Source organism: Maniola hyperantus, chromosome 14 (assembly GCF_902806685.2).
Source record: "Maniola hyperantus chromosome 14, iAphHyp1.2, whole genome shotgun sequence".
Classification (NCBI taxonomy): Eukaryota; Metazoa; Arthropoda; class Insecta; order Lepidoptera; family Nymphalidae; genus Maniola; species Maniola hyperantus.
This window is the reverse complement of record NC_048549.1, coordinates 2030126-2606841: the sequence shown is the minus strand read 5'-3', so window position 1 is coordinate 2606841 and position 576716 is coordinate 2030126. Positions and strand designations below refer to the sequence as shown.

General features: G+C 37.5%; 10 protein-coding genes and 1 long non-coding RNA gene across 25 annotated transcripts; 3 read left to right on the top strand and 8 right to left on the bottom strand.

Moving 5' to 3' along the window:
* Nucleotides 1–144768: 144768 nt before the first annotated feature.
* On the bottom strand, nucleotides 144769–155620 carry LOC117988135 (lipase member H-B-like). Its single transcript, XM_034975254.2, has 3 exons — nucleotides 155431–155620; nucleotides 148132–148423; nucleotides 144769–146981 (listed from the first exon to the last, which is right to left on the bottom strand). Exons 1-3 carry the CDS (start codon nucleotides 155531–155533, stop codon nucleotides 146303–146305), a joined length of 1074 nt encoding a protein of 357 aa, XP_034831145.1. The 5' UTR covers nucleotides 155534–155620; the 3' UTR covers nucleotides 144769–146302.
* An 11562-nt stretch (nucleotides 155621–167182) lies between these two features.
* On the top strand, nucleotides 167183–276280 carry LOC117988577 (uncharacterized). Of its 4 annotated transcripts, XM_069502988.1 has the most exons (8): nucleotides 167183–167447; nucleotides 233319–233374; nucleotides 246125–246196; nucleotides 261065–261738; nucleotides 265657–265811; nucleotides 271137–271230; nucleotides 271907–272061; nucleotides 274556–276280. In XM_069502988.1, exons 4-8 carry the CDS (start codon nucleotides 261592–261594, stop codon nucleotides 274845–274847), a joined length of 843 nt encoding a protein of 280 aa, XP_069359089.1. In that variant the 5' UTR covers nucleotides 167183–167447; nucleotides 233319–233374; nucleotides 246125–246196; nucleotides 261065–261591; the 3' UTR covers nucleotides 274848–276280. The 4 variants fall into 4 exon arrangements, with proteins under 4 accessions (XP_069359089.1, XP_069359090.1, XP_069359091.1 ...); XM_069502989.1 differs by lacking the exon at nucleotides 233319–233374; XM_069502990.1 differs by lacking the exon at nucleotides 246125–246196.
* Nucleotides 203153–205544, bottom strand: LOC117988576 (multiple epidermal growth factor-like domains protein 10). Of its 2 annotated transcripts, none has more exons than XM_034975735.2 (2): nucleotides 205473–205544; nucleotides 203153–204627 (listed from the first exon to the last, which is right to left on the bottom strand). In XM_034975735.2, exon 2 carries the CDS (start codon nucleotides 204601–204603, stop codon nucleotides 203401–203403), a length of 1203 nt encoding a protein of 400 aa, XP_034831626.1. In that variant the 5' UTR covers nucleotides 204604–204627; nucleotides 205473–205544; the 3' UTR covers nucleotides 203153–203400. The 2 variants fall into 2 exon arrangements, with proteins under 2 accessions (XP_034831626.1, XP_069358937.1); XM_069502836.1 differs by lacking the exon at nucleotides 205473–205544 and adding an exon at nucleotides 205283–205429.
* Nucleotides 221698–419440, bottom strand: LOC117988107 (probable E3 ubiquitin-protein ligase RNF144A). Of its 3 annotated transcripts, XR_011237517.1 has the most exons (13): nucleotides 418967–419440; nucleotides 410667–410710; nucleotides 406428–407205; nucleotides 382006–382156; nucleotides 380178–380322; nucleotides 370555–370684; nucleotides 349907–350069; nucleotides 330663–330793; nucleotides 321709–321909; nucleotides 314800–314889; nucleotides 313453–313547; nucleotides 305788–312365; nucleotides 221698–221711 (listed from the first exon to the last, which is right to left on the bottom strand). XR_011237517.1 is itself a non-coding variant. In XM_034975209.2 (12 exons), the coding sequence occupies exons 3-12, from the start codon at nucleotides 407163–407165 to the stop codon at nucleotides 312254–312256; spliced, it is 1956 nt and encodes a 651-aa protein (XP_034831100.1). In that variant the 5' UTR covers nucleotides 407166–407205; nucleotides 410667–410710; nucleotides 418967–419440; the 3' UTR covers nucleotides 303629–312253. The 3 variants fall into 3 exon arrangements, 2 of the variants coding, with proteins under 2 accessions (XP_034831100.1, XP_034831101.1); XM_034975209.2 differs by lacking the exon at nucleotides 221698–221711 and having other exon boundaries at nucleotides 303629–312365; XM_034975210.2 differs by lacking the exons at nucleotides 221698–221711; nucleotides 406428–407205; nucleotides 410667–410710; nucleotides 418967–419440 and adding an exon at nucleotides 398664–398993 and having other exon boundaries at nucleotides 303629–312365.
* LOC138403241 (uncharacterized) lies at nucleotides 276271–528152 on the bottom strand. The gene is made up of 2 exons (XR_011237540.1): nucleotides 527712–528152; nucleotides 276271–277831 (listed from the first exon to the last, which is right to left on the bottom strand). It is a non-coding gene; the product is annotated as an uncharacterized lncRNA (long non-coding RNA).
* Nucleotides 276377–299167, bottom strand: Top2 (topoisomerase 2). Of its 3 annotated transcripts, none has more exons than XM_034975734.2 (20): nucleotides 298975–299167; nucleotides 298082–298325; nucleotides 295688–297587; nucleotides 295471–295610; nucleotides 295167–295369; nucleotides 294238–294386; nucleotides 293488–293725; nucleotides 292283–292440; nucleotides 291090–291298; nucleotides 290345–290482; nucleotides 289419–289557; nucleotides 288832–288955; nucleotides 288120–288134; nucleotides 286900–287055; nucleotides 285836–285982; nucleotides 285298–285414; nucleotides 282704–282878; nucleotides 282029–282318; nucleotides 281164–281335; nucleotides 276377–280119 (listed from the first exon to the last, which is right to left on the bottom strand). In XM_034975734.2, the coding sequence occupies exons 1-19, from the start codon at nucleotides 298987–298989 to the stop codon at nucleotides 281174–281176; spliced, it is 4719 nt and encodes a 1572-aa protein (XP_034831625.1). In that variant the 5' UTR covers nucleotides 298990–299167; the 3' UTR covers nucleotides 276377–280119; nucleotides 281164–281173. The 3 variants fall into 3 exon arrangements, with proteins under 3 accessions (XP_034831625.1, XP_069358992.1, XP_069358993.1); XM_069502891.1 differs by having other exon boundaries at nucleotides 281164–281326; XM_069502892.1 differs by lacking the exon at nucleotides 288120–288134.
* On the top strand, nucleotides 300976–302568 carry LOC117988578 (transmembrane protein 223). The gene is made up of 2 exons (XM_034975738.2): nucleotides 300976–301462; nucleotides 302000–302568. Exons 1-2 carry the CDS (start codon nucleotides 301081–301083, stop codon nucleotides 302290–302292), a joined length of 675 nt encoding a protein of 224 aa, XP_034831629.1. The 5' UTR covers nucleotides 300976–301080; the 3' UTR covers nucleotides 302293–302568.
* On the bottom strand, nucleotides 336617–338807 carry LOC138403227 (uncharacterized). The gene has a single exon (XM_069502969.1). The coding sequence runs from the start codon at nucleotides 338805–338807 to the stop codon at nucleotides 337605–337607; it is 1203 nt and encodes a 400-aa protein (XP_069359070.1). The 3' UTR covers nucleotides 336617–337604.
* Nucleotides 421975–437029, bottom strand: wde (Fibronectin-III type domain-containing protein windei). Of its 2 annotated transcripts, none has more exons than XM_069502893.1 (4): nucleotides 436833–437029; nucleotides 424383–427649; nucleotides 422865–423884; nucleotides 421975–422782 (listed from the first exon to the last, which is right to left on the bottom strand). In XM_069502893.1, the coding sequence occupies exons 2-4, from the start codon at nucleotides 427609–427611 to the stop codon at nucleotides 422316–422318; spliced, it is 4716 nt and encodes a 1571-aa protein (XP_069358994.1). In that variant the 5' UTR covers nucleotides 427612–427649; nucleotides 436833–437029; the 3' UTR covers nucleotides 421975–422315. The 2 variants fall into 2 exon arrangements, with proteins under 2 accessions (XP_069358994.1, XP_034831540.1); XM_034975649.2 differs by lacking the exon at nucleotides 436833–437029 and adding an exon at nucleotides 433646–433796.
* LOC117988104 (uncharacterized) lies at nucleotides 438238–446026 on the top strand. Of its 5 annotated transcripts, none has more exons than XM_069502973.1 (7): nucleotides 438238–438366; nucleotides 438862–438996; nucleotides 440887–441112; nucleotides 441418–441570; nucleotides 442446–442633; nucleotides 442927–443001; nucleotides 445229–446026. In XM_069502973.1, the coding sequence occupies exons 2-7, from the start codon at nucleotides 438962–438964 to the stop codon at nucleotides 445482–445484; spliced, it is 933 nt and encodes a 310-aa protein (XP_069359074.1). In that variant the 5' UTR covers nucleotides 438238–438366; nucleotides 438862–438961; the 3' UTR covers nucleotides 445485–446026. The 5 variants fall into 5 exon arrangements, with proteins under 5 accessions (XP_069359074.1, XP_069359075.1, XP_069359076.1 ...); XM_069502974.1 differs by having other exon boundaries at nucleotides 438240–438366; nucleotides 438862–438986; XM_034975203.2 differs by lacking the exon at nucleotides 438238–438366 and adding an exon at nucleotides 438597–438777 and having other exon boundaries at nucleotides 438862–438986.
* On the bottom strand, nucleotides 456176–515609 carry jim. 2 transcript variants are annotated; one of them, XM_069502917.1, is made up of 3 exons: nucleotides 515122–515609; nucleotides 457454–458386; nucleotides 456176–457144 (listed from the first exon to the last, which is right to left on the bottom strand). In XM_069502917.1, exons 1-3 carry the CDS (start codon nucleotides 515204–515206, stop codon nucleotides 456243–456245), a joined length of 1920 nt encoding a protein of 639 aa, XP_069359018.1. In that variant the 5' UTR covers nucleotides 515207–515609; the 3' UTR covers nucleotides 456176–456242. The 2 variants fall into 2 exon arrangements, with proteins under 2 accessions (XP_069359018.1, XP_069359019.1); XM_069502918.1 differs by having other exon boundaries at nucleotides 457538–458386.
* Nucleotides 528153–576716: the final 48564 nt, after the last annotated feature.

Genomic DNA, 576716 nt, shown 5'->3' with positions numbered 1-576716 from the left:
CGACTAATAGTGGGCACTGCCGACTTAAAACCGAAACGAAAACTTAAAACAATGAAATAACAGTGTTTTTAGGATTTTCTAGAGTATCAAAAATTAAAATTTCATAAGTAATTTGTAAATCAGAACCTTTAGCATTAGTTTAGTTTTTACATCTATCGGCACAGGGTATTCTGGATTCTGAGGCACTATTAAGTACCTACTTAATATTAGCATGTCGGTGACGCAATCTTAAAGTTTTCACTCATCCCAAAATTGCCCAACGTGCCTGAAGAAGTTTTACTTTGAAAAACATTTAACTCGACGATTCCAAGTACAAGACAATAAGTATGATGAAAACCTACACAATGACAATATTCTTTATTATCTAGATACATAAAAACAACAATACACTGAACAAATGATGTCTCATTATTTATTAACAGAAAAGACATACGAAACGAAGAATTTCCCCGAATACCGAATTCCTACTTCCAGTGACATGGAAAAATGAATAATAATAGAAAAGGAACGCACACTACACTACCGCTTTATTCTTCGTTAGTTACAAAATGACGCAAAAGATCTGGGGCTTACCGGTGAAGTTTCTACAATATGACAATCTCAGTCTCTGTGTAGATCAAGGGTCGACACTGGCCCATAATATTTGCTATGGTGAAACACGCATAAGTAACTGGAGTCCGTGACATTAAACTTGACAGTTCTTACAAGAAAGAATGCTTTTTTGTATCAAAATGCTGATTGCTGAAATGCTGATTGTAATCAAATCAGATCTAAAACTGTAATTTGCAGATGCGTTTTCGATTCTTGGTTGAGTGAAGCATTTTAACCATTTAGAATGTGTGCTTGATGCTTGAGTCAAGCATTTACGTGCTTGACGCGTGATTGATGCGATTTTATATTTTTTGCTTGACACGACTTTCGCGTCGGCTTGATCAAGCATAGCTCATTCGCGCGTCAATTGTCAGACATGGCGGATGACGACGCTTTGTTATGCGACAACAGCGAACATTATGGTAGCGAAATAATGGAGCGGAAAATAATTTGAGGTATTATTACTCATTTCACTATACAGAGACGCCACAGAACTCTGGAAAATAAAACCGCCGTTGTATTTTGATAAAAATCACTTTATTTGACCAGCTCTGGACCTATAAGTACGACGATCACTTAAGAAATGAGAATAGTGCCTCTTGCTGCTTGACGGGCGCATCAAGCCGCTTGACGGGCACATCAAACACCAAACAAGCAGCTTGACGTCAAGCCGCTTGACCGTCTCGGAACCTCTTTAGATACGAGTTCAATTTTTCTATCGAAGAATTTACAAAATCCAAAGTCATGGTACGCAGGGTGAAGTTTGGAAAATCGCTCTTACATCGCACTCACACAATGATAAAATGGAAATGTACGCTTATTTGGCCGAATGTCACATCCATACTCCATAGGTGAAAATTCAACATCGCGATATGACGTTACCCTTTCTTTATCAAATACAAACACACTTGTCTATAACAAGGTTTCCTTTCGTACAGATACTACACGCACACATACACAATTTTTACATGCCAACCCGAAAATCAACTCTATTTGAAAAAGTATATGTCACATTTTCATCAAACGTATTGCTCTATTCAAAAATGATTATTGCAATAAATTCTAAATTCTATTTTAAAGGAATAGAACGTAATTTCAATTGTCAATTTTATGAGCATTTCGTATTCCCATGTCTATTCCATAAAAATTGGCAATTTAAAACAAATGAAAATTCAACTCTACTGCTGTCTTGTCATGGTTGATTTCAGCATGTATATCTTTGAATTTGGAGCTATGCGTGGGCGATAAGCGAAGTAACAATCGTGTCTGAACTCTGAAGGGTTGCTAGTTTTTCCGAACACTGCGCATCTCTATTGCGCATTTCCAATATGGTGGACTCCTCGCGCCATTTTGTATTGAGAGAAAGACGAAAATTCGTGCAGAGTTGAACGTAAAAATGAGTGATTCTTTGTTTTGAAAATCGAATGTGATATTGTTTTATTTAATTCAATTTTCATGGTGTGTTAACTAACTAACGCAGTGTTAATCCAAGCAGTTTCTACGATAACAAGTGGAGATTCTTAGAAAAATATTTTAACTAAGTACTTAAATACTCGCCTATTGATTATTCCAAAGCGACCTTAGCAATGTTTTATCTGCTACAACTTTCAAAGTGTTTTGCTAAGTATTTAATATCAACGTTAACTATAGAAAAGACTACAGAAATATTACAGGCAAGCTTTTATAATAGCCTTTTATAAAAATATAGTCCGTATTAGTGACCGACCGCGGCTTCGCTCGCCGAAACTATCATCATTACCATCATCATCATGATCAACCCATCGCTGGCGCACTACTGAGAACGGGTCTCCTCTTCGAATGAGATGGGTTTTGGCCATTTGAGATTATTATGGACTCTCAGGCATACAGGTTTCCTAACAATATTTTTTCTCACCAGCAGGTTATATTGAATTGCTCAAAACGCACATCAGAAAAGTTAGAGGTGCGTGCCTGGGATCAAACCCCTGATCTCCCAAATAGGAGGTTACTTTGTCGACATCTCTTCTAATTTTAAATATTATATAGGCATACTTATTACTTAGGGGGTCTACTTATCGAAAGCGAAATGCGCGGTGAAAATAAGGATTTCGACCATATCTTACAAAACTTACCTTTGTAAACTCACACTTTATATCACCCTCCCCCGCAACTCACGTCTTCAGCATTAGCAATGTTTTACACGAAAGTTTAAAATTGAAAAAGGATTTTTATACAATTTTTTTTTAATCCTGTTTTGAGCAAAATAGTTTTTTAACCAGCCCCTAGCCATTTCAGTGAAACCGCCTACTTATTATCTAGGTATACTTACTAAAATAACATTTTGTTTGTTACAGGACATCGCCACGGAATCCCAGTTTGTGGACAACATCACCTCAAGAATCAATGATTTTTCTTCTTAACTTAAAGAATGAAGAATAAATAAGCGATTAATTGTATATTTATAGATCAGAATATAAAAGAATAAGAATCAATTTTTAGGTTACTTTTATTATATTTTAGGGTTTAGAGTACTTTATTTTATAACTAGCTTATGCCCGTGATTTCGTCCGCGTGGACTACACAAATTTCAAAGCCCTATTTTACCTCTTTAGAGCTTGAATTTTCAAAAATCCTTTCTTAGCGGACGTCATAACAGCTATCTGCATGCCAAACAGCCCTACCCGTCCAGAAGTAGTTTCAGCCTATGTTGGCAAAAAGTCAAATTAAAAATCGACCATGAAATATAAATAAACAACGACGACAACAAATAAAGAACGAAATCGCGGGCATAAGTTAGTAACAAATAAATTGCCTGAATGTGTAAGAACTCAAAACTAAAATGCAAATCAAAAATAACAATGAATCTAAGAAAAAATACTTAACAAGCAACGCCCTTAGAGTTCAATTAGTTAACAATAACATCTAGAGAGCGGTAACCGAACGAAATTATTAAATTACAACTCGCCATTGTCGGTGGATTTGAATAAATTATAATTTCAATACATATTCAAATTTGTTCCCAAGGTGTAGCGTATTCAGATATTTTATTTGGAGACATCTTTAATAATAATTTTATAACCCTTTCAATGCCGTTTGTACAGTATTTATTATTATTATTATTTTAATTTATAGACTAGCGCTTTGCTGCAATCAGACTTGGTGGCAAGTGATGGTGCAGCCTAAGATGGAGCGCGCTTGCCTAGAAGATGCCTATTCACTCTTGACTTGAAGGTACCCATAATGTAATTGGAGGGGAAAACTGATGCTGGAAGGGCGTTGGAATCCTAGCGGTTCGAATTAGTGCGGGTTCAGACCTTGGCGGTGCCTTGCGGTACGATAGTAGAAGGGTGAAGAAGGAACCAGGTCAAAAGTTTTTGGGCACACACAATTAATATTTTAAATATTAATTGTGTGTGTTTTTTATTTCTGCAAAATGTTTTTTGTAATAATTATGAATTTAATTAATTACGTTACTCGTTACCTACAACCGATTGTTTACGTCCTGTAATTAATTTAAAGAAGTATTTATATTTTGTAATGAGATATAATTAGGGATAAGTTATTATGTCTTAAAAATATTAATTAAGTGTTATAAAAGTTAAAGAGAAAAAATGTATGTAGGTAGGTAATAGGTACTTATTACAATCATACTTAATTTCTAGGTACTCAAGTTATAAAAGGATGGTCGCAAAAAAATGAATAAAAACCTGTGATTACTAGAAAAAACTAGTTCTAACTAGTTAAACAACTAGTTTCAACTAGTAAAAACAAGTATCTAAGGGATTCTTAAAAACCCTAAATCTACACGGAGATGAACGAAGGCAAAAGGGAATATGAAATTAAATTTTAATATTAAACCATCTATTAGATGTGGCAATTTATTTTTTTATTAACTTTTAACCCTCCACTTTCGATCTCGGGTCAGTTTTTTCCAACTTCCTGATCTAACGCATCTGTGGGACAAAAAATGACAAACTATACTAATCTAAGGGCCTTAGCACACGATATTTTTGCATCAGCGAATAGTGATTAATCGTGATAGCCTTGTGGTTAAGACGTCCGCCTCCTTTTCGGGTTCGATCGGCAAGTACCTCTAACTTTTTGGAGTTAGGTAAGTATTTACATTTTAGGCAATCAAATATCACTTGCTTTAACGATGAAGGAAAACATTGTGAGGAAACCTGCATGGCTGAGAGCTCTCCATAATGTTCCCAAACGTGTGTGAAGTCTGTCAATCCGTAATAGGCCAGCGTGACAGACCATGACTTAAACTCTTTTCAGGCCAGTGATGGGTCCACAATTTGCTGGACTATATCGTAGCTCCTAATTTTTAAAAACGTTATAAAAATATAACGTTTCAGCTTGCTGATTTGCCTCTCGCAATAATTTTTTTAATTTGGAATCTGTTGTACTGTAAGAATAAGTTCTTACAGTACAATCTTCTCCTATCTTTTAAGCAAGTATCCTAGCCAGTTAGACTGCCTTTGTCTACTCTATTTGCAAAGCAAAGCAAACAGACCCTAGTAACCAAGGGTCACCTAACATGAAAATGTACTGTCGGAAACCTTTGGTATCGCTGGATGAACGGTGGATGGAAATCTTTACTGAGCCTGCTGTGTAAGTATATTTTGCGACAGGTCGACATAGCAATCGGGGTGGGGACGCCCCGCACAGCCCCCACGTGCGGGTGTGTGGGATAGCGCAGGTGACGTGCGGGTCTGTGGGCATGTCTCCCAGCCTCATGCCCCGATTGCCATGTTGACCTGCTTCGAACTATAGGTTGCATAATGTTGCTGCATCCAGATTCTGAGCCCTTGTGAGGACTTTCATACCTAATAAATACTATATACTTACTTATTTAAAAATACACCTACGTATATTCGGAGAAAGAATTGAGTTGCATCACTACAGTAAACTTCTGAAAAGCGATTGAACCGCCATAATATTGAGTGTGTTCCGGCCCTAAAGGGGGTTATTATTCCATATTATTCTAATTATACGTAGGTCGACGGACGTTGACATGAAAAAAATGAAAGAAACCAAGGGGTTAAGTTTTTGCTTGGCTTTTGAAAGTGTTCACTAGTGTTATGCTAATGAAAAGGATATTTGCATATTGTTTTTTTTAGAATCACGCACATCTGTCGTTAGTTCCGTTTCCTATTTTTGTAATGGTGCGACCCCACTGTCGGGATTCGGCATAATATGATTCGAGTTCGGGATACGAAAGCTCAGGCAGACGTGACATTCTGTGACAAGAAATAGTCTTCCATTTATTGTGCACCTACTAGATAATGCCCGCGACTTCGTCCGCGGGGATTAAGGTTTTTAAAAATCCCGCGGGAACTCTTTGATTTTCCGGGTAAAAAAGTAGTCCTATGTCCTTCCTCGGGATGTAAACTAACTCTGTAGGTACCAAATTGCATCAAAATCGGTTGAACTGTTGGGCCGTGAAAAGCTAGCAAGCAGACAGACAGACAGACACTTTGACATTCATAATATTAGTAATGGATTAGACATCCTAAAAAAACAATGAGTTCCCGCGGGATTTTGAAAAACCTAAGTATATTATGCCGGAGGATCTGGGAACCCACCGCATTTTTATCCCAAGAGAACTCCTGCCATTATGTGATTAATGGAAAGGAGTCACGACCCATATTATAAATGCGAAAGTATGTTTGATTGTTGGTTTGTTCGTTTGTCCTTCTATCACGTCGCAATCGAGCAACATACTCGTATGAACGTGATTTTTTGCATTGGTATAGTTAAAGATCTGGAGAGTTACATAGGCTACTTTTCATCCTAGAAAATAAAAAAGTTGCCATGTGATTTTTAAAAACCTAAATCCATGTGAACGAAGACGCGGGCATCAGCTAGTAAAGAAGATATTCGCGCCAACCATTCGGGTTAGAGCGAATGTGCGGAACGATACGATTGCCACCAGCCAAACAATTCGCGACATCACGGGTTTAGCCGAGTCCCGATCGTGGAGTCGAACCATAGAATGATTGAAATAGATAGAGTCGTTTGTATTGTGTTGAGTGGTTTACTACATCCTACATTTCCAGCATTACATAGTATTTATTGTAAGTATGTGTTTACTGCACACTGAAGCCATGAAGTTTATTGTTTATTGAGCACGCATTGTAGTTTTATTGTTTATATATCCGTTCATAATATTATTTAATAAGTAGAAAGTTTTAACAAGTACCTGTTACCCATTAAATAATATTGTTTTTAACATAATTTGTTTTAATGCTGGTTATGTTATGTACATAAATTTAATAAACCTTAGGTACTATAACTGCGTCGCGTCGTCAAAAGGTCCGCCCCTGGTTGCCCTGGGCCAAAGGTGCCCATCAAGCTGGCACCATTGCCACGCTGAATGGCGATGGACAATCTAACACATCAATTGTTTTTAACGCATCTATACTAATATCATAAAGAGGTAAAGTTTGTAAGTTTGTTTGTAGGGGGTAATCTCTGGAACTTCTGAAACGATATTGAAAATTCTTTTACCAGTAAAAAGATACTATCAAGCTTATTCCTGAGTGACATGGGGTACCTATCCTATACCTATCAAAAAAATTAGAGATCCATACGAAAATTCCGCCGGGGAAAAAGCCGGGGCGGGCCGTTAGTCTTAGTACATTATAAAATAAAAAATATTTGGATTTTTTCGAATAACTGTAGTACGAAAATTCTTTGTGTGTGTGTCTGTGTAGCTACCTTGTTTTTTATATACCTATATTTTAATTGCTAATCTAGGTAGTAATCTATAGGTAGTATACCTAGACGTTTTATTGTACCTGTTACCTGTAGGTGTGTACAGAACACTTAATGTGTAGTAAAAAACGTTAGCTATAATGTAGTTAATTTATTTCATGAATTTTATCTTTTATTTTCTATATATTACTAATAACTTACCTAGATTTTTTTTGTGTGTCCGCTTTTTTGTCCTCCAACATGAATCTACCTATTGTGACTGTATAGCTTTATTTGGGATATTTAAAGTTTTCTCTTTAAATAAACTCGGGTGTCTATAGATTTGAATGATTTATTATCAATGAATTAATTTGTAAAATATTATTATTATATTGTTCTTGTTTTATTTCAATAAAGATCTTTTACAAAATATGTGTTATCATCATTTGTTTTAATTATATTAATCCTGACTAAAAAGGGGGATCTCGATGCTTACTGAGTGGGTAATAAACTTAAAACATAATTTTCTCTAAATCATAATGGGCTCTAATTATTGTTAAATTATTATTAAATGAAATTACCACATTACAAACGTGTATTTTATTTTCCAATTGACCTGTGCATCTTTATATGCGATTTACTACGGAACCTATAATTAAAATAATTCTATAACAATAGCCAGAGCTGAATAGACCAAACCACGCATGCAATGTAATTAGAGTATAACAATTTACAGATGCCTATCTTACAGTACACCACTAATCAAATTTTTCCGAGCCTCTATTTGTATAAAGTTAAAGACTATTTTGGTTCAGACCTTTTTAGCCTAGTGTACGTAGTCCAAGTGATGGACAGATAAAACAATTTATCTTTATAGACAATTATTCATCGTCCAGAAATTTCAGTTACGCTTTGCGCATTCAACGGGTTAAAATTTCTTTGTTTATTCGTACATTTAAATATTTACTCTATGAAACATTGATAAAGTTCAAAATTAAAATATTAGTAAAGTGGTTAATAAGTCAATTTTAGTTTTTGGATCGAAGACCGTTGGCTATCTAACTCATAAAGCATCTACAGATATGCCAACTTTCAACGTGTCATAACCCAACCTTAGTCGGCAGCTGAATTTTTGCAATCTAAGCATTAACTTCTAGGTACTACGAAGTCATTGAATCTAGGTAACTATTTCAGGCGCTCGTGTTCGAAGAGGCATGTTTCAGAGTATTGCAGTAAGTATGATATTGTATGAAGTGAATAATGTTAAATCGTGTTACGCCTGTGCCACATCCCTGCGACAATCGAAATCGACAATACAAAAAATTAAATTAAAAAAAAAATTGGATAGAAGCCATACCTTGCGGAAGTGTAAGATACATAAAGAACAAAAAGCATACTTCGCCATAATTCGTCAAAACTGGCACATTTGTATGACACAACTTGCATGGGATATGCACTGCTGCCCTCCCACATCTAAACATAAATAGCAAACAACCAGGCAAGTAATACGCAGCACTCACACAACACCATACACTTCTAAGAGCTCAACGCGTACTTTTCACTCCAACACCAAAGCGTAGAGATGTAGACTCTAAGGCTGAAATCTATAGAGCGAACTTTGACTTTGATTAAAATTAAGAAATGGCCGTTGACTTTGCTCAGAATTAAGCACGATTAAAACAAAACAGCATTATATCGCTGATATAAATCTCTTTGGTTTTAACTGAAACTCAAGTCTGAGCAAAGTGAAAAAGTACGCTCTATAGATCTCAACCTACATATTTTCGCAATCACATTCAATTACCGTATGGAACGTATCAACAGCCGACTTTGTTGGCTCGTCTATAGACGCTTTATGACCGTAGGCTATCTAGCTCTATAATGTTATCATGACAGCATTTTCTAGCCCTGTTTATTGCAATAACACATTAAAAGGGTCCAAAAGCGGAAACGGCCGCGGGATATTGTGGGTTTAGGAGTTAGGTGTCAAACTAGTAAGATTAGCTATTATTAATGATACTTCCTACTCAATGTTGCAAAACAATAATAGTTTAGATTGTGTTAGTTGCTCAATCATACCAAATGAAAATACAGGGTGTTCGAACGCTAGCAATTTACTTAGCTAGTAATTTTCACCTTTCGTTTATACATAATATAAACGAAACGTTTATACATACTTAGTATAAACGAATTTCGATGAAAATTAATAAAATTTTAGATCCGCTTTTATACTTATAGGTTTTTAAAAGACGTTGAAAGAACTCAAAAGCATTTCTTATTCTTTGTAAATCTATATAATCTAATATACCTATCCCCAATAAGATACCTACCCAAATCTTAAGACTGGAGTGCGTCGACATCGAGATAAAAGCGATGGACATCTTAGAATAGACATCATTATAATCTCAACCCATCGACGGGCGACGGCCCACTACTGAGAACGATTCTCCACTCAGACTTATGCCAAGTGTGGATCACCAACCTTTATGATCATTGTGGGGAGCTCTCAGGCATGCCGGTTTCATCACGATGTTTTCACGTATAATTCCGTTAGTTAGAGGTGCGTGCCCGGGAACTAGTAAGTAAAATAAAAATACCTACTCTGCCTCTTATAAAAACGGAATACAGTAATACCAATAAAAAATATTGGTAGGTAAGTAGGTACCTACTGGAGAAACTAAAACTGAATCCTGAATAATTATGAGATTAAGTAGGTACCTACCTACCCCTATGAGGGTAACGCCCACGTTTGTAACCAGTTTTTCGTAACCAGCTACGAAATAAGATTATGCCTACTTCGTTTTTTCGAATAAGATTTATTCGAAGATTGGTCTTTCCTAATATGAGGTACACGGAATCTAGAATAAAATTCTAGCAAGAATGGGTTTTTCTAGAAGAAGAAAAAATGTATTTAAACAGAATTGAATTACTAGCGCCATCTATGTAGTAGGTACCTATGGGAAAGTTTTAAGAAGTTTTAATTTTTAATCGAAAAAACCCCAAGTAGGTATGATGTATGACCTACCTACAGTAATATTTATAAGACGTGTCAATACCTACTTTTTATTATTATTTATTACAGTTTAAAAAGATGAACATGATATTTGGTATAAAATATTAAATTATATTTGAATATTGAATAAGTTTTAAGAACGATTAGATTTAATATTTATTATTTAAATGAATCAATAATAAATTATTATTCCATAAATTCCACTTTAGAAACTACTAGCGACATCTAGTGTGATTAAATAAAATTTATTATTTTTATATATTTTTAAAACAAAATATTAAATTTGTTTTAAAAATACGTAGTAATATTTTACGTTATTTAAAAATTTGCTTAATTGTAAAACAAAATATCTATTTCTATTTCCTCCCCAATTTATACGAATTTTCAGAATTCTTATAAGAATCGCACCTACTACTAACGCCATCAAGTGTCTAATAGCAAGAACAAAACACCCCAATTTGTTTGGTATGTCGGTAAAACAGTTACTGAATGCTTCGGGACGTTGGCTTTTCTTTTACTCGTACCTTGAAAATTATTCATTGTTGTCTAAAAACTTTTTATGGCCATCGCAATCCGCAATATTGTTTTCATCAGTTTGGTGGAACTTAAAACTTTATGACCGTTTTCATTTATTTACCCGCCATTTTTATTATTGTAAAAAGTTTTTTCCTCTTTCTTTGACCCTTACTTATTTTTGCTTATAATATTAGTTTCCTTATAGCTTTATACTTAAGTAGGTAGGTACCTACTTATACTATTTGATTTGAATTTGATTACCTAGGTCCTAGGTGAGATTTATAGTACCTTACCTAAGTACCTAATAATTGTTGATTTTGATGAGCATAGGGCTTATTGATGATGAAAATAATAATAATTTAAAAAATATAGGTACGAGTTTTCAAAAATTCTTTGTTGGCGGCTGTCTACGTCCTGCATGCCAAATTTCGGCCTGATCTGTCCATGCAGTTAGAGCTGTACGTTAATAGATCAGTCAGTCAGTCTTTCCATTAATAGGTATAATTTAGATAGCACTCGGGCACTACTTAGTACCTATACCTACTTAGCCATAAAACAATGGAAGAATTTTTATAATTGGATTATCAGTTTCGGAGATTCACGTCGTGAATATTTACTTCCTACAACCAAACTTTTTACCTGCCTACCTAATATTATTGGATAGGGTACGTAATAGGTACGTTGATAGACCAGGTTCGTCAGCCAGTCAGTTTATCCTTTTATAGCTAGATGAATTGACAGGTCAAAGGCCATAAAGAAGAAAACAAGATCGAGGACCCCATACGATTCATCAAAGGCAAAGGATCACTCCAAACTTAATAAGGCCCTCCCTTCCTCTTACGACCTGAGACCAACGCATGATTTCACAATAATAATGCATCTTACAATCCTCAGGGGGAATTATTCTTTTGACGGTTCCTAACCCCTATTAGTATAGGAGTTGATGCCATTTTTCACTGTGACTGAGGCTTTAGTACTTTTTATATAAGAGAAGGTAAACGAATTCAGTTTGCGTGTAAAGTCAATAAAATTTATTTTTCATACAAATCTTCGTTGAGGACTATCTAAATATTAGTGCTTACTTAAAACAGTGTAAATAAAGAATGTAACTACCTACTGGGTACGACTTTTTTGTATTTATGTAGGTAAAAAATAATAACCTCCTTTAGCTATACCAAGGGTAGGTACCTACCTAGTCGGGTAGCAAATGCAATAAATAACCACAGAATATTAATATCTAATATTCCCTCTTATGGATGAACGCAATATTATTAGCGACGGTTAAATAAAAAATATAAAGTCTTTGTCATGATGAAAAACCTCCCACCCCATGGAGTCGCCCCCGCCATATTAAATTCTATGGGGACGTTGTCATGGAGAAAAAAAATACTTGCGAATGCCACCGTATACGCTGCCGGTCTGCATATACGGGCAATTTTGAATAACTTATATCCCCGTTGTATTTAGAAGCAGATCCTTACATTTACCTACCGATAGGTAGGTATACCTCTAGGTATATGATTGACAGATTTTTTTATCAGATACAAGTTAGCCCTTAACTGCAATCTCACCTGGTGGTAAGTGATGATGCAGTCTAAGATGGAAACGGGCTAACCTGGAAAAGGTATGGCAGTTTTTTTTATTAAACACGCACCCCTTTGTTTTCTAATTTAATCTGTTGTTAAATGACTAATATTCCCCTTTCCTCTCCAATTAAGCGTCAGGCTTGTGCTAGGAGTAGGCACGACAATAGTGCAACGGGTGGGGTTTGAACTGGCGACCTTTCGGTTTTCAGTCCACTCCTTTACCGGTTGAGCTATTGAGGCTCTGTCTGTCTGCTAGCTTTTCACGGTTCATCCGCTTAACGATTTCGATGAAACTTGGTACAGAGATAGCTACTTTGGATCCAGGAAAATTGAAGACTTCCAACGGGATTCTCAAAAACCTAAACTCACGCGGAGGGAGTCGCGGGCATCATCTAGTAAATATGAGATTTCATACATTTTTACTCTACGTAGGTAAGCATCTTAATACCCAAGAGTACCCTACTATCCTACCAGTAGGTACTAACATAGACAGAAAACAAGTAAGTACACCCTTCCTGAACCGCAGTCAACTAAGAAATTAGCTGGCTGATTAAAAACGATTTTCTCCAGTGCTGAAATAAAAACTTTTCAAAAATGGAATCCAGCTGAAGCCCAATCATTACCTGGCAACGAGTCACAGCGGAACGTCTCCGGGGACGCTAATCTTCCCGCTCAAATCGAGGGAGCTAATGCGAGGTAATTATCAATTAGCTTGGCGCACTCTTTTGTCTTGAGGGAATCACATAGAGATGCTATAATGTTCCCAAGAAACATAGAAGCAGGCGCTACTTTGTGGGAGACCATGTCGTCCAATGAGACCAATGAGTCGATTACCTAATTCTTTATAACCCGCCAAAAAAGATAAATCTATTGCGCTCGCTCGCTTGTGCTCTTCTCCCTTCCCTTTTGTTTTTTTCCTGGCTTACAAAAGATTGTCCAAGTAATGAAGTAAGTATATTATATTATTAATAAAAATGCAGTGCTCGCTATTGTCAGTGACCTTCTGATTATGAGATTGCCAGAAAAATAATTTAAAAGAGTATATTTAATAAATAAATAAATAGCGCTCGCTGCGCTTTCTTAGGAATTTTTGTAACGTTTTTAATAAGAACTTGGCTTAGCGTTTAACATTTACTTCTAAATTATATTTTTCTTAAAATATACTTACACATAAGTTTAACTCAAACCTAATATATAGACTGGTTAAGGGCCGCCATTGTTTGGAAGCATACTCATTGGTGTAACTTTACCCAAAGGTGCGTAAATACCGCGCCAGTATCAATATAGCTGGAAGAAATCTCTGTTAAGAGATAAGCACTTCCAATGTAACTTAATTTATTACTATTAATATTATTACTAATTTGTAACTACAATTTCGGTACATGAAAAATAAAAATAAATAAAATATTATAGTCACAAAGCTTTTTGAAAGCTTCGTCTTTACTTTTTAAAATACGAATGTAGAGTTTGTATAAAAAGAGAGTCGTCGTGGCCAAAAAGTGAACTAACGCCTGTACAACAACAACAACATAATTGTATTATCCCCTAAACCACTCTAAAATCCCACGACGACAGCTTTCTTTTTACTTAGCTCTTTTATGCTTTGCCTATCTGAATGTTAATAATGCCTTTGTTCTATTACCTAGTGTGTAAGTAACAGCTCTATACAGATCTCGAACTGAACTGGAATCGTTTTGATTAATGCCAATAATTTGCGGGAAACGTGATTGGGATGTCTAGCCAATATTTTATAGACTTTTTTACAAACATTCCCAGGTGTACCTACCTATAACCAGGTTGATCTTCTTAGAATTAAGTATTAACTTATTTTGATTGATAAAAACTATCTTTCCAAATTCATCTATCCATTCATCCATCCACTTAGAAACCAGTATGTACCTACCTAGGTATAGCAATAGCATAATCCATACAAATATTACAAATGCAATGTGTGTCTGTCTGCTAGCTATTCACGGCCTATCCGTTTAACCGATTTTGACAAATTTTGGTACAGAGTTAGCTTAAATCCCGAGGGCAAACATGAAACTTTCAACCCGATAATCCCATTCGATTTTTAAAAACTTACATTGGCGAAGTCAGGTTTTTGAAAATTCCGTTTTATCCAAGAAAGAAAATCTTTTGCTTTCTCGAATGAAGCGTGGCTGCAAAAGATCTCTGCTCCCACCAAATTTCGTTAAAATTTTTCCAATTTTGGACCAGATGGGCTGTGAAAAGGATGAAGACAGGCAGACAGATAGACAGTTTCGAATTTAAAATATCTGTATAGATTTCAATGAAAAATGTTTCAATAAAACAAGGAGAACCGTGGCTACCTATTTACTGATGAGAAATTAATGAAAATCGCATCACAGTCAAACTTATGCTAAGTACACGATAAATCTTTGGCCGGGAGCGGCGCCCGGAATTTATTCTTCTGCCCGCCCCTAATCCCGTTATTAATGGTACACCCCCCTTCACCCTGATGTGTGCCTTCGGTGCATCCTGAAAGGGAATTGAGATAAGAAGATTTTTGTGTCATCTCAATCGGCGATTCAAAATAATTGGTAACCCTGAGTGCAAAGAAACGCTAAATCAACATTTTCATCTTCGACCTTAGATCATAACAGTCGTACCGCCGTACTCAGAGTCGCTAATCGCAACTTAAGATTTAGTTAAAACGAGACAGATTTATGTGAGAGATATAGCTGTCTCGTTTTAACTAAACTTAAGTAACGATTAAACGACTCTGAGTACGGCGGTAAGTGTGGCAAAGTTGCAGTCGTTCGATTCTAAATTAGATCCATTTAGGTTTCCTTATCACATCACTTTACATCTTGCTATCTAACCTCGTCTGTCTCAAATAACTGTTTTTAGGGTTCCGTACGAGGGGTGCCAACGGGACCCTATTACCAAGCCTCCGCAGTGTGTCCGTCCGTCCAACGTCCGTCTGTCAGCGGGCCAGTATCTCGTGAACCGTAATCAGAATATGTACCTACCTACGAATATGAGATAGCCTAGCATCCCGTGGACGGACATATGCTACTTATTATCCCGGAGAGTTCTCTTGGGATTTTTAAAAACCAAAATCCGAAGGTATCCAGTCTTACTTCAGTACCCTTATTTTAAATGCGAAAGTGTGTTAGTTTGTTGGTTGTTGGTTTGTCCTTCAATCACGTCGCAACGGTGCAACGGATTGACGTGATTTTTTGCATGGGTATAGATAAAGACCTGGAAAGTAACATAGGCTACTATGTATCCCGGAAAATCAAAGTTTTCTCACGGGATTTAAAAAAAACCTAATTCCACGCGGACGAAGTCGTGGGCATCAGCTAGTCTATATCTATCTATACTATTATATAAAGAGGTAATGTCGTTAAGTTTGTTTGTAGGGGGTAATCTTTGGAACTACTGAACCGATTTTAAAAATTCTTTCACCAGTAGAAAGCTCCATTTATTCCTGAGTGACATAGGCTATACGGGATCTTTAAAAACCTAAATCCACACGGGCGAAGCCGCGGGGATCAGCTATAATTAAATAAAAAGCGAATAAAACAACATTTGTCTTATTTTCATAGTTTATTTTATTTCTTCAAAGAAACAAGTAACAATTAGTGAAACACGTTTTAAACAATAATTACTTACTATTCGAAAATCGTGAGGAAACCTGCATGCCTGAGAGTTCTCCATAATGTTCTCAACGGTGTGTGAATTCTACCAACCCGCACATGGCCAGCGTGGTAGATTATGGCCAAACCCTTCTCACTCTGAGAGGAGACCCGTGCTCTGCAGTGAGCCAGCGATGGGTTGATCATGATGATCATGATGATTCGAAAATAGCAATAAATAATTCTTTCACAATTTTCAAAGACTGGGTAAAATGGCATTTCCAATGTAACTTAATTTATTATTACTTTGTAACTACAATTTTGGTCCATGAAAAATAAAAATAAAATAAATAAATAAAATAAAAATAAAAATGTAAAACAATGAGGTCACGAGGTGAATCATTAACATAATTACATACTCGGAGATTCTTCAGTAATTAAATAATTAACTCTTTTAAAATAGTGACTAGTAAAAATATAGTTGTAAAAATAATAATGAAGTGAGTTAAGAATTTTATAATTTTAGGTAAAATTAAAAATGTTCCTGTCATCCAAAAGACGAAAACGGATATCATTAACACCCGAAGAAAAAACAAGAAAAAAGGTTCTTAATCATAGAGCTATTAAAATTAATACTCTCATTATGATACCGACCTGTCAAATTAAAAATACCCTCGGCTTTCTTCGTCCCTAACTAAGAACCGGTCAAGTGGCAGTCGGACTCGCACACGAAGGGTTCCGTACCATCATGCAAGAAATAACACTTTTTAATTTTTCTTTTGATGTAACCACAAATTCAGGGCTTTCGGATTTTTTCCTTTACTTATGCTATAAGATGTTGCTAACTGCAAAATTTCATAACTCTAGGTCAACGGGAAGTACCCTATAAATTTGGATTCCTTTGACGGGTCACGACAGAGAGACAAACAGATAGATAGACAAACAGACAGATAGACAGACATCATCATGATCAACCCATCACCGGCTCACTACAGAGCACGGGTATCCTCTCAGAGTGAAAAGGGTTTTTGGCCATAGTCTACTGCCCATGTGCGGATTAGTAGACTGAGAGTTGAGACAGACAGACATACAATGAAGTGATTCTATAAGGGCTCTTATTGAGATACCTAAGTAACCCTAGAAAAGTATTAGGGATTCTCCTGGTCGATTAGACCCAATTAAGACCATCGTAATTTTGCGTGTTATTGTTTAATAATAAAGGTTTTTCTCTCATAATAAGATTCCATCCCCCTTCGGCTCTCGTTTTGCCAGTGACATCTTATTAAAATACAGCCCAGGGCGAATCTGTGGTACTTTAGAATACGGGCGCAGAGTTTGCGAGTGTTTCGTTTTTCCAACTCAGATAAAATAAAGAAAAAAATACATTTTATCGGAAGTCTCGTGGACACAATTAATTTAACTCGACAATATAAAAATACAAGCTGATGCCAGCGACTTCGTCCGCGTGGAATTAGGTTTTTAAAAATCCCGTAGCAACTCTTTGATTTTCCGGTATAAAAAGTACCTACTTAGCCTATGTCACTCTCTAGGTTTTTATCTATACCCATGCAAAAAATCACGTCAATCCGTTGCACCGCTGCGACGTGATTGAAGGACAAACAAACATTTATAATAAGGGTACTGATTCATCATCATCATCCTGATCAACTCATCGCCGGCTCACTACTGAGCAAGGGTCTCCTCTTAGAAACAGAAGAGTTGGGCCACAGTCCACCACACCAAATGCGGATTGGCAAACTTCAAAAATCACACATTTTTGAGAATAATATGGAAAATCTCAAGCATGCAGGTATCCTCACGATGTTTCACTTTAACGCTAAAGCAAGTTATTTTTAGGGTTCCGTACCTCAAAAGGAAAAACGGAATCTTAGAAATGCGTGTCCGTGATCGAACCCAATTAAATAGGAGGCGGACGTCTTACTCTTAACCATAAGCTATCGCGTGATAAAAATATAATAACAATGAAAAAAGACTACTTCAATATAAGGTATTTAAAGAGATTTAAGGTAATCACTAGATTGTAATTTAAGTAAACCTGAAATTTTATTTATACCGATTAACTCCAAAAAAAATTTTTATTTTTTTATTAGTATCTCTCTCTGTTACCATTTTCATGGTCCATCCGTTTAACCAATTTAGACGAACGGTACAGAGACAGTTTGCATCTTGAAGATGGACCAAGGCTACTTTTTATTCCGAAAAATAAAGGATTTTCCACGGGACTTTTTGAAAATCTTAAATCCACGCGGATGAATTCGCAGGCATCGTCTATGTAGTAATATGATGTGTACATAAGAGTCAAAATCGCACAAAAACAAAAGTAGCATTAAATAATATCCTAATAACATCGAAGGGTGGGTGGGGAGGGGACCTGATTGTTATTTGAAATAAATTTTATATGAGCCCTGCATCCCTCGCTTGAAAGATAGGTGCTTATTTATATTTTTTTCATTTCGTAGCGAACTTTTTGCTGCCTGTTTAGCGTGGAATTTCAATATTAGAAAAAAAAAAAACAAAGCACGAGTCTTTTGGACCATTTTTGTAATGGGAGCTATCTCAAAATCAAAAGAACGCTGAATGAATGAATGAATGAATGATTTATTTATTCAATAAAATACAGGTACAACAGGTGGAAACAATGTCTGATGACACTATTATACATTTTATACATTTACCTTACCTTTTACCTTGGACGATTTAACCTAAGGACGCGCCTCGCATGATTATTCCCCTCTGTCAATAGAAATGGATTTTTAATCCACTGCGTTTATAAACACTGTTTGCGGAATCGATTTTGTCATTGTCAGAATCGTTTTCGATGTGTGACGACGTCTTACACGCTGGGTGAAAAATGCCTGTTTGTGCCGTTAGTGAGTGCAAGAACAAATCAAACACATCAAATTTACAAAAAGATGGAATTTCATTTCATAAGTAAGTATTTTTGGTGTAATAAACGCTTTCTATAAATTAAATTACATAAATTATTATAATAAAATAACAATCGAGAACTTTACCGATTCAGTAATTGAGTACGTAATAATTCGGTAGAAACGAGTCATACTCCTCACGAGACTATATTTTGTTTTTTCTAAACAATTGCAACCCTCGATAAATACAAATTAGGTTAAAATTTGAATACGCGTGAACAGCATGAAATTACGTAGTAGTACGATAGTGATTGCGGTTCGATTATCGATATCGATGTAAACATTTTCTTTATTATTAACGACTAAATTACCGTCTTCAAGTCAAGTAAAGAATAGTTATTATTAATTACCACAATTTTTTCGCTACCTATACTTGTAATAAAACTGGTCGATTTCTGTGATAATAATATAAGTGTGTGTGTGTGTGTGTTATATAATAATATAAGTCATTAATAAGCACATTTTCACTATCGAAATTTTAAATGAAAATTTCGTTATATAAAAAAATACAAAAGATTAAAAATGATATAAAATAAGTAAAAAAGTATGTGCATATTTTTTAAATAAATATTTTTCTTATTTTTACGTTGCATTATTAGTTTTTGGGATAATTACCTATTAAGTGAGGTGAATGTATGCAAGAATACGCTACGCTTACCAAACACTGGTTTTAAGTAATTAAATACGAGTAATAAATTCTTACTTCTACTTTTGTTTCTGAAAAACTATCGATATATTTTAAAATATCGATACGGTAGCATCGCAAATCAATTTGACTGTCTTACACTCGTAATGTCTTTGTATGTTGATGTATATAACTTATTAGTGTGCGTAAAATGTAGTAGTGTTGAAGATTTAGATATGTGTGTGTTAATAATGACACAAACCTTTGTTGAGTGAGTGTGTCAAGTTGTCTATGTAGTGTTTCCTCGTCCCGCACCAAAAGTGACAGAAATTTTTATTCGTAATATTAGGCGCGTTACAAGTCCATAGGTTAAATCGTCCAAGCCTTTTACCTTAAATTAAAAGAATTAAAATAACTAAGGATTAAAATATAAGTTATACATAGACTTCACACAAGCAAAACATAATTATATACCTACATAATAATAGAAATGAATAAAATTTCAACATAATAAAAGTCCAAATCAATTATTGTTCTAGCTGATGACCGCGTGGAATTAGGTTTTTAAAAATCCCGTGGGAACTCTTTAATTTTCCGGGATACAAAGTACCCTATGTCCTTCCCCGGGATGTAAGCTAACTGTGTACCAGATTTCATCGAAATCGGTTAAACTGTTGGGCCGTGAAAAGCTAGCAGACAGTTTTTTATTTTATTCTTATAATTTAAGTCCTTGACGCAGTGCAGTTTTCAGTGGATGAAAAGGTTGTGTTGGGGCAGATTTAAATGACCTCGTTATGTTTAAGTGTTCAGAGCTGAGAGGCGGATAGAAATTATATCCGTGTGCCTTTCTGTGGTTGTATATTTTAACTGTGGAAGGTGGAGTGACAGTCATATTTTTTCAATATTATTTTTTGCACGATAATTCAAAAACTATGATGCATAAAAATAAATAATCTGTTTTAGAATGCACCTTTCATATGATAACACACTTGATATAGTTATCTTACTTCGAAAATTGAAAATACTAATTATTAGTTCATGACCACAAATTAATTACTTATGTGAACTACAAATTCACGGTTTTCAGATTTTTCCCCGAATGTCTGCTATAAGACCTACCTACCTGCCAAATTTCATGATTTTAGGTCAACGGGAAGTATCCTGTAGGTTTCTTGACAGACAGACAGACAGACAGACAACAAAGTGATCCTATAAGGGTTCCGTTTTTCCTTTTGAGGTACGGGACCCTAAAAAAGACGTTCTCAAGTCGTAGCGTATCATTTTATTTTTCTTGGAGGTGTATTTACTCTGTAATTTCGGCAATCTGATGTGATTTCAATAATTCATTGCCTAACTATTGTCTTAGGCTGATTTTCCTATCACCCAATTAACTTTAACTGACCGAAGCTGACACTGGCACCGATTCTAAGCACAACCTAATTTTAGAGTATTCGCACCCTCTTCTTACTATTGTAATATGAGAAGGACAGAAGCAGTTTGACATTTATAAATTTAATTTTTAGATGGTAAAACCCGTGATTTTAGCACGCACTAGCGAACCTACTGTTTAAATTTGTAATGGGGCCGATTCTCTAGGCGGTTTTCTAATTTTAAAATGTCTAATATTAGACTTAGAAAGGTGTGTTATTCTGAAAACCCACTTAAATGACAGGTCTAACCTAAAATTGAATTTGACAGCACTAAACTATTCAATTTAGATTTTAAAGAGCAAAAGTTATTCTGTTGCACGAACTAAATGCCTAAATTAAGAAACGTCAACCTAAAATTTTCTAAAATTAGAGTGGACCTCGCGAGGTGCCCACTAAATTTAAAGAGTCTGCTTAAATGGCAAAATGGACGTGTTTTGAAAGAAATATTTTTATTTGAGTTTAGAATTGTTATATTTAAGATAAAAAAAGTGTCTTTTAAGTGTTTTAATTTAATTTAAACTTTATAAAATGGAAATATACGTGGTTTCTCTGGCTCGTCGTTAATTCACAAAAAATAATTAGGTTGGTTATCTACTTTGTTGTCTAAGAGTATCAGACACCTCCACAGACATCCTGGCGGCTTCAGCAAGGCAAACCTAAGATCCTTAAGTCTCCTTATTTCTTAACTAGCAAGTGGCAGCTGTTCGAAAATCCTGTGGGACTAGGATACTTTTCTGTAGGTACTTAGCTTACCTACCTACCTAATAAAAGTAGCCTATAAGTATATCCTTCACTAGTATGTGTCCTTGTGAAAAATCTCTGTGCCCAACTAGGTTAGATGCATAAAGGAACATACCCAGAGACAAAAACTTGCATAGGTAGCTACCTAAATATTAGTGTGAACATAAATCTTTGCCAATTAGGTATGCCAAGGTAAAACTTGATGCCTTGTTATCATTATCAATGAGATTAATTCCTACTACCTACTACTTATTGCTAAACATATCAAAAATAAAGCAGAATAAGTGTGGTGGTAGAGTAGGTACTTATAATAAAGTTTAAGTTCTAAAATCTTAATGAGTTCACCTAAAGGTTTATTTATAGGCTAAATTAACAGATTTTACATTTAGTTATGTCTTATACTTACATACCCCTAGTATTGAACTAAGTACTTGAGTAGTACCCAGTTACTTCTTTATTTTCAACTCAGTAGATACCTGCTTGAAAGACTACCTATTACATGCATAAGTAGGTACTTATACTAGCTACAGTACAGTATAGATAACTACAACTAACTGACATAGCCTGGGTTCACTTTAATCATCTGATAAGTTTTAGTTGAGAAGTACCTAGTAGATACATCTTGTAATTCCTAAACATATCATGATAGGATCTTGTTGAGTTTACCTATATAGGTATACCCATACCCATATGGGTATACCTATGGGTATACCTATAGCCATATGGGTATCACATTTCAGGTTAACTAGCTGACCTGCCTGAGTTGTACCTGCCCCAGCTTTGTTCGGGTGGAATAAGTACCTATGTAAGTATCTGAAAATTATGTCGTAGTGGTCTATATAGGTACTTAAAGTAAACGTTCCTTACATGCAAATTCTCAAGTTTTTAAACTCAGCAGCTTAATAAATTACTAGACTCAGGAGTCAGCAGCTTATATGCTGATGTCAGTCAGTCAGTTTATATTTTTACATTTACATAATATGTACAGAAGAGAGAGAGAAAAGCTAGGACTTCTCCATAACATCCTCAAAAATGTGTGAAGTCTGCCAATCCGCACTTGGTCAGTGTGGTAGATTATGGCCAAAACACCTTATTCGGAGAGGTGACCCGTGCTCAGTAGTAGTGACCCGGCGATGGATTGATAATGATGATGATGATGATGATGTACTGACCTAGCTACCTGCCTTTAGGTCACAAGAAGTATATAGGGTACTTCTAGTACCTAAAGTGATCCTATAATGGTTCCTTTTGAGGTATGGAACCCATAGTTAGAAGAGAAATAACGTCAAAAAATAATTTGATTTCTTTTATCTTTTCTAGATCTATTTTATTGAAAACGGACTAAAGTTTTCTACACATTCCTATAATTCTACAAATTAATACAGAAATCTATAGACTCAACCTTTATTTAGTTTGAAATCTATAGATCTCTGACTTTGCATAGACTTAAGATACTGATAAAAGAGACAGAGTTATATCATTGGCATAAATCTGTCTCGTTTTAACTGAAACTTACGTCAGAGCAAAGTCAAAGTATGCTCTCTATACATATCTGTGCTTAAAGTATTATGTTTTAACTATGTCTAGTCTGAGCTAATTCAAAGTATAAGTACTCTATAGATTTTAGCCAAAGAATATGCAAACCTCAAAAAATGATTTTATAATTGTTATGGTGAAGACTGCATTGAAATTGATATAAATAGGGACTGAAAACTAATTTTGAACTATTTATACCTATAGATTATAAATTTCATTTTTCAGGTAGTACTAGTACAACTAAGTCATACTACAGCTGCTCAGTATGATGAAGGCAAGAATTTCCTAACAAAAGCAAGAAAACTTCAATCAGATACTTAATTAACAATTACTTTTATTAAATAAAATAATAAAATATATACATATGTTTCATTCTGTACTGTACATAATTAATATTTATTTCAATAACATTTAAATAAAAATTAAGTTTAGGAAACAACTGTTCATTTTTGGTAGATGAGTGACGGAACATCTTTTTAACTCGCAGACTCCATATACTTGGTTTCATGAAATGGGCTGAAATAAAAATTATCAACGTTGAAAGTTTGTTATGATGATGTGTTGAAAGGTGTACCTAATGTATCCTACACTTCAATTTTTTGCTATGCATACTAGCTGTTTACTATGCAATTAAGCATCACTTTCTTTAACGGTGAACCAAACCATTGTGAGGAAACCTAAATGCCTGAGAGTTCTCCATAGTGTTCTCAAAGGTGTGTGAAATCTGTCAATGTGCACTCGGCCAGAGTGGTGGACAATGGCCAAACTCTTCCCGTTTTGAGAGGAGTCCCCTGCTCAGTAGTCAGCCGGCAATGAGTTGATCGTGTGATGATACTAACTGTTGCCTGTAATTATTATTTTTATGTAGGTATGCTACACTTCCATTTTTTGCTATATTATAATATGTACTAGCTGTTTAATAAGCAATTAAGTATCACTTTCTTTAACCGTGAAGGAAAACATTGTGAGGAAACCTACATGCCTGAGAGTTCTCCATAGTGTTCTCAAAGGTGTGTGAAGTCTGTCAATCTGCACTTGGACAGAGTGGTGGACTATGGCCAAACTACATTTTGAGAGGTGAGCTGGCAATGAGTTGATCATTATGATGATACCAGCTGTTACCTGTTATTATTATTATTATACACGTAGGTATATACATTCAATCTTGATCTTGTAGGTACTTTCATGCCTTAAATCACATTACCGCCTTAGTTTGTTGAATTCATAGCAGAATTCATGGATACCTCGTTCCACGTCCTTGCACGCCAGATTTGTAAGTATACCGCCAAGTTTCAGAACTTCCTCGCTGTATATTCCTTTACCTGTATATTCAATGTACTCTGTGGCAGTCAGTTATTTAGGATGATTGCTTTTCATCTGTTTGCATTGATTTCCTAGCAAGAGTTTGACAATTAGGTACCTCGGTGATTTCAAGGTAAGGTAGGTAGGTAAGATTCCAAGCAAAATTCTTTGCTTTTATCTATTTTATGCACATAACCACTATTTTCACAAAGTTTTGTAACAAAAACTAAGATTCTTTAACCACAAAACATAAAGAAATTAGGTTAGAAATTATATTTGCAACAAAAATAATAGATCTGTTTTTTTAACTAGTTTTACGGCTCTGGGTTCTAGCACTTTTGATCAAAGACTTAAGCCTACTTCACACGATAAAATGAACAAAACTTCAATTTTCGACACTTTTATTGTGATTCGACCTAAATAAATCAAGTAAAGTTATTATTTTTGTATTTCAAGTAACATCGTTCGATATTTTTCGCAAAAAATAGTTTTAAGATTAAAGGGGAAAATCAAACACAAATTTAGTGCAGTTCTTGTTATCTTAAATAGCAACACTTACTATTCAATTCAAACGTCATTTTAGACGGCCATTTAGGATGTTTAAATTTAGTTGAAGCAAAAAAGCGAATGCAGTTTAGAAATAGAAATCCTAAAATTAAAGAATCTAAAATTTAGTTTAGGTTTAGGTTAGAGTACAACAGAATTAGCGCCATTGTGCACTAAAATTTAGAGTCTTTAAATGTGAAAGTCATGTTCCGTTCCTTTTTTAGCATTAGTAAAAAGAAAAGGATGCAGATACTCTAAATTTAGTTTAGAGAGAGACTAGAGAATCGGGGCCACTGACTAACCAGATCTGGGCCAATTTAGGATTATTATAAACTAGATGATACCCACGCCTTCGTCCGCGTAAATTTAGGTTTTTAAAAATCCCGTGCAAACTCTTTTATTTTCCGAGGAACTCCTGAGTTTCTGAGTTCTCTTCAAGGCTCTTCAAGTAGAATCTGCATTCCTAACCGGTGGTAGAGACGCCTACGTAGCATAAGAGACGCTACTCTGTTGTCCTACATAAAAAAACCGGCCAAGTGAGAGCCAGAATCGCTCACCAAGGGTTTCGTACTGCAGTCCTATTTTTTCGACATTTTGTACTATAAATAAAAAACTTTCTAGTATAAGTGATAAGTTTTTTCTGTACCTATGTATATACTATGTACATAGTTTTCTTTTGTATTGAAATAAATAAATATTTATCGCGTAGTTTTATTGTAGTTAATAAGAAAAAAAATTTAGCATTAAAATAAATACCTATAAGACCTACCTCCCTGCCAAACATTCTACATAAACAGGAAATACCCCCCGTGCTAACCCGGTGCGGGCGAGCGCGGGTGACGTGCGGGTGTGCGGGGCGTCCCCCCGCCTCATACCCCGATTGCCATCTCAACCTGTCGCGGACCACAGGTAGGTCATCAAAACTATAACTTTTAAGGCCTTTACACACTTACGTTAAAAAGCTAAGCTACCTGTGAAAATAATAAGCATGCGAACATAAATTATTTATGTTCGCATTTCGTTGTGTGGCTGTATTTAACGAACTGTCGCCGAAGACGCTAGGTTACACAGAGCTACGAATCTCACAGAGTTTCCTTCGGAATATTTAGTTTTTTTAGGATTCCGTAATCCGTTATAAAATAAGAATCTTTCACAGTTTCGTCTTACCGTAGTGCTATATAAATTTGGACAGTAAAGTGAGCAATGGCTAAAATAATTCGGATTCGGTCTACCTATAATATGTTATATTATGACTTCACAAAGTATTGTTACTTATTTAAAAAAAATAGAGCAACGTAGAATCTGCGTTCCGAACCCGTGGTAGAGTCTTGGCTTAAAATCATAAGTGGCACATGCTGTCCTACATGAAATTTCATTTATTAATAACAATTTTTTTATCAAAATCAACTCTACAAAATGTTGACATCTTTCCCGCTTATGCGACTTCCCACTGCCAGGCGGGGAGGAGAACAACATGGATTCTCGCGACATTCGGCAGCCATTACAGTTACATATTTTAATTTATTGAACTTTAATTTATTTTCGTTACTGCTTTATCAGTTTTTTCTATTCAGTTTAATTTTACTAAGAAATGAACCAAATAATAATTATATGGTTTACAAAATTAAAAAAGGGTTTGGTTAATTTTTAAATAAAAAAAATCTTTTAAACCCAGAATCGTACAGCCAGTTAAAAAAATAAAGCTTTGATTTCCTTTTTTACGTATTATCTACGGTAATAACAAAAAATAAATTATAAAAACTTTTTTTAAATCACTTCTACAAAATGTCGACATCTTTCCCGCTAACGCGACTTACCGCTGCCGGGAGGGGAGGAGGGCAAAATGGATTCTCGCGACATTCGGCAGCCATTACAACGACCCTCCGTGCCTCGCGCCCTCTCCCTCCCGGGCGTGTTTACTAAAAATGCGTTCAATTTTATATGCGGGCCCTAGGTACTCACCCACCTACTTGGCTCGTGTGCATACGGCCTTACCCCGGCTTCCTTACTCAAATAATAAGCCTGTCTTTGTAAATAAAAAAATCGGTCAAGTGCGAGTCGGACTTACACACGAAGGGTTCCGTAATATCGTACAAGAACTAACACCCTACAAACAAACTTCTTACAAACTTTACCTCCCCGAATAGTAGGCTGAAGTCATACCTAACCACTTTACCTATAATGTCTTTACTGCAACTGTAAAAACAGTCATCTATATAAGTAATACATTTATGTAAAAAAATATATTGTATAAATGTAAGGAAACATAAATACAAAGTTCAAAACTAAAACATATAACTACAGTACGCGGCAGAAAGTAATGTACATCGGCCTTTAGAATGACATTTCGGCTTTGTAGAGCGTTGTCTCTGTCACTCATACCTATGCGGCGTTTTGTCGGTCTCAACGACAGAGACAACGCTCTACAAATCTCTTTCTAAAGGTCGATGTACATTATTTTCTGCCGCGTACTGTAGTTCTATGTTTTAGTTTTGAACTTTGTACTTATTTATCCTTTTATCTTGTTGAAATAAAAAAGGACACCGCCTGATTCGTTGAAAAGTGTTTACTGAGTTAGCCTTCGCTACAGAGAGACGCGAAACTTTTAAAACGCCAACTTTTTAAACGATTTGTCGGAATGAATTAAACATTACCTACAGACTATACCGACTTTCATGCTTGTCGTTTTTCTTACCAGTCACAGAGTATGTGAAAATTAAAAATAAACACAACGTGTTCCATTTTCAAATGCACAGTTCGACACGTCGTTCACAAATCACAACCCGTCACTCAATGCGTCCAAGGTATTTTGTACCGAGCTTCTATTATGTTTTGTTCCGAACCAGTCAGTAATGAATTCCTGTTTCGGTACGCATTATTTACGCTCGGGACAAATTGCAGACGTCTCCTTATAAATATTCGTTCACTTAAATAAAAGACTACTGAACTTTTGTAAATAAAAAGTTGCACCGATGATGTTTGAACATGTACATTCAGTGGCATAGAGAGGATAATTCGGAGCATTCTGTCAAAAACTCTACACTTGTCAACCGGTTTAACTACACAAGACGCTCGTATAGTGCCGTCAGGGTGCAGTACAATGATGCCTATAGCATCCTGATTTTGTTGTGCGTCGAACATGTTCGCATCGGCAAGAATATCGACCTGAAATAAAGAACATAGTTATTGTGACAGTGTATATCAGTCGACTGCGATGCGTTAACAACGTCGTTGAACCAAGTCGGTAACTGGATATTTTGTTGTGACCTAATTTGGGGATCTGGATTTGACTGGAAAGGCACGTCGCAGCCTTGTAGAACACATTAAGTTGTGGATTCAGCTAATGTGTCATAGTATTATGTGGTCCAACTTTGACAATTTTGTCTATTCTGAAGGTCCTAATGTGGCATTTTCGTATCCCAAGAAACCCTATTAGGTATTATGTAATTAATAAGTCAAAGTCAAAGTCAAATGATTTATTCAAAATAGGTAATAAATTACTCTTATTGATGGTCTGGTATGGTGTTAGATTTGTAAGATATAGTGGTGATAATTATTACGCAAACTTAAAACTAAAGCTACGAGGGTTCCAAACGCGCCCAGGTCTGAGAAGAGCCCACAACAAACTCAGTCGAAATAGAAAGGAGTAGTCGCTGAGATCGAGGAATGTGATGCGAAGAAGAGGAGTGCCAAAAAAAATTAAGGCAATGAGCGAAAAGTAGATAGCATGATTGCCACTTAAGAAGTATAACTAATAACTATACTTCTTAACTATAGTTTAAATAGGGAAAAAATATTTCTGTTTAAAACGAGAATTGTGAAAAATAAGGGTGGTAGCGTGCTCTCGAAAAAGGCTTACGTCCAGCTGTGCATGTACTACGTAGGCTGATTTGGATCGGATTAAAAGAAATATAAAATCAATATTTTGGTAGCAAACGTTACCAAGGACCGCTCTGTTAACTTAGTAAATCTCATCATGTTTCTGTTTACAAATTAAATCTTCAGTTCACGAATGAAAATTTAGGTAAGCAAGTAAGTAGGTATTTTGATAATGAAAAATACTTTTGAATCGGTGACTAATTAATATTTATATCACATTACAATTAACGGCAATCCAATGAATAATAAACAAGTAATAAATTAAAGCTCGATATGCCACTTTGGAAAACTAAATGGTATTGTGCATTCACAATTATTCACATAATAATATAATATGTACCTACCTATACCTACCTACATTTTATAATAAACATATCTGATGCATTTAATGTAGGTACTTAGTGCTTGAACATCGCTTAGCAAAAACTCTTTCTTTCTTATTTAAGTGCATCTAAAAGGTTACATATTTATCTAGTTGTATTTATTATATGATGTGTGTTTTATATCAAACTAGCTGATGCTCGCGACGTCGTACGCGTAGATTTAGGTTTTTAAAAATCCCGTGGAAACTCTTTGATTTTCCGGGATACAAAGTATCGTATGTAAGTCTCCAGGTCTTAAACTATAACCATGCAAAAAAATCACGTCGATCTGTTGTTCCGTTGCGACGTGATTGAAACCAACAAACCAACAATAAACACACTTTCGCATTTATAATATGGTAATTGGTAGTGATAATTCCCGCGACTTCGTCCGCTTTGATTTAGATTTATAAAATTACGTGACAACCCAAAATCACTCTCCAGGTATTTACCTATATCCATGCAAAAAATCACATTCATCAGTTACTCCGTTGCACCGTGTTTGAAGAACAAACAAACACGCTTTTGCATTACTATACCTCACTACTAAATGCGAAAGTGTATTTGTTTGTTAGTTTGTCTTTCAATCACGTTGCAACTGCGCAACGGATCCACGTGATTTTTTGCATGGGTAGAGAATGACATAGGCTAATCTTAAACCCAATATTTTTAAAAACCTTAAACCACACGGACGAAGTCGCGGGCATCAGTTCGTTTATAATAGTAGTAAGATAAATAATTCAAATTATGCTCAACTATTCTATAATTAAAAACGCGGACTAGAAACGCAATAATTTATACTTAGTTGAAAACATCTGCCTCCAAGGATTTGAATGAGCTCACGCAAAACGGAACGTGTAAAAAACTTATTAACATCTCAAACGCAACTGTTATAATTCTTCATTGTGTTGTCGTAAAATAACGCAGGACGCTCTTGAATGAAGTGAAGAAAAAAATTATTGTTTCGAGTTTCAAGAAAAAAATTATTTATGCAAATAAGTCACCGCCCGGCAGCGGCGGAAGGGTTAGATTTGGAGCATTTCAAATTATTGCACTGTGGTCGAATGTCGAACACAGTGGTTACGCGAATTCGTATTTTGAATTTAATAACTGATCTCAAATATGGAATTAATTAATTAAAATTTTGAGTTGAATTTTGAATCGAGGATTATTTTAATCGATTCGAGGCTTCAAATACTTATACCAATTGGAATCGGTTGCAAGTGAAAAAGTGAGTAATATGTTATTATCATCATCTCAACTTATCGTATTCCCTTTACTGAGCACGGGTCTCCTCTCAGAATATGAAGCGCTTATGCCATATTCCACAACGCTGACCAAGTGTTGATTGGCAAACTTCACACATATTTAAACACAAAACACAGACAACAATGAGGGACTAGTTGTGACAACGCATATCAATCCATTGCGATTGTCAAGCAACGTTGACCCAAGTCAGTAACTGGATGGGTGACCGACTCTGGAGGTGCAAATTTGGAGTTTTTGTTTCTTTCGTGCCTCAGAGAGCATGTTAAGCCGTCGGTCCTGGTTATTTATCATTAACATCTGTTGTTGCAACAAGAATAGTACAAATTCAGCCAATCACAACAATTGAGATTGTAATAATGATTGATGCAGGTTTTTACGAAATTGCCCTACAGATGTCATAAATATATTTTTTAAAGTGAAATTAAGTGAGGGAACTACAAAAGCACGTTATTTGCCAACCTCCCTAATCCCTATTGTACTTAGTCATTTTATTTGAAGTTTGTGCTGCAACTCCGTTGCACGCAAGCAAACCCCGATTTCGCGTTAGTGAAGTCATAAAAATATTTAAAACCTCCTTTTAGCCTCTTCGCAAGAAAAATGGGGAGTTATGCTTTATGGTCCACTTGTGTTTAATTATTATGGCCGCTATAAATGCGACGCGAATTGTTACATAAACTATCGCGGTGGGAGATTTTATCTTCCTACTGCTCTGCTGCACGCTACCTGACATTTACAAGATTGATTACAATTTGCGAGAAATTTTATTTACTTACCTGAAAATTTAGCAAAATCTGGCATACCATACCTACCTACATGTAAGGTCCCATATTTTCCAGCTAAGTACCTACTATTAATAATAAGCACAACTACTTCAAGGTTATTTTTTAGGGTTGCGTACCTCAAAGGAAAAAAGGAACCCTTATAGGTTTACTTCGTTGTCTGTCTGTCTGTCTGTCTGGGTGTCTGTCTGTCGTGTCTGTCAAGAAAACCTCAAGAAAGCCATGTTAGATATGATATGTATAAGATAAAATCAAACATCTCCTATTAAAAAAGAATAACAGAATACTCATCCTTTCACTCAAAAAATAACGCTAAACAATAACGCCCCTTGTTTTGATTCAAATGATGTTCAAATGTATGCAACCTCTGTAACTGATATCCTTGAGAGCGGTTCCAAATTCAAATTCAGAAAAAAAACGCGCCATTCATAGACAGTTTTGTTTTTTTTTGTCTTAAATGCGCCCGGAATGTAGGACATGCATATAATTATCTGTGCCCTTTAATTTTTTTAAACCAAAAACCGGCTATGAATAATACCAAATCATTAATCGTAGTTTTGAAATTGGAACGCAGCTGTGTATTTTTTGCGACATTTTTTTTTAAATTTGAACTTCTGAAAATGTTTAGTTTAGCGATTTGAATATTTCGAATACATTTTTGACTGTGAAGTCAATAGTATTTTTTTAATTAGGTCGTTTCGTTAGGGTAATTTGGTAGTTTTTAAATAAAAAAACGTTCCGTTTCACCTGCCCAAATAAAAATTATCCTTGACATTTAAAGTTCAGAAATGTTTTAATTAATATTATCAATTCAATGTCACTTCAAATTATGAAAATAAAAATTGTCAAATACGATGTAAAAAATATTCACAACATTAAAAAATAAGTACCTAAGATAATTATTTTATAAGGTTTGATAACAATAATTACTATCAACATGTTTAAGGCCAAAAACTATTGTAGTTAAATTGATGTAATAAGGTGAGTATCGAGCTAATTACATACTACCAAAACTGCTTATACACACGAATGTAATGTTACGTACTAGCTACCATTCATAAACAACAATTTGTCAGACATGTACCTACCCGTAACTGCATTAGAAAATTAACTTTTAAATTACAATGACCGAAGTAACCCCGTTTCCCACACGTCTAGCTAACTAAATTTCCATCAGACATCTGCTCACTAATTGTCTAACGAGTAACGTGCATAAATTGCGCTAAATTATTAGCCTACAAAAAAAACGTCACACGGCGACAACTCTTTATTTTTAAAAAAGCAATCGTCTTGAAAAACCTGTCGCAGCCCTTGCTCAAGGTGTGAAATTTGCAAATTTAAAAAAAACTACTATCCCGAACGAAAGTTTGAAATTTGAATTCTCGACTCACACAGCTTAAAAATAAGGCGAATTTACAAAATGGTTTCCTAGAACGATACAACGTATCGCAGTTGGAGTGAAGGTATGCAAAACAGTTAACCCATTTCTCGATTCGCCCTATAATTATGGTATTTTGCATATTATTTAAAAGAATAAATATTTATAAGGAAGTGAAATTTAAGAAGTTCTTTTTTTGTAAACTATTTCTTAATAAAACTCGGTTCGTTAAAATGTTTTTGCTTTTGCTGTTACTTTGAACGTTCATGTCAGTATGCAAATTGCGTTTTGCATAAATGTTTCGTGCGACCGATACGTCTTCTCACGTTTTTAATTGATTTTAGATTATAGCGTATGCAGTGCGGATGAATTTTAATCACCTTATTATTTTTTATAATTTCAGCATTTCAACTTATTAATTTGTTATCGAAATAACACTGCATTAATTTATTATTATTGTAAGTAAGTATTATTAAGATACAATAATAGACAGTACAAAAATTAAACTAAGTAAATGAAAGAAGCAAGTAGGTATTTTTTAGCCTAGCATATTATTATCATTAAGTATTTTATTCTGTAAGTTAGTGAACATGTTTTTTAAATCTTTACCAGAAAGCTATCTCACAAGCTTCAGCGTCGTTCGAGTGGAAATTATGAAAATGTTTTCTTAGTGGGGGTCTAGGTACGCCTGCCTGTCTGTCGGTCTATCAAGAAACCTACAGGGTATACTTCCCGTTGACTTAGGATCATGAAATTTGGCAGGTAGGAAGGTCTTATAGCAGACATAATGGGGATAATCTGAAAACCGGGAATTTAGGGTTACATCATACAAAAAAATTAAATTGTGGTCATGAAGTATGAACTATAATTAGTATTTTCAATTTTCGAAGTAAGATAACTAGGTATATCAAGTGGGGTATAATATGGAAGGGCTTCACTTGTGCATTCTAAAACAGATTTTTATTTATTTTTGTGCATAATAGTTTTTGATTTATCGTGCAAAATGTCGAAATAATACGACTGCAGTAATTAACCCTCGCTGCGCGAGCCTGACTCGCACTTGGCCGGTATTTTTTATTTATTTATCAAAAAAAACATCTCTAACGAGTAACGACATAACAGAATCAAGTCGACAAGTGCACGTCATAATATTGCAACTCGAATCGTATTGTATTGTACACCACAATAGAACTATTGTGCCCTATTCTATAAATCGAACTCGGTTGTGAATCGATAGAATTTTTAGGGGCGTTTCGATCGAGTCAAGTGGCTTTTATCGATCTATTATTTACAGATTAGCAGATCTTTTGTTGGTACGATTGGGGTTATTGAGTTTTGTATTGGAGGTAAATAAAATTTCTTTGGGTAGAATCCATTATAGGTATTTTTACCTATTGAATTTTATGTCGATCGTATGTAGATGTACCTTCCTACCATGCATGATGCCCGCGACTTCGTCCGCGTGGATTTAGGTTTTTCAAAAGCCTGTGATTTTTTTTTGATTTTCCAGATAAAAAAATTGCCTAGGTATGTACGACGGATGCAAGCAAATGTACTAATGTAGCAGTAGTTTATACTCGTGGAATTCGGTTATACTATCGTCTCAACTGGTCTCAACCGATAGACATCCACAGCTGGACGAAAGTCTCTCCAAAAGATGAAGAAAAAAAGTGTTTATTTCTAATAATACTTAATTGTACTAGGCCAGAAAATGTGGAGACCTAAAGAAACTTCGAAACACTCTTGTGGATACAAATTGTACCAGTACATGCAAAAATTAATTTGAGAGTTCCGCAAATGGCCTAAAGTAAACCAGCGACATGGAAAAATTAAAAATATTTAGCATTTTTTTATAATGACAAAACGGACCCTTATTAAATCCAACGAAGCAAGTGAGCATCTCAGATCACACAAGGAAATTATTAATCCAAAGCGGTCAAAGATACAGGGTGATCCACCTTTGAAAAAAATTATGAAAAAACCCAAATAAAAATAGGCCTCGAGCCTTCACAATTATTTCGAGAAAAGCGAACAAAAGAAAATGCGGGGACGCAAAAAAATAAGCTTTGTTATCGAAATTGGAAACGAAACGAATATATCTGTAGGTACCTAAAAGAAAGTTCAGCTTCTGTTAGGGTGCGTTTTTTTTCAATCCGAACGCGTGTACAAAAAACACCCCTCCGCATATGAAACATTACCCCACAATACGTCCAATGGAGCCGTACCCCAAACACTCTCATTTTTATAAACAGATTTTTTCCTTTGCGATAGAGCGAGATAGATTGCCAGCTGTCATAATCCGATCATTGATAAACAGCAGCGGGAAAGAGACGGGTGTAAAGTAAAAGTTCAGACTCCGGATAAAGAAAGCTCAGGTATGGATAAGGGTGTGGAGGGAAGAAAAAAGGGATACGACGTGGGGTGGCTGCCACCCCCCGGCGGGTGGGGGTTATCCGTCGAGGTTCGCGTCGCTGCCGCTAGATGGGGGTGCATGAGAAAGTTTTTTTATTGAATTTCGGCAAGAGAATTTTGGCATAATGATGATGGATTGTACGGTGGCTTTCCGCAGATAAGTTTTGGGGGAATTCCCGTTGCGTGTAATGTGTTTCGTGAGTTTTTAAATTAGCTGCAAGCTAGGAAAATTAAACTCTAAAGAAATATAATATTTTGACATACCGTTATATTTTGATACTGATTACTGTTTCGTGTTTGACTTTGGAATAATTATAGGAACGAATTTAGGGGTAGATTAGATATCCCTTGGAACTTTATTTTTGGTTATATCAATAAAATATACAATACAATACGAGTTAGTTATTCCAATAGGTAATACTAAGGAACATTTATACAAGTTTAGTTAGAATCACATTCAAATTAGGTGTTCTTAAAAACTTTGTAGGTAAACGCTTTTGGGACTAAATGTTCATTAAACTTCAACTTCAAACACCACCCACTGCACATGTTTTACACGTTTCTGTCTGCCTGTCTGTTTGAACGGGTTAATCTTCGGAACGGCTGAACCTATTTGGACGGGACTTTCACAAGCAAGTAGAGGATTAACCAAGGAATAACATTTAACCGACTTTCAAAAGAGGAGGAGTTGTATTTTTCGTCTGAACCGATTAAGTAATTTTTTTTAATGGATTTGGATTCCAACTCCTCAATCATGATGCTGCAAAGGATCTGACCATAAAAAATGGTGGGTTTTAGAAACTGTCGGTTATAAATTGATATTGGAGGTACTTACCTAAGACTTTTGAACTCGAGGACCCAACTCCTCACCCCTGTTGATGTAAGGAATTGCATTCTTAAATCGTGGTGATGCCACGAGATTTTTAAAGAATCATGCATTTAAATGTTTTTACGAAATTTGGTACTGTGATATCTTGCATCTCGGGGACGGGCTACTACAGATATGGGATACTTTTTGTCCTGGAAAATCAAAAGGTCCCACGGGATTTTTAAAAACCTAAATCCACGCGGGCAAAGCCGCGGGCATCAGCTAGTTTTCAACAAAACTTAAGCAAATTCTTTTGTAAACATGGTAGGTACCTACTAAAAGAACTGAGTCTTACATAATTTTTTTATTTTATTTTAAGTATTAGAACATCCTTGTTATTGTTTAAAAAATATACCTACCATAACAAAATACAGTTTGTAAACCCAACTTTTGGCGTAGATAACATAATCTTAAGACATCAAATTCGTGATTTGTTTTAACGAACGGCTCTTTTGAATGTTATGTTTTAATTAGTAATTTACAGCTTATCGCCATCTTTTCAATGAAGATAAATCCTATGTAGAAACGTGTTTTCAGATTTTAGCTCTGCTGCCTTAATTACCATGAAATTTTTTGCGGCTTAGATTATTGTTAGTTGGTTTTCTAATAAGAAAGGCACTTTGGATATAAGCTACGACATTACCTTAATTTTAAACGAGCAAGTAAATAACCCGAGAATCACAATTAACAAATTACAATGCCTCGCTGCGGTGGTCTCAATGAGGTTCTAGATTTAATTTAATTTATTTTAGTTTTAATTTAATGTTTCTTTAGATTTATGTTTATTTAATAGAATTGTCTGTTCTTATTATACCTTTCAAATAAAATAAATTATAACGTTATTCACAAAATTTATCTACCTACTTATTTTATGTCGCACAGAAATATTTTTATAAAATAAAAATACGAAATAATTATATGAACCTAAACCGAAAAAGCATCCATTATACTTTTGCGACCGAAAATCTTTTAATTAGGGTTGCCTCGCTGAAAATCTCACTTGACAGGCGCGTGGAGAATTTTTTTTCGCTTTTTTCACCCTTTCACGGCACTACCACTAATGAGACGAGCCCTTATAATGTCTGTCTGTGGATTCGTAAATGAGTCTAGGTTTGAAGTACGACACACGTAATTAGTGTTAACGTGAGCTTGGGTGAGCAGACATTTTTAATAAAAATATGTTCTTTTAAACAAACGAAGCATATAAAAGGCGGGGTCAAGCAACACTGGTTTTTGGAGTTCCGCAATTAAATTTTTAACATTTACGAGCAATAGGCGGCGGCGTGCACTCCATACTTGCAAAAAGCTCTGCATAAGGATTTTTTTAATAAGTGACATTAGAGTAGGACTTTGACGAACCAGGCAATGCAGATGATAAAAAAACATTTTTTTATAATATTCTGTTTTTCTTGGTGTCATCATCATAATCACCAACCCGTCACCGGCTCACTACTGAGCACGGGTCTCCTCCCAGAATGAATAGTGTTTGGTCATAGTCCACCACGCCAAGAGCGGATTGGCAGAGATTTGATTGGCCTATTTTACTCAAAATACCTATGAATACCACTGTAAATCTTAACGCAATAAAAATAGTTTTTGAATAGTCCACCGCGGACTCCTATCGTGAAGAACCAGAACAACACTAAGTACCTATAAACTATAGTAGTTATTTTATTATTTGATTAAGCTCTCTTTAGTTACAACTTGTACTTACCTGAATATAGAGTCAATTAATTAGAGTAAACGAAACCACTACCTAATAAAAAATTTCAATACCCAATTCTTATTAAACTTTAAAAGTTGGTAGGTAGGTACACGCTGTACCTATCCGATTAATTTTATCGTTCGAATTTCAATGTAAAAAAAATCGAATAAGACTACAAACTATAAAAAACCGTCTTCTGATGTCTTATTTATTAGTAAGTCACAGACAGAATTTTAATTGTTTAGTGTGTTTACTGTTTTTTAAACCCTTCTGTTAATTTATCATGAATCAATCAGTTTCAATATCATGATTATTACTTGACTACATCTTATGTTATTGTTTAACAGTTTAGATTATGGTTTGGACTTGTCATATATATTCATCATCATCATCATCATCAACCGATAGACGTCCACTGCTGGACATAGGTCGCTTGTACAATCTTGTACGGCATTCCGAACCAGTGGTAAATTAAAACTACCTGACTATTCATAAGCACTTTTAAAAAGTTTACATGAATAAAAAACATTCTATTCTATTCTATTCTATTCTTGTAGGGACTACCACACGCCACGGTGTTGCCCCACCTGAATCTAGTACTAGTAGTATCTGCTGCGGTGATAAATATTAATTTTCTGAAAATAAAAATATCATGATTTATAAATATTAGTATCTACCTCTCTTTGAGCAGGTGAAATTGTGAGTATGTAAGTACCTACTACAATTATATAATATCTCCCAAGTCCCATCCTTGATACTTATTTTTAGAACTCAGTACTTCAGAGGTACTCGGGAGGCTCTCGACATTTCAAATTAGAACTCAGACTTATTCGATATAAAACGTAATAATTTCCCATTGGCAAGCGGGCCTTAACCTCCAACAAATATCCAATTCCGGCTTCGTATAAGCAATAAATAAGAGGAAAAGCCTTTCCAGACGGTGGCTGCCGGGGAAAAGGGAGCAAAAAGTGAAATAAAAGTGAAAATAAAGTAAAAAAGGCAACGGATCGAAGTCTTCGTCCGTCGGATCCAATAATCCTGCCGTCTGTCCGACGCCTAATGTGATCGTAGCCTAATGAAAAACGCTCAGCGCGTATCTATAGTGCAATTGGATTTGTTTGTAAAAGAAAAGGATTTTTTAGAAATCTATAACTATAGGTACTTAACTGTAGGTACCTACGGTTGGCAGTGCAGTTTTCTGTACAAGAAAATTCACTTGGGAGCCAGCATGCGATCTTATTTCTAAAGAAATCTCTTACACCTTTGGTTTTGGCCAAAACGCGCACTTAGTATGCGACATTCTGTGAAATACTGGAATGTGACGTCATGTCATACTTTTTTAGTTTAATCGCTAATTTAAAATGGTTATTACACTAATACTAACAAAGGACGTGTATTTTACGTATTTTGGAAGACTCTCTATTTAATAATCATCTAGAAATAATTTATTTTTGATTTAGTCAAATACCCAATTAGTTAGTACCTAGTACCAAATTATTGGTAAATTTTTATACTTACTTACTATATTTTAACTTAATGCTTTAATTAACTAAATAAATAAATTTGACTTTTCTATACTGCGATCATAATTCCCGTAATTTGCATCTGTAGGAGAAAAAAACAGGAAAATTTCTCATTATTTCTTTACAAGCTTAATATTATAATTTATAACAAAGATACGTATTCTAAATTCTATGTGAATATCATTATACTATACCTTAGTAAAGTATAATAATAGTAGAGAAATAATGAGAAAAGTTAAAAAAAAATACAATACTTATCTCAGTCTTCGTGTGGTTTCTAATTACTACTTAGTTATAATGACGCCATAAAATCATGTACAATTTTTAATTCCACGTATAAACGATATCTCTATAACGGAACCCCACAACATAGAAAGGATTTTGATGGATTCTTTACTCTTTAAATACCATAATCCAAGCAGAAAAAATCTTAGGGAAAAGTCAGTACCCTATTATTACTTCTAAGATGTATATATGTAACCATTACAAGATCGGTCTATAGATAGCGCATCTAGCATCGAGAATGTTAAAAAAGAAATCCTGAAATGGGTTTACTTTGGTAACGAAATCAACATAAATTTAGAAGAAAATTAAAAAGCGAATGCGTGTGCCATTATTATAAAGATTTATTAAGTAAATGCACTCTTTTTAAGATGATATTATGTTAGGTATTCATACTCATTTCATTATTCAGAGACCTCATAATATTTATTAAACTTATGTATTATTTTTTGTGTCTGTAACTTTAAAATACTTTCTGTTTTATATTTCTGATTAGTGGATATCCGGTGTGTGCTACCACACGCTAAAAAACTGGCCAAGTGCGAGTTAGACTCGCGCGCCGAGGGTTCCGTACTCGGGAATTTTTTCGACATTTTTCAGGATAAATCAAAAACTATTATGCATAAAAATCAATTAAAATCTGTTTTACAATACACAGGTACCCCACTTGGTATAGTAATCTAACTTTAAAAATTGAAAATACTTATTATTTGTTCATTAACACATTTTAACTACAAATCCACGGTTTTCGAATTTATTCCTTTAAGTACTTGTACTAGAAGACTACCTAAGACTACCTACCTGCACAAATTTCATAATTCTAGATCAACGGGAAGTACCCTATAGGTTTTCTTGACAGACAGACAGACGGAATGACAGACAGACAGGTTTTTGGAATTTAATAATTTCTAAATTACTGGTCTGATCTTGGTCGGCCTTCGGCCGTGGCTAGTTACCACCCTACCGGCAAAGCCATGTCGCCAAGCGATTTAGCGTTCCGGCACGATGCCACCAAAGGGGCATGGATTTATTAAATACTGCCATACCCGTTCCAGGTTAGCCCGCTTCCATCTTAGACTGCATCATCATGTACCACCAGATGAGATCGCAGTCAAGGGCTAACTTGAATGAGAATTAAAAAAAAATAAGGGAATAGACAGACCCCAACAGATTTTTAAGTCAGACCCATATAGATTTTCAGCATCTACAAATAAACCAGACCAGACCTATATTTTGTATGCTGTTATGCAAAATTGTGATGTCACCTCGGCATCGAGAGTCGGGCTCCTTAAGAAAATTCATTCATTGAGCATCAGCTGATATAGTTCCATCCCCCTCTTACTCAGAGGAAATGACATCGGTTGTTAGTCTATCTCACTTCAGCGAAAGAAGTAGTGACGTCATAACGAGGTCGTCTTTCAGATCTACTCATTAAATAAACAAGGAATGAAATGTGCGTTTCAACGGCAGGGCCAGTTATGCTTTGAGACTAAAAGGCCAACATTTGGCCCAAAAGTGCCCAGCATAATTCTTATTGTGAAAAATGATTTCATTATATTTGTTCAAGTCGTTTGTTGTTTTTAAGTTTTTAATACATACATGTATTTAAACCATTTACAAGTGTTAAAACCTTACTGTACGATGCATTAGTACAATTTGAAAATCGATCTCATCCTACTCTAACTAATATTATAAAATAAATGTGAAAGTGTGAATGTTTGGATATTTGTCACTCAATTGCGCAATAACGGCTGAACGGATATAGATGAAATTTGGAATGGAGATAGATTATATCCTGGATTAACACATAGACTATTTTCTATCCCGGAAAATCAAAGATTTCCCGCGGGATTTTCAAAAATGTAAATCCACGCGGATGCTGTGATAGCCTAGTGGTTAGGACGTCCGCCTTCTTATCGGAGGTCGGGGGTTCGATCCCGGGAACGCACCTCTAACTTTTCGGAGTTATGTGCGTTTTAAGTAATTAAATATCACTTGCTTTGACGGTGAAGGAAAACATCGTGAGGAAACCTGCATGCCTGAGAGTTCACCATAATGTTCTCAAAGGTGTGTGAAGTCTACCAATCCGCACATGGCCAGCGTGGTAGACTATGGCCAAACCCTTCTCACTCTGAGAGGAGACCCGTGCTCTGTAGTGAGCCGGCGATGGGTTGATCATGATGATGATGAAATCCACGCGGACCAAGTCGCGGCCATCAGCTAGTGTTTAATAATTATTATCATTAAATTGCTTAAAACATACTCCATTACTCAAAGCTAGTCGTGCAGCTGTAACGCACTTTGCGCTCTCGTTTTAATTCGTATCCCGACCCCGCTGTTCTTCATTATCTTATTACTTAGCTAACTTTGTGTACTGCGCCTGATGTGACATGATACTTATTACTTTTGTATTTAGCTGTTTTCTGACGTTTGTTTCATTTTCACAGCATTACGGTTAACCATAATTTTACAATTCATACCTACTGCTTTTTGTGTCTAATTGCTTGCGCTCTTTTTTTTTTTATAAACTAGCTTAGGCTCGCGACTTCGTCCGCGTGGACTACACAAATTTCAAACCCCTATTTCACTCTCTTAGGGGTTGAATTTTCAAAAATCCTTTCTTAGCGGATGCCTACGTCATAATAGCTATCTGCATGCCAAATTTCAGCCCGATCCGTCCAGTAGTATGAGCTGTGCGTTGATAGATCAGTCAGTCACCTTTTCCTTTTATATATTTAGATTATTAACTGTTTTCACCACGGCGCGGCGTCTTAGAGAAACATGAAACTTATTCGCAACTTCGTCCACGTGGATTAAGATTTTTAAAAATCCCGTGCGGACTTTTTCATTTTGCGGAAGTATCCTATGTTCGTCTCCGGGATACGGATTTTTTAATAAACCTAAATCCACGCAGACAAACGCGCACATCATTACTCATTATCATCATCATTATCAACCGGTAAACCGGACTTCCACACGCACTGGTCTTGCACCGCCTTAATTCAGCGGCTCTTTGTGACTCGTTTGATGTTGTCTGTCCACTTAGTGAGTGGACTTTCAATGCTGTGCTTTCCTGTGCAAGGTCGCCATTCTAGCATCTTAGCACCCCAACTTTTGCCCTGCCACTTCAGCTTCGCAACCCGTCATCAGCTCAGAATCACTCAGTGGGCGATGGAAAGCAAATACAAATACAAATACAAACTTCTTTATTGCGAATATGGGTAAACAGTGGAAGCGGGAGATGGGTTTGAAGTTTCTAAGTACATGTGATCAAATCAGAAATGAGAAGATCCGTAGGAGAACCAGGCTAACCGACATATAGCATCTTTATAGTTAACAGTTAATATAAAACCAATTCAAGTATCAAGACTGCTTAGGCGATGCTGAAATCTTAAGATGGCGGCAGCGAGTTGTTCTTAGAGAAGACGTTAATGCCCGTCGCCTTCACCTTGACCAGTCTTAACTTTCACCCCAGTTCTGGTGCCTTGGTACTTGTGAACTAGGTCGTTAAAAGAGTTCAGTGTTCTAACAATAATATTAATATGAATTATATTTCAAAGAAAACGTATTTACATCTCGAAAATCTATTGTGTTGATGTAATTTTATTATTGTAAGTAATACTGGTGCTAATTCTGTCATACACAACCTCTAAACTAAAATGACAAATCTGCATGTATTGCTATCTTTTTCTCAATGATTCCTGCGGTAAAATATAGCAATAGACGTTCAAAATTAATATTAAATCTTAACGTTAACAATTGTATGGTCTTTTTGACAAATTACAACGTAGCTAACTAACTTATCGAAAGATTACAGATATGTACCTACGTGGATTATTAATTTTGGCCATTGGACCTCTCAATGTAGTTAGAAGATTATGTACAACAGAATTAGCAACACTTTCCTTGTTTACAGTGTTACTTACCGTCAAAAATTTCAAATAACGCCTGAGTTTCTGGTGCCTTGGTATACCTACTTGTAAATTAGATCAGTAAAAGTATTCAATGTTCTTTCGGTAAGTTTCTTATAGGATTATTTTAATAAGAGCGCTTTTTTTGAAGTAACTTTTCTTAGTCTTTGTTTTTAGAGTCACTTTCATCTTTAGTACTCAGTTTTTACTTTCACCCAAGTACTGTTGGCCTGATACTCAGGAACAGAGTCATCAGAAGAGTGCGGTCTTCTAATAAGATAAACTTTAATGTTTACACAAATGTTTTATTACCACAATAACTCTTTAGGCTCTAACCAGAAGGTGTGTCTTTCGTTTTCTTTCCAGCTGGAGTTAGGTAGGTAGGTAGCTGGTACAGTCTATTATAAGCAGTTGACAAAAATATAAATTGCTTAGTAATTACTTATTGCCTTCTAACAAGAAAAAATTGAAAGTTAAGACTAGGTAAGTACCTACATCCGAGGTAATTTTAATGTCTAATAAGTTATTGTTACCAGAATTCCAGATACCTAATTTGCCAACAAGTACCGACAGAGACAACGCTCTACGAAACCACTATCTCTTTCTAAAGGTCGATGTACAATATTACCTGCCGGCTGCCGGGTACTGTAACCTGTTGATAAAAGTTACCAAACAACGTTGTTTTTTGTTAAAAACTGTATGGTTTTCTTTGACTTATCGACAGATTACAGATTTATTAATTTTGGCCGCTAAACGATGCGGAATGTGTATATAATATCTAACTACCTATTGAGTTATATACTTACTTGAAGTCTATAGGTAGAAATTTACATCCAGTGCTTTAATGTAAAATCTATTAATAAAATATAATCGTTGGCCGTTTTGTGAATAATTGGGTCAGAAAAACCCGATATAGCCACCCAATAAACATCAAAGACATTTGCCGACGGCGGGTGACATGAAAGACCCGTCGGCCGCATCTCTTTGAACTTCCCGACGGTACGGTGCGTTTCAGCTTGACTACACAGTGCAAGCTAGCGTGCGAGTTGGTCTGCTCACAAAATAATGAGGTTCTGTACGAATTTCGGCCACGGCAGCCAATCACGTCACGGGAGATAAATATTATAGTGCATGAGGTTTGAGGACCTCTCTGGCGCAGTGGTGAGCACTGTGATTTTTTAAATGAGAGTCCCGGATTTGACTCCCGGCAGAGAAAAATGGGGAATTATAGTTTCTAAACTGTCTCTGGTCTGGTGGAAGGCTTTGGCTTTGGCTACCTACCACCAGCCTAGCAGCAAAGCTGTACCACGAACTAATTTAGCGTTCCGGTACGCTGTCATGTACTTACTGTACCCGTAGTACAAGATTTTACGTCTCACCAAACCAAACCAAATTCGAGAGTCGAAATACTTCCGCGTTACAGTAAAATGGACCTAAACAGCCTTGAATTGAAGTCAAATATTCAATGCCACTGATTTTAATTTCGCAATGTTTCCGCTTGGAGCGCTGGCTGTAGAAGTGTAGACAAACTTGAGCTTTAAAACAAGGCGTTTAAGATCCAGTTTACTGTAACGCAGAAGTATTTCGACTCTCGAATTTGGTTTGGTTTGGTGAGACGTAAAATCTTGTACTACGGGTACTGATCAGACTCTTTCTTCCAAGTTAGCCTGCTACTAACTTAGACTGCTTCATCACTTACCACCAGATGAGATAGCAGTCAAGGGCTGACTTATAATCGAATAAAAGTTTCTAAATAATTTTTAAATACCTTGCTGTGATAGCCTAGTGGTTAGGACGTCTGCCTCCTAATCGGAGGTAGGGGGTTCGAAATGACGTCATTTTGACGTCATTTGACGTAGGTATATTTACTTACAACTTAACAATGACAGTAGCTGTCTATAGTAAGGGCAGTAGCTCGCACGGTGTAACGAAGCCGTTTAGGATGCTTACCTTAAGTTATTTTTAACTTTAATAAGCGGTTAGACTTATTAGAATTACGGTATTAAAATTGTTACACTGTGGTATTGGAATAAAAGTAAAAAACCGGCCAAGTGCGAATCAGACTCGCGCACTGAGGGTTCCGTACTACAATCGTATTTATCGACATTTTGCACGATAAATCAAGAACTACGTACTAGATCTCGTTCAAACCTATTTCGTAAAAACCTAAGTCGTATTTAAAAATACGACTGTAGTACGGAACCCTCATTGCGCGAGCCTGTCTCGTACTTGGCCGGTTTTTTATTGATTATTAACAACATTTTTTGACATTTCACCTTAACTAATAAATAGATTGGTAGATAGATGGAAGAAGGCTTCAACTACGTTATTTGAGTATTAGCATTTAAATAAAAACATTTCGTAACATGTTCGCTGTTTCAGACGAATTAAGGCGACGCACTACGAAAAAAAATAGATGGCATAATATTATATACCTGCCTACCAATAAAAAAATTTAAAGCGGTAGGGAAACGAGCTAGGCCATAACAAAGTTTTATGTTTTTAAAGTACCTTTTAAATAAGAAAAAGTAAAGAGAGACGAGGTACTATTCAGACATAATTTACATTCGGAAGTGTCTTTTTATGCCGGAAAATTAAAGAGTTCTCATGGAATTTGTAAAAAACTAAATCCATGTGGACAAAGTTGTGGGCATCAACCAAATTAAAATTAAAACGCGAGCAAAGCGAGTTTTAAATATTGTATCTATATTTTCAGTAAACGCATAAAGCAAGTCTTCCCCTTAACCTACCAGAACGTATTCCTTTGCCAAAGAAAAATCCACGCTGGATTAAAAAGGAATGCATTCGTGTGTGAACGGCACTGTATCTTACTCTCCGAACAAAGGACGGGGAAAACATTTTCTTTATAGCCTTGGTGCTCACTAAAAGCTATGAATTTTAAAGCTAATCCAAAGCGATAACGATTAAAAGCTTAACCTCAAAAGGAATGACAGCAACAAGTTGTCTTTTTAGTCTTCATGCACACTGTAGTTATAATAATATGGTATACAAAGTGATAAAGTTAATTAGCAATAAAAAGGAATGCATTCGTGTGTGAGCGGCACTGTATCTTACTCTACGAACAAAGGACGGGGAAAACGTTTTCTTCATAGCCTTGTTTATAAAAAGATAAGTATGATTTTTAAAGTTAATTCAAAGCGATAACGGTAAAAAAGCGGTTGCAGAAGATAACATGGTAATAAGTTTTCTTCAAATTCTTCATGCACACTGATAGATATATGATTTAATAAGCGGTAAACTTTGATAGAGATAATAGGAATACATTAATAATTATCATCATTATTATCAACCTATAGACGACCACTGCAAGACATAGGTATTTCTAGGGACTTGTAGGGACGTTTACATTTACACACGTGGAATACTAATTATAGCAACAGTATCGCTCATCCTACGACCCATGCCTTACGAAATCTCGACATACTATAATATGGGTCTATAGATATAGTAAGGACCCTCTTTATATCGCATTGAAACGTCTCGCCCGATTCTACAATATCCAATTTCGCAGCGCATTCTTTGATAATATTTGATCAAACAACATTATCTGAACATTTGTAGCGTAAATACATCTTTTATGATAATTGAAAAAATTTAAAAACTAGATGATGCCCGCAACGTCATCCGCGCGGATTATGGTTTTTCTGAATCTCGTAGGAACTCTTTGATTTTCCGGGATATAAAGTAGCCTATGTCCTTCCTCGTGATGTATCTATATACCAAATTTTGTCGAAATCGGTTGAACGGATACGCCACGAAAGACAAACAGATAGACAGACAGACACACTTTCGCATTTATAATATAAGTATGGATGCAGAACGCTGAATATTTAATTCATACTTCCATACTAAAATTATAAATGCGAAAGTGTGTCTATCTGTCTACCTGTCTGCTAGCCTTTCACGACTCAACAGTTCCACCGATTTTGATGAAATTTGGTACAGAGTTAGTTTACATCCCGTGAAATAACATAGGCTACTTTTTATCCCGAAAAATCAATGAGTTCCCACGGGATTCTTGAAGGCCCACCTGCCTAAACCTAAATCCAACCGGACTAAGTCACGGGCATCAGCTAGTAGGTTCTTCTTCTCAATCGTTCACTCTTGACAGAGTGGTCGTGGCTATGAATTCTTCACTGCTGCTCGTGCGATCTCCCTCCAGCGACTTCTGTTGGTGACATTATGTGCACACACGGAGACAGGTGTGCTTGTTGCAGAGCGGATTAAGTCCGTCCACCTAGTTGGGGAACGCCCACGCGGACGTGTGCCCTCCACTCGACCTTGTACTACGAGGTGTTCGATGGTACCACTCTTCCTTGTAATGTGCCCAAAAAACACAAGAGCTAGTAGGTATAATATACATTAAACAGTACAACACCCACGAAATATTCAAAAACACACCGCAAAAATAAAAAATACAGTTGAATTGTTACCTTATTTCGGTCTTCTCATAACGCTACATTAGTGCGAGTTGACGAAATTTATGATACGCATTTGCAAAATTTATGGCATCGAGAAAATGACGATAGGGGGCGCTGTGTAGGTACCCCGCCCGAGCTTCTTGTCTCCCTTATATTGTGTCATTTGTAAACTTTTTGTGTTTTCTCTTAGATCCTGTGGAAATATGAAAAACTCTTACATTGGTTGGTAAGATTTTAAATTAGATAGAACCAAAACAAACCTAGAATGGGTAACCTACTATTTTATCACCACCTTACAAAATCACTTAAACTGAGATTATTAACATGTAAAGAAGCTTTCTTATGATTTGAATAATCGTTTACATTGTAGGATTTTTCAATAAGTTCACGTTATATGAAAACCTTGAACTTGTTGAGAGAAATCTCTAAGTAACATGTCTTCTGGAAGCTTATAGAATTACCAACAAATGAATTGCTAACTTTACTTAGCCTAGAGGTGGACATTACAAGTTTATTTTTATTTCTAGTATTTACATTATGATAGTCACTTTTTAGGGTTCCGTACCTCAAAAGGAAAAACGGAACCCTTATAGGATCACTTTGTTGTCTGTCTGTCTGTCTGTCTGTCAAGAAACCTACAGGGTACTTCCCGTTGACCTAGAATCATGAAATTTGGCAGAAAGGTAGATCTTATAGCTGACATATAGGGGAAAAATCTGAAAACCGTGAATTTAGGGTTAGATCACACAAAAAAAATTAAATTGTGGTCATGAACTAATAATTAGTATTTTCAACTTTCGAAGTGAGTGACTATATCAAGTGGGGTATCATATGAAAGGTCTTTACTTGTACATTCTAAAACAGATTTTTATTTATTTTTATGCATCATAGTTTTTGAATTATTTTTGAGTTAGTTAGGTTTTTTATGGACATACGATGCATTTTCAGAAATATATTGAATTGCACTGTCATAATTTTAACTAAATAGTAGTTTAGTAGTTCGATTCTTACCTTGTCCATTCAGAAAGTGAAGGAGAAACCCGCATTGTTATCTCAAGAAACGGCTTACGGTAATAATAATGGAAAGTGTCACGATCCTCAGCAATGAGCTGATTGATATAGAACCTATCATCTAATGGATTCCTTAGATACCGTTTTAATGATATAACAAAAAGAGACCCAACTTACAAGACATAATCTAATTTACCAAACGAATGAAGAAAAAAATACGGAAACAATCTCAAATTGCTCCCGTCCGCGACAGCCGCGATATCACCCATTAGCGGTAATCAAAAACAGGCTTATCACTAATTACAAGTTGGGACCTGAGGGCAATGCGATGTAAGCGAATTGAGACAAAAAACGAATGCTAAAGGCGGTCCGTGATGCAAGAAGAGGCATGAATCGGAGAAGGCAACTTATTTTCATACCTGAACGTGAAAAAAAAGAACTGTGAAAGTGAAAAACTTTTAAAAATCATATGTCAGAATCTATAAATCAGTATTGTCTTTAAAACTTATCAAAGCAGATTACAAACTGCAAGTTGAAACCTGGCAACGGGATACAAAATCGTATGCTAAACGTACGTATGTGATGATAGGCACACACTTTCATGTGTTTATTATATGTCTCTTTGACTGTCTGTCTGTCTCTTTGACTGTCTGTTACATTTTCATGGTCTATCCAATTTTGACAAAATTTAGAGATAGCATGCATCCTGAAATCAGCTATATTATATCTCAAATCCACGTGGAACGAAGTCGTGAGCATCAAATAAAATTACAGTATCATTCATAAGTTAAGAGATTTAAAAAAAATTGTTAAAATGATCCACGATTTTTTTTGTTAAATACCTACTTAGTTCATTTTTCGTAACTGCCGCATCTAATTATATTACATAGTTGATGTTAAGCCAAAATCGTTAAAACTCTCCGGACGAGAGCAGAAATGGAATTATTAAAGACCGCCTCCAAGTCGTAAGCGAGTTATCTTAACCACCTGTTGATGGCCTAATTAATTCAATTTTCGTACGCCACCTTAACACTTTTAGGGTTCCTTTGCATAATTTTTACTTTATTAAATTATTATCAAGTATAGTCCGCAACAGGTTGAAATGGCAATCGGGGTTTGACCCGCACGTCACCCGCGCTCGCCGGGTCAGCGGGTGTGCGGGGCGTTGAGTATCATTTAGTTGCTAATTTATTTATAAGGATTGGAGACCGCATACCGATAAGCGCAATGTAGGAAGACAACCTCCAGCCCGCTGGACTGAAGACCTAAAGAAGGAGGCGGGTGGAAAGGCTATGTCCAGCAGTGGACGCATACCTATAGGCTGATGGAATGGAAAGGAATTATTTTAACACGCTCCTCTGCGAATCCAACGGAACTCAGCATTTATAAAAACAAAAACGCACTTAACCGTCTTAAAGAGCGCAGACTTCTGTGCTTCTGTGCGGTCAAGGTGCTAATTCGATTATTGCCTTTGCCTTTTATTGTCCGGGCCCGTCATAACTTTGACTTGATAAGAGAAAGGTTCCGACTTGGGTCGATCATTCGTTTGAACAGAAATATCTTAGAGCCGTTCACACTGCACATGCACCGCACGGTTTTTGCAGAATAATTTGTCGCAAACAATGAATAATATAAAACCGTTCACGCGCTGTTTGTGCTGCAAAAACATGTAATGCTTCCAAACTAACTAAGGGCATAGTTTCCGCTATGTTGCGACATCTTAACTAGAATATTTAAATTCAATACATTTTTTCAAGGGTTTTTGTCCTACAAAATTTCATCATAAATTTTTTCATCTAGAAAATCCATTGAAAATATATTTAAATTATATTATATAGAGTATATAAAAAATACTTTTTTTTAAATACATTTCTAGCTACGACGTAACAACATGGCGGAAACATTTTCCATTGTTAATTACATACATAGTTTAAACGGTGTGAACGGTTCTACACAGTGTATATACGCCACTACGTATTCGTTAAAATTTATCCTGCAAAAGAACGTGCGATGTTAATGCCGTGTGAATGGGGTTTTATACTTTGTCTGTTTTTATTGCTACTGGGACTTGGTAACATGGGATTACTAACTGATTAAAATAAAAATTTAATCTGCCCTTTTCTCCATTGTATTGATCGCTTAGTAAGTCTATCTATCTATATCTAAACTTACTTCACCACCCGTGTTGAATTTGTTACGGAGAGATGTTTCGGAAATGTTCATATTATATATCTTAACGAAATGTTCATATTATATATCCATACCTAGCAATATTATTATTAATGCGAATGTGTCTGTCTGTCTTTGTCACGGCCCACCCATTAACCGATTTTGACGTTTGGTACAGAGATCGCTTGCATCCCGGTGAAGGAATAATATTATGCTACTATTTATCCCTGAAAATTAAAAAGTTCGTACAGTTTACTCCACAAATAAATAAATAAAAGTTTATTCAGCTCACAAAACAAGAGGAAAAAATATATAACTAAATGTTAAAAATTACAAAATTAAAACTAGGTAAGAAACATAACCATTGTAATAATTTGATTAACATGATGAAGTGTTCTGTGAAAATTTATAAATTCCTGTCGGATAGTTTGACATCTTAAGTATTTTGTAATAAAAAACGACAGTAATAAGTATAATATTAATATAACGTAACATTATACCTAATAATTGTTATAATTAGCAAAATTATCGAGTAAGCAAAAAATAACGAAAAAAATCAAAAGCAACTCGCTCGCACGGCGAAACAATATAATATAAGCACTTAATAATTTCATAGGTCATTTCTTAGGTCATGCCTGTCGTAGAGGCGATGGCCGTTGGAGCCGGAAAGTCCTTGAGTGGAGACCGCGTTTTAGCAAGCGTAGTGTGGGACGCCCTCCAGCACGATGGACCGACGATATAAAGAGGCTGGCGGGAAGTGGCTGGATGAGGAAGGCTGAGGACCGGGTGTGGTGGCGCTCTTTAGGGAAGGCCTATGTCCAACAGTGGACGTCCACAGGCTGATGATGATGATGATGATGACTTAATAATTTACAGACGCAATACCATAAAAGGTATTCAATAACAAAATATAACCTTTATTGGATGTCATTACATAATTCTCTTGATAAATGCATAAATATGTAAATATCAATTCACTTTCTTCGTCAAACAATAATATCGAGCCCCGTAAACTGGGGAGTCGTTATGGTACTCCATCGAGCAAGCCCTTAGGTACGTTAGTACTATTATATATTCTGTGCCTTAGGCTGAGAATGCTGAGATGAGATCTATAGAGCGACTTTGACTTAGCTCAAGCTTTACTTAGAGTTAAAATGAGGCGAGTTATAGCTCTAATAGAAATCTGTCTCATTTAGCTCTAAATATAGGCTAGGCTATGAGCTAAGTCAAACTGCGAGAGTTCTGCAGTCTACACTGATTGAATGGCTGGGTCGATTTATCAATACCTGTGGCAGATTTAACTAGAGTGATGGGACTATCGTTTGATCTTGAATCGGCGCAATGAAGTCTAAGCCTCGACGTTTTGTTAAAAGTTCCCTAACTGTCATGAACTGTGCCCGTGGTATAACTTTGTAAGGTCATTTACTATGTCAATAGAAAAAATGTAACAACTCATCAATAATAATTTTATTTACGCTGACATCGATGACAGCTTGAATCTGATGATATAAATCTTGACCTACTGATCCAGTACTTTGGCAGAGAAGAACGCAGCTTATATCACCTCCTCATCGAGGGGAGTTGCCTTGTTTTTGAATAAACGCGAAGAATGTCCAGGGAACTAATTCGCGCAGGTGCTTTGGAGTCATTAAAAGCAGTTTATTACACTCCTTCACTGACTATCGTGGCTGCCATCTTGCCGGCGCCATATTGTTTTTAAATTTATTGCAGTAATTACGTTCAGTTACGACAGGAGCCGGTGGACATTTGGAATTGATGTGAAAGTGTGCTTTTTTGAAAAATTTTTACGATAATTTATTTCTTTATTTTTATCGCGTTTCGTTAAATTTACATAAGGTGTGGCATGATTGTGATCGGGCAATGAATTGTAATTCAACCCTTACGGGCCTATAAGTAAAAACAATGTACGAGTAGGGTATTTTTCGAAAAATTTTAAAAGGCTGTTATTTTAATTACAACGACACACGTTTTTGTTCAGCCGGAATAATTTACTAGGCTTCTTTATATCTACACAATTATTAACACTTTGACTTACGGTTTCATAACTTTAACTATCACTATCTCTACTTACATTATCTTTAATTATTATTGATTTTTGTTGGTTTGTTCTTCAATTACGCAGTCAAAGACCTGGAGAGTGACATAGGCCACTTTGTACTTTGGAAAATCAAAAAGTTCTCCTGGATGTTTGTACTTAAATCTACGCGGATGAAATCACGGAAATTTTATTACCTACAGTTATCCTAAAAAATCATTAAAAAAATTAAGATCTCGCCATAAAAAGAGACTGTCGATTGGATAGATGAAATACGTAATCGGTATCATATTCATAGTGCAACACAACGCAAAATAAAATAAAACGTATTTTTTTAAATTCTATAGTAATTATTTGTATCAGGTATTAAATTAACGTCAAGTCATAAAATATAGACGGTCAATTGACTGACCGGAAGATGTAACGTAATGCGCACCTGATGTGACATTTCTCGAACATTTACTGTCACATTAATAATCAATAGAGTCACTTATTAACCTATTGAGAAACGCATCAAAATTGTAAATGATTTTATGATATAATTGCAAAGATAATAACTACATGACACAGCGGGCTATTGCCCATTAGATTTAAAACTATTTCTTACAAAATAAAAACCTAAATCCACGCGGACGAAGTCGCGTTCATCATCTAGTAGTCTATAAATTAAAAAAAAGTCATTGTGGCGTGCAGGAGTAACACGCATCTAAACGGCCAAACTTCAAACACATTTCATTAGGATTATTGGAGATGCGATGGCAAAGACAACATACATCTACATCTACTAATGAAGAAGTGTTGAAGAATTTGCTTTATAACCGACTTTATTTCGTAATAAGTACATACTTAGAATATCTCCCTACAGAAGTTAACGCCTAACGATATACGGCTTTAGATAATTATCTATAGTTAACATTCAACTTGAAGAAGGAAGTGACCTGGTGGACAAATGAAACACTTTTATAGTTATCTCCGGACGTAAGTTAAAAAGCTCGCCCCATACAAAAGCATTAGATGGCCCATTAGACCAACAACCGTAAATCCAGTGGGCATTAGAATAAATTACTTCACTATCTACCTCTAATCTTAAATAGGTAAAAGGGCTTGGAAAGATATAACGCGAGATGGTGGCGACGCGCGATTCTAGTGCCAGGGTAAGAGTTCCCTGAACTCTCGGTTTGATCCTGAATCGACGACTAGGCGTAAAATCAAAGAAAAACCGGCCAAGTGCGAATCAGACTCGTGCACCGAGGGTTCAGTACTCGGGTATTTTTTTTTGATTTTGCACGATGAATCAAAAACTATCACGCATAAAAATAAACTGTTTAAGAATCTACAGGTAAAGCCTTTTGATATGAAACCCCACTTGGTATATACTTTGAAAATTGAAAATACTAATTATTATTTGTTCATGAACACAGTTTTCTTAATTGAGTTTTTTTAATGATGTCAACACAAACTCAGATTTTTTCTTTACTTGTGCTATAAGACCTACCTACCTATAGACGTAAAGACAGACAACAAAGTGATCCTATAAGGGTTCCGTTTTTCCTTTTAAGGTATGGATCCCTAAAAATAGGGCTACCTTATGGCTACCTGCGTAAACAATTTTGACGCCTACCAATGATGTCGAAGTCTTGACGTTTCGTTAGAAGTTCCCTGTCGTGAACTGTGCTAGTGCTACATCCTCATCATTATCATTATCAACCAGCAGACGTCCACTGCTGAACAATGAACTCTTGTAGGGACTATCAACCGTATATTAAGTTACAAGTAAAGTTTGTTATAAGTAATCAAAAAAGATGTTACGACTCTACTCTTTAGGTTTTGGTTAAAAAGCACGTTACATTATTGAGCGCGACTGTGAGCGGCTCATATACGTGCCTCAGTTTCAAACCCTTCATACTGACGCTGACGTGGCGCGTTCCGTTTTCCCAAGCCTTCACTCCACTATCGGCCACGAATCTTAAATAGGTATAATTCTTTCAACGGTGTACATATCCACTACACAATTAAAATTCAACACGAAAAAATTATCTCGAAGGATCGATTATACCTTCGTGAGTTCCCAACGATTCCCTAAACATGATTTTAACCACCATTAATTTAGGATGGAAAGGGGAAATTTGACATATCACTAATTTTTTCATCGGTCGGAACAGTCTAACATGGACGGTAAGTACCTACATAATATTATTATTGTATAAATGCCCGTATTCCACGTAGTTATTATGATATTGTGGTAGAAATCTCGGAAGATTTTTCATTGTCCAAAGTTTCATTCTTGTAAGATTATTTTATTTGCCTACAACATTAAACTTAATCTATGTTCAGAAAATAAACAGCAAACTTTAAATATTTGATTTTTTCTTTTTTCAGAATATTGCAGCTGAATTATAATAATTAATACTTACTGTGACATCATGAGAGAGACGACACATACTAATTTTTTCCCGGAAAATCAACGGACTCCCATTTTCGCTGATCATCTAGTAGATCAATAGGATCAATATCCTCTGCGCAAGTTCAAGATCGAAACATTATTCGAGACGCTTTTTGTAGAATCGATGATTTCAATGTTCATTTTTATCAGTAGTCCTGTTGTCCCCATTCTACCCTTGCACACTTTTTGATATAAATATTTATACCGACCGTAAGATAATGTATTCAGAGTGAAAGCGTTAATTCGGCTGGGTTGGTTAATTTAACAGTTTTTTTTGGTTGGTCAGATGATAATTACGTACGTACAAACAAGTTTATTGTACCGCGACAAACAGACTGTGGAGTCAAACAAATTCTTTTACGTAAACAAATTAATTGGTTTTCACGTAAACTTTTTAAAATATTTTGTTACTTTTTCAGGGTTCCGTATCTGAAGGATGCCAACGTGGCCCTATTACTAAACCTCCGCTGTTCGTCCGACTGTCCGTCCGTCTTTCTGTCTGTAAGCAGGCTGTATCTCATGAGCCATGATAAGAAGGAGGCTTGATATTTTCACAGAGTAGATAATAATATGTCTATTGCTGCTACAACAGTAGTTTTTAGAACTATGTGTCATACCCATTGTCATTTTAGCTTCGCAACCCGTTGAGCTGTGTCGGTTAATCTGGTTCTCCAACGGATTTCCTCATTTTTGATTTGATCACGTAGAGAAACTCCTAACATAGCTCTCTCCTTCGCCCGCTGAATGACTCAGAGCTTAGACGACCTATGGCGCAGTGGTAAGCGCTGAGATAATCAGTAGAGGTCCCAGGTTCGAGTCCCGGCAAGGGAATTTTGGAATTTTATAGTTAGTTCCATATTTCCTCTGATCTGGTCTGGTGGGAGGCTTCAGCTGCGGCTGGTTACCAACCTACCGGCAAAGCCGTGATGCTAGCGATTTAGTGTTTCTGTACGATGCCGTTTAGAAACTAAAGGGGTAGGGATGGGTTTAATAAAAACTGCCATTCCCCTTCCAGGTTAGCCCGCTTCCATCTTAGACTGCACCATCACTTACCACCAGGTGAGATTGCTGATAAGGGCTACTTTGTATTTGAATTAAAAAAAAGAGCTTTCTTATGAGGCCCATAATTAGTGACCATGTCTCGGATCCATATGAAATTTCATGAGTAAGTAGGTATACCTACTTTTCAAAAAGATTTATGACATGAGCCCAACAATAAGGATGGAAGCAACGGGCACTTGAATGGTCAATATTAAGGGTTCCAAATTACTAATTAGTAAAAATGATTACCAACCAATCTTGTCTTGATTACCTACAAGTCATTTCGTAACGGAAACATCTGGAGCTACCCTTCCGTCTTTGATAATCTGTTAACGTGCAGTTGGTTCCAAATTACTAACAATTAACTTGGTATTCTAATGGACTCTTAAATTTAATCGTTTAGAACGACCTACAGTAGGTATTATCTTCACATTATTTAATGGAGTATCATCATCATGATTAACCCATCGCCGGCTCACTATAGAGCACGGGTCTGCTCTCAGAGTGAGAAGGGTTTTGGCCATAGTCTACTACGCTGGCCATGTGCGGATTGGTAGACTTCACACGCCTTTGAGAACATTATGAAGAACTCTCAGGCATGCAGGTTTCCTCACGATGTTTTCCTTCACCGTTATATAATGGTATATTACTATATAAAAAAACGCATGTTATGGTTGGACGATGGATCAACGATATAAAGAAGCTGGCGGGAAGTGGCTGGATGAGGAAGGCTGAGGACCGGGTGTGGTGGCGCTCTTTAGGGAAGGCCTATGTTCAACAGTGGACGCCCACAGGCTGATGATGATGATAAAAACCGCAATGATGAAGACCCGTGGTTAAGATTTTAGCCTTTTATTCTCGGGTCCTGGATTCGATTCCGGACAAGCACCTCTAAGGGAAATCGCTCACGGCGACTTTTGTAGCGATACAGCCGCGCGTATCTTGAACGCGATTCTGAAGCACGACAGTCGCGAAATAAAATCGTGGCCCGCTCGACGCATCGTTACTGTATCCCTGCAAAAAATCGCCGCGGCGATAAAACTAAATGTCCGAAGTAATATGCGTTGCCCATTTGCTTTAACGGTAAAGAAAAACCTGCATGCCTGAGAGCTTTCCATAATGTTCTCGAACTGCCAATCCGCACTTGACCAGCGTAGTGGATTGGACGATGGATGATGGAGGATTGAGATGATGATAATCTCTTGAAAAGCGATCAAACCGCCTATACCGAAACCGAAACTATCGTATTATGTACTTTCCTTCAAAGCATTTTATACTTATTAAGAACCATTTATCACGAACTAGATGATGCCCGAGACTTTAGACCCGTGGATTTTGGTTTTTTAAAAATCCCGTGGGCACTCTTTAATTTTCCGGGATAAGAAGCCTATGTCCTTCCCCGGGATGTATGCTAACTCTTTACCAAATTTCATCAAAATCGGTTGAACTGTTGGACAGTGAAAAGCTAGCAGACAGACAGACACACTTTTGCATTTATAATATAAGTATGGATTTACCTTTCAGGTGCAGAACAATCACTCTTCTCACGACGTAATAAAGTGCAATACAGCTCACACAGCGCTGCGTGTCTAAAATTTATAACAACCTAACTTTCTATCGACTAGGTATCTTTTATCATCTCTTATCATTGCCGAAAGTGATAAGAGTTGCGTGAGAGCCGTCGAAGGGGCGCCATAGGTTTATTTCTCGGGTCACGACTAATATTACGTTCAGCGTGTTACATTCAACACATAAAACTCGGCAAAGTAAACGATCGAGTTTTACGAGCTTAGTGCAGTAGGCCTAATTTGTAGAGATTAAGATCTCGTGCCATCAAGCTTTTATGAAGGCGGCTGATTTACTACCTGATGGCATTCGCGATAGTTTTAATGCCACAACTTCGGTGGCACTTTTACTGGGCACAAGTAACGAGACAAACTGTTTTGTTGTAAGTAAATATTTTGCACTTAGCACCATGATTTATGTCTGCTGATAGAACATGATGGAGTCTACGAAATAATGTACTAAACTGGTGATAGTACCAGCTTAATATCTACAATATTTTATACTTGGCAGACAGAAAGTGTTAACAAGTCGCATGCTGTACTATGAATTGTTAGGGTTCCGTATCTCTAAAGAAAAACCGGCCAAGTGCGAGTCAGGCTCGCGCACTAAAGTCCGTAGGATTCCGTACTACAGTCGTATTTTTTCGTCATTTGGCACGATAAATCAAAAACTTTTATGCATAAAAATAAATAAAAATCTGTTTTTGAATGTACAGGTACAATGTAAAGCCCTTTCATGTGATACCCCACTTGGTATAGTAATCTTACTTTAAAAGTTGAAAATACTAATTAAGTTCAAAGCACATTTTAATTTTTTTTGTGATGTGACCACAAATTCACGGTTTTCAGATTTTTTCCCTAATGTCTGCTATAACCTACCTACCTACCTGCCAAATTTTATGATTCTAGGTCAACGGGAAGTACCCTGTAGGTTTCTTGACAGACCGACAGACAGAGAGACAGACAACAAAGTGATCCTATACCCTTATAGGATCACTTTGTTGTCTGTCTTCCCTTTTTTTCCCGTCCGTTTTCCCTTTAGTTTTGTCCGTTTTGTCCGTTTTCCCTTTTGAGGTACGGAACCCTAAAAATGAATATTATAGATTCAAAGGTTTTCCATTGCACCATTACAGATCTCTAACACTCGTGCCCCACTAGCTAAAGCTTTAAACGTTCCCAACGCGTTTCGTGGGTCAATTTACATTAACCTCTATCTACCATCTCGGTTAATTGTGAACCGATGGTTAACGGTCACTTATCGGCTATCTGATAGTTTCAGTTACACGCAACGATTGTTGTTGTTAAGGTAAACAATGTGGCGGTCCCGAAATATTTATACTTTTTACTTGATAGGGCAGTTCCCTGACTTTGTACGTGGGAGTATTTTCGTTGAAAAGTACAGAGCTACAATTTTTTAATCAAATATTCGATCTTAGAATAATCATGTAATCATTAATCATTTGGATTTTCAATAAGCTGGGATAGCCGGCCTTCTAATCGGAGGTCGGGGGTTTGATCCCGGGCACGCACCTCTAACTTTTTGGAGTTATGAGCGTTTTATGTAATTAAATATGGAAAACATCGTGAGGAAACCTGCATGCGTGATTGTTCTCCATAATGTTCTCAAAGGTGTGTGAAGTCTACCAATCCGCACATGGCCAGCGTGGTAGACTATGGCCAAAATCCTTCTCACTCTGAGAGGAGACCCGTGCTCTGTAGTGAGCCAGCGATGGGTTGATCATGATGATGAACCATTTGGAAGACCATAGCACAAAATACATAATCTACTTTCTGACATCTTTGTGACTACAGGCCTTAGGTAGATACAAAAAAGCGATAGACTTGAATAGAAATATTTTTATTCAAATAAACTTTTACAGCTTTATTGAAGCTGTGTTAGCCTAGTGGTTAGGACTTCCGCCTTCTAATCGGAGGTCGGGGGTTCGAAACCTGCATGCTTCAGAGTTATCCATAATGTTCTCAAATGTGTGTGAAGTCTACCAATCAGCACATGGCCAGCGTGGTAGACTATGGCCAAATCCCTTCTCAATCTGAGAGGAGCCCGGTGCTCTGTGAGTCTGTAGTGAGCCGGCGATGGGTTGATCAACTGGAAGACCTATGTCCAGCACCAATCTTCCATCTGTAACAATTAGAAAACATTATCAATCAATCAGTTAGAAAACAATTATCAATCTTACCAACATCGACCGTCCTAAAAACCGGATTAAAACAAAAAATGCTATACTACAATAGTCAGCCAAATTTAATGTTTCGTTTATCTTTTGAAAGACAGTTAAAAAACTATAAAAGCTGTTAAAAGTGCAACCTGAGTTACCACCCAATATTTTCACAATTTATAACTGTTTTAAACTCGCTCATAAAAATGATGTAACACATCTTTGGCTCATTTAACGAACTCTTATATTAAGCCGTAAGACATTAATTTCAACATCCGACGTTTTACGCCGTGTAATGGTATCACATGAGCAATTAATTTTAGGACGCGTATTGTGTTTTGTGATAGATCGTTCATTTTCTCCAGATCTGACCCGAGTTTTATGATAATTATGTCATTATCAAAATGTTTACTGCCTTTTTAATTAATGACTTTGGTTACTGCCAGTACCCTTTTATAATTTCTTTTCGTAAGATATTTTGTTTCCATAAGACCATAAATAATAGTTTGATCAAGATAATTTTATTGGAGCATAAAATTGAAAAACTTGAGAAACGGCGCGTAAATTAATAATATAGATATAAAATACTTGATAAAGTTAATAGTGTAATCAATTTAAGTCCCACGCAGAGCTAATACTCGTAAATAAACTACTATGTTGCTGATATCTTAGTTTATGTGATCATAATAATTTAAGGAGCAAGGATGCGAAATAAATAATATGTGAAAGATCGTTAATTTTCACTAGATCCGCTTAGGTAATGATGTCATAATAATGTTTTGCTGCTTTTATGATTCGACTCGACTATCGGATTCGTGATATTGCGAATTGCGTGGCTGGCGACAATCGTATCGTTCCGTACATTCGCCCTAACTCGAATGGTTGGCGCGAATACAAGTTCTTAAATTCCCACGGGAATCCTTTGTTTTTTTTATTTAGTTACAAGTTAGCCCTTGACTGCAATCTCACCTGGTGGGAAGTGATAATGCAGTCTAAGATGGAAGCGGGCTTACCTGGACTTACCCCTTTGGTTCCTACAAGGCATCGTATAGGAAAGCAAACCGCTTGGCCGCTTGGCGGCTTTGCCGGTATGGTGATAACTAGCCCTAACACCAGACGCCCGGGATACATATTATCTAATACACCACAAGGAGGATATTTTTAAATTCACATAAAAAGTTAGCCCTTGAACAATCTCACCTGGTGGTAAGTGATGATGCAGTCTAAGACGGAAGCGGGCTATTCGCTGTCACAGAATGTCGCGTCTGTCGGTCGATTGATTTGCCAAACTTATTCAAAAATTCGTCAAACACAAAACATTCGGGTATCCGTATCTTGAGTAGCGTGGCCAGTTGGTTTGCAGAATGACGAACTATTGTATGCCCGAACTCGCATCATTTGCCGAATCCCGATAGTGGAGCCGTACCATTAGATTAATAAATGGGTTGGTTATTGAGTTCCCTCTTAATTTAATCTTAAGATTTTATAAATTTTTTGTATCACATCATCATCATCAACAGATAGTCGTCCACTGCTGGACATAGCTATCTTGTAGGTACTTTCACACGCCACTATTGTGTTACATATTATAAGTTTAAAAATAAATAGTTAAGCTACTTCTTTGAAACTCGCTACAAATGTAAGTAGGTAGGTAGTTATAGTATATTTTCAGTTGTATGTTGGTTTTAATAACAAATACAAAAATTGCCTTTAAACAATAATTTTTTTTTAAAGAATTTTAATTAGCCATGTTATCATGATACCCTTTCCCTTACAACTAAGAGTAAAGCTTGTGCTAGGAGTAGGTACGACAATAGTGCAGCGGGTGGGGTTTGAACCGGCGACGTTTCGGATTTCAGTCCGCTCCTTTAACCGGTGAGCTATTGAGGCTATAAATATTGTCAATATGTAACGCGAACTTTAATCGACTCGAACCAAAAAAAAGTGAAAACTTATAATCCAGAACTCACGACACCGTGATAACATGGCTTCCACACACTTTCGAAAAATCAATTTAACCCCCAAAAGAACGTATCATATTTTCTGCCACCCCACGCTGCGATAAGAAGACAGGGACAAAATATATCAACACGTCGACGTTGAAGAGAGAGAAAAAGCAAACAAAAAATTGTGCAGGAAAAAACATGGTCGCGAAAAAGTACGTATAGGGGTTGTTTCTGAAGTGGCACATTAGTGTTCCCTACACTGTATTTGACTGAGAAAAATGAATAATAACCACCTCCACGGACGGGGGTGTTCGCTTTTACGAGCATATTCTACCGTCGTAAAACTAAACATGGAAGAATATTAAAAATTTACTGTCATCTATTTGTCGAAGAATTGTATGAAAAAAGGGTAGGTACCTAACCGAAATTATTGGTCTTACTTTGTTGCGAAAAACCGATAGACTTTCCCAAGGTGCTAGAATGGTGACCTCGTACCTGAAAATGCAGCATTGATATTCTATAGGATACTTCCCGTTAAACTACAATCTTGAAATATGGTAGCTAGGTCGTATAGCACAAGTAAAGGAATTAAAATTGTAGTTCGAAAACCGTGAATTTGTGGTTACTTCACAGAAAAAAATAATTAAAATGTGTTCATGTACAAATATTAGTATTTTAAATTTTCAAAGTTAGATAACTATACCAAGTGGGTTAACCGCACTTGGCGGGTTTTCTAGGGTTCCGTATCTCCAGAGAAAAACGGAACCCTTATAACATCACTCCGTTGTCTATATTGTCTGTCAAGACGCCAAGGAAATAAATCAAAACCTATAGGCTTTCAACTTGAGGCTTTGAATGTCTCTGTATGTAATTTATATTATCTAACTCAACCAAGAAAAGTTAAATTCCTTTATTAGTAATTTCACCCGAGCAAAGCCAGACGGGTCAGCTAGTCATCTAATAAAAATAATTAATTACATATTTATATTGAATACATCAAATTCAACGTATTCAATATTATTACAATTTATAATAAGTACCTACCTAATGTTTTAATATATTCAAATATTATCATATTCAATTATTATTATGAAGTTTTGATGCTGTAAGCCTCTATTGGAGCCAAAAGCCAATTAAAATTGTTTTGTTAAACGCGAAATTGTTTTAATTTCAAAATATAATTAGTGGCATATTTTAAATAAATATTTTGACATTTAGACTTGACGACTTTTAAAATCATAACTACTAATATCTATTTTCTAAATGCCCTGCAAAAGCAAAGGACAAATGATTCACGCTCAAATAAACAAAATTTTATTTCAAGTCTCTGAAACGCTATGCTTGTCTATTCTGGTATAAGCAAACATTCCTGATGCGCTACAGAAACAGGACAGCCCCATCGCAGTACTAAAAGCTTAATGTTGGTCTTTGGATGGCGTTGGTAGCAACAAATACGGTGAATACGTATGTTTATATAATATGTCTTTTACTATACTCTAGTTGTTTTTACAGAAACTCCGGTTCTCTACATTGTACTCTACTCTTCTTAAAGATGCTAATTTTACTGAATAAAAAAATCAGTCAAGTGCAAGTTGGACTCGCACACGAAGGGTTCCGTACCATCGTACAAGGTATATCTAACACTTTTATGCAGAACACTGCTTGTTAATGACTGCCAGCGCCATCTATACCTATATGATTTCGTTTTTTTTTTCGTGAATACATTTTTTTATGTAATCACAAATTCACGGGTTTTAGATTTTTTCCTTTACTTGTGCTATAAGACCTATCTGTCATAATTATTCTAGGTCAACAGGAAGTAGCCTATAGGTTTTCTTGATAGACGCGGCAGACAGACAACAAAGTGATCCTATAAGGGTTCAATTTTCCCTTTGGACGGAATTTTCTCAAGGTATGGAACCCTAAAAATAATAATAATCAAAGCACAAGACGTGATGACAGCAAATTAAGAATTTCACGTCAACCATGTGACCATAAGTAGCTTAATTTAATAAAAGCAAAGCCTCGAAATCTTTGAAGATATTTTAATTTGCAAGGATTAATAATTATTAACCGCAGCGATATCGTGTCGTACGACATTAAAAGCTCATCGTGGCATACATTAGGCTTTCAACGAAATTAATATAACCATTTCACTATTTTAAAAGGGCTTGTTTCGTTATTGTTATTTTATTAGGTATGCTTTAATTAGCTTTTCAACTGAATGAAAGCAAATGCTGTGTGCTAGAAAATAGAAATGCTTTCACCAACAGGTGAGGTTTTTTTATATAAACACCGACTTCGTCCGCGTGGACTACACAAACTTCAAACCTCTATTTTACCCCCTTAGGGATTGAATTTTCAAATATCCGGATGTTTACGTCATAATATCTATCTGCATACCAAATTTCAGCACGATTGGTAGCTGTGCATTGATATATCAGTCAGTCAGTCAGTCAGCTTATCGTTTTATATATTTAGATAAGCTTACTTGACTGCTGGAACATGAATGCTACGTCATAAGAAAGCTCATAGTCACTCACGGGCGATGGATCGAAATATGCTCTGAGTTTCTTTCTCTATGTGATCAAATCAGAAATGAGAAGATCAAGAAGTACCTAAGTAAACACAGTTCAATGGGTTGTGAAGCTGAAGTAGCAATAGTTAGTGGCAATATTGGGGATCCAAGGTGCTGGAATGGCGACCTCGCATCGGAGAGCTCAGCGCTGGCTGACCCCCTACTAGGCCGACAAATTATCTTTCTTCTCTATATATAAAAATGAATCGCTAAATGTGTTGCTGATCGCAAATCTCGAGAACTGCTGAACCGATTTCGCTAATTCTTTTTTTATTATATTCCTTGAAGTACGAGCATGGTTCTTACGGAGAGAATTTAAAAAAATCCGGAAAAAGAATCGACTGTTAGGCGGTACGAAGTTCGCCGGGCCAGCTAGCTGATAATATAATTTCTCTTTAAATAAAAACAATACAAAGTTTCTCGAAAAAATCTCTTCCTGAAAAAACCGGTCAAGTGCGAGTCGGACTCGCACACGAAGGGTCCCGTACCATCGTACATAATTATTTAACATTTTTATGTGCAACACTGCAAGTAACAATAGCCACCTTCATATATCTCATTTAGTAAATTAATTTTTTAGTTAACACATTTTAATTTTTTTTTGTGATTTAACTAAAAATTCACGATTTTCGGATTTATTCCTTTACTTGTGCTATAAGACCAAATTTCATGATTCTAGGTCAACGGGAAGTACCCAATAGGTTTTCTTGACTGACTCGATGGACAGACAGACAGACAGACTGACAGACAACAAAGTGATCGTATAAGGGTTCCTTTTTTCCTTTGGAGGTACGGAACATAAAAAAGATTTTTTTCTTTGAAAAGCCTTCCCTATCCCGTCTATCGATCTGATCTTTATTAGGGCTAAAAATTGGGCCACGGTGCCAAACAGTTGATTAGGGGGCTAGGTCGCGCTAACCAGTCGTGCTTAATGCGGGGTTAACTACCCCTTACATTTGCATATTGATTACAACTGAATTGTCTTTCAATTTATTTAAGTAGGTACCTACCTATTATTATGAGTCATGATAAACTTTACAATAATATTTTGCTTTCTTTTCCACCTAACCGTTTTTAAGGTCCAAACGCATTTGTGCTGCTCGACGCGGCATCGCCTTGCTCCGTACAAACTCATACCTATAAACTTTCATATTAATTAACAGTAAGTAGGTATATATTTTAATATGAATTAAACCTTTGTTTCTTCTATTCTTCTATTTTTTATTGTCTCCTCGCAATTGGAAGAAAAGTACTATACAATTCTCGGCCGAAATTAGCGATTATACCAACCTCGTTTAGTTTAAAAGCTTTCAAAATCACTTGAGAAGTTCTCGGCTTCGCCTCGGCCTTCCAATAATGCTCGGCCAGTAATCGCTATATTTCAGGCCTGGAATGTAATGTACCTACTATTGCGTGGATTCAAAACTGGCTAAAACCTTACAACAACGCTTTACATAAGTCTGCTAACTTATTGATACTGACATCTCTAGGTTAATAAGATTCGAACTGCCTCAAGCAAAGTGTTCACTAGCAATAAAACTTGCCGAAGCCATTCTGCAACAATTTGCCGAAGTTAGTTTCCAGTGGAAAAACTTGCAGGTGTTAACCTAGATTAGGTTAGCATATTTCATTTCTACCTACATATCTGTAGAATTGTAGATACCTTAAATTTTCACTATATTTTTCACATTGGATACCTACTTAGTTGTGTACTCAGCATAATCCTTAAACATAACAACACATACGCTTAACTACACCTGTCTGGTTTTTTTAAATCGCACGAGCGCAACTCAAACATCTATTGAAAACCCAAAACAGGGGGTGCGTCCCCCCCTGCCCGCCTGCCCCTCGTTATTCCACTTCCCTTCTCCCCTTTCTTTCCACTAACTTCGCATCGTCATCCGTATTACTTCGGCCTTAACTTATGTGAGGGTATACGCAGCCCTAATCCAACGAAAAGTAGGCTCTATTTTCCGAAATTTAGAATATCATTTTCTTTGTCGCCAAAAACCAATTTATACTCTCAATCGCCACCTGATTTTGATCTTTATACTCTTCGGACAAAAGGTGAAGTTTGTTTGTGCTGCGCTAGATCAATTTTGAGATAGTAGTTGGTACTGATTCCTTTGCATTACTTTTTCGTTCTTTGTGGAGGTATTTTATACGAGTTTAAGGTCTTATGTGTAGAGAAGAGGGCGCATAGCAAATGTTTGATAGCTTTATGTGTATTTGTGATGCTGCTTATTGGATTCGCATAGAATGTGGATAATTTAATTTAGAAGCGATCTTGGACTTCCTAATGCGCCTATGTAAGGTCTATGTGTAATTTTGGAGTTAAAGTCCGGACATACTTCAGACGTTTAAAAAGGTAATGGGTAAAACTTCAAATTGAATATTCCAAAGACAAAGAAGAGCGTTACGCCAAGAATTCGCAAATCTATATTCTATCCTATGAATTTAATTATTAGGTATATTAATAAGCCAAATCTTAAAGGCATGTTATAATTTGGAGCCGAAAGGATAGCTGTCGTTTAGAATTGTAGATGATTAAGGCTCTATAAACTTAGACCTCAAGTTTGAGTGCCCGAAATAAATTTCTGACGTCCTATAACATTAGTAAGTAGTGAATAGCTATGATAGCCTAGTACATCCGCCTCCTATTCGGGAGATTGAGGGTTCGATCCCGGGCACGCACATCTTCACGCACGCACTTTTCAGAGTTTATGTGTGCTTTAAGTAATGATGAGGAAACTTGCATGCCTAGAGTTCTGTGTTCTCAAAGGGATGCGAAGTCTGCCAATCCGCACTAGGCCAGCGTGGCAGTCTATGGCCTTCTCATTCTGAGATGAGACCCGTGCTAGTATTAGGCTGGCAATGGGTTGATTACTATGATGATGATTTCAGGTGAAGATTAGCTGGTAGAAGACCACCTGGCTAAAGAAGAAGAACGTGACTTAAGAATTTACGCCAATGGTTCGGGAAGAGTACCCGATCTTTATTCCGCGAAGCAGCGTCCAAGGTGCAGATAGCCCTAATGGTTGCCAACCTCCGATAGGAGACCGCACTAAAAGAAGATAGAAAAGATTATGAGGCAGGACAGCCGCCGGCGAGAAAACGACTAACTATCGACGACTTTCTCTCTCAAGAAACGCGCAATAAATGTACATTCCGTGTAAACGAAATGCATAATAGGTATCAAAAGTTGCTCTCTGACTGTTCACACTGCCGGCGTCGACTCGCTTTACTAGTTTTGTCGCTGAGCGACGAGCTTTCAAAATAAAAATCGCTCAGCGATATTCGTTCAGCGATGCTCGCTCGCTTGATCACATGAGGTTTGCACAGGACTGAGCGACCGCGGGCGAATAGCGCGAGTAATCGCTCGTCGCACTTGCACACTCGCCCGGCGACAAAACTATCGAAACTACACACTCTCTTCCCGCTGATCGCCAACTCATTTATAAGTTTCTAGTTCTACTCGTTTCTCGTCGGCGGCGGTCGGACCACTGCCTTAAGTACCAGTCTTGGCAAATAATTAAGGCAAGGGGAAAATAATCGCTTCTGACAACCCTGAAGGTAATATTTGACAGTTTTCCGCTGTCAACAATAGGTGAAAAGCGCTATTACGTCCGACTTGTTGATTCCTAATAAGCCGAAATGCAGTCCCTTTTTGCTCAATATAACAGGCAATTAGTGGGTTTGACAAATAATTTTAAATACTTAGGGTGAAGTAACAAATAAGATCAAAGCTTCAAAGTAAAATACACTCTAAAATCTTAGATCCTAAGTTCAAATTGGGTTGTCAGCTTAAAACCCCTAGTTTTAAAAGACAATGCAGCCAAGAAAAGATGCTGCTTGCGTAATGACGTCATTAAGCGTCGTAGAAACATTGTCCAGACGAGGATCATCTTTTTGGATGGCACTCGAGCGATAGGTTATTGTGAATAAATTGCATTATGGAAGGAAAATAATGTTTTATTTTTTATATTGTGTTACTCTCTGGTGCCTTACAAGGGAGATGTCACGGGCCTAATTATAATTTATTAAAAGACTAGATGATACCCGCGACTTCGTCCGCGTTTTAATCCCGCGGGAACTCTTTGATTTTCCGTACCTAATGAAAATAGTCTATGTGTTAAAGCAGAGTATAAGCGATCTCCATTTAAACAGCCAAATCCGTTCACTAGTTCTTGCGTGAAAGAGTACCAAACACGCCTACACACACACACACACACACACACACACACAAACAAACTTTCTCCTTTATAATATTAATGTGATGCGATATTGGCGCCGATTCTGTTGTCTTTCTCTAAACTAAATATAAAGTATCTGCATCTTTTTCTTTTCAATATTGCTAAAAAAGTGCGGAACATGAATTTTACATTTAAAGAATAAATTTTAGTGCGCTCTACAAATTCAAACAATAGGCTCGCGACTAGCAGCTAAAGTCACGAGGTTTGACAGCTCTAAATTGAATTTAAAACTGTCAAAATGTAACTGTTCTTTTCATATTACATTAGTAAGAAGAGGATGCGAATACTCTAAAACTTAGTTGTGCTCAGAATCAGTACAGTACGAACTAACAGCCATACCTACTAACCGATTTGAAAATTCTTCACTCTTCGTTCAGCCAATCTAATGGCTGATTCAGATACTGAAAATTATCTGCCGATACCTCCTTTGTGTTGTTATTATTTATGATGTATACGAAGGGGGAATGTTTTCACCACGTTCATATTTTCTCCGCAGCGAGTCTGCAAAGCATTTTTCAAGACAACCCTCCCTACGTTACTCAACGATTTTCATGCGGTGCAAAATATAAGGCGTTGGCGGAAAATGGATCAAGTACCTGCTTCATTTTAATCCGCTACAGTAAAACAAAAGAAAACGATTGAGTTGGGCAGCTTTCATTCAGTAATATACAATGAGCCCAAAGCTTAATTTGCTATAATTCGCTGAAATAGGTTGAATCTGTATGATGCAACATGGGAAATGCACCACCCGCCCTCCCACTGCCACCACACCACTGCCACACCATGCAGGGAAAAGCAGCCAAGCAGCAGACAAGCAATACGCACCACCACCACACAGGACCACACAAATCCCAAAACACACTCGACGCACGTTTCGCCCCGACACCGGAGCATACTCAGGAGATGTAGACCTTAGAATGCACATTTGCAAAGTGACGATCGCGGCAAATGGCCAGCGTGGACTGTACTCATTTTGAGAAGAAATGTGTGCTCTATAGTGAGCCGGTGATGGATTGATGAAACAATATTAGGACCTCTATATTCTACATCAATAGTAATAAATTCTCGAATCTTGATGACTTAGGCGGGCAGTAACCTTGCAGTATCAGGATTGAGAAGTTGGATCGAGAAATTTTAAACATCATCCTCAGAGAAAACATCCTCTGTTGATTTGAAAAAAAAATGCAAATCGGTCCAGACACCTCCAAAAAAATCGGTGTACCTACATACATTGAAAAAACGAGCTGAATTACGAACCACCTCCTTTTTGAAAGTCAGTTAAAATACTGATTTTTATGTTTTAAATCGCTCTCCACCTATGGCGAGTACCGTGGAGCACAAAGTTCGTTTTTCTTCCACTCTTTCTTGGCAGTTTTGATGCATCGCAATATTTTCGTGTCAGCCACATGCGCCCGTGACGTCACGTGATATATTGGCTTCTGCGTGCTTCTGCCACCATAATTGTAATCTCTGATGATTACTTCATATTATGTGTTTTGCTGTTTATATTTGGGAACTAGCTGATCCTCGCGGCTTCGCCCGCGTGGATTTAGGTTTTTTGAATATCCCGACTTATTTTCCAGGACAAAAAGTAACCTATCCGTATTAGCCCGTCCCGGTGATGCAAGATATCTCAGTATAAAATTTCGTAAAAACATTTAAACGCTAGTTCTTTAAAAATCCCGTGGCATCACGTCGATTTAAGAATGCAATTCCTTACTCAATATTACTCAAATCAGTTCAGAAATCTCGGAGATTTCGGTGTATACAGGTGTAAGCACAACTACTCCTTTTTGGAAAGTTGGTTAAAAATAGGCCTATGTTACTCCTTGGTTAATCCTCTATTTGTCTGTGAAAGTCCCGTCAAAATAGGTTCAGCTGTTCCGAAGATTAGCCATTTCAAACAGACAGGCAGACAATTTTTTTAAAAATGTTTGATTTGGCCAAATGCAATGCCAATTCAACTATTCATGGAGGCAATAAGCAGGGAGGTAATCCAGAGGGGGGGGGGGGGGGGGGGGGGGGGGCTGAAATTGAGGCTTTGTAAGAAGATCAACGTGATGTATTACGTGACTATGCCCGCCGTCTTAACGTGTCTGATGTACGAATAAAGCAACGAACTTTTATATTAGTTCAAATTTATCCATTTTATTAGTTCAAAAACAATTTGGGCTGTAGTTTCTAAACTTTTTAGGGTTCCGTACCTCAAAAGGAAAAACGGAACCCTTATAGGATCACTTTGTCGTCTGTCTGTCTGTCGGTCTGTCTAGAAACCTACAGGGTACTTCCCGTTGACCTAGAATCATCAAATTTAGCAGGTAGGTAGGTATTATATCAGACATTAGGGGAAAAATCTGAAAACCGTGAATTTGTGGTCACATCACAAGAAAAAAATTAAAATGTGTTGATTAACAAATATTGCTATTTTCAACTTCCAAAGTAAGATTACTATACCAAGTGGGGTCTCATATGAAAGGTCTTCACCTGTGCATTTTAAAACAGATTTTTGTTTATTTTTATGCATCATAGTTTTTGAATTATCGTGCAAAATGTCGAAAAAAAAACGACTGGTACGGAACCCTCTTTACGCCCGCCTAACTCGCACTTGGCCGGTTTTTTGCGTAGGTATACATTTGAGCTGCAATCTCATCTGATAAAAGTCTAACGCGTTTATCTATCACTGGTCTAAAAGAGACAGATATCTACCTAACTTATAAGAAATCGATCAAGTGCGAGTCAAACTAGCACACGAAGAGTTGCGTAATCGCACAAGAAATAACACTTTAATTTTTTAAATTTTCATGGCAGTCATTTTGAAATTCTTATTATTTGTTGTTATAGCGGCGACATTCTGTGAAAATTTCAACTCTCTAGATACCTACCTATTACGGTTGAACGAACATAACGCCGAAAATTTACAAGTCACCGCCCGGGATCGAACCAACGACCCCCCCGAAGTCTGACGTCTTAATCTCTAGGCATTATTAACGAATTTCATCGAACGAAGCCTAGTCAGGTCACAAGTGTTCAGTAACTTAATCGTTTAATTTATCACTCACGAAGCCTTTGAAATTCCCATACAAGTTTACCCTTTAGTGCCCCTTTCTTAACTTTAAAAGGTCTCTTCTTAAAACACTAATTTACTCACTAAAAATTTTATTATGTAGATTTTGGACTTTCTATCGGAGGATCAGTATACGGGCGCCAGTGGCGTGCACAGAGGGTTGCAGTCAGGGTAGGCATTAAATAATTATCTATTTACTGTCAGTTCATAATAAATTAGCATTGAGATATTTAAATTAGGGTAAGCAGAGCTTTTATGCCTCTAAGAGCTGCACGCCATCCTATCTAGTGGTTTGAATTAGTACATAATAATTCAATGGGTTTGAACTACTAATAAGTAAGAAGGTAAAATTAATAAATTCAAAATTCAAATAATTTATACAAAATAGGTAATAAATTACACTTTTTGATGTTCGGTTGTTGGATTTGTAAAATATAGTGGTGATAATTATTATGCAAACTTGAAACTAAAGCTACGAGGGTTCCAAACGCGCTCAGGTCTGAGAAGAGCCCACAACTAACTCAGCCACTACTAATAAGTAGGTCTTAAAAAATTTAGTTTTGGTTGTTGGTTTGTCCTTCAATCACGCTGCAGCGGAGCACCGAGACGACGTGATTTTTTGCATGAATATAGTAAAAGACGAAGTCGCGGGCATCATCAGGTTGAAATAATATAATCTCTGGGATGCTCTCTTTCAAACGAAAAATCGATTAAACTGATGAGCCGTGCAAAGGTAACAGATAGACAGACAGACACTTTCGCATTTAGGTATAATATTACTTATCATCAATTTCTTTCGAACGAATCGATCACAATACACGCAAGTAAACTCGACGAACAAACCTAGATCGGCAAACTTATCCAATATATCTTCCTTAGCAAGTTTTATATAGCATAAATTCTTATATAAGGAGCGAGGCGTAAATAAAAAGGGGACTATGTGAGCCACAAATCTCCTCGAGTAATATCTTGGAGAAAAATAAATTCGTAAACCCGAGTTTGAGCGCACCTGACTTATATTTATGTATACCGTGATACGAGGTTAGGATGCGTTCAGATTGGATTATTTCTAGTCTCGTAAATGAAATAGCGACCGCACGCGGTTTTATTCCCGTGGTAAGGTTGAAAAGTCCAGCCTAATTTCTTGTTTACATTATAAACCTCTGTGCAAAATTTCAGCTTTCTAAGTTAGGGTTGGGCGTTGAGTCAGTGTAATTGTATGAGAATGACTCACTAACTAGCTTATGACTACACAAATATCTAACCTCTATTTTACCCCGTTAGGTCTTGAATTTTCAAAACACCTTCCTTTGCGGATGTTTGAATCATAATAGCTATCTGCATGCCTGATTTCAGCCCTATCCGTCCAGTAGTTTGAGCTGTATTTCCATACATAACATGAGATAGACATCATGAGATGGAGCTCGCACCCAAAAGAACCCTCTTTGTAGTTTTTTTAAATGTTTATACGAATTCTATACATCTTCTTTAGTCAATACAGCTGAGATCAACACTTATTGAATACCTGGCTGAGTTTATTGTGGCTTTTCTTAGACCTGAACGCGTTTGGAACCCTGGTACCTTTAGTTTAAGTTAACGTAATTAATTATCACCACTATCATACTGGGGCAGACGTGTTCTGGAGTGGAGACCGCGTATCGGCAAGCGCAGTGTGGGACAACCTCCAACCTCTAACCCGCTGGACTGACGACCTTAAGAAGGTAGCGGGAAGTGGGTGGATGAGGAAGTCAGAGGATCGTGTGTGGTGGCGCGCTCTTGGAAAGGCCTATGTCCAGCAGTGGACGCAAACAGGCTGATTGATTGATTGATTGATAAATTGATATCATATAAATCCAACAACTGACTATCAAAAAGTGTAAATCTTAGGTACCTATTTTGAATAAGTTATTTGAGTTTGAGCTTGAGTATTACTTTGTAAATGAAAAAACATTTCTTAAGGTTCTGGAAAACCTCAACAGTGTGAACGCCCGCTATGTCGTGGCGGGCTTACAACCTATTTCCATACATATGAGGTAGACATCGTGAGATGGAGCCCGCGCCCAAACGAGCGCGTCCCTCTTTATAGTTAGCTGTTTTTTGTTTTTCCCATCTCTTTCCACTTCCTTTTGTCTCTCGACTTTGCTTTGTGAAACAGACAAGATGCTTTAGGCTTAGATTAGACTAAAACGCAGGTAAAATATTCAAAATCTGTTGATTCTTTGCGGCTTAGGAGCTTTTGGGGATAGGGTCTTAAATAGGTACCTATGTGTAAACAGAGCTATCTAATCTTCCTCATTAAATGATTTAAACGATAAAAGCGCATTGAAAATTGAAAAGCCGCCATTAGATATTTTTTGAGAAGAAAAGCAATAAACAAAGCCGGCTTTTAAAATAATCCAATAGGTAAGGGCGCTAAAAATAAGTATTCCTCAAAAAATACTGATATATTTTTTCTGATTTACACTAAACAGCATTTTTTAATTAAATCTATAAATTTTATTACTCAAAAGGTTACTTACTATTAATATTTTTTCCGAAACCTTGCATACAATCACGTCTATATAAAAGTATCCAACGTACCTATAGGTAAAATGTTTTCTGATAGAAAAGCCGCCCCGCACAAAAAAGAAAGCTTAATTTACTTATATCCAACCATCCAAGACATTACCATGGCCCTAACAAGACACAATGGCTTCGCGAAATAACGTCCCTCCCTAGCGTAGAACGACCATTGTAGCAAGACCTCTCATATGTAAAAGAAAATATCATACAAGAAAATAGTAAATTGAGATTAAATAACTCATTTAAATAGCTCTTTATGAGGAAATTTGGAAAAGAGTTATCGAGTCAACCGGGTACCCGAGAGCTGGCAGCTACCTTGGTCAAAGAATTAGTTTGGCCATCCAAAGGGGTAATGCTGCCAGCATCTTGGGTACAATGCCTCGCTGCGGTGGTCTCGACGAGGTTTTAGATTTAATTTAATTTATTTTAGTTTTAATTTAATGTTGTTTGTTTTAATTTAAATTTATTAATAGTTTATTTGCTAACCATAATAAAAGTTTATTTCAAAAACAAAAAAAATGTAACATAAAAAATAACTCGTGCAAAAAAGTTAGTATAGATATTTTTTTGTTAATATTGTAGTTAGATATTTATGACTAAATATTTGAATGCGACGAAGTTTAATTTGATTTTATGCGCTCCAGAATACTACATTCAGGGAAGACTCTACCATACCTGGTAATCTATTAACAATTGTTTATTTTTAACAAAAAGATTTCATTTGAAACAGTATTGTTCATTTTCTACAATATTTTTAATATCTTAGGTGTAGCGTATCTACTACCACTGCGCAAGTATTCCGAATAAGATTTTTTTAGTGATGTTTGACGTAAGTATATGGTAAGTTGGTAAGTCACCCTGTATTATGACAACATAAGGAACTGTGGAATACGATTTTTCACAGATTACCATTCTATACCACTTCAATCACGTCTCAACGGAGCAACGACTCGACGTGATTTTTTGCGTGGGTATAGTTTAAGACCTGGAGAGTGACATCTGGCAAGTATTTGGTAAATGTAGATTATTAAAGTATAAAACATCTTGTATAAAAGTCACAAAGAATCGCTTTAACCAAGAGGTCAAGTTAAAATGTCCGCACCGCCACCCACTCCGCGTCACTCGTTGCTAGTGATTGATGACGTAGGCGTGGCAAATCCAATCATTATCTGTGATGTATGGCTTCGGTACATCACTACTTGGCTTTGTCGCGGATTCTAAATTTGAAATTTCATCCTTTTAATTCGAATTAGAAGGTTTTTACCAAGCACAATAATATTAGTTCAAGTTTAATTTAATTTGAATCAAGAATCTATGCTATTTTTTTTTTGTATACCAATTATAAAATAGACAATTCTACCCTATTTTATGTGTGTGCAAAATCCATACCTACGTAATATGAAAAAATGTGCCTGTCTGTCTGTCAGTTTTTCACGGTCCAGCCGTTTAACCGATTTTGACAAAAGGTACGGTACGGAGATAGCTTGCAACCCGGGGGCATACATAAGCTACTTTTTATCCTGGAAAATCAATGAATTTCAACGAGATTTTTAAGACCCAATTGTCCAACAGATTTTGATTAAATTTTGCACAAAGATAGATTCACCCCGGAGACAAAAATAGGCTACGTTTTTTCCGTGAAAACTGAAGAGTCCCGCAAGATTTTTAAAAACTTAAATCTATACTTAACTATATTATGTTGTAAGGATGACGTACGATAAAATAAGATATTTCATAGATCTAGAATCTCTGGCAATGACCGAAAGAAGTAGGGAACATACCTAAACAAAGAAAAACAAATAGTCACATTTAAGTAAACTTCCCATTGAGGCCTCTGGCTGTTTTATGGCACAAGTTAATAAGTATAGCTAGTATTGCGTACAAAAACATACCTTCTTGTCTTTATAGGACCAGGACCCTTCAGAAACTTATCAACATCAGCTCTTATCAGACCTCTAAGGTGCGATACTCCTTTTCACACCTTCCTTCGATCTCTTGTTTATGGCCATGGATAGCTACAAGAAGGTTATTTTGCTTTAATCAAGCTAAGAAACAAGGCGTCAAGATCACTCAAGTATAATTACGCAGCACTTAACCCGCTCTCAACAGAACTCTGTGACAGACTGAATCAAATCTTTTGCGAAAAAAAATCCCGGCATCTGCATTTCAAAAATGGAATACATTATTGCCAACCCTTGAATAATTAAAAATACGCGTGAACTCAAATAATCATGAAGAATTAAAAATGTTAACCCTTTGAATGCAAATTAGGATCGGATGTGATGGCGAAAAAATCGCAACCAGTCCTTATTGTGAAGATCCAGCTGTGTTATTATTTTAAGAGTTTTTTATTTACTTATTACTTGCACTTATAGTAACTTTAGTAGACCCAGGACTCCACAGGATTTTGTTTTGTTTAATCGTATTTTTGAAATGTCATGTCAAAATACGACTTTAGCCTTTAATTTAAGGGAAAAAATTTAAGTGTAAGTTGACACATGGAGCAAATAGGGCAAGTGCGTTCTCAAAATTTATGTATTGTACCTACAAGTGCAAATTAGAAATAAAATCTAATACGAACTCTTTTATCTTCATTTTATATATCTAGACTAAAAAATGGACGAAACCTTTTGAGTTAGTGTATAGTGATAAGTGATAGTATACATAGTGTACCTATTAAGTGCTGAAAGAACACGTAAACAAAGTGTATCTCAAATCAAGAAAGACTAAGATGCGTCAACGGACAATTTCTTAGTATATAAGATAATTTACAAGTTTAAGTTAAAATAAAATTACTTATTAGTCATTAATTAGGCTAGATCGTAATACAATTGAGTACCTAGCTAATTGGCACTCAACAATAAGGAAAAAAATATTTAAATATCGGGCATTGTAAAGAGAAAATTATAGACTAAGTAAAACAGTGGCAGAAACGGAAATTCTTTCAAAGATCACCTACCTTGTTACCCACCTGCCCGAAGGGGGACGGGATTTGAATATGAATGGACGCGGAAGGGTTAAGACGTTCGCTTTTTGTACTGAACTTTATTGGAAAAAGGAATGCATTTGACAAGAATGAACATCACGATACCTCATTTTATACCTTATAGCTATCACTTTACGATCTATTTTACAGTACAGGGTTTAAGAGTAGCTAATTAGCAAAAATGTTGATAGAGCACCGAGATTCTTTATTAATAGAATTTGTCCCATTTATTCTTTTTGACGTTCAAATAAAAGCTTAGGAATCTTTTCATGCGACATTTAATTGTTGATAAGTTTAATATCCGTATGATTATAAGAATGGTGATACAATATAACTATATTTGTGCCCGCTGCTCCTGTAGATAAATATATTCTAGAATTCTCTTTTATATTCTGGAAAACTCAAGAATATTGTACAAAATCGTCTGCAAACACAATTTTTTTTTTAAATTTCAGCTTTCTATTATTATTAACGCAGTTATCTATACCTATCAAAAATAAAGAAGAAAGGACAATACTTAGCTCTAAAAATTACGGGATCTATCAGTAGGTTAGAAGGTACTTATTGTGAGTTTTTTTGTACACCGACTGGCCGAATCTATTTTTAGCGTCACAATACCTATTATATTATTCCCAATATAATTAGCATATCACAGCTAATGTTGACACAGCTTCCTATGGCGTTCAAACCCCATCGATTACCCATCACAAAGACAAAATTCTCACGTACGAAGAATACTCGTACGTCCGTTCTCACGACTCTAGACAAATCCATGAATACATTAACGTGTTATTAGGAAAAAATCTTTTATCATATTATTCTTTTTCAGTACTGCCCGTAGAATCTCGGAAATTAATTTGAATATGAAGCAGAAGGGTTAACTATTCTTTCGAGTGTCAAAATTGCTCTTCCGCGTCCTGTTACGAAGGATCGGAAGATGCCTCATTTGAATATCGAACGCATCGAATATTATGTTTTGCATGTCTATAGTCTGTAACCTATTTGAATTTGGAATAGTCTAAAGAATGATTTTAACTTTTCACACGGCGCGAAAGGATTTTTTATAGGTGTATTTTGTCTGATGTTGATTTCTTTTGAAAATGGAATACGGTTTGTATGGGTAAAGAGATTAAATATTTTCGTTGTGTTGTCATACTTGTTGTTTATGGTGTTCTAATACATTGGTAGCATTGTGTTTGGGTGATAGATGTATGTATGGTGAGCTGTGGTATTGCGGTATCTCACGAAAGTTATTAATATTCTACGTGACTCTATCGATTCACTGGACTTGCATCCAAGGCTGTGAATAAATTACAATGCCGAATTTTGTAGGAAACTTTGGATATTCTTACATGTTAAATGAATCATCGGTGAAACATAGGAACTGTACCTAAGTAGGTGCTTTGGGCTATGTAAAAAAACATTGAGATATTAACTGGGAGTTTGTAATTTGACTTAAAATATTTACCAGTTAGTATCTTTGCAAAAAAAAATTATCTCAAAATACACTTTATATAAGATACAAGCGAAAAATTTACATATTAAAAGACTTACATAAGCCGAAACAAATCCTTATTACAAAAATAATAAAAATAAAAATTCTATCAATTTTATGAACTGATTACCTGTCGGAAAGGTAAGTAAGGTAAGTATGTACCTAATGCATAACTATAATGTGATAAATTTTATTTATTTAGTTCAGAAACAAAAGACGCATGCCATTAAACATCAAAACAATGGTAAAAAAATGTGAGAAGGTAGATATAATACCTATCTAAGAACCTATTTTAAAACGTTCAACAAAATTATTTTAAAAACATATCTAGAAATGTCCAAAGAATAATATACGAGCAACGAACATGCAAGTACGTGATAATAGTTTTCATAGTAGACATGTTTCCGAAACACAAGATTAATAACGCAAATTACAATAACAATCGATATTTTTATTGATGGCGATACAAAATAAACAGTTGCCAGATCATAAAAATGGGTTTGAATATATTAATATTCATTTGACATTCGATTTTTTCCCAATTGTTAATGTTTATATTATTTATGGTCTTATTGTTTTTTCTACATGTACCAACATCTCTTTATTATAAGTTCAAAATAAATTGTGTCCGTTATTTTTATTCACTGTTAGTTTCTATAATTTACATTATATTTTTACTACTTACATTAACTTTTTTACTAGCAATTGTGGACTTATTAGATTTTACATATAAATATTTAATCACTTAAAGATGATGCCTGTGACTTGGTGATGATTTAGGTTTTTAAAAATCCTGTGGGAGCTCTCGGAAAATCTGAATTTTCCGGGGAAAAATAGCGTATGTCCATCTCCGGGATGCAAGCTATCTTTGTACAGTACTTAGGTACCTACCAAATTTCGTTAAAATCTTTTAAAAGTATGAGGTCGTGAAAAGGTAAAAGACAGACAGACAGACACACTTTCGATTTTTGCATTTATAATATCAGTAGATATATATACAAATATATAAGGATTAGAATTAGATAATCATGATAAATTAATTAAGGTACCTACATAAAATTATTAATTTAGTTTTGAAAAAATATACCTAGTCAAATAATAATAAAAATTAATGAAATCATAGATTTCCATTCTGGAAAAAGGATAGTTCACTGCAAAATTATAAAAAAAAACAATTCTTTCGTGTAGAACAAGAAAAATTCGTTACCTTGAATGCCTTGAACACTCAGTCTTCAATAGATCTAATATCAGACCGTATTATAGAGAGTTCATTTAATTTAGCACAAGGAATTCCTTTTACCCACTATCAAAGCACGATTGCAACTAAGCGAAGGTACATTATAACACTCTAAATCATGATGCATAATTTTCATGCTGTTATTACTAATTTCACACATCATTTGACCTGCAAACATATGAATTTACACCTTTTTCGTATGAAAATAAAGTTAATTATTAAGTGGTAGAGGCATCACACAGTGGTACACGAAAGGAAGCAGGGACAAAAAGGTGCGCTTATTGTTTCGAACCGGAGCGATTTTGTTTTCAATTTAAATATTTTATACACGTGACAATAGACAAAAACCGGTACTTGTTACTGTAAAAAATTAAATATCAAAATTATGACGGTTGGCCCCTTTGTCTCGTAATGTATGCAAATGCTTTACGGATGTGTCCCGTACGGATGGGACATACTCTTTTTTTACACGTCTAATGCAATGTTATTATTACGAATTCGAGTTTTTGTACTTTTTGTGTGGTTCGTAGAGTAATGAAATTTCTTTTTAGGTACCCGAAGAGTGCCAACGGGACCCTAAGAATCCGTTGTCCGTAAGTCTGTCTATCAGTGGGCTGTATCTCGTGAACCGTAATGGGTAGAGAGTTGAAATTTTTACAGAATGTGTATTTCTGTTGCCGCTATAACAACAAACAGAAATACATATTGCAAAATTACCACCAGAAAAATTTTAAAAATCAAAAAGTGTTATAATGGTACGGAACTCTTTCTGTGCGAGTCCGACTGGCACTTGATAGATTTTTTTGTTCTTGCCATTGAAAGCATATTTTATACTTGCCTACTTGATTCCAGTGAAGAAACCTCCACTTCGGTGGACAGGCGACATCAAACTCGTCGCAAGGAGCCGCTAGATTCGGGCGGAGACCGTGGCGTGTGGAAATCTCTACAAGAGATGTCCAGCAGTGGACGTCTATCTGTAGATAATGATGTTGATGATGATGATGATTCCAGGATTTCGTCTGCGTGGATTTAGGTTATTTTAAATATCCTGTTTTAGGATGAGCGTTCAGATTTTCAGGAATTTTAACCGAGCGAAGCTAGTAGGTATAGGTCACGCAAATTGCTAATACGCGTGGCCGCCATGTTAGTGTCGTCAGCACAGGACTGAAGTTTCGAGCTGACGGTATATTTTTATTTCGGCTGACGTCAAAATGACGTCATTTCGGTGTTAATGAGACATGGTTCCAGCGCAATAGCAATTTGCGGGACTTATAAATATGTATCTGTTAACAAGTAAGGCCAAACAGCGGCCATATTTCAAAGTTTATTCACGAGCGATTAACCTGAATTACAATGTCTTGGTGGGAACGATTTATTTGGCTTCCATTTTGTGTCCTTTTTCATTTTTAACGGTTCTCGGTTAACTATGCGTAAACAACACCTACTTGAGTGGTGATAGCCTAGTAGTTAAAAAGTCGCCGGCCTCCTAATTGGGAGGTTGTGGGTTCGATCCCTACGTCTTAAGTCTTAACCACTAGGCTATTAAGTATCACCACTTAAAATTATTACCTATCGTCATACCGGTAGTTTATTTACGCAAAATACTTATTCATAAATTATTGCCTATTGTCCTCTTCGATAGATAAAATCCATCTTTTTAACCGACTTCAATAAAGGAGTATTTGTTATTTTTTATGTAGGTACCTAATCGGTCTAGACATCTTCGAGTAATCCCCCGATTACTCGAAGACGTCTAGACCGATTTTGAAAATTCTTTTTTTTTGTTTGGAAGGGTACACTTCGAAGGTGGTCCCATATAACTTTAGTGAATCTCTGGTGAACATCTTCGAAGATAGACAGTGGAACTCCTCAACGGATAAGAGTAAATTGCTCGCGATCAGTGTAATATCTTAGTTAACAGTAGATTTTTAACCAGGCATAGCATGTTTTAATACATGGGCCAAAAAAGTCTAAAAAAACCGACTTCAACACCTAACCACAAACTTTAATTTTTAGTGTTTGTGATTCGGTATTGAAGTCGGTTTTGATTTTTTTTGTAAAAAAAATTATTGGTGAAAATCGTAAGAAAATCCGTACAGTAGTTTCTGAGATAAGCCCGAACTAACACGAACGCACAACCTAAAAAAATGGAGTCAAAGATTCAAAGATTCTTTATTTGCGGAAACATTTTACAACGAGATGTTATTACATAAAATTGTCCAGTAGAAATGTTTCGCCTTAAATATTAGGCATGCAAAACAATTAGTAAACCTAGTAAAACAATAACTATAAGTAATTTGACGCACGTTGTCTTTGTCTATGTTAAAATTCAAAATTTAAAAATGTCTAAGTTGAAAAAAATTCGTTAATGTTATATAATGTCTTGTCTATTAAAAAATCATGCAATTTATTCTTAAATTTATTTATATTATTACATTTCCTTATGTCCTGGTATCTTATTATATATCTTTACCGCCATGACACAAACACTTTTGTTAAGGAATGAGGTTTTGTGAGTGGGAAACCGAAATCTGTCTTTACAGCGTTCTCGGTTAGTTCGAACAAACAAATTTTCATTATTTCTTAAAAATAGAGCTAGTTCGAATATATATAGCGATTATACAGTGAGTGAGTCCGTTAGAACCGGTGCGTAAACATCCTAAATATACCCTTAATAACATTAAGCCGTTCGCAAATATTATGCAAATGACGCAAAGGTGTCGTAGATTAGCATCTTATTGTCATTGTCGATTGGTTCCGTACACTCTGTTTGTGGGCGATTCGTCGCGGACCGGTGCGGTGTGATGGCGCCTTTATTTAGCGCGCATTATTTTTGGGTCGTTTAATTTTTATGCGTGTGAATATTTTAGATGTCACTTAAGCATGCACCTAGTATGAAAATTATTTTGGTTTAATAAAAGCTAGAGCTGTGATAGCCTAGTGGTTAGGACGTCCGCCTTCTAATCGGAGGTCGGGGGTTCGATCCCGGGCATGCTCTAAATTTTAGGGTTCCGTACCTCAAAAGGAAAAAAGGAACCCTTATAGGATCACTTTGATGTCTGTCTGTCTGTCCGTCTGTCATGTCTAGAAAACCTATAGGGTACTTCTCGTTGACCTAGAATCGGTAGGTAAAACCGTGAATTTGTGGTTACATCACAAAAATAAATTGAAATGTGCTCACAAAAGGCGTAATTTACTAAATCACACATAGATCGCGCTGTTGTCATTAACTTGTATAGTGTTGCACACAAAAATGTTAAAATATCTTGCACGATGGTTCGGAGCCCTTCGTGTGCGAGTCCGACTCGCACCTGACCGGTTTTTTCGTAGTTCGTTTTAAGCAATTCAAATATCAATTATTGCATAATAAAATAAAATATTTTTTAATATTATTTATTTAATTTTTATTTTATTTAATTTTTATTTGAAAGTATATATATATAACTATAAAATCGAAACCCATTAACAGACAATACAATATTAATATTAAAAATAGCCGTCAATAACCCATACTCAAATGCTCGTGCCTGCATCAGTAAAAAAAACTTAAACACGTCTTTAAAAAAGTAACCACACCACCTGAACGTAAGCATGTGCTGGAAAATCAATACACAGCGTGTCGCGAACGCGTGATTCCAACGAAAAACTACTACACCCCTCCCTCATACACCCCCCAACCTCCGCGCGGATTTTTCTTCACCCCCCGGCTTAGGGGTGGCGATGGAATAACGCAAAAAGATGCCCGCTTTTTTCGCTCTCGTGTGTTTTTGTTGACTGTACCTTACACACACGAATACCAACCTTAGAATTACCGATACAGAACTCAAATTGTTTTGTCACAGACAATGACATATAAACAATTGTCTTTGACGTGCCACAGACAAATGTCAATCCTAATCGCCACAGATAAAGTAGGTTATCGCACGGAGGTTCCATTATCAAACAGGCCTGTTCAAACCTATACGGAGGGCATTTTCGTATTGGGGACCTCTCCGCTCGAATGCCTAATGACTTCTTATGATTTGATGTCATGTAACGTGTAAGTTTCGTCTTATTTGACTTGGCGTTGGGTTGAATGAACGCGAATTGTGTATGCGCGTCGCGGAATTGGAAATTTGAGGCAATTCGCAAAGCGAACACGTTCTAAAGGGTATTTTGGAGGGAACTGGTGGCGGCGAAGTTATATTTTGCCTATGTTTCACGCGCCATATTGGGTTTTGGATGTGTAAAATATTATAACCTCTAGAGTTTCTCTAGTTCCTTTGAATTATTGTCTAAGTAGGTACTAATAATATTATTTCCTCAACGACCAAAGTTTAGTTCTTTTTTAAAACTTACTTACTTTAGATATAGCATCATCATTTTTTTTTTATTTTTTTTTATTCAGATATAAGTTAGTTCTTGACTGCAATCTCACCTGTTGGTAAGTTATGATGCAGTCTAAGATGGAAGCGGGCTAACCTGGAAGGACCCATGCCCCTTTGGTTTCTACACGGCATCGTACCGGAACGGTAAATCGCTTGGCGGCACGGCTTTGCCGGTAGGGTGGTAACTAGCCACTAAGCCGAGGCCGAAGTCACCCACCAGACAAAACATTATGATCTCAACCTATCGCCCACTACCGAACAGTGGGTCGGTGATGGTTTGGACTACTAAGCACAAGTCTACCCCCTGAAGGAGAAGAGATGAGCATTTTTAGGGTTCCGTACCTCAAAAGGAAAAACGGAATTCTTATAGGATCACTTTGTGGTCTGTCTGTCTGTCAAGAAACCTACAAGGTACGTCCCGAAGAATCATGAAATTTGGCAGGTGTGTAGGTCTTAAGGGGAAAAATCTGAAAACCGTGAATTTAGGGTTAGATCACACAAAAAAAATTAAATTGTGGTCATGAACTAATAATTAGTATTTTCAATTTTCGAAGTAAGATAACTACATCAAGTGGGGTATCATTTGAAAGGGATTTTTATTTATTTTTATGCATCATAGTTTTTGAATTATCGTGCAAAATGTCTAAAAAATACGACTACAGTACGGAATCTCTGCTTAGAGATAAGCATTTCCAATGTAACTTAATTTATTATTACTTTGGAACTACAATTTTGGTACATAAATAAAAAATAAATAAAAAATAAATCCTGACGCCTGACTCGCACTTGGCTGGTTTTTTATAGATCTTTGGGTGTCATCAGTCACTAAGTGGTACTTAGCTTCCATTATATTAAAATAATAGATAAAGCATTTAAGTATTATACGCCCACTCCACTGCCATACCATAATAACCATAAAACTTTGCAACAAGATGACATTGACATAAAATTTAACTAGGCACTATGTTTTATTAAATCTCCACATAACAAACACAACATTTTAATACCTACTTAGTACTTGGTAGTAAACTTAACAGCGCGCATAAAAGACTTAAGATTTATCTGTAAGCATATTGCACTGTGTCATAAAGAGTTTTTAGTATGAAACTTTATCGGTCAATCGGATGGGCTAGGGTATAAAGTGGTTTTCACACGTCGCGGGTTCGATTCCTGCCTGTCCGCAATGTTTGATATGTACCACCTACTAGTTTAAAATTATTTAGAAATTTACTTGAAGTGTAGGTAAAACACTATCAGTACCCATATCAGTAGGTAGGTTATTTTAAATGCGAAAGTGTGTTTGTTTGTTGGTTTGTCCTTCAATCAGGTCGCAACGGAGCAACAGATTGACGTGATTTTTTGCATGGGTAGGTATAGTTAAAGATCTGGAGAGTGACAAAGTTTACTTTGTATCCCACGGGATTTTTAAAAACCTAAATCCACGCGTACGAAGTCGCGGGCATCAGCTAAGTAGTAAAAATTATAAAATATGGTTTTCACACATCCTATTTTTTTTATTCCGTTACAAGTGTTAGCGACATTGCTTTGCCTACAGTTGAATTTAAAAAAAGAATTATGAGGAGGTAAAAAATGGCGGCAATAAGAGCGGGAGCTATTGATTTGAAGCAGGGAAAATTAGAATTTATAATTATGTCTTGAAGAAGTTAATAGTTTAGAACTAAGATTGAAGTTTATTAAGTATTGTCTAAATGGAATAAAGTCAGTTCCTATAAGTTGAGGATATTTCTATTACAAGGTAGCCCTTTACTACGAACTCGCCTGATGGTATAAGTGATGATGTAGGTAGTCTAAGATGACAACAGGCTAACTTGAAAGGGGTGCCCCGTTTTTATTATATACTCATACCTACCCCTTACCGGTTCCTATACAGCATCGTACCGGAACGCGAAATCGCTTAGCGGCACGGCCTTGCCAGTAGGATGGCAACTAGCCTCGGCCAGAGCCTCTCACCAGATCAGACCGGAGACAATTCAGAAATTATAAATTCCTAAATTGCCCCTAATCGAACCCGGGACCTTCCATTATAAGACCACTATGCCCACGGCTTCGTACGCTTGGATTTTGATTTTTAAAAATCAACGTGGGAACTCTGATTTTCCGGGATAAAAAGTAGCCTATGTTACTCTCAAGGTGTTAAATTATATCCATATTTATACAAAAATCACGTCGATTCGTTGCTCCGTTGCGACGTGATTGAAGGACAAACCAACAAACAAACTTTTGCATTTATAATATATGGGTAGTGGTTGTAATACCTACTTAGGGTAGTAAACTTAATAGCACACATAAAAGACCTTAGATTTATCTGTAAGCCTAGTGCTCAGTGTCATAAAGAGTTTTTAGTATGCACTGAACACACAGTATTTTACTGCGTAAAGTGGGTCAAAGAGAGGAAGGAACTTATCTCGAAAATAGGTGATATGATATATGTGTCAATAATTTAGTGAACAAAATGTTACAACATGAAGACACATGGATGCTTGCTGCAAGCTTTATGGAAAAAATAATAAGCTCTAAAGAGGAAGAAGAAAGGCGAAGAGAAAAACAAGTTAAATAGGAATTATATTATAGACAATAATGTTACTGTGTTTAGGCTGGAAGGCGGGCACACGGCAAACAGGGCGACAGAAGGGGTTTTTAGCCGGTAAGAGTCCGGCTCTACCTTCGCGTGTCCATGAGGATTTTCCCCTTCTGTATTAAAAAAAAAAAAAAAAAAGTATGCACTGCAGCCTTATCGGTCAATCGGATGCACTAGAGCCTAAAGTGGTTTTCACACATCCTAGTAACTATGTAATGTTTTGAAGATCCATCTAGCATAGTAGTAGGTAGGTACCTTGCAAAAGCCGGGTTCGATTCCTGGTTCTGGTCTGGACAATTTAAAAACCGATCAAGTGCGGTCAAGGGTTTCGTACCATCGTACTAGAAATAAGTACGATTCGATACGATACGAGATAGTTAATGCTCAGGTGGAAGAAGCGTCGGAATAACCAGCTCTTATCTAAATATATAAAAGGAAAAGGTGACTGACTGACTGACTGATCTATCAACGCACAGCTCAAAGTACTGGACGGATCGGGCTGAAATTTAGCATGCAGATAGCTATTATGACGTAGGCATCCGCTAAGAAAGGATTTTTGAAAATTCTACCCCTAAGGGGGTGAAATAGGGAATTGAAGTTTGAGTAGTACACGCGGACGAAGTCGCGAGCATAAGCTAGTTATAGTTATAAGATGTGATGACTTGTGTCAGTGTGGCACAGTTTCGTCTTTCTTTCAAATAACACTTTTCTTTGTGATGTAACCACAAATTAATGATTTTTTTGGTTTTTCCCCTTACATGTGCTATATCTATTCCAAATTTCATACCTATAAGTTATGCTTCCCTTGATGGATCTTGACAAACACGACAAACAGACAGACAGAGAACGAATTGATCCTTTAAGGGTTAATTTTTCTCTAGAGATAGGGAACCCTAAAAGAAAGTAATGTACATCGAAGAAGAAGATTTAGAAGAAGATAGCAGATTTGTAGAGCATTGTCTCTGTCGTTGAGACCGACAAAACGTCATATTATAGGTATGAGTGACAGAGACAACGCTCTACAAAGCCGAAATGTCATTCTAATTACCTATCTATACGAGTAGTAGGTATATTACGTGCACAAAAAAAGGTAATTTGGTAAGTTTGTATATTTTTTGGAACAGTGAAGAGAAAATCTGCATGCCTAGTTTTCCATAGATAATGCTCTTAAAGCTGTGTGAAGTCTGCCAATCCGCACTTGGCCAGTGTGGTGGACTATGGCCAACCCTTTTTTATTATGAGTGGAGACCTTAATAGTGAGCCAGCGATGGGTTGTTGATGTTGATGATGACCCGGGATCGAACCTGCGAACCCAAAGCTATCTATCACTGCCTTTTCCGAAAAGTTATAGGTGCGTGCTTATAGATTCACATTATCATAACTTGTAACCTAAGCCTAGGTCTAGAATCTAGATAGCCGAAGATATCGACACCTAAGTAACCTAGCTTGTAATAACGTATGGCCATATAACTTTACAGTTATAGCTAACTGTACGCAGATTTATACCTAATTGTCGCTGGATTTATGGCTAGATATATTGAACCTCGATAACCTGACGACACGACGGTATGCATATATTTTATTATTAGATAGCGGATTCGATTTCACGTAATTTTAGGAATTTATACGTTTTCGTTTTCCTGAAAATATTACAATAAAACTCAAAGCTAGCCTTATCTAATTACTATACAAATCATGCCCGCGTGGAATGGTGCCAAGAATACTGGCTGCATTTCCGCGCTGTTACTGTTTATTTAAAATTGTTAGTTCATTTAGTTCCGTTTTCCTTAGTTTATTTAAAAGGTAAAAAAGTAGTTCCTCAAATACGCACTATCAGTAACTCAGTAGGATAAATGCGAAAGTGTGTTTGTTTGTTGGTTTTGTCCTTCAATCACGTCGCAACGGTGCGAACGAAAAATCCTTTCTTCGTGGATACCTAGTCTGTACAAAGAACACACCTTCCAAATTTCATGTCTCTAGGGCAAGCGGTTTAGGCTGTCCATTGATACAAAAGTCAGTCAGATACAGATTAAATTAAATAACTACTACTGGTAGCAGTTAATCTTCTTCTTCTTCTTCTTCTTCCTTACCTTATCCCACGCTACGTGGGGTTGGCACAACATGTCTTCTTCTTCCACTCATTCCTGTCATTCGTCAACGTATTATCCACTTCTTTTTCACGCATATCCTCTTTCACGCAATCCATCCACCTTTTCTTTAGTCGTCCTCTTCTCTTTTTTCCTTCCACATGCATACTTAACAGTTAAGTTACTAGTAGCAGTTAATATAATTAAAATTTGAATAAGTACAGAAATGTCAGATAGGTAGGTACTACCCGTGCGCGATAAGTTGAGACTCGCCTGGAATGCAACCCTCCGCCCGCTTCCCCTGTAACTTCCCCTCAAGCTCCCGTGTTGTACTTTAGACAACGCCATTTTTTTAACATCTAAGTCTTGTACTTGCTTACGTCACGCAACGACGACGCGCTCCGATTTTTGTCTACAGTACAACCACGCGTCTGTGGCGTCACCGTCCCCCAGGTCTCAACTTATTGCGCACGAGTAGTATGACTGTAAATACAATTCAAATACAAATTACAGCCATAATAATAATTACTCACCTATCTACCTACATAGTAGGTATAAAGTGCGTATAATTAAGAAAATTCATTGCTATCCAACATAATATCTTTACGGTGGTAACTCCGGACAAACAGATTGTATGTAAATAAGTACATAGGTAGTATATAATGACGGTACCTATATTGTAATATAAATATAACTGGCGCTGGTTTGTGGACGAGGATAGGCATTGTTTTGATTTTAATGGTAAGTAATCGTGTGATTGATAAAATTGATAAGCTTGTTGTTATGGTACCTACCCAGTACACCGTAGGTAAATAATGTTAATCTTCCTACCGACTGTGGTTACTGATGGAAGCCAGAGCCTAAAGTGAACGCACCTTGTCTATGACAAGTGATTAAAAAGACTATTGTCTATTGTGGATCTGTCATTGTCAATGTATTGTGTCAAGTATCATCTTGCAAAAATTGTATTTTCATTGTGAATACACTCCAAGTTTATTTTTAATCTAAAGTCTCTTTTATTTACTAAATCACAAAATAATAAGTAAAGTTAATTCCTACAGTTACCATACTATGTATGTATGACGATCTTCCTGGCGCAGTGGTGAGCGCTGTGGTCTTAATAGTGGGAGGTCCCGGGTTCGATTCCTGGCAGGGGTTTGGAATTTTATAATTTCTAAATTTCTGGTCCGGTCTGGTGGGAGGCTTCGGCCGTGACTAGTTACCACCCTACCGGCAAAGCCGTGCCGCCAAGCGATTTAGCGTTCCGGTACGATGCCGTGTAGAAGCCAAAGGGGTATGGGTTTAATAGAAACTGCCATACCCCTTCCAGGTTAGCCCGCTATCATCTTAGACTGCATCATCACTTATCACCAGGTGAGATTGCAGTCAAGGGCTAACTTGTATCTGAATAAAAAAAATAAAAAAAATGTATTTATATTCTTTATTGCACCACAAAACACAAATGACAGGTTACAAAAAATAAATCTTAAAAAGTAGGTATTAAAGTAGGTAAGAAAGTGTGTCGGTTTGTTGGATTGTTGGTTTGTTCTTCAATCACGTCGCAACGGAGCAACCGATTGATATGATTTTTTGCAGGGGTATTGTTAAAGACTTGGAGAGTGACATAGGTTACTTTTTATGCCGGAAAATCAAAGAGTTCCCATGGGATTTTTAAAAACCTAAATCCACGCGCACGAAGTCGCTGACATGAGCTAGTATTATCTAAAAAGGCATCAGCGTGTTTAATAAATCATATCTATAATCTGACAAGCTTATCCGCCTCCTAATCGGAGGTCGGAGGTTCGATCCCGGGCACGCACCTCTAACTTTTCGAAGATAATGTGCGTTTTAGGGTGTGAAAAGTTGTATGAAAGTACGTCATTTTTCAAGTTATTTGTATGAAAATTGGTATTTGGGATTTCGGTTACAAATGCAGAAATACGTGTTCCAGGATTTTTGGAAATTCAAACCAAACCTCGATTTTCTAAATTCCACCCGAGCGAAGCCGGGCGGGTCAGCCAGTTACCTGTAAAGCTTTCTACTAACTTTCAAGAAAAGTCTACTTACCCGAGTTTGTAAAAAATAGTACTTAGTAAGTTTAGCTACTCTTTTAGAAATAATAGATTCTCCAGGTAAGTAGGTATGAATTCGTAAACCCACATTGACTCTTGCGCAGTTCACCGCTCGAATTCAATCTAAAAATGAAAAAAAAACTCTCGGCTCGGTTATAAAAAGGGCGGAGCTTTTTCTAACAATTGAGAGTGAAAGAGCGCTATATGTAGAGAGACAGAATAGTTAAAAAGAGAAAGATTTAGTTGCAAAAAATAAATTTGGGGTCCCAGAAAACGATGGGTATAGCTTTTTTGCTATAAAGGCGCGTACAGACTAATTTATGATTTAAGTTCATTTTGATTATAATGATGGTAACTTTTTGTATTAGGTGCAAGTGGTAGCTATTATGAGTTATGACGTAGGCAATCGCTAAGAAAGGATTTTTGAAAATTCAACCCCTAAAGGTAAAATAGGGGTTTGAAATTTGTGTAGTCCACGCGGATGAAGTGGTATAAGCTAGTTTAAATATATAAAAGGAAAAAGTGACTGACTGACTGATTGACTTATTGACTGATCTATCAACGCACGGTTCAAATTACTGGACGGATCGGGCTGAAAATTTGCATGCAGATAGCTATTATGACGTAGACATCCGCTAAGAAAGGATTTTTGAAAAAAAAATCCCTAAGGGGGTAAAATAGGAGTTTGAAATTTGAGCAGTCTACGCGGACGAAGTCGCGGAGATAAGCTAGTCATTACTAACATTTCTTTTAACTCCAACTAAGCGTACCTAAATCTTGTGCTAGGAGTATACTTAAAACCAAGGCTACGTGGGTTCCAAACGCACCCTGGTCTGAGAAGAAGCCCACAATAAACTTGTTTGAAAAATGCAACGCAAGCAACTGTTTGCACCTTGCAACTCTAGTAGGTACCTAAGCAAGTTGTTTTACCTCATAAAATCAGTACCCTTATTATAAATGCGAAAGTGTGTTTGTTTGTTAGTTTATTTGTTTGTCCTTCAATCATGTCGCAACGGTGCAACGGATTGGCGTGATTTTTTGCATGGGTATAGATAAAGACCTGGAGAGTGGACCTAGGCTTTTTATTCCGGAAAATCAAAGAGTTCCCACAGGATTTTTAAAAAACCTAATTCCACGCGGACGAAGTCGCTGGCATCAGCTAGGTTTTAATAAACACTAATCTGTTTGTACTAAGCTTACTCTAGCTTTAATTTAATTTAAATTTTATTATTGTATATTTTGTAACTTTTTTTTTCTACAATTGTACATTTGTATTTGTATTTACTTTTATGTATGTTCAAATGGGTTCAAGTTGCCTAAATAAATGACTATTTTATTATTATTATTATTATTATAAGCTTTAAGTGTAGGTACTTACATGTGCATGTATATCAACTTACACGTGTCCCTTACAAGGGAACGTGTAAATTGATTAATTAATTAAATCTTTTAATAGCAAACTTCGAACACTTGCCGTTTTTAATTGAGACTTTAATTTAATTTACGATGTAAACAGGAAATTCCTACGACCACATAAAAGTTATAGCTAAGTTTATAAACATAAAATTTATTGAATAACTAGATCATGCCTGCGACTTCATTCGAGTGGTTTTTTAAAAACTGGTAACTCTTTTTTTTCACCATACACACAACGGGTGGTCGAAGTGCTCCAGAAACCCAGGTGGTGAGGGTGGAATTGATTGCAGTGGCGTGCGGTGCGGTGCCTTTGATTTACCGGGATAAAAAGTGTTCCCCGGATGAAAGTTCCAACTTGAAAGGTAACAGACAGACAGACACACTTTTGCATATTTTATAATATTCACAATTCAACTCATCGTCTTGAGCGGCACTACTTACTCAGCACGGTGATTAGGCCAGTGTCCACCACGCTGACCAAGAGTTCGAACCCCGGATTCCTCAAATTCGGGCGGTCTAGGTTTCGAAGTAAGGAGAAAATCTAATGTAGAAATTACTCGACGCATTTGGGGCGCGTCACGCGTGGGACCCGTTCTGAAAAAGCGTGGTGGCTCCTAAGTACTAAATAGGTATAACTTAAGTAGATCTCATGCTGACATGTGCTAGTGTCTTTAAGCTCCACAGTCCACTTATATGTATCACATTCTAAGGAAACGAGGAAAAAATATTAGGTAGGTATAAGTATTAGCGATACTTATTCGAATTTAGCAAAGACCTTAGCATTCATTTTTCTAGTTAAAATTTTATTCCATTGACATAAAAAATCCAATACTGGTTGTTTAAAAGCCAAAAATAAAAATCTTATTGGACAAATTAAAGTAGGTAGGCAGGTAGAGTCCGTAAGTACCTACTACCTACTCTACATGTTTAAAGGACCTGTAGAAATAAATGAATATAAATGCGTAAAAGGGAACGAATAAGATGTGAATAGGTAATTTGGATGGAAAATGAGACAGTTTACTTTAAAAGTCACGTACCAAAGGCGTTAAGCGCGAATTCTCCTATCTTTTGAACATTTAGATAGATGTAGATACTTTCAGCATCGATGTTGATTGAAACTACTAACGCCATCTAATGTCGAGTAGTAAAACTTTTGAATATGAGGCATTTTTTAAATAATAAATTAAACTAAAAGTGTTTGCCCCGTAGCTAAACAAATAAGTTTAAATATAATTATTTCTTTTCAGAAGAAACAATAAATTGTATTACATTTGTTAAAACCATGAAAATAACTATTCAAGAAGTTTAGCGCCATCTAGCGTTGAATAGTAGCACTTATGAACTGTTTTACCGACGTTCGTAATACAACTTCACCCCTCTCCAAAATACGCCTGTGTGTGTGACTAAAAGTGGCGCTCAAAATTCAAAAGAACTCAACAATTTGACGTAGTTTTAAAACATTTTCAAGAATCCACTGCAGTTGAAGTTCAAAATGGCCGACTATTAGAGAAGACTTTCACCTCTACGATTTGAAATTTTAATTTATTCTATGCATTGTAATCACTTCATTTTTATAATAAAAGTTTAAAATAATATTATACTTATTTTTTGTCAATAATTCAACATTAATAGGTACCTACTTCGTCTGTTGCTATTCAAGCTTCAAGTTTTTTTAATAAGTAGGTACTTCCTTAGATCTTGTTAAGAACTAAACATTTTATTAATTTATACTATTAATTAAACTATTAATGCGAAAGTGTGTTTGTTTGTTGGTTTGTCCTTCAATCACGTCGCAACGGTGCAACGGATCGACGTAATTTTTTTGCACGGGTATAGATAAAAACCTGGAGAGTGACATAGTCTACTTTTTATACCCGAAAATCACAAAATTCTCATAGAATAAAAAAAACCTAATTCCACGCAGACCAAGTCGCGGGCATCATCTAGTAATTAATATGTAGAGTACTTAAACAGTACTTAGATATACTTACCTACCTATACCTTCCTACAGAATTAATTAATTAAACTTTTTCCCTCTAGAATTGGAAGAAAGGAGGTCAAAAGTAAAATAAAAGGCTTACTTAGTTCAAAGGTCCTTTGATCAATCGCCTGAATAGGTCTTGTATTATTGAGGCATAATAGCTACTTAGCTGAATGTGCCAACATTGTGAGGACGTCTCGTGAGAACGAAGAGCGAAACCCGGCTGGCGTGGGGTAAACATGTCAACTTGTTAGAGCGGGGACACACGATGCGTTGCGGCGGCGGTGCGGCGTCTTACATAGAAATATCTGTGGCATGTCACACGATGTGCTCCGGCGCCGCACCGGACACCGGACAACCACCGAGACGAGGCGGGCAGAGGTGAATGCGTTGCGACGTCGGAGCGGCACCTCTCAGTTGTTTTTACTAACATACTGTCGAACGCTGCTACGGCGCCACTGCGACATAACAACGTTGCGGCGCCGCACCGCTCGTGTGCCCGCTGAAACGGTGAAATCTTTGCGGTGCGGCGCTGCAACGCATTGTGTGCCCCCGCTCGTATATGACTATTTTTAGCAGTCTGTACAGTAAGTAGAAGATCAACATCATCAACCGAAAGACGTTCACCGCTGGGCGTGGGCGAAGGTCACTTGTCATCCACTGGCCACGATCTTGTGCTGCCTGAATCTAGCGCTCCATGCGACTCGTTTGATGTCGTCTGCCACGGGAGGTCTTGGAACGCTGCGTTTTCCAGTGCGAGGTCTCCATTCCAGAATCGTGGGGCCGTAACGTTTCGAACCCGGGACTCCCACCAATAAGACCACAGCGCTTACCACTGCGCAAGACCTAACAATCCCTAAGAAAGGAGACTAAATGGATATTCAAAATCCTGCCTGAGCGAAGCCGAGGCGGGTCAGCTAGTTAATTTTATAAAGGCTTAGTCGTCCTTTACTTAGTACTAAATTAAAATGCAAAGAATTCACTTATAAACTGACGACAATCGCGAACGTCTCGTTAAGGAATACCTCACCATGGTTGCTCATTAATTAGCAATACGCGGCGAATATTAAGCGCGGGCTTTAGGGTTCCGCGGGAAAAAACTAAAACCGCATTCAGGCAACTCAATTATGACAACAATTATGGACCGGACACGCATTAGTTGGCTTGGAAACATCGATTTTTTTAAATGTTTGTTATAATCGGGCGTTACTTTGCGGAAGTAGGTATAAATAGAACACAGAGAACTGTAAGATTCATTATTTAATTTAATTACATTTAATTAATTTATTTTGTAGAGACAATTAGATAAATAGTTAGTATATATTTGTAGTTAGTAAACACTTAAACCTAAGCAGTCTCTAATGAGAAATTAATACTTGAAAAATATCTTTTTTCGCGAATAAATGATTAGCTTGTTGCAACGTCTTCTTATAAATGTGTTATTGGTATGTTTTGTCTTGCTTGTCATCATCATCATCATCATCATCATCATTACCAACCGACAGATGTCCACAGCTGGACATAGGTATCTTGTATTTTTTTAAAGTATGCTCCTGAAAAAAGCATATTTACACAATCTAAGATTATGTAAATGATAAAAGAGCGTGGATTTGATCTGTAGCCCGTTCCAGCAACGCGCGGGACTGCAATTAAGTACTTTTTATATAAGTATGGCATAATAATGTACATCAAAGTTTGTAAAGAGCAACCGCTGAGTTTCTTGCTGGTTCTTCTCGGTAGGAAAGGCATTCCGAACCAGCGGTAGATGCATTTGACGATTCAAAAGTATTTGTAAAAATTTAATTGAATAAAAAATATTTTTATTTTTATTTTTCGGTACTTAGGTATCCAAATCAACAGAATTGTATACTTATTAGTTATTACATAACTAGCTGATGCCTTTAAATGATGTTTTTCCCGCAGGAACTCTTTGTTTTTTCGGGATAAAAAGTAGCGTATGTCACTTTCCAGGTCTTCAACTATAGTAGGTACTAATGGAAAAAATCACGTAAATCCGTTGCTCCGTTGTGACGTGATTGAAGGACAAACCAACAAACAAAGACACTTTTGCATTTATAATAAGTATGAACTACTACGTAAAATAATCTGTCGCATTCGACTAAACTTAATTTGATATATCTAACTACTGAGCTACCTACTAACAATATAATAAACTCAAAAAAATAATAAAAGGTCTAGGTATACACGTGTGCTTTTTATTTGGTCTGTCTAAAACTGTCGTCATAAACACTCTCCAATATGTACCTAGCCTTAATTATATGTCATAAACCTTTCACGTCCCTATACCCATTTCTTTTTATGATACACTTGAAATCTACTTAGGTATAAAATTTGTGTTTAAATTAAATACAGACTAAAGTTCAAGAGTAGATGGAGCGTTTTCAATCAAACGTGTTCAAAAATAGAAAGCAATATATAAGTCCCGCAAATTGCTATTGCGTTGGAACCATGTCTCATTAACATCGAAATAACGTAATTTGGAAGTCATTTGACGTAGGTATATTTAAGTAAAAATATACCATCAGCTCGAAACTTATTCTAGAGATGATGTCACTAAAATGGCGGCCAAACGCATTAGCAATTTGCGGGACTTATATTACATAATATACCTACACGTAGCTCATGGTCGAGAGGCCGCTCACCAACCAGGCGGTCCGACCAGCTAAAGGGGTCCAGCAGGTGTGGATTTTATCACATTGCGAAAATGGCCACCGACAGAAGCCGATGGAAACAGATAATCCATTCGAGGGCAGGTTGCCGGGACCACGATCTTCAGCAATGAAGGAACGACCGGAGAGAGAGAGAGAGAGAGAGAGAAAGAGATCTCATGGTCATAATAATAAATATCCTGTTTGCTTTAGACTTCTACACTTTAATATAAAGTTCGGAAAATGGTGGGACTTTCAAATCCTACTAATGTCCTATCTTACTTATACTGCCTACTTACTAATATTAAAGGCGAAAGTGTATTTGTTTGTTGCTGCGTCCTTCGATCACGCCGCAACTACGTATAGTATATTGTACCTATTCTGTGCCGCAACGAAGCAAATAATTAGCGTGATTTTTTGCAAGGATATAGTTATAGACCAGGAACCTTTTATTCCGGGAAATCCAAGAACTCCCAAGGAATTTTTAAAAACCTAAGTCCACCGAACGAAGTCACGGGCATCATCTAACAAAGATTATACTTCACATAGTACTGACTTACCTATTTTGTAGCGATTTCCATCTATCATATTGTTTAACTCTGTGCCTTAACATATAATATTGTTGTATTTAAATAAAACTCACTCGTTCCTCTAGAACAGGCTATGTTAATTGTTCTAGGCAATAAAACACGGAATATGGCGACCGGTTAATGCGTGAATTAATATATTAATTATGAATAATATTAGCAACAAAGTTCTAAATCTATATTATAAACTATAATTGTTGTGTCGTGTCGATGAAACACGAGGAAATATAAATAATTATAATGTTCGTTAAATATTTATCAATAAATTTTAATATAGAGTTTGTTGTGATGCCATAATTTATGGAGTTAAAATGTCATCTCATTTTATATAGGTAGGTATTCCTTCCGTTATCTTTTATTAAGCATATCTACATATTAGCTAATATAAAACGCTTTTGGAATAATGTATTATAGTTCCTATTCACATATGCTTTTCTATATTATTAACAAAATCTATACAAATAGGTATTATAAATGCGAAAGTCTGTCAATCTGTATGTTTCCTTTTGACGGCTAAACAACTGAATCGATTTTGACGTTTAGCACAACGATTGCTGGGAGTGGGACGGGCACAATATACCTACCTAATTTTTAGGTATCACTGGAAATCCACGAGTTGTCATGAAGTCGTGGGTATCTACTAGTGTTAAGCCCCATCTGTTAAATCGATTTTGACGAAAGATACAGAGTTAGTCTTGCACTCCGGAGACGGATATAGACTAGGTACTTTTATCCCGGACAGTCAAAAATGGACGGACAAACAGACACACGAGTGATCCTACAGCGTTCCGTTTTTCATTCGGACGTACGGAACCCTAAAATTCTGTTAACTACCATTTTTACTAAAGGTTTAACTTGCTTACTATAATTACCTATTAGAAATTCTTAAATTTATACAAAACTTAAAATCTGTCCTATTGAAATCACACTTAAAAATACATTTTCTGTCAAGCAACACTGCTGCTGACTGACTGACTGACAGATATATCAACGCACAGCTGAAACTACTGGACGGATCGGGCTGAAATTTGGCATGCAGAGGGCTATTATGACGTAGACATCCTCTAAGGAAGATGTTTGAAAATTCAACCTCTAAAGGAATAAAATAGGGATTTGAAATTTGTATAGTCTAAAGGAAAAGATGACTAGTTATTAGTTAATCAGTCACCTTCTCCTTTAGACTAGGTATACAAACTGACTGATCTATTAACGTAAAGCTGAAAGCACCTACTCAATACTCATGCACAGATAGCTATTATGACGTAGACATACGCTAAGAAATGTTTTTTGATAATTCAACCCCTCTATGGGCATAAAATAGGGGTTTGAAGTTTGTGTTGTCCACGCGGACGAAGTCGTGGACATAAGCTATAATGAAAAAAAACTGCAATAATTCAAATCTCAAACTAGCTCTGATTAAATTTACGACAATTATTCCAAATTAAAATCAGTATGGAGTCGTAACCCTTTACACTCTAAAGCAATAACGACAAAAAAAAACAAAAGCCAGCGTCAGGTAAATCAGATAGCAAGCGATGCATGAAAAATGACGCCATGCTTGATTTTAATTAAAAAAAACTCATTGACATTTACAATTCGCTACAAAAAAAACCCCGCCCCATACTAAGAAACAATGGTGTGAAATTTGACTAAAATCCTTTTGATACTTTTTGATTTAATACTGACGTATCAAAGAGTGGTTCTCCGCGCGACGAATGTCTGTATTTTTTGGAACAAAAGCTCGACTTTTTGGGGAGTTTTTTTTTAATTACGGATTTTAGTCAGATTTTAATCAGACTTCTGAGCTTTTTATAGTCTGTCACTATAAAAAACTCGTGTTTATAACTAGTTACCTACGCGATAATATAACAGTAGCTAAAAGTAAGTCCTATTATTATTTCTATCCCGTAGGAAGTTATAGTCAGATTAGTAATTATGTGTACAAAAATAAAAACAGAAAGATTTTATCGTGGCAAAAGTTTTATCCTGCCAGACACCAACTCAAAGTCAAAGTCAAATGATTTATTCAAAATAGGTGATAAATTACTCGTATTCATGGTCTGGTATGGTGTTAGATTTGTAAGATATAGTGGTGATAATTATTACGCAAACTTAAAACTAAAGCTACGAGGGTTCCAAACGCGCCCAGGTCTGAGAAGAGCCCACAATAAACTCAGCCGGGTATTCTTTTTATTATCACCACTTTACAAAATTATTGCAACTTGTTAGAACTATCACAAAGTCGTTAAGCAACTCATTCCCAAGCTTGCTTATCATTTAAATAATCCTTTACATTGTAATAGGATTTTTCAAACTTTGACACGACACTGAGGGTGAGATCTATAGAGCGCACTCTGACTCTACTTAGACTTAAGACAGAGTTAATACGAGACAGATGTATATCTCTCACATAAATCTGTCTCGTTTTAACTCAATCTTAAGTTTGAGCAAAATCAGAATGCGCTCTATAGATTTCATTCTAAGTGTCTGGCAATGCATAAAGTACCTTTTTATTTTAATAAACTTTATCTGTATACCTACTTACCTCCGTCAAGTACCTAACTAATTAAATAAATAAATACTTAGATATCATACTAAATAGTAAATGTTAATATTAACATACAACAAGTTAGAAATGGCATCAATGAGTTAGAAATGACGAAAGAAGTTGATGCATTACCCTGTCACAAACCATTGAACATGACATAAGAAGCAATAAAAACTGTTGGATATACGTCAGTTGATATTATAAATAATATACAAAATACAAAGTGTGTACCTACCTTTAATGTTTTTTTTTTTTTTTAATTTATTGAACACAGAAAATCGTCTAGAAACTGTAGAAGTTTATGTGAGGATGGCGAGTTCGCATTATATATATTAAAGTAATTAATATACACATAATAATAAGAAATTACTACAGCATCACCTGTACAACTAATCTACCTATTCCAAATTGGAGTAAAGTTTATTGTAATGAATAGTACCTACCTACCTAAATAACTAAAATATCTGCACACGTATTTTTGCCTAGGCAATCCTAGGCTAGCTCGACCTAAGACCTAGCTAAGGGTGCCTGTCCACTGCAGCGGAGCGGAGCGGAGATGTGTATAGATGACCAATCAAAGTTTTATCAGAAGACAGAATAAAAATCAGATTGGTCGGCTCAACACATCTCCGCTACACTCCGCTTCAGTGGACATGCACCTTAAGGCTGTGGTGGGAGCGGAGCTTGCTTTTAAAGTTTTACTAAGAGGAGTGTAGGACATATGTATTACAATTAATAATTATGTCCTACACTCCTCTTAGTAAAACTAGACTTATCTTAGTTTGGGGCGTATACATTGGTATACCAAACGCCCCATACAAACGCAGTTTAATCCTTAAGTTTTATTTGAATATTAATCAATCAAACTCAATAAAATTTCGTAGACATGCTCTAAAAATTAATATGATTTTCGTAAAAAGATGTTGTGTCAAAGTTACACAAGTTACAGAACTAAAGATTTGCAGTAATATTATGCAAATCTTTGATTTTATCTATACTAATATTATAAAATGATTAAGTAAGTCAGTATTTCTGTTACTTTTTCACAGTTCTTCCGCTTAGTCAGTTTTGACATTATTTGGAAGCTTAAGAACATCCGAGCAAAGCCTAATTTTTATACCGGAAAATCAAAGAGTTCAACGGGATTTTTGTAATACCTAATTCCACGCGAACTTACGAGCGTCATTTAATACTATATACCTCCTTATCTTGCCTAGCTAGGCAATCCTCGGTAAGCCAATGTTTCTTCTTTTGACTATAACATAATATAAATTACTATGTTCTTTAAAAGTTTCAATGACTGGAATTAAGCACGGTTGATGGATACTGTTTGCATGGTGGGACTAAATACCTACCTACCTACTATTTTATTCTATAAATTCTTGATTATTTAGGTTTTTTAAAAATTCCCAGAGAACTTCTCGATTTTCTGGTATAAAAAGTAGCCTATATACGGGATGCAAGCTACCTCTGTCCTAACTCCCAAATAGATGATGCTCGCGACTTCGTCCACGTGGATTTAGGTTTTTAAGAAACCCGTGCGAACTCTGATTTTCCGGGACGAATAATAGTTATGTCCTTTTCTAAAATGCAAGCTATCTCTATACAAAATTCCACCAAAATCTATTAAAAGGATGGGCCGTGAATACTCAGCAGACAGACAGATAGACTGATAGACAAACAGACATGCATTATAATATTAAAGTATTGATATGGATATGGGTTCGTTTGGATTTAAATTTCAATTAATCTTAAAAAAAACTTTAGCTGCGCTATATTCCACATAAATGGGGTCTTAACTTACCTATGCCTTAAAACCTATCAATCACAAGAAATATACCTTGTTTCCAATCAACAAATTACAGAAAAACTGGCTTTTAAGTACTGCTTTCATTTACTTAACTCACATTTTGTACGTATCTAATGTACTTATTTTAGTTTTTTTCCAAGTCCAAGTCACAGTACCCCTCGATTGTGTATTCGCACTAATAAACGTGATATAAACATTACTCAGTGTTTAAATGTTTTCAAGATGGCCGCCTGACATCGCGTGACTCGGGCTGGGTCAGCAAGTGACCCGGCTGCACGTACACTAAGTGAATATTAATTTAAACCAAATGTATTTTAAAGGAGACGCTTAAAATATGCTGCTGTAATTTTGTTGACAAGCTATAAAGACTTGTGCTGTACGTTGTGTTGTCATTCCGTCGAAATTTGTATTAACTGTTTTTTCGGCTTTACGCGGCAGCTGCACTGAGGCTGAGATCAAGCTATTGAGTGAACTTTGACATAAGACACTTTATGTCGCTGCCATGTCTTGAAACTTAAGTCTAAACAAAGTTAAAGTATGCTCTACAGATCTTGTCATAAGTGTCACGGAAGCTAGCGACACTGATCTGCTACTCAGTGTCGCGATGATGTACAACAACTACACTCGGTCTATAGACAAGTGTCTAGTGTCGTCGGTCGTCATTATATAGTATAGGTACACCTGAAGCGAAGTTTGGACTTTTATTCTATGTAATAAAAGCCTAGCCTTTTTTTGTTTTATGAGGGGGACTTTCCACGGGGGAGCACAGTGGTTATGTCGGAATACTACCGACTAAAAACCTCACGAAGTTCCATCCCACCGCTTACGACGGAGCACAAGGGACCAACAACGCCTCGTTACTTTTGATGGATGGGTGATGAAACACTCATCACCAGCCACCTATCACAGCCACACCCTCCGCTCCTGCCCCATGGGTGCGTCTACTGCACCCTCTGCTCACTCAGAGGGACACCAATAAAATCCTAGCCTAGTCTAACCCTACGTTCATATTGTAAAACTGCCCTTATCAATGGTCCTAAATAATGAGCGAAGACCTACACCTTTTGCAACCTTTTAAAGCAACTAAAAATACACAAGTGACGCTAATAGCCTCGGGTGCGCCAGAGTAACTATACGTAATATACCAAAATGTCTGTCAGGGAAATTACATAAATTAACATTTTATTGTAGTACGTACACTGTTGTGTAGTACACAACAAACATTTTTCTGTTATGGACCATCCATGACAATGACAGCGGCACTAAGCTATTAAATCTGCAACTCGGTGGCACTTATGTGACTCGGTGTTGCGATAATGTAGGCTGCAACATCGACACTCGTTCTGTCCACTCTATAGACTGGGTGTCTAGTGTCGTCGTGTATAGTTTATTTACCTTAATATTTATATCGCTGTAGTGAAGTTAGGACTTTTATTCCATCTAATAAAAGCCTAGCCTAGTCTAACCCTATTTTTATGTAAAACAGAAATAATGAGCGAAGACCTACACCTTTTACAACCCTTAAAACAACTAAAAATACACAAGTGACGCTAATAGCCATGGGTGCGCCAGAGTAACTATACGTAATATACCAAAATGTCCGCCAGGGAAATTACATAAATTAACATTTTATTGTAATTGCACACAACACGCCCTCGTGGCGTGAGAGTTTAGGTTGGTTTGCATAGAGTAAAGTAATATAGACTTGCGTATAACCATGGCTTTATGATGGCACTATTTTTATTAGTTTACAGTCCACTTTTGCTTTCGAACAACTATTAAGTTAGTATAATTTGAGAGGACTCCTGTGCTTAGTAATGAGCCAAAGATGGGTGGATAATGATGATGACGATGATGTTATCTGTGGATAAACATAAGCTATTAAGTAGGTAGTTATTATGAAAGACTAAGATGCTCGCGACTTCTTCCGCCTGTATTTAGATTTTTTAAGAATGCCATGGAAACTTTTTGGTTTTCCGGAACTAAAAGTACTTTTTTTAAACGGTTTTTTTTAAATCTATATCCATTCCAGGCATCATCTACTAGGTAGGGACTTAGTTATAGAAAATAGACTGAAAAACTTGTAGTTGTAAGTATAGGTATGCTTGTACAACTCAGCAGATCTTTTATAAGTCACGCAAATTGCTATTGCGCTGGAACCATGTCTCATTAACATCGAGATGACGTCATTTTGACGTCAGCGGAAATAAAAATATACCATCAGCTCCAAGCAGTCTTCAGTCTAGTGCTGTAGTCACTAAAATGGCGGCCACGCGCATTAGCAATTTGCGGGACTTATAAATGGTTTCAAGGAGCACGACAATATCAACATTTCTAGCTTTTCAACTCATATTTTTCGCAGTTAACGATAATGGGAACTCTGATTAAATTAGTATGTAAATAGATACTTGTACCTATATGTACCTATTTATATGCTAGTTTAAAATCTAAGTAGGTATAAGGCACAGTCCGATGATCTATGCAAATAAAATATAACATAGCAAACGGTACCAGGGGCGGGGAGGGTAATATTAGTATACTTAGTTTTTGTTAGATAACATGTGTTTTGCTACGCGTTTGGTTTGGAGGGAGCTGTGCAATTAAGTAGAACTGATCGCAGCATAAAAACGTCTAACGTTTGCATATAACAGGCCATAGGTTCTAACGGCAGTTCTAAACTTAGAATGGTCATAGAATATTTAAACTCTAAAGCTACACGTACCAAGAGATACAAAATGATCTAACTATAGTCCGCGACAGGCAATCGGGGATCTCAGCATCAGGCATCTCAACCTGTCGCGTACAGGTGTTCAGGCAAAAATGTCTCAGCTCAGATTTTATGCAAATTTGCACTTAGATATTGTCAATGAGAAAGAAATTAATATAAATGAATTAATTTATTTAATGTAGAACAGCATGTGCCACTTGATATGTCAAGACTCTACCATCGGTTCGGAAAGCAGCTTCTACTGAGAAGAGCCGGCAAGAATAAACCGTACTTTTGACATGGCAATTGACACATAGGGCCAATATGGATAGTGCGTTTTCAAAATTTATGCATTAAGCTCACTACGGGATATAAATTATATTATAGCCAAAAATTGGTACAATGTGGGGAACACCAATATAAATAAATGAATGTTGATAAGTCCTTATCGATCGATCGATTGGTGTTCCCAACATTTGTACCATTTTTTAACTCTTTGCGAATTATTGTTACCTTTAATATAATTAATAGTTTAATATAATTTAATTAATAGTTAAATATAATTTAACTATTAGTTATTTATATTCAAAGTTTTATAAGTAAATCAAATTCAAACTTTTTGATATCAGTATATTAGTATACCACCCTAGTGGCGGTAATTACGGGCTGTCGTATCTGTTTTAGGAACCTACCTGCATATTCTATGTCCTAATACAGGTAGCATAATAGGTATAGCTAGCAAATATCCGATATTAGCATATGTGTAATAGGCAGCAGCTGTTAGATTTTCCTATCCAATGATACGCTCATTTTAGCTCTAAGCGCTATTTTTTATCGTCAACAAGTTTATACTTTATTCTTTACTAGTTTATTCCCACGACTTCGTCCGCGTGGTCTACACCAATTTCAAACCCTTATTTCACCCCCTTAGGGGTTGAATTTTCAAAAATCCTTTCTTAGGCTACTTTTTAACCCGGAAAATCAAAAAGTTCCCACGGGATTTTTAAAAACCTGAATCCACGCGGACAGTTTCGGACCAGTAGGGCGATTTCGTAAAACCTGCATCAATCATTATTACAATTTCAATTGTTGTGATTGGCGGAATTGCGATTCTTGTTGCAACAATGCATTGTGGCCAATAGTGAGCGAGGGTCAACCAATCAGAGGTCAGCGATCTTGACATTGTAACTGTCATTCTACCGCAATCGAGCAGCAGTTCTACTAAGATAACCGAAACTTCCGAAACTTCGCGGAATACCCACGTATTCCGCGAATGTTTTCCACATGCGGAATTCCGATAAATGTGTTGCAAGCCATAGCGTACACGTATGACAGATGCATCAGTAATTTACAATGTCAAAGCAATTTGTGTATTGCTATTGTCTTGATCGATCTATACTTAGAATATCAATTTCATAGTAATTACTGTAGGATCTAGTTAGCAGGCCTGCCAGTAGGCAAGGATAAGAATTGATCGATGGCCATTATTTACTAGAGCAAATTAAAACTATTAGTTATTATGTAGGCTGGATGAGGAGGTTTTTTATTACGGTTTATTAACGGCTGGTGACTACGAGTTTATACCTATAAGTTTTTGAATATCAGAAACATGAAGTTACTTCATGTATTTGCAGCGGCGAGCAAAAACTAAAAGTAATAAAAAACCGGTCAAGTGTGAGTAAGACTCGCACACTAAGGGTTCCGTACCCAATACTCAAGATTTACATATTTAAATCCGAAGATTTAAATATGTAAATCTTTACATATTTAATATAATTAAAAAAGTATCGAAATACTTTTTTACGGAGATGTGGCAAACCACAAAAATGTGTTTACAACTAGTCTACAAAACATTGACTTTGATTTGATTGGTTAGTATTCAAATGAGAAAGCCCTGGGAAGTGAGCTAAGTAGGTAAACTTTTCTTATGTGTGAGCAAAGTCAAAGTTCGCTCTATACTAGACTACCCGCCGAAGACCAGACTTCAGAAAATGATCATGTCTTAATAATTTAGAAATTTCCTTGAAGTGTACGTAAAAAACTATAAAAATTTTAAAATAATTGTCACGTCGTTAAAATAACCTAAGTACTCTGTTTAACATATCTCCAGACTCCACCCATCTCCGCTTTTGTGGATACCAGGCCTTAGGATGTCACTTGATATTGTATGTTCTATTTACAGAAGCAACATATAGGTAACATTTATCAATCAACTATGAGAATAAAGGTGTTTAGCCATTATTATTACTAACACCAGCAGCTGTCTTCGCACAACTATGTCTAAACGATCAATTGCGAAGGTTCTATTCGTGATGCAAAATAAAACGTTAAGGCTGCCTTTCCACCACAGGTGTGGATAAACACACTAAGCTACGGATGTGTGGCATAGGTATCAGACCCACCAATGGGATCGCTTACTCTTAGCTCTGGTAGAAAAGGAAGCTAAGTTTTTAGCAACTACTTAGATGAAGCAAGGGATGAATTTATTTATTTGTTGAGGCTTTCGCTTGACGACAATGCCTTAAGGAAAGCAATGACGAGATCTAAGTTGAAGTGCCCTTGTCTAGAAGATGCCTATTCACTCTTGTCTAGAAGGTGCTTAAGTTAAACAAGGCAACTGGGAGGAAACATGAACGCCGGAAGAGTGTTTCAAACCTTAGCGGTTCGTATCAGAAATGTTAATGTTAAGGGTGCGAGCTAAGGATGTGAGCTAGGGATGCGAGTCAGGGATGCAAGGCTAGGGATGCGAGCCAGGGATGCGAGCTAGGGATATGCGAGTGGTGTAGCTATAGGAAGTATGAAGCACAGCCACGCAGTACGCGGCAGAAAATATTGTATATCGACCTTTAGAAAGAGATAGCGGTTTCGTAAAGCGTTGTCTCTGTTGTTAAGACCGAAAAACCGGCCAAGTGCGAGTCAGGCTCGCGCAATGAGGGTTCCGTACTACAGTCGTATTTTTTCGACATTTTGCACGATAATTAAAAAACTATGATGCATAAAAATAAATAAAAATCTGTTTTAGAATGTACAGGTGAAGACCTTTCATATGATACCCCACTTAATATAGTCACTCACTTCGAAAGTTGAAAATACTAATTATTAGTTCATGACCACAATTTAATTTTTTTTGTGTGATCTAACCCTAAATTCACGGTTTTCAGATTTTTCCCCAAATGTCAGCTATAAGATCTACCTACCTGCCAAATTTCATGATTCTACGTCAACGGGAAGTACCCTGTAGGTTTCTTGACAGACAGACGGACAGACAGACAGACAGACAACAAAGTGATCCTATAAGGGTTCCGTTTTACCTTTTGAGGTACGGAACCCTAAAAACGTCACATGGTGTGAGTGACAGAGACAACGCTCTACAAAAATGAAATCTCATTCTAAAGGTCGATGTAAAATATTTCTTGGCGGCTACTGTCTCGCATAAAGCGTATCATCATAGCACATCTCCCCGCTTTTGACTCCACTTAGCTATGGTGCTATACACATAGTTTCGTAGCTTAGCTTTCCTTAAGTTTCCACCTAGGTGGCGCGGAAAGGAGATATGTTCAGTTATGGAATAGATGACGTGAAAAAACTTGGTAATTTTTCACGTCATCTATTAAGTATCTTATTGGTCGACTGAACACGTCTTCTCTCCACTCCACTTAGATGGAAACAGGGCCACTACGTCACTCACCGTAAAGCTACTACGCACTTCTCTGCGGCCTAAATCACTGTAGTAATTTATAGTCGAGATGACAACATTTATCAATCAAATTTACGCACTTAAGGTGACGCAGTACGATCAACCGAACCTGCTTGCTTTTCACTTGACATTGTTTGAGAAAGGTGAGAGGCACGATGATTTTCACCGAAATCAAGGGTTTAGGAAAAGTATTTTTGAGAAAAAACTACTAGCTTTATGTTTACAAAGTATAATTATTTCAACTAATGAATAAATAAACTATGTCTAATGTTAAATTTCTGTACAATTTTCATACCCCTAATCTTATTTATTAACGCCCAAAGTTGTCATAAATTTTGTCTTAAAATAGGAATCTTTTGAGGCTCGTAACTTTAAAACATATTATTTTTTTAATGTTTCATATATCAATAAACCTAGATAATGACGAGATAATCGATATAATACTTAGTTTTGAGCATACAATATCAAGTAATTCCCCTCCTACGTTTGTATGAAGAAAGCACCGAACTGAGCCCACTTAAGAAAAACATTTTCAGCATAACTAGCAACGGCAGATGTAAGTATCTATATTTAGAGCTTAGGCAAGTTTTTTCTTATGTAATTAATATACCTGATATGTACGAGCGAGGTATTATATTCAATAAATAAACCATAGATAAGGTTTTTTTTTTAATTCATTATAGGTATACGCTTGACCACAATCACACCTGATGGGAAGTGATGATGTGGCCTAAGATGGGACGCGTTTACCTAGAAGATGCCTATTCACTCTTGTTTTAAAGATACCCGGGTTGTAATTGGTAGGAAACACATATCGCGGAAGAGTATTCCAAACCTTAGCCATACGTATGAGGAATGATGACGCAAAACGATTCGTGCGTGTAGATGGAATGTCGACGACATAAGGATGGAAACTCGCCCGACGTCTTGCGAAAATAAATTCAATAAATAAACCATAGATAAGTTTGATACATTTATCAATCGACACCACGCACAAAAGTAGCTTTTTCAGCCATTATTATAACTAACAACAGCAGCTGTGTCTGTATCTATGTTTAGACGATCAATTGCGAAGGTTCTATGCCTAACTGATGCAATATGCAGATGTCGAGATAACGCGTCGCTGCGTAATTTGAACCACCTGGTCCATCGCGGTTCATTAGGTAAGTGATGTGTTAGAATAAACTACTGAATTTACAGTCTGTCCGAATGGCCGGACAATTAACGAACTGTTGTTACCACTCACTTTTATATCACTTGCTTTAACGGTGGAGAAAACCTGCATGCCTGACAGTTCTCTGTACAAATGTTCTCAAAGATGTGTGAAGTCTGCCAATTTGCTCTTGGCCAGCATGGCAGACTACATTATGACTATGAGTTGATCATGATGATGAAAATGACATAACAATTAAAAAACCACTCTAAAACTAACTTCGCATTATTGCCTTTCTAATGAAACCAGTTTGGCGCACATGAGTTGGGTAGTTCCAAAGTTATACTACATAACTGACAACGGTACAATGATTTTTTGTGTTTTATATATATTAAGGATTATAAGTCCCGCAAATTACTAATGCGCGTGGCCGCCATTTTAGTGACGTCAGCACTAGGCTGAAGTTTCGAGCCGATGCAGCTGATGGTATATTTTTACTTAAATATACGTCAAAATGACGTCATTTCGATGTTAATGAGACATGGTTCCAGCGCAATAGCAATTTGCGGGACTTATACACAAATATGAGTGACACAGATTAAATTGAAAACATCTACGCTACAAACATTACATTACATAGATTTAGATTAGATTTTTTAGATTTATTCATTTATTGCATGATTGTAAGTATAAGAGAGATGTTACATAGATTATTAAGTAGATACATGTCACAATCTGCCATGCAATGGCGTACAATATTAAAGTATAATACATTATAATTTAAGTATAATCATTGAATACAATAGAAAAGTTCAGTAGGTATATAGATTAGCAAAATGAGTATATGATTAGCATAATATTATGGAGGATAACATAACATGGAGATTGTTTATGTTAAACTAAATAATAGAGACCAACAAAACTGTTGCAGATTTAAGCTTTTAATGAATTAATTAGCCATAAATTAGCTTGTTATTGTATTACAATGTTCATAACGTGATTACAAGAAACAATTTATAATCCTACAATGCGCACTCTCACGAAGCTTTACATTACAAAACACAAAACGAAAAAAATTTAAAGCATCATAACACAAGTTCCTTTCTTATGCGTTTAAAACTATGAACTTTATGATAATAAAAAATATTATTTAAAAGACATTCATATCGTGATTTCAAAAGATATGATCGTAAAATCCCGTTCGGTGGGAACGGTGGCAATGACACACAACTTTTAAAAAGAAAACAAGAAAAAATATAATTGTTTTTAATTTCGTCCCATTTGCATGCGTTGCTAGTTTGGAATAATTTCTAATGAATTGTATGAATAAATTATAGGCAGGGACAATATCTTCGAGAAGCTTGGGAGAGAGGAAACTGTAATTAAAATACGGAATGCGTTAGGGTTGGCACTTTTACTTTAAATCTTATCTTATTTAACCACAGATATATACCAGATATGCAACTAGCGTGGCTCCCTCAGTCCCTCTCGCTCAGGCAGAGGTACTTACTTGTGAAATGTTATTCCGTCTATTTTACGTTCGCTTCGGCTATTGTAGCCTAGTATACTGCAACCCACCATTGCACAATAACTTCAAAAACAAAAAACAACAAAACGAATCAATTATTTATTTACAATACTTGAGTCAACATAACCTCACTTCACGTTGTTTGCCAAAATCTACCTACAAATACATTTTGGCAAACAAAAAAAAGCCACGGTGATAAGAACAAAACATAATCATTTTGTCACGTTCTAATAAGAGCTTAAATGCATTTAGCTATCTCGCTCTAACAGTAAGTGTCACAATAGGGCTACTTCTAAAGGTATTTATTCTGAATATTAATACCTAATATTAATTATATTAATTAGTTAGGTTACTTAACACATTTTTCTTGACTGAAAAATTACGATTTCATCTGGATACCTAGGGAGATGGAGAATGCAATAGTAATTCCGCAAACGTTATCTGACTGAAATGGGTAAACGAGGTTTAAACAATGTAAAAAACAATGCCTGGTCAGAAATATAAAAAACTTGCTCTGGGGTCACCACTACTATAATATGGTAAATGGTCATCAAGATCTTATAAGTATAAATAAGTTTCACGGGTTTTTCTGCACTATAGCGAGCTATAATTGCATTTTTATTATACCGTCTACGATCTATTGTATCTATATTCTATACATAATACATATCTACACGCCAACACGACAACATACGAATAAGTCAACCTAATAAAAAGCTTTTAAAAATTCAAAAGTCAAAAAGTTTATTAAAATATGTAGTAAATTACACTTTTTGATAGTCGGTTGTTGCATTTGTAAGATGATGATATAGTGGTGATAATTTTTACGTGAACTTAAAACTAAAGCTACGAGGGTTCCAAACGCGCCCAGGTCTGAGGACATATTACAAAGAGGAAACATGTGTTTGTTTGAAACTACTGAACCGATTTTTAAAATTATTTCACCATTAGAAAGCAACTTTATCCAGAAGTAACATAAGCTACCTAATTTATATTTATAAATATCATCTACCCGGTTGAAGCCGGGCGGATCAGCTAGTATAAAATAAATAGTGGAGAAAAATTTAAGATGTAAGTCGCATCTGTCAACCCTATCGACTTGAATGAACACTTCACTAGTTTACATCTCACTTTACCCTTTCTAATGATAATGAAAACCTGTTCTTTCTAACAATCACTTTTTTTGTTTTAGCATCGGGGAAGTATGAAGGGTTACATAATTGTGTCAACGCATACCATTGTGATGCGTTTTTAGTATTTTTACCTTTGCAATAAACAATGCTGCACGGAAGGGTTCGACTTGAAACCATAGAACAGATGTGAAGCCGGCACATTGAGATTGTATTGTCTTTAAAAACTAAGGTGTAATATGCAGATGAGTTGTATTCAATTTTTTTTAACTTTGTGGGAATCTATTGACCCCATTTCGTTGGTTCGGAGTTCGGACGTTGCCATAACGTTACTATTGCATTGTGCGATTCGCCTTTTGTTTTTTTTAGAAACGGCAGTTATTTTTGTTTCGCGTTTGGATTAGTTCTGGTTGTTGAGCAGATGGCTTTTCATATTTTGCTGGTTATGGTATGCGAAATTGTGCCGATTAAAGAGATTATTTTTTCTACACTAATCTTCTAGATATATAAAAGGAAAAGGTGACTGACTGACTGACTGATCTATCAACGCACAGCTCAAACTACTGTATGGATCGGGCTGAAATTTTGCATGCAGATAGCTATTATGACGTAGGCATCCGCTAAGAAAGGATTTTTGAAAATTCAACCCCTAAGGGGGTGAAATAGGGGTTTGAAATTTGTGTAGTCCACGCGGACGAAGGGGTTCCCTTAGGGGTTGAATTTTCAAAAATCCTTTCTTAGCGGATGCCTACGTCAAAATAGCTATCTGCATGTCAAATTTCAGCATGATCCGTTCAGTAGTTTGAGCTGTGCGTTGATAGATCAGTCAGTCAGTCAGTCAGTCAGTCAGTCACCTTTTCCTTTTATATATTTAAATTATTTATTTTTAGAATGAATAGTATTATAAGTACTATTAAATAAATTAAACTTCTATATTTATCCTATATTATACGAAAAAATTTAATATTTACAAAGTAAAATAAAAAATATAAATCTATTATATTTCTGAAATTTTTCATACGACCCGTTGCACAATTATTACGAAACATGGCCGACGAAAAATATTACGCAGTAATGAGTAATCAATGAAGCAAACCAACCATGAAACAGGGTTCATGGTAATTTTTTTACGATCGCATAAATAACTATTGATATAAGGGTGATTTTTGTGTGAAATGCAAGTATATAGTGTGTTAACAAACTCAATAATACCTAGCAAGGGGGAATGCAACTGATTTGAGAGGAAAAAACTTCATCTCGTAGGGGGATAGCTTATAAGGACAGAGTACAGTCGAGGTCAGTTTTCAAACTTACCTTTCTTACTTTACTTTACTTATTTTCCATTAAAATTGCAGAAACATGTAAGCAGCACGATTTGCCTGGCGCTTTTTTTAAAAGTTGCGTTAACTTTATCTGAACTCAAAAACATGTTTTTTCGTTCCAATAATATCGTGCAAGGAAATGCTTTAAGTACCTACCTGTTGTTTATAATTACGGTTTCTGTATCTAATACTTGAAAAAATGAAAGTCTGTGAAAAATCGTATTAAGTAGATACCTATGTATGTAGAAAACGTAGACTGAGTAGACAAGTAATATAAAAAAATTAAAAACAAAACTGCTCTGCGATATTATTTTTTTCGAAAATACTTGCCAGTATCACTTGGGATGATGTAAAGGTTGTAACGCTACCCTTGACATTCAAATCTGTTAAGGCATTTAGAAGTTACATTTTTTTTAAATAGAGATAGCGAGCAAACGAGCAGGCGGGTTACCTGATGTTAAGTGATTACCGCCGCCCATGAACATTTGCAGCACCAGAGGAACTGCCGATGCGTTGCCGGCCTTTTAGGAATTTGTTGGTCCGCCCCTTGAATAACCCCATACATACAATATTAAATCATACATACATACAATATTAAATCTAGATATTCACGAAAAATAACGTTTTTTGTTTTTTTATTCGACTGTACGTAATAAAGACCCTGCTCGCCTTGGATGAAAAGTTCATTTTCTTTAACGAATCCCTTCACTTTGAAACCCTAGTCCCTACACAGGGTCTGTTCTGATACATTTTTAATAAATATTTCGGGTGGGGGTGGATTTTTCCAAGGGCCGCATTAGCGAACCGGCTATCGAATTTGAATATAAATAAAGCCTTTGCATGTTCATTAGAGGAATAGATAGATATGGGTATGGATTTTTACGACCTTTTTCCTGCGAAATCTCCGCCTGAATCCAGCGGCTCCCTGCGACTCGTCTGATGTCGTCGGTCCGCCTAGTGGGGTCTTCCAACACTGCGTCTTCCGGTGCGAGGTCGCCATTCCAGCACCTTGGGACCCCAACGTCTATCGGTTGTACGAACTATGTGCCCTGCCCATTGCCACTTCAGCTTCGCAACCCGTTGAGCTATGTCGGTTACTCTAGTTCTCCTACGGATCTCCTTATTTCTGATTTGATCACGTAGAGAAACTCCAAGCATAGCTCTTTCCATCGCCCGCTGAGTGACTCTGAGCTTTCTTATCTTATGAAGCCCATAGTTAGCGACCATGAACTGATTAGTGGATATTATAGATCTTTTTACTATAATCAAAAATTGCATGACCGGCAGGAATTGAACCTGCATCTTCTGGGTTCGCGCCCGATGCCTTGACCACTCGGCCACGGTCTCGCTTACTGCCGCAGTGACGGAATTGGTGATATGTATGTTAACTCAGTACTGAAGCGACTGTTTAATGCCATCTAGTAGCGATACTTTGCAGTTATCGAAACTACTTTCAAAGGTTATTGATCTTTCCCAACTGATCCACCATGTTTGATGAAGTCGCGTGCCGCGCGTTACTGCGGGGGTGATACAATATCGAAGGGGTACATCCCTAAACACAAAAACCCATATGTATTACATACTGTGATTCTAATGTTTTTAGGAATGGAGAAGGCAACCCACTGTAATACAGTGTTTACTAGTGCAGGGGTTGCCAAGTCATACGTCTACTAGACCTAGGTCTACTTAATTATTACTTGTTTTTTATCTGTATTTTATATGTAATTTAATATGTAATAATATGTAATAATAATATGGTGGTCATTCTTATAGTGTGAACGGTATAGTACCTACAGGGTGTAACCGGAACGCTAGCAAAAACTAAGACAGGTGATACAACTGATGATTACTGATATGATAACCCAAAATAAAACGCGAAAAACAAAAAAAAAACCTATATTTTGTAAGAGTTCACGATTTACTACAAATAAAACATCTGACTGACGCCAGAGGTCAACGAACGTTGTTTAAGTAGGCAATTCGGAGTCAATGCCACGTCATACGCGGGGCATTGACCCGAGTTTTACATGCTATACATTGCGGGGTTGAAAAATACTAAATCAATAAAACTACAAAATGATGCAAATGTTTATTGGTATTGGATTGTGTTTAGGTAGTATGACAATAACGCTAAGGTTTTGCTAGCGTTCTGGTTACACCCTGTATAGTAGAAACGGTGATAGCCTAGTGGTTAAAACGTCAGCTTCCTATTCGAAGGGTTTGATTCCAGGCACGCACCTCTAACTTTTCGGAGCTATGCCCATATTAAGCAATTAAAATAATATTCCTTGCTTTAACGGTGAAGGAAAACATCGTGAAGAAACCTGCATGCCTGAGTTCTTTATGGTCCTCAAAGGTGCGTGAAGTCAGCATATCCGCACTTAGCCAACGTGGTGGACTATGCATAAATCCTTCTAATTTTCAACGGATGCGGTGGGTGATGATGGTGATGACTTATAGTAAGTATACCTATTTAAAGTAATATTATCTGTACCCTTATTATAAATGCGAAAGTGTGTTTGTCTGTTGGTTTATTGGTTTGTTGGTTTGTCCTTCAATCACGTCGCAACAGACCAACGGATCGTCGTGCTTTTTTGCATGGGTATAGTTAAAGACGTGGAGAGTGACATACTTTTTATCCCGGGAAATCAAAGAGTTCCCACGGGATTTTACAAAATCTAAATCCACGCGTACGAAGTCGCAGGCATCAGCTAGTAATTTATATTTTTGAGTAAGTTTATCTGAACACAAAAAACAACTCAAACATTTAATTTGAGACCCCGCAACTTGGCCCCCAAGATAAAGAATGTCACTCAATAACTCTCGACCAATAAAGGGCGCATTTAAAGTGTCCGGAAATGGAGTAGAAAAGAAAAGCTATTAAAAACAATCTTCGACAATCGTTATCGGCCATTTTCGGTCTCTGCCGTCTTTTTCAGACATCTGATGAATCGTAGGGGTCGTACTTAGCCTCCGGTGCGAGGTCGCCATTCCAGCACCTTGGGACCCCAACGTCTATCGGTTTTACGAACTATGTGCCCTGACCATTGTCACTTCAGCTTCGCAACCCGTTGTGCTATGTGGGTTACTCTAGTTCTCCTACGGATCTCCTCATTTCTGATTTGATCACGTAGAGATACTCCAAGCATAGCTCTCTCCATCGCCCGCTGAGTGACTCTGAGCTTTCTTATGAGGCGCATAGCTAGCGAGTAGCGACCATGTCTCGGATCCATGTCCGGAAGACCCAGTTTTGGAAGACCCCCCCCTAGGTGGACGGACGACATCAGACGAGTCGCAGCGAGCCGCTGGATCCAGGCGGCGTAAGACCGTGGCGTGTGGAAGTCCTTACAAGAGACCTATGTCCAGCCGTGGACGTCTATCGGTTGATGATGATGATGATGTACTTAGCCTCAATTGCACAATGGCTTGAAGGTTGCAGATTAAAATTTAATCCATATCCGTACGAATCACTACCCATATTTTAATAAATGCGAAAGTGTTTGTCTGTTGGTTTATCGGTTTGTTGCTTTGTCCTTCAATCACGTAACAAAAGAGCAACGGACCGACGTGATTTTTTGCATGGGTATAGTTGCCTGGAGAGCCTGGAGAGTGGCATAGGTTAGTTTCTATGCCGGAAAATCTCACGGAATTTTAAAAACTTAAATCCATGCGGACGAAGATGCGGGCATCAGTTATAATGTAAAACATCTGAAGCATAATGTTTGCATGCAAAAAAATACTTTTTCAAATACCCGTCGTTTCGACGGATGGTTAGCTTTAATGGGGTACCCCCCGAACGGTAGCTATCTAGGATTAAAAAACCTAAACCTCGCGGACCAAGACGCGGAAATCAGCTAGTCAGCTAATACTAGGTATATAAATGCCAAAGTGAGTCGGTCTGCTAGTTTTTCACGGCTCATCCGTTTAACCGATTTTGATGAAATTTGATACAGGAAGATAGATAACCGAAATTAGATAATATACGAAATTGCTACTTGCCAAAAAGGTTTTGATTCCCTTGACGGGTCTTGACAGACACGACAGACATACAGACAATGAAGTGATGTTATTAAGGTTCCTATTTTCTCTGTAGATACAGAATTCTAAAAAAAGAAAATAAAACTTTTCTCAAATCCGTTTAAAAAAAGGCCTAAACGTTCACCCTACCTACCTAATCAAATACCTACCCAACCGAGAGCTTCTCGCCTCTGCGCTTACAATCCAGATACCTCACGAGGGTCGCCTTATTTTTCATCTCCAAGTAGGTATACACCCTCGCCGTGAACTTCAAAGGAGGGGCCCACCCCCTTGTTAACAAACTTCTACCTATCTGCATTTTTATTTAAGTTTCGACAAAAATTTTCCACCCCTAAATTCAATTTTTTTTCTCGCTAGAAATTAATTAGGGAACACGTTCTTCTGTTGATGATGCCGTGTTTAATTTGTGAGGGCTTCTAGCGGGTGGGCAAATGTATAGGGATTTCTGTTTTTAGGGATGGAGTTCATTGATTTTATCCAATTACTGATTTTACGCGAGCGAACTCAATACGTGTTATACTTACTATAAGTCCCGCAAATTGCGAATGCGTGTGGCCGCCAATTTAATGACGTCAGCACTAGACTAAAGTTTCGAGCTGATGGTATATTTTTATTTCGGCTGACGTCAAAATTACGTCATTTCGATGTTAATGAGACATGGGTCCAGCGCAATAGCAATTTGCGGGACTTATGTACCTAGAATTTGAAGAGGGAAAAAATGATTTTGAAAATCTATAGGTAAATGTAAAAACACTTAGGTACGACTGACTAATATGATCCATCAACGCAAAGCCTAAACCGCGGGGGTTAGAAACTTGGAATTTTGTTAGTAGGTTTCTTTTAAGTATGACGTAGGCGAAAGGATTTTTCCCTAATGGAGGATGAAAGTTGGTATGAAAGTCCGTCATTTTTTAAGTACCTAATGTCTATAAAAATTAGCATATATGTGCTCTCCATACAATTCACCCAATTAAAAAGAAATGAATGAAAGTCCTTCGGTCATGTTTAGTCAAGTCATATTTTTATGAAAATTGGTAATTTGGGCGTTCGACTATATATTTTAAGAAACATGTTTTTCAGGAATTTTGGTAATGCCACCGATTTTTCAAAAATTCTAACTGAACGAACCGTGGTCGGATCGCTTGTAATGAATATAATTTAAGTTGTATTTGTAAAAGAATTTTTTCAACGACGGACGGCGAAATAAGATCACAATCTTTGGCGGTCTTTAAAGGTTTGTGTCAAGAAGCATTATTATCGATAGCTATAAATTTTTATTTCCTGCCAATAATGATTAATTACTTAATTAAAATATGCCTTAATTAAATATGTACCTATGTAACTAAAATTAAATATTGCAAGAAAATATTATTATGGCTCCCACTGAAAACCAGCGCTGCAGCTTTTATTTAAAACTCTTTCGCCGATTGACTACTTATACGTAGCTAATTTAATTTGTACATAATACAGGGCGACATGTCTCTAATGGCGCGTGACAAAAATCGGAACTAACGCCGCCATCTTGTGAAGTCTCGCGCTGTCTCCTTATATGCAGTGTTGCTAAGTAAAAAATCTGAAATTCACGGCCTTTTTTAATATTATAGAGCCATTCCATGTACATAACATCACGATATGTCCTGATAATAGATACAGCATAAATGTCTCTGCATCTTATAGCTATATTTAGCACTAGGTAAATATAGAATTTGAGCAGGTAAACATGATTAGATTGCAAGTCCATGGCCTATAAATGGTCTCTATTATTCTTTCTCGATTTGGAAACAGGGATGGCTTTCTCGGTTACTTACTCGGTACTAGAAAGTAAAACTTACTCGGTTTTCGACATTGACATTTTCAATATATTCTGTAAAATTGAGGAGATTTTATTTGCTGGCAGCCTTTGTTCTACAACTACCTACGCCCCCCTCTCAATGTCACTCAAGTGCCAAAAGAATCTTGTTGCACTGTATATATTGTTTAAATATTATGTTAGTTTAGTGTAGGTATACCTACTATTAGTCCTCGTGAACTTGCCAACTATATAAACTGAAATGTATTTGTTTATGCATATTTAAGGAATAATTTTTTTTTAAACCTGGCTGAGTGGGACCTGTATTTGTTCACACATGTCAGTTGATTTAGCTTAGTTTCAATTTTAACCCATAATTTTATTAACTAAATTATTACCTTCCTACCGAGAAGAACTACATTGCAAGAAACTCAACGGTTTCTTTTTTGAATTTTTTTTACAATATTCATCATTTGCCTATAATAAGTTTCGCCTAAAAATAATGAAAATACCATTTTTTGTAACAAAGTGCAAGCAAGAGCTTTTTGCAGACGAATGGTTTAATTGAGTTTATTAACAGAAGAAAATTTAAATACACTCAACTGCAAACAAGAAGAACAACATAATAAATTATAAGCTCCATTAAGTACCTACTCTACGATAAGTAATAAATAATACTAATGGCACACAAATTAAGGACAGTTATGAACATAAATAGCAAGGTGAAATACATCACATTTATTTTATGACATTGCTGCTGTAGCTGGTTATATCGTAGACCTCAGAACAAGGACTATTAAAAGTAGCCCTATTGTGACACTTACTGTTAGAGCGAGATAGCTAAATGCATTTAAGCTCTTATTAGAGCGTGACAAAATGATTATGTTTTGTCCTTATCACCATGGCCACTTTTTTTTGTTTGCCAAAATGTATTTGTACGTGAGATTTTGGCAAACATCGTGAAGTGAGGTTATGTTGACTCAAGTATTGTAAATAAATAATTGATTCATTTTGTTGTTTTTTGTTTTTGAAGTTATTGTGCAATGGTGGGTTGCAGTATACTCGGCTACAATAGCCGAAGCGAACGTAAAATAAACGGAATAACATTTCACTAGTAAGTACTTACCTCTGCTTGAGCGAGAGAGACTGAGGGGGCCACGCTTGTTGCATATCTGGACATATCTGTGTAGTAGACGAAGGTCATGTGTCAGTTTAACCGTAAAATTGTCATGCGCACGTTCGTCATTAACATCAAGTCCAGTGGAACAACCAGTTTACCAACTAGCCCATTCCGGGGATAATTCCGCTACAGGAACCGAAGAGATGATATTATGATATACTAGAGTCGTTAATTTCCAACAAAAGCAGCCTACGCTTGACTGATTAACTGAATAAAAACAGTTGCCAGTTAATCCCACTACGTCTTGATGGTCTGGTTTACTTCCACCTCCCACCTACTGATTCACCAACTCAGTGTCTAACACTGAATGATAGCCACTGAGCTCATTTGACATTTATTTTTAATCAGTTGAAGGTTTTTAAAGAAAAAATATTTTAATACTCAGTGAAGCAGCAATGTAGAATCAGTCAATGTCAAATGATCTCGATGGCTAGCATTGATTGTTAGACACTGAGTTACCGAATCACCCCACTGTTATTTCAATTCTCCTCCGCCATGTATTTGTAAATAGAACCAGCTTCCACCTGCTGAGTGCTGAGTCAGTTGGTTTTGTCAACTCAATATCAAAATGTGGGACGGATAAGACCAAATCCTAAAAAGCCGCAGCGCATAAAACAAAAATAAATTAGCGCTAGGAACCACTAAGCTTTTACTACATTTGTCAATTACATCGCTGTATTTATCACGTGATGTAGTAACTCAACGTAACAAGAGTACAAAGATATACCTACTAAAAAAAATCTGTTCCAATAAATATTTCTACAATTAGTAAGGAGCGTTTTTTGACGTCTTGTCTGCATCTCCATGATCTTTAACTCAATGTCAAGAACAGTAAAGAACGATTACACTATTCCCAGATTTACTACCTTTACAATAAAGGATATATTTGCTCAGAATTAATTTTAACTGTTTGCAAATCTAGCTTTTTTGGACGGCACTTTAAAGGGATCTTGCCCGATGAATGGAGTACTCATTGAATGAAAATAAGAAGTAAGAACCCGTTTTAAACGTCTTCGTGGAACAGGACTTGGAGTTCGTACTGAGCTTTTTTGTTTTAACTGTTATTTTTTTTTAACTCTTTGGTGGTACTGCACTCTACCGTACCGCATTGGATAATTGGGCATATAGTGAACGCCAGTAAAATTAATTTGACTGCAATTTTTTTCTCGGTAAGTTATCTAATATACCTACAATATAAAATTGGCCTGGCTTACATTTTATACTGTATATTCATGCATAATGGTAGGAAAGGGATTCCGAACTGGGTAGATGCATTTGACGATTCAAAAGTACCTACTTGTAAAAGTTTAATTGCATAAAAATATTTTTATTTATGTAACATTAATAATAATAATTTAATTACTTAGATTCACCTAAAGATGGCTGAGTTTTTAGTCAATTTTATGACGAAGATTCTTAATTAGTCAAAACTTAAAATACTTGTCATACTCTCCCTATTAGGTATACATAAAGATTGGTGGTTATTGAAAAGTCAGCCCATAATAATTGATTCTCTATTGATTGTAAAAAAAACATATGATTAATTGATGTAAATAACTCACAACAAAGCTTTTATTGTAAAGTACCGCCTTGAGAACCGCAAATATTTTTTAATCGCCCGATACTCCAATGATCCTTTCAAATCGATAGCTCGTGCTCAACCAATAAATATACTCTATAGTCTATACAAATCCATTAGCCATGATCTATCAATGCCACATGATCTTGTTAGAAATCAGCAGGTAAAAGAAATCTTTGCCATTTTCGACTTTAACGATACCAAATAAAGCAAAGTTAGAAAGGTTACCAGTAGTCCTTTTTTCGATCGTCATATTTTTTTGCATTGTTAAATTTTTTGTTATTTTAATCCCAATGTGTGAACCGAATATTAATTGTGAGACAATTTTTTTTAATACTAGGGTGTTTTTTTCTTTATTTGCCACTTAACTTTATCACGGGTAACATATTTTGAATGTAATGTTTGTGATGGAAGGCATTTTTTTGAAGACGTAGTTAAATTCACCTTTTTTGCGGTGATTTGTGTTTTTGTTAGCGAAAAAACGTGTGAGTATCGCTGGCATAATCGTTTTTTAGGTTCTGTTTTATAAATGTACAATGTACATAGTTAAAATATCTTTCTTTGTAACTACCACTTAGGATATCCCTATTTTTAATTTCGCATACTTTTTTGATAACTTTAAATTTCTTTCGAAGTTACGCAAAGGGTATGAGAAGTGCCAAGTGCGGATTAGCAAACACTTTGAGCACATTACGGAGAGCTCCAGGTTTCCTCACGATGTTTTCCTTTACCTTTAAAACAAAGCGGAAAAAGTTCAATCGATTCTAAATACCTATTGCCTACGACAAAACTACTGGCTTGACTATAGGCTATAAAACTATGAAACAAACGTGAAACTGATAGTCTAGGCTATAAAACCATAAATTAAAAGTGAAACTAAGAGTCTAGGATATAAAACCATGAAATAAAAGTGAAACTAAGAGTCTAATATATATAAAACCTTAAAATAAAAGTGAAGCTAAGAGTCTAGGATATAAAACCATGAAATTAAAAGGAAAACTAAGAGTCTAGGATATAAAACCATGAAATAAAAGTGAAACTAAGAGTCTATAGCTTATAAAATAAAGATGAGTTTGCCAGTAAATATTTTGATCTTCCAAAAAGTTCTTTGTAAGAATAAACGGTTCTTGTCATGGCCAATTAAGATGAAAAGAAATTGCGGCTCGGCTCATAAAAGTGAGAGTTTAGTGAATTATGGCCCTCTTGGGGAGGTAAACGTCAGATTGGGAGGCCGACATGTTAATATAACTTAATTCTTATATCTATTTAAATGGTTTTTAGGGTTCCGTACCTCAAAAGGAAAAACGGAACTATAGGATCACTTTGTTGTCTGTCTGTCAAGAAACCTACAACCTACGGGGTAGGTACTTCCCGTTGACGTAGAATCATGAAATTTGGCAGGTAGGCAGGTCTTATGGCAGACATTTGGGGAAAAATCTGAAAACCGTGAAGTTAGGGTTAGATCACACAAAAAAATTGTGGTCATGAACTAATTATTAGTATTTTCAGCTTTCGAAGTGAGTGACTATATCAAGTGGGGTATCATATGAAAGGTCTTCACCTGTACATTCTAAAACAGATTTTTATTTATTTTTATGCATTATAGTTTTTGAATTGTCGTGCAAAATATCGAAAAAATCCGACTGTAGTACGGAACCCTCATTGCGCGAGCCCGACTCGCACTTGGCCGGTTTTTTAAGAACACGTGATCAATAACGCCTTGGGCCATGACACCTAATTTCTAAAACAACCCAACCATAATTCCAACGCAAAATATAAGTAGGTAAGTATTCTCATTAAACCCATTCCGTGTAGATTGTTAATAAGTTAAAAACTAACAATGACTAGGCGGGGCCCATTAATGCTAATTACCTTTTACGTTATTGGTTAACCAGGCGTGGGCGTAATAAGGTGCTACTATGTGGCTATGGCCGGTGATACGAGCTCGATGTGGTACTTTATACCTACCTACTAAAGGAAAGAGGGTGTGATCAGTCAGTTAGTCAGTCAGCTTTCCCAAGTTTATATATAGTTTTTAGAGCCTCAATAGCTCAACCGGTATAGGAGTGGACTGAAAACCGAAAGGTCGACGGTTCAAATCCCGCCCGTTGCACTATTGTCGTACCTACTCCTAGCACAAGCCTGACGCTTAATTGGAGAGGAAAGGGGAATATTAGTCATTTAATATGGCTAATATTGTTTTAAACAAAATTAAAAAAAATATATATACTTATTACTAGCTGATGCCCGTGACTTCGTCCGCGTGGATTTACGTTTTTCAAAATCCCGCGGGAGCTCTTTGATTTTCCGGGATAAAAGTAGCCTATCTGTTAATCCAGGATATAATCTATCTAATCTATAAAAAAAGCTGTGATAGCCTAGTCGGTAGGACGTCCGCCTTCTGATCGGAGGTCGGGGGTTCGATCCCGGGCACGCACCTCTAACTTTTCGGAGCTATGTGCGTTTTTAATAATTAAATATCACTTGCTTTAACGGTGAAGGAAAACATCGTGAGGAAACCTGCATGCCTGAGAGTTCTTCATAATGTTCTCAAAGGTGTGTGAAGTCTACCAATCCGCACAAAACCCTTCCCACTATGCAAGGAGACCCGTGCTCTGTAGTGAGCCGGTGATGGGTTGATCATGATGATCATGATGATAATCTATCTCCATTCCAAATTTCAGCTAAATCCGTTCAGTAGTTTTTGCGTGATTAACAAACATCCAAACATCCACACTTTAACATTAAATATGAGTAGGATTAGGATTTAGATTCAAAAAGATATTCAAACGACCGATCCCAAAAAGGTTTCCTTTGTAAGTATGTACAGTAAGTATCTACAAAACTCCAATATGTATACAAAACAAAGGGCCTCGATAAGGACATAATATAATAAACAGGACGTGTTAGACAGTCCCCAAAATCAATACCTATTATGTACCAATAATATAAACGAGCTTCCAAAATGTGGGGTGACGAATTGTACAAAAAACCCTTAGGGTGAGTTACCCCACGTTTTTTGCATCGCTTTTTCTATAAGGGGACGTCGCGTCGGGCAAATCGGACGCCTAATGTCACGTCTTTATGTGCTTATTTATGGTATGGAGTGCTGAGGAGGTCGGGGTGATATATAGACCTCAGGCCCTCAGTTATTTGTTCAATGGGAGACGTTATTCCTCTCCATTTATTATATAGGTATAGGTTACTTCTCTCAGTAATTCATACATAAAATCTTTTTCCTTCGCTTTTCTTCCTTTAGGAGTTGCTGACAGAAGCGGAGATACCTCGGCTTCCTTTCGAGAAGTTCATGTTTCGATCCCGGACGTATCTCAAACTTTTCTGATTAATGAAATCACTTGCTTTCACGGGGAAGAAAAAATTTCGTAAGAAACCTGCGTGCTTGAGAGTTTTTTTTATTCAGATGCAAGTTAGCCCGTGACTGCAATCTCACCTGGTGGTAATTGTGACGATGCAGTCTAAGATGGAAGCGGGCTGACCTGGAAGGGGTATGTAAATCCTTCTAAATTCTTCTTATTCTAAGGGGAAACCCATTCTCAGTAGGGGGCCAGAAATTCGCTCCAAGCAACGCTTGTAAGGTCTGCCCGGTCTCTGTATTTTTATTAATACCTACCACCCAACTTGTTGTCATTTTCGACCATCTTTCATGTCCTGCTCGTTGCATACGTCCAGCCAATTTCCATTTTAATACCGCCCATCATCTAGTATAAAATACCTAAATATTTACTAAAAAATGAGAAAATCTAAAATCTGAAGTCCATTCGCGGATATAAATTACTGAGGCAGCATTTTTCATCGCGGAATCGACAGGCGCGGGGGTGACGCTTTTAAAGATGGCTGCCATAGCTCTTAGCACCCTATTTTTGTATTCTTGCCTCCCGCGCCACCCCCTGTTTATGCATTTCCCCCATTCCCCTCTAGCAAAAGTGCACCAAGTGTATTTCGGTTCAAAATAAAATTAGTTTGACTTTAAGTAGAATGAGAGTGTATTTTTAATTAGTCGGGTTTCGGCTCGGTTTTTAATTAATGCATTATTGAAAGGAAACCTTGGGTTTTGGCGGTGTTTTCAAATTATAAGATTTCTAAATAGAAAAAAAATTAATTGCTTAAGAATCTTAAGATTCGTCTTGCAATTAAAAACACTGACCTTTACTAATACAAGTAGGTACGCTGGACCTGCGATTGCCGACCTGTTTTTGAAGCAACTAGCTGCGCGATTGCGGGAGAATGACAGCTACAATGTCACGATCGCAATCATCTCTGATTGGTTAACGCTCACTCACTATTGGCTACAATGCATTGTTGCAACAAGAATCGCACAAATGCAGCCAATCACAACAATTGAGACTGTAATAATGATTGATGCAGGTTTTAGACAATCGCCCCACTGATTTTCGCTATTTCGGCGCTGATAGCAGCAGTACCTAAGTGTCATAATATGAGCTACAGTACTCGGACCTAAATGTAAGTGATGAGATTCAATGACAACATAGTGTCAATTATTTTATTTCCAAGTGGTGGTGGGACGCTTCGAATCTATCATTTTGTATGGCACACCTCTTCCAGCGTACTTACCTGTATTTATCCATTTCAGTGATCTTAAACATAACTCCTAATCCTGAGATGGATAAGGACTTGTACCTAATACCTATTGAATTCTTTTAACGAAGCAGGCAATAATACTTTAAATTTTATTTGTTAAATTATAATTTAATTCTAGGAAGGAAATTGAGCTTTCGTGATTTCAGACTTAATAGCAGTCCTGTAAAAGGTAGCAGGCGATTCTTTAAAAGGGCATAATCTTGGGATAATAGACAAAACATTTATCTGTACGTTTACTTACGTAGGTACTTTTAGGTTAAATACATCACATTACATACAAATACACTCCTGAGCAAAAACTTGACTCCATTCCCCCAGATAATGATATACTTATTTATAATCAAGTATAAATTATATACTTATGTTTGATCATTAAACTCTTTATCCCCCATTCGGGACAAAGGGCAAATTCTACACTTCTCCAACCAAACCTACCAGACGCCTTATTATGTCATTATATTGTACTTATAAAAGCTTTTTCGCAAATTCCTCCCGTAATGGGTTTAATTAATAAGAGATGAAAAGTTTGAAAGTTCATTATTTCAAGTTATAAGTACATACATATAACTGAATTTTTTATTGTATTTCGGCTTTCGGTTATAAATGAACATAAGTTAAGAAATACGTGTTCCAGGATTTTTGAAAATTCCACCCACTCGCCGATTTTCAAGAATCCCACTCGAGCGAAGCCGGGGCGGGTCAGCTAGATCTTATATGTAGGTATAGAAGAATCTGGTAAATAGTAGAATATAAAAAAGGGAAAATTGCTCAATTGGGCCATTTCAAATCAAGAAATAGGTAGGTACGTGTTTCAGGATTATTGGAAATTTTACCCTTCACGGATTTTTAAAGATCCTACTCGAGTGAAGTCGGGCGGGTTTGCTTGTCATTTTATATATATAGGTACTACCCTATGCCCGCGACTTCGTCCAAGTGGACTATACAAATTTCGAACCCCTATAATATTAGCCCCTTAGAGGTCGAATTTTTAAAAATCCTTTCTTAGCGGATGTCTACGTCATAATAGCTATCTATCTGCATGCCAAATTTCAGCCCGATCTGTCCAGTAGTTTGAGCTGTGCGTTGATAGATCAGTCAGTCGGTCACCTTTTCGTTTTATATAAGTACCTAAATATATAAAAGGAAAAGGTGACTGACTGATCTATCAACGCACAGCTCAAACTACTGGACGGATTGGACTGAAATTTGGCATGCAGATAGCTATTATGACGTAGGCGTCCGCTAAGAAAGGATTTTTGAAAATTCAAATTTGTGTAGTCCACGTGGACGTAGGTAGTATAGTACTGTAGGTATAGAAGATTCTGTTAAATAGAAGAAAAGGGAAAATCCCCCAATTAGGCTGTTTCCCAGCAAAAGTTCAAGGATAGTTTGGCCGCTAAATTGTTTGAGTTGGCTCGCGAACTTTCGCTACTTGTTCCTGGAAGTTTTCGTTACTTCCAGTAGGAAGTAAAGCTCCGAGTATCATAATAAGCTACTAAACACTCAACTTTTGCGATTGTTGATACTTACCTACCAACTTAATTTGTTAGTATTATCTATTATATCTTCTGTGGTAGGTATTATTTAATTTGTTATTGCTTATTTGTATTTTAACCCATTTTATCATATTTTAAGTTATTGTTTCTGTTATTTTATTTTTTGTTATTTCTGTTATATTATATGATTTTTGTAATCATTTTTAGGGTTCCGTACCTCAAAAGGACAAACGGAACCCTTATAGGATTAGGTACTTTGTTGTCTGTCTGTCTATCGGTCTGTCAAGAAACGTACACGGTAGGTACTTCCCGTTTACCTAGAATCATGAAATTTTGCATGTAGGTAGGTCTTAGAGCTGACATTCGGCGAAAAATCTGAAAAACGTGAATTTCTGGTTACGTCACACAAAAAAAAATTGTGGTCATGAACAAATAATTAGTATTTTCAATTTTCGAAGTAAGATAACTATATCAAGTGGGGTATCATATGCAAGGTCTTTACCTGTGCATTCTAAAACAGAATTTATTTATTTTTATGCATCATAGTTGTTAAATTATCGTGCAAAATGTCGAAAAAATAAGACTGTAGTGCGGAACCCGAGCCTGACTTGCACTTGGCCGGTTTAAAAAAAAAAACAATTCTTATTGTAAGAATCCTATGGTAAATAGGTACATAAGGACTATAAATTAGCATTAATTAATTTAAGGAACCTACAAGAGACCTATGTCCAGCTGTGGACGTCTATCGGTTGATATTGATGATGATGAATTTAATGATCTATGCACACGATCTGCGTTTGGATTGCAATTTGCAATACAACTGCAGAATTGCAGGTTGGATATAGTTTTAGTGGTCCTGGTTATTTCTTGTACGATAGTACGGAACCCTTGTGTGTGCAAGTCCGACTCACGTTTGACCGGTTTTTTGCCTTAGGTTGAAGTTGTTGAGCCACCGCGTTCAAAGTCATCATCTACCTACTATGAAAATTTCTTATACTTAAATACAAAAGTATTGGTATTTCTTCCAAGTATATTTGACAAGACCTGAGATCAATGTGTGAGAGGTCCTTCTTTTTCCTGTTTCAAGTGTGTTCTGCTGGCAAAATGGACTTGCGCAAGTAACTGGTTCCTGCAAAAAAATCGTGTTTCAAGTGTGTACTGCTGGGAAAGTAGACTTGCGCAAGTAACTGGTTCCTGCAAAAAAATATCCTGTTTCAAGTGCGTACTGCTAATAAAGTGGACTTGCGCAAGTAACTGATTCCTACAAAAATGAAAAAATGTGTTTTATGCATTGGAAGTGTGAAATGGATAAAATACTAAGTAGGTAATATCTCCTCTCCTCGTTATACGTTTAAAAATAGTTAAGAGTTAAAATTATGTGCCTAAATTAGTGTTTATTTTTATTACCTATCACAGAATAGTTTGCGTGTGCATAAAAATCACATAAATGTATTCAAATTATAATAATTAATTGCAAAATTATTTTTAAGTACACACTGTACAGAATAATAGTACCTAGACTTAATTATGTTAATGCCCATGGATTAAACATTAGATATTCTAACCACAAATCGAAAAATCTTAAATACTTGTACTACTTACCTACTTGATTTTAGGTATTTTTGTCGATCAATCAATCTTCTATACTCATAATAAAACTGTAAGTGGACGATTTCTGTACATTAAATTATCGATATAGGCCCAAAATCAATTTTTTTTTTGTTTTTGTTTTTTTTTTTAGGTATTTTTTATTTTTTTCGATTTTTTTCTGTCTATCTGTACGCGCATGCCGCTAAAACTACTGATTGGATTTAAATGAAACATCATACACATGTACAGTGGTAACTGATAGTTCGGGTTTGAATCTAAAGGGTTTAATTCTACCTTCCTAAATCCTACGTCCGAAATGGTATAGTTACCGTCAAACTAGCCAACTTTGCCATTCAATGGTAGGTACCTACTTTGCCCAAAAAGCAATTTATAAGTAAATTCGCTTTGTAATTTTTTTTGATAAATTAACATTTAAACCAAAATTTGTTTGATTTTGATGGCGGGCAAAGTAATCCGGACTTGCAACCAACATTGCCCACATCGATTTTTAATCCAAATATCCACTCTTAAAAATACGTGGTAAATACCGTGATTAAAATTTAAGGCTGTCGTGGCCTAGGTTTCAAAATTTTGATTGTAATTTAGTTTCCACTTGCTATTGGTACCAGTAAATGGTAAATTTTAATCATGGTATTTACCACGTATTTTTAAGAGTGGATTTTACATTTGTATTAAAAATCAATGTGGGCAATGTTGGTTGCAAGTCCGGATTACTTTGCCCGCCATCAAAATCAAACAAATTTTGATTTGTACCAGCTGCACTACCCAACTAAGTCCAATATCTATATAGCTATCGTTAAAGTTTCTTAAATGGATGGGCCGTGACAAGGTAACAGACAAACAGGCACATTTTCAAATTTAGAATACCTATGTATTAGTATCGATATGGATTTCGATTATACGCATTCGAGTAAATGCAACTCGCGCGAGTAGATGGCGCATCCCCAGTGCAAACGCGGCACAAGTCCATGCTAAAGGCGCGGGCACATCACCCCTCGTGGGCGCGACCGAAGGGACACACCCTCCGGCTCGCGCTGTGGTAGGCTGCTTACCCGACTTTGCTCAAAAGAGTATAATGGTATAACACAGTTCTGATTTTATTTGTTTTGCTTATACAGTGCCACCAACTTATGTTCAGATCAGATGGGCAAAATTAGGACTAGAGCTGCGTCAGCCGCCATTTCAAAATCCACGCGGTTGAAGAATAGCTTTTTAGGGTAGAGAGTTGAAATTTTCACAGAATGTATATTTCTATTAAATAATAAAAAACTTAAAATGGCTGCCATGAAAATTAAAAGAAAAATAATTGTTATTGCTTGTATGATAGTAGGATGGCTCTTTGATGTGTCCGACTCGCACTTGACCGATTTTAGGGTTCCGTACCTCAAAAGGAAATAGGAACCCTCCTACCCTCCTTCACTGTCTTTCTGTCTGTATGTCTGTCTGTCTGTCTGTGTGTCTGTCTGTCTGTCTGTCTGTCGTGGCTGTAAAGAAACCAATAGGGTACTTCCCATTGACCTAGAATCATGAAATTTGGCAGGTAGGGAGGTCATCACAAAAAAAAATTAAAATGTGTTCATGAACAAATAATAATATTTTCAACTTTCAAAGTAAGATCACTACCTATACCAAGAGGGGTATCATACGAAATGGCTTTACCTGTAAATTATCAAACAGATTTTTATTTATTTTTATGCATAATAGTTTTTGATTTATCGTGCAAAATGTAAAAAAAAATACAACTGTAGTACGGAACCCTCGGTGCGGCGGTCTGATTCCCACGTGGCCGGTTTTTCATTCTAAGCTTTCTCTTAACTCTACCAAAATTTTAACTGCCAACACCCTTCTTTAGCAAAGTCGGTGAAGTCACCCCCGCGACGCCACCGCGAGCCCTCCTTAGCAGCGAGCGGGGGCGACCCCGGGTTTCTTTCTCTTATTTCCACTTTTTTCGCCGCCATTTTTGCCACGCACGCGCAATGGCCGCGCACGTCGAATGCCATCGATTTGTTCGGCGGGTAAATAAAATACGTAGAGCATAATGCATGGATGTTTATTATTTTAATTAAGTATTATACTATACTAGCGACCCGCCCCAGATTCGCATGGGTGCAGTGTAGATACTAATGTGGTGTCAGTGAGATTTCAATTTTCCTAGGCATCTCTAATTTTTTGAGACTTAAACTATCCTACCTATAAACCTTCCTCTTGAATCACTCTATCTATTGGTGAAAACCGCATTAAAATCCGTTGCGTAGTTTAGAAGATCTACGCGTTCATACATACATACATACAGACAGCGGGAAGCGACTTTATTTTATACTAGCTTATGCTCGCGACTTCGTTCGCGTGGACTACACAAATTTCAAACCCTTATTTCACCCCCTTAGGGTTCGAATTTTCAAAAATCCTTTCTTAGCGGATGACTACGTCGTAATAGCTATCTGCATGCTAAATTTCAGCCCGATCCGTCCAGTAGTTTGAGCTGTGGGTTGATAGATCAGTCAGTCAGTCAGTCAGTCAGTCAGTCACCTTTTCCTTTTATATATTTAGACTATGTAAAGAAGATAAAGATAAAGATAAAGAAGACTTACTACTTAGTATTTGAAAACCTCCCTGGCGCAGTGGTAAACGCTGTGGTCTTTTAAGTGGGAGGTTCTGGGGTCGATACCTGGCAGGGGCAATTTGGGACTTTATATTTTCTAAATTGTCCCTGGTCTGCTCTGGTGGGAGGCTTCGACCGAGGCTGGTTACCAACCAACCAGCAAAGCCGTGCCGCCAAGCGATTTAGCGTTCCGGTACGATGCCGTGTATAGAAACCGATCAAGGGTATGGGTTTAATGTAACTGACATAACCTTCCGAGTTAGCTCGCTTTGATCTTAAACTGCTGCATCATCACTTACCATCAGGTAAGATAGCAGTCAAGGGCTAACTTGTGTCTACTTTGCTCATAGAAACTTCTAAAGACAGATAGGTACCTAGGATACCTATTTAAGAATTTGAAGATTTTGATTTGAATGCCTCGCGAGGTGTGAATAGTATAGAGTATTGAAGTTGGGGGTAATTCTTGGATTCTAGATGCAACACCCTCGCTACGCTTTCGAGTTATACTGAATTCCCTCGTTATGCTTGGGATTTATCCCGGCGCCCGTGACGTAAGACATTACATAACCCCCATGTTGAATAATCTACTATTAAGTTTAATAGCTGTGATAGCCTAGTGGTTAGGACGTCCGCCTTCTAATTAGAGGTCGGCGGTTCGATCCCGGGCACGCACCTCTAACTTTTCGGAGTTATGTGCGTTTTAAGTAATTAAATATCACTTGCTTTAACGGTGAAGGAAAACATCGTGAGGAAACCTGCATGCCTGTGAGTTCCCCATAATGTTCTCAAAGGTGTGTGAAGTCTACCAATCCAAAGTGGTTTTGTTTTTTTTTTCACAATACAAAAAAGCGGACATACAAAAAAAAATCCAAAGTGGTAGACTATGGCCAAACCCTTCTCACTCTGAGAGGAGACCCGTGCTTTGCAGTGATCTGGCGATGTAGATCATGATGATAAAATTTTCAAGAATCTCAAATTCATGGTATTTTCAAATTAATGGTGGCGCAGCTTGCTTTTGTTACCTAAGTCGGGACATGTTATCCAATTACCTTCCAACATGTCGGAGCTAACATCGTTTACATGTCTGAACTCTGGACTTTTGATGTGGGATGCGAAAATTTGATGTTATTATTGTGTTTATCTAACATAGGTATTTTATTTAATACGCCTAGGGTTGCCACCGTTTTTTGGGATGAATAAATTAGTATGTTTTTTAATTTTGGTGCGACAAATTTTTTTAATATTGGTGCGACAAAAATAAAAATATGGTACGGTACACAGCCTAAAAAAAAGTGCAAAATCTTTAAAAACATAAAATTTGTGAACACCTGATGAGTATCCGTTTATTAGTTTTCCTAACCAGCAACAGGCCCTGTTACCTCGTGGTTAAGTAAGTACCTAAATGTTTTTAGGGTTCCGTACCTCAAAAGGAAAATCGGAACCCTTATAAGATCACTTTGTTGTCTGTCTGTCTGTCTGTCTGTCGGTCGGTCTGTCAAGAAACCTACAGGGTACTTCCCGTTGACCTAGAATCATGAAATTTGGCAGGTATGTAGATCTTATAGCTGACATTCAGGGAAAAATCTGAAAACCGTGAATTTGTGGTTACATCACACAAAAAAAATTAAATTGTTGTCATGAACTAATAATTAGTATTTTCAATTTTCTAAGTAAGATAACTATATCAATTGGTGTATCATATGAAAGGTCTTCACCACGTAGAGCATTGTCCCTGTCGTTGAGACCGACAAAATGTCATATAGGTATGAGTGACAGAGACAACGCTCTACAAAGCCGAAATCTATATATATAAAAGGAAAAGGTGACTGACTGACTGACTGACTGACGGATCTATCAACGCACAGCTCAAACTACTGGACGGATCGGGCTGAAATTTGGCATGCAGATAGCTATTATGACGTAGGCATCCGCTAAGAAAGCATTTTTGAAAATTCAACTCCTAAGGGGGTGAAATAGGGATTTGAAAATTTGTAGTCCACGCGGACGAAGTCGCGAGCATAAGCTAGTGGCATTCTAAAGGCCGATGTACATTACTTTCTGCGTACTGTACTTGCCTTTACCAACTGCAGCACATTATTAAATTAATCGGCACCTGACCGCAGCCAATGTTTTGCTCGGCTGCAGCACATTATCCAATTACGTGGACCATGTCAGGTTAACATGCTTAACTTGAGGGCTTTTGATGTGGGAAGCAGAAGTATGGCGCTGTTATTCTGTTTAAGATGGTTTAAGTAGATAGGTACTATTAGAATGAAAGCCACTTTGATATACTTTAGTAGGGTTTTATTCACTGTTTCTTATTTAATTAATTTACAAGTCGGTACAATGAACCATTCCTATTCCAAGCGTCACCATCGAGTCTAGAGCCTAGTCAAAACCATCGACCCCCGCGAATGGCAGTACCCGTAGTACCTACAAGATTTTACGTCTCACCAAACCAAACCAAATTAGAGAGTCGAAATACTTCCGCGTTACAGTAAAATGGACCTAAACAGCCTTGAATTGAAGTCAAATATTCAATGCCACTGATTTTAAATTCGCAATGTTTCCGCTTGGAGCGCTGGCTGTAGAAGTGTAGACAAACTTGAGCCTTAAACCAAGGCGTTTAAGATCTAGTTTACTGTAACGCGGAAGTATTTCGACTCTCGAATTTGGTTTGGTTTGGTGAGACGTAAAATCTTGTACTACGGGTACAGAGCGTGTTAGGCCGTGTCCAGACTTCCAACAGTCCATCTAACACACTAGCAGCAATCGACATAACAGTTCCTGATTCCTTAGTATCTGATTTTTTTTTATTCAGATACAAGTTAGCCCTTGACTGCAATCTCACCTGGTGGTAAGTGACGATGCAATCTAAGATCGAAGCGGACTAACCTGGAAGGGGTATGGCAGTTTTTTTTGAACCCATGCCCCTTTGGTTTCGACACGGCATCGTACCGGAACGCTAAATCGCTTGGCGGCACGGCTTTATCGGTAGGGTGGTAGCTAGCCACGGCCGAAGCCTCCCACCAGACCAGACCAGAAATTTAGAAATTATAAAATTCCTAATCCCTACCAGGAATTGAACCCGGGACTTTCCATTAATAAGACCACAGCGCTTTACCACTGCGCCAGGGAGGTCGTCGAGTATCTGATTTCATAGGTAAGTAGGTACCTAAGAAGTATTATATCCGTGTAAATATTTTTTTTTTTTTGGTATATACACCGATACTATATACTTCATTCATATTTAAGCATCCGTACCTCAAAAGGAAAAAAGGAACCCTTATAAATAAATAATTAAAATAAAAACCTGCCAAGTGCGAGTCAGGCTCGCGCAATGAGGGTTCCGTACTACAGTCGTATGTTTTCGACATTTTGCAGGATAATTCAAAAACTATGATACCTATATAAAAATAAATAAAAATCTGTTTTAGAATGTACAAGTAAAGCCCTTTCATATGATACTCCACTTGGTATAGTTATCTTACTTTGAAAGTTGAAAATAGCAATATTTGTTCATGACCACAATTAAATTTTTTTGTGACCACTAATTCACGGTTGTCAGATTTTCCCCCGAATGTCTGCTATAAGACCTACCTACCTGCCAAATTTCATGATTCTAGGTCAACGGGAAGTACTCTGTAGGTTTCTTGACAGACCGACAGACAGACAGACAACAAAGTGATCCGATAAGGGTTCCGTTTTTCCTTTTGAGGTACGGAACCTTAAAAATTACCAAAAAAATCTCAATTTACCAATTTAGCAATGTAATTAAAAATCAGCGATGCCTCAGCTTCCATTACGGCGCGGCAATATCCGGCAACCGGAAGTCGGCCCGGCACTTCCGGCCGCCATAATTGTGTCACTGACGTCAATGTGATGGATTTTGGCTTAATAAATCATCATCATCATCATCATCAGCCTGTGGACGTCCACTGTTGGAAATAGGCCTTCCCTAAAGAGCGCCACCACACCCGGTCCTCAGCCTTCCTCATCCAGCCACTTCCCGCCAGCCTCTTTATATCGTCGGTCCATCGTGCTGGAGGGCGTCCCACACTACGCTTGCTTAAACGCGGTCTCCACTCAAGGACTTTCCGGCTCCAACGGCCATCGCCTCTACGACAGGCATGACCTACCCACTGCCACTTCAGCTTGCTAATAGTTTGGGCTATGTCAGTGACCTTGGTTCTCCTGCGGATCTCCTCATTTCGGATCTTTTCCCTCAAGGAAACTCCTAACATAGCCCTCTCCATAGCTCGCTGAGCGACTTTGAGCTTAATAAATGAGCCTCTCTAATTACAATTGGCTTAATCTATCTTCTATCTGAATATATAAAAGGGAAAGGTGACTGACTGATTGACTGACTGACTGACTGACTGATCTATCAACGCACAGCCCAAACTACTGGACGGGTCAGGCTGAAATTTGGCATGCAGATAGCTATTATGACGTAGGCTCTCGCTAAGAAAGGATTTTAGAAAATTCAACTCCTAAGGGGATGAAATAGGGGTTTGGTGTGGTCCACGCGGACGAAGTCGCGAGCGTAAGCTAGTGTTATTTATGTAGTATGTTTTGAATTTTTGGTAATCCGCACTTGGCTAGCGTGGTGGACTATGGCCTATAATATCACTCTGAGAGGAGACCCGTGCGGATACCTAGTGGCGGCGTTGGGTTGAAATGATAATGTTTTGAAACTGATTTCCTTCCAATCCACGTTGGAAGTAATAATTCGACACAACCGGAGAAAGATAAGGACCGACGGCATAACATGCTCTCCAAGGCACGGGGATGAAATACCAACGTCCTAACTTCAGGGTAATTGCTTTCATCGAAAATGCTATCTTATCATTTTGAAATAATATAAAAAAATAACCACACTGACACCCAGTGGCGTGCACAGAGTTTGAAGCTAGGGTAGGCATTAGTTAGGTAGTCGAACTTGTTTACTGGCAGGTCATAATGAAAAATATGCATTGAGCTATAACTGAGGTAAGCAGTGCATTTATGCCTCCATGACCTGCACGCCACTGCTGACACCACATTAGACATTAAGTAGTATCTATATTGTACCTGTGTAAAGCTGGAGCGAGTCGCTACTCGCTAGTGAACTATACAGGGTGTAACCAGAACGCTAGCAAAAACGAAAACAGGTGATAAGTAGTATACTGATGATTACTGATACGATACCACAAAAAAGATCGCGAATAAATATATGAAAAATCTTACATTTTTTAAAATTTCACGATATATTACAAATACAAATAAAACATCTGACTGACGCTAGAGGTCAACAAACGTTGCCCAAGTAGGCCACTCGAAATCAATGCCGCATCGTCGGGCATTGACCCGAGTTTTGCACGCATTTTTGCATTACATTGCGAGTTTGAAAAATACTAAACCCCTAAAACTACAAAATGAGGCAAATGGTCATTGGTATTGGATTCTGTTTAGGTAGGAAGTATAACAATAACGCTAAGTTTTTGCTAGCGTTCTGGTTACATCCTGTATATCTTATCTATTAAGTAATAACATATTTCAAATCATCACATTTTATCTTGTAATACGACTGCAACTATAGTGATCTAATCACACTTATAAACAGCAAATTTTATTTAAAAAACATCTGTCTAATTTGAAAAATTCAAGTACAATTTAATTAGGCTATCAATAACGTAGCTACCTCCCAAATCGTATCAAAATTCCTAGTGCAGTAGCAGTGCCTTAAAGAATATCTGTCAACATAACAAGTTAAGGCGAATCCTCACCGTCAATATTCAATAAGAAATAAGGAATTTCACCCTCACCCCTCACCGCCTGGGTGTCTGGTGCACTTCGACCGTCCGTTGTGCCAGATCCTTCTTTCCACGCACATGCAAACTGTGGAACCAACTCCCACCGGCGGTGTTCAAACTAGATTACAACATACACATAACACATACATACAACAATTTATTCAAAGGTGGACCAACAGATTCCTAAAAGGCCGACAACGCATCGGCGGTTCCCTTTGGTGCTGCAAATGTTTATGGGCAGCGGTAATCACTTAACATCAGGTGACCCGCCTGCTCGTTTGCTCGCTATCTCTATTAAAAAAAATCGTAGACAAATCTCGATCGGCGAGCGATGCTTGGATAGCTTCGTTGACAACAACTCTTTCCGATTATAACTATTATCCCTTGGAAAATCATATTAGGTATCTACCAAAGTGTTATATTTCGTACCAGCTAATGCCCGCGACTTCGTCCGCGTGGACAACACAAATTTCGAACCCCTATTTTACCTCCTTAGGGGTCGAATTTTCAAAAGTCCTTTCTTAGCGGATGTCTACGTATAATAATTTAAGGCACCGTGGGAACCCGGTTTAATTAGACTTTAAAAAAAAAATATTATCAACATATCCAGTAGTAGTCTAACTAACTAGTCTTACATACTTAGTAGTTTGAGTTAAGCCACAGGTTTTTACAGGACTATAAAAATTGACACACTGACACTACATAAACATGGCATATACCTTCGTAATTTAAAAGTGTCCATTAAAGCAGAGTGTAATTTTTTTATTAAGTACGAAGAGATACACAATCCAGTTTATCGAGAAAGACGTTAGCCGCACAAAGCACAAGAGGCAGAGCGTTCAGCAAGCATCGGGAAGTCCTCTCGTCCAAAATTCCTCAGACCAAAGTCTTCGAGCAGTGCGTTTATAGTCAATGATGACATATGAATCGGAAATATTCATGCCTTAATTCGGTCTCCCGACGTGACAATGCTTGGATCAAAATATTACTACTTAACTTATAAACATATTATTATTGTTTTACATTTTAGGTTTTGTGTTGAGGGTTTAAAGCATGTCTTGCATGTTATGCGTGTAGTCTTGAAGTTTCCGGTTAGGCCCGTACAGACTTGACGGCTGAATTTTATGTTTTATTTTCTACTCAGGTCTATCTTTCTTTCCTTTGTCCTAAAATATTTAATTAAGTCTTTTTGAAATTAGTAGGTTCGATCAAACTTTTTTTGGTGCAAATGTTCAAATTTTTATTAAAGTAGCCATACAAGATTCGCCTTAACAGGTTTTGTCACCATTATAATTTAATAGGCCTTTTCACACCTTCCAATCGCCGACGTCTGTTACAAAATATGTGTTTCGTGAAAGTGGGCCAATTAATGTTCTTGAATCATTCTGTGACAGGTGCAGTGTCAACACCCGGCTTTTTTAAGGTCGGTCAATTCAAATCGATACGGTGTTCAATGGGTTTGAATGGGTTGCTACTTGGGAGCTAAAGTAGATCGCATACTCTATCTCTATTCCAAATTTTATCCAGATCCGTTCTGCTGTTTTTGCGTGATTGAGTAACAAACATCCAAACATCCACACTTTCACATTTATAACATTATTAGGAATTAGGATTAGGATTATAAGATGTATAAAAAATTACACTATCTTTTTACTCAGGCTGTCTGTCATGGTGGGTTACAAAACTTACTGTCCAAAAACACCTTGAATGCTTCCTTCTACTGCATTCTCAAAGATGCAGCAGAATGATGCTTTAAGGATCTGTTTTCTGCCACGGGACTGTAGTGTAAGTGGTACATATTTATCGAGGTAAGGACACAAGTCATAAGATCACGTCAGCGTCGACCTCAGCAGCATATTTTCTTGATGCTCTCGATGCAGCCGAATCTTGCTTTAAAAAAAGAAGATTGTAGGTATGTACCTATATCTAAAACTTGACCGATTTGAATGTGGCTTTTTAGTGTGGTAAAATATGTTATGTGCATCGCTTGCCGGACGTACTTAGTGTAGTATACAAGCACCTTTTAACATACCTATAGGAAATTCAGAGGCAATCGAGTGGTATAAAATATTTATTTAGACAAGCCATTAGCTTGATAAATTATGCGGCATGCCACACGTGAATCGGCTTCTTTTGAATTTTATACCACTGGTTGACGCGGTGCGTATTTTATTATTTTTATTATACATTGGACTTCAAAGAATCTTTATTGATTGGACTCTTTTAGGTGCGCTTGGGTGTGACCCATACATAATCGAGTTAGGTACTAACAGAAGCGCCAAGGTGTGTTGCAGTAATGTACTTAAATATCTATATAATATAAAATTCCTGACTGACTGACTGACTTATATATCAACGCACAGCCTAAAGCACTGATCCTAGAGACATGAAATTTGGAGGGGGTGTTCTTTGTAAATAGTAGGTACCTACCTAGGTATCCATTAAGGATTTTTCGAAATTCCATCCCTAAGGGGGGTAAATGGGGGATGGAATTCTATCATTTTTAAAGTTACGTACCTAGGTACTTCACGATTTTTGAAAATTCTTCTGCCATGAGGGTTAAAATAAGGGATGAAAGTTTGTATGAAAGTCCGTCATTTTCAAGTTATTTCCATGAAAATTGATATTTTGGTTTTCAGTTACAAAAGAAAAAATACTTAGGCACCTATTTCAGGATTTTTGAAAATTCTACCCCCACGCCGATTTTCTAAATTCCACCCGAGCGAAGCCGGGGCCGATCAGCTAGTTTATTATATAACCACAAATTGAAAGTCGCTTAGCGTGTAGCTCGGCTATGTTGGATAGGTATTTCTCTCAGGAATAAAATAAAGTCCGTAACGAGGAGATTCGCAGAAGAACAAAAGCGACCGACATAGGTAGCTATAAACATTTATTTGGTAAATTACGAGACATACAGTACTATCTAGATGTTAATAGATTAAAACGCATTGTTGTATCGTCCATCATCATCGTCATCTCAACTCACCGTCAGCCCACTGTTGAGCACGGGTCTCTTTTCAGAACGGTTAGGGCTATAATCTACCATGCTCGCCAAGTTTGGATCGGCAGATTTCACAGTTCATCTTTGAGAATATTACCTATGGAGAACTTTCAGGTATGAAAGTTTCCTTACCCAATTGCTTTACTTAAAAATCAGAGCAACGCGCAACTTTTTCGCCAACATTGTCAAACACAGTACCACCACAGTACCACCAAAATCCTCTCAAACAATAATTATATTCAAATCAAGTCCAGGTGGACATCTATGTAAAAAAATTATCAATAGAATGAACCCAAATACCACCATAGTCTCCGAACAATTCCTTCATTGACCCCATAACATCTAAAAAACCATACCCCTTCATCTATTTACTTACTTTGCTATAAATAAAGCCCTTATGTTAATAGCCTTAGGGTTGAAATTAAAATATGAATTATTCAAAATGGCGGAAGGTAAACGGACCGGGAATATTTTGTCCAAACGGCCGTCCATTGTGGTAATGACCCTTGTTTGGTCTATGCTCCCATCTATTGCTAAACGTAATCGCACATTACACACCGTACAGGCCGCAACTAGCAAGCATAAATCTCAAGAGACTTACCTAATCAATCTATTCTCGATAAGCATTTCTAAATATGTACATTGTTATTTCGCATACTTACCTATTGATAATCCACAGTCATATGCAGTATGCACGAAAGCTAATGATAGCAAAAGGATGTACCTATCCCCCAAATACCTATAAGTAGTCCGCTACAGGTTTGAGATTTCAATGGGGGTATGAGGCGGGGGGCTGTGCGGCTGTGCGGGGTGTTCCCTCCCCGATTACCATCTCGACCTGTCCCGTACTATACCTATAGTTTCCTTTAATAAGTACATACCATGCTTATTTATGGATTTATTAGAAGTTATAAAACCTAGAACTTCAGGTACTTCAAAATTCACTTTCGCAGATTTAAACGTCTTTAAGAATTATTAAATGAAGAATGAATGAAGATGAAGAAAAGCGTAACGTACCTACCCCTATATTATGACTTATATTATTACCCCTATATTATGAACGGGCATAATAATATCTCTATACTTAATGGAAATTTTGGGTTATAAAACATCATGTGAATGTTGTCAAACCGATCTGCGTGTGATTCGCTAACTCAATTTTTTTAATCCATTGGTGATTTTAAACAAAAAAATCACTAAATTAATCAGCAATGTCAAATGAGTTAGAGCCTCAATAGCTCAACCGGTAAAGGAGTGAACTGAAAACCGAAAGGTCGACGGTTCAAACCCTGCCCGTTGCACTATTGTCGTACCTACTCCTAGCACAAGCTTGACGCTTAGTTGGAGAGGAAAGGGGAATAAGTATTAGTCATTTAACATGGCTAATATTCTTTTTAAATTAAAAAAAAAATGAGCTCGGTGGCTATCATTCAGTGTTGAACACTGAGTTAGTGATTCACCCCGCTGGATGGAACAATATCAAGTGATTCACTGGGAACCGTTGATCGGAAACAAACGGCACAAGACTGTGTTCTGTAGAAATCCGTATTGTCTAGCATTATACGTCTGTAGGAACGGAAAGTTCGGTGGATGACAAATTTACGTGCGCTACAAGCGGTGCGTACGATATAGAACCAGGCGATTAAATGTACGATGACCTTTAGTTCGCGTAATAATACTGCTTAGTTAAATTAACAAAGACTGAAGTTTCAACAAAGACTGCCCAGGTAGGCAGCTGCTTGCAATTTCAATGCGTTTTAATCAGCCATTTATTTGACCTTGAATAGATTTAAAAAAAATCGAATAAATTATAACTAGCCAATTTGATTACTTAATAGCTACTCTGGTTTTAGGTGTGGCACGCCAGGTGATGTTATTAGCATGCAAGGTGATAACGATAAGCAATACCCAAGATGCAAAATTATTTATTCAAAGACAAATTTAGGTAGGACCTCGCCTAAAAAATGTTTGCATAGTAGGTAGGTCTAAATAACCTATCCGTTGTATTTCACTTATTTCGCATGTTAGGTACTTTTTACATAATATATGCGAAAGAAGTGAAACTTGAATGGTAAGACTTTGTAACAAGCTCGCGGACATTAAAAAAAATTTGATAACATTTTTGTTTTTATGATAACCATAGCATCTCTATGATAGCACCTAATATCAAAAAAAACAAAAACAGACCTCTTACATCTTGGCAACCATGGGTTCAAAAAACCTTTATTAAATAAGTACTTATTCAATTAAATTTTAAATATTTATTTTACTAAATTTAATAACAGATATAATAAATAACAGCTGGTAAGGGTATATTAATAACACTTTCTTACCTACATACATATTTATATTTATTGCTTGGCAACCCCATAGTTGCGCAGAGGGGAAAGTACCTAGGCAACCTTTATTTTTCAAATCCTACGGATATATTCTCTCTATACTTGGCAACCCCACAGTTGCGCAGAGGGGAAAGTAAAGCCTGACCATAAAAATAAAAAACCTCGCCATGTTGCGGAAAACCAATGGAACCAAATGGAATAAATTTTTATAGGGTAGGTACCTACCTAGCGGTAGGTAGTATAGTGGCAATTGGCATAGACAAATTCAAAAGTGGCGCCCCCAGAGCAGGTTTTTTATTTCTCTGGTCAAGCTTTACCTAGGCTACCTTTATTTTTCAACTTCTTGGGGTATATTCTCTCAGCTGATGCTCGACTTTCATAAATAACTTATCCGTGAAGTTGATTGAAAATTTTTTATTAAGTATCTTTTTTTTCATAATAGATATACAATTGTATATGAATTCTCACTTACCTTGTGCTTAAAATATAAAATAGGTGGGTTAATTTAAACAATAAACGTTAAAACTTAAAATTTACTTCCAGTCTTTACTTACAAAAATACCTACATGAAACAAAGTAAAAAAAATAAAAAACGAGACCCTTATGTACCTTTTTTAACTAACGCCATCTATGGACACGTCTATGGACTACTAACGGCAATTTTTTTCATAGCTAAAATGCAAACCATGTTGAGTTTACTAGTTGGACATCGTAGTTCATGCGCATAATTATAGGTGGCGCTACTTAAATGTAAAATTAACAATTCGATTGCAGCTAAATGTCTGAATTAATATTTATGGTTTAAATCTGTTTATAATAAAAATAAATACTTATTTTCTTCTTATTTATCATATTCGCACATCATCCATCCGATTGTGTTGAAATTGGTGTTGGGACTTGCTTGCGGGAAGGTTTCTGATCCTCACATAGTGCCTGCCATCAACTAATATACCTACCTACCTAATGATAATAAGTAGGTAGAGCGGTGACCAGCGAATCGCATTGCAACGCATGCCAAAATAATTAGTGATGATAAAATCTCTAAACCGAACTAGTAGGTCTATATAATACACTGAACAAAATTGATTGAAAAATGATTCTAGCACTGGAATTCACTGTCAAGATAGGGGCTTCTTTAGGGAACGACATATTGTGTTACGTACAACAATTAATATCATCTGAATGGTCCCCTAAAGAAGCCCCTATCTTGATTCTTGACTATGAATTCAAGTGTAAATTACCTAGCACGACATCCTTTTCACGATTTCACGATGTTCTACCTATATACGAAAAAAACCGGCTAAGTGCGAGTCAGGCTCGCGCAATGAGGGTTCCGTACTACAGTCGTATTTTTTCGACGATTAACGATAATTCAAAAACTATGATGCATAAAAATAAATAAAAATCTGTTTTAGAATGTACAGATGAAGACCTTTCATATGATACCCCACTTGATATAGTCACTCACTTCGAAAGTTGAAAATACTAATTATTAGTTCATGACCACAATTTAATTTTTTTTGTGTGATCTAACCCTAAATTCACGGTTTTCAGATTTTTCCCCAAATGTCAGCTATAAGATCTACCTACCTGCCAAATTTCATGATTCTAGGTCAACGGGAAGTACCCTGTAGGTTTCTTGACAGACAGACAGACAGACAGACAACAAAGTGATCCTATAAGGGTTCCGTTTTTTCCTTTTGAGGTACGTAACCCTAAAAATATCACTACTAGCACGTAGGTCGTAGAAGCAACTACCGAGGCACGAGAAGGAAATAGCTATTTTGAAGGGCATTGTCTCTGTCGTTGCGACCAACAAAACGTCATATTATAGGTATGACTGACAGATACAACGCTCTACATAGCCGAAATTTCATTCTAAAGGCCGATGTAGGTACCTACTTAGATTACTTTCGCAAATTGCAAATAATCATTTGCAATTTGCGAAAGTGTAGTTATTGGTCTACAATATTATATCGATGTCTACAACCGAATTTTAATGAATTTTATATTCTACTATAGTTGCATTAATCGTCTACTTAAATTACGTTAACATCCGATTGAACTTAAATTTTGATCACGTCTTTTTCATTTAACGATTTAGTATAAGATAGGAAAAAATCGTTTTCCTCCCTTAACCCTTTCTCACCTAAATAGTACGGGTAGGACCTACTAGTAGATAAATAGAAAATCCCTTCTCTGCTTTTGTTAACCTTTAAACCGAAAACATTTGTTACTAAAGGTGTCCTTCCGAAACATTTCTTGTCTCGTGCCTGTTGTACAGAACTACACTCAATGGCTATAAAAGAATTGGGGTTCTGTAAAGCCGACATCCATAGAGAGTAAGATCTAATGTGGCTACACATAACAGTGCAGAAGTCCCAAATGATGTCTCCTGGTTGAAATTCCCCTCCATTGACGTAAAAATTTACATGTCCTACTGGAGCGGCCATTCCAAATCCATCGATATTAGTGCTTACAATATCTACAAAATCGGCATCACTTCTGTCAATTCTTTGGTCAGGTCCCAGGTTCCTAAAGCAAGGTCCGGCTGGATCTAACCCAGTTATCCTTGATACAGTCGTGTTAGTTAGATCTCTGTAGTTCTTTGCAATGAAGCTAATTGTTTGACCTCCGAGGCTTAAACCGATGATTTCGAGTTTCTTCGGGTCCAAACCACTATTTGTGAGTTGTACTAACATTTTAGCGGTGTGTTTTCCAACTGGACGCATAAAACGGGCGGCCCTGAAAAGTAGGTATGCGACTTTGTATTATTATTATGTTTTTTTAACACGATGATATGATTGATGTTTATCTACTTGTTGGACATCGACGGTGAGGGTCGTAACCATAAAGTCTTTATTGGAACCAAACAAGTGCCAAAGAAAACTCTGACAGATACAAATTTTACATCCACTAAAGATATTAGAAAAGAAATCAAGATAGCTTTTCTAAAAAATGATATGAAATTTTCACATTTTATACCCTGTAGATTGGTACGAAAGTTTAACATCGCGGATAGTTATAACAACTGTCCAGAAAAGTAAGTACCTAATGGAATTTCATTTCTGGACAGTAGTTATTACAACAGCTGTCCAGAAAGTCACTTGTAACTAGCAAATATGAAAATAATTTCATATAATTATGCCTTTTGGGGTGGAAACCATGAGTTCGTGGGGCGAGGTGTGCTAGATTAATTTTAAGATCTGTCATCCCGCCTCATATTAATCTTGGACGAATGAGTCCACGGGTGACCGGAGGGCTGGCAGTTACTTCGGTCGGTAATGCAACCAGCGTTCTACTGGGCACCTTGCCTCATTTTTTTTATTTTTTTTTTATTTAACAAGTTTATTTTTTAATTACAATGATTTCTTTTTTGCTTAATTTTAGGTTAGGATTCTATTCAGGCGGCTCCTACCTCTGACATAATGTCAGAGACTTTTTTTAGTACCTATTTAGTTTTTATTAAAACTTTTGCGAAATCCGTGACGCACCTTGCCTCATTACAGTGTTGTAGATGATATCTTTGATTTATACTTTTTATATTTATTTATTTTAAAATTTTGCTCCTCGAAATATGTATCATGAGCTGTAATTAAATTTAAACTATGGGACAAAAGTAAATTTTCTCACCCCGGATACTTCATAGTTGTGAACCAATTCGTGTCTAACAGTAGAACGTTGTAACTTGTAGCCCAAGCTCAAATACGTCCTCGCTGTAAGCGTAGCAAATTAAACTATGGGACAAAAGTAAATTTTCTCACCGCGGATACTCCATAGTTGTGAACCAATTCGTGTCTAACAGTAGAACGTTGTAACTTGTAGCCCAAGCTCAAATACGTCCTCGCTGTAAGCGTAGCAAATTAAACTATGGGACAAAAGTAAATTTTCTCACCGCGGATACTCCATAGTGGTGAACCAATTCGTGTCCAACAGTAGAACGTTGTAGCCCAAGCTCAAATACGTCCTTGCTGTAAGCGTAGCAAATATAAAGCTTGGGCTATCTAGAAACCCTCCCACATACAACAAGGTCTTCTTATTAAAGTCCAAGTCTGGATCCTTGGCCAGCTGGGCCATTTGGTAGTAGTTGTATTTTCTTCTCAAAGCACCCGTTGAATCTGGGACGTATAGGGACAGGTGTCTTAGGCTTTTTCGAGTTATGTATGCTTCCTTTTCGGAGCCTGGACCTAGAATGTAAAGAAAGGACGAATATTGACTTTTTTCTTAGTTTATTTGGTTTACCAGCTTTTTACGACCTTGCTGTCACAATTATGGACTTTTTAGGGTTCCGTAGTAAAGAAAGTTCGACCCCTAAGGGGGTGAAATAGAGGTTTGAAATTTGTGTAGTCCACGCGGACAAAGTCGCGAGCATAAGCTAGTAAACAATATCCAAGAATCTCCGTTGCACCCTTGAAACAGTTTAGTTATCGTAAAGTAAATAGTTTAACTCTAGTATGGACACGGACTTCCTTCCGACATCTTAGTAAACATTCTTAAATTATTGGTTTTCAATGTATTTTTAAACTTACAAATACATTCTCTCATTTGCATAGGTATCTCATATTTATCATATTAAAAAAAATATAAAAAAAAATTATAAGTCCAGCAAATTGCTATTGCGTTGGAACCATGTCTCATTAACATCGAAATGACGTCAGCCGAGATAAAAATATACCATCAGCTCGAAACGTCAGTCTAGTGCTGACGTCACTAGAATGACGGCCACGCGAATTAGCAATTTGCGGGACTTATAACAGAAAATATAAAATATAAAATGACAGAAACAACAAACAATAAAATAACAGACAACAAAAAATAAAATAACAGAAACAACAGAAAAATAAAGTTTCAGAAACAAAAACAAAAAAAAACCATGAACTAATATTATGATAGGTAGTTAAAAAAAACCGCCATGAAAATTAAAAATAATTAAAAAGTGTTTTTTATACGATAGTACGGGACCCGTCGTGAGCGACTCCGACTCGCACTTAAACAAAGTTTTGTTGTAAGTACATATTATGATTTTTCCAAGAACAAGCAGTTTAATTACAAATGAACTTGTCAGATTTTCATGTATATAATCTAGGTATTTAATAGGTGTAATAATTTTCAAAAATCTATGTACTGACGTTTCTAGGTTATTAGATTTTATTTGTTCTAAGTAATTACCGGTGTTTTGTTATCACTATCTAGGTTTATATTCAGTTTCGCCTTGACACTTAAACGTTTGAAATATTATTTATAACATCAAGATAATTTTTTAGGGTTCCGTTTTTACAAAGTGCCAACGGGACCCTATTACTCGGCCTCCTTCGTACGTCCGTCCGTCCGTCAGCGGGCTGTATCTCATAAACCGTAATAGTTAGAAAGTTAAAATTTTCACAGAATGTGTAAGTATTTCTATTGCCGCTATAACAACAAATAATACAAATATTGGCCATAGTCTACCACGCTGGCCATGTGCGGATTGGTAGACTTCACACACCTTTGAGGACATTATGGAGAACTCTCAGGCATGCAGGTTTCCTCACGATGTTTTTCTTCACCGTTAAAGCCAGTGATATTTCAATTAAAACGCACATAACTCCGAAAAGTTAGAGGTGCGTGCCCTGGATCGAACTTCCGACCTCCGATTAGAAGGCGGACGTCCTAACCACTAGGCTATCACAGCTTAATAGAATCCTTACACTGTGATAATAATAATAATTATTATTAGTGTGCTATAAGGCTATATAGTATAAAATTCCGTACTTGAGTACCTATTATACCTACTTAGTAGGTATATAGTAATACCTAATGCCATTTAATTATTATTTAGCTTTTTTTATGACACAGAAATGATGTGTTTAAGTACCTATTTTAATAATTCTATGACATTTTATTATTTAAAGCTATGACATTATTATTTAATTTTTTACGGCATGTTAATTATAATTTTAAGGTGCCGTACGGGTTCCCTCAAAAGGAAAAACCTAAAATATCAATTCACCGCCAAAACTTTCGAAATCCACACGGCTTAGGAGTTCAGTACCGTGCAGCATCAGGATTGAAGGGTTGGGACTTGGAATTCAATAACATAGTCTATGCTTGGCATTTACAGTATTATTTCATCAGCAACAGTTTCTGAATCTCTATAGTTTAGGAGTGCTATAGGTACCATGCATCATCAGGTTTGAGGAGTTCAGACTTGGAGAGTAATCATCAAGCCGTTGCTTGATACCTAAAATATCAATTCACCATCAGCAATTCCCGAATCTCCACGGCTTAGGAGTTCAGTACCTTACAGCATCAGGATTGAGGAGTTAGGATCCGAAGTTCAATATTATAGTTTATGCTTGGCATAAAAAATAATATTGCATCATCCGTAGTTCCTGAATCGCTATAGTTTAGGAATGCTGTAACCCTAGCCCTACATCATCAGGGTTGAGGAGTTGGGACTTCGAATTCAAGCATAAAGTCGTTGTTTGGTACCTACAACATTAATTCACTATGAACACTTCCTGAATCGTAATAACTTAGGCGGACAGTAACCATGCAGCATCAGAATTGAGGAGTTGGATCCAGAAATTTTTATGGGACCACTACGGAAACATCCTCTATTGATTAAAAAAAACGAATTGGGTACAACTTGCACCCAAAAATGCAATGTATATATGCTTGGATTTTCCGAATTTCCACCCGAGAAAAGCCAGGACAGGGTACCTAGTCCAGAAGACTGCTGTTATGAAACTCCAACATGTATATGCAATGCATATTATAGTAGGTAATCTGTGACTCCAACCTTTGCTTTAGACTCGTAGGTACATTTTTCTCACTGTATTGTTATGTTTGATGTTTGCATTCGGAAGACTTGACGTGAATGATTTGTGTTGTGACTAATGAGTTCATCCTCTTTTAACTGCCTATCTTAGATTATTTATTCCTACTCCAATGTTGCTTATTGTACAAATAAACTAGTTAAAATCAAGTATTTACTCGTACTTACAAAAATTATATAACCAAACGACTTCCAAAGCCACTACAAAGTAAAAAATGTTTCTACACGTGTATTATGTTGAAGTCGGGCGAGCTTCACGATTTTATTTCTTACTAGCTGCCCCGGCGAACTTCGTACCGCCTAACAGTCGATTCTTTTTCAGGATTTTTTTTGAATTTTTCTCTCAGTAAGAACCATCCCTGTACTTCAAGGAATTAATAAAGTCCGTAAAAAATAAAAAATAAATCGGTTCAGCTGTTCACGAGATTGGCGATCAGCAACACATTCAGCGATTCATTTTTATATAGAGAGATTTCTTTTATTACGCTCGCCCGACTTCATGCATACATACACGTGTTGAAACAAAAGTTATTTTTTTACTTTAAGCTTTTTAGTGTAAGTAGTCATTGCTTGGTACCTAAAATATCAATTCATCAGCAAAACTTTCTACATCCACACAGCTTAGGAGTTCCTTGCACCTTCCAGCAGGATTGTAGAGTTGGGACTTGGCCGAACGGGCCGAATTGAGAACCACCTCCTTTTTGGAAGTCGGTTAAAAAGTCAAAAAGAAAACAGTCGACAGCAAAAAACCTCTCTATATTTTTTTTTAATTAAGGCACCTCATACAGTAATGAAGTAGGGATAGATTATCTAGACTATAGCTGTAGTGCTCAGCCTCCTATTCGGGGTATATCAGCAGTAGAAAGCTGCATTATTACTGTTACTGAGTGACATCAGTATTTATAAATGCGAAAGTGTGTTTGTTTGATGGTTTGTTGGTTTGTCCTTCAATCACGTCGCAACGGTGGAACGGATTGACGTGATTTTTTGCATAGGTATAGATAAAGACCTAGAGAGTGACATATAGGCTACTTTTTATCCCGGAAAATCAACGAGTTCCCACGGGATTTTTAAAAAACCTAATTCCACACGGACGAAGTCGCGAGCATCAGCTAGTAGGCTATATTTTATTTTCAAAAATATTAGAGATCCCTACGAAAATTATAATAAGTTAGGTACACGTTCTAAGCCGGAGCGGGTCGTTAGTTATAGAATACAGCAGAAAGATCGCAAAGGTGCTGTTCAATCGATGCAGTTGCAGTACAAAAAATAATATTCCAAGTCATAACCTTCATAAAGAGTTTGTTGACCCCTATGATAGGACAAGCGGAAAAATCGGAAAGGAGAAATTAATTAACGCGGATGCTGTCGCTACTAAAAAATCGGTCAAGCGCGAGTCGGACTCGGACACGAAGGGTTCCGTACTGTAATTGTACAGGAAATAACACTTGTTTATTTTATTTTAATGGGGGTCATTTTGAAATTTTTACTACCTATTTGTTTGTTAAATAGCGCAATAGAACTAGGCTTTTAATTTTTCTAAGAGGAAACTCATGTACAGTTGGTCTGGTGATGTGCTGACTGCTGTGATGGGCTGTGATGATGATGATGATGATACCAAAGGTATAACATACAAATACAAACAGTTACGAATTTATAACAATACTAGCTTATGCTCGCGACTTCGTCCGCATGGACTACACAAATTTAAAACCCCTATTTCACCCCCTTAGCGGTTGAATTTTCAAAAATCCTTTCTTAGCAGATGCCTACGTCATAATAACTATGCATGCCAAATTTCAGCCCGATCCGTCCAGAAGTTTGAGCTGTGCTTTGATAGATCAGTCAGTCAGTCGCCTTTCCTTTTATATATTTCAATTTTATTAATAAATCTAAAGTTAACAGCCTGAGGCCTATTACGGTACCATACAAGGTATATCTATTAGTCAAACGTATAAAAATTCAAGTTTAAAATGGTAGTTTTATTAATGAGTTCTACTCTCTACAACAACTAGTTTATCTCGTTGATTTTTAAAGTTTTGTTATTTATTTGAATAGGTAAATTATTACCCTAGCTTAACAAGCAAATTATAAGAAGACCATATAGTCTTAAAAATGACTTGTACCTCATGGGGATAAAACTAACCCTTATAGGATCATTGTCTGTCTGTCGCGTCTGTCAAGAAACCTATAGGCAATTTGAAAGGTCTTTGCCTATAGGGTAGGTACCTACCTACTTCCCGTCGACGTAGAATCATGGATGAGTAGGTGTTAATATTATTAATTAATTTGTGGTTACATCACAAAAAAAAGTGTTATTCCTTGTACGATGGCACGGAACCCTTCAAGTGCAAGACCGACTCGCACTTGACCGGTTTTTTTAATAAAAAGCCGATGTCCGAAAAGAGGTCTTCATAAGTTGTACTTATAAGTCATAGCACCCCTTTCGTTCCATAGAGTCATTTTGACTTCACAGAGCCAGATCCGCGCGCCCAGGGCGCTTGCTATATCAAATCCCTAACAGAGGTAGAGAACCTGAGGAAAAGAACCTGTTTCATGGCAATTTAAAAAGAATAAGGTGAAAAAAATGTGTTACTTTAGGTACAAAGTCTCCGGAGGGTTGCCAGGGAAACATACATTAAAAACAGAAATGTAGAGAGAGAGAGAGAGATTTGTAATTGCGACTGAAATCACCAAAAATAGCAATGTTTTTGCCGGACATCCGCAAAAATTAAGCTTTCAAGAACACGCATTATGCGAAAAAAAATTAAACACGTTATAAAATTTACTTAAACTACTTCCTATTTACTGTTTTATTAATATTAATTTTTATGTCGCAAATGGATTAATGCGGATTGTTAATTAATGACAAAGATAAAAATATCTTTGATTAATGCTTAGACCTTGTCCAGAGAGAGGCGAATTTGCCGCGAATCGTTTCGCGCGTTTATTATGCGTATACGTACTACGTACCGTAAACAAGAAGCGTACAACGCGCGTGCATTCATTTCCCTAGAAACACGTGAACTCGCTCAGAAGTTCGGGCATAACCTAGACCCCATACTCCTTGGTTTTGTCTAGAGACTCTCTAGCATTTCATTTGTCGCTATGACGCCTTCAAAAAGTCGCCAGATATCACCATGCGTACAAAATGTTAAGAGTTAAGAGAGTCGCTAAAATCAGTCGCTAGAAAACTAATACAAAAAGAAATGTCGATTTTTTCTGAATAATGAGACTTAATAGAAAAATAAAAACGAGTATCAATAATTAATTCTTTGGTTGTATAAGTGTAGGTACGTCTCATTTTGAATAAACATACCTACCTATTTACCTAAACATTGACCATAATTGACCATTGACATCGTTAATTCGAAATCATCCCAATGGATAAATATTTTAAGACCATCAAGGAACTAACTTTTAGAAGCAATTCAGCCTCATCTCGGAGGTACAAGTTACCTGTAAGACTGTGATCTCCATTTCATGGAGAAATTAATTTTTTTTTTGGACAGTGGCACTTTTCAAAAGTCGGAACTAATTATCCGATTCTGAAAATAATTCTTTCACTGATAACAAGCAACGTTATAAACGAGTACTATAGCTATAAATTATATCGCGAAAGATAAGATAATAATTTAGTAGAGAAAATAAATAATAATTATTTTTGCAAAGATTTAAAAATTATGGTTATATTATATTATAATATAAATATATATATATAATATATGGTTATATTGAAACTAGTCGGGCTAACGTAGAAAGCCGGTGTATGATATATGTATAATTAGTTAAACTAACTAGATCTTGGAATACCTACCTAAAATACTTACATTTATTTTACAGGCATTTCCCAAAACCTTTACCCTAAGGGGGAAAAAGTAGGTATGCATAGACTTAATATATTTGCCCTAAAAATGTATGCAGGAATTCAGGCCACTGGCAATAACCAGCTCTGAATAACGGTATATTTATTTTTAAAAGCTTTAAAAATAATACCTTACCTCTTTCAATATTACGTTATTATCGCCAATTGAAATACTGTGGAATTAAATTATGTAGGTATATGGAATTATATTGTAACATAACACGAAAGAATGTTAACTTTGATGGATAGCCGTAACTGAACGATAATAATCATAAAATATATTATTTTAAACCAGTAAGTAGTAGAGAGATCCTTTTGACGATTCAAAAGCACTTGAAAAAGTATATATGAATGAAAAAATTATATTTCTATTTTATAATAAGACGTACCTACTTAATGCTTATTTTTTTGGATTTAATTGTTCTGAAGATATACAACTAAGCGACATGTCTATCATATTTTTTATGACGTAAACAAAAAATAAATTAAAGGGGAAAAAACAGTCCACTTACAATCAGACAAGTAACCCTTCGGGTATCCTTCCATTTCCCTCGTGCTGTACGTCGCAAGCCCATTCCCCGTCAACAATAACAAACAAAAACTATACAAAAACATTATCACTAATACAGATACACTATAACTCCTAAAACTCGACGTCCTCTTTGTCGCACATAAGCACGTGGGTACGTCCAAACTCGGACAATGTCAATGTCCCAATGTGATTTGCTGTTTTCATACGACCTAGACTCATATTGTTCTAACACGTTCTCATTATCACACGTTACTTAGTAATGAATATATTACTTCTCGAGTATGACGCTGAGTTTCTCTACGTGGAGTGTCCACTGATCAAAACAGAAATAAACAAAACAGGAAAACCAGAGTAATCGACCTCAGCGGGTTGCAAAACTGAAATGGCAGGACACATAGTTCGAAAAACCGGTAGACGTTGTAGTCCCAAGGTACTAGACGCGCGGCGTTGGAAGACCCCGGGTGGACTGACAGCAAACAAGTTGCAGGGAGGAAAAAAGGTTTAGATGGCGCAAGAGCGTGACCTTTGGAAGTCCCTAGAAGAAACCAACGCTCAGCAGTGTACGTCTATCGGTTGACGATGATGATGAAGCTTCGTCAACGATGGTCGATGGCGTTAGAATCTGTAATTTATATGGAAGTCCCCGGGCCGTGTGTATTATGCGCACGCAGACGCCATAACTCCGTGCGCATAGGCACGGCGACTTCCATACAAATTCTAATGGTCGCCGGGCGACTAGTCGAGCGTGCGTAATGGGTCTAGGTGAATCAGTTCTACCGGTAAAATAACCGGACAGACTTGTAATCATGCGAAACAAATATAGCAATGGAAACAGATTTTTGTAGCCAAAACAAAAACCAGGGTGCAAATGTAGGTAGCATTTAAATCGCAATTAGGTACATATTTTTATGTTAATGGTTTACCGGTTTGTCTTATATACTGTATATTCACATACATCTAATTATTTAACCATGTATGAAGGTTTGATAGCAAACAGCATGTTATTTTATAATTTGAACTTGAATAAACCAACCTCGATTATTTTTTATTATGCTGTGAACTAAAATTTTTTTCTATGTTATAATCGAAATAAGTAAAGTATCAACATTATGTAATAATAATGTCTTTCCAACCGAATATCCTCATAAGAAAGCTCAGAGTCACTCAGCGGGCGATGGAGAGAGCTATGCTTGGAGTTTCTTTACGTGATCAAATGAAATGAGGAGATCCGTAGGAGAACAGCTAGAGTAACATAGCTCAACGGGTTGCGAAGCTGAAGTGGCAATGGGCAGGGCACATAATTCGTAAAATCGATAGAAGTTGGATTCCCAAGGTACTGGAATGGAGACCTCGCACCGGAAGACGCAGTGTTGGAAGACCCCGCACTAGGTGGACGGACGATATCAGACGAGTCGCAAGGTGGCATGTGAAAGTTCCTACAAGAGACCTATGTCCAGCAATGGTCGTCAATCGGTTGATGATGATGAACCGAATTTCGGCCACGGCGGCCGATTATCTTCATAGAGATTAGCTAGATGGTTTTTCTCAGAAGATTGGCCGATTGACTAAAATATCTCGGAAAAATATGTCGGATGGAAATCCGACACGACCGGAGAGAGAAGTCGGTAAAATCGCCGGTCCTGCGCCTGATCAACGTAATACCTATTATTATACCTATCTCTTCAGCACGAAAGTTGTGATTATCACATTGCTACACTATAATCGCAATAGGGTGTTGGACTGTATTAATAAAATTATGTGATGTTTTGTATGGCGGCAGCTTCTGGGGCTAGAATTCATTATAGGTATTAACGAGAATAATTTGAAAAGATCACGATTTTTATTTATTTTTAACATGAACGCCACGCTGTGAGGAAGGTGATTAATGACGTCACAATCCATAAACGACAAAAAAAATCAATTTTTAACATTATGCATTTTTAACATAAAAATAAGAGTAATTTCTGCGGGAAAATATTTTTTATGTTAAAAAAAATTAAAAATATTTGTCGTTTACGCGTTGTGACGTTATTAATCGCCTTCCGTATAGCGTGACGTTAATAATTAATTATGTCAAAAATAATGGAAACCAGCGCCATAAACTACCGCTTTACAAAATATCACATCATTTTATTACTACAGTCCAAAACCCTATTGTTATGATTAGCTGTATGTATAGTACCTATCCTAACAGTAACAGGGCATTTTGGCCAATAGCTAGAGAAAGTCAAGATCTCTTGGTCAAAAAGACCCCTCGAACTGGAGTTCTTAAAAACGACTTATCAGCTAGTTTTGTGGTAACGTCTAAACAACAAAACTTCAGTATCATCAAAACAACCGTATAAAAACAATTTCCTAGAGACGTAGGTAGGTACTATGTTCTCGATTATGCACAGCAAAAAACACGTCAAATAATATAATTATCTTTTTCAAATTATTCAACTGTTTATATTTATGCTAACATTAAGCTTACATAAAGGCCACAGTACACATTGGCTCAATGCGTTTGACAGGAGTCGGCCAACTGTTATCGGCTTCTTCTTTAAGGCCCAAAGACACGGGTCTGCCCGCGAAATTCAAATTTAATTTCGTTTTTCACAATTTATAAACAAATGTGACAAGGTAGATTATGGCATTCAAACTTTGTTGTATTAGTTTATAACTTGCGAAAAACCAAATCAAATTGGAATTTCGCGGGCAGACCGTGTCTTCCACCTTAAGTAGCTTTAGTTTTAAGTTGGCGTTACATTTACAGTAGGTAGGTACCCGGCAGGAAATATTGTACATCGACCTTTAGAAAGAGATAGCGGTTTCGTAGAGCGTTGCCTCTGTCGTTGAGACCAACAAAACGTCACATAGGTACGAGTGATAGAGACAATGCTCTACGAAGCCGAAATCTCTTGCTAAAGGCCGATGTACAATATTTCCTGCCGGCTTCTGTACCTATTTATTCACTATTTTTATTTATTACCAAAGCACTTTACTCATGTGACCAAAGTTGAAAAAGTGTGTATACCGTAACAATTGTTTTTGTTTTTTTAAAGAATATTAGCCATGTTAAATGACGAATATTCCCCTTTCCTCTCCAATTGCAAGAAAGGGATAGAAGACCCTCCCACTCCAAAATTAAAATGCCTGTAACTTTGTAAATCTTAGTTGGATTTTAATATTTTTTCAGTGTACGTCATTATTTTTATCCTAGTTTATAATAAAGTAATAAATTCAAAAGTAGGAAAATACCCAATTGGCTGAGTACATTGGGCCAATATGTATAGGCTCATAAGCAAAAATCTTATCCGAGAGTAAAAAAATTGTAAAAAAAATCAAAGTGTTAAAGTTGGTAATAAATAACAAGTTATCTAGACTGGTTAAACCACAACTTTTAATGAATACTGTTATTTACCACATCGAAGTCCTTTTGTTCGAGATTTTTATGGTACAACAAAGAAACCTGTAGGTAAAATTTATGGGAAAAACTTAATTTTTAGGGTTCCGTACCTCAAAAGGAAAAAGGAACCCAGGATCACTTTGTTGTTTGTCTGTCAGTGTCTATTCGTCATGTCTGTCAAGAAAACCTATAGGGTACCTCCCGTTGACCTAGAATCATGATTTTTAGATAGGTAAGTAGGTCTTATAGCACAAGTAAAGTAATAAATCCGAAACCCGTGAATTTGTGGTTACATCACAAAAAAAATGTGTTCATGAAATAATAATTAGTTTTTCAATTCTCAAAATTAGATAACTATACCGGGGGGATCGTATGAAAGGGCTTTACCTATTCTAAAACAGATTTTTATTTATTTTTATGCATAGTAGTTTAAGATTTATCGTGCAAAATGTCGAAAAATTACGTCTATAGTACGGAACCCACGGTGCGCGAGCCTGGCTCCCACTTGGCCGGTTATTTTGTTTTTATAATCTACCAATTTACAATATTAGTTTGCTAAAAATACTGCCATTTTTTTAGTATTATTTACATCGCCGCAAAAAAGATATAAGTAGATAATATACAGAACTAAGGGGTTGAGAAAAATTTTAAAAGCCACTATTTCTCACTATGAGTTTTCATTACACAGACAGATAGCACTAATTACCAATTAATTAAGGTTTTTGCATGTTTTTATCTTGTGAAGTATGTCCGTTGCAGCATTCGCAATATGTATCTAATCGAACACACGAGGAGATTAAAGGTTCAAAGCAATATAGCCTTTTTCCTCGAGAATAAAAGTTATTATCGCTTGTAGAATAATATAGAACAATTGATTGAGATGTGGCTGTGATGATGGTTATCAAATAATCATAGATTAGAAGTCATGACCGGCTTATCGTTACTTCACCTGAAAATAATGTTAAAACCATTCGTGTTGTTCAACATCATCATCGTCAACCGAGAGACGTCCACGGCTGGACATAGGTCTCACGGCTGAAGCTTTCCACCAGACCATAAATTTAGAAATTATAAAATTCCAAACCCCTGCCAGGAATCGAACCCGGGACCGCCCACTAATAAGACCACAGCGTTTACTACTAAGCCATAGAAAAATTATATCATAAAAACCATGAAATAAGTCTAAAATCATAAGATTTATATATACCACAGGTTTCCTAGAACTGGTTTGGGATGCTCCAAGGAAGGAAAAATTAATAAACTAAGAAAAAATAAATGTTAGAAACTTGTTCACGAATATAATTAGGTAATTACGTCATCTTGTTAATTTGGAGGTTTTGAAGACAGACAGGTTTTGAAGACAGACATCTTAGTATCCTTTTTATGATTTCGAGGTAAATTGATATGTCAAACTAGGCACGTAGATACAGCATGGAAGTACTTAATTATATTTTTATCGTGTACCAAGGATACTTTATGTACTTATGATTTATTGTTACTTATAAAAAGTCCTACGTGACAATGGCGAAAGATATAAAAAGATTTAGACACATTGTATTATAATTTTATAAACAGCGATATAATTGTTTCACTAGATGGGGCGCTTCATAGTAACATGACGACAAGTTCCAACGAACATCCGTGACTGCACTCCTGTCAATCGTAATCAGGTTAGACGTAGTCCATTTATAAAAAGTGGCCATCGTAAATTTGGCCCATAGGTGCCGACACATGAAACTATAATTATAGAATCAACAGTATATATAAAAAGTACAGCAATTAATTGTAAATAATGTTCCAAATTATTTTAATGTATGTATGTATGTATATACTTTATTGCACCACAGAAACACAAATGACAGGTTACAAAAAGAAATCTTAATAAGTAGGTACAAAAAGGCGGTCTTATCGCTAAATAGCGATCTCTTCCAGACAACCTTAACGCTAGGGAAAAAACGAACAAATGGACAATGGGAGGTGGTGTAAAATAAACCTAAATACCAATAGGTAAATAAACTAAACCATATACTAAGAATATAAAATACATATTGTTAATACACTAATACATACAAATAAAATATAATAGACATACATAAGACTACATAGATATATATACACATATAGATTTAAATAATAAACTATGCCGTTACTGATGATAGCAAAGAGATAGGTAAATGATCTTTGACGTCAATTTTAAATTTGTTAAGGGATTCAGTTTAATTCTTTATTTTCCATAGGATCGATTTTCAAACTGGACAAACGCATCGTATAGTAAGGTTTTTCCACTTGATAAATTGTTTCAAATACATGTATTATACATAAGTATTAAAAATACTCCATATCATTTTTTACAATAAGTATATGCTGTGCACTTTTGGGCCAAATCTCGGCATTCCCTTTCATATGAGAAGCTTTCACATGATCTATGTTCGTAGAAAGGGATTGCGTCCAAAGCGGATTGCGATTGACGGAGTGCGGACACCGATGTTGGAACATGTTGTTACTACCTATGTATGAGGTGCCGCATCTAGTGGAACATTTATGTCGCTGATTACCTATGTATATAAATGACTGATATAGCCTGCGACATCATTTACGTGAATTTAGCTTTTTAAAATCCCGTGGGAACTCTTTGAATTTTCCAGGATAACAGGTTCAAAATTCGTCAAAATCAGTTAAACGGTTAGGTTAGGTTAACGGGTCTTTAAAACGTGTCAGACAGACATATTTTCGCATTTATAATAGTACCTATAAGGTAAACGTAATCGGATTATTTGCATACCAACTTATTAATAAGTCACGGTCTCTTAGGCTCTTTACGCACTTTGTGTGAATTTGCGCAGGTAACAACAGTATACACGCACCCTTAAGCTGTTTACGCATTGCATCCGATCCGAATTCCAGAATTTAGAGCTTGGGGTGCTCAACGTAAAGAGCTTAAGGGTGCGTGTATACTGTTATTACCCGCGCAAATTCACAAATGAAAAAATTAATAACTTTCAATTTTATATTTGACTAGCTGATGCCTGCGACTTCGTCCACAATCCACAAGGATTTCGCTTTTTTTAAATCTTGAAGAAACTTTTTAACTTTCCTGGATAAAAGTAAATGGCACTCTCCAGCCCCCCAATTGTGTAAGAATAACCATTTCATGGCTATCGCAATCGTCAAGAAATTCTGCCATTTGATTGGTTGATTCGCTGTTTACATTTTTTTCACAGCCAATCAAAGGGCAGAATTCTTGACGATTGCGATAGCTATGAAATGGTTATTCTTACACAATTGGGGGGCTGGTCTTTAAATCGAATAGCTAACAGACAGCATCAAATGCCTGCACCATTCATTTATTAATTAACAAAGTACATACAATACAAAATTAATATAAGAATTCTGCATAATAATATAGTACACTAGCTGACCCGCCCCGGCTTCGCTCGGGTGGAATTTAAAAAATTCAAGGTGGGGGTTGAATTTCCAAAAATCCTGAAATTCATATTTCTTCATTTGTTACCGAAAACCCAAATACCAATTTTCATGCAAAAAACTTGAAGAATGACGGACTTTCATACAAACTTTCATCCCTTATTTAACCCCCTTGGTAGTAGAATTTCCAAAAATTGTGAAATAAGTATTTTTTATTTTCAACCTTAAACTGAAATATCAATTTTGATCGATGTAACTTCAAAAATGACGGACTTTCATACAAACTTCCATCCCCCATTCAACCCACTTAGGGGTAGAATTTCAAAAATCCTTTCTTAGTGGACACCTACTCTTTACAAAGAACACACCCTCAAAATTTCATGTTTCTAGGACCAGCGGTTTAGGCTGTGCGTTGATATATATGTCAGTCAGTCAGTCAGGACTTAGAATTTCATATATATCTAAAATAAAGATTACTGCAGCGGCCTGAAAAGGCCAAGGCTTGTATAGTACTTTTCTTAAATAATGCGCAGAAATTAAAACTAAGTAGTAGGTAGTAGACCTCCTTGGTTGTCATGTTTCGGAGTAAACGATCGTTCCATTTTTAAATTACACGACAGATATGAATTTAAGTTATGTAATATTTTAATATTTTATTTGGCCGGTAAACCACGACAAATATGGATTTTCATACAACTTTTGCCGGCCGCTGCTTGCATGTATTTGGTCAGTACAGCAATTTCGATATTATATCTCGAAGAAAGTTGTCAAAATAATGCTTTTTTTTCATAGATTAAATTGGTGTCGCTACGCTCTACGCTTTTTACCATCGATCACAGAACTTGAAACATGTTTGAGAAAAAATTATTGTAATAGCGCCTGAAATAATTACGACAGCAAATAAATACGGTGACCGGATCCATTCACAAAAAACATGTACCTAACAAAGTTTCATTCCACAAACAACGTTTGGCAAAATTAGGATTCATTTTATCATCGTTATAAAACTTCTGGTTCAACAAATAATACACTTGACAAAACAAATTAAATAACAAATTGCATTTTTTTTATAAAATGCCCTCCCCCCATAAATTAAATTCAGGATATTATAGGACTTTTTTTTTATTCAGATACAAGTTAGCCTTTGACTGAATAAGGATAAGAAAAAACAGGCACATAGTACTTAGGCTGCAAGAGCGAGAAAAGCAAGCTCTGTAGGGCGATTGTCTAAAACCTGCATCAATCATTATTACAATCTCAATTGTTCTGATTGGCTGAATTTGTGCGATTCTTGTTGCAATAATGCATTGTGGCCAATAGTGAGCGAGCATTAACCAATCAGAGATGATTGCGATCGTGACATTGTAGCTGTCAAACAACCGCGGTAGGGCCGCGGGACTCGGGGCACTCCGACTCGGATAGGTTAGGTTAGAAGGGGATAGCGGGGTCTTACAGACTCCGAACAGAACAGAACAGAACAGAACAAACGAAATACACTGTTTGCCTATCAGAAAAAAAGAGCAATTTGCGAAAAATATTATTTGCGGTTCACTAACGATTAATCAAAAACGTATAACGGTATAACAATTTAACAAAATTGATCATTTCACCAAAAACGTTTCAAAAACTAATCAAATCTCAAACGTTGTATTCCGCAAACATATTATTTTACAAATAAACATTTGACAAATATTCTATTAACAAATGTTTTACTTTGTAAATGTGCTGAATGTTAAAATATCCATACTCATATTATAAATGCGAAAGTGTGTCTGTCTGTCTATCTGTCTGTCCGTCTGTCTGTCTGTCTGTCTGTCTGTCTGCTAGCTTTTCACGGCCCATCCGTTCAACCGATTTTGACGAAATTGGGAACAGAGATAGCTTGCATCCCGGGGAAGGAAAAAGGCTACTTTTTATCCCGGAAAATCAAAGACCCCACAGGGTTTTAAAAAATGAATGAGGGCGCGGGAATCATCCAGTTATCTATAAAAACGAGCAAAACATCACGTTTGTTGTATGGGAGCCCCCTTAAATATTTATTTAATTCTGTTTTTAGTATTTGTTGTTATAGCGGCAACAGAAAAACATCATCTGTGAAAATTTCAACTGTCTAACTATCACGGTTCATGAGATAGGTACAGCCTGGTGACAGACGGACGGACAGCGGAGTCTTAGTAACAGGATCTCGTTTTACTCCTTGGGTACGGAACCCTAAAAACCATAAAAAGCTAACCAAGGATCAAGCATGCGTAAGTCACCTAATCTTAATCTTGGAAGTCAGCCCTCAGTTTTTGACGTGCCGTATCAATCATTTCATTCTCAGAACCATTCAGAACTTGATCCTTCTGCGAAAATATCCTGACATATTTTGTTGACTTCTTCCGTATAGAATTTACTAGCTAATTTAAAAATACTTTTCATAAACCCTTTTCGTGCGCTTGATTTCGGTGAAAATCGTCGTGTTCTCACCTTTCTCATACAATATCAAGTGAAAAGCAAATAGGTTACCCACGTGCGCTGCCCATTTCGATCGAGCGTACTGCGCCACCCTAACATTATAATTTGAATAGAATTTATTCGCATAAAGAATCGGCCCGGCACTCCACTGCGGAAACCTAGCCAGCATTCTTGCAAGTTGCAACGATTCCTTGAAGACATGATTTGTGCAGCTAATTATTGTTGAATTATTAAGATACGAGTTAAATAGCGTCTGTAATTAACATAGGCATTTGAAACGCTTAAAATTAAGTGTATTTATCTGCTAATATAATAAATTCCATCCAGAGATAAGTAATTTAAGACGTTCATGATTTAAAATATGATGATACTAGATAATGCCCGCGACTTCAACCGCGTGGGTTTAGGTTTTTAGAAATGTCGTGGAAATATCCATACTAATATTATTAATGCGAAAGTGTGTCTGTCTGTCTGTCTGCTAGCTTTTCACGGCTCACCCGTTCAACCGATTTTGACGAAATTTAGTACAGAGATAGCTTGCATCCCGGGGAAGGACATAGGCTACTCTTTATAATAAAATCCCGCAAACTATTTTGGACTTACCTTTGCACAAGTTTAAAAAATCTATTAAAAATATGCTCCTGAAAAAAGCATATTACACAATTGAAGATTATCTAAATGATAAAAGAGCGTGGATTTGACCTGCAGCTCGTTCCAGCAACGCACAAGACTGCAAATACTATTTTATGCATGGCATAATCTTGTACCTATGTCAAATATTTGAAAAGAGCAACCGCCGAGTTTCTTGCTGGTTCTTCTCGTTAGGAAAGGCATTCCGAACCAGTGGTAGATGCATCCGACTATTTGAAAGTACTTGTAAAAGTATATTTGAATAAAAAGATTTTTATTTTATTTTATTATTTTATCCCGGAAAATTAAAGAGTTCTCACGGGATTTTAAAAAAAACCGAAATCCACGCTGACGAAGTCGCGGGCATCATCTAGTACAAAATAAAAAATAACAGAAAATATCTCGGCCTCAGGCATTCCGAACCAGTGGTAGATGCATCCGACTATTCGTAAGTACTTGAAAAAGTTTATACGAATAAAAAAGATTTTTATTTTTATTTTATTTTTTATATTTCAGATCGGATGAGTGCGTAACCGCTATTAGTTAAGTAAAATAGGGGTCTGAATTTTAAGTAATCCACGGGGACGAAGTCGCGGGCATAAGCTAGTTAGTTAATATTTTCATTTTCTTATCAATGATCTTCAATTCTAAATTATCCATTAGCCAATAATCGCATGATGTTATCACTTATCAGTTTCGACAAACAGTTTGCCAGTTTTGTTTTGTTCCTCGAATTACAAGCTTTTAGTGATTGAATACTCTGCTCACCATTATATGAAGCCATAACATTGACTGCATGTAAACATAAATCGATTATTATTAACTGCCTCTGATTGTATCGAGAAACAGCCTCGCACTGCATCATAAAGGCACATCCACACCTGCGCACGCGCAGCGTACGTACACGGAGCGTAGCGAGCCGCTGTGGACACATTTTGACAAGTTCGATAGTCATCGATTCACGGCATGATCAGTTTAGAAATTTACAATTATTATACTCTGTAAGAGCTTGGACTAGCCTAAGAAAATAAATAAATTGAATAATTATTATGAGTCAGGCGGTCTTGCGCGAGGTTTACCGTTCCAAACCAGCTGCTGTGAAGGCCCGTTTAGGGATATAACTTAAGTATACAGGATGTAACCAGAACGCTAGCAAAAACGAAGACAGGTGATAGTACTGATGATTACTGATATGATACCACAAAAAAAAACGCGAAAAAATATAACAAAATATCCTAGATTTTGTAAAAGTTCACGATATATAGCAAATAAAACATCTGACTGACTCTAGAGGTCAAAGAACGTTGCGTAAATAGGCCACTCGGAGTGAGTGCCGCGTCGTAGGTGGGGTTATTGACCCCAGTTTTGCACGCTATACATTGCGCTTTTGAAAAATACTAAATTACTAAAACTACAAAATGAGGAAAATGGTTATTGGTATTGGATTGTGGTTAGGTAGTATAACAATAACGCTAAGTTTTGCTAGCGTTCTGGTTACACCCTGTATGAGTATGACATACTTATGAGATTACTGCCATATTAATTCCTGGTTAGCCCACTTCTATCTTAGACTGCATCGTCACTCACCGTCGGGTGAGTTCGCACTTGCCAACTTGTCATCAAATAAGGAAAAGAAAGACCTCGTAATAATTACCTACATCCCACTACGAATATGTCATCGTACAATCGTACGTAAAAGTGTGTTCATGTTTCGTGATGCACAATAGATAGATTGCATGGTGCGTGCGCGTGCGCAGGTGTGAATGCACCTTAATGTTCTTTCCATTTATTTCCTCTTTCTGCTCCCACCACGCGCTAAGAAAATGGCCGACACTAAAGTCAGTGTTGCGCGTGATTGCGAACGCATGCGCGCGTTCTCGCGGCCATCTTTTAAGATATAAACGAAAACTAACGAAATACTAAAAACTATAATCCCGAACTGTTATCACGAATTCGATATTCAAATCAGTGAGAGTGACAGTTTGTTCGTTTTTTGTCTGTGGTTTTTGTTTTTTTTTATAACTTAGCGGCCTTAGACAGTGCATTGTTTGCTTTGTTGACCTGAAACAGCTGTCAAAATATTATTCAGATTTTTCAAGGTAAGTTCAGTCTTTCATCCGTGATGTTCAATCACTTTTTTGATACAATCCTTGGACGTTATAAACTTAAGTTTCAATTTGAAAGGTTTTAAATGAATTTTCCCGGAAAAAGAAAATATGTACGGGTTTTTCCAATTGAGAAGAAGAAGAATCTAAGAAGTTAAGGTCTCCATTACATTTTACTAAATGATAGTATGTATGAGAATAGAGTAGGTAGGTATTTAATTACTTTCTATTTCTCGATTCTATTGAAATGTTAAACACGTGGACTTAATGTTTACTTAATTTAAGTAAGGACATAACTTTAAAATGGTTTTTTATTTATTTATACTTATATGTTTACCGCGCACTTTAGCTGCGCTCAACGCGCTACTGAAGGAGTCCCCTCGCTGTGACATATTTGCTGACAAATGGGCTGACCTCATGGGTCAGATCTTGCACTTTTGTGAAAATTTATAATTTTGCTTTTTAAAATTTATAATTTTAACAATTTTTGTAAGTATGTTTATGTTAGTTTGTTCTCGTAGTTTAATTAGTGTAATTGGCTTTATGGCCGTTCTAATTAAATAATAAATAAATAATAATAATAATGTTTGGATTACCAAAAGTAAGTTAGATAAAATAAGCAACTTATCAAAAACTTTAGTGATGTAGGTACCTACCTAATATGTGTAACTCTAGGTACCTAGTCCTACTTTTTTCAATGTTTTTGCTTTAGCGCGGGGGCTTTGCGGGAGTGGGGAGCGTTCTCTCCCCGATTGCCATCTCAACCTGTCGCCTACCTACTATAGCTACATACCTACAACCTACACCTATTAGGTGCATAGTTCTATCTATGAGTGTGACTTATCACTGTATTTGTGTAGAGAAAAGTTAGGTTTTTACCTATCATCATCATCGTCATCATCATCATCGACCGATAAACGTCCACTACTGGACATAGTTCTCTTGTAGGGACTCGCCACTGTCTTGTGCCGCCTGAATCCAGCGGTTCCCTGCGACTCGTCTGTCCGTCCGTCCACCTACCTATAAATTAATGTTAGCCAAGTTCTATGTACCTACATTTAAAAAAATTGGCTACGTAGGTAGGTATATTACGTTATTGTTTTGTTTAACATAGTTAATGAATCGGAACTATATTAAACACAATGTTAACTTCGTAATAAACAATACGTATTTGTGTCAAGGAACCGGCCTGAAATTTACGCATTGTCGTAAACTACATTTTGTATTTCAACGCATAAAAGTAGTAGTATAAATCTTGTGTATAAAACGTATAACAAAAATGTAGGCAAACTGTAGAATAGGAATAGTTAGATACCAACTGTACGCGAGTGATCTAGTACCTACCTAGTATAAAATTTTATTACAACAACACACAGTAACATCCCTACCTACTTAAATATAAAAGGAAGAAGAAAGACAATTATTATTGTACTAGGGTGCAAAGACGGTATTATCACTAAAGTGATTTTAATTTAAAAGCATCTTGAGCGTATGAAGCTAGTAAAAGGTTTAAGAAATTGATGCATCAAGCTCGATAAAAGTTAAAATAAAAGAAAGCTAATTCAGTAGGCTATTACAGGAGCCAATTAAGTTTCCACGTATTTGTTGAGATGACAGTATTTTAGGTGGGAGTCCATTCTGATTCTAAATTATTAAAGTAAAAAAAAACCGGCCAAGTGCGAGTCAGGCTCGCGCAACGTGGTTTCGATTTTTTTTTCGACATTTTGCACGATAATTCAAAACTATGATGCATAAAAATAAATAAAAATCGGTTTTAGAATGCACAGGTCAACCCTTTTCAAATGATACCCCACTTGATATAGGTAGTTATCTTACTTCGAAAATTGAAAATACTAGTTTTAGTTCATGACCACAATTTAATTTTTTTTGTGAGATGTAAGCACAAATTTACGGTTTTCAGATTTTTCCCCGAATGTCTGCTAGACAACAAAGTGATCCTGTAAGGGCTCCATTTTTCCTTTTGAGGTACGGAACCCTAAAAACATTAAATTAAAACTAAAATAAATTGAATTAATTCTAAAACGTCATCGAGACCACCACAGCGAGGCATTGTACCCCAGATGTTGGCAGCATTAAGTAGGTACCTCTTTAGATGGCCAAACTAATTCTTTGTTCAAGGTAGCTGCCAGTTCTCGGGTTCCCGGTTGACTTGATAAACAAAAATATAACAAAAGATAATTACTAATTAGGTATGTACCGTACCATAAACGAGATACAGAGGACCGCTCCCTGCCATCAAGCCTTACTGCCAGTTAAGATAAATTAGGTACCTACCTAGTACCTAACTGTGTTGATAACAAACCAAAAGCGCCGAAATTTCAAACACGGTGAACAGTTAGTGGGATGCGATGGCAGGTGGTGGCGTGGTGTGGTGGCAGATGGTGGCAGCGACCCGGAACGGTGGTTGCCGTCAAACGGTAACTATTGTGCGTCTGTTTGTGACGCTACTGCGCGTCTCTTGACTAACTAGTGCGAATTACTACGACTAGTGGTAACTCTTCTAGTGTACAGTGACTTTACGTTTCGTTAGTTTTCGTAATAAATAGTAATTCGCTACGTCCGCAATCCTAAGGGGGTGTAGGCGAAGTTATTCGCAACCAAATGGCCCCCAATGATGATTTGCCTACGAAAATGTCAACCATTTTCGAGTAATTTGACTTTTTGTGTTTCTCAGAAGAATTTGCGGTATGCAGCTTTGAAAATATATAACAAAACAAAATACATAAAATTTTTGGAAATGATCATGAAAAATGAAAAAAAAAGAAAAGGTGACTGACTAACTGATCTACCAACGCACAGCTATATAAAAATGAAAAAACGCGTTCTTTGTGGGAATGGAACGCAAGAACGCAAGCGTTCACTCTGACCGGCGCGGTCTGACAGTGCCTGCTGTCTGCGTGACGCTATAATAGACGTTACAAAGAACGCAGAACACAGAACGCAGAACTCAGAACGGCTGAACAGAAAGAGTCTGCGTTGGCTCCAAATCCACGCGGAACGAAGTCGCGGGCAACATCTAGTGATGTGATAAAGGAATTTTTTATTAGCATCCTAAACTAAATTAGTGTGACAGCCCTTTGCCTTTGAATCGATACAAAAGTACAACGCGTTGTCACACTAATAATAATTGTGCTTGGGCTGATGTAAGTAGGAAAAAACGTAAAATATACGCAATCATGTTCGCTAAATTACGCTACAAGAAGTCATCTCAGTAATTCCGTGTCTCGTGTCGTAACTGGCACTCGTCACCAAGTAGCTTATTGGCAATCACTTCCGTTCCGGGTCGCTGGCGGCTAGGAATCGCACCTGCCGTTTTACTGTTAAATAATTCACACTAATATTAGCGCCGATTCTGTTCTTTCTCTAAACTAAATTTAGAGGATCTGCATCTTTTTCTTTTGATTACAGCCAACAAAGGAAGGAACATGAATTTTACATTTTAAGACTCTTTTTAGTGCACGCTAAAATTTAAACAATGGGCTCGCGACTGGCAGCTAGAGACGTTTTTTAAATTAAATTTAAAACTGTGAAACTGTGTCTGTCCTTTCCATATAAGAGGATGTGAATACTCTGAAATTTAGGTGTGCTCAGAATCAGTACCATTGTGAAACTCGCTCAGCGAGCTATGGAGTGTATGGTATGGCTTTGTTAGGAGTTTTCCTGAGTAGTGAGTAATGAGATCTGAAATGAAGAGATCCACAGGAGAACCAAGGTCACAGACATAGCCCGAACTATTAGCAAGCTGAAGTGGCAGTGGGCAGGCCATGCCTGTCGTAGAGGCGATGGCCGTTGGAACCGAAAAGTCCTTGAGTGCATGCTCCTTGAAAGCAAGCGTAGTGTGAGATGCCTTCCAGCACGATGGACCGACGATAATATAAAGAGGTTGGCGGGAAGTGGCTGGATGAGGAAGACTGGGCACCGGGTGTAGTGGCGCTCTTTAGGGAAGGCAGTCCAGCTGTGGACATCCACAGGCTAATGGTGATGAATATTGTAAATGCTGTCAGTCTGACTCTTTGTTATTAACTCTTTCACGGTTAAATTAACTGATTTTGTTCCAATTTGTCAAGCGGTTTCAAGAATCCAAAGCGTTAAGACAAGCTTAAGACAATTTTTTTTGAATGAGTAAAAACTCATTTAATAAGCCTAATCAAAACTATCTTTTATCACGACTATGTTGTTCTAGAACACGATCTTGTGCCATTCGTCTCGTCTCATGTGCTTCCACCTACTCAGAATACTCTCTCCGTCGCCCCTTGAGTACAACTCTGAGCTTTCTTATGAGGCGGCTTCGTGACTTGCAGAGCTATTTAGCTCACTGCAGTTCTTCTACAGATCTCCTCGTTTCTGATTTGATCGCGTTGAGATACTCCGCGCATAGCTCTTTCCATCGGCCATCGAGTAGAGCTTTCTTTTGAGGCAGCTTTGCAACTCGTTGAGCTATGTCGCTCACTGCAGTTCTAGATCTCCTCGTTTTCTGATTGGACCACGTAGAGATACTTCGCGCATAGCTTTTTCCATCGCCCATTAAATACTTTCTCTTGGGGCAGCTTCGCGACTCGCTGGGTTATGTAGCTCACTGCAATTCTTCTACAGGTCTCCTCGTTTCTGATTTGATCACGTAGAGATACTCTGTACCTATAGCTCTCCATTGCTCATTGTCTAGAAATCGTTGAACTAAGTCGCTCACTCTGGTCACACTCTCCTCATATCTGATATGATTGCGTAGAGATATCGTCCACTGAGTGAAACTCTGAGCTTTTTATCTGGCACATAGCTATCATGTATTACACATTTTAAGCTACCTTCTCGTAAAATGTGATATTACTCATATAAATTATAAGCAAAATTTAGGACGTCCACCTTCTATGTAATTGGCGGTCGGGGGTTCGAGCCCGGGCAAGCACCTCAAATTTTTCGGAGTTATGTGCGTTTAAGTAATTAAATGTCACTTGCTTTAACGATGAAGGAAAACATCGTGAGGAAACCTGCATGCCTGAGAGTTCTCCATAATTTTCTCAAAGCTGTGTGAAGTCTACCAATTCGCACATGGCCAGCGTAGTAGACTATGGCTAAAATCCTTCTCACTCTTGAGAGGAGACCCGTGCTCTGTAGTGAGCCGGCTGTGGGTTGATCATGATGATGACTCGTGAAGCACAGCCGGGAAGTGGTTTAACACCTTACACCCGACGTTCACGTAACGCAGCCATTACGCAACGATGAGCTCACGTGAGCCAATAAGGAGATGATTGCAAGCACGCTCGAAGCTCAAAAGTCGTGTATACTGGGGACTTCATTACTGATATGATAGCCTTATGCGTAATGACTTTCCCAGGCGCTTGATTATTATGCATCGTAATCACTGAAACTGATATAATACAAGTATTATAGTACTTACTACTTACTATTATAATATTGTATTCTGTGATACTTAATACTTATAAAAGTAGCTACGCTGGAAGAAGTGTGCCATACAAAATGACAGTATTTTTTGGGCAGACTCGAAGCGCCCCACTGAGTACCTATAGGTATTCTTGGAATTAAAGTTGACACTTAGTATCAAATAGTCTTGGTGTTGGCACTATGTCGATAGATACCTCAGCGCGATTACAAATACCTCAGATTAAGAGCTAGCGCTCTTAAGTGCGGTGCGTTTCAAAATCCGTAAATTTGAAGTTAAATCTATCAAAATCCGGTGCGAATTAATTCCGCAGTGAGCGCGCTTCTCTATACTTATAGTCCTATAGTTCACGGATTTTGCGTGGAAAAAACGTTTTACCGTAGTGCGCGCTAGCTCTAACATTGTATCTACCGAGAACGCTCACAGGACGCTGACTGCTGCTATCAGCGCCTAATAAATGGCGTAAATCAAGTTGCTTTAAAAACAGATCGGCAATCCCAGGTTCAGCGTACTTGTATTAATTAGTAGAGGTCAGTGATCGTAATGCATTTTTTAATCGGAATTTTGCTGTTCAACAACTGTTCAACGACTTTGGTCTTCAGGCACTGAGGAATTTCGTACGAGAAAATATCTCGAAGTTATTGATTAACGTTACACAATCAAAATAATTCCTCAGTGCCTGAAGACGAAAGTCTTCAACCAGTGTGTTCATCCCGTCCTCACCTATGGTCCTGAATCGTGGACACTGACAAACGGCCTTGTTCATAAATTCAAAGTCGCTCAGCGAGCTATGGAGATGGCTATGTTAGGAGTTTCCCTGAGGGATAAGATCTGAAATGAGGAGATCCGCAGGAGAACCAAGGTCACTGACATAGCCCAAACTATTAGCAAGCTGAAGTGGCAGTGGGTAGGTCATGCCTGTCTTAGAGGCGATGGCTGTTGCAGCCGAAAAGTCCTTGTAGAACGCATTTAAGCAAGCGTAGTGTGGGACGCCCTCCAGCACGATGGACCGACGATATAAAGAGGCTGGCGGGAAGTGTCTGGATGAGAAAGGCTGAGGACTTTAGGGAAGGCATATGTCCAACTGTGGACGTCCACAGGCTGATGATGATTTTATTTTATTTATTTTTATTTATTGGACACACAAAACAGATTATGATAATAATAATTGTTACTCAATTATTATTATCATAATCTGTTTTGTGTGTCAACCATGCAACAAGCCATGACTTATAAAACTAGTCACTCTCCAAAAAAAAGTGTGTACAAATTACAAAAGCAGTTATAATATAAGTAACGGACGTGTCACTACTCACTATTAAACAATACCTATACTATCATGAAAGAAAACAGAACTTAAAATTTGTTAAGAATCGAACACTAAATAAAGTACTTACATGTTATTGTGATAGTTATAATTATTATACAATAATATATTATGATGATGATGAATCAAAATAAACAACACATTTAAAAAAGTTTGTTGCACCCGCTCACAGAAGGTATGCGTAGAGCTTTAGAATGTGTGTTGACATTACACTGAAGGTCGACCAGTGACTTTTTCTATCTTTTCATCGCAAGTTCATTACATTACATGGAGCCGCCTCTAGTGTCTTAATTTATTGCCATGAGATATTCAACTAGATTATTTTGAGGTTGGAGATCTTGTATCTTTTATGAATGCAGCATAAGGGTCTGCGCACACTGAGCAACAAAATGCTCGAGCCATTTTTGCAATAAAGTTAAATATACATAGGGAGGAACGATCAGCGATTATGAAGTTTAGATCATGGTGGCTTTGGTAAATAACAGTTAACAAACGTGTAAAAATAATATCTGTCCCGGCTGTACTCACGTGTTTAGTCGACGTTAGCCCGACTAGTTTCGAACCCGCGCGCGCGAACGGACTCCCTTGAAAAAGGACCCCGGATGGGTTCGAAACTAGTCGGGCTAACGTCGACTAAACACGTGAGTACAGCTGGGACAGATATTATTTAGAATGGAAATCACTCACGGTAGTTTAAACGCTTAAAAAGGTGTAAAAAATCTTACGTCAAAGTATAAACTCTAATTTTTTTTATATTTTCTTCGGAATAGTATAAGAAATCACGTGATGCATTGCCAGACACTTCGTATAGTGGCAACTCCATGCCAAACACCAAAATGAGTTTGGATCTCAGGTTTCTCCAAATCGTATCGTATAACTAAAAGGACTCACGTATCGTTCTGTTTTATTTTTACAACATCACCAAGTCACCTGCGGCATATCTACTAATTACAACAAGTTATACTTAATAATTCAAAGCCTTCGTCCAGGAATCAGATTTGAAGTCCTCGTAACAGACCGGTTGTCAGCTTTATGGTGCATCATAATATTTTATTTGTTTGTTAACTAGACTAGTTCCTCTGACAACTTGTTTGGTTTTCCAAAAATTCTATATTTTAAAATGCTCTATTGCTTTTTATAGGCTTTAAAGTAAGTAAGGAATGTTCTTAAAATCAACATCGACGTACACAAATCGTAGGCATCCGCTAAGAATGGTTTTTTGAAAATTCAACCCCTAAGGGGGTGAAATAGGGGTTTGAAATTTGAGTAGTCATTGGAGAGAGTACACGAAAAATTTCATTTTTTATTAGGTTAGGTACCTACGGTTTGAATAAAAACAGAAGGCGTCTAGGTTGTTGTCGGGGCATTGACCCGAGTTTTGCACGCTATACATTGCGAGTTTGAAAAAACTACAAAATGAGGCAAATGGTTATTGGTATTGGACGTGCTTGCGTTTACACGCTGTATGTGAGTATTGTAAACTCAACAATAATTCTATTGAAAATATCGTTCGAATTCCTTTAATAATAATTACAATACTACTTTGTACGACTAACGGTCTATTAAATGTAGGAATTTTCTTTGTTTTTCTTGCAACGTTGCCACGTCAACCTCAATAAATACATGTCTATAGTTAATAACACGTTCATTTGTCAGACCGTTTCCTCGTTTTTATGTTTATTATTTATCATATACACTATACAGTGTAGGTAGTAACAATCAATGTCTAAGTAATTATTTTTATTGTACACCTTACCTTGCTTCTGCAGAATCGATTTAGTTTAATCGATAGAAACAGGTGTTATTTGCGGAATTCGATGACTTACAAAGAACAAACAAACTAATAATCTGTGAAAAAAAATCTAGGTAGGTACTGTTAGATTTTATTACTGGTAGGAAAGTAAGTAATGTATATTTTAGTAGGTAAGTAGTGTAGTTTTTTAATATATAAAAGGAAAAGGTGACTGACTGACTGATCTATCAACGCACAGCTCAAACTACTGGACGGATCGGGCTGAAATTTGGCATGCAGATAGCTATTACGACGTAGGCATCCGCTACGAAAGGATTTTTGAAAATTCAACCCCTAAGGGGGTGAAATAGGGGTTTGAAATTTATGTAGTCCACGCGGACGAAGTCGCGAGCATAAGCTAGTTTCAGATAAAAAAAACTCTATCTGCTATCTGTTATGATATTATCATGTTATTATCTAATAAAAAGTGGTGATAGCCCCTAGGGTGGTGAAGGTACTAGGTAGGCTAGGTAGGGCCTTTAGGAGAGGTTAAGACATTTCGGAGCTATGTGCGTTCATTAGCAACCGTGAAGGAAAACATCGTGAGAAAACCTGAGAGAGTTCTTCATAATGTCCTCAAAGGTGTGTAAAGTCTGCAAATCCTAATGATTTTAAGCTTATTTCGTGGTTTAACGACATATATTAATGGGTACATACCACGATTAATTTTTGTTTTTATTTGTCGATATTTGAACCCAAAATTGATAAAAACAAAAATTAATCGTGGTATGTGCCCGTTTTATACATTAAAATATCTGCCAATCCTAATACTAATAACCAGAACTTCCCTCGTTTGGGCCCGAACAGAATACCGGCGTTGTGGTTACAATAAAAAAAAAATCGTGTATCCACACATTAGGCTGAGTTCGGGCCTTTTCGTTGGCACGTCACATTGAAACACCTACCTATTTGTTGTATTAGCTTTTAAGGAATATTTTTTGTAAATATTTGTGTTTATCGTGTGTTGGATCAACCAATTTCATAGACATGTATTTCTATTCTATTCTATTCAATCCACACTTGGCCAGCGTGGCGGTCCATTAGTCCCCACTCCCCTCTCAAAAGTCATATTTTACAAAATGTTATACTTAGGCTATCTCGAGTGGTACTTACAAGAATTAAAATGAGACATAAGCGCATAGTTAAGAAATTGTGTGTATGTACTTAGTACAATATTTTCACATTATAGAATTTTAGTATGCATTTACCCCGATTTACTTTCTCACTAAGCACATTCCCTTTTAGCTCAGTGGTACTCACGCAGTACGCACATTTATTTATTAATCTTGTGTGTACTTAATTACGCGTTAATTGACCGTAATAAACAAAGTTCTTTACTTTTAGGTTCCCGTCCGCTTTCCCCGCCAAAAGAATTACACATAGATAATTTTTTTTTAAAGCATAATATTAGCCATGTTAAATGACTAATATTCCCCTTTCTTCTCCAACTAAGCGTCAAGCTTGTGCTAGGAGTAGGTACGACAATAGTGCAACGGGCGGGGTTTGAACCGTCGATCTTTTGGTTTTCAGTCCACTCCTTTACCCGTTGAGCTATTGAGGCTCTAATATTATTCGTAAATACCCTTTAGATACCCGTGTTAGTAGAACAACGGCGCGCGGGGTACGCTAGAGCTAGCGCGCACCACGGTAAATTTCCGTACGATTTTTGTACGCAAAATCTGTGAACTATAGATTTACATAGAAGCGTGCGCGCACTCCGGAATTAATTCCGCACCGGATTTTAATAGATTTAAATTCAAATTTACAGCTTTTGAAACGCAACGCTGCACCGCAGTGCGCGCTCTCTCTAACTTATGATCATCACTGAATAAACGCCATCAAGCTCATTTGACATTGGTTTGGTTGGTTACACTCGGTGGTGGGTCTGCTTTGGCGAACATTCGCTGGTGGAGTAACGAGTTGTTGGTCCCTTGTGCTCCGTCGTCAGCGGTGGGATGAAGGTGAGGTTTTTTATACCACTGTGCTCCCCTATGGCCGGTGGTATTCATGATGGATTTTCCTCGCGGAAAAAAGGTACCTATAACTATTGTTATAGTTTTACACACCTAGTCACTATAACGTTTTTTTTATCGCTGGGAAATGCGTTAACGCATCCCCCTTTGGAAGCCAGCCAGCGACGCAACCAGCCAGCCAACTGGAAGGAAGGTAGGTGGGACTCGCCGCCTGAGAAGCAATCGGAATACCCACTAAAACCACGCTGCTGCTCGTTGCCTGGCGACTGGGTCACGGGAGCACCGAAGCAATCAACCGCGACCCAGCCAGCGACGTAGGCCGAGGCAGACCGTCCATCGGGGACCCACTCACGTCCCGAACCACACGTCCGAGGCGCACCAAAGATCGCCGAAGAGAAATTATTTGCCATGTTACCGGTGTGCACCGGCACGAATACTGCTCTTCCCGTCGGATGTATCCAAAAGGGACCAGCAGCACGCAGGCACACTGGGAGGTTACCTGGCTGGCACCCCTAGTTACTATAACTTGTAATTTCAGTACAATAAAAGTAAGAGCGACATTGGAAATGAACCGTTAATTTAGCGTAAAGTAAATCGCAATACAATTATCGGTATGCGTTACAGTTAACCTGGGGGCCGTTAACCGGAAAATATAAAAGTAAAAACCGCAACCTTTCTATAGGCCTGCTCTTATTAATGGACTAGCTTATTGCCGCGACTTCGTCCGCGTGGACTACACAAACTTCAAGTCCCCATTTTAAACCTATCCCCGTATTTTAAGCTTATGCCAAATTTCAGCCCGATTCGTCCAATAGTTTGAGATGTGCGTTGATAGATCATTCGGTCAGTCAGTCAGTCACCTTTTCCTTGTATAATATATTTAGATTAACAATAGTGGTGCCTGAGAGTTCTCTATAAAGTTTTCAAAGGTGTGTAAAGTCTACGAATACCACTTGACCAGCGTCGTGGATTATGGACTAAACCCTACTCTATCTGAGAGAAGACCCGTGCTCAGTAGTGAGTGAGTGTGTGAATAACGGTGGAACAGTCAAATAGTGATGGAGTTATATGCTCTACATTGCTAAAAGCTTATCTTAAAGCTCTCCGATATTTTTAAAGATTTTTTAACCTTTTTTCAGGTTCCGTACCTCAAAACGAAAAACGGAACCCTTATAGGGTTACTTTGTTGTATGTCTGTCTGTCAGTCTGTCAATAAACCTATAGAGTACTTCCCGTTGACCTAGAATCATGAAATTTGGCAGGTAGGTAAGCTTTGGAAGGTCATATATCAGACATGAGGGGAAAAAACTGAAGTGGTTACATGACAAGACAAATTTAAATTTAGTGTTCATGAACAAATATTGCTATTTTCACCTTTCAAATCTAGATCACTATACCAAGGGTGTATTGGAAGGAGGAACCGACAAACAAAATACACTTTTGCAGTCGTAAATTGATAGGATTACTCATTTTGTTAATTGTCTAGGTCATATTATAACAAATAGGTGTAGTGTAGGCTGTATTTCAAACACTCTAAGTATTACCTACAGTATCTACATAAGTTGCTAAGTTACGATTAGGTAGGTATAATATGTGACACCGTTTTTAGGGTTCCGTACCTCAAAAGGAAAAACGGAACCCTTATAGGATCACTTAGTTGTCTGTCTGTCTGTCTGTCTGTCTGTCTGTCTGTCCGTCTGTCTGTCAAGAAACCTACAGGGTACTTCCCGTTGACCTAGAATCATAAAATTTGGCAGGTAGGTAGATCTTATAGCTGACATTTGGGGAAAAATCTGAAAACCGTGAATTTAGGGTTAGATCACACAAAAAAAATTAAATTGTGGTCATGAACTAATAATTAGTATTTTCAACTTTTGAAGTGAGTGACTATATCAAGTGGGGTATCATATGAAAGGTCTTCACCTGTATATTCTAAAAAACTGATTTTTATTTATTTTTATGCATCATAGTTTTTGAATTATCGTGCAAAATGTCGAAAAAATACGACTGTAGTACGGAACCCTCATTGCGCGAGCCTGACTCGCACTTGACCGGTTTTTACCTCAGTAGGTAGGTTTAACCTAAATAGGTTAGGGCAATTAGAAAAGGTTAAGGTCGTTAAGTTATGGTAATGCATGGGTTTCCCACGACACAGCTGTAGTTTATCTTATATGTAAGTACACCGGATATGGAGGTGATCATTTTGTCATTTTTCATAGTTTGCATAAAGCAGCCTTGGGTTTTTGGTACACAGTGTTGGTTGTTTGAGTATACACAGATAAAGTTGTCTCAAAACAATCCTAACTTAATATAAAAATCGTAAATTCAAGTGATTTTTAAAAGTTCTTATGATATCATTCTTATATTCTGGCAATACAAGGCCAAGGTTTGTTAGAATTGCACCGCGGCAGCTGGTGGAAAATTCTGGGACCGGGGTGCGCTGCTGCTGCAAGCCGCAGCGCTGGACCGGCCAGGATGAAACAAATAGAAGATCACATTATCACCCTTGCCCCAGTTCTGGCAGACTGCGAAGCTTCAGCACGGACAATACAAGGCCAAGGGTTGTTAGAATTGCACCGCGGCAGCTGGTGGAAAATTCTGGGACCGGGGTGCGCTCGTGCGTATCAGCTTTGCCAAATTTCAGGTAGACTGCAAAGCTTCAGCTCTGGCAACACAAGGCCAAGGATTATGCACTCAATTAGAATTGCGCTTAAATGGCATGGGGTCATGGATGGCTGGCAGCCCGACATTAACGTAAATAGGTATACTTACCACGTTATAGAGAAAAACTACATGCAAATGTTGATAAGTCAGTCAGTCAGTTACTTCTTTTATAATAGGAGAAGAATATACATACTTAACGTACCTATTATTATGTGCCTCATACGGCATACCGCAGCTCTTACGCGAGAACTTTAAATAACAAACGAAAGTCTTTAAATTAAATAAAAAAGACGACTCAAAGAACCAGTTTGAAATGCGTTCACCCGTACACCGTACCTACCTATAGTTATTTATCACTTATGAACCGCCATATTAATATGTATCTGCAAAAAAAATGAAATTATTATAATACAATATGTATCAGTTCTCATGTTCGTAAAGTTCTTCTTTATGCTGGCTGTAAGCGGATTTAAACTTCTTTTCATGCTCTTGTGCATAAAGTGTTTCTTGGCATAAGTCTCGCAAATTGCTATTGCGCTGGAACCATGTCTCATTAACATCGAAATGACGACATTTTGACGTCAGCTGACATAAAAATATACCATCAGCTCGAAACTTCAGTCTAGTGCTGAGTGCTGACGTCACTAAAATGGTGGCCACGCGCATTAGCAATTTGCGGGACTTATATGCATTTTTATAAACGTCTGAGTGGATGTTACCTGTTACCTAAAACATAGGTACATGACATACAAAAATGGACAAAGCATTAGGCATATTTCCAAAAAAAAATGCTATTTTATTCTATTTTATTCGTTTTTTGCAATCAACAGCGATATATACAATATAATTTTACATAATAACAGACTGAAAATAAGGCCAAATAGGATTACAATTTTTTACAGATTACTTAAATAGATATTAATCATAAATTTATAACAGTATGTTAAAAAGAATTTGATACGCCATGTAATATGAGGGTTACATATCTATGGTACAATGTGGCAAAAACCTACAAAAAGGCCGCGGATTCGCAACACCATAAACCCACACGTCTAACGAGTCCGATGCCACTATGATGTCACCACGACCTTCCCAATAAGGTCCGAGGCGAGGCCTTATTAAGTAACTCACTTGTTAAGTGGCCTGCTACGTAATCGTTTACTTGATACTTCCAGGTATAGTAACGAACTTATGAGATGTAATGATACCTTTTTAGGCCTGGTAATAAAACAAGACACCCGTAAGTTTCATCCGTCTATCTGTGAGTCACAGTTATATAATTATGTATAAAAATGAATTATAGGTTAGAGGTTTAGCACAAATTATAGACACCTGTTTCTTTTATTCATTATAGCCAAACGCTTGACCACAATCACACCTGATAGAAAGCTATGATGTGGCCTAAGATGGGACGCATTTACCTAGAAGATGTCTATTCAATCTTGTTTAAAAGATACCCGGGTTGTAATTAGTAGGAAACACATCGTGGAAGAGTATTCCAAACCTTAGCCATGCGTATAGATAAGATGGGAATTGTTTTAGACTTCATTTATGTATGTATGTGAGTTTTTTATTCCATCATAACTTCTAAATACCTGAACAACTTTGGATGTACCTACGTGTCTTACCTGGCTATTGAAAAAAGTTCAATAAGGCAAGGCAGTTGGTTTAATTTTTCCTTGTTACATGCGAACATTTTCCTACCAACTTGAAATCAATTTAAACAATACCACTGCCTAACGAGGCGCTGACTCGTCTCGATTTTCAAGTACCTTGCCCGCTCAATGTGAATCTGGCCTTACTACCTTTGCCGTGTTTCTAATGTTCGCGTGTTTAGAACCAATTTTCATACAAACCCGCCCGTGGTCCAACCAATACCCGATACACTTATCTTGAGGAATGCTGGCTCCCGCGCTCAAAGTGGGATCACGAACATCGAAAGTTTGGAACAATAAGAAATAAACACGAAGAAAAAATTGGACTATTCTAGAATATTTAGGACAATCCCAGAAAATCTTGAAACATTACAAAATATTTTGGCAATATGGTACTATTCTACCATCTTACGAGGTTCAACTATATTTTTAGAATGCACCTATTGATTTATTATGCATAACGCAAGAGAAACTTTGACTATTCCAGAATATATTGACATATTGGAGATGTCTCTGAACAAGTTCAAAGTTTTCATAAAACGTAAACTAATTGAAAAATCCTATTACAATGTAAAGGATTATTTAAATGATAAGCAAGCTTGGTCTAATAAGTTTCAATAATTTTGTAAAGTGGTGATAATAAAAAGAATACCCGGCTGAGTTTGTTGTGGGCTCTTCTCAGTCCTGGGCGCGTTTGGAACCCTCGTAGCTTTAGTTTTAAGTTTGCGTAATAATTATCACCACTATATCTTAGAAATCCAACATCTGACCATCAAAAAGAGTTATTAATTACCTATTTCGAATAAATCATTTGACTTTGACATATTTTATGCTGATAGGCAGAATTTGGCTGTACCTTTTTGTTTTTGTAATATCTCCACTGTTTACCCATATTCGCAATTAAGAAATTTAAATTTGAATTTGAATAGCTGCATATTGTGGCCGATTCTCTTGTACACAATCTCTAAACTAAACTAAACTAGCGGCACGCTATGATGGCCGGTTTGACGTTTGTCCGCTCATGAAGTTCCGTATTAATTGATAACGACTTTGAAGGAAATAATTGTATTACTTTATTGACGATAGTGATGTGCAGAGATTCATAAATTTATCGAATGTAGTTTTAGGTTTAGGACTCAAAATTTATTTATTAAATTGATTTCTTAAATGTATACAAGTGTAGAAAAATCAGTTTGCACCATTTAAGGGGTGAATGTACTTGTGAATATGAACAATTTTCACTATGTGGACAAACCTCTGAAATCGCAAAAAAATATCAATAAATTTTTAAAAATGGAATCTAATACGATCGTCACATAGGATCGCTGGCTAGCACAACTACTACCTCCGGCAAACTCGCGTCAATGCTCAATGCAAAACAAAGCAGTTTCGAATTGACGTTGCTTCGAAAAGTATAAACTGTCAGTGCAATGCGATTGTGATATAGTTTTGACCTGGCTTTGGATTTCAAATATTGATACTGCATTACTGTTGACCCTTGCTCGTTAATTTGGACTCTGTTCAAGCCCTTTGTTGTGGATTTCGTCGATATGACCGAACGTACGCAGAGAACTGTTCTAAATAGTCAGACACGTGAGTTCCTAATACGCCTTCGTAACTATTTCGATCGTGAAGCTCAAAATGGAGGGCCAATTTTACCTATAACGTCAGTGGTTGAACGCGTAGCTGATGCGCTTAATATTGGACAACGAACTGTTAGACGGATAACTAAAAAAAAATATGGCGAGACTGGCACAGAAGAAAATAAACTTCACACACCAAAAAAGAGAAAACGAGCAAAACCAGTCGTAGGCATCGATAGCTTTGATGCCGATGCTATCCGAAGACATGTTTACGGCTACTATTTACAGAAGGAGTATCCAACAAGAAAAAAGTTGGTGCATTCACTGAAGGAAGCTGGATTATTCTTCGGTGGGGAAAGTTCTTTAACGAAGATTTTGAAGACCATTGGATTTCGATACAAAAAATGTAACAAACGCAAAATATTGATGGAAAGATTTGATATAGCGATGGCAAGGTATACTTTTTTACGGCAAGTGAAAGAAATCAAAAATTGGCAAAATGTTGTGTTCTTGGATGAAACATGGCTTAATGCTAACCATACTGTAGGCCGTTCTTGGAACGATGACACAGCAGCATCTACTTCCAAAGTTCCTGTAGGAAAAGGATCGCGACTTATAATTTGTCACGCCGGAACCATCAACGGGTTTGTCGAAGGTTCTCTCATGGCTTTTGCGTCAAAAACCACTGGAGACTATCATGAAGACATGAATGGAGAAAAGTTTACTGAATGGTTTACCTCAATGTTGTGTAGCCTCCCTGAACCATCTATTATAATTATGGACAACGCCCCATACCACTCGATGCAAATTGACAAGCCACCTGCCCAATCCCAAAAGAAAGCTGATATCGTCGCATGGCTTCGTAAAAATGGCGTAGATGCAAACATGAATATGTTAAAAGCGGAATTAGTACGTCTTTTAAAAGAAAACAAACCAACCAAGATCCGATACGTCATTGACGAAATAGCATTAGAACATGGGCACAGAGTTATACGGTTACCGCCTTACCATTGTGAGTATAATGCGATTGAGTTGGTGTGGGCTCAAATTAAGGGATATGCTGCAAGACACAATACAGAACCCCCATTTACCACAAAAAAAATGCTAAAATTATTAGAAGAAGCTTGTGAACATGTGACTAAAGGAGACTGGGAAAAGGTTGTGAATAGAACTGTTAAATTAATAAGGGAAGATTATGAAAGAGATGTGAAAATAGATAATATTATAGAAAACGAACATATAATTATTAATGTATGTGATGATAGCAGTGACGACAGTGAAAATAGTAGTATGGACGAATCTGATTAATTATGGCCTTTTGTGGCACCTTTTTCGGTATCTTTTGTATTCATATGTTTCTTGTGTGCATATAAAGTATGTATATTCATTTTCGTTCAAATATTCAGTTCGTTCAAATAAATTAAATAAACATATACATTTTTGTTTTATTAAACCTATTTAATCAGGTACAAAAACAAAACTTAATTGTTTTTTGTTCGAGAATAAATTGACATTCCACATCACTATTGTAATGTGTCAAACCGGCCATCATAGCGTGCCGCTAGTGTAAATTACCAGGTCTAAATCTAGTGCTATCCTTTTCCGCAAGCAACATTATGAAAGGGATTGCAATAGATTTAGACGTGCCATTTTAGTTTAGTTTAGAGATTGTGTACAAAGGAATTAGCCCCATTGTTTTACTATGCGTAAATGTGCGTAACTCAGGGACATTTGTCTCAATCAAGATTTCAACGACACCTATAGGCTCGCTAAGGCTTCACTAAAAATCATGGTAAAACGAACCTCGAAAGTTATAATTAACTACATCAAAATTTTAGGAATGTCTAGTCGATGTTAGGTAATCTGTATAGAGAAGTTATGGGTATGGAAAAGGTAAAAAAGAAGGGTGTAATTTGCAAAGTAGGCAATTTTAGAATGAAGATGGTATACAAAATGGAATTCAATACGTGAAACGAAACGTGAATACCTGCTTGTATAGATGGCACTGCCTACGAGTATCTCAGTCATCACATCACAGTGTAAAAAATGTATGCAATATTTAAAAAAACATACATAATAAAAAAAGAGAACATAAAAGAATTTTAAACAAAACATTTAACAGGCCATCGCTTCAAAATTCCAGACCATTATCCATAAAACACCTACACGCAATAATCTGGCTGAAAATACATTGAAAGACCGCGCATATAAACTTGTGAAATTACTGCTAAAATGTATGAATAATTACGTCTATAACGATAACGATGAGAATAAAGTACAAGTTCTTGAATATTTTGGTCTTCATAAAATATAACAAGTTAATATAACGCTGGAATTGTTGGTTATAGGTTTAATATTTGATGTTGCATCGATGAGGTAACTGAATATTATTTAAATTTATCTTTCACCAATCACCTTTACGCACAAGAAAGGTTATTCCTAACAAAAAAGTTTACGGTCTACTGCAACTCGTATTTGCTTTTCCAGTCTTAATTTTGACAGCTACATTGATCACGATTTTTGTTTAGAATAGCCCTTCTATAAGTACTAATTTAGTTCATCATCATCATCAACCGATAGACGTCAACTGCTGGCGATAGGTAAGGACTTCCACACACCGCGGTCTTGCGCCGCCTGAATCCAGCGGCTCCCTGCGACTCGTCTGATGTTGTCCGTCCACCTAGTGGGGGGTCTTCTATCACTGCGTCTTCCGGTGCGCGGGCGCCATTCCAACACCTTGGGACCCCAACGTCTATCGGTTTCACGAACTATGTGCCCTGCCCATTGCCACTTCAGCCACAGAATATGTAATAGTACTAACTTCAGCTTCGTAACCCGTTGAGCTATGTCGGTTACTCTAGTTCTCCTACAGAAATGAGGAGATTCATCTCTGATTTGATCACGTAATTTAGTCAACGTATTTAGTTCAATGATATTTATTTACCACATGGAACTATGAATCAGGTAAGCTTGTTACTCTAGGTAGGTAACTAGTATTTGCTCGCGACTTCGTCTGCGTGGACCACACAAATTTCAAACCCCTATTTCACCCCCTTCATAATAGCTATCTGTATGCCAAAGAGCCCGATCCATCGAGTAGTTTAAGCTGTGCGTTGAAAGATCAGAGTCACCTTTTCCTCTTATATGTATATTTTAGATTTACCATCAGGCCACAGATTCTTATCTATGGGTAAACAATATAAATCTTGGTTATTCTAAGTACTGACTGTACCTAAGTAGTAAGTACTAGGTGATCCAAAGGACTCGAGCTCTTTAGCCCTTTATTTTAAGGCTCGGAGTTCTTTTTAGAGCTTAGCTAACGGAAGAGTCTAAAAAAGAGCTCACTCGTAAAAAAAAAGCTCGAGTCTTTTTTTGGGCTGAGCCTTTATTTAAAAGCTTGAAGACGTGGAGTCCTATTTTGGGCTCCAGTCTTAAATTTGAAACGTTAAGTTTTTTAAACCCTTTCAATAGAAGAGTCTTTTATTAGACTACAAGCCCCGAGAAAAAGGCTCTTGAATAAAAAGGGCTCGGGGCTAAAGAGCTTTTTAGTCTTTTAGCCTTCAAGTCTCATAGGCGTCTTAAAATTAGGGCTAAAAGGCTCGAGCCCTTTGAAACACTAGTAAGTACCATATTATTCTTCATTTGTCACATCAAGGATACAATATATAGGTACCTGGCCACGCTCCCGGATTTGCTCTACCATTGTGCAGCACTTTTCACACGCAGTGAACTGTTTAAAAATCAAATTTATTCTGCCCTAGTGCGCAATTTACGGTTACTTGATATAATTTACATGATTTTATTCTTATCTCTTTAGATGGTTGCTTTTAATTTTTCCGAGCACGTTTTTGTCGAGATTTCATAGTTTTAAATATTTTTTTCATACGCTTTATTCGACACGTTACACAAAGGAATTCATATGAAATCTTTCCTCACCTACTTAAGTTTATGTTTTAATCCGTCTAAATATGACATATTTTATAGTTTAAAATTATAATTATAAATTATATTCATTACGTATTTTATTTTTACTCACCCAAGTTTCGTTACTCAAAAGGAAAAAGGAACCCTTATAGGATCATTTCGTTGTCTATCTGTCTGTCTGTCCGTCCGTCCGGCCGTCCGTCCGTTAGTCCGTCCAGCCGTCCGTCCGTCCGTCTGTCTGTCTGTCTGTCTGTCAAGAAAACCTACCTAGGGTATTTCCCGTTGACCTAGAATCATGAAATTCGGCAGGTAGGTAGATCTTTTTTTTATTTTTTTATTTTATTTTATAGCACACGTAAGGGGGAAAATCCGGAAACCGTCTTATAATTTAGTTTGTTTTTTACATTCTTAGTTAAAAACTACCTAATTGTACCATACAGTACCTAATTGAAAAAAAAACATCATCATCCTCGAATAGCTAGTTTTTCAAACAAAATTCTCTACCTCAAAATTCCCACAGAATTATTTTAAAAGGAATGGTAGAATTATTATAACATTTTATGGATCAAATAAATCAAATGCTAATCCTGTCTTTCTCGGTGCAGCGTGTTGGACGTTAGTAATAATGAGTTATGGGAAATCTATTTGGGTTCTCACGTAGGTTGTATTGACGAAATGAACTTAGTAATGATACAAACAAACAATTCGTGCATGCCTAGTATTTTACGTGGGTATCATATTTAGAGGGCTAACATCTATTGGAAATATGTTGTACGGCAATAGTGTAAGTACCCTTATTATAAATGCGAAAGTGTGTTTGTTTGTTGGTTTGTCCTTCGATCACGTCGCAACGGTGCAACGGATTGACGTGTTTTTTTGCATGGGTATGGATAAAGACCTGGAGAGTGACATAGGCTACTTTTTATCCCGGAAAATCAAAGAGTTCCCACGGGATTTTTAAAAACATAATTCCACGTGGACGAAGCTAGTCCGTACCCTTATATAAATGCGAAAGTGTGTTTGTTTGTTGGTTTGTCCTTCGATCACGTCGCAACGGTGCAACGGATTGACGTGTTTTTTTGCATGGGTATAGATAAAGACCTGGAGAGTGACATAGGTTACTTTTTATCCCGGAAAATCAAAGAGTTCCTACAGGTAAAAAACCTAAAAAAATTATCTCTGTTTCTCTACATCGTATATTTCGTGGGTATAAAAGTATAGTCCATACAAAATGACACCTCATGCGCCATTTTTACTCTATGGGTCAACTGTCAACACTTTGACATGCAGGTTACTTCACGATGTTTTTCCTTCACCAGATATTTAAATTCTTAAAACGCACTCAAGTTAGAGGTGCGTACCCGGTATCGGACCCCTGACTATACAGTGGCGTGCACAGGTTTGAAGCCATGGTACGCATTAGTTAGCTAGGAATCTGTTCATTAGCAGGTCAAAATGAAAAATATGCATTGAACTATTACAACTGGGGTAAGCAGTGCATTTATGCCTCTATGACCTGCACGCCCCTGTGACTATACCTACTTACAACGCGAACGGTACGAAAATGCCTATATGATCAGCTGTATATGCATGTACCTACGCAGATGGATTGAATTTGATTGGATACCCAAAAACCATCTAACGGCAGGCACAATTCTTTGCGAAGACATCGGTCTGTTTACGAAACACAATATCAAAACAAAGTGTTCTAATAGGCTTTAATTTTATACAGCAGGTCCATAACTTGTGCAACTCATAGAAGCATAAACGCACTGCTTACCCTCATTGTGAGAAATCAATGCTTATTTTTCATTATAACCTGCCGTAAAATAAGTTCATACCTAAATGCATACCCTGTCTTGAACTCCTGTGCACGCCACTGGTAGGTAGGTAGTTCGTACAACCGATAGACGTTGGGGTCCCAAGGTGCTGGAATGGCGACCTCGCACCGGAAGACGCAGCGTTGGAAGACCCCCCACTAGGTGGACGGACGACATCAGACGAGTCGCAGGGAGCCGCTGGATCCAGGCGGCGCAAGACCGTGGCGTGTGGAAGTCCCTACAAGAGACCTTTTTTTAAAAATTTATTTATTCTTATTAATTGTACAGGTTTCTTACATTTCTATCTCGCCAAACTGGTGAGTCAGTTTGTTGGCGAGGTGGCGCTCTTAATAATATGTACATATGTAACTTATTAATTACTATTCCATACACCTTTATCTATACTTATAATAAAACTGTACTACACACTAATTTAACCCTACCTACTTTACCTATGTCCAGCTGTGGACATCTATTGGTTGTTGATGATGATGATGATGACAAGTAGGTAGATTTTTTGCGTTCCGTATACCCGAACGAAGTCTCATGGACTGAGTTTTGCACCAATGTCTCTATACTCCGAGAACTCGGCATTAAACAACGTCGTTCGACGTTAGTAGAGTCAAATACTTAAGTTCTTCGGTCATCTCTCCCCGCGGCGTGAGAGTGACTCCATTGAGCGTCTTATAGTGCAGAGTAAGGTGGAGGGATGGCCCAGTTTGGCAGAGTTTATACACCTTTGAGATCATTATGGAGAACTCTCTGGCATGTAGGCTTACGATGTTTTTCTTCTCCCGTTGGCACCCATCGGGCACGAAACCCTAAAAATTATTCTTTAATTTTATGGGACATTTGTATGATAATTGCACCCGTTAAAACCCAAATGTCACTGTCGTAAAGAGACAACAGGTTTGTGGCACCCAGACCCTTGTCACTGGGACAGGTCTTGTAGGTCACTCCTGGGCATCAGCCGACCTTCACGACAGGCTCTCATCATCATCATGATCAACCCATCACCGGCTCACTACAGAGCACAAGTCTCCTCTCAGAGTGAGAAGGTGAGAAGGCCCGTCCGTCCCCGTTCATAGGGAACCAGCGACAATCCATCAGGTTTCTTGCCATCAACCCGACTGATCGTATCGCTTAGACAGCCATGCTTAGGCATACTGAGCTCCTTTGGCAAGAAAGTCCGTGGATACCAAAATCAACCTTTTTCCACACGGACATCTGTGCTGATGGCACGAAAACTTTCGTTATATTATATTAGTGTATTATCAAATAACTAGCTCATTCCCGCGACTTCATCCGCGTGGACTGCACAAATTTCGAACCCCTATTCACCCCCTCAGGGGTTGAATTTTTAAAAATCCTTTCTTGGCGGATGCCTATTGCCTACGTCATAATAGCTATCGGCATGTAAAATTTCCAGGCCGATCCGTCCAGTGGTTTGAGCTGTGCTTTGATAGATCAGTCCGTCAGTCAGTCAGTCACCTTTTCCGTTTATATGTATAGATTTAATAAACGATTGCACACGTGTTCAGAAACATTTACTCAACACCTAAAAATAAATCGTAATTTGAATACATTAACATAATCATGTCGAAAAATAACACGTTTACCGAATTTCGCTAGTAAGTAGGTACTGGTTCTAGCAGTTCTGTAAGAAAAAAACACATTAATTATTATTATTATAAGTATTAAAAGGTCTTTCTCTTTGGGAATACATTTTATAAGGAAAGAATAATACTATTATAGGTGATGTCATCATGATAATGAATTGTATACTTTCGTAGTAATTTAATAATTCCAATTTTCGTTTTTGCCCTAAAATATTCACGGTGTTTGCTTATTCGTAATTTAACTATTGCATCATTAATTCTGTCTTCAAAAACAGGATTGAATAAATTTTATATAAAAAACCGGGACAGAGTCGCGCTCCGAGGGTTTTCCGTACTCGGGTATTATTTTCGACATTTTGCACGATAAGTCAAAAAACAGTTAAAATCTTGGACGAATGATGGTTAAAATATTCTGAAACAGATTATATGCATGCATAGTTTTTGATTTATCGTGCAAATTGTCTAAAAAAATACCCGATTACGGAACTATTGGGTATTGCGAGTCTGACTCGCACTTGGCCGGTTTTTGGCAGTTAAACACATTTCATAAATTCGACATCGGTACTGTGGAGATAAATAATTAAATAAATAATTTGTACACCAAACTCCTCTATTAAAATTGGACTAAATATTCCATAACAGAACCAATTTTCAATTTATGTCATAATAATTATTTCCGCATGCTGCATAATATCTCTGCCTGTTCAGTTCAGTACCGTGGGCGTACATTTTGTCGTATGCTAATCGCCCATGTTTGTGTGGGCGCGAAGGTTTTTGCAACTTGTTTTAAACTATAATAATATGTATTAGGAAAATGGACCACATCATAGAGCGCAGTTGTCAAGTTATAAAACGAAATGAAATGAAATTAGATGATATTTTCGATCTGTAATTTTTATGTTATATATAGAATAAGTTTGGTATTTTTGTTTATTGTATCTGAATAAATGAATGAAATTATTTACTTGTAAAAATATGATGAATATGGAGTGTTTATACACAACATTTTTTTTAAACCAGAATTCTATTAATTCAACACGTTTATGCAAAATATCCATTAAAAATAGCAATAACATAATTAAGCTCAATGCCTCGCTACGGTGGTATCGATAAGGTTTTAGATTTAATTTAATTTATTTTAGTTTTAATTTAATATTGTTTTTTTTTAATTTATTTAGATAATATTTCTTTGTTTAAATACTTTCTGTGCTACAAACTCAATTAAGCTCAAAATATTAGTTCACAGGAAATAACTTTTCAGGAAGTCTACGCTTCATTATACTGAAGAGATTTTTTATCTCGAGAAATTAAAGATGGATTTAATTAATTTATGATTTTGTAAAGCGGTGATAATAAAAAGAATACCCGGCTGAGTTTGTTGTGGGCTCTTCTGAGACCTTGGCGCGTTTGGAACCCTCGTAGCTTTAGTTTTAAGTTTGCGTGATAATTATCTTCACTATATATCTAACAAATCCAACAACTGACCATCGAAAAGAGTAATTATTTATTACCTATTTTGAATAAATCATTTGACTGGACTTTGACTTTGAATAGATTTTTTTTAGAATTTAAAAGAATAGTAAAAGGTACCTATTTGTTATTTTACCTATATACCTACATTTCAATAGTTATTTACCAAACATAGTAATAGATACATGTGTTTCACTATGTAGGTAGGTACTTAGTTTTCCAATAAAGAGGAGCCTTGGCATATTTATGTTAATGTACATCGATCGCTAGGTATGTCACATTAGTTAGTCATATAGCGTTGTACGGAAACAATACCAATTACCAATAGGTATTGTGTTTTGATGTGACGAATAAACTATAGGTACAACATACAAGGTCTGACTCGCACTTGGTCGGTTTTTAGGGTTCCGTACCTCAAAAGGAAAAACGGAAACCTTATAGGATCACTTTGTTGTCTGCCTGTCTGTCTGTCAAGAAACCTACAGGCTACATCCCTTTGACTTAGAATCATGAAATTTGGCAGGTAGGTAGGTCTTATACCAGACATTCGGGAAAAAATCTGAAAACCGTGAACTCGTGGTTACATCACAAGAAAAAAATTAAAATGTGTTCATGCACATGTACCTATTGCTATTTGCAACTTTTAAAGTAAGATTACTATACCAAGTGGGGTATCATATGAAAGGGCTTTACTTGTACATTCTAAAACAGATTTTTATTTATTTTTAGGCATAATAGTTTTTGATTTATCGTGCCAAATGTCGATAAAATACGATGGTAGTGCGGAACACTCAGTGCGCGAGTCTGACTCGCACTTAGCCGATTTTTTTTCTCTCTATCATGATTTCAGTAAGTTCGCGGTTACTACCTACGTCTGGACCATATCTTGCGCCTCAATCGCCTAATCATTCATCAAAAAAATAGATTTTCTAATTTTTGAATTCACGTTCTAGAAACAAATATTTGGGTTTTCCCATTTTTACAAAAGTCTGTATAATAAGAAACACAGATAAATAATTTCTAGAAAGTACCTATGTATAAAATTTCCTTGAGCTTTAATAATATTCAAATGAGAACCAAACTACGTTTGTATGGAGACCACTGGGGAGCGCGCTAAGGAAACTTCTCTTAATTAATCAGTCAAAGCAATAAATACGTCAGTTTTGTAAACGGATGATTTAATCGCGCCCACAGGCAAACCCACGTGGCACTGCTTGGTTAGCAAAAGTGTGAAGTAAATCCAGGTGTAGGTTTCATCATCGAGGTCGTTTGCGATCAATATTTGACTTTGTATAGCGGGCCAAACATTTTGTGGACTTTATGAAATTTGAGATGGTAATTATTGATCAACTTATTGTAGGTATAGTGCATGTTTTTCTTAATTTTCCTAACAATCTCTACGTTCATTTTAAATATTTACCTTGGTCTCCGTTAAAAATCTTATCTAAGTGTACTAAAAATATTTTTTACATGCGACCTCTCCTGGAATCGCGCCCGACGCTCTTTACCCGTAGTGCAAGATTTTATGTCTTACCAAACGGTGCTAGAATTCGAGAGTCGAAACACAATAACATCAAAATAAAATGGACCTAAAGAGCCTTGAATTGAAGTCAAATATTAAATGCCACTGATTTTAATTTCGCAATGTTTCCGCTTGGAGCGCTGGCTGTAGAAGTGTAGACAAACTTGAGCTCTAAAACAAGGCATTTAAGATCCAGTTTACTGTAACGCGGAAGTATTTCGACTCTCGAATTTGGTTTGGTTTGGTGAGACGTAAAATCTTGTACTACGGGTACTGGCCGATAAGGTATTCACTTGCTGCCAGTGATGACATTTGTGATATGTATGTTCACTCAGTACTGAAGTGACTGTTAATGCCATCTAGTAGTGACACGTTGCAGCTATCGACGCGGGTTCGAATCCTGCCGGTCCGCAATTATTGAAATGTATTTAAAATTATTTAGAAATTTTCTTGAAGTGTAGATAAAACAACACTATAAAAAATTATAAAATACTAGCTGATGCCCGCGACTTCATCCGCGTGGATTTGGGTTTTTAAAAATCCCGTGGGAACTCTTTAATTATCCGGGATAAAAAGTATGTCCTTCCCCGGGATGCAAGCTATCTCTGTACCAAATTTCGTCAAAATCGGTTGAACGGATGGGCCTTGAAAGGCTAGCAGACAGACAGACAGACACACTTTCGCATTTATGATATTAGTATGGAAGTATGGATGGATATGGATAATTTTCAGCAAAGTCACGGCGCACGCGTGCTGCCACTAAAGTATACTGTTAGATGTATTTCATAAATAACGGGCCGCGATAATCGCGTGTCGCGCCGATTTGTTTAACTTGCTACGAAGCTTGCCGTAAGTGTACCGATCTTAAAGGTACGGACAGACGTGCTCATTACTAGCACGAAAGCATGCTTTTATTGAGCAAGTGCTCATTAGTAGCACGTGTGTCATGTAATGAGCATGCTTATTTCGAGCATGCTCAAAAATCAACCGACGTTTGATTTTCGAGCATGCTACCTGAGGCGCGGGTAGAAGGGGGCGTGCTCCGAGCGCGTCTGAACAGGGTTTGCTTATTAGCATGTACTCAGTACAACATACAACATATAACTCTACAGTTTATTTAAGCATGCTTATTGCTGGCAAATGTGAACAGTTGCATGAGCATGCTAACATTAAGCTAGCATAAAAGCACGCTTTTTTTGAGCACATCTGTCCGTACCTTGGCGAGTCGCCGAGGATAAGCGGAAAAAACTGGTTTGCTAGATCAAATGTTTTAGGTATTTACTATTAAATAATGGCCTTGCTAAAAATATACAATATACCTAAAGACATTGTCTAAAGAATGTGCTACTTTGATACACAATAGGAAGTACTTCACTCGATCAAATAAAATCTTGAAATAAGCCGAAAAAAAAGTCTAATACGAATTATTTAATACTAAAATTTCTGACTTGGCAAATAATTTGTATATGGTAATATTTGTCTTTAAGTACTACAGAGAACCTGCTAAATTTTGGTTTTCAACAGGACTCCTACAATTTATTAAATTCAAATTTAACGTTTGAAACACAGAATTTGAACGTTGCCAAGCGGTTTACTTCAAAGCCGCGGTGCCCGCCTCGGTGACTCGCCTTAACTAGATGTGGGTGGGCCCGAGCTATGTGAGTTTGTAATTTTACATACATACTATTCATATTCTTCTTTTTTTTTCTACATATAAGAATGAATCGCTGAATGTGTTGCTAAGCGCAAATCTCGAGATCAGCTGAACCGATTTCTTTTTTATAATATTCCTTGAAGTACGAGAATGGTTCTTAAGGAGAGAAAAAATTTAAAAAATTGCCTGAAAAAGTCTAAAAACAACACTTTTTTATATTCACATAGAAAAGATTCGTAAAAATACTTAAAAGTCAATTTGAACTATAATACCATACCATTAAGTTTAAATGTTAGTAGAGGGGTTTCGGGAAGGCCAAACAATTGAATGACGAAGAAGTTATTTAGTAAATAATACTTCTCAGTATGAGCTACTGAGAAATGGCTATGACTGATCGCTCCGTCTAACTAATACCTATTTAAGTTCTTATCTAACTTCATTGACCAAATAGTTTATAATACATATACAAAACTGTCAAAATAGCTAATTCCTCATGTTATTCCCCAGTTAAATATTTGATTGAAAAATCGGTTCTTGAAATAATAAACAGAACTTGTTATAATACGCCGGAATGGAAAAAAAACAAAAATCGTCTCACTGACCTTAATAACCATAACAATTAATTATTATCGAACCTTTATCAAAGGTGGCACGATTAGATAAGCCTATCAATAAAATTAACGGAATGATGAACGGTTTATTTCATCTCAGATATGTCGTGATGTAACGGACTATATCAAAAAAGTCATGGATGGCTGAGAATTTGATTGACAATCTTATCGTGAGATCATTAGTGAAAGTAATTTCCTGACTATTCATCTTTCAATAAACTAAATTACATAAACAAATTGCTACATATAATGTTGATGGTTATTATGTTATTGAAAAGACAAAAATAGTGTACCCTTAACTTCACAACTTGGAACATCGGCGTAAAGTTGCCTGTCTATCGGTATTCTACAGGATATATGTCGAAGAGTGTGTCCAGGAATTTTGTGACCCTTTCACGTTTCTACTATAGTATATCAATGTTTTCAAGGGTAGTTTTTAACAAGGGTAGGTTGAAAGATTATGAAATTGTATCTTTAAGCATGAAACAATCATCATTTAACTATTTTTACCCATATTTACGTTTTTAATGTTATTGTATAAATTTTGACAACAAGGGGTAGTTTTCACCCCTATAAAACAAAAAGCGTACAACGACACAATATAGAAAATGAACTAGAGGGTGAAATAAGCCTAATCCCAAATTTTTGTACAAATCAGTGCTGGACGAAAAAATTGCGAAGTTTTACCATTTTTTTAGCTTCATTTCCTGGACTATTATTTTACCTACCGCAAGACATCGTCAAGGTTTGCACCCATTCGTAGTCGAAATTCCACGGACACGTACGAAGCGATTTGCCTATTCGTTTCGTATTTGAACTGCTAGGATACGGAACGCCTTCTGGCATCAGTTTTCCCCTCGACTCTTAATATAGGTACCTTTAAGTCAAGAATGAATAGATATCTTCTAGGCAAGTGCACTCCATCTTAGGCTGCATCATCACTTGCCAGCAGCTCTGATTGCGGCCAAGCGCTAGTCTATTTACAAAAAACCTTTTTTGATAGGGGTCTATATTATAGAGAGCACAGTTTACATGCGAAATTAATCCCGCTGTCTCTTATGCCTTGAACCATATCGTGTGACAAAGTAACGGGCTATCAGTCTAGGGCTGACGTCACTAAAATGGCGCCCACGAGCATTAGCAATTTGCGAGACTTATATTATTGAAAGTAAATAGAAAATAGAAACATTGCCAGTGCGTTCGCGTACCGTTCTTGTTAGAATTATTTTTCTCTTATTAGAACTTGGTGAATCCACTAGCGTGTGTCTTAATAGAAATTAATTTTCCTAAGTCCGATAAGTTTCCTCTGAGAATGAGAAGGGTTTAGGCCATAGTCCACCACACTAGCCAAATGTTGATTGGCAGACTTCACACACCTTTGAAAACATTATGGAAAAATCTTACTTCAACTACACTTCAAGGAAATTTCTAAATAATTTTAAATACATATCAAAAATTGCGGACCGGCAGGATTCGAACCAGCATCTCCTGGGATCGCACCCGACGCGCGACTCTGACCGCTACGAGTAAGCTACGGTTCGCTTGCTGCCCATGACGAAATTTGTGATATGCATGTTCACTCAGTACTGAAGCGACTGTTAATGCCATCTAATAGCGACACATTGCAACTATTTTTGATAGGTAGTTAAAATTATTTGGAACCCTTGTTTTACTATGTACAACAGACAAGCCCTCGGGGACTAGGCAGGTTATTTTACAATTTATTCCAGCAACAGTACCTACTTTAGATAGTAGTTATGGTGCAGGACTTCACGTATACGTCTTAACCACGCACTTATACGCCTGCGGTGATGTCCCCAATATGTCGAGTGGGATTTGAATGCATTTCTTACTTACTTATTATATAAATTGTGACAAATTACGGAGTTCGTGCCCATTACATACATTATTATAATAATCTGATGCCCGCGACTTCACCCGCGTGGATTTAGGTTTTTAAAAATCCCGTGGGAACTCTTTGATTTTCCGGCATAAAAAGTAGCCTTTGTACTCCGTCCTTTGAACTATCTCTGTGCCAAAAATGAAGTCGATTGGTTGCTTAGTTAAGGCGTGAAGGAAGGACAAACAAGCAAACAAACAAACACACTTTCGCATTTATAATATTGGTATAGATGTAGGTTTTTTTGATTTTACATGTAAGTTCTGATTAGTCATTAGGAACTTGAGTCTTGTATTTTACTTTTTTTTAGGGTGCTTTTCCGACTAGCGAAGGTTATTATTGATCTTATTTGTAGAGACGAAAAAGTTCAGCATTCGCAAAGACATCAATATATTATATGATTCCGGTTCACTGCTAATTGTTGCGTTGCCAGGGCTTCTTTCTGCGATCAGCGTCTCTTCTTGGGCCACTTTTCTCGTCTTGACAATTAGCAAAAGTTGAGTGACTTATTAAGTACTTACCTACTTAAACAAAACGGAAGATTGCTGGACTGAATTGACTTTCTGAATTGAATTGACGGACTGGATTGAATTGCTGGTCAAGTTGCGATATCATCGTAATTATGACATGATACTATCAATAGGTTCCTCCTATTGATAGTATCATGTCTCTGTGTGTATTCTAAATGTGATGCGTACCTATAGTCATTTTGTTGCCTCGTCTATTTGGTTAAGTAGGTACCAACCTACTTATTTTTTTTTTTTATTATTATGCCCCGATCCTAGTTTTTTTTATATTCATTATAAGCGCACGCTTGACCACGATCACACCTGATGGGAAGTGATGATGTGGCCTAAGATGGGACGCGTTTGCCTAGAAGGTGCCTATTCACTCTTGTTTTAAAGATACCCGGATTGTAATTGTCAGGAAATACAGATCTAGGAAGAGTATTCCAGACCCTAGCCATGCGTATAAGGAATTATGACGCAAAGCGTTTCGTACGCGAAGATGGTATGTTGACGAAATAGGGGTGGAAACTCGCCCGGTGTCTTGCCGTACGGTGGTAGAAAGGTGAGGGAGGGACAAGATCGAACAGCTCCTGAGCACACTCTCCGAAATATCCTGTAAAAAACCGATAAACCGGCAACTTTTCGGCGGTGATCAAGACTCTGAAGATTTGATTTTGAACCCGATCTGCAACTGAATAAACGAGGTAGTAACCAACTGTTTTTTGTCCTGATCTCCCTAATAATTGTTATGCACTGGTTTCCCGCATGATATTATTACGGTTGATATTATAATAATACTGTTTATCCTAAACGCGGCACCGCTCGTTGTGATTACACTGCAAGTGTGTCAACGGTGTCACGAGAGACATCCTTACTTGCCGCTTTCTATTCGCCTTCGGGGTGTTTTCTTCCACGAAAAGACGATAATAAACTACATTATAATATTATGTACCAACTAACTACCAACTAGCTTATGCTCAGCGACTTCGTCCGCGTGGACAATACAAATTTCAAACCCCTATTTCATTCCATTAGGGCATTTGTGCACTCATCCGTGATTTTACGGATTCGTGAAATAAATACGAATCGAATGTACGTATTTGTATGATGGCCACTTCGAAGAATCACGGATACAAACCGAATACGGATGAGTGCACAAACGCCCTTAGGGTTTGAATTTTTAAAAATCCTTTCGTAGCGGATGCCTACGGGCTACGTCATAATAGCTACCTACCTGCCAAATTTCATGATTCTAGGTCAACGGGAAGTACCCTGTAGGTTTCTTGACTGACAGACAGACAACAAAGTGATCCTATAAGGGTTCCGTTTTTCCTTTTGAGGTACGGAACCCTAAAAAATTAGTGTTCATGAACAAATAAGTAGTAGGTATTTTCAACTTTCCAAGTAAGATTAATATACCAAGTGGGGTATCTGTTTTTGCTGTTCCGTGGGTATCATATTATGAAAGGGCTTTCTTTACCTGTACACTCTAAAACAGATCTTCATTTATTTTTATGCATAAAACTCTGTACACTCTAAAACGGTTTTTTATTTATTTTTATAGTTTTTGATTTATCGTGCAAAATGTCGAAAAAATACGACTGTAATACGGAACCCGGTGCGCGAGTCTGACTCGCACTTGGCCAATTTTTCACGTGAAAGAAAATATTCGTACCTAAACGGTGATTCCGCACTCTATCGTATGACCTTCATAGACAAGAAACCTTCTCAAAACGAATGCCTTCTAGTTCACCAAAAACTCCTAACAAGGTCTTTATATTATTATCTCGTAGATTCAAGTGTTTCGGCTATCTTCGTTAACATCTGGACCGTGACCGTGTAACTCTAAAGCACCTATACAGGGTGTAACCAGAACGCTAGCAAAAACAAAGATAGCACTGATGATTACTGATATATGACAAAAAACGCGAAAAAAATCCTATATTTTGTAAAAGTCACGAAATATTGCAAATAAAACATCTGACTGACACTAGAGGTCAACGAACGTTGCGCAAGTAGGCAATTCAGAGTCAATGCCACGTCGTAGGTGGGGCATTAACCCCAGTTCTAAACGCTATATATTGCGGGTTTGAAAAATACTTACTCAGTAAAACTACAAAATTAGGCAAATGGTTATATTGATATTGGATTGAGTTTAAATAGTATAACAATAACGCTAAGATTTTGCTAGCATTCTGGTTACATCCTGTATACATACATTTATGTTCATATAACCCTTAAAAAGTGCATAAGATTACAGTCCTTAAATAAAAAGTAATAACGGTTAAATTGCTATAACAATTGACATACGATTTGCATTTTAAAATATATAAAGCACATATGCCTACTTACAAGTTTATTCATTCAACGGCCTATAATTTTGATGAGAAAGTACCTCGTTAAGATCATTGTATAGGTATCGCACGTGGCTTGCGTAGAGGTGCGATCTGTTGGGAAAGCCTGTAGGTACCTACATATGTAACTAACACGTACAGTAAACGGCAGAAAATAATGTACATCGACCTTTAGAAGGAGATAGCGGATTTGTACGGCATTGTCTCTATCGTTGAGACTGACAAAACGTCATATAGGTATGTATGAGTGACATTAGAAAGTTCCATTGTCCACCTTCCATCTCCATCATCAGGCTCTTAAGAAATGAGTCCAAATTCGACTGTTCTGCCATATCATCATCATCATGATCAACCCATCGCCGGCTCACTACAGAGTACGGGTCTCCTCCCAGAATCAGAAGGGGTTTGGTCCATAGTCCACGCTGCGAGTGTCGAGTACGGATTGACAGACTTCACACACCTTTGAGAACATTATGGAGAACTCTCAGGCATGGAGGCTTCCTCACGATGTTTTCCTTCAGCGTTATGTGTCAGCAAGTGATATTTAATTGCTTAAAACGCACATAGCCCCGTAAAGTTAGAGGTGCGTACTGCGTTGCCCGGGATCGAACCCCCGACCTCCGATTAGGAGGCGGACGTTCTAACCACTAGGCTATCACAGCTTGTTCTGCCATATGCTATACAGAATTTAAAGGTCCGCTTCCCAACTCCATCATAAAAGATGCTCAATAGAACCATAATCATCTATTGTCATCATCAAAATATTAAATCAATCGGACACTTTGAATCAAAGTTTGAAATAGCTAAAAAACATTTAGGTACTTAATAATTTCGACTGAATAACGACATACGATTACGAACAAAGCAATCTAATATAATATTATGCTATTAGAAATACGATTAATTTATGTGTCTATTGGTCAAGGTGATAATAATGTAAACGTTTTGATTGTTGCAGGTAATTTATAGCACGATAACTACGTAAAAATATACAAACGAATCTATCAGGAAATATGGACAAGGATCTACGGACGATAGAGATTGGTAAGATTTACCAATAAGGTTTGGATCTTACATAAAGTTCGACGGCCTATAGGTAACCTTAGTCTCAAGTGCCTTTCAATGTTCATCAGGTTATTCCGTTTATCCACCTTAGAACAGCCACCCAGTTTTCCCCTCCAATTCTGAAATGGGTACCTTCAAACCAAGAGAGCATTGTCTAAGCAAGCGCGGAGTATCTTGTGGTGCATCATCACTTGCCAGCAAGTCTGATTGCAGCCAAGCGCTAGTCTATAACGTAAAAAAACTCTAGGATATCCTAAGGAAAGGAAGGACACACCTTCCTTCCGTAAGGAAGGTGTGTCCATTCAGCCCGGACTAAAAAATACTCGTCGCGCCGCAGAATCTTCAATTAAATACATATTCGCCGTCCGCATTCTCTAATCTGTGGCCGTCCGGGATGATAGACGGACAAACGTTTCCGACGTAAACGTACGCCCTAGGACGGCTATTTTAGAGAGGATAAACGGAATAGGCCAAAACATTTTTATTTTCTGAAACGTGGGCGAGGAATGTGGATACAGATGTTACACAATTGAATGCAATCGAAAGTTGTTTAATTGATATTCTTGTAAGGGATCAGCCAAATACAGTTAAAATTGGTTTTAACGGCCGACATCGAGGAGCCAATTAAGTATATCGAGTTGCAAAATCAGATAGCTATAAATAGCCGGGTCATTATTTATTTTATAATAGTCCTCTAAAACTCGGTCAGAATCGATACCTTTCGTCTTTTTAAACGATTTTGAAACCTTATTACATATAGTCAAATTGCATTATTTAATATTAATAAGAACTAAAAGATTGTAAGATGTAGAGACTAGAGATGAATAAAAATCTTAGATAATGATTTGATATGAAAAAGTTTATTACACCATGGGATAGGATTACAGGGTATAGCTAACTAGCTATTTAGTGTTCACGACATTTTAAACATTTGAATAAAATAGTAACATACATAATATTAAATGATACAGCTTATCCACTGCTTAGTAGTTTTAAAAAAATCTGCTATATTATTGGGTATATCTCCTACAATTTATCTAAGATCATAATGTAGTGAATTTCGAAAGTTTGGGCCATTTGATAAAATCAACAACATTTGCCCTTAGTCGAAGTGGAACAACATGCTCCATCTTCCTTTCTTTCATCTTCATTTTGTTTTCCATCGTCAGTGCAGGTACAATAATCGCATATCTTAAATCCACCATTTTCATCACGGCATACGCAAACGCATTTTGCTCCACCAGTTAAAATGCAAACGCATCCCGATCCCTCACATATTTTATCAGATGAATTTTCACACTTGCAATCTCCACAGATTTTCAATTCGGATTCATTCGTAGATCTTACGCATTGGCAATCGTCACAGCGTACTATTTTACCTTCACTATTCAGACAAATACAAATGCATTCCATTCCGTCTGTTAGAATGCATTCACAGCCTTCTTTGTCACATTTACCAGATACTTCTTTAGAGTCTGAAGTGCAAACGCAATCATCACAACGTTTAAATCCACCTTTTTCATCCCGGCATACGCAAATACATTTAGCTCCGTCAGTTGGAATGCAAACGCATCCCGACTTATTGCATTTCTTGGGAGCATTTATGCATTGACAGTCATTGCAACGAATTATTTTACCTTCAGAATTCAGACGAATACAAATGCAATCCTTTCCATCCGTTGTAATACACACACAACCTTCTTTGTTACAATTTTCTGATTCTTCTTTAGCGTCTGAAGAGCAAATGCAATCATCACAACGTTTAAATCCACCTTTTTCATCCCGGCATACGCAAATACATTTAGCTCCGTCAGTTGGAATGCAAACGCATCCAGACTTATCACACTTGCTTGAAGATTCGACGCACTTGCAATCATCACACTTCACTATCTTACCGTCAGAATCTTGGCAGATGCATACGCATTTTTTACCTTGAGTTGGAATGCATTTGCATTCAGCTTTGCTACATTGTTGCTCATCTTTTTCAGTAAGTTTAGAAGTGTCAGGCGAGCATGAACAATCGTCACAGCGTATGAATTTTCCTTCAGTGTCACGACACACACAAATGCAATCCGCTCCTCCCGTTTGAATACATACGCAATTTTCCTTCTCACATTTGCATGAGGACTCGTCACATTTACAGTTGTCACATCGTACGATGTTGTCCTTAGCGTCCAGACACACGCAAATGCAAGTTCTACCGTCAGTTGGAATGCAGAAGCATCCCGCCTTGTCACATTTCATGTCGCAATTGCGGTTCTTATTGATGGTCACTTTGCAGCAAGGCATTTTGGATTACTTGTTGTAATGTATCTGAAAGAGTAAAAAAAAAAAAATTAGATACCTAGTTATTCAAGTAATACGTAGGTTATCTCTATAACGTTGACCCCAAGAAAGGATTTCGAGAAATTCCGACGGGATTTTTACAAACTCAAAGTGGCAGAAAAGAGCTAGTCTCTCTCTGCGTCGATGATAGCATTGCTGAGAGTTGACACCCCTAATCATTATGGTAGAGGGTTTCTCGGGATAATAATGCGGTGGGCTTCCAGATCCTTCCGCATACGACTCTACTAAGAGTGCTATTTGGACTCTATAGGCTTAACGATTAGGTAAGTAACTATTGCCGATGTAAGTGGGAATAAAAATTAAGTGAAGTCAGGGCGTAACGTAAGTACTCTCCGAACACGAAGGAAACAAAAAAAGCCAAAGACCTTCCAAATTCGGTCACCCATCTAGTTATAGACTTGAATTAATATATATAAGATATATTTATGTCGTACGCGTGGATTTATGTTTTTAAAAATTCCCTGGGAACTCTTTGATTTCCCGGGATAAAAAGTAGCCTATGCCACTCTCAAGGTGTTTAACTACACCTATGCAAAAAATCACGTCGATCCGTTGCTCCATTGCGACGTGATTGAAGGACAAACCAACAAACCAATAAACCAACAAAGGAACAAACAAACACTTTCACATTTATAATATAATATGGGTACTGATTGATCTGATTTTATGCGTTATTGCAAATAGGCCACACGTCCCTAAAAACACGAAGATCACTAGAAACACGCACAAACAAAAAGAACTATCCAAAAATAAATGATTGAACGGTATAAAGATAACAATATGAATAAAAACACTATTATCAAAACACTCACGCTTTTATCTGCTCACAGTCGCTCTGTCGGCTATTACAAATAACACTGATAAGAGATAACAGAACTGCGGGCTTATATTCATTCATAATATTAACTCGTGTGCAAACGCGATGCGAAGTCATAGGGCCGTGCGCATACGGTAGGGGTTTCCTATCTATCATGCGTAATTACATATATTATATCTATCGTATGTCATTAATACGCATAATAAATCTATTAGTCTAGTGTTATGTTATGTTATGTTATATCTATGTTCGACTGCAGATGACGGTCCTGGGTTTTTATGTTAAGAAATCCATGCTAATATTATAGATGCGAAAGTGTGTCTGTCTGTCTGTGTATATGTCTGTCTGATAGCTTTTCACATCCCAACAGTTCAACCGATTTTGATGGATTTTGAGATAGCTTGCATCCCGTGGAAGGACATATTATGCTACTTTTTATCCTAGAAATATAAAGAGTTCCCATGGGATTTTTAAGAAATCTTAATCCATGCGGACGAAGTCGCAGGCATCATCTAGTTCTCAATAATTACTAGCCCGGAGTTAGGAAGTTGGCGGTGTTTCACCCCCGTGCCTAGGAGAACACGTAAAGCCGTCGGTCCTTCACCTGATCTCTCTCCGGTCATGTCGGATTTCCGTCCCATCGGGCTATGAGAGTGAGGGAATAGAGAGTGCACCTGTGTTGTGCACCTCCCTCGCAGTTGGCTAATCTACCGAGATTGGCCGCCGAAATTATGTCGGGAGGAAATTATTGTTATGATAACTACGGACACAAAGAAATTTCAATTTAAGTACCTACTAATTTTTGCCTAATAAGCCATAAGGGGACCGTTTCAATCAAAGTGAGTTTCTAATGAATAAGTATAGATCGTATGAACATAATATGACGTCATACTACTACATGTAGGTGACGTCACATACCATCTTGCATGAGCCCAGTGCAAACTGTTGCAACAAGTGATATTCAGCCGGTCGGAACGATTGGAACATGACTCATACTTGAATGATGTATGTTTTATTATTTTCATTCTATTTTTATTAATGACATATTTATTCTTAACTTTGACCTTACTACTTGATTTTAAGTGACGAAGGAATCTAGATAGATATCTGTGCGTCGTGTTCCCTATTTCTGTGAGTCATGAGTCATGGCACCTTCCACAAGGATCCTTTTGTGAACGATGTCACGCCATTTCTCTCGGTTCTTTGAGACATGCAGCCAGTGGCGGATTTGCCCTAAGGCCTAGTAGGCCCGGGCCTAGGGCGGGCAGATATTAGGGGCGGCCAATCGTGACCAAAAATTCACTGATGTTGTGATATTTGGCAATAGAGTAAATTCATTATGTAGTCTATAAAATTATGATGAGTGCTGAGAAAAGGGCGGCTGGTACCTACTTACTACATGACCTGGGGCCTAGGGCGGCCAAGACTGCAGATCCGCCACTACATGCAGGGCTTCGTAGATTTACTATCAAGAGTGGTGCGGATTTGATCAGACCAACGCATCGGGCTACGTCCCCTAGGTCTCTTTCCATCTTCCTTCAGTAGGTATCTAATCACAATTTTTTAAAGTTACAAGTTAGCCCTTGACTGCTACCTCATTTGGTAGTAAGTGATGATGCAGTCTAAGATGGTAGCGGGCTACTCTTCCTTTTGTGTGCGACTCCGAGTTCCAACTCCTACTTGACGATTTTTTAGGGTTCCGTACCTCAAAAGGAAAAACGGAATTCTTATAGGATCACTTTGTTGTCTGTCTGTCTGTCGGTCTGTCAAGAAACCTACAGGGTACTTCCCGTTGACCTAGAATCATGAAATTTGGCAGGTAGGTAGTTCTTATAGCAGACATTCGGGGAAAAATCTGAAAACCGTGAATTTATGGTGGTGTGGTGAACAAAAAAAAATTAAATTGTGATCATGAACAAATATTGCTTTATTCAATTTTCAAAGTAAGATTACTATACCAAGTGGGGTATCATATGATAGAGCTTTACTTGTACATTCTAAAACAGATTTTTATTTATTTTAAGGCATGATAAATTTTGATTTATCGTGCAAAATGACGATAAAATACGATTGTAGTACGGAACGCTCAGTGCGCGAGTTTGACTCGCACTTGGCCGGTTTTTTTTTTTAAATAAAAGTCCATAGCAACTTAGGTTGACCTTGTAAACATAATACGAACAGCATTTTTGTTATAGCCGAGGTAGGTATTGGAGTAGGTATGGTAGGTATATCCATCGTGGGCGATGCTCACTCGCCTTGAAGAGCACTCGAATGTTGGCTCATTAGTATGCAATGCAATCCCATTCTGAATAACTTGCCCGCGATTGTAGGAATCTCGAGCAATTTAAACATTTTTGAATGTTACCTACCTTAGGTTACCTAGGTATAGTACGCGACAGAAAGTAATGTACATCGACCTTGAAAATGAGTTAACAGATTTAGAGCATAGTAGAGCATTGCCTCTGTCGTTGAGACCGACAAAACTTCATATTATAGGTGTGACAGAGAACGCTCTACAAAGCCGAAATGTCATTCTAAAATCTAAAGGCCGATGTACATTACTTTCTGCTGCGTACTGTACCTTAGGACCTACTGATTCACCCTATTGGAAGTTGTACCTACTGGTAATACGTAACTCTGCCAAATTTTATGAAAATGTCAAATTACGTTTCCCATCATAGCTAGGAATCAGCTAAGCTTATTACCATCCTTATTATTTGACAGATATAGGTATAGCTAGATATAGCTTTTACCCACGTCTTTGTCCGCGTGGTAGTTACCTACATTTTCAAACCCCTATTTTTACCCCCTTTACGAGTTAAATTTCCAAAAAGCATTTCTTAGCGGATGTCTACGTCATAATAGCTGTCTATCTCCATGCTAAATTTCAGCCTGATCCGTCCAATAGTTTGTTAGCTGTGCGTTGATAGATCAGTCAGACAGTCAGTCAGGTCAGTTACCTTTTCCTTTTATATTAGTACCCACTAGATGATGCCCGCGACCTCGCTCGTCCGCTTGAATTTAGGTTTTTATAAATCCTGTGGGAACTCTTTAATTTCCCGGGATTAAAAGTAGCCTATGTCCTTCCCCGGGATGCAAGCTATCTCTGCACCAAATTTCGTCAAGATCGGTTGTACGGTTGGGCCGTGAAAGGCTAGCAGACAGACACACTTTCGCATTTATAATATTAAGTATGGATTTAGATTATAACGTTACAATGCGTTAATCTGTCATTTAGTTATTGGATTTAGGAAGTAATAATAAAAATTGGATAATTGGGTATTACATATTACGTGATTTACCTAGTGTATGTCAAATCACGACATTTTACCGCCCCTTTCCCCTTCATAATATAATCAGCACAGATTTACGCACAGTTAACGTTAACTTGACCAGCTAAATTCATAAACTTTATGTAGGTACCTAACATTAACTTGAAGTACTGAAGTTACACTAAAGCACAGAATACCTAAAATATAATAGTACTAACGTACTAAAATTTCTAGACACGCGTTGAATAAATGCGACGAACAAAACGTTCGCTGTAAGATGTGATTTGCTTACAACCATTAATTAACTTAAAATATTCCCTGTCACGTAACTCTACTTCAAGTAAAACCTGCTTGAAGTAAGTTAACAATAAACATAAGCAAAACAAAGCTCAAGTCGCGTGGCCGCAACACGGATCTGTTATACCTACTAGGTAAGGGACTTGCGTAACTTGGTTTATTTGTTATGCTAATAAGTTGCGTTTATCCGTACAGTACTTTCTCTAAAAGCCTAATTTTCTCTTTTTATTGTAACACACACTAGAGGTTTTGGAAATGTGGTGCTACCGAAGAATGGTGCGAATAAGTTGGGTCCAAAAAATAAAAACGACGAAGTCCTACGACGCATCGGTAAAAGTAGAGACAATAGGCACCGATTCTAAGCACAACCTAATTTTAGAGTATTCGCACCCTCTTCTTACTATTGGAATATGAAAAGGACAGAAGCAGTTTGACATTTCTAAATTTAATTTTTAGATGGTAAACCCGTGATTTTAGCGCGCAGTCGCAAACCTACTGTTTAAATTTGTATTGTGCACTAAAATTTAGAGTCTTTAAATGTGAAAGTCATGTTCCGTTCCTTGTTTAGCATTAGTAAAAAGAAAAGGATGCAGATACTCTAAATTTAGTTTAAAGAGAGACTAGAGAATATCTGTCCCGGCTGTACTCACGTGTTTAGTCGACGTTAGCCCGACTAGTTTCGAACCTAAGTTTGGTCTTCGAATTTAAGCAGTCGCTACGCTTTTATCATTTAACTAGCTTCTGCTCGCGGCTTCGCCCGCGTGGCCTACAGGAAACAAATGGCATTTTTTTTTCAGAAACAAACATTATAACATCAGGACGCGCAGCCTGCCTGCACCAGCACCGAATAACACATATAACCTTCCAACCCCCATTTCATCCCTTTAGGGGGGGATTTTCTTATAGTCGTTTCATAGCTGACACCTAACCTCAAAAAAAACCTACTTTCCAAATTTCAAGTTAATAATATAATACCTAATTAAAACTGTCCCATACAAACGTTCATCCCCTATTTTACCACCCTTATGGGCGAATTTTCCAAAAATTCTGAAACACATATTTCTTCAGTTGTGACCGAAACCCCAAATACCAATTTTCATGCAAATAACTTGAAAAATGACGGACTTTCATACAAACTTCCATCCCCCATTTAACCCCCTTAGGGGTGGAATTTCAAAAAATCCTTTCTTAGTGGATACCTACTCTTTACAAAGAAAAGATGCTCCAAATTTCATGTCTTTAGGACCAGCGGTTTAGGCTGTGCGTTGATATATTATATGCCAGTCAGTCAGTCAGTCAGGACTTTGAATTTTATATATATAGATAAAATCTCTCTGAGTACAACATAAGTTCCAGCAAAATTACTTACATTGAACACGGCGCAAAACCGCCAGTAACCGCTACCTTGTATAGAAGTATTACAACTAGTAGGTAACTTCAACACAATCGCTAATTCGTTCACAGTTACCCGTAATGGTATAGCTTGTAAAAACGGAGCAAGCCTTCCTTGAACGGCACTCGTATTCAATTAACGTCCTAAGAAAGTCTAAATTATGATCTTCCTACTTCAGTAACTAGAGTTACCTGCGTTCTTGTTACTATAGTCGGTAAGTTGTATAATACTTATAAATACTTATAAATATATTTGTAAATAGCTTAGACTCAAATTGGCAGCAAGCAACCAAGCTCCGATTAAATGTTGTAACAGGCGTTACTTTGCGGAAATCTATAATATAAAAATGAACCACTGAAATGTGTTGGTCATCGCAAATCTCGAGAACAGCTGAACCGATTTCGCTAATTATTTTTTTATAATATTCCTTGAAGTACGAGGATGGTTCTTACGGAGAGAAAAATTTAGAATAGACTGTTAGGCGGAACGAAGTTCGCCAGGGCAGCTAGTTCATGATAAATATACAATGAACCAAAAGCTTAATTTGCTGTAATCCGCTGAAACAGGTTGAATCTGTATAGTGCAACATGCAACATGCGACATGCACCGCCCGCCCTTCCACTGCTAAACATGCAGGAAAAAGCAGCCACCAGGCAAGCGATACGCACCACCATCACGCAGCAACACACAAATCCCAAAACACACCGTTTTGACTTTGCCGTAGTCGAGTAAAAATGAAAAGCCTTTTGGCTTTGCCGTAGTTGAGAAAATTTTTTTTTAATTCAGATAGGTACAAGTTAGCCCTTGACTGCAATCTCACCTGATGGTAAGTGATGATGCAGTCTATGATAGCGGGCTAACCTGAAAGGGGTATGGCAGTTTTTATTAAACCCATACCCCTTTGGTTTCTACTTGGTGGTAACTAGCCACGGCCGAAGCCTCCCACCAAACCAGACCAGAAATTTAGAAATTATAAAATTCCAAAACCCCTGCAGGAATCGTTATCCCGTTACCTCCCACTTATAAGACCACAGCGCTCACCACTGCGCCAGGGAGGTCGTCAGAAGCAGTCCGAAAGTTTAAATATAAGTCTGATACCACAACGAACAACAGGCAAAGCATTAGCATCGATTGTATATAAATTAGTATGCTGACCTGCGCCCGCGCAGCCTCGACACACATGCACAGCCTTGGGATCCATGTATGGTGGCTAACGTACTCGTTCATTCATGAATCTGCTGTATTATTTCTTTTTACCTACCTACTTGTTAAATTCCGTGACGGTTCGTTTGAAAACCAGAGAACGTGGTGTTCTAATAGTTCTAATAGTCCATCACGTGAAAAAACTGGTCACGGCGAGTCGGACTCGCACACGAAGCGTTCCGAGAACACTGCAAGGCGTCATCTACTTTATGTGATTTAGTAAATTATTTTTTTCGTTATTATTAATTAAGTACTAGCTGATGCCTGAGACTTCACTCGCGTGGAATTAGGTTTTTTAAAAATTCCGTGGGAACTCTTTGATTTTCCGGGATAAAAAATATAATAGAGAAACTCCAAGAACTCTTTCCATCGCACGCTGAGTAACTCTGAGCTTTCTTCTTTCTTGCCTATTTACTAATTATTATTATTTGGGATTCATGAAAGTAAATATTGTGCTCATAGGGACTTGTATAGAAACCTCGATAAAGTCAATTTACCTCAAGTTCATAATGACAAGCGATGTGTTCATTCACCCATGGTCAAGACTATTCGTGTCATTAAATAATTGGCTATTGACTCGTGAATGAAGCTAGTGCGAACCAAGAAACAACTTATTTTACTAACATTCCATGTAAATAAGAAAATCCGACTAATATTGTAAATGGGAAAATGTGCTTGTTGGTTGGTTTGTCCTTCAATTCCGCTGAAACGGAGCAACTGCTCGATGTGATTTTTTGGATACCTATACGTGTGTACTCGTAGTTAAAGACCTGGAGAGTGACGTAGGCTACTTTATATTCTAGAAAATAAAAACTGGCCAAGTGCGAGGCGGACTCGCACAGGAAGGGTTCCGTATCATCGTACAAGAAATAACTCTTTAATTTTTTTTAATTTTTATGACGGCAATATTGAAGTTTTTAGTATTTTTGTTGTTGTAGCGGCAACATTCTGTGAAACTTTTAGGTCTCTACCTATTACGGTACACGAGATACAGCCCTCTGACAGACAGACGGACGGACAGCGGAGTCTTAGAAATAGGGTCCCGTTGACAACCGGCTACGGAACCCTGAGAACGTACTACGGAATTTTTAAGAACCTTAAATCCACCTGGATGATGAAGTCTCGAGGTTTGTCTAGTTGTTTATTATTAGTTAAGTATTATTTTTAAGAGTTATTTTTTGAGTTCAGTCAAATATATAAAATTTCTTCAATAAAGAATAATTATTATTGAGTAAACTGAAAAAAATTATAAACCTTCGTCAATCTATACTAAGTAATATTATAAAGAGGTAGTTTGTAAGTTTGTTCGTAGGAAGTAATCTCTGAAACTACTTACCTCGTTTTTGAAAATTCTTTCACCAATAGAAAGCTACATTATTCCTGAGTGACATAGGGTATTATACTTTATTTAAAAAGAAATTAGAGATCCTACGAAAATTGTAATAACCTACCCGTGCGAAGCCGGGACAGGTCGCTAGTGAAGAATCAGCTCTGGAATTAAGTAACTGGATCCAGCGACTGGATTAAAAGTGAATCTGCCGTTATGTTGATGACACCATCAGTACCTTCGAGTACCTCTGGAAGAATGACCCAGTGAGGTCAAGTCGTGAGGACGCGCGTAGTGGTAGAAAGTTGCTCCAAGCACTGTCACAAGTAACAAGGCAGTTGTAAGATGGTTGTGAGTCACAACCATCTTACAACTGCCTTGTTATATTGAATTTATTACATTTCCATATCAAAAATTGGAATCGCCTCGTACTCTTATGTAGTTCGTCACTGAACTTGCCATCGAAACTTATTAGGAACTAGATCAGCGTTTCCCATTTGCCGGGTCGCGACCCAGTACCGGGCCATCAAAATAAAATCCCGGGTCGCAACATTCCCGCATTGTTTTGAAAATATTACCAAATATTGATAATATTGTCTCTTTCTATAAAAATGAACCGCTGAATGTGTTACTGATCGCAAATCTCACACAGCTGAACAGCTGAACCGATTTCGCTAACTTTTTTTTCATAATATTCCTGGGAACTCTGATTTTCCTGGACCTAAAGTAACCTACATTCAAAATTGGTTAAACAGATGTGCCGTGAAAAACTATCAGATACACACACTCTCGCATTTATAATATTAAGTAGATACTAGCTCATGCCCGCGACTTCTAACTCGTGGATTTAGATGGAAAAAGTAGCATATGTCACTCTCCAGGTCTTAAACTATACCCATGCAAAAAATCACGTCAATCCGTTGGACCATTGCGACGTGATTGAAGGACAAACCAACAGACCTACAAACCAATAAACCAACAAACCAAGAAACAAACACATTTTCGCATTTTTAATTTTTTTTTTTTTTTATTGATCACGTAAATTTCACTAATACATTTTAAAATAAATAGTTCGCCATCCTCTGGAAACTGTTAAAGTTTATGTGAGGATGGCGAGTTCGCGTTATACAAATTTAATAAAATCTAGGTAAAAAACTGTTATAAAAATTAAAAGCTGTTAATTAGTGCATATTTGTACATATAAAATATCGTTACATGAAACACTTCCTAGACCTAGACTAGGAGAGGCAAATCCAAAGGCTATCCAAAGAGGCACCTAGATCCAGGAAATGCCTCTTACAATTTCTTATAAAAATAGCTCTTTTACTGTAGGTATTTTGCAGAGTTAAAGGTAAGTTATTCATTATATTTGCTAAGATATATGAACATGTTCTAGTTCCATACTTATTATTATTCTTAGGTAATTTAAACTTCTTGTAGTTTGGTAAGATGCGCAGCTTTCTGTTTCTCTCTTTACATGTTAGGTGCATAAGAGTACTGATGGATGTGAAGGACCCAGATCTGTATCGATTCGGAAAAATACTGCCGCATTACATTACCTACATCGGATTTATTTATTTATTTTATTTCTTGTTGATGATACTAGTATCAACTATTGAAACAATGCGGTGGGGATAAAGTCGTGAGGAGGAAGTAGAAAGTTGTTCTAAATACAGCCATCTCACAACATAAAATTGCCCTATTATTGCCTTGTTATATTTTTGTATCAAATCCGAATCGTTCTGTTATTTTCAAAGACACTGTGTTCGTCGTTGAAAACGCCGTTGAAACATAATTATTATTGATACCTTCAACATAATAATGCTAGGAATACATTGTTAGGTACGAGTAGGTATGCTGTGACAAAATATGTTGTAATTCCATTCTATTGTCCAACCAGTTGTCGTGGTTTCAGCAGAAATAGAAAATACCCCGTAAGTTAGATCAAGTGATTGCAGTTTAAACTATTCAGACAATGACCCAAATTAATTTAAATCAAACATAGGGTGGCAAGCCTTACGTACAACATACAAGGTGTAACCAGAACGCTAGCAAAAACGAAAACAGGTGATAGTACTGATGATTACCGATATGATACCACAAAAAAGAACGCGAAAAAATATATGTAAAAAATCCAACATTTTGTAAAATTTCACGATATATATTGCAAATAAAACATCTGACTGATGCTCGAGGTCAACGAACGGTACCTAAGTAGGCCATTCGGAGTCAATGTCGCGTCGGCGGGGTATTGACCCGAGTTTTGCACGCTATACATTGCGAGTTTGAAAAATACTAAATCACTAAAACTACAAAATGAGGCAAATGGTTATTGGTATTAGATTATGTTTAGGTAGTATAACAATAACGATAGATTTTTACTGGCGTTCTGGTTACACCCTGTATTATTGTGTAGACTGGATTGTCCAAAATAATCTATTAAGAACCTATTTTGTCAAAAATCCAAATACTGCGAAAGGCTTACAAACAAAAACTTTGAACGCGGTTTAAACAAATGTTAAACCCGTTTAGCCCATACGAAGCACGTGTTAAACGTTAGTTTAAGCTTTGTTCAATATAGTTGTTTTTGTTTTATTCATGTCCTGAAAAAGAATATCAAAAACATAGTCATGATAGTCAATTGGACTCGAAATAAGTACATTGTAGTTAGTGAATGCAAAATGCAAATGATACTATTAAATATATACGCGAACGAAAATAAGAATTATTTTAAAGTGAATGATAAACATGTCATGTTCTTGGTAAAATAATTATTTTATTATAAAACACTTAGTTTTGAGATAATAAATGCATATAAAGTGTGGAAAAACAGATCGGCATGTATGGTCTAGATGCTAGGCATTGATATAATTCCACTCTCCACCATGCATGAGGCATTAGCTTGCTATCCCGGCGCCGCGCCGGCGACGTCACCGGTGGGAGTCAACGCCGGGCCGCCACCGGTACCGGTAAGTGAAAAAACGAGCCATACATTTTCACACATTTATGCTTCCCCGGCACCGGCACAGCGCCGGCGCCGGCTTCGGTGCCGGTGCCGGGCCGGTGAGTGGAAAAACGCCCATTATCTTATTTATTAATGACATTAAACCGTCGATATAAATGACAAGATATGCCCCAGCGAACAAAATTTTTCACGGTTTTGGAACCAAATAAATCAGCGCCACCTCTTAGATACTAATGAACTACCCGTTTAAAATCGAGACGTCACTGAGGTTGCATGGGTGCTAAATAAACATTTTAGGACCAATGAGTCGGTGCCATTTTGCTTGTTCAATGTCCCTGTCCTTACGAAGTAATATATAAGCCAATGCATTAAACGCAAAATTTTATGCGCAAGTTTTTTACATTCAGAAATAACAAATTTCTAATAAGCTGCAAACGAAGTAGTGAGCTACAGCTACGTTCCATATATTATGCAAAACTGGATAATTGGTTGCATACATTAACTCCGACATTTTGCTTTACTATTACAAAAATGTACCTAATCAAGCATGCAAAGGAAATGAATTTTTTAAATAGATACTTATTAATTAGCCCTATAAGGTAAATTTAAAAATAAAAAAATGAGCGCTACGAGCGTAAAATTTGTTTACCTACCTCGCTGACCTTTATTAATAGTTAATACACGCTGGACGCTCCCTGCGACTCGTTTGTTTAATGTTGTCTGAGGAACAAAACAAAAACATGTCCCTAATTGAGAAGAAAACAGTTCGGCAATCGCAGGTCTAGCATACTTTTACTAGTAGAGGTCAGTGAAAATAGCGCTTCTACTTATAGGTACCTAAGTAAGAAACTTCTAATGTACGAAAGTAACACATCAGATTCAGATATTGTTCCCGGCAGTTAAATAATCGCGTCCAACCTACGATGCGAGTGCGAGTTCGCGCAGGTATTGTTCCACGCGCTCGTGTACTGTGTATAGCACTCACACTAATGGCTGGTGTGTTCCGCTGCGCGCCTCACTAACGCCTAAAAAATGCTATTGCGACGCGTCTTGCGGTTAACTTCAAAAACGACTATTTAATTGGCGCGGACTATATCTAATCGAACCTATACTCACGTGGAAAACCAAATAAAGTCTACGTAAAATGTTTATATCACGCAATGATATAATTGTTATTTAGAAGTTTACTGAAGTGGTTCAGGAGTATAATGTATTCAGAACTAACACGAACCGAGCCGTGCCAGGCCACAGTCCGGTTCTATAAGAGCAATCAGCTCTCGTAACGCGATATGGGTATCGTTGCGTAGTTTTGAAATCGAAAGTACTATACATGTTGGCAGCGTACAGTGACGCAGAAAACACCTTTCTTTACTTTTAGACTTACCTTTACACAGGTTTAAAAATCTATTAAAAGCATAGATTGCTCCGAAATAAATTATTAGAAGCTCCTGAAAAAAGTACACATTCCAAGATTATGTAGGTTGCGGGCCTATCGGTGTTTTACAGGGTATGTTTCGGAGACAGCGTTCAGGAGCTGTTCGATCTTATCCCCCCCTCACATTTAAACCACCGTACCGCAAGACGTCGGATAAGTTTCCACCCCTAGTCGTCAACATTCCATCTACGCATACGAAACGCTTTGCGTCATCATTTCTTATCCGCATGGCTAGGGTCTAGAATAATCTTCCGAGATCAGTGTTTCCTGCCAATTATAATCGTTGTATCTTGAAAACAAGAGTGAATAGGGACTTTGTAAGCAAACGTGTCCCATCTTGGGCCACATCATCACTGCCCATCAGGTGTGATCGTGGTCAAGCGTGCGCCTATAGTGAATAAAAAAAATTATAAAAGAGCGTGGCGTATTTAGCTCGCTCCAGCAATGCGCGGGTTTGCAATTGCATTTATACGTGGCAAAATATTAGTGGAATCGCCGAGTTTCATGCTGTTTCTTCTCGGTGGGGAAGGCATTCCGAACCAGCAGTGATATTTGACCTGCCTGTCTGAAAGTTTCCTAATGTTCTTGCGTGAATTCCGCTAATTTATACTTGGTCGGGGCGTATTGTTTTTTGGCCAATCCCTACTCATTCTGAGAGGATCAGGAATCAGGATCTGTGCTCGGTGCTCATTAGGAAGCCGGCGATGGATTGCTGATGATTATGAAGGTATTTACGTAAAACATGAAAATAATTCATTATGCATTAAACAATTAATAATCTTGTATGAGTCGACTGTACATATATCCTTAAAAGGACTTATCTCATAAGATCCAACTCAAGGTATGTAAAATGCCTGAATAACTACGTAGCTCGAATAATAGTGAACGGATACCGTTTTACGTTCTACGAAGGGACTTTGACTTATTAGGGCTCGAATCTTATCGGTGTTCATGGCCGAATCAAGGCTTATTAGCTTTGAAAATGCCATTTATTATTCGTTTTCCGATATCGATATAATTTTGTAAATTCGCGTAATAAGATAAGCTGTGATAGCCTAGTGGTTAGGACGTTCGCCTTCTTATCGGAGGTCGGGGGTTCGATCCCGGGCACGCACCTCTAACTTTTCGGCGTTATGTGCGTTTTAATTAATTAAATAAATATCACTTGCTTTAACGGTGAAGGAAAACATCGTGAGGAAACCTGCATGCCTGAGAGTTCTCCATAATGTTCTCAAAGGTGTGTGAAGTCTACCAATCCGCACATGGCCAGCGTGGTAGACTATGGCCAAAACCCTTCTCTCTCTGAGAGGAGACCCGTGCTCTGTAGTGAGCCAGCGATGGGTTGATCATGATGATGATGATGACCTCAAAAGGAAAAACGGAACCCTTATAGGATCACTTTGTGGTCGGTCTGTCTGTCTGTCAAGAAACCTATAGGGTACTTCCCGTTGACCTAGAATCATTAAATTTGGCAGGAAAATAGGTCTTATAGCAGACATGAGGGGAAAAAATCTGAAAATCGTGAATTTGTGGTTACATCACAAGACAGAAATTAAAATGTGTTCATGAACAAAGAATTATTGTTTTCAATTTTCAAAGTGATATAATTATATAAAGTGGGGTATCATATGAAAGGGCTTTACTTGTACATTCTAAAACAGATATTTATTTATTTTTAGGCATAATGGTTTTTGATTTATCGTGCAAAATGTGGATAAAATATGATTGTAGTACGGAAAACCTAATGCGCGAGTCTGACTCGCACTTGGCCGGTTTTTTTCTTTTGAAGCTTTTCTTATAGAGTGTACGTAATATAAAACAAACAAAGCAGGCGGGCAGTGAAAGTGATCGCAACAACTGCATGTCTGCGCCCGCGCCGCGCCGGTGCAGATAACCGGTACCTATGTTACCTTACTGGTCGGTAACGATACCTTATCAGTACTCGTACTTACAGTCTACACTACTACTTACCGGCAATAGAAAAAAGATCAGCCAAGTGCTAGTCGGAAGTGTTCCGTACCATCGTACAAGAAATTACACTTTTAATTTTTTTTATTTTCGTGGCGGTTATTTAAAAAAAATTGTTTATAGCGGCAATAAATATACATATTTTGTGAAAATTTCAACTCTCTACCTAAGTATTACGGTTCACGAGATACATACAAGAATGAGTTTAAAACGATTGAGCGAAACTGAATTGAGTCAGCAAAACTGTGTCCAAAGTTCGTGATTTTGATCGAAATGGTGCAATACGTTATTTGACAACTAGTCAAATCAGTGACTTTTTATCAAACGTCAAAACGCGCGCTTAGTATGCGAGAATGAGAATCTATGAAATACTGGAATGTGACTTCACATCATAATGACGTACTTTTTTAGTTTAAAATGGTACACTTGGTCAAAGTTTGAACAGCTCTCAGTTCCTCAGTTTATTGTTTATCAACGCGTTAGTTTTCCTTTTAAGTTACAATTACAATCAATGAGAATTTGGTTCATGGTACTTACACTGTTGTCCTATGACCCATAAACTTACATGTCGTCACTAGAATACATTAAGTAAGTACAAAGCGACACCAATGTAAAGTATCGCTTGTCACTCTAGTTGTCAAGTAAGTTGCGTTACTTAGAGCGATGCGTGTAATTTGTCTGTTTGTTTGGAGCTTGCGTAAATGTTGCGTTCAGTTACGATGTTCTCAAATTCAATTAAGAAACGAGATTGCAGTGTTGCAAGAGCTACTTAAAATACGCGGCAGATTTTTTTTAAATAGAGAAAGCGAGCAAACGAGCAGGCGGGTCTGTGTGCAGATTTTTTGTACCTGACCAATTTGAAAGCTTCAAGAAACTTATAAACGTTGAAAAAGCACGAACGTGGAGACCTTGAGCCAAATACCAAATGGCGAATATAATTCTGCAAATCAAAACAAAAACCCTCACCAACAAAGGTGTTTCTAAAGAGTGAAGAAACTTATCTATTGACTTTTGGGAGCCACCAGATTTTGGTTCTTATTTTGTTTTACTAAATTGGCTCAGTTCCAAGAAGTAGCTCAAGTAGCCGAGCCAATTAGGGTCCTAAATTTATCCAATTAGATCCAGAACCCAGAGTCACTGTCAACACAATATATCTCCTGTACGTCCTTATTAGCCTTATAAAATGGCATCGAGGAATTCCGAGTTCGGTGGCCGTAAAGTGAAACTTAAGTCAGATCTTCTTTCTCCATAAAAATGAATCGCTAAATGTGTTGCTGATCGCAAATCTCGACAACAGCTGAACCGATTTCGCTAATTCTTTTTTATAATATTCCTTAAAGTACGAGGATGGTTCTTATAAATAAATAAATAATAAATAAAAAAATCGTTGCCAGGATGGTTCTTACGGAGAGAAAAATTTAAAAAGTTTGAATCGACTGTTTAGGCGGTACGAAGTTCGCCGGGGCAGCTAGTCGATAATAATAATTGATGTACAGTAGCCGGTAGAAAATATTGTACCGGGATTTAGCGTTCCGGTACGATGCCGTGTAGAAACCAAAGAGATGTGGGTTAAATAAAAACTGCCATACCCCTTCCAGGTTAGCTCGCTTCCGTCTTAGACTGCATCTTCATTTTCCACCAGATGAGATTGCAGTCAAGAGTTAACTTGTATCTGAATAAAAGAAATGCTGACAAATCGTCTAATGCCAATAAGTCGTAAAAAGAATTTAACTACAATGGAAACTCGATTAACCGGACTAATTGTTGTCGTTAGGGATTCGGATAATTGAAAATCCGGATAATCGAATGTATGAAGAAAAGCGGGTTTTGTGCATATTATGTAAATAAATAAATTTTATGATGAAAGGGCTTTGCCTGTACATTCTAAAACAGATTTTTATTTATTTTTATGTGTAATTGTTTTTGATTTATCGTAAAAAATGGCGGAAAAAATACCCGAGTATGGAACCCTCGGTGCGCGAGTCTGACTCGCACTTGGCCGAACAATTTTCGGTATTCCGGATAATTTCGAATCCGTATAACTGAGGGCCGGATAATCACTGTATTTATGAATAGCTGAAGTTCTTCAGATTCAACTCACAGAATATGTGTAACAATTTATGCCGATACTTTGCTTGCATGGACAGTTGGCATGTCTAGAGATACTCATAAAAGTTGGTACATTTCAAGAAATTCCACATAAATATTCCCTAGAAACCTTAAAAACGTGTTACACGATGTAACATCACTTAAATAAATATGGTGCTTAAAAATGCTTTTACATCTTTTATAAGCTTCTTAATTTGCTTGAGATATTTTAATGAGTTGGACCGCGCGGCGCTAAGATGTCCCTTTAATTTCCCCCTGCCATTCACTTGGTGTAACTAATTTAGGGTTCGTTAGTAACTCAACATATTAAGTGTTTCCTTGAATAAGCAGAAACTGAAATGATTGAGTGTTTCTTTGTATATGCCTATTTTTACTACACAACTACTCAATACCTTGACAACTAACTAGTAACTATTTTTAAATAATTTTATTCTATTGACAGAGACTTAGTCAGACCATGGACAGCAATTATTTAATACTACTATACTTTGTCCTTATTTTTATTTTGTACTAATCTTGCTTTATAATAAATTCTAGTCAACATTCTCATAATATAATAATATATAAGCATGCAAATGAATAATATTTAATATCTAGTAATGATAATTTTATAATTTTAATCCTATTCTTATTGTATCTTTAATATTTACCATTTTATTGTTCAGACAGTGACCAGGGTCCGATGATGGAGTGTTTTAAATATAAAAAGCTGTGAAGCCTAGTGGTTAGGACGTCCGCCTTCTAATCGCATGTCGGGGGTTCGATCCCGGGCACGCACCTCTAACTTTTCGGAGTTATGTGCGTTTTAAGTAATTAAATATCACTTGCTTTGACGGTGAAGGAACACATCGTAAGTGTGAAGTCTACCAATCCGCACATGGCCAGCGTGGTAGATTATGACCAAAACCCTTCTCTCTGACAGAAGACCCGTGCTCTGTAGTGAGCCAGCGATGGGTTGATCATATATGAATGTATGAATATTGTTTCCTTCTTTCTTTAACTGAAAAATTGTGAATTTTCTTTATAAAAAGTTGGAATTTTAATGAGATGTGTTTTCTGCAAAAATTCAGAGTTTAGGTACATAATATATCTACGGGACCCTCCGACCATACTCCAGGTTCTTGCTTTACAAGCCTTCGTGGAATTATGGGAGGAACTTCATTGTTTTGACACATGTCCATTGCCTAATTACCCTTATTACTTTACTTTGTTTATAACATGGACATTAATTATTATACCTGGGTAGGTACTTGTAGTAGCGTCTGACTTTACCTTAAAATTTATTTTAAGTTTAATGACCATCATCATGATCAATCCAGCGCACGGGCGCACGTGCTGGCTCTCTCTCTATACAGGAAGATTTTTTTGGTTTTGCACATTTTTTTTTATGTTGTATAGAAACGAAATTTAATTAACACGTATTTTTTATTTTTTTATTTTACTTAAGAATACCAAAGTTATCGTTTACCAAAGATATCCACTTGATTAGGGTCACCCTACAAACGTTATCTTCAGCTGTTGATTAAAATACACGCACTCACACCCGATGACGCGCGCGGCGGCTATTGACCTCTGCGCGCTTTAATATCGTCTAAGATGCGAACTTGGTACTTTTTTTAAAGGGAAAACGTCAGAGTCAGCTAGCGTGCTTTGTTTACGAATAGTATGACCATGATTTGCTTATTTTAAGGTACAAAAATTATTTCAAAAAAGGTACAAAATTATGAATCGAAATGTGTTCTATTTACGATACGGAATCACCAAAAAAAAATTGTGCAAAACCAAAAAAATCTTCCTGTATATAGAGAACTAGCATATGCTCGCGACTTCGTCCGCGTGGACTACAAAAATTTCAAACCCCTATTTCAATAGGTGTTCAATTTTCACAAATCCTTTCTTAGCGGATGTCTACGTCATGATAGCTATCTGCATGCTTTTCAGCCCGATCCGTCCAGTAGTTTGAACTGTGCGTTGATAAATCAGTCAGTCAGTCATCTTTTCCTTGTTGTTAAAACCTTGTTTTACTCGAACGGAAACCAAAGTTATAATTTTCTATCGACACACATCTAAATACCAAAGTACATGCCCGTGAGAATGTGTTCCATCTAGACACAGTTAACTAGTAATAAACTATAAATAAACGAGCAACCAGTTTCGGATGTATGTTTCAAATCAGACATAGGTACAACATTTTGATTAACCTCTACACCTCGTAATTCTGAGCGCATCCTGTCTGTCTGTCTTGGTACATTTATATGATAACCTAGAATTCTATACATTATATTATTACGAGACGTTTAGTTTTAAGTTGGTAAGGTTTATTTAAGTTTGTAAGTATGTTTTAATTTAATATTTTTAAGTACTTTTAATTTATTAGATTTAAGTTTATTTAATAGAATCCCTAATTTAAATTTTAATATTTTTAACGAATAAATTATTATATTATGATTACATATATCATGTTCTTAACTAGATAATGCCAGCTAATGCATCCGCATGGATTTGGGTTTTTAAAAATCTCGTGGGAACTCTTATTTATATAGTCTATGTCCTTCCCCAGGATGTAAGCTTAACTCTGTATTAAATTTCATCAAAATCGGTTTAACAGTTGAGCCGTGAAAAGCTAACAAGGTGAACAGAGTACATCGAATGAGTTGCAGGGAGCCACTGGATTCAGGCAGCGCAGTGGAAGTTCCTACAAGAGACCTATGTCCAGCAGTGGACATATAGGTTCAGCCGTTCCGAAGATTAGCCCGTTCAAATAGATAGAGACAGACAAAATTTTTAAAAACGTGTGATTCAGTTATGGTACAGTTCAAATAACCATATGAGCTTAATATGAGGTAGTTATTTCGATAGTACAGACAGACACTTCAATTTTATTTATTAGTATAGAAGTATAGATGTATACCGTAGTGTACGTAAATAAACTACTAAAAAACGTTATTGATTTATTCAAGAGTTCTAAAACTGCATAAATGATTCGTTCATCAAGAACGCACTCAGCGCGTGAGAAAAATTATTTTTTCTATCTGGTTTTGGAGGAAAACATGGTTGTTTTTACTCTACCCGCTATAAAAAAGCTAGCGAAACTACGGACAGAAAAAGCTAATAAAAAGCAATTTCATTGATAAGCCTGCGCAACTACAATGGAAAGGAAAGTTGTTTTGAAGTTCAATTTTAAACAGATAAGTATTATATCACTGTATAGCCTACGGGATTAAAAACATTGTGAAAGTTATATTGGACTAGCCAAAGATTTAGGTGTAAACTATAAGCTGATTGAAACTAGATTTGGATTTGGATATTAAATGTCAAAGTAATAGGTACTAGGTAGATATTTGAGGACAATGCAAGTAATTACAGTACGCGGCAGAAAGTAATGTACATCGGACTTTTGAAGGAGATATCAGATTTGTAAGCATTGTCTCTGTCGTTGAGACCAACATAACGTCATATGGGAATGAGTGATAGAGACAACGCTCTACAAAGCCGAAATGTCATTCTAATGGCCGATGTACATTACTTTCTGCCGCGTACTGTACCTACAGTACCAAGCGCGGACCCAGCGTTGTGGGCACGATGGGCATGCCCACAACCCTAACAGACTTGTGACGTCACACTTTCACGGTCTACCTATTCAGGTCGATAGGCGATGATATTGGTTATATCCTATGCCTTAATAAAATAAAAAACCGGCCAAGTGCGAGTCAGGCTCGCGCAATGAGGGTTCCGTACTACAGTCGTATTTTTTCGACATTTTGCACGATAATTCAAAAACTATGATGCATAAAAATAAATAAAAATCTGTTTTAGAATGGTGAAGTGAAACAGATGAAGACCTTTCATATGATACCCCACTTGATATAGTCACTCACTTCGAAAGTTGAAAATACTAATTATTAGTTCATGACCACAATTTAATTTTTTTTGTGTGATCTAATCCTAAATTCACGGTTTTCAGATTTTTCCCCAAATGTCAGCTATAAGATCTACCTACCTGCCAAATTTCATGATTCTAGGTCAACGGGAAGTACCCTGTAGGTTTCTTGACAGACAGACGGATAGACAGACAGACAGACGGACAGACAGACAGACAACAAAGTGATCCTATAAGGGTTCCGTTTTTCCTTTTGAGGTACGGAACCCTAAAAACAACTCTCCCGGTCAGCGTAGCTGCCGCAGGAGATCTTTTTCCACAGAGTAAAATCTTTGTTGCTTGCCTCAACAGCACAAAATATTATCCGGGCTAGTTCTCCTAAATATACACAAAGATGTGATCTTGGATAATAAGTATGTAGGAATGCACTGTATCGACCATGAGCGAATTCATATTCCGACTCGCACTTGGCCGATTTTCGGGTGCCCACAACCTTTTTTGAGGGCTGGATCCGCGCCTGTACAGTACTTGTTACCACCTCATCATTCTTATTTTAGAGTGGAAGTGGTCAAATATTGGAACAGCGGAAGCTAACCGGTCGTCACCGTAATTTTATTATCACACGTTTTAAAGATCACTCGATAAGTGAAACTACTTTATAAGCTAACACCTATCGCAGACTACCGCCAAAAGTCGGGAAGACACGACACTTTGAAATCACTTTAAAGGAGACATCCCACAAAAAAGCGGTTCTACATAAATCCGATTAGGTAAGACAATCTACCACGCTCACGTAAACCCTCGTCCATCAACGCGCAGACTACGCGAATCTGCGCGCTCCGCAACCCACCCCACCGTTGCTCTGTACAAGTATATTCGTAATTGGACTGTATATTTCAAGGCTGTGCTATGGCATTAGTAGGTGTGACGTCAAACTGCTGTATCGCTATCTCTGTCTAATCAGAAATATTTAAATGCTTATAACTTTTTTGTTATTTGATTGATTTAATTACTTTTTTCAGTTTACGTCATTATTTTTATTCTAGTTTATAATAAAGTAATAAAAAATTTGGAGTCAAATACCAAATTGTACATGGAGTACGGACGAAGTCGTGGGCATCCGCTAGTTGGAAATATAGATGATCTCTTACTTCCCGATTTCCGCTACTGATATGCAATCCGAGAAACTACCTTCCGACTAGGATATCTTTACAACCGCAACATCAGCTGCGTATTTCCGATTACTAGAATAACCACAGACTGTCACGTGGTTACTGTTTTAAGGTCAATGACACCACTTATACCTACATAAACTTTTATAACGTTATATCCGTTCGCAATCGCATCTAGTTCTAGCTGTCCCACCCCGGTTTTATAGTCAAACCGGCCGGCTAAGGGCTAATACCAATACAACTTTTTAACAATAGTGTTTTATATTTTGAACAGTCATAAGTCCTTTAAGTGGGAGTAAAATTCAACCTAAAGGACCACTTGTTTTATACACGTAAGGGCCTATTTACTAGGGAATAGGTATTCCATTGACTATGTACAATATATGTAAATGTGTTATCTATACGTCTTATAAGTTATAACAAAACTGTGACTGAACTACATTAAATATTATATTTTAAAACAATTATTTATTTATTTTACACTTTATTGCACACAATTGATTTTTACCTCCTGAAAATCCTTTTGAAAAGTTCCACCTTAGAAAAGCTGGGGCGACTCATCTAGCTTTCTCATAAAAGACAGGAATCTAAGCAAGTAGATCTTCTAAATCAAAACTGTGTTTAAAAAACTTATTTCACATAATCTCTCCAAAACTTCGAAATCTAATTGTTAACGATACCTAATTAGACACATAGACGACAATACCGGAAATTAATATTTTGTAGTTTGTAGGCCTACCTTACATCGTTAAATCAACAACTATTAAAATCTTCGAAACGCATTCTTTGATCCGGTTTCGACTTCCGACCTCCAATCAGTGCAAATAAACCATTCGTACGTACTACACTGTTGAGTTACAAATTACTTCCATACCATAAATTGGAAACTATGCAACAACGCACCTATCACCAGTGCGAAACTCATTTGTAACTCGAATCAGAATACTCAATTGTAATCAGTGGCTTAGAAATGAAACTGAAAATCGTAAATTGGTAACGCAAGTCGTAATTGAAATGCTAAAAAGCGCGCAGGCAAAACACTGGCATTTCTGCGTGTTAGAAAGGGAATAATATCTTGTTATTTGTTATTATCTTGTTGTTAGTAGTTAATGTAGTAAACGAAGTAAGTCCGACAGTTTCTTTCCATGAAAAATGGCCGGTCAAATCGCTATAAAAAAGACTATATGAACATGATTTAAAAGTAGCAATAATGCTAATCTGTAAAATACGGAAATAACTAACTATACGAATGCTCACATTGATTGTAACATGCTAGGTATGTTTCGTTCTATATTGGCCAGTTTTAAATAATATATTTTGTTTAAAGTAGTAGGGGTGCGTAGTTAAACTAAGTAGGCGTTTAAATAATTATTATTCCTAACGAATGAAGTCGTTAATAATTCTTGACTAACTATTGCTACTGACCATCATTAAATAAAAGGTTCATTAAACTATTTTGTACAAATGTTTGATTGGTTTGATTAAAATACATTTTGATGAAAATAATATACCGATACAAATTGATATGGTACTATAGCATAAATACCATCTTCGTTATGTGTAGAACTTCAATAAATTAACTAACTTCAGTGAAGTAATAATTCTTTAAACAGCTAGGTACGAGTAAGTACTGTCTACTTACTATAATTAATAACTTAAGAAATGCAATAGCTGTCTCGACAGCTATTTTATAACCTTGAATCATGTTTTGTGAAAATGTTCAATCTTACTACATAAAACTAAGTTACATTTAAGTTATTAATTGGAAGACCCTCTTTTTAATATAATTATTCATAACTAAGTATACCTTTTTTTTTCTTGTAAAATTTTATTTCAAATTTTTTTGTTTTTTAGCTAGCCTTATCTAATTACTATATAAATCATGAATGGTGCCAAGAATACTGGCTGCATTTCCGCGCTGGACAGCCAGGCTGATCAGTTATTAATTAAACTTTATAAATTAGACCTCAGTAGATAAAGTTCACATCAAGCGCGCAGCCTCAATTCAATTTAATTTCGACCCACTTGGTTCAGGCCCACTTGGTTTGGACCTGGCTAGTAACACAAGAAAGTCTCATTCAAGCCTCATGAACCTATCTATCATCAAGAACTCCACAGCTTGAATCAAGATCGACACGGCAGATCTACACGTCACGTCCAAATGACACTGCGATGATCTCATTGCGTTTTTGCACGATCTTCATGCTCTCATCTCAAAAACATCACATCTAAAACCCCCATTCTTAATAGATTTTGAACTCTAATCTAAAGTAATTAAATGCAATTTTGTGCGGAGTTGAAATAAAAAGGTAAAGTTATTTTGTTAAGTCACTGTGAGAATTTTTAGACATCCGTTTTTCTTTGGGAACTTCTCATCAAATCAAAGTGTATGTTTACTTATTTAAATCTGGTTACAATTATAAAAAAAGTTATGTAGGTACCTATAGCCCAAGTTCATGAGTTTGCATCTCTCATCTCTGTAGACGACTATCAGAACGAACAGTACAAGTTTTAAGAAGGTACCTACCTTACCTAATTAGTATATATTTTTTTAAGTATGGCGCTGCTCTTAATGATAATAATTTTCAAGCTTATTTTCTTTAGTTTCGAAAAAATAATTTAGTAGAAATAACATCTCATTAGAAAATTAAAGAAAGCGTTGGAAAACTTAAGTACTTCAAAGATTGGAAAATGATCAAGTTTTTCTTTTTTTTCTGAATTTACTAAAAAAAATATACCGAATCAATCTTGATTAAATTTTAATATGTGCATTTCAATGACTTTAAAATTACGAAACCAATTAAAACGGGGTCAATGCTCAAGAGGTAGGTACTATTAATTAAGAACGTATTAAAAACTAGCTTATGTTCGCGACTTCGTCCGCGCGGACTACATAATTTTCAAACCCCCATTCAACCCACTTAGGGGTGGAATTTCGAAAAATCCTTTCTTAGTGGATACCTTACTCTTTACAAAGAACACACCTTCCAAAATGTCATGTCTCTAGGTCCAGTGGTTTAGGCTGTGCGTTGATATATGAGTCAGTCAGTCAGTTAGGACTTTGAATTTTATATATAACTAGCTTATGCCCGCGACTTCGTCCGCGTGGACTACACAAATTTTAAACCCCTATTTTACCCCTTAAGAGGTTGCATTTTGAAAAATCCTTTCTTAGCGGATGCCTACATCATAATAGCTATCTGAATGCCAAATTTCAACGCGATCCGTCCAGTAGTTTGAGATGTGCGTTGATAGATCAGTCAGTCAGTCAGTCAGTCAGTCAGTCAGTCAGTCAGTCACCTTTTCCTTTTATATATATAGATATAGAAGAAGAAGATCATGAGTATAAATTGGTAAAATCTTCTGTTAATCGAGATTCAATGAGAAGTAACCCTAGTAGCGCCTTAGCTCTCTCCCTACTCAACAGCTTTTTCCATACAATTGTAGTTTGGATCTCATTTCATAATTAATAACCAATCAAACTCAATAAAATTTTGTAGACACGTTTTAGAAACAAATATCTCTGTCTGTGGTTTTTCAGATTTCCGTAAAAATGTGGAATTTTAAAGTTACACACTCTCAAAGATTTGTATGTAAATCTTGTAAAGATTGGTTAATAATCTAATGCGAACCAAACACGTTTGTATAGAGAGCGCTGGGGAAACTTCTTTTAATGCAAGGAATTCAGTACAAAATGCTAATTCCGATGTAATACAACGGTATTCTCTAGTCTCAAGTATATCGGAAAGAGATCAAACAGTACAGAGCCGAGATGTATCTTACAAATGAAACAATGGCCGCGCTGCATTGTCGCCAAGGTTAAGTGGACATTTACCATATCTAGACAAAACTGTTCGTATTACATAGATCGAATGCTTTAGAGCAGGCATGTCAAAGACACGGCCCGCGGACCGCGTCCGGCCCTCAAACCATTTCAATACGGCCCGCCACCAGAATCTCGAGAGGATTTTTAGACGGCATGCAATCGATGTAACCACGCATGCTGAAAATAGCGCACGTTTTGCGAGACGTGCGAGCATTTAAAAACTATAAAAAAGATTTTATTAATAGTTTTTAAATGTCATTTCATCCCGACTATATCCCGACTAATATTATAAAGGCGAAAGTTTGTATGTGTGTGTGTGTGTGTGTGTGTGTGTGTGTGTGTGTGTATGTTACTCCTGGCCCGCTAACACGCCCTAAATCTTAAAGATGGCACTTTAGGAAAATCAGTTCGACACCCCTGCTTTAGAGAATCTTCTCTATCTGTGTAATAGAAACAGTCCGTGCAATAGAAGTCCTAGGTATCTACCTAGGACTTCTACTTTATAAGTTTTGTTTAAGTTCGATCCCGGGCATGACCCTCTAACTTTTCGGTTTTAAGTGCGTTCTAAGCAGTTAAATTATTGTATCACTTATTTTAAAGGAAATCATTGTGGGGAAATCTGTATGCCTGAGAGTTCTCCATATTGTTCTCGAATATTGTGTGAAGTCTGCAATCAGCATTTGGCCAGCGTGTTAGATTATGGCCAAACCCTTCTTATTCTGAGAGGAGATCCGTGCTCCGTAGTAAACTGGCGATGGGTTGACAATGATGGTGATTAATGGTAAAACTAAATCTAAGAATCAAATTCTGAGTGTGTTCATAATATTATGATAAGGACTTTAGTGATAAGGTCGCCCTTTGTTTTTTTAGTGTATCCTGTATTCTTATTCTCTGTAAATCTATTAACAATAAAATTGTTTTAAATTAAATTAAATTAAATTAAATTATGTATTGGTAATTTTTATAAGTCGCTTTCTACAATTTTTAGTGCTTAAATATGTGACCGAAGTTTCACTCAAAAACGTGATATCAGTAAACGTCTTCCACAAGAATTAAAATTTGAATAATATTTTTTTATAAAATTAATATTTTATTCCAAGACTCCATTAAGAAGGGATAGATCTTTAATATTTTACTTTTTTCTTTGTTATAATCGTTATATCTGAAGCAATATTCAATAGTCCCTAAAAATCGAAATTTGGGAATACGGATTCTCAAAGCCAATATTTAATTGGTTAAAAATGCACATGCGAAAAATTAGAGGTCTTAATCACTAGGCTATCAGGAAATTTATAGCTCTTATCAAAACTGCATGGCCCCATTACTTTGATAACTTGACCTGCTAAACTGGCCCAACTGAAGATTTTGCATTTCCGAGAGTAAATAGTTACTTTAATAAGCTAGCTTGTGCCCTGTCAAAGGCTGTCCGTTTACTGCGGCGCTCAAGAGACACGGAAGACTGAGGGAATTCAAATCGCAAACAGTGATTACACATCCGATAATGGAAATAGGGAATATTATTTTAATAGAGGACTTGTATTTTGTTGGGTTTGTGAGTTGGGCCTGTTTATAATCTGAAGCGATTTTGCCTATTAAATTTTTCTTGTCGTTATTATTATGTAGGTATAATGAACCAAAAGCTTAATTTACTATAATCCGCTGAAACCGATGAAATCTGTATGGTGCAACATGCAGCATGCGACATGCACCGCCCGCCCTCCCACAGCTAAACATGCAGGAAAAACCAACCACCAAGCAAGCAAATAGCAATACGCGATGCAATGCATTGTGATGCGATGCGTTGCGTTGCGATGTGTTGCGTTGCGGTGCATTGCGTTGGACTGCGCTGTGCCGCGATGCGATGCGTTGCGTTGCGTTGCAATGCAATGCATTGCGATGCGTTTCGTTGCGTTGCGATGCGATGCGTTGCGTTGCGATGTGATGCGTTGCGTTGCGATGCAATGCGTTGCGTTGCGATGTGATGCGTTGCGTTGCGATGCAATGCGTTGCGTTGCGATACCCTTGGATACCACAGAGTAACTTATTTGCTTCATTTGTTTAATTTGCAGCATTTGTGACCGTGTACCCCTGGCATGATATCCATGTCCAATCGCTAGAGCGTGTAAGTTGCGCCATACATTTTGACATGACGCAAGCTGGCCGACAAGATGGCACTGACGATACGTCAATGTTGTCGGATTGTAATGACGACGCATCTCGCCATTAGCCTTATGTTCTGCCCATACAGGAACAGTTTTGTCCCGATATAGTGAATGTAAGCCTAAAGACTCTCTAACAATGCCTTGGCATTATTCTTCCTTTAGGAGTTTAATGTTTTATTTCGATATCCATACATATATATAACTAATGATCAGTGCAATGTTTAAGACATATCTTTGCACATGATATCTTAATGGAATGGGTAGAAGACAAATTCATAATAATCTCCATTCTTCATCATGATCAATCCACCGCCGGCTCACTACAGAGCACGGGTCTTCTCTCATAGTGAGCAGGGTTTTGGCCATAGTCTACCACGCTGGCCAAGTGCGGATTGGCAGACTTCACAGACCTTTGGATCATTATAGAGAACTCTCAGGCATGCAGGTTTCCTCGCGATGTTTTCCTAACTAAACGAAACTATTTCGTAGCTATCCAAAAATTCAAAGGACTCCGTCCAAAGTCAAGACGCGTGAAGATGAAAATATCTACTCGTGTGACTGTACCTCCGTACAGTCCTGATCTTGCATCTGTGACTTCGGGCTGTTTCAACATCAAGGACCAGCTCAAGATAACATACCTTTAAGAGCTATCAGGCATGCAGGTTTCCTCACGATGTTTTCCTTCACCGTCACCGTTAAAGCAAGTGATATTAAATTGCTTAAGCTGTGGTGGTAATTATTTTGAAAGATTGCGATAAATTAAGCTGTAAGTATTCCAAAATTTATCTAGTGAACTATCTACCGCATAACAAGTTATGTTTGTTTGTTTCAGAAATCGGAAACGATGAGTTGTAGTCGTATAAAAAAATAACGATCATCAAAAACAAGGTAGGTATGTAGTATGTACCTATGTTCTAACTGTTACAGTTGAGTAATTTTTTCTAGTAATAAAGACTAGCCTATTATAAATGCGAAAGTGTGTTTGTTTGTTGGTTTTGTGGTTTGTTGGTTTGTCCTTCAATCACGTCGCAACGGTGCAACGGATTGACGTGATTTTTTGCATAGGTATAGATAAAGACCTGAAGAGTGACATAGGCTACTTTTTATCCCGGAAAATCAAAGAGTTCTCACGGAATTTTTAAAAAATCTAATTCCACGCGGACGAAGTCGCGTGCATCAGCTAGTCTGGAATAGAATAGAACCTAGTCCCAATTAAACAACAGCTTGCGGCAACAAGCTACGATAACGTCGACTCGTCAGATTGATATATAGCTCGTATACTTAAAGATCCCAGATTCTAGGGCTGTTATCTAGCAATCTAGATAGCTTCAGTATCTAGGTCATACCTTTAGGCTTATTGAGACCTGTTTCTTACGGCGGGTTGAACGGAGAAGCGGATAGGCTTTTAAAACTTGATATTTTGTAATATTGCTCATAAATAAAGTACGTACTGTTAATTTTAAGGTAACTGTGTTTTTAACAATATAATTAAGGAATAAAATATAAATAGCCACTATATTGCACATATAGAAGTGTTAGCAGATAAGTAGATACCTATTACATACCTACATAAGGGCAAAGGCCCTTCAATCACCAAAAAACTTTTTTACTGAGGAGTAGATTTGACGTCTTGACAGTTTTGATATAGGAAATCTATCTCTATCGATCGCTTCCTAAACAAACGAAGTTTGATTTTTATTTCAATAAAACAAAGCAATCAGCTCAAATTAATTTTGTAAAGCATTCAACAAATTAATACAATGTGTCCGTAATTTGTGGATTTCCGAAAAATACATCATTTCAAGTAACCGCCTTCAAAAGGATACTTATAGGTATTTACTCCTCTTAAGATCGACGACCTCCCTGGCGCAGTGGTGAGCACTGTGGTCTTAGTAGTGGGAGGTCCCGGGTTCGATTCCTGGCAGGGGTTTGGAATTTTATAATTTCTAAATTTCTGGTCTGGTCTGGCGGGAGGCTTCGGCCATGGCTAGTTACCACCCTACCGGCAAAGCCGTGCCGCCAAGCGATTTAGCGTTCCGGTACGATGCCGTGTAGAAACCAAAGGGTTTAATAAAAACTGCTATACTCCTTCCAGGTTAGCCCGCTATCATCTTAGACTGCATCATCACTTACCACCAGGTGAGATTGCAGTCAAGGGCTAACTTGTATCTGAATAAAAAAAAAAAAAAAAAAAGATACACAAAACGTTATGAATTGTAATTTCAAAACTATTAATTATATGACTCTAAAACGATTAACCTCAGATCAAATCGGGATTAAACTAATTAAAAATCTCCACACAATAATCAATTAATATCCCACGGTAAAGATTCATAGTCATTTAAAGTTATAGAAGCCGAATATAACTAATAATAACTAATAATAGGTGTAATAATGATACTGATAGTCGATACCCTACGCTACGCATTCATTAGAAAATTATTAAATGATTTTCAAAATAATCCATGCGTGCTTTTGTGTGGGATCGAATCATCGATAATTACCACAGACAAAGGAGAAATGTAACAACACTATCTATGTAAAAAGAAAAAGGGATCAGCCTTAGTGATGTGCCGCCGAACAAAAGATCGATATCGAAGCGCGGGTGGCTTCGATTTTATAAATAAATTAGTTTTAATTGAAACGTCAGTCAGTGCTGGGCAAGATGCGTGTGCGTTGGTTTTTTTTTAATTATAAGGGCGGATGTAGATTGAACGCTTAATGCTCCTTTTGAATGCAATTAACACGTTGTATGATATCTATAATATAAGTATGTGTATCATCTTATAGCATTCTTAACTTATTAAAGCCAATTAGTTACGCTTATTTTTTAAATTAGATCGAAAAAAATTATATGGATTTGGAGGTATAATCGAAGTATCTTTGAACTACGTATATTGATGTACTAGCTGAAGCCCGCGACTTCGTCCGCGTGGAATTAGGTTTTTAAAAATCCCGTGGGAACTCTTTGATTTTCCGGGATAAAAAGTTGCCTATGTCACTTTCCAGGTTTTTATCTATACCCATGCAAAAAATCACGTCAATCCGTTGCACCGTTGCGACGTGATTGAAGGACAAACTAACAAACCAACACACAAACACACTTTCGCATTTATAATAAGGATACTGATTGTTTTCTGTCTTTGTAATTGTAGATATTTTGCCTGTGTGTGTTTTCTATGGACGAGACTCGAGAGCACATTTTACTAGAGTTCTATGCTGAAAAGGAATTCTAGTCATTGTCGTCATCAACCGTGGACAAGTCCACAGGTGGACATAGCTCTCTTGTAGAGACATTCCACACGCCACGGTCTCGTACCGCCGCGCCGCCTGAATCCTGCGACTCCCTGCGACTCTCGTTGACTATCCTCTGTCCACCTAGTCTGACAATGGTACACTTTCCGTTGCGAGGTCACCATTCAAGCACCTTGGGACCCCAACGACTATCGTGACTATAACACCATTTCAGCTTAGCAACTCGTTTAGCTATGTCGGTTATTTCCTTTATTTGATCTTTCTTTTTATGAAAAAATATATGCTAATCTGTTCTTAGGCAACGTGTTACATTGCCTTACTTTTTTGTGAAGCAATGGTTCGATGACTAAGCAACAAAATCAATCTTAAGCCGATTAAAAATATATTTATTGCTAATTTATTCTCTATGATCCAGTAAGGGCCTACCACAACGGATTACTAGTTGAACGGCGACTTTCTATTCACAATCATTTCTATTTTGCTCTCGTATTTGTAACCTTATTCAACTGGGATAAGGTGGATAATATTTAGTTGCTATATCTATCGGGATCTAAGTACAGCGAATTAAACATTCCACAGATTCCTAGCGTTATATCTGTAAGGTTAGATATGTCCTGGACTTAGTTTTGTTTAAAATGTCCATTGTCCGGCCTTTGTTTGCGAATATCGTCGCGAAATACCGATTACCTACCGCTGTACCGATAAATAACTGTAACGGAACAGGTAGTTAATAGTTACCTTTATATAGTATTTTCTCACAGTCTCCACCTCAATACAGGTGTGTTGAATACTTACATCGCTAGCTAGATTCAATTTCCGCTCATGACTATTTGGGAGTTTACCTACTTAGATATCATCATTCCCAACCGATAAACTTCCACTGCTGGAGATAAGTCTCTTGTAGGGACTTCCACACGCCACGGTCCTAAGCCGCCTGAATCCAGCGGCTGTCTGCGACTCGTTAGATGCCGTCTGCCCACTTGGGGGTCTTCCAACGGTGCGCTTTCCAGTGCGAGGTTGTGAGGTTGCATATCACCCGGTTAAGATTTGGCTTTGGCTAGTTTATATTGATTTAACAGTCTAACAGCCCGCGCAGACAACGGACTATTGTCCGGGCAGGGAGGACAAAAATGAGGGTCTAAGAACGTGCGTGAACGCGTGCGCATAACGCACACGACGGACTAATAGTACGGCGAAACACTGTAGTAAAAGATGAGGGACTTCTGTCCTCCACGGACAACAGTCCTTCGTCTGCACATACCATAACTGCACCATCAAGACTCATAACCGCAAACCGATTGTCCACCAGTACGCTTAGTACAAGATCTTACTTCTCAACAACGTTGATAGTATTCGAGTGTCGAAACACTTACGCGTTATGCTTACAACTGCCTTGTTTTAAAGCTCAAGTTTGTCTACACATCTACAGTCAGCGCTCCAAGCGGAAATGTTGCGAAATTAAAATCAGTGGCATTGAACTTTTTACTTCAATTCAAGGCTGTTTAGGTCAATTTTACTTTGACGTTATTGTGTTTTGACTCTCGAATCCTAGCAACGTTTGGTGAGACGTAAAATCTTATACTAAGCGTGCTCCTAATACCGATCACGATTCACATAAAACGGCGTCGATTTATTCCGTTTAATAAAAATAAATCCCCAGATCACGGCTGTTCACGCTTCCAATTACCCGACTACCGCGTTGTAGTCGCGTGAATGGCCGGCTTTATTTTTATTTATATGGTCTAAGGATTTATCGCTAATCTTTAATTTCTGTACCAATAAATCTTGTTAGATTAAATAGTTTTTAAGTCGGTTCGGTTTAAATTAATTGCAACAAACTTAATTTAATTTCAACAAATTGATTCTTACCTACCTATTAAAATTGAATTGTAGATAAATGAAACACGTAATACTAGAACTGACAGACTATTTTATTAGTCTAAAGACGAGGAAACATTTTCTTTAGTCTTCTTTATTGATAAAATAAAATAAAAATCTTTTTTATTCGAATAAACTTTTACAAGTACTTACGAATAGTCGGATGCATCTACCACTGGTTCAGAATGCCTTTCCTACCGAGAAGAACTAGCAAGAAACTCGGCGGCTGCTCTTTTCAAATATTTGGTGCCTCTTCTACTAGAACAGAGAATAATTATTGTGGTAATCTGGACATATTATAACATCTATTGTAGGTGGTAGGTATAATGCGTAGGACTTTTGGACTTTAATTTGTTTAACCTTTTTTTCCGCGTTTGCTTTAAAAAAGTCTAAAACGTTAATATCATTTTTAACATTACACGGCTAATATTCATATTCATATTTTATTGACATGGCTAATAATCTTTTTTTTTTAACTGTAATCAAATAATTTAAATGTTTATAAATCCCACATAACATTTTTCAATACAATTGTTTCACACAATTATAGTAAAAATTAAAGTTAGAGGGGGAAAACAGTATGCCTACGAAAATATTTATTTAGGTCGATCGATATTCCGTTAATAATAAATTCACTGCCGGTAATTTATATTGGGAATTGTATAAAATTATCAGTGTGCAATGACTTCGATTCAATGGGCGTAATAAGTCATGGCAGTGAGCGAATTTGACAGCTCTATAAGAAGCAGTTTATTATACAGAAATTTCTTAATTTTATCGGCTCAGAAATAACGGTAAAAAGGAAGAAAAATTACCTAAAATCGAACCATGGGAATTCAATAACATATTTATCAATGTATTCGTTGTGCATATGATTTTGACAGCTGCATTAAAAAGTAATTAAGTAAGAATTCGATGATTATGGGAAAGTACATTTTGATAAATTGATCACTTAATTTCATTGAATTTAGATTCGGCATAACGGTAGGTACAAGTGAATAAGTTATTGGTACGTTATATTATTAAGTTATTTTTTATTTATCGATATTTCGTATTCTTGCTATCCCTATAGGTCATAAAGTTTCATTTTCGTTTTCTTTCATTTCACGAATATTTTTTTCGATAATGGATTTATTTGCCATAATTTTTTTTAATAATAATATTCTTTGATTTTGACTTTGACACTGACGCCCAGGCTTTTATATGAGTTATGCTGTGGAATGGAAAAGAGACTAAATTATAAAAGCCCATTTTAAAGTATCATATTTTGAATTAGTGCTTGGTAAATTAATTTAGATACCATCTCTATCTGCTAACTTCACGACCCATCTGTTTAACTGATTTTGACGGGTACAGAGATAGCTTGCATCTCGGAGACAGACTTTTTATCCCGGAAAATCAAATCGTTCCCACGAGGCTTTTCAAAACCTAAATCAAATAGGTGAATTTGCGAGTGATATATTATCTATTTATATATTTATTTGGTACAGAGATAGCTTGCATCCCGGAGATGGAATATAGGCAATTTTTATCCCGGAAAATCAAAAAGCTGCCACAGGATTTTCAAATAACCAACAGCTACGCGGAAAAAGTCACGGGTATCATCTAGTTTTTGTTTAGATAAATTAGAACACCTAGTTAATTGTTTGAAAAAATAAGACGAAATCGCTAAAGCTTATATCTAGAACCGCTTAAACATAGTTCGTTCTCACGTCTTGGAATGCTAAGGCGTTTTCACACTGTGAAGATAATTAATGGAAAAACTCGACTCTTTTGACCCGAAGCGCCTATTATGTCAATAGTGAATGTAATCGTCATTTCTTACGACATACCTACAACAGGTGCGAACTTGGATAAGTGTCGTAAAATTAAGATGCGTAAAAATATTACATAATTTTCTTCGGGCTGATATGCCCTGGCTTTGTTTGGACTAGGTGTGATTTCTAAAAAAACATTTCTTAGTGAAGGTCTATGTTCTAGAGAAAACCTAGGTAGGTATAGGTATAAATAGGGCCTTGGAAAATGATGTGTTTTTTTGTAAAGTAGTAGTTTATGGGGCCAGAATTCATTATTAATGAGAATAATTTCAAAAAAAAACCATGATTTTTATTTATTTTTAACAAAATTAATTATTGACGTCACGCTGCAACGGAAAGCGATTAATGACGTCACAATGCGTAAACCACAAATATTTTTCACTAGACTCTCAATAATGAGAAAATATCTATGATGCAGAGATCTAGGCTGCGTTCAAATTAGAGGCACTTTAGAGGGTGAATTTATATTATTTGAATGTTCGCTAAAAAGGCCTCTTTTTCTTGGTTTATCAATTTTGTCGCTTAGTCCCGTCCTTCACTATGATCTTATTTAATATCTTGGGTAGAAACTCAGCTTAAAGGAATATATTCCCTACTAGCTGATGCCCGCGACTTCGTCCGCGTGGATTTATATTTTTCAAAATCCCGCGGAAACTCTTTGATTTTCCGGGATAAAAAGTAGCCTATGTGTTAATCCAGGGTATAATCTATCTCCATTCCAAATTCCATCCAAATTCGTTCAGCCGTTTTTGCGTGATTGAGTAACAAACATCCAAACATCCACACTTTCACATTTATAATATTATTAGGAACTAGGATAATACGATTAAGGATTCAGTATTCAGTCTATAGTTCGTTTTCCAGACTATATTGTTATAAGATGGGCACAATACAGGCGGGGCCGCAAGCGTAAACTACTACCAACCTACTCCATAAAACGTTTCAACTGCACATATTATAAATTCCAACTAACACTATCTAAAAGCTTATCTTCCCGGCTATCCCATAGAAATACCCCGCTTGAATCGTACGCCATAACGCCATAAAATATGGCAGCAGCAGTTCTTATAACAATAAGAACTTCGCAATTTATTATGACGATTACAATCGCAACCGATATTAATGCTTTGTTTGTTATAGAGTCCGTTTGGTGTAGCTAGTGCACTTGCTTATGTACTTGACTACACAAACATTTGCCTATACACAAGAAGACTCTATTAGTTTTAACAAGTGATAAATTGAACATTATTCTGGCTTGATATACGAGTATATCATAAAGGTAATAAAGCAGTCATGAGGAAATCTATATTAAAGAATAACTACTTTAGCGGCATTTAACACAAAATTAGGGTAAAACTTCTATCTACCTTATTGATTATGGGGAATTTCATGGGGAATTCCATTAGATATATGAAATCATCCTGTCTCCTTTTTGTTAACTGGAGACCCGGTTCGCTGTCATTACAACGAGATTTTTGTCTTTGCGGATTAAGAACCAAGACTAGATTTTCTAAAAAACAATTTCCATTCAACTTTACCTATGTTAAGCTTCATCGCACACTCAGTGCGCTGTGCGACAATAAAGTGAAATCGACATCGCGAATAATTTAGCAAAAGCAACAACATCAACAGTCACGAGCCGTTACGGGATAGTAACTCGCGTAAGCACTGGCCGAATGTAAAGAAAGCACCATGATAGTAGCAGGTCCGGTTCCGACCCAATTCCTCGGTACAAGTGATCATAAGCAGTTTATCATATCTGACCGTTATCTACTATCCGCTTCGTTTAGCCCGTTGTTTAGTTCACGGCTCGCCCTTAGGGTCCATTTGCACAAAAGCCTTGGGTAAGTTAAACAGGTCTTTTCCGAGATTTCCCTTTGATTTTTTTCTTGATCTGGGATGCAAGATATCTCCGTACCAGATTCCGTCAGACGTAGGTGACTATGAACTGAAAGAGCATGATTATGATAAACTAAAATACTTACCTCAACTTTTTTTTTATTCATATACAAGTTAGCCCTTGACTGCAATCTCACCTGGTGATAAGTGATGATGCAGTCTAAGATAGAAACGGGGTAACCTGGAAGGGGTATGGCAGTTTGAATTAAACTCATACGGGCTTGAATAGTTTGTCCATAGTGTCATAGGCGAGTATTAGTTTTTGAACTTTATCTAGTTTAACTGCGCATATAATATACTGCGCGTTTAACATACCTAATTGTAAAGACGCATAATGTTATACGTGTAAGTAATTACGCATTAAAACCCCTAAGAAAACATCATAAGAAAACGCGTAAATATTCTACACAGTAAACAAAAAAAGCTTTAATAACAATTTAATGGTATTTTTTCAGCGTCCATTGCTAAACCAATAAAGATTTCGCACGAGCTTCAAAAACCTATAATCAATTACACATATATTTATGGTCCTCTAAAATTCTCATGTTAGAGTAAATAAACATCGTAAAATTTAATGGTACAATGTACGAGGAGGAATAATGCGCATATTAAAGTTTATTCGGCATCTGGCCAAGCAAGAGCGAAAACTTTGAAAAGCTCTGCTGGGCGAATATCGCGGTAAAAGCTGGCTGACTGATTGACTGGCTGTTTGACTGATTGACTGACTGACTGATTGACTGGCTGACTGACTGACTGACTGACTGATCTATCAACGCACAGCTCAAACTACTAAACGGATCGGGCTGTTTGGCATGCAGATAGCTATTATGACGTAGGACGTCCCCTCGTGTGCGAGTCCGGCTCGCACTTGACCGGTCTTATTTTGTAGAAAGCCACTTTTTAGCAAAAGAACGACAGAACAAGTCCGGCTAAAACCGGACACCTGGCTATGCCTAATCTAGAATCTAAATACTTAGGTACATGTTAGAACAAGACGAGAATCTTCGCGTAGCGGTGCTAAGTCGTAGATCGTGTGAATGGGCCTGACACTAACTAGCGCGACCCAAATCACACACCATCCCGAGCTGAGTGAGGACTTGAGAAGTAGCTTTCGAACATGTCGGTCGTTAATTGGCACTCATGGTCCGATTTACGATAGCTATCCGAAGAGTATACCGATAGGCCGCAAGAATGTGATATAGTCAGCGTATATCAAGCTTAATAACTTAAGTTGCAATCGTTGAAACTAAATAAATGCTTGCGGTATGCAACATAGCATTTTCACTGTGGCCTAAAAAGGCACATGTGCAACCTTAAGCTCCAGGGCTTGGACACCTGCAGACTGTGCCACGAGTCTACCGAGACTCCGTGTGAAGTGTGAAGTGGAGACAAACACAATAGATCGGAGACGGTCGCAGTGATACAGGGATATCAAGAACCTGCATAGCCCCAAAGTAGAAGAAGAAGATTCAACATAGCTCTCTTTATACATGTAGGCGAAACCTTAATATGTACCTTTTTTTAAAGAATATTAGCCATGTTAAATGACAAATATTCACCTTTCCTCTCCAACTAAGCGTCAGGCTTGTGCTAGGAGTAGGTACGACAATAGTGCAACGGACGGGGTTTGAACCGTCGACCTTTCGGTTTTCAGTCCACTCCTTTACCGGTTGAGCTATTGAGGCTCTATTTATAAATCCTATTATTGTATTATAGATTTCGTCTCATGTTTTTGTTTTTGTACTAAGCTAAACGCTACCCTATATTATCAAACAATGTTCTGGCCATTAGGAAGCCACTCCTAGGAAATGTAGTGTTTTATCAAAACGCTGTTAGAAGCTGTATAACTTTGTAAGGCAATAATAGCTTGTTAATCGCTTAATTGGCGAACATGTTTTCATATCGAATCTGTATCAGTTTGCGAGGATTCGCTGCTGGAATCAGGATGCTCCAGGAATTTACACACTGCAAATTACTAAGTAGCACAACTTCGATAAGACTGCGGTGCAGTGAAAATATCCCCTCGTACACAAAAAGTTCGTAAAACCGATAGACGTTGGGGTCCCTAGGTACTGGAATGGCGACCTCGCATCGGAAGTTGCAGCGTTGACCCCTCACTGTCAGTCTCAACGACAAGGACAACCCTCTTCAAATCTGCTATCTCCTACATCCATCCATCCATGTACAATGTACATTATTTTCGGCCGCGTATTGTAATTTCTTAGATAGGTACGACTTGCACACCACATCCCCTTTCCTCTCCAATTAAGCGTCAGGCTTGTGCTAGGAGTAGGTACGACAATAGTGCAACGGGCGGGATTTGAACCGTCGACCTTTCGGTTTGCAGTCCACTCCTTAATACCGGTTGAGCTATTAAGGCTCTAAATTGTAGCCTCTTTTGAAATGTTTTTGAAAAATCCAATTATTTCAAGAGTTTCAACTAGGCTTCACCAGTAAATAAGATAAATAGCCAGGAAGCGAAACATACCATTCACGCTTTGGCGATAATTATTATAATTCGTGTCGATAGTATAGATTTAAGATTAGTGCGACGTCAGTACCGACTGCCGGCAAACAAAGAAACTGCTAGCTCCTTGATAGCATATAAGTTATAGCTTATGGGCCACTTACGGTCTGTGGGTATTGATTATTGATGCCCGCGACTTCGTCCGCGTGGATTTAGGTTTTTTTTTAAATCTCGTGGGGATTTTTCGGTTTTTCGGGATAAAATGTAGCCTATATGTCCTACCCCGGGATGTAAGCGGATTTCATCAAAATCCATGCAGGGTAAGGTGGCACCAGACGACGAGGAAGGCCACCTAGCGATGGACCGATCCGCTGTGGGCGGTCCCGTGCACGAATGACTATCGGCCAGCAGGGAGAAGTGGTGAATGCTCGTGAGGCGTATAACATCTGCTCCCAAAACGTCACTTCTTGATGACCATGACCTATTTATCAAGAGTGTTAGGACGAAGAAGAAAATATAAATAATAGCAAAAACTTATCCTTAGTTATTATTTCTTACTAGATTACCGCCCTATCGTAGAGCTATATTTTTTCTAAGGAACCTTTTATATTACCATACTTGAACAATAAATGTTATCTGAAATGTGCACGTCCCGTCGAATCTTATCTGGTAAACGTATAACATCGTGCCATAAGATATCAGTAGCCCGGCCAGTGGTCGTTAGCTCAAAATCATCGCTGCATCAATAAAACGGGAGACCCGAGTCCCGTTGCCTTGTAGCTTCAAAATCAAAGAGCCTCGATAGCTCAACGGTTAAAGGAGCGGACTGAAAACCGAAAGGTCACCGGTTCAAATCCCACCCGTTGCACTATTGTCCTACCTACTCCTAGCACAAACTTTACTTATTGGAGGGGAAAGGGGAATATTAGTCAGCATGATAAACGTGGCTAATATTCTTATTAAAAAACCGGCTAAGTGCGAGTCAGGCTCGCGCAATGAGGGTTCCGTACTACAGTCGTATTTTTTCGACATTTTGCACGATAATTCAAAAACTATGATGCATAAAAATAAATTATAATCTGTTTTAGAATGTACAGGTGAAGACCTTTCATATGATACCCCATTTGATATAGTCACTCACTTCGAAAGTTGAAAATACTAATTATTAATTCATGACCACTATTTAATTTTTTGTGTGTGATCTAACCCTAAATTCGCGGTTTTTAGATTTTTCCCCAAATGTCAGCTATAAGATCTACCTACCTGCCAAATTTCATGATTCTAGGTCAACGGGAAGTACCTTGTAGGTTTCTTGACAGACAGACGGACAGACAGACAGACAGACAGACAACAAAGTGATCCTATAAGGGTTCCGTTTTTCCTTTTGAGGTACGGAACCCTAAAAAAGTCAAAGTCAAATCATTTATTCAAAATCCATACTAATATTATAAATTCGAAAGTGTGTCTGTCTGTCTGCCTGCTAGCTTATCACGGCCCAACAGTTTAACCGATTTTGATGGGTACAAAGTTAGCTTACATCCCGGGGAAAGACAGGTTACTTTTTATCCCAGAAAAGGATCTAAATCCTCGCGGACGAAGGCGCAGGCATCATCTAGTACGTAATAAATTACACTTTTTGATGGTCGGTTGTTGGGTTTGTAAGATGATAATAAAGTGGTGATAATTATAACGAGAACTTAAAACTATCGCTACGAGGGTTCAAAACGCGCCAAGGTCTGAGAAGAATATAAATAAATTTTATAAATACAATTTTATAAACTGTATACCTACCTTCGATGCAAGAACAAAGGACTGTTCGACTAGCTAATGCCCGTGACTTCGTCAGCGTCCATAAACTACTAGCACTATACAAAAAATCATATCATTTTATGCCTACAGTCCAAGACCCTATTGGTGATGTAGGCACAACTTTCAAAGAATGTTCTCTTCTAGTAAGTTCTTAGTTATAAGATGTGATGTGTGGCACAGTTTTGTAAATAAACATCTTTTCTTACATCTTTCTTTCTCTCTTTCTTTAAGAAAAGAATAAACGATCTTTCTTTTTCCATCCAATCGAAGCCGGGGCGGGTCAGCTAGTTTGTAATAAACGTCTAGAAAATCCCCGTGAGTTTATGTACTAGGTACTTAATAGGTATGGTATAGTGCTCAAAACTGAAAGATAAAATAACGATAGCAATTTCTTACAAACAGCTTCTAAAACAACCTGTACCTAGGCTGTTATTAACGTGCTAATAACTGCAAGTTTACGATACGACCGCCAGATAATCGGTGAAATATCTCAAGTGAAATGTTCATCGACAGGTATCGAACCCGGAACTCATCGGGCTCATAACGCTACGGGGAGTAAAGGCGGACGGACATTGGCGTAATATTGTAAGTAGTTACATATGATCTAAGATCCGTTATTAGAAATAGCTACACCCTCATCTGTTATTTAATCGTGATAGAAAATCAGTACCCATATTATATTATATAAGCTACTACCTATTTTAATTACTATGTACGTGTCTGTGAACTGAGACGCATGCGCGAACTGAGACCCTGTGAAAAAGGACCCCGGATGGGTTCGAAAATAGTTGGACTAACGTCGACAAAACACGTGAGTAAACCCGGTGTATGATATAATATGTATAATGGAAATTACTCACGATAGTTTAAACGCAAAGGATATTTCGTTAAACTGTGATACTAGGTAATAATATACAATTAAAAGTATCCCACACTCACGAGTTCTAATTTAAACTTGTTTCGGATACACAAGGCATTGACAGCATAATGTCAGTGGGATCAAATAATTTAACGCGAAAGGTTGAATTTGAGTGTTATTTAGTATCAGCCATGAGCCACACCTTCGACTGGTCTGCTATAACTCTATATCTCGCAATAGATATCTTAATTATTCATATAAGTACCAAGAATATAAATGCGAATAACATATCTGTCTGTTTGTTCACCTAGTGGGGGGTCTTCCAACACTGCGATATTCTAGTACCTTGGGACCCCAACGTCTATCAGTTTTTCGAACTATGTGCCCTGCCCACTTCAGTTTCGCAACTCGTTGAGCTGTCTCAATGTCTGTTACTCTAGTTCTCTATGTCTATATCTCCTCATTTCTGATTTGATCGCGTAAAGAACTCCAAGCATAGGTCTGTCCATCGCGTCGCCCACTGAGTGACTCTCCTAAATGGTCATTAGGTGGATAGACATTAAACTAGTCGCTGGATTCAGGCGGCGCAAGACCGTTGTGTGTGAAAATCCCTACAAGAAACCTATCCAGCAGAAGACGTCTGTCGGACGTCGGTTGACGATGATGATGTGTCTGTTTGCTTGTCACAGTCTGTTACCTATTACGGTCCATCCACCGATTTTAACGAAATTCGATTAGTAACCTGGAGAGGGACATATACTTTTTATCTCGGAAATTCAAAGAATTCCTAAGGGATTTAAATAAAACTAAATCCACGCGAACAAAGTCGCAGACATCATCACTAACATCCGTACTCAGAGTCGCTTATTCGTTACTTAAGTTTAGTTAAAACGAGACAGAGCTATATCTCTCTCATAAATCTGTCTCGTTTTAACTCAATCTTAAGTAACGATTAGCGACTCTGAGTACGGCAGTAAGTTACTTCATTACCAAATCAAAGCGTTAGGAGACCGAGACGTTTTTGTTGAACAAACAACTTTTTTAACATTTATCAAAACACTTTCTCTTCGAAAATCACCTCTATGTCTTTACCATTAACAGATGTACAGTAAAATAATTGAATGAATAAGAAAGCTGGTAAGGTTGTAACGTGAAGTCAAGGTCGGCAAACAGGTTGCGTGCATGGCGAATCGAATGTGAATCGCAGATGTCAAAACATATTGTTATTGAAGACGTGTCTTTGGAAGACGGGATTAATAGAGTTGTACCCTTATTATCAGTACCCTTATTATAAATGCGAAAGTGTGTTTGTTTGTTGGTTTGTTGGTTTGTCCTTCAATCAAGTCGCAATGGAGCAACGGATTATCGTGATTTTTGGAATGTCGAGGAGTTCCGCATATCTCTGAAGATCTTCATCAGGATCTAAATCTATATAGAACCAGCATGACAATGCATATAGTTTCAAATGACAAAGAGTTATCGTAATAAATTATTAGGTTAGGTCCAAAGAATATGGTTAGGTCAAAATTACGCATTTTAATGACAATCTCCTGCTTTTAAGGGGTTTTTATACTTATACATCCGTTTTGACAGTCTGTAAGTTCATCCATTGCTCTCTCTTATTCATCTCACCCAGATTGTCATTTAGCCTTTCAAAGAATAAGATTTTTTTGATACAAAAGTGCTATCTTGGATCTGAAATTTTCCTTTAAATAAGGCTACACACTTGTTGAATATTATAAATACTATCTACTTATAACGACGGAAATAGGATTAGAAAATTAACTAGATTATAAGCAAAATGTTGTTAGAGTAGTGTCATAGAATTAAGAATTAATGTAAGGAATCTAAATAAAGCTTTTATAAATAAACTATTAATAAACTTAAATCTAAAAAAAAACTTGTTGAATTGCTGCACACATAAAATTATACCTGGTATTCAAAGTTGTAATAAAAATTGTAAAATATTTTGGCATTTTAGTGGATTTAACGCTCGGCGATTAGACGATTGTAACAAAGCCAACAAAAAAACGCAACTTGCGGTTACGTACGGGTCAAGGCTAATCACTCCATAAAGCTTTGTGAAACGTTGTCATGCCATCACGACGTCAAATGAATATAATCGTCAACTGGCAGACAAAGGAGTTAGATATGGTTGTAGACCATCTAGTCTAGTAGACCTTAAGAGCTAGCGCGCACCTCGGTAGATTTTCGTACGTTTTTTCCGCAAAACCTGTGAGCTATATAGAACTACATAGAACCGCGCGCACTGCGGAATTAATTCCGCACCGGATTTACATACATTTAAATTCAAATTTACGGATTAAAAAACGCACCGCAACTCGCCGCATCGTGGTGCCCGCTAGCTCTAAACCTAGTTGTTCAGATTAGGACTAGCTTATTCCCGAGACTTCGTCCACGTCACTACACTTTCAAGCCCTGCGTATTCCGATGTCGCCGTACAAGCTCTTTGGAAGTCCAAAGCTTATCGATTCTTTGAGATATGTGCCCCAGCCCTTGCCCACATTAGCTTCGCAACTCGTTGAGCAATGTCAGTTACTCTAGTTCTTTTTTATAGATTTCTTCATTTCTGATTTGATCGCGTAAGACTTATCTTTCTATTCTACTATTCTTGTATCTAGGTGAAATACAAAAATATAACACCTCTAAAAACTTGAATTACTGTTTGAAGAACAAAAAATACTAGGGAAGTGGTATAGGTTAATGAGAGGATATACGCGGCTTGGCTGAACCAGATACGGCGTCAAGAAAACCAAAAATAGACATTACCGAGACATGTATACATACCTACGTAATTAACATGTTCAACGTAAATAAAAAACACGACAAGAAACTTGTTAAAAGTAACTCGTTTAAGCAAACACTGGAAAAAATAACGGTCAAGTACGAGACGCGCTGTTCCTTGCAGGATTCCATGCGTCAAATAGTACACAATCGATTCTGGTAGAGAATCTAGATTTGAAATATTCGCTCTCGTAAGATGGAAAATAACTGAAGGGCCTTGTTCAAGTCTGCAATTTCTACCTGATATCGAAGGTTAGATGTAAGCGCTGTAATATCCCATATCTTTCTTTACAATAAGAGAAGGGATTGAGAAGACTTGAAGTACGAAACTGCAAAGTTACATCGGTAACAAATATCGCAATTTGCGATATCGCTGTCCTTAGACCTTGGGACTCGAAACTGCCCAAAAAATCTTTGGCTAAGCATTGTAAGCGCGGGATATGAACGTCAATAAACTCAAAAATCAGATGCTCAAGGTCAGATAAAATGGGCTAGAGTATGCCGAAAAGTAGATCCCCGCTTTGAATTAAATTAAGGGGAGTCTATAGCTAAAGGGTATAAAAATAACATCTTCGACAATTTTCAAGTATCTTCCTTCGTTTGCTGGACCCTAAAACATAATACAATATGTAATCAGTCACGTCAAACTTTTTTTTTGACACTCAAGAGCTTCTTTTTACGTCTCAATTTAATTATGTTTGAGAAGTTATCAAAGGAATAAAGAAGACCGTAAAATTAAATTTTTGAGGGATCCATTACTGCATCGTAAGGACCCGTTCAGTGTAGATTTACCTAGTATGGTGTAGAATCCAGCTAAGTCCTTCCACGATATCTTTTTTAAAGATTTTTGGTTACAATATACTTATGTTTCTGTAACAAACAGTTCTGTAAAGAACAGTTTTTGTCGATAAATCGCTACTGTCATTTGTATAACTGCTGGACAAAAAACGGTGTTTTATGGCAAAAGAACTATAGGATATATTTAGTGGTTGGTATGACGACAACTAAGATATGTCCCTACAATAATAATAATAAATTATGTCGAGGTAAAATATGCTAAATAAGCTATTTTCCGTGATACTAAGTTATTCTACAAAAACATGTTTGATGTTATGATGATATCATAATGGTGACAACTGACTTCGGGCACGCACCTGTAACTGTTTGAAGTTATGTGCGTTAAATGTTATTTGCTTTAACAGTGAAAGAAAACATCCTGAGGAAACTCATCAGCATCACTTCTGTATAAATCGCACCTTATGACATTCGTATATATTACTTATTTAACTAGTTGCATTACCATTTTCATATCAGAAAGTACCTACTGAATAGCCATTGAATCGTGGGATATGATAGCGGTATTAATTGCTGCAAGCAATTTCAATGACGTTTTGGCAATCGCATTCAAAGGTATCCAGAATTGTGAGCATTGCAGCCCCTTCATTAATGGGAAGATGCTATGCGCAACTTTCTCCTGTATCAACGTACCTACTTACTAGACCATTTGATCATAAAATATTTTGTGTCCATGAACTTGAAAGAGGTATGACATTATAACACTATACATCCACACATAAATGTTTGCTACGCGGTATCGAACCGGGATTCTAAATAGCGTATGTCAATCTTTTATTGATAGTAAGCAGCTGTGACCGAAGCCTTCGAAGCTAGAAGGACTAGCTTATGCTCGTGACTTCGTCCGCGTGGACTACATAAATTTCGAACCCCTATTTCACCCCCTTAGGAGCTAAATTTTCACAAATCCTTTCTTAGTGGATGCCTACGTTTAGTTTAGCCTAATAGTTTCAGCTGTGCGTTGATAGATCAGTCAGTCAGTCAGTGAGTCAGTCAGTCACCTTTTCCTTTTATACATTTAGATATATTTTCGAGTTCTTTTCTATACTTTTATTATTTTAGTCTCCAAATTATGTCATGTTACAGAAATTAGGTGCCTTTTATGATTAGTCTACAGTTCTACACTATTTTGAAATTTAATTTCAAAATACATAAAACCTGGCCGCTTCCCACAGAAATCATTTGGTAAATATTTTAGTACCTAGAGAATTGACGTTCCCGGAATGAAATGTAAAAAAAATTGTATCGGACGAGAGTTCTAGGACTAGGGTGTTCAGTATTTCGATAAATTTACCTCGGATACGTATAAAATTACAGAATTAAATTTCCGAAAATAAAGCTAGGTATATAGCTAGTAGCTTCACTCATTATTCACCTTTAATAAAACAATATGTATGTGTATAATCACTGCTGATTTCAGTCGGTGCTACAATCCAAAGCAAAATGCAAAACACTGGCTGAAAAAAGCAGCTGTCAAACCTCTATCGTCTTTACGATTTTGTTGGCTATATCCTCTCCTAAGTGTGCTGCTCGGTCCTGCGCTGTATTCAAATTGAACGCATTTGGTTGTCCGCGTGCGGTGCAAACTTCGCGCGGGTATGCAAATGTTACGGCTGTGAGGTTATAAAATGCTAAATTCAGACATGCTTCGCGGTCGAGAGGTCATTGGCGCGCAGGGTCACATTCTTCTTGGTCGGTTAATACCCTTGCACCACCTGTATTTACAAATTTGGTCTTCAGTTATGTCGAAAGCAAATTGTTTGGATTCAAACAGCACTTTTCTCATATCTCGAGCGTTATCCGAACGTCGCGTCAAGCAAAAATATTAAATCGTATCAATCACGCGTCAAGCATGTAAAATGCTTGACACAAGCATCAAGCAAACATTGTAAACGGTCAAGCAAAAATCAATGCTTGACTCAGGCAAAAAATCTATGTGCTTGATGTCTAGCCGCTTGACCGTCTAGGAAGCTCTTTACATTTTTATGGATATTCTCTAGCTCTTTTGAACTTTATATAATAAAAGCTTTTGTTTATTTTGATAAAATATTATAAATTATAATGACTTCCGCGTATCGGATGGACGAAGCCCGCATATCCAAGGCGTGGTCGCATTATGGAAGTGTATGGAAATTGCTGATTTATTTTAATAATCCTATAATCCAAGCCTAGCCTTTGGCTTGCTTAGCGTAATAACTGAACATCCTTTAGGCTGTAACTAACCTACCGCAAATGTCTAAAAGCAATGTAAGTATTTTAACCATTCGATTATGCGCCTCTAAAGTCTAACCTCTAATCTCTATTATGCAACCTTAGAAAATAGAGTAGAAATTAGAATTCATTTTAGTGCAAATATATTGCAAAATCATTTAAAGCTTCAGTACCGTGGAGAAATTGAGATGAAAATTTGTTTTAATTAAAATATTAAGTTAATAATAAATTATATTATTTATATTTATATTAATTAGTAAAATGATTATGCTTGTTTTCTTAGTTGAATAAATAAAATAAATCTTTTGGTACAAATAAAAAAATATATATATATTAAGTTTGGATTCTTTTAATTATTGTGTCAGAGATCAATTTCATGTTTGCCACTCAAATTAACTAATTTTGTGAACAGCAACACATGATTGTACTTAACGTTTCTTTTTAAAATAAGACAAACTACTATACAGTTTCCTTTAGGTACTCGTTTGTAATGTTTTTATGATGAAACAGAGAAAATGTTGAAATTATAAAATTAAATTGATAATCCCTCGTACCTAGTTTTAATTTTAAGTACGTAAATAATTATCACCACTATATCATCTTACAAATTAACAATTTTGACTATGCACATGTCCTGAATAAATAATTTGATTTTGACTTTGATCACCAGCGTCCATAGGCTGTCCACTGTTGGACATAGGCCTTCTTTAATGAACGCCAATACACCCGGCCCTCAGCCTTCCTCATCCAGCCATCACGGCCCACCAGCCTCTTTATATCGTCGCGTTTACTTATACCCGGTCTCCACTCTAGCACTTTTTGAAAAAAAATTAAAATTGTTGAACTTGACTTGATCATGAATCCACATACATACAGTTAAACACACGTCTCAAATTCAAAGTTGCTGGAGAAATACCGCAAAAACACCTATGGATAATACAATACATCGTTTTGAAGTCTACAATTTAAGGGATAAGCGGAGGCGATAAATAGCTAAAGGGCTTACCAAGGAAAGAAAGATTTCCCGGCTGAGTTTGTTGTGGGCTTCTTCTCAGACCCAGGGCGCATTTGAAACCCTCGTAGTTTTAGTTTTAAGTCTCAATTAATTATCACTATTACGTCGCCTTAAAAATTTAACAATTAACAATTAAATAGTGTACAGTAGCTTTGAGTTTTAGTTTGTGTGTTTATACACACAACCTAAAACTCAAAGATGATATTACGTTGATGGATGACAGGAGTGGAAGAAAAAGACATGTTGTGCCGACCCCAAGTAGCGTGGGATAAGGTAAGGAAGAAGAAGAAGAGCTTTGAGTTTTAGTTTGATTTTTGGTTCTGAATTTTCTGAATAATTATACAGGATGTAACCAGAATGATAGCAAAAACTTAGCGTTATTGTTATCCTACCTACGCAGAACACATAATCCAATACCAATAACCATTTGCCTCATTTTGTAGTTTTAGTCATTGCGTAAGTAGGCCATTCAGAGTCAATGCCCCGCCTACGTTCGTTGACCTCTAACGTCAGTCTGATGTTTTATTTGCAATATATCGTGAACTTTTACAAAATATAGAAATTTTTAAAGATTTTTTTGCGTTTTTTTTGGTCTTATCATATCAGTAATCATCAGTAGTGTCATCATTTTCGCAAGCGTTCTGGTTACACCCTGCAATATGTATTTATATTTTAGGTGTACAAAAATTCCTGTCCTTACAACTTGAACCATACACCATGGCATAGACACCACTGATGTGATACTAACAATAGGCCGTTCAATTTGGTATTCTGCTTTCAAAATTTAGACTTCACAACTTTCTAGAGTGTAAGCCATTTAACAACGGTTAACATACTCTACTGCGCTTAGAGTTTAGATTTTGAGCTCATAAACAAAACTTACCCAACTATTACAGGCTATGTAGTAAGTAGGTACCAGCCGCCCCTTTCTCAGCACTCATCATAATTGTATAGACTACATAATGAATTTACTGTACTGCTAACTTTTATCACAACCTCGGTGAATTTTTGGTCACGATTGGCCATCCCTAATATCTGGCCGCCCTAGGCCCGGGCCTAGGCCGATCACAACCATTTGTTTGTAGGCTTTAACATCATGTTTGCATTGTTCGATTCGTATAACGTCATCTTGTCGATTCATAAAGTGTTTGTGGCCCCTTTTACTATGATGTGGTCTTCATAATAAACAATCCTTGTGATTATTTTTGAAGTGAAACTTCTTGATCCGCTTAGGAAAGACCGGTGGACGTGATTTTGTGAAAATTATCTCAAATTCGCGCGGGTAATGAGCGTGTCATGAATATAAAATAAAAAACCGGCGAAGAGTCAGGCTCGCCCAATGAGGGTTCCGTACTACAGTCGTATTTTTTCGACAGTTTGTAAGATAATTCAAAAACTATGATACATAAAAACCTTTCATATGATACCCCACTTGATATAGTTATCTTACATAGAAAATTGAAAATACTAATTATTAGTTCATGAACACAATTTAATTTTTTTGTATGATGTAACCACAAATTCACGGTTTTCAGATTTTTCCCCAAATGTCAGCTATAAGATCTACCTACCTGCCAATTTTCATGATTCTAGGTCAACGGGAAGTACCCTGTAGGTTTCTTGACAGACAGACAGACAGACAGACAGACAGACAGACAACAAAGTGACCCTATAAGGGTTCCGTTTTTCCTTTTGAGGTACGGAACCCTAAAAAAGAAGTTTCACTATCGTATGTATGCAACGGATACACTCAAATTTTTTTCTTGTAACATAGGTACCTGAGCGATGACTAATTTGTCCTTATGACTGAAATCTACCTTAGTTGCAATTCTTCTAGTATTTTAACTTCTAACATAAATACAACATTGTTTTGAAATCGAAGCCTTGATCTTTCCACGTATAAGTACTTCGGAGACACATTAATTAAGTGCGAGGACAAATTTCACCGCCCACTTACATCTGACCGCAAAACCGGTGCGATTTGTGTGAATCTTACAGACACATATAAAGGCAAGCAGCCTTCAAAAGCTCTTTGATTTTAAATACCACACTACTTATATCTCAAACGTTCCGAACTTGAGTATTTTTTTCGTCATTTTGCACGATAAATACTATTACGCATAAAATAAATGATAACTGTTTTAGAATGTAGGTACACGTAAAGCCATTTTATATGATTTCCCACTTAATATATTAATCTTAATTTAAAGGTTGAAAATACCTACTAATTATAAATTTTAATTTTTTTTTGTGATGTGACCACAAATTCACGGTTTTCGGATTTATTCTTTTACATGTACTATAAGACCTACCTACCTACCCATACCGAATTTCATGATTCTAAGACAATGGGAAGTACCCTATAGATTTTATTGACAGACACGACGGACAGACAGACAGTCAACAAAGTGATCCTATAAGGGTTCCTTTTTTTTCTTTTTGAGTTATGGAACCCTAAAATAATTTAAAAAAAATATTTGCATCTAGGACAATTACTAATGTCTCACACACTACGCCTGCTCTGTGCTCTGGCAACAGCTAATACAGACTCTATTATTGAGCTTTCTATAACTTAATAGGTATGTATTGGTATTTATTGTCAACCTCTCTGACGCTGTGGTCTTTGAGATCGCGGATGAAATTCTCGGAGAAGTGAATTTGGAAGTTTATAATTTCTAAATTACTGCAATACCTACTGATTCTGAGCACAACCTAATTTTAGAGTATTCGCATACTATTCTTACTAATGTAATATAAAAAGGACAGACGCAGTTTGACAGTTTTAAATTTAATATTTACATAGATGGTAAAACCCGTGATTTTAGCGCACAGTCGCTAGTAGCGTGCACTAAAATTTAGAGTCTTTAAATGTAAAGTTCATGTTCTGTCCCTTTTTAGCATTGTTAAAAAGAAAAGGATGCAGATAATCTAAATTTAGTTTAGAGAAAGACAACGGAATCGGTGCCGTCTGGCTGATAGCCCTTCATCCGTACGATGCCGAGAAAAAAGATTAGAGATATTACGTTTCTCCGACTTTTTACGGTTCAGATCTATAGTCATAGCTTGTTAGGTGTAGTGGAAAACTTCCTCAAAGATTTCACAGCATTTCACACTAACATTAGGTCACTAACGGGCGAGGGCAAGGAAACGTACCTATTATTTGTGAAAGTTTTAATGAAAGTTTATTTATTGTACCTATCCTTTATCCGACTTCGGGTTGTAACTTGCACGAGTTGCAAGCAACTTGTAGGTAGGTATAGTAGGTGTTGTATTATAGCGGCAACAGAAATAAATCATTTGTGAAAATTTCAACTGTCTAACTATCACGGTTCATGGGATAGGTACAGCCTGGCGACAGACGGACAGACAGACGGACGGATAGCGGAGTCTTAGTAATAGGGTTCCGTTTTACCCTTTGGGTACGGAACCCTAAAAATTACACGATTCTATCAGATGCTATCTTGATGTTATAAATCGATAAAATGTATCTGGTACAGAAAACACGTAGGTATAGATAGGTACCTGCCTAATATTGCAAGTAATTTGGCAGGTTGATCGATGCAATCGATTCAACAATTATTCGATTCTTGCATCATAGTAATCGATTACCATCTCGGTTGCCTTTGTTTTATGTGCAACAATAAACTTGTGTTTTAGGCTATTATGATTTTATCTTCTTTTTATTGTGTCAGATGCTTGGCCGAGTGGTTTGCATGCGAATCGATGCCAAAGTATTTTTATTGTAATTTATTAACATTTGTAGCGATCTAATCGCATTTTTGTTTATTTATTTAACAGGGAAGGGTCAAATAACTGTCTAATATGGTATATAATATTATTATATAGTCCGTAAAAAATCACTCCTCGCGCCATTTTAACTTTATGGGTCAACTGTCAACCTACCTAGTTCACAGAATCCCGTACCTAATACTCGCTTAATCGTATTTGTTTTTTTCCACTTTATCTAGTAAAATGTCTGGGAATCGTGGTCTAAGCTAAGCACTAAGAACTAAATATATCTGTTAGAGAATCTTCACATAACAGTTTTACATCATTGATTAAAACCAAAGCACGTACCTAATCAACTAATGTTTAAAATCATGTAATGACTAGACAATTACACCATGCATGCAGAATTAGTTAAACAAATGATCGGCATTCTACTAGTAAGCGATGCGATAGAAAGTGTCAGTGCATGCAATTATTTGAATTGCATGATCCTTACAAGGACCTCGCATGAATATTGAAAAGATGGAATGGTACTTAGTTGATGTGAGCAAACTACAAAAAAAAATTTGGGAGAGGAAATCTAAAAGATATGAGTAGAACACACAACTTTAATTAGGTACCTACCTAGACGTATCTAGAGGTATTTTCGCGTTGCCACATATCTTTTTAACAGACTTCGAAAAAGGAGGATGTTCTCAATTCGTCGGAAATCGGAATCTTTGTTTTTTATGTATCTTGACCGATTTGGAAGATTATTTTTTTGTTTAAAAGGGTATACTTTCGAAGTGATCCAATGTAAATTTGGTGAAGATCTGATGAACATCTTCGAAGATAGATAATAGATCTCCTCAACAGATAAGAGTAAATTGCTCGCGTTCTGTGTACCTAATAGCTCAGTAAACAGTAGGTAACCAGGCATAGCATATTTTAATACATGGGGCCACCAAAGATTGTGAAATAAAAAAAATTACAAAAAAAGACTGACTTTAATACCTTACCACAACTACTAACAAGTAAAAATAATTTAATTTATTACCGAATACCTACCTAATATATGCGGTAATAAATTAAATTATTTTTTATTTTTTGTGGTTGTGGTAAGGTATCGAAGTCGGTTTTTTTGTAAAAAAAATTGTAACTGATATTCTAAATAGATATGATTTGTTTTTAATTATCCTCTGAGATGTAAAATAAAATAAGAAACACTAGTACTATTTATTTTGTCTTTTACCGAAGCCGCAATGCCTCCACGTAATCTAATTTTTTCGTAACTGTCCTGGTTTGTAACTTCGCACATGGTCACCCTACATAACGCGTTAAGTCATAAGTTATAACTCATAGTCTTAACTCATTGAAAACAAATGCAAATTCACATGAAGTAATAAAAACTTTCCCATTATTAACAAGTCCTTACTGTCAGTCATGCTTCTTGTGTTAACTACTCGACCTCAATCGATTAAATTAATAGAGAGTTGAATTGATCAACGATTACCTCAAACACTTATAAGGGTTACCACCAAAGTTTAGACTATCAGTGAAAACCGCAACGTCAAGTTTTTCGATTACTTATTACAGTACCTAATAAAATTAATAGGTCTTACTCCTGTTACTCGGTTGTTATTTATGTCAACATTATTTCTCAGGTTTTTTTATTTGGGCAGCGATACATTAATAATGGTGAACAGCAAAGGTGAGCCCCTATTTTTATAATTGTATGATGTTGGTATTTATATTTTTTTATGAAAAGGTATTTTTTCTTTTTATTTTTAAGTATCGTCAATTCTTAACTCATTAAATAGCTATTGTTTACTGCGTTTTATTTATAAAAATCCTTGCCATTTTACAAAAGGCGAAAGACGCCGTGACTTTCTGATTTTTGAAAGTCGGAAGTGACAGCCCTATAATTTGAACAGGAATAGTAGGCACAATTTGCAGCTGTCATTATTTATAATATTGATATCGACGTTTAAAGGTTGTTTTTATAATTATTTTTCAATCAACAACCACTGACAATGAGATCGTGATTTTGTCAATAATAGGTACCTTTGTAATATTTATGGATAGACATTGCTGCACCTGCTGCTGGTAGCATAGAACAAAGCATGATATAATAAAATAATAAAGGCCTTCAATAATAAAACCATAACTCTGAAAAGCAGCCTCTTTCATTTATGTGTACCTATCTGTACTTAATTGAGTTTACGGTTTTCTATTTTTCTCATATACTTTTTGTTTTTGAAATTCCATGTTCTATGTTGTGTGTTCTTTTTATTTGTATATTTTTTCTTAATATGTTTTAAATTATGCAAAAATTGAGAGAAGGGAGGCCTTTGCCCACGTCTGGGATGACCTATGTACGAGACGCGTCGGGTTTCCCGTACAGTTTAGTAGTTGTTAACGTTATTGATAGAAGTTCATGATATTATGTTAAAATCCCCGTAGTTAATAGTTCCCCGTTCCCTAGTTAATAGGTCATAGATAGTTTGTTTGATAAAATAGATAAATAAAAGATGCTAGTTAGTTTGGTGAGTGATTGTATTAGATATAGCCCACACCGCAACCACATGAGTAGATATCCCTATTTAAATTTATAAAAAAATGTACGAGTGGCTCGTACAACCTCTAAATATTCTCAAAAAAAAGCATTGAATGTATATCATTGGTTAAACAGTCAAATGGTTTAGTACCTATAGTCCGCGACAGGTTTAGATGCCAATCGGGGTATGAGGCGAGGGGACGCCCCGCACACCAGCACCTCACTCCCGCTCGCCCGTGCCTGATTCGCGCGGGGGTTGTGGGGGTGTGCGGGGCGTTCCTCCCCGATTGCCATCTCGCCTGTTGCATACTATACCAGCTAAACTATATAGATAGCGAATAATTACAGTTACACTCTTCCGAATAAAAAGTAATATAAATACTTAGCCTTTTCTGAATAAAGATAAAATTATTATAGATTACTCACCTGACCTTTTCATTTAAATTAATGCCTAACCGCCTTTTAATAATTGACTCGGTAAACTAAACAAAATTAATACCTGTTATTATCACCTCATTTTATCTCTAATCAACAATTATTCATAATAAGACACCAAGAGCGTGTGAACCCGGTAATCATCAGAAACAATGCCTCCAAAGTGGACGTAACAGCAAAAACAATCTGCAATCGAATTCCGATCAAAACGGTGGATTGTATGGACCAGCTATAGGTCAATATCGCTACCTAACCGCAAATTACTTGCTCAAGGTTATCAGATAAAAAGGTCAATTGTAGTATATTTTGTAGGTACGAGTACTTAGGTTTGGGTAGTGTCACCAAAATACTGCGGAAATTTTTCCGAGACTATCTATGATAAGCAATACTGAGAATTGTTCCAAAACTATTTCAGACTCTTAAAGAAATGGTGACACGTTCATATTGTTATGAGATCTCACGATAAACGGCTTCTATTTTAGGTTCCTACCATTGATCGCTAAGTAGTTAGTTAAGAAATTCAAAAGAAAAACAATGAAAACCTAAATAAGGCAAGGCGATCGGATTCATTCATGGTCTTTGTTATAATATTATAATTTCTTTCCAATTATTTATTATAAAAATAATGATAGTTTAGATCCTAGACTTAGGACAATTCTGTGGACCACGGACTCCCATGAGTGGAATAAATAATAATATTAAGTCATCATCATGATCAACTAATTACCGGTCCACTAACGAGCATGGGTCTCCTCTTAGAGTGAGAAGGGTTTTAGGCCATTGTCTGCCGCAGTGCCAATAAATAAATGATAATAATTAATATTAAGTACACGGTGTGAAATCCGCACGAATAACTTTGCGACGGTTTTTCCTTTGCCGAGAATTTCGCTAGATGTATCCCTACTTTTTAACGGCACTTATACTTTCTAATTGTTTCCTTATCCCATTTTCCAGATCAAGATATGGCTACCCTAATCGTACTACAATATAATCATTCCTTTGTTACAGGCCCACCGACCTACAAACCAACGTGCAAGTGGAATCAAGATCGAAAGTATTACTGATTAAATTCTAACAGTAGGATGACATTAATGCACCTATTAAAAATCGGGACAATCAAATAGATATCATTCCAATGCAGCAACCTTATCTCGAGACTTGATAAAATCTATTTATAATCAAAATCACAAATTGGGTACTCTGGACAAAGTTTTCCAACGACTGGCACCCGTTAAATAAAAGTTTAATGCGATTATTGAAATCGCACTATAGAATCTGCCAATATCAAAGAGTTCGCTAGTGCACTCATTCAGTCAATAACTACAGTAACAATGATAGTAACTTTTGGTTAAGATCAAAAAGTTCTACCAAAAAATAGATACCAACCATACCTGACAAGATAACCATAAAAGATCTATAACAAAATCCGCAAACATTAACCAATTATGATCGTTAATTAATAAATCAGTAATTTTGAACAACAAGGGTTGAATAGGAAGATGTCTTTACAAGTGACGTAGTGCACAGAATTCAAGATGGCGCATAAAGTGAAGACCAACCACTACGTGGCGACGCATCGGTCGGGGGTGGATTCGCCTTCTTCAGGGGGGTACTTGCATAGATCCTCGAGGGATGAGAATGATCATCGAGCACCATCGGAAAGGACGCTGTCGGAGTATACGGTAAGTGTTCGGTGCTTTTTAGGGTTCCGTACCTCAAAAGGAAAAACGGAACCCTTATAGGATCACTTTGTTGTCTGTCTGTCTGTCAAGAAACCTACAGGGTACTTCCCGTTGACCTAGAATCATGAAATTTGGCAGGTAGGTAGATCTTATTTTAGTTAGCTGACATTTGGAGAAAAATCTGAAAACCGTGAATTTAGGGTTAGATCACACAAAAAAAATTAAATTGTGGTCATGAACTAATAATTAGTATTTTCAACTTTCGAAGTGAGTGACTATATCAAGTGGGGTATCATATGAAAGGTCTTCACCTGTACATTCTAAAACAGATTTTTATTTATTTTCATGCATCATAGTTTTTGAATTATCGTGCAAAATGTCGAAAAAATACGACTGTAGTACGGAACCCTCATTGCGCGAGCCTGACTCGCACTTGGCCGGTTTTTTTCCTTGTTTATACTCAAAACTCATCCCCTAGGTATTACCATTAAATAAATCTGCTTGTAGGCGCGCGCGTGCGAAGCGAAGTCATAAACACTATAAGTACGCCACAAGTGGAGATGGCAATCGGGGAGGGAACACCCTGTACACCGCACAGCCCCCGTGCTGTCTTAGTGACGTCTAGCCCCCAAGGGGGGAGAGTGAGCATAAGGGACAAGGAAGAGACAAAATAATTTGTAGGGAGTCAAGAAGAAGAAAGCAAGTACCGAACGGGCGCTCTCCCGCGATTCGGCCCATATAACCGAGAGGTTGGTGGGGCCATGGGAGGTGGAGGGTTGTCCTTATAGCCCCCGTGCTAACCCGGTGTAGGCGAGCGCGGGTGACGTGCGGGTGTGCTAGGCGTCTCCCCGCCTCATACTCCGATTGCCATCTCAATCTGTCGCGGGCTATGTAGCTATTACTACGCATAATACAAATTCTTCGAATCGTAAAAACAGATCGACATTAGTCTTATTTACGTTCCGGAGCAATGACGCAAGACTGCTTCCTTCATAAATTAGCGAACATCCGCAATACATAACATTATTCAATACTGCCGTCTGTGTGCTCACCTAATACGGTATCATACCATGGTAAGTAACTTGATTACCGGGTTGGTATAGTGCATTTAATATTAACTGGCGTGTTTCCACTTGAGACCGTCAGGATTAAGTCGTGGCGGGTGAATTTAACAGTATCTATACTGGTTGGTTTGCAACAAAATATAGTATAAGGTTGAACCGGCTCCTTTAAAAATGAATGGGCTCCATGAGTGTTTGATTTATTACCCCTATTGTTTACGTGGCATGTTGAATGTAATCCTATTGTTATTGCTAATGACGGTCTCAAGTGGAAACACGCCAGTTAATATTGAATCCACTATACCTGCTATGGAAATATTTTTTATTTAACTTATCATCATCAGTATCACTACATTATTATAAACTAGCAGATGCCCGCGACTTTATCATGAATTCGTTGATTTCCCAGGAGATAAAGTAGCCTATGACATTTTCAGGTTTTTGACTATAGCCATTATCGATGCAATAAATCACGTCGATCCGGTGCTGCATGGCGGCGTGATTGAAGGACAAACCACGCACTTACTTTCGCATATCTAAATATATAAAAGTAAAAGGTAAATGAATGACTGACTGATCTATCAACGCATATCTCAAACTACCTACTGGACGGATCGGGCTGAAATTTGTCATGCAGATAGCTATTATGACGTAGGCATCCGCTAAGAGAGGATTTTTGAAAATTCAACCCCCAAATGGGGTGAAATAGGAGTTTGAAATTTGTGTAGTCCACGCGGACGAAGTTGCGAGCATAAGCTAGTTTATAATATGGGTAGTGATTCTTTCTAGAAAGCGAAACCAAGCGCCGTAGTTTGTTAAAATATCATAAACGTCTACCGTAACTACCAAACAGTGATTTATTTCGGCCCCGGATCATGCGCAGTTAGAATCGATTAAAATGGCACAGAAATACATACAAGAATACCACAATCAAACTGAACGTTTGGCGATTTATCGCCATGTTCGATTATTACTGCCAGCAAAGCTACCTAAGAGGAAAACTGGTGTGATTAAATAACGATATGATTAAAAGGGAGAAAGATAATGTTGCCAGAAAGCGAAATACATAGAAGCAGGCGATATCCATTTTTGTAGAACTCTACCAAATGCGTTTCCCATGTTTGTCTCTATGGTTGTTATAGTTTTGCTACCTAGTTGGAAATATACTTTAACTCATAAAAACCTCAAAATGATTTTATATACCTAGTTTAGTACTTATTTAACAAGGTACTTAGCAATACTTATATAGTACTTATTTAGAAAGGCAGTAAAGTAAATTTTTTCTTCAACTCACGTTTAGGGAGTGCCCTGAATTTTTTTTCCAAACCCTCCCTCCTGAAATCGTTGACAAAGCGAAATTATTTTTAATTTAAATTTTTAATAAGTACACTAGTTCTTGAAATTACCAAAATTGTGTTGATTTACACCCGCAATTATGTCGCGTGAATTTAGGTTTTGAAAAAACCCGTGGGAGGTCCCTAGATTTTTCGGGATAAAAATTATTCTTAATATTACAAAGTATGTGCAGTGATAGAAATGACCATTAAATATAACTAGTTAAGTAGTAATGTGTGGCACAATTTCAAAAAATAAATATTTTTCTTTCTTTTCTTTCTTTCTTACTTACTTTCTTAGGTACTAGCCTATTGCTCACGATATTCTCTTCTACCAAATATATCAAATATTTTATAGAAAGCTTGGAAGGACATTCCAGAGATTTAAATTAAATTATGTAAACCCTTCGCATAGTTTCAATCGTTTTATCCAAGAACTGACGGAGGGTCAAGTTACTTGAATTTCAGCAAATCGCTCGATGCAATGCACATCCCTCTCCCACCAAGTTGTAACCTAGTTTAAATTCGTATTGTTGAATGGTTGAATGCTATGTAGTACTTACTGCATCGGCTTGCGAATCATAACAGCTTTTATTGCGAATCAATCGTTTGTAACGCGTTCCAAATTGGAACTTCCAATACGTAACGCTAGTTGTGATTTGATAAGTGACTAGGTATAAGTCCCGCAAATTGCTAATGGGCGTGGCCGCCATTTTAGTGACGTCAGCACTAGACTGAAGTTTCGAGCTGATGGTATATTTTTATTTCGGCTAACGTGAAAATAACGTGATTTCGATGTTAATGAGACATGGTTCCAGCGCAATAGCAATTTGCGGGACTTATACATATTTACGTCCGGAAAATTCCAATGCAATGAATGTTTCTAAGATAAAGATTAGGTAAATTTTGCGATATCCAATCAATCAAATCAATCACTCAAGCAGCCTGTTTGCGTCTACTGTTGGACATAAGCCTTCCCAAGAAAGTGTCCCCAAAAACGGTCTTCCGCCTTCCTCATCCATCCACTTCCCGCTACCTTCTTAAGGTCGTCAGTCCAGCAGGTCACAGGTCATCCCACACTGCGATATTATGATCATTATAATATACCTACATAGAGCGGTCAGAGTTCTCCATAATGTTCTCAAAGGTGTGTGACCAATCCGCACCTGGCAAGCGTGGTGGACTGTAGCCCTTTCACATTCGGAAAGGAGACCTGATCTCAGTAGTGGGCTGGCGATGAGTTGACCATGATGATGATGCAGTCAGTAGTCACAGCTTGAAGCGATCGCTGAATGTGTTGCTGATCGCAAATCTCGAGAACAGCTGAACCGACTTCGCTAATTCTATTTTTGTAATATTCCTTGAAGTACGGGGATGGTTCTTACGGAGAGAAAAATTTAACAAAATTACTGAAAAAAAATCGACTGTGAGGCGGTACGAAGTTCGCCGGGGCAGCTAGTATTTTATATTTTATTGTATGTATTTTGCTGTTTTAATATTTTTTGTTTTGTTTTAATTTGCAGACGATAGACGAGCGGACGCGCTCGCCATCTGGCGGTGGTGAGCGCGACAGGCGGAATGGGCGACCGCGGCACCACAATGGCAACGGGTCGCCGCGTGACTCCGGCTCCGAGGTCTACGTCACTAGCGCCGCTTACCGGCCACCCTCCGAAATTAGGTTAGCATTTATTGATAAGTTGACCATTCAACCACCGACCGGGCGTCCTCTGCCTCGGGAACTCCTACGATCGCCACCACTAGCGTGGCACGCAGGCGATCCTAGCGATGATGATGACGACGCGAGACCCACCGGATATGACACTATCTTCGCGCGCGATGGCCAGCCTATCGTCCGCAGCGCGGAGATCTCCACCGGACCAGACACCACCCCTGTGTGCGACGGCGAATCTATCCCGCAGCGCGGGGAACGCAACCAGCCACGAGGCCCCAAGCCAAGATGGCGGGCCCTAGCCGGTGAAATGCCGGCTAGAAGACCAACACCGGGGTAACATGAACACCCCGCGCCCTACCCGGGTAAGGAGGCTACGCCTCGAGGCCCGTACCCCTGCTTGGCCTTCGGTCAACCGGAGAAGACCCTGTCGCATAAGTTGACACCGACGAAGCAAGTAAGGTGCTAGAGTGGCAACCTCGAAATATGCAGCATTAGAAGACCGTCCTATTAAGTGCACGGACGATCTCAAGCGAGTCGCTTTTGACACGACGCGCGACGGCACAAGGCTCTCTTCTATGGAAAGACCTACAATAGATTACAATTGCAAAGACGCTCCTTGGTATAATCCGCGACAGGTCGAGATGGGAATCGGGGCATAGCGCGGGTGACGTGTGGGTGTGCGGGGCGTCCTCCGGCCTCATACCCCGATTGCCATCTCGACCTGTCGCGTAATATACACTATACATAATGTAAATTCAGCGTATAGTTTGGTGGCAGAGCAAAATCCCGTTGAAATACCTCATTTCAGACAATATAAGTAATCGAGTCGAACCAATTACCGCGTGTACCTACTATCATAGGGAACTGGTACTATGTTGATGCTGCAATCGCCGCGTGTGGATGAGTCATACACCGTTGCGGCAATTGCACCATGCTCTATGGGTAATTTGCCATCAATCCCGCCGTTTAGTGTGATGGTTTTGTTTTATGCGGGGCTGTGTAGACGGGCAGTTAAAATGCGGCGTCTTTTTGTGTCACACACTATCACCGTAATAATAGGTACCTATATTAATAGCCTTTGTCTTGACCACAGAAAATTCAATCTCAAGAGTACGTATATACAAGGTTTTGCATGAAAACAAAATCGTGAAATATTGGCGGGGGACAGGGGAGCATGTTTTGTTGTGATTAGTGGACTCAAAAGTCACGTAATCAAGACAATGTGCGGAATGAGGGTGGGTTGACTTTGCTCAGCAAGTGCCTAAGCTTGGCGATCGAGGGTGTTTGGCAGCAATAGGTGGTGGTCTGTGGTCTTGACACATGATACAAAACACTGTTCAGGCGAATTTTTTTACAAGTCGAGTGCAACTGGCTGCAACAGACTACACAATCTATAAAACACTGCCAGTCTGTCTTCACACATTCGCTTCTATGCGAGACCAACAGTCCAGCGCGTTTTTTCTTCAAACTATAACAGAAAAAATGTCGCGTTCGAAACGCTCGTCTATGACGTATATAACATTTGATGAAAACATCTCCACTGGCCGACACGTTACGTGATCCGTTGGTCGGAATTAGGCGAATCTTGAGAGATAAGCTGCTCTAACTGGTCGTAACGGTGCCTTTGTATGATGGACCTATGATTTCAGATTTCCTATTGAAATTATGTACAAAAGCTTTTAAGGTAAAGGTAATAAAGTGGTTTTAGAATCAGGTTTATAGATCGTAATTTTATCTTACTTACAGTATTTCCTATATAATATTATTATGTATGTCAGAAATAATATAGACAAAATTGCTTAAAGTGAGTAAGCTTATTACTTACTCGTGCATGTTGATTTGCAGTCAAATCATACAATAGATACCTACCTAGATCGTAAGATTTGGCTTGTGATTTTGGCAATTTTTTTCTTTTATAATTTTGTTTGAACCATTTAACAATATGCGATCCATTTCATAAGGCACTAGAAATAACCAAAGTCCAATAATCAGCCAGGTAAATTAAAATAAATAAAATAAAATTTATTATAACATAACTACCTACGTGCTTTAAGTCACTTAAAATTAAGTTAAAATTTTGTTAACTACTTAACAACTTAATGCGTGTAAATTAGGGGGGCCTGGGGTCAGATCCCAGGCACGCATCTAACTTTTGAGAGTTATGTGCGGTTTAAGATATTAAATATTAAGGAAAATGTCGTAAGGAAACCTGCATGCCTGAGTTCTCTACATAATGGTATCTTGAGCAAATATAGAAATTATAAATATCCTGTGGCTGATTGGTTGACTCGGGAATTGAATCCGAGCCGTCCCACTTAGGGCCTAAGAAGACCACAAAATCTTTGTCACTTCTGTATAAATCGCGCCTTAAAAGATATCCAACTAACTAAAAACTAATCATACAAAAAGAAAAGTATTGAAAAAGTCTATAAAGCAAGATTTGATACAACATGAAATTCCCACGGCTAAACGTAATTTCTTTTGCTTTCTATTCACGTCCTTGATGTGAAACCGTGACGGCAGAGTTTCCATTAAGTTATTTTGTCTCCAGGAATCGTCATCAAATCGAATGACTTTTTGTAAAAGTTCGTTTGCTTATTTTTGTTGTGATGACACTTGGTATTTGTAAAAAGCCGCTTTCTCAGATTTTTGTTGGTTTTTTGTTTGATTGTTAGAAATTTATTACGTAATTATTACCACTATATAGTATATTTACCACTAGTATATAATAATATAATAATATATAATAATATAATATATATATAATATAATATATATATATAATATAATAATAGTATATAATAGTATATATAATAATATAATAGTATTATTACCACTATTTCCCACACAATTTTCACCTGACTGCACCAGAAGGATGGCTGTTTTTCGGGTATATTAATTATATTATGACTTTAAAAAAACGGTAATACCCTAGTGTTAAAGACTTCAGTGGTAAAGCCTCAGTTCAAATCGGGGAGTCCAGAGATCGATTACGGGCACGCACCTGCCTGTAACATGTCTGAGTTGTGTGCGTTAGCATATCACTTGAAAACATCGATCATGAGGAAATGTGCATGCCCGAAAACTCTCCATAATTTTTTATATCTAGTAGCCGACGAAGGATTGATGATTATAATAAATAATAATAGCCTTTATTTCCCAATAAGTAAATTTAACAAAACACTTAAGTACACTTTTCTTAAACATAGTTAATACTTAATTCTATTTCATTCGATATGCTTAACTAAGTAGGTAATTCAATCAACTTTTCACATTTCAACATACATAACTACATAAATATTGTACCTATTGTATATCTATATCACAACATATTATTATTATGTAGTTATGTATGTTGATGATTATAATAGTATCTTCAAATAAAGCTACTCATATAATTGTGATAGAACTTCACACAGGTGAGTTCGTTTAATCATCAATAATAATCAATGATTATGTAAATATATGTTCTCGTATGTATCCAATAAAATTGTTAGGCCTCATAGCCTAAACGGGTTAAGTAATAGATTTCAATAAATATTAGTTAAATAATAGTAGGTACTTAGTAATGGTCGAGCCAGCGCGTGCCAGACCTTTCTTATTTTATAAAAGCTGTAAGTTTCTCTGCGTATTGTCCCCAAGACTGGGAGGAACGTTTGTTCGGATGTTTGTTTGAAAATCATGCATGGTGGCTTTAATTTAATTTTAATTTATTAAATACAATATTGCAGGATGCGGTCTGCAGCCCATAGGTATCGGACTTTTACCTTCAGAAAAATATTTACACGCGTTTATCATTCCATAGAGGTTTGATGAGTTAAAGTCAGCCTTTTGTCCATTTCGTGACATCTAATTTGTGTTTGTTCAACGTCTGTACGCCTTCCCGTGACTAAGGGATTTGTAGTTCGTTAGTAAATGTCTTTTGTGATGATTACTCGAGACTTTCTCTTTGAACTGTCCACGCTACACAATAGACCAATCAAAAATAAATACAAAAGTACTTGATAACTTTTTGTAATGTCTCAATTAAAGGCTTAAAGTCAAGTCTTAAACATAAGTGCCTTATAGATTCGTTGGTTTTAGTGTTCTTTATTTTTTAATAATGTCTAAAACTCTAAACAATGTTGGGTTCGGTGAAGCCGTTGCAGTTCTCTCGAAATTCGAGCGTCATTTTAAATTTTAACAGGCTTCGGTGCCTTTTTTATGTGTTCTCCGAGATTTCTTTTTTTTACTCAATAAGTAGAGGGAGTTAGCGAGATGGTCCCACAAAAATTTCTAGATCCAACTCCTTAATTCTGATGCTGCAGGGTACTACACTCCTGGAACGTGAGAATTCAGGAATATTACTGTAGGTATACCAGGAGCTGTAGACTCCACAATGCACAATTGCAAATAAGTACCCTTAGCTTCCGTCAGTCCACCCAAATAATAACAAAAACACTAGGTCACACACATAACCAGACAATATAAGCATCTGCATCTGCATAACAAACGGACGGTCAAACAAAACGCTTGAATAACGTTATGTCACACGACTTCGTGACATCCGATTCGACCTTGACTCGGAACGAATAGGAGTCGTGACTCGTCCACTAACGTCGGTGATGATTCAATAAACGTTATTATCTACCTAGATAGTTATGTGGCTATTTGTTAACTGAATTAGTGAACCGTATACAATTGGAACTAATTTTTGTATCGGTGACGGATTTGAACTTGACCACAATGTCAAACGGAATCTTTAAACTTAGCAATTTGAACTCAATGAGCGCAGTTGTCAGTCAGTTAGGCAATCAGTTTCTTCTTTATGAAACTGATTGTTCACTTTGTATATCTCTGCGGCGATAGTCTAGTGGTTAGGACATTGGCCTCCTATTCGGCGGGAATGGGATTCGATCTTGACCACGCACCTCTAACTTTTCAGTCATGTTTTGTGCGTTTTAAGCAATTAAATAACACTTCTCCATATTTTTCCGGGAGGTAGGTACAGTACGCGGCCGAAAGTAATGTACATCGACCTTTAGAAGGAGATAGCAGATTTGTAGAGCGCTGGCCCTGTCGTTGAGACCGACAAAATGTCATATAGGATGAGTGTCATACTAAAGGCTGATGTAGGTACATTACTTTTAGCTGCGTACTGTACCTATGTGAAGTTTGCGAATCCGCACTTGGCTAGCGTGCTAACGTCTGGCATCGCTGCCGTTGCCGTTGGATATTTAGGGCTCAAGGACTCTGGCAAAATATCACTACTTACCTCAACTTACGTCAACATCAGTAGACAGTAGATATCTTAGAAAAATTGCTGAAAGTAATCGCTTTTTTGGTCCACAGTCGGCAATCGCGTGCGCCTCGCAGTGTCTACTCGTACCGGAGTCAAGTGGCGCCCTCTGTCGCCTCCACACACCGCTCCAAAGTCTCCAGGAAGGTAAGACAAGTTAACTCTATTTTAATCATCAGTATTTATTTTATTATTATAAATCCGAAAGCGTATTTGTTTGTTGGTTTGTCCTTCAAACACGTCACAACGGAGCAACGGACCGACGAGATTTTTTGCATGGGTATAGTTAAAGACCTAGAAAGTGACATAGGCTACTTTTTTTTAAATCAAACATAAAAGGGAAATCGAAGTGTTCCCACAGGATTTTTAAAACCTACATAGACGCGTATGAAATCGCGAGCATCAGCTAGTCTTTACTTTCAGAACAAAAAGTACAAAGTAACTAAAAAGTAATTAGAGCTATATATCTGACGTCCCATAGTGAAGCCGAAGCTGACTAACCAGCTATCGTCAGATCGCCGCCCCCCCCCCCCATTTGCCCCATCGTTTCTAATTCGAACCGCTAACATATGGAACGCCTTTCCATTAGTTTACCTTCCACTTTTAATATGGTTATCGAGTAAAGAATGAGTACTTAGGCATCTTCTAGGCAAGCGCGCTCCATCATCACTTGCTAGCAGGTCTGTAGATTATTTTTGGCTGAAGGTCGCCGAAGCCGAAGGTTCGGTCGGAACTCGGAACTAGGTACTTATCATTCGCCTTAGTAGTACCACCTTCCGCTTTCGACTTTATAGCTAACTGTGATTATAATAATGTGTTTCAGGCTGGAGTGAAAGTGGACGCGATGGCAGCGCCCAACCCCTTGTGTCCCAACGTGAAGGGCATGTGCTGTCTCATGCTGCTGCTGAACCTGGGCCTCATCCTCGTCACGCTGGGCTTCGTCATCGTGCTGCAGTTCTTTGAGCCACTGTTTGTTTGGTAAGTTGGTAATATACACCAACCCCTTGTGCCAACGTGAAGGGCATGTGCTGTCTCATGCTGCTGCTCCTGGGCCTAGTCCTCGTCACGCTGGGATTCGTCATCGTCCTGCAGTTCTTTGAGCCACTGTTTGTTTGGTAAGTTGGTAATATACGCCAACCCCATAATTATGCCAACGTGAAGGGCATGTGCTGTCTCATGCTGCTGCTCCTGGGCCTCATCGTCGTCACGCTGGGATTCGTCATCGAACTGCAGTTCTTTGAGCCACTGTTTGTTTGGTAAGTTGGTAATATACGCCAACCCCATTTGCCACCGTGAAGGGCATGTGTAGTCTCATGCTGCTGCTCCTGGGCCTCATCCTCGTCACGCTGGGATTCGTCATCGAACTGCAGTTCTTTGAGCCACTGTTTGTTTGGTAAGTTGGCCAAATACGGCAACCTCTTATGCCAGCGTGAAGGCATTTCTTATCACATACCTACTACTGAACCATTATTATCATAATTTCAACCCATAACAGGCCCACTACTAAGCACGCGTCTCTTATCAGAATGAGAAAGATTTGCGCCATAATTCACCACGCTGGTCTATTTGAGAATGTTATGGCATGCAGATTACGCTTCTCTCGATGTTACGCTCCTCTGTGAGCTCTCCGCTGTGATAGAAAACATCGTGAGGATCGTAATCCTCACAATCTTTTCTTTCACCGTTAAAGCAAGTGATAAACCGACGTAGCTCCAAAAAGTTAGAGGCGAGTTCCCGGTATCGAATCCCGGGTCCTCCAAATGAAAGGTTTAGGCTATCACCACTTGACACTGACAAGAACAATAGAGCTTATATCTACTGTGTTGTAAGTTTATTTACGTATCTACCTAGTGGAAATCCCAATTGATTGATGTGACTTGTGTTGAAAATACCCGCAAAAAAAGGGTAAGAAAACAACTGAATTCATAGTATGGACTGAATGAATAAACAGTTCCCACGTTTCAGAACCGAAGTGATAAGTGAAGTAGGTAAACTGTTTCGAAACGAGATCACTAAGCGAATGCGGGTTACATTAGTAGAATACATCTCTATCCTCCACAATGAGCTATGGTCTATGAAGAATACCTTAAAGGTGCATTCTCATGGGATGTCATATCGCGAACACCATTTTGTGTCGGCCAGTACATTTGGGCAATTGATGCTCTCCATGGGCCCGTGTAAAGCAATCGAACGGTCTATGCCTTTACAGAGACCGCCTCATAAGACAAATAATTATGAAGTTAAGTCATGTCACATATTATGATCCATGTTGGTAGGCGAGTTGCACATACCTCCAGAGATAGGATTCTACGTCACGATATTTTCCGTCCTCGAAAAACATATTATGACGAATTTAGGTATAAGTAGATAATTGTACCTATAAATTAAAATTACATACTATAAAAACCATTCCTGACGTTTTGTTGAAATTATAGAATCAATTGAAAGCTTAGTTTGCCAGCCTATCAACGACGTAAAGTCGATGACTCTATATGATAGAGTCATCGAGCTTTCTCGGCAAACCGAGAAAGCTCTTGTAATCATGCCCCGTGAGCAGCCTGCCTAAGCGTAATCATTCTCAATAGAACATTAAAAATCAATTTACATTTTAAAATAGTCCGCGTACAACGGTAAATGCAATTTGCGATGACAATATTACATCTGTTCGAAGGTGTTTTATTTCTGAACGATTCCCACGACTGGAGAAGAATAAAAGCCAAAAAAATATTATTAATGACTCTTAACTATTTCTTGTTTCTTTATGCTTACTGCGTAGTAGGTGACTAGAGCTTACTGCGTTGATTTAGGCTGAGATCTATAGAGCGCACTTTGACTTTGCTCAAGACAGATTTATGTGAGAGATATACATGTCTCGTTTTAACTCTGTATCAAGATCAAGTCTGAGTGCGCTCTATAGATCTTGCCTTTACTACTTTGTCTCTCAGCGACTACACAGTTTACTCTAGATCACAGACTTTTGCCTGGCGCTTTAGATCTTCTGTAGTAGTCTAGGTTTTTCACTCGTACCTATCATGATTTCACTGTCAGTACGCCTCTGCATTTCAGCGAAAAGCTACTTGTTTATTTTTAAGTCAGTTATGGAAAAAAAGATTCATCATGATCAACCCATCGCCGGCTCACTACAAAGTACGGGTCTCCTCTCAGAGTTAGAAGGGTTTGGCCATAATTTACCACGCTGGCCATGTGCGGATTGGTAGACTTTACACACCTTAGAGAGCATTATGGAGAACTCTCAGGCAAGCAGGTTTCCACACGATGTTTTCCTTCACCGTTAAAGCAAGTGATATTGAATTACTTAAAACGCACATAACTCCGAAAAGTTAGAGGTGCGTGCCCGGGATCGAACCCCCGACCTCCGATTAGCAGTCGGACGTCCTAACTACTAGGCTATCAGTTTTTTTAGATTGCTTTTTTTATTATAAGTACCTTAATCGATTTTTTTTAATTCCAGGATCCTGGGTATAGTCTTCCTTATATTCGGTTTCATCACACTAGTGGGTAGCCTTATCTACTGCGTTGTTCTCTGCCGAGAGAACCCTTACCCTCGCCACCCCGAGGACTTCTACTGGACCCACCACTGGTCTAAGACCATCGGCCCGTCGGAAATACACTACAGTGCTAGTGAGAAACCGTATCGCCAAAACGGACATAGATACGACAAATACAATGGAAACGGAAAGTATTCCGATAGGGAAAGTGCTAAGGGTTACTCGGATAGGGAGAGTAAGTTAAGTAGGTACTGAAGTGTTTGATTTATAAAGCTACAGACACATTGGTAGGTACTCTGATTCTGAGCACAACCTAATTTTAGAGTATTCGCATCCTTTTCTTACTAATGTAATATGAAAAGGACAGACGCAGTTTGACAGTTTTAAATTTAATTTTTAGATGGTTTAAACCCGTGATATAGCGCACAGTCGCGAGCCTACTGTTTAAATTTGTAGCGACACACTAAAATTTAGAGTCTTTAAATGTAAAGGTGTCTGTCCCTTTTTAGCATTGTTAAAAAGAAAAGGATGCAGATACTCTGAATTTAGTTTAGAGAAAGACAACGGAATCGGTGCCATTGTTGTGGTACGTCGGGATTATGGCACAAGGCAATCGGAAACTTAGGTATAGTCCTTGTATAGGTTGAGATGGCAATCAGGGTATGAGGCGGGGGGGACGCCCCGCACGTCACCCGCGCTCGCCGGCACCTGGTTAGTGCGGGGACTGTGCGGGTGGGCGTGGCGTTCCCACCCCGATTGCCATTTCGACCTGTCGCGTACAATACCCATATGTAGAAGTGCACACTAGTCTTCGTGACGTCGATTATCAAGCCCGATTACATTGCAACACTGAAATGTGTTGCGGCTTTTAGGGTGCGTTTCCACTGAAGCGGAGTGGAGCTATTCAATAATCTAATTAGTCGAAACCACGCGTCATTATACCTAGGACTTTTGATCAAGTTTTATTGTTCTAACCTCCTCTACCATTACCAAATCACATAAGGTCCTATTTATAAAAAAAATTATGGAGTATATTTTCCCAGACCCATGGAATGGAAGATTGATAAAATATTGAAATTCATTAAATCTTTAAAAGGCGTATGTATCCTTTCCTAACACATCAAGTATTTTCTACTTTATCGGATACTTAGGTCTTTTATAAGTACCTACCTAGATATTCTATGATACATGATGAAATGAATTTATGTATAACATTACCAATGTGCAAATTACTAATAATTATACTCGTCAAAAACAGATTTGTACATGTTTTATCTGATTTATAGTTGGGAAATAAAATAAATGTGTACTAACTTTCAATTAATATTAAAATAATTGTATTGTTTAGTAAGTATCTATAATTTATAACATTTATTGTAAATAATTTATACATTAATGTTTCGAAAATGCCATATTAATTTACCTGTTAAGTACCTATATTACAATGTAAGTAATAAAGAAATGTAATAATTATAATAAAATGATGTACAATACGCGGCAGAAAATAATGTACATCGACCTTTAGAAGGAGATAGCGGAGTTGTAGAGCATTGTCTCTGTCGTTGAGACCAACAAAACGTCATACAGAGACAACGTTGAATTCCGAAACTAAATTCAGAGTTTATTTTATTAACTTAAAAATAATAATGATTAATATGTAATAAATAAAATAAAAAAATGACAAAGTATTTTTAATTTTATTATTTTCATTTCATATTTACCTGTACAAACCAGGTAATTCCACGACAGCCTAATTTTTAGTAAAAAAAAATAAAACATCCACATTTACAAAAAAACTTATTTATTATTATATTTACAAATTACATTAAATATTCAACAGATCTGGATTTCTATTTGCCATCACATTCAAATCGTATCTAGCTCATTTTTGTGATGCAAAAATTCCACGTAAAACGTGTGGACATTGTCACAAAATGTATTTCATTGAAGGGTTACGATTTCAATATCATAGAAAATCAAGACCCCAGAACTGGAAAAGATACAAAATAATAAATATGTTTTTACACATAGGCGTGGTACACACGGAGTGAAATAACGCGACAAGTCAGAGTAAAAAATAATAATAATATATTGTGGCTAATTCCTTTGTACACTATCTCTAAACTAAACTAAAATATCACGTCTAAATCTATTGCTATCCCTTTCATAATGTTGCTTGCGGAAAAGGAAAGCACTAGATTTAGACCTGTTAATTTAGTTTAGTTTAGAGATTGTGTACTAGAGAATCGGCCCCATTATGTACTTATTCTCTTAGAAACGTTTTCAGATTTCCAAAGCAACCAATACAAAGTGTTAAAATTTGGCCTGGTTCTGTGGTGGCTAGATGGGGCACATTACCAGCAAAGCTGGCATTAGTATCGTCAAGGGCTAATATAAAAAAGTCTTCAAGACCTAGAGATCAATAGCGCAGCAAAATAATTTACAATATTTTTTTTAAATGACAAAAAGGTGTCTCGTGAATTCAAATTCAAAGTATTTATTCAAAATTGATACCATTGTAAAATTTAATAAAAATACAGATGATAGGGCAGTGGCCAGCGACCAGGACACCAATGTTAAAAAACCGGTCAAGTGCGAGTGAGTGGTTTTAGTTATTTAGTGACAACCGCCGCGTCATTTCGCTACATGTATATTGTGCCTTATGTACACGGTATATTTTATTTGACACTATGATGCACCTCATAATAATATTATCACTATATCTCTATGGCGCACCGACAAAAAAATTACTACAGTTCTTACAACTCACGAAGGCGAGTAGCTCATGCTTGTGTTTAAGTCGTATCGGTATAAGTAACGTACATTGAATGTGTGCGTTTGCGAGCGCTTGCTCGCGACTGACTGGTCCGACATGCACGCACACTTAAGTAATGCCCGAGTATCCGACGTCCACTCGCCTTCGTGAATTGCAAGAACTGTACACGCCTGTCTTTTCGACATTCTAGTAATTGACAACATAAATATATCGTTTTAGAATATTTTTATTAACATGGAATGAGATTTCTTACATTGAATTTAACGTAAAAAGTTATATTTTGTACATTAATGCCATTGGTCGAAATATCACGCGTAAGCGCAAGATTTTTCGACTATAGAAAAATAAGAGGACATGGAGTGTATAATGCATAAATTTTGAGAAAGGATCGTCATCGTAGTAGTACTTCCAACTTCTTTGCTCGTCATATTTGCTCTATGTGTCATGTCAAGTACTGTTTACCCTTAAGCGCTTTATTCACGATCTATCCCGGCTGTACGTTAGTACAGCGGTGCTGGATGTAGAATACAGATATCGTGCCCGCATGCGTGAGCAGAATAAATAGAACGAATTAAATGAGAGGACGTGTTTTAATTTATTTAAACGCCAAAAAATGGGAGTTCTTCTGATGTTGTCAGCAGCAGCAGAAGAGAGGAAGTTTTAATGGTTAAATCTGCTGTACAGCAAGTCTATACACGATCAAGCACGCACGACGCAGGACCACTTTGACGTACGTCCGCGTTATTCACTGTCTATCTACACGACGTTCGCGGTGGTGGAGGCGCTCGCTGGATGCAAAATTGGTCGGGCAAATCCAGCAATCAATTAATAATAAATTATCGACGGTGTTTTTGCATCGTGCATCGTGCATGACCTTAGCGGGACGTCCAGCAAGATGGACCGTGTTTGAGGACTAAAATCGTACTTTTAACGTGACAGTTGACACATAGAGCAAATGTGGTGAGTCCTTTCTAATAGAAAGATAAGATAAGAAATAGAAACAAACGTGGCGCTAGCTCCGCCAGTCAGACATTTAAAAATAATATTCTATCCACAAAACGACAATTCACGACTAACACGCGCTAGTGGCGTTCTATGAGCTAGAATAGACGCACTGACAACCTCTTTAGGCTCTTAAATCCAATTCTTAAGGTACGCTTACACGGGCAATTGAAATCCCGCAATTCCAGGCAATTTAATCAATTATGACGTCAAAACCACATTTTTTTGCAATTTACTGCAATGTTATGCAAAATAATTGCTCCAGATTGGATCCATACATGTCGCCGAGCAACAATTGCTTAAAAAATTGCCCATGTAAGCGCACCTACACTTATCCTACATAAATAAAATTTTACTAGCACGTGACTTCAACCGCATGAAAAGTTTTTCCCATTTTTTTTACTTTTTTTTTCATTTGGCAAAAGTTAAACACCAATTTCATAAATTTTGGCCCGTCAATTTATGTACGTTCGTCCGGGAAACCTAACTTCGAAACGGTTGATCCCATTTTAACGGAAGTTTCGCAGACAGGTAGAGGACTGTGCAAGGAGTATCAAGAGGTTTTATCTCGGGAAAACGTCCTACAATCCTAAACATTTTTTGCAAAAAAAAATTTTTTTAAATACTATGGGTTCTTACAGGATATTTAAAAACCTACCGAGTGAAGTCGTTGGAAAAGCTACCGGATAATAAATTTCACACATTTGCTAGACAAGAAACGTTTGCAAAAACCTAGCAAACTCGAGCACTTTTCTTAGTCATGTGTTAGAACTTAAAAATCAAATACAAAAGTATTATTACGTATTTTAATTATGCGATAATGTAGCGTACTCTTAGTACGAGTTTGCAAAGTTTTATTACAGACGGACTGGAATCGTAATAAAAATCTAGAGAAATTGTTATCGAAATTCACAAAAACCATTCAAGTTTTCGTGCAAACTCATATTAGGAGTACAGATTTCATTAAATCAATTAATCGAGTCAATCGATTTGTTTATAACTAATTTAATTCACTTAGAACAAAACTAAGTTTAAAACAGCGTTAGTCTTGTTATTATAAAATAAATACTAACTAGTAAACAGAAGTAACACAAAGTTTGTGGATTAGATCAACAGAAAAAAACATAATTAATGAAATGAATTAGATTAATTAATCAAGAGAACACAAAATGTATATAAAAGAAACAGAAAAATCAATAACTTGCGGAATGAAAGGGAAAAAATATAATTGATGTTAGTAATGAAAATAATTCTAGAAAAATATTCGCGGAAATCATCTAGTTAATAATAATAATTAATTATAGTAAGTATCTTACAAAATTGTCCGTAGAGAATAAAAAGTCACCTGTCATAATATTATGAGGAACTGGCGGGCAAAACGGTGTAATTGCAGAAAATTAAGTTTCATAGGAGGGGCAAAGAACTGAATGAAAGCTGTTAAATAGTAGGTACTGTAATTTGAATTTTGGACTCAATTTTGGCACAGTTTTAAGCTGTTTTGAAATCATGAACTTTGAGCTTGATTTTAACAGAGTTTTAGGCTGTTTTGCTTGAAAACGAGTTCAGATTTGTATTCAGTTTCAAAAACGTGAGGATTAAATAACAAAAAGTTTTTTGTAATTACGCCGTTTTGTTCGCCAGCTCCTCATATATATCTTTTTATAAAAATCTGTTACATCTGGGCAGATCTCTGTTTTTGTACAGCGAGCGTTCACACACGCACTAATATTCAACCAGTGTACACTGCACCTGAAAGCGAAAGTATTACACCTTTTAGTGTGCTTAGTATTATTATATACTAGATGATTTAATTTTCCGGGATAAAAGGTAGCCTAAGTTCCTCCCTGGGATGTAAGCTAACTCTGTACCAAATTTCATCAAAATCGGTTGAACTGTTCGGCCGTGAAAAGCTAGCAGACAGACAGACAGACAGACAGACAGACAGACAGACAGACGGACAGACAGTGTACCCCTCGAGGCGCTATCAGGATGCTGGGGGTCTTTTAGACCCTATGCACTTTACTGGGTTCAGCGTTTAAACTATCGGGAGTGATATCCATTACAAAAATAGCTGATTCCGGCTGTACTCGTGGTTAGTCGAAATAAGCCCGACTAGTTTCGAACCCATCCGGTGTCCTTTTTCAAAGGGATTCTGGTCGCGACGCGGTGCTGTTGAGTCTGCGCGCTGCTCGGGCTGCGCTGTGAGAGGAAGAGGGGGCTAGATGTGGGGAGAGAACTCTAGATCATCTCGTGACAGTTCCTGCAGATCTTAATAGTCACCGTACCGTGGGGCTTCGACTAACCACGTAGGAACAGCCGGTCTCACTACCCATATTATAAATGCGAAAGTGTTTGTTTGTTGGTTTGTCCTTCAATCACGTCGCAAAAGAGCAACGGATTGACGTGATTTTTTTGCATGGGTATAATTTAAGACCTGGAGAGTAACATAGGCTACTTTTTATCCCGGAAAACCAAGGAGTTCCCACGAGATTTTTAAAAACCTAAATCGACGCGTACGAAGTTCTTGCATCTTGCTCTATGCAGGTTCTTGATATCCAGGGGCGTGCAGGTCATAGATACATAAATGCACTGCTTACCCCAGTTGTAATAGCTCAATGCATATTTTTCAATATGACCTGCCAATAAACAGGTTCCTAGCTAACTAATGCCTACCCTGGCTTCAAATCTGTGCACGCCACTGTTGATATCCCTGTATCACGACGGTCGCAGTGATACAGGGATATCAAGAACCTGCATGGCCCAAAGAAGAAGAAGAAGAAGAAGAACACTCACCCAGGCAGCTTCACTCGGAGTCAGAGCCGTCGCTGAAGTGGTACTTCTTCTGCTGCCGCGACCGGCCGCCGCCGCCGGTTCGAGGCGCTAACGGACTGCTGGGGATCTCCTCCACGTCACTGTCGCTGTTCACTTTTTTCGCTTTCTTCTTAGGATTAAGCTTCTTTTTGTCCTGCAAAAGTGACAGCTTACTAATATTTCACCCAGTGTGGAGCTTAAAATCCACCTCATTGCTGCTGAATGTTCAATCCATACTTAGGTATTGGCTAGGTAATAATAAATCTAACACTAGGTAGGTATGCGGTAGTCTATTTCGTGCTTTAAAATAGAGTGGGATCATTAAAAGTGTTCTTGTCAAATCAAACTATATTTTCGAGACGCAGTATTTTCAAAGAGAAATTCTACGACCTTGGTGTCGCATCTCATCGCATGGCCATTCGCGTTTTCTGTTTTAAAATAATCAGTTAAAATGCGAATAGGGGTCTAAAAGACCCCCAGCATCCTGATAGCGCCCCGAGGGGGTACACTGTCTGTCCGTCTGTCTGTCTGTCTGTCTGTCTGTCTGTCTGTCTGTCTGCTAGCGTTTCACGGCCCACCAGTTTAACTGATTTTGGTACAGAGTTAGCTTACATACCGGGGAAGGACAAAGGCTACTTTTTATACCTGAAAATCAAAGAGTTCTCATGGGAAAAATCTAAATCCACGCGGACGAAATCGCGGGCATCATGTATTAGTAATATAAACGCGAAATCGTGTGTTTGTCTGTTACCAGTTAACAGCTTTTTTGAACCGATTTTAACGTTTGATACAGAGATAGCTTGCATGTCGGAAAATCCTGGTTGATGATGATGATGACTACACCTACCTTTTTACTATCAAATATGCTATCATCGTCATCGCTATCTGGGCTAAGGACAGTCTTCATGGGCCTCTTCTTGGGCTTCTCTCTCTCTTTCTCCTTCTTCTCTTTGTCAATTCCTAAGTTTATAAGTTTCCTCTTGGACGCGGATTTCTTCTTCGGCGAGGGAGGCGGCGAAGGCGGAGGTTCTTCGTCACTGGATAGTATTGTTGTGGGAGATTCGTTGTTGAATTTTTCTTTCGGTTTGACTACCTCTTCTTTTTTTGATTCTTCTATTAAGGAGTCGAAGAGGCAGTCTAGAAAGAGATATATCTAAATATATAAAAGTAAAACTGAACAGAAAGTGAGAACTGAAAAGCATTCTAAAATAGATTTTTTTTTATGGATCATAGTTTTTGAATTATCATGCAAAATGTCGAAAAAATGCAACTGTAGTACGGAACCCTCGTGGCGCGAGCGTGACTCGCACTTGGCCGGTTTTTTTACTGTATGCGATTTTGTTTACGAAGCCGTCGTCATTACTCGCACGAGTGGGTGCGTGCGTGCGCGTGTATGTGAGTGAGTGAGTGCATGCGTGTGTGTGTGTGCGTGTGTGTGTGTGTGTGTGTGTGTGTGTGTGTGTGTGTGTGCTTGCGTGCGTGGTTGTACGTGTGGGAGAGTGTGCGGACGTGATTCACTCACCAGAGTCCATGTCAGCGGGTTTTTTGTGGGCTTTCTTCTTGACGAAGTCATCGTCGTCGTCGTCGCTGGCGGACATGGCGCGGGGAGCCTCGCCCTCCGAATCTACTTTGTTGTCGTGTAATTCAACGTCCGAGTCCGAGGACGTGTCGTCTGAACCGTCTTTATATTTCTGGACCTGAGGAAAAGTAAACTACATAAATCGATGCATCGAATGATCAGTATCGACCACTACGATTGGTCTAAACTATAATAACTTAGGACGTCCGCTTTCTAATCGGAGGTCGGGGGTTCGATCCCGGGCACGCACCTCTAACATTTCGGAGTTATGTGCGTTTTAATTAATTAAATATCACTTGCTTAAACGGTTAAGGAATACATCGTGAGGAAACCTGCATGCCGGAGAATTCTCCATAGTGTTCTCAAAAGTGTGTGAAGTCTACCAATCCGCACATGGCCAGCGTGGTAGACTATGGCCAAAACCCTTCTCACTCTGAGAGGAGACCCCTGCTCTGTAGTGAGCCGGTGATGGGTTGATCATGATGATGATGATAATGCTTTATTATCTAAAACAAGCGAATTTTCGCACTTACAACTTTTTCAGTTTCCAATCAAAAACCACTTATGAAGTTTACTTTGTTCATTAGTAAAACTAATCTAGCCAACGATTGTAAGTGCGAAATTAAAAAATCACTCCGCGGAATATCATGTGAAATCATCGTGAAGAATAAATTTCACCAAACGAAAATATTAATTTTTTAGTCCAGTACATGTTAGCCTTTGACTCAATCTCATCTGGTGGTAAGTAATGATGCAGTCTTGAGATGGAAGCGGGCTAGGAAGGAGTATGGCAATTTTATTAAACCGGTACTCCTGGTCGGTTTCTACGCGACATCATACAGGAAATCGCTAGGCGATACGGCTTTGCCGGTAGCGTCTACGGCCGAAGCCTTCCACCAGTCTCATTTCAAAGTAGCAATAACACCCATATCTGTTATTAAGTATTCTGTGGTTCAGGACCACACAGACCACCACCTATAGACGCCCAATAGCTGGACACCCTCGATCGCCAAGCTTGGGCAGTTGCTTAGCATAAAAGTCGGCCCACGCCCGTTCGGTACCCTCATTCCGCACATCATTGTCTTGATTACGTGACTTTTGAGTCCACCAATCACAACAATGCATTCTCCCCTGTCCCCCGCCAACATTTTACGATTTTGTTTTTATGCAAAACCTTGTATATGCGTACTCTTGAGGTTGAACTCTCTTTGAGGACCTATAATCTTCTAAATATATAAAAGGATAGGGTGAATGACTGACTGACTGACTGACTGATCTATCAACGCACAGCTCCAACTACTGGACAGATCGGGCTGAAATTTGGCTCGCAGATAGCTGTTATGGATTTTTGAAAATTCAACACCTAAGAGGGTGAAATAGGGGTTTGAAACTTGAAATCTTAGCATAAAAGTCGGCCCACGCCCGTTCGGTACCCTCATTCCGCACATCATTGTCTTGATTACGTGACTTTTGAGTCCACCAATCACAACAATGCATTCTCCCCTGTCCCCCGCCAACATTTTACGATTTTGTTTTTATGCAAAACCTTGTATATGCGTACTCTTGAGGTTGAACTCTCTTTGAGGACCTATAATCTTCTAAATATATAAAAGGATAGGGTGAATGACTGACTGACTGACTGACTGACTGATCTATCAACGCACAGCTCCAACTACTGGACAGATCGGGCTGAAATTTGGCTCGCAGATAGCTGTTATGGATTTTTGAAAATTCAACACCTAAGAGGGTGAAATAGGGGTTTGAAACTTGAAATCTATATATATAAAAGGAAAAGGTGACTGACTGACTGACTGACTGAATGACTGACTGACTGACTGACTGATCTATCAACGCACAACTCAAACTACTGGACGGATCAGGCTGAAATTTGGCATGCAGATAGCTATTATGACGTAGGCATCCGCTATGAAAGGATTTTTGAAAATTCAACTCCTAAGGGGGTGAAATAGGGTTTTGAAATTTTGTAGTCCACGCGGACGAAGTCGCGAGCATAAGCTAGTCTTAGCATAAAAGTCGGCCCACACCCGTTCAGTACCCTCATTCCGCACATCATTGTCTTGATTACGTACTTTTGAGTCCACCAATCACAACAATGCATTCTCCCCTGTCCCCCGCCAACATTTTACGATTTTGTTCTCATGCAAAACCTTGACTTGAATGTTATCGCATTTGTATTGGGCGCCTTTTGAAATGCAGTCGCGTGATCTATTGCGTGGCGAGGCAGCCATCTTGAGTCGATTGTATACATACGGGTGGTTGGTGATTTTTAAGCTAGTCTCGTTCCGACGCGAGACTCGACCGACTTTTAAATGCTTTTTGTGTTTAGGTCGCTATTTTGGTCGAGTAGTTGTAATAGCCCTGGTCAAGTTAATATTGCAGTTAGGTTATTATAAACGGTAAAAAAACTCTCGATAATCCTATTCGCGTCGCGATTAATATTTAACTTCGCTTCTGGTATGTTTTACACTCTTGATGTTGAGTTCTCTGTGAGGAGCTATAATATAAAGTGTAGGCACCTTAGTGGCCGCTCGGCGGACGATGGGTCGCTCCCTGGGCGCTGGAGGCTCCACCATCTCCACGTCTGAGTTGGACAGCTCGCCCGAACTGCTGCCATCCACTGTTATCTTCTTCGTCTAAACAAATTCATTATCAATTATAATTACAGTGGTTTTCGGGTATAACGACGATGAAGGGACCACTCTATTTTCGTCGTTATATCCGTAAGTCGTTACAGGCAAAGGTAAAGAGATACATGTATAGTTTATATTCATTTATTACTGAAAATATTTGTACGTTATTCACTGGTACATTTAAAAAAAATGTGTATTATTAGTTAGATACAATTTTTTTTTGCGCTTCCCTACCTACTTAGCTGATATCTATAAACAAAAGGTAAAGGTGGAGACACTTGCTGACCATCTGTGTGGATGTAAACAAAAAATAAGAAATGTTTGTGGAAGAAAGAAATCTGTGACTTGATAATATTATAAAATTATATTCCTATATCATATAATTTTATCGATCTATAGATCTCAGCCTATGCAGCACTCTTACCTTTTTAGGTTCCTTCCTAAATGTGAGCTTAGTTTGCTTGAGTCCGTCGGATTTGTCCAGTTTGTCAGGTTTGTCTGCTTTCTCCTTCTTCACACGACCCTTGGGTTTCTTCTCCGCGCTAGAAGAACTAGCGCCTGTGGGGTCGTCCTGCATCAAACAAATCATTGGTTATTAATATTGTCAACCTTTGACTTGTTGTTGGCTTTTTTAGGGTTCCGTACCTCAAAGGGAACTCTTATAGGATCACTTCGTTGTCTGACAGACACAACAGACATCTGTCTGTTGTGTCTGTTTTGGCAGGGTTTTTAGAAATACAAGTACCTACACTTTTTTCACGTTTCGTTTTCAGGTGCAGTTCTTGCAATTCACGAAGGCGAGTGAACTTTACTCGTGGTTACGTCGTTTACACGGGCATTACGTAAGTGTGCGTGCATGTCGGATCAATCGGTCGCGAGCAAGCGCTCACAAACGCACACATTTAGTGTACGGTGTACCTTACTTATACCGATACTACTTAAACAAAACCGGCAAAAAGTGCGAGTCAGGCTCGCGCAACGAGGGTTCCTTACTACAGGCGTATTTTTTCGACATTTTGCACGATAATTCAAAAACTATGATGCATAGAAATGAAAAAAAATCTGTTTTAGAATACACAGGTGAAGACCTTTCATATGATAGGTACCCCACTTGATATTAGTTATCTTAGTTAGTTAGTTACTTAGTTTAGTTATCGTTTTTCAGATTTTTCCCCTAATGACCTAGAAGACCTACCTACCTACCAAATTTCATGATTCTAGGTTAACGGGAAGTACCCTGTAGGTTTCTAGACAGACCGACAGACAGACAGACAACAAAGTGATCCTATAAGGGTTCCGTTTTACCTTTTGAGGTACGGAACCCTAACAAGCATGAGCCAATCGCCCTCGTGAAATGCAAGAACTATATCTTATTAGTAATCATCAGTTATGTCACCAGTCTTCGTTTTTGCTAGCGTTCTGTTAACACCCTGTATACATATTCTATGCTTAAGTTTAGAATAATTGATTTTACTATTAGATACTCACAGGATCATACTCTTTCTTTACTTCTTTCTTGATCTTGGCTTTCTCAGCGGCCTGTATCCTCTTGATGAGGTCCTCCGAAATCTTGGGCTCGATGCGACGCCCGTTCTCAGAGGGTATGATGTCCATCAGTGACTTGCGACTCTTCTTGTTGGCCGCCTGAAAGAAATTACTTAGTAAATTCTGAGTTTCTTCTCAGACCTGGGCGCGTTTGGAACCCTCGTAGCTTTAGTTTTAAGTTTGCGTAATAATTATCACCACTATATCTTACAAATCCAACATCTGACTATCAAAAAGAGTAATTTATTACCTATTTTGAATAAATCATTTGACTTTTGACTTTTGAATACAAAAAATATATAGGTACGAAAAATAAAGTTTAACATTTTACTTTCTAATGCAGAATGGGCGTTTTATTATATTGTACAACAAGGGCATAAAAGAATTTTATCCGAGACATTTATCTACCCGAGCCGAAGGCGAGGGGTCGAGGCCTTTAAGACCGTGATCTACATCTCATGGGGAAAATATTTTTCAACAAAGACACTTTTCAAAAGTCACTAAATATTTTTTGTCGCTAAAAGTGAAAAAAAGTCCCTCGCGTCTTCGAAAAGTCGGCAAATCTAGCGACTACGTCGCTCACTTGGCAACACCAGACAAAATAGCCACAGACAATAGCATACGTCTCGTAAACGGCCGAGGGCAACGCGCGAATTTTTCGACATGGTTTTGAAAGAAAAAAGAGTCAAAGCAATATTTTCATTTCAAAATAGTGTTATAATTAATTTTTAATATATTAAAGTATAGTAGTGAATAAAGTAAGTCAATAAGTGACACATTTATATTTTATAATTATGAGAGTAGATAATAGTTTAAACACTTCATTCAAATACAAATACAAATTTCTTTATTGCGAATATGGGTAAACAGTTGAGATGTTACAAAAACAAAAAGGTACAGCCAAATTCTGCCTATCAGCATGCAATATGTATTATGTTATGTTATACCTAGCATCGTGTACATAGTTCTGATAATATTACTCGTACATATTTTATTGTGTAAAAATAAGGTAAAAATGTGTCTGGTAGTGAAATATGTCAAATCAGAATAAAATGTCAAATGTAGGTTATTATTCATAATTTTAAGTTAATGTAATGGGGTTCCTATGTATATTAAATAAAAGTAAATCGTGCATTAAGTAATAGTCATCGTCTATTTGTTACCTTTATCCTTTCCATCTTATATGAGAATGCAATGTAAACAGCAAAAATGCATTATTGATTTACATATCTTGTATAGAAGCAGGCGTTACTTTGCGGAAGTCCATGACATACAATGAACCAAAAGCTTAATTTGCTATAATCTGCAGAAACAGGTCGAATCTGTATGGCGCAACATTGGTGCATTTCGCAACATACAGATTCGACCTGTTTCAGCGGATTATAGCAAATTAAGCTTTTGGTTCATTGTATATTTATATTGTGCGGTCTATAGCAAGCCAACGGCGCTATTGGTCCCTCTAATGTCATCAGGAGCTCTTTTCACCTGACGCTAACTGTACAGGCATACATTGTTATCCATACTTAATATTATAAATGCGAAAGTGGGTCTTTCTGTCTATCTGTCTATCTGCTAGCCTCTCACGGCCCATCCGTTCAACCGATTTTGACGAAATCGGTTGAACGAACGGTACAGAGATAGCTTGGATCCCGGGAAGGGAAATAGGCTACTTTTTATCCCGGAAAATCAAAGAGTTCCCATGGGATTTATAAAAACCTAAATCCACGCGGACGAAGTCGCGGGCATCATCTAGTGTATAATCTATCCCGCACCGGGTTAAAGCGGGGGCTGTGCTGGTGAACGGGGTGTCCCCACCCCAATTGCCATCTCGGCCTGTCGCGTTCTGTACACATACGCCCCATAAAGCTTACTCACCAAAGCCTTGGATCCTTTCCTGTTGACGCTCGCCTCGTCCTGTCTCTCCTTCTCTTCCACCTCGTCCAGCTTCAGCATCAACGCGTCGAGGTCTTCGCGCCACAACATCGAGGGAGTTTTCGCTCTAAACAATAAAAAGTACCCTTATTATAAACTAGCTGATGCCCGCGACTTCATCCGCGTGGAATTACATTCTTTAAAAATCTCGTGGGAACTCTTTGATTTTCCGGGATAAAAAGTAGCCCATGTCACTCTCCAGGTCCCTATACCCATACCCATGCAAAAAATCATGTCAGTCCGTTGCACCGATGCGACGTGATTGAAGGACAAACCAACAAACAAAAACACTTTCGCATTTATAATAAAATAAGGGTACTGATGCGAAAGTGTTTTTGTTTGTTGGTTTGTCCTTCAATCACACTGAGGAAACAGACAGCTATGAGGAAAATAAAGAAGAGACTCACTTGAGAGCACTGAGCTTGGCCAATATATGGTGCCTCTGCTTGAGCACCTCATCCTTTTTTGAACTTCTGAATCACTCTTGTGAGGAAACACTCAGCTATGAGGAATATGAGGAAGAGACTCACTTGAGAGCAGTTAGCTCGGACAGTTTCTGGTCCCTCTGCTTGAGCAACTCATCCTTCTTCTCTTTGGTGAGCATCCACATGGACATGCCCAGCAGATAGTTGTACTTCTTTACTTCTTTTAGCTGCTGGAACGCTTTCTCTGTTAAGGGCAAACAAATAGTTATCCACAATATTGATGATATACTACTAACTAGCTTATGCTCGCGATTTCGTCCGTGTGGATTACACAAATTTCAAACTCCTATTTCACCCCTTTAGGGGTTGAATTTTCAAAAATCCTTTCTTAGCGGATGCCTACGTCATAATAGCTATCTGCATGTCAAATTTCAGCCCGATCCGTCCAGTAGTCTTAGCTGTGCGCTGATAGATCAGTCAGTCAGTCAGTCAGTCACCTTTTCCTTTTATATATTTAGAAGAAGATAATATTATATTTTACCACCGACATGAGGACATAAGGACTTGGCTAAGGTTTGGAATACTCTTCCACAATATGTTTCCTACCAATTACAACTCGGGTATCTTTAAAACAAGAGTGAATAGGCATCTTCTAGGTAAACGCGTCCCATCTTAGGCTACATCATCACTTTCCATCAGGTGTGATTGTGGTCAAGCGATTACCTATAAAGAATTTTTTTTTTAAATCTACTAATAACACTGAATTTCAGTCACGGCGCGCCGTGACTGACAAAATGTGTATCTGTTATATTTTCACGGTTCAACCCTTGAAGCAAACATTCAGTAGGGCGATTGTCTAAAACCTGCATCAATCATTATTACAATCTCAATTGTTCTGATTGGCTGAATTTGTGCGATTCTTGTTGCAACAATGCATTGTGGCCAATAGTGAGCGAGCATTAACCAATCAGAGATGATTGCGATCGTGACATTGTAGCTGTTAAACAACCGCGGTAGGGCCACTGATTTACCTGGATCGAGAGGCTTGCCCTTGCTGTCCTGTTCAAGCTCAGGCTCCTCTTCAGACTCGGGTTCCTCCTCCAGAACGTCGAGTCCCTGCATTTTGCTCGCGCGTTTCTTCCAGTCGGCGATAGGATCCGGAGCGTATCCTGGAGAGAAACGTAACCTCAATATATACTCAATACCGAGCCTCGATAGCTCAACGGGTAAAGGAGTGGACTGAAAATTGAAAAGTTGGCGGTTCAAACCCCGCCCGTTGCACTATTGTCGTACCTACTCCTAGCACAAGCTTGACGCTTAGTTGGAGAGGAAAGGGGAATATTAGTCATTTAACATGGCTAATATTCTTTAACAATGATCACCAGCTCACTACAGAGCATGGGTCTTCTCTCAGAATGAGAAGGGGTTTGGCCACCACGATGGCCAATTGCAGATTGCAGACTTCACACACCTTTGAGAACATTATGAAGAACTCTCAGGCGTGCCGGTTTCCTCACGATATTTTCCATCACCGCCCATTAAAGCAAAGTAATATTTAATTACTTAAAAAAAAAAAAAACATACAGTCGAATTGATAACCTCCTCCTTTTTTTGAAGTCGGTTAAAAACGCACATAACTCCGAAAAGTTAGAGGTGCGTGCCCAGGATCGAACCCCCTACCTCCGATTAAGAGGCGGATGTCTTAACCACTAGGCTATCGCAGCTTATATCACAGCTAGGTCTATTTAAACGTCGATTAATATTCTCTTGAGCTACCTCTCTTGATGAGTTCCTCCACCATAACCTTCCTCTTCTTGTTCTCCACAACCAGTCCTTTATCGCACTTCTCCACAATGAAACGCGCTTGGTTAGTCAGTTTGTCCGCTTCGGCTTGCAACTGCCCTTCTAAGTAGTCCTTTCTTCTTATGTAGTACTTGAGTCGAACGTCGTAGAACGTTCGGAGCATTTCTTCCACTTTGTCGTATCTAGAAAAAAAATATTAGGCTTTTTTTTTGGCTTTTTTAGGCTTCCGTACCCGAAGGGAGCCACTGGGATCCTATTACTAAGCCTACGATGTCTGTCCGTCCATCTATCTGTCAGCGGGCTGTATCTCGTTAACCGTAATAGGTAGAGAGTTGAAATTTTCACAGAATGTAATGTGTGTATTTCTATTAGCACCATAACCACGAATCTATACTCCATACTAATACTAACATTATAAATGCAATAGTGTGTCTGTCTGTCTGCTAGCTTTTCACAGTCCATCTGTTCAACCGGTTTATAAAGAAATTTTGAACTTTTATCCCGGAAAATCAAAGAGTTCCCATGGGATTTTTAAAAACCTAAATCCACGCGGACGAAGTTGCGGGTGTCATCGAGTAATACATATTTCCAAATGGCTGCCATAAGTGTTAAAGATAAAAATTGTTATTTCTTATACAATGGTACGGAACACTTCGTATGCGAGTCTGACTCACACTTGACCGATTTTTTTATTTACCTACGCAAATATAGTTGTCACCGGTCTTTTACATTTATTTTGCATTCAGTTTCTTTTTAGTTTTGGGGTTGCATCAATCAATTTATTCATGGTATTCTTCAATCTATACCCATAACATCAAATATGAAAGACTAGCTGATGCCCGCGACTTCGACAGCGTGAAATTAGGTTTTCAAAAATTCTGTGGGAACTCTGATTTTCCGGGATAAAAAGTCTATATCACTCTGCAAAAAATCATGTCAATCCGTTGCAACTGTGCGACGTGTTTTTTTTTTTAAAAGAATATTAGCCATGTTAAATGACTAATATTCCCCTTTCCTCTCCAACAAAAGTGCAACGGGCGGGGTTTGAACCGTCGACGTTTCGGTTTTCATTCCACTCCTTTACCCGTTGAGCTATTGAGGCTCTAAGGATTCAAGGACAAACCAAGAAACACACTTTGGAATTTATAAGGGTACTGATTTCTCACTTCTTAAGACAGTTCATGTGGTCGAAGGCATTCATGCAGGTCATGGAGATGGTGGTCTGCAGCTTGAACACTTTGTGGATCCCTTCCGCCTCCACTTCGGCCAGTTTGCCCGGCAGCAAGCTCACTACGAAGCGCACTGTTGTGTCTGTGTTGTATTCCTGAAACAAAATACAACCTATCATCATGATCAACCCATCGCCGGCCCACTACAGAGTACGGGTCTCCTCTCAGAGTGAGAAGGGTTTTGGCCATAGTCTACCACGCTGGCCATGTGCGGATTGGTAGACTTCACACACCTTTGAGAACATTATGGAGAACTCTCAGGCAAGCAGGTTTCCTCACGATGTTTTCCTTCACCGTTAAAGCAAGTGATATTTAATTAATTAAAACGCACATAACTCCGGAAAGTTAGAGGTGCGTGCCCGGGATTGAACCACCGACCTCCGATTAGAAGGCGGACGTTCTAACCACTAGGCTACCACAGCTTATAACCTATACTTGAGACAAATTGGATATGGGATGTTTACTAACAAAGTTGCCTAGCAACCTATGCCAGGTATAATTCCCTTGCAGGATAAAATGTGGTATAAGCCATTTCGTATTCGGTTTGGTTTTCAACTCTATCTTGGGCCTAATAGAGACTAGAGTCGAAAACTCATTTTCAACAAAATGGCTTTTACTATCGCAGTATGAAATAACAGTGTGGATGTGTTTTTTTGCACGCGAGTGAACAACGGGCTTAAGATAACTAATCACACTATCACACTAATATTATAAAGGCGAAGGTTTGTGTATGTGTGTGTGTGTGTGTATTTTTTTTTTTGACAAAATGAAAAGTGAACAATTTACACCATACTTTAGACCAAAGCACTAGATAAAAAGCCGAGACTGGTGTTGGCAGTTTGCAGCCCAAATAGACCGTAGTCTGTGCTAGGGCTGACAAGTTTATGAACCTCTCACAAAAATTCATACAAACCTATAATTTTTAATTTTTAATAGTATTTATGTTGTGTGTGTGTGTTTGTCTGTTTACTCACTTTTTCACGCAAAACTAATGTACTTATTTGGTTTTTTGGAATGGTGATACATAGATAGTCTATTATAGAATACCCTAGAATAACACATAGGCTACTATTTATCCCGGTCAATCAGAGTTCCCACGGGATTTTTAAAAATCTCCTTTAAAAAAAAAATTAAAAACTCACCCTATACTCCGATATAACTGGCTTCACTTTCTCCGTCCCGAGCAAAGGTTCCAGAACGTTCTCCTTGTAATTCTGTGTCCACGTGCCGACCGGAAGCTCGCTAATCTCGATCTTTTCATTGGGCAAGATGGCCGCCTCGCCGGAAATGACGTATTTATCACCGAAGCCCTCGATTGTGCCACGGAAGTTCTTGTACCACGGCTGCATTGGTACTGGGTCCTCGCCATCGAGCATGCGTCTAAAACAATGAACTTAAGATAATAATGGTAATATCATATTATTATGTTAACATGTTTCTGATTTCTGTGGCGTTTTAAGTGTGTTTCTTGTCTTAGCATTGTATTGAAGAATAAATAATTTATTTAGTGTAAGAATTTAAAATTGTAACAATCGACGATTTTAAAGATTATCCTTTTTCTGTTGTAACCGAGGCGTCGAAGACTACTCTAGATTTGTTATAGTATCTCAGACCAGAAGAAAGTTAACGACTGTGACGCAACCAACTAGGCCATTTAATGGACAGATACGTTTGATAACCCTGTGAAGCCAACCAAGATACAAGCCCTTGACTGCAATCCCACCTGGTGGTAAGTGATGTTGTCTAAGATGGAAGCGGGCTAACCTGGAAGGGGTATGGCAGTTTATTTAACCCTGGTATGACTTTGCCAGTAAGATGGTAACTAGTTATGGTCGAAACCTCCCAGCAGACCAATAATAATAGACATGTGTTCATTAAGATAGTAAGTTTACCGCAAGTTGGCCACGATGTCTCGTGGGTTGTAGTTGGGTATCTTGGTGGACCAGCCGGTGCCGATTCCCTCTGCCCCATTCACCAGCACCATTGGAATAATGGGGATGTAGTGGACTGGCTCGATCTTCTGGTTGTCTTCAAACTCGTGCTAAACAACATAAATACAGCTGTATTATACACACTCATTACTCAATAGGGCTGTTCACACACCAGAAACACGTATTTTACACGAAACCAGATGTAAAATACTTCTGTCCTTTTCATTTTGTACCCTGCAGATAAGGATGAAGTGATCGCGCGGGTCATCTTTACTCATGAATAAAACTGAAGTTTCTGTCTGTAATTGAGAAATAACTACCTCATATTAAGCTCATAATATGGTTATTTGAACTGTACCATAACTGAATCACACGGTTTTAAAATTTTTGTCTGTCTTTTCTGAATGGGCTTTGGAACGTCTGAACCTATTTTGACGGGACTTTCACAGACAGGTAGAGAATCGATCAAGGAGTAATATAGGCTACTTTTTAACTGACTTTCAAAAAAGGAGTTGTTTTTCTATCTACGTACACCGAAATCGTTTCTACAAATAAAGTAAATACCTGTGACCTGTGACATCTGAGTTTTTCAACCATTTCAGTTAGTCTTAAGTTAATTTAGTATTGTGTATGTGTATGCCTTCTTTTTAGTGTTTTATGGGTTTTCATGAATGACAATAAAAACTATTATTATTATTACTTACCACAAGCAGCGGGTCGTCATGCGGGTGGAAGATGTGCCTGGTGAGAGGCGACATGAGTGTGAAGATGTAACGCGGGCTGGCCGTGTCTTTGCCTCCGCAGAGTCGTGTGCCGAACTGACCGCGCGGCTCTAGCAGGTTGATGTTGTTGGAGCCTACGTAGTTTTGTGCGAGATATACTATACTTACCACAAGCAGCGGGTCGTCATGCGGGTGGAAGATGAGCCTGGTGAGAGGCGACATGAGTGTGAAGATGTAACGCGGGCTGGCCGAGTCTTTGCCTCCGCAGAGTCGTGTGCCGAACTGACCGCGCGGCTCTAGCAGGTTGATGTTGTTGGAGCCTACGTAGTTTTGTGCGAGGTTCACTATCGTCATCATGAGGGACTGTTCACCTGTGGAGGGTAGAACCAGATTTCATATTAATATTCCGCAATCAATTTCGGACTTGCCTTTAAGCGCAGGCCACGTTGGGCCATGTTGGTTGGCCACTTACCGTGATGATACGCCGAGTGTTCCGCTACCGAACCAGCTAACTGTGCAACCTTGACCTCCCGCTTGTCATTACGCTTTATGCATGTGAAGATCACTTTACGTTGGCCGGGCTTCAGGCCGTCAATCATTGATGGTATGGACCTAAAAACAATTTATGGTTTATTAAATACTTATTTTCGGAAATATAAAATCAGCAGATTATTTTATAAAGTACTCACCTAACATTATCACCGTTAGAAAACAAAACCAGCTCCAAATTCACGAAATCCGAATATGTGACCTGTTTCGTTTCTTTTGTATACAAATATCTCTCTGACAGACCAATCTCCTTCCTCCGTTTGACCTCTTCCATGTGACTCGTCAACCATTCCTTACGCTGATCTGCTCCTTTCTTCGAAAAGGCTAATTCTATGTGATGGTCATCTGTAGCACCACTATACCTGAAGCGTATTCTATGTCTGTCCATATTCTGGAAGTATTCTTTAGCCTCCTTAGACGTGGAGGTACCCAAACCTTTGTAGTATTTGATGTTATATGTATGATAATTTTCTGTATCTTTTTTCCATTCTTCAAATTCAGGTAGTGAGAAAAATGATAACTCCTTATCTTTCTTCGTCGCTTTAACGATAGGCGTAATAAACTCCTCTAAAAACGGCAGTTTTAAAAGTTCGGGCCAGTTGTGGTGTATGAAATTAATGATCAGTCCTTTTATATGTGATCCATCCTGATCCTGATCGGCCATGATCATAACTTTTCCATATCTCAATGACTTTAGGTCATCAACAGTGTTGTATTTCTTTTTGTACTGCAGACCCATGATCTTGATCAAGTTGTTTATTTCGACGTTTTCTAAAACCTGTTTGTGTGACGCGTCCCTAACGTTTAGAGGTTTACCCTTTAGCGGGAACACGCCGTAATGGTCTCTGCCCACTACACTCAATCCAGACACAACTAAGGTCTTGGCCGAGTCTCCCTCAGTAAGGATTAGTGTGCAAAGATGCGCATTTTTCGTCCCTGCATCGTTCGCATCTTCTAACTTCGGTATACCTTTAAGCTTGCTCTGTTTCTTACCAGACGCCTTTACGAGTTCCGTCTGAGCCTTAAACTTCGCCCATGTCAGTACCATTTCAACTAAACCAGATTTTGTGATTGCAGTAATAAACTTTTCAGACAAAGTGCATTTGGAACCAAAGCTTTTAGCTTGAAGTGTCATGTTTTCTTTAGTTTGTGAATCAAAGGTTGGGTTGACAATCAGACAGTTGATAAACACCCACATATGATTTTTGACTTGGAATGGTCTGATGTTTACACCACCCTTATTCTTCTTCTTTAATACTTCTAGCACATTCTTTACAATATTATCTGTAACAGAGTCAACATGTTTGCCTCCTTTTGTTGTGGCAATCGAGTTTACAAATGAAACTTGTTGGAAACCTTTATCAGAGAGAGTCAAAGCGACTTCCCAACGATCATTTACTTTTTCGTAAACTACCTTCAAAGGCTGTCCGTTCTCGTCTTCTTTGCCTTTTATGTACAAATCTACATAGTCTTTGAACTTGTTTATTTTTATTCTCTCTCCATTGAGATAGACTTTTACGCCTTGAGACGACGCGGCCACGTCGTAAGCTCGCCGCGACATTAATGCCACAATGTCATCTTCTAGTTTATCCATTTTAAACTTAGCCAAATCTGGGCTAAACGTCACTTTAGTAAAATCATCATCTTTGCCAGCTTCCTTAACCTTTGGTTCAGAAGCTTTTGTCATGTTGGCGCCCCAAGTTTGTTTAAAATGTTTCTTGTACTGCTTAGATGCAGTTTCCACTGTGAATTTTGTAGAGAAAATGTTACACAGCTTTGCACCATAACCGTTTCTCCCTCCTGTCACTTTTTCCTCTTCATCATTATAATTTGATGACGTCAAAAGATGTCCGAAAATCATGGTAGGGACATACATTTTCTCATCCTTGTGCATAACTACAGGAATACCGCAACCGTTGTTGTATACAGATATTGTATTTGTTTCTTGGTTTATATCAATTTTGATAACATCCATTTTGGCATCTCTTTGCTTGTTGTCAGCTGCGTTGACTAATATTTCATCATATATTTTGTACAGACCTGCATAACAATAATTATTAATGGCAATGTTATTGTCTCAACAATAACAAGGCTAGCTTGCCCACTAGAGAATAATGAGATGAAATGGTGTTAATTTGAAATTCTTTAACAAAATATGGAAACCAATGTCTATAAACTTTTTGAGAGCCAATTTGAGACTATTTTAATTCATTATAAGCTAACCAAATTGAGAGATCCTTATTATTTGATTGATGTTTAGAGTTAATCAAAAATAAATTACCAAATTTTATGGTCAATGAAAAATAATCCATACTAATATTATAAATGCGAAAGTGTGTCTGTCTGCTAGCATTTCACGGCCTATCCGTTCAACCGATTTTGACGAAATTTGGTACAGAGATAGCTTGCATCCCGGGGAAGAACATAGGCTACTTTTCATCCCGGAAAAAATCAGAGTTCCCATGGGATTTTTAAAAAACTTAATTCACGCGGACGAAGTCGCGGGCATCATCTAGTATTTAATAAAAATTTACCAGGCACATATGTAAGTTCTCGCTGCACCATACACTCCTTGGTCTTGTCAAAAACCCACATAGTCTCGGTGGCACGTTCAACCGACCCAATGTAAGTGTCGGGACGGAGTAGAATGTGCTCAAGTTGAGACTTCTTCTGGTATATCTTCTCTATGGTACCTTTCTGCGCCTTGGTGGGCGCCTTGGTAGGCACAGCCTCCGCTGTACCATTTTGAGTGCCATTACTCATTTTAGAGAACATAGACTGAAAATTAAAATGTAAATAGAATATTAAATGTGTATATTGAAAGACAGTTGTGAGAATGCTATCAAACGATCATGCTGGTTAAGCAATGTTGGATCTGGTTGATAACTGAATATGTGACCGACATAGGGTGTTGAATTTTGGCCTACTTGTTTCCTATGTGCCTCCATTATTACCATTAACTGCTGATAATAAATTTTAAATCTGAGAATTGAAAACTCATCCTCGTTGAGTTGTATATGAAAGGATCTGGGAACCTGTGTTATTATCCTAACAAAACTCCTACCATTACATTATGAAGAATGGAAAGGTGTCAATCACCACTTGCAGCAGTGAAGAATATGATGCAGAGAGAGAATATTAAGTTTTTTTTTTGTTTTGAACTTTATATTGTACATAAATAGGCGAACTATGTTCAAATATGAACAAAAATCAAAACAATTATAAAAAATAAGTACAGGTTTCGCGGCACCTTTTTAACATCCAAAAAGGTAGAATTACTTATTCCGAAATAGTTGAAATTATAATCCCATTATTTTACCATTCAGCCAAACCTTTGTTTTCAATAACAATACATAAGGACAAAATAAACAATCTTAATTTTGACCGTTACCTATCAATCCAAATGCCGCCAAGATTGAGTCCTTACCTTTATATCAGCCATCTTGAGGGTCGTGCTTATTAGACGAACGCGATCAACGCTACTCCGAATTTGTCTTGAAAACAAGACGGCTAGTAGTTTACTGCTATTAGCTTTTGCAAAACAACATTTTCCTTGATAATTTACAATAATTACGATTTGCAAAGAATCAACGAACTTGACAAACAAAAGACGCCGTGAACGACCATAGAGAAAATTTCCACAAACCACAGTATTTAAGCGCTTTATTCACGATCCTTCCCGGCTGTACGTAAGCTCAAGGCCGCGGTGCTGGATGTAGCAACAGACCATCGAACGAATTAAATGAGAGGACGTGTTTTAATTTATTTAAAATGCCACCTGTTTTATCAAAACGCCAAAAATGGGAGTTCTTTTGATGTTGTCAGCAGCAGCAGAATAGAGAAAAAATAGCAAGAGGGTTTGGATGAAAAAAAAAACCGGCCAAGTGCGAGTCAGGCTCGCGCACTGAGGGTTCCGTAGTACAGTCGTATTTTTTCGACATTTTGCAGGATAAATCAAAAACTATGATTCATAAAAATAAATAGGTAATGTGTTTTAGAATCCACAGGCGAAGCCCTTTCATATGATACCCCACTTGATATAGTTACCTTACTTTGATAATTGAAAATACTAATATTCGTTCATGACCACATTTTTTTTGTGTGATGTGACCACAAATTCACAGTTTTCAGATTTTTTCCCCTAAAGCCAGGTATAAGACTCTAAGTCAACGGGAAGTACCCTGTAGGTTTCTTGACAGACAGACAGACAAACAGACAGACAACAAAGTGATCCTATAAGGGTTCCGCTTTTCCTTTTGAGGTACGGAACCCTAAAAATTATGATTAACGTGCAGAGTATACTCAAATAAATAATATCATGAATATTTTGACTGAAAAGCACTCACGTTGCGAAACAAGCTCTAAATGTTAAATCTGCTGTACAGCAAGTCTATACACGATTAAACATGCACGTCGCAGGACGACTCTGACGTACGTCCGCCCGCGCTATTCACTGTCTATCTGCACGACGTTGGCGGTGGTGGGGGCGCTCGCTGGATGCGAAATTGGTCGTGCACATCCAGCAAACAATTAATAATAATTATCGACATACGTCTGGCATATTTACGGTCTTTTTAACCGACTTCAAAAAAAGGAGGAGGTTCTCAATTCGTCGGAATCTTTTTTTTTTTTTTTTTATGTATGTTCCCCGATTACTCGAAAACGCCTAGACCGATTTTGAAAATTCTTTTTTTGTTTGAAAGGGTATACTTCAAAGTTGGTCCCATTTCAATTTGGTGAAGATCTGATGAACATCTTCGAAGATAGATACTGGAACTCCTCAACGGATAAGAGTAAATTGCTCGCGATCAGTGTAATAGCTTAGTAAACAGTAGACTTTTAACCAGTCATAGCATAATTCCATGGGGCCACTAAAAATTGTGAAATAAAAAATTTTTACAAAAAAATAAAAACCGACTTCGTTACACAAACACTAAAAATTGAAAAATAATTTAATTTATTACCGAATATATTATGTATACAAGAGTTAATATAGTTCCATAATAATATTTTTTTGGGTCGGTGCCAATGAGGTGCCATGGTGGAGTCCCATAAAAATATGAAGTCTAGACGATTCGCGCAGCTAAAGCTAATTGGCACCGGCACCAAAAAGTATTATTATGGAACTATATTAACTCTTGTATACATAATATATTCGGTAATAAATTAAATTATTGCATCGTGCATTGTGCATGGCCTTGGCGGGACTGTACAGCAAGATGGACCGTGTGTAAAGCGCTGTAGTTGTCTCTTGTTGTCTATGATTATTAGGTCCCAATCTAGACTATCAACCACCCAAGTCGCATTCGTCGCCCTCGATTTGGGCCGTCTATTGTCTATGGTTTTGAAAACTTGACACTTGACAGATTGGGAAAATCAAAAATGTTTTCTGTGATTGTCATTCCATTGTCATTGGCGAACTCTTGGCGAATGATTGTTTTGAAAAAAAGTTGAGGTTATGTTGTGGACTGTGGTTATGATTTCGAAACAGTCGAAACATTAGAAAGAAAAATAATTAGAACAGCTGTTAATAATGTCCTTTTTATCTTACGCGTCAATAGTTTTAAAAAGGGCCGCTACATTACGATATCCATTGAAGAGGAACTGTGTTAAAATTAATAATAGCGCGACTTTTAGTTCAGCAGTAACGAAAACAATTCATGATGTTAACACAAATGTAACAAAAGATGTAATACTATTTAAATACGAAAATCCAAAATTTTATATGTATATGAATATATTTGCCGTCGTCCAGTATATGTTTTGGACGTATTTGGGTATGTTCGCCTTACAAAATCTAAGAGATGCACCAGTGGATAAATCAGCGATTTCCGAATATACTCCTTGGTACAGAAAAATAAATTTGGGTGAAAATAAGTACAGAAATACTCTAGGAGCTGTAGCAGTTGTTATTGGTAATCAATTTTAGTGTTTCGCACAATATTTACTTGAATTAAAAACTAGGCTAATTAAGTAGATTGAATTTTACCTTACTTAAAGCCTATACTCAACGATATGCCCATTACTGAGCACGAATCTCTCCTCAGAATAAGAAGGGCTTACGTCATAGTGTACAATGCTGGCCAAGCGCAGATTTCTGAGAAAGAACATTGTGGAGAACTCTTGCATGTAAGTTTCCTCATGATGTTTTCCTTCACTGTCAGTGCTAGTGATATTTCATCATAATCATTAACCGATAAACGTCCACAGCTGGACATAGGTCTCTAGGGACTTTCACACACGCCACAGTCTTGCGCCCCCTGCATCCAGCGGCTCCCTGCGACTCATCTGATGTTGTCCGTCCACCTGAGTGACTCTGAGCTTTCTTATGAGGCCCATAGCTAGCGACCATGTCTCGAACCCATATGTCATCATGCACACTCACAGAACAAAATTTAATTGTTTAAAATTCAATTTAAACACTTTGTTTTAAATACTTATTTCTTTTGCAGGATTTGGTTCCTTAGCCATGATATGGATGTACACCCTCAAATCAGTGCGCTACCTAATCCTAAACAAAGGAGGCCAACATCTAACTTTCATCACATACTCACCCTTTGGGAACAATAGAATGATGAAGGTACCTATTGAATTTGTATGTTGCAAGGAAAGTCGCAAGCTGGCTAAAGTTCAGCTACCTTTGAAGGTGAAAAACACAGCAATGCATTATATGCTAGACATGAGGGGAGAGTTCAAGAATCCCTTGCTTTTTGATTGTACGGCCGGTTTGAAGAGAACATGGTAATCTTAAGTGTTTCAGTACTTGATAAAAGTCAGTTAAAAAAAACACAGCATTTCATTTCTAAGTAAAATATTTTTATTTTACTTGAACTGTTTTGATGGGTGAAGCACCTAACAAGAGCTAGTTAAATTGCTAAAGATTGTCAAAATCCGAATGGATTTAGTCATTAATTTCATTAATGTAATGTATATAAATTATTATTAGTGTTAGATAGTACTTGTACAATATTTTATGTAATCTTATTAAGCTTAATAGTTTGGTAATAAAATGCCTATGGTATGTGTTGTTTTTCTTATCTATTAGTTGATTTCTTTATACTAATGATTTGAGACTCATTGTTTTGAACAATCGTCATACTTGGTACATAGTACGAAGCCATTACAGTACCTACATCATTTATTTTTATATTCACGTGCGTGCCCGACAGCCTGCATGAATGAGGAGCTACACAAAGCTACCGACCGAGCTATCGCGGTTGCGGCTTTTTGGGCTGCCCATATTTGAGGTGACCGTCGACTTGAGAAGAAGAATATTCATTAAGAATTGGGTATTTTCTACTTTTGAATTTGTTAAATAGTATTACTTTATTATAAACTAGGATAACAATAATGACGTACCTACGCTGAAAAAATATTAAAATCCAACAACGATTTACAATGTTACAGGCATTTTAATTTTAGAGTATCCTCTTCTATCCCTTTCTCGTAAAACGAAAATTTGCGTGAAACCGCACGAAGCTACTATGGCATTAGTAAGGTGTGACGTCAAAATGCTGTATCGCTATCTCTGTTTACTCAGAAATATTTAAATGCTTATAACTTTTTTGTTATTTGGTCGATTTAATTAGTTTTTTCAGTTTACATCATTATTTTTATCCTAGTTTATAATAAAGTAATAAAAAAATTGGAGTCAAATACCCAATTCAGAAAAATCCAATGTTCATAAATTATAGCCTTCGATAATCCCTCTCTCAATTGGTGAAAACTGTATATGAAAATCCATATAGTTTGAGATTAGCCCAAACAAACACAAACTCAGTGTGACTGGGTATTAATCTATACTAATATCATAAATGCGAAAGTGTCTCTGTCTGTCTGCTAGCCTTTCACGGCCCATCTGTTCAACCGATTTTGACAAAATTTGGTACAGATATAGCTTGCATCCCGGGGAAGGACATAGGCTACTTTTTATCCCGGAAAATCAAAGTGTTCCCACGGAATTTTAAACACCTAAATCCACGCGGACGAAGTCGCGGGATCTTCTAGTTTATAATATGTAGTGAAGTATCTTTGAGACTTCTAGCTTTTAAGAACAGGATATAAAAATAAATCAAAGATAGTTTATTCGAAAAATCTTTATTATTACGTAATTAGATTAACTAAAAGTTTATTCTGAGTCAACACAAAAACAAACAAGAAGTTACATATAATTTATAACAAAAATAAATTTTCTCTTCATTTTATTTACAAGTGCGTTCACGTCAGACAAATCATACAATTTTTTAATTTCTGTTAAAAGAAAGATTAAAATTTTGCACAGCGAATATCCGCAGATCTGCCATTAGTACAACACATGTAGCTATGTTTGTTATTATTCTCTATTGCATACTTACAAATATATTGTTATCTTGCTTACACTGTCAGCAGCACAAATACATTTGTAATTATAAGAAAGAGAGAAAGATACATGTTAATTTACAGACTTGCTTTATCTTCAGCACAATTTAGTGAATTAAGAAAAAATTGTGAAGAATCTATTTACATCTCATTCAGAAAAAAAAACAGTTCTGAATGTATACAAAGTGTATCTAATTTTCAATAAAGTTCAATAAAGTTTTTACAAAACAAAAAATACAATGACAACCTTTCAAAATATATATATATATTTACTATCATTTATGTTATATCGACGAGTGATAACTTATTAAGAAACTATTCATTGCTTACCATTTATCCTATACTACAGACAATTTCCGATTAATTCTACAAAATGCTTCAACTAGCTTGCTACAACAAGCTACTGAGGAGCGATGGAATTCAGAATGGAATCAGTTTTGATACAAAAATCTATTTATATGTTATTTCGTTATGAAAGATAGATTATTTAATGAGAAAATTGATGCATACAATAATTATACTTAATGTATATGCTTACTGAGAATTCAAATACTAACGCTTACACCGCTACTATTATTTAAAACACTGATTTTATCATTGTGATTTTAAATTTTAATTTACAAATTCAGAAGACAGCCCCTTAAAAGTCGAAAATAAAAGTCAAAAAAATTTAAGCCAGCTGTCCATCGGTCCTCATTCTATTAAGTACAATTATTAATCCTTATTTACAATAAATTAATATTTTGTTACTCTTCTACCAATAAATTAAGATTAAAGGGCTCTCGCGTGAGCGGACATAAGAAATGCAGTGCTTTTTTAGCTTTGATGGTTTTTAGCAAAGAGAAAAAGCGCTTTTTTCAGTTTTAAAAATATTTCGATACTTTAAAACTTAATTTTTTTCTAAAATTTTCTCAAAAACATTAGGTAATCGTAGAGAATATTATATTCAAACATCGTAAAAATATTCGTTAATAATTAATATTCAAATATTCTAACACCATCATAACGCATCGTCACCTTATTTTCATTGTTAAATTATTTAACATTGACCTTAGGTGATACGATCAACGATATTTCAAAACGTAAACCTACTCGATTATACTCGAATATACATATTATGTAGGTATATACTTATCCAAATACGAAGTTTGAATATTGTAGACTTCCTTGCTCGTAGAGACTACCTAACACATATTATATACTTACGCTGTTCCTACCTAGTTTCAATAATCATTATATTGGATATCCAAGTATTGTAACAATGATAGTGCAACGATGATTCAATACATATCAAGATATTCCTGGCTACGAAGTATGAATATCAGAATATTCTTACGATATTTGAATATATGATTACCAGTAACTTTATTGTGAAATTTCGCTATGGATCGAAACTTTTAATTTGCACGAGACTTAATTTTTATGACATCTAGAAATCACAGGTGATTTAAAAAAAAAAATATAGACTAATATAATATGCATTGTCTCTCACTGCATTGCAGTTACATTTATACACTCTTGACTTTTTGCTTCATCTGAAGCCATTAAAGGTGGAAATACACTTTTAACAATGTCCGACGCCACCACGGCGCGGCGCGTCAAGGGTGGTTGTAGTAGAGATAGTCAGCCCATGCTAGACCTTCGTTATTTTATAAAAGTTGAAAATTATCTGCGCATTGTCCCCAACACTGGACGGAACGGTTGTTCGGGTGTTTGTTTGGATCATGGTGGTTTGGGAGATAACAAGTAAGTAATAAAGGTGTAAAAATCTTAGGTACGTCAAAATAAATTCATATTTTTTCTTCTTCAGAAATCAGAAATCACGTCATGCATTGCCAGACACTTAAGTGTCGAGGCAACCTCCTGCCAAACACGCTTAAACTTTTAAACTTTAAACCTTTATTACCTGTTATCTCCCAAAGTCACCATGATCCAAACAAACATCCAAGCAACCATTCCTCCCAGTGTTGAGGACAATATGCAGATAAACTTTCAGTTTTTATAAAATAACGAAACTCGGCACGCACTGGCTCTTAGTCGATAGTGTGTGGGTTGCACAGTTTAGCGTCGCTCGTGAAAAATGTGTTTCCGCCCTAATACAGTGTTCAATAAAGTTACTAGAATGAAATCGCAGTTACAAACTTGTCAAAGAGACTTTCCCAGCTTCTTATTTCTCATTCCTGAGAGTCGCGATCCCATCCACTAATCACATAATAGTAGGTGTTTTCTTGGGATAATAATGCGGTCAGTTGCCAGGAAAAAATCTTGGTACTCTGCAAATTATTATTTGCAAATTTTTTTAGTGACTATTGCAAAGTAATTTTATTTTTTGATAATTTGTACTACTTCTTTTAGAATCAAAATGTAACTTTATCGATCACTGCAAAACATCGGACAGCATATCCATTACTACAAACTAAAAAATGCACGCCAGGCGCACTAAAGGTTCGGTCAAATTGAGGCGGATTCCGCGCCGGCGGCGGCGCGGCGGGGTGATTACGTATCTCGCTCTCAGACGTCCGGCTAGAGAGAGACAGCAAATGAACTATCGCATTGCTACTGCTGTCGCTACTGCAACGTTTTACGTCATTACCCCACCGATGCGATACGGGACGTAGAATCGTGAAATGTATGCAAGCGACTACTTGCGTCTGCAGACCAGAAGAACTGCGAGAATTTTGGCGTGCTTAATCGCGTCCCGTCCCGTGCGAAATGCATCCAAGTTTGACCCAAGCCTAAATCGTTTATTTTGTTTTTTTTTCTCAAATATAAAAATATACATAATCATCATCTTTCGGTTTACATTACGCACGAATGACTAACTTATGAAATACCTATGTTAAGTGATTTTTTTTAAAAACAAAAGCAACAATATATTGAATATTTAATCATTTTAGGGGTGATTCAGAATAATGCTGATTGCATGTTAAATCACGCGCATATTTTCAAATACTGAAAACGGGTCTTCAGATTTTCTGTGTAGCTGATGATTTTAGTTTCATAATATATTGAAAATTTCGAAAAATCCGGTCTTATTTCTACCTACATTATAAAGGTAGCCTCTGCGCAAAATTGAAGCTTTTTAGCAGCAGGTTTGGGATGGGTCGGTCAGTGAGTTAGGACTTTTCATTTTATATCTAATACTAACTTATTCCCGCGACTTTGTCCGCGTCGACTACACAAATTTTTAACCCCTATTTCACCCCCTTAGGGGATGAATTTTCAAAAATCCTGTCTTAGCAGATGCCTACGTAATAATAGCTATCTGCATGCAAAATTTCAGCCCGATCTGTCCAGTAGTTTGAGTTTGTAAATAAACCTGTGTTACTTTGAACCTATACTCGTATTTACAGAAAATTCCTTCATAATATTATTTGTTGAAAGTCGCGTTGGCTACATTTCCGCAACCCGTTTCTATATGTTTCAGCATTTAATCTGAATCATACCTAAAGTATAAGATAAAAAGAGCCAAATTTTGAAAGCTTTCAAACAAATTGTAGATTCAAGGCGATGCCTTTTGACTTATCTAGTTGTAAGATTTAACTAAAAAATGCCATTCAAAATTTGGTCTATTTCCCCTATTCGTTGTTGAGGGTATTTATATAGTATACTTAGTACGCGACAGGTTTTTTTATAATTTTATTTATTATGAAATCAAAATACAATTCAAAAAGCTCAGTCTAAAAACACCGAAAAAACCACAGAGGTTTGTCCTCAGTGCCTAGCTGCAACGCTTAGGTATTCACTAATTACTTAAGGAAATAATCCAGTTGTGAGAAAAACATAGGTAAGAGTAGAGATGTCAGATGTCAGTCGGGGTGGGGACCTCCCGCACAGCCCCCGCGCTAACCCGGTGCCATCTCGACCTGTCGCGTACTATATATGGATATTTTTTTTAGATTCACGCATCATTTATACTTTAGTTCCTCTTAGCTGACTTAAAAGATAAAACAAATCGCAGAAACTTTATCGGAGAAACGCGTAAACGACGCGATTTGCCCAGCGTTTTATAAACCGGCGGAAACCTTTTCCTTTGTTAGTTCGAAAGCATTACATACCGCCGTACTCAGAGTCGCTAATCGTCACTTAAGATTAAGTTAAAACGAGACAGATTTATGTGAGCGTTTTAACTTAAATTAGTGCTTGAAATCAAAATCATACTCGACTTATCTCACTCATCAGTCTCATACTCTTACATAAACATCAGTCAACATTTTCTCAATAAGTCGCTCTTATTAAAAACATATTAATATTAGAAATACGCAGAACTTCCCATTGAGCCTTTAACTTTTAAGCCATTGATGCTGCCCCCCGATTTGTAAGAAAAACGTATTTATAGTTATCGTAATCGTTAACAAATTCTGCACTTTGATTGGTTGATTCGCTGTTTACATTTTTTCACAGCCAATCAAAGGGCAGAATTTGTTGACGATTACGATAACGATGAATACGTTTTTCTTACACAATTGGGGGGCTGATTTGGTTGGACAATCTCTAAATTGACAGGTCTAATGGTGCGCTTACATGGGTAATTTTTAAGCGATTGTTACTCGCAACACGCATGGCTCAATCTGGAGGAATCGGGAGCAGTTATTTTGCATAACATTGCTGAAATTTTCGGGTATTGCTAGGCAAGTATCGCAGTAAATTGCTTCATGTGGTCGGGACGTCATAATAGACTAATTTGTCTGGAATTGCGGAATTTCAATCGCCCGTGTAAGCGGAGTCTCGCGCACTGTACTCTATTCGCGGAAAGAAGTTAATAGCCCTCTCTCTGTTACGTAATCAACATTTTCGAATTGAATTTCGAATGTTTTTTTTTTGTGTTTGTGATTGGTTGGTTAAAGTGGTAACGCCCACTGAGATTTTGTCTCTATCTATTAGTCCAAGTCCAAGACCATTGGACGCAAGCTAGACGTTAGTGCGCAACTGGACTAGGCGACTAAGTGCGCGATAGAATGAATAGTTTCATAGAGCATCTGCTCTAATGCGACAAGTAGTCTTGGACTTGTACTTTACTGACTTGGAAAAGGGTGTAACAGCAGTGCTATCTCTTTCAGCAGGAAACACTGTGACAAGGATAGCATTATATTATTTCCATGAGCATTACGTTAAGACCTGCCAATTTAGTTTAGAGATTTGTATACAACCAAATACGAACTGTTCATATTTATATCTGTTACATCAAAAAATACATGATATATATTTTTATTCTCAAAATTGAAACAATATTTAAGCCAATTTTAATTATCATAGTATTTATATCAGTATTTTATGTTACACACATTTATGGATTAATCGATATTTGATACCAAAACTAAATTTGTCTGTGTTTTGTTTTCTATTGTAGTTGTTACACATAAGACAAATTCTAATATCATGCTACAATTTATTATTAGTTTTAGTAATTCAGGATCGACACCTTCCAATAAATAATTTAAATAAGAACATTTTGTAGATTTGAAAATATTTTTTCTTGAATTTGTAATAAATGTCAAAAATACTGTCTATTTTGAAACTACCCACTTTAAGTCAACATTTTATGCTTTCACAGATCATTAAGTTCTTTACGGTATATGTATACTATTTTAAGAAATGCTAAGTTTTCTAATAATACCCACATATTTTTTCGATTTATTGTGAGTTATAATGAATTTAATTCGATTAGTCTATTAAGATCGATGAACTATCATTATTTTAACGATTAACGAAACTATTCTTAGGATAAACTTAGTTTTGTTGTATCGCTGAGTAAAATTTAGTTATTTTTGAAATTCTATCTAGCTTGGCCCATTTTGTCACATTGTTCTTTTAAGGCCTTTTAAAATAAAATTATCCAGATGAATGAAAATCAGCAAATCCCGTTTTTATATTGTGACTTATGAAGACATTTTTCACATTTCTTTTATTAATATCCTAATCTAGTCAGATAGACTATCGTTTTATACAACTCTACCCTTGAAATCAGGAAATTCCGTTATTTTATATTAAGCGCAAAATTGAGTCGTAAAAAGGTTTGCTCAAAACAACGCGTAAGTGGGTGGTGGGTACGCACTCATACAGGTTAAGTTAAGACCTATAAAGCATACTTTAACTTTGCTCAGACTTAGGACAGAGTTAAAACGAAACAGACTTAGGTATATCGCTAAATACTGTGTAGCGTTTTAACTCTGTCTCAAGTCTGAGCAAATCAAAGTACGCTCTATAGATCTCAGTCACAGACAAGTATGGTAGCAAACTCAGTCTAAGCTGAGATTTATAGAGCTTACTTTGCCTTTGACAGCGTCATATTGTTGACAAAAACCTGTCTCATTTTGACTGAGCTTGAACTGAAACTAAAATCTGAGCAAAGTCAAAGTAAGCTCTATAGATCTCAAAATTCTCAACCTTACCAGGCCAAATACAAGTTGAGCTGAATAGGCTAAGCGTTCTGTGTTAGTGCGTCTCTTATCGCGCGCAGGCCTTCCTGCTACTTCTCTATTTTGCGACTTTATGCAGCATTCGGACCTTTGCGACCGCGACCGACAACTGCGATCGGCAACAGCGACTCGTCGTTTAGTCGAAGTCGAGTCGTGAAGTCGTGCGATAAACTTGCTTAAAAACAAAGTTTAATCAACGTGTTGCTGAGTTGCCGTCAACATGTTGCTGGCATTACTGCATGTTGCAAAGCGACATCACTGCCTTAAAACACAACTTTATCGTTGTTTCAACAACGGTGTTGATAAACTGTTGCTCAATAAATGTTTACCATGAATAAGTGGCTTTAATTGTGCATTCCATACGTCAGTCAGGACACCTACAGATATTATGACGTGTTGAATCGGGTACTAACAAATTTCATGTTAATTTGCGATGATCGCGTAATCGCGTTTTATAGAACGACGCCTGCGTCGGTCAGGGCTGTATAGGTACATACTAATTAATAAACACAATATTATGTTACCACCTAGCACTGAACCGATCATAACAAAATCACAGAAATATATTTTGTATCCCTAGAAAATATAAAATATAAAATTTTATTCTACGCGAATGTAGTTTTGGGCATGAAGCTAGTAAAAAACAATAAACGTAAATTTTGGTCGCCAAAATCCGATTGCTACATATAACAGCTGTTCGGTTCATTGCATCTAAAGGGCAATCCAATTTAGCTCCTTTTATGAAATTCTATTTATTTATCATTTGTACGAAGATCTTAATATATATAAAAGCTACTGTAAGTCTTTTAAGGTCATTTTACAGTACGTATGGTAGTTTCTCGACATCCATTGAAGCTATTCTAGTAACTATAGCTAGCTTCTAAGATCATTTGTCTACTAGCTATAAAACACCTATAATATATGTACGTCATTACCTCGAATTATTTTTGAACAAAACTCCGTCTATATTCTGTCAGTTTGTACTCCCGTCATACGTCACATAAGTATCCGCTATTAAACACTATGGAAATGACGAATTATTTATTATTTGTTTAACATGGTCAGTTTTCAGTATCATTAACAATTACCAACATTGCTTCCGACTTTTAATTTTTACCGAATAGGCTAGGCTTTTTCGTACATTCGCAAACAGCATTAACACGTTAGCCCGCACTCGTCAAATTGTTTGAGCCAACGGGTAACGGCGAAATAATTGGTTTTACCGTTTACAAGCAATTTTTCAATGACATCAAATAGTACAAGTTTCAAATGTACCTTCAAAACGTTCTGGCAGTTTTATCATAGAAATAACCTTCACAAAATAGCATATTAAGAGTTAAACTGAACGCAGTACATCTACCTTTTTCTTTACATTTTTATATCCACATTCTATAACATTGAAACTTGAAAGTACATTCAAAAATTCACACCCAAACAATTCAAAGTTATTTAAACTTCATAGGTATGTTATGACGTCATACACTTTAAAAAAACTTTCATCTACCGTCAATTTTAAAATTAAAAAGTTCTTCCCAACAGGGGCCAAATTTTTTGGATTTGGATTGAACGTTATTAATGTGAAGCACATGTCTGCCGATAAAGTATATGTTTTAAGAAACAAAAGTGTTCCATGACAAACACGCCAGCATAATTTTACATCTGTTTTGGAAGAGCTTTATTCATTGAAGTACATTGCCACATATTTTTAATTATTTATTCGAACAACCACATATCAATCGTACAACCATTTTATCTAAAAAGTTCCAACTTCTTCTACAGTCAGTTCATCTACAGTCTACACGTTGTCCAATCTGAAGATTCTTCCAAACATTTGTACCTACTTTGTTTCAAACTTTTCGTATCGCAACGTGTACGCAAAAAGGTATCTTGTTACCTCGTGATAAAGTCCATTGTCTAAAAGCGTCGTCGTCAGTCGGAAAGGAACCTCGCCCTCGTCTCGTCGCCGTCGTCGTCCCGTCCCGGACTGATGCTTTCGATTTCGTCCACTTCTTCGAGATTTTTTGTGTTCGGATTGCAAAGTCTGGAACGTACAGGAATTTTGATTAGAGGACAAACAAAAAGCCTGTATAAAATTTTCTAGGTTGTCAATTATTGTCAACGGCAACCAACCAACCAACCAACGGCATTTTTGCTTTCAAAGTGTGAGGACTTGATTTGGTCTAAACAATTTTTTTTCAGAACATGATCGATTTTACAATTTTTATTTTTCCACTTGGAGTGGAGAGAGCTATGCTTGGAGTTTTTAAACGCGATCAAGTCAGAAATGAGGAGATCCGTAGCAGAATCGACATAGCTCAACGGGTTGCGAAGCTGAAGGGGCAATGGGAAGTGGCTGGATGAGGAAGGCTGAAGCCAGGAATCAGGATGAAGCGACGTGAGAGGAAGACCTATGTTCAACAGTGGACGCCAAAGACTAATATTATGATGATGATTCATCCTATTATCATTGACTTCTCTTATCCAACTTGAACTAATAATTATGGTACAGTTCGCACTAAATGACTTCTCACGCGCCATTTTAACTCTATGGGTCAACTGTCATGTCAAAAGTACAGTTCACTTTTAAAGTAAGCACTGAAATCGTACTTTCGACATGAAATTTGACACAAAGTTAAAATGGCGCGTGAGAAGTCATATTTTACGCATTATATTATTATTACTAGTGCGTCTAAGGACTTCGTCTGCGTGGACTACACAAATTTCAAACCCCTATTTCACTCTGAGATAAAGTAAAACGTTGTGCATATACATCACACTCCCTTAGGGGTTGAATTTTCAAAAATCCTTTCTTAGTGGTTTGCCTACGTCATAATAGCTATCTGAATGCCAAATTTCAGCCCGATCGGTCCAGTAGTTTGAGCTGTGCGTTGATAGATCAGTCAGTCATCTTTTCCTTTTATTTTATTTTTTTAATAGAGATAGCGAGCAATCGAGCAGGCGCGTGATGTTAAGTGATTACCGCCGCCTATGAACATTTGCAGCACCAGAGGAACCGCCGATGCGTTGCCGGCCTTTTAGGAAGTTGTTGGTTGGTTTTGTCATACAGTCTATCATTTTACCATTAAACTATTGAAACTTTGCCCCAAGGGTTACCCCTCGAACCTTACCTGCATTTACAACAGACGATGCATGGCGCGGCGAGCAGTAGCAAGGGGCTTGCCACAAGGAGTAGCAGTCCGAAACCCGCAAATATACCGACAACCTGGAAAAAACCACACTTTTCTATCATCATCATGATCAAACCATCGCCGGCTCACTACAGAGCACGGGTCTCCTCTCAGCGTGAGAAGGGTTTTGGCATTATCTACCACGCTGGCCATGTGCGGATTGGTAGACTTCACATACTTTTGAGAACATATTGGAGAACTCTCAGGCATGCAGGTTTCCTCACGATGTTTTCCTTTACGGTTAAAGCAAGTGATATTTAATTAATTAAAACGCACATAACTCCGAAAAGATACAGGTGCGTGCCCGGGATCGAACCCCCGACCTCCGATTAGAAGGCCGAAGTCCTAACCACTAGGCTATCACAGCTTCTATGTACACAGAAAATGTATGAAAATAAAAAATCTTAAGTCACTCAGGAATAATGTAGGTTTCTACTGGTGAAACAGTAGTTAAAGAGATAACTTTCTACAACTTACAAACCTTACCTCTTTATAATACGTATTAATGTTGCTAGCTTATGCTCGCGACTTCGTTCGCGTGGGCTACACAAATTTTAAATCCCTATTTTACTCCCTTAGGGGTTGAATTTTCAAAAATCTTTACTTAGCGGATGTCTACTTCATAATAGCTATCTGCGCACCAAATTTCAGCCCGATCCGTTCAGTAGTTTGAGCTGTGCGTTGATAGATCAGTCAGTTAGCCAGTCAGATTTTTCTTTTGTATATATATGGACATCCCCTTGGATATCCGGAGTATCTCTGGATGGACACAGTATGTATTTACAAGCTCTCGGAAAAGTCGATTGAGGATAAAAGGTTCAGGATAAACATAAGTGGCAGCTTCTAATGACGGATGCTAAGATTATCTTTAGGTCTTATAGATCTTATAGTCTTTAGATTATCTTTTGACGACCTCCCTGGCGCAGTGGTAAGCGCTGTGGTCTTATTAGTGGGAGGTCCCGGGTTCGATACCTGGCAGAGATTTGGAATTTTATAATTTCTAAATTTCTGGTCTGGTATGGTGGGAGGCTTCGGCCGTGGCTAGTTACCACCCAACCGGCAAAGCCGTGCCGCCAAGCGATTTAGCGCTCCGGTACGATGCCGTGTAGAAACCAATAGAAGTGGCATGGGTTTATTAAAAACTGCCATACCCCTTCCAGGTTAGCCCGCTTCCATCTTAGACTGCGTCGTCACTTACCACCAGGTGAGATTGCAGTCAAAAGCTAACTTGTATCTGAATTTTTAAAAAAGGCCACTGGCGAGCGAAGTAAGCCTAGTTTCACTGACCTGTGCGCGATGCCATAACACAGAAGCTCTCGAGTGTCCTAATTTATTTTTGCAAGGGCCTTTGTCGTAGTGGCGAAGTAAGAAGTCATCCTGAAACCAAGAGAAAACCAATTAATTATCTATTTCCAAAAAAATTATAACTCAAAGAGAACGCTTATCCATGGGCTAGATTTTCTGGCTTTTGATCTCGAAAATCAGGAATGCTTGAGGAATTACCAATAATTTGATCTTTAAGCGTCTATTAGACGATAGGCTGTGCTGTCAGCTTTTCCATAGTCACTGCTGAGACTGACGGGTAAGCTACCAGCTATCGTTCGTTTTCAACCTATCGGTAATCTGGGGATAAGTTACTTAGCAACGTTGTTATTTGTCAAATATTGTATGGTACTTTTGACAAATATCAACGTTATTAAGTTACTTATCTACAGGTTACAGGCATTACAGATAAATTGAATAGGTATTTAAAACGGACGTAAAGCGGTGACTAATATTTTCATAACAAATAGTTAGATAACTCTCTTCCCATTAGTCATTCCACACACATTATCATAATATCATAGCCCCTATCTTCTAAGGGATAATCATCATCATCATGATCAACACATCGCCGGCTCACTACAGAGCACGGGTCTCCTATCAGAGTGAGAAGGGTTTTGATCATAGACTACCACACTGGCCATGTGCGGATTGATAGTGTTCACACACCTTGAGAACGTTATGGAGAACTCTCAGGTATGCAGGTTTCCTCACGATGTTTTCCTTCACCATTAAAGCGAGTGACATTTAATTACTTAAAACGCACATAACTCCGAAAATTTAGAGGTACGTGCCCGGGATTGAACCCCCGACCTCCGCTTAGAAGACGGGCGTCCTAACCACTAGGCTATCACAGCTTTTTTTTCCAAGGGATGACTTTCCTTAATTCTAATGAATATGATGACATTTTACCTGAATTCCTTTTTGCAACTTTCAAACAACAAAAGGTGTCCAATTTCTGAGGATATTTGTTTTACCTTCGAATAAATCAATATGGCGGGTTTCAAAGACCAAAAATAATTAATACCAGAATATTAATCAAGATCAAACCCACAATCAAACATTTAAGGTGAACGCACACTTATCCGAGCTGAACGAATCGAAGTCAAGGAGGCTCGCACACATATTGCACCAGAAGAATTGACTGCGCCGAAAGAGTCGATTCAAGTTAGAATCACAATTTTTTTTAACAATAATGAAATAGTACTTGCGCGTTGCTCTGTCGTACGCAACTGATAGAATGCAAGCGCATCGGTCGAGTCGACCGCATAAACCACGCCGAATCTGATGACGTCATCCGAATTCGTCTAAGATTTCTGGGGTTCTTGCAGATTCGGAAGATTTGACGCGGAGAAGTGTACGAGGTTTCATTTCATATACAGAATTCTGAAATTCGTTTCGTTCGACTCGTTCGGCGCGGATAAGTGTGTGTTCACCTTTAAGTGCTAGCTGGAGATTAGGCCATACCTAAACATTGATGGAGATCAAAAGTGAAATCATATTAAAGTGATCGTAAAATTTTATTACGATCATTACAAAGTAACTAATCAGTTTTAAATCAAAAGTTTCAAACGTTTTAAAAAACTTGTTGTGACCAACGTTGTTACTCGTTAGTGTAGTCACGTAGAACCTAGATAGGTATCAATATATAGTATAATCGAGAAAAACATTACATATAATTTTTCCTAAAAACAACAGATTATCGGCAATACCGACATATTCGATATCACACAAAAAAACCTGCCAAGTGCGAGTCGGACTCGGGCACGGAGGGTTCCGTATATAAAAACGGCAAAAAAAATCATGTCTGTTGTATGGAAGCTCCCTTAAATATTTATTTTATTCTGTTTTTTAGTAATTGTTGTTATAGCGGCAACTGAAATAAATCATCTGTGAAAATTTCAACTGTCTAACTATCACGGTTCATGAGATACAGCCTGGTGACAGACGGACGGACAGCGGAGTCGTAGTAATAGGGTTCCGTTTTACCCTTTGGGTACGGAACACTGAAAAACAGACTAAAACTTAAGTACCTACCTAGTTTGTTTACTTAAATCAGTACCCTTATTATAAATACGATTTTTTTTTTTTGAGTTTTTTTTTATTTTTTAATATTTACATTATTATTTTTTCTCGCCAAACTGGTGAGCCAGTTTGTTGGCGAGCTGGCGCTCCTTAAAAATAACAAAAATCTACGTATTAAGTTGTTGTGAATGTGTGTTTGTTTGTTGGTTTGTCCTTCAATCACGTCGCAAACGGTGCAACGGATTGACGTGATTTTTTTGTATGAGTAGATAAAGACCTGGAGAGTGACATAGGCTACTTTTTATCCCGGAAAATCAAACAGTTCCCACGGAATTTTTATAAACCTAATTCCACGCGGACGAAGTCGCGGGCATCACCTAGTAAGAACTAAAAATCGATTTGGCAAATAAAACTTATTCCAATTCAAATTGTAGATAAATAAAAATGACTATCTAAAAACGAATAAAATACCAGTTCTTTGAATGCCAAGCTGTTTGATAAATCTAAAAATATCTTTTGATTCGATGTAGGTAATCTATTATTATTAATGTAAGGTTACTTCTATTATATCTCTTCGAGCGTATGAGTAGATAGGTATGTGGAAAGGTAGCAACTAACAATAAACTTGACTTGTGGATTTAATCGTTTTTAAAACGTGAAACAAACTATGGGACGCGTCCGTAAACCGCGACTGATAGCTGTGCACGCGCATAGTAATTTAGAACGCGGCTTGCGAGTTCTCTAGGACTGTGGTCCGAGCGCTCAAGGTTACGTCCGCGACTTACGTCCGACGGTTTGCATAGTTGTGTACATGTACTATTGAGATCCGTGATCCGTGATCGCGGCTGTGAGCTATGTCCATCAGCCGCGTCCTATAATTTGTTTCCGCCTTAAGACAATATATCGAAAATCGCAGAAACGGCGTGATTTGAACCCACATCTCTGTGGCAATCGCTTGAGCACCTCAACCATTAACACACGGACAGTCTGAAAATATTTCGGCATGGCCTATTTTTAAAGCGTCCGGTACCGTATTAATTAAAGAATTATACAAGACTTTCCGGGCTTCTTCTATTGACGACGAACAGAAATCAAACAAAAATTAGTTTTCTTACTATTTCGTGGCATTTGAAGTAGGCTTTTTAAAAAGATTTTTTCTTTCATACAATCCAAAACCCTACGCCTCAGGGTCTGGGCTTCTCAAAGGCAAAAAGGCTTCAAAGGAGTTCCGTGCGGTCGAATGCTGAAGCGTTTTATATTCATAACGACACGTTCATTTTGAACCTCTAGCACCGAGTATTTCTGTACGGTTCACACAATTTTCACATGCCTCAGAATTCTGTGGGAAAAAATTTGCGATAGATAATACGTAGTGCGAGATTAGCCTTACATCCGGTTGCCCGTTTGCTCGCTCTCCAGTTACTTACTATCAATATCAATCACAAAAAATATTGCAAATTAATGTGTTTAGTGAATAATTAGTACAGATTTCATATCGCGAAAGTGTAATCGGAGATTTCTCTAGAATCTAGTTATTGAATAAGTTTATAGCATTGTCTGTAGATTGTTCACGTATCGTAACACGGAGCAGTAAACCGGTTAGGTAAATTAGAAAGCGTTATGCTTTCTTTTGGCGCTTGAATTTCAATTCGCACTCTGTCTGCTACGGCATTATTCGTAATGATTATGCTATTAATTTTAATGGTTGTTTAGTTCTTGCCCGCCTTAATAACATAGGATTAATGTTACATGTGTTTGGTTTACGCAAGGTTGTTTGTTTTTAGGGTTCCGTACTCGAAGAATGCCAACGGAAACCTATTACTCTGCTTCGGCTGTCCGTCCGTATGTCTATCATCGCCGAATCGCGGGATGGTGCCTGTTCGGTACTTGCTAGTGGCGTTTTCCCGGGGCGCCTTCTTGACTTCTTCCTTGTCTCTTATGCTCACTCTCCCCCCTTGGGGAAATGGGGAAACTTGAAACTCTTTACATTTATTTCAGAGATCCTATTAAATTTTTTTAGGGTTCCGTACCAGAAGCGTGCCTGCGGAACCCTATTATTAAGCCTCTGCTGTCCGTCCGTACATCCGTCTGTCTGTCAGCGGGCTGTATCTCGTGAACCGTAATAGGTAGAGAGTTGAAATTTTCATAGAATGTGTATTTCTATTGCCTCTATAACAACAAATAATAATAGTTTCGAAATGGCCGCCATGGAAATTAAAAATGTAAAAAGTTATTTCTTGTACGATGATACGGAACTCTTCGTATGCGAGTCGGACTCGCACATGGCCGATTTTTTATTTGACTACGGAAGGATTTTAGTAAAATTCTGTGTAATTCGTGTGTAATTCTTGCAAGCAGGGTTGGCATTCTTTTGAACAAATGTTTTAAACATTTGTTCCAGTAGTGTTCCAGTGGTGGGTCAGCTTCAGCAGACACCCGCTGACGGAGTAACGAGGAGTTGCCGATCCCTTGTGCTCCATCGTCAGCGGTGAGATGGAAATTCTCGAGGTTTTCAGTCGGTGGGAGTTCGACATAACCACCGTGCACCCCCGTGGCCGGTGGTATTCATGATGGATTTTCCTCACGAGAAAAAAGACCCCAGTTCTAAATAATCTCTATATATAAAAATGAATCGCTGAATGTGTTGCTGATCGCAAATCTCGAGAACAGCTGAACCGATTTCGCCAATTCTTTTTTTATAATATTCCTTGAAGTACGAGGATGGTATTTACGGAGAGAAAAATTTAAAAGATTGTGAGTATTCAAAAAAAATTAAAGAATCGACTGTTAGGCGGTACGAAGTTTGCCGGGTCAGCTAGTTCTCAATAGATGTCAAGTCGCGAAAAATTAAGGAATAACCCCGAGAATATTTAACATTTTGATATCTAATTTTATTCTACTTTATAATGACAGTTTTCTGTTTTACCTACTCCCCATTGACAGTTATAACCCCACTCACGGCATCAACTCTCCAATTTATATTCATTTATTATCACTTGGCAGATAATGGCAAGCTTAATTAGCATAAGTTATAAAACATAGCGGCTGCTTACTTAGAGCGGCCGCACATGGGCAGCTTGAGCAGTTAATCTTAAACTGTCAACTGATCGAGCAGTCCTTGTCGACACCTCGAGCAGTCGTTTTCAACTACTAGAACAATCGCTAGGAAGGGGATAATTGCCCAGAGCAGTCGACAACTCGAGAGTTCGAGTGCAGTCAGTGTAAATGCTCGACTGTACCACAGAACACTCAAGAGAATAAGAAATACTTTTTATTCAAATAAACATCTACCATTGTGCAGTACTGGTTCGGATGCCTTAATCGCCGAGAAGAACCAGCAAGGATCACTCTGCAAAGACGTTTAAATAAATAGCGACTCTTGAGCAATAAATAACGCAATTCAGCTCGCGCAGCGCTGCAGCCTAACGCTTCTCTTTCCATCGTGTACACTACTATCTCTTTCTCTTATACCTATCGTGATAGAGTTACGCGAAAGCTGTCGAAGATATATTTCTTGGGTCACGTGACTAAGTGTGCCCGGCCTGAGTACAACGAAGTTTGGCTGTGCTGCTCGTCGCTCGGAGCGTTCGCGTCCTATAGTTCGCTATGCAATCGCAACTTGTGGTTGTCATGACTGCTTAACTGCCCGTGTTTGGCCGGCCTAATGCAGCCTCTCGCGAATATACGCAGGTACCTGTATGCTCATAAATCAGCGATGCCGGTCAAGGGGACGCTGCTGTTTTTCAACGTCTAATTATACTTGAACCAAATCGTCCCCCGGACTGATTTAGACATGAGAGGATAAGAGTTTAGGAGTCCCATACATTCTAACGTTTAAGGGATTGTCCTGCCCCTATTGGTTGCTTGAACAGATCGCTATGTAGCAATAATACCGCAATATGGCGGATATACCGGACTAAATTGGTTTTCTTAATCTTTCTTAATACAGCTAAAAACACCTATCCGAATCCAAATTCCAAATAAGACATCAAATGTAAATTGAAATGTCCCAAAAAGGGATCTTTCTTTACAGAATCCCTAACGTGAGAGCGCCTCAAGAGGTTTATTGGTTGCAAAATAAACGTTTGCGGCCAGAGGAAAGATTGTACGGTTGTGGATGTTGATTGATGGGCGAATAAAGTCGGTATTCATTTTTTGGAGCCGAGTTTTATTATACATACAATCAGAACGGATCCAAAGGATGGGTTTAATGAAGACAGGATTTTATCAATGCCTCTTCGGGAAAAGATGTTTATATGGGTTGCATTAATTTATGGTTAATCTAACAAACATGGATTTTCCCTCCTTCAAACTTTGTGGTTTTTGATTTTATGGCTTTTTGAAGCAGACCCGGCGTGTTACCACGTTCACATAGGTATAATAAACAACAAATCAATACATTCCTTGTACTTGTTTGGAAATATTTTCATATCATTCGAATCTTTTCCGTAAAATTTATTATTGTCACACACCGCCGGGGTCAAGACCCACAACCACAAGGAGTCCGTGCCCAAAAAATAACACTTTTTATTTTTTTGTGATGTTGCTACAAATTCACGGTTTTTTGGATTTTTCCCTTTACTTTTGCTATAAGACATTTCTACTTGCCAAATTTCATGATTCTAGGTACCTAATCGGGAAGTACTCTATAGGTTTTGGTTGCCCCAAATTGACAAACACGACATATAGACAACGAAGTGATCTTATAAGGTTTCATTTTTCCTTTTGAGGTACTGAACTCAATCATGAACTGAACATCACACTGAAGTAAATCAATAGGTAGGCCGACATACATAAATGTAAAAGCCTGTTAATGAAAGATTTAAAAAAAAATCAATAGGTACTTACATCTAAAGAAGCCAAGCAGTACCAGCAGAACACGTGCTTGCATCGCTTGCACATCATCTGCGCACAGCCCTCGTCCTTCTCTATCGGCACCCGACACATCGGACACAACTTGATCAGCTCTGAGTCGGGTAGCAGAGGTGCGCCCGCACCTCCCATGGACGATGACGCGGCGGCGGCTTCGCAGGACAACCCACCGTGCCACTGGGGACAAAGATTAACTTGTGTATTATAGTTGTTGGATGATTTGGGTGTATTTTGCCGGACAGCTCGTTCCAGCGAAAAAACAAGAAAGCGGGTAGTTCGATACTGCCCGTGATTTGACAGCTTCAACTTCACTTCTCGCAGCACCGCAGTCCCGTCGTGACCATGGCTCATGCAATTGGGTCGAAATACCGATAATTCAAAATCATCATAATATTAATTATTGTGGTGTGTATGTATTAATAAGGTATTAATAGTTACATTAGGTATACTTATTATGTAGACTGTAGAGTTATTGTACCCAAAGTCGAGGACAGTATGAGCCTTATAGGCTGTTGTTATTTTGTTGGTCAGTGAGGCGAAAACTGCAACTATGGGATACAGAAATCTAATTTTAGCTTTCTTTTTATTTGCCTGTGCGATAGTTTTGCCTCCTGCACTTGAACTTTAAATTATTGAGATTTCGGAAAAAAAAAGATTTTCGTGATAACAATTTTTCTCAAACTGTGCCTTTTCTCAAGATCGATTCAGCGGTCGTGAAATGGTAACAAACAGACAGACAGAGCTTTTTTCGCATTTATAATATTAATATGGTCATAGGAAATATCGCTTCTGCCGGGTAGCCTATAACACTTCACGGCTTTTTTGTAACAAAGTTGAGATTAACTACCCAACTCATAATGATGGAAACTAATATTTTTAATTTTCCTTATTCCGTAGTAGCTTTGTTTGCAGGCACAAATATTTATCCTTTCGCTACAGAGGACCGATAAGAAAAATATAAAGAAAAACCAACATGACCACAAATAGTGCCTATCCTTTTAAATATTTATATTTTATATGGAAAATCAGTTCATAATGATTTATTATTACGACATTAGGATGCAATTTGCTACTCTACAGTAGTTTATGGTATTGTATTAGCGCTGATTGTCTCGCATAAATCACTAGCAAACATGACACGTTGAATACGACTAAGTACCTACACATTATAAACGATTGCCTTATAAATATTATTTCAATGTTTACATTGATGTATGTATTATTTTATTTGTTGACCGTGGTGGCTTGGTGGATAACGTGATTTTATAAGGGTTCCTTTTTTTTCTTTTGAGGTACGGAACCCTAAAAACGATAGACATTGGGCACACGAGTAAATAATATCATAGACCAGAGGGGAAGCTTCACACTAGCTCACGCACACCACGACGTGCCACGGACGCTCCGTGCGCCCAGTTTGGCGGCAAACGGAGCGTCCGTGACACGTCGTGGTGTGCGTGACCTGCGCAAGAGTGAGTGAACCTACAGCCAGCCGCTAGTATGAAGCTTCTCCTCTGGTCTATATATCTACTCGTGTGCATTGGGGTCCCAAGGCTCCCAAGCTGCTAGAATGGCGACGAAAGCGCAGCGTTGCGGCTCCCTCGTTTGATGTCGTCTGTCCACGTAGTCTGTATTGAGGCTGGATTCAGGCGGTGCGAAACCGCGGCGTGCAAGTTCCTAGAAGAGACCTATTCCAGCAGTGGACGTCAATTGAATGATAATGATGACAATGATGACTCTGAATAAAAATAATCTGTTCTTATTATATTATTTTACCCTATAACACGTTTTAAAAACTGCGAAGAATATAAACGAACAGTAGGTAGAGCAGAAATAACAAGTTAATTAAACAAAACCGACCGGCCGGCCTCAATTTTCCCGCTAAATCTTGAACAAGTACGTTGTCAGGACATCAATCATTTTGTAGTTATAATAATAAATGAAGCTATAACATCACTAAATTATATTTCTTGCTTTATCTTATGATGGATCGCAAATAAATTACGAAAATTGGGAAAAATAAATCTGATCTCGTCTCAAAACCGTAAGTCACTAGAGTTGATACGGTCCATATTATATACAAACTAGCTGATGCCCGCGACTTCGTCCACGTGAAATTAGATTTTTTAAAATACCGTGGGCATTCTTTGATTTTCCGGGATAAAAAGTATGCCTATGTCACTCTCCAGGTCTTTATCTATACCCATGCAAAAAATCACGTCAATCCGTTGCACCGTTGCGACGTGATTGAAGGACAAACAAACACACTTTCGCATTTATAATAAGGGTACTGAAGGGTACTGATCGACTGTGAACTGGCTGTGTCCTCTCAAATTTTTGACGATTTCATTTTATGCTGCTTTCTTCTTGCTGATTCTTCTCGGTAAGAAAGGCATTCCAGTGGTAGATGCATTTGATATAAAAATGCATTGCAATGATGCATATTTTAAAGAACATAAAAGCTCTGGTGTTATCATGCTTTTCCAAAATCCTCATATTTCACGTTCGTAATTATTTGCAAGTACTAAAGCATGTACACGTTTGTTAGGAATATCATATTGCATGCTAATAGGCAGAATTTGGCTGTACCTTCTTGTTTTGTAACATCTCCACTGTTTACCCAGATTCGCAATAAAGAAATTTGTATTTGTATTTGTATTTGTATTTGTACTGTCTCGTAACAAAAGTAGAGTCCCGCAGGATTGCCGCAAGCAAGGATATTGTGCTCGACCTATTTAACGTGACACGGATTACTCTCGTCTTAGGGCTAGACAAGAGGGTGCGCTGTTCCATTAAAGGGCTAAGGACTCATTCAACTTTAGCAGGGTTTTACCAACACTGAGCTTTATTTTACAAGCAAAATCTTTTAAAGTTATCATTTCCTTTTTGTTAAAGTGGCCGGGAGAAGGACCACTAAAACTCCTTTTCAGTAGTGAAAAGTTTTATCGTTGGTAATGATCTCCCGTAGGAATATAGTGGTTTAGAATATAGCGTTTAAGCTATCGTGAGTGATATCCGTTATAAATATAGCTAATACCGGCTGTACTCACGTGGTTAGTCGAAATAAGCCCGATTAGTTACCTCTCATGGAGTACTGCTCCCACCTTTGGGCTGGAGCACTCCAGTACCAACTCCTTCCATTTGATGGCTGTTCGACTTGTGGACGATCCCAAACTAACCGGCTCGTTGGAAAGCCTGGAGCACCGCAGAGACATTAGCTCTCTATGCGTGTTCTATCGCCTGTATAATGGGGAGTGCTCTGAAGAGCTTTATGACCTCATTCCACCATCTTTTTTCTACAACCGCACCGCGCGCCACCGTAAGGAATTTCACCCTCACCACCTGGGTGTCTGGTGCACTTCGACCGTCCGCTGCGCCAGATCCTTCTTTCCACGCACGTGCAAACTATGGAACCAACTCCCATCGGCGGTGTTCCCACTAGATTATAACAAGGGGTTATCCAAGGGGCGGACCAACAAATTCCTAAAAGGCCGGCAACGCATCGGCGGTTCCTCTGGTGCTGCAAATGTTCATGGGCGGCGGTAATCACTTAACATCAGGTGACCCGCCTGCTCGTTTGCTCGCTATATCTATTTAAAAAAAAAAGTTTCGAACCCATCTGAGGTCCTTTTTCAAAGGAATTCTGCTCGCGACGCGGCTCGGTTCAGAATAATAACCCCGGATGGGTTCGAAACCAGTAGGGCTTACTTCGAATTACCACGTGACTACAGCCGGTATTAGCTGTTTAGAATTTAGTTCCCACTTTCTCGTTCGTCCAATACATTTATTGATTTCCGCTAGATGATAAATCATTATTTCATAAGCTTCTGTTTGACAGCGATTCCATTGAAAATCTTCTACTATCACGTATTTTGTGCAGTCCAAAGTCCGTCTGTCAGTAATTAACTTGCGCATGAATTTATGGACCTTAGTTCTAACGTTGAAAAAAGAAGCGAGAAAAATCTACATCTTTAAACTTCTGAAGTTCTGATAAACAAGGCTTCTTCGTGTGTCCTCCCTCCTACTTCCCTAGTAAACGTCAAAGCATCACCAAATAATGTTACGTTATTTGTTAGCAAACTACCAGGGACCCAGAAGGCTAATGGCGTGCGGTTGCAGGAATGTTGCCAACACCGTGTCGCAGCCATTAGAGTTTCGTGCTCGACCTACATTCAGCGTGATCCGCCCTCACACTGCGCTTAGACAAGAGATGTATTGTTTCACTTGTACACTAAAGCTTTCTTAGCTTTAAGTTCATTTTAAGCAAACTAAGAAATACAGCCTTGAAGTAGAAGAATATAGGCATTTGAGAAGTAGGATAAAATTAATGTTGTACGATATAAGTGCCTCAAATTGCTATTGCGCTGGAATCATGTCTCATTAACATCGAAATTACGTCATTTGACATATATTTAAGTAAAAATATACCATCAGCTCGAAACTTCAGTCTAGTGACGTCACTAAAATAGCGGCCACGCGCATTAGCAATTTGCGGGACTTATATCATGTTTGTTCTTACTTTGTTACGTCAGCAATACATTTTTTTGAACTTTGATACGATCGCAAAGTTCGATCTTTAGTCACGTGTAACGTCACATAAATTTAAATCAATTAAAATAAGTGTGCTTCCTCTCTACTGTTTTTTTTTTCGCCATGGTAGAATAACCAAAAATGTCACCGACTAGCCAGGACGAAAATAAACTTGTATTTAATATAAAAGACCCGTTTGATTAATTGGTACTGATTCTGAGCACAACTCAAGTTTAGAGCATTCGTATCTTCTACTTAATAATATAATATGAAAAGGACAGACAGTTTGACAGTTTTAAGTTTAATTTAGAGCCGTCAAACCTCATGACTTTAGCTGCCAGTCGCGAGCATATCGTTTAAATTTGTAGCGTGCACTAAAATTTAGGGCGGTTTCAGACTAGCGTATAAGCTTGTTTTTGGAAGCGCATGTAGGCGCGTATAGGCGCGCCTTTTGGCACACGCTCAACTCGTGCGCTCGTTGACGCGCTTCTAAGCTCGTATACGGTATAAGCGCGAGCCGCGAGAGACCACCACCCACCGAGCCACCGTTCGAGCGTACACGCCGAAATATGCCCGTATACGCGCGTCCGATTTTTTGAAGCGCGTATGCTGAAACGACCGTATACGCGCAAAAAAATACGCTAGTCTGAAACCGCCTAAATGTAAAATTTATGTTCCGTCATTTTTTAAGCAATATTAAAAAGAAGAGGATGCAGATACTCTAAATATAGTTTGGCGAAAAACAACAGAATCAGCGCCAGTGTTAGCACACTTTTCAAAACATTTTCCAATGGCAACAACAATAGCCTGCCGCTGTTGTTCTCATCCAACGATGCCGAACGAAACGCGGCAGAGGCACTGGAAAGCGGTCGTCTTTCTATTTGTTCACGGACAATGCCCTATGGGTAACTATTAAGTACTTAGTGAAAACAATTACACGTATGATGTCGTCCGTTCACCTAGTGGTGTCGGGATGGCCATTCCAGCACCTTGGACCTTGGGGTCCTATTGCTATAGTTTATAGCAAAACCTTTGAAAACAATGACCTCTACCAATACAAGTAACTAAACCTGTGTTTGACGACCTGTTTTTTAGGGTTCCGTACCTCAAAAGGAAAAACGGAACCCTTATAGGATCACTTTGTTGTCTGTCTGTCTGTCTGTCGGTCTGTCAAGAAACCTACAGGGTACTTCCCGTTGACCTGAAATCATGAAATTTGGTAGGTAGGTGGGTCTTATAGCTGGTATTAGGGGAAAAAATCTGAAAACCGTGAATTTGTGGTTACATCACACAAAAAAATTAAATTGTGGTCATAAACTAATAATTAGTATTTTCAATTTTCTTGGTAAGATAACTATATTAAGTGGGGTATCATATGAAAGGTGTTCACCTGTGCATTCTAAAACAGATTTTTATTTATTTTTATGCATCATAGTTTTTGAATTATCGTATAAAATGTCGAAAAAATAAGACTGCTACTGCAGTCTTATTTTTTCCCCTCATTGCGCCAGCCTGACTCGCACTTGGCCGGTTTTTTATTTTTACTATTTTGACGGTGATAGCAGTAGTGAGTCATGTGAGCGTACTCGGAACTAATGTTCAGTGATGAGCAACTGTCAACTGTCAACTGTCAACATAGTGTCAACACAAAGACAAAGAAACAGTGTCAATTTTCTTTCCCGAGCTTTCCTGTTATTTTGTATGCCAATGCCACACCTCTTTCAGCGTAGGCATCATTTCAGTTTTTGAAAAGTAGAGTATAGTATAAGTCCCGCTAATTGCTAATGCGCGTGGCCGCCATTTCAGTGACGTCAGCACTATACTGAAGTTTCGAGCTGATGGTATATTTTTACTAAGCCATTTCGATGTTAATGAGACATGGTTCCAACGCAATAGCAATTTGCGGCACTTATAGTAGAGTTTAGGTTTTCGGTCGCAGCCTTAAATTTTGATGCTCCACCACCAGCCAACGCTTTGTATCTTGCTTGGAAAACCAACAAACAAACATGTTTGTTTGGGTAAAGTTACGTCAAGATCGGTGTAAGCAAGTACCAGGAGCACAGAACGCTAATGGAGTGCAACCGCAAGAATGCTACCAACACCGCGTCGCAGCACAATGCTCGACCTACATTCGCCGCGACACGCTCGTCTTCACCCTACGCTCAAACAAGATGCATTGTTCTATTAATGCGCTAAGCTTTCTTAGCTTAGCTTAAGTTCTCCGTGTCTAAGCTAAACCTATACTTATACAGCGTTGCCGATTCTTGTTCGTGAGCATGTTCATGCTAGGATCTTTGTTAATAATACGAAGTATGTAGAAAGATACGGAATGCAACTAAATTTTTACGTAGCGAATATATTTTGAGCAAGGGTTACATGGGGGTTCTACTTCTTAAGATCTTGTTAAATTAAAGTTTTGAAAATTGCCAGTTGCCACTACAGTTGCTACTAACATTTTATAAAGTTGTATGTTAGGATAATCAGTATAGTACAGTAGAGACGGCCTCCCTGGCGCAGTAGTAAGTGCTGTGGTCTTATTAATGGCAGGTCCTGGGTTCGGTTTGGAATTTTATAATTTCTAAATTTCTCGTCTGGTCTGGTGGGAGGCTTTCGACGTGGCTAGTTACCACCCTACCGGCAAAGCCGTGCCGCCAAGCAATTTAGCGTGCCGGTACGATGCCGTGTAGAAAAGGGGTATGGGTTTAATACAAACTGCCCTTTCAGGTTAACCCGCTTCCATCTTATACGGCATCATCACTTACCACCAGGTGAGATTGTAGTCATGGGCAGGGATATTGTATCTGAATTAAAAAAAAAAAAAGATTCCGACGAATTGAGAACCTCCTCCTTTTTTTGAAGTAGGTTAAAAAAGCTTTGTCGGTGAGTAGTCATGGGCAGGGATATTGTATCTGAATTTTAAAAAAGCTTTGTCGGTGAGGATTTAGGTTAGTGAAAATCCCGTAGGAACTCTGTGATTATCAGAGATAAATTCTCCAGGTCTTTAATCATATCCGTGCAAAAATCACGTCGATCCGTTGTTTAGTTGCGGAGTCATTGTGGCTAATTCCTTTGTACACAATCTCTAAACTAAACTAAAATATCACGTCTAAATCTATTGCTATCCCTTTCATAATGTTGCTTGCGGAATAGGATAGCACTATATTTAGACATGTTAATTTAGTTTAGTTTAAAGTTTATGTACAATAGAATCGGCCCCATTGAAGGACTAACAAACACACTTTCGCATAATAAACCTCAATAGCTCATCGGTTGAGGAGCGGACTGCAGGTCGGCGGTTCAAACTTCACTCGTTGCACTATTGTCGTACCTACTCCTAGCACTAGCTTAACGCTTAGTTGGAAGGGAAAGGGGAATATTAGTCATGATTAGAATGGCTATTATTCTTTAAAAAAAATTAGGAATAGTGCCTAATAATGTTCACTAATAGAAGTTCAATATTATTTTCATTTTAATGTCAATCGTAAAAACTAATAAAAAGAATATAAGGTACATTTTATTTTTTTAATACAATCCGGTCATGCACTAGTAGGTACCTACTTCTGAGATGTTGAAAACGTCTAGACATCCCGACTCAATTGTTTTGTCTGAGCATCTGGCGTGATAATGAATTATTATGCAAAACAGAAGAGTTAATTCATGCAAAGCAACAGTAGGTAAATGGTAGCAAATGCGAACCTGCATTCACGCGAACAAAGCGTCGAGCTGGAGAGTCATGCGTATTGTTTCGTGATCAAAAGTGACAAAGAATCCAGGCTAACTTCAGCGTTACAATTATAAGAGGACATTGTTTTGAAAACGTGAAAGCCGCTCCTGTTTGCTTTATGAAGCAAGTGTATTCACTCTCAGCATTTTGCAACGCAAGCTGTGTTCTGAATACATGTGAACTTTGAAGGTTTGAAGTGTTGTGATAGAGTGATTAATAGTCATAACCAAAAGACTTAACTTGGGCATCAACACATCAAAACTGGGGCAAAACTCTCGTGCATTGTCATAGGGCAGTTTCGTTACATGACCACTCGTTCGAATAAGGATAGATTCCTTATATTATAGTCCAACCCGTACAATATTTATGGGAACGGTTCTGGGGCAAAACACTCGCATCGCAAAATGACTAAGTCTTGTCGACATTTAAGGTGATGCGCTGGTCGGGTCTGGGGCAAAACACTCGGGACAATACGGCCTGCCCAAAAATGTACTCGTAAGTAGTAAATTTGTACCTCCTGATTACATTGTGGGTAGAAGTCATGCCGGCATGTGAATGCACGAGGTTGGCGGCTTACTCGGGGACAGCTATATTGCAGCTAGTAGGTTTGGGGCAAAACGCTCGGGGTAGGAACTAATACGTCCTGCCCATAAACGTAAATCAATATTAAATACGGTACCTCTTGATTACACTGTGAGCAGAAGTCATGCCGGCATGTGGGGCAATGCGCGGGGCTGGCGGCTCGCACGGGTACAACTGTATCGCAGCCAGGTCTGGGGCAAAACGCTCGCATCGCGTCCATTGCCACCTCTGAAACAAACAAGAAACTTTATTAGAATACATATTTTGCATTTTGTCTGAACAATGGCGGCATCGGTTTTTTTTACTTTTGACTTTACGGTGTAGATTACCGCTCTCTAGGAAACAGCGCCATTTCGTTTACAGTGCGCGGCCGAAAGTGATGAACATTAGCCTTTAGAATAACATTTCATCTTTGTAGAGCGTTGTCTCTGTCACTCATACCTATATGACGCTTTGTCTACAAATTTGCTGTCTCCTTATAAAGATCGATGTTCATCACTTTTGGCCGCGTACTGTACATAGACAACGTTCTAATGACGACATTAAACTGTGTTTTACGGCCGCTATACAGCGGCACCGCTATCCTAGAAAACCAGAGCTTTACAAGGATTTCAGCATGTTGACCAGAACCATTCCTTCCAAAACTCTATAACTTTCACCATTGATCTTATTCAACGCGATAGTTATTGACTATTATCATCATCACTCTTGTTTGGAATTAAACTTGAAACTGTTATTACATTTTTAAGAGCCTCAATAGCTCAACCGGTAAAGGAGTGGACTGAAAACCGAAAGGTCGACGGTTCAAACCCCGCCCGTTGCACTATTGTCGTACCTACTCGAAAAACAAGCTTGACGCTTAATTGGAGAGGAAAGGGGAATATTAGTCATTTAAAAAATGGCTAATATTCTTTTACAAAAAAAAAAAAAACCCCGGATGAGTTTGTTGTGGGCTCTTCTCAGACCTGGGCGCGTTTGGAACCCTCGTAGCTTTAGTTTTAAGTTTGCGTAATAATTATCACCACTATATCTTACAAATCCAACAACTGAACATCAAAAAGAGTGATTTATTACCTATTTTGAATAAATCATTTGACTTTGACTTTATTTCAATGATTTAATTTTTTTGTCTTTTTGGCCTATCCTACTTACTTCCTACACTCACTTGCGAATCACTTCCTGAGCTGATTATAATGAACCAGTAAACAAATAAAATTCCGATATAAAGGAAACCTCGTATCACGGTCGCACAATGACTCTTGTCATTGAAGTTGAAACAAAACAGATATGTTATATTTTAATCGAGTAACAAACGGAATATCCGCATTCGTAATGAGCTACAGATTGGATAATTCGCTTCATGCTCATTGAGTCATGACTGCGCTAACCATAAACACGGACAACTTACAGACATTTCAGAGAAATAACAAACGCATTTTTAGGGTTCCGTACCTTAAAAGGAAAAACAGACCCTTATAGGATCATTTTGTTGTCTGTCTGTCTGTCTGTCAAGAAACCTACAGGATACTTCCCGTTGTCTTGGAATCATGAAATTTGGCAGGTAGGTAGGTTTTATAGCAGACATATGGGGAAAAATCAGAAAACCGTGAATTTGTGGTTATATCACACAAATAAAAATTAAATTGTGGTAATGAACTAATAATTAGTTTTTCAATTTTCAAAGTAAGAGTTAGCTAATATCCCGGGGAAGGACATAGGCTACTTTTTATCCCGGAAAGTTAAAGAGTTCCCATGGGATTTTAAAAACCTAAATCCACGCAGACGAAGTCGCGGGCATCACCTAGTCTAGTATATAGAGGTCGTTACTTAGAGTACAGAAAACTAGCCTTCTACAAACAATGTTTTTTTCATAAATCTCCGTTTCAGTGGTTTGTACAACTGGACTAGTCTGTTCAAATTCAAACTCATGGGTCCCCTACTCAGGGTCGTACGATGACTTTTGGAAACTGCAAGCAATCGCAATAAAAGTTGTACAATATCGAGATATTATCGTGAGTGTGACTGTCAGGGTCGAAACTCGAAACATGACTTTAAACTGCTGCGCGATTGCAGGAGAATGACAGCTACAATGTCACGATCGCAATCACCTCTGATTGGTTGCCGCTCGCTCAATATTGGCTACAATGCATTGTTGCAACAAGAATCACACAAATTCAGCCCATCAGAACAATTGAGATTGTAATGTGATTGATGCAGGTTTTAGACAATCTCCCTACAGCTGCGCGATTGCGGGAGAATGACAGCTACAATGTCACGATCGCAATCACTTCTGATTGGTTGCCGCTCGCTCACTATTGGCTAGACCGTCCTGCACCGTGCACGGATTAAACAAGCCAGGCTTGAAAATAATTGAATTGTTCCGAACACGATTTTTAAGAAATATATAGCTACTGTGATAAAAACCCTACTACCAGCCAGCGAATGATAAAACATAGAAGATGCATTTCTAACAATTGGTCATTCGAAAATCTTTTTTCACGTCTAAATTCACGTCTTATTTTGCATGTAATGTCAACCAATTAAAGCGTAAATTGCAACTAGGTCATGATTGGTTCGTACTGTGCCTTATGCCACACTGGTCGCTGCCGTGATTGGCTGACTCAAAGTGACAGTAACGGAGTAACAATCAGTTGCCATCTCAACCTGTCGCGTACTATACGTTTTTCGGGTATTTTGGAAATTACACCCCCTCACCGATATTCAAAAATTCCACACAAGCCAAGCCAGGGCGGAGTGGTTAGTTTGAACTGGAGTATAGAACCTTTTACACTTGTTTGTACTGCAGAAAAACGTAAATCCTTCTTTCCACGCACATGCAAACCATGGAACCAACTCCCATCGGCGGTGTTCCCACTAGATTACAACATGGGGATATTCAAGGGGCGGACCAACAAATTCCTAAAAGGCCGACAACGCATCGGCGGTTCCTCTGGTGCTGCAAATGTTCATGGGCGGCGGACTTAACATCAGTAGGGCGATTGTCTAAAACCTGCATCAATCATTATTACAATCTCAATTGTTCTGATTGGCTGAATTTGTGCGATTCTTGATGCAACAATGCATTGTGGCCAATAGTGAGCGAGCATTTGTGGTGATTGGTGTTGGTGATGATGATAGAAATAAAACGTCTGATCATGTTGAGCGTAAAGCGTGTAATAATCGAGAATGCATTAATACAATGTAACGTGCAACGTTAGCAGTTTTGGCGCAAGCTGGTGTTACACCGGGCTTACGGTTGGAGACACACCAAGCCTACACTACACCTCTACCGTTTTTTTTTTTTTTTTTTTTGAAAGAAAAAAAACAAATAAAGAAATCTTACACATAAAGAACTTAATCATAAAAAGGAATAGTTCTATTCTTATGCACTAATCTAATTTTATTATCTATAATTATCTTAACATTTGGAGATACATCTTCTACCACTGGGTATGGACCTTTATATAAATTTTCTAGCTTTTTAGTATTCTCTTGCTTAACCAAAACCAAATCATCCTTTTCGTAATGGATTGGATTTATTTTTATATCATATTTAAATTTTCTTGCTTCCTTGCTTTTAATTAAATTATTTTTCGCATCACTTTGAGCTTTTTGTAATCTATATTTAAGTTCAAGAGGATAATTTTCAAAGTTATATAAAGGTTCAACTTTTGATGTCAGATTGTTAGGCAATACACATGCATGGCCAAATACCAATTCATAAGGAGTATATTTAGTTTCACTATGAACTGTTGTGTTGTACGAAAATTTCCAAAAGGGAATCCAAGAACTCCATGAATTTGGAAAACCGTTAGTCTGTATTCTAAGAAAATTACCTAACCCTTTATGTGTATTCTCTAACGCACCAATAGATTCATGATGATAAGCAGTCGATAACATTTTTTCAATACCTAAAATTGTACAAGTTTCTTTCATTATAGAACTAATAAATTCAGATCCTCTATCCGTGCCAATAATCCTTGGAACGCCGTAAGATAAAATAAATTTTTCCACAAAAATTTTAGCAACCTCTTCAGCTGATTTTGTAACTAATGGGTATGCTTCTAAATATTTTGTTAATTCGCATTGAATTGTTAGTATATATTTATATCCAAAATCATCTTTATCTATAGGACCAACAATATCTAAAAATACTTTATCTAAAGCTGAAGATGCTGTCGTAGTTACAGTTAGAGGTTCTCGAATATATCTATGATGCTTACATTTTTGACACTTAATACACTTTTTAATAAACTCGATGACATCTGTTTCCATCCCTGGCCAATAATAATACTTTTTAATATTGTTAAGTGTTCTCCTTACTCCTGCATGTCCACTTGTAGGTAACAAATGGAAATCATTTAATATAAGTTTCTTTTTATCATTATCACTTATTCTTTCCACATTATTTATTACACAAAACCTAAGATTTTCTTTATTTTTACTTTTATCATCTTTTATTTTATTTAACATTGTTTTAATCATTTTCAAGTTATCTTCATTTTTAATTATAACGAGCTCTTTTATATTTATCTCTTCACACATATCTTCCAATTCTTTCAACAAGTCGTCTCGCGTCCTTATTGATAAAGAATTTGGGTTCAAACATGAATATATAGTCAACTTTTCCTTAACGTACATGTAGTTTTTATTTCTTGAAACGCGTTTATTTAGTCTTTTATTATTTAAAATATCTAACCACTTTCTCTTATCGATTAATGTCAGTTCCGTGTCATTAGTAGTCGTTTTTAGTATCTCAACAACGTTAGGTTGATCAGTCCTTACGTTGTCTACATGTTGTCTAAATGCCGGTACGTCCTTGTTTGTAATAATATTATTATTCTCACATTCTCTCGCTTTCTTAGTCTGAGCACGTGTCATCACATTAACATTCTTCTCACTTACATACTTCTCATTCATACTCTTGAACTCATTAGATTCCACAATCATACGAGATAATGCATCTGCAGCTACATTACTCTTTCCCTTTACATACTCAACAACAAAATCATACTCTTCCAGACAAAGTCTAAATTTTGTTAAACGACTGGTAGGATTTCTCATTCCAAATAAATATATTAATGGTTTATGATCTGTTTTTATCCTGAATTTACGAGCATATAAATAAGGCCTAAAATATTTTACTGACCATACTATAGCTAGTAGTTCTTTTTCTATAATCGGGTAATTTAGTTCTGCTTTATTTAGATTTCTGCTCGCATAAGCGATTGGTTTACCGTTTTTATTGCATAATACACTACCTATTGCAAAACCTGAACTGTCTGTTTCTAAAACAAATTCATTATTTTTTGAAAAATCTGGATAACTCAATACTGGAGGATTAATTAGAATATTTTTTAATGTGTTAAAAGCTTCTTCACATTCAGATGACCAATTAAAAATTGCATCTTTTTTTGCGAGTTTATTTAGAGGTAAGACAATATCTGCAAATTTTTTTACGAATTTTCTATAGTAGTTAGCGAATGCTACGAAACGTTTTACATCATCAGTTGATTTTGGAACCGGATAATTCTTTACCACTTTCACCTTTTCTGGATCTGGTAAAATTCCACTGTTTGAAATAACATGGCCTAAATATAAAAGTTCCTTCTTCAAAAATTCACATTTTGAAGGATTTAACTTGAGATTAACTTTTCGAAGTCTTTCAAAAATTGTAATTAAATTTTTATTATGATCTTCCAAATTTCTACCTAAAACTATTAAATCGTCTAGGTATATCAGACATTTTTCATAATTCAATCCTGCCATAGCTACTGTCATTGCTCTAGAAAAAGCACTTGGGCTGATTTTCAGACCCATAGGCAGTCTTTTCATTTGATATTGACCTTGATCAGTCGAAAAAGCAGTATACTTTCTACTTTCTGGATCTAATTCAATTTGATAATACCCTTGCGATAAATCAAGATGTGAAAAATATATGAAACCTGATAATGAATCTAGAATATCTGTGATATTGGGTAGTGGGAATTTGTCATCTTTTATGTTATCATTAAGCTTTCTGTAATCTATAACAACTCTCCATTTTCTTTCACCTGTTTTATCAACCTTTTTTGGAACTATAAGTAATGGACTTGACCAATCACTAACTGACTCTTCTATTATATCATTTTTAAGTAACTCTTCAACCTGTTTTTTAATTTCTTGTTTTTGTGCAAAGGGTAACCTATATGGTTTACTATAAACCGCTGAGGTATTGTCTTTCAATTTAATATCTTGCTTGTAAATATTCGTTACACTCAATTTGTCATTTGGTAAGTGAAAAATATCACTATACTTAGCACAAATATTTTCAATTGTACTCTGTTCTTCCTTATTCAAATAAGATTCCAACTTTAATAAAGAAAATAATTCACGCGTGCGTGACGGGCTTAATAAACTAGAACTAAACTTACTTATATAATACTCATCTGCATCATGCACAATAGGCTTAATATTTCTTAAAACTACTTTATTTTCTGTTGTATTTAATATCTTAACAGGTAAACACCCATTTTTTGGCGAACAAATTGAATTCGCTATGAATACACCATTAGCCACTTCATCGCTTACAATTACGCAATCTTTATTAAGATTAGTAGGAATATACTTAATAACTTCACATCTAGGTTCTATTTCTAACACGTCATCAAAGTTAAGCGCTAATCTTACAGTACTAAATCTATTCCTTAATATTAAACACTTATTTTTATAGTTCACAATCCCACGGTATTTTAACAGAAAGTCTTGTCCTAAAATTCCAGATGAATTACATGGTAAATTACGAAACACATAAAATTTTTGTATGAATTTTTTGCCATAGCTGTAGAGATCTAAAAATACATAACCTTCTGACATAAGACCGCCACCAACTCCATGAATCTCAAACTCATCAGCATAAAATTGTGGTTGATTTCTAAGTTTATTTAATGAACTACGCTTAATAGCGCAAATTGATGCTCCAGTATCCACTAATAAGTCTACTGTCTGACCGTAACGCCTAAAATTCACCCAATTTATGCTATTTCCTGATAAAATGAATTTAGGGACGAAAAAATTTTTCTGAACTCTCGTTGTTTTCAGTTGACGAAGGAGCAGCATAATTTATTTTCCTCTGATTCCTATTTGTAAAAGCTCCTCGTGAACTCCTATTGTTATTTTGCCACTGATATGTAACACCACGACCTCGAGTTGGGTTTGCACCCCTGACCGCATTTCTGGCAGATGAAAAACCACGATTATAATAGGAATATCTTTGGGAATTATTATGAAAGTGATCGTTGTTATGATACGAATTATTATAATATGACCTTGGATAATATTGTGGCCTTCCCCTATTAAAGTTATTATAACCACGTCTACCACGAAATTGACCTCTTTGATATGTCATGAAAGGAGGAGGAGGATTCACTAAGGATTCGTCCTCCGCTGCTCTTATTGCATCTTTCAGAGTGCTATAGTTGCGTGCGGCTATGATCGTGCTTAATTTTTGGCTCCGCAATCCATCTGCAAACCGTTTTATAGCATTTTTTTCATTTAATGGCCGCAAAATTTCGTATTTTGACGGCTCTCCGTCAGCCTGTGAAATCGTTAATTCTACGAATAATTTTTCAACTTCCTGTCCAAATTCTTCAATCGACTTATTGGCCTGAACGGTCGATTGTAGTTTACTTTGTAACGCTACATCGGATTTTTTAGTTAACAGATGCAATTTCATGTCCCGCAATAAAGATTCTACATCGTCGTATTTTGTATTAAGGCGTAGCTTAGCATTACGCGAAAGGCGTGTTTTCAAGATAAAATTCACAAGTAAGCATTTAGTTTCGGTATTTAACATCGAATTATAAAGTTCAATTGCATCTATTAATTTTTGCGTAACACTTTCATCGTCGGTCATAATAGGCAACAAGTTTACCGCGGTTTTCAAATCAAAACTTACCTTACTCTCCATCTTGTCTGTGGAAGTTTCCTGAAAATAACACAAATTAAAAATATCCCTATATAAACTCTCTACCTTATATTTAATTCCTAATACATATTTTTGAGTGTCCTGTGTATACTCGTTTTTATCGAATTTTTCTTGTACTATCCCTATTACTTCTAAATAACTATTATAACATTTATTTGCCTCACTGTACTTTTTCACTAACAAGTCCCCTTTTCTTCTACTAGGTCCGATTTTCACTAAATAAGTCCTTAATTGGTTTAATTGCACTATTATCGTATCTAATTGTTCTAACTCCATATAATATTAATTTTATAAGTTCTCACTTAAGTAACAGGTGCAATTCTCGGAAAAAGGTCACAGTACATTTCATTCACATCGTAGGTACACTGTTCACAAACACTGGGTCGGGTCACGTCGGCCAAATTTCTCGGAACGTCGCGTCGCGGGGCTCAAATATGCGCTGAAGTCACCATCTCCGGGGGCCTCGTTACAACATTCATATGGCCTGCATTCATTTCTCTTCGTAAGATATTAATTGATTTTTCTTGACATCTTTTATAAAAATACCATACAATAGCCATCATCATTATCGACAACACCACTATTAATAAAATATCACTTAATTCCAATTCCGAATAAAGTCGACTAGCGCTGGCCTCGCCATTGGCATTTTGCGCCACAACGATGGTTTCTTCTTTTGACTTGGAATATTTCTTCCCCATTTTCTACCTTCATCGCTTCTTCTCAAGTCCTTAGAGCAGGGTCGCCATGTGGTGATTGGTGTTGGTGATGATGATAGAAATAAAACGTCTGATCATGTTGAGCGTAAAGCGTGTAATAATCGAGAATGCATTAATACAATGTAACGTGCAACGTTAGCAGTTTTGGCGCAAGCTGGTGTTACACCGGGCTTACGGTTGGAGACACACCAAGCCTACACTACACATTAACCAATCAGAGATGATTGCGATCGTGACATTGTAGCTGTCAAACAACCGCGGTAGGGCCACAGGTGACCCGCCTGCTCGTTTTCTCGCTATCTCTAATAAATAAAAAACCGGCCAAGTGCGAGTCAGGCTCGCGCAATGAGGGTTCCGTACTACAGTCGTATTTTTTCGACATTTTGCACGATAATTCAAAAACTATGATGCACAAAAATAAATAAAAATCTGTTTTAGAATGTACAGGTGAAGACCTTTCATATGATACCCCACTTGATATAGTCACTCACTTCGAAAGTTGAAAATACTTATTATTAGTTCATGACCACAATTTAATTTTTTTTGTGTGATCTAACCCTAAATTCACTGTTTTTAGATTTTTCCCCAAATGTCAGCTATAAGATCTACCTACCTGCCAAATTTCATGATTCTAGGTCAACGGGAAGTACCCTGTAGGTTTCTTGACAGACAGACAGACAGACAGACAACAAAGTGATCCTATAAGGGTTCCGTTTTTCCTTTTGAGGTACGGAACCCTAAAAAAGACAGTTTTAACCGTTTGAATGTTTCCGTCATCATGTGTAGGTTCCACTACAATATATTCGATGTTTTATCCTGCAAATATACGTGCGGTGTTATTGTCTTGTGAACGTGGTCTTACTTTATAAGAGTTCCGGTCGTTGACACCGATAAATTCAAAGACGTTATCTCGCACTCGAATGCGGAAACGAAATGGGAGTAATTGCCATTTACTCGTATTTTGAAAAAATCCGTTAACTTAATAACGTTTTCAGAATTTCCTCTTTTAAGAGGCCACATGCCCGATTTTCGATTTTTTGGGAACTATTGAAGCTTCAGATATAACGATTCTAATAAAAAAAAGGTAAAATATCATAGATCAATCCCTTCTTAATAGACTACAGGTAACAAAACATTAATTTTATTAAAAATTATAATTCAAATCTTAATTCTTGCAGAAGACGTTTTACTGATTTCGCGCTTTTGAGTGGAACTTCGGCCACATATTTAATAACAAAAAATTGTAGAAAGCGACTTAAAAAAAATACCAATATTATGAACACACTCTCAAAATTATAATCCTGGATTTAGTTGTTATACGTTGTATACAAAATTAGTAGATAAAAAAATCAAAACCGTACGCACGATTTATGAAAATGTAAGCGTTAGAATAACCCGGATATCTTTAAATTTGTCGCAATTTAACTAATAATAAAAAATATAGCACGAAAGTTCAGTATTCACTTAGCGTAAATTGTAAAAAAATAAAATTCTAGAAACTATTTATATGACCGAAAAAAATTATCAAAGTATCTTAAAATTTACATATAAAATGGTGCAGCGGACAGTACGACTGGCATAGCGAGCTCAGCGCTCTTCGAGGGAGGACGTGTTGTTGTCGGGCGCAGTCTCACGCACACATGCAAAGCTTGTGTAAATTACTGTTGATAACAATACATAGCGCGACCGACTCAGTTTGATGAACATAGATCCGATCAATACTGAACAGATGATAAGTTTTTGATACAATTGGTATATATTATTTTGTTTTTTTTTTGGTATGACTATATTAAAATATCATACTAGAAGTTCTATTTAATTTAATTATATCAAAAAGAGGTTTTCAATTCAGTGCATATTTTTTCAAGTGAAGTTTTGAATTAAATTAAAAATTTGTTTTGATTATTTTTTAAAGCATATAGAAAATTCCACGCAGACCTTTATTGATATAGAGATAAATAATAATATCATAAAAATAAGCACTTAACAAAAATATATAGATAGAATAAAAATATATCACTACCGTTATTATAAATGCGAAAGTGTGTTTGTTTGTTTGTTGGTTTGTCCTTCAATCATGTCGCATCGAAGCAACGGATTGATATTTTTGGGTATGGTTAAAGAGGGAGAGTGACATAGGCTACTTTTTATCCACTATCCTCATTAGAAATGCGAAAGTGTGTTTGTTTGTTGTTTTGTTGGTTTGTCATTCAATCACGTCGCAACGGAGCAACGGATTGATGTGATTTTTGCATGGGTATAGTTAAAGACCTGGAAAGTAACATAGGCTACTTTTTATCGCGGAAAAGTTCCTCCGGGATTTTTTAAAACCTGAATCCACGCGGACGAAGTCGCAGGCATCAGCTAGTTAATTATAAAGTACATTATATAGGTATAAAATTAAGGTACATTATAAGTGTAAAATTTATGTTTAATATACGGAAAGGTACTATAAATGAGGTGCGTACCAGTTTAATTTATGACATATTTTATTGTATTTGCAAACTGCATCAAAACAATGATATACCTGAGAGTGTATATCAAAACCACAATGATGTTTCCGAACCGAGATTACCATATTGTTGTGAGGATCAGTGTAGTAATCCTTTGCCAGTAATCTGGTTCCTTTAATGATAAGCAGTTTATAACTAACTTAATCTAGATTTTAACTGTAGTATCAAACTTGCTCCTCCCCCTTTCCCAGCCTCCCCGATGACGCTGTAGTGACCAGAAGGGCCTACGCAGCTTACTCTATTCAAAACTAAACAACAATGCAACTACTTTACTTATTCTATTGTTCGCGATATCATCCAGGTACCTACTGCTAACAAAACCATAAAGTTTACTGTTTTGTTTATATGACGTTGGTACTTGGTATCCATATAATACGGTTTTTATTTGTTATTCAATTAATTCATGCTGTTTCTATTTTTACCCGACTTATATTGTAGTTGTTAGCAGTGCTTACTTGATAAATAAGGAATCCGTATTCAGTGTGCTTAGTATGAGATTATCATTCATTCATACCAACATTGCTAGAAATCGAGTGTCGAAATACAATAACGTCCGAATAAAAAGAACCTAAAAATTGAGATTCCCCATTTTTAGATTTCCGAAAAGCTCGATCGATACCTCTCAGGGACACTGTACCTATCAGTAATGCGAAAGTGTGTTTGTTTGTTGGTTTATTGGTTTGTCCTTCAATCACATCGCAACAGTGCAATGGATTGACGTGAGTTTTTGCTTGGGTACAGATAAAGACCTGGAGAGTGACGTAGGCTAATTTTTATCCTGGAAAATCAAAGATTTCCCACGGGATTTTAAAAACACTTAATTCCACGTGGACAAAGTCGCGGGCATCAGCTAGTTATATAGTAAAAATATAATTTATATCGAAAATTATGCCCAAATATAGTTAAAACTATTAAAATATACACGCTGAAATTTTAATAGTTGTTTTCCCGAAGCGAAATGTCATAGCATAACAATCGATTTACAACTAAAGGAAAATTAGAATCAAAAACCGGACAAGTGCGAGTCAGACTCACGCATCGAGAGTTCCATACTACAGTGATATTTTTTCGACATTTTGCACGATAATTCAAAAGCTTTGATGCATAAAAATAAATAAAAATCTATTTTAGAATGCACAGGTGAAGTCTTTTTATATGATACTCCTTTAGATATCTTACTTCGAAAATTGAAATTACTAATTATTAATCATGACCACAATTTAATTTTTTTGTGTGATGTAACCATAAAAATCACGGTTTTCAGATTTTTCCCCGAATGTCTGCTATAAGACCTACCTACCTGCCAAATGTCTTGATTCTAGGTCAACGGGAAGTACCCTGTAGGTTTCTTGACAGACCGACAGACAGATAGACAGACAGACAACAAAGTGGTCTTATAAGGGTTTCGTTATTCCTTTCGAGGTACGGAACCCTAAAAAAGGCTTTACAGTGTAGAAAACAAAAGAGACCTCGAACCAATAGTAATACCTGTGTCACTACGCGCGGAAGCTTATTTTGCTGTAAACCTTTTATCGGCAGCTCGTACGATTCTACTTACCTTATAATACTTAGGCACATTTCTGGTCGAGTGCGTGCAAGCTAGTTTACGCCATATCACTACGCGCGAGATTTTATTTTGCACTAAACATTTTCACTATCGACAGTGCGGTTGGAATGGACCTACTCACCTACTATTTACGTTATATCTATTGAATTATGTAGTATTGTTTCTCACACTTTTGAGTTCATGATTACCTAAATGGCTCTCAAGAACTATCAGTCAGAGACATGGGCCCAATACTAAAAATGTGCAAGACCTTGCGCACTTGGGTCAAGTGCGAGTCGGACTGACACAAAGAATTCTATACCATCCTATAAGAAATGACACTTTTCTTTCAAGGCGGGCATTTTAAATTCTTATTACGTACTAGATGATGCCCGCGACTTCGTCCGCGTGGATTTAGGTTTTTAAAATCCTGTGGGAACTCTTCAATTTTCCGGGATAAAAAGTAGCATTTGTCCTTCCCCGGGATGTTAGCTATCTCTACTAAATTTCGTCAAAATCGGTTGAACGTTTGAGCCGTGAAAAGCTAGCAGACAGACAGACAGACACACTTTTGCATTTATAATATTAGTATGGATTTGTTGTTATAGCGGCAATAAAATACACATCCTGTGCAAATTTAACTCTCTACCTACTACGGTTCTTGAGATACAGCCCGCTGATAGACAGACGGACGGACGGATGGATGGTGAGACGGAAGGACAGCGGAGTCTTAGTAATAAGATCCCATTGGCACCCTTCGGGTACGGAACCCTAATTACCAGCGGACCCCAACAGTTCTCAAAAACTATCGATCATAGAATATATTATATTATATAACATAGAATAGCATTCTTCAACTAATTTTCCATCTCTGTAGGTACTCATCAAAATTGGCTAAAAGAAAGCGTGAAAGTCTAGGCCGGTCAACACTTATATTCTTTTTTCTTGTACTAACAAGAAAAAAGAATATGTAACAAAAACATCACAGTTTGAATACGACCAAATATTAGTTTACTTATAATAGTAGGTACCTACCTAATCATCAAGTCTTTTGTAATATAATATTTTAGGTAGTAATCGGGCCATTGTCGATCGGTTGAAAAGTCGGTTAGAAGCAAATACAAACAATAAATGTCCCTGCAAGAATTCAGCACGTGCAAATTTTATTTACCTAAAGCTTAGCACCTGTACAATAGACAATTGCCTGCACACCTAAGACACGGTAATATTACGTGCCTGAGAGTACTTCTTTATGAAAATAACAATGGTATACCCGAGATAACCAGATTACTCTATTGACCAATGTCATAAACATTAGTTAGTAATCGGGTTCCTTCCATTGTTCATCGCAGTTTGATGCCCGCGACGTCATTCGCGTGGATTTACGTTTTTAATTATCCCATCCAAACTTTTTGGTTTTCCGAGATAAAACTTATGTTACTCTCCAGATCACTGTCACTTTAATTAGGTATATCCATGCAAAAAAATTACGCCAATCTGTTGTTTTGTGATTGAAGGACAAACCAGCAAACTAATAAACCAACTAACAAAAACACTTTCGCATTTATAATATGCATTCTTATAGGTGTTTACCTATGTGTAAGTAACTGTGTAAGTAATTACACATCTTAATACAAAATAAATAAATCTAACAAAAAAAAAAAAAAAAAAACATATTAAAGATCCAAAATTGTGTTCTATAAGAGCTTAGAATTTTTGGAATCGACTACGCAAAGTATCAATATAGGCCTGTCCGACCTAAGATAAGTATGCCATGTCTATGTGTGAGTGCAGATTACGGTGCCATTGTGAGGTACACGCACACATTTAAAACTCGAGCTGAAACTCGTTAGAGCGCTACAGCATACGGCCTCTTAACCACTTGTAGATAATAATCAGATGAGGCTTAACTTCTATTTACCCGACTTGTTTTTAGGGTTCAAAAGTATCGTACCCCAAAAGAAAAAAAAGGAACCCTTATAGGCTCACATTGTTGTCTGTCTGTCCTGCCAGTCCGTTTGTCTGTCGTGTCTGTCAAAACCTATAGGGTACTTCCTGTTAACCTAGAATCATGAAATTTGGCAGAGTAGGTAGGTCTTATAGCAAGCACAAGTAAAGGAAAAAATCCGAAAACTGTGAATTTGTGGTTACATCACAAAAAAAAATTAAATGTGTTCATGGACTAAAAATTAGTATTTTCAATTTTAAAACAGATTTTTATTTATTTTTATGGATAATAGTTTTTGATTTATCGTCCAACATGTCGAAAAAATACTATTGTAGCACAGAAACATCGGTGCGCGAGTCTCGGTGACTCGCGCTTGGTCGGTTTTATATTTATATGCATCTTCTATACATAAAGTGACGGACTGACATATCAACGTGTCAACGTAGAGCCAATCACTGTACTCTTTATACGTTTCTTTAGACCTTAAAGGAAACTTGATAAAATTCTTTATCAACATTTTGCACGCTAAATCAAAAACTAAGTACTTACTGGATCTCTTATAGAAGCTCTTATAGTTTCAGAAAAAAGTGGCCGTGACATACGGACGGGCAGACAGACATGACGAATCTATAAGGGTTCCGTTTTTGCCATTTGGCTACGAAACCCTTAAAACCTTTTTAAAAACAAGTTTTTATTTAAGCCACGTACTAAAAGGAATATCGATAGATACTTTCTAATATATTTTAAGTATAGAGCGTAACTATTATTATATCGTATAGCGAGCATACAGCCGACACACCCTGGGTGTATCCAGGGACGTGAGCAAAGTAATTGAATTTATAACTACACAATGCCAAGTCCCGGACAGTTTATGTGAGCCAGTTCGTTGAACTATACTGTATGGTGAAAATATATTTCCTCGGGTCGGTACCTATTTTAGAGCTAGCGCGCACCACGATGCGGTAAGTTGCGGTGCGTCCCGTAAATTTGAATTTAAATGTATCAAATCCAGTTCGGAATTAATTCCGCACTGGATTTTTCCGCGCAGCTGGTGCGCAATTGCCGTAGATTGACAGCTACAGTGTCACGATCGCAATCACCTCTGATTGGTTGACGCTCGCTCACTATTGGCTACAATGCATTGTTGCAATAAGAATTGCACAAATTCAGCCAATCACAATAATTGAAATTGTAATAATGATTGATGCAGGTTTCCCGCAATCGAGGTGCTGATATTCTCTAACAGATTTTTACTTATTTTTATGCATTATTTTTCCGAGCACGGAACCCTCGGTGTGCGAGTCTGACTCGCACTTTGCCGGTTTTCTATATATATAAAAGGAAAAGGTGACTGACTGACTGACTGACTGACTGAATGACTGACTGACTGACTGATCTATCAACGCACAGCTCAAACTACTGGACGGATCGGGCTGAAATTTGGCATGCAGATAGCTATTATGATGTAGGCATCCGCTAAGAAAGGGACTAACTCCTAAGGGGGTGAAATAGGGTTTTGAAATTTTGTAGTCCACGCGGACGAAGTCGCGAGCATAAGCTAGTTTTTAATATAACCGTACAGCCCCTATTCTAATTTACAAGAGCCATCTACGTATTATTCAGTAGGTAGGTACTGTGGTACCATTCTACACTGTAGGTGGATATTCAAGTTTAATAATTCAGGCAGTCAACCGGCGAACGAGGCTCCTTTAAAATTCCGTTTCAATTTGTATTCTTATTAACGTTAATAATTGTGTTTGACTTTGAATAATACGCGAAAAATTAAACATGAGACGTACTTAACACGTTCTATATAAAGAAAAACTGCTATTTATCTATAAGGCTTGAGATCTATAGTAGAGCGCACTTTGACTTTGTTCAGACTTTACCACTGGAGTTTAGCGTTAAAGGTATGATTCCGAACCACGCTGCACGCAGCAGCGCTGCCGCAACAGTGCTGTCACCAGCTGTCACAGTCCTGTCGCGGCACTACTGGTCCCCATAAAATCTCTATAAGCTTATATGAGATTACATTCCGAACTAGGCAGCAATGTCGCGGCAGCAATGTAGCGGAACATTGCTGCCTAGCTCGGAATGTAATCTCATAGCTTATAGAGATTGTATGAGGACCAGTAGTGCCGCGACAGCGCTGTGACAGCTGGTGACAGCACTGTTGCGGCAGCACTGCTGCGTGCAGCGTGGTTCAGAAACATACCTTAACCCAGTGCGGGCGAGCGCGGGTGAGGTGCGGGCGTGCGGGGCGTCCCCCGGCTTCATACCCCGATTGCCATCTCGACCTGTCGCGAACTATAGCAGGTACATAAATCAGTCACACTTTGGAGGTATGTGGTCGCCTTGTCGAAGCAGAAAGATGTCGGCAATATTATATCCCTGGATTTGCATAGTAATTTACTGAATTATCACTAACCTCATCTCATCCAAGAAAAAATTACGTTATTTACGTTACTTAAACTTTTTTAAATTCAAAGTAATTTTAGTGCAAATTAGCATTTTTTTTAGCATAATTATATGTAATTTCGGTAAGGTAGGTATTCGTAGATAGGATATGCAAATGTTCCAACTCCAATAAGATAAGACATAAATCAGAATATGTACGATATGTTCGAGGTTATCCTCTCCCAAACGTAAGACGTTGTAAAGCAAATAGGTATATTCAGCATAAAGGAAGGATTATGGCTAGCGTGCAATATTCAAAATATCTAGACTAGTAAGATATCGAGGGTTGCCAACCATGACTTACTTGAATTTAGGCCGCAACTACACCTGTAACACACGAGTAGACATTATAGACCAGAGAGGAAGCTTCACATTAGCTCACGCACACCACAACGTGCCACGGACGCTCCGTGCGCCCAGTTTGGCGGCAAACGGAGCGTCCGTGACACGTCGTGGTGTGCGTGACCTGCGCAAGAGTGAGTGAACCTACAGCCAGCCGCTAGTATGAAGCTTCCCCTCTGGTCTATATATCTACTCGTGTGTCTGTAAGTTTTAGCTCACGTAAGTACAGTACGCGGCCGAAAATAATGTACATCGACCTCTAGAAGGAGATAGCAGATTTGTAGAGCGTTGTCCCTGTCGTTGAGACCGACAAAACAGGTATGATAACGCTCTACAAAGCCGAAATGTCATTCTAAAGGCCGATGTACATTACTTTCTGGCGCGTAACGTAGTTTACATGAATAACGACAAATATACTAATGTAAACACTAAACACTTTTAAGGTGGTTTGATTCATCCGGCCGCGAAAATTCAAATTTTATTTAGTTTTTCGAAAATAGTAGACTAATCATACATCGAAAGCTTATGGTAATGAGTTTTGCGGGAATAACACTTGTGCATCTACATGTTTTTTTTAAATTTTGGTCATTAAACTTTGGTCAAAAATACTCATTTACTTCATATTTGTGCAAATCTGGAAAATTCAGAAAATTATCTTTCAGGAACCCCACTTGATATAGTCATTCATTTCGAAAGTTGAAAATACTAATTATTAGTAAATACTAATTTTTTCGTGTGATCTAACCCTAAATTCACGGTTTTCAGATTTTTCCCCAAATGTCAGCTATAAGATCTACCTACCTGCCAAATTTCATGATTCTAGGTCAACAGGAAGTACCCTGTAGGTTTCTTGACAGACAGATGGACAGACAGACAGACAACAAAGTGATCCTATAAGGCTTCCGTTTTTCCTTTTGAGGTACGGAACCCTAAATATACAATGAACCGAAAGCTTAATTTGCTGTAATCCGCTGAAAATCTGTATGGTGCAACATGCAGCATGCGAAATGCTGCATGTTTAGCAGTGGGAGGGCGGGCGGTGCATTTCGCATACTGCATGTTGCACCATACAGATTTGACTTGTTTCAGCGGATTACAGCAAATTAAGCTTTTGGTTCATTGTTTATCATGGACTTCCGCAAAGTAACGCCTGCTTCTGTACAACATTCGGAACCCTAAAAATAAAAATAAAACTTTGAAAGCGTGCAGTACATTTAGATAGGTAGGTATTTTGACGTTATTCATCTTTTAGATATGAGACGCCGTACAAACATTGAGATGAAAAGAAGGATTATGGGATTAAAGCATCGCGGAGTATTGGAGATTTATTACATGTGGAACCACAGTGCGTTGAAAGCGACAGATATAGGTAAGTAAAGCTTGTACGTACATAGAGAGCCTTTAATAGTTTGGAAAGCGGATTAAACTAAAGTTTTGGAGGTCGAAATTATCTATCAGAGCAGCTTTGGAGGACATATTTTGGGTTATGATTCTACATAATTAAAACTAGTAATATTTACTAGTATTATTAAAATTAGTTGCAGATTGGGAAAGCGGATTAATCTATTTTAGAGGTCGAAATTACCTATTGGAGCTTTGGAGGACATATTTTGGGTTATGGTTCTACATAATTAAAACCAGCTAGGAAATCACTTATTATGATCACAAAGTTTCAGAAAGCCGCACGCAATAACATTTTTAGCACTGAAAATCAACTTTGGTGAAGTTATCAGCACTTTTTCGCAGCGCCCGATGCGGTCGATTTGTATTGCTGACGTCGACACTTCATACGCGCCGTTGCACACTTCGAACTCTACGTACGCCTTCATGATACTGGCTCTACTACTCACCGTGGTTAAGCCTAAACTTGAGATGCTTCTCCATGACAGTGGGCGCGACCAGGTTCGAGATCTCGTCGAGTGCGAGCGCCGCGCCGGTCGAGCAGCGGTCGTCGGGACACGACACTTCGTACGCGCCGTTGCACACTTCGAACTCTACGTACGCCTTCATGCACTGCAATAGAAACATTCCTGTAAGTTATTGTTATTTACCAAGGTCAGACAAACCTTAAAACCTGTATTAGTTTAGAGCTGTCAAACTTGTAAACATGAGCTGCCAGCCTTGAAAATGGTAAAGTAGTTGTAAAAGTAGGGTAGAATGAAGAATCAATAGAGCAATAATTATTTTAGTTGTTAATTTAATATTCGTTTTTCTTCTTTTTTAGAAATATTAAAAAGAATAAGATGCAGAATGCATATGTACCTACTCTAGTTAAGAGACAAACATTAGTATCTACGCCAGTCGTAGTAATCAGCCTCGTATCAGTTGATACTTGATAATAATGTAAGCAGCGATCAAATGAGCAAAACCAATAATTCCACTAGCATTACATAAATCCACGTGAAACGCAATGAAACGATCACGCATCTTGATACGTGGTAATTAGTAAACACATTTATCTGTCTGTCGTGTTGTTTATGCAAAGCGTAGCGCCCACTTGAGACGGATCGCACCAGCAGTGTTTTAATTTGCTTGATTTACACTGGATTTAGACCTTTGATTAGGACCTTTTAGGATTTGGAACAATTCGAGCACGGGTCTCTTCTCAGAATGAGAATGGGTTGGCTAGTCTACCACGCTGGCCAAGTGCGGATTGACAAACTTCACACAAATTTGAGAACATTATGGAGAGCTTTCAAGTTTGGTATGCAGGTTTTCTCTTCACTGTCAAAGCGGTGATAAATAATTGCTCAAAACGTACACAGCACCGAAAAGTTAAAAGTGGGAACTTTTGATTTGATGAAATAAAATTTGATTTCATATGCATTAAATCTCCCGCGCTTGATCTCATTGAGATTGGTTGGCGTGGCCGAAATCCGGACGAAACACTTAACTCGGTCGATACATAAACGACGACAAATAAATTTCAATTTCAACTAGCCAGTTGAAAAATCGGTTGCGCTGGAACCATGTCTCATTAACATGGAAATGACGTCATTTTGACGTCATTTGACGTATATTTAAGTAAAAATATACAATCAGCTCGAAACTTCAGTCTAGTGCTGATGTTACTGAAATGGCAGCCACGCGCTTTAGCAATTTGCGGGACTTATACTACGTAACTAAGTATGTACCTACATAAAATATTGTCGATTAGTATCAAATCGTTAGTAAAATTCAATTAATAATACTGTAATTATAGTGACTAATTCTAACTTCAGCAACGGAGTTTAAACTCAAGATATGTATGTACAATAATTATTGAGATAACAGATTAGGTACGTATCACGATTAAGGACCAACACACACACACGCTACATTTAGTTCCGTGTTGCGCACAGCGATTGTTCGATACTACTTCGCGTTTTGGCGATTAGTTGTGTTTGAGCATGGTTTTACAGATCTCCCTAAATCGCTGCGACTGATGTACGAATCTCGTTCGTATAAGCTGTGATAGCCTAGTGGTAAAGACGTCCGCCTCCTAATCGGAGGTAGGGGGTTTGATCCCGGGCACGCTGCTCTAACTCTTCGGAGTTATGTGCGTTTTAAGTAATTAAATATAACTTGCTTCAACGACGAAGGAAAACATCGTGAGGAAACCAGCATGCATGAGAATAATATCTCCATCTATGTGATCGAAGGTGTGTGAAATCTGCCAATCCGCACTTGGCCCGCGTGGTAAGCTATGGTCAAAATCCTTCTCACTCTGAGAGGTGCTCTGTAGTGAGCCAGCGATGTGTTGATCATGATGATGATGTTCGAATGTGTGCGGAATGTAACACGCAGTCACTTTAACTTCTGCTACAAACAATGTGCGACGTTCAAGTTCAAACGCAGCTTCTAGCTTTTAAAAACGAACGAATCGCGGATCGCAGATGCTAAAAGCAGCATGTGTGCGTTGGCCCTAAAATATAATTTGCGTATAATAACACCCGTGAGGCTGTAACAGATAATTAAATTATTATATATACCTATTATGCATTTATCTTGTTTACACCAAACGGACTCTTAGATAGTTATTATGCCTAGGCAGTCTAGCAGGAAAATATTATTTGTTAAAAATAGGTGGCCTGCCATTAATCAATTTCCATTTTATATCGAGATAAATCTGTTGCTAAGTCTGTTATGTAAACAATATTTTGCAGTTTTTTTATGATTGAGATAGAAAAACCGGCCAAGTGTAGGGTTCCGTAGTCACAATCCTCGAAAAACAGATATAACTCCTTAACCTGTGAACCCTACTTAGCCATGATAGTTTTCCATTAAAATTGATTATATATACTACTGCTGATAGAGAGGGGGGGGGGGGGGGGGGGGCACTTGACTCTAATAAAAATTAGCACTTTGAAACATCATATTTTACAAACGGATCTAGAAAACGAAAAATGATGTTCCCACACAATCCATCCCACTTTACATGTAGGGAAGCTACCCTAAAAAAAATATACAATCAAAATTTTATTTCAGCACTTGTGATTAATATTTAAACCAAATTACAGATTTCTAGCACTAATAGTCTCTGAGATTAACCGAGGACTTTACGTCTCACCAAACGTTGCTAAAATAAAAAGAGAGTCGAAACACAATAACGTCAAAGTAAAATTGATCTAAAAAGCCTTGAATTGAAGTCAAAAATTCAATGCCACTCATTTTAAATTCGCAACGTTTCCGCTTGGAGCGCTGGCTGTAGATGTGTAGACAAACTTGAGCTTTAAAACAAGGCAGTTGTAAGCATAACGCGTAAGTGTTTCGACACTCGAATACTATCAACGTTGTTGAGAAATAAAATCTTGTACTAAGCGTACAGTACCCGTAGTACAAGATTTTACGTCTCACCAAACCAAACCAAATTCGAGAGTCGAAATACTTCTGCGTTACAGTAAACTGGATCTTAAATGCCTTGTTTTAAAGCTCAAGTTTGTCTACACTTCTACAGCCAGCGCTCCAAGCGGAAACATTGCGGAATTAAAATCAGTGGCATTGAATATTTGACTTCAATTCAAGGCTGTTTAGATCCATTTTACTGTAACGCGGAAGTATTTCGACTCTCGAATTTGGTTTGGTTTGGTGAGACGTAAAATCTTGTACTACGGGTTCAGGTTACAAGATAACATTATGAGAAGTCCGGCCTTGATAGAATTTTGTTGGCTACATATCAACAGAAAACACGTATCTGCATGCAACAATGGGTGATATAACGACTAACGTTTAAGCACCAAGTGTCGAAAAAAAATTCGTAAACATAACACACACAACGACTGTACTTGACATTCAGGGATCGAAATACCGGTTATTTTTAATACGACCGAAAAATTATGTTTTTAGGGTTCCGTACCCGATGGGTGCCAACGGGACGGGAACGTGCCGCTGCCCATCTGTCTGTCTGTTCGTCCGTCGTCTCACTTTAAATCAAGGACGTTTAGCTTTAGTGACGTTATTTAATTTAATTCGACGCTCGAATTCTATCAACGTTGGTGAGTTATTAAATTTCATACTAAGCACACAGAAGTCGGCTTTAACATGCAAAACTGGGGCGAGTCAGTTAGTTACTGTTGAAAAAACCGGTCAAGTGCGAAGGTCACACGAAGTGTTCCGTACCATTGTACAAAAAATAATATGTAATTAGTTATTTATTTTTGTGATGAAAGCACAAATTCACGGTTTTCAGATTGTTTCCTTTACTTGGACTATAAGACCTACCTACCTGCTAAAATTCGTGATTCTAAGTCAACGGGAAGTACCCTGTAGGTTTCTTGTCAGAGAGACAGACAACAAAGTGATCCTATAAGGGTTGATTTTTTCCTTTTGAGGTACGGAACCCTAAAAAAATATATAGTGGTCGATAAACATATTATATACACGTATAAAGTTAAAAAAGAAAATAATACCGCGACTATTCTGCGCCCGTACTTGACATTCAGGTCGGGAATCGGAAAACCGGTTCTTTTTAAAACGACCGGAAAATTATGTTTTTTAAAATCCAATGGCGAATAGGGTTGCCTCTTGTTCGCTTTGTTTTTCCTACTTGTTTGTTAAATTGAGGTTTTTTTTTGAGTAACAATTATTTATTGTAATAACTGTTTTAATTCGCGGGCTAATTGCTGTCGACACTTTTAAGAGTAGTTTTTTTTTCCTACGTTTGTATTGAGAGCGCTGGGGAGCCCCAGCGCTCTCAATACAAACGTATAGGCCGCGACAGGTTGAGATGGCAATCGGGGTATGAGGCGGGAGAACGCCCCGCACACCCGCACGTTACCCACGCGCGCCCGCACCGGGTTAGCGCGCGGTCTGCGCGGGTGATTGCCATCTCGACCTGTCGCGTACTATATAATTTGGATTTCATTTGAATATTAATTTAGTCTCAAATTTCTAGTTACAGTGATTTTTGTTGTAGGGTCAGCAACGAAGCTAGGTTTGCACCCGCCAGTACAAGCGACTATGGACAAGTGCATACCTAGCTTTGAGCTGGTGAAAAATACGAGAAGGAATAATTACTTCATAATAATTACTTAACAAATACAAGAGAACTCAATACGTCTAACATTGTGTGACGAAAATTCATTTCTTAAGACACTTGCAAAAATGAGTCTAAGTTTCGGTGAATTGATACGTTCGTTGATAATTTAGTTATCTGTAGAATATCGTGTAAGTATAATTGTTTATGCAAAATTATTAAAGAAAAAAAAAGTAATTAATTGTGACAAGATGAAGCACGTATATTTATGCAGTGGCATTGTTCGGAAAATGGCAGCAAAGACATTATTTTCCGGTCCGGTGGGCATTTCGATTCCCGACCTGAATGTCAGGCACAGGCGCCACTGTTGAGCGTAAACAAGCGAATAATTTATTTGCTATCGAAAATAGCCAATATCATTACAAAGAAAATCTAATAATAAGGTATTATTGTAGGCCTTGAAATATTTTAACTAATAGATTGATACTGCAAACAGTCTATATGGGATTTTTTGTATTTCAAAACCTTTCAGTTTTTACATTGTAGTAAGTACGCGGCCGAAAATAATGTACATCGACCTTTAGAATGAGATTTCGGCTTTGTAGAGCGTTGTCTCTGTCACTCACACCTATGTGACGTTTTGTCGGTCTCAACGACAGAGACAATGCTCTGCAAAACATCTATCTCTTTCTAAAGGTCGATGTACATTATTTTCTGCCGCGTACTGTAGGCAGATATTATGTACTTTGAATATTGCCTAAGTTAAAGTGGCCTACTTCGCTTTACAGAAAGCAAAACCTTTCTGTTAAACAACTCCTGTATCAAATAGATCCTGACAGTTTAGCCACGATAAAGTAACAAACAGACAGACAAGATTATATATTCAAAGGGTTTCCAGAATCCAGTCACTGACTAATAAAATTGTTATTGAAATTACTTGTTATATTAATAGAACTCGTTTTGCCAACCCTAAAAAGTTACGTTTTAAAAACAAATTTAATCCCGACATCTAAGTATACATTTAGCGGTCGTTGTCTTTTCGTTCTCGAAAACACTTCTTTGCATAAAAATACAAAACACCTTTTCGCTTAAACAAGAACACAACACATAATATTATCCTGATTTCATCCAGTATTCATAACCAGTATGACGTTTATTTGTAAAAAATGTAAATTACGTCTCTAAAATTGTATGACCTTTGCAATTTAATCATTTAAGTTTTAAGTATTGTATCTGAAATGGTATTGCAGTCAGGTTCTTTAATTTCAGTTTTATAAGTGTAGATAGAGGGGAAGTTCGTCAAAACAGTTTTTACGTAAATATAAGTAAATTGAATCCAGGACGAAAGCAAGAAGAGTATAGGCATTGGTGGGATAAATCAAAACAATAAATAATTGTACAAATAATGTGTACATTTTAGTTTATTACAAGATAAGTCACAAAGTAACATAAGAGAGTCTATGATGGACCATCTCCTTTTAGTCCCTTTTGATCCTTACTGGCTCAATAGCTACCAGGACCACATAAACGCAAAGAAGTATGTATAATAAATAATATCACGTTGTGGCTTACCGGTTTGTACGCAGTACACGCGTACCGAGGTCTGCATATAAGGCTAAACAAAACGTTTGACGTAATCCTTAGTGCTGTGTGCGGCGCACCAACACGCTTGATTATGCAAGTGTGCAGTTACCAAGTCTACCAGTCGCAAAAACCACTAGCTTACTTGTTATTCTCTCCTGGTACTTGAAGCGCTCCAAATATTGCCAATAATATGTATTCTGAATGCGGAGCAAATTTTCAGGTAAAGAAAGTTAACGACGCTTTTAGAAAGCATATCCAAAGTTTGAAAATGCAGAGTAGGAAATACCGAAAAATAAAAAAATATTCAAAGTTCGTCACGTCTACGCGGGAGGCGTGGGCTGTAGCTAGTTACCACGCTACCATCAAAACCGATGCCGTGAAGCCATTTATCGTTTTGGTACGATGTCGCACAGACAACAAGTGGTGGTATGGGTTTATTAAAAACTGCTATACCATTTCTAGGTTTTTAGATTAGAAGCAGGCGTTAGATGGAAGGGGGCTACCTTCTCTAACGCCTGCTTCTAAACAATAAGACATAATCACTTACAACCAGGAGATCGCTATTAAGAGTTAACGTGTCATCGAATAGAAAAAATATTATGTAGAAGCATTCCGGTAGAAGAGTCATGTAGAAGTATAGAAGGCAACCACCGTCAAGACATTGACAACCCGATTCAATCAATGTAGAAAATCTTAAAATAACCAAAACATACAAATAAAAATCTTGAAAAATTGCCGTGAAAATATATTTTTTTTTTTAGATTAAAATTTAAAATTCCTTTATAATGGTTTCTAGTAGGATTGCAGATATTTTTTTTGCATAAATTCATCAAGTAACTGGTAAATTAAGTCACGGTTGAAAAATGTATTTTTTTTAATTACTAAATTATTGTTAACCTTCATGTCTCTATGATGTTTTAATTTATTATAACTGCTTTAAAACTGAATATAGTTTTAAATTTTATTCATGCATACTACTTGATAAAAAAAAAGCATTAAATTTTCTGAAAGTCACCTTGACTTTCAGAAATTTCAAGGATTTTTTAAACTCATGCTCATTTCATTCACTTCAGGTAGGCGTTTGTAATTCTAGCGCTGTTTTTTGTCGCGGTGAATTTTTGCGAAGCATTTTTGAAAAGTTATTTACATGTACTTATTACTTTATTCGGCAGGTTGTATGAAATGAAGTTAGGATTTTCTATAGAGAAATCTATGGCCGCGTGTAGAAACTAAAGGGGTGTGGGCTTAATAAAAATTGCCATACCCCTTCTAGGTTGACCCGCTTCCATCTTAGACTGCATCATCACTTACCACCAGGTGAGATTGTAGTCAAGGGCTAACTTGTATCTAAACAAAAAAAAAGGTATTCTCAGATAAAATTTATCAGAGCATGAAAAATTCAGTTATCAGAGATACAAACAATCTGATGCATTTATTTTGTGATGTAGCCTAACTAGTGTAAAATGTTACGCGTAGGTGTGACAGGAGGACAATATTGAATCCTTTAGAGCGAACTCCGCGTTACGTGCTTTTTCTATTGGATTTCTGTTGCGAATTTATTATGTAAACAGCCCGTTGTTTATTAAACTAGCTCGATCTGTAAATAGCAATTGCTAGAAACCTCTCTGCGCTTTAATGGGAAATGTAATCTCGTAAAGAGGACGTTCGGAGTTTGATTAATGACTGGGGGAATTTAAATGGAGTTTTTAATTGGTTTCAGTGAAGGTTTTCTTGCTCTTTTAGAAGCAATTAAGTTTGTCGTTAACTCCAGCGTCACTATCCGTATACATACAAAATTCAAAGTCCTGATTGACTGACTGACTGATTGACAATATCAACACACAGCCTAAACCACTAGTCCTAGAGACATGAAATTTGGAAGGTTTATTCTTTGTAAAGAGTAGATATCCATTAAGAAAGGATTTTTCGAAATTTCACCCCTAAGTTGGTTAAGTTGGGGTTTGAAATTTATGTAGTCCACGTGGAATAAGTCACGACCATAAGCTAGTAATTAGTAGTAGTTTTATAAAATACTAGCTGATCCCCGCGGCTTCGCCCGCGTAGATTTAGGTTTTTAAAGATCCCGTATAGCATATGTCACTCAGGAATAATGTAGCTTTCTACTGGTGAAAGAATTTTTAAAATCGGTTCAGTAGTTCCAAAGATTACCCCCTACAAACAAACTTAACGACATTACCTCTTTATATAATAATAAAGTATAGAGTATAGATAGAAGTATAGATATATAGATGTAATAAAATAGAATAGTAATAATTTCTTTTTTTTGTAACAAAATATTTACGAAGATTCAAGGAGCCTGAAATGTAGTATCAGATGGTTTTCTGGAGGAAAAAATCCAGCACTTTCACAGTTTCACAAGGAATAACATGTGTTTACTGGCTAAACGGTTGTGGTCTTTAATTATTCTATTTTAAGTCAAAGTGACACATTGAGAATCTACAATCTGCCTGACTGAAAATTAATAAACGAGTTCGAAGATCAACTATATGTGATTGTCCCAAATAGATCCAGGAATAAACAAAATTAAGTAGAAGGTAGGTATTACAAGTGGGTAATACCATCTAGGATCACCGTATTAAGATTGAAAGTCTTAGGGTGAGTTCTATAGAGCACACTTTGACTTAGTTTAGACTTAAGGCAGAGTTAAAACGAGACAGAGCTTTATCTCTCACATAAATCTGTCTCGTTTTAACTCAATCTTAAGTCTGAGCAAAGTCAAAGTGCGCTCTATAGATCTAAGCCTTAGAGACCTCGTATGACGAGGACTATAAAACATTCAATCCCTTAAGAGCAATCGATACGTTACGTGGGTATTGTCACAGTATGTATAACATATCCTCTGTGGTATTGTGGTGGCTGCCCAGAAGATGTTACATGTGGGTGTGATACGAGGACTTTATGTCAATATTGATCCCCTTAAGGGCAATCGACGCGTAGCGTGGGTAGACTATTGAAGTTCCTCTTCATTGTGTATACTAGCCTTTATTAAATTAGTTTCGCCAGACTGTATTAAAATAGCACGCGTTGAAACTGTTCCGTAAAAGGTCAATGGTTTGATATGGTGTTAAATACTTTCAAAGTAAATCAGCTCTAGTACCTACAGGGTACTTCCGGTTGACCTAGAATCATGAAATTTGGCAGGCAGGTAGATCTTATAGCTGACATTTGGGGAAAAATCTGAAAACCGTGAATTTAGGGTTAGATAACACAAAAAAAATTAAATTGTGGTCATGACCTAATAATTAGTATTTTCAATTTTCGAAGTAAGATAACTATATCAAGTGGGGTATCATATGAAAGTTCTACACCTGTGCATTCTAAAACAGATTTTTATTTATTTTTATGTATCATAGTTTTTGAATTATCCTGCAAAATGACGAAAAAATACGAATGTAGTACGGAACCCTCATTGCGCGAGCCTGACTCGCACTTGGCCGGTTTTTTTTTATAATCTAGCGCTTGGCTGCAACCAGATCTGGTGGCAAGTGATGATGCAGCCTAAGATGGATTAGAATATTAATTAAGTAAAAAAAAAAAAAAAGCCCAACATACAAGAAATTCCTACTTAATTGTACATAATAATATGAAATTTATGAACGTGCCTACATATCCATGAAACAGTATAATGATGGAATTACACTCGTCATAGCTCATTAAGTCATAAACTTTTACACGTGAATTGGTCATATAATATGTTAGTATCTACAATGCAATGACGACTGTCGTGAAGGACGTCTGATGATCTTACCAACTAGGCAGCAGCATTACAATTTTTAGGGTTCCGTACCTTAAAAGGAAAAACGGAACCCCTATAGGATCACTTTGTTGTCTGTCTGTCTGTCTGTCAAGAAACCTACAGGGTACTTCCCGTTGACCTAGAATCATGAAATTTGGCAGGTAGGTAGGTCTTATAGCAGACATTCGGGGAAAAATCTGAAAACCGTGAATTTGTGGTTAATAAAGTATTTTCAATTTTCGAAGCAGGATAACTATATCAAGTGGGGTATTATATGAAAGGTCTTCATATAATACCCCACTCATAGTTTTCGAATTATCGTGCAAAATGTCAAACAAATACGACTGTAGTACGGAACCCTCGTTGCGCGAGCCTGACTCGCACTTGGCTGGTTTTTAGTCCTAAAATGTTTATTTAGCACCAATGCAAAATCAGTGACGTCTGGATTTCAAACGGGTCGTTCATTAGTATCTAAGAGGTGGCGCTGATTTATTTGGTTCAAAACCGTGAAAAATTTTGTTCGTTTGGGCATATCTTGTCATTTATATCAATGGTTAATAGTTTTTTTTTAAATTCTGAATTTTTTAGGATCTTTTAATCATTATAATATGACTATGTCAGATCCATAATAACCTAATCATATATCTTTCTATCTTATCTTAATACACTATTTTCTTACGGTTTTTTTTTTATTCAGATACAAGTTAGCCCTTGACTGCAATCTCACGTGGTGGTAAGTGATGATGCAGTCTAAGATGATACGTTTCTTTAATTCTTACAATAAATTCAAAAAGAGTTGTTCGTGATGTTATTAAGACTTCAAGGTATAACCACAGATGATTTTTATATCTACAAATGAATATTTGATCACGTTGTAGGCATACGTATTTGGCATTGAAGTATTGTTACAAAACAACATAGGTACCCCCCACTTGTGCCATTTGGTGGGAAGCCTTGGCAATCGCACAAATCGCCACTTCGCTCCCAATCAATACCGAGTGAAGGGCTCTATAGATTGATTCTATTATTGTGAAAGAGTCGACAGTCACGGCATTTTATAAATGATTCAGTTTTTTGGGTTCCGTACCTCAAAAGGAAAAACGGAACCCTTATAGGATCACTTTGTTGTCTGTCTGTCTGTCTGTCGGTCTGTCAAGAAACCTACAGGGTACTTCCCGTTGACCTGAAATCATGAAATTTGGTAGGTAGGTGGGTCTTATAGCTGGTATTAGGGAAAAAAATCTGAAAACCGTGAATTTGTGGTTACATCACACAAAAAAAATTGCGGTCATGAACTAGTAATTAGTATTTTCAATTTTTGAAGTAAGATAACTATATCAAGTGGGGTATCATATGAAAGGTCTTCACTTGTGCATTCTAAAACAGATTTTTATTTTTGTGCATCATAGTTTTTGAATTGTCGTGCAAAATGTTTAAAAAATACGACTGTAGTACGGAAACCTCGTTGGGCGAGCCTGACTCGTGCTTGGCCGGTTTTTTGTTCCGAGTCTATTCTATCGATGTGTTTATTTATTTTATAGCGGTGCCAGTTAATGGTTAAGATATCGGTCTTGAACAAACAAACAATCACAATTTCGCATTTATAATATGGGTAGTGATACCATCGTGAAATAAATAAAGTAACAAAATTAAACAAAACAATTTAATCTTAATTAATTTTATTTTATTGGCATACAAGACGATACCACAAATCCAGTCACTTGACACTGACTCACGCAACCAGAGCGTGAAGCCTCTAAAAAACAAACATATTAAGTTAACATATTATCTACTAGCGACCCGCCCCGGCTTCGCATGGGTGCAATGTAGATACTAATGTGGGGTCTGTGAGGAGCGATTAATAATCCATACCTACTTCCATACTAATTTATAAATGCGACAATATGCCTGTCCGTCAGTCTGCTAGCTTTTCCCGGCCCATGTGTTCAACCGATTTTGATGATTTTCGATGGAAGCTTGATTTCTTCCGACATTTTGTACAAATATCGTCATATTTCAACAAATTAACACAAACCAATATTAAACTATACCTATAAACCTTCCTCTTGAATCACACTATCTATTTGGTGAAAGCCGCATTAAAATACGTTGCGTGGTTTAAAAGATCTACGCGTTCATACATACATACAGACAGCGGGAAGCGACTTTATTTTATACTATGTAGAAATTTCACAACACACCCTTCTCGCATACCCACCTAATTTGTTATTGTAATTAACACTTGGAGGCGCTCTAAAAATATAGTGGGTCAAACAGACCCCGTAGATTCTCTGCTTGTTAAATTTTAATCAAGTCGAGCTTTGAGATCAAAGCCTATATCATATTATGTGTATATAAGGTAGCAAGCTGTGATAGCCTAGTGGTTAGGACGTCCGCTAATCGGAGGTCGGGGTTCGATCCGGGGCACGCAACTCTAACTTTTCGGAGTTATGTGCGTTTTAAGTAATTAAATATCACTTGTTTTGCGGTGAAGGAAAACATCGTGAGGAAATTTGCATGCCTGAGAGTTGTCCATAATGTTCTCAAAGGTATGTGAAGTCTACCAATCCATACGGGGCCAGCGTGGTAGACTATGGCCGAAACCCTTCTCACTCTGAGAGGAGACCCGTGCTCTGTAGTGAGCCGGCGATGGGTTGATCATGATGATATATAAGGTACCATCAAACCTTAGCCTTCTAGCGAACTTCTTACCGCCTAACAGTCGATACTTAAATTTTTTTTATACTTTAAATTTTTCTCTCCGTAAGAACCATCCTCGTAGCATTAAGAATTTTAAAGAATAGCATTTAGCACAAGAATTAGCGAAATCGGTTCAGCTGTTCTCGAGATTTGCGATGAGCAACACATTTAGTGATTCATTTTTATATTATAGAGAATATAAAATTATATAAAATATAAAAGAATATTATAGAAAATATGAAAGATTATAGAAATATAAAAGATTATCTATAATACAAAAATGAATCACTAAATGTGTTGGTCATCGCAAATCTCGAGAACAGCTGAACCGATTTCGCTAATTCTTTTTTTATAATATTCCTTGAAGTACGAGGATGGTTCTTACGGAGAGAAAAATTTAAAAAATTTGAATCGAATGTTAGGCGGAACGAAGTTCGCCAGTGCAGCTTGTATTAGATAGAAAAACACTAGCGTTCGAGAATAGAATAGAATAGAATAGAAGTACATTTATTGGTTGATCCGACACATGATAAACACAAACACAAATATTTACAAAAAAAAAAACATTCCTTAAAATCTAATAGGTACCTATTATCTAAAATGTGTCGTGCCAACGAATAGGTACCGTAGTTCCGTCACAACATGTAATAGACCTCCCGATAGTGCCAGACCCGCCCGGGGCAGATATAAATCATGCCCTTATAAATAAATAAATCACCTTTCAATCTTTCTTCTGAGCCCCTGGAGCATACAATAAACTGAATAAAACACAAGTTTTGACTCTTGATGAATCCTTTGTTCGTAAATATTTTGTGGTTTTCAGATTTTCAAAGGAGAAAGTTGGAAGCGGATAAAGAAAATACAACAACACACAATATTATTGTCGTAATCATAAATTCAATAAGGCAGATGTTCAAGATTTCTTGAATAAGTCTCTCCAGGTATTAAAACTTTGAATGAAGCTGTACAAAAGTATTCCATAAAGATTCCTTACCAATGACAAAATAATTTTAATCAAATTTTTCCAGAGTAAACAAGAATGAAATAGAGCTATTTCGGTACTAAATTAAATTTCAGAAAAAGTATTTTATTGTTCTTTCTACTCAAAAGGATTCTTTAGTTTACATCTTGATATACTTCAATCAGTAGATACAAGTTTTGTACGAAAATGTCAAAACAATATTAAAACATTACTACTTTAAGCGTTGGTAATAGGGCCCCAGGATCAATTTTCATCAAAAAATGGTTCTATCTAGACTTGTACTTCTAAGGTATCTGCATTCATTAGTTACGTTACGGACAATGGAAAACAATGTTAAACTCGTAAAGTCGCAACTTTTTACGACGCATTAAAATATATGTACTAAAAACTGCTGAATTCAAACACTGAAATCGTCACAGTAAGAATATTCCACAGAAGCTTGCAAAACTTCAATGAAAGCTCAGCAAATGTCTTTTGTTGGTCGTTTGAACGCAGCCCACAGATAAAGCATTGGCCTATTAAAAATCTTCTCCTTAAGTTGTATCGACGTAAAGAGCTCTCCCGTAAGTAAACCAGGTGGCATAGCGAAACGCCCCATTTCGTGGGCCACAATATGTCCACGCTACAGGTCAGCGAGCTATACACGAATGGCCTGATTCCTGGTTGACCTAGCAACATCTATACTGACAATGGACATGAATTAATATACATTATACCACGGAAAACAATGCCTAGTTTAAAGAGAGACAAAGACGAGATGTCGGAGAACAAGAGGATGGCCGATAATTATTATTGATCTTTAGCCGACATCAGAAGGTAGTAATTAATAAGTAGGTACTTTAATCCATGTTCTTTACAAATAGTTCTCAGCACTCTAAACCACCTATAGGATAAGTCAGGATTTACTTACTCAGAAATGAACCAGGCCGCATATGTGAACTAACGATATTCTTGTGTTATCAAATTACATTAACTATCCTCAATTACAATCATTGCGACTCACACGTATCGCACACGGAAACCATCAACGTCACACAACCAGATCACCCTAACCTAACCCTACCTATGGTCGCCTCCAACCACCCCTCACAGCGACCCCTCACCTCACTCTAAACTAGCTAGCCTGAGCTAAACACTACACCGTGTGATTAGGGCGCAATTGCCATTGCAACCTCTCAATCAAATCACGACCTATTCCGTTATCTAATCATAATATAACGAAAACAAAAATTGGCCAAGTGCGAGTCTTAAATCTCACACGAAAGATTTCGTACCATCGTACATTTCTTAATTTTCATGGCGATCATTTAGATATTTTTATAACTTGTAGTTATAGCGTCAATAGGAATACATATTCTTCTTTCACTTCCACTTCAGCTTCGCAACCCGTTGAGCTATGTCGGTAACTCTAGTTCTCCTACGGAAATAAAATATACCATGAAGCAAACTCCAAATAAAGAAGCATTAGGCTTCTTAAAGTAAAACCGACACAACACTCTACAAAAACTCCCATATAGGTAAGTAAACCAGGTGATACAGTGAAGTGACCCATTTAGTGGGCCACAACATATCCGTGTCCACGCTACAGGTCAACGAGCAATACACGGATGGCCTAATTCCTCGTTGACCTAGCAGCATCCTATAATATGAGTTGACAATGGCCCCGATTCTCTAGTCTCTCTCTCTAAACTAAATTTAGAGTATCTGCATCCTTTTCTTTTTACTAATGCTAAAAAAGGAACGTAACATGACTGTCACATTTAAAGACTCTAAATTTTAGTGCACAATAGAAATGTAAACAGTAGGTTCGAGACTGCGCGCTAAAATCACGAGTTGTACAATCTAAAAATTAAATTTAGAACTGTCAAACTGTGTCTGTCCTTTTCATATTACATTAGTAAGAAGAGCATGCGAATACTCTAAAATTAGGTTGTGCTCAGAATCAGTGCCAATGGCACCGATTCCGTTGTCTTTCTCTAAACTAAATTTAGAGTATCTGCATCCTTTTCTTTTTAACAATGCTAAAAAGAGACAGAACATGAACTTTACATTTAAAGACTGTTAAATTTTAGTGCACGCTACAAATTTAAACAGTAGGTTCGCGACTGCGTGCTAAAATCACGGGTTTTGCCATTTAAAAATAAAATTTAAAAATGGCAAACTGCGTCTGTCCATTTTATATTACATTAGTAAGAGTATGCGAATATTTTAAAATTAGGTTGTGCTCAGAATCAGTACCAATGGCCACAAACTAATACCATAAACACTATCGAAAATACTTTCCATTTTAGACAAAAAAAAAAAAAAGCTATAGAATGTCTGATTCAAATGGGCTCTTTTCAGACCTGGGCGCGTTTGGAACCCTCGTAGCTTTAGTTTTAAGTTTGCGAAATAATTATCACCACTATATCTTACAAATCCAACAACTGACAATCGAAAAGAGTATTTTATTACCTACTAGCTGATCCGCCCCGGCTTCGCTCGGGTGGAGTTTAGAAAATTGAGGGGGAGTTTGAATTAATTTTTTCTATACGTAAGAACCATCCTCGTACTTCAAGGAATATTATAAAAAAAGAATTAGCGAAATCGGTTCAGCTGTTCTCGAGATTTGCGATGAGCAACACATTTAGTGATTCATTTTTATATCATAAGATTTTGAATAAATCATTTGACTTTGACTTTGAATCCAGTAACTAGTTCTTTATAATGCTCTGAGCAAATATATGTTTCCCTTCTAGGTTATTTCTTTTTACATTACTCTGGAATCCGGTTATCAATCTAATCAAAATCCGGTTATCAATCTAATCAAAATTCTTGTGATGTCATTATCTCAAATAACCTTTGACTTATTTTCTGATTCTATTATGTTATTATCTTTGATCAAACAAATTAAATAAATAGTTGTATTGTTGCGAGTAGATAATTCTCACGGAATTGACGTCAGTTACAAAATGATTCCAATCAACATAGTTTTAAAGTTAACATAATATTATAATATAATATCTGCTTCTCATACAAAATCTGCATTGAACTAGAATATCGATTTTTTTTAAATTAACTATTTCCCTATTGAAACATTTGAAAGCCCCAATTCTTCGAGCAAATTGATAGAATACACTACTACATAATTAGATACGAAAGTGTGTTTGTTTGTTGGTTCGTTGTTTGTCCTTCAATCACGCCGCAACGGAGCAACGAATTTATCTGATTTTTGCATGGATATAGTTGAAGACCTGGAGACTGACTTTTTATCCTGAAAAATCAAAGAATTCCAAAGGGTGGAAGAAACGTTGACTAAATACGTGAATAAAGCCGGGTTCTTCTACATTTATAATGGATACCACTTACGATAGTTTTAGATGTTATATCCCCCAGTGCTTTACTTTATAGCTCAGAACAAGAGCTGTGCTTTATACTTTCAAAGACAAAGATATATATATACGTTTGTCTATAACGCCCACTCTTGCTATTACATATCTGATGTGACCATAGATATAAATGACAAGATATGCCCAAGCGAACAAAAATTTTCACGGTTTTGGAACCAAATAAATCAGCTCCACCTCTTAGATACTAATGAAAGACCCGTTTGAAATCCAGACGTCACTGAGGTTGCATTGGTGCTAAAGCACCACTGAGTCGGTGCCATTTTGTTTGTTCAATAGCCCTGTCCATACGAAGTAATATATAAGTCAATGGATGTGACCTATTTTTAGCTTCTAAGTTAGAAATGAAGCTTTCCTGTATGTGATTAGAATCTATGTGTGCATTCCACCCATTTCAATATGAAATATTACGTGTTCTTTTTAGACTTTTTAGGGTCCCGTACCTAAAGGGTAACAACGGGGCCCGCTTACTAAGGACTCCGCTGACCGTTCATCCGTCTGTCTGTCAGCGGGCTGTATCTCGTGAACCATAATAGGTAGAGACACGATATTTTCACCTAATGTATTTTTATTGCCGCTATAACAACAAATATCAAAAATTTCAAAATTGCTGCCATGAATTGCTGTCAGACAAACGGACGGTCGGACAGACGGACAGACGCGGCTTAGGTCCCGTTGGCAACCTTCTGGTACGGAGCCTAAAAATAATTTTATTATGCTTTGTAGTTGCATTTGAAGTCGGCTATTTGAAAGGAAGTTTGATTAACTACTTACGCACTAACCGCAAATTAACCAACTACACCGTGAAGGTCTTCAAAAATTAAATTAATTAAGTACACAAAAATATTATACGAGTACCTAATTATAGTCGTTAAATTCTGACCACAAATTAGATTCAGATCTTAACTTAAAGTGTAATCACGATAAACTCTAACTGGTTATTAGCCTTGAAGAACCAACGGAGCGATTAGAATCTCAAATTAAATAATAACAATAATGTTGAAAGCACAAGTGCGATTTGCTTCATACAAACTCATCTAAATATATAATATAAAAGAAAAAGGTGACTGACTGACTGATCTATCAACACACATTTCAAACTACTAGACGGATCGGGCTGAAATTTGGCATGCAGATAGGTATTATGACGTAGGCATCCGCTAAGAAAGGATTTTTGAAAATTCAACCCCCTAAGGGGGTGAAATAGGGGTTTGAAATTTGTGTAGTCCACGCGGGCGAAGTCGCGAGCATAAGCTAGTATAATATAAAAGAAAAAGGTGACTGACTGACTGATCATCTATCAACACACATCTCAAACTACTGGACGGATCGGGCTGAAATTTCGCATGCAGATAGCTATTATGACGTAGGCATCCGCTAAGAAATGATTTTTGAAAATTCAACCCCTAAGGGGGTGAAAGAGGGGTTTGAAATTTGTGTAGTCCACGCGGACGAAGTCGCGAGCATAAGCTAGTTAATTACATATTAGTACGATTTTGGTTTTGTACAGAAAATTCCTAAATCAGTTATACTATATTAGACGTGCCGCGTCGCGTTGCGTCACGCAGCGCAGCGTAAGTGCGTTTGGGACAATAATGGATTTAGAAATGCAGCTTGCAATTTGTATGAAAGATCTCTCAACAGAACCATTCTTCCTAGATTACGACTCAGTGGTTATTAAAATCTAGACCAATGAATCGCGACCGCGTTCTCAAGTTCTAGGTTAATATTCTACGGCTATTCCTGTCGGGTCGCCGACCTCGTCCGGTCTCGGACTGCAGACTAGATAATATGTCGTAGGTATCTAGTAGGTACTAAACTTACTATGATTAGGCTTCACGCTTTAAAGCCCTTTTTCCAATTGTAGAGAAAAAAATATGTTGTTTTTCAAAAATTGATTCTTGCTTGAGATTTCTTCAGCGTAGATTAAGGAACTTTCTACGAACTGTTAATTAGTTTTAGATACATAATAATATATTTTTATTTCACGTAGCTCAATATATCGATGAAAATTAGAATTTAGACTGTCAGATAAAAATAAAGAAATAAGTGTTTCACATTTTTTTTTAATTACACATCTAACAGCCGCCCTCAGAGTCGCTTAATCGTTACTTAAGGCATTCCTTATCCATACTAATAAATGCCTTAAGAAACGATTAAGCGTGTGAGTGCGGCTGTTTGGGGGTTAAAATAGGTAAGTATAAGGGATGAAAGTTCATATAAAAGTCCGTCATTTTATGGGTCCCGTACCTAACAAGAAACTTATGTCCAACGGTGGACGTCAATATAATGTTCTGAGAAAACGTATTTGTTTGTAAATACGAGCGCCTCGTACGAACATATTGTAATCTATAGTCCGCGACAGGTCGAGATGGCAATCGGGGCGGGAACGTGCCGCACACCCACACAGCCCCCGCTCTAACCCGGTGCAGGCGAGCGTGGGTGACATGCGGGTGTGCGGGGCATCCCACCGCCTCATACCCCGATTGCCATCATAACCTGTCCCCCTCTCTAACCCGGTGCAGGCGAGCGTGTGTGACATGCGGGTGTGCGGGGCATCCCACCGCCTCATACCCCGATTGCCATCTTAACCTGTCGCGTACTATAGGTATAACCACAGTAGAGTGTAGTGTCTATCTACACTGTAGACAACAGACTGTCACGATACAAGCAAGCAATTACAGTTTGAGAAATTGCCGGGGCGTGTTTGAATGCCACGGCTCAGCCATGTGAAACCCATTGTTTACCAATGTAATTCAAGTTTCGTCTATTATTAGGAGTACTTAGATTCATCTAAAACGAAGTTTGTCAATGAAAATTTAGAGATCATAAGTAGGTAACTAGCGACCCGCCTCAACTTCGCACGGGTAGCTTATTACAATTTTCGCAGAAATCTCTAATTTTTAGGGTTCCGTACCTCAAAAGGAAAAACGGAACCCTTATAGGATCACTTCGTTGTCTTTCTGTCGGTCTGTCAAGAATCCTACAGGGTACTTCCCGTTGACCTAGAATCATGAAATTTGGCAGGTACGTAGGTCTTATAGCAGACGTTCTGGGAAAAATCTGAAAACCGTGAATTTAGAGTTACATCACACAAAAAAAATTAAATTGTGGTCATGAACTAATAATTATTAATTTCAATTTTCGAAGTAAGATAACTATATCAAGTGGGATATCATATGAAAGGTCTTCACCTGTGCATTCTAAAACTGATTTTTATTTATTTTTATGTATCATAGTTTTCAATTAACGTGCAAAATGTCGAAAAAACACAACGGTAGTACGGAACCCTCGTTGCGCGAGCCTGTTTTTTGAAAATAAAATGAGGCCTATGTCACTCAGGGGAAATGTTGGTTTCTACTGGTGAAAGAATTTTCTAAAGAATAAACAAGTTAATACACATCATCATCATCATCATCATCAACCAATAGACGTCCACTGCTGGACATAGGTCTCTTGTAGGGACTTCCACAAGCCACGGTCTTGCGCCGTCTGGATCCAGCGCGCAGCGGCTCCCTGCGACTTGTCTGATGTCGTCCGTCCACCTAGTGGGGGGTCTTCCAACACTGCGTCTTCCGGTGCAAGGTCGCCATTCTAGCACCTTGGGACCCCAACGTCTATCGGTACACACATACCCTGGTGCAAAAGGAGCAGCCGCAGCCAGATATGACGGTGATCTTGTCCGGCGTAGCGTCTTCCAAGCACAGCTTGCAGTTGATCGGTGCGGTGGGTACGAACACGCCTCCAGCGCCGTCCAGGGAATACCTGTAGAATAGAATAGAATAGAATAGAATAGAATGTTTTTTTATTAATGTAAACTTTTTAAAAGTGCTTATGAATAGTCAGGTTTAATTTACCACTGGTTCGGAATGCTGTTCCTACCGAGAAGAACCAGCAAGAAACTCGGCGGTTGCTCTTTTTAATTTTTCAATTTACAATGTTATTATACCGTACTATACAAGCCATTGCAGCCCCGTGCATTGCTGGAGCGAGTCAAATCCAAGCTGTAGACAATGTAATATAATCTTTAGGGAAATAGGCATAGACTTGACTATTGGATGACTAAGTGTTGAAGCGCCTAGACCACTTTCGCGGCAAATGTGCACTAATTTGTTGCATCATGATTTCAAGGTTTACTTAATTATTTAAGTGTTTCTGCATAATAGTATTTTTCTTATTGTATGTATACTATATTTTAGAACTCTTGCTTAGCGGATGCCTTCGACATAGCTATGTCATAGATTGGCATGCAGATGGCTATCTGCACGCCAAATTTCAGCCCAATCCGTCCAGTAGTTGTGCGTTGATAGGCCCGTCAGTCAGTCAGTCACCTTTTCCTTTTATATATTTAGACTTACAGAAAATGTTAGAGTACTCAAAGTCTCAAATGATAACTTTAAATGCAGTTTCGAAATTAAAATTCCAATTAATAGCAATAATAGCTACATTTGCATAGTAAATAACGCAGTTAAAACACAAAATTAAAAACTACCAACCTCAACTAATGTATCTAATTTAACAAAGACGACATAGTTTTGAAATGAAGGCTCCCACTGTAAGGCAGTGGTCCGACCGCCGACGATGAACGAGCAACGAGTAGAACTAGAAACGAGTTGGCGATCAGCGGGAAGCGAGTGTGTAGTTTCGATAGTTTTGTCGCCGGGCTATAAGCGAGTGTGCAAGTGCGACGAGCGATTACTCGCGCCATTCGCCCGCGGTCGCTCCGCTCAGTCCTGCTCCTGTGCAAACCTGCGCGCGCGTTACTCGTGTTCAAGCGAGCGAGCATCGCTGAACGTATCTATATCTGAGCGAATTTATTCTTGAAAGCTCGTCGCTCAGCGACAAAACTAGTAAAGCAAGTCGTCGCCGGCAGTGTGAACAGTCAGAGAGCAACTTTTGATATATGCATCTCTTTCGTTTACACGGAATGTACATTTATTGAGCGCTTCTTGAGAGAGAAAATCGCCGATAGTTAGTCGTTTTCTCGCCGGCGCGGCGGTCGGACCACTGCCTTAATAGTCGTAATTTTACTCGACTGAATAATTTGCATAATGGATATTGCAACAATGACCTAAAACAAAAAATGGCATTTTATCACACTACCTAGTTACAAAAGAAAAAGTTCACGAGTTGATAATTAAGTAACATAGGTTACTGTACTCAGACTTGAATGCAATGACCCCGACCGTCGATTAGGAGGCAGACATCCTAACCACTAGGCTAATTCACGGTTCCCTACCAAATAACTAGTTAACACCTTTTAGAAATACAAATCCTGATATAGATGCCTGACCTGCATGCCTGAGAGTTTTCTATAATGTTCTCAAAGGTGTGTGAAGTCTACCAATCCGCACATGGTCAGCGTGGTAGACTATGGCCAAAACCCTTCTCACTCCTAGAGAAGACCCGTGCTTTGTAGTGAGCCGGTGGTGAGTTGATCATGATGATGATGATGAACCATGAATCAACAAAAATCATACTGCAATAGTGGCATAAAATAAAATATGTAGATAGAAAAAGAGATCACACGTAGTGACAATATAGGCAATTAACATAGGTAACTGCACTCGAGACAATAGCACAATGAACACTTTCCAAATGAAGGCCGATTCCATATACAATATGTGGGAATGTGATGTAAAAACAAATGTTACTTAAAGGTATGAAATTATACAGAATGCTAATAATAATATAGAGACGTATGAGTGTTTAGCTCATAGTCTTGACTTGACCCCGCCAAAAGCACAAAAGTGGATTTTTTCACTTTTCACTCGACTTTACAAACTTTCAGCTTTTATCAAGCACCACCTCAAAATAATCCACGCACTCTCGGTATACAACTTCCGCATCGCTACACTTAACAAGTAGGACTTGTGGTATCATACCGATTTCTTTTTTAGGGTTCCGTACCTCAAAAGGAAAAACGGAACCCTTATAGGATCACTTTGTTGTCTGTCTGTCAGTCAATCTGTCAAGAAACCTACAGGGTACTTCCCGTTGACCTAGAATCATGAAATTTGGCAGGTAGGTAGGTCTTATAGCAGACATTAGGAGAAAAATCTGAAAACTGTGAATTTGTGGTTACATCACACAAAAAAATTAAATTGTGGTCATGAACTAAAAATTAGTATTTTCCATTTCGAAGTAAGATAACTATATCAGGTGGGGTATCATATGAAAGGGCCTCATTTGTGCATTCTAAAACAGATTTTTTATTTATTTTTATGCATCATAGTTTTTGAATTATCGTGCAAAATGTCGAAAAAATACGACTATAGTACGCGAGTCTGACTCGCACTTGGCCGGTTTTTTTCACTTTTCAGTCGACTTTACAAACTTTCAGCTTTTATCAAGCACCACCTCAAAATAATCCACGCACTCTCGGAATACGACTTCCGCATCGCTACACGCACTACACGTAACAACTAACAAGGCGGACACGTGGTATACCGGTTTCTTTGTTTTTCTTGGCTTTATTTCTTTGTTGTTTTCGAGTTGTTTTAATTCAATTAAAATTTCTCATTAACTGAGTGTGGATAAATATTTTAATTGGTTCAGATTTTTCCTCTAAGCTATGTAAGTAGGTACTTATATAGTAAAGTGTTATAACGCCGAATGACAGAGTCATAGTTACAGTATTTGATTCACTGTTGTATGATTCACTCTCCTAATTTAATTAATTATTTATAGATGTTTACTAACAAATAGGTTTAAGTTTCGTGTACTTACTAACACCAATATGATCCTTTTGTTAGTCGAATTAAAAACATTTTATTTATTTATTAATTTATTTATAGTGCCTATCCCATTGTCTCTTCTAACATGCTTCCAACTTAGTGTAACGCTTGAGCCAAAGTATAAATTTAAACATTCCGCAGAGTGCCGATCCGTTCGATCCTTGATCGAGTTATCATGCCGTACCTACTTCTTATCCATACTATACTGTAATATTGTGTCTATCGGTCTGTCTGTCTGCTTGCTTTTCACGGCCCATCCGTTTAACCGATCTTGACGAAATTTGGTACAGAAATAGTTTGCATCCCGGGGAAGGACATAGGCTACGTTTTAACCCGAAAAATCAAGAGTTCCCGCGGGATTTTTAAAACAGAAACTCACGCGGACGATGTCGCGGGCATCATCTAGTTATTAATATAAGGTAAGTAAGTAAAGTTTGTACCAGTTACATTTGAAATTAAAATAAATAAAACAAAAGATTTAAGTAATACATACCTACCTAAGAACTTAGGAAAATATTTAACAGATTTCAAGTAACTTAAGACGTTCGAACAAAACATTATTTTGTTTAACGGCTGTAGAATGGGAGCCATAGTAGTTTAGCTGTAGAATGGAGTTTGGTTTCACAACTTTGTAACCGAAATTGTATTCATGATATTGGCTTCTCTAACGCAGTTCGCCTCACGCAAGCCCGTCCCTGGTACAGCCCTAATCTTTACTTTTTAATAGACCCGGAAAAAGTCGACGGAAAATTCCATTGGTCTTACTTTTTATGCTTATATAATACTAGATGATGCCCGCGACTTTGTCCGCGTGGATTTAGGTTTTTTAAAAATCCCGTGGGAACTCTTTGATTTTCCGGGATTAAAAGTAGTTCCTGTAGGGCGATTGTCTAAAACCTACATCAATCGTTATTACAATCTCAATTGTTCTGATTGGCTGAATTTGTGCGATTCTTGTTGCAACAATGCAACCAAGCCAATAGTGAGCGAGCGTTAACCAATCAGAGATGATTGCGATCGTGACATTGTAGCTGTCATTCTACCGCAATCACACAGCAGTGGCCCTACCGCGGTTGTTTGACAGCTACAATGTCACGATCGCAATCATCTCTGATTGGTTAATGTTCGCTCACTATTGGCTACAATGCATTGTTGCAACAAGAATGCCACAAATTCAGCCAATCAGAACAATTGAGATTGTAATAATGATTGATGCAGGTTTTAGACAATCGCCCTACAGGTCTTTAACTATACCTATACGAAAGATCACGTCAATCCGTTGCTCCGTTACGACGTGATTGAAGAACAAACCAATAAACCAACAAACAAACACACTTTCGCATTTACATATAATATGGGTAGTGATAATTCAAGCTAACATGTCTTTGCACTCTGCTCTCTCTGCTGGCATTAAAATTGTAAAATTATTTTTAAAGCATGATATCATCAGTATCAGTACCGTTATTAAAAATGCGAAAGTGTGTTTGTATGTTGGTTTGTCCTTCAATCACGTCGCAACGGTGCAACGGATTGATGTGATTTTTTGCATGGGTATAGATAAAGACGTGGGGAGTGACATAGGCTACTTTTTATCTCTTTTATCTATGTTTAAAAAACCTAATTCCACGCGGACGAAGTCGCGGGCATCAGCTAGTTAAAAATAATGAAGACAACAATTTACCTTTGAACCGCAGAATTTTGATTGACCTCTGTATAATTATCCCATTCGTCATACAGCGCGACACGCGACGTTTCATTGTGCTGATCATCAAGCAACTCGTTCACGAGTAGACATTGGTACTGATTCTGAGCACAACCTAATTTTAGAGTATTCGCATCCTCTTCTTACTAGTGTAATATGAAAAGGACAGACGCAGTTTGACAGTTTTAAATTTAATTTTTAGATGTTAAAACCCGTAATTTTAGCGCACAGTCGCGAGCCTACTGTTGTAAAAAAACGTCGAGGCTTCACCTACACTGGCAGGCGTCAAATGTTACCTACATTTGTAATTTGACGCTAGGTAGTGTATTAAACGACTAAGTATCTTTGATTTCACGTCACCTCTAGCCTAATATTATGTGACAGATGTCGATTCAAAATTAAAACCGTCAGTTTCCTCATTCTAGTTCATTCTGAACTTGCTCTCACATTGCACGCACATTGCTTGCTCTCACATTGCACATGTCACGCTGACAAGTAAGGTTCTTGACGCATCCGATACGGATTCCAATCCGAGAACTCTCGATCCTAAGTAGCTGTAGAACTGTTTATATGAAAGGTTGAGCATTCGCATTAAGTTTTCCGAAGCCGCGAAATATTTACAATTTAAGGCATTGTTCACGGACCGAATTAACCACAAAACCATAAATTTGACTCTTTTTAACTGTATCCAGCTCGCAATTGCAACGCTTTTACCCGTAACAACAAAACTAACTACGCACATGGTAGGTGCGGCATATTCTTTCAAATAATTTCAACACATTAAATCTCAATCTGACTAAACATATAAACGCTACGACGCCAAGCAGGACATAAAATAATACGTAAAAAAATAGCACATATTTCGATGACATCTCCAGTCTCCACTTATTTTTTAGACCATATGGTCTGATACTTTAGCAGAGGCAACTGTGACGCATAGCTTCTCCCTCTCGAAAAGAGGGTAATTGCTTTTTAATGTCGCCTCATTAATCGTCATAAACGTATGGAAGACGAAGGTAGGTACATATTTAAAGCAATTAACACTTCTTGTTAAGCTTGGTACATACTTAATTCCATTAAGGTACAATTGGGTACAATTGCCTTTATGTCCCTTTGTTTTGTCATTTTGGATATATCATTAAATCTTTTTTTCTTTTTTTTGATTCAGATACAAGTTAGCCGGTGACTGCAATCTCACCTGATGGTAAGTGATGATGCAGTCTAAGATGATAGCGGGCTAATCTGGAAGGGGTATGGCAGTTTTTATTAAACCCATACCCCTTTGGTTTCTACACGGCATCGTACCGGAACGCTAAATCGCTTGGCGGTACGGCTTTGCCGGTAGGGTGGTAACTAGCCACGGCCGAAGCCTCCCACCAGACCAGACCAGAAATTTAGAAATTAGAAATCTTGTAGACAAATGGTAGACAAACCAATTTTCACAGTAATAAAATGATGTTAATTTTTGTATATCGGTAGCATACGGAGCGAGATCAATAATTAATCTATGAACGGTAGTTTTTGGGACTAGAATTCATTATTAAAGAGAATAATTTAAAAAAAATCATGATTACAGCATAAGGCTGCCTGTCCACTGGTGCGGAACGGAGCGGAGATGTGTATAATTGACCAATCAGTTTTGTCAGATGACGGAATAAAATTATCACGTTATTTACCGACAACCTGATTGCTTTGCTCAACACGTCTCCGCTCCGCTCCGCACCAGTGGACAGGCAGCCTAAGACTATTGAAAGTAAGGTAGGTATAGGTTAACTCATAAATTATTACAAAGAAAACAAAAATAATCACACTCTGAACACTTCAACATCGAAATTAATCTTCAATTTTAGAAAATTAGTATAGGTACAAATTACAATTTTCGTGGAAAAAAAATATATTAAAAGTGTTTAAGAATTCACTTTTCAACTTTATCAATTTTATTAAAATCACTTTAAAACTTTTAGAAGACGAGAGATAACGATCTTTTGCAAGTTATGATGTTCTCGTTTGAGCTTTGAACGTGTTTTTAATACTTCAAAGTTCAAACGAGTTGTCAGCATGTCAGTCAACGAATCATTTTTCGTATAAGTACCGCAAATTGCTAGTGCGCGTGGCCGCCATTTTAGTGACGTCAGCACTAGACTGAAGTTTAGAGCTGATGGTAGGTATATTTTTACTTAAATATACGTCTAATGACGTCAAAATGACGTCATTTAGATGTTAAATAAGACATGGTTCCAGCGCAATAGCAATTTGTGGGACTTATATTATTTTTTATTAAAAAAAAAAGCTTTTTGGACAGAATTGGTAGGGCTTACAGATCCGGCTTACTATATTAAAAGTTAGGTTTAATTACTGCAGTGAAACATATTATATTTTTAAGTAAGTAGGTATACCTATCTAAATCTTGTTATCGTTGAAATCAGTCTGCATTCTACAAATTCCTGTTCTGATTTGATATTAGAAAATCACACAATATGTCTGATTTCGCATTTCCAACCATATTTTGTACCAGTTAACAAATCTAAGGGTGAGATCCATAGAGCGCACTCTGACTTTGCTTAGACTTAAGACAGAGTTAAAACGAGACCGAGGTATCTCTTACATAAAGTTGTCTCGTATTAACTCAATCTTAAGTCTGAGCAAAGTCAAAGTGCGCTCTATAGATTTCAGCTTAAGAAGCCTAGTACACATTTGCTCAACTCGAATGACCAAGCCTGGTAGAACCAGAAAAGTCAAAGTGCGCTCTATAGATCTCAGACTAAGAAGCCTAGTACACATTTGTTCAATTCGAATGACCAAGCCTGGTAGAACATTTCAAACGCTGGAAAACGAGATTCATGTTTATCTGTTTTAAGAGAGGCGTTCAAGGAAGCGACAACCGTTGGTGGGTAGAGCCTAAAATAGTGATTTTTCCACTGTGCGTGTCACCCTTCCCCTCCAACCGTACGTCACCCCGAGAGAGGACGGGTGAATGAAGTTTGCTTGAGATACAAGATTTTTTGTCAAAAATGGCAAAGTGAAAATGGAGAGCATACGTTTGTATGGAGATGGAGAAGCGCGTAAGAAGGGCCAGCTTAAGAGTACCTACTAGAACTGTTACAGTCTAGTCCAAAAGCCGGCAAAGCCTCATTGCCCAGCCATAATATCTTCCTACGAGTACCTACTTGTAGCTCCGCTTATCTAAGTCTTTCATAATCATATCAACTTCATAACACAACAATTATGACCATAAACGGCAAAAACGTAGTATAGCATACGACAGTATCATAAATGCATAATACAATAATTAACCTTGTATTGATACTTGACGCCATTAGAACGCAAAATAACAAATAAAACGCGTAAAATGACCAAACACACATAATATTATGTACGGTCATGCGGAAAAATAGGGACCAACCATCGAGCCGAGATTTTACATAATCCTTACTCCTTACTAATATTATAAATGCGAAAGTGTGTCTGTCTGTCTGTCTGCTAGCTTTTCACGGCTCAACCGTTTTTTTTTTTTTTAATTCAGATACAAGTTAGCCCTTGCCTGCAATCTCACCTGATGGTAAGTGATGATGCAGTCTAAGATGATAGCGGGCTAACCTGGAAGGGATATGGCAGTTTTTATTAAACCCGTACCCCTTTGGTTTCTACACGGCATCGTACCGGAACGCTAAATCGCTTGGCGGCACGGCTTTGCCAGTAGGGTGGTAACTAGCCACGGCCGAAGCCTGCCACCAGACCAGACCAGAAATTTAGAAATTATAAAATACCAAACCCCTGCCAGGAATCGAACCCGGGACCTCCCACTAATAAGACCACAGCGCTCACGACTGCGCCAGGGAGGTCGTCAATCGATTTTGACGAAATTTGGTACAGAGACAGCTTGCATCCCGGGCAATGACATAGGCTACTTTTTATCCCGGAAAATTGAAGAGTTCCCACAGGATTTTTAAAAACCTAAATCCACGTGTACGAAGTCGCGGGCATCAGCTAGTAGGTAATAGGTTATTTCTATCACGTAAACCCCAAACTAAGATACAATTTTCAGAAATTACACATGAGCGAAGCTCGGGGGTTCATCTAATATTATGATATCACTAGCATATGGTCGCGACTTCGTCCGCGTGGACTACACAAATTTCAAACCCCTATTTCACACCCTTAGGGGTTGAATTTTCAAAAATCCTTTCTTAGCTGATGCCTACGTCATAATAGCTATCTGCATGCCAAATTTCAGCCCGATCCGTCCAGTAGTTTGAGCTGTGCGTTGATAGATCAGTCAGTCAGTCAGTCAGTCAGTCATTCAGTCAGTCAGTCAGTCAGTCACCTTTTCCTTTTATATATATATATATATAGATAGAAGATAGAAGATAGAAGATAAGTCATAACCATCAACCGATAGATGTCCACTATTGCGAACACGCACAGGTCTCTTGTAGGGATTTCCACGTCTGTTCACCGAGTGGGAGTTGTTCCAACGCTGCACTTTCCGGTGCGAGGTCGCTATTCGAGGCCCTGACGTCTATCGATTTTTCAAATCATGAAACATCTATTTTTATTCTTAACCGAAAGCCTAAATACCATTTTTTATCGATGTAACTTTGAAAATGGCAGACTTTCATTCAAACGTCCATACCCTATTTACCCCCGTTAGGGGTGGCATTTCGAAAAATCCTTTCTTAGTGGATACCTATACTATTTACAAAGAACAGAAACTCTAAATTTCATATCTCTAGGACCAGCGTTTAGGCTGTGCGTTGATGTATAAGTCAGTCAGTCAGGACTTTGAATTTTATACATAGAAGACAAACTTTAAACACACCTGGATCCACCGGCGCCGGCGAGGGACAACAACGATGAACACCGGGAGCAGACGGAAGGAGCGCGCAGTCGGTTATGTGGTCTTAGGGGTTCCGGAGCCTTCTCTCTGTCCGTTAGTGCGAGGACCGTCGAACATTTTCTGAGACCTGACGGAAGAAATACTGTTGTTAACTTTCCACTCTCTAAGATTCAAACGGGATGATGAGTAGAGCCCGTTATCTTGACGCATTGGCAAAAGTAAAAAAAGTTTATTCAAAACCAGCTGCCCTGGCGAACTTCGTTCCGAGCCTAACAGTCGATTCAAATTTTTTAAATTTTTCTCTCCGTAAGAACCATCCTCGTACTTCAAGGAATATTATAAAAAAAGAATTAGCGAAATCGGTTCAGCTGTTCTCGAGATTTGCGATGACCAACACATTTGAGTGATTCATTTTTATATTACACATAGATAGGTAACAAATTACACTTTTTGATAGTCGGTTGTTGCATTTGTAAGATGATGATATAGTGGTGATAATTTTTACGCGAACTTAAAACTAAAGCTACGAGTGTTCCAAATGCGCCCAGGTCTGAGAAGAGCCCACAACAAACTCAGACGGGTATTCTTTTTATTATCACCACTTTACAAAATCACTTAAACTTATTAGAACTAACACAAAGCTGTTAAGCAACTCATTTCCAAGCATTCTTAACATTTAAATAATCCTTTACATTGTAATACGATTTTTCAATTAGTTTACGTCAGACTTCAAGACAGACATCCTCTAACAAATAAACCTGGAATAGCGGTGGAATAGTTTATACTCTGTTTTGTCTTTCTCTGTCATCAGTAATTTGACATTGAAGAAAATAGACAAAACAGAGTATAACTATTCCACCGCTATTCCAGGTTTATTTGTTAGAGGGACATGGCCCCGATTCTCTAGTCTCTCTCTAAACTAAATTTAGAGTATCTGCATCCTTTTCTTTTTACTAATGCTAAAAAAGAAACAGAACATGACTTTCACATTTAAAGACTCTAAATTTTAGTGCACAATACAAATTTAAACGGTAGGTTCGCGAGTGCGTGCTAAAATCACGGGTTTTACCATCTAAAAATTTAATTTAGAAATGTCAAACTGCTTCTGTCCTTTTCATATTACAATAGTAAGAAGAGGGTGCAAATACTCTAAAATTAGGTTGTGCTTAGAATCGGTGCCAGAATCTGAGTTGGAACGCGCTTGCTTAACGCGCTCCAACCTAGCTGCTTTACCTATTGTCAATGCGACGAAATAGCCTAGATGAGGTATTATAGTTATTACTTATTGCATGTAAAAGCTACTTATAGAAATAAATCACGAGGATTACCACAATCGCAGAGCGAAATAACTTTTGGAAAGTTAAGTGCGGGTGAAAGTAGTGAAGTAAGGTCATATTTTATTGTTTTGAAGCTGCGCATGGACTGGTTTCGTTGCATGATGCATCTGTATTACATTTTCTTTTAGTTTTTAAATATCGATGCTTAACTAATAATAATTGGTAACTAGCTTATGCTCGCGACTTCATCCGCGTTGACTACACAAATAGAGGTTGAATTTTCAAAAATCCTTTCTCGATGCCTACGTCATAACAGCAGCTATCCCCCGGTCTGTCCATTGATTAGAACTGTGCGTTGATAGATCAGTCAATCAGTTAGTCAATCAGTCAGTCAGTCACCTTTCCCTTTTCTATACAAATAGACCTAGTATTTAGTTTCAACAGTACAAAACCAGGGTCATGTAAGCTACGTTGAACAGATTAGGATGAGCTCGAGGGCCCGCCGACCTCCTGGTCCATTCGCGTATGCTTACCTTCTAGCAAAGGCTGAGGTTGTGATAAGACCGAGTCTCTGGAAGCAGCTCTTCTGACTGGCTTCGCCGGTCTCGCTAAGGACTTGAGCCCTCCGCTTAGGATGAGCTCGAGGGCCCGTCGACCGCCTGGTCCATTCGCGCCTGCTCCCATCTGACAACAAAAAGAAACGAAAATTAATAGGCTCCTACAATTACTCATCCAAGGCAAGATACAGGGCAAAAGAAGCCTGGGACAGAGAAAAAAATTCTCGGCTATTGGCTCCCTAACTAGTTATAACTGTGTGTATAGACTTGTATGGAATTCTCTGAGCCCGTGTAACTTTAAAACTACACATTTTTACAGAAATCTAGAAACCACAGATACAGATAATATTTGTTTCTGGAACGTGTCTAACTGTCTACATTGTGTTTGATTGGTTAATATTCAAATGCGAACCAAACCACGATTGTATGGAAAGCGCTGGGGAACACGCCAGGGTTATTTCTCTTAAGTCGGAGCAGATATCACAGTGGGTATAGTACGCGACAGGTCGAGACTCGAGGTATGAAGCGCACGCCACCCGCGCTATCCCGCGCTATCCCGCACCGGGTATGCGCGGGAGCTGTGCGGGTGTGCGGAGCGTCCCCACCCCGATTTGTCGCATACTATACCTAACGTTCTATAGATCTAAGCCTAAAACTTAATCCGAAGTATGACTGTAAATTATACTAGTGGAATATATTTAAAGTTTATTTTATCAATTTTGCATTCCGTTCCAACGCCCAATGATTTCCTCGTTCAACAAGAATTTGTTTATTTTTGTAACAAACTAGTTTAAATTCATATCCAGAAATAGCATCTCAATAAGGAAGGCCCATTTCTAAGTAAAGCACAAAACACTGGTATTACAATTTAAATACAATAACCGTCAATCCGAACTGTAAACTTTCGCATGGGCATTGAATATTCATGCACAGATCAATACAATGTACAGGAGTTAGACCGTAAATACCCTAACCACCGTAACTGTGATCTATAGAAATTGTAGAGCATGTCGAAAAGGCAAACATACTCGTATGTTCTAGCAACGATGAGCATTAGACATGATGAGGAGATTCGTAGAACCAGAGTAACCGACATTGCTAAACGGGTTGTAAAGCTGAAGTGGCAATGTGCAGGGCACGTAGTTCCAAAACAGAATAGGCGTTGGAATCCAAAGGTGCTAGAAAGGCGACTTCGCACCATTTCGATTCAGGCAACGCAAAACCGTGGCGTGTGGAAGTCCCAAAAAGAGACCTATGTCTACGACGTCTTTGAATTGATAATGATATGAAGAATGGCGACGCGACCCTAAGTTTGCATCCTCGCGGAGCTTTTTACCGTGCGTTTTCACTTGTTTTATCGTTTCAGCGAATTGTGCGGCGTCCGCGCGTTGCAAGCTCGGTGCTGATAATGATCTATTACCTAAGTATTCTGTGCAATTAAGAAAATTGGTTTATATTACACTAGCTTATGCTCGCGACTTCGTCCACGTGGACTACACAAACTTCAAACCCCTATTTCACCCCCTTAGGGGTTAAATTTTCAAAAATCCTTTCTTAGCGGATGCCTACGTCATAATAGCTATCTGCATGCCAAATTTCAGCCCGATCCATCCAGTAGTTTGAGCTGTGCGTTGATAGATCAGTCAGTCAGTCAGTCAGTCAGTCAGTCAGTCACCTTTTCCTTTTATATATTTAGATTCTTAGATTGCTCCTTCAAAAGTTGAAAACTAAAGTTTGAAACCACTTTACACTGTCTAGACATTTTCTAGTCTCTTAGACTAGACATGTACTGTACAAAGCATGTTTATAATACGCGACGTCCCCCCACCCAATATTCCGATTGTCATCTCGACCTGTCGCGTACAATTATACCTAATGAATATTGTCAATATGTTGCAGTGCTCCAATCAAACTTTATCATTATTCCACCATTACAGCCATAAGGACGAATACAACAGAAATCATTGGTCAAATACCCAGTTGACTCTAAATGTAAAATTCAGTTTGATGTTAGAATATATTATAATGCGTAAAAAATGACTGCTCACGCGCCTTTTTAATTTTTTGTGTCAAATTTCGTGTCAAAAGTGCGATTTTAGTCCTTATTTTAAAGAGTACCGTATTTTTCACATGACAGTTGACCCATAGAGTTAAAATGGCGCATGAGGAGTCATTTTTTTACGGACTATACGTACTATTTTTCTGAGTAACTACTAACAAGCTACACTTTTACTAGCTACACTTAAAAGTGAGACTTTGTAAAAGGTGTGATTTCGACACCTGATGCGTACATCACACCTCGTAAAGTCTGCTCCAAGGTTTATTAACTCTAGGGCTTGAAACTAGACGTCTGTCTGTAGTTAGAGTCGCGGGTAACAGGTTGTGGCAATAAACGCAATCATGCGCTAATTATAATTGCAGCAATAAGTTTTTATATCTAAGAACGATTGCTACCTGTTCTTGAAAATTTGTGAAAGAGAAACTTGGCCGCGAATTAAATTAGATTTTTTCTCTGACACGAGTTGAAATATAATAGCGAATATTTGTGATGGTTCGTCGTAGATTTCCACAGCTGGACAAAAGTGTCTTGTAAGGATAATATATAGGATTATAATTATCCTGTATTTAATTTAATTTAATTTATTTATTGGCATCCAAAACAGATTACAATAATGATTATAACCTAATTCCATAATACAAAGTTTGTAAAAGTATTACTATGTAACATGGTTATTTGCCACTTGTTCCCAACGGTTTCCAGCGACTCGTTAGAGATCGCCATACACTTAATAGAGGGTCACCCAACGCAGCGCTTTTCAGTGATGAATTCCCGTCCAAGCCTCTAGTCTATAGGTTCTTCGGGTTATGTGCTCCCACAAATTGATACTTCACCTTAGCAACTCATTGGACTTTTGGTTACTCTGGTTCTTCTATCGGATCTTCCCATATTTGTAAAGATTATGTGAACTTTTACAAAAAAAAAGCGCCCTTATCTAAAAGGGATAACTATGCTCGTTTACGATAAAATGACAGTTATTACCTATAGTGTGACGATCGCAATCACCTCTGATTGGCCTATACTCGCTCACGATAGGCTACAATGCTTTGTTGCATCAAGAATACCATAAATTCAGCCAATTGCCATTGTAATAACGATTAATGCAGGTTTTCCGGAATTAACTACCTGTGGTCCCCTTGACCTCTGATTGGCTTTTACGCTCAATCGCTTGACGTTAGTGGTGAGGTTGGTTTACTGACCTATGCTTAGAATAGACTGGACCTATGTCAACGCCAACCAACCTAGGTATTTTTACTTAATATAAAATTATTATGACATAATAATTATTTATAATGGTTACCTATAGGCTAGTTATGGATAAATGAAACTCAATCCTATTTAAACTGTAACAGGATAGTTTATCAAACGACACAAATATTTGCAGAAGCAAAACATTCGAGCAAACATTTATCTTGCGAATCACGTTTAATAAATATGTAGAGGCCGGCTTGTACGTATATATATGGAAGATCGCATTGATTGTATACAACTAAGTATACATTTTATTGTTATACTTAGTTAACTGACTTTTATATCTTTGACATGTTTGCGCTTGGTTCGAAACATTTTTTTTTTAAATGAATAGTGGCACCGATTCCGTTGTCTTTCCCTAAACTAAATTTAGAGTATCTGCATCCTTTTCTTTTTAACAATGGTTAAAAGGGACAGAACATGAACTTTACATTTAAAGACTCTAAATTTTAGTGCACGCTACAAATTGAAACAGTAGGCTCGAGACTGTGCGCTAAAATCACGGGTTTTACCATCTTAAAATATAATTTAAAACTGTCAAACTGATACGACATCTTTTTCATTGTTTAGTAGCTATAAAATAGTTTTTTAAAGTTTTTATTAAACGAAATAGGCATCCGCTTGACTGCTATCACAGCAAAGAGGCTGATTACATTTTATTATTATGTTGACATGAAGATTATGTACTTGCTTGAGTACCTATCTTTTTCTTTTTTTATAGTGCATTTATGACATTTTATTACCTAATACGACAAGGTGCAAGGACAACTTAATAATTTTTATGCCATCTTTAACTAGTATTATCTAGATTATAATATGCCATATTTTGTACAATCATTTTATTATTGTATTGTTCTATGCCGATTTGACTTTCGTAAGCGCTTGTAATGAGTCTAAATCGAAATAAATACAAAATACAAATACAAATACAGATGTTGCAGCCTAAGGCGCTTGCCTAGAAGGTGCCAATTCACTCTTTTTTTGCAGTTTCCAATATAGTAGTTGGCGGGGAAAACGGAAGCCGGAGGGGGATTCCATATTCTGGCAGTTCGTATTAGAAACGAGGAAGCAAATCACTTCGTGGAATTTCGACCATGTAGGGGTGCTTTCGAAACCTAGCGGTCCGGTAGTTAAATGACTGATGGAGATTGGAGAACTACATATATTCGGCGACAGGTCGAGAATCGAGATGATGATCGGGGAGGGAAAGCCCCGCACGGCACCCGCACTAACCAGGTGCGGGCGAACGCGGATGACGTGCAGGTGTGCGGGGCGTTCCCCCACCTCATACCCCGATTGCCATCTCAACCTGACGCATACTATGTTAGTGATAATAACTGGCAATGATGATGGCTCTCCGAGGATTCCAGGCGTTTCTCGGACAAAACAATCAAGCAATAACAACAAACAAAACTAGATCATTAGTAGTCGATAGCGGCGCTCAACAATCGACATGTTCAACGTACGTAGTTCGTACCGATATCGATGAAACGTGATGCGACTGTGAAAATGGAGGAAAAATATCTTTATCGGTCACCATATGGACAGAGTACAGGCGCCGATGTACTGGCACTCACGTTTGTAATCTATATATATAAAAATCAAAGTCCTGACTGACTGACTGACATATATATCAACGCACAGCCTAAACCGCTGGTCATAAAGACATGAAATTTGGAGGGTCTATTCTTTGTAAAGAGTAGGTATCCACTAAGAAAGGATTTTTCGAAATTCTACCCCTAAGTGGGTTAAATGGGGGATGGAAGTTTGTATGAAAGTCGGTCATTTTTCAAGTTATTTGCATGAAAATTGGTATTTGGGTTTTCGGTCACAAATGAAGAAATACGTATTTCAGGATTTTTGGAAAATTTGCCCATTAGGGTGGTAAAATAGGGGATGAAAGTTTGTATGGGAAAGTTTTAATTATTGATATTATAATTAACTTGAAATTTGGAAAGTAGGTTTTTTCTTGAGATTAGGTGTCAGCTAAGAAACGACTATGAGAAAATCCCCCCTAAAGGGGTGAAATGGGGTTTGGAAGGTTATATGTGTTATTCGGTGCTGTTCAGAGTGCGCGTCCTGATGTTATAATGTTTGTTTCTGAAAAAAAAAATCATTTGTTTCCTGTAGGCCACGCGGGCGAAGCCGCGAGCAGAAGCTAGTACATATATAAATGGTATCAGACTTTAGCATATATGTTTACATTTTATATATGATGCTCGAGAGTTCATGCGCGTGGATTTAGGTTTTTAAAAAATTCCGTGGGAACTCTTCCATTTTCCGGAATAAAAAGTATAGCCTATGTCCTTCCCCGGGATTCAAGTTCTAAAATCGGTTGAACGGATGGGCTGTGAAAGGCTAGCAGACAGACACACTTTCGCATTTATAATAATAGCATGGATTATTTATCTAAGTACCTACAAACATTATGAATATATACGAGTGCTTGTATAAGTTACCTAACTTAATTCGATTTTTTTAGTTTTATAAAGAACATTCAAAAGCCTGGTATTTTGTAAGGCTATTAACTTATAACTTGTTTTTAAAGTGTCCATTAAAACTACCTACTTTAACATAAATAGGTATAATCATAATAATGTTATTAAACTTATTAAATAATTGAATAGATGTGTCATATCATATCACATATTATTATGTTTATCTCAAGGTTATCTGTAAATGTGATCGTATCTCTGCCCCAAAATATTCAATTACTGCTACTGATGTTATCTTCTAACAAATGGTCGTCGTTCTCCTAATATATAGGACAGGGGCATGGAAACTGTCGATAGAGGCAGGCATCGAGCCAAAAAGTGCTGTAATGTCTTCGGAAACATTCTAAATAATATCTGTCCACGGCTGTACTCACGTGTTTAGTCGACGTTAGCCCGACTAGTTTCGAACCCATACGGGGTCCTTTTTCAAGGGAGTCCGTTCGCGCACGTGCCGCGGTTTTGAGTTTGACTGCGGGACGCGCAAAAAAGGACCCCGTATGGGTTCGAAACTAGTCGGGCTAACGTCGACTAAACACGTGAGTACAGCCGTGGACAGATATTATTTAGAATGGAAATCACTCACGGTAGTTTAAACGCTAAAATCTTCGGAAACAATTTATTTGTAAGGCATATATTAAGACTAGAGTTGTCAAACTGATTTTTCCAAAGGGCAATCTTCAAGATTTAGGGCGTGTTATCGGACCAGGGTCAAAGGTGGCCAAATACGGATTGACATACTTCGCGCACCGTTAGGTTAGTTATTCGAGATAAGTGTGACCGAGCCTTTATGAGTCCTGACTTCGGAGTTCTGACCCAGTCTTTATTCCCATCTACACTCTACAGTTACAAACGGATTGTTATTATAACGGATCCCAAAGCGGCCCTTTAAAAATATACACAATCTCCGTCGCGTTATGATGAAAACCGGCCAAGTGCGAGTCAGGCTCGCGCAATGAGGGTTCCGTACTACACATTTTGCACGTTAGTTCAAAAACTATGATGCATAAAAATAAATAAAAATCTGTTTTAGAATGTACAGGTGGAAGACCTTTCATATGATACCCCACTTGATATAGTCACTCACTTCGAAAGTTGAAAATACTAATTATTAGTTCATGACCGCAATTTAATTTATTTTGTGTGATCTAACCCTAAATTCACGGTTTTCAGATTTTCCCCAAATGTCAGCTATAAGATCTACCTACCTGCCAAATGTCATGATTCTAGGTCAACGGGAAGTACCCTGTAGGTTTCTTGACAGACATACGGACAGACAGACAGACAACAAAGTGATCCTATAAGGGTTCCGTTTTTCCTTTTGAGGTACGGAACCCTAAAAACAAACACTCTCGAGTTCTGACGCAGAGGTTTCAGTATGTAGGTATTGTATTAGTCAGCGGCTACCACGAACGTTTAAAATAAAATAAACTTTGTTCACTTTACTCAAGCTTACACATGTAGCATATTACTTTAATTTACTAAGCATAAAAAAGTCATCAAATACAGCACGTAGCAGAAAGTAATGTACATCGACCTTTAGAAAGAGATAGCAGATTTGTAGATGTATCTGTCGTTGACACTAACAATACGTCATATAGGTATGAGTGACAGAGACAACGTTCTACAAAGCCGAAATGTCATTCTAAAGGCCGATGTACATTACTTTCTGCCGCGTACTGTACTGATGCCTGCGATTTCGTTCGCGTAGAATTAAGTTTTTTCATAATCCCTCGAGAACTCTTTGATGTTCCGAGATAAAAGTACCCTTAAGTACGTCACCAGGATGCAATGTATCTCTGAGCTTTATGTCATCGAAATCGGTTCAGGGATTGAGCCGTGCAAAGGTGACAGACAGAGACTTAATGAAGATGAACGCATAGGTGGTTCCTCTGGTACTGCAAATGTTCATGGGTGCCGGTAATCACTTAACATCAGGTGACCCGCCTGCTCGTTTGCTCGCGATTTTTTTTAAAAACTCATTGACTCACATATTATTATGTTCAACGCACAGCTCAAACCAAATTGGATTTCAAGATTTGTATGTTGATTTTATTTTGAACTGAAACTAAGAAAGGAGTTTTAGAAATTCTACCCGTGCGAAGCCAAGGCCTGTCAAAAATATACGTTTTTGTTGGTTTAAAAATACGTCCAAGGTTTAAAATAAATCCTATGTCTACCGGTTAGTGCATACCTACTTGGTCATTAAGTAAACCGGTAGGTACTTTTCGCAAACATGCATTGCAACTTGCAAGGTGCTTCCTCTTCCTATAGGTAAGTAATTAATTGGTTTGTTCATTAAACGTTACTATAAAATGCATACGGAGCAGAAGCTAAGAGCTATAGTTGGCGACAGGTCGAGATGGCAACCGGGGAGGGAGCGCTCCGCACACCGGCACAGCCCCCGCGCTAGCCCGGTGCGGGCGAGCGCGGGTCACATGTGGGTGTGCGGGGCGTCCCCACGCCTCATACGCCGATTGCCATCTCAACCTGTCGCGTACTATATCTACCTACTCAAAACAAGTGGAGCAATTTTACTATATTAGCTCTTGTATACTACATAATTAAATAGTTTTTTTTTAATTTTTAGTCGGTTTTTTTTTGTAAATTTTTTTTTTGGCCCCACACGGGACTCTTTGATTCGAATAAGCTAACCACTAAACTGCAGATTAATAGAGGATAGACACAGCCATCTGAGTTGGTAACAACTAACAATAACAATTGTTGTGGTTTCAGCCAGAAGTTAGAACAAAACATTTTTGAACACGATGCGTGAGTCAGGCGAATTAGGGCGAAATAATTGTAATCGCCTGCATTATGTCACATTTCTATGAAACGCGCGCTGGATATAACATTATAACACGAAAACTATAAGTATAATTATTATAAGTAATGATCAGTTTTCTTAACAGCTAATTTTTTGACCGTGACGTCAGGAAGGTATGGGGTAAACTTGCTGAACTCTACTAACATATTTTTGAAAAAAATTACGATAATTAAGTAGGTACATAATATAATATGATCAGAAACCACGTATAAGATAAGAAGAGTAGTTAATATAGTACTGATAAGAACACAAAAGATCTCAACAATGACGTAAGGTCTGTGAGCTAACGATAACAAGCTGCGAGTACAGTCGGCAAAAGAAAACAACAAATTGTTATTTAATATTATTAAGTGAAAGTCATTTTGTAAAAGAGAAAGTACCTACTCCGTACAGTTGGGTACACTAGAAGCGAATAACTATTTTAATGTTTTTATGTATGACTAGATTATTCCCGCGACGTCGTCGGCTTGTACTACACAAATTTCAAACCCCTATTTAACCCCCTTAGGGGTTGAATTTTAAAAAATACTTTCTCAACGGATGTCGTTAATCAGCTGTTCTCGAGATTTGCGATCAGCAACACATTCAGCGATTCATTTTTATATATAGAAAGAAGATATTTTGGTCTAACCGATGTTTCATTTTATTCCAATCAAATCATTAATTCTCTATTTTGATTTACGCTCACGAAGACGATATAGAACAGACATTAAGTTCAACGCATACCTACGGAGCGGAGGCGCAGCGGTCTTTTTGATAACAATTTAAAATCTGCTGGTCGCTTTCAGAAAACCTAAATCAATTATCACTGTCGCAATTGTTGTGATTAGCTGAATTTATAGATTTCTTGTTGCAACGGTTGGTGCATGCAATAATGAGCTAGCGTCAACCAATCAGAAATGACTGCGATCGGCACCTTGTAACTGTTCATTTTATATAATCGATCGCAATCACCTCTAATTGGTTGACACTATCTCACTATTGGGTCAAATGCATTGTGGCAGACAGAATACCGTAAATTACAACAATGACACTGTAGCAGCTTTTGAGGACCTTTATTAATTAATTGATGATGCCCGCGACTTCGTCTGCGTGGATTTAGATTTTTAAATGCCCGTGGAAACTCTTAAATAGTAGCCAGAGTTCGTCCTCGGGATGTAAGCTAACTCCAAATTTCATCAAAATCGGTTGTGCCGTGACAATCTAGCAGACAGACAGACAGGCACACTTTCACATTTATAATATTAGTATGGAGTACCTATGGATTTTAATTTTTAACATACTGTTGAAATAAATATGTAAAAATAAATGAAATACGGAGAAGGCTTAATACCGCCGCATGGCCCATGTACCCTACATGGGTCATGCGGCGGGCAACTTTGCGGTCACTTTGCCAAAGTAAAAATCATAAGAGTTGTAATCAAAAGACGCTGCGCCTTTAATGTTGGCTCCGCTTCACTCTGCAGCTGTGCGTTGCGCCTTACACTCAACAACTTCCTAGACTCGATAATTCCCAGATCAAGGCTCATATTGAGTTCAGACATTTCCTGTTTTAAGTAGGTACTGTAATGAAAATTTAATCTCCACGCTAAGAAGAAACTAAAAGCATTTTTTACAAACAATCACCTACCTATTGGGAATACCAACAGTTACCTATTGTAGTTTTCTGCGCATTATCTCTTAACAAAAGAGACTTTTTACGACACTCACAATTTACGATTGAAAGATTTCAGCTGTAACTGAAAGAGCCTTGAAAGGCGTTTACATTTTGTCACATTATAGGTATTTTGTATATAATAGTAGCTAAGTAGGTACTTCTTATAATATAAAAATGAATCACCAAATGTGTTGCTCATCGCAAATTTCGAGAACAGCTGAACCGATTTCGCTAATCCATTTTTTATAATATTCCTTGAAGTACGAGGATGGTTCTTACGGAGAGAAAAATTTAAAAAAAATCCTGAAAAAGAATCGACTGTTAGGCGGTACGAAGTTCGCCGGGGCAGCTAGTTGTAAATAAAGTAATTTTATGTTCAAGTTTTCTATGTAAAGAACTAGCTTATGCTCGCGACTTCGTCCGCGTGGACTACACAAATTTCAAACCCCTATTTCACCCTCTTAGGGGTTGAATTTTCAAAAACTCTTTCTTAGCGGATGCCTACGTCATAATAGCTACCTATCTGAATGCCAAATTTCAGCCCGATCCCTCCAGTAGTTTGAGCTGTGCGTTGATAGATCAGTCAGTTAGTCAGTCACCTTTTCCTTTTAAATATAAATTAGAAATTAGATAGATAAAACAGTTTCATCAAAGTTCAAGAACAAAGATTAATAAATAATAACGTATTTTGATCTGTATTCTGGTAAAATGTTGACTGTTAATAAACTTATCTTACAAATGGTTATTAATTTAATACGTAGGGCTAGGCATTCCGTTTCTTGATTAATTTCCTTATCTTGCTTTCGCCAAACACATATTGAGTCTTTTGCAAGCAACAGAGAGAAAAACTAGATGTTCTAGTATCTCAAACACTAAGCTTAGTTTTCAAGAATGTGGAAGATTTCGTGATATTCTAAAACATTCAGAGTCAAGGCCGAACTGCGAAGCGTTGCAGATGGACGTTATAAAATTACATTATTACACTCAAACATCTGGACTACGTCACTAAAACTGAAATAACTTTTACATAGGTACAGAATTAATTTTTTTGTTTAGTTTTTTTTTAAATTAATTAAAGTTACTTGATTAATTTAGGAAGTAATTTAAAATGATTAGCATCTAAGGCAGTGGTCCGACCGCCGATTTTAAAGTATATATACCTGTATATTCTAAAACAGATTTTTATTTATTTTTATGCATAATAGTTTTTGATTTATCGTGCAAAAGGTCGAAAAAAATACCCGAGTACGGAACCCCCGGTGCGCGAGTCTGACTCGCACTTGGCCGGTTTTTTACGGACTATATGCCTAATTTCGCCTATATAGGAATTGCTAGGTAGGTATTTCTTTGAAGCTCAGTAGCTCATTATTTAGTCAAGTCATTCCAGCGGATTGGCCTTGTTCTGCTTTAGCATGTAACAAAATCTATCGATTTTTAATGGTTTTGCGATTTGTACAGTCAGCTTCGAAAATATGAAATGTTGTCATTTGAAAAAACAAACTGCTGAGTTTTTTTTCCGGCTCCTTTCAGTAGTAATGTGCTTTCCGAATCGGTGGTATCGGGTGACCCGCCTGCTCGTTTGCTCGTTATCTCTATATTTTTTTTAATACGGTTTACCAAATCTTACTTTTGACATGACAGTTGACACAGATCAAATATGGCGTGTCCTTTCTCAACATTTACGTATTATACTTAAATATTTTATAATTAATTTCGATATTTAAAAAAAAATAACGTTTAGTTTAGAGATTGTGCACAACAGAATTAGCCACATTACCGGTATGTAATTACAGTACATTATATTATATCACTGTTAATACCGGTAGTTTTCAAGATAACTTTGTACGTATCTTTTTATTTCGTTTGCGTAATTTACACTTGATTTGTATTTTATCAATAGCGACTGTACCAACGTAAATATTATATTATTGTTATCAAGGCTGACATTGGCATTATATACTGTGTCGAAATTTCAAATGAATATAATATCCATTATAAAGAGAGAGCCAGCGCGTGCCAGACCTACGTTATTTTATAAAAGCTGAAAGTTTCTCTGTGTATTGTCCCCGACATACAGTGGGAGTAACGAAGGAGTAACGATTGTTTGGATGTTTATGTGGATCGTGGTGGCTTTGGGATATAACAGTAATAAAGGTGTCAAAAATCTTACGTCAAAGTATAAAGTCAAATTTTTATATTTTCTTCGGTATTAGAAATCACGTCATGCACTGCCAGACACTTTCAATTTTAATAAATTACCTACTGACGTTTAAGGGTGTCTGGCAGGGGCTTCCCACCACACCAAGTGTCTGGCAATGCATGACGTGATTTCTAATACTACTCCCAAAGCCACCATGATCCAAACAAACATTCCTCCCAGTGTTGGGGACAACACCCAGAGAAACTTTCAGCTTTTATAAAATAAGGAAGGTCTGGCACGTGCTGGCTCTCTCTCTCTCTCTCTATATCCATTACAATAACAGATATTTTAAGGCAACAATGGTACTAATGTAATATGAAAAGGACAGACACAGTTTGACAGTTTAAAATTTAATTTAGAGCCATCAAACCTCGTGACTTTAGCTGCCAGTCGCGAGCCTATGGTTTAAATTGGTAGCGTGCACTAACATTTAGAGTCTTTAAATGTAAAATTCATGTTCCATCCTTTATTAGCAATATTAAAAAGAAAAAGATGTTATCTGCATCTTTTTCTCTAAATTTAGTTTAGAGAAAGACAAGAGAATCGGCGCCATTACGTTGCTTAATATCGTTTAGAGTCAGGAATTTACCATAGAGCAGAAACAAAGAGGAGATGTTGTATTAAGATTTCCCTATGAAATATCGAGTGACATTTTGCGGGGTGAGGGGTTGTGGAACGCCGCCCACTTCTCAATTTTCCATCTGCGGGTTAGTAGCAAAACTACTCGCTTAGCGACCTAACATCGATATATTGATGTCACTACATAGTTCAGCTATCTCACACTAGATGTCAATAAGTGTAGAAATTACGTATAAAATTACTTACAAATGAAATGTGATACCATTCATAGCATCAGAACGTCTGTCTGAATAACTTTGACACGATAAAACACAACACTTCATCCTTTTGTTCTTAAAAACGCGAAAACACACCGATACTACGAGTCTCAATATATGTGAACCTTGGACGATTTAACCTATGGACTTGTAACGCGCCTAATATTACGAATAAAAATTTCTGTCACTTTTGGTGCGGGACGAGGAAACACTACATAGACAACTTGACACACTCACTCAACAAAGTTTTGTGTCATTATTAACACACACATATCTAAATCTTCAACACTACTACATTTTACGCACACTAATAAGTTATATACATCAACATACAAAGACATTACGAGTGTAAGACAGTCAAAGTGATTTGCGATGCTACCGTATCGATATTTTAAAATATTTCGATAGTTTTTCAGAAACAAAAGTAGAAGTAAGAATTTATTACTCGTATTTAATTACTTAAAACCAGTGTTTGGTCAGCGTAGCGTATTCTTGCATACATTCACCTCACTTAATAGGTAATTATCCCAAAAACTAATAATGCAACGTAAAAATAAGAAAAATATTTATTTAAAAAATATGCACATACTTTTTTACTTATTTTATATCATTTTTAATCTTTTGTATTTTTTTATATAACGAAATTTTCATTTAAAATTTCGATAGTGAAAATGTGCTTATTAATGACTTATATTATTATATAATACAAAATAAACCTGACCGCGCAAAAGCCTACCAAACATAATTAGTAGGTATATCAATCAATAAAATGTTTTTTTCTTTCCAATCAATCATTTATTTATTGCACATTGGGTTTACATGGTAATTCCAATATGGTGTACTCTTTGTCCAAAAAAATTAAATGTAAGTTATTAAATATAACACGTATTGCCCTTACAAATTAGCAATGCAAAAATTTTCTCAATACCTGCCGCTTTTACCCCACAGCAAAATTCCATAAGACAGATATGATACTATGAAAATAAATTAGTAAACACACACGGTGGCCTCTTCTATTTTTAACACGTCATTATTTACCATTAGGTTAATGTTATGTACATTCTTGGCGATTTAATACATAAATTTTATACATTTCGCGCCTATCACTAAAATTGCGTTGCTTTAATTTTTTTTTAAATGTATTAAGTACGTGAAATCACAGAAATCGACCAGTTTTATTACAAGTATAGGTAGCGAAAAAATTGTGGTAATTAATAATAACTATTCTTTACTTGACTTGAAGACGGTAATTTAGTCGTTAATAATAAAGAAAATGTTTTCATCGATATCGATAATCGAACCGCAATCACTATCGTACTACTACGTAATTTCATGCTGTTCACGCGTATTCAAATTTTAACCTAATTTGTATATATCGAGGGTTGCAATTGTTTAGAAAAAACAAAATATAGTCTCGTGAGGAGTGTGACTCGCTTCTACCGAATTATTACGTACTCAATTACTGAATCGGTAAAGTTCTCGATTGTTATTTTATTATAATAATTTATGTAATTTAATTTATAGAAAGCGTTTATTACACCAAAAATACTTACTTATGAAATGAAATTCCATCTTTTTGTAAATTTGATGTGTTTGATTTGTTCTTGCACTCACTAACGGCACAAACAGGCATTTTTCACCCAGCGTGTAAGACGTCGTCACACATCGAAAACGATTCTGACAATGACAAAATCGATTCCGCAAACAGTGTTTATAAACGCAGTGGATTAAAAATCCATTACTATTGACAGAGGGGAATAATCATGCGAGGCGCGTCCTTAGGTTAAATCGTCCAAGATGTGAACCTGACGAACGCAGACAGCATACTAACTAAGGCCCCGCCCACAGTGATGACGTCAGGACCTAGTTGAAAATCACAGTGCACAGTTGCTTAGGCCAACTCCTCTTTGTTTCTGCTCTATGGAATTTACCAATACGTTCAACGTAGTGAGCAATTTCCACAGTCAAGAGAATCTTTATCGTCAAACCACTAGCAAATTTTATTCCATTTTTGGATATCAATCAATCAACTAGTTTGCGTCCACCAAACCTTGCTCATTCATCTACTTCCCACTATCTTCTTAGGTCGTAGGTCCTGCGGATTGGAGATCGTTCCACACTGCGATAGCGGTTTCCACTTCAGAACACGTTTGCCCTAGCGGCCATCGGTTCTGCGACAGACATGGCCTACCCACTGCCACTTCAGCTTGCTAATTCGTTGAGCTATCTCGGTTACTTTCGTTTTCCTACCGATTTCCAACAAACAACAATGGAATATTTCTGGTTCAAAATATTAATAGCATGTCATAAAGCGTGATAACTCATTAGTATTAATTTGGTACATTGAGTTAATTAAAATAAATTCAACTTTTATCTGTAAATGACACACGGTGTTTAGTTCGGTCACGCATTAGGTAGGTACGCTTAAGTGAGCGATAAAAGGCCGATAACGGCCTAAAAATAGACCTCTTTTAGAGCAAAAGCAAATACCTGTACCTACGTCCTATTAAATTCGAAGAGTTAAGACGGCGGTTTCTTTCAATGAAACGAGGTCACAGAATTATTTATTTACTTTTAACTGAAATAAAACTTCATTTTCAGTGTTCTGGATTGACAACTTTTTCTAAATAATATCATTTTTTTTGATCTTTTACCCTAACAATTAAGAAATAAGTAAGTTGGCCATATTATGGATATAATATGCATAATAATTTGATTGATTGATTGATTGATTGATGTATATTATTGTGGACCAGATTTGCATCAGACTAATTTAACTACGTCCTTCTTTTCTTTCCAAACTAGGTATCTAAATATATAAAAGGAAAAGGTGACTGACTGACTGACTGATCTATCAACGCACAGCTCAAACTACTGGACGGATCGGGCTGAAATTTGGCATGCAGATAGCTATTATGACGTAGGCATCCGCTAAGAAAGGATTTTTGAAAATTCAACTCCTAAGGGGGTGAAATAGGGTTTTGAAATTTTGTAGTCCACGCGGACGAAGTCGCGAGCATAAGCTAGTATAATATAAGCTAGAATATAAGGTGGATAGTTCTTCCTATGCCGGCACATGCTATCACGAGTAAATTGTACAACCCTTATAACTTAAGCGTGGCTAATTATGTTGACACTCTAAACTTAACTAAATTGACAGGTCTAAACTCTAAACATATTGCTATCCCTTTCGTAGTTTCCTGTTTAGTTTCATTTAGTTTGGAGATTGTATACAACAGAATTAAGTTAAACCTACCTATCACGTAGCACATTGATCTAGAAACGTGATTGATTGTTAGGTCGAAAACTTACTTTTGTTCGACGAGGCTCGTTAGGCATTATTGAAAATGCCTTATCACTAAACTAGTTGACAGCATCCTCAATTCGACCTATGCACTCACTGACACACAAAATTACCGTCACTAAAAATGCGTGGTGCACTATTTGTTTTACACAAAAAACCCGATTTAATCTGAAACTGCCACCTTTTATAACTACCCTTATAAATAAGGGGTTAAATTTAGTAGTGGCAATCCAATTTTAAACTGTGTCCAACAAAAATTGTACCACTATAGAGACGTTATCGCTGTTACGACGATATCGAAAGTGACTTAAAAAGTACGAAGTCAAACAAAAACGTGCGCCTGCGACGCCGTCGCGACGTGACCCCGGGCGTCCACACGCGGCGAGTGCGCGTCGAAAAGTGACGTAAGCGACAGTGTCAGTATCATGCCGTGGTATCATCGACTTCAATACTTCCCGGCACTTCCGGCAAAGCTTATTTAAGAGTGAAATGTACTGTTCCGCATCAGGAGATGGCTTGTAGAAGATACAAACTTATGGTAAACTAGCTGCCCTGGCGAGCTTCGTACCGCCTAACAGTCGATTCTTTTTTAGGAATTTTTTAAATTTTTCTCTCTGTAAGATCCATCCCCGTACTTCAAGGAATATTATGAAAAAAGAATTAGCGAAATCGGTTAAGCTGTTCTCGGGATTTGCGATCAGCAACACATTCAGCGATTCATTTTTATATACAGAGATTAAAGCACTTATAGGACGGCATGTAATTCAGTGAGAGCGTGTCAAAAATGACGTATCACATCACGTAAGAAATAAGCGTCAGTGTCATCGACTTCAATACTTTCCGGCACTTCCTTAAGCAAAAACTTATTCCGCTTCAGTAAAGATGACTGACTTGTGGAAGATACAAATTTTACAGTAAATAAAAGCACTTCAGGACAGCATGCAGTGAAAGCGCGTCGAAGTGACATATCACGTAAGCAACACCTTGTGTCGTCGACTTCAATACTTTCCGGCACTTCCTTAGGCAAAAACTTATTGAAGTCGGCTCGCTGTTCGGCATCAGAACAGATTGCGTGTAAAAAGATACACACATTTTACAGTAAATAAAAAGAACTAAGTAGGTAACCAGAAAAGTAGCATCTCAGATATACGAGAGATACAAACTCCTACTAGGGGGATCCCTATTATAAATGTGAAAGTCTGTTTGTTTGTTGTTTTGTTGGTTTATTGGTTTATTGGTATGTTGGTTTGTCCTTTAATCACGTCGCAACGGTGCAATGGCTTGACGTGATTTTTGCATGGGTATAGATAAAGACCTGGAGAGTGACATGGCTCCTTTTTATCCCGAAAAATCAAAGAGTTCCCACGGGATTTTTAAAAACCTAAATCAACATGTACGAAGTCGCGGGCATCAGCTAGTCTCATCCAATTTTGAGTAAAAAATCTAATGTCAGTGGCAATAATATTTTTTTTCGGCAGTCAACAATAAATAAATCGTAAAATGGTCTTACGCTCAATTTAACTGTAATCGCCCGCTCCTTAGCACGGACACATTTTAAAACCATCGATATAAATGACAAGAATGGCCAAGCGAACAAAATTTTTCACGGTTTTGGAACCAAATAAATCAGCGCCACCTCTTGGATACTAATGAACGACCCGTTAGAAATCTAGACGTCACTGAGGTTGCATTGGTGCTAAAGCACCGCTGAGTCGGTGCCATATTTTTGTTTGTTCAATAGCCCTGTCCATACGAAGTTAAGTCAATGTTTAAAACCCAATTTATCACGTTATGCTTCCTGGGTGAAGCAAAAACTCAGAAATGCTAATTGAAGTAAGAAAGAATAATTCCGCGTCCGTATTAGCTCTGATAGCCTAGTGGTAAGGACGTCTGCCTTCTAATCGGGGTCGGGGGTTCGATCCCGGCCACGCACCTCTAACTTTTTGGAGTTATGTACGTTTTAAGTAATTAAATATGGAAAACATCGTAAGGAAACCTGCATGCGTGATTGTTCTCCATAATGTTCTCAAAGGTGTGTGAAGTCTACCAATCCGCACATGGCCAGTTTGGTAGTCTATGGCCAAACCCTTCTCATTCTGAGAGCAGACCCGTGCTCTGTAGTGAGCCGGCGATGGGTTGATCATGATGATAACATCTGGTGTTTCCAAACAGAAGGTAGGTACTTACTATGCTTTAGGTGTATTACGTAACCTTCGTAACTCATAAGTAGGTACTCAAAAGGAAAAACGGTACCCCTATAGGATCACTTTGTTGTCTGTCTGTCTGTCAGTTAACTAACGCAGTTCGCGTGCTTGTGTTAAGTGATCGATAATAATAATCATTCCTCATACATCACCGCTTGATAAATGACGATTTTTAGGGTTCCGTACCTCAAAAGGAAAAACGGAACCCTTATAGGATCACTTTATTTAGATATGTAAGTCAATGTATTAAGTATAGTATGTCGACGATTTTCCAAAACCCAACGGTAGGTACTTAAATGGTAAGGGACAAGTGATTTAGCCTTACGAAAAAGACATTAAAGCAGAGTTAAATGACCTATGTTTACAGGTCGGTCGTAAGAACAATGAAGATGCTCGATTCTTGACCCACATCGAGTAACCAGTGGTTTTAAACTTTTAGTACCTACCGCGTACCACATTCGACCTCGGCTAATTATAAGCTATGACTTTCAACAGCAAATACTACAACAAAAAACATACCTACTTAATATGGATATTATCATCAACGCCTCACAATAATCACACTAATATTATAAAGGCGAAAATTTGTGTGTGTGTATGTTTCTTACTCCTTCACGCAAAAACTACTGAACGGATTTGGTTGAAATTTGGAATGAGCATAAATTATACTCTGGATTAACACATAGGCTACTTTTTATACCGGAAAATCAAAGTGTTCCCACGGGAATTTGAAAACCTAAATCCAAGCGGACGAAGTCGCGGGCATCAGCTAGTAAAGTCTAAAGGCGGTTAACTATACCTAAGACTAATATTAAGGATAGTGCTAGTGTGATTCTACAGGACAATAGGCCCAAAACCAGTCACAAAACAGCATTTCTTTTGTCTGTTTGTTCAGGCATCACGCTACTGAACGCATTTGAATAGAACTTGGTATACTATTAGCTAACACTCTGGGTAAATATTTAGGATATTTTTATCCCGAAAACCGATGGGGTTCCTTCGGGATATAGAATGGAAATTTTGGTCATTTTCACTGCATAACTCCGTCAAATATGAATCGATTTAAATTGAAAATTGAAATAAACCCGACCGAAATAATATTGAATTTAATTGATTATGACATTTTTTTCTTACAAAAGGCATACTAGATCAGGTTGGTGGCCGTTGGTCTCATGTGAATACTTAATGGATTATTTAAATACTTAATTTACCGCTTAGACCCAAGCCAAGGACCCCTAAAATAAGTATCAAACTAAGGAAATCCATGAGTAGGAACTGGAAGTGATTAAAAGAGGGTTTCTTGGTTGAAATGCATAGAAAATTGTCTGTTAGTATTTTAACGTTTTGCTGATCTTGGTTTCATTTGTATGTTTCTGTTTGTTGTAAGATAAATTATTTATTAAAAACTAGATCATAACCGCGACTTCGTCCGCGTGGATTTAGGTTTTTCAAAATCCCGTGGGAACTCTTTGTTTTTCCGGGATGTAAGCTAACTTTGTACCAAATTTCATCAAAATCGGCTAAACTGCAGGGCCGTGAATAGCTAGCAGCCAGACAGACACACGCTTTCGCATTTATAATATTAGTATGGATACTTACTTAAATTATCAAAATATATATTGCTGTAATTACTTGAAAGTATGAAAATTAATCTTTTACTTAATGGTTAGTATAATTTTAGATTATAACGCTTATCCGATATCGATATACCTGTTTTATTGTCAAGATTAACATCTGGTGAACATTAAACGCAACATTAAAAGCTGTGATAGCCTAGTGGTTAGGACGTCCGCCTTCCAATCGGAGGTCGGGGGTTCGATTCCCGGCACGCACCTCTAACTTTTCGGAGTTATGTGCGTTTTAAGTTATTAAATATCACTTGCTTTAATGGTGAAGGAAAACATCGTGAGGAAACCTGCATGCCTGAGAGTTCTCCATAATGCTCTCAAAGGTGTGTGAAGTCTACCAATCCGCACATGGCCAGCGTGGTAGTCTATGGCCAAACCCTTCTCATTCTGAGAGCAGACCCGTGCTCTGTAGTGAGCCGGCGATGGGTTGATCATGATGATAACATCTGGTGTTTCCAAACAGAAGGTAGGTACTTACTATGCTTTAGGTGTATTACGTAACCTTCGTAACTCATAAGTAGGTATTTAAAGATAGGTAGATTAATATTAAAACTAATAGCAATCCGGAATACCCCGGGCAAAGATCACAAATAGCAGTTAAAACCCAAAGGAAATCATAAGGTAAAAATTATTTTAAATGTTTTGAATATGATTGATGAATGATTTCCATAAGACAAAGATACGAAATCGAGATTCCTATGATATTTTTTTTTTGCGGGATCCTATTACTAAGCCTCCGCCGTCCATCCGTCCGTCCGTCCATTCTTTTGTTTGTCAGCTCAGCGGGCTGTATCTCGTGAACCGTAAGAGTTGAAATTTTCACAGAATGTGTACTTCTATTGCCGCTATAACAACAAATTTAATAATATAAATTTCAAAATTGCTGCCATAAATTTTTTTTACAAAAAAAATAAAAACCGACTTCGTTACACAAACACTAAAAATTGAAAAATAATTTAATTTATTACCGAATATATTATGTATACAAGAGTTAATATAGTTCCATAATAATACTTTTTGGTGCCGGTGCCAATTAGCTTTAGCTGCGCGAATCGTCTAGACTTCATATTTTTATGGGACTCCACAATGGCACCTCATTGGCATTTGGCACCGACCCCAAAAAATATTATTATGGAACTATATTAACTCTTGTATACATAATATATTCGGTAATAAATTAAATTATTTTTCAATTTTTAGTGTTTGTGTAACGAAGTCGGTTTTTATTTTTTTTGTAAAAAAAATTTATTTCACAATTTTTAGTGGCCCCATGGAATTATGCTATGCCTGGTTAAAAATCTATTGTTTACTAAGCTATTACACTGATCGCGAGCAATTTACTCTTATCCGTTGAGGAGTTCCAGTATCTATCTTCGAAGATGTTCATCAGATCTTCACCAAATTGAAATGGGACCAACTTTGAAGTATACCCTTTCAAACAAAAAAAGAATTTTCAAAATCGGTCCAGGCGTTTTCGAGTAATCGGGGAACATACATAAAAAAAAAATAAAAAAAAAAAAAAAGATTCCGACGAATTGAGAACCTCCTCCTTTTTTTGAAGTCGGTTAAAAAAAGTGTTATTTCTTGTACTCGACGCATCTCTCGCACTTGACGGATTTTTCAAAGATTATTAACCGATGATATTATTCTCCATAGAGCATTTCGAACTAGAGCATTTCACTGGAGAATTCAAAAGCACTTGTAAAAGTTTATTGGAATAAATAATCTTTTTATTTCTATTTCTATTTCTATTTCTAAAGCACGTATCCAATATTATTTAGGAATCATAGTGTGCATTAAAATGATGAATCTTTGGGGAAGTCATAATATTTTATGCGAGTTTAATGTTTATAACGACATAATTATAATATGCTAGCATAATTGCAGCTGCCAAGAGTCGTGGTAAATCTAAAAAATAGATATAAAAGGAAAAGCTGACTGACTGACCTATCAACGCACAGCTCAAACTACTGGACCGATTCAATGGGTGAAATAGGAGTTTGAAATTTGTGTAGTCCACGCGGACGAGGTCGCGACGAGGTCGCTAGTACCTACTATATAAAATGCAGGGCATACAATTTTGAAGAATAAGCTGTTACTTCCCATGAGTCTTCATATTGTTTTAGAATGGGTGATAATATCTAGAGCAAGCAATATTGTATATTATGTTGAAAACCCAGCAAATCAGGCTAATGGGTTTCGTTTACGATATAATATAACAGCTATGTAGTGTTATTTAACTAGGACGACTTTTAGGGTTCCGTACCTCAAAAGGAAAAACGGAACCCTTATAGGATCACTTTGTTGTCTGTCTGTCCGTCTGTCTGTCAAGAAACCTACAAGGTACTTCCCGTTGACCTATATCATGAAATTTGCCAGGTAGGTAGATCTTATAGCTGACATTTGGGGAAAAATCTGAAAACCGTGAATTTAGGGTTAGATCAGACAAAAAAAAATTAAATTGTGGTCATGAACTAATCATTAGTATTTTCAACTTTCGAAGTGAGTGACTATATCAAGTGGGGTATCATATGAAAGGTCTTCACCTGTGTATTCTAAAACAGATTTTTATTCATTTTTATGCATCACAGTTTTTGAATTATCGTGCAAAATGTCGAAAAAATACGACTGTAGTACGGAACCCTCATTGCGCGAGCCTGACTGGCACTTGGCCGGTTTTTTATCCTTAAAAGTATTTCGTGGTCAGTTGAAAGATCGAAGTATCGAGATCCAAAATAACCTGACAAAACTGTCGACTTTCCAGTTTCCACCCGATATGTATGTATGTACGTATGTACGTACAGGTATCATCATCACCATCATGATCAACCCATCGCCGGCTCACTACAGAGCACGGGTCTCCTCTCAGAGTGAGAAGGGTTTTGGCCGTAGTATACCACGCTGGCCATGTGCGGATTGGTAGACTCCACACGCCTTTGAGAACATTATGGAGAACTCTCAGGCATGCAGGTTTCCTCACGATGTTTTCCTTCACCGTTAAAGCAAGTGATATTTAATTATTTGAAATGCACATAACTCGGAAAAGTTAGAGGTGCGTGCTCGGGATCGAACCCCCGACCTCCGATTAGAAGGCAGACGTCCTAACGACTAGGCTATCACAGCTTACTTAGAGTAATACCGTATGTTTTTATGGCATTAAAATATTTGGCACAAATCGTCAAGAAAACCACACCGCAAATAGACATAGATCATTCTTAATGAAGGACGCAGGAAGGAAGATAGACAGATTTTATATACGGAATATTTATGTCACACGTGCGAAGAAACTGTTAATATGGTTTTCCATTAATCACTACCCATATTATAAATGCGAAAGTTGTATTGTTTACTAGCTGATGCCCTCGACTTCGTACGCGTGGATTTAGGTTATTAAAAATCCTGTGGGAACTCTTCAATTTTCCGGGATAAAAAGTAGCCTATGTCCTTCCCCGGGTTGCAAACTACCTCTGTATCAAATTTCGTCAAAATCGGTTGAACGGTTGAGCCGTGAGAAGCTAGCAGACAGACAGACAGACACACTTTCGCATTTACAATATTACGTATGGAAAGTATGGATTGGTTTATTGGTTTGTCCTACAATCACGCCACAACGGAGCAACGGATTGATCTGATTTTTTACATGGAAATAGTTGAAGACCTGGAGAGTGACATAGGCTACTTTTTATCCCGAAAAATCAGAGTTCCCACAGGATTTTTATAAATCTAAATTCAAGCGGACGAAGTCGCGGGAATTAGCCATAGTCGACGCATTTTAAACTGAGTCGTCGAGTTATCTGTCTGTTTCGCTCGCACTTAACGAGCGAGACAGACAGATAACTCGACGACTCAGTTTAAAATGCGTCGACTATAGTTATCATATAAATTACTCCTGTAAATACGAGCGATTCCTATAGATAAGTTGATTTAAATGAAAAGTTACCTTATCACTGTCGGTTGGCAGTGTCCCGTAGCCGTACCAGCTTCTCGCGGGCCTCAGTCTCGGCTCTTCCTTAGGGGATAAAAGGCCACTTCCCCACCGAACTACCCCTTCAGCTGCGGCAGCTACGCCTGGAGTTAAGGGGCTTCCATTAGGAGATTTCGGCGATACGCCTTTCTCAGCAACTGGGGGTAAAGTGGGCCGGGCGCATCCCGTCCTCCTCTCATATATCCGCTTACAAGCGTCGTCTATGTCAGTCTCCAACAAACCTTTCTTATCTCCACCGCGTTTTACCTCCAAACTCCTCTTTGTCTCGTCCTGCTTCTGCATCCATTTCGGATCAGAGTCCCTTCTTTTCGCACTATCATTAGAATCTTGGCGACAAAGCAACGTCTTTTTTAAGCTTTCACTGGAGTCCTGTTTGGCAAGCGCTTTTTTATCTGCTTCCTTGAGCGCGCCACATTTTTTATCATCTTTAGCTAGAAGCGCCCGTTTAAGGCTCTCGGATGAGTCTTGCTTATTGATTAGCTTACGTGGACATTCAGTATTAAGGGAATCAGTGGTTTTTGAGATCAGGAGTTTCGGGTAGTCGTACGGGGCGTGATCGTTGGACGGAGGGTTTAGTTCTAGAGATCTTCTGTTTTTCTTCTTGTCCGCTGGGGCGATTTGCGCCTTCGCCGGCAGCAGGCGCCGCGGCAGGAGGCTGCGGTGATCAGCGAGGGGCGATTCTGGTCGCAACATGGTCGGCGGCGATGTGACTCTGCCGCTGGTTGGAATTCCCCTGTAACAAATGAAATTAAACATTTAGCTTCTAAAATCACGAAGACAACATCAAGACCGGGACCGGTAAGCGGCGCAAGTATGCCTTTCTCAACGAAAGTTGCTTTTCATCCGTTTGCCTTGGAGAACCCATGATCAAGGCCTCCATGGCCTTAGTTCTAAAAAATCTTAGGTATTGCCTCATCTGGTGACAGAAGGTTAAGCACAAAGGATCCGCCTGTCTGTTCAGCGCACAAATGCAGCCAGTATTCTTGTCATCATTCCACGGGGGCATGATTTGTACTGTAATTAGATTAGGCAAGCTGTAGGTTTTATTTTAACATTTTCAATGATACTGATGAAAAAACTAACTTAGTAGGTAGGTACCTACGGACTGCGATGCTGTTGTAGGGCTTTATTCGCGCTTGATAATATACGTCAAAGTGGATTGACAGCACCAGAATAAAAATAGCAAAGGTCAATTGCGTAGGCTGATTCCACTTTAAAACGATTGGCTTCTCGCGGCTGTGGAAATATTATTATTTTTGTGATTTCAACCAACTGGTTCCTGCTTTTATTAATAGCTATGATTTGTTTACTATGGCTAACAAGCTGCTAATTATACATTGAGATACAACTAGAACATAATTATTTAAATTAAGCAAGTGCCTACTTCAAAATAGCTAATTAAGTAAACAGTCTATTTCTGGAAAAATCGAGGCACTTTTCAAAGTAAGTAAATATTTATATAACTGCTACTTCGTTGTTAATGATTTATTGTAAACATTTGAAGGAAATATTTTTCCTATTCTGTTGATAGTGAACTCGGGCAGTTATTATTACCTACTTATGATAGCAAAATTTTTGGCTACAAAGAACTTTTTATTATTCTAAAATAATATGACCACAAATAGTAGGGCTAGGACTCCATTTAAGTCAAATGTAAGGATTTCTGTGATAAATTAATTTTCATATTCATATTCAGTTTTTGTAGAGAAGGAACTGAACATTACTACTAAATCACGAGGGAGAAACAAACTCGCAGTCTCATGGTGGTCCAATGAGCAGAAGGAAGTTAAAGCCCTTAACAACTCGCCAATGGTAACCCAGAATCATCAGGACAGAAAGTCCTGGCAGGTACGGAAAAGGAGGCAAGACCCCAAATGAAATGGGTAAAAGGTTAAGACAAAGAAGAAAATGGTTACTTTTTGGTAGAGCCAGAACCGTGAACCTTTTTAACGTAACAATGGGGCCGATTATCTTGTATACAATCTCTAAACTAAACTAAAATGGCACCTCTAAATCTATTGATATCCCTGTCATAATGTTGCTTGCGGAAAAGGATAGCACTAGATTTAGACCTGTTAATTTAGTTTAGTTTAGAGATTGTGTACAAGAGAATCGGCCCCAGTAACGAAATATTTTGATGGTTTTAACATTAATTTAGAAACAATAACCGTAAACCGTCGCGTCTGTATTAGAATAGACACAATGTTCAGAGCAAATATCTGTTAAGTTCAAATGGCGCCGTAACACGAAAGTCAGCCATATTCGATTCGCGATGGCGTCATATGTCAACAAACCTATGACAGAATTTCATTACATAGTCGGACTTGAGCCAACCGCCCACGGGTCGTATCTGCTCAAGACACTTTTAGATTTGATTAATCCTAGAGATTATTTTTGATACCCTTCTCCGCATGTCGGGTGACCATCATCATCATCATGATCAACCCATCACCGGCTCCCTACAGAGCACAGGTCTCCTCTTAGAGTGAGAAGGGTTTTGGCCATAGTCTACCACGCTGGCCAAGTGCGGATTGGCAGACTTCACACACCTTTGAGAACATTATGGACAACTCTCAGGCATGCAGGTCTCCTCACGATGTTTTCCTTCACCGTTAAAGCAAGTGATATTTTAATTACTTAAAAACGCACATAACTCCGAAAAGTTAGAGGTGCGTGCCTGGGACCGAACCCCCGACCTCCGATTGGAAGGCGGACGTCCTAATTCCTAACCATTAGGCTACCACAGCTTCTGCTGTCGGGTGACCATTCTTAGGAAATAATAGGAATTAAGTAGAAAACTCGATTACATGTCATGCTGGTTCTTCTCGGTAGGAACGGCATTCCGAACCAAATAAATAAAAGGTAAATTAAACTATTTAACGATTCAAAAGCACTTGTAATAAGTCTACTTGAATAAAATATATTCTATTCTATTGAAATGGCCCCGTCCATACGAAGTAATAAAGTCAATGCATATGCCTCATGTTCAGTTTGGACTACCAACTTATTTTGGGCACTATACTATTTCTATTACCTTGCTTACAATATGTGGAATGTGGATGTTTCCAACGGATAGAATTAGAACTGCCCCCGATTGTGTTAACCATTTCATCGCTATCGCAATCGTCAAGAATTTCTGCCCATTGATTGGTTGATTCGCTGTTTACATTTTTTCACAGCCAATCAAAGGGCAGAATTTGTTGACGATTGTGATAGCCATGAAATACTCATTTCTCATTCTCATTCTTACAGAATTGGGTATTCGACAACTAGTCAAATCAGTGACTTTTTATCAAACGTCAAAACGCGCGCTTAGTAGGTATGCGAATGCGAGATTCTATGGAATACCGGTGTGTGACGTCACAATCATTTGACGTGTTTTTTTTAGTTTAATCGATAATTTAAAATGGTTATTACACTTAAAACCAACAAAGGACGTGGAATTTACGTATTTTGGAAGACCCCCTATTTAATTAATAATCACTGAGAAATAATTTATTTTTGATGTAGTCAAATACCCAATTGGGGGGCCTGGACCTATCCAACGACCTATCGGATTTCAATCTACCTTTACCGCGCAGCTATTTTATCGTAACGTAGGAACTTTAGTAAACTAATTTAATTAAGTAGTAGGTAGGTACTTAATCACTTAGTCACACTCACAATAAACATTGGACGCCGCCGAAATGGATATCGGTGACCTTGCAAGGATAATAAAGTCGTTTGTGTACTGTATGAAAAAACCCGGCCAAGTGAGAGTCAGGCTCGCGCACCGAGAGTTCCGTAGTACAGTCGTATTTTTTTCGTCATTTTTTAGAGGTACAGTACCTATACCACTTTTTACAGCAGGTACTTATACATTCTTTAAAGGTTTTCCTTGACTTTCTTTAGGCAAGTTTTATTAATTAGTACTTAGTTTAGAATTTGACCTAACCATTTATTTTGTAAAGTACCACGGACATATTTTATAATTGCGAGAGTGTGTTTGTTTGCTGGTTTGTCCTTCAATCACACCGCAACGGAGCAACGGATCGACGTGATTTTTTGCATGGATAAAACATAGAGAGTTCAAGTCTTAGATGATTTTTTATCCCGGAAAATCAAAGAGTTCCCACGGGATTTTTAAAAACCTAAATCCACGCGGACGAAGTCGCGGACACAGTTAGTAGCTACCTAATATATTGACTGACTTACCATTATGAAGATGATATGACTGGAAACGTCGCCTCTTTGTCTTCCTGAAAAGAAGGAATAGAATATATATATATATATATTTATTCAAGTTGACTTATTACAAGTGCTTTTGAATCGTTAACTAGTTTAATTTACCACTGGTTCGGAATACTGTTCCTACCGAGAAGAACCAGCAAGAAAAAGAAAGAGAATTATAAAGATTAAATCGTTAACAATGTAACATTAGGTATTTTAGACATAGACATAAGTAGGACAATGCATTTATTACATACTAGCTGATGCCCGCGACTTCGTCCGCGTGGATTTACGTTTTTCAAAATCCCGCTGGAACTCTTCGATTTTCCGGGACAAAAAGTAGCCTATGTGTTAATCCAGGGTATAATCTATCTCCATTCCAAATTTCATCCAAATCCGTTTAGCCGTTTTTGCGTGATTGAGTAACAAACATCCAAACATCCACACATTTATAATACAGTGAAACCTAGTTAATTAGGATCTCAAGGGACCAAGACATAATATGTACCAATTTTTGAGGGTTTCCAATAATCCAATTTTCCAATTAAGCAGGTTTAAAATTATAGTTGTCTCATTTACAGAGGCCCTTTCTTACAGAGGTCGAAATGTGCCGTTATTCCATTTTTAGAGGTGGAAATGTTAATAAAAATGCGTATTTTTGGTGTTATGAATTTAAGAGCCTCAATAGCTCAATCGGTAAAGGAGTGGACTGAAAACCGAAAGGTCGACGGTTCAAACCGCGCCCGTTGCACTATTGTCGTACCTACTCCTAGCACAAGCCTGACGCTTAGTTGGAGAGGAATGGAGGAATATTAGTCATTTAACATGGCTAATATTCTTTATTAAAAATAAAAATAAATTAGGTATGAGTGTACATATATTATGTACTCTCATACCTACATTATACATGTATTGCGTCGAAAAAAAACAATACGGTAATCTGATAGAAGTTTTAATTTTTCAGATACAGATAACGTTTTATATATTTGCGTTTGGAAATTTTTTATGGACCTAGAATACAAGCCGGATAGCGGACCTTTCACAAAAAACCGTGATTAAGACGTCCGTGTCTTAATCTGGAGGTCGGGGGCACGCACCTCTAACTTTTCGGAGTTTAAACGTCACTTGCTTAAACCCTTCTGAGAAGAGATTCGTGCTTTGTAGTGCCGGCGATGGGTTGATCATGATGATGATGATGATGATGGACCGTAACTCTACTTTAACCGCCTATCATGCACCTGGACTGGAGCTAAGAACAGAGACGGTAGGCAACATGTAATATATTTAATATATATATATATATATATTTAAATATTTATTTATTTAAACAACTCAGTACAGAAAACAACTCTCTGGAATCCTGACCCCTAAACTAGGAAATCCCGTGTCTTAGGGGCCAGTGCCTTCCCAAACATAAGATATGGGTAGTTAATAATTTACAGCTAGGTATTACAACTATTTAAAATAAATAAATAAACAAAACACAATGTTAAAGCGTGAAACAAACTATGGGACGCGTCCGTAAGCTATGGCTTGGCTAAGAACCGCGTCTATAATAGTCGAACTTATTAGGTAACGCATGAACCGCCACCTCGGTAAGGTCGTAAACTATTGCCAACAAGCAACAATCAATTACATTTTCCCCCCAAGCGAGTCGTTGACCGATAGGACGCTGTATCATATAAATAACTAACCTACATTCCGTTGTGGTTCATCAACATTAGTACCTCCACTGCAGCTTTATGTCAATTATTCACGTATGTTTGTTATTGTTTATTTGTGACGAGTCCTCTCATTTTAAATAGTTATCTTATCACAAACCACAAGCAGTACCGCACAGCATTTGAAGCCGAGTCTCTCTGGGAATCACGATCTGAATAACTTGACCGAACTTGAACTTGACGATGGTCATCATCATCATCAACCGATAGACGTCCACTGCTGGACATAGGTCTCTTGTAGGGACTTCCACACGCCACGGTCTTGCGCCGCCTGAATCCAGCGGCTCCCTGCGACTCGTCTGATGTCGTCCGTCCACCTAGTGGGGGGTCTTCCAACACTGCGTCTTCCAGCACCTTGGGACCCCAACGTCCATCGTTTTTACGAACTATGCCATGCCCATTGCCACTACAGCTTCGCAACCCGTTGAGCTATGTCGGTTACTGTAGTTCTCCTACGGATCTCCTCATGATTTGATCATGTAGAGAAACTCCATAATTTCGCGTGCAGAGCTCTCAACGATTACTGGGTGGGGCATTGGACATCATTTTCGTCTTACTTCTTATAAAAGCCATACAATGATGGAATTTCTCTCAATTTTGCGAAGAGCCGGTATCACTAAGCACTGGCACTGGTCGTAGTCCCCTAGGACTGTACCCACCCCTAACTTGCCCCAAAGATTAATAAAAAGTGTTACTGTAACTTGCATAGGTAGGTGGATCCATCCGATTCTCGCCCTCATATTCCGTCTCCTCTGGTCGAGTGTATTCGTTGTTAAGGTTTCCCCTTAAATCGATTGACTAATCAATACAAGCAACAGTAGCTACAGGAGATCTAAGCTCAACAAGGTTAGACAGGGAAGAAAGCCGTTCCGGTTGTTACGTTCGATCACTTTCACCGGCTCCTGACAACTTTCGCCGCCCCGCGCCCGACGCGACGCTCGCTAAACGCCTCCGATATAAAATGGTAGCGAGTACGTAAATAGTTAATACCTACATACGCTACAGGTCGAGATGGTGATCGGGGTGGGGACGAGCGGTGCGGGGCGTCCCCCCGCCTCATACTCCGATTGCCATCTCGACCTGTCGCGTACTATAACTACAATTTGGTTTCCTTTGTGGACTTAAGGTAAACCTGCATCAATCATTATTAAGAAAGAAGAAGAAAGACAAAACATATTTATTCTTCTTGTGCGGTTAGAGTTGCCAGACGTCCGGATAAAGCCGGACATATATGTAGTCTTTTTGATTGCGTGTCCGGCCAAAATAAATGGTTTCCGGCTTGTCCGGCTTTTTACATTTCGCAAACGATCGTGGCCGAGCGCAGGCGAGTCGACTTTCGGTCGCTCCCGCAGGCGGCAGTGCCGCCTGACAACAAGATTTATGACAAAAATAAAAAAAGCTTGATTTTACATACAATTATTTGGCGTACCTATTAATACTAAGACACAAAATCCTCAATAATGTAAGGTGTTCAGCCTTTCTACCCAAATGACCGGCCAAACTGGCTGGTCTGTCCGGCTATTAGGTTTGGCAACCTGGCAACGGTATGTTGTAACGGTAACGACCTATGTGCGGTTATAGAACATAAACAAACTAAAAATAAAATGACTAATAAGCTATGGTTTTTGCACCCATATGGCACAACATGAAAAGGCTCCGACTCAGCGTTAATGCTGCAGGTTTTGAAAAACAAAACCTGAGTAGGTATATTACAATCTCAATTTTATGATTGGCTGAATTTATGGTATTTTTGCTGCAACCATGCATTTCAGCCAATAGTGAGCGTGGTAGGCCGATTCCAAAGGGTCGATTGACGTAGTTTGACAGCTACAGTGTGACAATCGCGATCACTTCTGATTGGCCGACACTCGCTCACTATTGGCTGAAATACATTGCACAAGAATATCATTAATTCAGCCAATCACAACAGAGAGTGAAGCAATTATTAATGCAGCTTTTCCATAATCAACTAGTAGTAGTAGTAGTATTCCGACTCGCACTTGACCCATTTTTAGGGTTCCGTACCTTAAAAGGAAAAAACGGAACCATTATAGGATCACTTTGTTGTCTGTCTGTCTGTCTGTCAAGAAATCTATATATATAGGGTACTTTCCGTTGACCTAGAATCATAAAATTTGGCGAGAAGGTAGGTCTTATAGCAGACATGAGGGGAAAAATCTGAAAACCGTGAATTTGTGGTTACATCGCATGAAGAATAAAATTAAAATGTGTTCATGAACAAATATTGCTATTTTCAACCTTCAAAGTAAGATTACTATATCAAGTGGGGTATCATATGAAAGGGGTATACTATTACATTCTAAAAAAGATTTTTGTTTATTTTTAGGCCTAACAGTTTTTGATTTATTGTGCAAAATGTCGATAAAATACGATTGTAGTACGGAACCCTCAGTGCGCGAGTCAGATTCGCACTTTACCAGTTTTTTAAGTAATTTTAATTGATGTAATGTACATGTATTTATTTGTATTCACTAGCTAGGTATTAGGAACTAACTTAGAAGCATATTGTGGCTAATTCCATTGTACACAATCTCTAAACTAAACTAAAATGGCACGTCTAAATCTATTGCTATCCCTTTCATAATGTTGCTTGCGGAAAAGGATAGCATTAGATTTAGACCTGTTAATTTAGTTTAGTTTAGAGATTGCGTACTAGAGAATCGCTTACAATTTTTTAAAGCAATTCAAAATATAATTGATGTATTCACTAGTTAGGTATTGGGTACTAAATTAACAGCATATTGGGGCCGATTCTCTAGTACACAATCTCTAAACTAAACTAAATTAACAGGTCTAAGTATAGTGCTTTCCTTTTCCGCAAGCAACATTATGAAAGGGATAGCAATAGATTTAGACGTGATATTTTAGTTTAGTTTAGAGATTGTGTACAAAGGAATTAGTCACAATGCCAGGTAGTCAATTAGAGTAGGGCAGCTAACTTTAGGTGCTAAAATCTTTTATTAGAGGTCCTAAGAATACCATGGTACTGATTTTGACGGAAACTGAGTATTCACATATTTTGCTTATAAATATATCTAAATAATTGAGCTATATATATAAAAGGAAAGGGTGACTGACTGACTGACTGATCTATCAACGCACAGCTCAAACTACTGGACGGATCGGGCTAAAATTTTGCATGCAGATAGCTATTATGACGTAGGCATCCGCTTTGAAAAGATTTTTGAAAATTCAACCTCTAAGGGGGTGAAATAGGGGTTTGAAATTTGTGTAGTCCACGCGGACAAAGTCGCGAGCATAACAACAACAACAACAACAACAAACAAACTTCTTTTAATTTTAAAACTGTCAAACCTTCTGGACTTTAGGTGCCAGTCTTGCGCATAATATTTTAGTAAAGTAGAACCAAAATTTTAAGCTGTTACTTTAAAATTCATTTTCCATACTTTTTAAGCAATATTAAAAAGAAAAAGGTGCAGATACTCTAAATTTTGATAAAAGAAAGACATCAGAATGAACACCATTGTCTTGTTTTTTTATAATTTCCGCCTTTTTATCATCATCATCATCATCATCAAACGATAGACATCCTCAGCTGGACATGTTTTTTGTAGGGACTTCTACACGACACAGTCTTGCACTGCCTGAATCCAGCTACTCTCTGTGATTAGCTGAGGGGTCCTAGTACCTAGTGGAGGAGTCTTCCAAAGCTGCGCTTTCCGATGCGAGGTCGCCATTCTAGGACCTAGGGACCCCAATGTTATGTCAACTGATTGTTCGAACTACATTCCCTGCCCATTGCCACTTCAGCTTCACAACCCATTGAGCTATGTTGCTTACTCTGGTTCTCCTATGGATCTCCTCATTTCTGATCGGTTCACGTAGAGAAACTCCAAGCATAGCTCTCTGCATTATGTTGTAATATTAAATACCTATTTTTTTATTTTTTTCAGGTTGTGCCACACATGACATAGTACTTTATTCCGGCGCTTCTTCTACTTGAGGTCTTTTGACTTTAATACTCAAGTATTAGAGGCGCCGGGATAACCTAACCAGGTGTAACTGGTAATGTGTGGTACAGCTTTAAAAATAAACGTTTTTCTTTCTTTTTTTTCTTTCTATTATAAATGTGAAAGTGTGGATGTTTGGATGTTTGTTACTCAATCACGCAAAAACTACTCGACGGATTTGGCTGAAATTTAAAATTTAGATTTAGATTATACCCTGGATTAACATATAGGCTACTTTTTATTACGGCAAATCAAAGAGTTCCCGCGGGATTTTGAAAAACGTAAATCCACGCGGACAAAGTCGCGGGCATCAGCTAGTTAAATATATATAATTCTATATATCTTTAAACAGAAAGCAATGTGGATGATCTCACAAAATTTTAAATGGCTATTTACCACTTTCTAGATTAAAAGGGCAATGTCAACTGCAATTGCGTAAATACCTAGCTGATAAGGTTATCTTTATTAATACAACCCGTCACATTACAGATAACTGCTAACACATTCTTAAATAATAATATTATTGAGTAGGTATGTTATTTACAGTTTAATAGAAATATACAGCTAACCATGATTTTTTAAATTATTCTCTTCAATAATGAATTCTAGCCCCATAAACTGCTGCTATCAAACTCAAAAACAAAAACGGAACCCTTATAGGATCCCTTTGTTGTCTGTCGGTCTGTCTGTCTGTCAAGAAACCTACAGGGTACTTCCCGTTGACCTAGAATCATGAAATTTGGTAGGTAGGTGGGTCTTATAGCTGGTATTAGGGGAAAAATCTGAAAACCGTGAATTTGTGGTTATTAACCGACTTCAAAAAAAGGAGGAGGTTCTCAATTCGTCGGAATCTTTTTTTTTTTTTTTATGTATGTTCCCCGATTACTCAAAAACGCCTGGACCGATTTTGAAAATTCTTTTTTTGTTTGAAAGGGTATACTTCAAAGTTGGTCCCATTTCAATTTGGTGAAGATCTGATGAACATCTTTGAAGATAAATACTGGAACTCCTCAACGGATAAGAGTAAATTGCTCGCGATCAGTGTAAAAGCTTAGCAAACAGTAGATTTTTAACCAGTCATAGCATAATTCCGTGGGGCCACTAAAAATTGTGAAATAAAAAATTTTTACAAAAAAAATAAAAACCGACTTCGTTACATAAACACTAAAAATTGAAAAATAATTTAATTTATTACCGAATATATTATGTATACAAGAGTTAATATAGTTCCATAATAATATTTTTTGGGGTCGGTGCCAATGAGGTGCCATTGTGGAGTCCCATAAAAATATGAAGTCTAGACGATTCGCGCAGCTAAAGCTAATTGGCACCGGCACCAAAAAATATTATTATGGAACTATATTAACTCTTGTATACATAATATATTCGGTAATAAATTAAATTATTTTTCAATTTTTAGTGTTTTATCACACAGAAAAAATTAAATTGTGAAAAAAAACTAATAATTAGTATTCTCAATTTTCAAAGTAAGATAATTATGCCAAGTGGTGTATCATACGAAAGGGCTTTACCTGTATATTCTAAAACAGATTTTTATTTATTTTTATGCATTGTGGTTTTTGATTTATTGTGCAAAATGTCGAAAAATATCTGAGTATGGAACCCTCGGTGCACGAGTCTGTCTCGGACATGGCCGGATTTTTTTAAATTGAAAGATAGGCTTTCGCTATATAACAATTATGCTTGAGAAACAGAGCAATGATAAGGTCTAGGTTGGAGCCCGCTTGCCTAGAAGGTATTCAAGTTATACCTTCTTACTACTTACTTACATTGTAAATTGTAATAAAACTTAATGGAAGTATTAGTATTTATTGCATGATCTGTGTATGTCAACTTAGAATAATGGGTCCCTTGTGACCAAACACAATGGCCTGTGGTCATATTCTCACATGTCAATGACAAACATTAAAATTATATATTTTTATAAAAATAATAGATCTTACTCAAGTTATTTTTTTATAACTTGTCAAACAAGTTATAAAAATGGCTATGGGTTCTAGCAGTTTAAAAGTACAAACAAACTTACAAACTGTACCTCTTTTTACTATTAGTATAGACATGACATTGGAAAGTTTTTAAAGATTATTATTGCAATTTAGGTACCTACTTAAGTATTACCTATTTTAAATTTGGCTTCTGGATTAACTTTTTTAAATCTTTGCCTGCTTAATCAGTAAGTAGTTACTCAAAATACATTCAAACTTATATTTTTTTAAACATAGGTAAGTACTTACAACTTGTAAGTATTAAGTAAGTTTCAAGTTACTATCCATTATTATTAAGTACATGCTTACTTATTTACTTTGCATTTATGTAGATACTTAGTTATAAATGATACAAAAGATTCATTCTTACATATGTACTTACATAAATTCAAATATCTAAATCCAAAGACAAACTGGCACTAAACATTTTATATAACCTGTCCTTCGAGTTCTGATAATGAAACTTATTGTTGTATCGTCGAGACATAATCATTAGCAACTCGTTAAGTAAATATATAGTTTGTGAGAGTAAAATAAGGCGCGACACTGTATACGTATTTACGTACCTTTATGGAAACATAGCTGTGGCACAAACCAAGTTCCAGCATTTTTAGTCTTAACACAAACACCCAGTAGTAAACTTTCACTAAAACACGGTTAAATAGCACCAAAATACTACGCAAATAATACTTTATCAACACTAAAACTTCACAATTTACACAAAAATTACACCTGATCGATGTTTTTCACGAAACGTACACAAATAAAACACCTCCGACCAAAACTACTTGCGAAACGATAGGAATAACGATATGACACTCGACGTCAAATTACTGAGAAGGTATCTAACTGCGACATTTTTTAATGTATCTTTCACACATTTATTGGTTTTTTAGAAATATTTTTCAATATGTAGTAATTTACTCTAATAATAACTCTATTCGATTAAAAATATTAGGTCTGTAAAATATCTGAAAGACAAGGCAAACCACCACGACACGAAATCTATCGACAACTGGCCAACCGACTGGGGTGGGGAATTTTATTGGAAATTGGATAATGGTTTGCACTTCCCTAGCCATGGCTTGGCAACTTGGCAATCCAAAAATATTTGACTTTTGACACTTGACAGCTGACATTGACAGATAATGTATCCTCTTTCTTAGTTATAGAGCAAAGACTGCCAGCAAATAAAATCTCCTCAATTTTAGGGAATATATTGACAACTAACTGATTCCCGCGACTTCGTCTGCGTGGTAAATCCATGATTTGTTGGTTTTTAAAAATCCCGTGGGAACTCTGGTTTTCCGGTATGAAAGTAGCCCATGTCCTTCCCCGGAATGTAAGCTAACTTTGCACCAAACTTCACCTCCAATCTCCGACCTTATCTAACTATATCCATGCAAAATAATCACGTCAATCCGTTGCACCCCTCGCGCCCTCTAATTCTCTACGGTCCGCCTTTTCCACTCCTGTCCCACTGGCAAGTAACATATCGATTTCAAAACCCAATGCAAATAGGAATGATAATAGGATTTGAAAGTTTAGTCGTTCCTTTTTCTAATCAACTTAGTAGGCCAGTTTTTAAATCACTGCGATTTATGCCCGGTTTCTGAGGTACTTTTAACGACGATTTATTTATTCAATAGCGGTTTTGGTCCGATAACTCGAGACAGTGCGTTTCTGAACAACGCATATACCTACTCCGTTTAAACTTAACTGGCCAATGTGCGCCGTTTATCTATTCCATAAAGTTATTTGATGTTTCATCTGTCACTAGGTAGTTCATGGTTTGCGTATATTTATTTAATTTGCGGGACTTGGAACAGTGAATTTGGGATTTTTACTCAGCAACACCACATAATAAGGGGACAGCGTGATACTTTACAATCTAGGTAACATTAGAAACGTTTCAAACATTGTGAGTCGATAGTTCAATGGAATTAATTGTTTATCCTGCTGTAATTTATTTAGTAACATCTAAGAACAGCTTATATTAACTACTCAATGAAAAACATATTTATGTTAATCATATTCTAAAATCCCTTTTTAAAGCTCTATTATACCATCTCTAGGTAGTTACTTGTTTAATTTTAGTAATTTTGTAGTTTTATAATTATTCTTTTTCTTTACTCTTCTTGTGAAAGTTCAATCTAAAATAGAGACGCAGGAACTGGTTCATGGACTCATTCACATGAACCAACTGAACCACATATTATATCACAAGCATCTTAAATACCTATGGTATCATTATTTACGATTTGACATTAGCTAATGTCAAAACGTGTTGTTTAATTTAAAATCGGCTACAGTTATAGGTACCTATCTTACAAATCCCACAACCGACATTCAAAAGTGTAATTTATTACCTATTTTGAATAAATTATTTGATTTGATTATTCTTTCTCGATTTAGAAACAGGGACGGCTTTCCTAATTTCTCATTCTGTTAAAATTAGATAAAACTTAGTCGACTTTCGACATTGACATTTTCAATACCTATACTTATTCCGCAAAATTGAGATTTTATTTGCTGGCAGCCTTTGTCCCACAACCGCGCCCCCCTGTCAATGCCATTCAAGTGTCAAAAGCATCGATCAAAGAAAAAGTCAAAATAGCCTTGTCGGACTGTAGTTCCGATTTAGGCCACGCGCCAAAAGATCCTTGTCACACTTGTAATCTTTAAGTGGGGGCGAAAATGAATATCGATGTGCGATAATGTTTTGTTTGTGAGAGAATATTAATAATTAAATTAAGGTCTATTTTATTAGCCACCTCCCGCTGCTTCACTCGGCGATATTATATATATTCTGTAGATAAGCATTGGCCGTTTATCGTGAGCGCAAAATCATCACTATATTAAGAGGATTGCCTATCTTTATCGTGTATTGGCCTAGAACAGGGACGATTTGCAATAGAAGAGATTGTGTTTATTTTATAACTCCTCCTTTTTTTGAAGTCGGTTAAAAACAAGTTGACCGATTTTGATAAAACTGCTTGACGCCTTACGATGTGGAATTTGCATCACATTAGGTAGTATGATTTAGATAAATTAGTTTAGGAACATTTTGTTTCGAATCTTTTTATTTGCACTTTGCATTCCATAATATTGTGTAGGTAGGTAAAGGTAATAATAACTTACTAGCTGTTGCCCGCGACTTCGTCCGCGTCCTGCGGCAACTGCCTTTTCCCCATGGATTTTCCAAAAACATCCTTGATATATACCCTGTTCTAACAATTACAAACACAACAAAAAAATAATTGCAATTTCGTTACATATTTTCTCAACTTTTAAACATTCCTTGGACTTCTACAAATATTTCAAAACCAAAATTAAGCAAATCGGTTCAGCCCATAGAGATAGTATCACATCCGTTCACATGCCGTTCATGAGTTTTTGTGTGACTAACAAACGTCAATTCTTTTTTTTATTAATATAAATTATGAAGCAAAGATCAAATCAGTGAAGATATCTTCACAGAGATAAAATCAGTGAAGCTATCTTTACTGAATTTATATCTGCGCTTCATTTATTAGGGGCACTATAGGACATAAATAAATATGATACAAACAAGACAGTTATATGGTTATTAATTACTAACTTATTACAATGTTTATTAAGTTTAGTAAATTCACTACTTATGATAGGTACCTACTATCAGATACAATAGTTGAATAGTAACATTTACGTGTGGCTATTCTCGAAATATGAAATTATTTACACTATGTGAAAAAAACAGCATTTCTTTAATTATAAACCGCGAAATAATATTCGTAAGTTCTGAGCGTGCTTAGTTAGTTCAAATAAATTAAGATAATAGTATTCTTTTCTAATAATAATATACACAATACACAAATAACGATAATGTATGACATTAAAAAAACACAAGTTACATCAAAAAATTACAATTCAGTCTTACATTTTATTTAAAAGCAGGATACTTCCTGGCAAGCTAAAAGGCCCTAAGCGAGATCTGATATCGACAGCTCTAACTGCGAAGTAGTATTTATATCCGGCCATGAACTGTGTCAACGTGCATGCCATAGGCAATGCCAAAGCTTTGACATCGCCAATTTTTTTCCATAGAGCAGTACTCGGAGGCGACGTAGTCTCCTGGTAAGCATACAATTGATAACTAGCAATTTCTTCATAGGTCTCTTCCTGGTATCCATCTATCTTCCATGATATTACAATTCCATTTTCTACTTTTGACAATTTGAGCTCGGGAGCCGGAGGCAAGGCTTTCCAATTCTGTGGTTGATATTGCTTCACCGATTCTGGCAAAGGTGCCGGATGTCGACTCGGGACTCGCTGCATTCTTACGGCATTAGGACTTTGATTCGGTTTCGCGACCCCAGGCGTAGGAACTCTTTGCCTTGGACCTAAAATATAGTAATTTAGTAAATGTAGTGTTTATATTTGATTTGTTAAAATCAAGATGTATCATAACAGTAAGTAACTTACCTTGAGGAGAAATGGTTCTCAACATAATTGTCTGTCCAGGTCTGACGCCAACCGGAGATTGTGAGCCACTTATGGGTATATACACTTTTCGAGGGTTACTAACATTTTGTCCAAATGGTTGTCTATTAGGTGCTAATAAATTCTGGGGTGGTACCAGTCTTACTGGGGGAGCAACGTTTCGTGAAATCACTTTGGCGGGAGGTTCATCATCCGTCAAGTCTACTGTAACTGAATCATTCTGTTGCATTCGACTGTGTGGTCGTTTTTCCGGTTTTGGGATAAGTGGTGTCGCAGGTAGACCATTGGACACATTTGGAACTGGAGATTTGTTGACAGGTCCTGTGACTTGTGATTTCACTGGCGTGTTTGCAGAGGGTGGTTGTATTTTCATATTATTCATACTGCTGTTGTTTATGGCCGGGACTAATCTGGGCACAGGAATTGGTAAATTGGGAGTTGTATTTGTTAGCATTTTTTGAAGCCTTATATTATTCTGTGCTGGTTTCACTTGCCGGTTGGCTCCACTGTTGGCAGCAGCATTGTTTTTAGCTGTATTAGGATTTTGCGATTTCTTTCGTAAGCCAACTTTGTCGGTCATTAGCACCTGCATGCCAACAGATCGTGTTATTTTTAATGGAGTTATTGGCATATTTGACTTTTTCTTCTGTTCCTCTTGTACTGACTTAAGAACGACCTGTAAGTCTCGGTTTTGTTTGGTCAGTGCTGACGCTTTTTTCTTATATTCTTCGATATTTAGGGTCATAGCTTTAAACTGGGATTTTATTTCACTCAAATTACTTCGGTCCACGACACCTTCAACTATTTTTAAAATACAGAATTCTTCAAGTTCATCTCTTGTCATATCAGCTAAGTTTTTCTTACATGTTTTGAGGAAATTTATTTTAACCAGTGGTTTTTTAGATACAGGAGTTTCTTCTTGCGCTTTTATTAAGTCTAGTTTAGGTTCACTCGTTTTCGTCTCAGTAACACTTGGGGCAGCCACTTCTGCTTCTACTGTGTCTGTAAAAATATAACATAACATACTGAATACATAACTTGCTATAAAAATTATTCTGAACATTTACCCATTTTTTAATTTTATTACAAGCAATTCACGAGTTAAAAGGTAAGGTTGCCATTTAATCTATTAAAAAACCTTATCACCGAAATCGACACAGCTATGAAATTCAATATTATTTATTTGCTTTAATAACCTCGAAACCTTAATCTATATATATATATATAGTTCACAACAAGCATTCACACAACAAATACTTTTTATCTACGCTTATATTATATTAATATCATGAATTGAAAAAGAACGACTTAATGGCACATTTTGTTTACACTTGTGCAATAACAGTTTCTTTTTCACTAAACTACTAAAACTAAAAAAACTACTATTAAAATACACCACCAAATACCGAAACATAAGTTATTCACCTTATTCCTTTATATTATAAAGTAAATAACTCCAAACTCAATACACTATAAAAGTAAAAAATAAATATGTCATACCTTTTTGGTTTTCGGAAGTTTCAGTAAGCTGTTCTTTATCTCTTAATTGTACTTCATTTTCTTCCTTAAGATGGACCTCGTTTTCTGGTTCAGGTTTACTTTCAGTCTTATTTTTATCATCCTTAGGACTTGATTCTTCATCAATCAGCATAATATCATCATCATCATCGATGTTTATACTCGTACATTCTTTGTCTCCAGAAGCAGGCATTTCCTTTTGAGGTGTTTCTATAGGAAGATCTTCCTCCTCATCTGACAAAATGTCTAATGTGTTGGATAGTTTAGATATGTGTGTAAGCTTTTTCTTCTCCTCATGCGTTTCTGTTATAGATTTTTTAAGACTAGTTAGTTCAACGTTTTCTTCTTGAATAGATACTTCGGGATCTGATTTATCATACGATCCAATTGCTACTTCGTCAGGCGCAATGCTTACATTTTTTTGGATATCGTTTTTCAACGCTATTTCTGCTTTTCTTTCTGAAGTATTAACTTTTTCTGTATTTACAGGTTCTTTTTCATCATCTTCATCTTTTTCATCAGCTATGTCTATTACTTCGTCAGTGTCCATTTGGGTAACTGCAGATTCAGTATTGCTCTTGAATGTATTTGAAATCCTTTCTTCATTACTATCTTCTGTCTCCAGTTTCTGTTCTGTGATTTCAATCATCTTTTTATCGTCAACTTTGTTTGTATTTTGTACATTTTCTGATATTCTTTTACTATCATTCTTATGTTTATCAACTTCCTGACATTTTTTTTCAAATTGGTTACTTTTTTGAGCTGATTCATGACTAGTAATGTTTGTTATATCCTCTAGTCTATCCTTGTCAATTTCTTTTTCAGAATTAACAGGTCGAGCTTGTATTCTTTTTAAATGTGTGTTATTTTTAAGTTGATTTATTTCACAGTTATCCACACTTCTTTTATCAAGGGTTGCGACGATGTCTATTGGTATACTTATTTGGACATTTTGCCTGTCTTCAATATCCCTGTTAATTTGAGCTTGTTCTATAATGTTATCTTTAATTTGACTTTCCTCCTTCTCTTTTTGCTCAAGTTGATCGATTATGTCACTAATTTCATTTTGCTGTTCTTCAAATTTGTCTTGTATCTCACTTTTTTCCTCGCAAAATTTATCAAACATTTCTTTTATATCATTATTGTCATGAGATCGTCCCTCAGTTTTATTTTCTTTCGCACTGAAGTTTAAATGATCAGGTTCCTCCAGCTTATCTTTTACTTTTTCATGTACAGTACCCTTCTCTGTATGTAGTTCCTCACTTTTGCTTTCTATTGTACGAATGTTCACGTTATCTGGTTCTAAAACTGTAACATATTTTTCACTATTCTCTCTATTTCCTCGCTTAATTTCATTTTCTATATCCCTGGTTACTTTAACTTGTTCGTCAATAATTGTATTATCCATCACATAATCAACTTTAATTTCTTCCTTAAGTTTATCTTCTATTACACTGTTGTTAACTTCATCTTGTTCTTCAAAAGAAACATCCGTCTCACTATTTTCCTCATTTCCTTTCTCAATTTTATTGTTTGATACACTGGTGTTGACTTTGTCCTGTTCTTCAAATGTAACATCCATTTCAATATTGTCCTGATTTCCTTGCACAATTTTGCCTTCTTTTTTACTGATTACTTTGTCCTCGATCGCATTAACAACTTTAACATCTTTAATTTTATCTCCTCTTACACTGCTGGTAACTTTATTCAGTTCGTCAATTGCAATGTCCATCTCGATATTGTCCTCACTTTGGATCTCACTTTTATCTTTTATTTCATGAGCCATATCAATTTCTTCTACAATTGTATCTGCCGTTACACTGCTGTCAACCTTATCCTGTCCTTCAATTATAACATCCATCTCCATATTCTCCACATTTTTGTTTCCAATTTTATCTTCTAATTCATGGGTCTCTTGAACTAGTTCCTTAATTTTATCCGCTGTTACATTGACGTAAATATTATCCTGTTCTTCGATTGTAACATCCATCTCAATATTTCCTTCATTTTGTTTTTCAATGTGGTTTTCTATTTCAACAGTCACTTCAGTTAATTCTTCAACTTTATCTGCGGCTACATTGATGTTAATATTATCCTGTTCTTTAATTGTAACATCCACTTCAATATTTCCTTTGTTTTCAATTTTATCATTTGTTTCATCATTCACTTCAACTTTTCTTTGGTTAGGTTTATCTCCCATTTTATGGGTCACTTCAAGTTGTTCCACAATTTTATCTGCCATTATATTGACGTTCAACTTATCCTGTTCTTCATTTTTAATATCCATCTCAATGTTTTGATGATTTTCTTTTTCTTCATTACATTTTGTTTCATTGGTCACTTCTACTTCATTTTGGTTTCCACTTTTAGCTTCTGCTACTACATTGGTGACTTCTACTTGTCCCTCAATTTTATCTACTGATTCGATGTTGTTCATCTTATCCCGTTCATCAATTATAATATCCATCTCAATATTTTCCTGATTTTGTTTTACAGTTTTGTCTTCTATTTCATTAGTTGCGTTTACTTGTTCCTCAACTGTATCTTTAATATCACTATTAACTTGATTGTCAATTTTAGATTCTTTCATACTGATGTTCACATCATCTTGTGTCTGAACATTGTCTTTCTCAGTATTATCTTTCACTTGTTCGTCACTCTCTATTTTATCTTCTAACAGTCTGTTATTTAGTTCATCTTTATCCAATTCACAATTCTGTTTATTTTCTTGCATTATTTCATTATTTATCTCACTATTACTTTTATATTCAACAATATTGACTTCTGTCTCCATTTTTTCTTCAACTAGCTTATCGGATTTAATCATTGTTATCTTACTATTTACTTTTTCTTGCGCATCTTTTTTATTTTCAATTTGAGTACCGTTTTCATTATTTTCTGTGGATTCTTTATCGCATATTCTAAGTTCTTCACATTTATTACTACTTTCTTCATTTAAAATGGGTATCTGGTTTTTTGCAGACTGAGCTACTTGGTCAGCTGCCGCAACATTTCCGTCACATGCTTTAATAACAATTTCTTGATTTTTTGCACATTCGTCATTTCGGTTAGTAATATCAGTAATATTATCACTGCATACATTTTGAATTAAGCTAGTATTAATAAATTTTTCACTAAGAGATTCTTGCTGCATTGTCGACATCTTAGTTTGAACACGTATGTCTGTGTCAGTGTCTACAATTAATTGCATTCTTCAGCATTTCTATACACTCCTCACGCGCAGATTATCTGCAATTAATGAAAAAAAAATACAATTAAAAGTAATTTACCCATGCTAACATTACAAATAAGAAATAAACTATTGGCTGACCCGCTCCGATTTTGGTCAGATGGAATGCAACCAAAATGCTAAATCTCAAGTTTCTAAACCCAGCGCGCGGTCCGTACTCAAAGGTGGCAAATGGGATCCTAATACTAAGCCTAAGCTGGTCTATCTGTCCGATTGCCTGTCAGAGCTACAAATAAACTAGGTAGTAGGTAGTAGGTAGGTAGGTAGTTAGTCGAAGTTTCCACAGAATACGTGTTTCTATATATCCTTTTTCCCCATACAAAAATCCTCAAAAAAAATTTTTTTTTCAAGATTATTAATTGTTTATAAATATACGTTTCAAACGTCAGATTTTCGTACCTACGACATAGTAAAATAATAAAAAAAACCGGCCAAGTGCGAGTCAGGCTCGCGCAACGAGGGTTCCGTACTATAGTCGTATTTTTTCGACATTTTGCACGATAATTCAAAAACTATGATGCGTAAAAATAAATAAAAATCTGTTTTGAAATGCACAGGTGAAGCCCTTTCATATGATACCCCACTTGATATAGTTATCTTACTTCGAAAATTGAAAATACTAATAATCAGTTCATGACCACAATTTAATTTTTTTTGTGTGATGTAACCACAAATTCGCGGTTTTCCGATTTTTCCCCGAATGTCTGGTAAACCTACCTGCCAAATTTCATGACTCTAGGTCAACGGGAAGTACCCTGTAGGTTTCTTGACTGACAGACAGACAGACAGACAACAAAGTGATCCTATAACAGTTCCGTTTTCCTTTTAACCCTAAAAACCAGCCATTCAACAGGAACAAGGGTTCCGTATCATGATACAAGAAATAACGGTTTTAACTTTTTTAATTTTCATGCCAGTCATTTCGATATTTAATATATACAATTATTACATAATATGTATCATTATTATCACATAATATGTAATGTATACAACTTTTTTTTTATCTTTTTTTAAATCAATTTTTTAATAGTTTAATTTATTTAATTATATCTTTTTTGTATTCTTTTTAACATTATTTCTTTTTCAATTTTTTTATCTTTCTAATACATATTTTTTTTGTCATTAATTTATTATTTTATATTTTTAATGATTTTTTACTCTTATTTTTTTTCTTATTAAATTTTTCTAATGATTTTATCATTCTTATTTATTTATATAGGTAGTTTTTTTTTACTTTTTTATGTTTTTACTGGTACATAATATAATATACCTACAATATACATTTTCATATGAATAAAACCTGTTTCTTCTATTAATTTTTATTGTTTGCTCGCAATTGGAAGAGAAGTACTATACAATTCTCGGCCTAAAGTATCGATTACCCACCTCGTTTAGTTTTAAAGGACTCGGCTCGCGCCTCGTCCTTTCAAAATCACTTGAAAAGTCCTCGGCTTCGTCTCGGCCTTTCAATGATACTCGGCCAGTAATCGCTTTATTTCAGGCCTAGAATGTAATGTACTATTGTTTAGGTATTAGAATTTATTTGTGTGGAGTCCGACCTGCATTTGGCCAGTTTTTACTTATTCTAACAAGTATCAAAAGATAATAAACTTAATTATAGTTCGTCAGCTGGTGTTTAAAATAAAATATACATTTTATTGTAGACCGGGTTCCATAAAAAAAAATCTAGCTCTCCACGCGTTAGTCGATACCGATAAAACAACGTTGTTGTTTATTGCCACTCACTATCCGCCATTTTGAACAGCATTTCTTAGTTGTAACTTGTAACATTAGTTCAAGAATTTGTCACTGACAAAACATAGCGCAACGGCTGTTAGGAAAAATAATCTTGTTCGAATTAGGCATATTATACAAGCATGTAGGTTTCATAGTTCCTGAGATTTCATGATTAGTCAGATTAGATTCTATTCATTCTAAATAATATCTAAAATAGATTAAATGCTAAAATAGATTCTATTCGATTTAAAAATCTGGAAACCTATTAGAAATAAAGACTTTTATAATCCAATGGAAAGTGTTAACAATATTATCGCATGGATGGCTCATGGCATCAATGCAGAGGTAAAATAAAGGAGGCGCCTCTATCGCGTAAATAGTCCACGCCTTCTATGGTATGATCTTAGTCTACGGCGATATAAAAAATAATAATCTAGTGACGGTAAGATCATGTCTGGAGTTCTATTTATTTATTTAAGATAGTTTAGTTAGTATAGTTAATTTGAAAATTCAAAAAACAAAAAAGCCGGCAGACTCGCGCACCGAGGGTTCCGTACTCGGGTATTTTTTTCGAAATTTTGCAAGATCAATCAAAAACCATTATGCATAAAAATCTATTTTAGAATGAACAGATATAGCCCTTTCATATGATAACCCACATTGTATATAATTATCATAATATGAAAATTTAATATGCATTTAAATTTTTTTTATGATGTAAACCACACATTCGCGGTTTTCGGATTTTTTCCCTTACTTGTGCTATAAAATAAAAAAATAAAAATCTTTTTTATTTGAATAAACTTTTACAAGTACTTACGAATAGTCGGATGCATCTACCACTATAAGATACTTGCCAAATTTCATGAGTCTAGGTCCACGAGAAGTAACCTAAAGGTTTTCTTGTCAGACACGACAGACGGACATACAAGTTCCCTTTAAGGTACCAAACCCTAAAAACAATTCGTTCACGAATAATTACTTAATTTACTAAATCACATCATAGATGGTGCTAGTGTTATTACTTGTATGGCACACTTACGGAGAAATCTATATATTTAAAAGAGAATATAATATGTATTACTTACAAATTAATTGTAATTTTACAAAAGATCATTTTGACAAATATTCTATTCACAAATGTTTTACTTTGCAAATTTGCTGAATTTTAAAATATCATGTAAAAATTTATTATTTCACCAAATAATTTGATTTCAAATTCACGATTTTACAAAATAATAGATGATAAATTTATTATTTGATAAAATAACTAATTAACAAAAAACACACAACACGCAACGCAGCAATAATATCATGTGGTATATTGAAATAACTTTATTTTAATATACCCACATAATATTATTGCTGTGTTGCATATGACCAAGTGAATCAGTTTTATCGACGCATTATAGTTCAGTATTATAGTTTCCTGCAGTTATTTGTGATTTTTTTACATAAGGGATAGCGAATTAGGTTAAAACTTAGTATCCCTTAGCACGAGGGGGGGAAGGAGGAGAGGAGGAAAGGGGTGACGGTGGTGCCTCCTACCCCCCGACACCACTCCCATGACAAGGTTATGCACCGTTTTTTTTCTATGAATTTTTAAAAATCTCATTTTGAGGTTATGTTTTTGTATATTTTATTGATATCATGAACATATTATGGAGTTGGGAAGAGACCCCTAACCATAGTGGGTGGTCTCTTTTCGTCGATCGGGGCCCGGCGACGGAGCCCCGCTTCGCGGAGCTCTTTTTTTCTCGGTGGTAAAAAAAGAAATAACCCACGAACCTAACCGTTCCGAGTCGGAGTGCCCCAAGTCCCGAGCTCGCTTCGCTCGCTCTTGATGGTGGGAGCGGGGGGGATGAGAGAGACCACCACTATGGTGGGGGTACTTTTTTCTGGGTGGTAAAAAAAGAAATAACCCACGAAGGGGATAGCGGGGTCTTACAGACCCCGCCATCCCGTTCTAACCTAACCGTTCCGAGTCAGAGTGCCCCAAGTCCCGAGCTCGCTTCGCTCGCTCTTGATGGCGGCAGCGTTTATTTATTTTTCTTTCTAAGTTTCTTTATTTATTTAGCGGTGGAGATGGCGAGCGAAGCGAGGCCGCAGTCCGCAACCTCCGTAGCAAAACGAAGCTGAAAGGGCGACGGAACGAAACTAGCATAGTCCATATATTATAACAATCAGTAAAATTCAGTCAAACTCCGAATGAAAACTTCTTTCAGTTAATATTAGACTGTAAAATTGATACTCTATTGCTACTTTATAAAATTTATATTTCCCAGTTTCTTGAAAACAATATTCTTTTTTGAAATTCTATTCTTCTCTTTTACGAATAGGCTATAAGTGTAGGTATCATACATATTATAAGGTCGATATAACTATTTTACCAATATTTTCTAGCGATATTTCATGGTTCGTTATGATTTGATTAAGTACCTAGGTACTTGGGTAAATGAAAATACCTCCAGTGCAAAATCGAAAAATTACTTGCCTACCTAAAACCGCTATTAAAATAGGTTACCGCGACTAGGTTAGGCGGCGACTATCAGAAATGGAAAAAAAAACTACAAACAATATAGATTGCTGCAAGTAAAAATATGACCTAAAAACTAATATATAGGCCATTCTATAATTACGGCGAAAATACAGATGAAAAAAATGCTGAATATATAAGTTTCACTAAACACACAAAATGTCAACAAAAAATTTTAAAAGGCGGGAATGAAAAAATGACAGGAAGAAATGGTAACGGTAAATAACTTAAAAATGCAATTAAAATTACCCAAAAACCAACAACTCGGCAAAATAATTAAAGCAAAATGGAAAAAACGGGAAAAATTAAATAATCTAAAATAAACGATGACACGGCAATTTTTTTAAAACAAATAGGTATCCTACCTATTAATTCGGCTAAAATAATAATTAGTGATGGAAATGAAAAAAGTGGAAAAATACTGCAATCAGTAAAAATTGCAATCTAACTTAAATATACCTACGTATGTACTTAACCTTAAAACCCTAGAAACCCCAAAAAAGTCAGGAATGAAAAATGTCGGAGAAAATATTGTAAGTAGGTAAGTAATAGTAATGACGGAAATAAAAACAATATTGAAAAAATTGCTGCAAACAGCCAAAGCAGGTTAAAATAACCTACGAAAAACATCAACACACGAAAAACAAAATGGCGGGCGAAGCAGTGCAGCGGTTCACTGCGCCCAGTACCGGAATAAATTCCGCCTGGCGGGGACTAGCTAGAGAGCTGCACTCCGATACGTCAATCCTTTGCAGACGTCACATCGCCAAGCTTGCTGTCGCTTCACGCTGCCATTCACGCTCAACGAACAAGAGAGAGACAGACTAAAAGACAAAAAATGAGGTGAAGGTGGAATACGGAATGGCAACGTTACGTTGAACAAGAGATTAGACTCCGAGTGTAATTTTTGAGTAAACAAAGCTAGTCACAGGAGTTGGTACTGATCTGTTAATTTGTTTATTTGTATGGCGAAACGAGCTGTCCAAATGATTCGATAGGGGCGCTGTTAATTTTTTGAAACATGAAATTGACATTTTGATGCGAACTCTTGTGATGAGGTTTCTTCCGCAAGTAACATTTGAGGTTCGGAGTCGATAAAATCGGCTGCATACTTAACCAGTTTATAACCGGTTTACGATTCAAGGTTACGAACTATCTGTCCGCTCAAAGTTTTTGAAGATAATTTAAAAATCACAATATGACAACGACTGTACAATAGTGGCTGTCAAACTATGCATTTGACAGGCAGCGACCGCTTTGCGCTATCGCAAACGAAACATGGCATAATCTCGGTACGCTTCTGAACTTAAATAGAAAAAATCGGTCAAGTGCGAGTCGGACTCGCAATTGACCTTGACCAATTTTTATTATTTGTTATACCTACATATAGAGGCAATAGAAATACACATTTTGTAAAAATTTCAACAAAGTAGATACTTATCTCTATTACGATTAAAGAGATACCGACATACAGACAGACAGACAGACGGACGGACGTAGAGCAGAGTCTTAGTACTAGTTTCCCGTTGGCATAAAATGTACAAAACCTAAAACTAAAAAAAATAGGTACCTACAATTATAAATACGGAACCCTAAAATGTTAGAAAAAAACAATAAATAGACACAGCAAAAGATAAACTTAGGTACTCCTCATAGGTACTTCTTACTAAGAATAACACCAATAAATATTTTATAATTAATAATATTATATATGGAACCCACCTAGTATATTTGCGCAAGAGATCCAAGAAGAAAAAGAACAATTAAGAAGATTCCAATATCCGTCGACACAAGCGCACTCAAACACGACTCTTGCCAAACTGACTGGCAGAAAGAGAAAGAAGAAAATGGCCGCCGGCATAGTAGCGACGTAGCTCGTGGCAAGAACTAAAACTAATAATACAGAACAAGCTCAGTCCAGAGAACGCCGCGCTTGTGCACGAAAACGGTCCAATCCCGACAGAAATGAGATGGTCATAAGCTCCCGGAGTGTACAGAAAAGAGATAGCGAACTACCATTTGGTTTGAAATACTCGTTCTGTACATTACTCTACGTCACATGTACTAGTTGTGGGATTTCTACACCTACATACTACACACACACAGCGACATTGCGATCTCATTCTCTTGTATTCTACATATTGTGTGTAATAGCTGAAATCTCCTCTTGTTTATTATATTAGAACGTAATCTTCCATAAGTAGGAAAGTATTTCGAAACCTACCTACTGATAAATAGGTACTTATGAAAAATTAGGTAGGTAGGTTAACAGTTTAAATAGGTAGAGATACGTAGTTAGGTAACTCGTTTATTTATTATTTAAAGTGCAGAATACACAGATAAAATATAAAATATTGGTCCCTCAAAAGCAAGTAGGTAGGTTAGGTAGTAGGTACGATTATTATTTCAGTAAATTAATAAAACGATCAAACTTTAGAAATGGACAATGGTTTTCAATTTATTGGGATCATGCGACGTTGCCACTCCGCGCAGAAGAGGGCACCTCGAGACTTGAGTGGGCTGACGCGGAGCCGAAATTGAACGAACGTTGCCGATTAGTGCCGAAGTCGTCTGGCCACCAGAACTGCAGCTAACAGACGTCATCACTATATTATTATGGAGGTACGCATTTTTTTGACAGCTATTTTCTATAGCAGATAGGTACCTACCACTTCATCAGCAATTAGAATAGCAAGTGATCACCCATAAACATTTTTACTCCAAAGTTCCTCTCAATTTCAAAAATACCAGAAGTAATCTACGTACTATGTACCTACTTACCTAGTATCAGAAGTTGGATGACTAGGTATACACAATAGACACCTAAATCGCTATTTTACCTACCTATTTACCTTAAGAAATTTATGCAGATTTATCATGAGGAATCAATTTGACAGCATTATGGAGATAAGTGTGCCCAACCCTCAACTTTTATTACTAAGCATCAGTAGAAATTGAAATGATAAACATACAATACCGTTAACGTTTGAACATTACTATCACAACAAATGTCAGCACCAGCAATGAATGCCGTACATTTGGATAGTCTACAGAAGAAGAAATCAGAGATGCAATAAAAATAGTCCAAGAAGAACGGTTCTATTTTTATTTTTGTTTTCTTTCTTCGATTACTATAATAATTAATTAATTGATAAATAAGTAGATACCTACCTAGGTAGGTAGGTACCTTTAAAGTAGGTAGGATATGTAGGTAGGTAGTTTTATTGTCCGGTCGATCATGGATATTAATATTTATATATCTAGATTATGCTACGTAGTCTCCTGTCTCATAAAAGTAGGTACCTACACTTGCCTACCTCATTATTAAACCAATGTATTCTGGATAAATGGTCTGAAGTCGAAGGAAAATAAAAAAATATCGTCAGGCGGCGGCGCGCGCGAAAGTCTTACAAAATGGCGGACCTCGCCGCGCCGTAAAGGTTGAAACCATTGAAACATTTATCTAAGTTCAATAATCGAGTTCAATTTGTTTTGTACCGTTTACAAAATAAGTTAGTGCACTCATTATGAGGCTGAAATATTGAGAGGCAATCGCATGATGCATCTACCCTGTAATTTAATAAAAAAAAATTTTTTTATTTATAACTCAGCTGACGTCTGTACCTACATAACTTTTAAATCACATTCATAGCACTTCAAGAATGTGAGAAGTGAGAACTGTGAAGAGACGGAAAAGTTACTTAACGTCGTGCATGGTCTCATGACTCATCATGATAATAAAATTATCACTCTGAATACAAAAAAATTAAGAACTCCGTTTTTCAGATAGATGAAAATTTTGGAGAATCTTTTGGGGGAGCCTAATATACTTACCTACCTACTTAGCTTAATTCTAATAATTAGGCTCATAATTATGTGTGACTTCATTAATAATCCAAAACAGTAAATTTTGTGTGGCCACGCACGTATGTAATCATAATATAGGTAACAATAATATGCTGGCAGCAATGAGTAACCTCGCGTTTGCCGTTTGAAACGCAGCAAAACGCGACGTTGCCACACTTACGATCGAGTCAGAATAGTAGCATCGATTGTTCCAACTTTCATGGGTTGTGATACTTGTGATTATCACAACCTGCCAACTACAGACTACTGCTACTACTACTTACTAATCATAGCTTCTATAAGTACCTATGTTCAACATACCTACCTAGTAGATTAGTATAAGTCATAACCTAATTTTGAAGATACGGAATTAATATTATCTGAAAATTGTACTATTTCGTGACGCGTTGGGGTTTTAGCTCAGCTAGGTCAATGAACCAACGATGCAAATTGTAAACCAGCCTTCTAAAGTTAAAATGGCTAAATAATAGGTACCTAGTGTAGTTATGATATGACATGTGGTTGTGGACTGCTCTCAAGTCTCAAGAAAAATGTAGAGTTCGAAAGAGGAGTGAAGAGTGCAAACTGAAATTGTAATTTTAGTAGGTACAGAACTAAATCAAACCTTAAGGGACAGGAGAGTTACGGTGATAAAATGATATTTAACGCGTAAAATTTAACTCCTCAAGCGCCATTTTAACTTTTTGTGTCAAATTTCATGTCACGATTTTAGTCCTTAATTCAAAGGCGAACCGTACTTTTGACATGACAGTTGACCCGTAGAGTTAAAATTGCGCGAGAGGAGTCATTTTTTACGGACTATATAAATATACTTAATATGATGATAAGATAGTTAGATATCTATAGATAAGTTGGAAATTAGAACTGCTGCAAAAAATCCTAAAAGGAAAAGTAAATCGATAATAGTTAGAGTAATGAGACGAAAGAGAACAAAATATCACGAAGTCATAACAAATGGCACACCTGTTACCGGCTCATTCACTTGTGCTCGAATAGGTAGGTAGATATATCTGAAAAAAAAAGTCTAGGTTAAAACACTCACCAAAATTCAGCCTTGAGAAATGTAGCAGGTGTTCAACTTGAGTATGATCAGTGATGATCGGGTTATACACTTTCGAATCACAATTGCAGTATCTTGGAAGAGAGAAGGTGATCGAATGTAGGTACAAGCGTGCGCGATTTCCTCGCGGACGGCAACAACCGCCATTTTGTCGTGGGGCGTTAAATGAGTTCGAGCAGTATGGCGAATATACCCGTCTCTTCTTTTCTCGGTGACCTCGATTCGACGATCCAGCTGTAACTGGTTTGCTCTGTACTTCTTATCTACAAATACGTATTTCTTTATTAGTCTACTTCTCTTCTTTGACTAATTATATGCTAATTATCGATTTAAAAGGCGTAACTGTTTCCTCAAAATTCAGCAGTATTCATGACAGATTAAAATTTGACACAACACTTCAATTCGAATTTGTAATTTTGGAATTTTCTATTTTTGAACAAATTTGAACGATCAAAAATGACATTCTAATTCTAATGTAATAATTTCAGTTGCGCTTGCGTATCGTTCCATTTGTTTCTTCCTTTTTAATTGATTTTTAAGGTCAATTGAATTTTTGTATTACTTTTGAGTTAGGTAGGTAGGCTATTTTATATCTAATATTTTATAAGGTCATTAACTTCATTGAAACTGAATATCTTCAGCATCATACCAGCTCTAATTAACAATATTAGTGGATAATCGAATTGGATTTCATTATTTGGCATACCTACCTACCTTTTTTAAATCACGAAATAATTATACTTAGGTACCTACATAGATTAATTATTGGTCTCGCTCCTTACCTACCTACCTACCCACTTATAGTTAATAATTGTTTCAAATCTAGCGTGCTTTCACCGTTCCTAGTTCCAACCTATATTATCTACTTACACTAGTACCTACGTACCTAAGTACTTCTATTGAACCGATTCATAATATTATTATGGACAGACGTTCATGAGTTTTGTTCGGACCATGTCATTGGAACTTTGAAACGACATCCAAGTTCATGCTGTTCCATTGACATTCCAAGTTGGCTCCAACCCCTTTGCCCAAAATCTTGATGCTGCAGGGGTGGTAGGTACATCTACCTTCTCAATTCTTACAATGTTTTCAATTTTGGGTAGATAGGTACGTAGTAGGTAGGTACCTACCTACCACCGCGATCAATTTACAAGATGGTACCTACTTAAACCTATCCAATAACCCAATGACCTACTTTGTCCCCGAACTTAAAAGCAAATTTATCGAATCTAATAGGTGGGTACCTAACTAATAAAATAACTAGGTACATAATAGATGTGTTGTGATTTGTGGTTAAAAAAATCCGATTTCAAACAGCAAAAGTTTTTATTTTCTTTCAGATATCTTGAGTTGGCCTAGTGACTAAACAGTAAGCGCGTCCGTAATCCGCGTTTATAATTAGATTTTCAAAATATGGCGATCAAGATAAGATGAATAAGTTTATGGTTAAGTAACTAACGCCATCTGTGAAGACATGACATAATTGTTATTTTAAAAGCAAAATGCTTGAAAGGTAATTTCTTTAGTAAACTATAGAGGGCACTACTTTTGTAAATCATTATCATTTTGTAGGTCTCATTTGATAACCAAAACATGTTATTCAAAGCTCAAAAAATGCCTAACTCGTACCTAATCATATTTTAATCGAGAACGAGATGATCTGAAAGTTCACTTTGAATTTTTTTGTCTGTGCTACATCAATGTCAAATTTGTTTGTCATTATCAGTCATTATCAATGTCAATGTCATGTTGAAAATGTAATTATTGTCGGTGATGTAAACAAAAACAAGGATGCCGCATAGGGATGTTGGGAATAACCCCAAAAATATAAAAATTGTATAATAATTTAACAAGTTTGTCAGTCCGTCATCGATAAAAGGATACTTAAGGATATAAAATGTTTGGCTTGTCAGTAAAATTTAGGGTAAGATTTACTTCCAACTGAATAAAACTTGTATTCATTTTTGATTTCTGTTAGTTACCTATTAAGGTAATATTATGTTTCCAGGCATCCCGATGTGTATTTACCATAGTAAATCGATGTTTTGGCGGTGAGCTGGAGAATAAGTACTCAGAGCTGCAGAAAGAAAAGATATTGAAAGTTATGAATGAGGATATATCCCTTTTGTCAAGGTGTTTATGGGTACCTATTTACAATCCATTTTCATTAGCTAACTTGAAAGGCGAACAAGCCGTTCCTTGCAGAAACGCGTAATGTTGGATCCTCACATGCTGCTGGGTTTAGCTGGCGGGATGAGCCAGGTGGCATTGTGTAAATTCACTATAAATGATGCTCTATGCAAGGGGCATAGGTCATTCTTACCACAAGCTCTAATAAGTATAAGTAACTGTGATGAAAGTGAAGAATCATTCCAAACCCTACTTTAGAATGCCTAAAGTGCTGTGTTACACAGCTCTCGGAGACATTTTGTTTTGTTTACATAATTTTAATTTACCTAAGGAAAAGTAGATTATGTTAAAACTCTTTGAAACTAAACATAAACTTACCTTTCTGATACAAAAAGCATTATGTTGATCCCCGGGATGCAAGCTACCTAAAACAATCTAGCTTATGCTTGCGACTTTGTCTGCGTGGACTACATTAATTTCAAATCCCCATTTAACCCACTTAGGGGTGGAATTTCGAAAAGTTCTTTCTTAGTGGATACCTATTCGTTACAAAGAACACACCCTTTAAATTTCATGTTTCAAGGACCAGGGGTTAAGGCTTTGCGTTCATATATAATAATAAAATAGTCATTTATTTAGGCAACTTTGAACACCCAATTGAACATACATAAAAGTAAATACAAATACAAATGTACAATTGTTAAAAATAATAATAATAAAATGAAAATAATAAAGTTACAACATATACAATAATAAAATTTAAATTAAATTAAAATTAGAGATTGCCCCCAAATAGGAGGTTCGTACTTTATTTACGGTTATTGTCACGATGTACGGCAAGCCAGTACTTCAGTATGGGATTCTCAGGGCACTCAGAGCATACCCTGAGGACCTCGTTTTGAGAATCGCGGATGCGGGACCAAAATGCCGCAACACGAGATCTAACAACCGCGAAATAATCGGGCACTCTGGCGTCAGCAAACATGCCCGACGCACTGCAGTATTTAGGCAGTTTCATCAGAATGCGGTATGCGTTATTATACTGCACTCTGATTTTGCTACGTGCACTTTTCGTGGCGTTGAACCAAAGCTGACACGTGTAGAAGCATTGACAATATGCTCTAAACAGCGTCAGCTTCGCCTCAGGACTGCACCGTGCAAACCGACGTGCGAGCATATTACACCGAACAGCCAGAGCCTCCGTTCGCGTTCTATATCGCGGTTATCACGCAAGTCCTCAGTTAGGATATGCCCTAAGTACCTGAACTGATCCACCCTTTCAATAGGTACACCATCTAAAAAAAACCTTCGGAATCCTCTCCGGACCTCTACCTGAGCGGAATAACATCATCTGCGTCTTTTTAACATTATACTTCAGGCCGTGATCCATTGCATAATGCTCGCAGATGGCCAATAATCTTCTAATTCCCCTGATTGAGGGACTTAGAAGTACCATGTCGTCAGCGTAGCTTAAATTATTCAGGCAAGTTTTACCTATGTGACAACCAATCCTTGTACTTCTAAGTTCTCTCTCTCTCTAATAAGTCAGTGTCAAGACTTTGAATTTTATATGTATACAGATTTCATCAAAATCAGTTTAATGGATGGGCTACGAAAAAATAGTATGGATATTTTGTCTGAAAAGTTTATACTAAACTACTTGTAATTTAGGGTTTGGTAACAGAAGGGTGCTAATGGGACCCTATTAGTAAGCCACCGCTGTCTGTCTGTCACCAAGCTGCCTCTTGTGTAGGTCGAGGTTGAAATTGAAATTTTCATAGCATGTGGTTTTCTATTGATGCTATAACAACAAATAACAAAAAATTCAAAATAGCTGCCATAAAAATTTAGATAAAAAGTGTTTTTTCTTGTACGATAGTACAGATCCCACTTTGCTTTACAGATATGAGATAACTAAAGCGAGGCTAAAGAATTTCACTACATGGGTTCAAAAAAATGGTCAAATAAAAAACTTATCAGATATAAAGACCATAGATGGGTTCACCAAGAAGAATTCTGAAAAATTGTTTGATAGTATAATAAATGGACCACCAAAAAATGATCAGAATCTCAGTAAAAAGATCAAGGGTCAAGTACTGCATCCACATTTAACTGAGACTTTGAGACAGGTAGTTTTTAAATTTTTTATGTGACGTTTTCATAATAACCCACCTGATTTCATTTGTGGTTTTAGTTCTCTGTGGTGGTTTATTTTTTATTTGTGTCTTTTTAACTAACTTCCAAAAAGGAGGAGTTCTCAATTTGGTGCGCTATGTAACTACTTACAATAAGAAGCTTTAAGTAAAAATAAATTGGAGTCAATTTTTTTTTTTAATTTTTTTTTCGTTCTGTAAAGGTGCTTGCAATAAAAATCATTTCAATTAGTTTACTTAGTTACCTAGTAGGTAGATTTTACCACTTTTTCCTGTTTTAGAGTTGCAAATCTGTGTTAGCAGTGTATATTACAGTAAACTCAGTTTGTTGGACACTCATTGATAAAGCGAATTATGAGGTGCTAGAGTGGAGGTACCACAGTATTGACTACCCAGACAGTAAGAAGATGCAAATCACTAATATATTGGATGTTGTAAGTTTATTGTTTTTCATATTATCATTCTGAATTTTTTTTTTAATTGTACAAGAAAAACTTATAGCTAACTAGATGATACCCGCGACGCGTGGATTTAGGTTTTTGAAAATCCTGTGGGAACTCTTCAATTTTCCGGGATAAAAAGTAGCCTATGTCCTTCCCCAGGAACAAACTATCTCTGTACCAAATTTCATTAAAATCGGTTGAACGGTTGAGCCGTGCAAAGCTAGCAGACAGACAGACAGACACACTTTCGCAATTATAATATTAGTATGGATTGGAAAAAGTAAATAGATTAAAACAGAAGAAAATTAAGGCTAATAACAAGTGTTCACAGATAGAAATAATTCCTGAAACTCCTTGTTTATTTTATCCTTGGACGTTTTTCTTATTCATAACTATCTTATGCTCGTGACTTCGTCTGCGTGGCCTACACAAACTTCAAACCCCTATTTCACGCCCGGTTGAATTTTCAAAAATCCTTTCTTAGCGGATGCCTACGTCATAATAGCTATCTGCATGATAGCCCGATCCGTTCAGTTGTTTGAGCTGCGTGTTGATAGATCAGTCAGTCACCTTTTCCTTTTATATATTTAGATTATATTTTAACATTGCAGAATTTTCCAAAATCCTATTTTGCACATTTTTTGCCACCATACTAAATTTTCTAAAACATATTATATCCATTTTCCTATGTCCAATTATTTGGGTTACATATATAAAAGTTTAAAAAAAGACATTTTTTAAATTGCTCTTATCTGCCATCAACTTTAGATTCTGTAAGTAAAAAAATCGCGGAAGTTATAATTTTTGTATTTCATTTTAATACACGATAAAAAACTTAACTTTATTTATTTTTCTTTATTGACTAGGCATGGGACATCACAAACCAATTACCAACCGCAGATATCTACGTCATGAAGGCAGAAGCCACCAGTCTCCGGGCATCTGGTAGTGATCCAAACAATCCCAAAGTTCTAGGTGTCAACTTGCAAAAAGCTCAACTTGTAGCTATGATCGTTGCACTTATAAATGCTAAAAATAGCTTCTATGTAGATGGGTAATTATTTTTTAAGATCTTGATAAATCCTAATCCATCGCAGACTAACACACAAACGAACTAACATTAACTTTTACTTGTAATCTGTTTACTAAACTGACTAACATAAAACTAACCATTTGAAATTTGTAAACCAAAAAGGTAAAAATGTGATGTTGGAAATAAAAAGATTTATGATTACTATATTAAATTAATATAATTTTTTAAATAGCACATTCTATCTATAAGTATAAAAATGAACACCAGGCTAGTGATAACAACATTATTTATTCAAATATCTTTTTGTGTATCAGGGCAAATGAAGAAAGTAGTGAAAAATTGGAATTCAAGCAGAAAGTCTATTTTCTGAGACCTACGCTACCTTTTAGGTAAGACTTCAACAATTTTTTCGTCAGTGGCGCCATCGTACGAACTATTCATATATCACTGGTTACTCATTTCTGTACTAGATGGCGTTAATTTACGTTATATCAACTGTTAAAACATTTTTTTAGTTTTTCAAAATATTTTCGAGTTTTGAATATTTGATGACTTTGCTTCCATGTTCGCGATTAACTGATTATGGACGGATGCGTCAGTTTTATTAAAAATTTAGAGTTATAACTTGTAAAGACCATAATATTTTTATCTAACCATCTCCTTAGATTCTCTTAAGTCTTTTCAGTGGTATTTTTATCATATACCTATCCGTCATATTCGGTGGGTTGGATGTCATGTCCGATGCATTTTCCATTTTGCCGTCACTGATGCTTAAGTTGGGAGGCACTATTGATGTGAGACGTATGAGATTGGGTCCCCTTTCTCCCATGCATGAGTCCGTGCATAAGAGTAAATTGCTCGCGATCAAGGTAATAGCTTAGTAAACACTAGGTTTTAAACCAGGCATTTCATATTTTAATATATTATTGGGTAGGTAATAAATTAAATTATTTTTTACTTTTTAGTGTTTGTGGTTATTGAAGTCGGTTTATATTTTTTTTTGTATAATCTACTAGATGATGCCCGCGATTTCGTCTATGTGTATTTAGGTTTCTTCAAAATCTCGTGGGATCTCTTCCTGGATAAAATGTAGCCTATACTTATCTAGTCGTCTTCGGGATGCAGCTATTTCTGTACCGAATACATGATACTTTGTACACGTGGATTTAGGTTTTTAAAAATCCCATAGAATCTCTTTGATTTTCTGGGGCAAAAAGTAGCCTGGGTCCGGCCCTGGGATGCAAGCTACGAGTATCTCTGTACCAAATTTTAATAGGCTCTAAAAATCCGGCCAAGTGCGAGCCGGACTCGCACACGAAGGGTTCCGTACTATCGTACAAGATATTTTAACATTTTTATATGCAACACTGCAAGATAATGCCAACATCGCCATCTATATCCATAAATTAAAATTAATTTATCAAATCACATATAGAATATAGATGGCGCTGTAATTAATTTTTTTTTGGAATGTAACCACAAATTCAAGGTTTTCGGATTTATTCCTTTACTTGTGCTATTAAGACCTTCCTATCTACCAAATTTCTTAATTCTAGGTCGACGGGAAGTAACCTATAGGTTTTCTTGACGGACAGACGGACAGACGGACAGACAGACAACAAAGTGGTCCTTTTGTGGTACGGAATCCTAAAAAGGTGGCAGACAGTCAGACCCACTTTGCTATTTATAATAACTAGTATGGATTATGTATGAAGAGTTCCGTAAACATAGGTTGATGATGATGAGGTATGGTTGAAAAATAACCAGATGCGTAAAAAGTTACATGTGAGGATTCGAATTTATAGTTTACGGAATGGTGTAATGTAAACACGGTTCGGTAGCAACTAAGTATTCAGGCCAAAACTGTTGAGTTTTCAAGATTTTAATTGCCTCTTTTGTACGTCCCGTCTTTCTAAGGGTTATCATTGTTGCGAACATACACACGACGCGAAGTAGGACCGTAATTTCAGGTCATGTCAAGTTGACTAATGTTGCTCCCACACAGGTGTTTTAAAATATTTTGGAGCCTACAGGTACGATTTAATCTCCAATGATTTTCCTAAATTTTCAATGAAACTAACGCAGTTGTTTGTACCTATTTATTTTCTCTTGTGCAAAATTTAAAAAAAAACACGTAGGTACTTTACTTATTCTGGCAGTCATAACCGCTTGCCAGTTGCCATCTCGACTTGTCGCGTACTCTACTATACCTACAGAATACAGATCTATCTAAAGAATAAATTATTTCCTTAAAGTGATACCTGACCTAATTTTTTTCACAAAATATATGAAAGGCCATGGTTGTCACAAGCTACTTCCCGCCGCCTCTATGTCGTCGGTCCATCATGCTGGGGGATGCCCCATACAATATGCTTACTCGTACGTGGGTAGAGTAGACTCTAAGACTCTGGCTCCAACGACTATCCTTCCTACGGCAAGTATGGCCTGCCCACAGCCTCTTTGACAAACTTTGTTTTTCTGCGAATCTCTTTATTTCTGATCTTATCCTTCAGGCCAACCCCTAACATATCCCTCTCTATAGCTCACTGAATGATTCTTAATCATCAAGTCATTTGTTGGTGAAGTTCGTTTATTAAAACGTTTATTTTGTTTTAGATTATATGGCACTCTAGTTGGTAACGAAAGAGTGTCAACAGACCAAACAGTGGAAACTCTCCTACAAGAAGTAAAAAATAGAGAGTCGAATTCTCAAGTGTATGTTCCTGATAAGCTGATAACAATGTTTAGAAACCAAAAGGAGCTACAGAAGGACATGTTGGGCCAATGTTTGTTGTTGGCCCTAACTTTCATGGACGTGTGCATTTATTTGAATAAGGATAGTATAAACAAATTGTTGAAACGTGGCGAATGACTGTTGAAGAAATATATGAAAACTGGCTGATGCCCGTGACTTCGTCCGCTTGGATTTACGTTTTTCAAAATCCCGCGGGAACACTTTGATTTTCCGGGATTAAAAGTTGCCTATGTGTCAATCCAGGGTATAATCTATCTCTATTCCAAATTTCAGCCATATCCGTCCAGTAGTTTTTGCGTGATTAAGTAACAAACATTGAAACATCCACACTTTCACATTTATAATATTAGTAGGATTGGGATATTTTGGCCAATCTTTGTTATTGGTTATGATTATGAATATGTGTGTGAGTTAAGGACACTACACTATAGATTGTTGAAACAAGGTGAATGATTTTTGAAGTAATAGAATTAGTTCCTGATGTATTGAGAGCGATACAGAAGGTCATGTTTGGGAAATTGTTGTTGGGCCTATATTCGTTATTGGCTGTTAAGTCTAGGCTCCTATATGAATAAGGTTAGTACCAATTAAGTGATTGTTAAAAAGCGGCGAATAATTGTTGATTAATTAATTTTGAAATAGAATGTTTATAGAATTTACATGTTGTCTTTTGTTGATTATCCTTTGGTCATATTTGAAGAGCTTTTCCGATTTCAGATTGGGCAAGTTAAGAAGATAGGTAATATTTAAATTTAGGATCTTTCTAAATTGGGTATTTGACTCCAATTTTTTTATTACTTTATTATAAACTAGAATAAAAATAATGACGTAAACTGAAAAACTAATTAAATCGACCAAATAACAAAAAAGTTATAAGCATTTAAATATTTCTGATTAGACAGAGATAGCGATATAGCATTTTGACGTCACACCTTACCAATGCCATAGTAGCTTCGTGCGGTTTCATACAAATTTTCGTTTTGCGAGAAAGGGATAGAAGACCCTCCCACTCCAAAATTAAAATGCCTGTGACTTAAATCTTTGTTGGATTTTAATATTTTTTTCAGTGTACGTCATTATTTTTATCCTAGTTTATAATAAAGTAATAATATTTATCAAATTCAAAAGTAGGCAAATACCCAATTGTCTCAGGATGAATTCTGATTCGAAGTTTAGCCTCTGTCTCTAGTTACTATCAACCTATATACCATGCGATCAGACACTGTTTTTATAGAAAAGGTAAACAAGGTATGGGTCTATATTTTAAATCAAAGGTCCCATATCTTTTCAAGCTAAGCGAAATTTCCATCTTTGATTTTCCCATCGCCACTCCGCTAAAGTACGGGTTTAGGCATAATCCATCACGATTATATTATACCAATTGCAGATTGGCAGACTTGATTTATCTTTGAAAACTCTCAAGCTTGCAGGTTTCCTCACAATGTTTTCTTCACTGTTAAAGCAAGTGATATTTCTTTACTTAATACGCATATAACTTCAAAAAGTAAGAGGTGCGTGCCCGGGACCAAACCCTAAACCATCTGTGTAGGAGACCGATGTCTTAACCATTATATTTAGCATCTTTTTAAAATGGCATATGGATGAATTCTAATTCAATTTCAAAGCTTAGCTTGCATCTAGTACCGCTATGCGATTAAGCACTCTGGTTTTTAGAAAAGAATAAGCGATATATTGTATCCTATATTACTTATTCTTTTCTATAGAAACATTATAGGGTATAGGTCTAGTCTAAATAGACTGGTAGTCCCATCTCTGCAAGCACTGCGAAGTTTCCATCATTGATTTTCATCTTCCATCTTAGACTTATATAAAATTGAAATAAAACTGCATTATATTGCTTCAGTTGGACTAAAAAGTGTTTATTTGATAAAATACAACGAGCTTACTTTTTACAACATTTTACTTCTATTAATGACAAAAAAACAAACAAAACCCTTAATACAATATACATAAATACGATGGTATCAACTTCAAAACGTATAATACGTAACTAACATAAATGCAAATCTAGGCAAGATTAATACAATTTAGTTTAAAATATATCGTAATGAAAATAATAATAATATTATAAGTAATTAAAAAGTAATATTGTAATAATAATTATTATAAAAAATTACACCGAGAAGGTTCTAATAAAACTTCCTATAGATCACACATACATTTTTGATCTAACCAAAGACAAATTTTGTATTTAATACTGATATCATTTTGGAAGAACTAGAAAAAATATTTACAATTTTTACTTTTTTTTTAAATATGCCAACGTTTAAATTTTTCGCCTGGATCTTTGTGACCATATCGCAACCAACTGCTTTCGAAGAAATCATAGTATGGATAAACGAAAATGAAAAATCTCTGCTTTGAACTGTTGTGTGTAAAAAGTTCGATCTTGTATTCTGGGATTGTCTAAAATCAATTTCATATAGTCTATTTCGGTGTCTTTGTATGTAAGAAAATATATTCTATTGTAACATGTGGGCGGGGCTGAGGGAAGACGATTCTTTATGCTACTGGAAACTTTCAATACAAAACTAATGATCATGTTAAACCACCAGTTTTGATATTGAAGGTTTTTTTAGCAACCTAAATCATTTAGGTACTAAATTGTTTGTTTCATTTATACTTTATTTATTAAACTACATGGGCATTTGAAATGTGTGTGTTTTAATCAAGTTAAGAAATGTCTACATTAGATTTTTCTTTTCGGGTTATCATAGCAATGTCCTAAATCTTATCCACTTTGGATATTGTTTTTCCTATAAAAAATTTGAAACCTAGTCAAGCGGAAACTTATCAAAAGTGCTAGTAGCTTTCAATCAATTAAGTTATGCGAATATTTTACCGCGTCAATTCTAATAACCTCATCATAATAGGCATGGGTTAACAGTGGATGTAGCCTAAATAACGTCTTAATAAAATTATGTGAAAAAATTCGCGCTTTAAAGGTTAAATAAAATTTACCTATGAAAACGATATCGATGGAAGACAATAAACACAATCATATTGTGTCGTTCGACAAAAAAGCGAACAAAACGACATCGAATCCCGCCAGCCCCGGTGGATACATCTGTAGAAACCTAACAACATTGTAAAATTACCAGTCTATTGTCGTATATTACAATAAATATGTACAAGTAATAATATAACAGCACCCATTTCACTGAAACCGTACATCCGAAAACCTACGCCGCCTATTACGCTCCTTGTAAAAAAAAATCTTTGTAATGAGTATATCACGGCTTTGTTGTATAAAATCTATTGTATATCTTGTAAAATCTGTATATCTATTGTACTATATCGGTATAAGTAAACATTTATTGTTAGTAAATAAGTATTGTAGCAAAAATAAGCTGAATAGGCGACGCGCGTTTTGGACGCTCTGAATACTACGCAATAAAATCTTTTACAAAAAATCAATCCAGACTACAAGATCATTATATTCTAATATGTTTTATCTTTTATAAAAAATTCAACAACTTCTTATTTTTATCGTGGAACTGTTTCAACAAGTCTGTATTATGATAAAAATTAATTATTTAATTAATTATTATTTGTTTTTTTTATAATATTTATGACAGCGGTTGGCGAGTGTGGCAGTGTAAGCTTGATGCGGTCGCACCTGAGTAAAAATAATAGGCCATCCATGTTGGCTACCAATTATTTTGTAAACCTACGACAACGTTAATCGTTACAAGTACTAGTCTATGCAAATCAATCGTCAAACTGACAAAATACATAGCTAATTTTAGAGATATTTTTGTCATGAGAAAGCTCATAGTATTATATGCCTCGAACTCATAGGTCGTATTAACTCGCAATAAAAAGACAATCGAAGAGTTACCAATTGTTTTCAAATAGCTAAATTCTCAAACATCGAGTTCGAGTAAAATTCTTTGTCTATGAATTTTTTGGAAAGCATGTATAACGAAATAATAACATCCGCTATTTTAACTTTTTCATGTCACAGTAAGATTTTAGTCCTTATTTTAAAGGTGAACCGTACTTTTGAAATGACAGTTGACCCATAGAGTTAAAATGGCGCATGAGGAGTCACTTTTTACAGACTATCTCTAGGTCATTTGAGACTAAAAAATAGTAGAGTAGTGATTGTAACGATTCTAGAAAAATTAATAAGCAGTCTAACTTAGACTTAGACTGTCTAAGCAATACATAATTATTATAAAATATAATACACAATAAAACGCAGAAACAAATGTGTATATTGCACTCAAACGCAGTCACTGCGTTATTTAATTCTTTTAAAAACTATATAATGTAGTGCAAATAACCGGAAACGATAACCGAAAAACATCTGAAACACATTGTAAAACCTCACAAGATAATAAAGACTATGTCAAATATGGAAGACAATTAAATAATTCGTAGCCAACTATCGAAATAATACGTTCCATTTTACTTAACTACGCGTGGTTTGTTTGTATATTATACATAGGTAGAGATAGATTAAATTACATTCGATTTATTAAAGGGTTACCATGTAATAAATTGTGCACGTTTCGAAAAGGTATTGCCATGTTTAAAAAATTTAAACTCGCAAAATATTATTCATCTTTTCGCTAGATGTACATAAGAGTGGTTAACATAAAATATTATTTTATATACTTAACTATTAAGAGTTGTAAATGGTTGTCACTTAGAACCGAATGCACAATTTCTGCATATTGTATGAACATTGAAAATCACTAATACGTTATAGAGGTTGACCGAATACTGTAAAAAATTTAGAAAACTCTGTTATACAGATCATTAATAATCCAAAATGCACAAAATTACAGCTTTCCTTTTCTGCAGAGAAAAAAAACGAAAAGGATAGCATCACTTTTAGTGTTATCACTAAATAGTTTACTTAAAGTTTTCTTACATAATTAAAATAAAATCCAGGTTTAACTTTCCCAGGGAAACTATACCAGGCTTTATACGCAATAAAACTCATCCTTTTAATAAATCTAATTACTTTTCATCAAGTAATAATTTAAATTATTATTATAAAATATGCTGCTGTCAAAATTAAATTTGTACCTACTTAATTTACCGGTAGCTACTCCACGGCTTTTTGAAACAACTTAAACATTATAATATTCAAAATGTTCGATCAACCTCGTTCAATTTATAGACTGCTTTTTATTTACAAGTGCAATATAATCTTCATCTGTCTGTTATCGAAATAAAATCAGTTTTTAGACGCAGCCCTGTTCACCATGGGTCAATTAAATCAAAAACGTTTTACAAAAATTAAACGCTACGTTCGGAAACACATTCATAAGATTACAATTTTGTCAAATATTTCTTATATGTAGATTTTATATGCCTGAGATCACTAATAAATGCATTTTATCATAAAGGAATTTGAACTAGCCGGCTACCATTGTGACATATTTTTAAAAATTAAATTTTGACTTTCAACATTTCAGATGATTAATTTTTTTTAACGGTTCCTTTTCTGTGTGCCTAAATTTTTAACTTTTAGGACCTAAGTTCGTCATGGTAGGCGACTAGTTAGAAAAAATATTCCACTACAGGAGTTTCAAATCATCTATACTCTTAACTTAGATTAATAAGGCTTAGACATCAGAATTTGTAAGTTAATGGAAACCATTTATGGTGTCTAACAACCCGGACTATCAGTCTTTATGGTCAAGTGTGTCTTTTACTCGTACATTGAGAGGCTGCAAAATTGCGAAAATTTTACATTTATTGAGTACGTGTAATTTCCTCAATTTCAGCGAAAGTTTTTTAACTGACAACATTCTTTATGCCTGAGTGTAATACAGAGTGTCATCATTGCACGCAAATATCTAAGCTGTTTACTTTCAAGTCGAACTTTTCTCTAAACTTTATTAATCTAAAACACTTAACTAAATTATTTTTTAAGCTTAGCACTGATTATTTTTATTTTTACTTAAACATTGTATTTGATACAATTGACGCTCTCTTGATAATATAAGTATTTAATGCAAAGTATATTTCTCACAATGCAATCTTAATCTCTCCTTTTATTTGTTAACAACTTAAACAATAAGTAAGTATACATAATCGGGTAGCACTCACTATTACTAGGTATAAAGAAAGATAACTTGCAGTTCTTTTTCCTATTAAGCACAGTTAACACATATTGCTTCGGAATTTGATTCCATTTGTTATAGAGAAGCGCAATAAAAATAGGATATAGCATAAATTATAATGGCCATATATAAAAAGCTTTAAAGAGTTGGCTAGTGGAGCTATAAATAAATATTACGTGTTTAATGCTAGGAACATGGTACGAACCTAACTAAATGTCAGTGGTAAAGACTGCAGCAAATTAGATAAGCATGTTTTAAATGAATAATGATCTAGAGCCTAACAAAAAATTTAGAAAAAAAACAACGGACGGCAAATACCTAAATAATAATAATGCATAAATATTCCAATATCGCTTTTTACTAGTAGAAAATGTTGCCAACTTTTTTTGAACATTTTTTTAAGTTTTCTGCTACAGTAGGTATATATAAATGTCACTGACGAGAATAACTCAAGCTTAACAAATAGTATCAAAAGAAAAGCAAAACCGTGCTCTCTAATAATTATTATACAAAAATATTTACTGATACATAAATGACGATAAACTAAGACATGTAACTGTGTATAAGGTATCCCATACATGAGTAATTGAGCAAACAACGTAACGAAATAGTGAGCAATGCCAACAAAATATTTACGGAATCATTATTTTTTAAATATAATTTTTAATCATAAATGAACTCTCTTTAAAAAAATATGCATATTCTGATTTTAAAAGGTCGTTTAAATAATGATTTCTTTCAACAAGGAAACGACCTATTGCATTAAAATAACCGCAATATTGACTTTTTGAGCTTGCAACACTGCCTGTTCAAATGTGATATGTATTTACAATAACCACAGTGGAAAAAATAACTTCGCTAAAATTAACGTACCCTTACTTTGTTGTATAGAGACACAGGAAAAGTTGAGAAAAATTGACATATTAATATTGATATTCAATTTTTCACCACTCGTGTCTCGCTTAAGTTACAAAATCCTGTCTCCATGATACTTAGGTACTTAGCACGTTGCAATACGACACTATAATTTAAGTCTATTCCACATTTTTACCTTTAATAATATTGTTTGTAATAAATGTATAAAATATCATCTTTAATCTCTGTATACTTAATCACCTTTGTTTATATTTAAAAATTAAATCCATTTGTATTCGGTATAAAAATCTAATAATATAAATTTGAGGTTATTTCTCGGCTATGGCACTGTGTTGTATTTATGTATTCAAACTTGCTACGGCCCCGAGCGCCGCTCCCGACGACTTTCAACAGAAATATTTAACCGTAAACTGTATAAAAATACTTATAGCTATTATTGTTATAAGGCTGCTGTATTGTGGTAGGTATAATTAAAATATAATATAAGGTTGAATTTTTTTCGTCTGGTCACATTCGTTATTGGCGGTTACATTCGAGCAGAGAGCTTGTCTTATGGTTCAGATATGTGCGACGGAATGGTACAGCTCTACAAGCACGACTTTTCTAGAGATGACTATGGGTATGTTACTGCTATATCATTCTGCAACATTTGATTCTTCATTTGCCAGATCAGTTCTTGTTTACGTCAAGAAAAGTTGCGCCTGTATAGCACGTAAAATTGTAACAGATTATGTCACAAATACATTTTTTTCTTTACAAATTCTTCGTCGAATGTCTCAACGCAGCCAGAGAAGAAAATTAGAACCTTTAAAAACTGATTCCTAGTCTATTGTATGTGTACACATCGGGAGCGGTACATAGGCCCTTAGGAGGATCACATTATTATGCTGTGGAAAATTTTAGTCACGGAAGATAACTGTATCAAATTTTCTTCGATAATGGTGTTTTTTTTCGTTTTTCATTTGTAAACCTCCAAAAGTTTGATAGGAAAAGTAATCAGAAACTTAAACTTGACGGAATGGTCTACCAGTTTTGAAGTCAACTTTTTAGACAGAAATTGTCTTTTTGAACTTAGATATTCTAATTTCGAACCGTTCCTTTAACCAAATGTTCTGTTGATAATTCGATCGAGAACGAAGTTCTGGATTTTGTTTCAATCATTGCCGAGTGAAATGATTGGCTCTGGGTCCATAACCAGCCAGAGTTTGGTTGAAGCCTTTCTGTATGATTTCAACGTTCCTTTTTAGCTACGATTTTAGCAAAAGATTATGTATAATCGTTTTCGTCTTCGGCCAAAAACTTACAATAAATATTCATTTTTCCCAGTTCTGTAGTCGCGTCGCGTCATTCATAAAAAAGTTGGCCTTCAAAACTGGTCTGCTTATAATTTTTCATAACTGTCCAATGAGCGCAAATTTGATAAGAGTTTAATTTACAGATTCCACTAAAAATAATATTGCGTGTCACCTTGATCTGTGACAAATCATAATAGTTTTCATCCGAGTGTTTGTGACTCCAATACTCCCACTTGCACTCTATTACACTACTAGTTAATACGTAACATTCCTTATGCGGTAGGAAAACGAAACCATCACAATAATATCGTAAAAATAAGCTATATAAGTCGTCTATAGATGCAAATAGAGATGATAAAACGTCAAAGAGCCTGTCGGAGCTCCCCGTCGCTGTTTCACAGTTTATAGTCACTGAAGACTTGAAGGAGCGCTTAGGGTCTTCTCTCATTGGCGTTGTGCGAGATTGTTTAAAGCGATGATTTGTGATCGTGCTTGTAAGTTGCAACACGCTCGCAAACCGCCAGTGTGATAGAACCCTTAGCAACGACATAATAACAAAGCTGATATATTTCATATATCATTTCTCTGCTCGAAACTTATATTACACCGTCATTCGTAATTAAATAAATGTGGAGGTCTAAGTCTACCTGTATCTATTGTGGACGCGAAATGACCGAGGCCTTGTTCAGCGAAGCGACGTTCCGACAAGCTCGCAAATTCATATATATCTTTATTCTTCCTATAATTAAGTTTATTTCGCGATGAATGATCGAATTGCTTGGTAATTCGAATGACGATAGTCTAAGCTAAAATTAAGTGAAACATTCAGCGCAGGCCACACCGCGAGCTAAATTAACTTTATTTAGCTTAGTTCACATACCTAGGTAAGGCGTCTTTACATGCTTTGCAAAGCTAAACTAAGCGAACTAACGGAACTATGTGAGTAAGCTAACCCGAGGATGCCAGTCAAGCTAACTGTCGCCTGTCACGCGGGGGTGAAGGGCGGCCCTCGTCCATTACAATATGATCTTGCATCTGATTCTAGTATCCTTTGTTATTCTGACTCGCGCGCATCTGCGTGCGTGCGCGTCGACTGGTACTCCATCATGTCACTAAACCCTACGTTTATCTTTAGTTGTCAGTGTGAAGCCAGAAAGTTTAGCTTGCCTAGCTTTGCTTAGCTCACATGTGCGGTGTTTAGCGTAAACTAAACTTAGCGAAGTTAAGTTAGCATTGCTTGCCGTGTGGCCTGCACTTTACTCTGGCATATCCTCGCTCCGAGCCGGACTACGCGTATTAAAAGCACTTGGCGACATCACACACGTTACCGATCTGGTAAAATTCGCTAATCTCACTCATTAATTACTTTACCCAATCAGTCAAGATGCCACGCCGGGGACTCCCCGGCTGGCTTCAAACAATTACTAAAATTCAATTTAGGAACATAAAGGTTTTTAAGTTTGGCAATTTCGAGTCGACATCAACAAAAGGAAGCTAAAACGAAAACAAAAAGTTCAAAACATTCACTCGACTCCAAAAGGATTCACAATCACGTTTCGTCACATTACACCAATTTTATATGCTAAGTGAGCGAAATAGACGCCTATATCCTACCTAGCTATCACAGTCCTTTCTCAGTCTGACCCTTTCCACGCCCTAAATGCATCTCCCCGTATGTCATGTCGTTGAAAAAACTGGTAACAACCTAAACTAGGCCTATCATTAGATGCGGACAGAATAAATTCAAGTTATTAGATTATTTGGCACCTCCAGTGCGATGGACTTCTTGATGACGACTTGTTCTATAGAAGTAACAGAATATTCGTAAGTACTATTAAAAAATATGTATGATGGCAATAGGTAACCTACGTTTTTGGTTTACATTGTTGCTATAATTTTCTGCTGCAATTTACTGCATCGTTTCTCCAACACGCTCTGGGCTAAGTTTTAACGATTAACTATATTTAACTTAAGAGAAATTTTGAGCATCATTTCTTCAATTTTCTCACCCTACTTTAACCGCCAGATTTTATAATCCTAATATTTCTAAATCATATTAAAATAATATCTAAAAAATATGTATATTTATTACAAATAGGCACAACGATGTACCGAAAGCATTCATCGCGAAATACTGTTGTAATGTGGTAAAAGAGCAAATCTTATTTCTTTATATTTCAACGAAGAGTTTTAAATCTAATCTCTGGTTCGATTCGCTTAGATTTTGACGGACATTTCGACCGTGTCGACTGAAGAATCACCGAGAAACCTAACTCTTACGTGGTAACTTAATATTACGGGGCAAAAATGCTATCTATACTTGCTTTCTGAACGGTAACACTATTAATGGTGTACACAGTCTTCAACTGTACATTCGCGACAGAACTTCGATAGAGTATAAAGAATATCGTTATTTACAGATCGAAGCGTGTTTTACAGCGATCCGTCGTTTGTATCTTGTTATCTTGTAAAGCTCGCGGGTGCGAGTCGTATACTGAGCGGCCGCCGCCCGCCTAGTTGTAGAGACGGTCGGAGATGTAGAGGTCGTGGTGCGGCGTGTGCGGCGCGTGCGGCGGATGCGGCCACCGCGGGGGCGCGGGTCACTGCGCGGGCAGGCACGCCACGCCCGGCCCTACCGCCGGCTTGAAGTCCGCGCCGGAGGCGGGGAACTGCTGGAAGGGTGGTGCGTAGCACTGCGGGAAGTAGAGCTCTGGCTTGACGACGGCGGCGGCGGGCGGCAACGGCCGCGGCGTCTTGGCGTCCGCGCGCCGCGCTTTGGCCGCATGCGGGTTCATGTGGTTGTCGATGTGCTTCTTCACCTCCGGCTCGGTGGCGAAGCGCCGCCGGCAGTTGGGCATGGGGCAGCAGAAGGGCCGGTCGCCCTGGTGCGTCCGCGTGTGCTGGTCCAGGATCGCCTTCTGCCTGAAGTCCTTCCCGCATTGCGTGCACTTGTACGGCTTCTCGCCGGTGTGGATTCGCAAATGCTGGTTGAGAATCGTCCGTTGCCGGAAAAATCGCGGGCAGTACACGCATCCGTAAGGTTTCTCGTTCGTGTGAATGCGGAGGTGTTGCGTCAAATGTGACTGTTGCCGGAAGCGCTTGCCGCACTCCGGACACGGGTAGGGCCGCGATTCTATATGTATGCAACCGTGTTGAAGCAACGTCGATTTCTGCTTGAATTCCTTTTGACAGATCGGACAGCGGACGTACAGCGGCATCGCTCGGCCGCCTAGCACGTCGGGGAGTTTTCCGCCTTTCAGATACTGAAGCGACAGACTGGAGCCGAAGACGGCGTGGTTGAGGCCTTTCGTGTCCTTGAAGTAGGCGGGGTACTGCGCCGTGTCCCCGGGCGAGAAGCACGAGCCGCGCTGGTCGCCGTTGGGGCCGTCGTCGCCGAAGGTCGACTGCACCTCCTCCTTGTTCTCGTCGGGCGGGAACGGGACGTCCTGCGGCCACAACGTCGGCGTCGTCCCGTTCTTGAAGATTAGGTGCGGTGACACGTCTGCAAAATTGAACATTTCGGTCAGTCACTAGTCTGATTCGTCCTCATGAGGATAATCGACGAGTGGGTTAATCGAACTGAGGACGGTTACGGGAGCGTCCGGCGATCGGTTCCGCGTCTCGCGAGCGCCCCCGAAGCGGGCGACGAGGGGACCGAAAATTTGTCTGATAGGAAGGCCAATGGATGCGAGACCGAGTCGAACGGGTTCGGGGCGGCGGGGATCGCTCGCGGCGCCGGCAGGGACGCACGTCGCTGCGGGTGCCGCGTGCGGGGAGTGGGGCGGGGCATATATGTGTGAATAGCGCTCGCCTTGGTGTGTGCGGACGTGCTGGTTCAGGATGGCCTTCTGGCGGAAATGTTTGCCGCACTCGCCGCACGTATAGGGCTTCTCACCGGAATGGATGCGCAGGTGCTGGTTGAGGATGGCGCGCTGACGGAACGAGCGCGGGCAGTACACGCACGCGTACGGTTTCTCGTTGGCGTGGATGCGGAGGTGCTGCGTGAGGTGAGACTGCTGCCGGAACCGCTTGCCGCACTCCGGGCACCCGTACGGTCGCGAGTCTGTGTGGATACGCTCGTGCTGCAGCAGCGTGGATTTCTGCTTGAAGTCTTTGCCGCAAGTCAGGCACTTGAACAGGCGGAGTTCGGAATTGGGGTTGTGCTTCCGCGGCTTGGGCTGCTCCGGCTGGACGATGTCTGGCAAGTGGCGCAGGTCGGGCGTCGCGTACTGGTCCAGCGGGCCTTCTAAAGATAGCACTCCTCCGTTTTGCTTCAAGTAGTGTAAAGGGAAGCCTCCAGTTCCGAGCATGTGGCTCGTGGGTCTGGTCTCCTTGAAGTATGGCGTGTACTGCTGTTGTAGGTCCGGTTGGGGGACGAAGCAGGGCGTTCTGTCGAGGTGGTCCTGCGACGGGGGTTGTGGTTGTGATTGGTTCTGGAGCTGCTGCTCGACCTGCATGTGGTCGGGGGAGGTCTGCTGCTGCGCCTGCTGCTGGGCTTGTTGCTGGGCTTGCTGCTGCGCGAGCTGTTGGGCAGCCTCGTCCGCCGCGGGGTCGGTGGGGGGCGCGGGCGGGTAGGGCGAGGGTGCGGGCGACGCGAGCTGCGGCTCGGGCTGTGGGCTGGGCCCGCCGGGGCTCTGGTGCTGCATGGCCTGGTAGCCGCCGTCCAGCACGGCGCCGCCCCACTGCGTGCCAGGCGGAGCGCGCTCCACGCCATCTTTGTACAGCACGTAAGGCGCTGTCGTATCTGCAAACAAAAAAAAGATATTAACCACTGATTTATTGATTAATATGATAACGACCACCATGTCGCGGTGGCTGGCGCTGTGCTCTTTGTGTGGGAGATCCCGGCTTTATATATGGGAAAATAAAATTTCCAAATTGGCTTAGTTCTCTCTGTCGCCAATTGCGGATTGGCAGACTATACCTGGGGAACTCTCAGGCTTCCTCACGATGTTTTCCTTCATCGTTAAAACAAATTATATTTAATTGTTTAAAACGCACATAACAGAAAAGATAAAGGTGCGTGCCCGAGAAGAACCAGCAAGAATCTCGGCGGTTGTTCTTTTAAAATAAAAAATATTCCTAAACTTTAGATAAAACTATAGGCAGTCGTAGCTCGTAAATCAGCGGAATGTGATTTTAAATCGGCAGAAGCTATAAGCGAGGCTGGCGTGCAGTCGCCGCGACGTCGCGTGCCGTCGCCGCTTCAACACTCGCTGCCAAATAAGAATTTAATAAAATGTCACATTGCACACCGGGCGAGACATTGTTGATGGTTACATCGCTTCGTTTTGTGATATACCTACACAGTATATATAAGTCCCGCAAATTGCTAATGCGCTGGAACCATGTCTCATTAACATCGAAATGACGTCATATTGACTATACCATCAGCTCGAAAATTCATTCTATATATTCATGAACCGTAGGTACCTAATAGGTGTAGAGAGTTGAAATTTTCACTGAGTAGGTATGTATTTGTATTGCCGTTCTTACAATCAAAGTTAAAATTTTAAAATGGCTGCCATGCTAATTAAAAAAAAATAAAAAGTATAAAGTGTTTATCTTGTATGATGGTACGGAACCCTTCGTGGGCGAGTCCGACTCGCACTTGACTGATTTTATTTAATCTACCTTACTCGCCCGGTTCGAACAGTCAAATCCTTAGGTTTTAAACAATACCTGAAGAAGCATAAATAAAACATTTTGTTAAGGAAAAACTAAGATCTTCAGCAGGATTTTAAACCTAAAATGACGCGGACAAATCCGATGGCAAACCTTAGTTTATTTTAAAAGAACAATAAAAAAAACATAGTGGCAAATCAATCATAATCATTGTGAACACGAACGCAAAAAAGGAAATACAAAATGATCACGGTTTCTAATGATTTGCTTTCTCAATAGATTACATAAAAAACACGCGGGAAAAGGCGACAATTTTCTTTTACCGCCTAAAAGAAAATGCAAATGTCGAGCGATAGACCGGCCATTAGATATCACTCTGACTTTACATACCTACTGCATTAAAATCTGATTGTGAAATAATATGGAAATTCTTATAACTAACTGAAGGAAACAAACATCAATGATTATTTATTATGTAGGTACATATAATGGTTATTAATTACGTAAACTGTGCTAAAGCTATGAGTTTAAAGATAGTCGAATATTTAAATTATAACACGTTATCAGTACCCTTATTATAAATGCGAGTGTGTTTGTTTGTTGGTTTGTCCTTCAATCACGTCGCAACGGAGCAACGGATCGACGTGATTTTTTGCATGGATATAGTTTAACCGTAACACTATGTAGTAATAAGCTTTTCCCAGCCCATTCGTATAACCCACATAGCACAAAGACAGCTCGCATCTCAGATTGTGAAGATGGACATAGGCTACTTTTTATCCCGGAAAATCAAAGAGTTCCCACGGGATTTTTAAAAACCTAAATCCACGCGTACAAAGTCGCGGGCATCAGCTAGTAGGACATATTAATTAGAAACTCAAAAAAAAAAAACAAGAAGCCAGAAAAATTAATCTGTGCAGAAAAGCGCGCCAATTCTAGCCGGAAACGTTTTAAAACCGTTTCATCCATCTTGGCCTGGCGTTCGTTAACAACTTCTTGGATGGGCTAAGCGGGCGATAAAATCGTGCTACTATACCCTTATCGCGGCCACTATCGATTAGTCGATATCTTGATTCGAGATGATCGTGACCCAACTGTTTGGCAGTATAAAATATCCAATTAGTTTACAAGCCTCGATTTATCTCGCAGCCATCGCTTACTTTGACTTTATTCAACTTTATTATCGAATTTTATGATATGAACCTTGAAAGCTCTATTACCCGACTACAAAAAGTGCGTTATGACCGGCTGAGCCGCCCCGGCTACGACCGAATGGAATTTCGGAAAATCTTTTTGTTTTATAGTAGGTAAGTATGGTAATATGGTACCGAGATAGCTCAACGAATTAGCCAGCTGAAGTGGAAGTGGGCAGACCACGTCTGCCGCAGAACCGATGGCCGCTGGGGCAGACGTGTTCTGGAGTGGAGACCGCGTGTCAGCAAGCGCAGTGTGGGACGACCTCCAACCCGCTCGACTGACTGGTAAGAAGGTAGCGGGAAGTGGGTGGATGAGGAAGGCGGAGGATCGTGTGTGGTGGCGCGCTCTTGGGAGGGCCTATGTCTAGCAGTGGACGCAAACAGGCTGATTGATTGATTGATGGTAATATGGTAACCTGCCTGCTAATGAGCTGGGATCTGTTCTCAGAATGAGAAGGATTTGGGCCATAGTCCGGTGGCCTAGTGTGGATTGGCGGACTTCACACATCTTTAAGAACATTATGGAGAACATTATGGAGAACATTCAGGCAGGTTTCTTCACGATCCTTTACCATTAAAACATCTAATTAGTAGTAGTAAAGTAATGGTGATAACTATTTTTGCCAACCTAAAACTAAAACTCATAAGGTTTCAAATGCCCGTGGTCTGGGAAGTAGTAGAAAATAGCTAAGTGCGAAAAAATTTAGGAAGAAAACCGATGAAGGGCGAGTTCCGTATCATCGAACAGCATTATGTACTTTTTACATTTTCAAATTTTTATTATTTGTTAGCGGCAATAGAAACACATATTTCTGTAAAAATTTCAAATCTACCTATTACCTACGGTTCATGAGATATAGCCCGCTGACCGACAGACAGACGGACATTCGGGTATGGAACCCTAAAATATATTTTAATTTCACTATTTAAAAGTTAAGACAATAGGATCAAAGTAAACCGTGGACTTATTCTCGATGTACATTAGCAATATTTATGGCCATAGCGAAACCTGACGCATAAAGCTCGGTGCACACATTACCGTGCACGATACATCTTTTCATGTGCCATGAGACAAAGATTTATAGTCGAATAACATCTGTTTATAATCTCCGGATAAATAATACGGGAGGAAACGCGAGAGCGACCAAATGATTTCTTCACTTGACAGCGATGTTTTAATGACGTGTAGTACGGCTTTAGCCTTTAAATCTTGTATCTTTGGCCGGATGCCTCCACATGTGGGGTGTCATTTCGAATTAAGATTTTTTGTCTTAACCCTTTTTAAATTATAGCGTTCGAATGACGTAGGATCTTATGGGAATGCATTTACCCCTTTCCTACGTCTCGTAAGTTACTATAACGAACTTTCCCGCGTTAAGTTTTTTTTAAATTAAAGATGTGACGCAAACGGCCTTTTATTTTCATTTTAGTGATGCAATGAGTGACAGCACTCTTTAATGTTTCGAGTTTGTGGGTTACACATGGTGAGAATGTTTCGTATAAAATTATATTGTCAGAAAGTTAGGCGAGTATAAATTTTATATGTTCAAGGATTATAATTATTTTATGGCTTGTATTTCATAAAAGCACCAAGTAGAGTCGTACCCATCCATGTTATAAATGCGAAAGTGTGTTTGTTGGTTGGTTTATCGGTTCAACGGATCTATGTGATTTTTGCTACGATGGGTAAAGTTTTTTTTAAATCTTTATTTAAAGAGCTTGGTCGCTTATGCGACTATGTCACTCGGTAAAGGTTACATAAATTTATGTATATTGTATTTCGTTCCGTCTTAATTTTACTGCACTTATATTTAAAGGTCTATCAGTTAGTTCCAAATTCCCTAAAAATATATTTACGCTACCAGTACTTACCATCTTAAAATACTATTAGCAATTAAAAATCCTATGCCTTATAGAAAAACCTGCAGAGTGACATAGACTACTTTTTATCCCGGAAAATCAATACAAAAGCCTAAATACACGCGGACGAAGTCGTAGGTTATGGGTAACAGGTATAAGTCACGCAAATTGCTATTGCGCTGGAACCATGTCTCATTAACATCGAAATTTTGACGTCAACCAAAATAAAAATATACTATCAGCTCGAAACTTCAGTCTAGCACTAGACTGATCCATACTAATTTATTAAATACGAAAGTGTGCCCGTCTGTCCGCTAGCTTTTTACGGCTCATCCGTTTAGCCCATTTTGACAAAAATTTTTAGAGAGAAAGTAGCAGGAAAGTAGAGATATTTTGCATTTCGGGCACGGACAACTCTTAGGCTACTTTTTATCTCGGGAAAATCGAAGAGTATCGATAGAGACGAAGGGGCGTCATCTAGTAAGTTTATAGAGTAATTGTTCAATTTATCCCCTTCGGGACATGGACTGCGTCGACCATACAGCCTGGTAAGTCGTAAGAGATGAGTTTTTACCAAATATTAAATTAGTTTTTTTTGGTGTATCCTGTATTCTTACTCTCTATAATTTTGTTAACAATAATTGACTTTTTTTGACTATCTTGTGACTAGAAAAGTTGTGACTAATTTTATCAAAACTATGTACACGCTGTTAGGTACCATATCATAAGTCATAACATATTGCATGCTAATAGGCAGAATTTGGCTGTACCTTTTTGTTTTGTAATATCTGCACTGTCTACCCATATTCGCAATAAAGAAATTTGAATTTGAATTTGAATTTGAATAAAGTTGTTTATTACTATTATTCAAGATTAAATGAAAGAAAAAACTATTTTATGAAAGGTATGCCCTTATATTTTAAGTTATAGAAATATTATGATTGTTTATCGCGAACAGCGGACAATTTCATATGGTTGTATTGTATAAAAAGCGGTAGGAATGTAAGTCAGTGAGGTGCGCGAGTCGCGAGGTGATCAAGTGCGGCCCAAACTGGTCCGAGACGAACCGCCCCTTCCTGCGTTTGATCCTGCTGCCAGTACAGACAGCAGAACAAGTTCTGCAAATTACAAACATACAAAATTTTACAGACATTTTATTTATTTTTTATTTTATTTTATTTTATTTGACTAACCAACAACATTTACACATACACAAGTATTTACATACATAAGGATTTATAACTAAAGGACACATAGCATAAACGTTAACAACTGGCTAGTACAAAAGATTTAGGTACAACTAGCTTATGCTCGCGACTTCGTCCGCGTGGACTACAAAATTTCAAAACCCTATTTCACCCCCTTAGGAGTTGAATTTTCAAAAATCCTTTCTTAGCGGATGCCTACGTCATAATAGCTATCTGCATGCCAAATTTCAGCCTGATCCGTCCAGTAGTTTGAGCTGTGCGTTGATAGATCAGTCAGTCAGTCAGTCAGTCAGTCACCTTCTCCTTTTATATATATAGATGATGTTATGACTTTAAAAGGCAGTAAAGTAAAGCAAAATGTAATTTTAAAACATTACACAGCAAAGTTCAAAATTTATTGATTTTTGTTTTTGTTGTCGGACCTCCATTTTATTTCTTTAGGGATTGAATTTTCAAAATCCTTTATTAGCGGATGTCTATCTCATAATGGCTATCTGCATGCCAAACTTTAGCCCGATCCGTCCAGTAGTTTGAGCTGTGCGCTGATAGATTAGTCAGTTAGTCGGCTTTTCCTTTTGGAAGACAACTAGTGTATCTTTTGCTACGTGTCTGTGACTCTACAACCCGCGCCGGTTCAGAATGCAGCTTCCAGAGAAGAGTCGGCAAGAAACTCAGCAGTTGCTCATTTGAAATCATAAATGTTACAATATAATAACTACACCGTTTTGGGCAACTGAAAGAAAGAAAGAAACTGAAACTGAGTGCTTCCAATGTCAACGAGTGAGTAGGATGATTGTTTGTGGTAATTGGTTTAGAGACAGTGTGACTGTGTGTATGTGTGTGTGTGTATGTGCGTGCGTGCAGTAAGTTGGAATCGATGTACTCAGGTAATTTTTTATAGACAGTTCATTCAGACGTCTTTCTATGCCTACTTGTACGAAATTCAAATCCGGATATTAATGCTATTTCGTTTCCAAACATTTAATAAAAAATAATTCGAAAGTTATTAGGGGTATTAAAATAAAAAAATATCAGTAATCTTTTTATCAAACGTCAAAACGCGCGCTTAGTATGCGATATTTTATGAAATAGGTACCGGTGTGTGACGTCACAATCGTTTGACGTGCTTTTTTTAGTGTAATCGATAATTTAAAATGGTAATTACACTTAAAACCAACAAATGACGTGGATTTTACGTATTTTAGAAGACCCTCTATTTAATAATCACTGAGAAATAATTTATTTTTGATGTAGTCAATGTCGACTGTACTTAGAGTTCACGGATGGTTGATCCCGTCACCCGAAGAACAACGCGGCTCACTGGATTAAGCTCCAACAAAGTTACATTTACTGCCCATAAAATTGAATATAACACTTATAATTTACAGCATAAAGCTTAAAAACAATTTTCATAAGTGTTATTTATTATGTTTGTCATCGAGATCGAGAATCGAACGGGTGAAATAACATAATCTACATGAGTTTTTGTTATTCCGTGGTTTGTCCACTGGTTTTTAGACAATTATTTTTGATGACTATCGTCAGACGGTTGGAGTGATGAGTTGTGGTTAATTTTGGGGCTCTCTATGATAAACTTTTCGTTTTAGGGTCCGTAGTAAAACAAGGAATTCCTATAGTTCCGTCCAGCCCGTCTGACTGTCTGTCTGTGTATCACAGCCGTTTCAATGTACCGTCAAAGTTTTTGGCAACTAGCATGACTACGGAACCCTAATTTATGCATGTTATCAGTTATCACACGCACTTGCATAGTTTTTAGGGTTCCGTACCGTAGGAAAAACGGAACCCTTATAGGATCACTTTGTTGTCTGTCTGTCTGTCAAGAATAAAATATAATCTCTATATATAAAAATGAATCGCTGAATGTGTTGCTGATCGCAAATCTCGAGAACAGCTGAACCTTTTTCGCTAATTCTTTTTTTATAATATTCCTTGAAGTACGAGGATGGTTCTTACGGAGAGAAATTTAAAAAATTGTAACCATTAAAAAAAATTGAAGCATCGACTGTTAGAAGGTACGAAGTTCGCCGAGTCAGCTATTAATAGTTATAAAATAGTCTATGCCTTAGTTTGTACAATTGGTAGGTTGTTATTTTAGCGGGTGATTCACGGAACTTGTTTACTTATTGCGATCACAATGAGAACAGGATGCTCCGAGCTGACTCACTGCAGAGTAAACTTCGTTACGTTCAAATGTAAAAGACTTGCCTTTACACAAGTTTAAAAAATGTGTTAAAAGTATGCTCCTAAAAAAAGCATATTATACAGTCGCAGACTATGTAAACGATAAAAAAGCTTGGATTTGACTCGCTCCAGCAATGCACGGGGCTGCAATGGCTTGTATAGTACGGTATAATAACATTGTAAATTGAAAAATTAAAAAGAGCAACCGCCGAGTTTCTTGCTGGTTCTTCTCGGTAGGAACGGCATTCCGAACCAGTGGTAAATTAAAACTACCTGACTATTCATAAGCACTTTTAAAAAGTTTACATGAATAAAAAAACATTCTATTCTATTCTAAAAAAAAAAAGGGGCTTCGAGGAAGGGAGTATCGTTCAAGTACCTAGGCCTCAAAACTTTTGCAGCTTTTGAAACAAGTTCATCCCGTGCAGGGCTCTATAAGTCCCGCAAATTGCTATTGTGCTGTAACCATGTGTCATTAACACCGAAATGACATCATTTTGACGTCAGCCGAAATAAAAATATACCATCAGCTCGAAACTTCAGTCTAGTGCTGACGTCACTAAAATGGCGGCCACGCGCATTAGCGATTTGCGGGACTTATACTAACTTGGAATCCATCTTTCGCTAGTAATCACTGAAATGGACATATACAAGTTACGCTGGAAAACGAGTGCCACACAAAATGATAGTTAATTTTTGTGCCGATTCGAGCGTCCCACCGAGCTTATGACACTATGTTGACAGATGTCTCTTCACCGATATTTAGTTCGGAGTACGCTCACATGACGCTCCCTGTTGCTATCAGCACCGTATTGACTAAAATAAAGTTCTTCCAAAAACAGGTCAGCAATTGCAAGTCCAGTATACTTGTATTAGTAGAGGTCAGTGCTAGCAACGCATCCCATGGAATTTGACATTCAAGACCAGTTGAGTCGATATGATATATGATCTATGGTATGTACAAAGACGTGGTGTTGGTGTTAGGCCAGCCGCCAGGCGATGTGGGAAACAACGTGGAGTTTTAGTTTGTAAGAATCCGACATAACCTCCGTGCCTCCCCGGACGCGGTGGTATCCATGAGGATTTCCCCACGAAAAAAGGTCTAAGTATAGCCCTGATTAGATATTTAGGTAGGTATCAAGCATTAGTTATCTATCTTCTCGTATTTCCTTACTAGCTGATGCCCGCGACTTCGTTCGCGTGGATTTAGGCTTTTAAAAACCTGTGGGAACTCGTTGATTTTCCGGGATAAAAGTAGCCTATGTCACTCTCTAGTTCTTTATCTATACCCATGCAAAAAATCACGTCAATCCGTTGCACCGTTGCGACGTGATTGAAGGACAAACCAACAAACAAACACACTTTCGCATTTATAATAAGGGTAGGTACTGATAAGCGGTAACTTTTTATCGATTCAAAAATCCACGTTACCTATAGTTAGCGAAAGGTAGGAGGTATGTATTTGGATGACTCGAACAGAAGCGACAACACCGGAGTACCCACCCGCTGGAGTGTCCTAGAGGACATTAGCATTTGTCGAAGGGGCGGGCGCCGCGCCGTGCACAGAAATAGCCACCGCGTCACCGGCTAGCTTAGAGCGGCCATACACGAGCAGTCTGAAGCAGTCAAGACTGCCCGCTTCAAGCAGCGACTGCATAGCGGACTACAATCTTCATCTCATTGTCATATTAAGTACTAGCTTATGCCCGCGACTTTGTCCGCGTGGACTACACAAATTTCAAACCCCTATTTTACCCCCTTAGGGGTTGAATTTTCAAAAATCCTTTCTTATAGCTGATGTCTACGTCATAATTGCTATCTGCATGCCAAATTTAAGCCCAATCCGTCCAGTACTTTGAGCTGTGCGTTGATAGATCAGTCAGTCAGTCAGTCAGTCACCTTTTCAATTAATATATTTAGATGATATTATGTACCGCTTTTGTGCAGTCGAGCAGTCAACTGCTCTGGCGTCATAATTATCCACTGATTTCTATATTGCAGTTCTGCAGTTCAATTATTCAAAGTTAAAGTCATTTGTATTATTGTACACTTTTTGATTGTCAATTGTTGAATTTTAAGATAATTGATGTAATGATTATAATTAATTACGCTAACTTAAAACTAAAGCTAACTACGAGGGTTCCAAATGCACCCGGACTGAGGAGAAGCCCACAACAAACTTAGCCGGGTATTCTTTTTATTCAATATCATTTAAAACTTATTGGCATTATGTTCTCAAAGCTGTTAAAGAAACTCATTCCCAAGCTTTCAGATCATTCAAATAATCATTTAGGTACATTGTAATAAGATATTTCAATAACCTTTTCAATGATTAACGTTTCGTATTCCGTTTAATTCCGTTTAATGGAAACTTAATCCGAAAATTCAACCTACAGCATGGATTTAACAGTCAGAATTAAATTCTGTGTATCCACCTGGGGTATAGGGCATAGAGTGAATTACAGCGGAATAACAACTGCAATTGTATTGCTGTTTCGGGGAGTTGAAACTTGAAAATGACTGCTCGAACGGTCCGCGAACATTGTTCTACGATCAACTGCTCATAAACTGCCCGTGTATGACCACACTTAGCCCATCACCGGTTATTGCGAGCCTCTCATTTTAATTGCGTCCAAACACCATTACGATGATTTGTACATTTGTGCCACGTCGCATTTGCCGCGAAATATGATAAATTACCTGTCCTTTGCACAGATTATATACATACCCTACAGATCAACGATCCCTATACTCAATATCTACAGATAATCAAGTTCATATCCATACATGTATATATTAAATAGAGATAAAGTTGGGGTAGAGTAAAAGCAGTGGTAGCCTATAGTAGTTGAGACGTAGACCTCCAAGTCGGGAGGTCGAGGGTTAAATCCTGGGCACGCACCTCAAACTTTTCGGAATTATATTATGTGCGTGACATTTTTAGTTGCTAGTTAGCAACTAAAAATGTCACTTGCTATAACGGTGAAGCGACACATCGTGAGGAAACCTGCATGCCTGAGAGTTCTCCATAATATTCTCAAAGGTGTGTGATGTCTGCCAATCCGTATTTGACTATGGCCGAACCCTTAGAGAGACCCTTATTCAGAGAGGTGACCCATGCTCGGAATTTTCAAATATAAGGTATCTAACAAATGGTATAATTTACAAGAGGATATTTTGTTCTATTCTATATCGCATTCCTTTTATCACAACTTACTCGTAGTTTTTAAACAGAATTTTTGCCAACTGGATACCTAGTGCATTTTTAAACGTAAAAAATACGAATTTCGCTAAAAACTGCGTACGCATATTGACCGTTTTTAATTAGCATGTGTTTAAATTGCTTTTCCGTGTCGCAGTACGATTTAGGGCGTACTGTACACTGTCCAGAGTCCGGACCATTTATTTCAGGAATAACAAAGTGCATCCATGCTACATCGGGTGTATTAAACTTTTATTGCCTTCGGTGCCATTCTTTAGTCGCTGCGATGGCCGCGAGTGCGAACGTGTCATTAATTACAGCCAAATCCATTTAAAACGATTTATTATGTGTATTATAGATTTATGTTTAAGTTTTATATGCGCAATTGTATAGATACAACCTTTTGGCTGCGCACATATTTGACTAGCAGCTATTGCTTGCGCGTTTAGCCTCTTTAGCTGTCTCTTAAAAGTCCAAGCTCAAGGTGTGCCAAAGAGCCATGGAACGCAGCATACTTGAAATTAAACTAGCAGATCCGGTAAAGAATTCTGTCATATGTTCCAACCGCGAGTAGCCTACGTTGGCCTTGCAGCCGCTTTACTGGCAGGTCATAAGTGCCGTAAGCCAGATGACTTATGGGCAAAATCTGCTTCTTTCTGGAATTATCAACGCCAGCGTGGCAGGCCGAAGCGACGATGGCGTGATGAATGAGATAAGTTTACGCTTACATGGCCAAGAGACACGGAATAGGGAATGGTGGCAGGATCGGAGGGAGCTCTTTGTCCAGACGTGGGACAGTAGGTACAGGCTTTGGATTAGATTAGGGTGACTGTACTGAGTGGTACACCTGCCTACATAATAAGAAAACACGGCCGAGTTGTTAAGTTCAAACGGCGCGCGGTGTGCTTGCATGTCAACTAATTTTAATAGCCTTGATTTGTAGTTTGTTTTTTACTCCACCGTGCCATGTTTACTCTCGTTTATTCGCCACGATCTCAGGGCTGCGTGCGAAGTGCATTGCCCCGAACCGAAATAAATTGTCGCGACGCAGTGTCGTGCGTACAACCGGTACCGATGTCGATTGGATAAGGAATTAGGGATGGGTCGCCAAGGGATTTATGGCCTTTTATTTTTAAACAATCAAACAGTTTTTTTGATAATTACTATTATTTTTTACCTACATCTATATTTATCAAAGGAAAAGCTGACTGACTGACTGTCTGACTAACTGATCTATCAACGCTCAAACTACTGAACTGATCGGGCTGAAATTTGGCATGCAGATAGCTATTATGACGTAGACATCGCCAAGAAAGGGTTTTGAGAATTCTTATTATCTTAATGGTACTTATTTTATTTTTATGAGCTATTATTAGGCATCCGTACTTCAAAAGGAAAAAAGGCACCCTTATAGGTCTGTCTGTCTGTCTGTCGTGTCTGTCAAGAGAACCTATAGGATTCTTCCCGTTGACCTAGAATCGTGAAATTAGGCAGGTAGGTAGGTAGGTATCAAAAGTGAAGGAAAAATCCGAAAACCGAGAATTTGTGGTTACATCACAAAAAAAAAGTTGAAATGTGTTTCAATTTTCAAAGTAAGATAACCATACAAAGTGGGATGCATAATATGTAGTTTTTGATTTATCGTGTAAAATGTCGAAAAAAATACTCGAGTACGGACTATTTTTTTTTAATGAATTTTTCAGGGTCAAATTGGATACCTGCGAGAAATTTAGACCTTTCCGGGCACAAGTTTTACCGAAAAGGTGTACGAGGTAATGCAATTTTTTATACATACATTCACACTAATATTTTATTTTCAGAAATCGACCTAAAAGCATCTACTTAATCGAATTAATTTGTAACTGCCACGTTAAAGAACCCAATGCCAAAATGGCGTGTTGGCACGTTTCCCGCCAAAACGAGCTGTCACTTGGAACCATCAAGCTGAAAATTTGAAGCTTCAAGCTGCACGTAGCAGCACTTAAACAAGCTAATGCGTTCTAAATTGAAACAAATGCAGCAATGCTACCGGTACTTTTCTTATTGCCGTGTAATTGAATGCTGTACCACTTATGTACCACTTTTTGTGCACTGTTGACACTACTTGACTTTACAAAACGTCTTCGTTTCATTCAGCGGAGTTTTTAATTATTACTCACGTATTATTTGCTCTTGAATGAAACGCTTGTTTATAATTTAAAGAAAATAAAGTGTATTACACTTGCGCTATTACATTAGCGAAGTGGTGAGATACCTACCTATCGTAGGTTCGATTCTCGGAAGGGGCAATCACGGGGCAATTTGGAAATCACTACCCATATCCATACTAATATTATAAATGCGAAAGTGTGTCTGTCTATCTGTCTGTCTGTCTGTCTGCTACCTTTTCACGCTCCAACCTTTCAACCGATTTTGATGAAATTTGGTACAGAGTTAGCTTATATCCCGGGGAAGGACATAAGCTACTTTTTATCCCGGAAATCAAAGAGTTCCTGCGGGATTTTTAAAACCTAAATCCACGCGGATGAAGTCGCGGGCATCATCTAACTATAAATAAATGCGAAAGTGTGTTTGTTTGTTGGTTTGTAGGTTTATTGGTTTTTTAGTTTGTCCTTCGAACTCTGTAACGCATCTCTACTTTGTGGACTTTAAAAGCAGTTAAAAACCATTGCTTTACCAGTAAAAGAAAACATCGTGAGGAAACCTAATACTTCTTCATAATGTTCTCAAAGATGTGAAGTTTGTGAATCTGCATCTGGCCAGAGTGGTTGACTTGGCCTACTCAATTCTCTTGGCCTTCTCATTCTGTGTAGTGCTTAGTAGTGGACCGGCGATGGGTAGAGATTATAATGATGATGAATTGTATGTCCAAATAAACTCTTCAGGACTAGTGACGCATTGTATCACTCATGATAGTTTCAATTCTAAAATAACATAAGGCAGCTGTCTTACCGCTGCCGATTAGCGAGAAACGAGCTGAGCTAAAAACTAGAAACGAGTTGGAGAGCAACGACATGCGAGTGTGTAACTGGGATACTTTTGTGTGCGCGTGCGTCGGGTGAATACTTTTTATCGCACGTTGCGCAAACTGCGCGATCGCCAAGAGAGCGTCGCCGAGCGAGTTTTTCTTTGATAGCTCTTGTCGCTGCGTCAAACTAGTGGAGAAAGAGTTCTCGCCGCTATAAGTGTGCACAGTCAGCGATCAACTATTAATATATTTATCTTTTTTATTGACACGGAATCATACATCGATCGTACGATTATTGAACGAGAAAATAATCGATCTCTCTCTCCGGTCGTTCCTTCATTGCTGAAGATCGTGGTCCTGGCAAACTGCCCTCGAATGGCTTATCTGTTTCCATCGGCTTCTGTCGGTGGCCATTTTTACAATGTGATGAAATCCACACCTGCTGGACTCCTTTAGCTGGTCGGACCACCTAGTTGGTGAGCGGCCTCTCGGTCTTTTGCCCTCAGTGTTGCCCGTCACTATGAGCTTTTCTAAGCTGTCGTCCCCCCGCCGTATGATGTGGCCGAAATATGAGAGTAATCGTTGGTAACATATGGAGGAGAGTTGAGCAGTGATCCCGAGTTGCGAAAGGATAGACACGTTTGTGCGCTTGGCAGTCCACGGAATCCGTAGCATCCGCCTCCAGCACCACATTTCAAACGCGTCTATTCTTTGCCTTTCTCTTGTTTTGATAGTCCATGTCTCTACTCCATACATAAAAATTGGGAAAATTAAGGCACGAACGAGACGGGTCTTGGTTTTGAGTGATATGCCTCTGTTCTTCCAAATCCCAATTAATCCTGTCATGGCATTTTTCGCCATCGCAATGCGTCTCTTTATCTCTGGCACACAACTGCCATCATTGCAAATTTGGGATCCAAGGTAGATGTAATTCTCCACGACATCCACAGATGGTATTATATTACAGTTGGCCAGCTTACCAGCGCGATCAACTATCATTAACTTGGTCTTACTCCTGTTAATGGTCAAACCCAAATCCATACTTTCTGCTTCTAGTTTTTGTAAAAGTTCTTTCATGTCCTCCAAAGTGGTGGTAATGAGAACTGTATCGTCGGCATAACGTAGGTTGCATATTCTTTTTCCTCCTATTGGAAACCCTTTCTCCCAATTCTCTGTTGTTTTGCGGATTATGTACTCGCTATAAATGTTGAACAGCATAGGTGAGAGGATACAACCCTGTCGTACGCCTTTCTTCGTAGGAAACACATTAGAACACTCGGTGTCAATCCTTACAAATGAGCGGTTGTTGCAGTATAGATTCTGGATAAGGCCAACAAGATGTTGAGGCACTCCCATTTCTGACAGTACCATCCATAGCTTGCTCCACATCACGCAGTCAAAAGCCTTACTGTAATCAATGAAGCACAGTACAGCAGGACTATTGAACTCCCTACTCTTTTCTATAATCTGCCTGATATTGAGGATTTGTTCTCTTGTCCCCTTCCCTTTAACAAAACCTGCCTGTTTTTCGGGTATCTGCCGATTTTAGGCGCTGATTGATTGATTGAAATAATCGATAGGTATATAGTATATAGATTCTCGTTTTTTCGTCGGCGGTGGGACAAGTGCCTAATTTAGGATATAATAATGCAGAGACTATTTATAATGTCTTAAATTTTTTTAGTAACTTGACTCACACTTTTTAGTAACGGAATTTTATTTCACTGTAGAACATAGTTTTGAGACCTTGAAGTTAATGTCTTACTTTTAGGTATTCAAACCGGAAGGTTATAAGTGTTATTAAATACCTGTGGTTATGTACGAGTATTCTTAATTCTTATTATAAGTAAATGTATTTTAGAGTTCAATGAACCTGACAGAAATGTTTATATCAATTAATTATTATCAAGTCAAGATCTGTGACTTTCGGTTTAAACGGAAATAGCGAAATTTAAATTAATAAATATATTGAGTTAAATGTCACGGTGGTCTAGTGGTTAGAACTCGTAATTCTTCATATTATGTATCTAAGGTCTTTTGATAAAACTTAAGGCCGAGCTTTTGAATTGAGGAAAGCGTCGTAAGGGAAATTGCAAAAGGAAAAACTATGATAATATGGTAGGTTTCCTTAGCCTAAACTCTTCGACTCTTTTCAACCGTTTATTCGGGTTCCGTACCCGAAGGGTGCCAACGCCTTGAAATTTTTATTATTTGTTGTTATTGTTGTTGTCAACAAATAATAAAAATTTCAAATTGGACGCCATGTCAAAAGGTGAAAAGGTACTTCATCTTGTAGATACGATAGTACGGAACCATTTGCTTGCGAGTCCGACTCGAACTTGACCATTTTTATATTACTACATACTAATATTATAAATGCGAAAGTGTTTGTTCTTTAATCACGTCGGAACAGAGCTACCGATCGACGTGATTTTTACATGTGTATAGTTAAAGACCTGGAGAGTGACAGACTACTGTTTAAAGTGGAAATCAAAGAGTTCCCACAGGATTTTTAAAAACTACATCGACGAAGTCGCGGGCATCAGTTAGTTGCTAATAAATGATTTACAGTACGCGGCCGAAAGAAATGTACATCGGCCTTTAGAATGACGTTTCGGCTTCGTAGAGCGTTGTCTTTGTCACTCATACCTATATGACGTTTTGTCGGTCTTAACGACAGGGACAACGCTCTACAAATCTGCTATCTCCTTCTAAAGGTCGATGTACATTACTTTCGGCCGATGTACCTACGCGCCAGCCAAGGATTCAAAAGCGAGTCCGACCAGAATTCACCTTCATATTATCTACTTGTATAGGTTACGCGTTAGGACAAAGCGAGTTACATTCAATGACTCAGTCAGGGTCGCGAGCGGACTTCTCGGAAGGATAAATCGGTTATTAAATAAGGCACAGGACTGGTTTGAGCTTCGAACGACTGAATTAATACATAATGACCAGCGTTATGAGATTATAATCAAAATTATTTTGATTAGATATAAAATAGTATGCTTAGAGTGAGATTTTAACTAGGTATCTAATAGATTACTACATCAAATATAATAAAATATTATAATATAATATATTATAAATATAATATATTATATCAAATAGAAGTTTAGGACTCGACGTATTTAGTCTTGTCTGCCCTACAGAGAGCCTAAGAGCCTCGATAGCTCAACGGTTAAAGGAGCGGACTGAAAACCGAAAGGTCACCGGTTCAAATACCACCCGTTGCACTATTGTCCTACCTACTCCTAGCACAGGCTTTACGCTTAATTGGAGGGGAAAGGGGAATTTTAGTCAGCAACTTGGCTAATATTCTTTTTCTGAAAAAGAGGTTAGTAAAGCTAGAAGCCACAAATTTGTGAAGCAGGTCCTGAATGAAGCTAGTCGCCGACATTAGATAGGTGGAAGCGGTGAAGCTGATTGAAGAACAAATAAAGCCCTTTGGTATTGCAGCTAGCGCATAAAGAAAACATAGATTAACTTTCACATAATTTCCTACCTACTTAATTCAGATTTGTCTGGTTAAAATAATCTGTACCTATAATAATTCTACATAAGTCTATTTATTAGCCTATTGTAAACAATTTTAATAGCAAAATTATTGATAGTAAAAATTTCTAATTTTCACTATAATATTTGTTTTACGGAATTAAAATATATCATTTGTTTCAACGGCGACGGAAAACATCGCAAGGAAACGTGCATACCTGAAAATTATTCATAATGTTCTGAAAGCTGTGTGACGTCTGCCAATCTGCACTTGGCCAGCATGGTGGACTAAACCTTTCTCATTCTGAAAAGAGATCCATGCTCAATTGGGCCAATGATGAATGTTTCATCATCATCATCATCATCATCATCATCATCATCATCATCATCATCATTAACCAATAGTCGTCCACTGCTGGACATAGGTTTCTTGTAGGGACTTCCACACGCCACGGTCTTGCGCCGCCTGGATCCAGCGGCTCCCTGCGACTCGTCTGATGTCGTCCGTCCACGTAGTGGGGGGTCTTCCAACGCTGCGTCGTCCGGTGTGAGGTCGCCATTCTAGCACCTTGGGACCCCAACGTCTATCGGTTGTACGAACTATATGCCCTGCCCATTGCCACTTCATCTTCGCAACCCGTTGATTGTGTGTCTATGTCGGTTACTCTAGTTCTCCTACTCCTCCTCCTAGATGAATGTTTGCTTTCTCCAAATATAGGTTTAATGATGAAGGCATATTCCTTGTCGTAGGCCGTAGATAGAGCAATAATAATCTTGCCTTTTTGCAGCTGACATTTGCTTTAACTTTGAAGGTTACCTTCTACCTTCAAAGACAGAGCGACAGAGTTATGAGAATGTCTAGGAGATAATGTTTCTTTTTGGTACATAATTAGGCGTTATGATGTGTGAGGGGATAGGCATGATGTAAATGCGTCGCGGCGGAGAGGGACAGATCTATTTTGGGCTAATTATGAAAGGAACGCTACCATAGCGGACTTGATTTAATGTTGTATTGCTTCTGTGATCTGTCTGCATAACTTGCATTCGATTGCATTATACCTATTCATAATTCTAATTATGAATAGGTATAATGATAATAATATACGATAGATTTTGCTTCAGTCAATTTCGTCATCCATACCTTGTTCCATAATTAGATCTATATATACAAAATTCAAAGTCCTGACTGACTGACTGATCTATCAACGCACAGCTCAAACTACTGGACGGATCGGGCTGAAATTTGGCATGCAGATAGCTATTAAGACGTAGGCATCAGCTAAGATAAGATTTTTGAAAATTCAACCCCTAAGGGGTGAAATAGGGGTTTGAAATTATGTAGATGTATTTTTATGTTTAGACCTATCTGAAATGTGTGTATTTCATAGTTTCAGATCTGTTCTACCTAAAGTTACTAGGTAGGTATACAAATAATAGAAGGTATCGCCAAAGCAAAACATCAATAGTACAAATGCATTGAGTTTTGTTTCTCATATCGTACCTATAAGTAGATATATCATTTCGAGTATTACGAGCTTTCAAGTAGTTTATAATGCTATCGGAAATCTGAAACACGACTTAAAGTAGCGAAATATATCTAGCGGTTGAGGAATTTATTTATTAAAAATCGTCTCAACAGCTTTCATATACTTTTACTCTTCATGTTTCGACATTGGAAAATTCTCAACAAAAAACCCGCTGCATCATTGTATTAGTTATCATGGCTGTATAATAAAGCATCATTGAGACGAAAAAAAAAGAATGCAGCTCCGAAGCTTTTTAGTTCCGCGAGGATGGTGCTTATTCGTTTCAAAATAAGGTTGAGAATAGACTGGAGAGTATGTCAACATGTGGTACCGTAGACAACGGCTCTCAACCAGAGACAAGGAGCTCTATTTTTAACAGATTATGCACGGGGCACGCTGACGAAGCGTGCTGAAGATTCGCTGGTCACAATAGCTGCAACTTTTTTTTCATGCGCTTGACTTGTTTGATGAGAGAGGACTAATTTAGGCTGCCCTTATTAATGGCCCGTGCAGGAATTTAATTTAGAAATGTTTATTATGTAACAATGTAGGCATCTAGTCTTTTAAATGTCGGACAAGTTTTTTTGCTTTTTATTATACTCAAAACCTCAGCTCAAAACACAATATTCACTTCCTAAATGTTCGTGTATCTGTGTTCGTTTTCGTTTTTGAAATGTCTTCTGTAGATTAAATTACTATACAAATTAGTTTTTCTTAGATTCTGGAAAAAGTGGTTTTTGATTTGAAACAGTTTTGATCTAGGAGCGATATGTACACGACAGGTAACCCGACAGTCGATATCACTGTCGATACCTGATACCGATATCGCATCGGGTAGCGTGAAAACGCTGTAACATTGTCGTCATAATTCCAGAAACAATTTTACTATCACCGTTTCAAAATCAAAGTAATGTTCACGGCGGAGAATGCATTTCCCGATTGTCAGACAAGCTGCATTGCAGAGTCGAAGTTGGGCGAAGTTCGCGGTGCCATCGCATGTCCTACCGGCAATAAATTAAAAAGTAAAAGTAATAAATATGGCGGGATCAACGAACGAATTCGTTTGGCGCCTCGCACGCGATCCCGTGCATCGGTTAGGATACAAACGTTGATATGACACAACCAAAGATACACAGTACTTCAACTTCTCCAAACACTATATTAATTTGTATACCTATTGTTTATTGTGTATTTGTGAGATAGCAATAGGGGTGTCTGGCAATGCATGACGTGATTAATTCTAATACTATTATGAAGAAAATAATACTAGCTAATATACTTTGACGTAAGATTTTTTTTGCACCTTAATTTCTTCCTGTTATCTCACAAAGCCACCATGATCCAAACCTATTTACTGACAAGCTACGAATTAGGTATACTAAAGTTCTAACAAAAGCTGCAAATAGTTTGACTTAAAAAAATTATCGACAACCATAATTTCTTTTTTAATGGGTTTCGATATTTTTTTAAGGTACCTAAACAGTAACCAACTGTTTGGGTACCTAACAGCCCGTTCCCACTTCAGACTTGTTGGCTGTCGGCCCCGGATTTAAATCGGATGTTACAGTGGCAGAACATTTTGACACAAAATCGGTTTCAGACAAGTGTAAATAGCTTCATATAAAATACTGGCTTATGCTCGCGACTTCGTCTGCGTGGACTACACAAATTTCAAACCCCTATTTCACCCCCTTAGATATTGAATTTTCAAAAATCCTTTCTTAGCGGATGCCTACGTCATAATAGCTATCTGCATGCCAAATTTCAGCCCGATTTGTCCAGTAGTTTGAGATGTGCGTTGATAGATCAGTCAGTCATTCAGTCAGTCAGTCAGTCACATTTTCCTTTTATATATTTAGATTCTGGCACCATGTTCCATCCGATTGAAATCCGGGCCCCACAGCCGACAAGTGGTAACGGGCAGTTATTCACATAAGATTAAGTAACAAAAACATTTGTTTTAATTTCGTTGACATAATCTTGGATTTCCATATCAATGGGTACAAAGATCAATTATGTTAGTAAGAAAAGGGTGGTCTAACGTGCTTGTTGGGAAGGATTTATGGCTTATAACGTTTTGAGCTAACCTTTGAACACGTGATTGGATATCGATTTGATTCAAATTCATACTTTTTTAATTCTCTTTATTCAAGGAATTCTAAGGATCTCTACTTTACGAGTATGTAAGTAAAAATTTAAAAAAACATTAATGTCAGCAAATTTGAATTTGCTGACATTAATGTAGACTGTTTTGTAGGGTATCTCAAAAGAAAAAAAGGAACCCTTGTAGGATCACTTTGTTGTCTGTCTGTCTGTCTGTATGTCTATGTATGTCTGTCTGTCTGTCCGTCGTGCCTGTCAAGAAAACCTATAGGGAAGATACTTCCCGTTGACCTAGAATCATGAAATTTGGTAGGTCTTACTTATAGCATAAGTAAAGGAATACATCCAAAAACCGTGAATTTGTGGTTACGTCATAAAGAAAATGTCGAAAAAATACGACTTTAGTACGGAACCCTCGGCGCGCAAGTTTGACTCGCACTTGGCCGGTTTTTAATTAAGAAATAATCGAAATAATGCTTAACTCTTTTATAAATATTGTGACGTTTTGACAGTTCTTACAATGGAAATCTGTAACAGTATCATTCGCCGATTAACGTTCATTGAGGATTTGAGAACCTGCCGTTTCATCTCAAGAAAATTACTAAGTAGGTAATATTATGATATTAATGGAACATGGTCAGGACTCTTTAGTTATGAGATGTAATAAAGCATTTTTGCTTTTGAGGAGAAGTTAAAAAAGCATTTGATTAACTTACTACTCAAAACCAGATTTGAGAAAATCACTAACAAACTTCTTAAGAAATGTCAAATATTCTTTACCTCAAAAAATTAACGAGTCAGCGGGGATTGCCTACAGAAATGAAATAACAGTGTTTTTTTTGGATTTTCAAATTAATTGTTTAAGTGGTATAAAAAATTAAATTTTCATAATTTTTACATCTATCGGCACTCCGAGTATTAAACATGTCGGTGACGCAACCTTGAGCTTTTTACTTGTCCCAAAACCGCTCAACGTGCCTAAAGAAGTTCTCAATCCCAAAAAATTCTATACCCGTCATTGGTTTAGCATACATAAATCGTGGCAACAAAACTGCCTACTTAGTTAAGTTTCGTGCAATTCGAGTTTCGTAGCGCTTATCCTCTACGAGCGATAAAATTTTGTAGTTTGCGCTATTCAGCTTTGACTGAACGTGTGAGAGGATGAAACTTACTTATAATTGAATGATAGCAATTTAACTTAACGTTTATTCTTTTTGTTTGACTAAGTGTGGTGCCCCGGCTTCATCGCGGTGAAATTTCTGAAAATCCTTTAGATATTTTATTCTTCTATTATATTAGATTCTATTTTAAAACCACTCGCTTCGCTCGTAGTTCCAGCTTAGGGTCCTTCGCTGGCTCGGAATTTTAATGAATGTTATATTTTTTTTTGTAATCTCCAGCAAATAGTTATATTTGGACTTTAATCAATTATGTGTTGTTTTTGTTGACACATTATTATTTTACTGATTATTAATTATTATAGTGGTTTTGTAAATTAATTGATTGTGTGTGAAGTGATTAATAAACAAATTCTAATTCTAATTCAATACAAAAATCTCGCGACAAAATAACGACTTTGTAGCCTTGCATAACAAATAACTATTATATTGTAAGCATAACCTTACTTAGACTTTCAATCAATCAATCAGCCTATTTGCGTCCACTGCTGGACATAGGCCTTCCCAAGAGCACGCCACCACACTCGATCCTCCGCCTTCCTCATCCACCCACTTCCCGCTATCTTCTTAAGGTCGTCAGTCCAGCGGGTTGGAGGTCGTCCCACACTGCGCTTGCTGATACGCGGTCTCCACTCCAGAACACGTCTGCCCCATCGGCCATCGGTTCTGCGGCAGACGTGGCCTGCCCACTGCCACTTCAGCTGGCTAATTCGTTGGGCTATGTCGGTCACTTAGACTTTAGTGATGAAGTATACGACACCGAAGAATATTTATACAAAAAGAGTACCTAAAGTCACTCTTTATAATGTAACTTAACTTGAGTCTTGACACTTTGTAGTCTGCAGGGGTGTACAATAAACAGTACAATGAAAAACTTATAAGAAAACAATGCAAAATGCCCCTTAAATGTCGTTGACCATTCATTTTGTGCTTAAAAAATCAGACACCAATTAAAACAAAGAGTTCGAAAACCGAGCATTTCACTTCGAATACATTCTGTGGTATTTTCAAAAGAAATCCGTCAAAAGAAAAACCGAGGATTTCTTTACACTTAAAACTGTGATATGGAAAAATGAACTTTACTCCCTTTACTTAAATAACAACTGTAATGCATAAAAATTTGTTTTCAGGCAAACTTTCAAGGGTAGTTGGGTTAAGTTATAACGTTCTTTGTGATGATAACAATAAGGTGTATTATAGGTGTAGATGTTAAGTTTGTAAGACGAGTGTCTGGGCGGGTGAATGGCCCCTGAAAGCGCGCGTTTCAGAAGTTTGAGACACGCCATCACTTCCTGAAACCCCGAGTAGGATTTTTTTTTTTACTTTTAAACGTACTTTGGTAAGTAGTTATTTCACAAAGTGTTAAGAATTGACCTTAGGGTAATTTATTACAAAAGAATACCCAGCTGAGTTTGATGTATACTTAGACGAGAATCCCGCGTGGCTCTAGTTTTTAGTTGATAAAAGTAGTTAGATACCTAGAATACCCACTTAACTACTTTCATTTTTAGGGTTCTGTACCTCAAAAGGAAAAATGGAACCCCTATATGATCACTTTGTTGTCTGTCTGTCTGTCAAGAAACCTACAGGGCACTTCCCGTTGACCTAGAATCATGAAATTTGTCAGGTAGGTAGGTCTTATAGCAGACATTAGGGGAAAAATCTGAAAACCGTGAATTTGTGGTTACATCACACAAAAAAAATTAAATTGTGGTCATGAACTAAAAATTTGTATTTTCAATTTTCGAAGTAAGATAACTATATCAAGTGGGGTATCATATGAAAGGACTTCACATATGCGTTCTAAAACAGATTTTTATTTATTTTTACACATCATAGTTTTTGAATTATCGTGCAAAATGTCGAAAAAATACGACTGTGGTATGGAACCCTCAATGCACGAGTCTGACTCGCACTTGGACGGTTTTTTTGTAAATACTTACAAAATAATACTTATTAGGTGTATTGTTTTGTTTTAAGTTAGTATCCCGAAATACGACTTGAACTAATAAATATACTAGTAAAATCAAGGACAAAAGTGTAATTCAAATAATTAACACGCTTACTAAAAACCTATTAAATTTTTTGTGCTACCTATCGAACCTTTTTCACTTTCTCATCGACCGTGTAAACCTTAGAGTAGAAAAACTGGCTATAGAGCGCGCATTAGAGAGTTTAAATCGTCGTACGTTGTAATTCTCATTGCTATAGCTATCGTAACCTCTAAGTTGTTCTTAAATCATTTTGACAAGAACTTGAATTATAACTTGTCTACAACTATTTCATTTATATACAGTACGCGGCAGAAACTAATGTATATAAGTATATCGGTTTTTAGAATGACAATTCGGCTTTGTAGAGCGTTGTCTCTGTCACTCATACCTATATGACGTTTTGTCGGTCTCAATGACAGAGACAACGCTCTACAAATCTGCTATCTCCTTCTAAACATCAATGTAGGTACATTACTTTCTGCCGCGTAATGTACGAGTAACTTCACGCTAAAGTCATAGAGCAGCACTGTCACACAGCGACATTTATATGTATAAGTCAGTATCTATAGAACTACGAACATTATATTATTTATTAGCTGATGCCCGCGACTTCGCATGGATTTAGGTATGTAGAAATCCCGTGGGAACTTTTTATTTTCCGGGATAAAACGTAGCCTATGTCACTCTCCAGGTTTTTAACTCAAATGTTGAAAATTGAAATAGGTGGGTAGATAGGCGAATAAGATAAACTTAAATTTTTTATTTAAGCAAAACAGTAACAATTACATGTGGTTAGGCTAAAAAAATTGCTTTGACTTATGGAAAGGGGTCACAACCCGGAGCAATGGGGAATACAATGCAGAGATATCTGCTTATGATTGGCATAATGGCTCCCTGGTGGGAGGCTTCGGCCGTGGCTAGTTAGGTACGATGCCGTGTAGAAACCAAAGGGCTATGGGTTTAATGTAAACTGCCATACCCCTCCCAGGTTAGCAAGCTTCCATCAAAGACTGCATCATCACTTATAGGTAAGATAGCAGTCAAGGGCCAACTTGTATCTGAATAAAAAAAAAGTGATGTGAGCGCTCTAATAGCTTGCTTTTTTATACTCTAAGGTTCTACCAAACTGAGTGGACGCCAAGAACTTCTGTTACCTACGGACAAACCGGTTTCACATAAGATTAATTAAATGATAACATGTAATCAATAGTGATCTGATTTGAAAGAGGCTTTTTTATCATACCAACTAGCCAGACTTAGCGTGGACTACACAAATTTCAAACCCCTCTTTCACCCCCTTAGGGGTTGAATCTTCAAAAATCCTTTCTTAGCGGATGCCTACGTCATAATAGCTATCTGCATGCCAAATTTCAGCCCGATCCGTCCAGTAGTTTGAGCTGTGCGTTGATAGATCAGTCACAGTCAGTCACCTTTTCCTTTCATATATTTAGATATACACGACTCAGATATAGGTATGTAATTCATCTCCAACTTCCAAGTAACATAAAGCATTAGCGTTACAGTTTCTTGCGAGTGTTTTTCTTAAATTACCAGTAGGAAGAGGAAGTGCACGAGACGTCTGCCGACAAACCGACAAACGTCAAACATGACAGCCGGGACTCCGTTTGTATGACAAGATAAATTTACTTTAAATCATTATGATTCACAGTTTACATTTTCTTGGTGACTCGGCTGTTAGGGGTCGAAATAAGGGTTTGAAATGTGTGTAGTCCACGCGGACGAAGTCGCCAGCATAAGCTAGTAAGTATACATATAAGGTAACCTACTAGCGGTCACCCGCGGATTCGCTCGGCGAAAGATAAAAATTCTCTTCATACCCTCTCCAAAAATTTTTTGATAACTCCTTATCTACATTATAAAGAAATCTTTGTGCAAATTTTCAATCTGGTTGGCCAGATCTAGGCGAGGATGTCAGTCAGTTTAATACTATATTAGCTTTTGCCTACAACTTCGTTTGCGATACATACTTAATAATAACAATAATTTATGTAGATAGTACTTAGGGATAATGGTGCTATCAATAAAAGAATTTTTGAAATCGGGTGAGATGATTTGGAGATAACCTCCTAACATCTAATCTTACAAACTTTACCTTAGAAGCTCTGCTATCTTTCTGCTTATTGACTTTAATAGCAGTTTTTAATTCGGATATAAGTTACCTCACCTGGTGGTAAGTGATGATACAGTCTAAGATGGAAGCGGGCTAACTTGGAAGGGGTATGGTAGTTTCATTAAATCCATACTCCTGATCGTGTCTACGCGGTATCGCACCAGAACGGTTAATCGCTTGGCGGCACAGCTTTGCCAGTAGGGTGGTAACTAGCCACGGCCGAAGTCTACCACTAGACCAGATAAGAGACAATTTAGAAATTATAAATTCCCAATTTGGCCCTGAGAGCGGTTACCCGAGTCCGTGAAAATACGTATCTAAAAAACTCGGACCCAATCATTCGGATATTGTTTACGCACTAATCCGATCTCTGGTCCTTTGACATATTTAATAATCATAATATGTCCGGTAAAAGGGCTTTTCAGTGGACAAGGTTTATAAAATCAAATATATGTTGAAAAGTAAGAATAGGTATTTGATTTTCCGGGATAGAAAAGATCTTCGTACCTAGCCGTCAAGGTGAGTAAGGTAACAGACAGATAGACACACTTTCACATTCATAAAATTAGATTTTTGCGGATACAAGTAGATCAAGATTCTTATTTTTCAACAGGCATCTTCTAGGCAAACGCGTTCCAACATAGACCTTATTGCTTTCAATCAAACATTATTTTTATCAATCACAAGCATATATCTACCTATTGCTTAAAGTATATGCATTATGTAGTTATAATGTACCTGTGTCTAGGCGTGTATTGATTGACTTTCCGACCGTTGCCAAAAAAAAGGTCCTTTCATCACTCGCATATAATTTTTTGGATGCACCCTCCCGCGTCACGATAAGCTATAAATGTTCCGATACATTTTCCGTTTACAAATTAAATACACCCCCCGTACATGGGCTCGCAGCGCCCTCTCGCGGCACATATGTGCGCATGATTTATATACGGCACATACATTTCGCATAATTGAAAAATGGCCGAGTGCGTTAATGGCGTAGCATCGTCCGACAAAGCAAATAGCGCTTTTCGCCCGTTACGTCCAGTCGTATGAATATGGATGTTGTCACTTCAATAAATTTGTCGTGCTCGGTAATGATAATGTACCTACCTACTCGAATTATATGTACCTACCTAATAAAATAATTATAGAAGTGAATGGATCAGCGTAAAAAGTTTAATTTGAAATTTTAATTTTTGGTAGGTATATACGGAAGTGACACCCGAAAGGCGCTAAAATCTGATAAGTACCTATACCTATCTAACACTAAAGTTGCATTCACCGTCACCGCATCATTTTTTTTTTTTTTTTTTATTAATAATGTTCGCTAGCGATTTCAAATAATAACTTGCCAAAGACACTGAAACACGTCTTGCTTTCACAGCGCTCGCGCGCAGATATCATCATCAACCCATCGCTGGTTCACTACTGAGCACGTGACTCTTCTAAGAATGAGAAGTGTAAGTAGCCCGACACGCTGGCCGCGGGTCGACTAACGAACGAACGTTATGGAGAACTCTCTCTTCACCGTTAAAACAACCGCCAAGAGAGCGTCGCTGAGCGAGTTTAGTCTTTTTTATAGCTCTTGTAATTGCTACAAACTAGTGGAGAGAGTTCTCACCGGCATGGCAGTGTGAATCGGTCGTATAGTACGCGACTAACGCGTAACACTATGTAGTAATAAGCTTTTCTCAGCCCATTCGTATAACCCACATAGTACAAAGACAGCTCGCATCTCAGATTGTGAAGATGGACATAGGCTATTTTTATCCCCGAAAATCAAAGAGTTCTCTTTGGATTTTTAGAAACCTAAATCCACGCGGAACAAGGTGCGGGCATCATCTAATTTTCTTATAAAAAATACACATTTTCATACGTAGCGAATAGTTTAAAGTTGAAACCTAAATAGGAAAACAGAATACGCTCCAGCATTCGAAATTCAGATCGTCTAGGTGGCCAGTACCATGGCCCGTTAATTCCATCGATCATTACAGCTTGCAATCCGCCAATCGAAAAATAAAAACACTGGCAACCCCACCTGCATCACCCACTTTCCCCCTTTCCCCCCTCCAGTGGCCCGCAATGCCCCCCACTCGGCGGGGAGATGTGATTTTTTCGAGCGTCACCCCCGGCACTGACTACTGTCGGTACCTATTAAAATAATGATCGGTATTATACCGGTTTCACGTGCTGGTTATAATTTGTAACGGGATATTTCCAGGTGATTCTTCTTTTGCAGGAATCTGTACCTTGGCTAGAACTAAAGCGTATAACTACTATCTAGGCTAGTATCCATTTAAATAGAGCGGAACGGAAATATGTTCAGTCGACCAATCAGATTTTTAAGAAATGACGTTATATTTTATCACGTCGTCTATTAAGAATAGGAATGGTCTGTTAAACATATCTCCATCCATCTTCACTTTGGACACCGGGCCTTAGAAATTGTTTCAGTAACAACAAAATTTCAACTTCCTACCTATTGCGGTCCCGCTAACAGACAGACGGACGGACAGCGAAGTCTTAGTTATAGGATCCCGTTGGCACCCTTTGGGTACTGAACCCTAATAAGGATAGTAAGTATTTTCTTCAACTTAAATTTTATGCAACTGTTTTCAAATCGTCAAGTGAATCTATCCACTGGTTCGGATTTCGGAATATGCTTCCTACCCAGAAGCACAAGCGAAAAACTCACTTGTACTTTTCTTCGAGTAAAAACAAACATGTTACGCAGTGCTACGGTCTACGATGTCGGTAGCGGCTCTACGCCTCTACGCAATCAAAGATTAGCTTGAACTACTACGAGTTACAAATTGGAATAATTACTATTGCCTTATTTGAAATGTAATGTTGAACTAAAAAGTATTAAGTACTTAACTAGTCTTAGATATTTACATAATTTAGGCCCGATTTTTCAGTCGCCAAATGAAGTAATTGAGCAGCAAATTGTACAATTTCACAATAATTTTTGTATTGGGTCAAAATGACATTATTTGTTAGTAAAGTTTATTTAGCAATCTTGAATTTTATGCTAGTATTTTCTTAATCTTTTAAATGCGGCTTCTCCCGACCCTCTTTAATAAAGTAGCTAACCCGCTTCGCTGGGGTCGAAATTCTGGAAATTCTTTCTTACTAGGACATTTCTTACCGTAGACAGCGTTGTCGAGAAAATCTCGTTATCTCATGATTCGGGACCCAGTGGTTTGAGTCATACGTTCATGTGAATTGTCTGTCAGTCAGTTTTAAACTTTTGGCCAAGTATTGCTGTCAATGTCTCTTACACAATGCAAAAGTTAACTTCTGCGAGAAATTGCGGACGACCTTAAAGCACAAGGTAGCTTCCGGGCGAACCACTAGTGTATATTTTGATGTACAATAAACAATATTTTATCCTTCTAAAGCAAACACCCTAGACCCATCTGCATCAGTGTGCGTGTGTAGGTACGAGTGTATCGCGTCGATGTGTGCACGCCTGCAGAATCGAGCTCGAGCTAGCTAAGCCTCATCGCGTGCAAAACGCCATGCAAAAATGTGCATTATACCTACACGCCGGTATCTATGACCTCCCACCCCTCCCTCAGCGTTCGAGCAAATAGATCATTCGGAGTAACTTTTGTTTTATGTACAGGTCAAGTTATAGTGGTCAATATTGAATAGGGAGTAGCACAGTCCCCTTTAGTGTCATGTATAGTTTTAAATTCCGAATTATCTGCATGATTGTTTCGTATGCCATTTAGATTTCAAATGTGGAACGTGCTTTCTGAACTGTACTGTACTCGATTATCTTTGTTTTTTTTTCGTAGCTTTAAAAAAATCATAATTTTAAATTCCTGTCTTTTTAATTTTATTTAAGTACTTGTTATCCAGTCAGTTTTATTATTTACTGTGTTTTTGTTGTTTAAAACTTTGTTAGAGTATAGTTCTGACTGTTGTATTTTTAATTTCATTCACTTTTTATGCTGTGTTTAAAAATAAATGTTCATTTGACATGTATTTTAAGTTTTATGTTCCCAGTAGGTAGGTTAAGTAAATTCAAAATCTACCTTTTTATTTTATTACACAAAAGATTCAGTTTAATTAAACAAAACACCAGTGCTTATGCTCTTATATTAAAAACCCTATATAGAGCAGTTTTAATATTATGTCCGTCCATGCCAGTGAAATATGCACAGCTCAAAGTGTACCTGAGGAAAAAGTTCATATAGGAAGGAGCTCACTTTTATAAACCCCATTCAGTGGGCATTACACTATGTTCTGAAAGTCAATTAAGAAACGTATTTTTAAGCTCCGTTTTCAATTTTAAAACCGTCCTTTCAAAGCGCCTTTTACTTCACTCAGCAAAGTATAGAATTTAACGAAGCCGTAATTATAATGCTCAAAAGAAATTTCCTTTTTTACAGCAATTTAATGAATTGCCGGTTTTTTCTTGAGACTGGAATGTACACATTTACTTATAATAAATCCGGTAATTGACCAAAAAGTTTTTAATGAAAGTTTGTTCGATTGTCTATGGTCGTTATTTCCCGGTGCCGCTCGCGCCTCTCCCCCAGACTTCTCTAGAAACCACAAAGCTACTTTAAAGCTTTAAAATAAGAGGGTGCCAATTTTTCCGCGGAGTGAGTATTCAACAGATTTGAATGAAACTTTTTATTCAGACACAAGTTAGCCCTTGAATGCAATCTCAATCAAGGTAAGTGATGATGCATGCAGCATACGTAGGTACGTACTCGTTACGTTCATATACGCATCTATACCTTTCACGGCCCGCCCCGAGTACAAAATAATATTAGCACTTGTCCATCTGGAGTAACATCTTTCAAATCGTGCAAGAATTTTTAGATAGGTGCAGTGTTTCCGGAGATTACCCTCCACATACTTCAATATGGGTATAGATGCACTGCTGATCAAGTCTTCTCCCTGTGACATTTTACAGACCAATAGAGCATGGTTGTAACTCGGTGCTTGCAGTTTTGCGAAGGTATATACTCGCGAACCATGTTTCTGTCTTAAATGATTTTCTTTTTTGTAAATTAAGTGAGTATATTTTAATTATTTTATATTAAAAAAAGCTATGCGCACACTATCCTAATCCTAATATATCTTAATATCCTAATTAATATTATAAATGTGAAAGTGTGGATGTTTGGATGTTTGTTACTCGATCACGCAAAAAGTACTGGACGGATTTGGCTGAAATTTGGAATGGAGATAGATTATACTCTGGGTTAACACATAGGCTACTTTTTATCCCGGAAAATCAAAGAGTTTCCGCGGGATTTTGAAAAACGTAAATCAACGCGGATGAAGTCGCGGATGCTAGTAATATAATGTATGTAATATATCAACAGTATTTAACATCGTTCGCACGTTGTTGCGTATGTGCGTTACGTTTATATGCACCAAGAAAACACTACCATAAATGTTGCTTTATTAATAGAAAATTAGAACTCCAAAGAATATCGGGAAACTAGGATACGCACGGATGAAAAGAAACAAAAAAGTTTGAAAGAAGGGAAGGAGAAACTGTGCAACAAGGTTAAGTCTAAAGACTCGGCCATGGGCACAGATGTAATAAAACGACGCGAAAATCTGAGGCAGGAACTTTTTATGGACAACTAGCTGAACCGCCCCGGCTTCGCTCGGGTGGAGTTTAGAAAATTGAGGGGGAGGTTGTATTAAATTTTTCTCTCCGTAAGAACCTTCCTCGTACTTCAAGGAATATTGTAAAAAAATAAAATTAGCGAAATCGGTTCAGAGGTTCTCGAGATTTGCGATGACCAACACATTTGGTGATTCATTTTTATATTATAGAAGATTATTTCGATATGAATAATCGAATGTAGGAAGAAAATTTAGATGTAGAGAGTGTTCTCTGACCTCTCATTATGAGAATTCTTTCACTTATAATTACGAGTAGCAGTTAACAGGAGTAAAGTAAATGTTTTTAAGCACATCACTTGCTGGAACGGTCTATGTGTGAGAAATCTCATAAATGATCTTCTTAAAAGTGTGTAAAGTCTGCCAATCCGCACTTGTCCTGCTTGGTACACAATGGCCAAACCTCATCTCGTTCTGAGGAAAACCCTTTCTTATTTGTGAGTCGGGGATAGGTTGATGATGATTCCTTTACTCGGATTAGAGAAAATTTGATTTCAGTCTCAAAATTTCATGTCTCTTGGACCAGCGGTTTAGGCTGTTCGTTGATATATAAGTCAGTCAGTCAGTTAGTCAGGACTTTGAATTTTATATATAGAGATGTAAGACTAAAAGAAGATAAAAAAAGAGAAGAAAAAGCAAGAAAAACTGTGTTATGAGGTAAGGAGTCGGCTGTGAGTACGATCGCAATAAAAAGAAACTGCGTAAGCTGCGGGACCGGAACTTTTAATGGACACTTTTTCTGTACGAGGGACCACGTGGGGAAATACAACTTTTCTGTACGAGGGACCACGTGGGGAAATACAACTTTTCGCTCGATTATGTTATTATTTTTACTCGGTATGTTTTGAACTTATGTTCACTGCCAAACAAATAACAAGTTTGTGCATAGTAATTTCTAGCTTATCCTCGCGACTTCGTCCGCGTGGACTACACAAATTTCAAACCCCTATTTCACCCCCTTAGGGGTTGAATTTTCATAAATCCTTTCTTAGACCTACGTCATACTATATAGCTATCTGCATGCAAAATTTGAGCCTGATCCGTCCAGTAGTTTTAGCTGTGTGTTGATAGATCAGTCAGTCAGTCACCTTTTCCTTTTATATATTTAGATTTTCAAATAAAATAATTATATTTATTATCATTACTTTATTTTATACATGCAGGAATTAGGAAGTTCCTACTTCGTAGGAAATTATCTATTTAGTAAATCTATGATTTTATGGGTATTCTTAAATTCAGAATCTTAGAAGTCTGTATGTAAAAGTTGCGAGAGATTTTTTAATTTAATAATGTTAAAAACAAAAGTTATACATACTTATATTATGTCACTTAGATTACCCTATAATATAGTTAGCAAAATATTAAAAAAAAAATTAAAAGAGAAGCGCAAGGAATACAAACGCTTAGCGCGAGAAGAAAAAGGATAAAAATAGAAAGCTCCGGAAACTATGTTACGAGGTAAGGAGAGGGCCACGCTTCACCGAGACAATTCGATACTAGAGAGGAACTTGTACCACGTGTTACTATTAGAAGCATACGATTTCGTTCGAAATTCAGGTGAAGAGAAACATGAGGAATTTTATAAGCAACTAGCGACCCGCCCCGGACCTGCCAATTTAATGATTCTAGGTCAATGGAAAGTACCTACCTACCCTAAAGGTTTTCTTGACAGACACGACGGAGAGACAGACAGACAGACAGACTAGACAGTAATCCTATAAGGGTTCCCTTTTTCCTTTTGAGGTATGGAACCCTAATAATGGATAACGTCATATTAAGTTGCCTTTCTAAGGAAGAAAAACAGTAAAGTTAAGTAAGCGAAGAAGAAAAAAGTAAAACAGGAAAGGGAATCTGTGTTATGAGGTAAGGAGTCAGCGGAGCACGATCGCAATAAAACGATACTGCGTGAGGTCGCGTCGGGCGTCGTCGCCGGAGAGCGAAACTTTTTGTGAACACTTTTTTCTATGTGGGAAAAGATGCCGGGAAGAAAACCTACCGTGAACGTTATTCTATTCGTGCGAATATTTATTACTCGTGCCCACGACTTCGTCAGCGTGGATTTAGGTTTTTTAAATATCCCGTAGTAACTCTTTAATTTTCCATAATAAAAAGTAACCTATGTCGATGGACTACACAAATTTCGAACTCCTATTTTACCCCCTTATGGTTTGAATTTCCAAAAATCCAAATTCTTAGCGGATGTCTACGTCATACGTATCTGCATGCCAAATTTCAGCCCGATCCGTCCAGTAGTTTGAGCTGTGCGTTGATAGATCAGTCAGTTAGTCACCTTTGTATTATATATATATATATATATATATATATATATATATATATATAGATAATGACTAACACATGTATGAACAGTGTGTAGAAGAGCGACGAGGTACCTATCTATTATGTGAACGCCTTCATCAGACGAATGATAATAACCGGAAAGGCATAAACAGTTGCTCTCTTGAGCACGGATGGTAATGACTTAATTACCCGTATTTAAATGAAGATTAAAATCATGTTTGCTTTTTGATTTATTACAAAATTTCCTTATCTTGATCATTTCAGAGTTTTGCACAATGTTAACAAAACCGTGTAAAGTCTGTAAATCCGGACTTGACCAGCGTGGTGGATTATGACCTAAACCTTTATTATCCTGAGAGGAGACCCGTCTCAGTAGTAGGCCGGTAATGAGTTGAGGAGATCCGTAGGAGAACTAGAGTAACCGACATAGCTCAACGGGTTGCGAAGCTAAAATGGCAATGGACAGTTCGGAAAACCGATAGACATTGGGATTCCAAGGTGCTGGAATGACGAACTCGCTTCCGAAAGCGCAGCGTTAAAAGACCCCCCCTAGGTGGACGGACGACATCAGACGAATCGCAGGGAGCCGCTAGATTCAGGAGGCGCGAGACCGTGGCGTGTGGAATTCCCTACAAGAGACCTACCTATGTCCAGCAGTGCACGTCTATCGGTTGATGATGATGATGACGAAATAATAATTATTATTAATCGTATATTTTTTTAATGAAAATATTACAATAAAACTTAAAGCTATCGTATCTTAACCAATTTCAAGTAACTGATCCCAGTTTCAGATTTAAACTGAAAATAAAATGTTAATAAAGGAATAAAATAGATAGTTTCAATTTATTGAGGGATTTAAATTAGGGATTCTATTAAATAAACTTAAATCTAAATTAAAAGTACTTAAAAATATGAAATTAAAACATAGAAACTTAAATAAACCTTACCAACTTAAAATAAAACGTCGTCAAAAAGACCGCCCCTGGTTGCACCTGAGCTAAAGGTGCCCATTAAGCTGGCACCATTGGCGCGCTGAATGGCGATGGACAACCTTTGAACCAGGTAGGCCCCAGACCTACTCGTGTGCCCAGAGCGCGGATCGCAACCTCTTTCCCTTAGGCGACGGCCGATGTCGCGTACGAAACCCTTCGCTTCCTCGCCCCAATATACTTAATTGTTTTACTTTGTAAGTAAGAGTTTAGGAAAAAACTAACAATTCATAAGTATCTCTGTGATATAAGTACGCAATCCATCCCTAACCTACCTCAATACTTAAAACTGTCACATGGTATTGATGGTCATTTAAGTGTTACTAGTTTTTACAGACGGCGACGGAAGCGCCTGGAACCAGTTCGATTGTGTTACTTTGTTTATATCAAGTTGTGCGCTTCAATTTTTTTACTTTATACCGATGTGAGACTTATAAAGCTACTTTCAAAGTCAATTTTAGTACTTACTGTAAGTAATCCATAACCTACCTCAATACTTGGAGTTTGGACTATCACGAATCGGGTATTTGACTAGATACATCAAAAATAAATTATTTCTCAGTGATTATTAAATAGAGAGTCTTCCAAAGTACGTAAAATCCACGTCCTTTGTTGGTTATAAGTGTAATAACCATTTTAAATTATCGATTAAACTAAAAAAAGCACGTCAAATGATTGTGACGTCACACACCGGTATTTCATAGAATCTCGCATACTAAGCGCGCGTTTTGACATTTGATAAAAAGTTACTGATTTGACTAGTTGTCAAATACTAAATACTAAATAGGTTATCCAGGAAAATTTAAGAGTTCCCACGGGATATTTGGGAAACCGTCGCGTGGGGATGATGCAGTGAATTATAAAAAGAATGTAAGGATTATTTAGGTGAAAGCAACTTCCTTGATTAAAGATGATCTAGGTAAATATCTGTAATATTATTGAGTAATCTGTAATGTCGAGTGATGACCATTTCATCTATAAAATAAACATCTAGGTGTGGCAACATCGACAACTACAGAATTATTAATGTTTGATCAGCACGAACGCATTATAAACTTTTTGCATATTCTAGGGTTCCGTAGTAAAACAAGGAACTCGTGCACACGTACAAACAAGTTTCGGAAAGTTCGTAGTGTTAGTAAGATTGCTTAGTACAGTTATATAAACTTATTACCTGCCGCTTCATAGAGGCATATTTAAATTTTGAAAATAATAATTTTTCAGGATAATTAATTAATTAATTAAATGAAACTGTGGTAGCCTATAGTGTTTAGGACGTCCGCCTTCCAATCGGAGGTCGGGGGTTCGATCCCGGGCACGCACCTCTAACTTTTCAGAGTTATGTGCGTTTTTAAGTAATTAAAATATCACTTGCTTTAACGGTGAAGGAAAACATCGTGAGGAATCCTGCATGCCTGAAAGTTCTCCATAATGTTCTCAAAGGTGTGTGAAGTCTGCCAATCCGCACTTGGCCAGCGTGGTAGACTATGGCCAAAACCCTTCTCACTTTGAGAGGAGATCCGTGCTCTATAGTGAGCCGGCGATGGATTGATCATGATGAATTAATTACTGAACACGAAAATTGCGACTCGATTTTTTTTCCAAAACCTATAGGGTACTTTCTGTTGCCCTAGACTCACGAAAGGCATACAAGTAGCACAAGACGTGTAGAGGAAAATCCGAAAACGGCGAATTTGTGGTCACATCACAAAAAAAAAGTTGTTTCTTGTACGATGGTACAGAACCCTTCGTGTGCGAGTCTGATTTGCACTTGACCGGTTTTTTGTATGGCAACACGAATCAGTAGCGCAGTAGGTATAAATACATTGATCTCGTTACGCTCAATTTGGATTAGCCAAAAAAAAACTGGGCACCTGTTACTCTATGATTAACAGAGCGCTAATCGTAGACAGGTGAAAGGTGTAGAGAAAGGCGCCGTTTTATAAGGTTTTATATCAATGCACAGATTATGTTTATTTAGTGTCATTTTGATAATGCACTTTCTTTTTTTTTTAAAAAAAAAACGGACATGATTCTAACTTGACTCTGGAGTCTAGAGGTACTTGAATTAGGTAAGGCTTGGGAATATGCAACGCGAAACGGTAACACATTCAACGCCAAATCCCTACGTCCAGATGTGGAAATATAAGAAATTATTATGAAGGTGTTCACTGTTCACGCTTGAAAGATATTTCTATTATAATTTATTAAGTTCGATCTCACCTGCGATCTGAGGTGGTTAGTAACAATATGCGATAGCGTTCTAGTTAAACGAACATGCCTTGACTTTTATACGCTGCATGGTTATACTGGAACGCTAAATCGCTTGGCAGCACGTCTTTGTCGATAGGGTGGTACCTAGCCACGGCCAAAGCCTATACCAAAATCACGCTCAGTAAATAACTATTTGAGTTGCTTTCAGTTCCTTGTATTTATTTGTAAAGTGTGACATTCTGTCGCGCTGCTACATTCACGCGTCGCTGTCGTAGCGCTTTGTGTTTGACTAGGCCTTTAAAGTTCTAACTTAGCTGCGTTTCTCTTCTTGTATAACCAAAGATATGTTTACTTAGCCTGCAATACTATTTCTGATATCAAAATAAATAGGTATGAAATTTAGTAGGTATACTTGAAGTTATGAAATTTTACGTTAACGTAAGTAGGTACTTAGTTAGTATTGAAAGAACTTTTGTGCAACATAGGTAAGTACCTACTATTAATACGGAGGTGAACGTTAAAACAATCTCTTATGCATAATTCAAGTGCAGCATTTAAAAGCCTTAACTGAAAGCGTAATAATTTCCTGTTTATACAACATTTCGGTGCCCTAATACTTAGGTATATTGACTTATGATCGGGCAACTCTAAAACAACGATTATGACACACACAACTGCAGTGTACCACGGGACCACCCCCACCCGAATCGGCGTTTTTATATTTTTGCACATTCAAAAAAAGCACGCCAGACAAAGATGGACTGATGACGAGATCCGGGCCCGTGCACCGGGCAACAATGGGGTGCAAGCGGGACGGAGCCTCTTCTGACACGGCCGATGCGAAATAAAAATGTGCAAAGCGTTTCTTTTTTAGAATGTGATGCTTTTTTACGGTAGTCTGCGTTCGCAATTAGTGATGTGCGGTCGTCGAGTATTGAGCATTAGGAATATATGCAAATGGTGTACTTCACCTACCCACTACGTATACACAATTCGTTGGGGCTTAAAAAGCTTTTGTCTGACATTTATTCAGCGGACTCAAAGGATTGCGGAAGCGCGTCCAAGGTCGCCAGTTCTTTGGCTCTTTATGAATTAAGTTGAACCAATATCGCTCGTAGATAATGACGTCAGTTCTTTCAACGAATCGGTTCCTCATTTTACTGCAATCCTTTTAGCGGAGCCGTTTTATATAGCCGTCTTTACTCTTTAAAAATAAATACGAACAAAAGGCTTGCGATAAAATGTTTTTAAATTGTTTCATTTTGTGAAATTGGAGTAGAGATATGGCTATGCTTTAAATATAATGAGAGTATTGTTTCAGGCTCGGAACTAAGAAATAAATAAAAATTCGCCGGGACTTCTTACATTCAACGTTGGCGTGTAATTAAGATAAAAGCACGTCCAAATCTTGCATCAAGAAATGGACTCTTTAGACTGTTTGTTTACTCTGTTTTCCTACATGCAACTGCGAATACAAAATTATATGCACTATGCATCTTGTTATTGTTTTAAAAGTCTGCTGCAAATATAGAGTTGAACTCAATATGTTTTAATGTTTACATACGAGTTATATGTGTAATGTTTACATATGTTTTAATGTTTACATAAGACCTCTCAGGTGTTTCTATAGAAGTTCCTACCACGGGAGATCCTATTTAAAAGTTGCAATTGCATTTTTAATAGTCTTTACGAATAGTTGCCAAAGTTATCTATTGAGCTAAGTTAAACTTCGAACAGTTGCTTTTACAGTCCTTCTGAATATCTACGTGACATTTTTTACGGAAATAAAATATTGTTTTTCTCCACGGCCGAAGCGCGTAGGGGTTCATCAAGTAGAGTATATTAGTCGCGAATTCTCGATTGTTCCCCGCACATACGTCGGTAACTGAAAGCCTCGACGGCCGTCGCATCCACTCCGAGCCCTCGAAACATGAAAATGGCTCCCATATTGCGTCGGCTTCAGGTGCATCCTAATCAAAGCCTCGTACTCGTAACGTTAGGAACCGGCGCAACAAATTTTAATGCCAAAAGAAAAAAATACTGACAGCCCAATGCAGCGCATCGATGTGTGCGTGCACCACACACACATCGACGGCGCCGTGTCGGTGCATGCTTTACGCGCGGAAAAAAGTGCTGCGTTATTGATTTTTCTCTACAGCTCTGTAGGGGGGTAGAGCTCCCGCCCGCGGCCTGAAAAAGTGTCTGCTGAAAAAACCGAGACGAAAAAGCACCCCTCCCTTTTTAATTGGTAACGTAGTGTCAATAGGGCTAATCCTGGGGCCGTAATAGCCTGCTTTTGTCTCCCGAATGTATTTTTCAGTGTTGCCAGGCGACGGTTTCGGATCGCGAGTGAGCTCCTTTTGGGCTTTTTAATGAAGACTTTCAATTGTAATACGAGCGCTCCGCTCCTTTGCATTGTTTGGACTACTTTATTATTTTAAACAAACCAAGTATACTTAAGTATTAAAGATTAATCACGAAAAATGACTTGAATTCTCACCGATAGTAGTTATAGGTGATATAGGTCTCTGTTTATAAAGGTGTACTGAAAATAATCTAAGGAGAATCTTACTGACTAACATAATATCAACGCACAGCTTAAACTGCTGTTTTTTTTTCGGATTGTGTTTTACTGCTGGTCCTACTGGCTGTTACAGCGTCACCTGTGGGTTAACCTGCTGGGTCTGAAGAAAATATTTTAAGATAAGAGTTTAGACCATAATTCATCACGCTGGCCAGGTGCGAATTCCATTTTCACACAATGTGTTGTGTGAATGTCACACACCTTTGAGATCATAAAGAGCAACGCTCAGTCATGCAGGTTTCCTCACGATGTTCTTTTTCACCGTTAAAGCAAGAGATATTTTTATTTACACATAACTCCGAAAACTTGTCAAGTAACTACCTAACTACTATTTAAAAAAAACTACATATTAATCTTAAAGCAATCGTGAAGATTAACTCTATTTCTTAATTCTTTACCTATTTCTTGATTTATAGAGGTGAATTAAAATGAAATAAAAAAACTTCTTTTGAATTCGGGAGAATTCATTTTTCAGTGTTGCCAGGCGACGGTTTCGGATCGCGGGTTCCTTTTGGGCTTTTTAATTAAGAGTTTCAATTGTAAAACCTTTGCATTGTTTTGGATAGTCCGGCAGTCTTCAGTGGTTTTAAACAATCTAGCTTATTAAAAGTTAGTATTGGTCTACTAACTAGTACCTTCAAGTCAAGAGTGGATAGGCATCTTCTAGGCAAGCGCCAGTGCAAGTGCCACAAGGTCTGATTGCAGCCACGCGCTAGACTATAATTTTTTTTTCAAAAAGTTCCTGATTTCTAGAGGGTATTTGAAAATAAACAATTGTGAATGTCACCATGTTTACAGTATATCAAATGTAAATAAGTATTAGGCACCCAAACAAACAGAATGAGTTCAACAGGTAATGGTCACAAAAACCTGGTAGGTATAGTATTCATCATCGTCATTGTCAATGTATATTTGTACTTTGCAAGTACAAAAGGTTGCACTCGAAATTGTAGACGAGTATATATACCTAGGACACACAATCCAGCTGGGTAGGTCCAATTTCGAGAAAGAGATCAACCGCCGAATCCAACTCGGTTGGGCACCGTTCAGGAAGCGTCGAGATGTCTTCTTGTCCAAAATTCCTCAGTGCTTGAAGACCAAAGTCTTCGAACTGTGCGTGTTGCCAGTGATGACATATGGATCTGAGACATGGTCGCTAACTATGGGCCTCATAAGAAAGCTCAGACTCACTCAGCGGGCGATGGAGAGAGCTATGCTTGTAGCTTGAGATCCGTAGGAGAACTAGAGTAACCGTCATAGCTCAACGGGTTACGAAGCTGAAGAAGTTGCGATGATGATAATGATGACTTTGCAAGACTACAATTACAATTTTGTATGACAAAAGTTATGCATATCTATGGTATCAAGGTTTGTGCGTCCAAATACTGAAGACCAAGTCGCGTGAACACGAAAAGCCACGGAACACGCTACTTAATGTATGGTACAAGTGACAGCGATTAATTAATTATAAACTTAACTTTAGACCCGCCCCGCTAACGCACGGGTAGCTTGAGAGGAACTATTCAACTGTACATTGTTTTGGTGTAGCTATTTAAGTAAATTAAAATGTTCATAAATTAAAACCCATAACCTTTTTAGATACTTAACCCCTCTTTCTATTGGTGAAAACCATATGAAAATCTATGGATTAGTTTCTGAGAACACAAATTCAGCGCGGCCGGCGTATCATTCTTTCGAGTAGAGCTTTTGCAGGATGGTACAAGTTTTCTTTAGAGTACTTGTTATAATTCTCAATTTATTTGATGTCTAGCTTTTGGCTGCACCTACGACATGGTGAAGGACGATTCAGTCCGTTGACGTTAGTATGAGGTGACGACCAGAGTCTAATAAAAAATTAGACTTGAAGAATTTCAGCTGTTTGAGCACATTTGAATGGTTCCGTAGCGGCGAGATTTAAGAACAAACCAACAAACAAACGATGACCTACTTACATGGGGAAAACAAGGAGAAAAACAACCTGTAAAAATATCGTAAAACTAAAAGTTTTAGATTAGAAACCTATCTAAAAATTAATAAACACTCTGTGCCTCGACTCCTATCCACTCTGGCGGTGTGCGTTGCGCCTAAAAGTAAGTTAATGGATACTAACAATGACCGATGCAAGTCCATTGCACATATCGTATAACAAGCAATGAACTTGGTCACTTACCCCGCCGTCTGTCTGTCCGTCTGCGCTCATTGATGTCAAGTAGTTGCGTAATGCGCGGTAAATGCCGCCCCGACGCTTCACCGACAACGATAAAACATACTAGCGACATTTTCTCCGTGGCCTATAGGAATAGAATCAGCCACTACTTATCAAACGTCAAAACGCGCGCTTAGTATGGTAGTTTGGATGAAATAGTCAAATCAAATCAAATCAAAATTTAGTTATTTTGTAGGACAATAATTGGGTATTTGACTACATCCGATAGTTGATACCGATACCCTCATTCCGCACATTGTCTTGATTACGTAACTTTTGAGTCCACCAATCACAACTAAGCATTCTCCCTTCTCCCCCGCCAACATTTTACGATTTTGTTTTCATGCAAAACCTTGTAGACCCTGTGGTCAGAAGCCTAGGGCCTTTCCCTAACAATATCAAGCGTAAGCGTGCATTCGTTTGTGTGTGTGTGTGTGTGTGTGTGCGTGCGTGTGTGTGTGTGTGTGTGTGTATGTGTGTGTGGTTGTATAGGAATGCGAGTGTGTGTGTTTGCATCTCTACAGAGACCGAACTTTTTCATGTTAGGACGTAAACCTATAGATAGGCGCAACAGGACAAAAATCGTGAGACAAATAATTCTCTAGTGTGGTTTTCCACTTATTGTAATAAACGCATATATTTGCATACATACATAATACCGCGTGCGTGTTTTACAGTCGGTGTTAAGTTTATGAACGAATTGACCTCGAAAAGAAAACCGGCCAAGTGCGATTTTAATTCGCACGTAAAAGTTTCCTTAGTATGTAAAAAACCGGCCAAGTGCGAGTCAGACTTGCACACCGAGGGTTCCGTATTCGATTATTTTTTTCGACATCATGCACGGTAAATCAAAAACTGTTTTAGAATGTGCAGGTAAAGCCCTTTCATATGATACCCCACTTGGTATAGTTACTTATCTTACTTTGAAAATTAAAAATACATATTTTTGTGATGTAACCACCACGGTTTTCGGATTTATTCCTTTACTTGTGCTATAAGACCTACCTAATTTCAAGATTCTAGGTCAACGGGAATTACCCTATAAGTTTTCTTGACAGACACGAGTCACGAAGGACAAACGGACAGACAGACAGACAGACAACGAAGTGATCCTATAAGGGTTCCTTTTTTTTCTTTTGAGGTACGGAACCCTAAAAAAATACGGACCTCTAAGTAAAATTAGTGTGAAAATCATTGATATAGAATTAGGTAGTAGATGGGTAGTAGGGTGAAAACCGATCAAGAAAGAGTGTGTCAGAAGCCAGAACACGTATAAGGTACTGTAGGGTTCCGTATTCATGCTGGTTTCTAAAAACTTAGTACACAGTACAGTAGTTTTATTTTAAGACTTATTCCTGTGATGCGAAGCCGGTTCAGTATAAAATAAGTATGATAAATTATGTTGAACTAGATGATGCCCGCGACTCCGACCGCGTGGATTTGGGTTTTTTAAAAATCCCGTGAACTCTTTAATTTTCCGGGATAAAAAGTAGCCTATGTCCTTTCCCGGGATGTACGCTAACCCTGTACCAAAGGAGATCGCCCGTGGGCCCTCTTTTATGGCGTCATGTCAAAACTTAATTTTTAAAAAAAAAATGTGTTATTTTTTTACGATTATGTTTTATAACGACTTTTTTTCACTCTATTATTGAAAATATCCACAATTACAGTTAGAATCGTAAACATGCATTTATTTTGAAGAAGTATTAATTAAATATAACCTCAATATCAGCAATATAAAAAATAAGATTTCTGTATAACCAGGGTGAATAAATAGAAATCGTTTGCAGAATATAAAGAGTTAATTATTTATCTACAAAATAAAATTAAAACCATGGTGACATAACAATTATATTAGGGGGGGGCCAAAGCTCCTAAGAAAATGGGCAATCTCTTTTCATCAAAATCAGTTGAACTGTTGGGCCGTGAAAAGCTAGCAGATAGACAGACAGACGGACAGACAGACAGACAGACACACTTTCGCATTTATAATATTAGTATGGATTAGGAACCTCCTTTTATTTAAACGGTCAAACAAAACAAAACAGTCATCCAAACTTCAGTTACTCATCAAATTACCAATTTGAGAATGGCGGAGCTAAAATGTGAGTGAACTATCGGCAAATTGCAAGATAAAGTGCACACATGAAATAATTCACCAATCGGCGGGCAAACCCTGACCTCGCTAATAGTGCTAATAGCTGCAAGTGGCTAAATTGCCCCGGACGTGACGTCACGCACTTCCGCTCCTAATTACGCACAACTTGGAAACGGCGGCGGGCGGGCGGCGGGCGAACTTGTCGCTTCCAACTGCGGCAGCCTAGGGAAGTGTGTTTCTAAGTTCCGAGTTCGATACTATGCGAATGCTTTGTTGGTGCAGTGACTCAACATGTTTGGTTGCGATCTGCTTTCAGGAAGTGGGCATGCTAAAATATTTCTAATTTCGCACCTCATTTGTTTTTGAAGAAAAACCCTCTCACTCTCTCTATGTACGTGTTTAAAAAAAGTTTATTAAGAAAACTTACAGTTACTTAGTAAGAAATAGATAAATAACTCCAGAAGAAAACTATAGCTTAAAAACATGTTTTCACATGGAGACTTAATTGTTATTTAATATACAGGTGTAACCAGAACGCTGGCAAAAACGAAGATAAGTGATAGTACTGATGATCAGATTTTAAAATATCCTACATTTTGTAAAATTTTACGATATACTGCATTAAACATTTGACTGACACTAGAGGTCAACGAATGTTCCGCAGGTTGGCCACCCGGAGTCAATGCCGCGTCGTAAGCGGGGCATTGCCCTGAGTTTTGCACGCTATACATTGCGGGTTTGAAAAATACTAAATCAATAAAACTACAAAATGAGGCAAATGGTTATTGGTATTGGATTGTGTTTAGGTAGTATAAGAATAAAGCTAAGTTTTTGCTATACATCCTGTATAGAAAAAGTTAGCGTGGGGAAAAAGTAAATTCATCCAAAAGTTAAGTCATACAAGTTACAACAAAAAATTTAAGTAAAACTTACTTACTTGTATCAAAAAACCGGCCAAGTGCGGGTCAGGCTCGCGCAATGAGGATTCCGTACTACAGTCGTAATTTTTCGACATTTTGCACGATAATTCAAAAACTATGATGCATAAAAATAAATAAAAATCTGTTTTAGAATGTACAGGTGAAGACCTTTCATATGATACCCCACTTGATATAGTCACTCACTTTGAAAGTTGAAAATACTAATTATTAGTCCATGACCACAATTTAATTTTTTTTGTGTGATCTAACCCTAAATTCACGGTTTTCAGATTTTTCCCCAAATGTCAGCTATAAGATCTACCTACCTGCCAAATTTCATGATTCTAGGTCAACGGGAAGTACCCTGTAGGTTTCTTGACAGACAGACAGACAGACAGACAGAAAACAAAGTGATCCTATAAGGATTCCGTTTTTCCTTTTGAGGTACGGAACCCTAAAAAGACGACTGACTAATTTTCAAGGGTCACTCAAACGCTAATAAAGATTTGCGTAACATATTGTGACATACCATAGCTAAATAGAGGGTAATTCTATGAGGGTTATCTATTTCGAGGGGTGATCTATTTGCTATTGGTACTAGGCATTGTGAACTAATGCTACGCATATGTTGGATGGGTATAATACTCGTCAGCCTAGGTTACGCTTTGATGCGCTGAATTAGGCTAACGTTTGTTAGAAAGTTTGTTTTTCTGTTAATTAAAAATTAGTTAATAATAATAATAATAATAGTAATAAATATGCTTTATTGTTTTCATTTTTGCTAGTAACTAGTATGTACAATGTTATATCTAATATACTATCTAAACTAAAAACTAACAATAAACAAAAGGTCGCAAACTCAGCATAGCCGAGCACTGCTCACAATGCTCGGCGCTGGTTTTCAGTTTGCGCCATAATTTATATTGATTAATAAAAAACGCACCGCGCCCGTTGCGTTATCTCTTCATTGATCAATAGTTATTTAAATATATAGTTAAATTTATATAGTTAGTAAAATTTGTAATTTGTCACTAAATACTATGAAGCGAAGATTCTTAAAAAACATTTGGAATGGTTAATCAATTACTTACTAGACGATGCCCACGCTCTTCTTAGGCCATCTTTGATTTTCGGGATAGAAAGTATATTACGTCCGTCTCCAGGATGCAAGCTGTCTTTGTACCAGGATAGATGATGCCCGCAACGTTCTACGTCCATGTGTATTTACGTTTTTTTAGAGTTCCGTAGGAACTATTTGATTTACGCGGATCAAAAGCAGCTTAGGAATTCCTATTTACTTAAGTATTATTTTAATAGGATTCCTAATTTAAGCTCCGTCCTTTTGTTTCACTAAATAGTCATATTTAGCAAAAAAGAAAAATTCATAGGACCTCCCAGTAGAAAAAAAGAGAATCTCCAAGTATTGAGAGCAATTATTGAAAATTGAAAGTTAATTAATAAACTGGAACCCTTGAACTATTTCAGGACCTTTCACTATTTTGTTGAAAGTTACTTTTCGAAAATAATGTTTAAAAGAAAAACAAACTAGCTAAAGCTACGACAGAAACTTTTATAAAGCAGTATACACACTCACACATTACTTATCACAACCAAAATACAGCGAAAAAGAAAACTGAAAGTAAGCAAGACAAGTTTTGGTAACGAGGGTTAAGTCCACCTGTAGGCCCTGTAGAGACCCCCGCCCTTGAACTTGGCTTGGCCGTGACCTTGGCGGGTCAGTACACACGGCAGTGTGCCACCCCCTTTATTTACGCGTTTCAAACACAATACAATGAGGAGGGTGGATCGAGCGTGCGTTGCGTTGTTTAGGGTTTGACTCATTTTTATCGACTTACAAAAAAGGCTTATCTTTGAACTACCTATTCAAGTCAAAACTCAAAAAATAGTTTATTCAAGTATTTTTGAATCAGACCTACTTTACACATACACACACACATACATATGTTGTGAATCACCTACTAGGTATTTTTACTAGTTAATTGACTTTTATATTTTCATATTATTATCTTATTGTAAAGCTTGTTTAAATTATCAAACGTACTGTTATAAATTTATAATTAATATCTATTTAAGTAATCTGTAAAAAATTGTAATCCTATTTGGCCTTATTTTCAGTCTGTTATTATGTAAAATTATATTGTATATATATCGCTGTTGATTGCAAAAAACTAATAAAATAAAATAAAATTAGTTACTAGCTTTTGCCCGCGACTTCGTCCACGATATTTTAATTACCTTTCTAGCTACTGGTGAAAAAATTTTCAAAATCGGTTCAGTGGTTCCAGAGACCCCCTACACACCAACTTGCAAACTTAACCTCTTTATAATAGTATAGATTACTTAATATCGTCATGATCTACCACTGAGCACTACTGAGCAAAGAAAACATCGTGAGGAAACTTGCACGACTGAGAGTTCTCCATAATGTTCTCAAAGGTGTGTGCAGTCTGCTAATCCGCACTTGGCCAGCGTGGCGATTATTCAAATTCTGAGAGAAGACCTGTAGGTCAATTTCGTAAAACCTGCATCAATCATTATTACAATCTCTATTGTTCTGATTGGCTGAATTTGTGCGATTCTTGTTGCAACAATGCATTGTAGCCAATAGTGCAGACATTGCAGCTGTCTTTCTACCGCAATGGTGTGCTCAGTAGTAGCAGAGTGAACTAGAGTGAGGAAACTCTCGGTTTGATCTTGAATCGGCGATATTATGTCAAATATTAGGCTATGGTGTTGTGTAAATGAAATCAAAGAAAAAGCGTCAAGTTTAGGTAGTAACATTTGACACCGCCACTGACGTCGAAGCCTCGACGTTTTGTTAGAAGTTCCCTAAATGTCATGAACTGTGGTAGTAGGCTATGAGTTCGACGGTACTTTGGTATCACGATCGAGAAATCATTAAGGCTCCTAATCAGCGTCACGTGCGTGGTCGCGCTTCGCAAGTTTACAAACATCACGTGTGTCATCGTGTTACAAGGTAGTTTACAAACCTGCGCACGAGTGCGTCCGCCCGCGATAACGGCCCGAGACGTTTCACGTTTAAGGTTTTACTGCTACGCGTCGGAACAAACTCGAAAACTCATAATCCTCTTCATTACTCCTCAATAGCTCAACGGGTAAAAGAGTGGACTGAAAACCGAAAGGTCGACGGTTCAAACCCCGCCCGTTGCACTATTGTCTGTAAACTGGCGTTATAGTAAATCTTAAATGCCTTGTTTTAAAGCTCAAGTTTGTCTACACATCTACAACCAGCGCTTCAAGCGGAAACGTTGTGAAATTAAAATCAGTGGCACTGAATTTTTGACTTCAATTTAAGGGTCTTTAGGTCCATTTTACTTTGATGTTATTTTGTTTCGATTCTCGAATTCTAGCAACGTTTGGTGAGACGTAAAATCTTATACTACGGGTACAGGCAAAGGTAGGCTTTGCAAAAGATTTTCCCAGCAAGGTGAATGACACCGGAAGGGACATTTTCGTGGAATGGGCCACTTAGTACCCGCTACTACTTATTAGATTGAGATCGTCGGATAAGTGCGTCACGCTGGTTGAAATCCTATTGATATTTGGTACGGATGTCGCTTATCTCGTGGTTATCTCCAAATCTTTTGAGTTTAATTTTAACGTGTTTATATGAGAACTAGCTTTTGCCCGTGGCTTCGTCGTCGTGATATAATTTATAGCCTACACTCTACAGCACACGAGCTATTATATTTATCAACTAGCTGATCCCCGCGGCTTCGCCCGCGTAGATTTAGTTTTTTAAAGATCCCGTATAGCCTATGTCACTCAGGAATAATGTAGCTTTCTACTGGTGAAAGAATTTTTAAAATCGGTTCAGTAGTTCTGAAGATTACCCCCTACAAACAAACTTAACGACATTACCTCTTTATATAATACAACGGGCCGTGCAGCAGAAATCGTAATATTTTAATTTCGCCATAACTTCAAAACCAAACGTCCAATTTTAATCATTCAAAGACCAAATATTATCTCCATAAACTGTTCTTAGTGATGAAATCATTTATTTTGATAAGGATTAATAGCATGAGTAAAATAAACGCGTTTAAATGTAGTCCAAAAAAATTCAAGATTTTTAAATAAAAAAATGGTTGCTGTGCCTCACTCGACATAGATGGGTATAGTGTGTCGCGGACTTTTTTGTAGATATTTATAAGATCTACAATTAATTAGAACATTTTATGGTTCTATCTTTTATAGTTTAGGCAGCGTACGCAAAATAAGTAACTTTTCTGGTTGATTTTTTACACCTTGTGTCCGAAAAACCCAAATATCTTACGGAACCCTATTTTTTTCCAAAATAAAATATAGCCTATGTTACTCGTGGATAATGTAGCTTTCGAATGGTGAAAGAATTTTTAAAATCGGTCCAGTAGTTTTTGAGCCTATTCAGTACAATCAAACAAACAAACAAACAAACAAACAAACAAACAAACAAACAAACAAACAAAGTTTTCCTCTTTATAATATTAGTGTAGATGAAAGAATTTTTCAGAATTGAATCGTTAGTTCCGTAGATTACCTTTACCAAAGATATTATACAACTCCAGATAAGAAAAGCTCACAGGTTTATTGTATTTGAAATACCGGCCAAGTGGGAGTCAGACTCGCGCACTGAGGGTCCGTACTACAATCTTATTTTATCGACATTTTGCACGATAAATCAAAAACTACGGACTAGATCTCGTTCAAACCAATTTTCGCTGGAAGTTTGCATGGTTGCTCGGAAAAAAAGTGGCTGTGACATACGGCCTTCTTGCGTCAGTCAGCTGTTTTATTTGCAATAATATCGTAAACTTTTACAATATAGAATTTTTTATATTTTTTTTCGCGTTTTTTTTGTGGTAGGTACCTATCATATCAGTAATTATCAGTACTATTACCTGTCTTCGTTTTTGCCAGCGTTCTGGTATCATTAGGTATCCATCGAATATCAATGTAAATCAGTTTCCCAGAAGGCCGCAATGAGGACCATTTTTACCCATTGTGCTTTGGGAAAATAAAATATCAATGATTAAGTAAGTATATTATTTTCCTAGAAATAGTAAACTTCGCCACACCACGTCCCGGGCCCGTTGCTAGTGGGTAATTGTGCGGCGCAAGTGTTAACAGCTGATTGCCGCGACGACGGGCGGCACCGTGGAGCGGAACATGCCCTAATCTACATGCTCCGACTTGGCGCTAACCGCACGCCGCTACGACGCGCAACGGTACACCAACTGGCTGATGCTTATTATAGCTATCTTCATTTTGGCAGAATTCAGCTAGGTAGGCACGTCAATGAGATTAGGTACAATGTAAATTATAAGTAAAAACCGGCCAAGTGCGAATCAGACTCGCGCACTGAGGGTTCCGTACTACAATCGTATTTTATCGACATTTTGCACGATAAATCAAAAACTACATTTTCGGTGGAAGTTTGCACGGAAGGAACGTTGCGTAAGTAGGCCACTCGGAGTCAATGCCGCGTCGTAGGCGGGGCATTGACCCGAGTTTTGCACGCTATGCATTGCGGGTTTGAAAAATACTAAATCACTAAAACAACAAAATGAGGCAAATGCTTATTAGTATAGGATTGTGTTTAGGTATCTAAATATATAAAAAAGGAAAAGGTGACTGACTGACTGGCTGATCTATCAAGGAACAGCTCAGACGGATTGGGCTGAAATATGGCATGCAGATAGACATGCCATAGACATCCGCTAAGAAAGGATTTTTGAAAATACAACCCTTAAAGGGGTAAACTAGGGTTTGAAATTTGTGTATTCCACGCGGACGAAGTCGCGGGAACAAGCTAGTTTATACATAAAGGACCTGGCAACCCCAGTAATTGCGCAGAGGGGAAAGAAGGCAACCTTTATTTTTCAACTCCTTAGGGTATATTCTCTCAGCCGATTCTCAACTTTCATAACTAACTAATCGGGGAAGTTGTTCGAAAACATTTTTTTTTAAATTGTTTAACATTATCCGCACGTGATTTAGCCAGGCAAGCATGTGCAATGCATAAATCTATACATTATCTACCATATATTCTTTATCACGATTAAATAACAGATGCGGGTAGATATATTTTCTAATAACGGATATTAGACTAGTGAGCATTCAATAAGAAAGGATTTTTGGAAATTAAATGGGGGATTATCGATTACCGGTGTGTTTTTGAGTGCGATTCAGTTTAATAGGTATATTATTACCTCGACTTAGAACGGAGTTCACCGACTTTTAAAACGGCCGATTATAATCGATTGATAATCGGCCGTTTTAAAAGTCGGCGAACTCCACCCTTAGGGTATTATACCACCTTTCTAAATCCTACGTCCTAAATGAAAAATTACAAAGCGAATTTGCGTATAAATTGCTTTTTGGGCAAAATATCATTGAATGGCCAAGTTGACTAGTTTGGCGGCAACTATACCATTTAGGACGTAGGATTTAGGAAGGTGGAATAAGCCCTTTACCTCTAAAAATTATGTTTCACCAAGAGCAAATGATCAAGATTGCCGAAGACAGAACTATGTGACCAATGCAAACACTGAATAAATTAATAGTTCATATAAGCAAAAGTGGCCCCTGTGACCTTGACCTTTGGGCGGGATGCACTGGATTTGCATATAAACTCAGCCGACGGCAGCGATGCGATTATGTGGAACTGGTTCCTTCGACGCGACTGGTCCTAAGACGCTCGTAGCGAAAAGTGTTACTAGTTTTTTTTTTTTTTTTTTTGTTGTTGTGTTACGAAACGCTTCCCAGTCCGTTCTTTTGTTGTAAAGTTGTAGCCTTTTCATGTTGGTTATTGCTTGGGCACTCATGGTCAGTATCACTGGGATATGATTAGAGGAACCATCTAAGGTTGAACTAATTGTGAAGAAGAGTCGAGACAGTCCCTTAGATATGAAGAAGTCTAGAACATCAGGCAGTCTATTTGGGTCTGTAGGCCAGTGTGTGGGTTCTGGTGTTGCAATAGTAATAAGGACGTTTTTATCCACACTCTTCTTTAGTTCTCTTCCTCGAGTGGTTACTAGCCTGGAGCCCCAATGGAGGTGCTTGGCATTCCAGTCACCACCAACAACAAAGCGATTTCCAAGGCTACCAAAGAACTTTGAAAATTGCTCTTCAGATATTCTATGCTTTGGTGGACAGTAAACAGCTGAGATATTAAAATCGCCATTTCTGTCTGAGATAGATACTGAAGTTGCTTGGATTTCTTCAGTACTGTATTGTGGTAGTTCGTAGTGCTCTATTGTTGTTTTTATGATGACTGCTGTTCCTCCATGTGCAGTTCCATCTGGATGATTTGTGTTGTAGATATTATATCCTTTTATCTTTATCAGACTGCTACTAACAAAGTGTGTTTCTGATATAAGAAGAATATCAAGTTTGTGCATATGAAGTAGTATTTCTACTTCATCTTTGTTAGGAGATAGTCCATTTATGTTCCAGGTACCTATTTTAAGACCTATTTTGTTGTCTTCGAAATTAACGTTGTTATGAGTTGTAGTAAAGTACTCATTTGTTGTAGGAGAAAATCAATTTTTTCAGATTGCTTGATAAACATGTGTTCTAATATTTTATATGAAGTGTTAGGTACTAGTTAAAAAGAAAATAATTATTACCAGCTTAGGCTCGCGACTTCATCCGCGTGGACTACATAAATTTCAAACCCCTATTTCACTCCCTTAGGGGTTGAATTTTCAAAAATCTTTCCTAAGTGCGAAGTTCCTATCTTGCTCGGCTGGAAATTCTGAAATCATTTCTTAGTGAGTGTCTTCTACATCATAATAATATGAGAGAGCCTACATGCAAAATAATAAGTTTCTTGATCTAGCGATTTAAACTATAGGTACGTTGTTAATATGATTTGTTAAAGGACGTCCACTGCTAAAATAGGTCTCTTGTAGGGACTTCCACACGCCCTGGTCTTACGCCGCCTAAATCAAGCGGCTCTCTGCGACTCGTTGGATGCCATCTGCCACCTAGTAGAAAGTTTTTCAACGCTGTGCTTTCTGGTGCGAGGTCAGTACTGGATGATAGACACTGAGCTCATTTTTTAATCCGTTGAAGGTTTTCTACGAAAAAATATTTTAATATCACCCAGTGAAGCAGCAATGTAGAACCAACCAACCTCGATGGCTATCATTTGGTGTTAGACACTGAGTTAGCGAATCACCTAGCTGGTCCTAAAAACCTACGCATAAGTGTAAGCACTAAATAAATAATAGTTTGTAAGCCAAAGTGTCCCCTGTGACCTTGACCTTTAGGCGGGATGCACTGCATTTGCATATAAACTCAGCCGACGCGACGGCGGCGATGCGATTATGAACTGGTTTCTTCGATGTGACTAGTTCTAAGACGCTCCTAGCCAAAAGTGTTATCTTTTGGTTATGACGAACCATTCTTAGATAGACGATGATTAAAATAGAATTACGAGAAATACTATCATCATACACTACTGAGCACAAGTCTTCTCTTAGAATGAACATGGTTTGGTCATAGTCTACCACGCTGGGCAAGTGCTGAATGGTAAACGTTAAAACAAGTGATATTAAATTAATTACTTATAGTGCACATTACTACCAAAAAGTAAGAGGTACGTGGCCAGAATAGAACCCCCGACCCCCGGAATAGGAGGCCGACGTCTTAACCAATGGGCTATCGCCATTTTAAAGTTGCATAAATATGTGCAAATCCATGCACGCACCTGACCTTGACCTTAAGGATGCAGGCAGCTTTCAGCTTTGCATATATTGGTACCTACGGATTTTGAGCATACCTTAATTTTAGAGTATTCACTTCCTCTTCTTACAAATATAGTATGAAAAGGACAGACACAGTTTGACAGTTATAAAAATATAGAGCCGTCAAACGGCGTGACTTGAGCTGCCAGATTCTCTTGTACACAATCTCTAAACTAAACTACATAAATTAACATGTCTAAATCTAGTGCTATCCTTTTCCGCAAGCAATATTATGACAGGGATAGCATTAGATTTAGACGTGCCATTTTAAATTAGTTTAGAGATTGTGTAGGTACAACGGCATTAGCCACAATGTGTGACCTAAAGTCTGAAGACGATGGCACGCCGATTGCCGCCAAACCAGTCCTTAGGTGCCTTAGAAGCAATTGGTTTTTGAGACGCTCAGAGAGAAAAGTGTTTTCTTCTACGATTTGCGACGAAGAATGTGGATGCGTTTTAGGGTCCTGTAAGTAAAACATGAAACCTTTATGGTTTCGGCCAGTCCGTCTGTGCACGTCCATCTGTCTGTGTAAGTACAGCCATTTTAAAAATCAAAATAAAAAACATTTATTTCAAACTAGCTGAACCGCCCCGGCTTCGCTCGGGTGGAGTTTAGAAAATTGAGGGGCAGGTTTAATTATATTTTTCTCTCCGTAAGAACCATCCTCGTACTTCATGTATAATTTTTTTTTAAAGGAGAAAATTGTAACCGTATTATGGAATTACCTCCAGGGTGATTCTAGGATATTTTGACACCATATTTTTGTCTATTATGTAAGTATGCATAATGTAATTTCTTAAAAGTGTTTTTGATTTAGTACTAGTTTTGCTTACTGAGTATATCTACGTATCTATGAATCTAGAATGCCCTGTTACAGACCTGTTAGCTTAAGGGTAAACTACGTTATTACATTCCTATGACTTAGCCGGGTTGTAATGTTGTACTGAAATCCATTACGTCTTAAGGGATGTAATGTTGAACTGAAATCCATTACGTGTTGAGATAAGATTTATTTGGCACATATTTAAGGCATGTAATGTAGCCGAAGTAAATTCTGTTCCTCACAAGGAGTTTTTAGTTCAAGCTACTACTGCTGTCTCGTTTCGACGTAAATTTTATTAATTAATTTTTTTTTTTTTTTCTACAAACAAAAATATAATACCCAAGTTTTTGTTTTAATTTATTTAATTTGAAATAAAAATGTCGAGTGACGAAAATAGCAGCATTAACTTAATTCCAAAAACTATTAAAGCTCAAAGTGTAATAAACGGTTTGCTCCCAGAAACTCCTAAAGATAGATAGGTACCTATTTAAGCATACGAAGATTTTGATTTTACTGTCTTGCAAGGTGTGAAAAGTAGGGTATTGGGGTACACTTGGGGGTAATACTGTTTTAGTCTTAGGCGCCCCTAAACCCTGCGCTTCACTCAGGATTCTAGATGTAACACCCTCGCTACGCTCGGGAATTACTCTACCATCCCTTTTATCTTTATCCCAATTTATCCCGGCGCCCGTGACGTTACATTACATTACCCGCATGTTAAATAATCTACTATTATCTGATCGTTAAATTACTGATGTCTCTTAAATGAAAAATAGAGACGCTTTTCGCATGATGACCTCCAAGCTTCATTTCAAAAAAGGCTCGCGATGATGCTGAAACTAATGTGAGGCCCTGGCATCCTAAGGAAGTAAAAACTGTTTTTTTTTTGTTTTTTTTTTTAAACTGTGTTACAGGAGGCAGAGTCTTCCCGTAATATTTTTATATGTTATGTTTTAATTTTAAGTTATTGGTAGGTACATGAATATAATATAAATAATAGCATTAAAATTGATCACATTTGTCTAAAAAATATTTCCCTTGAATTTGTGATTTTTAGCCAGCTACGAGCGACGGTTTGTATCGTGATCGTAAATAAGTTACAAAAAAGCTCTAAAAAGGCTATAAAGTTATTGTCGCTTCCAGTTTGAACTTTAGATAACATTTTGTCTTATATTTCTTTTATAGTCTCTAACGTAAGTAATAATATTAAAGGGGGATTTTCATCCTAAAAAAGGTGTCTACTCGTAAAAGTAAATAGGGCATAATAAAAGATAATTAACGTACTGGTACCTACAAAATGGTATATCATTTTTTTAAAGTTTAGTGTATAAACCATATGAAAATAATAAATAAGTATTATCGCTCTATTATCACCCGAAGGATACGCATACATAAAGATGATTCATCCAATAAGATTCACCCATACATTTGTACAAAATTAAATAAGTTCGGTGTGATTAATCACCTATTTTCACTTATAAGGTAATAACAAATTATTTAATTTATATTTTATAAAAAAAAGTGATTATTATAAATATTTTATTTGATATTCACCTTTGAATTAACCTTTATAAAAACTATTGGAAAAACTAGTTTGCAATTTTACCACCTACACGTCATGTAGGTAAATTTAGAGAAGTTAGGTCATTTCATATTATCATGATACCTACTATTATTTATTATTACCTATCCTTTATTATGTATTTGATAATAGATCTTTCCTATTATTACAACAGATAATAGTGTCTTTTTACTATAAAAATTCTGCCGTTTATTTTAAAGATTAACTCTACATTTTTTGAATTACCAATAAGTTCTTCTATGTAGCTTGTTTATTTCACAAACTGCATCACTCTTTATTAATAGTAATAATTAGTGATTCTTCTTTAACATAAACTGATGTCAATAAATTATTTCTTAAGATTCATTTCATGGCGGTAAAATAAATTATTTTTATAATTTGGTTTAGTTAAGAAAACCTTTTTGTTTTTTGTTTTATAAACCTTAATAATTATTATAGAAAGAAAAATACTTCTGAAATAATTCCTATTAGAATTCAATTTTTATACTGTAACGAGAAAAACGCTTAATTTGTCCATTTTTAGCATCTTAAAATATTTTGCTGGTTATTAACAAAGCTCGAGCTATTTTCCAAAAATTCTGATTAGCCTGAAAAGAAAAACGAAAAATGGCGGCATTTTTAATTTAGAACGAGATACGCACCTGTATGGCAATAATCTTCTAGATAGTGCCTGGCCGCCCGCTGCACGATCGAGTAGTACAAGCTCACAGAAGATGCAAGCGCCATCTCGACTTCTGCCGCCTTCTCTCTACTTCTATCCGTCTGTCGGTGCTACAGTTTCTCGGTTGTGTGTTACAGTTTCATTTAGAAACGAAAAGAACTCATAAGAATCAACTTAAACCGTTTCAACTGCATTAGTTTGTGAAAAACTGAGGTGTGAAAAAATCAACGAACGTAATAAAAAATGAACCTAGTTTTGAACTGCGTTTAGTTGCGGTTGACGGAAATTTTGCCGAAAAATGTTTTTTGTTGTCGAAAAGTACCACGGTGTTCCATTTTGTTTAGGGTCCGAAATCACAATTTGGTGCACATGGCGCGAAGTTGAACCGCCGTCCGAATGTGTACGCGAAACGAAACACGTGAAGAAATGTAATAAAATTAAATAACGTGGTGATGCGGGCGGCGCGCGCCGCGTAGTCAGCGAGACTGCCGGCCGAAGCTGTTTTTTTTTGCTTCCCCTGCGAGCGGGATGCTGAAACATGTACGGATAAGCCCATCTACTTTATTAACGGATTTTTTATTAAAAAAATAATTTCATTAAAAAGTCTATGCATAACCCAACTATCTGACAAATTTTCCACTGATCAGCATTCTTGTATAAAAATCGCATAAAGTTTGTGGAATAACCTAATTCTTTTCTACAACAGAACATCTATACAAAATATTTAGAAAATTTTTTTTTTTTACTTTACTTTTTAAAATAACAAGCTAAGCCGGCAAAGGTATTGTATAAGGGTAAACAAGAAACATAATTAGATGATATTCTAATTAGATTCGTATTAGCAAAACAATAATTTGCATTACCAGGCGGCGGCGAGTTGAAAAGGCGGGAAATAAGTTTCCCGCCGAGTCGTACCGGCTCTCGAGACATGCGTACAGAAGTCTACGGCCACTTGGATAAGGAAAACCGTTTTTTTTCTTCACGTTACTAAGACAGTAGAGTAGAGAACTTTTTAATGGTGACTCACATCTTAGTTTACAGGAAAATAGTGGTGGTGCGTTTATTTTATTTTTTGTCGAGTAAGGTAACTTTGCTGATAGTCTCGTGGTTAGGACCTTCCACCCACCTTCTAATCAGAGGTCGGGGGTTCGATTCCGAGCACGCACCTCTAACTTTTCGAAGTTATGTGCGTTTTAAGTAATTAAATATCACTTGCTTTAACGGTGAAGGAAAACATCGTGAGGAAACCTGCATACCTGAGAGTTCTCCATAATGTTCTCAAAGGTGTGTGAACTCTACCAATCCGCACATGGCCAGCGTGGTAGACTATGGCCAAACCCTTCTCACTCTGAGAGGAGACCCGTGCTCTGTAGTGAGCCGGCGATGGGTTGATCATGATGAAGGTAACTTTAATGGTTTTTGTTATTAATTAGATCTGCTTGGCTAAGTTGCCGGGAAAACCTTTAGTACCAAACACGATAGGGGTTTTCCCATTTTTCGTCTGCATTTTGAATGTAAGTAGGTACCTATATGTATATGTTGTCAAACAGAGCTGCAGGTTAAAAAAACATTTATCTGACAAGAAACAGATAATTTTTGGGAAGGTAGGCACAGTTAAATACAATGTAGGTAGGTAGGTAACTTACATAAAACACAATTTTTTTTGTATTCATTATTTGGAAAGATTATCCAATTATCATAACAGAGTCTTAGGATTAAGGAGAGGCTTATCGGTCGTCAACATAATCGGACGCTTCGCAATTATGATGAAACCCTTTAAAAACGATTCGCGTAAAAATAAGGAAAAAAATATGAGAAAAATGTTCATCAACGCGACACGACACCCCTCTACCCTCCAACCCTCTCCTCCGCCCCGGGCGGCGGGAGGTGCGAGTGGGACAGAGATACACATACATATACCCATACCCTTCGCTGCATCTCGCGCCGTAACAAACTACCCGCGCTGCGCATCATAATCCTCAAAATCCAAAAGTAACATCCCATAAATTGTTCAAAAGAATTTCGAATTTATTTCAATTGGATACGGTTAATATTTCAGAGTTTAAAATGTTGCACGTTGCGTGTTGTCTCGCTGAAGTTTCGGATTCTTGCAACTGTAGGCATACCCACACGCAAACGCTAAGTTTAGCCCTTATAGGGACGCGGTGCACTCACGCACACATACAAAATTTCGTTATGACTTTTGCTAGTGTGGGAGTTTCGTCGGTGTTTGCGTACAAAAGTTCGTATAGAAGTTTTCGGTAGACCTTCTTTGTGTCGGTGATTTTTTTCGTGGAGTTTTCTATGTGTGCGCGGGTCAGTCGGTATTTTTTTCAAGTTTTTCTCTACGCACACTTCAGTGTTGTGTTTGTATGGTTGTGGTATGCGTGTGTGGGTAGGACCGCCGTCCTTTGTGCCGGGGATTGTAAAAAATGTCGTATTGGATTCTAGCTGTGCTAATGAATGATAGATAGAAATGGTATTGGTACTTCTACACTCGAAAATCTGATGTGGAATATTCAAGTATGGTGTTTTTTTGTGCATACGCCGGCTGCTCTTTTTGAATATAGAAATTTTCAGATTGAATTTGCGCTCCGGCGTGCATTTTTCCCAATGGAAGTGATTACTATTTGAGTGGGGTTTTTTAATTTGATTAAAAATTCGAGTGCCTTTCATATTATGCGTCATACATGTTCCGTGATGATTTTTTAAATGAACCAAAATTATTAATAAATGAGGCAACTCTACGTAGGTAGAGATCTGGATTTCTATATAAGTACATACCTATTTGTTTATTGTTACAGTTAAAACCCGTGTTCAGTTAATATTATTCAGTCAATTGTTCAGTTTTAATTAAGTAAGTAGGACAGGTAGTAACAAAAATTTCTACTTAACTCACAGTTTTTGCAACAACTAGTTTTAATTTAACTAGTTAGGTAGGTACTTTGTAGGTAAAACTACATTCCGATAAGTAGGTAGGTATAAGAAGTAGGTTCTGCAGCCTAAAGTGTCTTCCTATACGGACGGACTGCATTTGTACTGCAAGTCAGCTGCAGAAGTCTTTTGGATTTCAGTCATACCCGTTGTCCACAAGGACAAGAGAAGCACAAAACAGACTCTTATGGAAAAACCTGGAGGAGGCCTATGCGTCAGAAGACGCGCTGATCGGAAAGAACTAAAGTGCGAGATTTAAATTATGTAACTTCTGTGTAATTTCAGTAATAAAGGCTTTATTTATTTATTTATTTATGTAGGAAGATAGGTAATCTACAGAACTAATGTTCCGATTTTACTACCTCTTGACCTTCTAATTCGGAGCTTTTATTCGAATGTCTTCATATCGTGATACATCTAGAGTCTAGACGAATCATCACAGACGTAATGTTAACCACATCATTAAAAAAACAAAAATCTCGCGCATTTTTATTTCTTTTTTTGCCGACGTTACATGTTCAGTTTAATTTAAATTGGATAGCAACCTTCGAATGCACTTCCTCAATTCTCTCCGCTCTCTTTGGCAAAGCTTTAGCACGTAAGGCTCTAACAAACAGAACGCGTAACGTAACTTGTCCAACGCAACTCCAAGAAGCCTAGAAATTGTAATACAATGGTATGAATAAAGGTGCAATCCGCGTCGCAAGCTGCAGTTAAATGCTTTCCTGAAAATAATCAGCGTTACAGAATGACATATGAACAATGTCTGAATGACATAAATGTACATAGAACATACTGCGAATTTCAACACACAGCTGAGATGGTGGCCCACTGACCTCACATATTTCTAGGGTCCGTTACAGTTTACATAATTTTAGGGTTCCTTACAGTTTCATCAAGTCCGTCCGTCTTTCTGCCTCTTACCTTTTCACGGGCCCATCCGCGTAAGGATTTCCGCATCCGATTTTCACAATATTTGGTACTGGAGTAACACGGACGAAGTTGCGGGCATCATCTAATCATTATCAGTGTGATAACCTGCCTTGCAGCACAGATTTACAGAATTCTTCATTCAGGGTAAAAAGACTTACCTACTATACTAGTACAAAGATGTTTTAATAAATAACGACTCTTGTAACGACGTAATAAAGTGCGATTCAGCTCTCACAGCACTGCGGTCTAAACTTTAAAGTTTAACAAACGCCTCCCTTTCTATCGCGTAATCTCTTATCCATATATCTCTCTCTTTTTCATGAGATCGGAAGCCACAGTGGATATAGGGTCATGTGGCCAAGTGAGCCTGGCCTGCTTGCCGGACTGTCACGCCACGCAGCCGCGTCGCGTTCAATGTGTTGCAGCCTTTATACGCGTTATATAAACGTCACAACTCACAAGCCACAATCTATGGCAACCACAGGCAGATTCGGACAAATCACCATGGCTCTACATTCGACCACACTATTTACTTTTCACTTTTATTGACCAGTGTAACTTGACACCTGAATGTAATAGTTATGCTTTCTTTACACGGTTGAATTGAAGTCAATTGAAACCAGAATCATCAAAGAACCAAAAGCCAATATACCAACGCCATTTTGTTTTTGTTTCATTGAGTCAAAAAAATTTAGGCCCTTCCTTTACTCTCTTAAATTGCTAAAAATCAATAATCGACTTTTTAAAAATCCCAGGAGAATTCTTTGATTTCCCAGGACAAAAATAGCCTAAAGATATCCATGCCTGTACCAAATTTCGTCAAAATCGGTTAAGCGAATGGGCCGTGAAAAGCAAGCAGAAAAACAGACAGACAGACACACTTTCGCATTTATAGTATTACTTAGTACATGAAATAAAATGAGAGACTGTTTGATATAATTAATATCAACGTTCAGCTCAAACCTTTGGATCTATAAACTTGAGCTTTTTATATTGAAGACAGGATTTTCGGGGTTATTAGCTAACTAAATCAAGGCATGAAACTTTTTCTGCATGAAGCCTTAGTAGCGCACCGAAATCCGAAAGATCACTAGTTCAAACCCCACCCGTTGCACTTTACCGTACCTACTAACAAGCTTATTAGTTGGAGGAGAAAGGGGAATGTTAGGCTAATATTCTCTTTAAAAAAACTTTGTAAAAAGTTAAGTACTTTTATATTCAGTTCTCTCAGTTTCTTTTGTACACAATTTTACTATCATAATATTATTATTGGTAAATGTGGACTGCTGTTGACTATTTTATTCGGTGGCTGCAGAAGCTCGCTTGCCTGGCGACCAAGTGGTCGGACCTGTTGATATGTAAATAGATACTGTATGGAAATCCCGCGCCAAGGTCGCTTTAAGCCACAGCCAAATCAGGAAAGCTCTGCATTTATAATCTACTTAATAATAGTCATATTTTTAATAGTACCTAACTAGGTACCTAATATTTTTTGAAGTAAAACTTTAGATGCCTTGACTCGTTTTTTAACTCAAATCTTTTTAAATTGGAAATAATTTTCATACATTACTTCCACTAAAAACCTCGCGCACTGAGGGTTCCGTACTACAATCGTCTTTTATCGACATTTTGCACGATAAATCAAAAACTACTAGATCTCGTTCAAACCAATTTTCGGTGGAAGTTTGCATGGTAACATATTTTTTTTTAGTTTTATCATTCTCTTATTTTAGTGTCTCTTATTTAAGTGTCTCTCGTGCATACTATTCAGTTTAGAAAAAAAATATATTAGAAACCTCAATATCATTTTTGAAGACCTATACATAGATACCCTACACGTATGGGTTTGGTGAAAAAAAAATTTGAGTTTCAGTTCTAAGTATGGGGACGGAGAACCCCCAAAATTTATTGTTTTTTTTTTCTATTTTTGTGTGAAAATCTTAATGCAGTTCACAGAATACATCTACTTACCAAGTTCCAACAGTATAGCTCTTATAGTTTCGGAAAAAAGTGGCTGTGACATACGGACGGACAGACAGACAGACAGACATGACGAATCTATAAGGCTTCAGTTTTTTGCCATTTGGCTACGGAACCCTAAAAAAGGAAAGCCATATGTACTATTCTATACTAGCTGATCAATCCCGGTTTCGCACGAGTGAAATTTTTGGAAATGTGCGGGGTGGAATTTTCAATTTTTTTTTTGTTTTTTCGTAAAATCTATTAAAGCCTAGTATATTTAGATACATCGACAGCCAGGAGGTTGTTAAAACGTAACATGTAGAGGTCTAGTGTAGCTGGTTACTAAACTTGGTTACTCGTGGTGGGTTACGCCGTCAGTAGTAACTTACGCGACAGATCGAGATGACAATCGGGGTATGAGGCGGGGGGGACGTCCGGCACACCCGCACGTCACCCGCGCTCACCCGCACAGGGTTAGCGCGGGGGCTGTGTGGGTGTGCATGGCGTACCCACCCAGATTGCCATCTCGACCTGTCGCGTACTGTACATATCGTAAGCTAGTTCGAGAGGGCCCACTCTAACTAATGATATGCATTAGCCTTGGTATATTAATCTTCCAAATACTATGTTATTACGCCGAAGCGAAAAAATAGAAAAAGGGGTCAATAACTGGACCGAAAGTTCGGTAGCGAGCTTCGAGTTGTTTAGTAATAAGTAGGTACTTACCTACTACCTACGTTTATACATGTACGCCATGGCCTGAGATAGCCTAGTGGTTAAGACGTCTGCCGCGGAGGTCGGGGGTTCGACACCGGACACACACCTCTAACTTTTCGGAGTTATGTATGTGCGTTTTAAGTAATTAAATATCACTTGCTTTAACGGTGAAGGAATACATCGTGAGGAAACAAGCATGCCTGAGAGTTCTCCATAATGTTGTCAAGGGTGTGTGAAGTCTGCCAATCTGTACCTACTTGGCGTGGTAGACCATGGCCAAAACCCTTCTAACTCTGAGAGAAAACCCGAGCTCTATAGTGAGCCGACGATGGGTGATGGTCATCATCATCATGATGATGACCAATTTTTATGTATTTCTAAACTAAGACCCTCCTCCTCATCAACTCATCACCTTGCTGGCAAAGTGCGGATTGGCAGACATCACACACCTTTGACAAGATTATGGAAATATCTCAGGCATGCAGATTTCCTCACGATGTTTTCCTTCACCGCTAATGCAAGTGACAATTAATTACTTAAAACGCACTTAACTTAAAAACGTTTGAGGTGCATACCCGGAATTTAACCTCCGACCCTCCTAATAGGAGGCCAACGTCTTAACCACTAGGCTATCATTGACTAAACTAAGACTTACAACAGGCTTAAAATCTTTTTGCTAATAATTGTTATTCCTTTTATCCATACCTCCATATCCATACTCCATACTATACTAATATTATAAATGCGAAAGTGAGTCTGTCTGTCTGTCTGTCTGCTAGCTTTTCATGGCTCACCCGTTAAACCGATTTTGATGAAATTTGGTACAGAGTTAGCTTACATCCCGGGGAAGGACAGGCTACTTTTATCCCGGAAAATTAAAGAGTTCCCACGGGATTTACAAAACCTGAATCCACGCGGACGAAGTCGCGGGCATCATCTAGTAAATCATAATGCTCACTTTATTGTGTAGCTAGGTACAACAGAATGAATCAGCCATATTAGGTATTTACTTTTTTTAGTTCTAATTGAAGAAAGTAGCAATTTTTTTACATTTAAGAGACTAAAATATGACTGATTACTTGAAAATGTTCAGTTCAAATCTAGATTCTAGATCTAGAAAAATGAAATTTTGCACCTCTTTAACGTAATCTCTAAAAAACGATTTTGTGAAATTTTACCCGAGCGAAGCCAACAGCTAGTTTAAAAATAAAGAAAACCGGTCAAGTGCGAGTCGAACTCGCACACGAAGGGTTCCGTACTATCGTACAAGATATCAGTATCCTTATTATAAATGCGAAAGTGTGTTTGTTTGTTGGTTTGTTGGTTTGTTCTTTAATCACGTCGCGACGGTGCAACGGATTGACGTGATTTTTTGCATGGATAGACAAAGACCTGGAGAGTGAGTGGGATTTTTTGCATGGATAGACAAAGACCTGGAGAGTGAGTGGGGTTTTAAAAAAACCTAATTCCAAGCGGACGAAGTCGCGGACATTAGCTAGTACCAAATAATTTTATCTAGACTGAACCATCTATATGCGATTTAGTTAATTAATTTTTGGGTGAACACATTTTAATTATTTTTTTATGTTGTAACGACAAATTCACTGATTTTGGATTTTTTCCTTTAATTGTGTTACAAGACCTACCTACTTGCCAAATGATACTAGGTCACCGAGAAGTACCCTATAGGTTCTCTTGATAGACACGACAGACAGACGGACGCACGAACAGAAGGACAGGCAGACATATGGACAGTCAGCAGAGAGAGACAGGCAACAAAGTGAGTTCATTTTCTCTTTTTGAGGTACGGAACCCTAAACATTAAATAATATTTAAAAAACTAGAGAGAACTTAGGTAGGTACCTAGTTAGAAAGTATTTTGAATTTTAAAATTTTCCAAGAAATTTAAATTTAATAAAAAAACTGTCTAACCGAATTTAAAAAATAAATCTGACTGACTGACAAATTAACATACAGCTCAGACCACAGCGTTTAGTGAAATTTTACATCTACTTACTTATGTAGTGTTCTCTTTTCAAGTATTAAGTATAAATTAACTTGAAAGTGAAAACAAGTTGTAATTAGAAAAACTAGAAAACGCAACTGCCCTGCTAAACTGAACTAAAAAGTCATTTCTTCCACATTTGAAAATAGCGCCATAAAGCCGCAATACCCACTGATTTTTTTCAAAAAAATTATATTCTGTGTTATAAGTCCCGCAAATTGCCATTTACATCGAAATGACGTCATTTGACTATGTACCTATATTTAAGTAAAAATATACTATCAGGTAGAAACTTCAGTCTCGTGCTGACGTCACTAAAAAGGCGGCCACGCGCATTAGCAATTTGCGGGACTTATACTCGGGAAGAAGTAAGAATTGTAACGATATCCCATAAATGCAAATCTGTTCAGGCATTTAGAAGTTTTTTTTATTCACTATAGGCAAACGCTTGACCACAATCACACCTGATGGAAAGTGATGATGCGGCCTAAGATGGGACGTTGGGGATGGGATTATGGTGGAATAAAAAATTGTCTGAAAACATTACATTCCATTTTTTGGGCGGTCGTATTAATACTAACCCAAACCTTTATCAGTATCCTAATTTTGATAAATCTCCATACGTAAGTCGATAGGATAGACTTTACGGACTTTTCTATCGTCTAGGTTTTATTTTCTTGCCTTAGCTATTAGGCAGAGTAGTTTGTGTTATTATTGGCACGTAGGCTTTTTAATTACTTGCACGATCCATCCTTCTTTTGTAAAACCGTGGGAAGGCTTACCTTAACTAGTTTTTCGTATTTTCCTGATATTTTTGACACATCTATTTAAAAGTACTGTAGTCGTTTATCATTTTCATAGTAAGTGAGAAAATATTCAATACCCGAAGCACAGTGTAAGGATATGATATTAAATACAGAGGTTCGATGAAGCGATGTGTAGATCACACAGCAATCGTGAAGTGCTGGATGAAGGAGCGACCCGAACTGACCTATATAAAAAAAAACCGGCCAAGTGCGAGTCAGGCTCGCGCAATAATAATAATAAATAATAAATAATTTTTATTTCAGGCAATGAAAATACAACCCATAACAATATACACAGTATGAAGCGGATTAAATTAATATTAGAATCGATTAGAATATAATATAAATGTAAAAAAAAAAAAAAAAAATGGAGCTAACAATTTAAAAAACTAATCTAAGTAAAGGTGTTCAATTAGTGTTGTCAATTGGTGTTAGTGCAATGAGGTTTCCGTACTACAGTCGTATTTTTTCGACATTGTGCAGGATAATTCAAAAACTATCATACATAAAAATAAATAAAAATCCTCATTGCGCGAGCCTGACTCGCACTTGGCCGGTTTTTTTTAACTATGTACCCTTTAGCTTCACCACCCGCTGAGCTATGTTTGTTACTCTGGTTCTCCTAACTTCATCCTAATCTCATTAGACAAATTAGTTGTCAATTTTACTACCTAAGTATATAGGTTTTCTTCTCTTCTCTCTTAGCCTGAGATCTATAGAGCGCACTTTGACCTTGCTCAGACTTAAAATTGAGGCAAAACGAGACAGATTTATGTGAGAGATCGGCTCTGTCTAAGTCAGAGTGCGCTCTATAGATCTCACCCTTTGACTGTTTGAAAAAAGAAGAATCTAATTGATAGCTAACAAATTCATCTCATAGTTGACTAATAATCTATATATATAAAAGGAAAAGGTGACTGACTGACTGATCTATCAACGCACAGGTCAAACTACTGGACGGATAGGGCTGAAATTAGGCATGCAGATAGCTATTATGACGTAGGCATCCGGCTAACGGATTTTTGAAAATTCAACCACTAAGGGGGTGAAATAGGGGTTTGAAATTTGTGTAGTCCACGCGGACGAAGTCGCGAGCATAAGCTAGTAGGTATTACATATATCGGTCGATGATGAGATGGGATGCCGATGGGAGTTGGTTCCACAGTTTGCACGTGCGTGGAAAGAAGGATCTGGCGCAGCGGACGGTCGAAGTGCACCAGACACCCAGATGGTGAGGGTGAAATTCCTTGCGGTGGCGCGCGGTGCGGTTGTAGAAAAAAGAGGGTGGAATGAGGTCCAAAAGCTCTTCAGAGCACTCCCCATTATACAGGCGATTAGGTGATTGTCATGATTAGACAGGTGCTTATTTTAATTTCACTTTAGGCTTCTTCTACAATATCAAAGAATCGACAGACTTCAGACAAAATTGTCGCACTTACTTTTCCGCAAGTGTGCGCACTTCTTAGTGCAAGACTTAGTTCCGAAAGCGCAATTATTCTGTCTACTGTGCACGCACGGCACTGAAATGAACATAATATACTATTAGGACGCTGGAAGAGGTGTACCAAACAAAATCACTGTTATTTTATGCCGATTCGAAGTGCCCCACCGAGCGTACAGTACGCGGCTGAAAGTAATGTACATCGACCTTTAGATGGAGATAGCAGATTTGTAGAGCATTGTCTCTGTCGATGAGACTGTCAAAATGTCATATAGGTATGAGTGACAGAGACAACGCTCTACAAAGCCGAAATGTCATTCTAAAGGCCTATAAAGGCCGATGTACATTACTTTTCACCGCGTACTGTACCGGGAGTTAAAATTGAGACTGTGTCAAATGTGTTGAATCCTTAATTTAATGTTGATAGATTACTAACATTTATTATGGAATACGCTCACATGACGTTCACTGCTGCTATCAGCGCCAAAATGGAGAAAATAAAGTTCCTTCAAAAATAGGTCGGTGACTTCAAATCCAGCGTACTTGTATTAGTAGAGGTCAGTGGCGCGCGGTCATTAGGCAAGTGTTTTTGTTTAGTCACTAAGCTCGTAGGTACTAGTGCATAGTTAGACTTAGAATGCTCTAGAATCCACACCGTGACGATATAATTTGTGTTTACTTTAAAAGTTCGAGCTATCTATGTAATTGGGGAGTTTGATCTGCATCTACAATTATATCTATTATACATTATTTCACATAAGTACCTGTCTTACGTAGTGTATTTACAAATATTGATGTTAGACTGCAGTCAAGCGCAACCTTGAGAACAATAAAAATCTATCCACGACCTCTAAAAAAGGTAAGCACATAAAAAGCTTTAGATAACTAAAAAACCCGCCAAGTGCGAGTCAGTTGGCCGGTTTTTTTTCTAACGGCCATCGCCCCTACGATAAGCATGGCATGCCCACTACACTACACTACATACTAAAACTAAAAACTAAAAGACTAAAAGGACTTGTTTAAAGGATTGGTCTAAAAGGATGTCAGTTACCTTGGTTCCTTCATCATCAGCATAATTTTAGCCCGTGGACTTCCACTGCTGGCCTTTACCAATGAATACCACCACACCCAGTCCTCAAACTTCGGCCTACTATGAATGAACATCGGCCTTTAGAATGACATTTCAGGTTTGTAGAGCGTTGTCTCTGTCATTCATACCCATATTATGACGTTTTGTCGGTCTCAACGACTGAGACAGTGCTCTCAAACAAACAAAACTCCTTCTAAAGATCGATGTACATCACTTTTGGCCGCGTACTGTACGCGACAGGTTGAGATGGCAATCGGGGTGGGGACGCCCCGCACACCTGCATAGCCCCCGCGCTAACTCGGTGCGGGATAACGCGGGAGTGCGGGGCGTCTCTTCGCCTTATACCCCGATTACCGTTTCAACCTGTAGCGTAATATAGGATTGCTAAACAAATCACAGTAACTAATTTTAAATACATATCAAAAATTGCGTAACCGGCAGGAATCGAACCTGCATCTTCTGGGTTCGCGCCCGATGCCTTGACCAACTCGGCTACGGTTTCGCTTACCGCCAGTGACGAAATTTGTGATACGTATGTTATCTCAGTACTGAAGCGACTGTTTAATGCCATCTAGTAGCGACACTTTGCAGTTATCGTTAATGGTTTTTTCTTTTTCTTTTTTTTTATGTACGGTCTTAGTTTTCTTATATTGTTAGTCTTTTTTTAGTTATTTGTTTAAACCTTAAGGTGACGCAGGACGCTCGACCGAAATTGGCAGCGCACGTGGGTAACGTGTTTGCTTTTCACTTGACATTGTATGAGAAAGTTGAGAGGCACGATGATTTTCACTGAAATCAAGCGCGCGAAAAGGGTTTAGGAAAAGTATTTTTAAGAAAAAACTGCTGAATTTATGTTTGCAAAGTAAAGTTATTTCAACTAATGAATAAATAAACAACGTCTAATGATAAATTGTTTTAGAATTTTCATATCCCTAATCTTATTTATTTACGCCCAAAGTTGTCATTAATTTAGTGTTAAAATAGGAATCTTTTGAGCCTCGTAACTTTTAAATCAATATTTTTTTCAATATTTTATATATCAATAAACCTAGATAATGACGAGATAAATCGATATAATTCTTAGGTTTGTGCGTACAATATCGAATATTGTTGTATTTTCCCTCCTACGTTTGTATGGAGAAAGCACCGAACTGAGCTACCTTAAATTAGTTGTTTGCGTATTTTATTTTTATAATAATATACTGTACTAGGTAAATACCTCGTCCGTGACTTGTTACCAGGCTCCCACTGAAAACCAGCGCTGCAGCTTGCTGCAGCATGATGCTGAGTGGGAGACCTATATTTGGTCACACGTACTCGTATATATATAGTATATTTTTATTGTTATTATTTTTTACTTATCAGTTTAATTATGTAGATTGACTTAATTAGCTTTTAAGGTTTATTGTAGTATTGTGATCAAATAAATGTTTCCTGTCTTTCTTTCTTTCTTTCTTATCGAAACTACTTTCAAAGGCCCATGTTACAAAAAAAATTTAATTATTATAAAAAAATCACAGTAACATTTCGGAAAAAGCGTAAACGACGAACTTTTCCCAACGCTGACGTTCTTAAGTTTAGTTTTCACTTGTGTCACTATAAAGCTCGCCTATTGATGGGCTACGGAGGCGTAGAAGCTGAAAGTGGTCGCCTCAAGGACGCCCGGTCCTACCCAACGCTTCCTGACGCGTTGTAAGCTTCATATATTTGTTCTATAACCCTCGTGTAGTAATTTTTTATGGAATTCATACGGTTTCTTTCAAGAGACCTATAGAAAAGATTGGGCTGAGCAATCGTTTAGCTTGCTAATAAACTTGTTTGCTACTGGCTTCTTCATTTTTCTGTTAATAAAATTAAGTTACTATTATTTCCACACTTACGTGATTTCAGACCCGTAGGGCAATTGTCTAAAACCTGCATCAATCATTATTACAATCTCAATTGTTCTGATTGGCTGAATTTGTACCATTCTTGTTGCAACAATGCATTGTAGCCAATAGTGAGCGAGCATTAACCAATCAGAGATGATTGCGATCGTGACATTGTAGCTGTCAAACAACCGCGGTAGGGCCACAGTTTAGAGATACAAAGTAAACAAATAACATCAATTAAAAGCTCTCAATATAAATATGGTTTCATAAGTAATATTGAGAGCTTTCGATTTTAATAATTTACAGGGCTTAGAAAATATTTTTACGATATTAGCTACGATATTAGGTATGGGATCAAATGTTACAAATTTTACACGAATATAAAAATAATGTTAGTAAAAAGTTAATAATCAAGCTTATAAAGCGAAAGCGTGTGATAAAATGTTTGCACTTGTTAGAAATAATCTAGTATTATTTAGTTACTAATGCAAACAAATCCTTTCAGTCGGCCTATTCGTACAGTCGGCTAGGAGGGTTGACCGCCGCTAGGCTACGCGGGCGTAGAAACCGAGAGTGGACCTGCAAGGACGTCCGGTCCTAAAGCGCTTCCACGCATGGTACAAGTCATGCTTGTTAGTAACAGCGTTTTTCCTTTATTTTTTCTTAAACTAATAGGTACAAATATCTTCAGTCTACCCAACTCTTACAATCAGCTAGGAGAGTTGACCGCCGCTAGGCTACGCGGGCGTAGAAACCGAGAGTGGACCTGCAAGGACGCCCGGTCCTAAAGCGCTTCCACGCATGGTCCAAGTCATGCTTGTTAGTAACAGCGTTTTTCCTTTATTTTTTCTTAAACTAATAGGTACAAATATCTTCAGTCTACCCAACTCTTACAATCAGCTAGGAGAGTTGACCGCCGCTAGGCTACGCGGGCGTAGAAACCGAGAGTGGACCTGCAAGGACGCCCGGTCCTAAAGCGCTTCCACGAATGGTCCAAGTCATGCTTGTTAGTAACAGCGTTTTTCCTTTATTTTTTCTTAAACTAGTAGGTACAAATATCTTCAGTCTACCAACTCTTACAATCAGCTAGGAGAGTTGACCGCCGCTAGGCTACGCGGGCGTAGAAACCGAGAGTGGACCTGCAAGGACGCCCGGTCCTAAAGCGCTTCCATGCATGGTCCAAGTCATGCTTGTTAGTAACAGCGTTTTTTCCTTTATTTTTTCTTAAACTAATAGGTGCAAATATCTTCAGTCTACCAACTCTTATAATCAGCTAGGAGAGTTGACCGCCGCTAGGCTACGCGGGCGTAGAAACCGAGAGTGGACCTGCAAGGACGCCCGGTCCTAAAGCGCTTCCACGCATGGTCCAAGTCATGCTTGTTAGTAACAGCGTTTTTTCCTTTATTTTTTCTTAAACTAATAGGTACAAATATCTTCAGTCTACTCACTCTTACAATCAGCTAGGAGAGTTGACCGCCGCTAGGCTACGCGGGCGTAGAAACCGAGAGTGGACCTGCAAGGACGCCCGGTCCTAAAGTGCTTCCACGCATGGTCCAAGTCATGCTTATTAGTAACAGCGTTTTTCCTTTATTTTTTCTTAAACTAATAGGTACAAATATCTTCAGTCTACTCACTCTTACAATCAGCTAGGAGAGTTGACCGCCGCTAGGCTACGCGGGCGTAGAAACCGAGAGTGGACCTGCAAGGACGCCCGGTCCTAAAGCGCTTCCACGCATGGTCCAAGTCATGCTTGTTAGTAACAGCGTTTTTCCTATATTTTTTGCTAAGCAAGTAGATACAAATCTTACCTATATACCGACTGGTACAGGAGTCGACCACTTGACTCAAGAGTTGACTATTTCTAGGCTACGCGGTAGAAACCACGAGTGGATCCACAAGATCGTCCGACTAAGCATCCCTACCTACAACATAATGACATAAGTCACAATAATTTTGCATAATTACGTGATTATACATAATTTATTCTAATAAGAAATGTTGACAATAATCCGGTTAGGCTAATAAGGCGTTTGATATGATACGTCATACGTGGGCGTAGAAACCGAGAGTGGTCGTGCAAGGATGATGCCCTTTGTTGTCCTTCGTGTGTTACTATGCCTGATATAATCAGTACCCTTATTATAAATGCGAAAGTGTGTTTGTTTGTTGGTTTGTCCTTCAATCACGTCGCAACGGTGCAACGGATTAACATGATTTTTTGCATGGGTATAGATAAAGACCTGGAGTGACACAGGCTACTTTTTATCAGGGGTTTTAAAAACCTAATTCCACGCGGACGAAGTCGCGGGCATCAGCTTGTTAAGTCATATTTATTATGTGTTACAACTACCTACTGATTTATAAAAATAAAGATTATCCATACTAATACAAAAAATGCGAAAGTTTTTCTATCTGTCTATCTGTTACTTTTTCTCGGCTCATCCGCTCAACCGAAAGAAATTAAGTCAAAGAATTAACATGAGATTTTTACAATCTAGGTTTTTTTAGTAATGGCACGCTGGAATCCATATAATATACAGCTTTATACTAGTATTAATTATTGGTCTGTCTGTCTGCCATCTATCATCTCGGGAAAGCATGGCTACATCTTATCCCGGAAAATCAAGGAGTTCCCATTGGAGTTAAAACCTAAATCCAATTCCATTTATTTGGTACGTAGATAGTTTGCATCTGGAGAAGGATTTGTCTCGAAAAGTGAGTTCCCACATTATTTAAAATATCGAAATTCACGCCTACGAATTTGCGGGCTTCATTCATCTAGTCACAAAATATGGCAACAGCTTTGCTACTATATGTTTATGTCGCTAGTTTACATAAGACCTTAACCCAATATTCTGAAATGAGCTGCCTCCAACAAATATTGCCCCAGCATCGTTTCGCGGTGCGTGCCCGATGTGCACAGCAAACAGCGACCATCCGAGCTGCTAAACAGTATCCTTCACACCATCTCGGAGACGTCTGTCCTTGTTTGTGCAGTTTTTGTTCACGTTTCCCGGAATTCAGTGTAAATATTTGCCCACTAAATAAGTACTTGTAAGAGTAAAATTATTGAGCCATATTGAGACCTTTTACGTCTTGTCAGTTGTCTAACTACAACTACTTGGCGACACCACTGCACTGGGGGTGTTATAGTTCTTGCATTTCACGAAGGCTAGTGAACTTTACTTGTGGTAACGTCGTTTACATGGTCATTGCGTAAGTGTGCGTGCATGACGGACCAATCAGTCGCAAGCTAGGGCTGTCAAACGCACACATTTAGTGTACCTTACGTATACCGATACGACTTAAACACAAGCATGAGTCAGTGGCCTTCGTGAAATGCAAGAACTATACCTACAATAATTATTTATATTTTGGTAACGACACAACCTGCACCGCCGACTAGTGAGGTTCTACGTTAAAAAACCGGCCAAGTGCGAGCCAGACTCGCGCACCGAGGGTTCCGTGCTACAGTCGTATTTTTTCGACATTTTGCCCCCGATAAATCAAAAACTATTATGCATAAAAATTAATAAAAATCTGTTTTAGAATATACAGATAAAGCCCGTTCATATGATATACCACTGGATATAGTTATGTTACTTTGAACGTTGAAAATACTAATTATTTGTTCTTTTTTTTTTTTTTTTTTTTAATTATTTGTTCATGAACACATTTTAATTATTTTTTGTGATGTAACCACAAATCCACGGTTTTCGGATTCTTCCTTTACTTGTGCTATAAGACCTACATACCTATCAAATTTCATGATTCTAGCTACCTACCCTATAGGTTTTCTTGACTGATCTATACTATACTTGCTCCTTGGACCAAGGCACAAAGTCCGCGAGAGTGTGTCTCGTTTTCTTTCAACTTTTTGCCTCCTTTGCGCACACATGAGAGCTCAGGCTGTTATTAGCATATTCCTTAATAATCGCTAAACATGGATACCGCTGTATTCTTGCTCCTTGGACCGAGGCACAAAGTTCGCGAGAGTGTGTCTCGTTTTCTTTCAACTTTTTGCCTCCTTTGCGCACACATGAGAGCTCAGGCTGTTATTAGCATATTCCTTAATAATCGCTAAACATGGATACCGCTGTATTCTTGCTCCTTGGACCGAGGCACAAAGTTCGCGAGAGTGTGTCTCGTTTTCTTTCAACTTTTTGCCTCCTTTGCGCACACATGAGAGCAGCAGCACAGACTGTTATTAGCATATTCCTCATTAGAATGCAGCGTCTTAATCAAGTTTTGTAATTGGGAATTATGAATTTTAATCTCCATAATGGATGTGTTAATGTATTGTTTGAAGATGTATGAACACTCTTAAAAGTAACTCTTTTATTATTTCGTGGTTTAATGATAATATATTTTAATGTAGAGTTTTTACGTTTTTATTTAAATTGAAATTGTTTGTAGTTAACTCTTTTATTGTAGACAAAAGGGTAAAAAAATCTGGTGTTTTTTATATAATTACATAAGCTTTGTTCACATTATTTATGACTTGTGAATTTAATAGCCTCTTAGGTTTAGTGGCTGGCTTTTTGGCGCGGATCGTAAAGTGCCGGATTCAAGTCCTGGATCGGACTAAAACAGTTATTGGGTTTTTCTTTCAAGAAATTGTGACAAGCAACCTAGAATTTAGAATTTGGCGGTGTTACGCCCTTGTGCGTTGGAGATCACGTAAAGCTGTTTGTACTATGCTTGATCTCTCTCCGGTCGTGTTGGATTGTTGTCCCATCGAACTATGAGATAAAGAGAGTGCAGCTGTGTTTGCAAACACATTTGTGCACTATAATAATTTCCATTTTAGTAGGTACTAGCTTATGTCTGAGACTACGTCCGCGTGGACTACACAAATTTCAAATCCATATTGCACCCCCTTAGGGGTTGAATTTACAAAAATCCTTTCTTAGCGGATGCCTACGTCATAATAGCTATCTGCATGCCAAATTTCAGCCCGATTCGTCCAGTAGTTTGAGCTGTGCGTTGATAGATCAGTCAGTCAGTCAGTCACCTTTTCCTTTTATAATATGTAAGAGATTTTAAATAACGATTTGCCATGAGGACAGGCTTTATTTCCGAAGAACATCTATTCATAGTCAACGATATCTTAAAATCTATCTTATCTAGATTCTAGGTACTGATTCGATTCTTAGGTCTAATTTCAAAGTTAATTACCCTTTATCCTTCCTCAGTCATCTCATTCAACTGCTAAGGAGAACCCATCCATCTTCGTCAGTGGCAAGACACAGCTTGCATTAGCCAGACGTTCGGAGTAGCAACAAAAAAAGACATAGCCATCTCGCTTTTATCTATGTGAAATATGGTGATTCATACCTCCCTCTCTATCTACCACTGAAATGATTCAGCAAGTTACAAAGAATGCAAGCTGGATACTTTTTAATGGATTTTTCACTTTATTTTATGAGATTTAGGGTTGAAATTAATTTGTACTGGTTAGTTGGAATTGAATTTCCCAAGCGTTGCTGAGTGCAACAATCTTTTTCTTATGAGATTTCTGAAATTTGTGGTTAGGTATTTTTTATTATTAGAGATCTTAATTCAGTCACATTATTTAAGTTAGAAAGTTAGAAAAAAGCTGTGATAGCCTAGTGGTTAGGACGTCCGCCTTCTAATCGGAGGTCGGGGGTTCGATCCCGGGCCTCTAACTATTCGTAATTATGTGCGTTTTAATTAATTAAATATCACTTGCTTTACCGGTGAAGGAAAACATCTTGAGGAAACCTGAGCTGCCTGCATGCTTGAGAGTTGCAGAGACCCGTGCTCTGTAGTGAGCCGGCGATGGGTTGATCATGATGATGATGATGAAGGGGGGCAAATAGGGGTTTGAAATTTGTGTAGTCCACGCGGACGAAGTCGCGAGCATGAGCTAGTTAGATTAGAATTTTGTAGATTGTTCTTAACAAACTATGAATTAATGATTGAAGACACGTGCCTCCAAAATGGCTGTAAAACTCAGCCAGACATACAAAACGAAACGAACGAAACTGAGAGCGAAAGCTAGTTACAAATAAAATAGGTAACATATTTATTGTTGCACATTTCGCAGACTTATACATATAAGATACAAAGTTATAGTAAGGTCATAAGGATACATAAACGCTTATAATAACAATACCCTTTCTAAGTACAAGTCGTCGGTCGAGTCGCCTTCGCCGTGACCGAGTCGAACCGTGCTCATATATTAAGGTTTCACGCGGAACAGGGATTAATGCATCATTCTGAACGCGTATGCCGCCACTGCTAGAGGGAATGTCATAGAATACTCGCTTATGACAGGAATATCCTTTCTACCTAACTACAAGTCGTCGGTCGAGTCGCCTTCGCCGTGACCGAGTCGAACCGTGCTCATATATAGTACGGTATAATAACATTGTAAATTGAAATATTAAAAAGAGCAACCGCCGAGTTTCTTGCTGGTTCTTCTCGGTAGGAACGGCATTCCGAACCAGTGGTAAATGAAAACTACCTGACTATTCATAAGCACTTTTAAAAAGTTTACATGAATAAAAAAACATTCTATTCTATTCTATTCTATTAAGGTTTCACGCGGAACAGGGATTAATGCATCATTCTGAACGCGTATGCCGCCACTGCTAGCGAGAATTTCCTAGAATAAACGCTTATGACAATAATAAGCTTTCTAAACGGAATTCGCCTATCGAGTCGCCTTCGCCGTGACAGAATCGAACCGTGGATGTACTACTACCACTAACACATATAATATTCTACCCGCTTACACTGCGGCCACGCGTCGAGTGCACTCGTCCCTCCCAGCGCGTCGCTGTGAAGTAGATGGATTACAGTCTTGAACATCGCCTGTATAACCATATTACACTTGTTGTACTACCACTAGGTAATATTATACATAAAATAAAATAAAATATACGAATATACATCATGAAGGTAAATCATGTTAGTTAGGTACTTCAATTAGGTAGTCAGTTAGTGAGATAGCTTTCATCCCACGCATTATTTTACCCATCACAGACATTTTATTTTATCTTGGAAAATCATTTAAGCAACTACATAGGTAGGTACATACCTAGATCGAACAGTTTAGTTTTGTGTGTAGATTAAATTTATTGTCAGTCTGTCAGTTTATTCAGTTTATACTAAACTTCTAGTCGTATGCACCTACTTACAGATAATAATTATATTATTGGATTAATTTTGAATCATACAGACATACAACGAAGTGATCTAACTAGGGTTTCTTTTTTTCGCTGGAGAAACAAGAACCCTAAAAATCACCTGTGTTACTACTGGTAACACGGTAATGCCCACCAGTGGGACAAAGTGGCGGTGGGACCACGGACCTGGCACTGAAGGAGTTAGAATAACCTTTTCAATGACTTATTCGATACTTTTGCATATTCTAAAGGTGCCTTTACATTAATTAATTAAAATGTCACTTTAGATAAGATTTGGTCACTACCTAACTACCTAAGTACCTACAACCATTTTAGGAGGGCATTCGACTAATTGGTTTTTATCAAGATACCGAAATAGTATCATACCTATTATTTCCTTTGGGAACTTATTATTAAAACATACGTAGTTGCCAATAAATGAATTGCTAACACTCTATATACATATCGCTGGCTGCTAAGTTTACTTAGCTTTAGCTTTAAATAAATTTTAAAGCTTGGTAAAAATAATTTTTGCAAAGGTGACCTAATTTTTCACGTAAAAATGCTTGACTTCCGTGCTTTAGACGGAAATTTAGGTGAGGACGGGATTTACTAGGTTGAATTGAGATATTTATTTACTACCCACCATAGCTGCCTTCTCAAATATCTTCCGCGAGAAATTGAAATGAAGTTTACAAGATTTTTCTTCATACCTAAATACATAGGTACCTCTTTTTGGGTTTGAATGTAGTACTATAATATTATCTACTATTCAATTCGAATAGGAGCCTATACACAGAAAAAAAATATATAAAAGAAAAGGTGACTGACTGACTGATCTATCAACGCTCAGCTCAAACTACTGGACGGCTTGGGCTAAAATTTTGCATGCAGATAGCTATTATGACGTAGGCATCCGCTAAGCAAGGATTTTTTAAAATTCAACCCCTAAGGGGGTGAAATCGGTAAAGTTTGTGTAATTCACGCGGACGAAGTCGCGAGCATAAGCTAGAAGCTAAGTTGATTTCTAGCAATAAGAGCGGTGATTGATAGCCTAGTGGTTTTAGACGTCTACCTCACAGACGGGGGTTCCGGGATTCCCGGAAAATCAATGAGTTTTGTCTCCACGCGAACGAAATCGTGGGTATCATCTATAGTCCGCCACAGGTTGAGATGGTAATCGGGGTACGAGGTGACGCCCCGCACACCCGCACGTCACCCGCGCCCGCCCTCACCTTGTTAGCGCAGGGGTTGTTGAGGTATGCGGGGCCTTCCCTCCCCGATTGCCGTCTCGACCTGTCGCGTACTATACAACTAAACTTACTATTATAACTGCCCCGGCGAACTTCGTACCTGCTAACAGTCGATTCTTTTTCAGGATTTTTTTAAAATATTTTTCTCCGCAAGAACCATCCTCGTACTTCAAGGAATATTATGAAAGAAAGAATTAGCGAAATCGGTTCAGCTGTTCTCGAGATTTGCGATCAGCAACACCATCAGCGATTCATATTTAAATGATATACAGAAGATAATGTAATTTATCATCATCATCATCATGATAAACCCATCACCAGCTCACTACAAAGCGCGGGTCTCCTCTCAGAGTGAGAAGGGTTTTGGCCATAGTCTACCACGCTGGCCATGTGCGGATTGGTAGACTTCACACACCTTTGAGAACATTATGGAGAACTCTCAGGCATGCAGGTTTCCTCACGATATTTTCCTTCACCGTTAAAGCAAGTTATATTTAATTAATTAAAACGCACATTATTCCGAAAAGTTAGAGGTGCGTGCCCGGGATCGAACCCCCGACCTCTGATTAGAAGGCGGACGTCCTAACCACTAGGCTATCACTGCTTATAATACATATAGTTATATAGTACTTAATAAAATCGGACCTGAGAGTAAAGGTATCTTTCTCCAAAGAAGTAGAGACTGTTGGTGTATCAGTAAACACGTTTGGGACGCAACGCATAGATTTGCATCGACCTTGGCTCGTCCTGCCGACCGCTGATCTTGCGCTCTCCTAGCTCCTAATGAATATGTATCGAGGTGCTACTACTGATACTAGAGAGTTCACGAGTTTTCTTGCTTTATCTGTAGCACTCGATACTTAATCCATACTGTTATGCATACTGTTGAACCGCGAAAAGCTAGCAGACAGACAGACAGACACACTTTCGCATTTATAATATTAGTCTGGATAATATTATGGATAGGTACCTAACTACCTACTTACCGAATATTATAAATGTCTTCTCGTCCATAATATTTATTTTTATATTATATTTTTTAATATTTTTGCAGGGGTATAGTTTAAAACCTGGAGAGTGACATAGGCTACTTTTTATCCGAGAAAATCAACGAGTTTCCACGGGATTTTGGGAAACCTAAATCCACGCGAACGAAATCGTGGGTATCAGCTAGTTTTGTATAAATGGTAGGTGATTGTGTGACTTCACTCGCTCGGCGGCAGTATGTGGTAGCGCCAATGACTTCTAGTAGTATACATATACATAGAAGTCATTGGGTAGCGCCGAGGGCGAAGCCGTGCGTCATAGTTGCATTATAGACATGTCTGCCACCGTGTGGACTAAACGAAAACCTGTTTTTTGTTTGTCAACATTTCGTGTTCTCATATCCATACTTTCCATACTAATATTATAAATGCGAAAGTGTGTCTGTCTGTCTGTCTGTTAGCTTTTCACGGCCCATCCGTTCAACCGATTTTGACGAAATTTGGTATTGAGATAGCTTGCATCCTGGGGAAGGATGCAAGCTATCTCTAGCTCTTTTATCCCGGAAAATCAAAGAGTTCCCACGGGAATTTTAAATATAATATTTTTCAAAATCGCAATGTATAGCGTACAAAACTCAGGTCAATGCCCCGCCTACGACAAGACATTGACTCCGAGTGGCCCACTTACGTGACGTTCGTTGACCTCTAGAGTGAGTCAGATGTTTTATTTGCAAAATTATAGGAATTTTAATATTTTTTGCGAGTTTTTTTGTGGTAGGTATCATATATCAGTAATCATCGGTACTATCACCTGTCTTCGTCTTTGCCAGCGTTCTCGTTACACTCTGTATAGTGTATAATATTATATGGGAGTATAGTTATGTAGCTGAGTGTACATACATAGGTAGTAGGTAGGTAGAGGTACAATACCTACGTAGTATTGCCAGTATTGATGAGTATTGGGATATAGGAAATCGGCGGCGTGTTGATTTTGCCGATTAAGCGCAATGCGGATCTGTGGAGGGTTCCGTCGGGAAATAATTGATGATTTCTCATTAACTAACTATTATAGAAAGACATTCTTCTATGTCCTAGATAGCCTATCTTTTATCTTTTACTAGCTGATCCACCCCGGCTTCGTTCGAGTGAAATAAAAATTTACGTGCTTAGGTTGTATCTTTTATGTACACGTATATTACGTAATTACTAGCTTATGCTCGACTTTATTTGAGTGGACTACAAAAATTTCAAACCCCTATTTTATCCCATTAGGGATTGAATTTTCAAAAACCCTTTTTGAGCGGATCTCTATGTCATAATAGCTATCTGCATGCCGAATTTCAGCCCGATTCAACAGTCCAATTATCAATTTGGCCATATTGTTATAAATTATATGGGTAAGTACCTAAATAAATTAGTACTTAGGTACCTATTGGTCCGACATGCACGCACACTTACGCAATGACCATGTAAACGAAGTTACCACAAGTAAAGTTCACTCGCCTTCGTGAATTGCAAGAACTGTACTATAGTAGATAAGTTGTGTCACCATTTATAATATGACTTTAGATAAAGGGGAATTTATTGTTTTTATATAAAAAGCATAGCCACGGAACCAGTACATACATACTCATTCACGCTTGACGTTCGGTAATTTTTTTCGTCAATTGATTGGCTTCCGCAAACAGAGCAAATGAAGTCCGATTGAATTCGCGATGAGCTCTCACCAATTTATTTATGCCCATTCGGCGGTGTTATTATATAACTATACACGCAGCCACGCTGTCAACGCTGATACAGCGACAAAATGATGCAAGTTTGATTGAGATAAATCACACAGAAATTGACGTATTAATTGATATACTAAACAAAAACTAAAAAGTAATATTTTAATCAGAAAAGACTTTATATGGACAATTTTTTAATCCTGATTTTCATAAAAGTTGAAAATTCATTCAGATTAGGTAAAGAAGTGGTAAAAGAGCATAGATTAGAGTGCACTGAAACAGTTGTTGTAAAAACAAGCGTTTTTGCGTAGCGTTAAGTTTAATTAAAATTGCTCTGAATGCTAGAGATGTTCTTCTTGCTAAGTATTATAGACAGAAATCATTTATATTATCTTATTTATAATTCTGTGGGTACAATTAAAAATATATCGTTTAGTTCAATTCAATTTTTTTAATGACTGAGAAGTAAGCTGCTAGAGCGATGCACGCAGTTACAGTACGCGGCAGAAAATAATGTACATCGACCTTTGCCAGGAGATTGAGACCAACATAACGTCATATAGGTATGAGTGATAGAGACAACGCTCTACGAAGCCGAAATGTCATTCTAAAGGCCGACATACATTATTTTCTGTCGCGTACTATACAGTGTATAGACAGACAGTGTCGTAAAATATTATGCCAGATACTAAAAACATGTCATTGGGAAGCGATTTGTGAGTAATTTCTCCGCAGCCAATGAGTTTGAATGCTATTGTACAACAGCTTTCGACAGCCGTGCGAGCTCAACGTCGAGCACACCATTTTACAGAATAACACATTCGCTTGCGAGTTTGTTTGCCCTGCAATCTGATTTACTACAAATGTTACAAAGGTTGGCTAAAGCAAATAGATTTAAATTCATGAAATTTACACGCTACAGTGTATTATTGGAATGGGACTAGATAAAAAGAGTTAGCGTTTTATGAATTAACTAGAATATGATGCCTGCGACTTCGTCCACATAAATTCAGGTTTTAAAAAATCCCGTGGGAACTCACTAATTTTCCGGGATAAAACGTAGCCTATGTCCTTCCTCGGGATGCAAAATACCTCTGTTCCAAAATTCGTCAAAATCGGTTAAACGGATGGGCCGTGAAAAGCTAGCAGACAGACACACTTTCGTATTTATAATACAAGGTGATGCCCGCGACTTCGTCCGCGTGGATTTAGGTTTTTAAAAATTTCGTGGGAACTGTTCAATTTTTCGGGATAAAGAGTAGCCTTTGTCCTTCCCCGGGATGCAAGCTACCTCTGTTCCAAAAATCGTCAAAATCGGTTGAACTAATTTTTTTAATATTTTTTATTCAGATACAAGTTAGCCCTTGACTGCAATCTCACCTGATGGTAAGTGATGATGCAGTCTAAGATGATAGCGGGCTAACCTGGAAGGGGTAGGTATGGCAGTTTTCATTAAACCCATACCCCTTTGGTTTTTACACGGCATCGTACCGGAACGCTCAATCGCTTGGCGGCACGGCTTTGCCGGTAGGGTGGTAACTAGCCACGGCCGAAGCCTCCCACCAGATAAACCAGACCACCAGACGAATGGGCCGTGAAAAGTGATTAAGTATGGATATATTATATTTGGTTAATTTTATTTACAAAATAATTACACGTTAGTATGAGATGGTCTGTACCCGTTTATCAGCAAGTAGGTACCTACCAGCATTTAGTATTTTTCTGGCGCAGTTTTTGTGCGCTCTCGCCAACTTGCAAGTTCCGTCATCAGTCTTCGTAGGATGCATGGGAAAAGTTAGTGATGGATCATTACACTGCGGGACATTCAATTCGGCTAAGAACAACTTTGTTGGCTGAGTTTGTTGTGCACTCGTCTCAGACCAGCTTACTGATTCGCTAATTAAGTGTCTAACACTGAATGATAGCCACTGAGCTCGTTTGAGATTTATTTTTAGGGTTCCGTACCACAAAAGGAAAAACGGAACCCTTATAGGATCACTTTGTTGTCTGTCTGTCTGTCAAGAAACCTAGAGGGTACTTCCCGTTGTCGTAGAATCATGAAACTCGGCGGGTAGGTAGGTCTTATATCAGACATTAGGGAAAAAATCTGAAAACTGTGAATTTGTGGTTACGTCACAAGAAAAACATTAAATTATGTTCATGAACAAATATTGCGATTTTCAACTTTCAAAGTAAGATTACTATACCAAGTGGAGTATCATATGAAAGGGCGGACTTGTACATTCTGAAACAGATTTTTATTTATTTTTAGCCATAATAGTTTTTGATTTATCGTCCAAAATGTCGATAAAATACAATTGTAATACGGAACTCTCAGAACGCGAGTCTAACTCGCTTTTGGCCGGTTTTTTAATCCATTGAACGTTTGATAATCAAAAACCTGCTTATGAGGTTATCTTAGACTGCATGGTTCATGGTCCACCAGGTCTTCATCTTCTTCTTTGTTGTTACGCTCTTGACAGAGAGGTCGTAATCTTAACTGCATTGCTGTGGCACGCTTAACAATGCGGTTCCATTCTTATCTAATGTCGTCGTCTAGACTACGTACGCGACAGGTTGAGCTGGCGATCGGGGTATGAGGCGGGGGGATGCCCCCACACCCGCACGTCACCCGTGCTATCCCGCACTGGGTCAGCGGGGTTGTCATCTCGACCTGTCGCGCATTGTACGTCATTTTACAGTAAAAGGCTAAGTAAAAACAAAATTGTATGGGTGTGCATTTATTTTGGTCGGCGGTGTACAGACGCGCGTGTACTGACGTCCGCTAATTTATGGAAATCTCGGAAAGTCACCGCGTCTGGCTTCAGTGTAGATACTTGCTTCAAGTGCTTTCCATGTCATGGCCGAAAAATGAGACGAAAATAATATTAAAAGCCACTTTTCTTACATTTTGTTTTCAAAAGTGAACGAAGTTGTCTTGTGTCGAAGAATCCTGTACGAAGATGTCTGGTTTTGCCTGAAAAGTTAATTAAGTAAATAAAAACCGGCCAAGTGCGAGTCAGGCTCGCGCACCGAGGGTTCCGTACTAAAGTCGTATTTTTTCGACGGCTTGCACGATAATTCAAAAACTATGATGCATAAAAATAAATAAAAATCTGTTTTAGAATGTACAGGTAAAGCCCATTCATTATGATGCCTACCCAACTTGATCTTACTTCGAAAATTGAAAATACTAATTATTAGTTCATGACCAATTTTTTTTTGTGTGATGTATCCCTAAATTCTCCGTTTTCGGGTTTTCCCCTAATCTCCGTTCTTGATAGCTTAGGTGGGCAGTATTCCTGCAGCATCAGGATTGAGGAGTTGGATCCAGAAGTTTTTATGGGACCACCACAGAAACATCATCCTCATCCTCTGTTGATAAAAAAATAATTGCAAATCGGTCCAGAAACTTCGAAAAAATCGATATACATAAAAAAAAGAAACGAGCCGATTTGAGAACCACCTCCTTTTTGGAAGTCGGCTTAAAAGAGAAATTCACTGACAAGAATAGTCTAGACTATTACCTTATTACCTTAATATTTTGCATGTGGGTACTTTATAGCCAACGTAGACCCCCAATAAGAAAAGATTTTTCCAACAGCATTTTGCAAAACTCTCCTGCAGACGGAGTATCGGGAAAAAGCCAACGAAAACGTTCTTTCAAATTTAAAAATCCTATTGCAATGGCGGACGTCACAATCACCTTGCGCGTGACCTGCCTCAACATGGCGGACATCGATATACAAGTAGGTAGGTCTGTTGACTGCGCCACTGGTCCGGTTAGCATTTCTAATTTGCATTCTGACGGACATTCGCGCTGCGATTAGATATTATTGTTTTTACGTGAACGATACCTATATTTTTTAGAGAGAAAAGAACTGATCATCATCGGCTGCACATATTTTCATCAAACATAGCTGCTATGAACCGTCTCCATTAAATACGCTTTCGAATAAGTTTCGAATTGTTTAGGATAAGTTAGGATATTTAGATGTTCTCGTGGCCCAGTTCGTCAACAAACTGGGCCACCAGCTTTTAATAATGTAAGTAGGTAGGTACTTACCTAATTATTTTTTAAATAAATGCATGAAATAAAAACATTGTATTCAGATCGGTTCACCCATTTTCTTGCTGGTTCTACTAATAACTAAGGGCATTCTGACTTCGAACCCGCTGGAAGATTTACTTGACAACTTGGGAACACTTAGTATAAGTAGATTTGAATGTTATTCTATTCTATTCAATTCTCGGCTAGGGGTCGCCGCAGTGCCTCGCGACCTTCAGTGGGTCAATAACAAGGTATTTCGTTCACCCGCTGTGGGTGCCGCGCGGACGCGGAACCCGTTCCTTGCATAAACAGTCTACTCTAGGCTGCACTGCTCGTTGCAACACTTATTGTAGAGTTTTTGTGGCACAATAATAAAGTCTAAGGCGCGACGCACGCCTGCAGAGGGAAATAGAGCCGAGCGGCAGTGTCATTGACAGGTTTTATTACTTTGACTTGTTCGTATGTGGTTATTCCGTCGAAATTGGTAGCAGATTTTTCGGCTACTTGCTAATGTTCGAATTTAAGTTGATTTTTTGCGAACACGTGCATGTGTTTTGAATGGTATTAGGTATAAGCGTCTGAGATGATGGAAGTGGAAGTTTTATTTACTAAGTATTAAGTAACTTAGTTTTTGCGTAGGTATGTGGTAACAACTCAAACTTTGTTAACTTTGCGGTTAACTGTTTGGTATGGGCCATACCGTATGGCGGCAATTAGGATAGTAAAAACAAAACACGAGGGAAATTCAAAAGGCGCATCTGATTAAATAATGCTAACTATAAAGTTGTAACATGTTATTAAAAAAGATCCTGTGCTTCAGCTCCACTTTACTCTGTAGGTAGGTATTGAGCCTAATTTTAAATATTGAATACTAGATGATGCCCGCGGCTTCGTCCGCTTGGATTTAGGTTTTATAAAAATCCTGCGGGAACTCTTTGGTTTTCCGGGATAAAAAGTAGCCTATGTCCTCCCCCGGGATGCAAGCTATCGCTGTACGAAATTTCGTCAAAATCGGTTGAACGGATGGGCCGTGAAAGGCTAGCAGACAGACAGAAAGACAGACGGACGGACAGACAGACAGACACACTTTCGCATTTATATATTACATAGTTAGTATGGATTGATCTCTGGTAATTTAGGCCCAGAAAAATGAAATTTCACGCTATTGATATATTATCAAATAGATTGATTAAATTTAAATCATATTGGGTATAATAAGTATGTTTTATGTAAAAATTTAAAAATCATTTATTCCACAAAATATACTTCATAGTCGCGGTAGTGCTGTAAAACTGGGTCCAAAAACCTTGATATTGAACTGTAGAAGGTTGATGGAAAAGTGAATTGTATTGCCCTTGCCTTTTCCGTTTACAATTGTCACTAGAGTACATTGCACCCAAAATCGAAACTAATTTATACTTCAATGGCACCTAAAGACATACATCGCCCCTCGATGTCGGCCTCGCCTAGCTTATTCGGATATGGGAGGTCCCTGGTTTGACTCCCAGATCGCGCAAAAAAATTATTTGATTTTTAAAAGTTTTGTAGGGTTCAGTACCCGAACAGTGTCAACAGCCCTATAACTAAGCCTCCACTGGTACAGTTCTTGCAATTCACGAAGGCGAGGGAACTTTACTTGTGGTTCCGTCGTATACACGGACATGACGTACGTGTGCGTGCATGTCGGACCACTCAGTCGCGAGCAAGCGTTCGCAAACGCACACAGTGTACCTTACGTATACGATACGACTTAAACACAAGCATGAGTCACTCGCCTTCGTGAAATGCAAGAACTATATACGCGGTCTACACTCCAGCACACTATCTTCCCCATCGGCCATTCTGCAACAGATATGGCTTGCCCATTGCCACTTCAGCTTGCTAATTCTTGAGTTATGTCGGTAATTTTGGATCCTCCTACGGATTTCCTCGTTACGGATTTTGTCCCCCAGAGACATTAATGCATTGGATGTGTAGGTTCTGTGCAATGTGTACTGGACCCATAAGACCCGTCCTAAAGTTACAAAGATTTCAGTGCACTTTGTAAGGAAAAACCAGCCAAGTGCGAGTCAGGCTCGCGCAATGAGGGTTCCGTACTGCAGTCTTATTTTTTCGACATTTTGCACGATAATTCAAAAACTGTGATGCATAAAAATAAATAAAAATCAGTTTTAGAATGCACAGGTAAAGCCCTTTCATATGATACCCCACTTGATATAGTCACTCACTTCGAAAGTTGAAAATACTAATTATTAGTTCGTGACCACAATTTAATTTTTTTTTGTGTGATGTAACCACAAATTCACGTTTTTCGGATTTTTCCCCTAATACCAGCTGTAAGACCGACTTACCTACCAAATTTCATGATTCTAGGTCAACGGGAAGTACCTACCCTGTAGGTTTCTTGACAGACCGACAGATAGACAGACAGACAGACAACAAAGTGATCCTATAAGGGTTCCGTTTTTCCTTTTGAGGTTCGGAACCATAAAAATGAGTATTTTCTCTTACAAAGTTCGTTACCAAGATGTTTTCAGAACATTTTCAGGAGTGTATACTTAGCTTAGTATAGTATAGGTTTCCTCATTAGAAATTTCCCTTGGTGTTCAGTTTTTGCCCGGCCCCGCGCAAACACTTATCGCTTTTCTTAGGGTTTAAAAGGTGACCTAGATGTTTTATAACGAGACCCAGAGCTTTAACATGTACCTAGGTACACACGACTTTATTTTAAAAGAAAATTTAAGTTTTTTTAGCTGCCGTTTAAAAGAAAGTTTAAATGTTTCTTGGTGGGTCGTGAGCCAATTTCAACGGAAACTAACCAACTACGCAGTAGATCTTCTTCTTTTTAACCGACTTCCAAAAAGGAGGTGGTTCTCAATTCGACCCATTTTTTAAAATGTATGTACCTACATCGATTTATTCGAGGTTTCTGGACCAATTCGCATTTTTTTAAATTTATTTATATATATCCTGGGTTTCTTTTCTCCAAAATGGCCGCCATGAAAATTAAAAAAAATATAAAGTGTTACTTCTTGTACGATGGTACGGAAGCCTTCGTGTGCGAGTTTGACTAGCACTTGACCGATTTTTTCATTCGGACGTACCTAGCAGTTTTACGATCTATAACTGTGGTAGGTGTGAAGGTACCCTAATAAGAGATACCTGAGGAGGTCCGCAGGAGAACCAAGGTCACTGACATAGCACAAACTATTAGCAAGCTGAAGTGGCAGTGGGCAGGTCATGCCTGTCGTAGAGGCGATGGCCGTTGGAGCCGGAAAGTCCTTGAGTGGAGACCGCGTTTAAGCTAGCGTAGTGTGGGACGACCTCCAGCACGATGGACCGACTATATAAAGAGGCTGGCGGGAAGTGGCTGGATGAGGAAGGCTGAGGGCCTATGTCCAACAGTGGATGTCCACAGGCTGATGATGATGATGATGATAATAAAATCCTGATTCTGTACCGGTAGGGTGATATCAGTTTCCAACACAAGATCAAAGTTTCGATTATCTATTGTACCTATTAATTCTTAAATCGACCTACTTATAAAGTTTTTGCTGGTAACTTTTTTAATGTCAACAGTAGGTATTTCATGCCAACTGTACGTAATTAAAACCAGTAAAAATTTTAAAAATGTGAAAAGATTTTAAGCATTTTGCTCAACGTAATGCATGACCGCACCGAGAATCGAACTCGAGACTGAAAAAGGGGTGAGTTCGTTCTGCTGTACCAGAGGGGTCAAAAAAAATTATAACCAAATTACTTTATCACGTATCCCGAATAACTATTTAATCGCCATCCAAGCATTCCCAGGACATTCGACATGACGGGTCAAGTGAACGATAAAAATCTAAGGAGTTATTCATCTCAACAAACCCATACGAAAAACGACTATATTTACTTACAAATACAGTTTAAAATTCAATAATTTAAATACATCCTAACATTATCCTTCTTCGCAGGTTGTAGCTGTCAAATCTAAATTGAATAATTGGAATTTAAGCTCTACAGTTACATATATAAGGTGGTTATTAGTTTGTGAGGTCAAGAAGAAGCCAGGTCCTCAGATGAGGGTGGAATCTCAAAAAAGCCGTCTGACCGGTTGCCACGGTCGGTTCGCGACCCATTCCAAACAAATCGTGTATAGAATCGAATACCCCGCTAAGATATTCATATTTTTTTCCGATTCGAAATTTAAATTTTGAACGGGGGAAGACGTAAGACGGTAATTAAGTATGAGGTAAGAGGTCTTGGAAGCGGTGATAGCCGTCGGCTTCCTAGCCAGGGTATCTGGGGTTCGATTCCGGGCACGCACCGCTAACTTGTCGGAGTGAAACCCGGTTTCCATCTAAGCCTGGATTCAGTCGACCACTCAGATTTCCGTGTCCGAGTCCGACTTACACCTGACGGATTTTTTAAAAATAAAATTTACAAACTTATTCTTATTTAAGAATCTAGAATCTAGAGCAACTGAACTCATCATCACCATCATCATCATCATTAACCAATAGACGTCCACTGCTGGACATAGGTCTCTTGTAGGGACTTCCACTCGCCACGGTCTTGCGCCGCCTGGATCCAGCGGCTCCCTGCGACTCGTCTGATGTCGTCCGTCCACCTAGTGGGGGTCTTCCAACGCTGCGTCTTCCAGTGCGAGGTCGCCATTCCAGCACCTTGGGGACCCCAACGTCTGTCGGTTGTACGAACTATGTGCCCTGCCCATTGCCAGCAACTGAACTCACATGTAATTAATTAACCTCAAAACAAGACATTAGATCAGCCTCATGCGTGGTTCCCGATCTGTAAATTAGCAATTAATGAATGCGCCAGGGAAGGGCACCCCCCAGGGGGTGCATTTTTTGCAGCTATAGGTAGCCTGCGCTGGACCAAGCGCTATACGGGCTGAAGCTCTAGATGATACGTCTGAAGATAATATATTTTAAGACATTTCGACGATTTGACATGGTTTTAGCTTGTCAAGGTTAAAGTCTAAGGCTGAGATCTTATAGAGCGTACCTACTTTCACTTTGCTCAGACTTAAGTTTCAGTTAAACACGAGACAGACTTATGCCAGCGATATGAAGCTATCTCGTTATAACAGTGTCTTAAGTCTGAGCAAAGTCAAAGTGGGCTCTTATAGATAACAGCCTGAGATACAAACCAAATCAAAAGATATTAGCTGATGCTCGCGACTTCGTCCACGTGGACTACATTTCAAACCCCTATTTCACCCCCTTAGGGGTTGAATTTTCAAAAATCCTTTCTTAGCAGATGCCTACGTCATAATAGATATCTGCATCCAAAATTTCAGCCCGATCGGTTCAGTAGTTTGAGCTGTGCGTTTATACATCAGTCAGTCAGTCAGTCGGTCAGTCACCTTTTCCTTTTATATATTTAGATAGTGCGAGCAAAACAAGAAGTTCAATCTGAATATAGGCTGTATGACTACGCATTGTATAGTCCGTACAAAATGACTCCTCACGTACCACTTTAACTGGGTTATTCCCGTTGAGTCACACCCCCGTGTGTAACACTGTGACACAAGGTGCCTAAAATTTCAAAACATTCCCGTTGAGTAACACTGTTACACAACGGGAATTAATTTGAACTTGTTGGCACCTTGTGTCACACCTACATAAATACATATTATTGCGCGTGTATCAAGTACTAACTGATTGTGCACTTTTCCGGGATGTTATTTATTTATAAATACAAGATGGCGGACATGATTTTTTTTACAAAAAATTGACGTGGGTGTCGTTTTTAGGGTTTTCGAGGGTGCTGAATTTGATGATGACATTTATTCTGAAATCCAAGATGGCGGACATGATTTTTTTTACAAAAAATTGACATGGGTGTCGTTTTCAGGGTTTTAGAGGGTGCTGAATTTGATGATGACATTTATTCTGAAATCCAAGATGGCGGACATGATTTTTTTTACAAAAAATTGACATGGGTGTCGTTTTCAGGGTTTTAGAGGGTGCTGAATTTGATGATGACATTTATTCTGAAATCCAAGATGGACGACATGGATTTTTTACAAAAAATTGACATGGGTGTCGTTTTCAGGGTTTTCGAGGGTGCTGAATTGGATGATGACATTTATTTTGAAATCCAAGATGGCCGAAATGGATTTTTTACAAAAAATAGACATGGGTGTCGTTTTCAGGGTTTTCGAGGGTGCTGAATTTGATGATGACATTTATTCTGAAATCCAAGATGGCGGACATGATTTTTTTTACAAAAAATAGACATGGGTGTCGTTTTCAGGGTTTTCGAGGGTGCTGAATTTGATGGTGACATTTATTTTGAAATCCAAGATGGCCGACATGGATTTTTTACAAAAAAATTGACATGGGGGTCGTTTTAGGGTTTTTGAGGGTGCTGAATTTGATGATGACATTTATTTTGAAATCCAAGATGGCTGACATGGATTTTTTTACATAAAATAGACATGGGTGTCGTTTTCAGGGTTTTCTAGGGTGCTGAATTTGATGATGACATTTATTCTGAAATCCAAGATGGCGGACATGATTTTTTTTACAAAAATTGACAGGGGTGTCGTTTTCAGGGTTTTCGAGGGTGCTGAATTTGATGTTGACATTTATTCTGAAATCCAAGATGGCCGACATGGATTTTTTACAAAAAATTGACATGGGTGTCGTTTTCAGGGTTTTCGAGGGTGCTGAATTTGATGATGACATTTATTCTGAAATCCAAGATGGCCGACATGGATTTTTTACAAAAAATTGACATGGGTGTCGTTTTCAGGGTTTTCGAGGGTGCTGAATTGGATGATGACATTAATTTTGAAATCCAAGATGGCCGACATGGATTTTTTACAAAAAATAGACATGGGTGTCGTTTTTAGGGTTTTTGAGCGTGCTGAATTTGATGAACCATTTATTCTGAAATCCAAGATGGCCGACATGGATTTTTTACAAAAAATTGACATGGGTGTCGTTTTCAGAGTTTTCGAGGGTGCTGAATTGGATCATGACATTTATTTTGAAATCCAAGATGGCCGACATGGATTTTTTTACAAAAAAAAGACATGGGTGTCATTTTCAGGGTTTTCGAGGGTGCTGAATTTGATGATGACATTTATTCTGAAATCCAAGATGGCGGACATGATTTTTTTTACAAAAAATAGACATGGGTGTCGTTTTCAGGGTTTTCGAGGGTGCTGAATTTGATGGTGACATTTATTTTGAAATCCAAGATGGCCGACATGGATTTTTTACAAAAAAATTGACATGGGGGTCGTTTTAGGGTTTTTGAGGGTGCTGAATTTGATGATGACATTTATTTTGAAATCCAAGATGGCTGACATGGATTTTTTTTACAAAAAATAGACATGGGTGTCGTTTACAGGGTTTTCGTGGGTGCAGAATTTGATGATGACATTTATTTTTAAATTCAAGATGGCCGACATGAATTTTTTACAAAAAATTGACATGGGTGTCGTTTTCAGGGTTTTCGAGCAAGCTGAATTTAATGATGACATTTGTTTTGAAATCCAAGATGGCCGACAGATTTTTACAAAAAATAGACATGGGAGATTTTTGTAAAAAATCCATTTTGGCCATCTTGGATTTAAAATTAAATGCCATCATCAAACTCAGCACCCTGGAAAACCCTGAAAACGACACCCATGTCTATTTTTTTTTTTTAAATCCATGTCGGCCATCTTGGATTTCAAAATAAATGTCATCATCCAATTCAGCACCCTCGAAAACCCTGAAAACGACACCCATGTCTATTTTTTGTAAAAAATCTATGTTGGCCATCTTGGATTTCAGAATAAATGTCATCATCAAATTCAGCACCCTCGAAAACCCTGAAAACGACACCCATGTCAATTTTTGTAAAAAAAATCATGTCCGCCATCTTGGATTTCAGTATAAATGTCATCATCAAATTCAGCACCCTCGAAAACTCTGAAAACGACACCCATGTCAATTTTTTGTAAAAAAAATCATGTCGGCCATCTTGGATTTCAGAATAAATGTCATCATCAAATTCAGCACCCTCGAAAACCCTGAAAACGACACCCATGTCTATTTTTTGTAAAAAATCCATGTCGGCCACCTTGGATTTCAGAATAAATGTCATCATCAAATTCAGCACCCTCGAAAACCCTGAAAACGACACCCATGTCTATTTTTTGTAAAAAATCCATGTCGGCCATCTTGGATTTCAAAATTAATGTCATCATCCAATTCAGCACCCTCGAAAACCCTGAAAACGACACCCATGTCAATTTTTTGTAAAAAATCCATGTCGGCCATCTTGGATTTCAGAATAAATGTCATCATCAAATTCAGCACCCTCGAAAACCCTGAAAACGACACCCATGTCAATTTTTTGTAAAAAATCCATGTCGGCCATCTTGGATTTCAGAATAAATGTCAACATCAAATTCAGCACCCTCGAAAACCCTGAAAACGACACCCCTGTCAATTTTTGTAAAAAAATCATGTCCGCCATCTTGGATTTCAGAATAAATGTCATCATCAAATTCAGCACCCTAGAAAACCCTGAAAACGACACCCATGTCTATTTTTTGTAAAAAAATCCATGTCAGCCATCTTGGATTTCAAAATAAATGTCATCATCAAATTCAGCACCCTCAAAAACCCTAAAACGACCCCCATGTCAATTTTTTTGTAAAAAATCCATGTCGGCCATCTTGGATTTCAAAATAAATGTCACCATCAAATTCAGCACCCTCGAAAACCCTGAAAACGACACCCATGTCTATTTTTTGTGAAAAATCCATGTCGGCCATCTTGGATTTCAAAATTAATGTCATCATCCAATTCAGCACCCTCGAAAACCCTGAAAACGACACCCATGTCAATTTTTTGTAAAAAATCCATGTCGGCCATCTTGGATTTCAGAATAAATGTCATCATCAAATTCAGCACCCTCGAAAACCCTGAAAACGACACCCATGTCAATTTTTTGTAAAAAATCCATGTCGTCCATCTTGGATTTCAGAATAAATGTCATCATCAAATTCAGCACCCTCTAAAACCCTGAAAACGACACCCATGTCAATTTTTTGTAAAAAAAATCATGTCCGCCATCTTGGATTTCAGAATAAATGTCATCATCAAATTCAGCACCCTCGAAAACCCTAAAAACGACACCCATGTCAATTTTTTGTAAAAAAAATCATGTCCGCCATCTTGTATTTATAAATAAATAACATCCCGGAAAAGTGCACAATCAGTTAGTACTTGATACACGCGCAATAATATGTATTTATGTAGGTGTGACACAAGGTGCCAACAAGTTCAAATTAATTCCCGTTGTGTAACAGTGTTACTCAACGGGAATGTTTTGAAATTTTAGGCACCTTGTGTCACAGTGTTACACACGGGGGTGTGACTCAACGGGAATAACCCCTTTAACTCTATGGGTCAACTGTCATGTCAAAAGTATGGTTCACCTTTAAAATAAGGACTAAAATGGACATAAATATGGTACAAAAATTTAAATGGCGCTTGAATAGTTAAATTTTACGCGTTATACAAAAATAGATCAGCCGGCCTTATTTATTTAATCCTTTCTATGACCTACGCAGTACGCAGACCACAAGTTGCAACTTCTGATTGGGCTACTTGTTTTGCGATATTTGTATTTACTTCGAACAAATTTGCTTCTACGATAGTTATGATTTAAGCAAATGACATATCCTGATTAAATTTTGAAACTATTTAGCTGCCTTTCACCACGGATGTAAATAAATATAAATGTTAAAAATTAAAATATAAGACATCAAATAAATTCATTATTAAAGTACAATAAAAATTATATTTTCACATCTTAATAAGTGAAGAATCCGGATAGGGAAATAAATATTTAACAATATTTTAATAATGTGAACATAATAATATGTGAATACAATATTTTAAAAATAAATAATTGAAGTTTTAGTGAGTAATATAGTTTTTCCGTAAATATGTTTTAATTTTTTTATAGGGTCCAGTAAAATAAGAACCCTTATAGTTTTGTCTTGTCCTCTGTCTGTAATGTCACAGGCATTTAATTTAAATATTGTGTTTTGTTATATAACATTACTCTGTCATGTATTGAAGTTATATAAGTAAGGAAGAATTACATTTTTGTGCTTGTGTTTGAGGCTCGCGCCCATGGTCATCGGACTCCACGCTACAGGTGAACCAGAACTGGTGCTTACCCAACAACTTACCCTGATAAGCGGTGTATTTATATTTGTAAATACAAATATACATGTTTCTAGTAAATTATTCCTTTAAATTTTTTGGAATAACACTGCCTAATAATATTAATTTGTTATGTTCTCTCTAGATTTAAAACTTCAAAAAAAAAACATTTAAGAGATATTTTTTTTAAATTCTCAAAATGAGAAAAAAAATTACTTGTATAATCAACTTGCAACTTGCAAGTTTTTCGGATATCTCCGGACTCACTCGAGCTCCATCGTGTATTTGCTGCTGTCATTTTCAGGTTTTTTCGCAGCGAGCCCGCAGCACTCGTTTTTCTCATCCCCCCTCCGCCCCGGCGCCCCCCGCCCTTTCCCCCCCGCCCCACACCCCCGATAGCACCGTGCGCGGAATTTGATTAATGCAATGTTCACGATAATTATTCCTGTTACTATTTTTTGACAGGATAAAGTTTTTTCGCTCAACGTTGATTTTTGTATACGTTTTTTGGACGTGCGCTGTGTTGCAACGCGAGTATGTAATAACGCTCGGTTTTTAGTTTTATTCACGATGCGGAAAAGTGCGTTTCGTTGTTTTTTTGAGAGCCAATTTGCGTTCATATTAAGCGTTTTCGCAAATCTGGACGGGCTTTTGTAATATCGATTTTGAAGGTTTCAAAATACTGCGGCACCAAATCATTGCATCTACAGTCCAACAAGGCTCTCTTGGCACTTGAGTGACATTTACAGGGGGGCGCTGTTGGAGAACAAAGGCTTAGAATATTCAAACAAAAACAAAGGGGACACTTGACGGCAACGTTAGTTCCAATTTTCGCCACGCGTCAAGATAGCCTTGTCGCAGTGTAGAGTTCCTCAACTGCTTCGTTCGGTACTCACACGAGTAACGAACTCTGCATCCACATCTGCTGGGACAGAGTTTAACGCTAGTTTCAGTAGTACCAAACTCCATAGGTGGCAGGAACCCTTGGCATCCACATTTGCAAGGGACACCAGACAGGGCATTCCAGAAACCTACGAATCTTCATAGGTGGCGCGAATTCCTGCATCCACATCTGCTGGGACAGGGCGTTCCGGAAACCTACGAAGCTCCGAGCTATAATATTGTAACGAAATTTAGTAGTAGGTATACGAAAATATAGTCAAGTTTCCGAGAAAATCGATCTCTTTTCTTCATCGCCCTGAAAAACATTCCCTACACCCTCAAATTCCCATTTTGAAGTTTTTCAACCACACAATATAAATATGAAAAACTAGCTAGCTATTTACCGGGACTTCGTCGTCGTGGATTCTTGAAAAATCTCAGAATTCGTTCTAAGTGGAGTCTAATAAAGCCTACACGAGTACCTACCCTACAAAACCTCGAAAGTTTCTACACCCAGTTGAGCTGTAGGTACGTTGACACATATAGGCAGTGACGTGCAACCCATAGAGGCATAAAAGCGCTGCTTACCCAAGAAATAGTTAACTCGGTTGAAATTGCTCAATGCTCATTATTCTTTGACTGGCTTACCTAACTACTGCTTACCCTGGCTTTAAACCCTATGCACGCCACTGCATATAGGTATAGGTTTAGGTCAATAGGTACACAATTTTTAGGGCTCCGTACCCGAATTGTGCTAACAGGACCTTATTACTGAGCCACCGCTGTCTATCCGTTTGTCTAGCAGCGGGCTGAATCTCGTAAACCGTAATAGGATGCGAGTTGAAATTTTCACAGTATGTTTATTTCTATTGCCGCTATAGCAATAAATAATAAATAATTCAAAGTGGCTGCCATGAAAATAAATAAATTAAATAGCGTTATTTCTTGTAAGATGGTAATTGGTAACCCTTCGTGTGCGAGTCCGACTTGCACTTGAGTTTTTTTTTTACTTCAAATATACCCTATCCCCTCTTGTTCCAAAGATTATCCTGTACTCTATTTATTTATTTAAGAAAAATATTTACAGTTTACAATAAATTCAGATGTAATCCTAAACTCAATCCATATTATTTTGACAGACTCCAAAATTTTATATAGTGTCATAGTCATCAGTCATCCCGATTAAAAAATATCCGAAACCGGTGCTCAATCGGAACTAAACTTCCGGTTTTTTAGTTTGCATTTTAATATTCATTGCCTGAGGTATATTTATAGTAGAACTTTTTGATTAAGGTAGCCAATGTCAGGTCCAGGTCTTTGGCAAGGTACCTATTATCTATCCATGTAAAATCCCGGTCGATCCGTTTGCTCCGTTGTGGTCTCATTGAAGGACAAACTAACAAACCAACTAATAAACACACTTTCGCATAGATAATAATAATTCATTGGAAGAATGAGGAAAAGATGAATAGCTTCGAACATAACTTATTTTTTAAATAAATGCATTTTTTAACTTATTTATGCACAATGCATAATTATTTAGACAACAATTATTTAAATAAATTACAATTAAATTAATTAATTTGTGTATTTAAATAAATTAATTACGATAACAATACTGTCCAACAAACTGCAAGTACCAGGGTAGCATAGCGCATCAGGAGCGGTAAGATTCATGCGATGGCGGTGATGGATGAGCTCGCCTGCGCGGTGTAAGAGATGACGACTCGTTTTATTAGGCTAATCCTACTAATATTATAAATGTGAAAGTTTGGAAAAAGAACGGATTTGGATGAAATTTGGAATGGAGATAAATTATACCCTGGATTAACACATAGGCTACTTTTTATCCCGGAAAAACCAAAGAGTTCCCGTGGGATTTTGAAAAATGTAAATCCACGCGGACGAAGTCGCGGGCATCAGATAGTAATTTCTATTTGGCACTAGATGATACCCGTTACATCGTCGGCGAGGATTTAAAACTTTTCAAAAATCTCTTTGATTTCTCGAACTATGTGCCCTGCCCAATGCCCATTGCCACTTCAGCTTCGCAACCCGCTGAGCTATCTCGGTTACTCTGGTACTCCTACGGATCCCCTCATTTCTGATATGATCTCGTACCTAGAGAAACTCCAAGCATAGCTATCTCCATAGCCCGCTGAGTGACTCGGGACTTTGCAATTGTGCATTGTAAGGTCTGTATCTCCTGAGGATGCTCCGGTGTCGGGGCGAAACGTGCGTCGAGTGTGTTTTGGGATTTGTGTAGTGCTGCGTGGTGGTGCGTATTGCTTTCCTGGTGGCTGCTTTTTCCTGCATGTTTAGCAGTGGGAGGGCAGGTGGTGCATTTCGCATGCTGAATGTTGCACCATACATATACGACCTGTTTCAGCGGATTATAGCAAATGAAGCTTTTGGTTCATTGGCTCGGGGCTTTATTATGAGGCCCGTAGCTAGCGACCATGTCTCGGATCCGCATGTCATCACTGGCAGTGGTAATGTTCGTGTAAATGAGCCCGTGTTGATAACATTGAGTCTCTGTCTCTTAGACTATAAACACTCGGGCTGTGCGGTTTAAAATGCATTGTTTTCGCTCAAAGCTAAACGACTGTATAATCGTTCAAGAAACTAATTTAAATCACTCCGAATGAATACTACCACGACTTTGATGGTTTTAGGGTCCCGTAGTAAAACCAGGAAGATCTTTATAGTTGCGACATTTTGCACGATAAATCAAAAACTATTATGCATAAAAATTAATAAAGATCTGTTTTGAAATATAAAAGTAAAGTTGTTTCATATGATACCCCACTTGGTATAGTTATCTAACTTTGAAAATTGAAAATACAAATATTTGTTTATGAACACATTTTTAATTTTTTTTTCCGTGCCGTAACGACAAATTCACGGTTTTCGGATAATTATTCCTTTACTTGTACTAAAGACTTATGTATCTACTAAACTTCATGATTCTAGGTCAACGGGAAGTACCCTACTTATAGGTTTTCTTGACAGACACGACGGACAGACGGATAGACGGACAGACAGACAAACAGACAGACAGACAGCCAGACAACAAAGTGATCCTATAAGGGTTCCTTTTTCCTTTTGAGGTACGGAACCCTAAAAAGAAACTGAAGAGTTATAACGAGACACATATTTGATGTCAGACTCATTAGCATCATCATCATAGGATATCTACTCACAGAATCTACTCGTGTGCTCGTGTGGCAATACCATCACCGACTCACCTATCGCTGGCTCACTACAGAGCACTGGTCTCCTCTCAGTACGAGAAGGGGTTGGTCATAGTCCACCACGCTGGCCAAGTGCGTATTGGCAAACTTCACACATCTTTGAGAACATTATAGGGACCTCTCAGGCAATTTTCCTTACGATGTTTTTCTTCACCGTTAAAGCAGGTGATATTTAATTACTTAAAAGCACATAACTCCGAAAAGTTAGAGGTGCGTGCCCTGGATCGAACCCCCGGCTTCCGATTAAGAGGGGGACGTCCTATCCACTAGGCTATCACAGTTCGAAGCATAGAGATGCATGTATGTAAATACTGTGCTCATAATAATATGTCGGTGGGAAATGGGAATGCACAATGGTATGAAATGATAGTCACACACCCCCTGACGGACGGCGGATCGATGGAGGCCGCGCGATCGGCGGCGCGCGTGTGTGCGACCAAATAAACGAAACATGCGGCCGGGGAAAAATCGCCACGTCAAAATGGACGCGGGTGTTGTCCGCACGGAGTAGGTTGGTCGTTTATGGTAAAGATAGACTGGGCTCAGGAACGCAACGCATGCGATGCATCATTGCACGCATCGAATGCCTTATAATATCTAGATGTTACTGATTCTTCGGACGTAGCACTTCGTATAATTATGATAGAACTTCACGTACAGGTAAGTTCGTTTAATCATTAATTTTAACGAGAAAATGAGGTAAATTCCATTGTACACAATCTCTAAACTAAACTAAAATGATACGTCTGAATCTAATAAAAATAAATAAATAAAATAAAATAAAAATCTTTTTTATTTAAATAAACTTTTACAAGTGCTTTCGAGTCGTCGGATGCATCTACCACTGGTTCGGAATGCCTTTCCTACCGAGAAGAACCAGCAAGAAACTCGGTGGTTGCTCTTTTTAAATATTTGATATACAAGATTATGCCACGTATAAAAAAGTATTTGCAGTCCTGTGCGTTGCTGGAACGATCCTGTTACGAACTGCTGCGAACGATAATGCTATCCCTTTCATAATTTTGCCTGATTAGAGATTGTGTACAAGAGAATCGGCCCCAATTGTTAGATACCTAACCTAAATAATATGATTTTAAAAGACACTTTTAATTTTCGTTTTAGGGTTCCCTACCCGAAAAGTGCCAACGAGACTACTGTTACTAAACTTCACTGTCCGTCCGTCCATCGGCCCGTCCGTATGGCTATAGATAGAGAGATGTAAATTTCTATTGCCGCTATAACAACAAATAATAAAAATTTCAAAATGGCCGCCATTAAATTTAAAAAAAATCTTGTTCGATAGTACGGAACCCTACTAGCCCAACTCACACTTGACCAATTTTTTTAATTTGTTCCAATATTGCATCTAGTGGGCGCCATATTGTTTTTTCCATTACCTTGATATCTTTAGAAGCATACGCAAGTTTAACACGAATTTATTGGAGTGAATAGGCAGATGAACACATTTGCATTGCACAGTCGAGTAAAGAGGTATTACAATAAGAAATGTTCCACAAGGGACCTATACACGCTAGTCCTACAATGTAGGTGCAACCGTCACCAAACAGTCTGATGGGGGGTGCCCCCTTAAAAAAATTGCACCAGCGGGGGGTGGCTCAACTTTGACGCGGCATTTCGGCCCCCGATGGCCCCTGTTTGGCCCCTGTTTGTCCCTAATTGGTACCGTTGTGAGCGTATTAGAATTTGATTTGTGGACCTGTTGGATAAATTAGGCGTTAGGCGTTATGGAATTATATGGGTCGATGCTCTTTGGAAATAATTACGTTATGGGACAGAAGACATGCGATGCGATTCGGTAGATCATAGCTTTAAAAGTTATAGTAGTGCCTACCTTTAGTACATAATATAGTACACGACAGGTCGAGATGGCAATTAGGGTATGAGGCGAGAGGACGCCCCGTACACCCGCACGTCACCCGCGCTATGCCGCACCGGGTTAACGCGGGGGCTGTGTGGGTGTGCGGGGCGTCCTTATCCCGCTTGTCATCTTGACCTGTCGCTTACTCTGAGAGCTTTTGAGAGTAACAAAAGACGTACTTAATATCTAAATTTCCCTTTTGGGATGCAGTCTCTCTGTTAAAAAATCACCTCCAAACATAAGATGCTAGATGAGTCGCGCCAGCTTCGCTCTACTGGAATTTCTGAAAACACTTCGTATCCTTCAAATAAAATCTCAAGTTTGTAGACCTTTTGAGCTGTACGTTGATGTATTTTTTTTTCAGTTCTCAGTTTTTGTTTGTCTTGTTTGTCGTATGATTTGAAATCATTCGTCAGTGGAATCAAAGTGCTAGATTTTCATCGTTTAAAAGGTGTCCCCCAGGGCTCTCTCTTGGGACCGGAGTAATAAAATTTATATATTTTTGATAAAACAGTATCCACATCAAATCCAAATCTAACATTTAATACCCTTATGCTACACTATGCTAGTGAAATGAAAAAGTAAGAAGAAGCATGAATAAAACGCGATTGTAAGGTGCTAAGTGCGTGCTGGCACCGCGCCAGCGTTGGACGGATTTATGCTCTAGGATATGAGTTGCGTTGCTATAAGCAGATACTATTGTTACCGTTATGCAAATAAAAGAAGATTTTTTTTTGCACGCACAATTGAAGAAAGATTGCAGACAAACTGTTCAACAAGTTGCTAATTTTCAGAGGCTCTATTTAAACGTTTCATGTGGACATTGTAGCCATTAGAGCCGGAAAGTCCTTGAGTGGAGACCGTGGAGCAAGCGTAGTGTGGGACGCCCTCCAGCACGATGGACCGATGATATAAAGGGGCTGGTGGGAAGTTCCTGGATGGGGAAGGCTGAGGACTGGGTGCGGTGGCGCTCTTTAGGGAAGGCCTATGTCCAACAGTGGACATCCACAAGCTGATGATGATGGTGTTCTTTTTCCCCATTTCTATTATTTTATTGTTTGCTGTTTCTGGTTTTTTGTTTCTATTATTTTATTTTTTAATCATTTTTTTACAAATATAGTAAGAATGAGATTTGTAAATAAATGGGCTGTCCTATTCTAATTCCATTGTAGTCTGTGTACACACCGAATCACAGGAATCCTATAATTAGAGTGCGACGTAATTTCTGAGGTCCTACATCCTACGAAGTGTAAGTACCTACAATGCAATAAAACAAAATATTAAAGTTAGAAGCGCTAAGTGTATGCGTAGCTTGGCTCGACGCCAACCATTGACGGATTTATAGTTCAGTGCTGTGACTCTCCGTGCTATTATCAGATACGCAATTGTTCCTTATAAATCTGCGATGCGAAAAGAGCTTTAATCATCATCATGATCAACCTATCACCGGCTCACTACAGAGCACGGGTCTCCTCTCAGAGTGAGAAGGGCCATGCTGGCTATGTGCGGATTGGTAGATTTCACACACCTTTGAGCACATTATGGGGAACTCTCAGGCATGCAGGTTTCCTCACGATGTTTTCCTTCGCCGTTAAAGCAAGTGATATTTAATTAATTAAAATGCACATAACTCCGAAAAGTTAGAGGTGCGTGCCCGGGATCGAACCCCCACCTCCGATTAGAAGGCGGACGTCCTAACCACTAGGCTATCACAGCTTAAAAGAGCTTTAAAGCACTAATATTATAGACAAGCTGACCTGCCCAGCTGATCTGACAACAAAGTGATCCTATAAGGGTTCCGTTTTTCCTTTTGCGGTACGGAACCCTTAAAATTAACAAGTAAATGCATTTAATTATAACTATGATTGCCATTAACACCCAACCTGTTCCTCGGAACAATTTGTATCAAAGTAATAATAAAGCCATTCCAGTGTCGAATGAAGCACTACATTCTATCGCTAATGAATTGTAACACTTTAACACCTATCCAAAAAAATTGCCTCGGTACATAAATAACCACAGAGTAGTTGCGTTATTAGAGAAACAAACTCACACAACGAGGCGAGCGAAGCGAGACCCCGACATCCGTAGCGAAAACCTAAATAAGAAGAAAAGAAGAAGAAAAACGTTTATTATTAAAGCTGTACCACACATTACCAGTTAGGTCATCCCGGCGCCTCTAATACTTGAGTAGTAAAGTCAAAAGACCTCAAGTAGAAGAAGCGCCGGAATAAAGTATGTCATGTATGGCACAACCCGAAAAAAAAGGTCCCTACTCAGCATAAATGCCATATGTCTTGCACAAGTACAAAAACATACAGCGCTGGTTTTCAGTATGAACCCTAAATCTACGCGGACCAAGTATAATACACCGGAAGTAGCTTGTTGACAGTTAGAATACCTACACCTACAAGCACAGGTGGGCAGACGACATCAAACGAGTCACAGGAAGCCGCTGGATTCAGGAGGCGCAATACTGTGGCGTGCGGAAAAGACAATAGACCTATGTCCAGCGCTGAATGTCTATTGGTTGATAATGACAAGCAAATGCAATGCCAGTTTACAAATTCATAAGCCCAGCGGGTGAATTCGAATATCCTTTAACTTAAAATAAATGCACTTAGCATCATAATGCTAAGTGCATTTATTTTAAGTTATGCCGCTCATAAGCGGCATACTTTTTTTTTAAATTCATTAAAATCGCAAGCTTAACCACGATCACACCTGATGAAAAGTGATGATGGGACGCGTTCGCTTAGAAGGTGATTTGCTCTTGTTTTAAAGATACCCGGATTATAATTGGCGGGAAACACTGATCTCCTTCCGAGATATTCCAGACCCTAGCCATGCGTATAAGGAATCATGACGCAAAGCGTTTCGTACGCGTAGATGGAATGTTGAACTTGCTCTAAAACATTACATCTCTCCGTAAATAACCATCTAGTTACAAAAAATAACCCCAAAACTGGGCACTGTCGATCAAGACTACCGTTACTTTGAAACTGCTTTTTAGATGTTTTGTAATTCGTTCTGCTACTTTTATTTCCACGTAAAAAGCTTCTAAAAAGCTCCGTTCTACCAAATCGGGTACAGCCAATGTGTATAGAAATATCCAATAATCTTTACTACCTAATAAATCAAGATAAATCCTTCAACTAATCAACTGACTAAACTTATAAAAATCGTGGTTTATTTCTCCATCGTCTGACAGAAAGGCTGTCTCATTTCTTGAAAGAATCAGCCTGACTATTCAGAGCAAAGTGCATTCAATTCTGTTGGCGCTTATTCCACGCGGGCATGGTTTGGAGAGCCGGTAACTATGATAGCTTTAGGCATTTAGCCTTCAAGTTATGTTTAAGTTATTAATTAGGATAGCTTAAAGTCATATTTAAACTAAGTAGGCACCTGCCATGTTCTGTTTGATAACAATAACTTTAACAGTACGGGTATACTTACTTACTATCATCATGATCAACCCATCGCCGGCTCACTGCAGAGCACAGGTCTCCTCTCAGAGTGAGAAGAGTTTGGCCATAGTCTACCACGCTGGCCATGTGTGGATTGGTAGACTTCACACACCTTTGAAAACATAATGGAGAACTCTCAGGCATGCAGGTTTCCTCACGATGTTTTCCTTCACCGTTAAAGCAAGTGATATTTAATTAGGTACTTAAACCGCACATAACTCTGAAAAGTTAGAGGTGCGTGCCCGGGATCGAAGCCCCGACCTCCGATTACTATGATCGGTTGCAATTCGCAGAAAATTGCAGGCTTAAAACATTAACGAATTTGAAAATAAGTAACGGAAAACAAGCATAGTTTTTTGTAATAGGTATAATTGGGATTTTCTATTCCAACATACCTTCTAGTGTTGTGACATGTCAAAGTCTTATACAACTTAATTTGGCAGTGCAAAGTGGTGCAATAAACCATGGAGGCGATGTGTCATTCGATCGATTATATGTTTTGGTGTTATATTTATTTAAAAGAAAAAAAGGAACCCAATAAGGGTCCCTTTTTTTCTTTTGAGGTATTTTGTTGTATATCTGTCTGTTTGTATATCTGTCAGTCTGTCCATCTGTCCGTCTTGTCTGTCAAGAAAACCTATAGGGTACTTCCCGTTGACGTAGAATCATGAAATTTGGTTTTTTTAAATTAGCGTTAGAGCAGCTTATCCATACTAATCCATACTAATATAAATGAAAACACGGTTGTAGTTATATCTTAATATCTGTCTGTCTGTTTGCAATCATTTCACGGCACGATTGTTACGAAAGGTACCTTACAAGGATAGTATACAGCCCAGTGTCAGAAATAGGCTACTTTTTGTGCGTAGAGAGACCGTAGAGTAGTCACAAACAAACAGTTGTCTTCTACATGAAACAAATAAAGGATTTTGGTTTTGATTTTTGTAGATTAAAATTGGTTATGATATTAACAGATTTTTTATGGTTCAAGTTTTTATGCTACAGCTTATTCCCAAAGTTGACTTAATCCTTTTATTGGCACGTTACCGCCAGTGGCGCGTTGGCTGCGTTGGCACGCTGCCATTGCACATGATGAATTTATGTGCGTGAACCAATCTTGTACACCGAAACAGCGTGTTCGCTTTCTTACTATTAAAATATGAAACACAAGACTTGGACGCTTTGATTTATTCGTTAATGCAACACCCTAAATGCGATTGTGAACGAAAATTGTTTGTTTTCTCTTTTTATTAAGAAAAGAAAGAGATGCTATGTTAAATGATGAATGAACGAAATCAGTTTCAGTGTAAACGGCTTTCTTGATCCTACTTGATGAACCGGAAACCCTTGTTCCGCAATTTCCTAGGTATAGTGGTTTGAGATGTAGATTGTAGGTACGTTGATATGCCATCAAACTGGCCCACCAGTTTGGCGAGTTAGAAATGTAAGAGCCCTGTAAAATTAATTAGAATAAATAAATATTTAAAAAAAAACGGCCAAGTGCGAGTCAGGCTTGCGCAACGTGGGTTCCGTACTACAGTCATATTTTTTCGACATTTTGCACGTTAATTCAAAAACTATAATGCATAAAAATAAATAAAAATATGTTTGGGTGATGGAAAAAAGCTATGACAGCCTAGTTAAGACGTCAGCCTCCTTAACAGAGGCGGGGGGCTTATTGATCCCGAGCACGCTCCTCTGACTTTTCGGAGTTAAATATCACTTGCTTTCACGATGAAGAAAACATCGTGAGGAAACCTGCACACCTAAGATATCTTGATAATGTTCTCAAAGGTATGTAAAGTCTGCCGATCTACACTTGGCCAGCGTGGCAGACTATGGCCAAACCCCTTCTCATTCTGAGAGGAGATCCGAGCTCTGTAGTGACCCAGCGATGGGTTTATCATGATGATGATTATCCTAGTATGGATATTTAAGTATGGGAAGTATGGATTCTCGAAATCTAAATAATGACCATTGACTTATATATTACTTCGTATGGACAGGGTTATTGAACAAACAAAATGGCACCGACTCATTGGTACTTATACACCAATGCAACTTCAGTGACGTCTGGATTTCAAACGGGTTGTTCATTAGTATCTAAGAGGTGGCGCTGATTTATTTGGTTTCTAAACCGTGAAAAATTTTGTTCGCTTGACCATATCTTGTCATTTATATATGACCCGCCCCGGCTTCGAATGGGTGCAATATAGATACTAATGTGGTGTGATTGAGGTGTCATTGTCTCGGAAACACAAATAAGAGGATTTTTTTCCGACCTAATTCACATTATTTCAATTTATCTAGGGATCTCAATTTTTTTGAGAATTAAACTATAGCTATAAACCTTCCTCTTGAATCACTCTATCTGTTGGTGAAAACCGCATTAAAATCCGTTGCGAAGTTTAAAAGATCTACGCGTTCAAACATACAGACAGCGGGAAGCGACTTTATTTTATACTATGTAGAGATGATAATGACGATAATCTTTCAGTTTTCTTAGCTCGCAGTCGCGTTGGCAAGTCACTGGTCGGCGCTGGCGGCTTGCCAGCGTGCGTGACGAATTTATGTGTGTGAACGAGCTCTGAACACTGAAACTGCTTGTTAGCTTTCTTTTCATTCACGTATTATAAGTTATTCATTACTTCAGTTTCAGTGGGTAGGTACCTACTGAGTAGGTACAACTCCTCAATGGATAACGAAAATCACTTATCAATTGAGGTTATCACTCCTTTACCGGTTGAGCCTCAATAGCTCAATCGGTAAATGAGTGGACTGAAAACCGAAAGGTCGACGGTGAAAACCCCGCCCGTTGCACTATTGTCGTACCTACTTTTAGCACAAGCCTGACGCTTAGTTGGAGAGGAAAGGGGAATATTAGTCATTTTAACATGGCTAATATTCTAAAAAAAAAAATTACAACCATCGCCCGCGCCGGTCTACTGAACACGTGGCTCTAAGAGTTAGAAGGATTTTTCGTTTGAGAGGGAAACTTTGTTTTATTATAATACTAGCTTAATCTCGTGACTTCGGCCACTTGGACTACACAAATTTCAAACCCCTATTTTACCCCTTTAGGGGTTGAATTTTTAAAAATCCTTTCTTAGCAGATCCTTCATAATAACTATCTGCATGCCCAGCCCAATCCGTCCAGTTGTTTTAGCTGTACCTAGGTTGATAGATCAGTCAGTCAGTCAGTCACCTTTTCCGTTTATATATATAGATTTATATATATACATAGTGTAATGTGCTGAAAGAACACGTGAACAAAGTGTATCTCTAATCAAGAAAGACTAAGATGCGTCAGTGGACAATTTCTTAGTATATAAGATAATTTATAAGTTTAGGTTAAAATAAAATTACTTATTAGTCATATTATATTAGGCTAGATCGTAATATAATTAAGTAGCTTATTGGCACTCAACATTAAGGAAAAAAATATATAGATTTTGTGACATACCTACGTTGTAGGCACCAGTGTGGTGGCGTTATAATTGGACCTAGGTCCAATTATAACGCCCTACAAGAATAACCAACAATATTTTAGTTTGACAGTGTCGAACGAAATTGCACCGGAACGCCATTAATACAGCTAAAACACTTATAAGGGCAATAAATTACACACCTCTATGTGTACAGAGGGGCATTTAGAAACGTATATTTAGACAGAGGAGCATAAATATTGCGCGTGCTAATAACCGCTTGGAATAATTGCGAAATTAATTTTCATGCGCGTGCGCAGGCTTCCGAGCTTCGATCATTATAGGGTAAAATACGATGGAAGAATGAACCTTAGGTAATAATTGTGAAAATTTAACAATTTTTTGGGGTTCCGTACCTCAATAGGAAAAACGGAACCCTTATAGGTTCACTTTGTTGTCTGTCCGTCTGTCTGTCTGTCAAGGAACCTACAGGGTACTTCCCGTTGACCTAGAATCATGAACTTTGGCAGGTAGGTAGGTCTTATAGCAGAAATTAAGGGAAAAATCTGAAAACCGTGAATTTGTGGTTACATCACAAGAAAAAAATTAAAATATTGTGTTCATGAACAAATATTGCTATTTTCGACTTTCAAAGTAAGCTATATCAAGTGAGGTATCATATGAAAGGACTTTACCTGTACATTCTAAAATAGATTTTTTTTTTTTTTTTTTTTTTTTTTTTTTTTTTTTTTTTTTTTTTTAATACAATAAAACTTAAAGCTAGCCTTATCTAATTAATTTATTTTTATTTATTTTTAGGCATAATAGTTTTTGATTTATCGTGCAAAATGTCAATAAAATACGATTGTAGTAGGTAGGTACGGAACTCGCACTTGACCAGTTTTTCCATCAAAATACCGCTTTAGACGAAGTTTGGTACAGAAATAACTTGCATAAGCAATTTTTTATCCCGGAAAATCAAAGAGTTCCCACGAGCTTTTTAAAGGCCTATTCGTTTAACCGATTTTGACATTGGTACGGAGATACTTAGCTTGGATGCCGGGACATAGACTACTCTTTATCCCGGAAAATCGAAGAGTTCCCACGGTCAAAGTCGCAGGGATCGTCTAGTATGATATAAACATTAATGTTACGTCTAGGTTACTTTTGAAGATTAGATAAATGTGATACATTAATCAGAACTTACTTTCGAAAATCATAGAAAATATTATTAAAAGTTTAGCACTAATAGCCATTAGGTGGTTTATATAAAAAAAAGTTAAACCAATATTCAAATATGATTCAGATGTTACAATCACGCGCAGTCACGGATTTTAATAATGTACCTACACTAAAAATAATATGGGTTTAAATCATTGATACACATAAGCAAAGAAAAGACCACGTTTGCAGGATACCTACCTAGTTATCTACTTATTATTTTTTTTAGTCTCATTTCAAAATATATTTTTTGTATCTAAACTACCTTTATAAAGTGAAAGTAGGTATAATGAAATAGAAATTAATTTTAGAAATAAGAGTGTGTTAGAACTTAGAATGTGTAGAATATAAGAAAATAGTAATTAAGTATAAACGTAAAAAAAAATTGTAACATTATATTATACCTAGTAGTTAATTTAGTTTTTTTAACATATTTATTAATTTTACAGTAGAACGTTTACCTACTGTTTACTTTTTAACCATACCTACAGACATACTGAATGGAATCTTTACCTACTTAAATTTTTATCCCCTTTGTAACTCTGATATCTGTACGGAATTTGCATGCAGTGTTTACTTTTAAATGATTTAACATAGTTGTGCATGATAGAAAAACCTATGTATTTATTATAGTTAGTAAGTTTTATGTTAAAATCGCTAGTAAACCATTCAATAAAAATAAAAAATAAAATAAATACCTAGGTATTTTCTTTTTTTAATAAAAATGGCGAGCAAACGAGAACGAGGGTCACCAGCCCCCCAATTGTGTAAGAATAACCATTTCATGGCTATCGCAATCGTCAAGAATTCTGCCCTTTGATTGGCTGTGAAAAAAATGTAAACAGCAAATCAACCAATCAAAGGGCAGAATTTCTTGACGATTGCGATAGCCATGAAATGGTTATTCTTACACAATTGGGGGGCTGATGTGGGTTAAGTGATTACCTCCGCCCATGAACATTTGCAGTACCAGAGGAACCACCAATGCGTCGCCGGCCTTTCAGGAATTGTTTTGTGTCTTATATTTGTTTTTTCATGTATGTATTTTCAAAAAAAGAAGGTAAGAACATCGTTGCAAGTAGCCGTAGTCTAGCCTTGACCTACAATTGGAAAAACGTCTAACAAAAAAGTTTTTTGCTCTATACCTACCTACGTATAAATTGCGAAAAAGTAGGTAGGGGTTGAGTTTTACAAAACTTCTTTCTTAACGGATGACTACGTCACAATAGCTGCATGCCACATATCAGCCCTATCCGTTCAGTAGTTTGAACTGTGCGTTGATAAATCAGTCAGTCAGTCACCTTTTGTAATGTATAGCTATCTCTATTAGAAAATAGGGCCATTGTATGGTAAGAAACTGTATATCTTCAGTACGTTTTAATATCGTTGTTTAAAAAAAGGTTTTTAGAATTGATCAATCTAGAATAAGAAATCGTATAGACGGTGCGCACGATCGCGAAATTATTTGCGCTTGTATCTCGCCGCGCGTGCAAGCATGTATAACAGTAGTTGAAACGTCTATTAGGGGCAGGAATATTACAAACGATCATTTTTCGAATGAGCTTTATTCACTAAAGGCGTTTGAATATTTTAATTTGGAGCCTGGCCTTCTCAATAGGCCGCCATTTTCTTCTTATTTCAAAATAGCGGCGACGACGCATAAAACCTGGTTTTATTCAATAGCTGGCATCAATAGGGACAAAAAAATGTTTGAGACAAAATCTTCCAAATTGTCAAGACACCGAGATATACCTAAGTTATAAAAGTTGCACTATGTACCTATATTGCGGAAATCCATGATATACAATGAACCAAAAGCTTAATCTATATATATAAAATTCAAAGTCCTGACTGACTGACTGACTGACATAGATATCAACGCACAGCCTAAACCGCTGGTCCTAAAGACATGAAATTCGGAGGGTGTATTCTTTGTACAGAGTAGGTATCCAGTAAGAAAGGATTTTTCGAAATTCCACCCCTAAGTGGGTTAAATGGGGGATGGAAGTTTGTATATTTGTATGTTTGTTGGTAAATTAAAACTACCTGACTATTCATAAGCACTTTTAAAAAGTTTACATGAATAAAAAAACATTCTATTCTATTCTATTCTATGAAAGTCGGTCATTTTTCAAGTTATTTGCATGAAAATTGGTATTTGGGGTTTCAATTACAAATGAAGAAATACGTGTTTCAGGATTTTAGGAAAATTTGCCCATAAGGGTGGTAAAATAGGGGATGAAAGATTGTACGGGAAAGTTTTAATTATTGATATTATTAACTTGAAAAAATTTGGAAAATAGGTTTTTTCTTGAGGTTAGGTGTCAGCTAAGAAACGACTATGAGAAAATCCCTCCCCTAAAGGAGTGAAAGGGGGGTTGGCAGGTTATATGTGTTATTCGGCGCTGTTCAGAGTGCGTGTCCTCATGTTATAATGTTTGTTTCTGAAAAAACTGTTTCTGTTTCCTGTAGGCCACGCGGGCGAAGCCGCGGGCAGAAGCTAGTTTGCTATAATTTGCTGAAACAAGTCGAATCTGTTATCTGTATGGTGCAACATGCAACATGTGACATGCACCGCCCGCCCTCCCACTGCTAAATATGCGGGATAAACCAGCCACCAGGCAAGCAATACGCACGACCACCACGCAGAACCACATAAATCTCAGAACACACTCGACGTACGTTTCGCCCCGACACCGCAGCATCCTCAGGAGATGTAGACTTTATAAACCACACGATTGTCACTTTTCAATTGTGGTGATTTGTGTGGTGCTGCGTGGTGGTCGTGCGTATTACTTGCCTGGTGGCTGGTTTATCCCGCATATTTAGCAGTAGGAGGGCGGGCGGGTTATGTCACATGCTGCATGTTGCACCATACAGATTTGACTTGTTTCAGCGGATTATAGCAAATTAAGCTTTGGGTTCATTGTAAATTTTAATAAGGATTGAAATTAACTTTATAGACGAAGTTTATAGTGTGTAAGAGACCTTCCAAAAGTGTGCTCTCATAACAGTACCTCTATGCTTGACATAATCGCGAATTAATGACCGGGTTTACCAGACGCGAAAAAAAGATTACTAATGCCACTTGACTTGACTCATGTTTAGGATACACCAAGAGACCACCCTAAAATATCCGATCACAGCAAATTCTACACAAGCGCGTTCTACCATAAACCTCATCATTGCTTTTTAGGGTTCCGTCCCGAAGGGTGCCAACGGGACCCTATTACTTAGCGTCCGCTGTCCATCTGTCTGTCAGCGTGCTATTATCATGAACGGTAAAGGTAGAAAGTTGAAATTTTCACACTGTTTGTACCTATTTCTATTTTCTATTGCCACTACGACAAAAAATAATAAAAACCGGCCAAGTGCGAGTTGGACTCGCGCACGAAGGTTTCTATACCATTATCTATAAAACGAGCAAAAAAATCACATTTGTTGTATCGGAGCCCCCTTAAATATTTATTTTATTCTATGTTTTAGTATTTGTTGTTATAGCGGCAACAGATTTAGATCATGTATGAAAATTTCACGGTTCTAACTATCACGGTACAGCCTGGTGACAGACGGACAGTCAGACGGACGGACAGGGAAGGGAGTCTTAGTAATAGAGTCCCGTTTTACCCTTTGGGTACGGAACCCTGAAAACCAAGATACACAACAATAGACAAACAGACGGACGGACTGCAGAGGGTTAGTAGGACTTAGCAGTTTGCATTCTTCGGGTACTGAATCCTGAAATGAGTTCTAAAAACTTCTTTTACTGTGGTCTCTTTACTTTTATAACTTTGGTACAGTTTTGGTGACAAAAAAGTTATAAAATGTTAACTCGAACTACCCTACATCCGACTGTATTCTGTAAGTGTCTCTTAGTCTAGGAGTTATAGCCTGGGGCTCGCGCGTGTCTAACGTCTACTCTTGTACTATGATTGTAATTATTACTATTGATGATCATCGTGATTGTTAATTTTAATGTATACTGTGTAGCCACAAAATAAATAGTTTGCTCTAACTTTTTTTTTAGTTTTTAGTGCTTTAATCGCAGACTAATTTGAACTTTCAGCTATGCATGATGAATAGGGTACTTATTCGAGCTTTTCTAATACTAGCATAGCTACCCATGGCTTTATAAGTACCTAGCAAAGGTATTTGCAGTCGTCATGTAATTGGACGTCCACTACTGGACCTAGGTCTCTTGCAGGGAAACTCTGAGCATACCAGCTATTTAGTTACTCTCTCCATTGCCCGCTGAGTGACTCTGAGCTTTCCATGGAGATCTTGATAGTGTAAGTCACAATATTGTCTTACACTGACTTTCACGAGACAGAGCTATATCTCTCACATAAATCTGTCTCGTTTTAACTCAATCTTAGGTCAATCAAAGTGCGTTCTATAGATTGCAGCCATAGATTCGTACCCATGTACCTATTGGCAACACCAATAGTGACTTTACCGTTCGAAGACTTTGAGAAATCAAAATCTGGGAAATCTTACAATTATCAATGCGAAAGTGTATCGGTCTGCCAGTTACCTTTTCACGGCTTTACTGCTAAACCGATTTTGACGGGTGTAGGTATAAAGATAGTCTGCGTCCTGGAGATCCTTTTATCCCGGAAAAACAAAGAGTTTCTAAGAGATTCTTAAAAATCTTGAACCTACGCGAAAGAAGTCGAGCTATCGACTTCAGAATATATGTATTGAGAAAATCTCTACATGGAGTGAATATTTATTAAGAGTATACCTACCTAATTATTTTTTACCTATAAAGAGTATGGGTGATATTGTTTATCGTCAATAATTATTAATCGGTTACTTATATAGATTGCTCGCCTTAATTGTAGCACGAAAACCTAAAATAACTTCAAGCAAAATGGCAAACTTTTTGCTCTTATTTTTTTGTAATGTTTACAATCAAGTTGGGGGCAATAACTCGTTTGTCTGCCCACCAAGGCTGCTTGTCGTATATAGAATGCAACTAATTCGAGGCAATGTGTATTGGATATTATGATTATACAGAGGTTAAAAAGCTAGACGTTTTAGTAAGTGGACCTGTTGGTACTTGATGTTATAAGTAGTACTTACAATGGACACTGTGAGACTTTTTTTTGTTGTTTCGGATTGACTATGCTGCGTAGGCCCTACTGGCCGCTACAGCGTCACCGGGGGGGTTGGCGAGCGCGAAGCTCCGCCTGGGGGTGAGCCCTAGGGCTCGAAGAAATAATTTGAGAGGTCGGGGGGCAACGTCCTCCTAAGGGCGCCTCCTGTGAGGCTCGGAACACGGCTTAGGATAATGTTGAGATGGGTGGAGTTGTTGAACTACTGGTTAGTCCGTACGCCCCCGAGGCCGTGGCGTGAGTCCACATCCGGGTGACGTTAGAAATCGGGGACCTCGTCGCTGTGATGAGGTTGAATTGTGTAGCCCTACGAGATAGGGTGCATTGTCGGTCATGAACTGTGAGACTGGGAACAGACTCTTATTATAGGTCAGTAAATAAAGCCGTTTTTTTTGGTCAACCTCGCACTAAATTTCCGACCCAATTTTATTTTTAGGTTAAGGGTCACTTGCTGACCATAAAATCACAAAATGCTGACAGATCCAGGTGGAGCTTCGATCGCAATCTCGAAGGAAAGTTTTTGGCCGATATCTCGAAAACTATCCGCTTTAGGGCAAAAGTTATTTAGACCGTTATTGTATAGAATAAAATTTCGCATCTTTTGTCTCCTGTAAACAGACACAAATTAGAAATTATAAATCCCCAATTTGCCCTTGCCTAGAATCGACCCCGGGACCTCCCACTTATAAGACCACAGCGCTCACCACTGCGCCAACGAGGTAGTATCAAAAATAAATATTAGGTGTGACTGTATGTTCGCAACCCGGCACCGAACCGGCGACCGTGCGCGGAAGCGAGTTGGCAGCCACCCCCAGTCGCTTGCCAACCGCCTTGCCAGCATACTGTGGAGATTTATTACTGTAGCAAGCACCTCAGAGGATATTACGTACAGAGGTTCGACGAAACCTTCTAGAGACATCAATAGGGTGTGTTGTTTCGGATTGACTATAATGCGTACCGTAGGCCCTGCGGGGGGGTTTTAGTCCGTAACTCCGTACGCCCCTGAGGTCGTAGCGTGAGTCCACGTCCGGGTGACGTTAGAAATCTGGGACGTTAAGGACGCGCTTAGGGCGTCTTTAAGGGGGGGGGGGGGGGAGCAATAGTGCGTTAAGTGCGTGACGAAGGAGCGACCACAACCTGGACCCTTTCACAAGTCACGCAACTTGTCAAATATCTATTAAGAATAGAACATTTCAAATCTATTTCATTGAACTGTACAAACAACATTTCAGGCCTTTCGACGCACTTCCTTACTTTTTCTTACCTTTTTTTATTTAAAAAAAATAAATTGACTTCCGATTTGCGAAGAAGTGACCGGCTCATCTCTTTCGTCAAAATTATTAGCAACAACACAATCTAATTTAAACTTTATAGTTATGTAAATTAAGTCCTTCTTTTATTACACTGTTACTTACACTCATGTTGTAACTGAGTTTTTAGTGATATTGGAATTTGGACTCCAATGCATATGTATTTACAGCTGCTTTTTACACTTCAGATTGAATAAATACTACACCCAGATTGTACGTAACTACTAACTTTTCGTTATTAGAATCTGAACCTTAATTGTATATAATTTAGAGTTGTTTATGGAGTGTTTTTGGTTTGTTGTTGGTAGTTACAGGCTAATACGGGTGGAGAATGCTTCCGTTAATAGAATTTTAATGAAGAAATGTCAGGTCCGGCGGCGGTTGTGCATGTCATGCCCATCTTACGTGTTCTCGGCGCTTGCGTCCACTGCAGGTACCGTCGGCAAAAGAAATTAGAGCAAGTGAACATAAATAAATTATATTGCAACTTGCAACGTTCACTCTAGAGCAAGTGGAATAAGTTATGACCAAGTTGGGCCTTAAAGGAGGGAGGGCCAGGATTCGAATCGATACCTACCTGCTGGCAAGTGATGATGCAGCCTAAGACAGGGCGCACTTACCTAGATGCCCATTCATTCTTGGCTTGAAGGTATATCTACCTATACTAAAGATGGAGGGCAAAACTGATGCCGGAATGGCGTTCCATATCCTAGCGGTTCGAACCAGAAACGAGGAAGCCAGAGAATATGAGAAGAACCAAATCGCTGCGTGCCTATCGAGTTATCTGTCTGTTTCGCTCGCACTTATAGGTCGTAGGTAAGTGCGAGCAAAACAGACAGATAACTCGACGACTCAGTTTAAAATGCGTCGACTTATACCTACCTACGTGTCCCTGCGACAACGTTCGGGTGCAGACCTTGACGATTATTACTATCTCTATTCTTTATTTCCATCTCTGTCACTCATTTAGGCAACAATAAATTGGATCAGCTGCTCGATTGCGGTAGAATAACAGCTACAATGTCACGATCACAATCACCTTTGATTGGTCGACGCTCGCTCACTATTGGCTACAATGCATTATTGCAACAAGAATCGCACAAATTCAACCAATCACAACAATTGAGATTGTAATAATGATTGATGCAGATTTTACGAAATTGAACTAGATTTTCATAGTTCGCGTTTCATATTGTGCGAGTTAGATCTCCATCCCTTCGCTTCAAAAAACGACCTGAAAAATTAGTTTTTCTCATTTTTTTACTGACCCTCCGTTGGAATGTGAGTGGCCTGCTATATTTGGCGAATCTATTCCATCAAAGAGAGTACAATAATTACAGCGGTACAGTTAGAGATGGTGGCGATACGTAATACGATGAGCTCCCGAACTGGCACAGTCAAATTGACTTTCATGTACCTAGCACCTACCTACCTACTGGAATCCATAATCTCTCTCTGCATCGTATGTTTTCATCATTTCTGAGGGTCCCTTCCCTTTCCATAAAGACTCAAACCTGGCAGGTAAGTCTTTCAAAATCTTAGGTACAGAGCCGGACACATAATCCATACTAATATTATAAATGCGAAAGTGTGTCTGTCTGTCTGTCTGCTAGCTTTTCACGGATCAACCGTTCAACCGATTTTGATGAAATTTGGTACAGAGGTAGCTTGCAACCCGGGGAAGGACATAGGCTACTTTTTATCCCGGAAAATTTAAGAGTTCCCACAGGATTTTTAAAAACCTAAATCCACGCGTACGAAGTCGCGGGCATCAGCTAGTCTAAATATATAAAAGGAAAAGCTGACTGACTGACTGATCTATCAAAGCACAGCTTAAACTACTGGATGGGACGGGCACCCTAATGGGGTGAAATAGGGGTTTGAAATTTGAGTAGTCACA

Excerpts from the sequence above, each read along its gene's own strand:
- LOC117988135 (XM_034975254.2), bottom strand. The coding sequence starts at position 155,533 with ATGTTTTTGTATAGTTTTTGTTTGTTATTGTTGACGGGGAATGGGCTT. Across the intron at positions 148,424-155,430 it reads GAAGGGTTACTTGTCTGATT|GTCCAGGCTCCGAAAAGGAA; the intron begins GTAAGTGGACTG and ends TTTACATTCTAG. Across the intron at positions 146,982-148,131 it reads ACCACTATGGAGTATCCGCG|GGCCGCCCGTTTTATGCGTC; the intron begins GTGAGAAAATTT and ends CCTACTTTTCAG.
- LOC117988576 (XM_034975735.2), bottom strand. The coding sequence starts at position 204,603 with ATGCCTTGCTGCAAAGTGACCATCAATAAGAACCGCAATTGCGACATG.
- LOC117988577 (XM_034975737.2), top strand. The coding sequence starts at position 261,592 with ATGGCGCATAAAGTGAAGACCAACCACTACGTGGCGACGCATCGGTCG. Across the intron at positions 265,812-271,136 it reads CGGCCACCCTCCGAAATTAG|TCGGCAATCGCGTGCGCCTC; the intron begins GTTAGCATTTAT and ends TTTGGTCCACAG. Across the intron at positions 272,062-274,555 it reads TTTGAGCCACTGTTTGTTTG|GATCCTGGGTATAGTCTTCC; the intron begins GTAAGTTGGTAA and ends TTTTAATTCCAG.
- Top2 (XM_034975734.2), bottom strand. Across the intron at positions 297,588-298,081 it reads AGAACTTACATATGTGCCTG|GTCTGTACAAAATATATGAT; the intron begins GTAAATTTTTAT and ends ATTGTTATGCAG. Across the intron at positions 282,319-282,703 it reads ACCCGCTGACATGGACTCTG|ACTGCCTCTTCGACTCCTTA; the intron begins GTGAGTGAATCA and ends ATCTCTTTCTAG.
- LOC117988578 (XM_034975738.2), top strand. The coding sequence starts at position 301,081 with ATGTCCTTTTTATCTTACGCGTCAATAGTTTTAAAAAGGGCCGCTACA. Across the intron at positions 301,463-301,999 it reads AGCTGTAGCAGTTGTTATTG|GATTTGGTTCCTTAGCCATG; the intron begins GTAATCAATTTT and ends TTTCTTTTGCAG.
- LOC138403227 (XM_069502969.1), bottom strand. The coding sequence starts at position 338,807 with ATGGAGTTAGAACAATTAGATACGATAATAGTGCAATTAAACCAATTA.
- LOC117988107 (XM_034975209.2), bottom strand. The coding sequence starts at position 407,165 with ATGTTGCGACCAGAATCGCCCCTCGCTGATCACCGCAGCCTCCTGCCG. Across the intron at positions 330,794-349,906 it reads CAAGTTTAGGCTTAACCACG|AGGTGGCAATGGACGCGATG; the intron begins GTGAGTAGTAGA and ends TGTTTGTTTCAG. Across the intron at positions 312,366-313,452 it reads ATCGTCTGTTGTAAATGCAG|ACTTTGCAATCCGAACACAA; the intron begins GTAAGGTTCGAG and ends TGTACGTTCCAG.
- wde (XM_069502893.1), bottom strand. The coding sequence starts at position 427,611 with ATGCAATTAATTGTAGACACTGACACAGACATACGTGTTCAAACTAAG. Across the intron at positions 423,885-424,382 it reads AACTTCCGAAAACCAAAAAG|ACACAGTAGAAGCAGAAGTG; the intron begins GTATGACATATT and ends ATATTTTTACAG. Across the intron at positions 422,783-422,864 it reads GAGAACCATTTCTCCTCAAG|GTCCAAGGCAAAGAGTTCCT; the intron begins GTAAGTTACTTA and ends ACTATATTTTAG.
- LOC117988104 (XM_034975203.2), top strand. The coding sequence starts at position 438,751 with ATGTTTGGCTTGTCAGTAAAATTTAGG. Across the intron at positions 441,113-441,417 it reads TAACTGAGACTTTGAGACAG|AGTTGCAAATCTGTGTTAGC; the intron begins GTAGTTTTTAAA and ends TTCCTGTTTTAG. Across the intron at positions 442,634-442,926 it reads AATAGCTTCTATGTAGATGG|GGCAAATGAAGAAAGTAGTG; the intron begins GTAATTATTTTT and ends TTTGTGTATCAG.
- jim (XM_069502917.1), bottom strand. The coding sequence starts at position 515,206 with ATGGCGCTTGCATCTTCTGTGAGCTTGTACTACTCGATCGTGCAGCGG. Across the intron at positions 458,387-515,121 it reads AGAAGATTATTGCCATACAG|ATACGACAGCGCCTTACGTG; the intron begins GTGCGTATCTCG and ends TTTTGTTTGCAG. Across the intron at positions 457,145-457,453 it reads GCACGTCCGCACACACCAAG|ACGTGTCACCGCACCTAATC; the intron begins GCGAGCGCTATT and ends TCAATTTTGCAG.